Source organism: Homo sapiens, chromosome 9 (genome assembly GCF_000001405.40).
Source record: "Homo sapiens chromosome 9, GRCh38.p14 Primary Assembly".
NCBI lineage: Eukaryota > Metazoa > Chordata > Mammalia > Primates > Hominidae > Homo > Homo sapiens.
This window is the reverse complement of record NC_000009.12, coordinates 1,553,390-1,992,270: the sequence shown is the minus strand read 5'-3', so window position 1 is coordinate 1,992,270 and position 438,881 is coordinate 1,553,390. Positions and strand designations below refer to the sequence as shown.

At 39.4% G+C, this 438,881-nt stretch overlaps 2 long non-coding RNA genes across 2 annotated transcripts, besides 8 other annotated features; one reads left to right on the top strand and one right to left on the bottom strand.

Moving 5' to 3' along the window:
* On the bottom strand, window positions 29,574-290,934 carry LOC105375951 (uncharacterized). The gene is made up of 3 exons (XR_001746599.1): window positions 290,839-290,934; window positions 273,359-273,404; window positions 29,574-30,150 (listed from the first exon to the last, which is right to left on the bottom strand). It is a non-coding gene; the product is annotated as an uncharacterized LOC105375951 (long non-coding RNA).
* On the top strand, window positions 61,892-67,336 carry LOC105375952 (uncharacterized). Its single transcript, XR_929422.3, has 3 exons — window positions 61,892-62,158; window positions 62,940-63,011; window positions 64,818-67,336. It is a non-coding gene; the product is annotated as an uncharacterized LOC105375952 (long non-coding RNA).
* Window positions 62,345-63,544: an enhancer, noted in NCBI's record as "CDK7 strongly-dependent group 2 enhancer chr9:1928727-1929926 (GRCh37/hg19 assembly coordinates)". NCBI's record gives its function as "activates an origin of replication core promoter dependent on BRD2, BRD4, P300/CBP, MED14 and CDK7 cofactors, with strong dependence on CDK7, by STARR-seq in HCT116 cells {active_cell/tissue: HCT116}" and the evidence as "EXISTENCE:reporter gene assay evidence [ECO:0000049][PMID:35650434]".
* Window positions 112,564-112,613: an enhancer, noted in NCBI's record as "active region_28131". NCBI's record gives its function as "activates an Ori minimal core promoter by ATAC-STARR-seq in GM12878 lymphoblastoid cells {active_cell/tissue: GM12878}" and the evidence as "EXISTENCE:reporter gene assay evidence [ECO:0000049][PMID:35858748]".
* Window positions 115,794-116,073: an enhancer, noted in NCBI's record as "active region_28130". NCBI's record gives its function as "activates an Ori minimal core promoter by ATAC-STARR-seq in GM12878 lymphoblastoid cells {active_cell/tissue: GM12878}" and the evidence as "EXISTENCE:reporter gene assay evidence [ECO:0000049][PMID:35858748]".
* Window positions 116,194-116,473: an enhancer, noted in NCBI's record as "active region_28129". NCBI's record gives its function as "activates an Ori minimal core promoter by ATAC-STARR-seq in GM12878 lymphoblastoid cells {active_cell/tissue: GM12878}" and the evidence as "EXISTENCE:reporter gene assay evidence [ECO:0000049][PMID:35858748]".
* Window positions 120,311-120,360: an enhancer, noted in NCBI's record as "active region_28128". NCBI's record gives its function as "activates an Ori minimal core promoter by ATAC-STARR-seq in GM12878 lymphoblastoid cells {active_cell/tissue: GM12878}" and the evidence as "EXISTENCE:reporter gene assay evidence [ECO:0000049][PMID:35858748]".
* Window positions 220,457-220,958: an enhancer, noted in NCBI's record as "H3K27ac hESC enhancer chr9:1771313-1771814 (GRCh37/hg19 assembly coordinates)". NCBI's record gives its function as "activates a minimal SCP1, AML or CMV promoter by ChIP-STARR-seq in primed H9 embryonic stem cells {active_cell/tissue: H9 hESC(primed)}" and the evidence as "EXISTENCE:reporter gene assay evidence [ECO:0000049][PMID:30033119]".
* Window positions 232,072-232,121: an enhancer, noted in NCBI's record as "active region_28127". NCBI's record gives its function as "activates an Ori minimal core promoter by ATAC-STARR-seq in GM12878 lymphoblastoid cells {active_cell/tissue: GM12878}" and the evidence as "EXISTENCE:reporter gene assay evidence [ECO:0000049][PMID:35858748]".
* Window positions 232,242-232,291: an enhancer, noted in NCBI's record as "active region_28126". NCBI's record gives its function as "activates an Ori minimal core promoter by ATAC-STARR-seq in GM12878 lymphoblastoid cells {active_cell/tissue: GM12878}" and the evidence as "EXISTENCE:reporter gene assay evidence [ECO:0000049][PMID:35858748]".
* Window positions 290,935-438,881: the final 147,947 nt, after the last annotated feature.

Here is a 438,881-nt window from a genome sequence, read left to right as displayed (position 1 = left end):
TCTTCCCCAGTCAGACACAAACTCAGAGAGCAGGGAATTTTTTTTGCCCTGTTCACCACTGTATCCCAGCAATTGGAATTGCATCTGCGCATAGCAGGTGCTTAGTAAATATCTGTTAAAGGAATAAATAGATAGGATTTATAGTAGATAAATGCTTTAGCAACATTTTATTAAAGACCTTTAGAGAAGGGACTGTGTGGTTTCGTTTTTCCAGAGCGCATCCCTGGAATTCTGGAAATCAGTTAACTACTTTTCTCTCAAATAAATAACTTTCTGTTTTCAGTAAAGATGGGAATCAATATAATATATGGCCCAAGACTTAATTAATGTTTATTTAGCAGTGAACATGAATAGGACACATTTTTTTTTCTGTGCCTCTTCCAAAAGCAAGGTGCTCATGGAGCCATGCAAGGGGCTCTCTGGAGACTTACTTACCAGAGAGCTTCCTGGAGTATACAAAGCGACTGCTGAGTATCTAAGGGATCTCTTTTTCTCTTGTCTTGGTGACCAGACAACCACAGGAATAAAACTGGGAAAGATGGCTAATCTTTCTGCAGGCATTCAGGGAGAGAGAGCACCTCTGATGGTCCTCATCTCCCACAAACACCCTGGGTAACCTTCAGCATCTCCAAAGGCAGAGAAGTGTGGTAAGAAATGCCAATCCCTAACTCGAGATTTCCCAGGGCTGTGTCAGGTGAATCCCAATCAAGCCTCAATTGAGACAGTGCTTCCCTCCTTCAGTAGACCACCTATTTTTTGATGTGTTAGAGCTAAGGGCATTCAGTTTCATCCCAGGGTCATTTGGAAGCTACTGAGATGACCACGGTTCCCTGTGTTAACCCTTCAAGGGTAGCACTGATGGTATCTAACAGAGCAGAGTGTCACAGTGACCCGACCTTGGAAAGGGTTTGGTGAGAGCTGAGCTCCAGTTTGTGAATCCTATTTTCAGTCTTCATGCAGTTTTAAGATTTAGCTCAATTTCCAGACCATCCCCTACCCAGGCTTGAAAGTGGCTTTATTTCACACTTTGCGGTAGGAGGTAAGTGGGTTTCTATGTGAAAGTGATGGTGCCAAAGACATTTATGAACATTAAAAAATGTCTGAACATGGCTTAAAGCCACTCAGCCTATTTCTCATCCTGCGCCGTGCCTTGTGGAGCGTATGCAAGTTCAGAGCTCTCTTTGAAATCAGTGGCAGTTATGAGCTTGGAGCAACTCTGTGGGGCACTGAGCAATATAATAAATGAACCCCTTTGAAGACCAACCATTGTAGCTGGGCTCTTTTTTTGCTATCCAGCACTGATTTCTCTGGGTGTTCTGTGGGGCGGCAGGGAGTGGCCCACCAACACAACATTGTCTGGTTTTCAACTTCGGTCCTGAAAGGTGGGAGGGGTTTAGGAAAGTAAGTGCTTCTATTTCCTTAAAGAATTGGCCTAAACCCTTTTGCTGTTAACACCTGGGATAAGCCATCCCATGCCCACGTACCTTCAGTTAAAACAAAACAAAGGCTTCCTTTCATCTGCGTGTGCTTACTGGTTTATGCAGCAACAAAACCAGCAACAATAACAATAAGAAAAACAAAACAAGTCTGCCAGGAAATAAAGCAGACTTATTTGTATATCAGGGGTTTTTCCAATTATTTATTTAGTTAAAAGCAGAGAATGCAATCTGGGATATTTTGCTTGTTTCTCCTGTGACATTGCAGGCCAAGCTGATAATCTGATACCAAGATGAAATTTCCTGAATATTCTTAAAAGGGAATTAAAGCTTTTTTTAAATTGACTTTTGACTAAATATTCCTAAATGGCTGCTATCCATATTTCAAATAGCTCAATAAGTTAAGTATGTTCAAGTTGCCTTTGAACACAGTTAAGAAGACTGAATCATTTGGCCCTATTTTTCTTTCTTTTTTCTTTTTTTTTTTTTTTTTTTTGAGACGGAATCTCTCTCTGTTGCCCAGGCTGGAGTGCAGTGGTGTGATCTCAGCTCACTGCAGCCTCTGCCTCCTGGGTTCAAGTGATTCTCCTACCTCAGCCTCCCAAGCAGCTGGGACTATAGGCATGCACCACCATGCCCAGCTAATCTTTGTATTTTTAGTAAAGATGGGTTTTTACCATGTTGGCCAGGATGGTCTTGATCTCTTGACCTTGTGACCCGCCCGCCTTGGCCTCCCAAAGTGCTGGGATTGCAGGCATCAGGCGTGAGCCACCGCGCCTGGCCATTTGGCCTTATTTTTCAAGTACAAATGTGAATGATTGCTTGAATGCTACTGCCTGCACTGGATGCAGATTCAACTATTTTTGCAGAACCTCTTCTTTATTTCTCACAATCACACTGTGAGATCAATATTGTTAACCCTACTTAGCAGATAAAAGAACTGAGGCCAGAGAGTTCCAATGGCAAAGAGCTGGTGGCAGAGTTGGTGTCTACACCTAGGTTCGTTGACCCTCAAATCCAGCCCTCATTCCCCTGCAAAATTTGGCTACTTCTCAAGCTACAATAATCTGTCCCTCTCTCCAATTAAAGTAACATGTTATTTATTCACAGTGAGAAGTATTTGAGCAAATACTGAGTCAGGGCCGAGTCCCTGTAGGGGCCTGATCAAGAGTGATTGTAAGAAATGTCAATATCAAGTGAAATGGACTTCAAGGAAACTTTCATTTCCATATACAAATGTGGTATAAGAAAGTTCATTTTACTATCTTTGAAACTATTTCTAGGACAAAAATAGACAGAATAATCTTTATAGTTATTGACTGGTTTAAGATCTTTTGTTTACTTTGTTATATTCAGCCTCATTCCCAAACCATGCCAGGTGAATATCAGATGAAAAATAAGTGAAGTGTAGTTAAAGAACAAATGGAAAATAATATTAAGTGGAAACCAGAGGGAAACTAATACATGCAAAGGCACACCACACTGAAGATGAAGGCAAAACACAAAAATAAAACAAAAAATATCAGTTGTAAGATAATAATAATAACTAATATGTATTAAGGACTTATGATTTTCCAGACATAATGCTAAACAGTTTTACACTGATTGTGTCATTTAATTCTCACTGCATCCATATGGAGCAGGTACTGTTATTTTTGCTAATTTATAGATGAAGAAACTGAAGCATAGAGAAGTTAACAGGCTCAAGATCAACCAACTAATAGATGATGGATGCTGAATTTGAAACCATGCATTCTGGCTTCAAGACCATACAAACAAGCAAACACATTGCCATTGCTCACGCAAAACCAATTGTTTCCTGGCATTTGGGTCTAAAAGAAATGGCTCTGGGCCGGACACGGTGGCTCATGCCTGTAATCCCAGCACTTTGGAGGCCGAGGTGGGTGGATCATGAGATCGAGACCATCCTGGCTAACATGGTGAAACCCCGTCTCTACTAAAAATACAAAACATTAGCCAGGCGTGGTGGCACGCACCTGTAGTCCCAGCTACTCAGGAGGCTGAGGCAGGAGAATCACTTGAACCCGGGAAGCAGAGGTTGCAGTGAGCTGAGATCACACCACTGCACTCCAGCCTGGGCGACAGAGCAAGACTCCGTCTCAAAAAAAAAAAAAAAAAAGAAATGGCTCTTTGTGCCCTCATGAATGGAACATAAATGGTACCGAGGCCAGTGCCTGTCCTTTTGAACAGGCTCCATGATGCTAACAAGGCTGAGAGGGCTATGGCTGTTTCTTGTTGGGCCCCTCAATGTGAGCCAAGGCCCCATGCCAAAATGCAATTCAGTAAAAGTGAGTAATAGTAAAAGGGGCCAAAACAATATGGCTCAAGTATTTAGTTTGATGGTTTACCTTGATCTTGAGATATAATCTAAACTATCTGGAGAGATGGATGGACTTCATGTCCTTCAGGCAATCCTCCATGGAGCCTCCTTAGCTGTAAACATTCCTTGAGCACTGCTGTGCTGAAGGAAAAAGAAAAATCATAACCATATAGGATGGAGATCATAAATCTGGAGTGAAACTAATCTCAGTTGTGCCTTCAATGTCACTCAGCAGTCCTATTACATGTGCTTCTCCCATTTCCCTCAGCTGCTGTTCTAAACTTTCTCCACTCTTCAAAACTCTCAATCTTCTCTTTTTTGGGATGACCCTGCTTCTAATTTAGGGACTCTCAGCTATCAGGAGCAGCTTCTTTCATTTCCCTGTCCATTCACCCATAAGCCCACCTGTGTCTGCATCCAGTTTTTCTTTGTCCTCATTTCTAGCAAAACACAATTTTCCTATCAAAGACCAGCCCATCCACTGGTGCGATGGAAATTATTCTACCTTGTCTCCTTAGGAAATTTGCATTATCAGTGTTCTTTTCTTAACTTCTGTGTCCCATTGGTTATTCTCCATTAGCTAAGAATATGTTCATCCTTTTCATTAAGGAAGAAACCCCTTTAGTAACCCATTTATTTAGCACCCTCATGCCTCTTCCTTTGATAACTAATTTTTTTAGAAAGTGCAACCTAAATTTGCTATCTATGATTCCACATCATCCACTCACTCTGATCCATTCTAACCTGGCTCTACCCGTATCACTGCAGAGACAGTCTTGCTTCACCTTCTAACCCAATGGAATAAGTGTTGTTATTATTCTGACTCTTCTTCCATTCTTGGAGCTCTGGCTTTGTCTATTTTCTCTTTCACCTGGCTTACCTCCTTCCTCACTGGCTGCTCCTCATCCAGTGCCTTGGTTGGTTTCTGTTTGTTTGCCCTCCTTTTAAATGTCAGTGTCTTACTGTCCGTCTTTATTCACTTTTGGGGGGATCTTGTCCCTACCACAGTTTAACATCTAAAACTCTACCCTAAAGAGAAGTCAAATTATCTCTGTTTGCAGATAACGTGATCGTATATTTGGAAAAACCTAAACATTCCATTGAAGAAATATTAGAGCTGATAAATTCAGTAAAGTTGCAGTATACAAAATCAGCAGACAAAAATCAGTAACATTTCTATATGCCAACAGCAAACAATCTGAAAAAAAATCAAGAAAGAAAAAGTAAATCAAGAAAGCATTTGTAGCATTTACAATAGCTACAAATAAAATTAAATTCCTAGGAATTAACCAAAGAAGTGAAAGTTCTCTACAATGAAAACTATAAGACACCAATGAAAGAAATTAAAAAGGACACACAAAAAATGGAAAGATACTTCATTTTCATGAATTGGAAGAGTCAATATTGTCAAAATGTCCATACTGTCCAAAGAATCTACAGATTCAATGCAATTCCTGTCAAAATACTCATGACATTCTTCACAGAAAAAGAAAAAACAACCTTAAAATTTATATGGAACCACAAAAGACCCAGAATAGCCAAAGCTATCTTCAGCAAAAGGAGCAAGATTGGAGGAATAACATTACCTGACTTCAAATTACTCTACAGAGCTATAGTAACCAAAACAGCATGGTACTGACATAAAAACAGTCACCTAGATCAGTGGAACAGACTGGAGAACTCAGAAACAAATTCATATATCTACAGTGAACTTCTTTTTGACAAAGGCGGCAAGAACATACAGGGGGAAAGGACAGTCTCTTCAATAAATGATGCTGGGAAAACTGGATATCCATATTCAGAAGAATAAAACTAGACCCCTATGTCTTACCATATTAAAAAAATCAAATCAAAATCCATTAAAGATTTAAATCTAAGGCCTCAAACTATGAATCTAATGAAAGAAAACATTGGGGAATCTCTCCTGGACATTGGTCTAGGCAAAGATTTATTGAGTAATACCTCATGGGCATTGGCAACCAAAGCAAAAATGGACAAATCAAGTTAAAAAGCTTCTGCACAGCAAAGGATACAATCAACAAAGTGAAGAGACAGCCCACAATAAATCAAAACTACAATGAGCTATCATCTCATTCCAGTTAAAATGGCTTTTATCCAAAAGTCAGATAATAACAAATGCTAGTGATGATGTGGAGAAAGGCGAATCCTTGTATATATTGTTGATGAGAATGTAAATTAGTACAACCATTATGGAGAATGGTTTGGAGGTTCATCAAAAAACTAAAAATAGAGCTACCATATGATCCAGCAATCCCATTGCTAGGTATATACCCCAAAAGAAAATAAATGAGTATATTGGAGGGATATCTGCATTCCCACATTTATAGCAGCACTATTCACAATAACCAAAATTCGGAAGCAACCTAAGTGTCCATCAACAGGCAAATAGATAAAGAAAATGTGGTACATATACACAATAGAGCACTATTACACCATAAAAAAGAATGAAATCTTGTCATTTGCAACAGCATAGATGGAACCAGAGATCCTTATGTTAAGTGAAATAAACCAGGCACAGAAAGACAAACATCACACGTTCTCACTTATTTGTGGGAGTTAAAAATTAAAATAATTGAACTCATAGAGATAGAGAGCAGAATGATGGTTTACTAGAGGCTGGGAAGGGTAGTGGCGGACTTGGGGTTGGGGAGTGGGATGGTTAATGGGTAGCAAAAAATAGAAGAATGAGTGAGATCTAGTACTTGATAGCACAGTAGGGTGATCATAGTCAATACTAATTTAACTGTACATTTAAAAATAACTAAAAGAGTGGCCAGGCGCGGTGGCTCACGCCTGCACTCCCAGCACTTTGGGAGGCCGAGGTGGGTGGATCATGAGGTCAGGAGATCGAGACCATCCTGGCTAACACGGTGAAACCCCATCTCTAACAAAAATACAAAAAAACATTAGCCGGGCATGGTGGTGGGTGCCTGTAGTCCCAGCTACTCGGGAGGCTGAGGTAGGAGAATGACGTGAACCCGGGAGGCAGAGCTTGCAGTGAGCTGAGATCGTGCCACTGCACTCCAGCCTGGGCGACAGAGCAAGACTCCATCTCAAAAAAAAAAAAAAAACAAAAAAAAAAAAACAAAAAAAAAAACTAAAAGAGTGTAATTGGATTGTTTGTAACACAAAGGATAAATGCTTGAGGTGATGGATACTCCATTTACCATGATGTGATTATTATGCATCATATGCCTATATAAAATTATTTTATTTTATGTACCCCAGAAATATACATACCCACTGTATACCCACAAAAATTAAAATTAAAAAGAAAAAAAATGGGAAGAAAAAACGGAGTATAGTAAAATAAATAAATAAATCTCTTTCCTAAGCTCTAGTCCCTTCCACACCAACTGTTTTCTGAATAGTTCCATTTCGATATCCTACAGGCTTTGCAAACTCAGTATGTCCAGAATTGAACTCGTTAATCTCCGCTTAGTTGTCTATTCCCAGTTACTCTACAAAACCTATTCTTCTTTCTGTGGTCTTTACATTATATTTATTTATTTATTATTTATTTTTTTGAGACAGAGTCTTGCTCTGTTGCCCAGACTGGAGTACAGTGGCATGATCTCAGCTCACTGTAACCTCTGCCTCTCAGGTTCAAGAGATTCTCCTGCCTCAGCCTCCTGAGTAGCTAGGACTACAGGTATGTGCCACCTCTTTACATTATATTTATACTCTTTATATTAGTGAAGGTTTCGACTCTCTACCCCGTTTCCCAAGCCAAACGTTTGGGAGCCTTTGATTCCTTTCTCACCTTCTAAACAATATATCCTATTTATTCTTCTTGCATCTCTCCTTTATTTTATGGGCTATGAGGTCACCTGATGAAGTCCGTGAACTTCCTTAACTACTGCAATACAATGCATGACATTTGCCTGGCCTCCAAGAATTTTCTTCTCCAATTCTCCTTTCACTGTGGCCCTGGAACTCGAAGAAAAATTTGATGTTACTCCCTTGATTACAATTGATCTTTAGCATCTTGTAACTCAGCACACAATTTAAAACTTTTTGTCTACCTGGAAAACACCTATTCATGTTTCTTCTTCCTCTGGGGAGATTTCCAGGACGGATTTAGACATGTTATCCTAATCTGCCATTCAACTTTGGGGATCATCCAACTCTCGTATTTTCATGTTTGCAAGTCTGATTCTCCGGTTGTTTAAATGACTTGAGAGCAAGTCCTTGCCTTCTTAACTTTGTATCCATGGCATGTAGTATAGTTTTAGTGAATGAAGAAAATGTATGTGTGTGTGTGTGTGTGTGTGTGTGTGTATGTGCGTGTGTATTTTTATGTACATAATTGCAATGCAATGACTAGTAAAAAAAAATTGCCTGGGGAATCTCAAAGCATGCCCTGCCAAAATTAAAATCAGAATGCCTACTTGATTACATATATAACTTTTGAGACGCACTTAGGGATGTATCCTGACTACAGTTTATGCCACAGTAAGAATGTGTTCCACCACCGAAACATGCACACACTTTTAAGAGCTCTGTATTATGGTGGTGATTCTGCTTAATGTTTTTGACCAACAGACTCCAACAATCCCCATGAATTAGCTGCAGTATACGTTGGGAAAGAGATTAGGTGAGGTCCGTGTAATACTCTGCTGAGGCGCTCTTCTTCAAGGGAGACCAGTTTCAGTATTTCTAACAATAGACCCCTCAGCTCCCACAGATTTTTCAGACGTTCATCTGAGTCCATCAAATGCTGAGGCTGAAGAGACACAAGCCCCTTTCCACGATTATAGCTGTCACCACTGGCCTGTGTGTAGGGTCGGGGAAGACCGGTGGCATTTTCTTTTTTAGAGAGATGTTTTTTACACTTGTTCTCTGAACTTTCTCTTTAATTTCTCTCACCCCAACAAGAGACCAAAATTAATTATTTCCTCATAGTAAGTCTTTCTCCCTCTCAATGGCAATACTAAATACAAATTGGAAGTATTATACATTGAGTAATGAAAAAATGTTAGGATTTACTAGAAAAGCTAAGAGATCATTTGAATTTAATAGTTGCTGTTGTTACCCAGTGCTGTGGAGGGAGATGATTTGGCATGGACTCCCATTTGCAAGCTGGGTAACCTGAGGCAAATCTCTTACCCTCTGTCTCTCATCCTTTGTTTCCTGTTTGACACTGAGGTTTGTTTTTCAGGGGGAAAAGAACCTCTAACTTAATCTGCCTATTTAAGGTCTTTTGTTTCAGTCCCTGTGAAAATTCAACCCCCAAGTAATTTGTTACTTCAGTCAGTATACAATTAACACACTATTGGAGGTTTATTAGCTGATAACTTCATCATTGCCACAGTTTTTCAAATTGATTTAATAATGGATGAAGCTAGGCCTAGAAGATGCTTTATGCATTTGACTTCTATCCTGGCTTAGGGCCTCATTAAAATTTGAATTTTGATGGTTAGCTTGTATTTTAACCAATAAACTAATTATCCCTCTACTTTTTAATCCTTAAAAGAAAATCAAATTTTTAATTAAAACAGAATCAGAAGAAGTCATAGTTTAGAAGGATGCAAATAACAGGAAAAGAGGGAAAAAGGCAGATTGTCAATGACTCTTAGAGAAATGTGTGCTATGGCAACTGGTATTTATTGGTCAAGACCAAAGTAATTTACAATTTACAATTTTTTTAAAAAAGATGTTCATATTTTTGCTTATTAGTGCTGTGAAGAATCAGTACTACAAATGGCACGATTAAACAAGGGATTCCTTTTTTTTACCTGCTTCACAAAATTGTTATAAGAATTAAATGTGGTAACATATATGAAAGCAATTTGCCGATTACAAAGTTCTCCATAAATGTGTAGTATTGCCACAGCAGCCATTTCTTAGAGACTATCAACTTTTAGGTCACTAATTTCTATGTGGCTTCATGGGCTTTAATTCAATGAGTTTCAGGAAAAAATAGGCCTTGATCAGTGCTGCAGAATGTGCCCCCATAAGAATACCAAATATACTGCCTGCAGAGTATTTTATTTGCTTTAAGGCCAAAGATCTTTTTCTTATTTTAAAAAATACATAAGACTTTCTGTTTATGAAACAATAAGTGGCAATGACAACTCTCAAGACTGAAAGCACTATTGTCTCATTTTAAGAACCACCTTCTTATTAGGAGAGGATGTTGTTGGCAGGAATGAATAATTAGGTAACTGTTTGTGGGCACATTTTCTTCAAGTCCCAAGGGGAACGTACAATTGTAACATCTCCTTGGATTATTTCACAAACATATGGCAAATGAAGCACCTGAGCCAGATGTACAAGCATATTATAGTATGTCTGTTTTAACTTAAAACTGTGAAATACATCAGATGGTGAAGTTATTTTGGTTGTGAACATCCATCATGGAAACAGTATGGAAGCATCTTTTCTTTGTTGTCCATTTTACTTGGACTGGAAATAATCAAGAACAAAACAGTTTGGAAATCCTCATTTGCAGTACAAGATTCCAGGTAAATTCAAGACCTAATGAAGTACATGGTCTGGGTTTAGCTGGGCCTCAGACATCCCCACATAGTTTGTTAATGCCTATCACCAATATTCACTGCTGGCAGGCCTGGAGTCTCAGATTACCCATGATTACTTTCAGTTCTTTTTTTCCCCTTCATCTTGTGTTTTTACTCCTCTGGACATGCATATGTGTTATTTAGTAGGTATTTTTTAAATAATGAGAATATATTTTCTACTGATTCAGTAGGGAGTTTTTGCTGTTTTTATTTTTAACCCTATTTTATTATTACAACATTGGTTGTTTATTTTACTAAACAGTCATCATCTGGTATTGGCTTCTTGGAATCATAGTAATCTAAGCAGAAATGCCCATCCCATTTGCTAGTGGGAACACTGTATTTTAAAATGAATGGTATACTTTTTAATCTGATTTACTCATGTTTCAGAATTAGAAGCTATAGATGCCACAGAACCCGCAAGTGTACAGTAAGAAAATAAGAATACACAGCCATGGGCAACTATATTTTCCCTTCAATGCATATGCGCTAATTCCATTAGCATTAATGAGTTCCCTGCACATGTACTTAAGAGAATGTGGACCAAGTCACAACGTAATCTATTTCTTTATCCAGGTTAAAGAAAGTGGCAGGGCGGCGGGACTTGCATTGTACTCCTGAGCTTTTCCTGAGAATTAGAATTATACAGGGCTGAGAGCATGCAAACAGTATGGTGGCAGTGACACCAGGGAAAAGGCACTTACTTTTTACAGCCAGTATGGCATACAGCAGAGATTTGGGGGTTGAATTACTATGGTTGGCAAATGTTGAAGCTGACAATAGAGGTCCACAGAGTCCTGGATATTCTGGCTTTGTGTTGCATCAAAATAAGGAAACAAAATATTTATGAACTTAATTCTGCCTCTCATTTTCCCGCCCTTGAAATGGCAATTCTCTGCATGATGATATGTATAGATGTGCAGTTCAGATGTGTTCCTAGCCAACACAGCATTGCCTAATGCGGTGCACCTGTGTTTTCTTGGTCACCCTGTTGTCACCAGGGTATGTTAAAGCACTCTCTCCAAAATAATTGAGTAGGAGGCAGGGCAGGGAGTGTCAGGGAAGGGGGCAGGATCTCTCCTCTCCCTTTATTTCTAATGTCTTCTCATTTGGAAAGCCTTGGAAAGTAGATGTAATTTCAAGTGACAATGTCAGGTTTATCCCAGTTCAGAGATGTTGATAAATCCTGGTATGGGACTGTGGTGACCCTGTGTGCCCTCATACGCTACCTGTCTCACAGGGATGTAGCTATATTTATAAAACACACATCTAATATTGCAGAACTGCTGAGGTCAGGGCATCTGAACCACACAGTATCAGGCATACAACCACACAAAACTTTGCATCACACAGAGGCCCCCTTTGTAAAGCTGCTAACCCAAGAACCTCTCTCCCAGATCAGTAAGGCCTCCAGTGTATTAATGACCCTTAACCTGAGCAAGCTCAGCACTCTGATGAGTCTGAGAAATGGACTTGTAGCATTGGGAGAAGCCACAGAAAGCTAAACAAAATGACTAGCAATGAAGGCAGACAACAAAACAAAGACACTGAATTTGTGCCCTTACCTTCATTTTCCCCCTGAAGATTTAAACTTCTGATGGTAAAAGCAATAATATTCTGACCTTAGAGGGCTGAGGTTCTGTGGCCAGTGGTTGTTTAAAGGATCATTCCTCAGCGGCACTGTATCACCAGCCCTAGCAGCGGCGGCGGTGGCGACAACAACCACAAAAACTGGAGTTCAGTCATATTGGCATCAGATTCTGGAAAGGGGAGGGCAGGGAGAGAGGGAGTCTATTGGCCTAAAAAGCTGAAACATCTGCTGGAGTTATTAACAGCTTTTTGGCTGAGTTCAGCAGCAGGGCACCTTGTGGTTGATAGATTCTTCTCTCAGCAATTCAAAACAATGCAGTTAAAGCAAATTCCTCATTTTCAGAGCCCAGCTTAATGAGGCATACAGTATTTTAAAAATAGTCACACTTAAAATGGTCAATAGCAGTGACTGCAATCAGTGGTTACCTTCAACACTCTATTGCGTTGTTAACTTTGCCAGGGTGATTGCATAACACGGATTTTTCAAAAGACCATGTAGCTCACTGTTTACTCACTTTGTAGGAATTTACATTATTTATGAAGTTTATGCAGATCATTCTAGGGTGTAAATATTGGCAAACTTGATCAAAACCACTTAGAGGCCTCATGGCTATCCTTTCCCAAAAGTGTGCATTAAGCCACTGTAGGCTCAGAGGTCCAATTCCTAGGAAAGTTTCCAAGGGGCCAAATTTTGAAGACAAAATGAAAGGAAACATATGAACAGCGTGAGCTGGAAAAAGCACAGAGTTGGAAGTCAGGGTCGAAGGTTCTAGCTCTAGTCCTGATACTAACTGGCTGTGTGAGTCCTTGTGGGAGTCACTCAATCTTTCTGCTTCAATTTCTTTCTGTATAAAATTATGGGGCCAATTAAAGGGAATGTCTCCAGATGTTTCCATCCAGCTCTGCCATCTTGGGAACTATGGAGTTCAAATCCAATTTTAAAGTATTCTCCTTATGATAGCCATGAATTGTAACCACACTGAAGACTGTTCACCAATATCTGACAGTGTGTGTGGTATTTGGGTAGGGGCATCAGAAAAACAAACTGCAAAGTTAAATAGCTCTGTCAGTCACTTCAAGTGAACGCACCATATGCTGCAACAGACGTGGGCAAAGTACAACCAGCCCCAGCTGGATTTGCTAGCCTGTTAGTTTATCTGGCCAGATGACAGTGTCCAGCCCCAAAAAGGGTCATGCGCAGCTTTGCATCCTACTGATCCAGCATGCTAACTTTGGCAGAAGGAAGAGGGTGGCAAGGGAGAGGGAAGGCAGACCAGTGGTGAGTCAACATCTGTGACAGAGCTGAAGCGAGCCTCACTCCTCTTTCATCACTTGCCTAGGACGTGGAAAGAGAGGAGAGAGAGTTTGCCAAGTTATTGTTTCCTCAGGCAAATAAATGATCTGATCCCCAGTTGCAGAGGAAAATCACAGAACGGTGCCCTCCTTTCTGCATTCTGGTCCAAGGATCTCTAAGGACAGAGAAAGAATTCTTCTCTATTAAACATTTTTTTCTGGTTAGTTCTAAGATACAGTTAAATCCTCATAGGGTCTTATGAATGTGATGGTGTTTCTAGTCTCTATCACCAGTTTCTACCATTAAAGCTAAGGGTGCATTGTCCAAGGTCAAATTGATTTGTCTGCTCCTCTACCTCAGTAAGAATCTCAGGTTTTGCTGAAACCTGCTGGGAGCATTGTACAAGTTAAATGAATAAAAACAAATCAAAGCCTTTCCACACTGCCTGAAGGGCTCATATGGTGTGGCCCTTGATTCCTGAATAAACTTAAAGGGAAATCATCACAATATCAAGAGCCCTTGTCCTGCAGATGAAGAAGGAGATTGTCCTCCACTTCCTTGCTGCAGAAGCCGCTTGGTTGGTACCTGGTTTGACTTTTAGATGAAACCCTGTATCTATAGAAGAAAGCCTCAGACCACTCAGCTGGGAGATGCTTCTGATGGCAGCTTGGGCCTTTGTTGTCACTGAAAACAGAACTGATGTCATGACTTGTCCTCCATGAATGCCAGCCAAGGTGTTGTTCTGAGGTTGCTGTTGCCAGCAGAGACTCATCCATTGCTGAGCAATTAAATCCTGAACCCTGTTTAACCAGATCCAAATAGCTTTCAAGAAGCCTCAGTTTTGGTGGCTATCAATCCCAGGGCTGATCACTGGCCTCTCACAGGGGCATCTTCTGTGGACCTGTGGTTCTGTGGCAAAGGTGGTGGTCTATGTGCCTGTCTTATATGGACACTGAAATCTTGTGTAAAGTAAGGGAGCTCCCAGTGTGTCTGCAATGGGAGGAATACTGACCCAGGAAGTTCTGCATGTGCAGAGTATATCTTCCACAAACTCCCAGGTGAAGCTGTACCTAGACTCTCCTTCAGCACAGATACAGATGAGATGGGAAAGTCCCAATTTCTCCTGAAAAGATAGTGACCTGGGTTTCAGAGGAAATGAACCGCCCAGCTCCCAAATCCATTGCTGCTGAACTTGGGATTGCAGATTGGTCTAAAGGCCCACATATCTCATGCAACCTGTTTAGCAGTCTCTTATTGAAGCCTGAGGGCTCAAGCTGCTGCTGAAGATTGTCTGCAGCTCCCACACCATGGGACACGGAGTGAATAGTCACAGCCACAGCCACAACCACACAATGACCTTAAACTGGCCTTTTATCAGTTCTTTTTTTTTTTTTTTTTTTTTTTTTGAGACGGAGTTTCACTATTGTTGCCCAGGCTGGAGTGCAATGGTGTGATCTTGGCTCACCGCAACCTCTGCCTCCCGGGTTCAAGCTATTCTCCTGCCTCAGCCTCCTGAGTAGCAGAGATTACACAGGTATATGCCACCACACCCAGCTAATTTTGTATTTTTAGTAGAGATGGGGTTTCTGCATGTTGGTCAGGCTAGTCTCGAACTGCCAACCTCAGGTGATCCGTCCGCCTCGGCCTCCCAAAGTGCTGGGATTACGGGCATGAGCCACCACGTCTGGCCTTATCAGTCCTTAAAGAGAATACTGAAATAGGTTGATTGGAAAAAATATCAATTTAGTGTTTTACACACACACACACACACATACACACACTTACTCCAACAGATCTGTGTCAAAAGGCAAGTGTAGACATGCCCCTTCATCTGTGTCACCTAGAGCATGGATGTTGATTTTCTAGAAATACATGCATTTTAAACACAACATCACCTGTCAAGTCAGGGCATGCATGAGACCCAACAGCAAATCTTTTTTTTTTTTGTATTGCTGAATAAAAAGCAATAGTATCTTATTTGAACTTTGCCATATTTGACAATTACCATATTAAAATATAATTCTAATTCTAATGCTTCAAATACATGTGTTTAGTAAAATTAAGAAGTAGAAATTAGGAAACCTGTGGGCTATCTTTATTTCAGCCAAGAGGCTAGTAGTTAATTTTGAGTGAGTTGCTCCACCTCTGTGTAATAATCTGCCTTTTTCCAAAGTAAAGTAAAACTCAGTATTGTTATCACTTACTGTTATAAGACATCATACTTTTTTCAGAGTTAATGTGAAAGTGCTGGGGTTTAACAATAATTGAATTACCACCTAATATCTTATAATCATTAGAATTATTACTTTATAATCTGAAATGAGTCTCATAATAATTCATTACTTAAAGAAAGAATATTTCTTAGGGCTGCTACATAGATGAAAGATAAAGGAGATAATGCAATCTTGGTATTGCACAGCAAAGAAACGATATCCTTGTAGCATTCCAGGGGGACTTTAGGGGTCACCTGCTGTAATCTCATTGTTAAATAGGGAAGATAGTCTTAGAGAGGCTAAGCCACTTGTCTAAGATTACACAGTGAAGTTGTTCTGCAACATATTCTATTTCTCAGTGTAGTTTTAATGATAAAACTACACTCTCTTATAAGACATGTTATCAAAGATATAGTAAGTAATTAAGATAGGACTCTAAGGCAGTGTCTACCTTTTGTCTCTCTTTTACATACTCCCCCTGCCAGTACCGTTAGCAAAGAGAAGAGTGTCTACGGCTGTCCAAAAAGAGTAGAAAATTTTGCTCTCAAAATCGTCTATATTGATATCCAATGTTAATCTTTATCAATTCACCGATGAATAAGTAAATATTTTGATCTTCTGAAATATACAAGGATAAACAGTAGTTTCAACCATAGGAAGGGGCTCTGGGGAAAAGATACCAATATTGTTGAGTATTCCAGACACTTTGCTAAGAGCTTTTTAAAATATGCAGTTGAGGCCAGGCGCGGTGGATTACACCTGTAATTCCAGCACTTTGGGAGGCCAAGGGGGGGTGCTGATCACCTGAGTTCAGGAGTTCAAGACCAGCCTGGCCAACGTGGTGAAACCCCATCTCTATTAAAAATACGAAAATTAGCCAGGCGCGGTGGTGGCACCTGTAATCCCAGCTACTTGGGAGGCTGAGGCAGGAGAATCTCTTGAACCTGGGAGGCGGAAGTTGCAGTAAACCGAGATCGTGCCACTGCACTCCAGCCTGGGCAACAGAGTGAGACTCCATCTAAAAAAAAAATGCAGTTGATTTTAATTATCTAAATCCTATAAGGTAGGTACTTTTTTACATATAAAGAAACTGAGACCCAGAGAGGGGTAGTACACTGCCTAACATTACATTATTACTACATGGTAGAGAGAAACTTTAATCCCAGGTTTGCCTAACTTGGCCTCTTCATTTACCCATATGTGCAATACATATGCAGAAGGATATACGTTCAAAGAAATATACATAGTAAGTGTTGGGCATTACAGATAATGCCTGTCATGAGAGCTCCAAGGAGCTATCACTTGATATCCCTGGGAATGAGACAAAGGTAACTCATGTCAGATTAGAGTGGTCAAGTATTATGTTTCGCTGAAAATGTGTGAAGAGCCAAGTCTTGAGGAATGGGTAGGATTTGATAGGAAAATATGATAGGGAGGAATATTTTACTTTGAGAAAATAGATTCTATCAGGGAGTGCAAAGTAAAGAAGCATGAGTACATCATCTTAGTTAAAAACAAAGGTTCCCTTTGGGAAGTCATAAAACAAGACCAGGAAGGAAGCTTGGATTTGGACTCCGAAGAATTGAACGCCAGAGTAAAGAGTTTGGCAATAGCAGACATGTTCCTTGGATATAAATTAGAAGAGAATCAGAGAAAGGAGGCAGAGAGAATGTCTCAGATTTTACTATGATAGTCCAGGCATGAAGTGGTCATAGTGATGGTGGTAATACAATAAAAATAAACTTAAAGGAACTTTCAGGGCAAAATAAGCACTGTTACCAGGAGATGTGGGAATTGATTGTAAATTAATGGAAGTATCTGGGATAATAAAAGTTTTCCAAATTGTTATGCTTGGATTCATGTGTTGAACATTCTATTGTTTAACACCTACTATATATGCGGTGCTATTCTGTTCTCCAGAGATAGAGCAAGTGAACCAGACAGCCACTCTGTGCTATTAGAGACCTTACATTCTAGTGGATGATCTGGGGACTGAGGCTTAGGATGATAGAAATGGGGACCTCATGAGGAATGAGTGGTTTTTGTCAAGAAGATAATGAGTTGGAGGTGAGATCAGAGCAGCTCAGGTTAAAATGTAGATTAGGCGGGTGATGGAAAAGAAAAATATCTTAGTAGAAAGATCGGGGTTGGGAAAATAAATTAGAAAGCCCTGTAGAGGGAGTAAACCAAGTATCAAATCATTCCCAAGTTATAAACTGCTGCCTTCACAATCCCCTGTACATGCCCTCTCCATCTGCCTTTCTCATTAGACTTATCCCATCGCCTGAACCCAGATTTCTTTAGTGCACTTTTTTAAATGTCACTAAATTTTTGCCTATCAAGGAAACATAAAATGTGAATAATCCTATTTGCTTATAACAGAGGAAGATATCCAACTATGTCTGATTGCTTTAGGAGACTTACAAAATATTTTCATTCCATGTAATTCTTTAGGGCAGTGCTTCTCAAAATTTAACATGCATACAAGTAATCTGAAGATCATGTTAAAATGCACCTACTGATTCAGTATGTCTGGGATGGGGCCCTCAATTCTGCATGCCTAAGCTTCCAGGTGCTGCTGCTGCTCGTGGTCCTCAGACCTAACTTTGATGCTTTGGCATCATTATGTTATTAAATCTCATAATCTCATACTGTCCTCTGCCACAGATGATATTGAAAACAACTGTTGTTATCTTGTAGGTATAAACATATTCAAGTAAAGATGATGAAACCAAATGAATTTAAACTCTGTGGAAGAAAAGGCATATAGATTTTTTTTTTTTTTTTTTTTGAGACGGAGTGTCGCTCAGTCACTCAGGCTGGAGTGCAGTGGCGCCATCTCAGCTCACTGCAAGCTCTGCCTCCCGGGTTCACACCATTCTCCTGCCTCAGCCTCCCGAGTAGCTGGGACTACAGGCGTCCACCACCATGCCTGGCTAATTTTTTTGTATTTTTAGTAGAGATGGGGTTTCACTGTATTAGCCAGGATGGTCTCGATCTCCTGACCTTGTGATCCGCCCGCCTCAGCCTCCCAAAGTGCTGGGATTACAGGCATGAGCCACCGTGCCCAGCAGATTTTTTTTTTATATAGCCAAGAGTATGAAATTAATGGCCAAAAAGAAGAGCAAACATATTATGGGGAGTGACTTCCAGACTGGGGGCTGTGAAGAAGTCTCATGGAAAAGGATACATTTCAGCAGGTTGGGATTATGGTAGGCAAAGAAGAAGAGAAAAATAATTCACATTTAGAAGATGGCATCAGTGCCATATTATTCTGATAACTATAGATTTGTAGCACACTTTAGCATCTTAATGAAAAGGCCCTCTCATTACTCTGATCTCTCAAACTTTTCTGCTTTTTTCTTTGTCATTTTGTTTTGATTTCATGTGAACCCTAAGTCATCAACAAGTTTCAAAAAATATATCGAGATTGGTTGGATTTAATTAAGTTTAGGGACTATCTGAAGAAGCTTTGATATTTCTCTAATATTACATCTTCCTGTTGTTATGTGTATTAGTCTGTTCTCACACTGCTAATAAAGACTTAACCAAGACTGGGTAATTTATAAAGGAAAGAAGTTTAATGGACTTACAGTTCTCCGTGGCTGGGGAGGCCTCAAAATCATGATGGAAGGCAAAGAAGAAGCAAAGGCATGTCTTACATGGCAGCAGGCAAGAGAGCATGTGCAGGGGAACTCCCCTTTGTAAAACCATCAGATCTCATGAGACTTGTTCAATATCATGAGAACAGCATAGTAAAGACCCGCCCCCATGATTTAATTACCTCCCACTAGGTCCCTTTCACATCATGTGGGAATTATGGGAGCTACAGTTCAAGATAAGTTTTGGGTGGGAACACAGCCAAACCATGTCATTCTGCCCCTGGCCCCTCCCAATTCTCATGTCCTCACATTTCAAAACCAATCCTGCCTTCCCAATAGTTCCCCAAAATCTTAACTCATTTCAGCATTAACTAAAAGTCCACAGTCCAAAGTCTCATCTGAGACAAGGCAAGCCACTTCCACCTATAAGCCTATAAAATCAAAAGCAAGTTAGTTACTTCCTAGATACAATGGGAGTATAGGCATGGGGCAAATATACTCATTCCAAATGAGAGAAATTGGCCAAAATGAAGGAGATGCAGGCCCCATGCAAGTCCAAAATCCAACAAGGCAGTAACTAAACCTTAAAGTTCTGAAATAATCTCCTTTGACTCCATGTCTCACATTCAGGTCACGCTGATGCAAGAGGTAGGTTCCACAGCCTTGGGTAAGTCTTTCCCTACAGCTTTGCAGGTTACAGCCCCCCTCCTGGCTGCTTTCATGGGCTGGTGTTGTCTGTGGCTTTTCCAAGCACATGGTGCAAGCTGTCAGTGGATCTATCATTCTAGGGTCTGGAGGACAGTGGCCCTCCTCTCACAGCTCCATTAGGCAGTGCCTCAGTGGAAACTCTGTGTGGGGACTCTGACTCCACATTTCCCTTTTGCACTGCCCTAACAGAGGTTCTCCATGAAGACCCCACTTCTGTAGCAAACTTCTGCCTGGACATCCAGGCGTTTCCATGCATCCTCTGAAATCTAGGTGGAGGTTCCCAAACCTCAATTCTTGACTTCTATGCACACGCAGACTCAAGACCATGTGGAAGCTGCCAAGGCTTGGGGCTTGCGTGCTCTGAAGCCATGGCCTGAGCTGTACCTTGGCCCCTTTTAGCCATGGCTGGTGCAGCTGGGAGCAGAGCACCAAGTCCCTAAACTGCACACAGCAGGGGGGCCCTTCCCTATGCTCAGCCCATGAACCCATTTTTTCTCCTAGGCCTCTGGGCCTGTGATGGGAGGGGCTGCCTACAAGGTCTCTGGCATGGAGACATTTTCCCCATTGTCTTGGTGATTAACATTGGGGTCCTTGTTACCTATGCAAATTTCTGCAGCAGGCTTGAATTTCTCCCCAGAAAATGGTTTTTTCTTTTCTATTGCATTGTCAGGCTGCATGTTTTCCAAACTTTTATGCTCTGCTTCCTCCTGAATGCTTTGCTGCTTAGAAGTTTCCTCCACCAAATAGCCTAAATCATCTCTCTCAAGTTCGAAGTTTCACAGATCTCTAGGGCAGGGGCAAAATGCTGCCAGTCTGTTTGTATAGCAAGAGTGACCTTTATTCTAGTTCCCAACAAGTTCCTCATCTCCAACTGAGACCACCTCAGCCTGAACCTTATTGTCCATATCACTATCAGCATTTTGGTCAAAGCCATTCAATAAGTCTCTAGGAAGTTCTAAACTTTCCCACATCTTCTTGTCTTCTGAGTGCTCCAAATCTCTAGGAAGTTCCAAACTTTCCCACATTTTCCTGTCTTCTTCTGAGCCCTCCAAATTGTTCCAACCTCTGCCTGTTACCCAGTTCCAAAGTCACTTCCACCTTTTCCGGTATCTTTACAGCAGTGCCTCACTCTCTGTGGTATCAATTTACTGAACTAGTCCGTTCTCATGCTGCTATAAAGAACTACCCAAGACTTTGTAATTTATAATGGAAAGAGGTTTAATGGACTCACAGTTCCACATGGCTGGGGAGGCCTCACGATTGTGGTGGAAGGCAAAGAAGAAGCAAAGGCATGTTTCCCAGGAAAAAGTTAAAAGCTTTTCTTCTAAGGAGGTAAATGGAAAAAATAACTATGTAGATATTTGATATAGAGGCTAGGAATTTTGTTTGCTTGATTTTTGTGGATGGAACTGAGGAAGCAAAGTAAGTTGACTTATTCTTAATCTCCAATTTACTTTTAGTCTCTGTTCCTTGACTGAACCATAGGATTTGCCTAAAGTTCTGTGAATTTATCTTGTTCTTCATTTATCTTCTAAATATTTACATTTCTCTCCAAAAAGTTGTTCAATTGTATTTTAACACTTTCCATCTTAATTATCCTACTCCATAGGGAAAACCAGAATTTCACTGAAGTAGACAACTTAGAATTGGAAACCATTTTGCATCATTTTGTCTAATCTACTCTCTCAAAGTGAAAATTCCTTTTCAGCATCTCTGACATATTTCTAGTGGTGCTACATTGCTACTTCAGAAGGAAGGCAATCATTCTGCGGACTACAGCACAACCATACCTATTTGCATGCCTGTATTAGGTCAGCTGGGATGGGATTCACTGTAAGTAATAGAAACCTCCAAATCAAAATTGTTTAAACACAGATAAAAATGTATTATTTCATCTAAGAAGTAATGAAGTAGGCAAGCTACAGAGCTTGCAAGTTCAGTCTTTCAACACAATGTTTTTTATCTTTCTACTCAGTTATCCTCAGTGTATGAGCTAAGCTCCCCTCGTCACAAGATGGCTGCCATTATTCCAGGCATCACATGTAATCTTTGGACATCCAGCAGAAGGAAACAGGCCATCTCCTGTATAACTCTTTTTTATCAGTGAAGAGACCTTTCCCAGAAACCCTCAGGAGATTTCCCCATCAGTATGGAATACTGGCAATGAACATGGGCTCTGAAACTATGCTGCCTAGGTTTGTATCCTGGCTCAATTTCCTTCCTTGGGTAAGTATTTTTGTCTCTCCGGCTCTTAATTTCCTCAGCTGTATAACTAAGATAGTCATAGAACCTACCTGAAAGGGTTGTTGTTAAGATTAGCATTAATACATGCAAAGCACTTGGAAAAGTGCCTGTCCTATAGTAAGTGCTCAGTAAATGTTTGTTAACATTATGCATTCAATAGTTCTGAGTTACATGTCCACCTCTTAGTTGGTCACTGGCAAAGAGAATGAGGTTAATGATTGGCTTTGATGAGTCAATAGTTATCCTTGAAATGGGGAATAAAGACGTGAGTCTAGATACAGATACATGAATAAAATCTGGGTGCTGTTAACAAGGGAGGCAGAAGTGGGTGGATGGCCCTTGGGGAGGTGAGCAACAATGTCCAACACACAATGCACAACTTGCCATTTGCTTTCATTTGGTTCATTGTCAGTTTGCAGAGAGTAAGTAATGTCAGGAGAAGAAACTCGAGGCAAAGATTATGTTTAACATATATTATTGAGATATTGATAACACACAGACTCAGTCGATTCATGCTTGAATTCTATTAAGTGATATCTGAAAACATATTTAAAATACCTAACAATGGATTACAATATCATCTAAAATACCAGTTTAAAAGAACTTCCATATCTTCATCAATTTGCAAAGATTTTTCTGCCTACCTTTCTCACTTACTTCTGATTAACAACCAGGTGACATGTAAAGAATAGGCATTATCGCCATGTTGCAGATGATGAAATTGAGACCCTTAAAAATCTAGTTAGAAGCTTGAGTATAGAGTAAAAAGCAGCAGAGTTCAAGCTCAAATTCAGGCTACCCATTTCCTAGTAAAAAGTCTTTTTTCTCTATCACAGTGCCATTCCTATAAAATAAAGACATTCTGAAATCTTTTCTTCAGCCATCATTAGCAGTGGCTCACTCCAATCCTGCAGCCAAGAATATGATGTGCCAAGTATATGCCAGTATACGTGAGCACACAGCTGACCATAGCACTCTCAGCAGCATTCATTCTCAGAGAAGTGAACACATGCATTTATGTGTCAATATTCTGTGGAAGGGTTATCTGGTGGCTTTCATTATTATGAACATTCTTTCTTCAAGTGCCCAGTGTTAATTGCTAACTCCTATTGTTTTTTTAACCAAAATTGGCAATGGACTTTTGGGAAACGTGACCACACAGAATATGATGTATGAGAAACCTTTTCACAAAAAGAACTGAGCACTTAAGAAAACAGTTTCATCTTAGAAAGGTAAAAAATTGTTGGATAAATTTCTATAAAAACTATGTAAAATTGCCAGAAACTTACATTTCTTATTTTAGGAAAACCTTCATAATCAATGGAATAGGGTAGTAAGTGACCCTTTAAAAACTTTAACATTGTGATAGATAGTATTCGGTGTGCTTTATAAGACAGTTACAATCATTGTTATTTACATCACGATATGCTCTATGTTTTTGCCAGAGGTTCCAGCTGGGGCCCCTGCCCTCTGGACATCTGGTTAAATGCTTCTGCACTCCATTTCCATGGCCTGTGACAGCCAGAGGCCCTTCCTATAATTTTGAGGTGTTTCTAGGGCTTATGCATTTATGATTCTCTTTGTCTCTATACTCCAAGATCCTGGCAAAATACTTAAGGTCTGCTCCAAATGAGTCAGGTATTAGGCCCCAGTCTCTTTGCTGGTTTCTTAAAAAACAAAACAAAAAATACACTCACTTTAAACATTTTATGAGTTAAATAACCCTGTGGAGGATTCAGAGGTTCACAGTGTAGAGTCTCATTGAGACTCATATAGACTCCCACTGTCTTTTCGATTCCTATCTGGAATAAATGGAATATTACTCCTTCTTTCTCAAATACAACAGATCTCCTAAGCTCCAGTTGCCACATTCTCGCTTTCTCTACCTGAGTGCTTGTCAGGGTATTTTCTCTTAACAATATTCTCTTCCTAGAAGGAAGTCTGGTGTCAACTGTCAGCATCAAACATCATTTTCCCATTTCTTTACATTTGTAACTTACCTTGTCCATGTCTGAGCCATTGTTAAGTATAAATAAAAGATATTATTAAGAGATTACTTGTCCTGGCTTTTCTTCCATTCTTTTCCCAGATGAAATCATAACTTAGACCAAGGATTGGCAAACAGCCTTTGGGCCAAATCTGATCATGCCCAAATGGTCACCGTTTTAAGGACTGCTTTTGCCCTCACCACAGTCGTGGTGTTGAATAGCTGCGGCAGAGACCATATGGCCAACAACACTATAAATATTTACTGTTTGGCTCTTTACAGAAAAAGTTTGCTGACCCCTAATTTTGGCAACTGTCTCGAAAATACTTTACCTGTACCTGAGGCTTTATTGATCACAACATTTTTGCACACCTTATTTATCTTAGTCACCTAACACCTCTAAAATACCTATTCTCCTCATTTCACAGGTGTGAACATTGGAAGTTGACTAGCCCAAGATCACAGGGGTTGTGAATGACAGAGTTGGGATTAGTAAAATGATCTGTATGTACACCCCCAATGGTGCCCTTTGGAGAGGAGATGGGAACTGATCTTCAGCTGATGGAGGAGACACCTATTTATCTTTTAGCTCATTTAGTTGAGGAGGGGTCATTTTTGTCTGGTCCTATTTCATTTACTCCTGAATTCTTGAGATAAATTTGCCAGCTCAGTTCCCTTCCACTAATCTGGCAGGCGGTAGGAGATGCGAAAATGGAAATGAAATAACTGTTGATTCATTCTTCTTATTTTTCCACTCATCTGGAGTTGAATTAGAAGGCACAGAACTGTCCCAGAGTCAAAAGCTAGGCACAGATGCATAGGCACCTCAGAGCCCAGCTGGGGCTCTGGCTTGGTTTTGTCTCTGGTTGAGATCTTCAGCTTGGCGTTCTCACTCAGAATTCAGCGCTCTTTCCACTATATTAAGCAGACTGTTGAATAATGATAGCACAAATGAATGATTATGATTCCAGGAGGAAAACACAAAGGTAGGAAAAGACAAAAGGCGAGTGGGAAATTAGTGTTGGTTTCCAATTCATCGATTCTTCCCCTCGTTGTAAGTGCCTGCTGCTCCCCCCATCAGTAGGTGGGAGAGTGTAAGTCCTCGAATCTAGCGGATGTAGGGACAGGTTTGAGATGAAAGTGCTATGTCAACATTTTTGAGACTAGGTTATAAGATGCTGGCAGCTCGCATTTGGGTATTTTTGAAGGCTCAACCTGAGACACTTCCTCTCAGAAACTACCTGCCATGCTGTGAGAAAATAAAGCTGCAGAGAGAGGACACACGCAGGTGCTCATCTCCCAGCCAACAGCCAGCATCTATATCCAGCCATGTGAAAGTGCCATATTGGATGGCCAGTCCAACAGAGCCTCCAAGGACTGCATGAGAAAGTGCAAGCGAGAAGCATCCAGGCAGCCCATAAAACTTTGAAAGTTAATACATTGTTATTCCAAGTCACCACATATTGGCATAGAGTTTTATGCATCTATAAATAACCAAATAAAAGTTTAGAGATAAAAAGATAATTTTGTTATATATAAGCAACATGAAAATATATTATGAAGTTATTCCAACCCACCAAGTAACTCGCTGTCTAATTACATACAGAAAAGAGAACTCCTCAAAGTTAATGTGACAAAACAAGCTTCCTTTTTTCTTCTTTACTTTTTTTGGGGAAGGGCTAACAGTTGGAGTAGGGGTGGAGGTGAGATGTGGGCAAGTGGAAGAGGTTCTTTTAGCATAATAATGCCTCAAAGTTATACACATTGTTAGCAAGAGAGTTTCCTCATGTAGATGCTTCAGGCATAAGAATCTTATCTTGCTCCTGGGAAAAACTGAAGATGAACAGAATGAAAATTTCAAAATACATTTCCAGGATAGAACCAGGAATGAGGAGAGCTCCAAAGCTTTGATCGAAAAATGTCCCTGGTTAGGGGAAGGGAAAAGGGATAGAAAAGAGAGAAAGAGTGTTGAGGAGACTCCAGGAACTCATGGATTTCCATCTAAAACTTTATATGGCCTGAAAGGCAGTCCTATGAGAAGAGGGAAAAAATGTTTTGCTCTACCTGCTGTAATTCAGGTGTACTTCCAAGTGGAAAATAAAACAAGACTGTCTAGCATCTCACAGTGAGCTATGTCCACACTTTAAGGCCTTGTTAGTGTCTAGATTTCAATGAGCTAGTGTGCTTCACAGGAAGAAGGAGGAGACCGTCTTATAGAATGAGGGGTGCCTGAATGCATCTCCCTTCAACTTTAGAAGGAACAGAGATGTCCCATCATTATGTTGCTTCAGTTTTGAAAGGAGTGTGTTTGTGTGCATATGCATGTGTGTGTGTTCAAGAACAAGGTCAGTTCTCTGGAACACAGGTAAAATAGTCAGTTTCAGTCTCCTCTTCTTCAGCATTTCGCATGCCCACCCCAAGCTTGCTGCTTTACTTTTTTTCTCCCTCCGTCTTGGTGCTGAGTATGCCATTGACCCATCTAGATTTACCTTGCACTCATTTCTACCTGGCTCTGCACAGGGGAAGCTGACTTACAAGAACTTCATCAATGAGTTCCTTTGCTCTACGTCTTTGGTTGCGTTCAGCCAGTGGGGAGCCCTGGAGATAGACTAAAGAGGGGTGGATAAGAGTGAGATCAAGGTATTCATTCCCTTGGCTCTCTACCTAGGTGATAACCTTGGGCCAGTTGTGTCCCGTTTCTAAAAGTCTTAGCTCCTCTTATCGCAAATGTCTCTGAGTGATGCTATCATTTTATGTTCCAGTAATGGCTTCTTCCCTTCCCCTCTTGGCCCTAAGATTGGTAACAGCTGTGCTTTTATTAGCTCAGGGTACTGCACTAACCCTATGGCTTCCCCACACCTCTGTAAATTGTCCCTTTATTAAATTCTCCTGGAATAATCCTAATTGGAGCGTGCCATCTATTTCCTGCTGGGAACCTGACTGATACACTATTCTACACTAGGGTGTAGAATTGGTCTTTTACATCTTATTAAAAAAAATTTAGTTCCACATTTTTCTCTACCTGGACAACTTGTGATTTTAACTCCAACGATGGCATTAAAAGAATTTTGTCGCCAGGAACTTTATGGATAAACAATCAGATGGAGTTTTTGTTGGTGGGGGAGGAAAAGGCAAGGAAATTAGAAATGCTCCTCATCAATCACATCCGAAGAGAGCGGAACACTTCTAACATTAGTTTCATATAATACCCTGCACCTTACTTTCATTAAGGCATGAGTTAAGCCAATTAATGTCTAGGTGATGGTGGAGGGCCAGTTGCCCTCCTCCTGATGAGATTAGGACACAGGATGAATACATGGAGACATTATGACAGGAGGCGGCTAGGAGTGGTGGAGGAGACACACCAGCGACAAGCCTTTCCTACTCCATGATTGTGTTAAGAATAATCATGACTATATACACAGCTTCTTGAAGTGGAAAATACATATTTTCAACATTATTTCTGCCTTCTCTATAGTGAATTTGCTAGCTTTGGAACCACTGGGTTCTAACAAAATTTGGATAATGTTGGCGATGCTGTTAAAGATCTTCTGAATAATGCCTGAGTTTTTAATGGAAGACTTTGGCCATAAATAGGAAAAAGATAAGTCGGACGACTTTGTGTTACTCATCGTCCCTCCAAATCTTTGAGTGCCCCTTTATTGCTTAGGAAGCAATGTCCAGAGCTTAGCCTGGCATTCAATGTTGCACGGCCTGGATTAAGGTTTCCTTTTCAGCCTCAGTTTGATAGCTAGTGCCTCTCTCCTCTCCGCTCTCATTATTTCTCTATACAGCTTAGTCTTTGGCTGAATCAATCAACTTCTTGATTTCCAAGCATTCTGTAGGAGGTCCCACCCCGGGGTCTTTGCTCAGCTGTTCTGCTAGTTGAAAGTCTTCTCCTTTACATGGAAAGACCCTCCCACTGGATGACGAGCTCCTAGAGGAAAAGGCATTTGCTTTCCCCATTTTGTGTACCTCTCCATCATAGCACAGTACCTTGCACATTCTAAGTATCCCCAAAAGAATTTGTGAAGTAAATTAAAGTAGCTGATCCAAATGGCAACTTTTCAGGAACTGTTTCTAATTTTCTTTGCTTGAGAAAAACAGGCTAAGTTAAGGCTCAGAAATAAGGGAGATAGACTGTAAGGATTCCATATTATCCTAATCTTCAACTCTTCCTTTCAAAGCAACACCTTATCTACCAATCTATTCATCTCCATCTCTCTATGAGATCACATTTATGCATGATAAGAACAGGGATTCATTCTAGATTAAAAAGCAATCTTTGGTATTGCCATTTGCTGGTGGTAAGTGCTCAATAAATGCAGACCCTGTTGAGGATGGTTAATGCATAAGCTTTTTAGGGCACTGTAGGAAAGCAGACGGGTACTTTTCATGATTTCTCTGTACTTATCTGGGCAAAGAAGTAGGACAAATGTGTCCAGAAGAAAGCCACGAATTGAAGAGGTAGAGTTGAAGATTAAACATTTTTTTTTTTTTGGATTAGAAAAATCTACTATTCTGGGGTTAGATATTCCAGAGAGATTCCTTCAGCAAGCAGTTAAGATTAGATGTGGCCCAGTGGCTAGTGAAGTTCCACGGGAGTCCACAGGAAGGCCATGGATAAGCAGCGTGGAAAATGTTACTTCCAAATTTTATAGTTATTCCCCAAAGAGGGGCTCCAGCTCTAACATTTACCCTGTACCTTATAATAGCATTTGGGGAATCATGAAAAGCTTTTGGTGTCACTGTTTTAATTAAGAGTGAAAGTTCTACATGGGCCAGACATGCTGAGGCTCTGTCAGTAGTGGTCACTGGGGAGAAATGGAACGTCAGATAAATGTGGGCTTTTAGCTACTTATCACGGGGTCCTAGAACCCCTTGTTTAAAGCATGTTTTGAAAGAATACCTTCTCTAGCAAGAAAGTTGGCACAGTAAAATCGTGTTCTATCTACAGCTATATAATCTATATCTATATATATGTATCTATTACTTCTATGTTCATTGAAATTCTAGGAGACATAAAACAATTAAAGTGTATATTTTTTGATAAACATGGTGGTGAAATTGTATATACGATAAGCTAGACTTAAATCTTAAAATACGACTTATGATGGCACCTGTCACATCTGGATATTTAATTTCTAAGCTTCATCCTTGGCTACTTTGCTTATATGATATAATCGATATTGCAATCAGTGAGGTAATACAATGTACATATGATTATCCATTCTTTCAAGATTGTACAACCTACTGCCTTATTGACAAACTTTGAAAGTATACTTTTTTCAGGTTACTCTTTACTTCTCCCTACCTTTTGTGATAAACAAAACAGCCCTTTTTTCAAAACCCTAATTTATTATAAGACAGATTGCTGAGTGAGCAGATTCTGTAACCTAACTACATTCTTTCAGCTTTGGAGGGGATCCAGGGATATTTACTTTAAGTACAGTGCAATCTTACTATAATAAAATACTGTATGTGAAACATTTCCCAATAACTGCTTACATTAGGATGTTATGTAGTTAGCCATTACTGCCCTACCCAGGGTACACTATATCAGAGAAAACACTAAACTTTAACTATTTCCTCCTTTGGGAATCTGAGATCACTTTGCACAGATTAATATGTGAAATATTCTATGCTCTGTAAACATTATACTTGAATGCTGATTTTTGTATGATGCTCTTTGTAGCTAGCTATGTCCACAGAATCATGGATCCACAAATACAAGCATGTGATGAGTTCACATATATTTAGAGAACACTTCAGCATGCTAAGAACAAAACAAAACAAGCAAAAAAATACCCCAAACCAAAAAAACAAAACAAAGTAATTTATGTACAACTTCACATGGCCTACCAGTACCACATGCAGGAAATACCCCTAGAGCTGCGGACACTAGTGTGTTAATGTCTTTGATTACTTTCATATGGTATACTTGGAATTGTTAAAACACAGCTGCCACACATCAGAAGGTACTAGAAACAATCTGTTGGACAATACAGAAAAATGGCACTAAATGAACTTCAGAAATACCCCATGCTGGTTACTAGGGGAGGATTTACGTAAAAAAGGAAAAACAGCAGAAATTGTAAAAGTGCCAAGAACATCAGGAAATATCCCCAGAAGTCACTGGTCTTTTGTGCTCTTGAATGTCCTTTCAAACTGGAATAGTCACTCTGCTGTATTCCTAATGGAAAAAAGAAAAAGAAACCTCCTATTATTGATTAATATAATTTTGTTCCCTCCCTTGAGATAGTTTTGTTTGTTAAGAGCAAAATTTGACAGTTTGGAAGATTAATTATTATATAAAGACAGAAAAAATATCACCTAGCTGGAGCAAATCTCAAGGGGTGAATTGGTTTATGTCCCAGCTTTTAAGTACAGTGACACCTCATCTAGCACAGACAGTGCCTGTGCTATTCGTAAAGCTTTTCAATGAAGATGATTCAACAGTGTGTCTTAGAAGCACATTCGGTGTCAAACTAGCCACCTAAAAGGATTTGGAAAACATTAGCCATAATACCAGTGGGTATGCATAGTTTCTAAAATACTCAAGAGGGACGTGAATTCTAACTTGAAACAGCCCCCTGTTACAAACATTTTTTAGCAGGCACAATTTTGAGGATCAGAGTTTCCATAAAATATACAGAGTATTTTAGTGTTGCTAAAGTAGTAAAAAAGTTACCATCTATATTGCTGATAGGTCACAGGTTCTCATCAATAGTGTGTTGTTTTAACAGCACCAAGTTAGAAAAGGCAAAGTCAGAATGATAGAGACATACGATGTTCTAGCAAAATGAATGTTAAGGTATTGATATGTGAAAAGTGATAGTGTACAGAGATGTTAGAGACTTGAATTTGAAAACGATCTGTCAACACTGTAAACAAATCAAGATTACATACTAAATGTGAGGCAGAAGTTCTCCTGGTTCTCATTTACCTGGGAAATGAATAAGATAAAAAGTGCCGAGATACCATTTTTTATGTTGACCTATAATGAATAATTCTCCCAATTGCAGAGAAATTGACAATGAATGTTTGAAATTAATCAATTCACTAAATTCTTAAGGAGTACTTATTATGTGCCAGGCGTTAATATGCTAGGGAATACAACTGAGAACAAGATAAACAAATGTCCTGGGTATTTTGGTACTTACATTTTGTCAGACATAGATAGGCAATAGACGAGTAACTAAAAAAATCCCAAGTAATTTGAGCTAATGATAAGTGTCATTAAAAACATAAAACTATATAATGCGAGAGAGTGACTACAGTCAGAGAAAACCTCTCTGAAAAAGAGGCATTGAAGCTGAGATCTGAATGGTAAGAAGGAGCCAACCTTATAAAGCTTTGAGGAACATGATTCCACAGACAGAACCATAAGTGCAATGACCTCTAAGTAAGAGCAAGCTTGGCATGTGCAGGGGACAAATAAGGCCAGTGAGGCCTGAGCAGATGGGCAAGGAATCATGTACTTTTATTTAAGCAGTCTGTATATATTTTTAGATTTTACAGTTCGCGCCAAAAAATTTGAGCACTTTTAGAATATTGCAAACCATACTTGATTATAAGTTTTAGTTTTTACCTATTGTTCCAATAGTCAGAGAAAACATCTGTTTTATTCAGAAGTAAGACTATATAATCATTCATGTTTTGCTGGCTGTTGTCATGGAGTGCACATGCTGGATCCCAGTCCTGTACAAAATCACCACCTCTCCACCCCAGACATCTCTGGAAGTCCCAGGGGTAGCTCACATATGCTCACAAATAAATCCATCTCTTGCCATGTGGCTTTATGATTTCCCTTCTCATTCAGGCCAGACTGTTTCTACGTGTACTGCCCCATGTGCTGATTCCACCAAGTCCCCAGGCCTGGGATCGCCTCTGCCGAGGGTGTGACTCATTCCACTGTCTCGGAAAAAAGCTCTAGCACCTTCAAAGGGCACCAAAGACCTGCATCTCCACAAGCCCTTGAAGTGTCCAAATCGTAAAGGGTTTCTGAACAGTGGGAGAGAGTGCCCCCTTTTGTGACAGTGTTCTGTAGATGGGCTCAAAAGCATGGCTGCTCGTGACGACTATTTCACAGTTTAGTGACAGTCCTTGTGGGTCTTATTGACAATGCCACCCTGAGCCCCTCTATCCAGCCCTTAGGGTGCACACATCAGTGTGTGTGGTGCTCTAGGCAGAAAACAAAATGCGATGGGGTTCACCATCCTGCTCTCAGACTCATTCTTCTCCTTTAACAGGTAGGGTGCTTGGTGTTTAAGACTCTGCTCTCCTAAATAGATCTCTGTCTTCGAAGTCATGCAAATATAAATTTGACAAGCCCATTCTTTCCAATTTCTTCATATGTTCAGCCATGGCTGATTTTCGGTAGTGGACATGGCTTTCTCTCAGTGTGCTACCCCATGTGTCCATGTCAGCTCTCTCAAAGTCTCCATCTCCTTCTGGGTTCACCTGCCAGGATCATTGTTGTAGATATGTGGAGCCCAGCAATGTGTGAGGCTGCCCCTTGCTCATGTCCTTGGAGCAGCTTATGGCAACCAAGACACCAGTGGGTTTCCTAGCCATGATGGGATGACCTCCATTAATTCCAGGATCTTTTTCAGGCCGGCAATGACTTTTTTTCCAGGCATGGATATGATACTTCCTGGTTCTAAAAAGTTCTTTTCCAGGCCTTTTGTGTCCTTTACAGCAGCAGCTGTTTGGGGCTGCAAAACAATGCTATGCATATACTGCTGGGCCAGATGGAAGGGCTAATTCCCCAGGCTACTGCTCCAGCCCCACATTCTTTATGTTGCAGCTCAAGCTAAGCCTATGGCTCATACCTCCAAGAACACATTCTTCCTTGTTTACCCCTATTTCTTAACATTGGAATCATTCAATGAACTCCCACCTTTATAACATGTTACATTGGGCTGGACTACCCCCATGAAGTTGTGCATTTTGTGCAATGCACAAATGCACTGAGGAATTGAAGATCAGATGTTCCCTGCTTGCCAATCTGTACTCAGAGTAAGGGGCTGTCAGCCTGAGAAAGGTGTGTTTCCCTGCAATTTGGCCATGCAGAGGGGGTGTCTTTTTTGTCATTTTCACAATGACAGTTTGTTTGTCTTGACAGGTGTTGGAGGAGTGGTTTATTTCTCCATCCTACTTATCCTCTGAGAGCCAGCCTAGGATTTCCATTGTCTCTGTCCTCCCAAAAACCTCATTAATTCATGGGGTGAAGACAGACCATCCCTCTATTTTTTCCCACTCATATCTCCTAATAGAGCTTACCATTCAAACTCCCAGTGTGCCTCATGCTTCTAGTACCCTACGTGTTACCCAAATTCTCCAATGAAAGAGATCTTCACATTGGCATCTCAACTCACTAGAAAGTGGGCATTCTCAGGTCATGATAACTAGCGTGGTGAGCGTTTTCACATGTCTTCAGGGACTCCACTGAAGTTGCACAATGGCTTTCCTCTTCTTTGGAGAAGTAACCCAATGACCAGCACAACTCTTGAGCATCAGTCACTGCTTCTGTGGCATCAACTGACTAGCAGTTTGGCAATTAGGGTGCAAATGTGCTCTTGGCTTTGCTTTAAGGATCTGCATCAGGAATTTTCCAACATGAGAGGAAAAGAATGCAACCCTTTTTTTTTTGTAAGCTCTTGTCACTACCTACTAATGCAAAACTCTAGGCCTCTGCAAATTCTCCCCCTTCCCTGAAGTTTCTCAGAATCCTTAAGTAGTACATTCGATGAATACAGAAACAAGTCAGGTTAGTTACTATGCATCATTTTTGCTTTTGTTCTTCGGATTCAGCTCCCTCTGCCCTGTGCTTGGTGTGTGGAACCACAGCTGATGTCTATTTCTAACTCCCACTAGATATGGATGCATCTGCCCAGCCACCTTTCCAAGAAGACTGCAGTGTCTGATGGGCCCAGCTGCTGCTTTGGCGGGCTCCTGTCCCCCCAGCTCCCATGCCACCAATGCCCAGGCACCCATGAGATGCCACAGCTGTTCAGAATCCCATTGTGAAACAGGGGCCATGCTTATCTTCTCCTTAGCCTTCTTTTACTGCAGAGGGTTCTCAAAGCAATACTGCATGTGCTTTAAAATCATAGAATGCATCTCCTGAGTAGCTATATCTATTTTTACTTATAGCACCTCAAATCTACTCAGGACTCAGACATAGGGTGGGGGACTAGGCTAGGAGCTAATCCAAGTGACAGATGCTCTGATGTATTAATAATCACCCCTCCCTGGCTCCGTTCCTGACCGAGCTTGTGCTTGGTTCTCTTTTCCATTAGGATGATATCTGCTTGGGAAACTCCTTAGCTCATCACACAAATCCACCTATGGCAGGCCTATCTTGCCAGGTTACCAGATTCACAAAACTCCTTCCTTTCCCATCCTGTATGTAGACTTTCCAAGGGTGATTAGGTCATAATTTATTTCTATTTGCTGTCACTCTGTTCAGTTGTTTTATGAGATAATTTGAAACATTCAACCACTTTGGTAATGTCTTGTGACAAAATACACTAAGGAGAGATTCAATCAGTAATTCTTTTCCACACCCTATTAATGTAGCAATGTTTCAAAAGGTTGTAATTAGGATTAATTTGCTTGGCAGTTCCTGAGGTCATCATGAATCAAATATGTGGAGTAAAGCATACTTCTTCATTTGTATTCAAGAATATATGTACTGGTTGAGACAGTAAAACATCTGAATTTAAATAGAAGTCGAAATTGTTTCAAAAAAGCTTAACCTCCATCATTAGATGAATGTACTGCTATTCTTGGTTGGGTATTTTGTACAGGTGTGTACATGTGGGTTTACAATTACAAGCTTCAGAGGCCTCCTCTCCCCATCCTGAGAAATGCAATGCGAGATTTTCTCAGAAGAAGGTTAGCAGTAAGACTGTTAAATAGAGGAGGTGATACGTAAAGGTTTCAATGCTTATGCTACTGATGAGCAAATTGAATGGATTGATAAGTAGGTAACTCAATATTAGTGCAATGGTTCCCAATTTTTTAAAGTATCTTTTAACCAAACCTAACATTGTTGCATATTTGAGCAAATTTTAAAGTTTTACTTTCAATTTGCATAGCATATGCCCAAGTGGCATGTTGGTAAATATTTAACAACTGGCTCTCTGGGAAGGCAGGAAGCGGAAGGGGGAAACACCTTGATTTGTAGTGTTTGCCTATTTCATTGGTGTAAATACACCTATCATCTGTGATTTCAAGCTGCCAATGTGATGCCACTGTGCAGGGTGTTGGGAAGAAACATGCAGTAGCACATTATTATATAGTATTTAAATCATACAAATATAGTAGATAAAGTAACCTCAGAAGCAGAGATAAAAGTAAAGTGTGGTAAACTACAAGGAAGTGATGAGTTCTGAGTATTTGTTACTTTTATTGCTAGTATAAGTTGTGACCTGATATGATTTAATTTTTTTGATTCTTAATTGACACATAATAATGGTCAATATTTGTGGGATACAGTGTAATATTTTGATACATGTATACAATGTGTAATAATCAAATCAGGGTAATTAGCATATCCATTCTCAAACACTGATCGTTTCGTTGCAGAAAGAACATTCAAAATCCTCTCTTCCAGTTATTTGAAAATATATAATAGATTATTGTTAACTATATTCACACTACAATGCAATAGAACACCAAAACTTATCTTCCCTGTCTAACCATAAAATACTACCCATTGACCAACCTCTCTCCATCTCCTCTTGCCCCTACCTTCCCCAGCCTCTGCCAACCACTATTCTACTCCCTACTTCTATAACTTTTTAAATATTCCACGAGTGAGATCTCGCAGTATCTGTCCTTCTGCATCTGGCTTATTTCACTAATGTAATGTCCTCCAGCTTCATCCATGTTGTCACAAATGATAGGATTTTATTGATTTATCATTGCTGAATAGTATTGCATTGTATATACATATACCACATTTTAAAATCCATTCATCCATTGATGGACATTTCGTTTGTTTCCATATATTGGCTATTGTGAATAGTGCTGCAATAAACATGGACGTGCAGATATCTCTTTGACATACTGATTTCATTTTCTTTAGATATATACCCAGTAGTGGGATTGCTGGATCATATGGTAGTTCTATTTTTAATTTTTTGAAGAACCTCCAAACTGTTGATCATAATGGCTGTACTAATTTACCTTCCCACCAATAGTGAATAAGAGTTCCCCCTCCTCCACATCCTTGCCAGCATTTGTTATATTTTGTCTTTTTGATAATAGCCATTCTAACTGGGGTGGGTTGGTATCTCATTGTGGTTTTGATTTGTATTCCATGATGGTTAGTGATATTGAACATTTTTTCATGAACCTGTCGGCATTTGTATGTCTTCTTTATAGAAGTGTCTATTCAGGTCTTTTGCTCATTTTTCAATCAAATTTTTTTAAATTTATTTTTCAGTTTTTGCTATTGAGTTGTTTGAGTTCCATATATATTCTGGAAATTAACCCTTTGTCAGATCTGTAGTTTGCAAATATCTCCCATTCTATAGGTTGCCTCTTTGCTGTGTTGATTGTTTCCTTTGCTATGCAGAAGCTTTTAAATTTGATATAGTCTCATTTGTGTAATTTTGCTTTTTTTTGCAAAAACAAAAGCAAAATTTTGAGGTCCTATCCAAAAAAATCCTTGCCTAGACCAATGCCATGCAGCATTTTCCCTATGTTTTCTTCTAATAGTTTCATAGTTTTGGGTCTTACATTTAAGTCTTTAATTCATTTTGAGTTTTTTTTTATATGTTGAGAGATAAGGGTCGAGTTTCATTCTTCTGCATGTGGATATCCCATTTTCCCAACACCGTTTATTGAAGACAGTGTCCTTTCCTCAATGTTTGTTCTTGGTGCCTTTGTCAAAGATCAGTTGGCTATAAATGTGTGGATTTATTTCTGGCTTCTCTTTTCTGTTCCATTGGTCTGTTTGCCTGTTTTTATTGCAGTATCATGTTGCTTTAGTTACCATAGCTTTGTGATATATTTTGAAGTCAGGTAGTGGGATGCTTCCAGCTTTGTTCTTTTTGCTAAAGATTGCTTGCTTTCGCTCTTTGGGGTCTTTTGGTGGTTCCATACAAATTTGAGAAATTTTTCTATTTCTGTGAAGAATGCCACTGGTATTTGGGTAGGTATTGCATTGATCTATAGATTGCTTTGGGTAGCATAAACACTTTAACAATATTAATTATTCAAATCTATGAAATTTACATCTTTCCATCTGTTTGTATTTTCTTCAATTTATCAATGTTTTATAATTTTCATTGTAGAAATCTCTCACCTCCTTTGTAAAATTTATTCCTAGGTATTTAATTTTTTGTAGCTATTGTAAATGGGATAGTATTCTTGATTAATTTTTTTCAGATAGTTCACTTTTAGTATATAGAAACACCATTGGTTTTCTGTAGGTTGATTTTGTATCCTAGAATTTTACTGAATTCATTTACTAGTTGTAATAGTTTTTTGGTGGAGTCTTTAGGGTTTTTCATGTAAAAGATTATGTCATCTACAAAGAGGGACTGTTTGACTTCCTTCTTTCCAATTTAAACACCATTTATTGCAATCTTTTGCTCAATTGCTCTGGCTAGGACTTCTAGTACTACGTTGAATAGAAGTGGTGAAAGTGGGCAACTTTTTTCTTGTTTCAGATCTTTGAAGAAAAGCTTTCAACTTTTCCCCATTCAATATAATGTTAGTTGTGGGTTTGTCATATATGGCCTTTATTATGTTGAGGTAGGTTCCTTCTATTTAATTTTAATGATGGTGGTGTTATCAAGCAGTTCACAAAGTTCCTGAAGTTTAATAATCAACTCTCACGAGCTTGTGTAAGCCAACTCCAGGACACCACTGCTCATGCCCAATCTCAGGACAGGTAAGATACCACTTTGGAAACTGAGTTAGACTTCAGATCCTAGAGGGCAACAGAGAACGTCTTCTATGTCTTTCCACTATTAACACTGGCAAACACAGGTACTCCATAATTTAAGGACTGTGTTGGAGGGACCTTTTGGTATGGTAGAATCTTCATTAATTAGGATCCTTAAAAACAACCTCACAGTTAACTAGGCTTTATTTTTTAGAAAGAATAACTTGGCTTGATTTAGTGTTGATTTAGTGTTTACCCAAAAAGATTTCTAAGTCAATATGCTCCTTCATTAAAAAAAAAAAATCTGTATTGTAAAAAAGCCTTGGAGGTAAACATTATCCATCTTCTATGTACCATAAAAAGACAAACAAACAAAAATACAAATGAAGGTAAAAGAGCAAGCCTCATTAAAGGAAAATGCCTGGATCTCATGTTCTACAGCAGCAACCCTGCCTTGTCCTGGCTGGGCTGGGAATGGTCCTGTTCTTCAGTGGCCTTTCTTGAGTTTGCCTGCAGACATGATGGGGCTGGCACCAGGGGCTCTACACAAACTGATGTGCAAGTGCTCAGCCTTGGCAATCACATCTCTTCCCTCAGGAATTTGAAGTATGGGAAAGAAAGAAACTGTCCGGTTCGTGATAGGAGCTGAAATTGAAACAAGGTCATGAGGCAGCTGGGCCATGGAAGTTATAAGTGGAAAGCAGGAACAAGAAGAAAACAAGAGGAATATGCAGGTGCATCATAAGAGGGGAAAATGAGCAGCTGCTTCCCAGCCAGGCTAAATCCTTGTCGGCTGGCCAGGTCCAGAACCCATATAATCCTTTTAATAAACCAAGGTAAAAATTAAGAACAAATGAAAGAATATGTTACATAGTGTGCATTGCATTATGAGTAGAATAATAATTGTTTATGAAGAGGTACTGAATTTAGTCCTAACATTAAGTTTTTGGTGGGGTTTATTATGTAGATCCTTATAAACACTGAACAGAAGAATGGACAAATGTTTTCAATGAGAACTTTATAAATGAGACAGAACAATGCTTTCCATAGCCATTTTTGGATTAAGCCTTAATTGTAATAGTTTCATATGGTTAAATAATTCAGAGAAGACATTTTATTGAGATTTAAGTATTCATGGCTCCGTTATGTAGTTTTGAAAAAATTTGACCTAAAATAAAAGTTAGAGAATCTTTGAGTATCCTTCAAACATTAGTAATCAAGGGCAGATGTGTGACAAAATTATAATAAGTCAGATTTCTGATTTTCTACATCTTCTACAGCTCCAGCTAGCATTCTGTGCAGTTACTGTTGATTTTCCTAGTGATAACCCAGGCAAGGTACTACCTTCAAAGAAAACTGCAAAATAGTAACATTCTCATACATTTCTGTAATACGCAAGGGCCTTTGTTTACTGTCTCATATGGAACCTCTTAATTCAGAGCTAGACAGGTGTTACAATCCCCATTTTTCAAATGAGAAAACAGGGTCATCGAGAGTGAGTGTCCAACCTTTTATTACACAACCGGAGAATATGGAAGCTGGGACTTAAACAGAAATAATAAAAATGTTGGTTAAGATTTACTGAGCTCTCACCATCTGCCAGATACTGAAATAAACATGTATTATCCCCATTTTATACATGAGAAAACTGAGAACACTCCTAACCGAAGTTGCTATCAATAATGAGGTAAAGTGAAAAATGCTGAATTTGAAATGTATAGGTGGTTTGGGGAGCTTTGAGCGAGTTAGCAGCTGACAGTGGGGGCAAGGTTGAAGAGTAAGGGAAGCTATCTGTACAGTGCCCACGGGTAGAAGATCAAGAGAAGTCAGTTCAGGTAAGGACGGGAAGTCATAGGAATACATTAACCAGAGGCAGGGCAATTAGGAAAAACCTGACAATGGGAAACTGCTATAAGAGGGAATTTCTCTGGACTGAAAAACTAATTCAGAAAAAGGAGAATTGCTAAAATGGTACTGGATAAAAGACAGGGAGGAAAAATTCAGCAAACCGGCTATGATGAGGCTAATACATGGATGATGCCTTTGTTAAAAAATGGAGAAGTAATCCTGATTTTCCAGAAAAGACAGGCTCTCCCCTAGGGCTGTCAAGAAATGAACCAGATTCCAGGCCAAGTAGAGGACAAGGAGGAAGAATTCATTATGGAATCTGACAGATATATTGAGGAACAATGAATATTCACCTTGGCTATCAAATTTTCCATTTGTTTACAGCTTACACCCTCGAGACCTCCTTACACTACAGGATTTCAGCCTCAGGCTCTAAATAATTGTAATTGTGGAAAATTCCCTTGCATAGCGGTATTGCAGTGCCTTCTCTTTTGGGATACCTGAACTGTTTTCATACTCCTCTAAATCAAAAACACAATGATAAGATTGCTTTCTGAAGCGCTTGGGCAAGCAAGCATTTATTGTAATTGAAGACGTCCTGGGGCTTCACAAAGGGAGAGTTTGGAATCACTTTGTAATGTCTCTGAAACCCACCCATATCCTTCCACCCCCCACTGCTATGATCTTTAAGCCCGTTAGACCCACATATTCTTTGGTCTGAGTTACTTCGATGGCCATTATACACAGAGTTCTGCAGGATTCCTGCCTCCTCCCTCTTCTTGTTGGCTCTGCTGTGTCTCCTTCTTCCTCAGGGCCTCAGTCACATGGAAGGATTCCTACAATCATATTCCCAGCCCAGATCTCCTGCCTGACCTCCAGGTGCACTTCACATCTGTCCACTGACCACATTTGCTTGCATAACCCATTGGCACCTGAAACAGAATCAATATGCCTAAAAGAGGACTATCATTTTCCCCTCACCAAACCAGGTACTCAAATGTCTGAGATCTGTGCCACTGCCTTTTCATTAGCCTAAGCCAGAGATCTTGAGCGTCTGCTTCCAGTCTTTCCTCTCCCTCACTGGTACAACCACCTGGTATAACTGGACTTTATCTCTCCAGGCCAGTCCTGTTCACACTAATGCACTCTAATGGCAATGAGAATGAGCTTTCTAAAATGCAGATCTGATCACGCCATTCCTCCAGTGTAAACATCTCTTAATGGCTTCCTACGCTTTCAGGATAAAATAACCCCTTCAAGTGATACTAGAGGTCTTTGCCCATTCCGCTCCTACCACTCCCTCTCACAGTTTAACTTCCTTTCACAGTGCCATACCCTCAGTTTCTTCTGTGTGTGTTGCTGTTTTCTGCTCCTACTGTTCCTGTCATGTATCACCTTTGACTTCTTTAACTCATTTTATCTTTCAAGTCCCAGCCTAGATGTTGCCTCCTCCTGAAGCCTTCCTTGACTGTAGAGTCTGGGTTAGACATTCCTCCTATGATGACATCCCCGTGAAGACAGAGTCTTTTTTCTCCTCCTACACTAGGCTGTAAACTTCTTAAGGGCAGGTACCTGTTTATTCCCAATTGTATCATAGTGCTTAGTACAGTATCTGACACAGGGTTGATATTCGTACTGTTTACACTAGGCACAGTATGTATCCAAAATACCGACCAATAGGTTGAATAATAATGACATCCATATAAATTCAATGAGTAAACGAAGACTTATTTTAGGTTTCCCAAACGAATTCAACTAATATGACGGCAGTTGAGAATTGTTGCATATCTTCTTGTAATCTCTTGTCCCAGAGGCATTTTAATGGAAATTTGAGTCATTCTTTTCAAATTCACTTCCATTTACTTTAAAAATGACTTCAACACCTGTCTCATTCTCTCTTTCCCTACCGTTTTTAGGAGATTTCACATTTATCTTAATAACTTCATTTTCACTCAGCCTCAACCACACCAGCTGGCCATATCAGAGACAACACAGTTACACAAACCTTTGCCTGTTTGAGATCTGAAACTCTGACCTTCCCCCTTGGAAACTCCACATCCCTTTCTTCCATTGTCTCATCACCAGAGTTCATATGTCAAGTGCCTCTGGCTCCTTGAAGGTGTAGATCTGGGGGATCCAGATCACCTGTTGTGTCCTTTTAGCCACCCCCACCCCCGGCCCCCCCAGCATAAACCTCATGGCCAGCCATTTCAATGATGTGTTTGCTCTCATATCTAAATCCCTCATTCTCTTTGCATTTAACCATTCATCAGTTATGAACGACTTCCAAGAGGGCTTTCTCTTCTCACATTCTTTCACTGCTGAAAGCTGCTGAAGGAAATAATAAAAATGCGCTGATTAGGTCAGTTAAGGTTTTGTGCAAGCTCACCAGCTGAACCTTAGCAGAACCGAATACAATAAAAAAAGACTTTCTTTTATTCATCCTGTTGTTTACACCCTACGACCCTCCGCACTGTTTCAAACCTTCTCCCCTCCTTAAATCCCTGGCAGAGGACTTTCCTTACTTCATTAGAAAATCTTTCTCACAGTACCATTGGAGTCATTGGGCTAGATTTTCACCTATTCACCTTCTATTCTAAAATCCTGCTATTAGAAGAAGCAATGCCCTGGGAAGGGAGGTTCCAGGCGGCAGGTTTCCACCTGCTTTGTTTGCTGAAGCCAACAAACAGAAAGAGCACTGCTTTCCTGGAAATGAGAAAAAAGGGCAGAGATGGAGAGTGAAAACAAGGAAAATAGGGAGAGAATTCAAAGTGGAAAAATGTTGAATTCAGAGAGTGGCCATCAAATGCGCTCACTTTCTCCAAAGCAGTTTGTTTACTAGAAAGATCCATGGAGTGGGCCATTTCATTTCTTTTGGCCTCCATTTCCTTCTCATCCAAATGAAAGAGTTGAATGTAATATGTCCTCTAGCACTGATGTCCGAAGATTCAACGAGGCTTTCTGAGTGCCACAAAGGCCCTCAATCATGCTGTGCGGGTAGTGACACAAAAATGTTGGGAAATGTATAGGGGAATTTGTGTTGATACAATGACAGGGAGCTCCCTTGGCATTTAGCGAATGAGAACTGATGTATTAAGCCATTCTTGCATTGCTATAAAGAAATACTGGAGACTCAGTAATTTATAAAGAAAAGAGATTTAATTGGCTCATGGTTCTGCAGTCTGCACAAGCATAGCCCCACCATCTGCTTGGCTTCTGGGGAGGGCCTTAGGAAGCTTGCAATCATTGTGGAAGGTGAAGGGGGAGCAGCCTGTCACATGGTGAAAGCAAGAGTAAGAGAAAGGGAGAGAGTAAATGACCAGATCTCAGGAGAATTCACCGTCACGAAGACAGCACCAAGCTGTGACGGATCCGGCCTTGTGATCCAAACACCTCCTCCCAGGTCCAGCAATGGGGATTACAGTTCAACATGAGATTTGGGTGGGAACAGATCTCTAAACTATATCAACTGACATTGTGCAGAATCAAATTCCACAATAAAGCATTGTCCCACCCAGAATGCTGATGGGACTCCCTCCATACCACACTGCTGCAACCACACTGCAGAAGTTCTGAAAACAGGAACCATTTATTTTACTCTTTAAATCCCAAGGCAGTGATTCCCAGGACCAGCTAAGTTTATAGTAGGTGCTCAATATACTTGTGAAATAAATTCTGTGTCCCCACAAAGCTGTATGTAATGTGAATTTTTGTAACTCTATGATGATTTTCCATCGACATACATTTTAATCTCAGAGGCGCTTTATCTTCACTTCTGATTGACTTTTAATTGGCAGTGACTCCTAACACTGAGAGAGCTCAGTTATTAAAATGGAACCCTGCAGGGAATCCATTTGTAAAGCGATAAATCCTTTTATAGTGTGAATAATCACCCATTAATTGATCTGGTTTGTAAATTTGAATTTTCGTATGCTGCAATTTTTTTTTTCTTAAATGTGGGCACAGCCATGGTCTCCTCATTATAATATTATAGTTCAAGAAGGGTCTAACATATATGACAGTTTTGCTATTTTACAATTGAGTCCTTTTTAGTAACTTCTAGGCTTTCCCTTCTATTACTTCCTTTTACAGGACATTTTGAACAATTCTATTCAAATAATGATTTATTGCTTGCAAAACTATTGGTCTCATCACTTAGTTTTAAATCACAATAGAGGAACTATTTGTCTCTGGGGATCTCTGGGCCACTAACAGATTTTAAAATTATATGCACTCCTGAAGAGTTTTCTTTCTGTAGTCTACCTTTCAGCATTTATGAAACTGAGCCACAGAGTGGTCAGTGGAACATTGCTAAGTGTCTGTGGCTGAGATGACAGCAGAATTCTGATCACCTCACCTCTCATTAAAGACCTGCCTCTTGACTAAAGAGTATTTTCTTCGTTTTATAGAAATGTATTTAGAATGCTTCCTGTGACTGACAAGAAACCATTATGAGAAATGGTCACTTGAGTGAGTCGCCTGGGAGCATGTTACAGGTGTCTGTCTCTATGGCTGATGCTGACAAATTCCATCCCTACCTATTTTCTGGAAACGAACTCTGTTACATTAGGTTTCCATCGGTAAACCCACGCTTGATAATACTCCGTCCTGCTGCTTTGGGTATTATAACAGTTCATGCAGAAAGTACTGGATTAGCCTCATCACAGATGATGATGGGGGATAGAAATGTGCATGGAATATTATTACCAATAATTATGGAGGGAACATTTAGCCTGTTGTTCAACTCACAATGCCCATAGTGTAGGTTATAACAAAAGGAATCGCAAATGGTCTGAAGATACCTGTTTCTGAAGCAATAGTACCATAGGGGTCTTGAGTAATGTTAGTTAATGTTTAGCATAACTACGGGAGGGTGTTTCTATTTAAGGTTGCTATGGTACATTTTTTTTCCACTTCCATTTCAGCTTTTTCCCCGCCCCTTTCAGATTGACAGGGGCATCATTCTCTATAATATATTTTCCTTCTATTATTCTGTCCTTGGACTTATTAATCCATCATTTTCTTTGGCCCTGCTTTTCAAATGTTAGATATGAGCTGTGATATTTGTCTTGGCTAGCAAAATAAACGGGATGTGAAGATTCACTCAGAATGCATCTTTCTTATGTTCTTTTATGTCTCCAAGAGAAACCTCAGAGACATGCTTCCTCCTGACTTCATTCCCCTCTGACTAACCCCCTCCCATTTCATGTTTCCCCTTTATCTATAGATAACATAGCATGATCCTGAAAGCTGGTTAATTATTTCTCTGTCCAGATGGGTGGGGGAAGCCAGGAAGGGAACACAGAGGTTTATCAGAAAAACATAAGTGGTGCTGCATCAGCACAGAAGCCTCTCTACCTAAAGAGAGTGGGTTACAAGCTAGAAAGAGACAATAACATTAAAAGCAATATTTCTGTCATGAGGCCTTCTCAGAGCTGTGAAACTAACCTGCTTGTATTTTTTTCTACAGCCCATAAAAGGGCTCACAGCCAGAAAATACAAATCCCATAGGCTGCTATTATGCTGATGACAGTGAAGAAAGGAGGAAAATTGTTTCATTGCTGAATTGCAGATATAATTATGACATTTTATATATTTTGCAGTCTGTACCAAAGAGTTGTATTAATATCTACTATACCCTATAGCAGGAGAGAAGTTAGCACCTTAATGCTGGGGATTCAGACTCTGATTTTGCTGAGATTGAATCCCCCTGGCTATTTACTAATATAAATTTTGTGGTTAAAGGAAAACTCAGAAGCAGGTGATAATGGCTGCATCTTTCGCGGGACCAGCTGATTCATACAAATCATTTGTACAGTGCAGGGAGTGAAGCTAATTGCACTTGCACAATGTGTCTTTCATTGCCAAGATCTGCAGCAAAAGTCTAACTGCTTACTTCAGCCAAAGACGGATACAATGGGGCGTTGAGAAAAATTTAAATACGTAGCCATAGTTCACAGGAGAAATGTTTGGGAATTGATTTGCGGGGCTTGCAAATCAATACAATTATGACGAAGAAGCTGAAACTCCTGTTAGTGAAGTAACCTGGCAGTCAAGTATTTGTGGATTGAAGGGATGATTAAAAAGAGAGAGAAAAAAGTCCATCATTACTTTCAAATGTAGCTCAGGCCACAAAGCAGGGGTTGGTGATCCAGTCCACACTTTGTATTAAGAATTAAGTATTTCTGGTGAACAGTGAGCCAATAAGTAAACAAACAACATTTTGGGAGATGCAGAATAGACAGGGAAATAAAATGTATAGTAATGAAATATTCATAACCTTGCATTTTATGGACCTCAAACACTAGTTCCGTGATTTACCCTATTTCTGTATGCAGTAGTATGCGATCTGGCGAACAATAATAAAGATGGCATTAGAATGCTACTGCCTCAGTGTCATGGAGAAGGGAGGATTAATCAGTACTGTACGATAGCTGTAAACTTGAGTAAATAGAAGCACATATAGGTAGTTGCTTTCCTGCACACTTTATGTTTGGCCCATGGAAATGGGGGAGATGAGAAATAAAGTAATTATGAAAATGATGAGCATCAGCACCCAGCTTCACATAAATAAACACATCATTCTCTCAGGTCCTGGTTGCTCAGGGGTGCTGGTTCACACCAGCTGCTCCCAAGAGAATGTAGTGGTCATTATTTCACATCAAGAGTCATCTTTGCAGAGCTCTTGGCCCACTTTACCCCTAAATTCAAAATACTGTACTCTGTACCTAGTAGTCTCCTTACATAGGAAATAGTGGCCCAGTGTCTGTCTGGCTTTTGGCCTCACCCACTGTCAGAGGTCTGATCAGAAGGGACATGGAAATGCTGAATAAAACCTGGGAGGAAAAGACAGTCATACCATCTTGCTTCAAAGAATATCTCATGCATTCCTGCTTCATACCTGTCCCTTCATTTTTGAGCCAACCTCAAATTGCTGGTATTTACTATTTGTCCCAGATTTCATAGGCATAGTTGGCCTTTAGCCTGACCAGCGCTTCTGCCATGGTGTCTTCCTCCTTAGCAGGTCTGGTTTTGCTCCCATTTTGACTGAGGAGCTGTATATCACACTTGTTTGGTGCTGATAGTGCCCTTTGCTGAGATGAAACTATAGTAACAGGGCAATGCTCCATGAAAACTACTACATTATCTTTGCAATTTTCCTGTGTCTTGCAGACTTGTAAGTACTCTGCCAATCACTGGGTTCCTATTCTCCACACCCCCACTCCTTTTATAAATGAACAAAATTGCTTAACCATTAACATGCCTCTGAAGTATAAGCCTAGTACTCAGAATTGATCAGCTAAACTTCCCATGGGGCAAGCTTAAATGATTTTCATTAAAATTCTAGCATTGATCTTTTGATATTTACCTTGTCATGGTAAGTCACCATCTCTTCCATTTTCCTTAACAAGACAACACAGTAAGCCAAATATTCTTCAGTTATGTATTAATATTTTGAGGAGTATGACTTAGCATGCCTTTATTTCTTAACTAGACTTATGAGATACACTTACTGCTTCAGGACTGAAAGCGCACTTAAAAACCTTTCAAATGTGCAAATTATCTATTCCAGAGAGAACCAGAAATTATACCCCTATGGGTGACAAATATGCATAATCAATAGATTAACTGTAAGCCTTGGGGAATAAGTTGTTTTATGACCCTTGCTAATTCTCTATTTTCATCACTCAAAACTGGAAGTATAGTGATGAGCACAGAGTAGCAATAATAGGTTCTCGGTAAATGTTGAAGTGGATGAATGAATTCCATGGTCTTGGTGAATTTTTTTTTACCCCAAGACATGATGAGGTTGGATGTCGTGTTCTTACAGAGAAATCAATCCAAGATGGGATATATTATCAAGAGTGAGTTAAAGGACACTTAAATTAATTAAAACAAAGTATTTAATTGGCTTTTCCATATGCATACCTTGTCCCAGGATATATTTCCTTTTTCTATTCTTGTGTCTTCCTCTTCAAAGTTCTGGTAGATATTTTTACTTGGAATCTTCAAGTATACTCTTCTCTACCATCTATCATGGAAAATAGGGTTGCAGGCAGAACCGGGGCAGCATTTGCTCAATTCTAATTTCTGAATTTTCCTATATCATATGTGTGTGTGTGTATATATATATATTATATATATACACATATATATTATATATATACATATATATTATATATATATTATATACACATATATAATATACATACATATATATTATATATACATATATAATATATATACATACATATATATTATATATACATATATATAATATATATACATACATATATATTATATATACATATATATTATATATATACATATATATTACATATATTTTATATATACATGTATATCTGATGTGACACAAAAGAATAAGCAAGGCAGTAAACTGAAGTTCTGTGAAGCAATTGCCTGATTTTATTCTAAGCTTTAAAAGAAGATAAACTTATAATATTTTGGTCCAGAGGATTCCAATGAATTGACAGCGTTCAATGATTAAAAATGGTGAAGGGTAAATAAATCATTAAAAGTAATGACAGAAAACATCGCCTACCTTGGGAAACAAATGATGTGAGTCATCTCGTTACTTATGAAAAGCAACCCATTAGTGAATCATGAGTATCATCTGAGACACAGACTCTTCATTTGGGCTGCAGAATTGGTTCTAAACTCATCAAATTAGACGGATGCTCCCAGCCACACAATTCTGTCAACTTGTTCATTCAGGGCTTTTATGCTCCCTGTGAATATTGTCTAAAACAGTCCTTAAAAGGGCCGTACAGGTACTTTATTTCCAGAACGGTAATAATAGTAGGTCCCTAAATGAAGTTTTAGAGATACTAAGTTGCAAACTCTACCCTTTTCTTTTCTTTCACCTCCCACTGGCAACCTTATAAATGTTTCACTCCATAACATTTTGGTCTAAGTTGGATAAAACATACCTTCCTAGGGTTCTCTATTTGCTAATAGAAAAGGAGCCGAGTGTTGCCACTGAACTTGCTGGGAAGTGCTTTGACTTCAGGTGAGCTCACAATCAGCTTAGCACCGCAGTGCTGTGATTTGGGTCATAATTAAAAGATTTTACTATAGAAAATGACCGTGCTGTTTGCACATTCCTTTCATGTCCTTCAGGAAGAATGACATCAAGCACTTACTTGCCTTTTATATACTTTTTTTAAGGTAGCATAGTGAAATAGGAAAAGCCAAGGTTGTAAAAAATAGACCTAGCTCCAAATCCTGGCATTGGCAATTAGGAACTTTGTGAACTGGGCAAATTACTTAACATCGTTGAGCTCTGGTTTCTTCAAGTGTGCAATGCACCAATAACACCAGCCTTGCAAGATTCTTATATGGATTAAATTAAATTAAATATTTAAAGCATTTGGTATTTTGTAGGCATTTATTAAATGTTGTTTATCATCGTTATACCTTCTATTATCTCTTTCTAAATTTCTATTTCCTCCAATAGTATGCTCCTCTGTGAAATTGTGTGATTATGTCAGGTTCTAAACAATTTGATAAAAGCTTATAAGAGTTAATGAGCTCAGTGAGCTCATTTTTTTTTTTTTTTTTTTTTTTTGAGACAGAGTCTTGCTCCGTTACCTAGGGTGGAGTGCAGTGGCGCTATCTCTTCTCACTGCAACTTCCATCTCCTGGGTTCAAGCTATCCTCCTGCCTCAGCCTTCCAAGTAGCTGGGAATCACAGGCGCCCACCACCACGGCCGGCGAATTTTTGTATTTTTAATAGAGATGGGGTTTCGCCATATTAGTCAGGCTGGTCTCAAACTTCTGACCTCAGGGGATCCACCCACCTTGGCCTCCCAAAGTGTTGGGATTACAGGCGTGAGCCACCGCATCCAGCCTCATTTTTCTTTCAATCATGGAATGCTGAAAGGATTCCCCCTCCATGAAGAATTTCCTATTTTTCTATGGGAAATTCTCCCCATGAGCTATTCTAGCACTTTGCTTTCATATCTGTTTTATTAATAATTTAAGTATACATTGTGTTATAGTCTGTGGATTACATGACTGTCTCTGATATATTAGAAGTTCCTTGAGGAAGGCCCAAATTTATTTTTGCCATAGACAATAACACCATGTTTGGGGTCCCCAATATATATATTGACTTGGATAAAGAATGCAATAAGGTACTCTCAAGGACTTGGAAAAGGAAAGAAAATTCATTGTAATTCACTCTCCAGTTTTGCTCTGCAATGGCACGTAGCTCATTTGGAGAATTGACCCAAAGATACATTATTCATTGTGCATTCAAGAAAGAGAAAATAATTCCTATCCTTCTTTTTACATCAGGAGGCACTTAAAAGAAATTATCTGAATTATGGTACTTGCCCACCTCCCTAAGGATGCCAGAGGGAATGCGCTTTCCAATTCCTCCTTTTCCACCCTAAATGCCACCTTCAGTGTCACCAAGAAAAAAGAAAAGCCAACCAGGGGTTCTACATCTAATTATACTTTTTACTAGATTCATACACGGTCTTTGAAGGGATGGCAAGGAAAAGCAATGGATGTCACAAACTATGATGAAGATATGATATGGTCAGAATTTATTATTCCTGAGACCTTTTTAAAAGACAATGTGACACTGTAGCAATACTCTTTGTAGGGGAAGAAAATGATTGCAGTTTTTGCTTCTGGTAGAACTGAGAATCAAGGCTCTCTTACTATTAATTTTTCCTTATCTCCTTCCTTATAGGTATAGGATCAGACTCTAGGTATAGCAAGCTTCTAACATTGTGGGAGCTTTGGGCAACTAGTTCATTCATTTGACACACCTTTAACCAACAAATAGGGTCCTCATAGCAGAGTTCCTAACAGCACCAGCCCTCGTGCCCTGGCCTCTGGTCTAAGTTTTGCCTCCGCCACTTACTAGCTGGATTACCTGGGGGAAAATTTTCTCACTTGTGCCTAGTTTTCTCATTTGTAGAATGAGTCAGAAAGTTGACAGAACACACTTCACAGGGTTGTTGTGAGGATTGAGTGTGTTATGAGAGGCAAAGGATATTGATCAATGTCCTGGCACATAGCAAACACAACACATTTAGCTAAAAAGCAATACAAAAAACTCATTTGCAGCTACCTCCTATGTGCTAGATACATATAGCTATGTGATGGGCATTACATGAATGGGATGGTTGCTGCTCTTGAAGAAGACGTATTCTAGCAGGAAGAACAATATGTAGCAAACAATTATGATGTAGTATGGCGTGTATTTACAGAGTGTTGAACAATCATTTTTGGGGGGATAAAAGTTTGGGGCAGCGAGGGTGATAAATGTGATGGGTGTCTAAAGAGTGGTCAGTGTTTTCCATGCACTGAATGGGGCAGAGGACAAGCCTGGATGGATGAAGGGATGAAGCATATTCTGAAATTCCGTCAGAGCAGCTGCTGTAACACGGCTTGAGTGGAGAAGGTATATGGCTAGGGCGGCAGTGGAGGATGAGGCTGGAAAGGTTGGGAGGGGGATAGACAGTGAGGCCCATGTATGTCATGCGAGAGTTTATTCTTCTTTTTTTTTTTTTTTTTTTTTTTTTTTTTTTTTTCTGAGACGGAGTCTGGCTCTGTCGCCCAGGCTGGAGTGCAGTGGCGGGATCTCGGCTCCCTGCAAGCTCCGCCTCCCGGGTTCACGCCATTCTCCTGCCTCAGCCTCCCAAGTAGCTGGGACTACAGGCGCCCGCCACCACGCCCGGCTAATTTTTTGTATTTTTTAGTAGAGACGGGGTTTCACCGTTTTAGCCAGGATGGTCTCGATCTCCTGACCTCGTGATCCGCCCGCCTCGGCCTCCCAAAGTGCTGGGATCACAGGCGTGAGCCACCGCGCCCGGCCGAGAGTTTATTCTTTATTCCAAAAGTGACGGACTTCCCCAAGAGGCTTCAAAGCTGGGGGGGGTGTTACGATCATATAATTGAGCACTCAGTGCTTATTACATTCATGTTGCATTTAAGCACTCAGGGAGAAATCATAACTAAATGTTATAACTAACACAAACATGGTGAGTTTGCAATCAAATTCCCTTTGCACTAATGAGAACTACTCTGTTGCCTTGTGCCTGTCTCTTTAACTCCCTGAATTTCATTTTCATCAAGGTTGTTAGGAGGTTTGAATGAGATAATATACGTATAGCACTTTGAGAAAGGTAAAAGAACATGGAAACATGCTGTCGTTATTGGTAAGTCCGCTTTAAAGACTGGAGAAACAAAGAAGGCATCAATTGAATTGAATTGAATGGCACGGCCTCTCCTACCGGTCTACCCATAGAGGGCAGCATCCTTCAAAGGACTGATGGGGCCAGGGCTGCACACCTGCCAGCAGAAGAGAAAATGAGGGCAGCTGGGGAGGCAAGATTTTTTCTCACATGAGTTTCTTCGTCTTAAGTTGGAGATGACACCTACCTTGTAGATGCTGCGACTGGGATTGGAGGTGATCTATATGGGAGGCAGTATACGACAATGGTGAAGGGAGTCTTTAGAGTCAAACACATAGGTTTGACCCCTAACTTATTCATCGAATGTCCTTGAGCAGGTTAGCTCATTTAAGTCTCAATTGGCTTATCTGTAAAATGGAGAAAATAATAAGGCCTATTTTATAGAACTGTTGTCAAGATTAAATGTGATAACAAAGTGAAGTGTTTAGCGTAGTGCCTAGTTCACAATAACTATCCACTACATTTATTTGCCATCTCTATGTAGAAAATTTAAAAACCATGATTAAAATTGCTTTCTAATTAGATACTACCATCCTCAGCTAGTAAAAGGCTTACTTGGATTTTAAACTAAAATATATGCAGCTTCAAAGCTTCCATTTTTTCCCCTATATCATGCTGCCGGTCCTGATATGTCATAGATCCCAACACAAAAGCTCAGCTCTGGTATAAAAATGAGGAATTGAAAGTGAGTACAGATGATATTTCTAGATTGTCAAGTTTTGCAAAATGTGTAAAAGAAAACAAGCAGTATCAAGACCTGAAGGTGAGTTGCATATTTAAGATTCTTTCTTTTTAATAATCTAAGCTGTTATTAGCAGTGGATGAGAAAACATTAATTTAAAAAATCTGTATATGATTTCTTTCCTTGATGCATTTTTTACTCCTAATGCAATGTACATAGTATAAATAAGTAATGTAATCAAGTTTATCTTTGGAAGAAAAAGTTAATAATCCTACTAGAGAGTTGGAAATAAATGATGCTCTTATTGCATTTATTACAAATCACACAAAGCAAATCACCCCAACCTGAAACTGTGTATTGCTGGAATATGTTGAATCCCTTTGTCACCCTCCTTACGTTCCCAGTTGCCTCTGGATCCAGGCAGAGAAACTGCATGGAACCGTTCAAGGGCCAGCAGGAACCCCTATGTCCACCTTGTGACTTCCAAAGACACCAGGCCCCAGGCATTCGTGGACTTGCATTTAGGGAGGTGGAGATCTCAGGAGGCTGTGCTCAGCATTCAGGGGCCAGAATGGACTGTACTACTCAGAATAGTGACAACAAATGCTTGACAAACAGATCCACATAAAGTGATGATAAAAGGAAGCACACTGGGTTTGTGAGACTTCAAAGTGAGTGAACTGTATGTGAGAAAGGGGAACAGAGACAGTCAGACACCAAGCAGATAGTGGACAGAAATACATTACAGGAATGAGCAGAGAGGAAAGGAGGCAAGGTGGATCCCCGGGGTGGGGGTGGGGAGGGGCCTCACCTGGGTCCTGCTGTTTGGAGAGTTTCTGTAGGTCATGATCAGATTCATGTGAAATGTAGCATAGGGAACTCTGATGACACATTCACAGTCTTTACTCCCTGGACATGTTATCATATTATATGCCTCTTGCTTTCCACATGATGGCTCTAAGATTGATAATCTAGGGAACCTGGAGGGCCCCTTTATCTCTGAGGTCAGTGTCCAAGTGGCTTGTCACCACTTCTCATTCTGAATGAAGGCTAAGCTCTTCCCATGGGCTTCCCGTGGGCTCTGAGTTTCTTTTCCTCCTGTCTTCTCTTTTCACTCATTATCTTGCCTTCCTGTGTACGTTCAATATCTGCTACTCTATTGGTATTTTCTCCTTAGCCTTTAAACACAAGCAAGTCTCTCCAACAAAAACAAGACAAACAAAACCAAAACACCTTCCTTGAAGTCCACCCCACACACTCCTACACACTCCCTTTCTGAGAAGTCTTCTGAGACACACACTTCCCTGTCCCCTGGAGACCTCCCTTGCCTCCAGTGGAGGTAATGGCCTCTGCCTGTGTCCCTCAGCACTCTGTGCATGTGTTCTTCTACCACAGCACTTTCACATGCCATCATCATGGGTTGTCTTCTTCCCTCTCCCTCAGTGGCCCATGTGTGACTTCAGGAATGGGGATCTATCTTTCTTCTCTATTCCTGTTGCTAGCTCACTGGAGCTAGGAACAAGTTTAATGTGCTAAAAGTTTTGTTGCACCCTGTTGTATTAGTCAGGATTTTCAAGAGAAATGGAACCAACAGAAGATAGATGATGATTGACAAGGGGAGGGGGAAAGAGATTTAGTATGAGAAAATGGATCACATGATTATGGAAGCTTAGCAGTCCCAAGATCTGCAGTTGGCAAGCTGGAGATCCAGGAGAAATGATATATAGTTCTGGTCCAAGTCCAATTTCAAAGGTGGAAGAAGACCAACGTCCTCCGTCCAAAGACAGTCAGGCAGAGACAGAATTCTTTTCTACTCAGCTTTTGTTCCATTCAGGCCTTCAACGGATGGGATGAGATCCATCCAAATTGGGGAGGGCAATCTGTTTTTTCAGCCTATTGATTCAAATGTTAATCTCATGCAGAAACGGCATCATGGACACACTCAGAATAAAGTTTAGCCAAATATCTGGGCACCACATGGCCCAGTCAAGTGGATACATAAGGTTAACCATCATGCTTGTACATCATATTTTTTGATTTTCATTGCAGTTTCTATCTCTTTTGGCAACATGTTAGCTCCATAGCCTTCAGAGGTCCCTCCCTTATCCAATTTCCTTCAATCCTTAATGCCTACACTATATAATATATATAGTACATATATATAGTATAATATATAGTATATATATAGTAAAATATATAGTATATATACTATATATAATATATATAGTATATACTATATATTATATACTATATATACTATATATGGTATATACTATATATAGTATATACCATATATAGTATATATAGTATATACCATATATAGTATATAATATATAGTATATAATACTATGTATAGTATATATAGTATATATATTATATATTATATACTTATATAATAATATTTAATATTATATTTATTATATATAATTAAATATACAATAATTATATATTATAAATATATGTAATATTTGTTATATATATTTATATTATAATTATAAATATATACTATATTATATATAGTATATATAGTATATATTATATATAGTATAAATAGTATTATATATTATATATATATAATACTATATACTATATACTATATATACAATAAATAATATATATACACTATATATACACTATATATATACACTATATATACTATATATACACCATATATAGTATATAATATATATAGTGTATATATATTATATAGTATATATATATAAAGTATATATAGTATATAGTATATATATATATATAAAATATATAGTGTAATTATAGCTCTCTTCTATTGTTCTGTGGTCCATGACCAAGCATAATACTTTTCAAAAATTGTAAGTTCATGCAAGGCAGCAGCCAGGCTGGGGGAGGGACGCCTGCCATTGCTGAGGCTTGCTTGAGTAGGTAAACAAAGCGGCCTGGAAGCTTGAACTGGGTGGAGCCCACTGCAGCTCAAGGAGGCCTGCTTGCCTCTGTAGACTCCACCTCTGGGGGCAGGGCATAGCCAAACAAAAGGCAGCAGAAACCTCTGCAGACTTAAATGTCCCTGTCTGACAGCTTTGAAGAGCATAGTGGTCCTCCCAGCACAGAGTTTGAGATCTGAGAATGGACAGATTGCCTCCTCAAGTGGGTCCCTGACCCCCGAGTAGCCTAACTGGGAGGCACCCCCTAGTAGGGTCAGACTGACACCTCACACAGAGGGGTACCCCTCTGAGACAAAACTTCCAGAGGAACAATCAGGCAGCAACATTTGCTGTTCAGCAATGTTCGCTGTTCTGCAGCCTCCGCTGCTGATACCCAGGCAAAAAGTGTCTGGAATGGACCTCCAGCAAACTCCAACAAACCTGCAGCTGAGGGTCCTGACTGTTAGAAGGAAAACTAACAAACAAAAAGGACATCCACACCAAAACCCCATCTGTACGTCACCATCATCAAAGACCAATGGTAGATAAAACCACAAAGATGGGGAAAAAACAGAGCAGAAAAGCTGAAAATTCTAAAAATCAGAGTGCCTGTCTTCCTCCAAAGGAACGCAGCTCCTCAGCAGCGATGGAACAAAGCTGGACGGAGAATGACTTTGACGAACTGAGAGAAGAAGGCTTCAGGCAATCAAACTTCTCCTAGCTAAAGGAGGAAGTTTGAACCCATCGCAAAGAAGTTAAAAACCTTGAAAAAAGATTAGATGAATGGCTAACTAGAATAACCAATGTAGAGAAGTCCTTAAATGACCTGATGGAGCTGAAAACCGTAGCACGAGAACTACATGATGAATGCACAAGATTCAGTAGCTGATGCGATCACCTGGAAGAAAGGGTATCAGTGATTGAAGATCAAATGAATGAAATGAAGCGAGAAGAGAAGTTTAGAGAAAAAAGAATAAAAAGAAATGAACAAAGCCTCCAAGAAATATAGGACTATGTGAAAAGACCAAATCTACGTCTGATTGGTGTACCTGAAAGTGACGGGGAGAATGGAACCAAGTTGGAAAACACTCTGCAGGATATTATCCAGGAGAACTTCCCCAACCTAGCAAGGCAGGCCAACATTTAAATTCAGGAAATACAGAGAATGACACAAAGATACTCCTCGAGAAGAGCAACTCCAAGACACGTAATTGTCAGATTCACCAAAGTTGAAATGAAGGAAAAAATGTTAAAGGCAGCCAGAGAAAAAGGTCGGGTTACCCACAAAGGGAATTCCGCCCATCAGACTAACAGCTGATCTCTCGGCAGAAACTCTACAAGCCAGAAGAGAGTGCATGCCAATATTCAACATTCTTAAAGAAAAGAATTTTCAACCCAGAATTTCATATCCAGCCAAACTAAGCTTCATAAGTGAAGGAGAAATAAAATCCTTTACAGACAAGCAAATGCTGAGAGATTTTGTCACCACCAGGCCTGCCCTACAAGACCTCCTGAAGGAAGCACTAAACATGGAAAGGAACAACTGGTACCAGCCACTGCAAAAATATGCCAAATTGTAAAGACCATCAAGGCTAGGAAGAAACTGCATCAACTAATGAGCAAAATAACTAGCTAACATCATAATGACAGGATCAAATTCACACATAACAATATTAACCTTAAATGCAAATGGGCTAAATGCTCCAATTAAAAGACACAGACTGGCAAATTGGATAAAGAGTCAAGACCCATCAGTGTGCTGTATTCAGGAAACCCATCTCATGGGGAGAGACACACAAAGGCTCAAAATAAAGGGATGGAGGAAGATCTACCAAGCAAATGGAAAACAAAAAAAGGCAGGGGTTGCAATCCTAGTCTCTGATAAAACAGACGTTAAACCAACAAAGATCAAAAGAGACAAAGAAGGCCATTACATAATGGTAAAGGGATCAATTCAACAAGAAGAGCTAACTATCCTAAATATATATGCACCCAATACAGGAGCACCCAGATTCATAAAGCAAGTCCTGAGTGACCTACAAAGAGACTTAGACTCCCACACAATAATAATGGGAGATTTTAACACCCCACTGTCAACATTAGACAGATGAACGAGATAGAAAGTTAACAAGGATATCCAGGAATTGAACTCAGCTCTGCACCAAGCAGACCTAATAGACATCGACAGAACTCTCCACCCCAAATCAACAGAATATACATTCTTCCCAGCACCACACCACACTTATTCCAAAATTGACCACATAGTTGTAAGTAAAGCACTCCTCAGCAAATATAAAAGAACAGAAATTATAACAAACTGTCTCTCAGACCACAGTGCTCAGGATTAAGAAACTCACTCAAAACCACTCAACTACATGGAAACTGTACAACCTGCTTCTGAATGACTACTGGGTACATAACAAAATGAAGGCAGAAATAAAGATGTTCTTTGAAACCAACGAGAACAAAGACACAACATACCAGAATCTCTGGGACACATTTAAAGCAGTGTGTGGGGGGAAATTTATAGCACTAAATGCCCACAAGAGAAAGCAGGAAAGATCTAAAATTGACACCCTAACATCACAATTAAAACAACTAGAGAAGCAAGAGCAAGCACATTCAAAAGCTAGCAGAAGGCAAGAAATAACTAAGATCAGAGCAGAACTGAAGGAGATAGAAACACAAAAAAGCCTTCAAAAAATCAATGAATCCAGGAGCTGGTTTTTTGAAAAGATCAACAAAATTGATAGACAACTAGCAAGACTAATAAAGAAGAAAAGAGAGAAGAATCAAATAGACACAATAAAAAATGATAAAGGGGATATCACCACTGATACCACAGAAATACAAACTACCATCAGAAAATACTATAACCACCACTATGCAAATAAACTAGGAAATCTAGAAGAAATGGATAAATTCCTTGACACATACACCCTCCCATGACTAAACCAGGAAGAAGTTGAATCTCTGAATAGACCAATAAGAGACTCTGAAATTGAGGCAATAATTAATAGCCTACCAAACAAAAAAAGTCCAGGACCAGACGGATTCACAGCCGAATTCTACCAGAGATACAAGGAGGAGCTGGTACCATTCCTTCTGAAACGATTCCAATCAATAGAAAAAGAGGGAATCCTCCCTAACTCATTTTATGAGGCCAGCATCATCCTGATACCAAAGCCTGGCAGAGACACAACAAAAAAAGAGAATTTTAGACCAATATGCCAGATGAACATCGATGTAAAAATCCTCGATAAAATACTGGCAAACTGAATCCAGCAGCACATCAAAAAGCTTATCCACCATGATCAAGTGCGCTTCATCCCTGGGATGCAAGGCTGGTTCAACATACAAAAATCAATAAATGTAATCCAGCATATAAACAGAAGCAAAGACAAAAACCACATGATTATCTCAATAGATGCAGAAAAGGCCTTTGACAAAATTCAACAGCCCTTCATGCTAAAAACTCTCAAAAAATTAGGTATTGATGGGACGTATCTCAAAATAATAAGAGCTATTTATGACAAACCCACAGCCAATATCATACTGAATGGGCAAAAACTGGAAGCATTCCCTTAGAAAACTGGCACAAGACAGGGATGCCCTCTCTCACCACTCCTATTCAACATAGTGTTGGAAGTTCTGGCCAGGGCAATCAGGCAGGAGATGGAAGTAAAGGGTATTCAATTAGGAAAGGAGGGAGTCAAATTGTCCCTGTTTGCAGATAACATGATTGTATATCTAGAAAACCCCATTGTCTCAGCCCAAAATCTCTTTAAGCTGATAAGCAACTTCAGCAAACTCTCAGGATACAAAATCAATGAGCAAAAATCATTCTTATACACCAATAACAAACAGAGAGCCAAATCATGAGTGAACGCTCATTCACAATTGCTTCAAAGAGAATAAAATACCTAGGAATCCAACTTACAAGGGATGTGAAGGAGCACTCTCTTCAAGGAGAACTAGAAACCACTGCTCAACGAAATAAAAGAGGATACAAACAAATGGAAGAACATTCCATGTTCATGGGTAAGAAGAATCAATATTGTGAAAATGGCCATACTGCCCAAGGTAATTTATAGATTCAATGCCATCCCCATCAAGCTACCAATGACTTCCTTCACGGAATGGGAAAAAACTGCTTTAAAGTTCATATGGAATCAAAAAAGAGCCCGCATTGCCAAGACAATCCTAAGCCAAAAGAACAAAGCTGGAGGCATCACGCTACCTGACTTCAAACTATACTACAAGGCTACAGCAACCAAAACAGCATGGTACTGCTACCAAAACAGAGATATAGAACAGAACCCTCAGAAATAATACCACACATCTACAACCATCTGATCTTTGACAAACCTGACAAAAACAAGAAATGGGGAAAGGATTCTCTATTTAATAAATGGTGCTGGGAAAACTGGCTAGCCATATGGAGAAAGCTGAAACTGCATCCCTTCCTTACACCTTATACAAAAATTAATTCAAGGTGGATTAAAGACTTAAATGTTAGACCTAAAGCCATAAAAACCCTAGAAGAAAACCTAGGCAATACCATTCAGGACGTAGGCATGGGCAAGGACTTCATGTCTAAAACACCAAAAGCAATGGCAACAAAAGCCAAAATTGACAAATGGGATCTAATTAAACTAAAGAGCTTCTGCACAGCAAAAAAACTACCATCAGAGTGAACAGGCAACCTACAGAATGGGAGAAAACTTTTGCAATCTACTCATCTGACAAAGGGCTAATATCCAGAATCTACAATGAACTCAAACACATTTACAAGAAAAAAACAAACAACCCCTTCAAAAAGTGGGCGAAGGATATGAACAGACACTTCTCAAAAGAAGACATTTATGCAGCCAAAAGACAGATGAAAAAATGCTCATCTTCACTGGCCATCAGAGAAATGCAAATCAAAACCACAATGAGATACCATCTCACACCAGTTAGAATGGCAATCATTAAAAAGTCAGGAAACAACAGGTGCTAGAGAGGATGTGGAGAAATAGGAACACTTTTACACTGCTGGTGGGACTGTAAACTAGTGCAACCATTGTGGAAGTCAGTGTGGCGACTCCTCAGGCATCTAGAACTAGAAATACCATTTGACCCAGCCATCCCACTACTGGGTATATACCCAAAGGACTATAAATCATGCTGCTATAAAGACACATGCACACGTATGTTTATTGTGGCACTATTCACATAGCAAAGACTTGGAACCAACCCAAATGTCCACCAATGATAGACTGGATTAAGAAAATGTGGCACATATACAGGATGGAATACTATGCAGCCATAAAAAAGGATGAGTTCATGTCCTTTGTAGGGACATGGATGAAGCTGGAAACCATTATTCTCAGCAAACTATCACAAGGACAAAAAAACCAGACACTGCATGTTCTCACTCATAGGTGGGAATTGAACAATGAGAACACTTGGACACAGGAAGGGGAACATCACACACCGGGGCCTGTTGTGGGGTGGGGGGAGGGGGGAGGGATAGCATTAGGAGATATACCTAATATAAATGACAAGTTAATGGGTGCAGCACACCAACATGGCACATGTATACATATGTAACAAACCTGCACGTTATACACATGTACCCTAGAACTTAAAGTATAATAAAATATATATATATAAAAATAAATAAAAATAAAATTGTAAGTTCAGTGAGGGTAATTAATTACCATGTGTCATGCTGTTACCATACCGTTTATAGTTCTTGTTTTGGATCTGGAACACAGGAGGCACTCCAAATATACATATTCAATTGTATTAAATTGAAATATAATATATATGATGAATTAGTCATCAAGCATTAATGTTATTCTGTCAGACTGCTAGTTATCTATCCAATATCCATTCTCCTTCTTTTCATGAGAGATAGAACCTCCATAATTTGTGGGTACGACAATGTGTTCTAACCCCATATCAAGAACTATGAAAGATGCTGTAAAAGGGATATGGTAATTAATTACCCAATAAGACTACATTTCCAGTAAAGGATTCTTCTTGTTCATGGAGCACGGAACAATAGAAGAGGGTGGTCTTAGGTCACGTCATGCAGACAATAAGCAGTGAAGGAAGTTGGAGAAGGGAAGAACTTCTGTAACTGTGATGTTAATGTATTTCTTGCAGCTAGCGGTGATCACGTGATGTGGTTTGGCTGTGTCCCCACCCAGATCTCATCTTGAATTGTAGCTCCCATAATCCCCACATGCAACTGGAGGCACCCAGTGGAAGGTAATTGAATCATGCGGGTGGGTTTTCCCGTGCTGTTCTCATGACAGTGAATAAGTCTCATGAGATCTGATGGTTTTATAAAGGGCAGTTCCCCTGCACACGCTCTCTTGCCTGCCGCTGTGTAACACGTGGCTTTGTTTCTCTTGCACCTTCTGCCATGGTTGTGTGGCCTTCCCAGCCATGTGGAACTGTGAGTCCATTAAGCCTCTTTTTCTTTATAAATTACCCAGTCTCAGATATGTCTTTATAGCACCATGAGAACAAACTAATATATCACGTAGCTAGATTCTGGCCATTGGGAGATAAGCAGAACCGCTGTATGAAATTTCCAGGGAAGCCTTCTAAATGGAGCTGACTCAACTGAAAACTGTGTGAGTTTCCCTTTCCCTTTTCCTTTTTGTGGTTTCCAGGATCCCAGACAAGATGCCGGAGCAGCAGCAGCCAGCTTGAGGATAGAGGCTCTGTGCTAAGAATGGTAAATCAGGGAGATGGAAGGTGTCTTGATTCTGGATCTCTTTGTAGTGCTGCCCTACCAGCCCTGGACTGCTCATTTCTGGATTTCTACATGAGAAAATAGAACTTTCACTGGGGCCTGTTGGGGGAGGGTGGGGTGTGAGCATCAAGACAAATAGCTGAAGCATTCTGGGCTTAACACCTAGGTGATGGGTTGATAAGTGCAGCAAAACACCGTAGCACACGTTTACCAATGTCACAAACTAGCACATCCTGCACATGCACCCCAGAACTTAAAATAAAATAAAATAACTTTGTGTGTTTTCTTTCAGGTTTTAAAAAAAATTTATGTAGCAGAATATAATCCTAGCTGAAACATACAAATTAACACTTGCAAAAGAACAGAGGAAAAGTACCATCTAAAATAAATGCAAATATTCTTTCAGGTTTTTTTTAAAGGCATCTTTACTGATATGCAAGGCGTGTGTGTACTACTATCATCAGATGTATGTGGTATTACTAATATAAAATATATTCTGTTTTTATTCATTTTCTTTTTCATCATGACAAATCCTTCAGTGATGTGGGCTTTAGTTTGTCTTCCCATGCAAGGACGATTTTCCTGTAAATTAGAGCAAAAAGAAAAAAGCCTTGTAAATCATCTCTCTCGCTTAACTTGCCCATTGTCCTCCTCTGCAGGAAACCTACAGGTTGCAGAAGAAAATGGCTGGTGGAAATGCAGCAGGAAGAATAACATGGTTCTGAAACCAGGTAAGAATCAGTGAAATTAGTGTAACAGCAGATCTTACCAGCTTTTTTTTTTTTTTCTACTTCACAAACTTAAAATTGGGGAAACTGTTGAGAGGAGTCTTTGTTTTAAATGAGTGCAAGACAAGGACATATCTTTCTAAGGATCACATTAAATGAGGTGGAAAGAGAAGGAGACTCGGATGATAAATCAAAAATCCCACCCCTTCTGTCTACCTCTCCCACCGCCCTCCATTACAACACATCAAGCCAACATGAGGGATTATTTTCCATTCCTAGGGTGTGGTACATTTAGAGAAAAGCCCCCCTTTAGGGCTTTGATAATTTTAGAAAGACGTTCAGAATATGGACATCAAAGTAATGTCTTGTGTTTCTCATGTTCTGCATTTTTCCCTCAAGAAGGGCCAGAATTAATGAACCAAATCCATGTTTTTGTGATAACACAAATTCCAAAGTGCAAACCAGTAGAATTTAGAAAGCAAAAAATCCCATTTTATAATAAGACAACATGATACAGACCACAGGTGGACTGTATCATGAATAGCAACAATGGAGAGGGCAGCAGTGTGTTAGCAGGAGGAAGAAATGATGACAGCAATACCTGGGAGGTCCATGTCGGGATTCCTTACTCAGGAGGCTGGCAAGGAGGTTCTGGACATTGTCTGGAAGCTTCTCTGGGCTGGGGGCTAGGAGTCTTGGTTTCTCTCCATGGGGGCCTCATCACAGGCTGCTTGGACTTCCTCTGAGCACCCAGATTGGGTCTAAGGGTCAGTGTCTAGAGAGAGCTGGCAGAAGTGCGTGGCATTCTAATGCTCTAGCCTGGGAAGTCACACGGCCCCTGGCACCCGGCTGTACAGGTCCCCTAGAGGTCTAGGGTGAGAGACAGCAGTGGCAGCATTTTCAGAGATGTCTCTGGGACTAGGGGTGGGGAGCTGGAAGGGATAGAGAGAGGGAGACTTCTAGAGACCCAAGAGATGAGGCCATTTCTACTGCACTTTGTATTAATATTTAAAGCAGTCCTGAAGGTTTGCCCTGAGTCAACAGGAGAGAGTACTGGTCCCATCCTTCTGTGGAAATAATGTTGAGGTCACGCTGTAAGAAGGGTATGTGGGATGGGACATGCTGTTGTTGCTATCTTGGGAAAATATAGACTGCTCCAGTGGGAAAAACAAATAAATTTCTATGAGGGAGAAGCATTTTTTCAGTCAGCTACTTAGCCTGGAAGCTTATTGACCACGTGTTAGCTCTTAAAACACCTGTGGAGGCCCCAGAGGGTGAGTTTTCACCCCCACCACATATGAGCATCCTGGGCTGTCCAGAAGTCACTGCGTTCATGAAAGTTTCAGAAATTAAGAGTCAAGCACTAATTTTCAGGCACCACTCCTTTCAATAAACACTCCGTAGCTCATTTTGCATTTACGAAGAATTAGGTTGTTTGGGGGAGACTGCTGTCTCCTATACCCTGTCCACTGAGAGGCAGGCATCCCAAATTCAGGTTTCCATGGCAATGGGCTTCCACGTCAGTGCCTCCCTGTCAGGGCTAATCTCCGGCCTGGTGGGGAGTAGGTGATGTGTGCTAGGATCAGGCCTCTGGACAGCCATTGTCACTCCTCCTGCCACAGTGACATACATTCTTACCGTAGTAAATAACAGTAACCTAAGTTTTCCTAGCCTGTGAGAATAAATGAGGTCACATTAACAGCAATAAATCACATTTCGATTGTCAATACCTTCACCCAGCGTACAGATAACACGAATGTTATCTCACCTATGTCTAACAATCAGTTGCCTTTTTATTTTTCACTCCAGGCTGTCCTGGTTGACGTTTCCTGCCCATAAGGCCATCGAAAGGTGGGCATCTCCTCACGTGGCTGCTGCTAGTGACGGACCTAGTATGGCCCTGGGAGTTAAAGCGGTGCTGTGGCCTCTGCAGTCCTCAGCACTCCTTCTGGCACTACAGGCATGCTGTGTTTACAGCAGAGATGGAGAGGTTTTCTGCCCTATCTCCACCCTGCCCAGCCCCTAGCTCTGGGCTTTAGTTTGTTATCTGGGTACCAGAGAGCATAGCTTGAGCCCCTGCGTCTCACAGAGTCCCTTATGACAACAGCCTCCTCAGACTCTGCAAACAACCTCTCTCTCCACAGGGCTCAGATGAGAATCCAGGGAAACCAACTTCTTAAAAATAGATGCCAGTAGGCTGCCTACCCTGCCAAGTCATTGGACATTTCCAGACATGCCTGATTCCCAGCAGAGAACACAAATTAGGCTCTCGAATCCCTGCTACATTACTAAACGTGCATAGCACGCCCTAATGCTTTCCCCTGAATCAACTCTGTTCGGTAGGTAGGACAGATGATAGTATTATAGTTTCCATCTTTCATACAGAGAAATTAATTCTTAGTGAGAAAAAGCTAGAAGCCTGAAGTGAGATAATAATTAAGATTCTGATTGATCACATGAATGGAGGGCTTTGAATAGCAAATCTGGCACTCTCCTGGGGTACTTCACGGTAACAGGTCACCAAGCTTGGCCCAGATGCTCTAGACAGAGGCATTTTCCTCTCTGTGCTCATGGCATGTTGGTTTGTTGCAGAGTTTGCTGTATTTTGTGACACCACTTTAAACGTCAGTCTTCTCCACTAAACATCTCTCATGCCAGCAAAGTGCCTGGCATGGAGAAGGGACCTGATAAACATTTATCGGTGGTATGAATATGAATTTTTAAAAAAAATCTCTTAATGTTTCTCTAATGAAGGTGGAATCCTCCCACCCCAGAGAACATTTGGAAGTGGAGGAGCATTTTTCGTTGTCACAATACCAAGGAGTGATGCTCCAAGCCTTTTATAACCGGGGCCAGGGATACGGGATATCTTGCAATCTGTCAGACAGTCCTGCACAAAGAAGTGCTCTGTCCAAAATGCCAATCGCTCCTCCTTTGAGAATAACTACAAGGAAGTCCAAATGTTAGGAAAGTCCCAAGCACTCCTAAGCCTTCGAGTCTAGCCTAGGAATAACTTAGCTATCTGTGACCTTGCTATTTGAGTTTTGAGACAAAATAGGGGTTATGCTATATACCCACCTCATGCTATGGTTTAATGAGAACATATGTAAGAGGCCTAACAGAGTGGTTGCATGTGGCAGGAAGACAAGTGATTTGAGCTCCTTTTCCCCTTACTTCAGGTAATAGGAACAATCATTTGTCTATGTATCAGTTTGGCCTATGGTTTAATTCAACTGAAAGATATTTTGAAAGCAGGCCTAGTGTTCTACGATCTGCCCTTGGAAATATAAAAAGTAGTATGGTAGTATATTTCCCAATTGTTATGAGGATTCGAGTTTCTAAAGATCAGTGCCTGGCACTGAGTAGTCTCTTTATAAATAGTTGACTTGATGATAGGTGGCAGAAATCGAAGAAAAGCAGTGCTCTTGCTTAAATATTAAGGTAGCATAAAATCAAATCATATTCTCCCTCTTTAGCAAAATTGAGTGAGATTTCTTTAGTAAGTTCTGCTTATCCACTATTTCCTGCAAATTAAACAGACTTCCCACAGAAGACAACAATTCTTGACTTCACTCTGTTCCCACCATTGCAGAGTAATGCATGCTTGGGGCAAAAACACATATGACTCACCTGTTTTATAGTGTCTCTTCGTACCCTTTCAATTCCCACTGGTGAACGAATTTACTTTCTACCTGCTTCTTATTAGAGAAAATATGTCATAGAAACATTACAAAATGTTGATAAGAATAGAAAACCATAATCCTAACCCTATTGCAACTGTTTAAAAAATTGCCTTCCAATGCTTTTCTATAAGAATGTCTTTTTGCTGGGCGCGGAGGCTCACGCCTATAATCCCAGCACTTTGGGAGGCCGAGGCGGGTGGATCACGAGGTCAGGAGTTCAAGACCAGTCTGGCCAAGATGGTGAAACCCCGTCTCTACTAAAAATACAAAAATTAGCCGGGCATGGTGGTGGGCGCCTGTAATCCCAGCTACTCGGGAGGCTGAGGCAGGAGAATTGCTTGAACCCAGGAGACAGAGGTTGCAGTGAGCCGAGATCGTGCCATTGTACTCCAGCCTCTGTGACACAGCGAGACTCTGTCGCAAAAAAAAAAAAAAAGTCTATTTATGGAGTAGCTATCATAATGCACATACTATTTTGATTTCTACTATATCCAATTTGTATTATATATTTTCCACGTTTCCACGTAATTGTAATGTTTAATGACTGCAAAATATTCCATTGCTTTAATATGCCATCCCATCTTGTTGGATATTGAGATTGTTCTTACTAGGTAGGGCAGCAATAAATATTTTTTTTACAAACAATTTTTAGCACTGCTTCAATATTTCATAGAATAAATCTCTAGTACTTTAAATACAGAGTCAAAGCAGAATGAATATTATGACTCTTGTTCTGTATTTTCTTACACATTTCCAAAAAGGCGATACCAATTTCCAATGCCAATAGAAGTATATAAGAATCCAGTTGCACTGCAGCCTTGAAGCATATAATTATTTTTTAAAAATTAGCAGGTTTAAAATAATACCAGTGAACCTTACTTTATATTTATTTGATTATTATCAAGCATAATTATTTTCCATATGCTTTATTTTCTCTTCATATTTCCTTCCGTGAATGTTTACATAATCCAACTTCTCCCTAACCAGAATCGAATATAGTAGAAGAAAAAGAATACTGGGTTAGTTTTGGGGCTTCTAGCAGCATGGTCTTCTAACTTAATCTCTTTTTGCCCAACACACCTCATCTGTGTCTGAAGGAAGTTGGCTAATCGCTGATTCTTTCTAGCTCTAAACTTAAATTATTCTAAATACCCTACATGAAACAGGCCAAACTTAACCATATACAGTATTACAAAGTATCATATCTGTAATTGGCATAGGTAAATATCTAGAGTTTAAAACTTGGGCAGGTGGAATTCTTAATAGATTTCAGGGAATCTCATAATTTCTGAGAAGTATGTGAAGGTTAATAGAGAAACTCTTAATTCATTTATTCAACAGGTATTTAGAGAGGACCTATAATGTACTGGCCTCCATAACAGACGCTTGGCATGCAAAGATAAAGCAGATATAGTTGTAGGGGAGCTTTGGTCAAATGCAAGAGATGGATGGACAGGAGAATTACAAGGAAGTGTGGTAGGGGCTACAGTGAGCAGCACGGGGAGCAGTTGCTTAAGAGGGCTTCACAGAAAAGGGGCTTTGAACCAGGACTTGAAAAATGAGTAAGATTTTGCCAAGAAGAGGCTAGAGGAGTGAGTAGAGGTAGAGAGGAAAGTCTTGGCCTGCAGGGAAGGGCATGTGAAACGCATGAATCTATGCAAAACAACTTACTAATAATAGTGAGAAGTTAGTTTTCTGGGATATATGGTGCATTGTGCAGAAATAGAGCTGGACAGTAAATGGGGGTTAGATTTTATGCCAAGCAAAGGAGTCTGTTTTTTATCTTCTGGGAAGCTTGGATGCTTGGATATAGCCGGAAGCCAGGGGAGATTTCTAAGCAAGGGAGCGATATGGCTAGTTTTTTTTTTTTTTTTTTTTTTTTTTTTTTTTTTTTTAAGATCACTTCTGGAAATCCACAAGTGCCATTAGAATTTACTCATCTCAAAGCTTGGATTAATTGTGCGAACTTGGGGGCTCTGTTTTGAGGCCTTAACCATTTTCATTCAATACATGGTTGAGTGTTCTTCTTCTATTTGCCTATGACTATCAGGCATCTGAAAAGCTGGGAAACAGAAGATGAATTTATTTTTAAACAGTATTTAGCTATATTTTCAAATAATATGCAGAATCTTTTCCTTCAAACTCCAGACATCTATTCAGATGAAGCACTTCTATATTTAAAACAATGGGTTCAGTTGTGGATTTGTCAAAAAAGTGTAAGGAATGTGTGTCCCAGGTTGGATAATAAATTACACGGTCATGTTATCTAATCTGGAATGCCACAGATCTTGTGGCAGAGGGAAAGAGACCATGGTAGAGCTATGTATGGCTCATAGCTTCTGTTCAGACAAAGCATACATCAATTCCACTCATATTTCATTGGGCAAAGCAAGTCACACACTCGAGATCAACATGCCCCCTCCTGAGGGGAAAATGAAAGTCACATGGACCAGCAACCTATATATAGAGTCTGTATGCTTATGCAATATATACAGTAGTATCTACATCTAGATGTCCATCTCAATTATTAAGAAAGGTTTTTTTAAATTATACTTTAAGTTCTAGGGTACATGTGCACAAAGTGCAGGTTTGTTACATATGTATACATGTGCCATGTTGGTGTGCTGCACCCATTAACTTGTCATTTACATTAGGTATATCTCCTAATGCTATCCCTCCCCCCACCCCACTACAGGCCCTGATGTATGATGTTCCCCTTCCTGTGTCCACGTGTTCTCATTGTTCAATTCCCACCTATAAGTGAGAACATGTGGTGTTTGGTTTTTTTGTCCTTGCGATAGTTTGCTGAGAATGATGGTTTCCAGCTTCAACCATGTCCCCACAAAGGAAATGAACTCATCCTTTTTTATGGCTGCATAGTATTCCATGGTGTATATGTGCCACATGTTCTTAATCCAGTCTATCATTGGTGGACATTTGGGTTGGTTCCAAGTCTTTGCTATTGTGAATAGTGCCGCAATAAACATACTTGTGCAAATTATTAAGAAAGGTTTTAACTAGTTTTTCAGTGATAAAATCAAGGCCAGTCCTTTTTCATTTGTTCTTGGCCACATCCCTCAACTTGCCAGCCCTGCCCTGTGTTGCAGAGTGCTGACCCTTGCAAAATATGTTTCCTGAGCTTCCTTGATTTTTTCTTAGGTTTCTTCAATGGTAGGTTCTGGCGGGAGATTGAAGGATGTGAGGAAGGAAGAAGCCAGAGTATTCCTCCTTTCTCTCTCTGTGTCTGTTAGCATCTCTGGCTGTGGCTGTCGCCCCTCCATTGCTCCAGCAGCTATCTGGCCAGCCTCCTTGTTGGACCCAGCTGCCTGTGAACAGCCCCCTCTTGTGGGCTCCTCTCTTTGTCCATCCAGCCCTGAGAATGAGAGTGCCATCTTTCAGTGTCTAATCTCCAGTTGCTACACCGTTTGCTACTTCAGTTCTTTCTATGCCTTTAATAGTTCATCACATTCACTTCCCTCTATTGAATGACCTGGAATGGGTTCTATTTACCTGACTGGACTCTGCAAAATACTCTATTCTGTTCTTGAAATTAGTCACCTTACTCAAACTTGTCCACCACCTTAAGTAACCTTTACTCCAATTGTCCATTCACCAGGGTTGGCTGTGACTACTTTAGAAAGTGTGGTTAAGCTCCTTTAAAACACCTTATATCACAAGACCATGCTACTACCTTTTGTTCTAGGCCCAACAAATATATCATAAGGTGGCACAAATAAATATTTTTAAAACATTTACAAATATTTACAAGTTCTTATCTTTAAAAACATGGCAGGCCGGGTGCGGTGGCTCACGCCTGTAATCCCAGCACTTTGGGAGGCCGAGGCGGGTGGATCACAAGGTCAGGAGATAGTGACCATCTTGGCCAACATAGTAAAACCCCTTCTCTACTAAAAATACAAAAAAATTAGCTGGGTGTGGTGGCGGGCGCCTGTAGTCCCAGCTACTTGGGAGGCTGAGGCAGGAGAATGGCGTGAACCCAGGAGACGGAGCTTGCAGTGAGCCAAGATCCCACCACTGCACTCCAGCCTGGGCGACAGAGCAAGACTCCATCTCAAAAAAACAAAAAACATGGCTGAGCAGGACTAGGGTGGCAGTGGAATTATCTGAGAACAAATGAGCAAATTATTGACCCAGGTTCCACTCCTCAAAAAACAAGATAGGCTGGCACAGTGGCTCATGCCTGTAATTCCAGCACTTTGGGAGGCTGTGGCTAGAGGAGTGCTTGAGCCCAAGAGTTCAAGACCAGGCTGGGCAACATCTATACAAAAAATGTTTAAAAAATAGCTAGGTGTGGTGGCATGTGCCTGTAGTCCCACCTACTTGAGAGGCTGAGGTGGGAGGATCACCTGAGCTGAGGAGTTGGAGGCTGCAGGGATCTATGATGTCACCTACTCCAGCCTGGGTGACAGAGTGCGACTCTGTCTCAAAACAACAACAACAATGACAACAAACAAGATAAGCTTTTCCTTTGTGTGTGATTAAGATACCTACATATAGATATTGACATTTACCTCGCACACAGGTATATACATGCACACATATGACATTTATATATTCATAGATATATAAGATTTAATTATATTTAAAAGACTATGGATATACTGGTAGTCTTTAAAGAGTTTATTTAAAGATATTTAGAATATAATGATCACAGCCAGAGGATGACTTATTTAAAAGCTCCTACGTTCTATACTAATTTTCTATTGATATCTTTGATACAATATTTGGAAGCAAATTTTAAATATGGGAGGGAGTAGCTAGAGACACTGTAGGAAAAAGATTTGATATCATCCGGAAAGAATTTTTGCAAATAAGTACTGAATGAATGGGCAAATGACAGCCTTAGAGACAGTGAAGTCACATTTTGCTTCCTCTTGAATTAACAAGGGGATTTTGCTTCAATGTGTACAAGGGAGAGGAGCAGGAAAGATTGGTTTCTGGGGAACAGTTTACTCATCCTGAGGCAGTCTGCTGCTGGTCTGACCCCAGCAGGCACAGCGGCGGCTGTAGAGGCAGCACTATAGTAGTACTGCTAAATGTTTTCTAACCTTCTGAAGGGACCTCTGAGGAGCCTCTCTCCAGGGACTGTCACACTGGACAGAGCAGGATTGAACATGGGAGTTGGGCAGTCACCAGGGTTTTTTGAGTCAAAATGACAGCAGGTTCCTCTGAGGGACATTTCCTGAGGAATGGAGTGGCACTGGGCTCTTAATGTGCCTAAATGTGGACTTCAGAGACAGACTGACCTAAATTAAAATCCCAGCTTGGCCACTTACTAGCTACATGAGCTTGAGCATATTTTATAATTTCTTTGACTCTCAATCTCTGCCTTCATTAAAGTGAGGACTATATCATATCTTCTTGGGCAGGGATGCACACGCACACACACACACACACACAGACCCAGCCACCCGCCATGCTTGGTTCATAAAAAGCACTTATTTGATGTGTTATTTTTAGTATTGACAATAATAAGTTATTCATATGCTGTATTTCTAAGATGCATGCAGCCAGTTTATGACATAATTATATTTCTCTGCTTCTCTACCCTGCTGCAAGGACCTCTAATCCAGTTTTGTCACCACGCAAACTAAGAGCCTGAAGCCCAAAGAGGGTCAAGAACTTGCCCCAAATTAGACAGCTAGTGAGTAGTAAACGCGGCCCTTCCGATTCAATCAGGAATCGCAACAACGTCTCTCCTTGGTGTGCACACTCTCCCTGCCCACCCCTTCTCAGGGACCTTCCCAAAAATGGCGGCGTAATGTATCCAGAAAGAGTCCTACTGGCACCAGATCTCCTCCCCTTTCCTTATTTGAATCCACCTCCCTGCATCATTCTATCTCTTTTTTTTTTTCAACCAGAGACTTAATTTTTTCTCCTCTGAATTTTATTCTTTACTTGCCTTCCCTTAAATGTGCTGACATTCTGTGCCTCATTAGTTAGTTTTTTAATTCATTCAACAAACATTTAATCTAACACTTTTAAGGTGTCAGACGCTGGAGAGCTAATGCTTAAAATTACTCCAGGGGCTCACAATCTATGGAGGAAATGAACTTATAAGCAGAAATTGCAATACTTTGTGATTAGGAGGGGAACACAGGACCTTGGGACCCCAAGACCCTCCCACCAACAGGAGGCGGTCTAGCATGGCAGTTGACAGCATGGGCTGTAAAGCGAAATCCTGGGGATTTGAATCTCAGCTCCTCCATCCATGTGTGCCCGTAGGGAAATTGTATAGACTCAAGGAGCTTTGATTTCCTCTCCTATAAAGTAGGAAATGTAATAGTACCTGCCCCAGAGGGAATGTGAGGCTTAAATGAGAAAACTTTTAAACTTTAAATATTTAAATATATTTACAAGTTGTCATCTCCCTTTAGATATAGAGCTGAGCGGGAGAAGGGCAGGAAATCTATCTGAGAGCACATAGTAAGCATTCAACCAAAGCGATTTCTTTTTGCCTTAGGAGGGAGAGTAAACAGAGATTACTCATCATTGAATAGCTGGAGTTTAGGTTATTCATGAAAAAGGATCAGGATCTCTCCTATTCCTGCAGCCAAAGCAAAAATTTCATAGTTATACTCCAAATGTGAATGATCAGCGTGATCACAAGTAGCTGAGGAACTGACCCTGAGGGTGGTTGATGACTGACTTTTTATAGCGGATGGGCTGCCAGAGCTGACAAACAAAGCTTAGGCAAATGCTGGATCTCACAACCTGTGTGGTCCAGCTGTGGGCTGAACAAAGAGTGGCATATGTGATGGGAGAGCTTTGAATAGAGCCCGAGATTGCATGTTTCTGTGTGCAGGAAAATGGTTTACTCAGTGAATACTCTTTCTTTTCCAGCATCCTTTCCTACTTGGAGCTTAGGGCCGAAACCATGAGGCGATTTCTCTACTTTGCTGGCTGTGTTTCCTGAGCAAGGTGAGCATATCATTTTCCATTCAGCTCTCAGCTAATAGAGAAGTTCCTCAGGCAAAAACACAAACACACGAACACAAAAAAATCAGGATAGATGGAACAAAACACAAATGTCTTCTGCCTTTCTCCAGTGTTTGGAAAAATAAACTTGCTGGAAAGGGGACATTGAATTAATTCCTCAACAGGCAGGCACACTTGTGGGTTTCAGCTATGGGGACTCTGAAAGCTGTGTCAGTTGGTGTGAATTCTACATTTCTTTGTGTGTATGTGTGTGTGTTTATGTGCATGAATGAGTGTGTGTGTGTGTGTGTGTGTGTGTGTCTGTATGTTGGTGGGGGTGGGGGACTGGTTTAAAGGGGACTGCTGTAGCTCAGACAGGGCGGGAACTCATTTTCATTTGGAATCAAATGCTTTCAGAGCCAGATAAAACGAAAAACTTTATTCAGCATTTTCTGAAAGAAGCCACCCAAGGTCTCCTTTTTCAGTATCTGGGACCACAAATGCCAACTAAGTCACACGGGCTATGTCTGTGCACACACATATGTAATTTTTAATATCCTCACATGACTAAAATGGATTTGTCCCATTCAGTGGGAAGCCACAACATTTATTACATCTCTTTCTCAAATAAAGCTCAAAGCGAGCATTTCATCTTTCCTCATGTAATCATCATAAGGTAGCAAATGAAATTTTCCAAACCTAAAAGCATGTTGCTAAGAGCTCCAGGGCACTGCATGTCACTTCTTACTTTGATGTGTTCATGGAAGGGGGTGGGGGATGACAAAAAAAAAAGGAGAAACGAAAGAAAAGAGAAAGAAAGAGGCACCACATCTTCCTGGAGAATTCAGAAAGCAATTTTTTTCTTTTTTTTTTTTTTAACTCTTTATGCAGTGACAAGATGGAGCTGATTAAAAGAAGACAAGGGAAGTCTCAGTGCCAGACCACTTCAGAAATGAAGCATTCCAGAAAGGCATGTACGAACTCCTGTCAGGAACAGGAATGATTTCATGGCCCCTTTTGCATATTAATGAACTACAAGTAACCTCAGTTTAGCGGTGCAGATGCAACATTTCAGGAGCGGTGCCAGAATTCAGCGATAAATGCCAGCTCCAGGGGAAATACATTTCATGATAGAATTAGGAGAGCAGCCATCTGAGACGTCCACAGAAATCGCCACCCCCCTCGAAATGGAAGGCGGTGTCTGGGGAGCAGGGCACTGGTGGCCGTGGATGTGGGGTATCGGGTCATTTTTCTAAAACCGGTTCCCAGGCATGCTCTCAATCTTCTACTCTTCTGACACTGCATATTTCCTCAAGCAACAAAATCATTTGCCAAAAGGTCAAGCTTAGGTGAATCGATCAATTTGGCTGCCTATTTTTCTGGTGTAACTTAAAAAAAATGTTTAATCATATAGTCCTCCTTGTTTTAGAAGCAAAATACCTCTTTTTGCTTCTTCCCCACCCTGCTCCCCCAACTGCCTGTCAGGCATTTTGTTTCCCCCAACTTCTTGCAACCTGTGGTTGTATTTTCTGGCAGAAGGCAAGCTCTCAGCAGTCCTCTTTTCTTCCAGTGCTCCTCCAGAATTTGCTTGATTCTCGCCCCCTTGCTCGCTCATTCCCCTTTGCCCCATACGCGTAGTGCAACCGTCACTGTCGTCTGTGCTCACCATCTGTTTCTAAAATTCCTATGATACAGAAATCACATGACAGTTTGAGGTGCAGCCATTTCAATGTTGCAAGCTTTCGCTTGGCAGGGTTTGGAAGCGATGGCTGTGTGGTTTTGCTGCATGGGGTGACCACCTCACGTGGTGTGACAGCAAGCCATCTTGAAGGACCTTCGAAAGCTGCTGCCGACAGGATCAGATGTTTCTGTGAGACTGAGAATGGAGAATAAAGCCACAGGCTTTATTTTCAGCTGAGACCCAGGCTAGATTGCAGCCAAGGAGAAGAGAAAACACGTACAGAGCAATGCTCTGCACTGCATTGTAAAAAAATAATACACACCTAGAATTGACTTAGCTGCTCTCTCAGTCAACTCTTGCCAGAATAATGCTGCATGGCAAAACACTCTGAGATTCAGCAGCTTCACACAATTATTCAATCTCACCCATAAGTCTGCAGGTCAGGTGGGGGTTGGCTGACCCAGGTTTGGTCTATCCGGGTTTGCCTCCGAGCTGCAGATTAGGTCCACGTCTGCTCTATGAGAGCTATGTGGGCTCTCATTCTCTTGGGCAAGTGGGCTACCTGGCTTGAGTTCTTATGGAGACGGCAGAAGTGCACGAAGGTAAATCTAACAGTGCTTATATCACATCTGCTAATATTCCATTGGCCAATGCAAGTCATATGAACAAGCTGGAAGCCAAGAGCAGGGAAGAGTAAGTCACATGCTTAAGCTCAGGTTCAATGGGGGGCCAGGAAATATAACCCCCTCATGAAGGTAGGGAAGGAATGAAAAATAATTAAGTGATAGCATAAAATCTATCACACTTGCTGTGATGGACGTATTGGTGCCCACCCAAATATTCATTCCTTCTTTTGGTAATTACTTTCATTTTCATTTTGGTATCCACGATTCCTTAGCAATTGTACCTTTTGGGAAAACTAATGCTTTACTCAGTTCTATAGATTGGGAAGGTGATCAGGCTTAGGTTACCAGCATAATCCTACCCTCTGGGCATAATTACTAGTTTAAGGATAAACATGCAATCCAATTGGGGACAATGAGAATAGAGGAGACATTTGCTAGGAACTCGTAGAAAACGGGCTTTCTTCTTACTCAGTGAGAACTACTAGAAAAGATGCCTTGAACTGTGTAGTGTGTAGCTGTGCCTTTTGCAACTGCTGAGGTGTGAGGGTGTGAGGATGAAGGTGGTGCACAGGGAGGACTTATGATTGAGACTGTAGGAAAATCAGTTCATTTCCTGATCAATCCTAACCTGAAGCTCACCCTATTTCTGGGATTTTTAATTAGGTCAGCTAATAAATTACCTTTATTGTTTATTGGGTTTAAATTACTTGCAATTAATACTATTTTAGACTTTTAAGATGTTGGGGTGTGTGTGTGTGCATGTGTGTGTGGTATGGTGTGAGATTTAATTCTTTTGTACCTCAGGTTCCTAAGATTGCTAGTCTGCAATATGGGGATAATTGTTGTTGTACTATAGTAATGCGATAATACATCAAGGTCCTAGCACACAGCAGACCAGCCATCTTGCACATTTCTTCCGGCTGTTCTCCAGAGGAGGGAATAAGCACAATGCTTGTGGAGCTGCCTCAAACAAGAGAGGATTTCTTTTTTCTAATTTTCCCCAAACCCGTGGGCTAGCCAAAGCCCTCATAGAAGACACTTAACAAATAAGACGCTTAACAAATAGTAGTTTTTCCTTTTCTCTTTTATAGTCGTTACTTATTTGGAGGGCTAAAAGATAAAAGCAAATGAATTTTCTGTTCAGCAATAGAACTCTTAAGGAACATTGTTAATTGTGATTGTTTCTCTCTTAAAAAGCAGTTAATTTCTCCCTTATACGGTAGTCATTTTTTTTTCTCTCTTCCTTTCCTGAAGCTCATTTTCTTTCTCTTTTTATTCTTCATTTTCTATGTTTTTATCCTTTCCAAGAGCCTCTTCTCTTTGTCTTCTTTCCTTTCTTCTCCCAAGTCTCTGCCTACTTTTGCTTTCCTCTCTCACTTTTGAAAAGGACTTCTGAGGACTTGGCCTTTTTGACCTCAGAGTCTCTTTTTGTAAAAGCTGATATGCTGGCTTGGCGTGGTGGCTCACCCCTGCAATCCTATCACTTTAGGAGGCCGAGGCAGGTGGATCACGAGGTCAGGAGATCGGGATCATCCTGGCTAACACGGTGAAACCCCGTCTCTACTAAAAATACAGAAAATTAGCCGGGCGCGGTGGCGGGCGCCTGTAGTCCCAGCTACTCGGGAGGCTGAGGCAGGAGAATGGCGTGAACCCGGGAGGCGGAGCTTGCAGTGAGCCGAGATCAGCCCACTGCACTCCAGCTTGGGCGACAGAGCGAGACTCCGTCTCAAACAAACAAACAAACAAACAAAGAAAAAGCTGATATGCCATCTTCAAAAGCAGAGCCTCTGGAGTGAAATGTATCTGAACACACAGCCTGGCTCTGTGACTCTGCACTTACTATGTTCTCTGGACCTCGCCTTTCCCCTCTGTAGAATTGGTCTAATTTACCTACTTTGGGGTTTTTGTGGAAAACTGAATGAAATCATGCGTGTCAAGTACCTGAGACTGTATAAATCAATCAGTAAACTGTAGCTGCTTCTCTTTTCAGCTTCTTCAAATAAGGTCATAGTTGTAAAATGCTTGGCATAGAGTAGGCACCAAACATTTAGCATACATCATTCATGTTTTATTTAAATAGAACAGCTGCTGACACCATCATTTTCCTGTCTTAGCCTTTTTCCCTGTAAACAAGTCTTTACCTAATTGTTTGAGTAGCTGAAACATCCCTTGTCCAAACATGGACAGAGAACATAAGAGTGAACTGTTTAGTTCATGGCTACTGAGAGAATTCTGGGAACGCTTCCTGCATGCCCTTAGGCAGATGGTCGGCCCACATATATTTCAACAACACAAATTAATGTAAAACATATTCATGTATGTATTAATTAATGCTAATGTATTCATAAGCAATTCAGATAATAGGCAGTCCATTCTGACACCTCCCTCCTAATTCATTCACCCTAAAGAGACCGACTCTTGCTTAATTTTTGGCTCAAACAAGTTGAACTACTGTGATTTCAGGAGCTTCCTTTCTTCCCCACTCCCTGTGGCCACCTGCCGCTGCCGAAGAATTCCTCTAGCGGGTGGAAAAAGCCTTCCAGACTGTAATTAGATGGAGGGAGAAATTGTGTCTGTGCAAATACTTAAGTAGTATGAAGAGTATGAATTGAATTTCTGTCTCAGGGAAATCAGATAAAAGGTGGGTATAGGAGGTAAGTATCAGTACTTGAAGAGAAGGCTGAGGATGAAGGAGAAGTCAACTGGGGGTGAAAAAGTCATGAAGATTTAGAGAATTGCCCAGAGTCAGATCTTTGTGTCTTAAAGTGGAAGCTGTGTTCTGAGGAATGTTCTTTGTGGAGTGCCATGATACACTTTAAGCAAGTTTGAATTTAAGGTTGTTTTTGTTGCTGCTGTTTTAAAAAACTGAGTTGCTTTCAAGAGATGAAGATTTTTCCCAGGGAATTCTTTAATGTTGGAGCTTGAGGACAGAGTTTAGATACTAATGAGGTCTCTGCCTTCAAGGGATTTATAATCAAATTTGGAGAACTATGGAATGAGATAAGACAACTGTCAATACAAATATATAGAACATCCTGCTTATCATTGGCCCTCCCCTCACATACACATCCTGTTGGCTTCACGTCTGCTGGATGTGTGGGTCTTTTGGGATTGGGCTGTCAGAACTGCTGTTACTAGGAGGTAAGCAGTTAGAAAGTTCTTCCTGAACCTGGAGGAGTTGGCACTCTGTGTTGTTCCTCCCTGTTGTATATTTTTGTTCAAACTAGAAGGTTTTTATTCCAGTAAAAAAAAAAAATTGTAACCCATGTATGAAAACAAGTCATTGATACAAAAGATGAAAAAGAACATAGACCAGATCTGGACTGGATATTAAGAGAATGGGCCAATGAGAAAAGCAAAGTAAGCCCCTATCCTCCCCCATGCTGGACCATTTTCAAACTCCTTTCAGAGGCATCCTCACAACCATCCTGTGAAGGCCTGAAGGCAAGTGGTAGAGACCAGGTTTATACTTGGATTGTTTCTGCTTCTGTAAATGAGAGAGCTTGGAGGAAATGATTGTTGTGTTAGCAACCTCCAACAAGGCCCCTGATGTTCCCTGCCACCTTGTATTCATGTTCCTGGGTAATTTATCCCCTTGAGTGTATACTGGATCTAGTGATTCCTAATGAGTAGAATACAGCAGAAGTGATGGGATGTCACTTCTGAGATTAGGTTATAAAAAGACTGTGGCTTCTGTTTTAGGAACTCTCTCATTCTTTCTGTCTCTTGGATATTCTTACTCTGGGGAAAGGAAGCTACCCATTTTGTGAAGAACCAAAAGCCAGAGAAGATTTGAGGCTGGCCAAAAGCCACATGAGAGAGCCCAGAAGCAGATCTTCCCCTATTGGGGCGATGAGGTACCTGCCACCTTGATTGCAGCCTTTTGTGAGATCCTGAGCCAGGGCCACTCAACTAAGCCACTTCTGGATTTCTCACCCACAGAAACCATGAGATAATAAATGCTTATGGATTTCAGGTGCTGAGCTTTGGGGTAATATGTTATGCAGTAATGAATAATTAATACAGTTGACCTTTGGTCTTTTAAAGTTACGTTTTTTTTTTTTTTTTTTTTTTGCATGCAAAACTAAAATATGCTTTTGGTTAAAGCAGAAAACAAAAAACAAAACAAAAACACCCAAAGTTTAACCAAGAGTTTACCATTATTCTCCACAGGGTAGATGGAGTAAGTTATTTAAAACATGAATCACATCATGTCACTCCCCTGTTCAAAAACATCCAGTGAGATCTCATTATGTTTGGACTATAATCCAAAGCTCCTCCTGTGGCCTCCAAGGCCCACGTGACATCCATGCTGTCCCTAAGACCCCAGAGAGTATGCTCTTCCTCTCACTCATTGAGCTCCAGTAAGGGAAGCCTCTTGTGTATCCCACACTCTCGCCTGAGTCCTGTACTTGCTTTATTTTTTTCTTCTGAACTGCTCTTCTTCCAGATGGTCTTATTGCCGACTGCCTCACCACGTTCATTTCTTCAACGATGCCTCCTCAGGTTTCTGTTCAAATGTCAATTTGTAAAGATGCTTCTGGGAATATCCCGTCTAAAATAGCCCCTTTCACCTACTATCCCAATGGTATAAGTGTATCATGTTACTACCTGTTACTTTTTGTCCAATTGTCTGTCTCTCTCTGAGAATGCTGGTTCTATAAATGCAGGGATTTTGTTTGGTTCACTGCTATAGCCTAAGCTCAATAAATATTTATTAAATAAATACTGTATTTGCTTTCATTCCTTATTCTCTCTCTTTTTCTTTTTTCTTGCCTCTACTTAGTTTTTCAGATTTTTAGATATTTTGGTTTTACAAGCAGAAAATAAAACATAATTTAAAAAGACAACACTCTATCATATTCAGATTTTTTAAACTTTCAAAACACAATTTCTGTGTAATATATTTTCATATGAATGTATCATCTGAGTAGTGGGGCATGAAAATCTAGCCAAACTTCCTGTGTTTCAGTTTCCTCATCTTGAATATGGAAAGGCCTTAAAGAGCATTGAATAAAATAATGCAGGTAACTTACTTTACACAGTAGTACAAAGTGAGGAATCAATAAATGTCAGAGACACAGGAATCCCATCTCAGAGGCTTCAGTGAGTGTGTTGTAAGTAATGAAAGTGCTTATTGTAAGTTTCCTTGACGGGGTGAGTTTACAAAAAGAAACATGCAGGAAAAACCCTTGTTTACCCATTCATCTCCTCATATCTTCTTTTCCTTTGTTTTTTTTTTTTTTTTTTGGTTCTCATATTCCTCTCATGGAATAATGTTTTCTCTTTTTCCAGGCACACTTGCCTGCCTTCTATGTAAATCAACCTATTTATTTTACTTCTTTAAATACAAACCCCTCCCCCTCTCCCCCTTTTTGAACTCAGTAACACATCCTGAGGGGGCATATTCGAGGACAGGAAAGTCAAGGGAGAGACTTCACCAGAATTTTCCTGGGATAGAGGTGGGGTTATTGGTGGTAGGAGACAGAAAAGGCAGTGAACATTTACATATTTGTGTATTTTTTTCTATCATGGATTCATGGTAATATACTAGGCACTTAGTTTCAGAGCTTTTTCTATTCTAAATATTGCAATACTGAACATCTTTGTATGTTTTTCTAAATTCTGAGTATTTCTCTAGGATAGTATATTAGTTAGAGTTCATACAAGAAACTGAAAGCACACTTAAATGGGGTAACTGAGGACTATTTAGGAAAGTGTGAGCATCACTGAGGCAGACCAGTAAACCAAAGGGGCAAAGTGAGGAAGCAGTGACAGGAAATGAGAGAGACAAGTGGAGCTGAAGCCATGGCAGTTGCTACAGCTGCAGGAGGTCGCTTCCCAATAGGAATCATGGCCTGTGCTAAGGGAATTCAGCCATTTCTAACACGTGGCCTCACTAGGAGGAGCCAGGGAACTATATACTCCCACTTCTCTCTTATCCTGTCTACTGATTCTGCTGGAGCCTTCCATTGGCCCAACTTAACCAGAAGTTAGAAGACTAGGGAGCCCCAATTCAGGGAGAAAGAAGGGTGGAGGATGGATCTGGAGGACCAAATGGAGAATATCCACCACAGAAGGATTTCTACAAGTGCAGTTTCTAGGACAAAGGGTGTGATTAGGCTTAACACGTTTAATATATATTGCCTTCAATCTTATTCTTTATAAAAAGGACAGTCCTATTTAGAAGAAACTAGCAGAAGATTTTTACACCCATAGGTGCCAATAGAACAATAAAGATATTCTGCCCTGAAAAGCAAAAACAAGCTTCCTTTCTGAAGAGTCCATCATGTACTGTTTTCTTTCAGTGAATGGAAAATGTTAACAGTAAGAGGAGTTTCTAGGCAGAAATTCAAAAGAAGGTGGCAGAAGTTTTTTTATACCAATATGCAGCTGTAGGGCCATATAGATATCTAGCACTGAAAAGTAAAAAAAAAAAACAAAAAAAAACCAACTTATTTTCTGAGCAGTTTCTCATGCACTTCTTTCTTTCAATGAATCAAAGATTTTAACACCAAGAGGTGTTTGTAGGTAAATAGAAGAAGACTGTAGAAGTTTCTTTCCCCATGTGCACATATAGGGCCAAACAGATATCCGGTTATGAAATGTTAAAACAACCTTCCTTTCTGAACAGTTCATCATGTACTGTTTTCTTTCAGTGAAAAAATCAAAGACAAAAACAAACAAACAACCAGTCTTAACACCTAGGGTAGAAACTGCTTTGTGTTTAACAAAATTTATTTGTTCCACCCTCTGGCACACAGAATGGACTACATCTCCCAGTCTCTCTTGCCGTGAGGTATAGTCATGTGACTGAGTTCTGGCCAGTGGGTTGTGGATAAAAATGATTCAGGCCTGTTCTAGACCTAGACTATAAAAACTTCCCTGGGCAATTCCCTATGTTCCTGTCCCGGTTGAATTAAAAAAAAAAAAAAAACAACCACTGTGTCCTTGGCAATCATGTGTTGAATATGACAGTACACAGGATGACAGATACTTGGGTCCTGCTATTTAGAGGTGGGCCACCGGGGACACATGCAATTGGCTGTGACATTAGTGAGCACTAAACTTGTATCTTGTTAATTGTAGCAGACACTTCCAGTACCATATGTCACATTCTTACATCCCCTCAGCTTGCGTCTGATTTCAGCTGTAGCTGAGGTGAAGAATTCTGTAATAACTTGGACAGATTTGGTGTTGACAGTGTCCCACTTCTAGTATGCCATGTGCATCCCCTACTTTTTGCCTCATGGTCTTCTCTACCTTGCAGAAATAGGCTTGGCCTGCTCACAAGCAAATGCATCACGGACAAGCAAGAACATTATCATCTCCAGGGGCAGCACTCAACCAGTGGGGATAGGAGTGAGTGGGTAAATGCTCCAATCTCTACCATTCAGGTACACAATTCTTGAAGGCATTCTATGTACTCCTCAGGAATCTCTGCAGAGTTGAACCCACAGCAGTGACCTCTGTAGCACACTTTATACCATGTCTCCCTTCTTCCCTGTCTTTGTCTCCTTATTCCTTCATTCTTGCCTTCTGAGCTCACCTCCCAAATGAATTACCAGCACTCAGGTCCTTAACAGCCTCTGCTTCTGGGGGAACTCACTGACAGCCATTGATATTTTATCTATTACAACCTCTGGAGTTGTCTTTTTTTTTTTTCAATTTTTATTTTAAGTTCAGGGGTACATGTGCAGGATGTGCAGGTTTGTTACACAGGTAAACGTGGGCCATGGTGGTTGTCTGCACAGATCATCCCATCACCTAGGTATTAAGCCCAGCAACCATTAGCTATTCTACCTGATGCTTTCCCTCCTCCCACCCTCCACCCTCTGACAGGCTCCAAAGAGTTGTCTTCAGAAGCAAAGTAAGTGATACCAAATGGGATACTAATTTATAACAAAATTTTAAACATGGGCCATCGATATATCAATGTGGTATATAAACACAATGAAATATTATTCAGCCTTTAAAAGGAAGGAAATTCTGGCATATGCTACAACATGGATGAACCTGGAAGACATAAAGTTAAGTGAACTAAGCCAGACACTAAAGGACAAATATTGTATGATTCCACTGACATGAGATACCCAAAGTCATCAAATTGATAGAGACAGAATGTAGAATGATGGTGGTTTCCAGGGGATTAGAGGGAGGCGGAAATGGGGAATTATTGTTTAATGGGTGCAGAATTTCATTTGGGGTGATAAAGAGTTCTGTGGATAGATGGACGGTGGTGGTTGTACAACAATATGAATATATTTAAAAATAAATAAGATAAATTTTATGTTATGAATACTTTACTGCAATAATAATAAATAAAAGGAGATAACTTTAGGATGGAATTGAGCAGTTTTCAAGCATGATAAAAGGGATTAGAAAGTCTAGGAATTTGGGGCACCAAAAGGTTGGAGAAGCTGTTTTCTTTAGGCCACAAATAGAAAGAGATAAGCATGAAACAAATTTATACATCAAAGGCCCAATAAGACTCAGTCTTGTGGCAAAAATCAGGTGGAAGATGTGGCCTTCCTGCCGCTACCATAATCCCAGATAGCACAAGAAAGTCACCACTGATGTGAGAGAGGCATAGTGGGGTTGATAAAACACAGAAATAATTTAGTTCTGAAAATAACATTTAGGAAATAACCTTGGTTGTGGTTACTGGTACACAAAACTGGATGAAAGCATATATACCAGAAGCTGACTATGTTTTTTATGGCACAGTGATTGCCAACAAAACCATAAGTCTGCACAGAAAAAAAACTTAACTATTTGAGACTTAAAACATACTTCAGGACCCTGAATTTATATCAGCTTGAATTTTGCTGTTTAAACTGTATATGTATAGCCTCCAAGGAGGGTTTTCTTCTCAATAGTGACTTTGAAAATGGTCTGGCAGAAGAATGAACAATAAAGAATTTCTCAGAAGAGCCAGATTCTAGGAGCAATGGCTGAAACAGCTTCTCCCAGAGGGCAGAACCACGGTGGAATCAAGGACTGAGCATCCTGCCGGGGAACCAGAACCTCACAATGACAACCCAGCAGGAGTATATTATTGCCAGATATCAGTCTGCAGTGTGTGTCTCTATTCATCCACCGTCTATGTGGAGTATTTATTGCTGTTACCCTTTCCCTGGCCCACTGAATGGGTTTGTTGGGATGAGAGGCAAAGGAATATAACTTGTCTTTCTAATTCAAAGGTCCCTGGACCATGAGGAGCCACATCTGGAAGGATGGCATGGGCTGTGCATTTTATGGAGACACAGGGCTTTGAAATGGATGCTGTGGTTGGTTGCTTTGAAATGGATGCTGTGGTTGGTTGCTTTGAAATGGATGCTGTGGTTGGTTGGGACATTGAGCGGTCTCTCCAAGTCATCTCTGGGGAAGGGTAAGGGTGTTCTATGCATGGGAATGGGAGTAAATTGCTCCAAATGGAACAGAGGAGCAGATTAGGGCCAAGACCTTCCATGTGTTCACCAGCCCTGTTTTTTCTTCACATGGGTCACACAACTAGCCTACATTTTCCAGTTTTCCTTACAGCTGAGTGTGGCCAAGTGACTGAGATTTGGCCCATGGGAATGTGGGTAAAAGTGATACAGATGACTTCCATGCACTCCTCCCAGAGGAGCATCTTTTTTTCCTTCTGGAAAACAGGATAAGCAAAACTCCCAGGGAAAACTTGGGAGTGGCTTATTGAAGATTGCAGAGCCACAAAATGGAGCAGCTCTGAGTGTCTGAATCAGACTTAAAGAAAAAAGACATACAATCAGGAGCAACTTCAGTGGACTGTGATATGAGCAATAAACAACTTATGTTGTGACAAACTACTGACATTTTTTCCTGTACCAGGAGCTATAGTTACCTCCACGGATACACTATTATGAAAATTTGTGCCAATTATAGATCATTTGGTAAATTCAGAAAGTAAAAGGAAAAAAATCTGCTTTTTCACTCTCCTGAGGTAATCACTTTTAATATTTTAGAAGGTTTTCTCACTGCCATTTTCTCTATGCATTTATTTTTGCATAAGAACATTAATAGGTCTTAGCTAGAAGATATTATGAAGAGAGTTTTGGTGACAGAAAATATATGCCAGTCAAAATCTCCAATTGCTCAAGTCCTTCAACATGTATTTTAAAAGGCGAAAGATTTATTCGATCTGAAGAGAAACCAGTGAATTCAACATGTATTTTAAAAATATAAACTCTATAGTTGATTCAGATAATTAGCAATAAAAATTGACTTTACAGTATTTTTCTTATTTTATTCACATACACAAATCTTATAAAAGAAGTAACTCTCTGTTATTTTACAATATACATTGTTATATTATCAATGTATAATACAGTGTGTGGCAAATAAAGGCACCTAATAACTATCTATTGAATAAATTGATATATGAATGAAGGGATTAATGAATGAATGACTGAATGCAATTCTGCGTTAGTGTAACAGGAAAAAAAAGTTGTCAATTAATCATCCAAGCAATGTATAAATTATGTAAATCATTTAGCCATTTTGGATGGGCTCCACCAATTGTTTTAAGCATACATAAAACATGCTAAGATATGCCCTCTGGGCCGGAAGTGGTGGCTTATACCTGTAATCCTAGCACTTTGGGAGGCCGAGGCAGGCAGATCACGAGGTCAGGAGATTGAGACCATCCTGGCCAACATGGTGAAATCTCATCTCTACTAAAAATACAAAAATTAGCTGGGCATGGCAGCACATGCTTGTAATCCCAGCTACTTGGGAGGCTGAGGCAGGGGAACCTCTTGAACTGGGGAGGCAGAGGTTGCAGTGAGCTGAGATCGTGCCACTGCACTCCAGCTTGGTGACAGAATGAGACTCCATCTCAAAACAAAACAAAACAAAACAAAACAAAAAGAGATGCCCTCTGTAGGGTGAAGGGATGAATATGGCTGTATTATCCATTTTCACACTGCTGATAAAGACATATCCAAGACTGAGAAGAAAAAGAAGTTTAATGGACTGACAGTTCCATGTGTCTAGGGAGGCCTCACGATCATGGTGGAAGGCAAAAGGCACTTCTTACATGGCAGTAGCAAGAGAGAGAATGAGAGCCAAGTGAAGCGGGTTTCTCCTTATCAAACCATTAGATCTCATGAGACTTATTCACTACCATGAGAACAATATGGGAGAAACCACCCCCATGATTCAACTATCTCCCATTGGATTCCTCCCACAACACATGGGAATTATGGGAATACAGTTCAAGATGAGATTTGGGTGGGGACACAGAGCCAAACCATATCATTCCATCCCTGACCCCTCCCAAATTTCATGTCCTCACATTTCAAAACCAATCATGCATTTCCAACAGTCTCCCAAAGCCTTAACTCATTTCAGCATTAATTCAAAAGTCCACAGTCCAAAGTCTCATCTGAGACAAGTCAAGTCCCTTCTACCTATGAGCCTGTAAAATCAAAAGCAAGTTAGTTACTTCCTAGATACAATGGCAGTACAGGCATTGGGTAAATACAAATGGGATAAATTGGCTGAAACAAAGGGGCTACAGGCCCCAAGCAAGTCTAAAATCCAGCAGGGCAGTGAAATCTTAAAGCTCCAAAATGATCTCCTTTGACTCCACGTCTCACATCCAGGATGCATTGATGCAAGAGGTGGGCTCCCACAGCCTTGGGCAGCTCCCTGTGTCTTTGCAGGGTATAGCCCTCCTCTTGGCTGTTTCATGGGCTGGTGCTGAGTGCCTGTGGCTCTCCCAGGTGCATGGTGCAAGCTGTCAGTGAATCTACAATTCTGGGGTCTGGAGGACAGTGGCCCTTTTCTCACATCTCCACTAGGCAGTGCCCCAGTAGGGACTCTGTGTGGGGGCCCCAAATCCACATTTCCCTTTCACACTGTCCTAGCAGAGGTTCTCCATTATGGCCCCACCCCTGCAGCAAACTTCTGCCTGAGCATCCAGGCATTTCCATACATCCTCTGAAATCTAGGCAGAGGTTTCCAAACCTCTATTCTTGACTTCTGTGTACCCACAGGCTCAACACCATGTGGAAGCTGCCAAGGCTTGGGGCTTCCACCCTCTGAAGCAACAACCTGAGCTGTACCTTGGCCCCTTTCAGTTGCAGCTGGAGTGGCTAGGATGCAGGGCACCAAATCCCTAAACTGCACTCAGCAGAGGGACCCTTGGCCAGGCCCATTAAACCATTTTTTCCTCCTAAACTTCCAGGGCTGTGATGGGAGGGGCTTCAGCAAAGGTCTCCGACATGCCCTGGAGACATTTTCCCCATTGTCTCGGTGATTAATATTCAGCTCCTCATTACTGATGCAAATTTCTGCAGCCAGCCTTAATTTCTCCTCAGAAAATGGAATTTTCTATTTCATTGTCAGCCTGCAAATTTTCCAAACTTTTACGTTCTGTTTCCCTTTTAAAACTGAAAGCCTTTAACAGCACCCAAGTCACCTCTTGAATGCACTGTTGCTTAGAAATTTCTTCATCAGATACCCTAAATCATCTCTTTCAAGTTTAAAGTTCCAAAAATCTCTAGGGCAGAGGCAAAATGCCACCAGTCTCTTTGCTAAAACATAACAAGAGTCATCTTTGGTCCATTTCCCAGCAAGTTCCTCAATTCCATCTGAGACCACCTCAGCCTGGATTTCGTTGTCCATATCACTATCAGCATTTTGGGCAAAGCCATTCAACAAGTCTCTAGGAAGCTCCAAACTTGCCCACATTTTTCCGTCTTATTCTAAACCCTCCAAACTGTTCCAGCCTCTGCCTGTTACCCAGTTTCAAAGTCACTTTCACATTTTTGGGTATCTTTTCAGCAGCACCCCACTCCTGGTACCAATTTACTGTATTAGTATGTTTTCATGTTGCTGATAAAGACGTACCCGATACTGGGCAGAAAAAGAGGTTTAATGGACTTGCAGTTCCACATGGCTAGGGAGGCAGCACAATAATGGCAAAAGGTGAAAGGCACTTCTTACATGGCAGTGACAAGAGAGAAAATGGGAGCCAAGTGAAACAGGTTTCCCCTTATCAAACCATTAGATCTTATGAGACTTACTACCATGAGAACAGTATGGGAGAAACCTCTCCTCCATGACTCAATTGTCTCCCATGGGGTCCCTACCACAACACATGGAAATTATGGCGGTACAATTCAAGATGAGATTTGGGTGGGGACACAGAGCCAAACCATATCTTATGAAAATATTTCTTCTAATTGAGAAAAGAGCAGAAAAAGAAATAAAGACTAGCTGAACGAGAACAATACCTAAATACAGGGTCAAACATTTCCCCAGGCTATAGTATCCACTTGACATATACAAATATAATCCAACTGGATTCTTGAATTAATTTAATTAATTTCTAAAAAAAATTTCAACTTTTATTTTAGATTCAGGGGTACATGTGTAGCTTCATTACCTGAGTATACTGTGTGATGCAGAGGTTTAGGGTATGATTGATTCTGTCATGCAGGTACTAAGCACAGTACCCACCAGCTAGTTTTTCAACCCTTGCCCTCTCCCTCATTCCCTTCTGTAGTAGTCCCAAGTAGTCTCTTGTTACCATCTTTATGTCCATGTATATCCATTGCTTAGCTTCTGCTTATGGGTGAAAATATGCAGTGCTTGGTTTTCAGTTCCTGAATTAATTCACTTAGGAAAATGACCTCCGCTGCATCCATTTTGTTGCAAAGGGCAGGATTTCATTCTTTTTTTATGGCTGTGTAATATTCCATGGTGTATACATACCACCACTGATGGGCACATAGATTGATTCCATGTCTTTGCTATTGTGAATAGTGCAGAGATAAACATATGAATGTGTGTGTCTTTTTGGTAGAATACTTCATTTTGTTTTGAATATATACTTGGTAATAGGATCACTGGGTTGGATGTCAGGTCTGTTTTAAGTTCTAAACTGCGTTCCACAGTAGCTGAACTAATTTATATCCCCACCAACAGTGTATAAGCATTCCCTTTTCTCTTCAGTCTTGACGGCATCTGTTGTATTTTAACTCTTTAATAATAGCCATTCTGACTGATGTGAGATGGTACCTCATTGTGCTTTTAATTTGTATTTGTCCAATGATTAGTGATGTTGAGCATTTTTTCATGTTTGTTGGCAGCTTACATGTCTTCTTTTGAGGAGTATTTGCTCATGTCTTTTGCCTGTTTTTTTAATGGGTTGTTTCTTCCTTGCTCATTTGTGTGAGCTCCTTATAGATTCTGGATATTAGCTCTTTGTCATATGCATCGTTTGCAAATATTTTCTCCTATTCTGCAGGTTGTCTATTTACACTGTTGATACTGTCTTTGGCTGTGTAGAATCTCTTTAGTTTAGTTAGGTCCCACTTATCAGTTGTTCTTTTTGCTTAGGATTTGTTTGGCTATTTGGGCTCTATTTTGGTTTCATATGGATTTTAGGATAGTTTTTTTCTAGTTTGGTGAAAAATGACATTGGTTATTTGCCCCATAGGAATAGTGTTGACTCTGTAGATTGCTTTGGGCAGTATGGCCATTTTAATGGTATTGACTGTTCCAATCCATGAGCATAGAATGTTTTCCCATTTGTTTGTGTCAGCAGTGTTTTGTAATTCTTACAGACATCTTTCACCTCCTTGGTTAGATGTATTTGTAGGTATTTTTTTCCTTCAGCTATTGTAAATGGTCTCGTGTTCTTGATTTGGCTGTCACCTTGAATGTGATTGGTATATAGAAATACTACCAATTTTTATACATTATTTGTACCCTGAAACTTTACTGAAGTTGTTTATCAGTTCCAGGAGCCTTTTGGCAGAGTCTTTAGGGTTCTCTAATTATAGAATTATATCATCAGTGAAAAGAGATAGTTTGCTTTCTTCTTTTCCTATTTGGCTGCCTTTTATTTCTTTTTCTTACCTGATTGCTCTGGCTAGCACTTTCAGTACTCTGTTGAATAGGAGTGGTGAGAATGAGAATCCTTGTCTTGTTCCTATTCTTAGGCAGAACGCTTCCAGCTTTTGCCTGTTCAATATAATGTTGGTTGCGGGTTTGTCATAGATGGCTTATTATTTTGAGGTATGTTCCCTTGATGCCTAATTTCTTGAGGTTTTTTTTTTATCATAAAGAGATGTTGGATTTTATTGAAAGCTTTCCCTGCATCTATTGAAATGATCATATGGTTCTTGCTTTTAATTCTATTTATGTGGTGAATCATATTTATTGATTTGCATATGTTGAACCAACCTTGCCTCACAAGAGTGAAGCCTACTTGACTGTGGTCAATTAACTTTTTGATCTGCTGTTGGATTTGGTTTGCTAGTATTTGGTTGAAGATTTTTGTGTCTATGCTCATCAGGGATATTGGTCTGTGATTTTCTTTGTTCACTAAGCCTCTGCCAGGTTTTGATATCAGGGTGATGCTGGTTTCTTAGAATGAGTTAGGGAGGAGTTCCTCCTCCTCAATATTGTGGAATAGTTTCAGTAGAATTGGTACCAGGTCTTCTTTATATCTGGTAGAATTCAGCTATGAATCCATCTGGCCCATGGCTTTTTTTGGTTGGTAGGTTTTTTTTTTTTAATTACTGATTCAATTTCAGAACTGGATATTGGTCTGTTCAGGGTTTTGAATTCTTCCTGATTCAATCTTGCGTGAGTGAGTGTTTCTAGGAGTTTATTCATCTCCTCTAGATTTTCTGGTTTGTGTGCACAGAGGTATTCATAATAGTCTCTGAGGATCTTTTGTAGTTCTGTGGGATTTCTGTAATGTCACCTTTGTCATTTCTGACTGTGCTTATTTGAATCTTCTCCTTTTTGTTATTTGTCAAATCTACCTAGCGGTCTATTGATCTTGTTTATCCTTTCAAAAAATCAACTTTTGGTTTTATTGATTCTTTGTATGGATTTTTGGGTCTCAATTTTGTTCAGATCTGCTCTGACTTTAGTGATTTATTTTCTTTTGACAGCTTCGGAGTTAGTTTGTTCTTGTTTTTCTAGTTCCTCTAGGTGTGATGTTAGATCATTAATTTGAGATCTAACTTTTTTTTTTTTTTTTTTTTTTGAGACAGAGTCTTGCTCTGTCGCCCAGACTGGAGTGCAGTGGTGCGATCTCGGCTCACTGCAAGCTCCGCCTCCCAGGTTCACACCATTCTACTGGCTCAGCCTCCCAAGTAGCTGGGACTACAGGCATCTGCCAACTCGCCCGGCTAATTTTCTGTGTTTTTAGCAAAGACGGGGTTTCACCATGTTAGCAAGGATGGTCTGATCTCCTGACCTCGTGATCTGCCCGCCTTGGACTCCCAAAGTGCTGGGATTACAGGCAGGAGCCACCGCGCCTGGCTGAGATCTTTCTAACTTTTTGAGAGAGTTGTTTAGTGCTATAAACTTCCCTCTTAACACTGCTTTTGCTGTATCTAGATATTTTGGTATTTTGTATCTCCTTTCATTTATTTCAAATACCTTTTGACTTCTGCCTTAATTTCATCATTTACCCAGAAGTCATCCAGGAGCAAGTCTTTTAATTTTTATTTAATTGTATGGTTTTGAGAGAACTTCTCAATTTTGATTTCTATTTTTATTTCTCTGTGGTCTGAGAGAATGGTTGGTATGATTTAAATTTGTTTTGAATTTATTGAGGCTTGTTTAATGACCAAGCATGTGGTCATTCTTGGAGTATATTCCATATGCAAAGAAGAATGTACATTCTGTGGTTGATGAGTGGGGTATTCTGTAGATGTCTGCTAGGTCCAACTGGTCAAACGTCAAATTAAAGTCCAGGGATTTGTGAATCTATAGCCTAAACAGGAAAGTATGGCCTTCAAGCCTTTTCATAACTTGAATTCTCTATTTTAGAATTCCTAGTATGAATTCATTTCTCTATTAACTAGATTTTTTACTTAAATAATTTTTCTTTTTAAAAGGAAGTCCCTGAAACAGGTCATTTTTCTTTAAAGACAGAGACAATTTGGGGGAAATTTTTTAGGACATTACCTTTTAAAAACTGTTCATGATACTACTCATGAATTCTTGTATATAATGTTTCAGAGAAATGTGAGGTCAGCTTGTAATCTTTCTCCTTTGATGATTCCTGTCTTTAATTTTTCTTATGCTTAAAAAGTTTTTGTTCCTTATATTTACCATTCAGAAATTTTGCCAGAGTTTGTCTCAGTGTGGGTTGGTGGTTCTACTAAAATATGATGTGGTGAGCTCTTTCAATTTGCACATTTGTGTCTTTCTCAATTCAGGTAGATTCCTTCAATTATCTTAATCACAGATTACTTGTGTATGACTGCCTCACCCCAGGGGCCTCCTAAATTCAGAGATTATGTCTTAGTTATATTTATTTATTTAGCACTTAGCACAGAGTAGACATACAATGATGGTTTATTGAAGTAAATGAAGGCTAGAATTGTCTGGAAAAATCTCTAGTAAAAGAGCTATCCATCCACTGAGAGAATAATGTTTTATTGCATTCAACTTCCACTTCATTTCTTAAATCTGCATAAACTACAGTTGTATATTTCTTTAACTGATGACACTTTGTCCACATGATTTGCATGAGCCAATGAGACATTAGTAAGTGTAATGCTAACAATAACTTGAAGAGTACTTGTACACTAAGACTTTCTCTTTTTAGTTGTCTTGGGAACCCTGACACTGCCATGTGAAGAAGGTAAGTTAGCCGCACAAAAAAATGATGAGCCACTTCAACTTAGACACCACCACCCCCCCCTCCCTTTCAGATCAACTGGTCTACCACCTGCCAGACACATGGGTAAGACTCTCTTAGACCATCCAGGTCCAATTACAACTCAACTAGCCAAGAAACACTTCCCATTGGTCCATACAATTGTAAGAAATATTTGTTGTTTTAGGCCCCCGAATTTTGGAGTGATTTGTTGTGCAGTGAAAGCTAATTGATATAGGAAGCCATTGAATCATTCTAATTTATGAGGATGGCATTAGCTCATAAACATTTTCAAAAGATAACTTTGGCTGCTCTGTGGAAATGTATTTTTGAGAGGCCAAAGAGTGGAAACAGAAGGCAGTTAGGAAGCTATTGCAATAAACCAATTGAGAGATTTAGTGGATCAGTTCCAGAGTGATGGTGGATGTCCCTAGGGTGAGAGAAGTGAGTACACTTAAGATACGGTTTGAGGAAGAATTGGTTTTGAGGGATTTTTTTTTTTGTTTCTCTGTTTGTTTGTTTGTTTCAAGAGAAAAACAGTTAATAACCCTGGAATGAGAACCAGGCTGGTAACAGACTTGTTGATAGGTATACAAGTTTATAGAAGACAGCAACTATTGCCTTCCAATTTTGTGTGAAAATGATTTTGAACCTAGAATTCTGTACTTGAATCTATAATTCTGTACTATCAACCAAATGTGAGGACAAAATACAAAGATTTTTCAACATGCAAATATAGAATGTTTACCTTCCAGGCATACTTTTCAAGAACTTAGTTGAGGAATTAAAAGTTCTTAAAGTAAACAAACAAACAAAAAGAAGATGTAAGCCATAAAAAATGATGGAACTAATTAAAGAATCTGTTCCAAACATTTTCTGCTGGTGCTCAGCCACACACTGATCTTCTGTACTTTTACTGCTGGGGCCAGGAGCCTGAAAACTACCTTTCTGAGACTCCATTGCCAGCTGGATTCTGGTTTGTTTCATGCAGTGGGAGGATTTTGAATGAAATCAGAAGGTAGAGAGGAGGTAAAACACCTTCTGATTTTGGCAGTGGCTTCAGAGGCATTAGCGCAACTGTACTAGCCACATTGGCAGGACTTCCAACAGCATCCGTGGAAATATGTGTTCCCACAGCATCAAGGGGATTAGAGGCTTACGAGCTTCTTGGTGGAAAAGGGAAGCATGAGCTCACAAGTTCCTGCAAGGGTGGTGGTGGCTCTTGCAGTTATTGCCCCTGGGGAATACCACTGACCACCCTTTGCTCCTCATATCCTTCTAATACTTTTGTGATAAATTACCTGGATGGAATCCCTTCATGCTTTAATTATCTAGAGTGGTTTCTGTTTTCTTGACTGGGTACTGAATGATATGGAGTCCAGTGAAATGAAATCACAGGCTGACAGACATTTCAATAATCCTTGAAAGCAACTCAGCTATTTTATATGGGAATTAAATGAGCTCCAAGAATATCTTCAAGAAGAATGCAATGATTTCTAAGCATTAGAAAAGGAAGGCTATGAAATATAGCAAAGAAATCAAGCAACTCTTTTCTGAAAAAGAAAATATTATTACTAACTCCAGGAAAAACAAAAATCTATATAGAAAGGTAATGGTCAAACTATGAAGCAAACTAAAATGTGGCATGATTTTGAGGCCCTGATACAGCAGAAGAGATTTGATTCATCCTAGATTCTAGGATCATTCATCTTTGTATGGTACAATAGTTACCTCTTTAGATACGCATAGAAAGCAAATGTAATCCTAGAATATAATTGGTTTTATGTGAACAATTAATACACAGTAGTGGTTGTTTATTTTATCTCTAAAAATCAGTTAATTAGAAACGTAAAAGAATATATATATAAATGTAAAACAATATAAAATTATGGTTTTAGAACATAATGTAAATGTGAACATTCAGGGACAGGAATTGGAGTTTGGAAAGACAGAGAAGAATTGGGCAGGAACAGTCTCAAGTACAGAAGCAAGCAAAACCGTAGCATATTGATAAAATAAAACACAAGATGTTCTAGTAGATTATTTAATACTACAAAGCACTATAAGAAGTAATAAGAGTAAAATGCTATAAAATTCTGAAGTAGAAAGAGGGTAGTTGAAGTGAACCAAATCCTTATCTCTCTTAGTGAGAAGTCAGTGAATGATTTCTGAAATCAAGAAATCAAGGCCAACAGTTATTGGCATATCATTTAGGGTTAAGTATTTAAGAGAATGATCTTCTAGGTAGCAGAATTAGGGTTGTGCAGGGGTGGAATGGTAGAACTATTTTATACTATTTTAATGTTCAAGTATTACTTTGATAAAAGAACATTTAAAAGGAATACTTTGTATTAGAAAATAAGGGTGGCCTGATAATGTTCCTGTTTACAAATGTCATAACCTAGCTTCATTTTCATCTGTAGAATGAAGAAGTTAGAATGGATAATTTGAGATGCCTCCAGCTGTAAAATACTGAGTATCTTTGAAGAATGGAATGCATTCCTCTAGAAAGAGACTTTTGAAGGTTCCTTTACATTCCTGCATTTTTTCCCCTGAAGGTCAGACCTAGGGACAGCCATTCAAAATATTGTGTTTTAATCATAAGCAGGCAAGAAGATTATATGGTTAATGCAGCAGATATTTATCAAAGACTGCTGAGAATACTAGGCTAGGCTCCATGGTTGTCAACTTGTTAAATTAGAAAAAATTCAAGTAAGCATTATAGTGATTCATACCATGTAACTGGAGATAGACAAAGCCCAAATACATACTTTAAAAAGTTCATATATTGCCATGGCCATAGTAAAACAAAACAAAGTATCTTGAGTTTCTTGAAGTTCAGGGTAACAGAGAGAAACATTTTTCCTCCTAAAATGCCTAGACAGAAAGCACTAATGAGGTTTAATTGTGTATTTTGTTAAAAAGTAATGCACGTATAAAATACTAAAAAGGGCTGATGTCCACAACCCAATCACTTCTCATTTTTTCAGGTTCGTTAGACATAAAGTGTGTCCCAAAATTAAAATTCACACTCTATTTTTTCATGCCTTTTATAGATAGATTATTCTGCTAGAGGCTTGCCAAGCTATCTGGAGTCATTTAGCTCATTGGCAGAGCAGCTTTGTCCATTCATTGAATCCTGCAGGCGAGGAACCTATTCCCTTTTCTTTCATCTGCCACATTTACTTTATATTGGTGAGTAATATCCATCACTTCCAAAGTGAAAGCCACCCCCTCTTCAATCTGTAGGTCATCATTATGTCTCACTTTATAGGGTTAGGCCTTTGCCATCATAGGTCCTTGTGTGATATAACATGGAGGAACAGCAAAATCTATAAAAGGATTTCCATCAACTTAGGTGCAGTCAGCTTGGGCCAGAAGGCATTCACTGACCAGATGGCCCATTGAATGCTCACTTGCATTATCCCAGAAAGCTCCAAAACTTCGAACACGTTAGTTATTTTTGAATTAAAATATGGTAGGTGGTTATACCTATTATCTGATCCCTTTAAGAATAACAATTTTGGCTGGGCATGGTGGCTCATGCCTGTAATCCCAGCACTTTGGGAGGCCGAGGCGGGTGAATCACAAGATCAGGAGTTCAAGACCAGCCTGGCCAAGATACGGTGAAACCTCGTCTCTACTAAAAATACAAAAAAAATTTAGCCAGGAACAGTGGCACGTGCCTATAATCCCAGCTACTCAGGAGGCTGAGGCAGGAGAATGGCTTGAACTCCAAGGGCAGAGGTTGCAGTGAGCGGAGACTGCACCCCTATGCTCTAGCCTGGGTGACAGAGTGAGACTCTGTCTCAAAAAAAAAAAAAAAAAAAAAAAAGAATAACAATTTTGTTTCTGCAAGGGACTCTTGCTATAGTCTCGTTTGCTTTTCATGCTGAGAATTTATTTTTTTTCCATGCTGGGAAAATCACTTTGTCTTTAAGCACATGTTATCCTCTTAATATACACACGTATATGTACATATGTTTGTATGTCTACATGTGATGTTGCTCTGCAAATTCAGGGCAGTGTTTGTCTCAAGTTTATTGTACTTCTGGGTCATAGGTATCTCATGCAAGGTCTCCTTTTCAATACCTTCTTGTCTTTACGCTGGGAAGAAAATGAATTCCAATATATGTCTATACTCAAAGATTAACTGACTCCTAGACTTGGCTTAATTTTTTTATTTACCCACATAAAGCAAGATAAGTTAGTAAATTGTAGGAATTCCTTTGCCAACAAAGCTTGCTTAGATGTCATATCTACTGTTTGGGGTTGGTGCTTTTCCTATAACAAGATTGCTATAGAAAATGTTGCTGTTAGCTTTGCAGGTGAACCCTGCAGGGGCAACTTAGGGAATAGGTGCTTAACTCCATAGGTTCTCTCAGTGAAGGCTTTCTGCTGCAGATCCCTCCTGAGGCCTCTTGGTACACCCTTACCTCCTACATTAACCATACATCTCAATTTTCTTTCCCTTTCACAGACCCCCTGCCATTGTTTCAGGTCCTTACCCAGAGGCCATCAGCATCAATAGATTCTTGTTGTTTAGTGATCATGCAGTCAGTTGAAGTCTCTGTGTCCTCAGTGGATGACCAGCATAAATAACAATACTTGAGAATGATAACTCTGCAAACATCTTCAGCTAAAGATGGGACTCCCTCACCTTAAAGCAAGATCAGGTGCCAAGATCTGTAGTTCCCAAATGATACAAATTAGTCATCACCTTCCTTATCCACACATTTTGCAATGGGAGTAAAAACACTACCTTGGCAGGAATGAATGGCTGGGGTTTTTATTAGGGAAGCCTGGTCCAATTAGATGTTCAGCCACCTCAGGACTCATCTGCAAACCTCTTGGGGATTTGAGGAATTATGTTGCAGGAAGTGCCAAAACCAAGTGCTCTTACCAGGCAGCAGTTTCCTTCCTTCTCTTCTGGCATTATAGAATGCACGAGAAGGGACTTTTTAGATCTCAGAGAGTTGAGCACTCTTTTTTGGCAAAGGAGAGGACTAAGGCGAAGAGATGGCCAGAGGTTCTGCCCCACTGTAGTCACTGCACTAGAACTCAGCTCAGCATTATTACTCCCTGACTGCAGTCCTATCTATGTACCACCTTGTTTTTTTCATTGCTGTTTCCCATCCCTCGGTGACTAGAGCAATGAATAACTCAAGTTCAAATGTTTACCCATCCTCTATTTTTCACAATGTATGGTGGGACAGGTGGCTTCAGCAAAAGAATCTCAAGCTGCTGTCTTTTGTATGTTCAGATGTCTTTCAATTTTGCCCCTTCAAATTGAAATCAAAAATGTCATCTGCCTTCAGGGGGTTCCAAGTTGAAATAAAAAATGTTATCTGCCTTCAAGGGGTTCCAGATTGAAATAAAAAATGTCATCTCCCTTCAGGGGGTTCTTGATGGACATCTTTCCTTTCTGTGGAGTTTGGAAGAAAACAGGTTGATTATTTAATTGAAGTCAAGAGGATGAAATAGATGCCCATTCAAGCTCTAGCCTAATCATACCATTTGCTAATGTATCCTTCTGACATGAGAGCATGGCTTTAATTAAGGCAGAAATCATAGCCTCTTGAAAGACTTGAGCAAGGAAATGTAAGAGCCCTAGGATCCAGCTCTATTAACTTGGTTCCGCATATTCCATATTTACTAAAGATAGAACTGCACCAGGAAGACAACTGGTGAGGATTGGACATAGCCACATGAGGATGCCTCACACGGTGGTGTACCATGTTAAGTTTGCCACAGTGCAGGACCAGTTCTCAGTCTCACAGGTCTATAAAACTGGGTTTTCAGCCACTGAAAGTAGGTGCATTTTCAGAGGCAGATTCATCCTAACCAATCTGGCAGATACTGGTGTATAAAACCAGAAAATTCTAATCCTGTTTAATTAACTTATATTTGGAACTATCCCTGTCTTGTGGTCTGAAATATTTATGTTGGCATGTCTTCTCTCTATTTGAAGATTTCCACAGACAACCATATTATCAATAATTTGGCTCTTGAGCATCAAATCAGAAAAAGGGATGGTAGATGATCTTTAAATGACATCAGACTACATTAGTTTGATGTCTTCATCTCCATATAGGAATATGCCAGTAAAATAGTAATATTGAAGGTCCACTAGACAAGACTTCTCTCCCCTGATCAAATCTGCTTGTGCAATTCAATTCTTGTCATTGTAACTCTGTTTATGCCTCCTTTCCAGATCATCTTTTCTCCTGATTGACACCATTTCTAAGGATTTGTTGTTATCCTTGTTCTCCCAACTGTTTCGTCTTACTGGCTTAGAACCATTCTCTCTACGAGATGCCTTTGGCTCCCATCCATTTAGTGTGGACTTTGTACTCTATCTCATACAATTTCATTACTTCCAAAATTTTGAGGTATAACTCACCATTGCCAACTCCTTCTCCAACACAGATACCAACAACAGTGTTCACATGTAGAAGTTTGTTCCTTGTGATTTGGCGAATGGTTGCAGTCTAGCAAACCACTGTTTCATTAACAGCAATGTTCCAAAGCAGTAATCCAAACCTTAATGTCTGTATTATCGGTGCTACTAAGGATCTCCATCACTTTTGCTGTGGTAATTAAGTAGTATAAGATTTTCTTCAGCACTTTGGGGACTGAGTTAAGAGACAACAGAAAGTAGCTTTGTGCAGGCCATTCAATAGGAAATTAATTAGGGAAATACACAGCCATGGTCTATGCCGGGAGAGAGGGATGACAGTTTCTTCCTCCCACGGACAAAGCCAAGCACTCCATATTTGTTCCTGTAGTGATGAGATCACTTCTTACTAAGTGTCTTTTCTTGATTATCTTTCTTAGCTGCTTATCTTCCAAGAATACACTCTCCAGAATAGTGTGCACTTGTTTGTGAGGGGAAGGATGTTTGTAAAAGGAAAAAAAAAAAAAAAAAGAAAGCACAGTGAGTCAGTCCTCACACACAGCATCTAACCATCACCAACACTTAGAATTTTCTCCAAATACTTGTGATTTAACTTAATTGAAACAGCTGTTTTACAGGGTTCCCGTCCAGGGATGTTGGTGTTGCTTTGTGGCAGGAAAGGATAATGAAAGTGAGACAGAACTTTTGGCTGTGGGAGATGCTTTTGGTTAAGTGGGAGGCAAAATGAGATAAAACTAAGTCTAGTGAATTGAAAGTTAAGTTGGGAATAAGACAACTGAAATTATAGAGCTGGGCATTGGGAGATTTCTATATTTGCCATCCTCAGCCTCAGTTGCCATTTTTTAAACGTGCACACATATTAGTCCTTTCCATGAGGCTTCTCCCTGCCATACTTAGGAAACCACAGGGCAAATCACTGTCCTTCCTTGAGCCTTGGTTTACCCATCTAGAAGTGCTTGGGATGTTTAACGTTATATTTAGTGTTTTGAATATTCAAATAGTTTCTCCTCCACAAGTAGAGTTCCAACACGCAATTCTCAAACCCTTTTACACCCACTTCAGCAGAAAATCTAGTCCATCTCTGTGTTACCCAGTAATGTTTTTGGCTGCAAGTAACAGAAACTCTGACTAACAGTGACTTAAATATATAAATGTTTATTTTTCTTGCATAATGTGAATTCTGGGGGTAGGCAGCTGCTGGCTTCAGTTCAGTGGCTCAATTATGTCAGGACTGCTGCTTCTGCAGTTTTCTTATCTGTTCGCCTTTGGGGGTGAGTTGGCCACCATAGCTACCGGCAGCAAATTCTCTTTTAAGGCTGCTATAAAAGGGCCGAGGGAGGGAGGATGTGATAGCAGCTGTGAATGCTTTTTTTTTTTTTTTTTTTTTAGAAGAACAAAAACTTTCTCCCAACATCCCTAGCAGACTCATGCTCAGGTCTGATTGATCAGAATTCTGTCACCTGGCCAGTCCTAGTTCATGGGAAGATGAACACAGCAAAACTCTGCCATAATATATTTAGTGAGGTCTAAAATGTTAATTGCACAGGATGTAGGGTTGCATTGATTTGAGTTGAACAAAAATTATATTTTTAAGTCCATATGTACTGTTATGTAACAATACTAAAACACTTATTCAGCTGGCCATCCACTAAACTGAGAAAGTCTCAAAGTCACTTCCTAGTTACACACCCTTCCTTCTGAAGAAGAAAAAAACTTCAGCCCACAGACGGGAGCTGGGCAGAGCATGGGAGCCATCCCTTGCTTGTGAATGTGTTATTGTGGGGTGCGTTGTGGGACCACAGGATTTTATTCCACAGAGTTTAGCTTTACTGTGGAAACAAGCTAAGGAAGAAAGGAAGGGATACTAGGTTATCTTGTTCACAGTGTCTGCTGAAATTCTCCCTTAAGTCTTCCCCTTCTCCCGGCCAACCCTATTCCAGGCATTCCTGTTGTTTCTTTTGTCTTGTTGTGTTTAAATAAGAAACCCAACTACAGAACTATAGACCTAACTTTATAAAGATGAAGGTGCCACAACTGACATCAGAAATAGATTGTTTTGGGGTATGACTTCATGGTGTGAGGCCATGAGCCAGCTTTTCAGAGGTGCCTTTGTGAGGGTTTTGCATTCTTTGCTACTCTTTGAGTCCACCCAATAAGAAAATTTGCGTTATCACCCTATGGAATATTAATCAGAGTGAAAATGAATGAACTATAGCCACATACAACACATGGATAATCTTTTTAAATAATTTGGAATCACAAAAGCAAGTCCCAGAGGACAGCTTGTACAGTAAAGCCCTCTTGCCCTTTTTATAGAATTCAGAAACCAAATACACTTAAATGACAAATTGTGTGTCTCTGTGTGTGTGTGTGTGTGTAATGAATCGTAATAAAGGAAGACAATGATAAATAATAAGTGCAAATTTTGGGACATGTCAATTCTAAAGGGAAGGCAGGAGAATGGGATGAGAGGAACCTGTGGGTAAATGTAAGTTACTAATTATACTAGTTTACTAGGGCTGCCATTTAAAAAAAAAACGCCTCAGAGTGTGGCTTAAACAGCAGAAATGTATTGTCTCACAGCTCTGGAAGCTAGAAATACAAAATCAAGGTTGGTTCCTGCGAGGGCTGTGAGGGAAGGATCTGTTCCAGGCTCCTCTCCTTGGCTTGTAGATGGCTGTCTTGTCCCTGCATCTCTTCACATCATTTTGCTTCAATGAAATTCTGTCTCTGTTCAAATTTCCCCTTTTTATAGAGAAACCCATCATATTGCATTACAGCCCACCCTAATGACCTCCTCTTAGCTAATTATACCTGCAATGCTTTTATTTCCAAATAAGGTCACATTCAGAGGTACTGGGGGTTAGGACTTCAACATCTGAATTTTAGGAATACACAGTTCAACCCCTAAGGTGGCTATTAGGTTATAATCCCTGCTTGGGATAAAGGATTATGGGTTTTCATTATATTGTTAAAATAATTAAAAGAGGATTATGCTTGAACTAACAGTTGTCATGAACCAAAGACTACAATTAATCCAATTCCATGGACCTGAGTTCCATAAAGAGGAAAACAAGAAAGAAAACCAACTCAGATGCCCATTCTTGATGGTAAGTCCTAGGCTTCAGCTGTGACTGGATTCTGAGCTTTAAACTCTGCTAAGAGTCAGTCTCTTGCCACCTCCTATCTCTGCTTTCTGCCTTAATTCTCAGGCACCATGTGGTTGGCCTGTGGTGGTGCTTGTCTGGACAAAACTGTGGATTGTCTCTCCAGGAGACAACTGTACTCCCTGGGGTTTGACTCCCTCAAATGATTGCTCCGGGTGCTCAACACTCTGCTGATTCACTCCTCCCTCATTTTCCCAAGGTAAGAGCGCTGCCCTTGGAGCACTGTGTATTCCCTATCCATTACACTGTACAGGTAACATTCAGGGCTTCCACCTGGCAGACAGAGACTCAGGCCCCACGCTTCCTCTTGCCAACCTGGTACTGGGGTATGCCCTCGTGGTCATTGCGTTTCTGGTACCCCATTGCCCTTCTTACTATTGGGTCTTCGTCAAAATCGCTTATTCTGTCTAGACAGGTTTCCATCACTTTTCGGGAAAGGGGTGAGGATTTTGATAGATTTTTCCAAGAAGGCCCCAGAATCTCTAGGCAATATGTGTCACCCTCCCTAGAGCTCTGCATAGCAAGGGATATTGATTGGGACAGGCAGTCTTGGAAGGCACATAAGAAACAAGGGATCTGTTACACATTTTCTCCAGGGCTCTGGGTATCTGCTTGCCTTACATTTATGAAACAAGCAACTTTTTTCTTAATAAAGAGAAATTTTTTAAAGTGATAGTCTGTCTCCAGTCCTATTCAGGGAAGTGGTTGGTATAATTTTTTTTTTTAAAGTTTTTCACCTCATCAAGTTCCCTAAAAGACACATCAAATTAATAGACTAGGAAAATAATCTCAAAGTTCCTCTCTTGCTTTATAGTTTTTATTCTATGATCTCTCCTGGAGCTAGGGAGAGTTTTTAACTATTTGGTGATCTTCATATGAAATACGCCACTTAAATAAATATAATACTCTTCAACATTTTTCTCTGAGTTTTTAGGCTACCTGGGATTTAAAAATTGCTAAAAACTCTAAGCCAGCCTCCAAGATGGATCCCAATGAGCCCTTCTTCCTAGCATTCACACCCTCGTGTAGTCTCCTCCCATATTGTACCAGAGTTGGTCTGGGTGACCAATAACATACAGCAGAAGTGATTAGACTTGCAAGGACAGGTCATAAAGGGCTTTATGGATGCTATCTTTTTCTCTCTTGGACCACTCACTCAGGGGGAAGCCAGCTGCCATGTCATGAAAACATTCAAGCAGCTCTCCGGAGAAGTCCACTTGGCAAGGAACAGAGGTCTCCTGCCAAAATCAGAAAGGAATTGAGACTCCCTGCAAACAGTCATCTGAATGAGCCCTCTTGGAAGTGGGTTGTCCAGCCCCAGTCAATCCTTCAGATGATGCAGATCCAGCTATAAAGACTCTGAGCCTCAACTATCAGCTAAGCCACTCCAGGTGCCTGACCCACAGGAACTGTGAGATGATAAATGTCTGATATTTCAAGCTGCTTAATTTTGGGGGTAATTTGTTATACAGCAATGGGTAACTAATACAAGTCCTAAAACTAAATGAAAGAGCTGTGCAGGAATAAGATACACAAATTGGAGTTACATTCTCGACCAGGAATGGGTAAGGCTGGCTTAGTCTCTGCTCTGGTTCAGCTGGAGGATAATTGTCTAACTTGAGGAAAAGTTTGTCCTGTGATAGTGACAGTCCCTGGTGAGGTGTTTTTGCCTCATTTATCCTTGTATTGCTAGCTCCATCACATCACTTGACCTGAAAGAGGGCCTTGATGAATTCTGGTTGAATGATTGACTGAAGAAATAATGAACACCTCTGTTTCTTCACTTAGAAAAAGGTGAAGGCTTATTGTTGTTCCATAACCTTCTTCCAAATTTGATCAAATTAAGTTAGGGGATATATAATAAGAGGGGCTGGAGCATTTTGATCTAGCAGACAAGAATGCTTGGAGATGCCATCATCCTCATGGATGATTTATGGAATGGTGGACTATCAGGATCTCACTCTTAAGTAACAGGGAACACATTAAATATACTTTGGAAAAATTAGCTAATGAAATATCATGTAGCCATTTGAAACAATGTTGCAGAACTATATTTTGTGACTTGAGATGTTTATAATATTTTGATCAGAACAGAGTCTGCCACATTAAGTAGGATCTTACTAAATATTTGTTGAATACGTAGATGAATGGAGGTTTAGAAGAGTATAGGCTACTTTTCATATAAAAATACTAATATATTCAAAGAGAAAACCACACTTGGTATAATATTTTTCATGTCAATACTCTGGTTGTGGAAGCTGTTGGGGTGGCAGTGGCATAAGGAGCTGAGTCCTTGAATGGTATGTCTGGGTAAAAATTTATGGTAAGTAGTTTTTTCTAAATAACCTAGATTATTTTTCTAAAGAACTGGATTATTTTTTGTTTGGCTGAACAATGAAATAATGGGCATAAGCAAACTTGAGGCTGAGTTGAATTGCTGTCCATAATAAAAGAGATGGCCTTGTATGGCAAAGGAGGAAGTAGTTAAAATATATTTGAGCTACTTTTAATGTCCCCTTTGTGAGGGATTATACATAGGAAAAAATCCCAGTCGGAGGAGTCAAATCCTTGCATTACAGACTGTCTGCAGTCATTAATTAATGGAGTAATGCTAGTTAAGATTCATCTCTCTGGGCCTCAGTTTCCTTATTTGTAGAATGGGAGCATGCAAGTTTGGAGACTGAAGTGAATCTTGGTATTTGTGGAACAGACCAACAGAATGATCGATGAGCAAAAAATATACACTGGAAATAATTGTTAAAGTTGGTATTGTTTTCCATTTCAAATTTTAGAGTTTTAGTGACGGGATAGGGTAGATTATCTCTGCTAATTTTTGTGTTTGTATGTGCAAAGATGATAAGCATTCACTTAGAGTCTCCAATTCAAGCAATTCTCCATTTTAGAAGGAGACTATAGAGTTGCTTGTATACTTTCTGAGCAAGAAGAAGAAATCTTTTTTATTTCTATCATCATTCTTAAGTGAGAAAAATGTCAGCATTTTTAGGATTGTCATAGCTTCCTGATATGTCATAGAAAAAGAGGGAAGATTACAAAGGAGCAACTTAGCACTTATCTTGCTGTCTCTTCCAAAGTAATGCTTCTCACATTAAAAAGAGGTAGTTTCAGAAGATATAAGTAAAATCTACTTTTAAAAATGTACATACTCCATCTGATAACACTTGTATTTTCTAGACACACCTACAAGAAATATAGTCTCATTTTTTATATTATTTCTTGACCAATCACATTATTACCCAGGTTGACCATTTCTTGATCTAAATGTTTTGGTTGCTGGTAATTCCCAAATCAAATGGATCCATAAAAAGAATAATTTGAGATGATTAAAGATATTAAAAGAATTCAATGCCGACTTTTAAGATGATTTTAAAAGTTTCACAAATTTTTTTTTAAATTATATCATCCTTGAACAGGGACTTTACCTGTTTTGCTCACTGTTAACCTGTTAACCCAACAAATACTTATGAATGAGCAAATGAATGAATGGCAAATCTGATAAGGACAATGCTAATTCAGATTTAGAATGTTTTATATATATAAAATATATTAATACAATGTTTGTAATTACATATTATATACTTTATTTTTACACATATTATTTTGTATAGATATATAAATTATATAGTGTATATATAATTTAACAATGAGCAAAACAGGTGTATAAATTATATATTGCATTGAGCAAAAGAGGTGTATTAATTATATATACACAATATATAATTTATATACCTCTTTTGCTCGCTGTTAAATATGCAATATATTTTATGTAAATTATATACACGGTATATATTTGCATATGCAAATTAATACTGTGTATATAATTTACATAAAATATATTGCATATTTAACAAAGCTTTCCTAGTATGCTTGCTAAAAGCTCACTCACAGTGCCTTTTAGTGCACATTCACACATTACACGCATTATCACACACCCCTTCAGCAATCCTTCATATGCTCCTGGCTTCATCTGCTTCCAATTCCAGATGTCTCTGAGATGACCAGCTTTGTGGGTTCCAAGCAACTTCACACACTCACTACCTGGAAGCCTCTTGGTCCCAGCCCCAGTGCTTCTCTGTTGACATTGAGGTGTGGACCCCTGCAGTACTGTGCTTGACACCTAGGCACATATAAGTGGAATAGTGGAGGAGTTACATGCCTGTCTTAATTTGCTCAAGCTGCTGTAACAAAATACCACAGACTGGGTAGCTTATAAACAACAGAAATTATTTTCTCACAGTTCTGGAGGCTGGGAAGTCCAAAATCAAGGTGCTGATAGGTCTGGTGTCTGGTAAGAACCAGCTTTCTGGTTCATAAATGGTGCCTTCCAGCTATGTCTTCACATGGTGGAAGTGGAAAGACAGGTCTCTGAGGCCTTTTTTATAAGACACAAATCCCCTTATGAGCCCTCATAACCTAATCGCCTCCCAAAGTCTCCACCTGCTGAAAGCATTACATTAGGGATTAGGTTTTAACACATGAATCTGGGGGAAAACACAAACATTCAGACCACAGCAACATTTTGGGGCGAGGTTTGATCTGTGAGTGATGGAAAGTGGTGGATATTTCCCCTTCTTTCCCTCTAGTAAGGTGGATGCTGCTGAGATGTTTATTCCACCTCCTAGAGGATGCTCCAGTGAGGGTGCGCCCTCAGACATACTTAGAGGTGACCAGCCCAGCTCAACGTTGGCTCATACTGGCTCTGCCTCCTTCCCTGCTCCACTCCCCATGCCCCTCACCCTGGCTCCTGGGCATGGATTTCCTAGTATATTATTGGCCCAAGCCTTTGGCTCAGGATCTACTTTCTGGAAAAGCCAGGCTGAGGTAATTCCTAATGTTTGATTTTGGGTACAGGTTCTACATCCAGTTTTTCTTTTTCACTCCCATATGTACACAACTTAACCACCACTCCATTCCTTCTTGAAAGGAAGCAACTGTTCTAGAAATAATGAAATAATCAACCTATGGCAGGGTAATTTTCTGGGATGTTAATTTGTGTGTGTGTGTTTTTCACACCATCAACCCAAATCTGCACACAAAATTTTCTACCAAAAGTAGAAGGTACTTTTCTCTCACTTATTTTCAAAAGTCAAAATGTTTTGAAGAGTTTCTAAGCACTCTTAGGGCAGTTGGAAAAGAAAGGAAGTCTTTGAGAATACTTGGCAGAGGAGAGGGCAAACTTTGCTGAGATACTAAAGAGAGAGGGCAGAGGTCAGGCTAAGAGACAACTGTGGGAGTGACATGAGAGGAGTGTGGGACTCATGCCCTCTTTGTGGCCAACCTCAGAGCAAACTATGATGTGCTTTGGAAGGCTGGTCCCCAGGCAGTGGGGTGCCAGCCTCAGTAAAGACTCCGAGACATCATGTATGTATGGCAACTGAGACCTAATGCTTCAAGGGAATAAACGCTGGTACAGTGCGCAGTCTGGTGGTACCTAGCATGGACCCATATCAGGAAGAATCTTCCTGATGTCTTGGCCTGAGGTAATACCCCAAGAACTTATCCCAATCCTGAGGTCAGTTCCAATATTGGCAGGACTAATTGCTTGCCACACTGTGTGGATTCAAGAAAACAAAGAAATGGACATTCATCACACATCCTGTTTTTGTGGACTGGGATTCACACCTGTAACAAGCCTTTTTTTTTCTGTAGTTCATTAAATTTTTCCGTGGTCTAGCTGCCCCAGATCTATACAAAGGCACCCCCATGGCCTTGCTTAGATTTTTTCTTCTCGCTTTCCCTAAGGAGGAGGGGGCATTTAGGGAGGTGTTATTCAGCTCATCACCACAGCCTCAAAGAACGCTACTTGAGCTGTTGAACTGTTTGTATTCTGATTGTAAGGATTAAAGGTCAGTAAAGGCATGAAAAGAATTAGCCAAAGCTAGTGACAACCTGGTGAGGCAATAGCACTGTTGGACTTAATGTTATGTTACTGCCATTGACTGCTGCAGGTGAGTCTACAGAAGCTATCCTGTTGAAGGTCATTCTGGTCAGAAGAACTGGCATTTGGATGATTTTGTTTATAATGAATTATTTCTCAGAAAATGGCTTTATGCCACTACTTGCTACTATTTTGATGAACAAAAGCCTGGAATGATAAAGGGCAGTATGTATGGTGTAGTGTGTGCACATGTGCATGCATTCTGGCTCGTCATAAACAAAAGCCAGTTATTTCTCAAGGGACATAGGCTATCCTAAGTGCACTGCTGAAAGAGGCTTATATTTCTAAAGATAGTGGGTCACATGATGAAATGATGAAACTGAATTTGCTGGCTTTTCAGGCTCTAGTTGTTTATCACGAAACCTAGGAAAGTGCATTGCTATAGCTTGTGTTAAAATTCCAAATGATAAAGGCAATTGGCAAATGCAACTTGGACACCCACTCCTTCTCCTTGGCAGGGATAACCTTTCTTTGACAAAAATATTATTGCTCTTGAAACCTATGCTAGCATGGGTGGAAAGTCATTGCTGACCATTGACTCTGGAGGGGAGGAACCTGAAGATGCTGATTAACTTTTAACAAGCATCTATATTGCGCCAGGCACTATGTCAGGAATTTTGCATATGCTACGTTACTTCATCTTTATTACAACTCAGAGAGAGAGGGCATATTCATATCTCTTTGGGTAGATGAAGGAACAAAGACTACAAAGTTACCCAGCTGGTAAGTCAGTACTGTATAAGTCAGCTATTTCTACATAACCAGCAGCTACAAAATCACAGTGGCATAAACAATAAACATTTTATTTCTTAGTTCTCTGTGAGGGGTCTGGGGTGGCTTTGCTCCATGTATCTCATTCTGAATCCCAGGCTGGAGGTGTGTGCTACCAAAACTACTTATTCTCATGGGAATGGCAGAAACATAAGCAGGTAAACCCAATCACACAAGCACGTTGCAAGCCTCTGCTTGCCTCATGGCCACTAAAATCTCATTGGACAAAGTAAGTCATGTGGCCAAGGCTGAGGGAGCAGGGAAGTACATGCCTCCTATCACTGGGCCATGACAAAGGAATGGGTATATGATATTTCTATGGGAAAGAGAAGACTTGGAACCAGTAATTCAATTACCATAGTGAATGCCAGAGATTGTATTCTAACATAGGTGTGTCTCAAATTCTCAAGCCCAAGTTCTTTTGGCCATGCCAAATATGGTGAGGAGGCATTTCAGTCCAATGCAACTTCTCATGGTACAGCAGGAGAATGACGTGTGAGGCTGTGGGAGGGATTGAAAGACTGTGTGTGCAGTGCCCCAGGGCTCAGTCTTAAAACCTCTCTCCTCCCCTCTCCTCCCCTCCCCTCCCCTCTCCTCCCCTCCCCTCCCCTACCCTCTCTCCTCCTCTCACTTTCCTGGTGATTTCATCTAGTCCCATGGCTTTTAAAAGCCATCTGTGTGTGGATGGCTCTGATTGTTTATATCTCCAGCCTGGACTGCTTCCCTGCACTTCACATATCCTCAACATCTCCACTCAGCTGTCCAATAGGCATCCCCAACTTAAGACGGCCAACCCTGAACTCCTAATCATCTTCCCCAAAATCTGCTTCCCTCACCAAGATGCTTTATCTCATCTCAATAAATGACAACTGTGTCCTTTCATTTGCTCAGACTGAAATCCTTGACTCCAGTCTTCTTCTCATAACCTGTATCTGGCCCACCAGCAATTGCCGTCAGCCCTATCTTAATAATATTTCCAGAATCTACACACTTCACATCATCTTCACCACTATTACTTTGGCCCAAGTTCCCATTATTTGCTGTCTGGAATATATTAATAGCCTCTTAACTAGACTTACTGCATCTGTTTTTTCCTGTTTTCAATAGCAACAGCAAATACCTATTTTAATAGCAAATACCTATTTTCAGTAGCAATCAGAGTAGTCTTTGAAAATGTAAGTCAGATCTTGTTATTCTTCTATTTAAATTTTCCCTGGCCTCACAGCTCACTGACAGGATAGGACAAAGTTTTTATTATGGCCTAGAGGTTGCTACCCACTTCTCTCTGGCCTCGTCTCCCATTGGGCTCTCCCTCCTTCTCTCCTTTCCAGGCACATTGGCCTCCGGGCTATCTTCTAACACACAGGTTTGCTCCCACCCAAAGCCTTGATGAAAGTTCCTCTCAATGCTTATAAAGCTCTTCCCTCAAATATCTAAGTGACTTTGCTTAAATGTTCCTTGTTAGTGAGGCCTTCCCTATTTACTATCACAACATCCATCCTTCCTGAAATCCTGGCACTCCCTATTCCCTGTCTCTTCTTTACTGTTTTCTTAGCACTTATCACCCTCAATTGCATATTTTTTCTTCACAACTTGTCTGTCTTCTAGAATGAAAGCTCAGTGAAGGCAGGACCTTTTGCCCGTTTGATGTACTGCTGAATCCCTCATACTTAGAATAATGCCCAACACATAATAGGTGCCCTGCAAATACTCACTAAATGGATCCTTGATTGTGATGGTGGCAGAACTGATTATCACTCCACTAGTGGTTGAGCACTGGCGGTTGTTAATTAAATGGATTTCAAAGCAGGGAGATACTTCTAGAGTTTAGCAAATTGAGGCATGCATGCTGTTTGCTGTTGGTTAAAGGGAAATGCCGTAGACACTGCAGTACGTTGTTCAAATTCCCCTTCAGGATCAAGACACTCATTTCTCTAGCCACCAGCAGGGTTGGATGCTAACTGCTGACAGCTGAGTCCTTTTCAAGGAATTTCCCTTGTTCAAGGGAGCTAAATTACCCAAGTTGACACCTTCTCCCTCAGGGCACCAGCATTTGATAATCAGCTGATCAGGGGTATAAGCACCTGGCCTTTGTGCCACACTAGAGACAAGTCTGAAGGGTCACCTCAGCTTCAGAGCTCCTTATGGAGTCCACAGTGCAATTCTGCTTCTCTCTCTGTACTGTCCTACCTCAGTTACTGCCCAATAAACCTAATTCAAAACTCCATCTCAGAGTACGGTTTCAGGAAACCCAACTCAAGACAGGCAGTGATTTCCTTATGTTTTCGGTTAGTCATTCAGGCAATGTTCATTAAATATTTACTATATGCCTGGCATTGAGAAAGGATCTAGGGATGCAATGGTGAATATGGTAGACCTTGGCCTGTGTCTGCTTATTGTCTGGTAGTTGAAAAACTTGGGAAAATGCAATTATAGGGCTATATGATAAGGATATGAAGGGGGTAGTCTTGGGATGCAGATATTACCCATTACTGCAAATGGTAAAGTCAGATTGAAGCAGAAAATGTACAGGCATGAGGAGGAGTATGATATGTGGCTAGAGAGATAGCTAGGAGTCTACTCAAAAATGAACTTGTGAGTCATAATCGGAGGACAAGGGGAAATCTCAAAAGTGATGAGACATTTCAAATAAGACATAATCAGATTGCTTTTTTAGAAATTATCTTGGTGATAGTCACTGTACAGCCTAGATTAGTAAGATCTACTGATAACAAAATTCTTATGGGTTCTAGGTTACGCCCCCACAAAGCCATCTGTCAGATTGTTCTTTCATTCGACAAACACTCCACTTTCTCTTTGAGCGCATTCTTTTTCTTTCATTCTGGGACTTAGGTCCTTGTTGATCTGATTGTATTTTCCTTCAAGCTAATATTATGGAGAAATCTGTCTGGAGCATGTGACTAGAGAGGGAGCTGGGGGTTGTGTCTTAGTGAGAGAGGTGGAAGTAAGCAGTAATTACACTGTATGATTTGTATCAGTTCATCTCCCAGATTTTCTGGGATCTTAATCCACATTTTATGGATCAGTCACTTAATACTGTTACTCTATTGTAGTAATTTGGGTGTGTGCTCTATTGCCCTTATTCAATTCTAGGTTATTTGAGGGCAAGACTCGTGTCCTATATGTCTCTTACTTCACTATGCACTGTGGGAAATCAAGTCTTGAATTTTGGTTGGTAGAATGAATGAGTGTATCCCGCTGGTGGCAACGGGAGGGGGACACTTGGAAAGTATTAACAGGAATAGCAAAGAAGCAACAAACAATGGCCAACAGCACTCTTAACACTGGTTTTCTGTTTACAATTCATCCAGAAAGTCTGTGATAGGATATCAAATGGTACATATTAATTATAGCTTTCTTACTTCTGCTTTCTATCATGGGTGGGGATTTTTTAGATAGTTGAAGAGAAAGAGAGAAGTAATTTTTGGGAAATGGCAAGCAACAGCAGTAATGAGTGGAACTTTGGGGAGAAAAATAGCTGACGAGGATCATTAGGATTTTTTTGTATCATAAAATGTAATATGCTTCTTTGGTGCCTCAGAGATTTCAGTAAATATTTAAATTACTTGTCAATGCTTATATGAATGCCAGTTTTTATTTTTTGTAGGATACTCATGCTGAGATGGCATTAAGAAGCCTCAGTTTTAGTTACATGTAATACTAGAAAACAGATTTCTATGAGGCTGTTTAGAAAGTCCTCTTTAGTTGCAGTGGACTGAGATCACGCTACTGCACTCCAGCCTGGTGACAAGAGAGAAATTCTGTCTCAAAAAAAAAAAAAAAAAAAAAAGAAGGCCTGGTGTGGTGGCTTATGCCTGTAATCCCAGCAGTTTGGGAAGCCGAGGCAGGCGGATCACCTGAGGTCGGGAGTTCAAGACCAGCCTGACCAACCTGGAGAAACCCCATGTCTACCAAAAAAATACAAAATTAGCCAGGCATGGTGGTGCATGCCTGTAATCCCAACTACTTGGGAGGCTGAGGCAGGAGAATCGCTTGAACCCAGGAGGTAGAGGTTGCAGTGAGCCGAGATCGCACTATTGCACTCCAGCCTGGACAACAAGAATGAAACTCCATCTCAAAAAAAAAAAAAAAAGTCCTTATTAACGCAAAGAATGTCCACAGACTTGTCTTGGGGAATTGTCTGCCATATGCACAAACTTCCTGAGTCTTGTAGATAACATCAGTGACAACAGAGGGCACCAAAATTGGTCATTTGAATCCTCTGGGAGACGTGTCTGGTCTGATCACCAAAACATCCAGTGAGCCAGAACATTTCTCTCTCCCATAGGGACCCTTTGACCTCCTTCTCCTTCTCCCATCCTTTTGTAGATTCAGCCCCACTCCAGGTTCTAGGAGAAACTACAATCTTGGGCTTCTGCCCAATATGCTGGACTATTGAGTCATTTGGGCCACTTATTTGCCTCAGACCTTCTATCTTAATTCTTAAGATAAAATTTCTGCCTCGTCCCTAGATTCTCCCTATGCCCCAAGCTACACTTGGGAACTCTGCCTTGTTCTCTGTGCCTGAGATCCCACCTTGGCGACCTGTCAGGGCTCTCTCCTTGTTTTTTTGCCTGGCTTTTATTCACCTCTGGAGTTTTGTCTTGACCCTAGATTAATGCCTTGGTCCCTCAGTTCCCACCTGGCCAATATCCCTAATGCAGGTCCCTGATTCTGAAGAGAGCCTGCTCCAGGATTGTCCACCACTGAAGTGGAGTGTACAAGGGCTTTGGAGGAAGGCAGTCTTGCATTCAAATCTAGGAATGACCGTTCACTACTTCTGTGACCTTGGGCAAGATTCTTAGCCTCTCACAACTACAGTTTCTTTATCAGAAAAAAGTGGGACTATCAGTATCATATCTAAGAGTTGTGATGATAAAATGAAATAACTAGTAAAGCATTTAAGGGCTCAATAATGCCACCAGCACTGCTGCTGATTTCATTTTCAGCCCGCCCCTGTGAGCACAGTTCTATTCCCAATATTACTGGTGATCACCTGGACCACCTGTTATAGGCCTTGGCCCTTCCCAGATCATCATGTTCCATTGTGGTTCTCGCGGTTATGCCTCAAACACGTTAAAATATGACAAATAATGTACCTTCATGGAAATCCTGGGTTTGTGTGCTTAGGTACTGAGCATTGTTTCACAGACAGAAAAAGGACAGATAACTATTTCCCCACTATTGTTGATACTCTTTAGTCCCTTTGGTTTGTATTTGTGTTAGGTCCTGCCCCAAGCGGTGTCTCTAACTTACTTTCACAAGTAGTCCAATATGCAGTCAAATATTTACTGCATATCAACCAAGCCAGGCACAAAGGGGGTTACCAGGGCTTATATGATAAGTACTAACACTCAGCATCTATTATTCAGCAGCCATTGTCTCCTTCACATCCTGTATATAATCAAATTCTCACAAAGCCCAGTGAGACAAATATTATCCCCACTTTATTGATGAGTAAATTACAAGTTTCATCAGAAACAGAATATGAGATTTTAGTACATATAAGTTAGCTGGGACATCTAACCAAAGAGGTACAACAGTAACTAAGTCTTGCCCTGCTAATTAATTGGCTCAGTTTTGTTTTGTCAAAATATATTTGCAGAAGAAAATATCTAAGCAGGATCGGAGATGGTGTTTCCTAAGCCCTTCAAGTTAAGGATACAGAAACCACACCAAGAGAGGTTATATGACCAGCTGACTGACGTGGTAATAGGGAAGGAAGATTGAAATTTGGGCATCCTGTTCTTAGATTGAGATTTTAGAAAGAGAATAGAGAAGGCCTATAATGTGAAAACACCAAGTTAAAGTAAAATTCTTTTCCAGAATTATATATTCATAGTTTTTCCATTCTGTCCCTGGGTCTGCTTTTCTTCGCATCCATTTCTATTTTTACTCCTGACCAAGTGCTATTATGCCTCTCCTGCCGTGTGAGGGGCTGGGCAGAATGAGAGAAACACATGTGGCCTGTTAGGAGTCCACGTTGCTGCTCTTTGCCCTCAGAAAACTATCTTAGGAGGTTTTGGGGCTTTTCCCCATTGCTGCTGTTATTACTAAAGCTTTGCTAGCAAGTTTCTATCATTCTGGAGTTTCTGTTTTCAGATCTCACTATGAGAATCATAGTCTGGCGCTCAGAAGGCAGGGAGGATGGGGGCGGGGGGCAAGAACAGAGAGTGCAGTGGAAGCAACAGTCTGCAAGCTCACTGGGGCCCAAGGCATGCTGGCTCACTCAGCTGACCATGATCCTTTCCACCCAGCCACCAGCTGGCCAGCAGAGAAGACCAATGGGGACTTCCCAGCAACCACAAAGTTCCCAAAGTTCACCCTCGGCCTCCTGCCCTCCCATTATCACAACAGGAAAGAGCCTTGACAAGGTGCCAGAAATTATTTCTCACCCATAGGCTCACTTTCCCAGGTATTTACATCTTTTAAGACTTTCATTCTTGCTTGTGGAAAGGGAGATTTTGTTTAAGGTGGCTAGATGCTAGTCATTAGCTGGGGGCATGGCTTTGGTGTTAAGGAGTCTCAGAAAGGAAGCTCTGGAAGTTGTTAGACCTGGAGAGATACTGGATTTTGTATATTTGGAGAGTTAGCTCTTCCTCGCAGTTTCCCTTCTGTTACGGGCTGCATTACGTTCCTGTACCCATTCACATGTTGCAGTCCTAACCTCCGGTACCTTATAGAAGGTGAGCATATTTGGAGATGAGGTCTTCAAAGAGATGATTAGGTTAAAATGAGGGCTTTGAGGTGGGCCCTAATCGTATATGACTGGTATCCATACAAGATGAGGAAATTTCGACCTAGAGAGAGACATACACACCAGACATGTGTGTGCATAGCAGAAGACCATGTGAGGACACAGTGAGAAGACAGCCATCTGCAAGCCAAGGACAGACGCCTCAGAGAAAACCAAACCTGCTGACATCTTGATCTCAGACATTTCGCCTCCAGAATTGTGAGAAAATAAGTTTCTGTTGTTTAAGCCACCTCATCTGTGGTGTTTTGTTGTGGAAGCCCTGGAAACTAACACACCTTCCCTTCTGCTGCCAGAGTCTCAGAAACCAAGATATCAGGTCCATCCTCATGTATTATCTCCCCTGTTGGATTTCCCATTCCTTCATGGAAAAATTCTGATTGTCTAAACTTTTTGCAGTTCCTTTAGGTCCTTGCTGCACCTGAGACAGCAGAGGAAGAAGCTAACAGAAGGCAATATCTTTTTTTTTTTTTTTTTTGAGGCAGGGTCTTGCTCTGTTGCCCAGGCTGGAGGGCAGTGGTGCAATCTCCACTCACTGCAACCTCCACCTCCAGGGTTCAAGCAATTCTCCCACCTCAGCGTTCCAAGTAGCTGGGACTATACAGGCACACACCACCACACCCGGCTAATTTTTGTATTTTTTGATAGAGATGGGGTTCTACCATGTTGGCCAGGCTGGCCTGGAGCTCCTGAACTCAAGGGATCCGCCCCCGTCGGCCTCCCAAAGTGCTGGGATTACAGGCATGAGCCACCACACCTGGCCAAGAAAGCAGTATCTGAAAGGTCTCCTGGAGGTAGCAGGGAATGCAGTAACACAGCACTCTCCGGATTGGTTAGCTTCTGAAGAGAATATCCTGGGCCTTGATGTTTTCAAGCATCAATATCCCTAAGCTGGTGTGTGTGAGAGAAGGACACGGATTATCCTGGAATGATACATAGTGTAGAAGAACAGAGAACTCTGATGCTGATTACAGAATAAAAAAGTGAGACGAGAGAAAAACCCCAAACTTGGGTTGACTGTGTATAAGAAATACTAATTACAGTCATTTCTGTGAACTGCTTACCATTGATAGCTAATTATCATGCAGCATAATAACAATTATGTATATCATTAAATATGTATCAGATTCGTTTTATTTGATTACAATAATAAACTCCAGAAACATACAATGTCAGGCCTAGAAGACGACCTTGGGGATCAATGTCTAGGTCTTTCCCTTCATGTTTGCAGACGCTGAGGCTAGTCTGTGGCAGATGTTTTTGGCAATGCTGGGATGAGAACATGTTTGTGGCATTCCAAGTACACTCCCCATGGGAAACCAGCATGAGGTTAGAGCCAGAAATCAACAAGAATTGCATCCTTCCTGACTTGTATTGAAGTGGTACCTAGCCCTGTCGCAGTTCCTGGCAGTGATTGAACTTATCCCGTGTATTTGTTTGTCCTGTTTTCAGGCTGTAGTATTAGAGTAGTTGCTCAATAACTAGTTCTCAGATGGAATCAATGAATGAATGACTCCTCAAGGGAAAGACTCTGATAGAAGGATCACATTTTAGATGTGTTGACCAGCCCTAAAGGCCAGTGCTGAGGTCTGACACCACAGTTTTCTTTCTGCTTTCCTTATTTGATCATAAGAATCATCTGAGAAACTTTAAAAATATACACATTCCCAGGCCATTCCCCTGGAAGCTCAGCTTTGGTCAACCTGGGTAGAGTTCCAGGAATTTTTTTTTTTTAAACACTCCAGGAATTTGTTATGTTCAATGTATTTAGAAAACACTGATAACTATAGTTGTATCATATTGAGAGCACGTCGATCAACTCACAACCTAAAAGAAACAGAGAAAACCTTAATTCGAGCATTTCCAGGAAGAAAATGTCATGTTTAGTCACCATTGGATTGTTTAAAGAATCCACTGGTGTTGACACGACGCGTAGCATCTGAGGAAAATGAGCATGCATGCTTTTAGCAAATTATGTCATGCCAGGCACAGCACTAGGTGCCAGGGGGGACAGTGGCATGGGACAGATGAAATCCTTGCATATAAGAGAGCCCACTGCCCAGTGGAGAGACACAGGAGAGACTGGGCAATTCTTCCCATTCACTTATTAAGTTATAATTTACATAGAGTAAAATTCACCCTTTTAAGTAAGTGTACAGTTCTCTGAGCTTTAAAAACACAGTTTTATCCCCTTCAAAAGTTCTCTGTGTCCCTTTGTAGTCAAGCTCCAGGGAGACCAGCTGTCCCAATTTGTCTAGGACTGAGGGGTTTCTGGGATGGAGACATTTTGAGCTAAAACTGGGACAGTTCTAAGCAAATGAAGGTGATTTGGTCATCCTATTAAGTCAGCCTCTCCTTCTGCTTGCAGCCCTCGAAACTGTTCATCTGTTTTTGGTCCCTATAGTTTTACCTTTCCAGTTTGGAATCATACGGTATGTAGTCTTTCGAGTCTGACTTCTTTCACGTAGAATAACGAATTAGATAATTTTTTCACGGTGTTGTATATATAAGTAATTTGTTCCTTTTTATTGCTGAGTAGTATTCTACCACATGGATGTATTACAGTTGTTTATCCATTCCCCAGGCAATTTTAACTGAGTGTAAAATCTGTGTTAGGGTTTGAGTGACCTCTGCCACAGGATTAGGGGTGTGCTGCCCCTGCTACCTGCCTGAGTCTTGTAGGACTACTCTCTGTGGTCCCGTGAAAATGAGCCTTGTCCGCATGAACTTCCACTACCATCTCTCCATCCTGCAACTTAACATGTGAGTGCAAGACAAAGGAGGAGGGTGGTGAGCAGAGACTGGAGGTGACACAGCTGTGGCAGGGCTTACTCTGAAGGATTCTAAAGTACTGCATACACCTATGCAGGATTCATTTCACCCTGGAAATATAGCCCTGAAATAGAGCATGAGCATCAGAGAGAGGAAGTCAGTTGCCACCTTGCAGGATCACAGCAAGCGAAAGAGGAGGAGAAGAAGAAAATGTACATCTGAAGCATTAGAGAAATGCCTCCTCTCATTAAAATGTGCCTAGGTTCAGCAGATCAGACCCAGGTCTATTAAACATCCAGGGAAAGTATTCCTCGCCATCAACTAAATAAAACTCATTTCATTTCCTTGAGAAGGTAGGAGCTGAAGTCACTTCCAGTTAATAAAAAACTTAAGGTGGGCAAAATAAAATAATCTCACCTTGACTCAGGAGGATATCTTTAAACAGTAACAGCAAATCCAACTCTTTCCCCCTTTCTTTGCCTTTTCCAAGAATAGACTGCAAAACCCAGCCATGTTTGAAAAGAATATGCATCTGCAGCTCTCACTGCAGTCTATAAAGCTCCTGACATTTTCTCCAGGTCAGAGACACTGCATGCAAATACCTGTCTATCTATTCACATTCTGCCACTCAGGCAGTGAGGCAAAAAATCTGGACTCAATCCCTGCCTTGGGATAATTGCTTAGCAAACAGGATGCACATAATCCATTTTCATTATTAATACTCCAGTTAGGAGCCAGGCTCTATGTTTGGTTTCTCATAACGAGAGCTGCCTTACAATGGAGGTGATGCAATCTACCATTCAGCTCACAGCATCGAGAGGAGGCAAAGAAACGCCTCCTGTGGCAGATTTAGATTCCAGGCATTTCTGCTCCCCATAAAGCAGTAGGCTAGATGGGCCCACTATTGAAGAGCAGGACGTGCTGATTTTCCTGCCTGGGTGATTCTGTAAAAATGTCTTGCCTTCTCATTTGTTTATTGTATATTATATGTTCTTCATCTGGGTCCGATAGCTCCTTCGAAGGCATCTGCCCCATACGATTGCACACCCAGGGAGTGAAACTGCTGGCATGAAGTACAACAGAGTTTGAAAGTGATTGTCAAGCAGGGCTAATTCAGATGTAACCAGCACAACCCTCATGGCTGGCTCAACCACACAGCGGAAACCTGGTTAGTTTTTAAAGGTTATTTTTTTTTTTTTAAATGCTTGAACTAGAGATGTTTCCTGAAGAGAGTTAAAGGACTTCTTGGTGAAATCTGTTCTCCTTCTCCTGCAGCATTCATTCCATCTCAGTGGAAGGTGATTTGCTATTAAAAGTAAAGATAATCCATTATCACCCTGAGTCTTGAACTGCCAGGGGGAAGCCTGTAGCTGACTGGGAGGAAAGGCTGATAACTTGCATTTAAAGAAAAAAAAATATCAATTGCCAGTTGGTGTCTTGCCATCAGTGAGAAATACGGCATAAATTTGTCCACAGTCAGAGGGACTGAGTCCCTTGGAGAATTTGCAGTGGGATTTGAAGCCTTCCTATTTACCTCTAGGTGATTAGTTAGAGCCCAGTTTGGATCTGCAGTGACTGAGATGGTTATTTTTATCAAGCTCTTTGGTGACAGGTGTCTGTATTACAAGAAACAAATTGGCACTAATTGGGCACTCCCATTGGCATCTTGGCAGCAGAGAGCAACCACGGCTTGATTTAGGGAAACTGCACATTTACAGGCAGGGGACACCTGTGCTGGACATACCCAGTCTGTTTTGTTGCTGCTGTTTATTTGTTTTTGTTTGTTTCAAGAATTTGAGATATGCTAATTTTAAGTGTGGCAGTTGTCACCAGCATTCTCTCCTACCCCATCACACAAACACATATCCATGAGAGAATTCTTCAAAATAGCGTGCTGATCAAAGGCCTGTCAATCTGTTTATCTGGGATCATCAATGAGAGGCACTGGCCAGTGACTCCACAAGGATCAAGACAAAAGTTCTCAGGGTCAAGGTCATTGTGTTTTTTGTTCACCAGTGTATCTGGCATCCACTTTGGCATGTTGCAGATGCTGAATAATTGTTAAATGAAGACATATTTGTTTAATTAATAGATGAATGCTCCCTCTTTCTCTTTTCTCTCTCTCTCTCAATGTGTTACAACTGCCCATGAATGGCAATTCTTTCCAGTTGAATCCTAGATATTCGAAGTTGTACTGAACCTTAGCAATGGTCTGAAGAAACTACCATCATTGTTCAGATGAGAAACATTAGGGGCTTGGCGAGATGCGTGACTGAGCTGACAGCAGGATCTGTTTTCTGAGCCCTGGTGTGTTGCCATCTCAATGCTTCTTCTGAGAAAGAGATTTCAGAACACAGAACATCGCTGTGAATGAACAGCACAATGGCTCATGAATAGAGAAACCTGATTTCTATATTGGGATCCTCTCCTGATTATGTGGCCTCAAGAAAATCACTTCACATTATTGTGTTTCTGTGGTTTATGGTCTATTTGGGGAGATAGACAAGTAACCAGGCAATCACAATAAAGAATGCAACATTGGAATAATAAAGGAACAACTTGGAAGACACAAGCCAAAAAATACTAGCACAATATGGGGGCAGATTACTTTTCAGCTCTAAATAACTAGTACGTTGGACTAGAACATGTAAGGCTCACAAGAGGTGGCCCTTGATTTATTAAGTCTTAAGGGCCCATGCGGCGATTTCAGAAGTGACTCGCCCAGCATACTGTAGTGATCCACCAGGGGGGAGTAGAGGTCAATTTGTTCTGTACCAGAGGAGGTGAAGTGATTTGTGTTTTGTAATTAAGGGGAGGTAGGAGAGAGGAAGCAAGACTTAGGCTAATGCAAATTCAAGGTGTCCTATTCTTACAGCATCTTCCATACCAGTGGCACCTACGTAGAATGACTCAAGTTTTGAGCTCTCACTGTGAACCGGAAGCAACTCCTTGCAATTTCACACCATTGTGGTAGTTTTCCAGAAATATAAGTCTAGGGAGAAAGGATGATACAGGATGGCTTCTTGGCTACAGAAAAATTAAATGTCCATTTATCCATAGCAAGGAACACATAAATAGATGGTTTTCTTTAGCTATTCAGAAACTGGACCATTCAGACTTTTGCTGCAGCAACTAGCCCAACTGATGAAGTTGGTTTCCGTTATCTTTTTCTAATGCAGATGTTTATAAACTTTCAAAAAATGGACAGAATGAAAAAAGATGTAGTTTAATCAGACAAATGTATAATAATTTCTTTATTTTTATTTTATTTTTTGAGACAGAGTCTTACTCTGTTGCCCAGGCTGGAGTCCAGTGGCACAATCTCGGCTCACTGTAACTTCCGCCTCCCAGGTTCAAGCAATTCTCCTGCCTCAGCCTCCTGAGTGAGTAGCTGGGGTTACAGGTATGTGCTACCATCCGCCGGGCTAATTTTTTGTATTTTTAGTAGAAATGGGTTTTTACCATTTTGGCCAGGCTGGTCTTGACCTCCTGACATCACATGATCTGCTCACCTCGGCCTCCCAAAGTACTGGGATTACAGGTTTCTGTCACCATGCCCAGCCTAATAATTGCTTCATAGTAGTCTTTTTTTAAAAAACTTGACATCATAATTATATGTATTTATGGCATACTGAGTGATATTTCAATACATATATACAATGTATAATGATCAAATCAGAACAATTAGCATATGCATCACCTCAAACATTTATCATTTTTTTCTGTTGGGAACATTCAAAATCCTCTATTCTAGCTATATGTAAATATATAATAAATCGTTGTTAACTATAGTCACCCTACAGTACTATGGAGCACTAGAACTTATTCCTCCTATCTAGCTGCAATTTTGTATTCATTAACCAACCACTTCTTACCCTCTTCTCCTCCCTCCTCTTTCCAGCCCCTAATAATCACAATTATACTCTCTACTTCTATGAGCTCAACTTTTTTAGCTACCACATATGAGTGAGAAAATGTAGTATTTATCTTTCTGTGCCTGATTTACTACACTTAACATAATGCCCTACAGACTCATTCATGTTGCCTCAAATGACAGGATTTTATTCTTTTTTAATGGCTGAATAGTATTCCACTGTGTGTACAGACCACGTTTTACTTAACCATTCATCTGTTTTTGGACACCTAGGTTGATTACATAGCTTGGCTACTGTGACTAGTGCTTCAATAAATATCAAGGGGGACAGATAGCTCTTTGATATGTCAATTTCCTTTTCTTTGGCTAAGTACCTAGTAGTGGGATTGCTGGATCATATGATAGTTCTATCTTTAGTTTTTTTCAGGAACCTCCATACTATTGACCAAAATAGCTGTACTAATTTGTATTGACACCAACAATGTGTAAGAGTTCTCCTTTCTCTGCATCCTTGCCAGAATTTGTTATTTTTTTGTCTTTTTAAATAATAGCCTTTCTAACTGGGTTGAGATGGTATCTCGTTGTGGTTTTGATTCACATTTCCCTGATTAGTGATGTTGAGCATTTTTAATATACTTTTTGGCCATTTGAGAGATATTTTCACCTGAGAAATATTTATTCAGATTCTTTGCCCATTTTAAACCAGATTATTTTTCTTGCTATTGAATTGTTTGAGTTCCTTTAATATTCTGGATATTAATCCCTCATCAGGTTAATAGCTTACAAATATTTTCTCCCATTCTACAGGTTGTCTCTCAGTGTGTTAATTGTTTCCTTTGTTGTGCTTAAGGTTTTTTAGTCTGAAATAATCCAATTTGTCTATTTTTGCTTTTTTGCCTGTGTTTTTGAAGTTGTACCTATAAAATCTTTGCCCAATGTCATGAAGCATTTCTCTCATATTTTCTTCCAGTAGTTTTATTGTTTTAAGCCTTACATTTAAGTCTTAAATCCATTTTTAGTTAATTTCTGTTATGGCGATAAATAAGGGTATAGTCTCACTCTTTTGCATGTGGATATCCAGTTTTCTCAGCACCATTTATTGAAAAGCCTGCCATTCCCCAGTGTGTGTTCACGGTGCCTTTATCAATCAGTTGGCTATAAATGTATAAATTTCTTTCTGGCTTTTCTATTCTGTTCCATCAGTCTATGTGTCTGTTTTCATGCCAGTACCATGTGTTTTGGTTATTTTAGCTTTGTAGAATATTTTGAAATCTAGTATTTCTGGTATAATACTTCCGACTTTTTCTTTATGCTCAGGATTGGCTATTTGGAGTCTTTTGTGGTTCAATATGAATTTCAGGATTGTTTTTCCTATTTCTGTGAAGAATGTCATTGGTATTTTGAAAGAGATCGCATTAAATCTGTAGATTACTTTGGGCAGTACGGTCATTTCATAATATCAGTTCTTCCTATTAATGAACATGAGATTTTTATTTTGTTGTAGTTATTGCTTTCTTTGTTCCATTTTCAGCTAGTTATTGGTATATAAAAATGCTACTGATTTTTGTATTTTGAAATTTTACTGAATTCCTCTTTCAGTTCTAAGAGTGTTTTGGTGAGGTCTTTAGGTTTTTCTATATATAAGATTATGTCATCTACAAAGAGGTACAGTTTGACCTACTCTTTTCCAATGTGAATGCCCTTTCTTTCTCTTGCTTAATTTCTCTGGCTAGGACATCCAGTACTATGTTGAATGCGAGTGGTAGAAGTGGACATTCTTGTCTTGTTCCAGTTCTTAGAGGAAAACTTTATTTTCCTCATTCAATATGATGTTAGCTGTTTTATATGGTCTTTATTTTGTTGAGGTATGTTTTTTCTACCTAAGTTTTTGAGAGTTTTCATCATGAGGAAATGTGTAATTTTATCCAATGCCTTTTCTGCATCTATTGAGATGATCATATGTTTTTTGTCCTTCATTCTCTTGATGTGATGTATCACATTTATTGATTTGTGTATGTTGAACCATCATTGCATCCCTGGGATAAATCCCACTTGATCATGTGTATAATCTTTTAAATGTCCTGTTAGATTTAGTTTGCTAGTATTTTGTTTGAATTTTTTCATCTATGTTCACTAGAGTTTTCTTTTTTTGTTGTTGCTGTGTCCTTGTCTGGTTTTGGTATCAGGATTATGCTGGCCTCATAGGATAAGTTAGGAAAAATTACCCCTCTCAACTTTATTAGAACAGTTTGAGAAGAATTGGTGTTAGTTTTTCTTTTTAATTTCCCATACTACATGGATGTAAATGTTAGTTTTTCTTTAAATATTTGGTAGTATTTAGCAGTGAAGCCATCCGGTCCTGGGCTTTTCTTTTTTGGGAGACTTTTTATTGCTGATTCAATTTTGTTACTCATGATTGCTCTGTTTCCCTTTTCTATTTCTTCTGGGTTCAGTGTTGGTGGGTTATATGTGTTCAGGAATTTATCCATTTCCTCTAGGCTTTTCAATTTGTTGGCATATTGCCTCTAATGATCCTTTACATCTCTGTGAAATCAGTTGTGATGTCTCCTTTTTTGTTTCTGATTTTATTTAGATTTTCTTTCTTTTTTTCTTAATCTAGTTAATGGTTTATTGATTTTATTTATCTTTCAAAAAATAACTTTTCATTTTATTCATCTTATGCATATTTTTTTCAGTCTGTATTTTCTTTAGTTTTGCTCTAATCTTTATTATTTTTTTTCTTCTACTAATTTTGGGTTTGGTTTGTTCTTGCTTTTCTAGTTCCTTGAGATGTATTTTTAGGTTGTTTATCTTAAATCTGTCTAGTTTTTGATGTAGGTATTTATTTCCATAAAATTCTCTGTTAGTACTGCTTTTGCTGTATCCCATAGATTTTGCTATGCTATAATTTTACTTTTAGTTGATTCAAGAAACCATTTTCTTTCTTAATTTATTTAATCGACCCAGCGGTTGTTCAAGAGCATGTTACTTAATTTTTACGTACAGTTTCCAAAGTTACTCTTGTTATTGACTTCTAGTTTTATTCCATTTTGGTCTGAAAAGATACTTGATATTGCTTTGATTTTTTTAATGGTCATACTCCTCATAGCAGTATTTATTACAGTGAATGCACACAAAGAAAAATCAGCAAAGGGAAGAGTGCATGATGGGGTGAAATCCCAAGAAAACAGGTACAGACTTCTAAGAGTCCTCTCCCAGTGGAGTCACACAGGGTGTACTTATTTTTTTTGCAGCAACAAATTGTAACATATGTGAAATTTTGTGTTACTGGAGATCATTAGTGACTCAAAACCTAGGTTTTTATGGGGGTGTGGTTACATAGACATTTTCTGCCTAGTATGCACTGAAATTCCAAACTCCCAGAAGGAAAGCAAATATTCAGCATAAACCGTATTATTTAGGTACGGTGAGCCACTCTTACCAGTTAGAGTGGCAGGAACTGTTCTGAAATCTAAGTTCCCAAATGCCAGCTAAGAGGCATCTTTTAAGCAGGTCTTTTGAAGGATAGTAGTCAGACCTGCTATGTTAACTCTTTTCTGCACACTACTTCTCAAGCTTAATAATTCTAGAAGTTATGTCATTCATATTACAGATATTATTAACGGCACTTTTTTTCTTGTTGGCAGAGATTAAGATGAGTTTATAATGTAAAGTTTAAAAAAATAGGTAAACAGAAAGAAAAAAAGTCATATAATCATGCCATCAAGAAATGACCATTTAAAAAAGTCTGGTATACATCCTTTCAAATATTTTTCTATGCATATTTTTGAAAATGTATGCACTTTAAAAAAATTTTCCTTTTTAAATTATACTTTAAGTTCTAGGGTGCATGCGCACAACGTGCAGGTTTGTTACATAGGGATACATGTGCCATGGTGGTTTTGCTGCACCCATCAACTCGTCATTTGCATTAGGTATTTTTCCTACTGCTATCCTTCCCCTAGCCCCCCACCCCCTGACAGGCCCCAGCATATGATGTTCCCCACCCTTTGTCCATGTGTTCTCGTCATTCAACTCTCGCCTATGAGTGAGACCATTCAGTGTTTGGTTTTCTGTCCTTGTGATAGTTTGCTGAGAATGATGGTTTCCAGCTTCATCCATGTCCCTGCAAAGGACATGAACTCATCCTTTTTTATGGCTGCGTAGTATTCCATGGTGTATATGTGCCACATTTTCTTTATCCAGTGTATCATTGATGGACATTTGGGTTGGTTCCAAGTTTTTGCAATCGTGAAGAGTGCCGCAATAAACGTATGTGTGCATGTGTCTTTATAGTAGCATGATTTATAATCCTTTGAGTATATACCCAGTAATGGGATCACTGGTTCAAATGGTATTTCTAGTTCTAGATCTTTGAGGAATCACCACACTGTCTTCCACAATGGTTGAACTAATTTTCACTCCCACCAACAGTGCAAAAGCATTCCTATTTCTCGACATCCTCTCCAGCATCTGTTGTTTCCTGACTTTTTAATGACCGCCATTCTAACTGGTGTGAGATTTATCTCATTGTGGTTTTGATTTGCATTTCTCTAATGACCAGTGATGATGAGCATTTTTTGATATGTCTGTTGGCTGCATAAATGTCTTCTTTTGAGAAGTGTCTGTTCATATCCTTTGCCCACTTTTTGATGGGGTTGTTTTTTTTCTTGTAAATTTGTTTAAGTTCTTTGCAGATTCTGGATATTAGCCCTTTGTCAGATGGGTAGATTGCAAAGATTTTCTCCCATTCTGTAGATTGCCTGTTCACTCTGATGATAGTTTTTGCTGTGCAGAAGCTCTTTAGTTTAATTAGATCCCATCTGTCGTTTTGGCTTTTGTTGCCATTGCTTTTGGTGTTTTAGACATGAAGTCTTTGCCCATGCCTATGTCCTGAATGGTACTGCCTGTTTTCTTCTAGAGTTTTTAGGGTATTAGGTCTTACACTTAAGTCTTTAATCCATCTTTAGTTAATTTTTGTATACAACGTAAAGAAGGGATCCAGTTTCAGCTTCTACCTATGGCTAGCCAGTTTCCCCAGCACCGTTTATTAAATAGGGAATCCTTTCCCCATTGCTTGTTTTTGTCAGGTTTGTCAAAGATCAGATGGTTGTAGATGTGTGGTGTTATTTCTGAGGCCTCTGTTCTGTTCCATCAGTCTATATCTCTGTTTTGGTACTAGTACCATGCTGTTTTGGTTACTGTAGCCTTGTAGTATAGTTTGAAGCCAGGTAGCGTGATGCCTCCAGCTTTGTTCTTTTTGCTTAGGATTGACTTGGCGATGCGGGCTCTTTTTTGGTTCCATATGAACTTTAAAGTAGTTTTTTTCCCATTTTGTGAAGAAAGTCATTGGTAGCTTGATGGGGATAGCACTGAATCTATAAATTACCTTGGGCAGTATGCCCATTTTCACAATATTGATTCTTCCTATCCATGAGCATGGAATGTTCTTCCTTTTGTTTGTGTCCTCTTTTATTTCATTGAGCAGTGGTTTGTAGTTCTCCTTGAAGAGGTCCTTCACATACCTTGTAAGTTGGATTCTTTTTATTCTCTTTGTAGTAATTGTGAATGGGAGTTCACTCATGATTGTGCTGTTTGTCTATTATTGGTGTATAGGAATGCTTGTGATTTTTGCACATTGATTTTGTATCCTGAGACTTTGCTGAAGTTGTTTTTCAGCTTAAGGAGATTTTGGGCTGAGATGATGGGGTTTTCTAAATATACAATCATGTCATCTGCAAACAGAGACAATTTGACTTCCTCTTTTCCTAATTGGATATCCTTTATTTCTTTCTCTTGCCTGATTGCCCTAGCCAGAACTTCCAACACTATGTTGAATAGAAGTGGTGAGCGAAGGCATCCTTGTCTTGTGCTGGTTTTCAAAGGCAATGCTTCTTGTTTTTGCCCATTCAGTATGATATTGGCTGTGGGTTTGTTATAAATAGCTCTTATTTTGAGACATGTTCCATCAATACCTAGTTTATTGAGAGTTTTTAGCATGAAGGGCTGTTGAATTTTGTTGAAGGCCTTTTTTGCATCTATTGACATAATCATGTGGTTTTTGTTGTTGGTTCTGTTTATGTGAGGATTACGTTTATTGATTTGCATACGTTGAATCAGCCTTGCATCGCAGGGATGAAACCAAGCTGATCATGGTGGATAAGTTTTTTGATATGCTACTGAATTTGGTTTGCCAGTATTTTATTGAGGATTTTCGCATCGATGTTCATCAGGGATATTGGTCTAAAATTCTCTTTTTTTGTTGTGTCTCTGCCAGGCTTTGGTATCAGTATGATGCTAGCCTCATAAAATGAGTTAGGGAGGATTCCTTCTTTTTCTACTGATTGAAATAGTTTCAAGAAGGAATGGTACCAGCTCCTCTTTGTACCTCTAGTAGAATTCGGCTGTGAATTGGACTTTTTGGTCTTGGACTTTTTTTGGTTGGTGGGATATTAATTATTGCCTCAAATTCAGAATCTGTTATTGGTCTACTCAGAGATTCAACTTCTTCCTGGTTTAGTCTTGGGAGGGTGTATGTGCCCAGGAATTTATCCATTTCTTCTAGATTTTCTAGTTTATTTGTGCAGAGGTGTTTATAGTATTCTCTGATGGTAGTTTGTATTTCTGTGGGATTGGTGGTGATATCCCCTTTATCATTTTTTATTACATCTATTTGATTCTTCTCTCTTTTTTTCCTTATTAGTCTTGCTAGTGGTCTATCTATTTTGCTGATCTTTTCAAAAAACCACATCCTGGATTCATGGTTTTTTTAAGGTTTTTTGTGTCTCTATCTCCTTCAGTTCTGCTCTGATCTTAGTTATTTCTTGCCTTCTGCTAGCTTTTGAATTTGTTTGCTCTTGCTTCTCTAGTTCTTTTAATTGTGATGTTAGGGTGTCAATTTTAGATGTTTCCTGCTTTCTCTTGTGGGCATTTAGTGCTGTAAATTTCCCTCTATACACTGCTTTAGCCAAGTCCCAGAGATTCTGGTACATTGTGTCTTTGTTCTCATTGGTTTCAAAGAACATCTTTATTTCTGCGTTCATTTCGTTATTTACCAGTAGTCATTGAGAAGCAGGTTGTTCAGTTTCCATGTAGTTGTGTGGTTTTGAATGAGTTTCTTAATCCTGAGTTCTAATTTGATTGCGCTGTGGTCTGAGAGACAGTTTGTTATGATTTCTGTTCTCTTACATTTGATGATGAATGTTTTACTACCAATTATGTGGTCAATTTTAGAATAAGTGCTGAGAAGAATGTATATTCTGTTGATTTGGGGTGGAGAGTTCTGTAGATTTCTATTAGGTTTGCTTGGTCCAGAGCTGAGTTCAAGTCCTGGATATCCTTGTTAACCTGTCTCATTGATCTGTCTAATATTGACAGTAGGGTGTTAAAGTCTGTCATTATTACTGTGTAGAAGTCTAATTCTCTTTGTAGGTCTCTAAGGACTTGCTTTGTGAATCTTGGTGCTCCTGTATTAAGTGCATATATATTTAGGATAGCTAGCTGTTCTTGTTGAATTGAACCCTTTACCATTATGTAGTGGCCTTGTCTCTTTTGATCTTTGTTGGTTTAAAGTCTGTTTTATCAGAGGCTAGGACTGCAACCTCTGCTTTTTTTTGCTTTCCATCTGCTTGGTAGATCTTCCTCCATCCCTTTGTTTTGAGCCTCTGTGCGTCTTTGCATGTGAGATGGGTCTCCTGAATACAGCACGCTGATGGGTCTTGACTCTTAATCCAATTTGCCAGTCTGTGTCTTTTAACTGGGGTATTTTAGCCCATTTATATTTAACGTTAAGACTGTTATGTTGGAATTTGATCCTGTAATCATGATGATAGCTGGTTATTTTGCCCGTTAATTGATGCAATTTCTTCATAGCGTCGATGGTCTTTACCACTTGGCATGTTTTTGCAGTGGCTGGTACCGGTTGTTCTTTCCATGTTTCGTGCTTCCTTCAGGACCTCTTGTAAGGCAGGCCTGGTGGTGACAAAATCTCTCAGCATTTGCTTGTCTGTAAAGGATTTCCTCTTTCACTTATGAAGCTTAGTTTGGCTGGATATTGCTTTGATTTTTAAAAATTTGTTGAGATTTATTTTGTTGCCTAACATATGGTTTTGCCTTGAGAATGTTCCATGTCCTGGTGAGAAGAATGTGTGTTCTGCAGCTGTTGGATAAAATATTCGTTAGGTTCATCTATTCTATATTGCGGGTTCAGTCCAATGTTTGTTAATTTTCTATCTAGATTACTGGTCCAATCCTGAAAGTGGGATGTTGAAGTTCTCAACTACTATTGTACTGGGGTCTATCTTTCCCTTTAGCTTTAGTAATATTTGTTTTATATATCTGGATGTTCTGGTGTTGGGTACATGCATATTTACAATTGTTATATCCTCTTGATGAATTGATACATTTATCATTACATAATAACCTTCTTTGTCTCTTTTTGTCTTTTTTTGACTTAAGGTCTATTTTATCTGATGTAAGTATAGATATTCCTGTTTACTTGTGGTTTTCATTTGTATAGAATATCTTTTTCCATCCCCTCACTTTTAGTCTATATGTGTTTTTACAGGTAAAGTGAGTTTGTGGAGGCAGAATACAGTTTGGTCTTTTTTTTATACATTTAGACAGTCTATATCTTCTAATTCTGAATTTAAATGGTTTACAATCAAGGTTGTTATTGATATGTGAGGATTTACTCCTGTCTTTTTGTTAAGTGTTTTCTTATTGTCTTATATATCCTTTGTTTCTTTTTTCCTCTCTTACTGTTTATCTTTGCAGTTTGGTGATCTTTAGTAGTAATAATATTTGATTCCTTTCTCTTTTGTATTTGTACATCTGCTCTACCACTGAGTTTTATACTTTTGTGTTTTTTCATGAGGGTAGATATTATTCTTTCATTTCTAGATGTAGGAATCGCTTAAGCATTTCTTATACGGCTAGTTTAGTGGTGATGAATTCCCTCAGTTTTTGTTTCACTAAAAAAGATTGATTTCTCCTTGATTTCTGAAGGATAGCTTTACTGGGTCTAGTATTCTTGTCTGGTACTTTACTTCTTTTGGCTCTTTATCATTCCATTGTTTCCTGGACTATAATGTTTCTTCTGAGAACTCTGCTGTTAGTGTGATGGGGATTTCCTTATATGTCACTTGATGCTTTTCTCTTGTCGTTTTCAAAATTCTCTTTTTATCTTTTTTTTTTTTTTCTTTGAAACACAGTCTCACTTTGCCGCCCAGGCTGGAGTGCAGTGGTGTGATCTCGGCTCACTGCAACCTCCACCTCCTGGCTTCAATCAATTCTCCTGTCTCAGCCTCCCAAGTAGCTGGGATTACAGGTGCATGCTACCACGCCTGGCTGATTTTTGTATTTTTTAGTAGAGACAGGGTTTCGCCAGGTTGGTCAGGCTGGTCTTGAACTCCTGACCTCAGGTGATCCACCTGCCTCGGCCTCCCAAAGTGCTGCGATTACAGGCATGAGCCACTGCGACTGGTCCTTTTTATTTTTTAACAGTTTGATTATAATGTGTCTTGGAGAGGATTGTGTTTTTTTGTGACTCTTTCAGCTTTCTATATCCAGATGTCTGTATCTTTTCCAAGACTTGGAAAATATTCAGCTATTATTTTATTAAATAAGTTACCTATGCCTTTTTCTATTCCTTCTCTTTCTGAAATTCCCGTTGTGTGAACATTGGTTTGCTTAATGGCATTCCATAGGCCTTCCTCATTCTTTTAAAATCTTTTTTCTATTTATTATTACTATTATTTTTTGGTCTGACTGGTTTATTCCAAAAAACCAGTTTTAAAGTTCAGAAATTCTTTCTTCTGCTTGATCTAATCTATTGTTGAAGTTCTCTAATATATGTGTGTGTGTGTGTGTGTGTGTGTGTGTATGTATATATATATATATATTCTTTGGTTTCAAGATTTGTTTCATTATTAAAAATGATATTTATTTATTTCTGTGTTGAATTTCTTATTCAGATCATGAATTGTTTTTCTGATTTTGTTGAATTGTCTGTGTTCTCTTATATCTCAGTTTGTTCTCACTCATAGGTGGGAATTGAACAATGAGAACACTTGGACACAGGAAGGGGAACATCACACACTGGGGCCTGTTGTGGGGTGTAGGGAAGGGGGAGGGACAGCATTAGGAGATATACCTAATGTAAATGACAAGTTAATGGTTGCAGCACACCAATATGGCACATATATACATATGTAATAAACCTGCACGTTGTGCACGTGTACCCTAGAACTTAAAGTATAATAATCATAAAAAAAAGATCATTATCTTGGATCCCTTTTTAGACATTTCATAGATTTCCTTTTTTGGAAGATCTGCTATTGGAGAATTATTGTGTTTTTAGAAGTGTCATATTTTCTTGCTTTTTCTTGTTTCTGCTGTTCCTATGTTAATATATGTGCATCTGGTGAGACAGTTGCTTCTTTCAATTGTATGAGATAGTTCTACAGGGAGACTTTTTCCTGTAGATGTGTCCTATAGTGTTGGTTGGGTAGAGTGCTTTGGCTTTGGTTCTGAGTGGGCACAGTAGTGTATTCTCTATATGATTTTTTTGGCTGTAATAAATGTCACTGGTATCTGTGAGTGCCTCAACGGCTTAGGCTGCAGTTGTTCTTGGAAGCTGTGGTGCAGCTTTGCTGGGGTGGAGAAACTGAGCAGCTAGTATTGGGATGGGGTGCGTGTACAGGTAGTGGCTCTGCCACTGGAGGAATGGGGTTGCCAGCAGCAGCAGTGGGCCTCAAGCAGGCTAGCCCTCAAGCCCTTGAGTGGCACATGCGCATGTGCAGCAGCTCTGCTGCTGGAGGGGGCAAGGTTGCAAGTGGGCAGGTTTTAGGCTGTGGGGAGTGCATATGTTGGCTCCCTTTGCCCTAAGTGCAGCCTCCTACTGTGCTGGATGGCCTGTGTCTGGTGTGTAGGGCCCTGTGTGAGCTCATGCTGCGTCATGGCTGCACTGCTGTGTTCAGCTGGTGTTATGTTGCTGCAGTCCTCTGGGTGAGGTGTCAGTGAACCCTAGGGATGTAAAGATACAGGGGTTATTCAGCTCCAGGGCAGGATGTACTCTGCTGGTGACCTCTCTCTCAAAATTGCATCATGGTGCAGTAGGCTGGATCCCAGCGAGTGAGGAGCATGCAGTATAAATTTTCTTTTCTGGAAGAGTGCAGTCACATAGATTCCATGCAGTTCCCTCTACTGGGCTTAGGACCCTAAGAGGGCTGTGGGGCTCTCTTGTAGCTAGTATTGTGGGCATCTGTGGTGGCAAAGTGGACTTTGAGAATCTCCTGTTAACCTTTTCCTAACAATGGTGAATCCCTCTTGGCTCTAAGTCAATCCCAGCTGGGTGCTTTGCTTCCCCCTCTATGCTGCCATCCCAAGTTTCTGTGCCTCAGAGGATTTTCGTCACTTTCTTGCTAAATTCCAGCAAGAATTCCTTAGACAGTCTATTCAATATATAGTTGTCTATTTGCTGCTCTGTTCCTTTCTTGTGTAGGAGGAGAGTGCTGGGCTGGGTAGTCAGCCATCTTGATCATAGTACTTTCTTTGGGAAGCATTACGGAAAAGTTCTAGTTTGGCCTACCTGAAGCCACAGAGGAGACAAACATGTTTAAAGATGGCAATTTCTGCCTGTGGCAAGCAGTTCCAGTCCAGGATTGGCAAATCTATCTTCCAATTTAAGGGTGTTAGGAAAGGCTAGAAAAGATTCTGCTAGACTTGGCTAAATTCACACACATTAAAGAAAGAAATAAAACCCTAGCAACTCACTCCAGCCTAGTAATGTTCTCACCATTAGAAAGACCTTCTTATTACTGTGTATGCCCTGATTCTTATTGCAGGTTGTGGCTATTGAGTAGTTATGGCATTATAGAGTGGCTCTGAAATGGAAGGTCACTTCATTATGTTAAGCTGAAAGGGGAGATATTACCTATGTGTAAACTACAGCCTAATAATAAGAAGAACATTCAATATTTGTATAGTGTGTTTATGTACCAGGCATTGTTTCTATATTAACTCATTAAACCCTTACAACTTTAATGATTGGATTCTTTCATGATCTCTGTTTTACAAGTGAAGAAACTGAGGCACAAAGCAATTAAGTAACTTGCCCAAATTTGCACAACACGTAAAAAGCCAAAATTCCAACTGAGATATCTAGCTCTAGAGACCATGGTTTTGGTGACCAATATTATAAGCTGTTATATGAAAAATATGCACAAGTTATTCTCATATAAGAAAACCAGCCAAGGAAGGAGGCTGAGTGGTCCATTTGACCTTGACAATAAAAATGACAAGAATCTGTCGTCCTGTGTGGCAAAAGCTAGAATGTGTTCACCATGGGGAGATGGACAGGTGCTTAGAGGGAAGTAGGCAGTTTGGTACTCTCCTTGAAGACAGTGCAGTTACTGGGGACCAGCAACTTGTATTTCAGGACCTGGTCTACTATGTTTCTTTGTGTGTTTCTATTTCCTTTATTTCTTATTCCATCTTAACAATTTGGAGGAGTTTTTAAATAGTCGCCTCTTTCATCTGGACTAATGGAAAGCAAGAAAAGCAGGATTTTTTTTTCACCTTCATGTAGGCTCCTGGGGTTTTACATCAGTCATCATGGATGCTCCACCTCATCCGCTAGCCTTATCTGAGTGTACCTGCTACCAGAGAAGATGGCGTCTGGCATTCCATCACAGCTTCCCAGTACAGATACCTGCTGCTCCCTTCTTCTCTGATAGGGTCCTCTGTTGACATCAAAGGAGCTTGCTCCACAAAACGAGGTACAATCTGGATGGCCAGGGAATTTAATTCCTCCAGGCTAGCTCTGGGCCCACGGGGATGAGAGTCACTGGGAAAATGCCCCAGCCTCTTTTGACTTGTGAGTGAATTTGGAGGTGTATTTCACAGTTTTCTAGAGGATATCCAGTAGGACGGGGACCAATGTAACTGCAGCAGTAACTTCCTCATTAACACATCCTTTATTGGCTTCTCTCCATTCTGTATCTCACTTCCTAATCCCTCATGTATGTTTTCTGGGATTGCCTCCAAATAAACTAACAGCACTCAAGTTCTTGCCCCAGGCTCTGCTTTTGAGGGAAACTAAACTAGAACTTAGAAAATGGGGCACATGTACCCCTGGAGTTGAATGTGGTGGCAGCAGGAAGGTTCGATATGGAGGGCTCCCAGGGAAAACAGAGGGAGGAGACTCTAAATCAGATGAGAATCCCCTCTACACTGAGCACTCTCCATCTAGACCTCAGCAATTTTAGAAATCACTGAGTTTTCCTTCACTAAACAGAATAATTCCTTCCCTTCAACCCCGACGTACTTTTTTTTTGGTTTTATTAAAGGAATCCATTCCAAGACTGAGGGATTCCACAACTTGCTTGATATTTTAGTCAAACGAATAACAGAAAAGACCAGCTTCCTGAACATAGACAGCAGCTCTTGCATCATGGAACAGTAAGCCCAGAAAAGAGAATGATACGATTGATAAACCACAGGATCAAAAACTTCCCCAAAGTTCCAGTTCCCTGTGGTTTGGAAACTAAATGAAACACCTTCCTCCAACACTGTGGAATCAGAAAGAACCCTGGAGCCAGCTCCCAAGAAATAGAAGTGACAGAACTTTATGGTCTGCCCCTTTCCTTTGTACTGGTCTCTACAGTAGGGGACCAAAAGCCTTGTTAATGCCTGGCTTTCAGAAGTGAGAGGCCTATTTGAAAGTGTCAGGGCAGGGAGGAAGCTAGTGGTAGCCCACTGGGCTTTCAGGGGAGCCACTTTCCCAATTTTCTTTGGGAGATCCTAGTCAAGTAAAATATAACATCTTTATAAATTATCCAGACTCTGTGTTTGTAAAGTATCTGTGACTCAGTTATTTAGTTGAAAAGCTTTAATATCCAGAACACAGGGAATTTTCTATATTGTCAATCCACACTTCATTGTTTTGTTCGGTTCTGGCAACCTCACTGGGATGGGACTTTGACACACTGGAGAGTGTTCAAGAGACTAGCAACCATGATGCATGTGGTATATTGCAATATGTTGAGTGTTTTCCTCATGAATAATAATTGCATTCTTTCCTCATTCAAGTTTAGACACAATTGAGAAATACAAACAGAGGAGTAAAAACTATTATTTTTATTGCTGGCAATACCGGATTCATGGATATGACTTGGACCTGCAGCACCTACATTTTGGGAGCTATACTTGCAAGGATGGAACCTAGAGGAGACACACTGACCCAGCCCCTCTGAAGGCCTGTGGTCTGCCTTGTATCTGTTTAACATCAAGAGCAATGACAGAGAAGGTTCTCTAACCACGTCTCTAGAAGGCAGCACCAGGCCCTGGCCAGGTATCACCATATGGAACCAGGAATAGAAGTGAACACATTCATCTCTCTAGCAGGTTAGCCAAAAAGATGCCTGATCAAAGGCTCAGCCTCACATGTTCAGGACTTTATTAATACACCTAGTTAGATAAGGTGCTCCTCAGCCTTTGAGAAGAATAATGACAGGGGACCAGGAACAAGGAAAACATTCCTTCTCAATACCTCTGGAAGGTGAAAATTCCTATTTTGGGCCAGGACAGAAATGTGGCAGAAGGAGAAAATGATATTCCTAATAGAATGTGTGTATTTGGGGAAAGAGAAGACTTAGAAGAAGTCACAAGATTTATATTTAAGTATCTGAAGGCCTGTCATAGAAAACAGGGCAGTATCTCGGGTGATGGGTACACCAAAATCTCACAAATCACCACTAAAGAACTTACTCATGTAACCAAATACCACCTGTTCCCCAAAAACCTGTGGAACTAAAAAAATTAAAAAAACTAAAAAAAAGAGGGCAGAGTGGATCTGTGGCAGTCCATTTCACATTGCTGTAAAGGAATATTTGGGGCTGGTAATCTATACAGAATAGAGGTTTACTCAGCTCACAGTTATGCAGGCTGTAGAAGAAGCATAGTGCTGGCATTTGCTTCTGGTTAGGACCTCAGGAAGCTTTCACTTGTGGCTAAAGGTGAAGGAGGATCAGGCATGTCTCATGGTGAGAGAGGAGTAATAGAGAGAGGAAGAAGATTTGGGGCTCTTCTACAACCAGATAGTGCATGAACTCATAGAGTGAGAACTCACTCATTACCACTAGCACAGCACCAAGCCATTCATGAGGGATCTGCCCCCATGACCCAAGCACCTCTCACTAGGCCCACCTCTAACATTTCAACATGAGATTTGCAGAGGACAAAATATCCAAACCATATCATTCTTCTCCTGGCCCCACAAATTTCATGTTCTCACACTGCAAAATACAATCATCCTCCCCAATAGTCTCCAGAAGTCTTAATTTATTCCAGCATTACTAAAAGTCCAAAGTCTCATCTGAGACTCAAGGCAATTTCCTTTCACTTATGAATCTGTAAGATCAAAAACAAGTTATTCACTTCTAAGATACAATGGTGGTACAGGCATTGGGTAAAGGGATAAGTTGGCCAAAAGAAGGGGGCAACAGGCTCAAGACACGAGTGTAAAATCCAGCAGGGCAGACATTAAATCTTAAAGCTCCAACATAATCTTTGACTCCATGTCCCACATGCTGGGCAAACTATTGTGATGGGTGGGCTCTCAAAACCCTGGGCAGCTCCATGTCTGTAGCTTTTCAGGGTGCAGCCTTTGTGGCTGCTCTCACAGTTTGGAGTTGAGTCCCTGTGGCTTTTCCAAGATCAGAGTGCAAGATGTCAGTGGCTCTACTATTTTTGGGTTTGGAGTGTGGCAGCCCTTTCCCACAGCTCAATTAGGCAGTGCTCTGGTGGGTACTCTGTATTGAAGCTCCAACCCCACATTTCTTCTTGGCACTGCCCTAGTAAATTTTCTCTATAGGGGCTTCACCCCTGTAGCAGGCTTCTCCTTGGGCACCCAGGCTTTCCTATACATCCTCTGAAATCTAGGTGGAAGCGACCAAGCTTCTTTCACTCTTGCATTCTGTGCATTTGCAAACTTAGCACCATGTGGAAGCTGTGAAGGCTTATGGTTTGCACCCTCTGAAGAGGCAGTCTGAGCTGTATCTGGGGCCCTTTGAACTAAAGCTAAGGCTAGAGAAGGGGGAATATGAGAAGTAGTATCCTGAGGCTGAGCAGAGCAGTGGGGCTTTGGCCCTGGCCCTCAAAATCATTCTTTCCTCCTAGGCCTCTGGGCTTGTGATGGGGCCATTCAGATCTCTCAAGTGTCTTCAAGACCCTTTTTTCATTGTTTTGATTATTAGCACTTGGCTCTCTTTGCATCATGCAAATCTCTCCAGCATGCAGTTGCTTCCCAGGCAACTTAAATTCTTCTCCTGAAAATCCTTTTTCCTTTTGTACCACAATGCCAGGCTGCAAATTTTCATGCTCTGCTTCCCTTTTAAGTTTCAACTTTAAGTCATTTTTTTTGCTTCTAATCTGATCATAAGCTGTTAGAAGTAGCTATGCCTGAACACTTTGCTGCTTGGAAATTTCCTCCAGATACCCCAGGTTATCCTAAGGTATTCCTCCAGATATCCTATGTTGTCACTCTCGAGTTCAACCTTCCACAAAGCTCTAAGACGTGGATACAATGCAGCCACATTCTTTGCTTAGGTGTAACAAGGGTGACCTTTACTCTGATTCCCAATAACTTTCTCATCTCCACGAAAGACCTCATCAGCCTGGTCTTCACTGTCCATATTTTTATCAGCATTTTGGTCACAATCACTTAACCAGTCTCTAGCAAGTTCCAAACTTTCCTTCTCCCTCCTATCTTCTTCTAAGCCCTCCAAACTCTTTGAATATCTACCTGTTACCCATTCCAATGCCACTTGTACATTTTCAGTTGTCTTTATAGCAGTGGCCCACTCCTCAATACCAACTTTTTTTTTTTTTTTTTTAGACGGAGTCTTGCTCTGTCACCAGGCTGGAGTGCAGTGGCGCGATCTCGGCTCACTGCAACCTCCGCTTCCTGGGTTCAAGAGATTCTCCTGCCTCAGCCTCCCAAGTAGCTGGAATTATAGGCACACACCACCACACCCAGCTAACTTCTGTATTTTTAGTAGAGATGGAGTTTCACCAAGTTGGGGTTTCACCATGTTGGCCAGGATGGTCTCGATCTCTTGACCTTGTGATCCACCTGCCTCGGCCTCCCAAAGTGCTGGGATTACAGGTGTAAGCCACCATGCCCAGCCTCAATACCAACTTTCTGTGGTAGTCTGTTTTGTGTAGCTGTAAAGGAATACCTGAAGCTGGATAATTTATAAAGAAAAGAGGTTTATTTTGGATTACAGCTTTGCAGGTTGTATAAGCAGCACAGTGCTGGCATCTGCTTCTGGTCAGAACATCAGGAAGCTTTTATTCATGGCTGATGGCAAAGGGGGAGCAGGCATGTCACATGGCGAGAGAGGGAGAAGGGAGAGAGGGAAGCAGTTCCAGGCTCTTTTAAACAATCAGATCTCATGTGAACTCACAGAGTGAGAACTCACTCATTACTGCAAGGACAGCACTAAGCCATTCATGAGGAATCTTCCCCGATGGCTCAAACACAGGGCACTAGGCCCCGCCTCCAACATTGGAGGTCACATTTCTACATGAGATTTGGAGGGGACAAAACATCCTAACCATATCAGGGTCCAATTGCTGAAGTGCAAAAGCAAATAAAAAAGGAAACATTTTGTTAATTCTCATTATTAATTTTCATTTCCCCCAACAAGAAAAAGCTACCTTAGTAACTGAAAGTTTGCAAGCAAAGATTAGAGGTATTTGTAGAAGACATCTAAGTATTTGTTTGGAGTCTGGGAAATTTTTCTATGATCTTTGTAAACTCTGAGATTCTTCGATTCTATGAAGATTTAACACAGGTTAATACATATTTGTCTTTTGAGCAGAATAAAGATTGTTCTAAATGCAGACAACCTTTAAACATATATATGATAAAAACATGGGAAAAATAACTGCAGGGTAGCCTAGATAATAGAAAATGGCTTCTCCTATTTTTCTACCAAGTTTTTATATATATAGATAAGCTAGCCAATGAAATAATAAGAACTTTACATCCCTGCAAGTTTTTCTCTAGGTACTTGCTCCCAGGCAAGAAAAAGAAGACAGGTAAGAATTCAGGGTGTTATGCAAAACGAGTAAGTCCTAGAGATTCTACTATAGTGTAGAGTGCCTATAGTTAACAAGTATAGGCACTATTGTACCTATACTTAAAAGTTGCTAAAAGGGTAGATATTATGTTAAGTATTCTTATCACACACACATATACACAAAAGATCATATACACACACACACATATACAAAAAGATCTTTGGTAGAAAAGACTCAGAAATTAAAAAAAAAAAAAAAAATCCTGGGGAATATACATTCTGACAATCAGCCTAAATACGAGCGTAAAATATATGTGAACAGTGACATCATTTTCATTTCACTCATCCACTCTGTCCAGAAAAACACCAAAATGGTTCACTCTATTCTTTAACACATCTGCTTTCTCTAATAAAGAGGTTTGGGAATAATTGGTCAAAGCCCATATTCATATTGGGAGACACCAGGAAAAGCCCCTGCTTAAAACTGCTTATCTTATCCACTGCCAACAAATTCTTCCTTGAGAACTTATTCTTATCAGAATGAAAATGTCACTGGAAGGAAAAAAAATTGGAAACTCAAGGGAGCTCTGTTTGCAGGGCTTCTTATAAAACGGCCCTTAAAGATAGCCTTGTAAGGGGATCAAAGACATATATATTGCTATTTTGCTAAAATTAAGCTCTAGTGAATGAATTAGGCCACAGAAGCTAAAATCCAGAAGCATTTGCTCAGGGACAAAACATAAATTATTCTATTGTCACCCTACTTCCCTTCCTGTTGTGGATATCCAGTTTATCTTCTGGCATATCTAAGCAATACTTGTCACTTATAAATTCCTCTTCCTTTTCTCTATTTTTGTCTCACCTTATATGTTTTTGGCTATGAGCTCACTGAAGCAGGGACCAAGTCTTATGTTTCTATGCTTCTGAGAAGCTGAGTAGCCTAGTGGAAAGATCAAGAACTTTCAAGTTGGACTGAACTTGTTTTGAATCTCACTTAGTCGTTTGGAAGCTCAATTTCCTTCTCTGCAAAAGCTTCTGGCAAACCACTGTATCTAGATCTGTGATCCAGTGTTTAGCACAATGCTGGGAGTCCACTAGATTCTTCAGAGGTGTTTGTTGAATGATTGGCAACTCACTTGGGAGTATCCAGGATTGGCCTGAGGTGTTGGGAAAGGGACGAGGAGAAGACAGCGAAAAGCAGTTGTGTGGCAAAGGACATGATGACTCCTGCATTGGCTTTGATTGCCAACTTACTTAATGTGGCCCTGAAGTTCATACTGAGTTGGAAATTTTGATTCTTATTTCCTACCCGGAGACAGCCAAGTGAAACAGCTACTATGTGCTTATACATGGGAAGGAAGCTTTCTTGTCCTTCTCCAGTGAGCTAGCTTCTGTTCAATAGGTTAACAGCTTCAAATGTCTTTTTACTGTCTGTACAATAAATGGTTGGCTGGTATCAGAACTTGAATTGAGCGTAAAATTCACCCCAAAAAAACTTCTGTCAGTCCAGACCTGACTTAAATTATAACATTCTTGATGGCAAACAACTTACTTTGCCCCATGTCTAGCTCAATGCATTTTACTTCAAGAAATAGAAAAAAAATCAACTCCAAATGCCTTAAACAATGGGGAACCTTTATTGTCTCACGTAAGAGTCCAATGATATGGAAGCTTTGGGATTGACAGCTTCAACAGCTCAACAACATTGTCAGACTCAAGTGCTTCCTTCTTTCTCCTTGGCCATTGCCAGCATGTTGGCTTGTCCTTAGGCTGATGGTTTTTTTTTTTTTTTTTGAGATGAAGTCTCACTCTGTCACACAGCCTGGAGTGCAATGGCACGCGATCTTGGCTCACTGCAACTCCCAGCTCCCGGGTTCAAGCGATTCTCCTGCCTCAGCCTCTTGAGTAGCTGGGATTGCAGGCATGAGCCACCACACCCAGCTTATTTTTATATTTTTAGCAGAGACGGGGTTTCACCATGTTGGCCAGGCTGTTCTCAAACTCCTGACCTTGGGTGATCTGCCCACCTTGGCCTCCCAAAGTGCTGGGATTACAGGCGTGAGCCACCATGCCCAGCCAGGCCGATTGTTCTTATAGTTTCAGTAAGGCCATGTGTGCTTTTACCAAGTGCTATGCTGACCAACCACAACTCATGAGCAATCAAAATGCAATTGCTTTGTCTTCCCAACCCCTTGCCCCTTAGAACCTTATTCAATGCAGGTAATTTCTGTCAGTCTCTAGATGAAGCCTCCAAAAGGTTCATAAATTTCTACTTGCTCTTAGTTAATAGACAAGCCTACAATCGCATTAAGCTGCAAACACAATCTTGATTCGATACTATGAATGTTGAATAGAGGATATTATCCAAAACTCTGAACTTGATTTAACATAAGATTTTCTCCTCCTGCTGTCCCCCACCTTATGTTAGCTTCAGGCTGGAAGCTCACAGTGAGAAAAGTCAAGAGTGGTGTGGGATGTGGTGGCAGTGGTCCATAGTCGGCCCTGTGGGGAGGGGATTTTATCACTGGCATTGTTTAGAATTGTCACTGCAGAGTGATCATGAAAAACAGACTGAGACTGATTTTAGTTAGTATTACTACTGTTCCAAAATTCTCCAAAATGTTGTGGGCCTTGTTTTCCTGCTTCCTTAGTGTGCCGCTCCTGTGGGCCCTCTTATGGTTCACTTCTGGGAGAAGGGTGTGTTGACCACCCTCCCTGCTTGCTAGCCAGGGAGTGGCTCACAGAAGAGTGCTGGGGGATAGGAAAGCTCTGATATCTATTTATCTGTTTGCATATGTATCTATTACTTTTATTTATTTCTTAGTGTTGTTTAAAACTAACCCAGGGCACTCTTGTGGGCTCACAGGACACTTCCATCCATGGGGCCACTCACCTGCAGTTTTTTTTTTTAAATTATTATACTTTAAGTTCTGGGGTACATGTACACAACATGCAGGTTACATAGGTATACATGTGCCATGTTGGTTTGCTGCACCCATCGTCGTCATTTACATTAGGTATTTCTCTTAATGCTCTCCCCCAGCCCCCTAACCCCTGAAAGGCCCTGGTGTGTAATGTTCCCCTCCCTGTGTCCATGTGTTCTCATTGCTTAACTCCCACTTATAAGTGAGAACATGCGGTGTTTGGTTTTCTCTTCTTGTGTTACTTTGCTGAGAATGATGGTTTCCCTTTTCACCCATATCCCTGCAAAGGACATGAACTCATCCTTTTTTATGGCTGCATAGTATTCCATGGTGTATATGTGCCACATTTTCTTTATCCAGTCTATCATTGATGGGCATTTGGGTTGGTTCCAAGACTTTGCTATTGTGAACAGTGCTGTAATAAGCATACATATGCATGTGTCTTCATAGTAGAATGATTTATAACCCTTTGGGTATATACCCAGTAATTGGATTGCTGTTTTCTTAATGTGGGTAGATGTATCTCTTTTTGGATGGTCAGTCACAACTCCTTCCTTAGCCCCAGGAATCTAAGGTTCATTTTTAGGGTGTTTCTGTTGGAGTCCCTGTGACCCTCAAGGTGCCCTGTGATGAGCCAGTGCTGTCTCTCCTCTGCATGGTTCATGACTAGTATTTGAGAATCATGTGTCATTCATTCTGGCAAACTGGGAATACAGGCCAGTCTCAAAGTATCAGCTCTGTCCTGGCTGCGCTGGACCTGTTAGCCCTTCTCACATCCTCTAGAGCTGGGGTCCCCAACCCCTGGGCCACAGACTGTCCCCGGCCTGTTGGGAACTGGGCTGCACAGCAGGAGGTGAGCGAAGGGCCAGCGAGCATTACTGCCTGAGCTCCACCACCTGTCAGATCAGTGGTGGCACTGGATTCTCATAGGAGTGTGAACCCTATTGTGAATTGTGCATGTAAGGGATCTAGGTTGTGTGCTCCTTATGAGAATTCTAATGCCTGATGATCTGAGGTGGAACAGTTTCATTTCGAAACCAGGCCCTCAAACCATCCTGGTTCATGATAAAAATTGTCTTCCATGAAACAGTTCCCCTGGTGCTAAAAAGGCTGGGGACCACTGCTGTAGAGGCAAGAGGCAAACCTAACTCTACAACTTCTTCCAAATTCAGGGACAGTGCAGGAAGCCCAGCCTCTCCAGGCTTAAGATGCAGCAGTCAATACTCCTCCCTGTTTCCTCTGGAGGAAGAGAGGACTACAGCATGGTAACAATTCTCTCTAATGAAATACCATCTCCAAAATACTCCTTTCCCTTCACATCTTACCGCTAGAGCTGTGGAGCTGGTTTTTCACTAGGTCCTGTGGAAATGCCACATAAAGGATTTTCAGCTCACCTTTACTGCATATCTGCTCTGTATCCTCCTGGTATCTCGGTCACAGATGAGGCAGGGATAGTCTTATTTTAACAACCAGTTACACAGACATGACAATATCCAACAGAAGAACAAGAGACAGTTTTCCTTTTGACTGGAAAATTCTGTCTAGTTATCTAAGAAAACTTTCTCTCATGTCCTTTTTGTCAGGACTGGGTCCCAAAATAAATACCTTGCCAGGAGAATGGTGGTAACAAGAGTGCCTTAGACTAGTCAATATTTATTCTTGAGCCAGAGATAAGGTTACCTTCTGGAGCACATGGTCATGGTGGAGAAGTGTGATGCATGACCAAATTCGGAGGACAGGTACCCAGTGACATCTGCTAATTGAGCATGCAGTATCTGTCAAATGATAAAGACTTTGGAAAGCTCAGAGTCAAGGATGTCTGCCAATAAATTCAATCTACCCTAAAAATCATTAGGCTTTTGGAGGTGAATGACAGGGTTGGAGAAAGTAGGTATGGGACTGCACAGATGGCTCCAATCAGAATGAAGATAGGCTGGCGGTGAAAGGTGCTCGTGAAATAGAATCTTTGGGGCTGTCAGAATTCTTATGGTTTCCTTCCTGCCTGTGAACAGCCATCAGTGAAGATCCATCTCACTGTGGGCTTTTCCTCCTTGGGGGATTCTTCCCCTGCTGGAGTTTGGTCAGGCATTAAAGACCTCATTTTGGCCAGCTGGAGTGTGCTTTTTCCTTGGTTGCTCTGTGGACAACCCAAGGCCTTTCAGATGAGCTTATTGGACTCTTGCTCTGTTTCATGTGTGGGGAGGGCTTGGGGGAGTGCAGTCTGCTACCCAACATGCCTTGGGCCCTTCTGCCAGGCCCCTTTTCTGTCCTGACCTGTGAGATCTTGCAGTCTGCTTCCCACTGTCAATCAGGCTGAATCGTGTCAAATTATGCAGTGCTACACTCAGCCACAAGAGCCGGGTTGAGACCTACAAATTCATTTACACATGCAACTTAAGCCAAGATATTTTTCTCAGGTCTGCAGTGTTGTTGAAAAGAAATGGGGTACCAAGGGCCAAACAAGTGGAATTGGAGGTTAAAACTATGCCCTTTTCTACAAACCTTGTAGTTCTAGGCCATTGTGCTGCACTGTTTCACTCTGAATTCCTTTGTCCCCTAGATAACAGTTTCTAAAGTACTCCCACCTCCCTTCCAGGAATGTGGAATATAAAGTTTTATAGGATGATTTATATTTGTTTTATTTTGAACATAACATACATTATCTCAATATCTCCTTTCCATAGCTTTATCAGTAATTCAGATAAAATACTGATAAATCAGATTATCAGTAATTCTAGACTTTGTCAAGTTCTTTGCTGAATTAATTATAGTTTTATTTTAAGGCACCATTTGGAAGGGCAAGAGATGCATTTCGGACACATAAGGAAGACCTGAAGAAACACTCAACATAGTATACATGTGTGCATGTGTGCCAATATGTGCTTATATGTATAAAATATATGCAGAGATACACAAATATTTCATAATTATAGATATATGCCATATTAATTCAGGTTGAACAGTAATAGTAGGAGGGTAATGCTTGCTCAGGTGTTGAAAAATTTTCACAGTGCATTCCTTGAGCCTATTTGCTATGAGCCCTGATGATATCACTTTTTTCTTGGAAAGGCAGGGGAGCGCTGAGAAGTGGAAGGAGGTAAATACAGGATTTGATGACTAGAAGAGCTTGCTGCCTACTGATTTATACCTGGAATCTTAAAGTACTTAAAGTTGGGTGTCCTTATCTTGGCTGTCCCTCTGCCAAATCCAACATTTTTTTCTTTTTTGGAGGGCAGGTCAGATATAATTCCGCCTTTGTAGCACCGCAAAGTGTATTCCTTTGAGGAAATTAATTGTGGAGCTAATTACGGTGCATTCTTAGTTCTGGTTTTCTGCGTGGTTGAAGGATCCTGTTCCTAAAGAGTTCACAGACTCTTGGAGTTTTCACACTTGCTCTAAACACTGTGTAATTTACATGTTCCTGTAGCCAATATTAATGACAGTTAATATATACCTGGTGCTTATGTGCTTTTCTACTGTTCTATGTGATTTTAATCTATTAACTCATAATGTACAAGTAATCATTGTCTCCACTTTACAGCTGAGGGAACAGAGGCATAGAAGCTTAAGTGATTTTCTCAAGATCCCACAGCTGGTAAGACATGGACCCAGAATTTGGGCTCAGGCTGTCTGGTTTGAGGTCCAAGCTTACGGCCACTCTGCCATCCTGTTTTATCTTTGCCTTCTAGGGAATACAGGCAAGATGTTTCCTAGAAATGGAGACAGTGTTCATGCTTAACAAGAAGCTATGGAATTAGAGAGAAGACAGCATACGGCGTTCAGCTTACATTCACTGTGTTCCTCCTCTGTATCCTACCAGTGGCTCAGGTGTAACTGAGGCATGTGTAGTCTAATCTTAGCATTCTGTTAAATAGACATAACCATATATAACAGAAGAAGAGAAACACTCTAAGATTCTGGAGACCCCTTCCTAGTCACCCAGAGGTACCTGGTGAGTTGTACATAGAGTAGTTATTCTAAAATGGCATCACTGGGTGTCTTACTCTGTTCAGATTGCTATCACAAATTGCTGCAGACTGGGAGGTTTAAACAACAGAAATGTATTTCTCACAGTTCTGGGGTCTGGGAAGTCTGAGATGAGCATGCAGGTTCTGGTGAAGTTCCGCTTCCTGGTTTGCAGTTGGCTGTCATCTTGCTGTATCCTCCACATGGTGAAGAGCAGAGAGAGAGGAAGCAAGTTCCCTCATGTCTGTTTGTAAGGGCACTAATCCCATCATGAGGGCTCCATGCTCATGGTCTCATCTAACCCAAATCACCTCCCCAAAACCCCACCTCCAAATATCATCACATTGGAGGGTAGAGCTTCAACATATGGTTTTGGGGGGAACATGGACATTCAGACCATAGCACCTGGCTTGAGCTGCTTAGCTAAGCTATGGTTCTTGTTATTGAGGTCTACTCATATGATAAGCACATCTCTATAGTAGCTGTTGTCTGCGTGTACATGGGGAGCAGGTGGAGGAGGAGGATAGTAAGGTAGAGGATTAGTGTCAGAGACATTTAAAAAGAATACAATCAGGAATCAGGGAGGCCTTTCTATTCTGATCCCTTCCTCTGCTCCCAAAGCCTTCCTATTAGTCAGCCAAACGTACTTCCCTATGTCCTCTGAGTGTGCACTGCCCTTCTCCTGAGTATTCACATGCTCCCTCAACTGGTCATCTCTCTCCCTTCCTCTGTATCTGAGGAAATCATCCACAATCTTTAGGACCTACTTAGAATTCCATCTCATGTACATCATCTTTCCCGAGCACTCCCCTTACTAAAACTGTTCACAATGGATGGGCCTCAGCAGAACAGGGTCAATGTTCACATCTGGGCATTGGTGATGAGGCATAAAGACTTACTGGCAATCCAGAGGGCAGTGTCTACATTAGACTATGGGCTGCAAGAGTTGTCCTGGAGCTGAGCTTGAAATCTGGTGATGTCAAGTGATACCCATGTTAGGGCCAGAGAGTCAAACAAGCAATGTGAACAAGACCAGCAGGACATCAGAAGCAACCGTTCAAGTCGAGTTATGCCCCGGTTATAGGTCTTACCTTGGGGACACCAGATACATAATCTCTCTCCTTCAAATTTCGCTAGTATACATGTTTACCATCATTATTCACATGCTATTTGATCATTTATACCTTTGTGCTGCTAGTAAATGTTTTCTTTGTGCATTTTGAGAATATCATATATATATACACACACACACACATATGAGCAATGTAGATATACATGTGGAAAATATATATGTATATATAACAACATATACATTATATATAGTCCTCAAAGAGAAATATGTATATATGCAAAATATCTATATATGTGCACACATCTTTCTAGTGCATGTGACTGTGCTATATACATCTGCTGGCCACACCAGAAATATCCATTGGATGAATGAATCACCACAGTCCTGTCTGTTATGGGTTGGATTGTGTCCCTCACAAAAAGGTGTATTGGCATCCTAACCCTCCAGTACCTCAGGATGTGCTCTTATTTGTAGATAGGGCATTTAGAGAGGTAATTAAGTTACAATGAGGTTCTTGTGGAGGGCTACAATCCAATAGGACTGGTGTCCTTTTACAAAAACGAGAAATGTGGACACAGAGACAGACATACCTAGAGGGAAGATGATGTGAAGAGACCTAGGGAGAAAACGAACATCTACAAGCCAAAGAGAGAGGCCTGCCTGGGACAGATCTTCCCCTCACGGTGCTCAGAAAGTAACAATCTTGCCAGGACCTTAATTTTGGGCTTCTAGCCTTCAAACTGTGAGACAATACATTTCTGTTGCTTAAGCAATCCAGTTTATGGTACTTTTTAAATGGTAGCCCTAGCAAAGGAATACATGATCTATTACATATAGAGCACCAATTCTGTGTGAGGCTCTGCTCTAATCACTTTACAATATTAACTCCTCTAGGCTAATAAAATCTTCAGGAGATAGGCTCAGTAATATTATTATGTTAGAAGAAGAAACTGAGATGCAGATAAGTGAAGTAAATTGCCCCAGATGCCTCAGAGAGTAAGTGGTAGAGTCAGGGTTAGAAACTAGGCAGTCTGGCTCAAAATACGTACTCTGAATTACCATACTACCCCAATCAATGCCCTTTAACTTAAAGATTGCAAACTGGTGGGCTCAGGTCATATTCACTCCATATGTGTTGTATTTGACCTTGAGATAGAATGCAACCACATCTATCACACCACATGCTCTTGTGTGGGGTGACCTTGTCACTCCCCATCAAAAGACTGAGTCAATTTCTCCGCCTCCATGAGACTAAGTGGGCACTGTGACTGCTTTGTCCAATAGAATAGGATGACAGTGATGCTGTGGCTGATCCAAGCATGGCCCTTAACTGGCTTGGGAGCTTCTACTTTCTATTTCTTGGATGCCAGTTGCCATATAAAATGTACAACTTCTTGAGACCACCATGCTGTCTCCACATTCTGGAGGGCTGACCTCCAGAGATCCACCCACCTCGGCCTCCGAAAGTGCTGCGATGACAGGCGTGAGCCACCAGGTCCAGCCCCAGCAATGATCTTGACTTTGGACATAGCAAGCAGTGTAGAAGCAGGGACGTCCTTGGGTTTGTCTTTTCTTTCTTCCAGCTGGGCTCTGTCTGCCCAGGAGGGCTGCTTGGCTGTGCCTTCTGTGGGTCACGAGAGCTCCTGGTTGGAGCTCTTCTGCTGTGGACCAAGCCCTCTCCCCAGCTGTCACCTGTGCCTGCATCTCAGCGTCTGTCCTCTCTTTCCCTAATGCCGCCCCTCCCCCAACCCCAGCATTTGACACCCACGTCCATAGAAACCCTACTATGGAACGTGGAGAGACCCTGGAGGATGAAACACCATGCAGACACAGGGATAGGGGGTTGGAATGGGGGTGGCAAGGAGCATAGGTATAGAGGTGCTGGGTATGTGGGGAAGGATCCAGCTTGGAAGTGGATCCACCAGCGCCAGCTGCCCCAGTTGATGCCAGGTAGATTAGATGTGAATCACTAGGCCAAACTCTACTCTAATTCCTGAACAAAAAGTCAAGAGCAGAATAAAATTTTTTTTTATGCCAGCAGTTTTGGGGTTGTTACTGCATAGATAACTAACGTAAATCTTGACAATGTTTTAGAATAATTTAATTTGTTGCTAATAGTTATAAACTGGGAGAGGACACACACACACACACACACACACACACACACACACACACACACACACACACTCCCCTCCACACAAGGATTTTCAGCTTCTCCTGAAGAATGAAAGAGTTGGCTCTTCCTGCTTAGCCACAGTGGCGTGAGATGGAGTGCAGCCACTCTTTAGATGAGTCAATGGGGCACGTGCACTCTCTAGAGTTCCCAGAGTTGCCAATGGACCCACTTTCCTTGTTTACATGACCTGCCTGTCCCATCTAGGCATTTGGATTTGTGATGTAGCTTCAGCTCTTTCATTAAAGCCTTCACTCAGTTTGCAACTAGTTAGCAGCATTCCCAGGTTCGTCTGCATAGTCACAGCTGTGCCAGGTGTGGTAGCTTAGGAGCCTCTGGCCCTGCTTCCCTTCCTCCATTTCCTCTGCACGCCATGTCCAGATTCTGGAGGGCTGGGCGGGCAGCCAGGGCATCGCACCTTCTGAAGTTTTTCTTGTTTGCTCGTTCACGACTGCAGGAGGGGTGCTTCTCCAAAATTGAAACTTCATACTGTGCCATTCCTTCATCTCATTTCCAGGCCCCCTGCTGCGTGACCGTGTGACACATAGTCATTCTGTGAGAATTGAGAAGGATATTGGCAGTTTGGGAGCTGTTGTTCCTGCTTATGTATGCAAAGAACATAATTGCTAAGTGCATCATCTGCTGTAATTTACACATCCACATATAGCACTGAGCAGGCCATTCTCTTCTTCCACGGGCACCCAGGGTTGAAGTTGCAGACACATTCCAGCCTAGAGAGAAGCTGGCTGTTTTTCAAGGCTTGAGGCAGCCCAATGGAAGATTTGAACAGTGTGATTTCTAAGACCTCCAAAATGGGACTGGCAGAATTTCTTCTTAGGTTATTTAGACTTTTCATAGGGAAGATGAAGGGGCCGTATCTGCAGCATCTCACTCCTTTAATCGCTCTTTTTAAAAGAGTTTCAGGCCCCTTGTAGGAGTCAGTTGTAATACTAGATCTAGGATTTATAGCTTTGTGCAAGAGATGGTATTAAATAAGGGAATTGACCCTGCTCTCAAGGTACAAACCTTGGAGCAGAACAGCTAAATATCTCTTCAGGTGATTTCACTGTGGAGAAAGGACTTCCCAGAGGCAGATTTGCTCACACGTGTCAAGTTTAACCAAACCTTAAAGGGGCATTACCGTGACTTTCTTCCACTCTGGGGTTTGCACTTGTTTCTAAGGTGTATAGGAAGCTTCACTGGTGGGTTATGAAGGGCGAAGGACCTCTTAGCAGGACACTCAGCTGAGGTCCAGCATTCGCCTAATCCACTTTAACAGCGCCGAGGTGGCCCTGCTTGAACCACAGAGTTAAGTTTCTTCCAAAAGCTACAGGTAGGACCGGCACTGCACCCAAAGTTGTGAAGGGTACAAAGTAATAGAAGCTATCAGTTCTGCTCTCTACAAGATTATATTTTAGGCTTACATTTTGGAAAAGGAGACAGCACTAATACATATGAAACAATTATTTTAGAGGACTGAGGAAGAGAATGTCAAGAAACCCCCATCCAGGCATTACAATAGACTCTGGGATCAGACTGCCTGGGGCTGAATCCTGGCTCAGCCACTGACAAGCAGCATGGTCTGGGGCATTTTATATAACTCTTCTGCCTCAGTTTTCTCATTTGTAAAATGAGTATAATAAGAGTATATCTGTGGCTGGGTACGGTGGCTCACATGTGTAATCCCAGCACTTTGAGAGGCCGAGGTGGGCGGATCACCTGAGGTCAGGAGTTTGAGACCAGCCTGGCCAACATGGCAAAACCCCCGCCTCTACTGAAAATACAAAAATTAGCTGGGACTGGTGGCACACGCCTGTAATCCCAGCTACTTGGGAGGCGAATCTCTTGAACTTGGGAGGCAGAGGTTGCGGTGAGCCGAGATCACGCCACTGCACTCCAGCCTGGGCAATAGAGACAGTGTAATTAAAAAAAAAAAAAAGTACATTTGTCAGTGTCACTGTAGAAGTTAAAGGACTTAAATGGGAATGACTAAAAACAGTGCCTGGCACTTGGTGAGAATGCAATGAAAGTTAGCACTCAGTATTTTGTCTGTAATTTTGTATCACATGAATGTTCTTTCTAGTCCTTGAAGTTTCCTCACTAGATGTCAGAATAGCACCCCTTGTTACCAGGCCCCCGATAGCTACTAAGTTATTTTCCTAGTTGTAAAGGGCAATGGGGTAGACTTGGCCTTTGAACTCGACGGCACTGCAACACCATTTCAGCCATTTTACTTAGGGGCAAAAGGTGAATCCTTTCCATGCCTCAATTTCTTCATCTGGAATGAGGACAAAAGTAGCTACCTCAAAGGATTTTTATGAATTGAATTATACCTCCCTCAGAAATAAGTCCTAATCCCCAGTCATAGTGAATATGACCTTACTTGGAAATAGGGTGTTTGTAGATGGAATTAAGCTAAGATGAGGTCATTAGGGTGGGCCTAATCCAATACTACTGGTATCCTCGTAAGAGGGAAATTTGGACACAGACATACACACAGAGGAGACTATCATGTGAGGAGGACGCAGACACAGAGGGAAGGCAAGTGTGAGGACGAAGGCAGCAATTGGAGTTATGCTGCCACAGGTCAAGGAATGGAATTCCTGCACCCAGCAGAAGCTAGAAGAGGCAAGGAAGGATCCTCTCCTAGGGCGAACAGAGAGAACACGGACCTGGCAACACCTTGATTTTGAACTTTTGGTCTCCAGAACTGTAAGAGACTAAGTTTCTCTTGTTGCTGAGCTACTCAGCTTGTGGTACTTGTCACTACCACCCTAGGAAACTAATACAAAGATTATGTATACAGTGCACTCATAACTGTGTGTACCATAGAGCTGGTGTTCAAAAGCAGCTATTCTGAAGGCTACAGAGCAGCGACTACTATGCCCTGTATCTGCTATTGGGAGGTAGCTTAATGGGCCAAGGGAGAAGAGAGGACTGAATTCTTTGGGATACACATGGATCCTCTAGATGCAAGTTTTCAATGGACAGCTATTCTACTTATTCAGAGCCTGTGGTGTCTCACGTGAGGGAAAGTGAAGCCCATGTGGGCCTTCGACCACTAGAGGGCATTTGAAGGACATCAGATCAATAGGACCTGACCTCCTGTGGTCAACCAAAGGCCACACGTTCTGTATGATCCACTGTGCAAAAGTAGGAAATAAATGACTCAAGCAATAAATTATTGGTTTCTTTTGTCCAGGAGCTAGTCAGGTGGTTGAGTTAGGGATTCTGAGTAGGTAGAGTATAAATATCTCAGGGTGTGTCTTATCTTATTTGGCCATAATGATAGCTATTTCCTCATCTGTGTAGGAATAGGTAGGACAAAGAACTCTAGACATACAGAAATAATCTCAAAACAACCAAAGAGAACAATAAGCAAAAGATTTAAACCCAGTTATATGCTCAATTAATAAAATCAAACAAGGCTATTAAACTAGGAAGCCTGAAAATGGACACCCACCACAGGCACTTTGGAAAGGTTCAAAGTGGAACTCTTAGACTAGATCCTTCTAATTCCAAATCTGGTAAGGGATTAGGAACTGAAGGCAAAGGTGAGGTTGGGATTAGAGATTACTTCTGTCTCTTTCTCAGTGACTGACATCCTGGCTGACCCTGGACAACTCACTTAATCTGTCTGGGCCATTGTTTCGCAGTGTATAAAACAAGGATAATACCAGTCATCAGATCAATTTTTCAGAGTCCATTCAAGTCCCGTAATGAAAAGTGCATTATAAAACACAGATTGTAATTATATCTAAGAGTGCTTTTTACTCTGAAACAGCCAGAGGGCTTTTCTGTCTTTGAAGCTTCAATTACAAAAGTTAGAATCTTATGCATTTGTCAGAGGTGTATAAAAATTTATTCACAATAGGAATCATATAACAGCAGGCTAATGGTGCTCCAGTTCTAAAAGTGGGGCATTACTGACATAAACAAGTTACCTGGAATCTGGAGACTTAGAGTCTAGTCCTCGTTTTTTTACTAATTAACCCTGGGGCCTTGGGCAAGTGATGTCACCCTGTGCCTTAGCCAAAAAATGATGTGGGTGGACTAGAAAATTATTCTCCAAACTTTAGTCATTCCCTTCCTGGTTTTTGCCATATCTAAGAACCATATATATTATTTTTATCCAACATTTATATTTAAATATTTAAGTTAATAAATCATTTACATGGCGATGAGTATTTCCTATGATAGCCTGGTCCTAACAACCTAAACAATAATATTCATAACATTTCAGGTTTTCATTAAAGGAAAATGAAAAGGGAAAAGTATAATTATTAGGAAATATATAATTATTAGAAAAGAAGTACTCATTACTTATACACCACCTAAAAGTCATCTCAAGTACCATGATTAGCACATGTACCAATTTGGGGGAAAAATGGCCTAGATTATCGTGAAGAGTTATTCCAAAGCTATAAGCCTATGAAAGAAATTCAAGTAGGTATGAAAGAAACAGAAGAGCAGCTGATGATTCTTGATAAAATTTGGATTTATGGCATGGCAGAGATGCTATAATTTTTTTAGATTAATAGTGTTTTCCCTTGTAGATAGATGCATTAATGCCTGACACTGTTAAGCCAGAAAAAGACTGGCAAAAGCAGCATGTAATGGATATTGATGGGGGAATGTTGGGAGAAAATGTCCTTTAAAAAAATTAACTTAAACGACAGATACTCAAGGCAGGAGAGGAACTCATTCCACAAAGCCAGGATTTGTGTTGATTGTCACCCAGAATGTTATAGAAAATAAGGATATATTTAGAAAGAAAGTGTTTAAGTCAAAATATTTCATTACTTCTATTTAGTGGATGGGTAGATAGTCCTCTATTTGTTTGTTCATTTAACTAGTTATGGTTTTGAACCATTGACAATGTTCCAGGCCCTGTTCTAGGTACTGGTGATACATTTATGAATAAAATCCTCATTCTTAAAGCCCTCACTCTGTCCGTTTTAGGCGGTGATATCAAGGATGACCTCAGGAGACCACCCTGCTATAGTGGGGAGACCTCTGGACCTGCAGATAAAAGATCTGTGTTCAAGAATCACCTGTGTATTCACAGTCATGAGATCTATACCAAGTCATTTTACTTTTCCAAATCTTCATTTTCTCACCTTAAAGTGGGGCTAACGATATTTCACAGATATGGTTAAATTGACAAGATGTACATGAAATGGTCTGGCATGACACAAATAGCAAATGCTACTAGACTGTTAGTTAAATTTAAATCTGAGAATCATAGCATTAGAGAAGAATTCATACATAATCTTGCCTCTCCCTTCTCAGAAAGAGAAGAGCTAGAAGCCACAAGAAATTTAAACTGAGGGACACACTATGGAGATTTGGGTTATTGCCCTCTTGTTCCAAAGGGAGATTTTTATTGTTTGACCATACAATTTAATTTCAAATAAGGTGATTCTACACTCAGATGGAGCTAGAATCCAGTGTAACAGTATATAGCTATCTAAAGATATTCCCAAGTCAATCTATAAATGGTTTAGCAATAATTACTCATGTTGGCTAACCATTCCCACTACTCTAGCTTTAGGGTGAGAAAATTCTACATTATCTTTTATTAGAGTTTTTCAGATGCCTGATGTTTGTCACCTTTGTTATGTTTTTGAATACATGGTGTAAGGAGGACAATGTTTGAACAGTTACATTCCCACATTTCTATTGCAAGTATGAATATAGCTGACACAACCTAAAGCCTGGGCAAGAAAGGACCCCACCCTGGGCTTGTGTTTTGGAGAGCCCTTCTCTGGCTTTCCTCTAGTCACATTTCTCACCTTGGGGCAAGGAGTCCAGGAGCAAAGAGGAAATGCCTACCAGAGTTCTAGCCTCTCCTTTTAGCCTACACTGTGAGAACCTGAGACCTTGGAGTTCCCTGTCTACATGGCTTCAGCATTTGAGGTCCTCTTGCTAGCTGCACTTTCTTCATCAGGTTTCTCTTCCTTAGGGTAGACAATGCTGCTGGCATGCAAAAGCCTAGGCATGAGGGGTAACCAAGGAGAGGGGTGGGTAGAGGGCGTAGGTGTGATGGCAGGCAGAGCTTGGAAATTCCAGTTAGAATGCCTATACATACACGCAAAAGGCCATTCACAGTGTAGGACAGAACAGGGTGGAGGGTGCACAGGTGCACAGTGAAGAGTAGAGCAGGGTGGAAGAAACGTGGGGTCAGGCTGTGTGGTTTTATTTCTATTCTTTTCCCAGGCCTTGAAAATACTACTGGTGGACCCAATTTTACTCTTTTTTTGGGGGAGGGTAAGGTGGAGTCTTGCTCTATTGCCCAGACTAGAGTGCAGTGGTGCCATCTCGGCTCACTGCAACCACTGCCTCCTGGGTTCAAGTGATTCTCCTGCTTCAGCCTCCCGAGTAGCTGGGATTACAGGCATCCACCACCATGCTTGGCTAACTTTTGTATTTTTAGTAGAGACGGGGTTTCACCATGTTGGCCAGGCTGGTCTCAAACTCCTGACCTTAGGTGATCTGCCTGCCTCAGCCTCCCAAAGTGCTGGGATTACAGGTGTCAGCCACAGCACCTGGCCCCAATTTTACTCTTGATGAATGTCTGGTTGCTTTTTTTCCGTTATTTCCTGATGGTTTCCTTTTGGCCATTCACTACTCTCCAGCCCATCTATTGAGGGCTGATCTGGGGCAGAGAGTAGAGGTTATACTCAGATCAGATCATTCTTCTATTTGTTCAGTAACTAATGATCTTTGCAACTTGTGAGGCAGCCCTGATAAAAACGTTTCCTAGAATCACAACATCTTAAAATCTGAAGGGACCTCAGGGGTCATTTCTCAAGTCCATGATAGTAAGAAAAATGAAGGCTGGAAGATACAAAGACAGATGGCTAAATAAATACACAATTTGTCTAAAATTATATCTTAGCCTGTTTTGACAATCTTGTTAGCCTTCAAGGTACATAATCATCAGCCAATGGTACTGAAACATGATTTGTTCTTAGACTAAGGGTACTTGTAGTTATATATCTTTAGAGTTGTATTTGCAGTCACTATATAATAAAGGAGCTTATGACTATTTTGTAACTTGCAAACTTCTGATAGAGATATTATAATTCTTAGTCAATTTCATATGACTGTAAAACACTTCCCACAGCCTATTTATTCATTAATTAACAATTTTTTTGAGTATTGACAACCACCCATTTCTCCTAAAAATCCTGTCCTGTGTCTGATTTCCTCTGTGTTCTGTTCTTTGCCCAGGCTAGTACGACATGCTCCTCAAGGATATAACCGTCAATGGCCAATAAAGACTTAATAGCTCCCATCTCAGGCAGCATTATTATACCTAACTGCAGTATCTGAACTTTTGAGCATTTCTGAGTTTTTAGACAGAAAGGAAGGTCTAGAAAGGGAGATTAAAAATAACCCCAAAGCTTTTGGAATTGTTACAGATATAGAAGCAGCTTGAAGGAAAATGTTGGGTGGCCAAGAAAATCAATCCTTTCTCAGCAGAAAACAAAGCCAGGAAAGACAGAGATCCAGCGGCACGGTTGTGGGATCAGTCAGCCATGCAGAACAAAGGGGCGCTCTGATTGGAGGGTGTTGCCTGCAGAAAAAAAGGAGTACTCTGATTGCAGTATGGTGACTGTGAAACCCAGGAGTTGTAGAAAATTAGATCAAGGCAAACAGACAACTTCTGCAAGAGAAACCGACGCAACATTAGGGGCTACAGTCAGTGCAGATATCGCACAGAAATTATATTCAGCGACGAGGACATTGTGCAGTGCATGAGGTCTCTGTGGGTACAGAAGCAAAGAGCCAGAGATGAAGAGAAGATGAAAGAATTGTGCGGCGCAAAGGAAGAATGAGGTGCCCTGTCTCAGTACTGGAGTCCTTTAAAGCATAGGTCAGTTCCACTCTGTATGTAAGGAGGAACGATTTGCATCCCAATATAGGGACCTAGAATATGAGTTCTGAAACTTTTCTCTCTGTGATATACACGATAGATGATTCTGGGGCCCTGCCACCACTTCCTTCTTACTTCTTCAAAAAGCATGTTAGAATGCACGGAATAGTAATGTTAGTATCAACACAGCAGGAAGAATTCTCTCCTCTTGTGGGGCAGCACTTATTACAGCTAGGAGGAACACAGGCAGCATTTGATAAAGCAACTCAAGGCTGAGTAAGACTCAGAGACTCTTTAAGCATAATATAGAGAAGGCCTATGTTGAGAATGTGGAATGCTTGCTCTACACAAAGATCCGATCTGCTACCCACCCAGCCTCTGTCACACACATACACACACACCTTCAATGAAAGTATGTACAAGGACATGTCTGATGATCCATGCTTGTTGCAGGGGAGAATAAAGGAATACAAAAATCTGAGTGTTTGTGGGGATATGGCAAGAAGAGAACAGAGAACTATGCAAAGTGAAGGGCTCTTGGCTATAGTGATTATGAGAGGGGTAGCCATGTGAATGGGGGCTGTGGGCCCACAAAATCCAGAGTGAAACATCTATGCCTACTGAGTAGGTGAGCAGGGACAAAATGCACTACATTGTAGACTCTCCATAAATTAGAAGATAGGACCCAAAGCAAGAGATTTTATAACATTCCCCTGCCTTATCAGGGTGTGCTTGATTTGCTAATAGTAAGCTTTCTTACTATTAGTTTTACTATTAGTAAATTACTATTACTAATAGTAAGCAAAGGCAGTTTGCTGTCCCTCCTCTCGAATATGATAGCATAATGATGGATTATATAAAAATGATCATGAATCTAATTTGCTTTTGTATTTGGAAAAGTAAATCATAACCTATGCACTTTTTGTTGTTAATACATTATCTATTGCCAACCTCATAACTTGTGAGTACCCTTCTCTGTGTCACATTACTGAGTCTGGCAGAATCAAGATAGAGTAATTTGATTTGAATGATATTAGGACAAAGAAACAATGATCAGAAGCTATCAAACATTTTTGTGGATTTGGTATCATGGAAAACTGTGGGTCTGCACCTCTTAGTGAATATGCCTAAATTAGAATGCTGTCCATTATCTGAGTAGTTATCAGGAAAAAAAAAAGTTATATGGACACTCCTTTTCATGATCCAATGCTTTTCAAAGGGGCCAAATCTCTTTTCTGATTTTTGAAAGGTTAGTCCTGGCATTGAAAACTGAACCAGAGCAGTAAAAAGTTGTAATAACTAAAGGCTGAGTAAGACAAAAACTGAAAAGATTTAAAGTAATGACAAAAACTGCAATTACATTTACACCAACCTAATAGATAGAATTTTAGTAAACAGTTAATAATTTCTGCTTTATGAAATGCATTTTTGAGAATGAATGAGTTTCTGACCAGTTTTGTGCTGATAGATTGCCTTGGTGTAATTAGATGATGCTTGACTGCTTCACTCCTAGTTAGGTGCTAACAAATAAAGTCACTCTTGTTTCAAGCAGAATAATGACATGCTGGCCATTCTTACATGTGCAAATATTATATTCTTTTATAAATTAAAGTAATTGGGAAGTGACATATGTCATCATTCTAAGTGGTTTTATTGATGTTACACATAGATTTTAGGGTACAAGCTAAGACCTACCGGACCACTTTGTAAAAATAAACTGGTTCTACCATATGTTTGCACCTAAAAGGTATGGGCTTACTCAAGGATAACAAGGTTATTACTAACTTCTTCCCACTGTTATTTTCTCATAGTACCTTCCCACTATTATTACCGCCTGGAATCTACCTATGAATAAAGACATCATTCATAATTTGAATGTTTTTGCTGGGAATACAATTTGCAGATACTTTAAATTTCGCTACAATACAAAATATGCACTATCTCATGCTGTTTGTGCCTCAAATCCTCTTCTGAGTCAAACATGAAGACAAACTGGGTAGAAATTGTAGATAATATCATTTGCACAGCGTCTCCTTTCCCTTTATGTGGTAGCTATGAGAATGAGACGCTCCAATTTCCAACTACAGTAAGCATAACTGACTTCTGGGACTCCAGCTGCTGTGTGCAGAGGTCTTGCTTCCTACTGCTGCTCCCAGTTAATGATTGAGTGCAGAAAGAATACCAAGGCAGGCCTGTTCTGAAAGACACAAGACTCTTCTGATGGTCAGCCTTGGTTTGAGGAGTCTCTATTGGCCTTGCACAACCATTCTTAGTCTGCATAGTGATCTAGGACACTTTCACCCAAAGTTTCTTCTTTCTCTCCTTCGCTTGGGGTCAGACTTACCTCACAGTCTAATGGCTCTCCAGCCCTTTTCTGACTTCTCCCTATTTACTTTCGCTTTGGTAATAAAATCTCTGTATGTTTAACCCAAAATTGGCATCTCTTTTGGAGGACTAGGAGTAACCCAGGTGAGGAAACCTATGTGTGCTTTGTAATAAATAATCCTGGAGCTCAAATGCTTGGAAATGATGTGGAATCTGCAAGCTGAATAGCCAGTGAAAGATGTGTTACACATAATCTTTATGCATTAACAAGTGAAAATTAATAAGAATTTGCATGTGTGATATCTTGCTTGAGCAGAAGTGAAGGTGTTGTGATATCAGAGCCCTCAATAAAGAATAATGCAGGTGTTATTTATAGGAAATATGAATGTTATTGGATCTAAATAACTACTTACATCATTCATGTTGAGGACAAAATAGCTAGCAAAACACAAAGTATGAGTCAATGGTCCCAGGGACTTTAAGGGCAGGGTATATCCAGGTCATAGCATGCCAACAGGAGGGTAAATAAGAGGAGTGTGAAAAGGCTGGTACATCCGAATCCAAGGAGCTGCTAGCTGAAGCGTGGGTGATCGTGCAACTGCATCTGTAGCCAACATTGCCTGGGCAGTAGCTGTACTGCAGGAACTATTTTTTAAAATAAACTTTTTTATTTTAGAATAGATTTAGATTTATAGAACTATTGCAAAGATAGTACAGAGAGTTCATTTGTACCTCACATCCAGTGTCCCCTGTTATCTTACATTAACATGGTACATTTGTCATTGAACCAATACTGATATACTATTATTACCTAAAGTCCATGCTTTATTCAGAATTTCTGAGTTTTTACATAATGTCAATTTTCTGTTCCAAGATCTCATCCAGGATTAAATTTAGTCTTCATGTTTCCTTAGGCTCTTGGCTGTGACAGTTTCTCAGACTTTTTTTTTTTTTTCTGGTGACCTTGACAGCTTTGAGGATTACTGGTTAGGGACTTTGTAGAATGTCCCTCAACTAGGATCTGTTTGTTTTTGTCATTATCAGAATGGGGTAATAGGGTAATATGCTTTTGGAAAGAAGATCCAGAGGCCAGTCTCATCACATTACATCCACGGGAGATATATTTATATGACTGATCACTGTTCATGTTGACTTGATCGCCTGGCTGAGGTGGCAGTTTTCAGCTTTCTCCACTGTAAAGTTATTTTTTTAAAGTTTTCTTTCTTTTATATAGTACTGTTTGAAAGAAAGACACTATGCACAATCCATAAACAGCGGAGAGTGAAATATTTCCATAATTTATTTGAAATTTTTCTGCATAGCAAATGTCTCTACTCCCCTATTTATTTTTTCATTCATTCAATTATTTATTTTAAATAAATAAATATGGACTCTTATTTATTTGTTATATTTATTTTATACTTTGGGTTGTAATTGAATATTACTTTATTTGTTTTGTTGCTCAGATTTTTGCAGCTTTGACCATTGGTAGCTCTTTAATCGGCTCCTGTTCTCTTTGGCATATCCCCACAGTTGTGTGTGTGTGTGTGTGTGTGTGTTTTCTTTTTAGCACATTCTTACACTCTGACACTATAAAATGATTCAGGCTTATCTTATATATGTCCTGCCCCAGTCCTAGACTTAGCAATTTCTTCACAGAATCCCAACTCCTTTTATTGGAGAATGGTATTAGAAACCACGGTCTGGATGCTAGACAGTATGACCTCACTAAAGTTCTGATAGCTCCACTCTAGCACTCCAGTGTGAGCCAGCATATCAGGATGCTGCATTAGATAATGCTTTACATTATTCTCACAGATCAGAGAATCCATATCAAAATTCAGAAGACAATGATATTTCAGAGGCTGTGAACCCCACCTAGAAGAAACGTGCTCCAGCTTTTGAAACACTCATGTCTTCTGCAGACACCTGGCTCCATTACACTGCACATAAGCTGATGCTCCTGCAGAAGCACTATGTGATATTTACGAAAAGGAGTCAATGGTATAAAGAGCTGACGTCAAAGAATTTGTCAAGAAACTAGACAATAGGGCGTCAGGTGTTTGGCCCCTTTAAGCTTCATGTCTCAGTCTTCAGCAGAGGAAAGAAATAGTGGTTAAGTCTGTGGCTCTATAGCCATCTCAGCCTCATTTTAAAGCCCAACTTCTTCCTTTGCCAATTCTAAGGACCTCTCTGTGCTTCAGTCTCCTTGTTTGCACATTAGGACAATACCTACTTTATATCTGTGGTTCTGAGGATGAAATGGCTTAATATATGTAAATGGATTAAAACATTCACCGACATGTAAGTACTGCATAAGGGTTTATTATTGAAATTCCAACATCTGCCTCTGTATGTATCTATAGCTTTATTATCAGCACTTTTTAATGATAACCCAGAACAAACAAGAGACAGAAATGAAAAGTTTCATCTAATGTTTAAGATGGTATGAAAGTGTTAGTGTTTTTAGAAAGATTTTAAAATATAAGAATTCCTCCAAGGATGATAACAAGCCAGTACTTATAGGGTTGACAGTGAATTGTCTAGAAAAATGTGGTGTTTCAGAAGAACTTTCCCCAGGGTTTAGATAGCCAAGTCGTCATTGTACTCTAGGTTTAATAAGAAAAAATAAATATATATATATATATATTTTTTTTGAGATGGAGTCTCACTCTGTTGCCAGGCTGGAGTGCAGTGGCATGATCTTAGCTCACTGCAAACTCCGCCTCCTGGGTTCAAGTGATTCTCCTGCCTCAGCCTCCCAAGTAGCTGGGATTACAGGCATGCACCACCACGCCCGGCTAATTTAGTACTTTTAGTAGAGACAGGGTTTCTCCATGTTGGTCAGGCTGGTCTTGAACTCCCGACCTCAGGTGATTTGCCCACCTTGGCCTCCCAAACTGCTGGGATTACAGGTGTGAGCTACCATGCTCAGCCAAGAAAATAGTTCATATGGAATTGCTTAAGTTTACTGTGACCAATGGTAAAATCTTAGGGCAATAGAGAGAGAGTCAAGAAGGCTAGGAGAGGACCAATAGTAATGACTGACTAGGAATAGAGAGGAAGAAGAAGAAAATCAGTATTTTCCTTCCAGTAAATAAAGTTTTAAAATGTTTGCATTTGTTATGTGTGTGGTGAGGGGGGTGGGGTGGGTTGTGGGTGTGAGTGTGTATATTAGCCTGCTTGACATAACACAGTACTACAGACTGGATAGCCTAAAAAACAGAAATTGATTTTCTTACAGTTCTGGAGCCTGGAAGTCGAAGATCAAGGTGCTGTCAGGGGTGGTTCTGTGAGGCCTCCTTCCTGTCTCGCTATGTCCTCTCACGGGCCTTACCCTGGCATGTGTAGAAAGAGAGATCTCTGGTGTCTCTTCCTCTTATGATAAGGACACCAGTCCTATCAAATTAGAGTTCAATCTTTTTGACTTCATTTAATCTTAATTACTTTCTTAAAGACCCTATCTCCAAACACAATCATACTGGGGGTTAGAACCTTAACATATGAATTGAGGCGACACAGTTTAATTCAAAACAGTGTGTGCGTGCATGTGTGTGTGTGTTGGGGGTGTTGGTGTGTATAAGATTCGATTGCTCTTGGCATTTGAGCAGAATTTTTCTGTCAATTGTTATAATGTATATTTCCTTAAAAGGCAAATTGATTCCGGATTAACCTTTCAGAATTAGCTTTTTTAGTATGGATTAGGAGAAAATTGCATAAGAAGAGAAAATCCTAAAAGAACAAGCAGGAAAAGAGAAATATCTTAAACTGGCCTCTCTATGACTTAAAACCTCATGAAATATGAAGTTGGCATGATGATCTCTGGAATGTCTGAATTCAAACCCTGAGTATTCTTCATGTAATCCCTTTGGAAATATGTCTGCACAGACAAAGTTTAATCATAGATATAGTCAAACAAGAAATGCACTACTTACCAAGGCTGTCCTGGCCAATGAATAAAAATAAGAAAATTGGATTCAAAAGAATTAATTTCACCTTGTGTTGCTGGTCCATTTTTGTTAAGATTATATAAACATTCATTTTTGGAGGGATGGACCAAATACATTTAGCAGAATCTCAGGAGATTTGGAGACGCTTAAAGACTGACATTAGAACCGGACCCAGGAAATCATAAACATTTTAAAAGGCTTCAAGGCGCATTTTCATCTCTTTCTAAGGCTATGCTAAAAAAAGATAAGCTTTTAATCAAAGTTTTCTATTAAGTCCATTTACCACCAAAGGGCAATACAGGCAGGCTAGAGGTCACAGTCACTTGAATTTCATTTGATATATTTGGATTTATCAAGTTACTCATTAAGAGAGTATGTGGAGCGCTTACTATGTTCAAGGAACAGCACTAGACGTCGTGAAGATAAGAGGTTTTGTAACACTGTCTTATACTTCAATGTAGTACAATCTATTTGGGGCTAGAGGTACATGTTTACAAAAAAAAATAACAAAAATAACAAAGTAGCTAACATTTATCTAGCACCTCTTATGTGCTAGACATTTTCCATATATGATTTTACTTAATCTACTCCTTAGGCAACTTTAGGAGGTGGGGACTACTATCACACTCATTTAACAGCTGTAGAAACAAAGATCAGAGAAATTCCAGGATACCCCAAAGTCACATAGCAAGAAGCAAAGAAGCTAGGATTTGAACCTGTTGCTTCTAATGCAAAAGCCTGATCCTTCAACCAACAGGCTATGTGAAAAGTGCTTGGAGTCCATTGCAAACTGCAAAGGAATTGGATTTTAGGGAAGGGTGGGGTCAGGTTGCTGAATAGAGAAAGGCATTGGGTTGGACATAGAAATGCTGAACATATTCTCAGTAGGCAGAAATGGGTATGGGGAAAGACAGTCAACAATGCACAAAGGTGGGAAATAGCAAGGCAGATTCGGGAGATGAGATAGAGTGGCTCATCCATTCATGCTAGTAGGGTGAGTTGGGGTCACTTACTCAGAGTGCAGGAAGCTAAGCTAATGAGTTTGAAAATTATCATAGAGGTGTTAATGAACTAAAGGTTTTAAATGGGTGAGTGTATGAAGAAGAAATCCTTTAGAGTCATATTCTAATAGGCAAAAGGGATTAAAGATGAGGATAAATGGAAGGTTTGCTGAGTGGTTCTCAAGCCTAGCTGCATATTAGAATCACCTGGGGAGTTTAAAAAAATGCCAGTGTCAGGGTCCCATCTGTGCCCAATTTAATCAGAATCTCTGAGGTGGGGACCAGATATGTTTTTAAAGCTCCCCCAGGTGATTCTAATGTGCAACCAGGGTTGAGAATCACTGAGTTAGATTATTGCAATCATGCAGCATATAATAAGTTTTTGAGCTAGGATGATAGCAGGGGAAATGATCAAATGGAGCAGGCACTATGTCAGTAAAGGAAGAAGTAATCACTATAATATTTGGGGAGAAATTATTACAGGTAGAGAGGAAAAAGGAGAAACAGAGATGTTAAATGGGTAGCTCTGATGAAATTTTGAAACATTCAATTCAGGAGAAATAATCCTAGGCTGGTAAAATTTTCCATCTTAAGTACATTAAGATCCAGTCAAGAGTGGAAAGTTTCAGAGAGTAAGATGTTCAGGACAAGCTCAAAGGAGAAAGGTTAGACTGAGAGATATATATATGGTGAATTATCTGCACATGGGATATATTTGAAATCATGAGAAGAGACAAGATCTTGGAGAAGGACCACACAAAAAGAAGACGGTAGGGCCCTGGGAGGTGCTCACATTTAGGGGCAGCAGGGGAAAGAGGGAAATTGAAAAGAGAGACTCAAAAGACCGATTCCTCCTCTGGAGAAGCTGAACCAGATTACTGAGAAAAACAAAGGAGTTTGGAAAGGGGTGGTGGCCAAAAGTAGAAAACGCTACAAAATGGGGATAATACAACCTACCTAGCCCAGTGTCCTCAATATGCAAAACAATAATATTGTTGCAGCAGCTGCAGCTGTTTGTGTCTTCCTACCTGGGGCTCTCGAGCACACAATTTTGCTTGCTGTGAATGCAATCTGGTCTCTTCGCTTGATGAGAAAAGAAAGCACTTTAAGTATGTGTCTCCATGGAGGAGCTTATTAAATAGGCTGAAGGTTTCCAGGATAGGTTGGAAGAAATCATACAGAAAGGAAGCCAGTAAGGGGGAGTTTTTCAAGAGGCAGAAGAGAATTAAAATTGGTATCAACGAGTTAGCAAGTGAAAAATAGTGACACGGAGAAGAAACTGAAGGAGAGGAGAGATGGCATTTTTAGAGATAGACAATAGATTTGAAACTTGGTGATTTTAAGCCTCCTGAAACAGTTACATCTCACCTCCATCACACAATGGTAAGGAGGATTCAGCTTCTAGGTGGGTTGAGGAATTCTGAAGAGAATATCATCCAAATGCATAAAAGGTGCATTGCAGAATCGACAGCCAATAGGTTAGTTGTCAAGCTCTAAAAACATCCAAGACTGGCTTTTTAGTTGTTTTTATATTCTTCAAAAAGTAAAAAAGAGAAAGCTGCTGTCACAAGGAGGTAACATGAATTCCCTAAGGGCATGTTGAAAAATTAAAGTTTATTTCCCTTTTTGATAAGTTACTTGACCTGCAGACCAGAAGAGTGACAGAGAGAAAGTGTATTTGACGATACCGTTCATGATGTTCTTGTGACCGACATGGGAAATGTCAGATCATAAGACATTAGGTGGATTCATAGCTGTTTAAATGCTTATGAAAAATCACTGGGACAGCAATAAAACACCTGGGTTCTTTTCCTAACTCCATCACTTAGTAACCTTTTACCCTAAGGGAGGTTACATGTTCTTTCTGCACTTTGGATTCTAAAGTGGATCTAATAACAGCTGACTTTGTTAGCACATGGGGATGAATAAGCATCAAACAAGTCAATATATGGGAATCGGTTTTGCAATCAGAAAAGTTTAAGACCTTCAGGGAACTATTGTTATTGATGCCTGTGGTAGGCAGAATACCAAAAGATGTCCTCATCCTAATCACCAGAACTTATGAATACGTTATGTTACACAGCAAGAGGGGAGTTAAGGCTGCAGATGGACTTTGAAGCAGGTTATCCTTGACTATCCCAGACCCAATGTAATCACAAGGTTCTTTAAATAAGGAAGAGGGAAGAAGAAGAATCAGAACCACAGAGATAGCATAATGATTCCATTGCTGGCCTTGAAAATGGAAGAGGCCACAAGCCAAGGAATCCAAGCAGCTGGAAAAGACAAGAAAACTTGAATATCTCTTAACCATCCAGAAAGAATGTAGCCTTGCCAACACTTTTATTTTAGCCTCGGTGAGATGCATTTTTAACTTCTGATCTCCAGAATAATAAGATAAATTTCAAAGACGCTCCTCAAGAAGAGCAACCCCAAGACACATAATCGTCAGATTCACCAAGGTTGAAATGAAGGAAAAATTGGTAAGGGAAACCAGAGAGAAAGGTCGGGTTACCCACAAAGGGAAGCCCATCAGACTAACAGTGGATCTCTCTGCAGAAACCCTACAAGCCAGAAGAGAGTGGGGGACAATATTCAACAATCTTAAGGAAAAGAATTATCAGCCCAGAATTTTGTATCCAGCCAAACTAAGCTTCATAGTGAAGGACAAATAAAATCCTTTACAGACAAGCAAATGCTGATAGATTTTTGTCATCACCAGGTCTGCTTTACAAGACCTCCTGAAGGAAGCACTAAACATGGAAAGGGAAAACCGGTACCAGCCACTGCAAAAACATAACAAATTTAAAGACCATCGACACTATGAAGAAACTGCATCAACTAACAGGCAAAATAATCAGCTAGCATCATAATGACAGGATCAAATTCACACATAACAATATTGACCTTAAATGTAAATGGGCTACATGCCCCAGTTAAAAGACACACACTGGCAAATTGGATAGAGTCAAGACCCATCGGTGTGCTGTATTCAGGAGACCCATCTCACATGCAAAGACACACATAGGCTCAAAATAAAGGGATGGAGGAATATTTACCAAGCAAATGGACAGAAAAAAAAAAAAGCAGAGTTGCAATCCTAATCTCAGATAAAATAGACTTTAAACCAACAAAGATCAAAAAAGACAAAGAAGGACATTACATAATGGTAAAGGGATCAATGCAAGAAGAAGAGCTAACTATCCTAAATATATATACACCCAATACAGGAGCACCCAGATTCATAAAGCAAGTTCTTAGAGACCTACAAAGAGTCTCCCACACAATAATAGTGGGAGACTAACACCCCACTGTCGATATTAGACAGAACAATGAGACAGAAAATTAACAAGGATATCCAGGACTTGAACTCAGTGCTGGACCAAGCAGACCTAATAGACATCTACAGAACTCTCCACCCCAAATCAACAGAATATACATTCTTCTCAGCATCACATCACATTTACTCTAAAACTGACCACATAATTGGAAGTAAAACACTCCTTAGCAAATGCAAAAGAGTTTTCTATATTTAGAAAACCCCACTGTCTCTGCCCAAAATCTCCGTAAGCTGATAAACAATTTCAGCAAAGTCTCACGGTACAAAAATCAATGTGCAAAAATCACAAGAATTCATATACACCAATAATAGACAGAGAGCCAAATCATGAATGAACTCCCATTCACAATTCCTACAAACAGAATAAAATACCTAGGAATACAACTTACAAAAGATGTGGAGGACCTCTTTAAGGAGAACTACAAACCACTGCTCGAGGAAATCAGAGAGGACACAAACAAATGGAAAAACATTGCACGCTCATGGATAGGAAGAATCGATATCGTGAAAATGGCCATACTGCCCAAAGTAATTTACAGATAAAATGCTATCCCCAAAAAGCTACCATTGACTTTCCTCACAGAATTAGAAAAAACTACTTCAAATTTCACATGGAGCCAAAAAGAGCCTGCATAGCCAAGACGATCCTAAGCAAAAAGAACAAAGCAGGAGGCATCACGCTACCTGATTTCAATCTACACTACAAGGCTACAGTAACCAAAACAGCATGGTACTTGTACCAAAATGGATATGTAGACCAATGGAACAGAACAGAGGCCTCAGAATCAATGCCACACATCTACAACTATCCGATCTTTGACAAACCTGAAAAAAACAAGCAATGGGGAAAGGATTCCCTACTTAATAAATGGTACTGGGAAAACTTGCTAGCCATATGCCGAAAGCTGAAACTAGACCCCATTCTTCCACCTTATATAAAAATTAACCCAAGATGGGTCAAAGACTTAAGTGTAAGACCTAAAACCATAAAAACCCTAGAAGAAAACCTGGGCAATACCATTCAGGACATAGGCATGGGCAAAGACTTCATGACTGAAACACCAAAAGCAATGGCAACAAAAGCCAAAATTGACAAATGGGATCTAATTAAACTAAAGGGCTTCTGCACAGCAAAAGAAACTATCATCAGAGTGAACAGGCAACCTACAACATGGGAGAAAATTTTTGCAATCTACCCATCTGACAAAGGGCTAATATCCAGAATCTACAAAGAACCTAAATCAATTTACAAGAAAAAAACAAAGAACCCCATCAAAAAGTGGGCAAAGGGTATGAACATACACTTTTCAAAAGAAGACATTTATGTGGCCAACAAACACATGATTAGAGAAATGCAAATAAAAACCACAATGAGATGCCATCTCACACCAGTTAGAATGGCGATCATTAAGAAGTCAGGAAACAGCAGATGCTGGAAAGGATGTGGAGACATAGGAACGCTTTTACACTGTTGGTGGGACTGTAAACTAGTGCAACCATTGTGGAAGACAGTGTGGCAATTCCTCAAGGATCTAGAACCGGAACTACCATTTGACCCAGCAATCCCATTACTGGGTATATACCCAAAGGATTATAAATCATTCTACTATAAAGACACATGCACACATATGTTTGTTGCAGCACTGTTCACAATAGCAAAGACTTGGAGCCAACCGAAATGCCCATCAGTGATAGACTGGATAAACAAGATGTGGCACATATACACCATGGAATACTATGCAGCCAAAAAAGGATGAGTTCATGTCCTTTGCAAGGACATGGATGAAGCTAAAAACCATCATTCTCAGCAAACTGACACAACAACAGAAAACCAAACATTGCATGTTCTCACTCATAAGTGGGAGTTGAACAATGAGAATACATGGACACAGGGAGGGGAACATTAAACAGTGGGACCTGTCAGGGGGTGGGGGGCTGGGAGAGGGATAGCATTAGGAGAAATACCTAATGTAGATGACAGGTGGATGGGTGCAGCCCATCACCTGTCATGCACGATGACACCTGTATACCTATGTAATAAACCTGCACATTCTGCACATGTATCCCAAAACTTAAAGTATAATAATAAATAATAAAATAATAAAAATAAGATAAATTTGTGTTGTGCTAAGCCACCAAGTTTATGGTACTATGGTACTTTGTTTCAGCTGCAATAGGAAACTAACAGTACCTTTGGGCAAACTTTTCTCTAATGAGCATCAGAATTGTATGCTCTTTAACCTATACAAAACTCCTATTAATGATTTATATGAAGCCATAGAAGGCATGCTTATATAATTTTTATATAATACAAAGCTGGAGAGAATGCATATATATTGCTTCAGCTAATAATTCTAAAAGATATTTATGGATCAATTCAAAGGGAAATGTAAACTTTTACTTTTAGATTCCAGATAAAAATTGCGTAAGTACAGAATGAAGAAGCCAAAAATTGTGCAAACAACATATGAATTTTAATTTATTATAAGGTTATAATGATTACAAAGTTATAATGATTCACCAGAGACTGATAAACAGCTAATGTAATTCAAAGTTGCATCGATAGATTCTGGGTGAAGAAAAAATAAGTGTTTTTTTCTTTTTTTTTTTTTTGCCTTAATAGGTGAGTCATATATGGAGTACAGTTTTCTTCTTTGGATACCTCATAATTGATGACTAATTGCCTACTTTTAAAGTAAAGGTACCAAGAAGGTAAAGCAGTCAGAACCAATGCCAGGGCTTGATCAGTGACATAAAAATCACCTATTTAAAAATAGAGACTTCTGGTCTCCAACCTAGAGCTACTAAATCAGAGTCTCCGGAGATGGGACCAAGAATATGTATTTTGTATTTTTAACAAGGGTCCCAGGTGATTCTGATGCACAGGACATGCCTGAGTTATGGCACCCAGGTAGGATAAGGAAATGGTGAAGTTTCTGAGATAAAAGGTGGTATAGTTTGTGGAATCACAGATTTAGAGAAGGCATGATGATTGTGTTCAAATATTTGAAGGACTGTCATATGACTACCCTTTGGAATTATACAGAATAAATAAAACAGTAGAAGTTAGAAGCCAACAGAAACTTCCCAGCAATCAATTTTCTATCTCTATCTGTCCATCGATCATTCAATCAATCAATAGATAGATAGATATGATATACACACACACTGTCTTCCACTCAATATTCATGAGGGATTGGTTCCAGTACCCCCACAGATAGCAAAATCTGGGGATGCTCAAGTCCCTGATATAAAATGGCACTGTATTTGCGTATAACCTATGAATATCTTCCCGTAGACTTGAATTCATCTATAGATTACTTATAATACCTGATACATGTAAATGCTATGTAAACAGTTGTTATACTGTATTGATTAGGGAATAATGACAAGAAAAGCCAATACATGTTCAGTACAGATGCAACCAACTGTTTTATTTTAAAATCTTTTCAATTCGCACTTAGTTGAATCCATGGATGCAGATTCCACAAATACAGAGGGCCCACTGTATATCACAAGTTACCCCAGGCTACATGAGCCAGAGGGTTAAAAATGAGTTCCATGTAGCTGTAACAAAATAATATATCTATGGATACATCCCACTCTGATGTGTGGGGACATCAACCCTTCCTCCTCCAAATGCTCTGGAAGTCAGTGAGTATTTCATGTGTCCTTGAGAACTAGCTCCCATGTCTATTATTTTCTGTTTCTGGCTGACTACTGCTAATGTCACCAAAGATGCTACTGTACCCTCATGATCCAAAGCACAACCCACCATGAAGTCACTGCCACAAAGACTCATCCTCTTCAGCTTCTGAGTATGGATTTTCTTACTACTCAGCCTGTTGGGTCCACTTGGGGCTAAATGTGATTTAGCAATCACTCCAATTAGGAAAAGTTCATGTCACCTTGTGCTGCCCTGTGTTACACAGACTTTTACTCTCAATATTTTATAGATACTTTGGCAAAATGACCCTTTTTTGTTGTTTGACTCCCACCATCCCTCCCTCCCTTCCTTCCTTTCACTTCCACTTCATTCCTTCTCCCCAGGAATTAAACAAGTAACTAAAATTATCTCCAGTGAATTTAAGGTGAAAATGGGACATTTACTGTACAGGTGCAGGAGTATTTCAAATGGGAAATTTATTATATAGATGCAGGGGTATTTCAATTCTTACAAAGGATTACAACCAGGAATTGCAATAGCATCAGGAATCAAGACAGCAACTCTCTCAATTTCTAGAGCTACAGATCTCTCTCTTGGAAGTTCGCTACATGCTTCATTCTCTAAGACCATATTTCCTTACTTCTTTATGTGCAGTTTAGAGAAAGGCTGCCTCAGCTGACATTGACTTTCTGATTATTCAGTGAATATTAACCAGAGTCTTTGGGTGCTACTTTAAATTTCCCAGGAGAGAGAATCGAACTGGCACATTTGGGGTTAGGTGTCTGTCCCTGGTCCCATCTGCTGTGGCCATAGATCATGTGGCCCATTGCCTTATTCGCAAGCATGGAAATGGAATTTCTAGGAAGTAGTGTGAGCAGCGTTTGGGTGAAGAATGTTTCTAGGAGAAGACATGAGATGGGGAGACAACACAATAGGTGTTTACTTCACTAACCTTGAACCAAATTTACTCCTACTTTCTTCCCTTTGGATGAGTTTCTCTTGGGAGGCTCCTCAGACATTCAAGTGAGCAGTTTTCTAACGGACTACCCAAGCAGTCTCTCCAAGACATGTTCAGCCACACCTGGATCCCAGCATAAACATAGCTTTCATTCTCAATCTAAGATCTCCTTTATAAATAATTATAAGGAACTGAGCTTCCTACTCTAGGCACTATTAAAAGTAAGAAGAGGCTGGGCGTGGTGGCTCATGCTTGTAATCCCAGCACTTTGGGAGGCCGAGGCAGGTGGATCACGAGGTCAGGAGTTCAAAACCAGCCTGGCCAACATGGTGAAACCTCGCCTCTACTAAAAATACAAAAATTAGCTGGGCATGGTGGCATGTGCCTGTAATCCCAGCTACTCCGGAGGCTGAGGCAGGAGAATTGCTTGAATTGGGACCCAGGAGGCAAGGTGGAGGTTGCAGTGAGCCGACATCAAGCCACTGCCCTCTAGCCTGGGTGACAAAGGGAGACTCTGTCTCCAAAAAAAAAAAAAAAAAAAAAAAAAAAGTAAGAAGAATCACCTGCAAGAAAATGTAGAAAAGATGCATCCTTGGCCTGATAGGTTAGACAAGATAGTATATTTAAACTCCTCGGTAACCTAAGTTTACAGGTAATGCAAGTTGATTTACCAGCCAACTAACAGTTGAATTTCCACACTCTCATCCAAGTTGTCTGAAAGTTTGAGTACCTACAAAATAAAGCTACTCTCAGAATGTAATAGTTTAACAAATATTCCTAACATGACTACAGATTTATTTACTTTGCTAGAAGAAGAAGGAACACGTAGGGTTAACAGTTGTAAATCAGGAATTTATCAGTTTTAAAGCTTTTCATGTGCTATTTTATTTTACAAGATGTTGTGAGAATTTTAAGAGTGATTTTTCAGGTCATCAAACTAATTACTTTTAGTAGTTCTTAAAGAACAAGCGTCGTAAGAAAAATTAGCTAGGATACTATAGTCAAGGGACTGGCCACCTCAAATACAAATCGGATGCCCAGGAAAGTATTTGGGGCAGTTGATGCTGTGTTTGCTAAGAAGGCACTATTGAGATTTCAGATCCATTTGGTAACTTTATTCTTGTTTTTGGCAACTCCATTTTAGTTGTGTTTTATGCTGAAGATAGAAGTCTTGACTCTTGATTTTGAAGTTTTCTAAATAAATGAACTGTATCTTCAATGTGTCAAGTTTCTTCTGTTTTTGTTTCTTTTCTCCAGTTTCATGGATTCTGAGCCCCTCCTGCTCACAGACTGAAAGCAAGTAGTACCAAGTAGCTCATGAACTGTTGGGCAGGTCTCTCAGCTGCTTGCTCATGCTGGAGATTTCTGAGTTCTCACCTCACTGCACTTTAATCCCATAGAGCACTCAGAATAGTATAGCGGTCACCTTTCTTGCTATGAAAATCATTATAGCAAAACATATGACTTCCTCACAGAATTTACTCTCTTTTCTCCCCCAGTGGAAAAAAATTAATTATCTAACAACTAAATGAATAAACAAAGAGGCATCATAATATACTAGAAAGAGCATGGGTGTTCAAAACAGATGGACATCAGTTTGAATACTAACTTGATTCCTTGCTCTTTTGGCCTTGTTAAAATGGGATTAACATTGACCTTATGGGGGTGTTGGAAAATTAAATGGTAAATGTGTAAGCATAATGCATGCTTGATAAATGTTATTTCTCTTCCTCTTCCATTGCCTCAAATGTTGTAGAGAAGGCTAAATGAGTCTTGATATCAGATGGCAGATGAGGAGACCCAGGGGACCTGAATGGAGAAAGTAGGAAGGAAAATGAGTGACCACCAAGTCTGGGAACAGGAGTGAGAACAAAGAGCCAGGGATTCTTCCATTTCTCTTCACCTCCCTTGAAATTTTAATCAGGTGTTTGCCTTAGCAAGTGTGTAGTCCATGATTCTTATTTCGATTTTTATTACTTAAAAAAAATCAAAGTAAACATATGCCTAATTTTTACACGAAATGGTATAGATAGCTTATAACAGAAAACAAAACAAAAAAGCAGAAAACACTTGTCCACCATCCCACCCCTGCCCAGTCAAAATCTCTTTTCTAGGAGACAAGCCTTATTGGTTTTAATTCTATTATTTTTTCTGCTTTAGACATTTTATGAATTTTCTATGATAAATAAGGATTTAACTTACATCACCTATTTAGTGGAAGAGGGGTGAGGTAGAGAGAGAAGGAGAATAAGAATATATAGAATCTATATCTAGGGTAGCCATTTCAGTTAGAAGACACGTGTATCTGTCTTTAGGTCTGAAAATTTTTATTTTACTATGTCTATGTAAATGTCCTCCTCTTCATTTTTTTAGTTCTCTTCCTTTCTAGAAATTCATTTAATCTCCTCTTTAATTCTCTTTCTCTTTTTACAATTTATTCTAGGAGAGCATCTTGCCTTAATCTCCCATCTTTCTTTTGAATCTGTTTTTTTGGTAATTATATTTTTTAAATTTCTGAGAACTATTTTTTCTTCTCTGGTTGTTTCATATTTTCATAGCCTCCTGTTCTTGGTTTATGGATGCAATATTTTCTCAAATCTCTCAGAAAAAAATAGAGGGATTTTTTTAAAAGTTCCCTTTTGTTCCTATCTCTGTTTTGTTTCAATTTTTATATTTGTTCAATTTGGTCTTTTCATTCATGCTGAAAGTGTTGATGAAATATCTGGGAGTCCTTGGTTGTTGATTTATATTGTGAATGAAGGATTTATATTGTGGATATGGTAGTGGGGCTGCGAGACTGAGAACATTTGCTGGTGTGATGAGCAGGGAGCCAGACATTAATCTGGGTGGGGTTTGGTCCACAGAAGCCAAGATTAAGTGTTTATTTGGAATTCCAGCAACTACACTACCTTTCCTAATTCTTCACTAGATAGTTTGCAGTCTTTTCCATTTCTCCAAAAAGACAACTTCTCGGGGTTTGTTTTTGTTTTGGGGTAAATACCTAGTTGGCTGCTGGCCATGCCAATGGAGAAGAAGAGGGTATATTTTGTGCCAAGGCCCATTGTCTTCGGCCTGCTCGCTCTTTCTTCCTCTCATTCCATATCTGCTGCTGCCAGGTCTGCAGTCTCATGGAGATTCTTCCGAGAAGTAACATTTCTTCTATGTTGGGTAGCTTTGCAAAACTCTTGGACTGAAGCTTTCTCTACTTCTTTCAGTCAGTCATTTTTTCATTTGCTTTTCGTATCTGAAACATTTGTTGAAATATATTGTCTGATGATGGCCCTTTATTATACTGTATGAGCTTATCTGAAATGCAAATCTATCGTTATAATTTACATGGGGTGCCAGGAGAGAGGGGAGACAAATGAGTCGATAGAGTGAGCCATTATGACATGGAAGTCACAGAAACCCATTAAAATCCCCTGCCCCCTCATATTATCCAGAATGTTGATATTTTTAGAATACCCTCAAGAAGCTAATCTAGAAAAACTGTCTCTCTCTCATCCATGCTGCCCTGGATCAACATCTTAACCTTCTAGCTCTTTTTTCTTCCACAAACCACTACATAAATGCACAATGTGTGTCCTCTGACAACCACCCTACATCCTACTCCCCACCATGGGACACCACTTGGGAAGCAGCAATTTTTATCTGAGTTTACATTTCTCTCAAGAACATTTTTTTTCTTCTGAAAGCATGGGGAAGAGAGAAAGCATTTATTGTCCTATATTGTGTCTGAATCCTGTGTTTTAGGGGATGGGTAAGGGGGAAGGCTGTTAATCACTACTTTAATGGCTGTTAACCCATCAAAAATGAAAGAATAAATTTTCCTGAAGAAATAAAACAGTAAGGTCAAGTCTTTCTTTACAGAGAAATAAAGTCAGGTAGTTGGGCTATAAAAGATGAAGAGAAGAGATCAACCTGCTTGAGGAATTGTTTATCATATAGGAATAAGTATTTTCTGAATCCATAAAATTAAGCCATGAACACAACTTTTAATAGAGAAGGGGACTAAATAAAGCCTTTGTTTACATTTCTTGAATAGCATTGTATTCTGTTAACTCAAACTGCTGAAATGACTTTTGAATTTTACTCAAAGTCATGGAGATATATATCCACTTTGGTTGTCTTCCCCATCACAGTCATAAATACAAACAGTGAAGCCTTGTAAATCTGCCATTTCATAGCAAAAACAACACCATGACAATTTAATTAATGATTTCCTCACGCCACTTTTATTATACAAAGAAAGGTTTCTCTTTCTGACTGAGAAAGACATCCTTCATGGATTATTTTTCAGAAGAGTAAAAATGTGTATCTTGACAATATGGAACATCAAACCAGAGAATAGAAATAAGACAAAGAAATAAGCCGTGTCCCTGTGAATGCTTTTTATGGTTACTTTCTTTCTCCTACTTTCTTACTTTTTTATACTCTTTCTAAATATAGTTTATAAGTGAATGCTTTATGGGAGCTTTGGTGCCAAGTATTTGGTGGACCTCACCGGATCACTCTAATCAAAGTCTCTATTCCTTACTAGTTTGTTCTAGTCAAATAATTCTAGTCACTGTCCCTGGGTCATGCCCTAACCCTTCCTACTCTCCTGCTATCATGTGTATTGTTGTACTTGCCTGAAAAGTTGCCTTTCCACTGACATGTCTAAAAGTTCCACTATCCTTCAAGGATTCAGATTTCATCTCTTTTATAGAGCCTTTGGTGACCTCTTTCCCCAACGCATTCTCTCCCTTCTCCAAATTTCTATCACTTGCATCGCCGGTTTTGTCTTATGGATCTTGCATGTACATTACAGCTCTAGCATCTCTCCTATTGCAGCAGGATTACTCGACTCTCAGCTTTTGTGGATCAATGCCCATTAGGTGTTTCTCAAAACGAGGACTGATTTTAAAATAATTAAAAAATATTTACTTTTAAAACCCAATATTTTAAAAATTAAAAATAACTGTTATTTCATACCTAAGAGAGAGAAAGTGCTGAAATACTTCAGCAATATGCTCATATCCAGCTAAGTGACAAATAGCTCAATTCATAGGTCAGTTTTCTCCCCCAGTCATCTTTTTCCTTATTTTCTATTACTGCTTAAAGTTAAAAACTCTAGCTCACGGTAGATGATTTTCATCGATAGTTATGGACATTAAACTTGAACATAGGCCAGAAATTAGGGATAGATTCCTCACTAATGTGTAATTACAGCACTCCTGTATACCTTAAGTTGATAAGCACACCTACAACAAAGCTGGAAAGTTGAGTGATTTATATGGGGAGAGGGGGTGAAGGATTCCTAATGCACCATTTTGTTTCACTTGGTTCAGCTAAGTTTTTCTTCATATTCTATAGCAGTTTATAGATATAGCTTTAAAAGATACTCCGTAATAGCTTATAGATTCTTTATCCTCAGACAATTAAAGGAAATAATTCAGTGTTGGGAAAGAGTCAAAATCATGGTGATTGAACTATCTTCATCACAATTATGACTTCTTCAGCAGTCTAATATGCTAAATTGAAATCTAGGTAAGTTCAGAATATAATAGTAATTGTTAGAATAGCTAATATTTATTGCGTGAGAACTATTAGGCAGCATAAGCACTTTTATAAATTTTCCTATGGAATTTTTAGGACAATTCTTTGAGGTAGGAGTTATTTATAACGCTTTTTACTGATAATGAAATTGAGTCCTAGAGAGATTAAGTGGCTTGTCTAAAGTCATATAGCTTGTGAATGGTCCTGTGAAGCTCTGAACCCAGGCAATCCGATTCCATCTCCTTAAGATTTAACTGCTATGCTTTCATTCTGGATTACACAATTTAAGCAAGCCACTCACAGAGACAATTGTGGCCAGAAATATCAACTTCTGAAAAATATTTTAATCTCATTCGTCGTCTAATAAAAATTCATGCAAGCATTGCTTTTCTTGACGGAAAGTGTACTAGTGTATGGAAAAGCAGCATTTTACACGGCTGCCATTTTCTTTGCCAAAAAACAAACCCGAAAAGACTGCAACTTGGTTGCATTTAAAAAGTCACTATTTTCCTCAAAACCAAAAAAATATTACAAGTAATATGGGTGGTCACCACCTGCATTCTGTGATAAAGTACTCTGTGATTAGGCATTGAGGGGCAAACATTTTTCTTTGTCTAGTGATGCCCTCCCTTTCTACATGCATAACTGGTATAACATTTAGCGTTTCTTCCACGACAATCTATGTATGGTACATAAAGTGAACACTCAGTAAACAAACAAACCAAAACTGTTCTGTGCCACAAATTTTCAATTAATGAAAAAACAAACTCATCCAACAGATTTCTCTTTTTCTTTGAAAGCTCCTTGGATTTTTAGTTTTACGGTTTTTTTTCAACTTCTATTTCAGGTTCAAGGGTTACGTGAGCAGGTTTGTTACACAGGTAAACTGTATGTTACAGGGGTTGGGTGTACAGAAAATTTTGTCACCCAGGTAATCAGCATAATACCTGATAGCTACTTTTTCAATCCTCACCCTCCTCCCGCTCTCCACCCTCAAGTTGGCCCCAGTGTCTACTGTTCTCTTCTTTGTGACCATGTGTACTCAGTGTTTAGCTTCCACTTATACATGAGAAAATGCAGTATTTGGTTTTCTGTTTCTGCATTAATTTGCATACTAGTCCTACTGAAGTTATTCCAAAAAAAATCAAGGAGGAACTCCTCCTTCACTCTTTCTATGAGGTCAGCATCAACCTGATACCAAAACCTGGCAAAGACTCAATGAAAAAAGAAAACTACGGGCCGATATCCCTGATGAACACAGATGCAAAAATTCTTAATGAAATACTAGCAAACCAAATCCAGTAGCATATCAAAAAGTTAATTCACCACAATCAAGTAGGCTTTATTCCTGAAATGCAAGGCTGGTTGCTTTTTAATATAGTATGACACTGTAACATGTTATCCAAATGTTATAGATGAATTTTACCAATAGCCTGTTGTGTACGGTGGTTTAAAAAATATGTCCACAATTTGTTTTGACATCCCTTTCTTCACAGGGTCAACCTTAATTCTTATTCTGGTGAATATGAACTGGATTTAGTAGTTCACCTGAAACAAATGGCTTAGGCAGAAATGGTGTGAAGATTCTGAAACTAGGTTATAAAAGGCATTATGGCTTCTTCTTTCTCTCCATCTCTCTGTCTCTCTCCAATCATTCACTCTGGTGAAATTTATCTGCCATTGATTTAGAACACTCAAGCAGCCCCATGGAAAGGTCTATGTGTCAAGGAACTGAGTTCTTCCAATAAGCATAAAGGAAGTGAGAGCTCCTGCAGACAACTGTGCAAGTCAGCCATCTTGGAAGCATATCCTCTAGCTCCAGTCAAGCCTCAAGGTGACTGCAGCCCTGGCAATATATCTCGACTACAATTTCTTTAGAGACCCTGCGCTAGAACCATTCAGATAAGTTGGTACTAAATTCCTTGCCCATAGAAATTATGAGATAATAAATATAAATCGGTTTAAGCTACTAGGTTTCGTAGTAATTTATTACATTGCAACAGATAACTAATAAACTTTCTTTTTTCCTGCTGTACACACTATTTGTCATTAACTTTGTGACTGGTTTTATATTTCCTCTGCAATAATTTGAATTATACCTATTTTTCTTGATGCAACTTTGAATACATTTTATTTCATCTCTTCCTTTGGTAGCGAAATTCATCATGTCTAACTGGAAGGTATACATTTGCATTTGTACTAGAAAAACTCAGTTGGCTTATTAGCATGGTCACTGTGCTCTGGTAAAAAAATGACAAGAAATTCTGATAATTTCTTGCCACTTTTGGAAACAATTACAATAATGAATTAAAGATTAAGAGAAAATGGATCTTCAGTTCATTAAAAACCAATGTTTAGATAAAAATCTTGTATTTTCTGTTTGTACTTTATTTTTAATACTTTTACAAAATAATACTTGCAGATTCACTTATTGTTCATTCAGATTCATCCTCTATATTTGCACAGACACTCTATTAACTACTTCATAATTTTTTTTTTTTTTTTTTTTGAGACGGAGTCTCGCTCTGTCGCCCAGGCTGGAGTGCAGTGGCGGGATCTCGGCTCCCTGCAAGCTCCGCCTCCCGGGTTCACGCCATTCTCCTGCCTCAGCCTCCCAAGTAGCTGGGACTACAGGCGCCCGCCACTACGCCCGGCTAATTTTTTGTATTTTTTAGTAGAGACGGGGTTTCACCGTTTTAGCCGGGATGGTCTCGATCTCCTGACCTCGTGATCCGCCCGCCTCGGCCTCCCAAAGTGCTGGGATTACAGGCGTGAGCCACCGCGCCCGGCCAATTTTTTTCTTGATGTTAAGATTTACTTTAAAATTCCTGGCGCTCTCTCTCTCTCTATATATGTATATATAAAAATATATATGTATAAATATATACATACGAATATATACTATATGTATATATAAATAATATTTAATATCTATATAATTATACATATATTTACATATATACATATATGTTACATATATATATTTTTGAGACAGAATCTCACTCTGTCACCCAGGGTGGAGTGTAGTGGCGTGATCTTGGCTCACTGCAACCTCCACCTCCTGGGTTCAAGCAATACTTGGTTCTTAGCCTCCTGAGTAGCTGGGATTACAGACATGTGCCACCATGCCCAGCTAATTTTTGTATTTTCAGTAGAAATGGGGTTTTGCCATGATGGCCAGGCTGGTCTTGAACTTCTGGCCTCAGGTGATCCACCCACCTCAGCCTCCCAAAGTGCTGGGATTACAGGCATTAGCCACAGTGCCCAGCCCCCAGCAACATTCTTCAGATTATATGAATTCTGCTAAGCAGTTTGGACATTTTGTAAAATGGATTGTAATATATCAAAACAGTAATACAAACTTGCAATCTGACACACATAAATAATAAGACAAATATTATATAACTGCATGACAATGATTCCTTGAAAAATCAATAAAAATCTATAATAATATTGGTTTTTTCAAAAGGAGTTACAAATTACCTATATCACAAATGAAAGAAGAGACATCACTAGAAATCTCTTGATGTTAAAATGATAAAAAGGGAAAATTTTGAACAACTTTAGAGAAGAAGTTCAACAACATGGATAAAATAGAAAAGTTTTTCAAAAGACTCAAACTACCAAAGTCAACCTAAGAAGACATACGTAACATGATTAGCCCTTTACCTAGTGAAGAAATTGAATTTGTAGGTAAAAACTGCCCCACAAAAACTCCAAGCACAGATAATTTCAGTGGTGAATTACACCAAATATTTAATAAAGAAATAATACTAATTCTACACAAATTCTTCCAGACTTAAAAGAGAAGTAAATACTTCCAAACTCATTTTATGATGCCAGAATTACTTTCATTTAAAATTAGAAAAATAAATTATAAGAAAAGACCAAGGAATACCTCATGAACATAGATGCAAAATCCTCAACAAAATTTTAGCAAATCAAATTTAGTGACATATAAAAATATAATTTTGAAATAACAGTCAAAAAACAATCAATGTTACCCATCATATAAAAAAACTAAAAAAAAAAGAACCATTAGATCATCTCATTAAATGCAGGAAAGCTTTCCTCAAAATTCAACACCCATCCATGACAGAAACTAGGAATACAAAGTAATTTTATTTAAACTGATAAAGGGAAGCTACAAAAACTTATAGCTTAAAATTATACTTAATGGTAAAGGACTAAAATGCCCTCCTCCTATGATGGAAACAAGGCAAGGATTTCCTCTTACCACCTTCTATTCATCATTGGACTTGAGGTTCCAGCTAATTCAGTAAGGTGAAAAAAAAAAAAGGAAAAGAAAGAAAAGAAAAGGCATATACAATTTGTAAAATAAAAAGTAAAACTGTTAATAGAAATATAATGCAATTATCTGTTTAGAAAATTTTAACAATTCTACCCAAGAGCTACTAAAACTAATAAGTTTTATAAGCATATTTCACACAGAATATAAGGTAAATATAGAAAATTTAATTTTGTTACTATATACTAAAAATGAACAATTGGAAATGGAAATTAATAAAATACACTTATAATAGTAACAAAACTGTAAAAAAGTTAGAAATAGGAATTTGTACAAGACCTATACATTGAAAACCACAAAACATTGCAGATAGAATTTAAAGAACACCTAAATAATTGGAGAGATATACCATGTTCATCAATTAGGAGACTAATATTGTTAAGATTTTAATTCTCTCTAGAATGATCTACACATTCAATGCAATCCCAATACAAATTTCAGCAGGGATTTTTTTTTGTAGTGATCGACCAGCTGATTCTAAAATGTATATAAATTCAAAGGACCAGGAATGGACAAAACAAATTAGAAAAAAAATTAAGTTGGAGGACTTACACTATCCGATTCTAAGACTTTATTATAAAGCTACAATAATCCAGTCAGTGATTATTGTTGGCATAGGGATAGACATACAGAACAATGTAACAAAATAGAGAATTCAGAAAAAGACCCACCTATATTTGGCCAATTCTTTTTTAACAAAGATATCAAAGGAAGAGTCTTTTCAACAAATGGCGCTAGAATTTAATGTTCATATTTTTGTAAAAATGAACCTCAAACATTATCTTACAATACATACAAAAATTAAGTCAGAATAGATATTAGATCATAATGCAAGAGATAAAACTGTAAAACTTCCAGATAAAAACATAGAAAAAAAACTTTGAGAACTTGAATTGAACAAATAATTCTTGTCATAAAATTCACAAAAAATAGAAAAATAATTGATAAATTGAACTTTATAAAAAATTTAAAAATGTTTATTATTTAAGAAATACTGCTAAGAAAATTAATAGACAAGCCACAGGCTTGGAGAAAACATATGCAAAACATGTATCTGAGAAAAAAAAACCTTTTGTTCGGACTCTATAAAGAACACCTCATACTAAATACCAAGAAGAAGGACAATCAATTAATAAATGGGCAAGATATTTGAACAGAAACTTCACTGAAGAAGATACTCAAAGGGCAAATAAGCACACGATATAACTTTAGCTTAATTAGTCATTAGGGTAGTAGAAATAAAATCACAATAATACAGCTCTACATATCCGCTATTATGGCTAAAATAAAAAAGGCAGACAATATCATATATTGGCAAGTATTAGGAACAACTGGAATCTTCATTGCTGATAGGAATACAAAATATTAGAGCTACTATTGAAAACAGGTGGAAAATTTCTTATACAGTAAGCATAAATTCATATAGCTCAGCAATAACACTTTCAGATATTTACCAAAGAGAAATAAAAACTACCATCGGAGTGAACAGGCAACCTACAGAATGGGAGAAAATTTTTGCAATCTACTCATCTGACAAAGGACTAATATCCAGAATCTACAAAGAACTCAAACAAATTTACAAGAAAAAAACAAACAACCCCATCAACAAGTGGGTGAAGGATATGAACAGACACTTCTCAAAAGAAGATATTTATGCAGCCAAAAGACATATGAAAAAATGCTCATCATCACTCGTCATCAGAGAAATTCAAATCAAAACCACAATGAGATACCATCTCACAGCAGTTAGAATGGCAATCATTAAAAAGTCAGGAAACCACAGGTGCTGGAGAGGATGTGGAGAAATCGGAATGCTTTTACACTGCTGGTGGGACTGTAAACTTGTTCAACCATTGGGGAAGACAGTGTGGTGATTCTTCAGGGATCTAGAACTAGAAATGTCATTTGACCCAGCCATCCCATTACTGGGTATATACCCAAAGGATTATAAATCATGCTGCTATAAAGCCACATGCACACGTATGTTTATTGAGGCACTATTCACAATAGCAAAGACTTGGAACCAACCCAAATGTCCAACAATGATAGACTGGATTAAGAAACTGTGGCACATATACACCATGGAATACTATGCAGCCATAAAAAAGGATGATTTCATGTCCTTTGTAGGGACATGGATGAAGCTGGAAACCATCATTCTCAGCAAACTATCACAAGGACAAGAAACCAAACACCGCATGTTCTCACTCATAGGTGGGAATTGAACAATGAGAACACTTGGACACAGGAAGGGGAACATCACACACCGGGGCCTGTTGTGGGATGGGGGGAAGGGATAGCATTAGGAGATATACTTAATGTAAATGACGAGTTAATGGGTGCAGCACACCAACATGGCACATGTATACATATGTAACAAACCTGCACGTTGTGCACATGTACCCTAGAACTTAAATATATATTATATATATTATATAATTATATAAATATATATAATATATATTTATATAATTTAATATATGTCTTATACATGTCTTATATATATTATATAATTATATAAATATATATAATTATAATTATATATTACAATTATAAAATTTATAACATATTATATTATATGATATATAATATATTATAACATATTATATTATATGATATATAATAATATATATAATATATATTATATTAAATATTATATTTTATATATAAATTATATAAAATATAATTTATATATTTATATTATATAAAATATATGTATTTTATATATTTATATTATATAAAATATATGTATTTTATATATTTATATTATATAAAATATATGTATTTTATATATAATATATATATATTTTTATACATTTTATATATATTATATATATTACATTTTATATATATAATATAATATATATTATATATATAATATATTATATATATTATATATATAATATATTATATATATTATATCATATATATTTTATATATATATATATATATATATATATATATATGTCCACACAAGATTTGTACATGACTGTTCATTATAGCTTTATTCATAGTAGCCCCAATCTTTGGTCAATGTGAATATACTTAACCTAAACAAATGCTTTAAATGCTTATTCTTCTGTCATTGCCTTAAGAAGAGGTTCTCCTGCATAGCCTCCCTTCATCCTGGGCTCTAGCAATATGTACACATCAGCCCCAGTGAAGCTGAGCATGAGAATAAATCCTTATGATTTTGACTTACGACTTATGACTGAGTTTTGGGATAATTTGTTATGAAACATTATGGTAGTATTTTCCTATTCCTCTTATTTTTTTAAATTAATTATTTTCCTTGTCTTTTCCGGGAATTTTTTTTTAAGAGACAGAGTCTCACTATTTTCCAAGGTTGGCCTCAATCTCCCGGGCTCCAGTGAACCTTTCACCTCAGCTTCTTGAGTAGCTAGTGCTACGAGTGTGCACCACCATGCCCAGCTTCTAGGGACTTTTAGTGGAAGCTGTCTTCCAGTCCTGTTACTGTAATTGTCACCTTTAGGGAGAAGCATACTAAATCTGCTTTCAGGCCTGGCCTTTCTTCTGAGCTTCAGGCTCTCACATGATCTTTATAGAATAAGTATCTGCTTGATAGAAGAAGGAAGGGAGAAATGAAATCACATTAATTAGTTGCTACTAGAAATTTGTATATCTTTTAAATAATCGGTGTTTAATAAATGTTTTTGATCAGTTAATGGAAATGGCTACAATTTTAATTGTAGGGAACATTACATGTAAAAACTTAGCTCCAGTTAGAAACATTCTGGCCTTGTTTTCCTATTGTACTTTGTCACTTGAAAAGGCTCACTTAAAGAAAAAAGTTCTAAGATTCTAATTAATATCTTCCTAAATATTTTTGCTCTAGTTAAGAATTTTTTCAAGAATATAAGTGCTTATATGGCTGTAATCTGAAGCTGACATTTACATAAAATATTTAGTTTCTCCCTTCACTATAGTAGAAAGAAGCACGGATGCATCGGTGGTGGTTTATTGAGATAACTTTTTAAATAGTTTGGTGTTGGTTTTGAGGGTGTATTAGGGTAATCTATCAATATAATCTATCATGACAATGGAGTCAATGAACAAGGGAGGGAATGACTGCTGAAGGGTCAGGTATTTGAAAAGTAAGGCACGTAAACAAATTATTTTGGAGATGTAGAAGACAAACTACATTCTGAAATACTTGTGAAGGTGATTGAGATAAGATGCTTTTATTCCTTGTTTAAATTTTGTCAAAATAGACTTTATGTTTTAGAATAGTTATAGATCAACAGAAAGTTTGAGAAGATAGAACAGACAGTTCCCATATAACCCTTCACTCAATTTCCCCTATTATTATCATCTTATGTTAGTATGGTATATTTGTTACAATTAATTAACCAACATTGAAACATTATTGTTAATTAATGTCTATAATTTATCAAGATTTTCCTACTTTTTACCTAATGTCTTTTTTTCTTTTCCAGAATGAAAAGACATCACATTTTCTTGTCATGCCTCCTATTGGCTGTGATAGTTTCTCAAACTTTTCTTGTTTTGATGACCTTAATAGTTTTGAGGAGTACTAGACAAGCATTTTGTAGGATGCCTCTCTACTGGAATTTTTGTGATGTTTTCTTCATATCTAGACTGGAGCTATGGGTTTGGAGGAGGAAGACCACAGAGTTAAAGTGACACTCTCATCTCGTCATAACAAGGGTACATACTATCAACATGATTTATCATTGTTGATATTGACCTTAGTCACCTGATGAGGTAGCATACATCAGGTTTCTCCTCTATAAAGTTAGTCTTCCTCTCCTTTCCATAGTGTGCTCTTTGAAAGAAAGTCACTATGCACAGCCCACAATTAAGCAGTGGGGATGAATCCATCCCCTTTTGGAGGAAAAAATATCTACATAAGTTATTTTGAAATTTCATATGAGTACTTGTCTCTTCTTCCACTTATGTATTTAATTCAATTATTCATTTATGTCTGTATGGACTCATGGATATTTATTTTATACTTTGGGTAATAACCCAACACGACTTAATTTTGTTGCTCAAATTGTTCTAGCTTTGGTCATTAATAACACTTTCAATTGGACTAAACTGTCCTGTGTCCCTTTGACAAAAATTCATCAATATTTGTTATCACTTTCTTACTTTTTGTCACTGTAAGATGTGCCACATACGTCTTGTGTACGTTCCACTTCAGTCCTAGAATCAGCCACTTCTCTAAAGAGCCTTGGTTTCTTCTATTGGAGAGTGGTATTAGAAACCAAGATCTGGGTGCTAAGTGTGCTCATTGCTACTAGGATATTGTTGCCTCTAGTGTCTCTCAGCTGATGGAGCAAGGGAATACCTGTATATGTATACTAACCCACGTGTACATACATATGTAACTTATTTTATATGCAATCATCTTTATATTAAGTTAATCGGAAGTGCATAGTAATGTCTTCAACTGCAATCCATTACCACAGTGATCATTCTAGCCTCCTCACCTAACTGTAAATTCCCACTCTAACAGTGAGAAACCTGGCTTCAACCATCTGCCACACATTTAGTTAATTTTTTAGTTTCACTATACATATATGGCAGTATCAGAATTGTTAAGCCACACCTTCATGGAAATTTCATGGGAAATTCTATTAACTAGAGTAGGTGCTTACATGCAGTTCCTTTTGTCCTTAGTCTTAGTCTTAGTCTTGGACTCCATTCATTTTCCAAGTTGCTTACATCAGCGACTTTTCCCTCACCTACTTCTATGAGATTGTGTCATGTATTTTTAATACAGTTCTTTCGTCACAGTCTGCATTTCTTCCTGTGATATCCCAACCTCCTAAATGATTTTAAAAATTTGTTTATGTTCCAGTTTATACTATAAAGTTCTATGGGTATTAACAGCTGCATAATGTAAGGCATCCACCATTACAGTAGCACATAGAACAGGTTCGCTACCCTAAGAAGTCTGCTGTGTGTCACCTACTCAAATCCTCCACTCTTCTCCCCAGACTCCTAGAAACCACTGATCTTTTTACTGTCTTTATAATTTTGCCATTTTCAGAAAGTCATGTAATCAGAATCATAAAATATATCACCTTTTCAGCCTGGCTTCCTTCACTTAGCAATATGCAGTATGCTACAAACCAAGGAACACAAAGGGTTGCTGGAGCCCACCAGAACCTTTCAGAAGCTGGAAGAGGCAGCAAAGATTTTCCCCTGGGACCTTCAGAGAGCGCTCGGTCCTGCCAAATGCCTGGTTTCAGACCTCTAGCCTCAACAACTGTGAGAGAATAAATTTGTCTGTAGTACTTTCTTACAGCAGCACCAAGAAATGAATATAAAACTCATAAATACACAATTATCTTGGCCAGAAGTCTGACACGGGTAGAGAAGGAAGGCTTCACAAGAGAAGAAGAGAATGAAGAAAGACACAGAGAGAGCTGTCGATGCCAGCAGCAAAGAAGAGCTATGCCTTCATATTGGTTAGGGTTCTCCAGAGAAAGAGGAGCCAATAGTATGGATAGATGGATGGATAGACAGACAGACAGACAGACAGATAGATTTACTGTAAGAAATTGGCTTGTGCAATTATGGTGATTGACAAGTCTCAAGATATACAGTTGGCAAGCCGGAGATCCAGGAAAGCCAATGGCATGATGCAGTTCCAGTCTGTCATGTTCAGGGGTTTCAGGTGGTCCGAGGTAACTAGGTTCCGCAGGGGCAACTCCTCCCATTTGATCCAATTCAGATGAAAGGTAAGTCCCAGACCGTGATGCTCAAGCAGTTTGTTCTGGTAGTGCTCTCACAAGATAAATAGCTGAAGTAGGCTAGGGTTCTGGGCCAGAAACAGTCAGGAACTGACTGGCCAAGAGGGTCTCTGTCATGAAGATAATTCTCAGAGTTTAAGGGATCCTTTCTCCTTCTTTTACTTATATTCAGTCTGGGTCACTTACCAGGTGTTTCTTTCATGAAGGGAGTCTAAACTATTCTTGAAAAGGTAAGCTTTAAGGTTTATGAAATTCACTTCTGTGTCAAGGTAGTCTTGTCTTCTGGGAATCCCTTTGGCCTGGGTTGCAAATCCCCAGGGCAGGCTGCACTATCCTGCTAAGTGACACAGAGTGTAGGCCCAATGAGATGACTGAGTGAGCTTCACAGCTGTAATTAAAGCCATGATTTGTTTCTTACAGTATACCACACTGGCTGACTTTGAAGGCCCAAGAACAAGGAGAGCAAATAGTGGTATTTCCACTCTAAAAGACAACAGTTTTTAGAACCAGGAAGAGCTTCTGTTTCAGTTTGAGTCTGAAAGCAGGAAAAAAAATAATGTCCAGCTCATAGGGAGTCAGTGAGGAGAAGTTGCCCGTTACTCGCCAGAGGGTCTGCCTTTTTGTTCTATGTAGTCCTTCAACTTATTGGATGAAGCCTACCCACATTAAGAAAGGCAACCAGTTTTACTCAGTCTACCAGTTCAATGTTAATTTCATCCAGGGACACCCACACAGACACACTCAGAATAGTATTTGACCAAATGTCTGGGCAACCCGTGGCTCAGTCAGATTGACACATAAAATGAACCATCTCAGCCCCACCTCCTGGCAGGGCTAGCATGGAGACAGCAAGTCCCTGCGGAGCAAAGCCCAGTGGTAAATGAAGGCAGATGGGACACTTACCCAAGGGACTTATAAGCAACCATAGCCAGGAAGGCACAGATTGCTGTCAGCCTGAAGGAGCCATGTGGATCTGCTTCGTATGGTTTGACCACAACCAGAGAAAACTAAGAACGAGGCAAAGGAGGATGTCCCACTTCTTTTCTGCAAAGTTTTAGCCATGCATGAACCTCTGAAATCTTGACATGACCCTAATTGAAGTTAAGTTTCTCACAACCCCAACACAAGAGAACTCAAATAGTTAAATTCAAATAATATAAAGGGATGAAATGGTTATCACACACTTGTGTTACCTGGGATTTTTACTGTCTATGTACAGCAACCCCTGGCAAAATAAAATGGGACAGAACAACCCAAAATACACCTGAGATCAATTAAAATCCTGTCACATAGAACCTGCTTTAGTGAATGTTAGCTTACAACTGGACAGCAAGCCACTTAATTCTTAAAACTCGCAAGTTTCCCTGCACAACCCACAGCTCTGATTCCACACGGGAATACTGGAAAGTGTGTCCAGCTCTACTATCTGATGCTATGGAGGGATTCACTATGCTCTGTGAAGCTTCTGCTGCCATTGCCAAAGCCACCCAAGAAGAAGGTCCTTCAGCAATAGAGAGGGAAGCTTTCAGAACATGCACATCTGATGCCTCAACTCCCAAGCACTAAATGCACCAGACTCACTATCATGATGAAGGCTTTTCATCATGATCTCCCAGGAAACCAAGTTATCCTAAATGTTAAATCAGGGCCACATAATGGAATTACCTCAGAGCTCAAGCATGTAAAAATGCTGAGGCCAGCAGGTTAGGATCTAAGACTCAGTGCTAGACTGATTGGGTCACAGAGAGCATCACCAGGGCTAAAAGCTTGAGGATGTGGTGCCTTTTGGGAACTCTGTAGGCAGAAAGGAAACTCTTAGTGAGTGGCTGCTTATCCTTGCTGGATAGTTTTCCTTCCAGTGGTGTGGGGGCCCTGGAACAATGTAGACTTTGGTGCCAGGAAGGCTGGGGTTTGAATCCCAGCCTTAACACTTACCGAGACCTTAGGCACATCACTTAACATCTCAGTTCTTAAAAATTAGTAGTTTTCTTACCCATATTTTCATCTTCAGCTTGGTTCAGGGCTTACATTTCTAACTGTGACTTTATACTTTGGCAAGAGAAAGCCATTTTAGGGGGAAATTTTCCAAAAATGACACAGCTGTCTAGCCAATCAGCAATTACTAAACTGATCATGGTTTAAACAGCAAATGGCTCTTTAGGAAAAACATTACTGAAGTTGTTGCTTAATGAGTTAACACATGGATGAATAAAGAAGAGGAGGAGAGGGATGGACAAGAGCAAGCATAGGAGAAAGAAAGCATTAGAGGCACTTACTGCCTCTTCTCAAGTGAGATTCTTAAATGCAGAGTATCAATTGCCTGTGGCTTCTGAGGACATCAATTGTGGTCACTTCTAATTTGAAACACTCTTGAAAGGCCATTGCAATATTATCCTCTGTCACTGCAGTGGCTGGGGTTACCTGGGGAAATCACACCTTTGCAGTGCATGTGAGGGGAAACCAGGGAAACAGACATAACGAGCGGCAGTTCTCGGCCCATCAGCTAGGCTAGCAGAAGGTTCAGTTTTTCAGAACAAGCCTCCCTGGGCTTTAGTGACCACGTGATGTGGCCACCTCAGGCAGTAAAGCACATTTTCTCTCGTGTTAGGAGACTCTTCTGATGCTAGATCTTCATGGCACTGAAGAGGAGGTCCCCACGGTATCACCCAGGTCAGCTGACATGCATACGAGTGCTCCTGTGTTCTCTGACTTAGGGATCACAGTCAGAAGAGACCTCAGAGAGCATCTGATCTGCCTGGCCCCTTCACATTACGGATGAGGAACTGCAGGCTTGAGGAGAGAAGGTGATTTTTCTTAAGGAAATTCATAAGACTTCCTTTCGCTTTCCCCTTTTGTCCTTGACAGGCTGGATCTAGCTTCAGTCTTGCCACTGTGCGTAACCCTCAGTACTCAGATGGCCTCAAGGGGACAACATGGCGCCTAATTTGGATGTAAATGTCAGAGTCAGGTGGAGCCCAAGGTGCCTCTTGGTTTACTCATTTATTCCTTTTCCTTTGAGGAAACGTATCCTTTGGGGTTCTTCAACACCTTCTCATTCCCTAAACTTGGATGAAGAGGAAAACAATAAAGACCTGGCTGCTTGGTATTATAAAGAGCTTTCACACACATTATGAGTTCAGATCTTCATGAGGACACAATGTGGTAGGTAGGACAAGTAGATTTCCATTTTACAGACAGATACAGTTCTGGAGGGCAGGGTACAGTCAGACCTATCATTTTCAATCCCAGATAAATCATCTGCTAGTATTCCTTGCTTTCTTACATATCCTGGGAAATCCATTGCATCACTTAGAAGCAATCTGAAGGTCTTTTTTGTTCATTCTCTAAAACTTACCTAGAGCTAGCCAACCCTTGCCTTCTCTGTTATTACAGAGCAGATAGTGAATCCCAACTAAAAGTCATGCCTCAAGGATATACTGCTTTTCCATCGTACATCGCACACATTTTTGATCGGCACTGACTATTGTAAATCCTTTCTGAAGTATTTTTATATATTACTTTTGTCAATAGGATTGAAAAAAGTGAAAAAAAGGCAACTTGAATGTAAGAACAATTGCCTTCTGTATTTGTTCCTGTCAAATTCAGAAAGCTTTTCATAGGAAAGTATCTGTAATTAAGTGATGCTGGCAGGAAAAAAAAAATATTGGATTGCAATTTACTACCACCACTACTTGCTGCTTGCTCATATTTATATAGCACTTTAAATGAACACTTTCTTTTTTTCTATTACTCCCGTTTTATAGATGAGGAAATTGAGCTTCAATGAGTTTAGGCAAAATGCCCTTCCTGTGTATCCCTATGAGTGCCTTGCACAGGTACTCCAGAAGTATTTGCTGAATTGAAGAGCATTCACTTCTACATCATTTTTGCACTTAATATTTGAATTAATGGCTGAACCAGTTTTTTTTTTTTTTTTCTCAGAGAAGTGCACACCATGGAAAATGTGCCTCTGGGAATGCAAATAGCCCACTCGATGTATTAGGCAACCATAAACAAATGGAGATTTGCACAGATGTAATTAAGACTAGAAAATACAAACCTACGTGCAGAACCATGATTTACAGTCAAATTCACCTGCCTTGAAAGCTCATATTAGATTGCTCCTTGTTTGATTACCAAGCTGGTGTTTCAATGCAAAGCATATGCTTGTGGATCTCCAGGCTTACCGGACCTATGAATTAGCTAATAACTTTGAAATGAACCTTTTAAAGGAGGATTGGTTTATGCCTCAGCAATGCAAACATGTGCAAGTGAAAATATATGCATCTCAACTGGTTATTTTTGTAGGGAGGACAAATGTGTAAAAATATGTTTACCAGGAAAAAAATTACGGTTTTGACTTTTTGCCAAATGTTATACAAATAATTAGTGATGTTGTTAAGTGCTCAGCAGCTCTCCCAAGTCTTATTTTTTGGCATTAAATATGCTCATTCTCCCGTGTATGGGCACCTATGGTATTTTAAAGTGTTCATAGAACACGGCTGCTAGCTTGACTTATAAAATGGGCTGCTGCTGTTTTTATCCCTTTCATCATATATCTGAGAACCTAAAAAGGGATGGATGAGTCTTTTGTAAAAACATTCAACTTAACTTTTCAAAATTGTAAGTTCAATATCCTAAAGCTTGTTCATTTTGTCCACATTCTCCTATTCACCTTTCATCTTCTTCTCTCTAGTATTTTTATATTTAGAGGGTAACATTTCTAATACCAAATCAGAAAGCAGGAGTTAAAGGGCCGGAACACCAGAGCTTAGCTTTTCTCTCCCACCCAACCCCACCCTCCAACCTCTTGACAGCTGAAAATGTCTAAAAGAACGTTTCTTCAACTCCATTTTCCAGACTCAATCAAGGGATGCTACTGATATGAATACACTGTTCCCTCAACAGTAAACCTTGGGCCTTACTACTACATAAACTCATAATGTTTGTCAATATTGTTGGCTGCCTTGACCAAAATGCAGCAGCTGTAGGATGTCAATAATGTAGAATCCCCTCCTAAGTGCTGAACTGCTTGCCATGGTCAGTGGTATCACCAGGATGGAGCTCCACACCAAGATCTTTCCACTGGAGGGGGAGCCTGGCTACAAGAGGGCCTGGGAGGAATAACCTGATGAGTGCCAGAAGGAATGTCTTGTGTTGGAGCCAAATAGCAGAATTGTGTCTGATAGTTCTTATAACCAGAAAAATAAGTTATGCTGGGGGAGAAAAACTCCTGCTCAAGACAAAAGGTCTATGTTGAGCCAGAGTAGCAAGTCAAAAATGAGCACAGTTGTGCTGGAGGTAAAAATCCAAAGTGAGTTGATGAATATGTCAGAGGAGCAGGAGGCAAGAGCGGCAAGAGTAAGGAACCATCAAAATGAGAGGCAATCTGGAAACGTCCCAGAACAGGGCACCATGGCAGAGCAAATAAGTAGAGTAGATCACACACCTTCTGAAGAGTCCCCCATTTTACACATCTAGAATCTGACTTGGCACAAGCAGGTCAACCCCCTGCGTGAAGTCCACACAATTGACCAACGGCCCCAGAAAGAGTGAATTGGGTTTTATGTTCTCATGGTGAAGATTCCAAAGTCATAATTCTAGATAGACAAACATTTCATGGACTTCTTCAGCAACGCTCACCCCTAAGAAGACTGGGAAAATAATAAACACAGAATCATCAAGGGAAAAAGAAAAAGAGAAGCAAAGAAGCCTGGATGATAAACAAGATAAGACATGCACCCTTAGAGAGAAATATATTGATTGTATTGATAGAAATCAAGAAATGTGTGTGATCCAAGAGAAAACTCTTCACAACAGAATCTTAAAAAATAGCCATGCAAATAAGGGCCCATTATTTCCCCCTCTGCATGGAATTACTGGCTTTGAGTTTTAACATGGGAGGAAAAGCCAGATGGCGGCAGACGGGCTTATTATAGAAAGTCCACTTGTACTGAAGTTTTCTCAGCATTCTCCATCGTGGCTGAATGAGGTTTTGTTTTGTTTCCTTCTTAAGTGTAGGGCAGGCAAGTACCAAAATTTGTATGAAGTCTGAAACCTTTTCATGAAAATGTTCTATTCAATACCTCCGATACATGATATATGATGCTACCACAGGAAAACTAGTGTTGCTACAGACGTTAATCATAATTATGAAAATTTTTAATTTAAATGTAGGTCTGAACACACAAAATACAGTGCATGGCCATCTGTTAGTTTTCCATCTGGGCTCATTTGCAAAATACATTCTGTTTCACTCCCCCCTCCCCCCTCTATTTATAATCTTCCCTGGAAAACAAATATGCCTAATCTATGGCATGCCAGAGCTGAAGTTAGCTATTTACAAGTGGCTTTTAATAGACATGGTTACACAGTTGAAAGCAGCAACAGAAACTTCTTCAAGTTTTTCTTTTTTTAATTGCTGGTAGGCCACTTCCTTAGACTTTTGTTAGTAGACTTGCTTTGAGAATCTTCATGTAAAGATTACTTTACAGCTTGTCTGTAAAGAATAAAGAAAATTGGAATATTGCTATATTTCTTTCTTGATATGATGGTAAGGATAATGTCTAAAACTCTAGAGCTGTCAAAGCAGCATTATTTACAATAGTCAAAGGGTGGGAACAAGACAAATGCCCATTAACTGAGGAATGGATTAAAAAATGTGGATATCCATAAGGTGAATATTATTCAGTTATTAAAATGAAGTGCTGATACATGCTACTACATGGATAAACCTTGAAAACATTAAGCTAAGTGAAAGAAGCCAGACATAAAAGGTTACATATTGTATTATCCCATTAATATGAAATGTCAAAATGAGGCAAATCTGTAGAGGCAGAAAGCAGATTAGTGGTTGCCTAGGGTTAGAGGGCGAGGTTGGGGGAAATGAAGAGGGACTCCTATTAGGTCACTTTTTGGGAAGATGAAAACGTCCTAAAATTAGATTATTATGATGGTTGTGCAATTCTATGAATATAGTAAAAAATATTGAATTGTATACTTAAAAGAGGTGAACTTTATGAAGTATGTAAATTATATTCTAATAAAGGTGTTAAAAAACTATAGAGCTAGGCCAGGCATGGTGGCTCATGCCTGTAATCCCAGCACTTTGGGAGGCCGAGGCGGGCGGCTCACTTGAGGTCAGGAGTTTGGCTAACATGGTGAAACCCTGTGTCTACTAAAAATACAACAAACTAGCTGGCCATGGTGGCACGTGCCTGTAATCTCAGCTACTCGGGAGGCTGAGGCAAGAGAGTCACTTGAACCTGGAAGGTGGAGGTTGCAGTGAGCCGAGATTGCATCCTTGCACTCCAGCCTGGCGACAGAGCGGGACTCCGCCTCAAAACAAAAACAAAAACAAAAACAAAAACAAGCTGTAGAGCTAGAAGGAGATGATTATTACCCAGTTGGTTAGTGTTAAGGTTTCTGGGCCTGGATTCAAGGGTTCTCCCTGACACATAATTCTGAGTGGCATTAACTAATTCTCCTAGTGCTATGAACAGAGTGGATTGAAGAGGAGAGATCCAAATGGAAAGACCAGGTAGGAAGCTAGTACAATGGTACCAAGTAAGGCTAAGAAGGGCCTTTAAAAATGACAGTCGCAGTGAGGATAGAGCAGCTTCTAGAGTGCAGTAGATCTTTCAGAGGTGGAATAGTTATGACTTTGTGTCTGACTGATTATGGGGGAAGCAGGGGGAGGTAGACATAAATGGGTAAGATGGTAGTGACCAGGAAGTCTAGAGCAAGTAGAAAACTGAAAAAATAAAAAGCAGATGAATCTAGATCTTAATATGAGTTTGTGCCATCAGTTGAACACAAAATGGAGACACCGAACAGGAAACTGGTATGACATAACCCAAATTTGTCAGAAAGCCTAGGGCCAAAGATAAAGAAGGGACTCATCTGTTGAGCACGGGCAGTGAGAGCACTGAATGGATGTGGTAGCTGCAGAGACAGTACAGAAACAAGCAGAGGCCAAAAACAGAATGCTGGAACTCCTACATATAAGGGGAGGAAGAAAAGAGAGAAAAAGGGGGAGGGAAGGTAAAATTCCAAAATAAAGATGGGAAACCAGGACAAGTTAGCAAAAACAAGGGAACAGATCTAACTTAAGCCAACTGAAGGCTATCAGATAGATTTTGAAATTTATCAACCAAGGCCTCATCCTTTGTGGGAGTTTTTAGTTTACTTAGGCAGCAAGTAGAAAATTCAGGAACTGAAATCAAATAAAAGCTCTGACTCCAGAGATCAGGCAACACGAGGAAAAATCTACAAGAATTAAACTGATGAGATGAGAAAAATGAATGGCATTAAAATACGGACGAAAGCAGCTGGAAATTTTGAGAACGAGGCTATCCTGACAAAATATGTTGTAAGAAGGAAAATATAGTCTCCAGATGATCCGCTGTCACAATGGGGGTGAAAATACACAAGTAGGCTTTTCTTGCATTTCTGCTATAGTGGAGTGGCAAGGCCAAATATTAAGCTGAGCCTCAGTAGATTAATACATTTTGCTTATTTTCAAAATGTTAACCAGATTCTGTACTTCCCAATCTTGAAAAGTTTAGGCTGAAAATAAGGGCAAATGGAGACCTCTGATAATAAAATCTAGTTGCTTGAATTCCCACTAGGAAACTATAAAACAAGGAATCCACAAGGTGGGTACCTCCCCAGGACACTGCTATTCTAAAAAAACAAATATTGCACATTTGTTTATTTATCAGGTCCATGGGTCATTGCTGGGAATGCAGAGAAAAGCAGGAAGAAGTCCCTGCTTGCCCTTAAGGAGTTCACAGTTAAGTCACAGAGACAGACAGCTAGGCTAGCTGTTTCCAAATTATGTGATCCATACTATGACAGAGGCCTGGCACATCCATCCCTCCAAGGGGCTGGCAAAGTGGAGCAGAGGAGGATTTTTACAGTGGAGGTCATGTCTGGACGGAATCTTGAGGGATAATAGTACTTGTGTAGGAGACTGGGGGTGGAGTGGGCACAGGGATTATTTCTCCCAGTGGGCAGAGCACAAGCCAAACACAAGACCCAGGGTACAAACCAGCATGCACAATTGGGGAACTAATGTACAAGGAGTAGTTGGTTATGGCAATAGCACAAGCTGATTATGACTAACGGCTGACTTGATACTGCAAAGAAGGAGATATTCCTGGAGATGTCTGCAGGGACAGATCATGGATGCCATTCTTCTTCCAACCTGACTTTCTTTTAGTATCCCTCAAAATAGACCCTGAAACAAGGACTTGGGTTAGGTAGTTTATGAATCACAAATGAGAAAAGGAAAGAAGGGAGAGAAGTCAATGAAGGCTGAATGAAGAGTGGTTTACTAATGTGAGCACCTGGGGCTCCCTCCATCCCACTGGAATCACCTGGGAAAGCAAGGAGCAAGCTTCATGGCTGGGGCATTTAATGCACAACTCCCATCTCCCATGGGTTATGGGTTGAGGCTCCTTCTAGGAGTGTTAATCCTTTCCCCTGCAAGCACACATTTTTATACTTTTATAAAGAACATGCTGCCTACTGCTGCTGAGCGCCCTCCCTTTGCTCAGGCAGAGAAACAGAGAGAAAAGGAGCTTAATACGGGAAGCAGACTGTGTGCAAGAAACTGTCTCTCACCAGTGTGGGTGAACTCAGGTGGGAAGGGCACAGGAGGCAGAACTTCAGCCGCGCCTGCTAAACAACCTAAAGTAGGCTGTTTCCTCCTTTCAGTCATGCGTAGTCGTATCCATCTCCACAGCTTTGCTCAGGACATTCATTCTTCCTCAACCCTAAACTTTGAACACCCTTTAATCCTCCTTCAACTCTGAAGCTTGCCTCAACACCCAATCAGAGGACCTTCCTCTCCTGTGAACACAGAATGTGTGTTGATACAGCAGTATATAATACTTACCATACAATGCCTTTTGGCTTTGTATTCTCTGAAAATCTATATTGGTCTGTTCTTGCATTGCTATAAAGAAATACCTGAGACTGGGTAGTTTATAAAGAAAAGAGGCCTAATTGGCTCATAGTTCTAAAAGCTTTATAGGAAGCATGATGCTGGCATCTGCTCAGCTTCTGATGAAGCTTCAGGGAGCTTTCAACCATGGCAGAAGGCAAAGGGGGAACAGGCACATCATATGGTGAAAGCAGTAGCAAGCAAGAGAGAGAGGAGGAGGGGAGGTGCCATACACTTTTAAACAAACAGATCTCAAGAGAACCTACTCTCTTGAAGACAGCACCAAGCCATGAGGGATTCCCACCATGACCCCACCACATCCCACTAGGCCCCAACTCCAGCACTGGGGATTACAATTCAACATGAGATTTGGTCAGGGACAAACATCCAAACTATATCACCATCCATTTATGTTGTTGGTTCCCCAAGGGAATGGATTGTGTCTTATCATCTTTGCATCACCCAGGGTGCCCAGAACATATTATTACTACTTTGATTGGCAAAATCTGCAATTACTTTTGCACCAGTGTAATAGTATTGATTAACTGCTTAGTCAAAAGGCAACTCCTACCTTGATGAGCCTTTGGAAAACAAAGCCCTTCCAATAATTCAGCCAATCCAATGCTACCTCAAAATGCATATTCCTAATACTGAGATGGTAAGCCGACCCATTTTTCAAGGTAGAGAAATGTGTTGTATTATAATGTAAACCAAATTAGCTCTATAAAGAATTTTGACTTTTTGATAACCTTCTGTTGAAAATAAATGAGCTGGTAGGAGTCAGAAAGTAGTTGTTACATTTGGAGCTAAACTGAAGAATCAGAACAGATACAAGACATAAAAAAGAGATGGCATACTGGCTTTAAATGCATATAATGTGAAACTTTGATGTCTGCTTCTTAACAATTTATTTAAAATGTTTTGGCCTTTGCACCACTTTAATTTTGGATACCTTCATTCCCTATGGATGTTGTGAAGTGTTGTATATATATATTTTAAATCCAGATTTGCCTATTTATTTTGGTATGTATTTTCTGACAGGTCAACTAGCATGGAAATCCTGGGCCTTGGGAGGTCTGAGTCTCATTTTTATATTTACCCAGAGAACATGCTGTTTCTCACTAAAGACAGTTGAACTATATGGGCCAGTTTCTCTTGTCAGCTTCTTGTAAGCTTTGAACTGGAAGAAGAAATACACAGCAGGGTAATCGAGCCCTTTGAAATTTGGGACAACTAGGAAAGATGCACTGTGGTATTGATTTGTAATAAGCTTTGTTCAAATGACATCCATCTGTACATGATAAGGATTCTTTTTGGATTAAGATGCCCAGTGGTTATAAATGAAAAGCCGTTATCTTTTTTTGGAGGGCGGGGATAGTGATGGTGGTGTGAGTATGTGATTTTCAGTTATTTCCTTTGTGGGATTTTTTTGGCATTTGAAAAAAAAAAGCATGTTCTTTCATTAGTGGCACATAAGGTAGTGTAAAGGATGTGCCAATATAGAACTTAATACATCACACAGTTTTCCTCGCATGGAGCTGAAGAAGCTGAAGGAGCTGCTCTCCTGGGCTCTTTCTACCGATGCTCACTGTTTATCGAGCCCTCACAATATGCTGGGCAAGGTCCTAGTGCTTTACAGCTCAACATTCATCTCATTTTATCCTCACCAGGACTCTAGAAGCTGTACATCCGTCAGTCTTGTTTTACAGATGAGGACACAGGACCAGGAAGGTGAGATAACCTGGCCAACGCTCAGTGCTAGTAAACGGTAGCACTCAGATAAGGATTGAGATCTGTTTTTCTTCATAGGCCAAGTACTAGACTCTAGACTACACTGCACACCTCCAGCTGAAAACCTCTCCTGGCCAGACTGGGTGGCTAGCCTGCTGGGTGTTTACAGACTATAACTCCTCATTAGTGTAAAACAAGTGAGTCCAGTCATTTCAGAAATAATTGTTTAAAGTAGTTTGAATTTAAACCTAATCTCTTTTCAAAGTGCTTAATTCTAAAAATCCACTTACTCTGACTCCAACCAAGCTGCCCCTGGAAATCAGTGGAATTGGGATGTTTTCGGGTTAGTCTCAATTAGGTATGTTATTCCAATTAGGATTGTCGGGGTCTCAGTGTTCTGGAGCGTCAACTATCTTAAATTTGAATTGTTTACATCTTGATACCTGCCTATATTCAGTATTGAAATTTTGACATAATGGTGCTTTTCTTTAGAAAGCATTTAGGCCAGCTCACTCCCCTATTTAAAATCCTTTTGTGTATCTTACCATTTTAATTCTTTTCCCAGATTACCTGTGAGGTTGAGTATCTTATGTTTATCAGTCATTTGCATTTCATCCAGAGTGAGCTAGGACCTCAATCTAATTGCAGAGCCTCCTAAAGAAGTCTTTAAATGAAATGCATCTCCTACCCCATTCCATCCCCCATTATTGTATAGATACCTGGATGAAAATGTGATTAGAGGATTAGGAGAACAGGGGAGCAGGGTGAGGGAGGTTCTCAGGTCTAATTTCCACTCCTTTCCAAGGAGTATGACATCCTCCTTTGTTATAAGTTGAATTGTGTCTCTTCAAAAGATATTGAAACTATAACCCTCAGTACCTGTGAGTGTGACTTTATTTGCAAATAGGGTCTTTGTAGATGATCAGCTAAGATGAAGTCATTAGGTTGGGCCATGATCCAATATGATCCTATGAGGCCATTAGGTTGGGCTATGATCCAATATGTAGGTGATCAGTTAAGATGAGGCCATTATGTTGGGCCATGATCCAATATGAATATTCCTAGTAAAAAGGGAATTTTACACAAGAAACAGAGACACAAGGAGAATGCCAAGGAAAGAGTGGAGTTTTGCTGCCGCAAGCCCATCAGTGCCAAAGATTTTCAGCAAGTCGCCACAATCCAGGAGAGAGGCACAGAACGGATTCTTTCTAACGTTCTCATGAGACACCAACCCTGCTGACAACTTCATCTTGGACATCTAGCCTCCAGAACTACCAGATAATACATTTCTATTTTTTAAGTCACCCAGTTTGTGATACTTTGTTATGCTGTGCCCAGAAACTAATACATCCTTTTTCCCAGGAATAGGCTTGCTCCTCCGCCCTCTCTTTTCCTCACAAGACATGCATTTTCTTAGCACCCCCTTCAGTCTATAAAAGGACCAGGACTTTTTCCTATAGTCATCCTACCGGAATAGGCTCAAGCCCAAAGGATGGAGGTACATCAGACAGGTATCGTGGTCTGTCCAGAGGGACATCATGTGCAGGGTAAAGACAGCTGCCAACTCTCTCTTTTTAATGATATCACAAAAATATCAGAAGAATGGCAGATATCAGAAGAATGGCAATGTCATGCTTTAGCTCTGGGATGGTAATTAATCATCCCAATTTTCTCTATTATGCCACTTCTTTTATTTAAGCATGTCATTTTAGAGAATCTGAGATTTTGAGGAAGACAGGAGCTAATTTATAGAGGACACTGTATGTGAGAATACTTAGTTAATATTTAACTATACGAAATATGAAAGCATAATGAAGATACTCCCACCCTAGCGCTATGCGAATGCACTTCTTATCATCTCTGTTTGGATTTGGTGCACAGACAAGCCTGCAGCTGGAGGCCTCCACATCCCTGCAGAAGGGCGAGCCTTGCTTTGTGGACCTGTACTTTTCTTCACCTCCCTTAGACTGTCAAAGATAACTGATTGATGTTAATTATTTTCTTAGTTATTTGTAAAGTAATAAAATTCTTTTTTTCTACTAGCTTTTTAAAAGCATTTGGAAATGTCTACATGAAAGACTCTGAGGAGAGTCACAGCTAACAGGAGTGGGAAGGAGTCTAGTTTCCTGAGAAACTTCACTCTTGTTTCAGTCCCTAATAACTGGTTTCAGAATCTTGGGGTTTTCAAGAGAGAGAGAAAGAGAGGGATATGTCAGACCTGGAGGCAGCTCATCCTTGGTGTCCAACACACTTTGTTCATAGGAGTTCTGATTCCCTTTTCTCTGTTTCCTATGGTGGCAGGATCTCTAGTCACAAGAACTATTAATATTTGTACAATAACTGAAAGAGGCTCTCACCCTCAACCACAAAGGGGTAAGGGGCAGTATCCACCAACCTGCAGAGTGAGCTAAAAATTCACAGCTGTGTGGGCACTGACTGTTTCTTTTTAAAGACTTTGGTGGAAAGTTGCTTCCTATATTTTAGGCAGAGAATCTGATCTAAACAAAGCAGTTAAATCTTCCTTTCCATCCTAAGGGAAAGGTTTTCCAAAAGATTAATCTTTCCCTGATGCTGTATGATGTTTTCATTTGTCTTTCCAACAAATATTTATGGAGGGCCTGCTAGGTGCTAGGCTCTGCAGTATTAAAGCGAGTGAAGCAGAGCTTCTGCCCTCACAGAGTTTACATTCTAGTGGGGGAGGTCAACTTGATATATACGTATGCCATGAGTGATAAAAAAAAATACAAACGAGTTAAAGGGCATAAAGAGAGCCAGAGTCAGGAGTGGGGTTGCTCCTTTGAATAGGGTGGCCAGGGGAAGCCTCTGATAGATTATGTCAGAGCAGAGCCCAGAAGGAGTGAGCGAGAAGACCACAGTGATGGATGGATGAACATTCAAGCAGAGGGAAGGCGAAATAGAGGAGCTGGTTGACTTCTTCGGGGAACAGCAAAATAGTGGTCTAAAACAAATAATAAACTGGTGGGGGAATATGGATGTCTGGGTCTCATGCTTTGTAGGGAAAAAACTCACAGGTAAATTTATACCCCAGCTCTCCCTTGAGGGATCAGGCTGAGTGGGAAGCAGGAAATACTGCGCCTGAACTCAATCCTGCTTCTTGGCTTCTGGTACTTCCCTGCCCTGCTCTGCTTCCTTGGTGGTCTCCCCTTCATCATTTGACCAAGAAACCCACCTCAGGTCTGCTTCTGAGATACCAGCCATTGGAGAATTCCACACAAATGAGTTTATCATTTGACTTATGGTTTCTAAGGATTACACTGGAAGATGAAAGGGTGGAAGTAGGGAGACCCACTGATGCTTGGCAATAGTTCAGGATGGTAGTGATGAATATGTGAGAAGTGACTGGAGCCTGAAACTATTTTGAAGATATGGTTAACAGGACTGGATGATGGAGATATGAGAAAAAGAATAGAATCAGGGATGATTCCAAAGTTTTGGGCCTAAAAAACTGGGTGGAGTTGCCACACACTGAGAAGGGGGAAGACAGTGGGGAGGCAGGTTTGGGGAGAGACATCAGACGTTCAGTTTTCTTGCATTTGAGATACTGATTGGATATCCAAGTGGAGATGTCAAGCAGGCAATGTGTCTCCCAGACTGGAATTCAGGGATGGGGCCTAGGGTAGAACGTTACATGTGGGAGTACTCAGCAGTCATGACAGGGGAGAGATTCTAGACAGAGAAGAGGTCTCAGGAGTGAGTCATAGAAAATCCCAAACTTGCAGGCTGGGGAGGCGAGGAGAGACCAGCAAAGGAACTTGCAGGCTGGGGAGGTGAGGAGAGACCAGCAAAGGAGCATCAGAAGGAGGGGCCAGCCTGACAGATGGGAACCTCTGAGAACAGGGCCTTAGAAACCAAGGAAAAAGAGGGCACCTTGTAGGAGGGAGAGACCAGGTGTACAGCGCTCAGGAGACTGAAGCAAACAGGCCTAAGAACTTCCCTTTGGATTTGGCAGCAAAGAGGCCTTGAACTGTCTTGACAAGAGCTGTTTGGGAGAGATGGACACAAAGTCCCAAAGGGAAGGGCTCAAGAGACAATAGGAGATGAGTATGTAAAGACACTGAACACAGGTAACTCTTCTGAGAAGTTTTGTTATACAGAAGAATAGAAAAATGGGCAGAACTTTGGGAGGAATGTGGGGCCAAAAGGGGATTTTTGAAAGATGCAGATATGACAGGATGTTTTGAATTTATGCAGATGATCTCACAGAAAGGATAGAATCAAGATGCAGGAGAGAAGAGGCAATTGCTGGAGTCATGTCCTTGAGCCGCTGAAAGGAGATGGGATGGGTTGACGTTAGTTAGGTATGTGTACAGTTTACCCTTACTCACAGGACAGCTGTCAGGCAATAGAGATACAGGGACGGATAGATCACAGGTGAGGTGGTTAAATCTTTCCTGATTGCTTGTATTTTCTTTGATAGCTAGAACTCATGGTCATAAGTGGGGCCATTAGATGTTGAGCCATTAGATGTGCATTTTTGTACTCTCGATGATTTTGGCAATGATTCTTCCAGCCATTAAAACATAACCGGTGTCTACAAAGAGCTAGACCTACACACAAGTTAATGCCCTTCCCCAAATTTCTGAATCCCTGGCCAAAGTTTATCCATAGGGGTTATTAATAAATCATGCAGCTAATTCATCAACTAAATGTAGATGACTTTAAGACAGACTAAATTTGTTCTGAAGGGCTGACTATTATTATTATTATTTATAAGCAATGTTCACTAGCAGAATATAGTTTTTAGTTTTAAATTTCCTGGTTTCTGCCTGCACAAATTAAAGAAGATGGAACTTCAACCCTCCTTTTCTAGTCTGCTGCTTTTTGACACTCTGACCAACACTTAGTACTACTTAAACATTTTTCTCTTTTTATTATAAAAATGTCAGCTTGCAGATTAATGTAAACTTGGCCTTTTTGTGTAATTTATCCTTCGAGGCTGAAGGAAAATCTTCAGGGAGAGTATAAAACCAATCAGGCATCCATTTAGAAAAAATGCTGTGATTATTTTTTATATGCAGTTTTATATCATTTCACTTTTTCAATATGTCTATTTCACATAATTTATTACTCGACACTTTTTATTTTCAATCATTTTTGGTTGCATATAAATAAACATGCATTAATGTCAAGAGAATTAGCATTCTATTGTAAACCATATACAAGCTAAAAAACTGGCTTCGGTGAAGTTGCCACCTTATTTGGGACATACATATACATTTGATGGTTCGTGTCTAGAGAATTAAACATTGGCACTTTTTAAAAAATTCTTGCTAAATAGAAGCACTTCTTAAATGGAGACAGTGATTTCCAGAGCAACGTTATGCAGGTGAGAATTAGGCTTTTTAATGTTGTTCTGTTTGGAAGTTAATCTTAAAATAATTTAAATAGTAGCTTAAATGATGACTGTTTATGCTTCCCCAGAAGAAATCCTGGTCGACAGTATGACCACATGTGTTCATACACATTTAAATATGATTATATTATTTACTATTTCTTAATATAATATTTAAAATATTTTATTGGAATACTTAAAAATTAAATAAAAATTTCTTCACTAGTCATCAAGACATATCAAGTTTGAGCTCTTCTATGTAAATCTATGAAAAACCAGGTTTTTCCACTAGCTTTGAAATGAAGTTCATTGAATCAGGTCCTATCCTGTTAGTGGGGAGAGAAAGAAGACAGGTCTGGGAGCCAAGACGGCCGAATAGGAACAGCTCCAGTCTACAGCTCCCAGCATGAGTGATGCAGAAGACGGGTGATTTCTGCATTTCCAACTGAGGAACGTAGCTCCTCACCAGCAATGGAACAAAGCTGGATGGAGAATAACTTTGACGAGTTGAGAGAAGAAGGCTTCAGACGATCAAACTAATCCGAGCTAAAGGAGGAAGTTCGAACCCATGGCAAAGAAGTTAAAAACTTTGAAAAAAAATTAGATGAATGGCTAGCTAGAATAACCAATGCAGAGAAGTCCTTAAAGGACCTGATGGAGCTGAAAACCAAGGCATGAGAACTATGTGACGAATGCACAAGCCTCAGTAGCCAATTCGATCAACTGGAAGAAAGGGTATCAGTGATGGAAGATCAAGTGAATGAAATGAAGAAGAGAAGTTTAGAGAAAAAAGAATAAAAAGAAATGAACAAAGCCTCCAAGAAATATGGGACTATGTGAAAAGACCAAATCTACATCTGATTGGTGTACCTGAAAGTGACGGGGAGAATGGAACCAAGTTGGAAAACACTCTGGAGGATATTATCCAGGAGAACTTCCCCAATCTAGCAAGGTAGGCCAACATTCAGATTCAGGAAATACAGAGAATGCCACAAAGATACTCCTCGAGAAGAGCAACTCCAAAACACATAATTGTCAGATTCACCAAAGTAGAAATGAAGGAAAAAGTGTTAAGGGCAGCCAGAGAGAAAGGTCGGGTTACCCACAAAGGGAAGCCCATCAGACTAAGAGCGGATCTCCTGGCAGAAACTGTACAAGCCAGAAGAGAGTGGGGGCCAATATTCAACATTCTTAAAGAAAAGAATTTTCAACCCAGAATTTCATGTCCAGCCAAACTAAGCTTCATAAGTGAAGGAGAAATAAAATCCTTTACAGACAAGCAAATGCTGAGAGATTTTGTCACCACCAGGCATGCCCTAAAAGAGTTCCTGAAGGAAGCACTAAACATGGAAAGGAACAACTGGTACCAGCCACTGCAAAAACATGCCAAATTGTAAAGACCATCGAGGCTAGGAAGAAACTGCATCAACTAATGAGCAAAATAACCAGCTAACATCGTAATGACAGGATCAAATTCACACATAACAATATTAACCTTAAAGGTAAATGGGCTAAATGCTCCAATTAAAAGACACAGACTGGCAAATTGGATAAAGAGTCAAGACCCATCAGTGTGCTGTATTCAGGAAACCCATCTCATGGGCAGAGACATGCATAGGATCAAAATAAAAGGATGGAGGAAGATCTACCAAGCAAATGGAAAACAAAAAAAAGCAGGGGTTGCAATCCTAGTCTCTGATAAAACAGACTTTCAACCAACAAAGATCAAAAGAGACAAAGAAGGCCATTACGTAATGGTAAAGGGATAAATTCAACAAGAAGAGCTAACTATCCTAAATATATATGCACCCAATACAGGTGCACCCAGATTCATAAAGCAAGTCCTTAGAGACCTACAAAGAGACTTAGACTCCCACACAATAATAATGGGAGACTTTAACACCCCACTGTCAACATTAGACAGATCAGCGAGACAGAAAGTTAACAAGGATATCCAGGAATTGAACTCAGCTCTGCACCAAGTGGACCTAATAGACATCGACAGAACTCTCCACCCCAAATCAACAGAATATACATTCTTTTCAGCACCACACCACACCTATTCCAAAATTGACCACATAGTTGGAAGTAAAGCACTCCTCAGCAAATGTAAAAGAACAGAAATAATAACAAACTGTCTCACAGACCACAGTGGAATCAAACTAGAACTCAGGATTAAGAAACTCACTCAAAACCACTCAACTTCATGGAAACTGAACAACCTGCTCCTGAATGACTACTGGGCACATAACGAAATGAAGGCAGAAATAAAGATGTTCTTTGAAACCAACGAGAACAAAGACACAACATACCAGAATCTCTGGGACACATTCAAAGCAGTGTGTAGAGGGAAATTTATAGCACTAAATGCCCACAAGAGAAAGCAGGAAAGATATAAAATTGACACCCTAACATCACAATGAAAAGAACTAGAGAAGCAAGAGCAAACACATTCAAAAGCTAGCAGGAGGCAAGAAATAACTAAGATCAGAGCAGAACTGAAGGAAATAGAGACACAAAACACCCTTCAAAAAATTAATGAATCCAGGAGCTGGTTTTCAGAAAAGATCAACAAAATTGTTAGACAGCTAGCAAGACTAATAATAAAGAAGAAAAGAGAGATCAAGTAGATGCAATAAAAAATGATAAAGGGGATATCACCACTGATCCCACAGAAATACAAACTACCATCAGAGAATACTACAAACACCTTTACACAAATAAACTAGAAAATCTAGAAGAAACGGATCAATTCCTGGACACATACACCCTCCCAAGACTAAACCAGGAACAAGTTGAATCTCTGAATAGATCAATAACAGGCTCTGAAATTCAGGCAATAATTAATAGCTTACCAACCAAAAAAAGTCCAGGACCAGAAGGATTCACAGCCAAATTCTACCAGAGGTACAAGGAGGAGCTGGTACCATTCCTTCTGAAACTATTCCAATCAATAGAAAAAGAGGGAGTCCTCCCTAAGTCATTTTATGAGGCCAGCATCATCCTGATACCAAAGCCTGGCAGAGACACAACCAAAAAAGAGAATTTTAGACCAATATCCCTGATGAACATTGATGCAAAAATCTTCAATAAAATACTGGCAAACCGAATCCAGCAGCATATCAAAAAGCTCATCCAGCATGATCAAGTGGGCTTCATCCCTGGGATGCAAGGCTGGTTCAACATACGAAAATCAATAAATGTAATCCAGCATGTAAACAGAACCAAAGACAAAAACTACATGATTATCTCAAAAGATACAGAAAAGGCCTTTGACAAAATTCAACAACCCTTCATTCTAAAAATTCTCAGTAAATTAGGTATTGATGGGACGTATCTCAAAATAATAAGAGCTATCTTTGACAAACCCACAGCCAATATCATACTGAATGGGCAAAAACTGGAAGCATTCCCTTTGAAAACTGGCACAAGACAGGGATGCTCTCTCTCACCACTCCTATTCAACATAGTGTTGGAAGTTCTGGCCAGGGCAATCAGGCAGGAGAAGGAAATAAAGGGTATTCAACTAGGAAAAGAGGAAGTCAAATTGTCCCTGTTTGCAGATGACATGATTGTATATCTAGAAAACCCCATTGTCTCAGCCCAAAATCTCCTTAAGCTGATAGACAACTTCAGCAAAGTCGCAGGATACAAAATCAATGTGCAAAAATTACAAGCATTCTTATACACCAATAACAGACAAACAGAGAGCCAAATCATGAGTGAACTCCCATTCACAATTGCTTCAAAGGGAATAAAATACCTAGGAATCTGACTTACAAGGGACATGAAGGACCTCTTCAAGGAGAACTACAAACCACTGCTCAATGAAATAAAAGAGGATACAAACAAATGGAAGAATATTCCATGCTCATGGGTAGGAAGAATCAATATTGTGAAAATGGCCATACTGCCCAAGGTCATTTATAGATTCAATGCCATCCCCATCAAGCTACCAATGACTTTCTTCACAGAATGGGAAAAAACTACCTTAAAGTTCATATGGAACCCAAAAAGAGCCCACATTGCCAAGTCAATCCTAATCCAAAAGAACAAAGCCGGAGGCATCACGCTACCTGACTTCAAACTATACTACAAGGCTACAGTAACCAAATCAGCATGGTACTGGTACCAAAACAGAGATACAGACCAATGGAACAGAACAGAGCCCTCAGAAATAATGCCACATATCTACAACTATCTGATCTTTGACAAACCTGAGAAAAACAAACAATGGGGAAAGGATTCCCTATTGAATAAATGGTGCTGGGAAAACTGGCTAGCCATATGGAGAAAGCTGAAACTGCATCCCTTCCTTACACCTTACACAAAAATTAATTCAAGATGGATTAAAGACTTAAATGTTAGACCTAAAACCATAAAAACTGTAGAAGGAAACCTAGGCATTACCATTCAGGACATAGGCATGGGCAAGGACTTCATGTCTAAAACACCAAAAGCAATGGCAACAAAAGCCAACATTGACAAATGGGATCTAATTAAACTAAAGAGCTTCTGCACAGCAAAAGAAACTACCATCAGAGTGAACAGGCAACCTACAGAATGGGAGAACATTTTTGCAATCTACTCATCTGAAAAAGGGCTAATATCCAGAATCTACAATGAACTCAAACACATTTACAAGAAAAAAACAAACAACCCCATCAACAAGTGGACAAAGGATATGAACAGACACTTCTCAAAAGAAGACATTTATGCAGCCAAAAGACACATGAAAAAATGCTCATCAGCACTGGCCATCAGAGAAATGCAAATCAAAACTACAATGAGATACCATCTCCCACCAGTTAGAATGGCAATCATTAAAAAGTCAGGAAACAACAGGTGCTGGAGAGGATGTGGAGAAATAGGAACACTTTTACACTGTTGGTGGGACTGTAAACTAGTTCAACCATTGTGGAAGTCAGTGTTGCGATTCCTCAGGGATCTAGAACTGCAAATACCATTTGACCCAGCCATCCCACTACTGGGTATATACCCAAAGGATTATAAAACATGCTGCTATAAAGACACATGAACATGTATGTTTATTGAGGCACTATTCACAATAGCAAAGACTTGGAGCCAACCCAAATATCCAACAATGATAGACTGGATTAAGAAACTGTGGCACATATACACCATGGAATACCATGCAGCCATAAAAAATGATGAATTCATGTCCTTTGTAGGGACATGGATGAAGCTGGAAACCATCAGTCTCAGCAAACTATCACAAGGACAAAAAGCCAAACACCACATGTTCTCACTCATAGGTGGGAATTGAACAACGAGAACACATGGACACAGAAAGGGGAACATCACACACCGGGGCGTGTTGTGGGGTGGGGGGAGTGGGGAGGGATAGCATTAGGAGATATATATACCTAATGTTAAATGACGAGTTACTGGGTGCAGCACACCAACATAGCACATGTATACATACATAACAAACATGCACGTTGTGCACATGTACCCTAAAACTTAAATTAAAAAAAAAAAAGAGGCCGGGCGCGGTGGCTCACGCCTGTAATCCCAGCACTTTGGGAGGCCGAGGTGGGCGGATCACGAGGTCAGGAGATCGAGACCATCCTGGCTAAAACGGTGAAACCCCGTCTCTACTAAAAATACAAAAAATTAGCCGGGCGTAGTGGCGGGCGCCTGTAGTCCCAGCTACTTGGGAGGCTGAGGCAGGAGAATGGCGGGAACCCGGGAGGCGGAGCTTGCAGTGAGCCGAGATCCCGCCACTGCACTCCAGCCTGGGCGACAGAGCGAGACTCCGTCTCAAAAAAAAAAAAAAAAAGAAAGAAGACATATAATTCTGGGGGAAATTTATTGGAAAACATGATTTATAATATTTAAATACAAATTAGAGGAATGCTCAAAAGAAACTGCAAATGAAATAAATTTAAAAGCAAAATAAATCTATATAAGTAATTGGTACATTTTCTTCTCTTTGCTTTACCATGCTTTAGGTTAGATAATTATTATATAATTAAAATTTTAATAGTGAAATCAATGACAAACATTACCAACACCTAGTACTAAATGAATACATAGCATTTAAATATTCATTTTTTCAAAGTATGCAAATTTTAGCTACACGACAAGGAGGCTCTTAATGTCATTTTCGTAAGTAAGGCATGTCTGTCTGAGGCCCCAGGATAAATGAGGCTGATTGACTTGACTCCCTGTGTTTCCATGAATGCATTTGTGATCACTGGCCTTACCACCCAGAGGTCACTACGAATGTTAGCCTTCCCTTGCTGAAAGACATTTTTAAGGACTTCATTTGAAACAGTTGCCTTGCAAGGGGATTCCAATAATCCTTAACACTCATGACCACCACTTCTCTTTGCTTCCAGACTCATAACCTGAGACAAATCCTGACAGATTCCAGACAGATGGTTATAAAGCCTGACTCTGGAAGAGGTATCATATCCACTGAAAGAAGAATGTTGCCTATTTCTTTTGGCAGAACTTAGGGAATGTACAGATAAATGGATTTTAAGAGTACAAGAGAAGGGGAAAAGAAATAATGTATCAATGTGGGTGCACTTAGTGGAGATTTTGCATTCAGTGTGTTATCTCAGGAAGCTAGTATTCAATCCTTTGCTTAATTATTTAAGTGAAATAAAATTGAATATTAGCCTTCTTCCTGTGAGGTTTGAATTGTTAGAACTTCTTGGTAGGATGTAGAGAAGAGGTCCGACGTCTATGAAGATCAGAACGATAAAGCTGATTTATCATATCAGTTCTCACACACAGCCCACCATTACTGTGCTCTCTGGAGGGTTAGAGGACATACTTTTCACTACGGTATTAAGAAATGCAGTGAGAAGGGTAGCAACAGGATCCTTGAAAGATTTGTGTGGTTTTCCTCTGTGAACCAGGAATTATGGTGAGAGATACAGTCCCTGAAAAAGGCTCCTTGATTTCAATGGCGGATCATGGCAACCAGCAGTGGGAGATGGCTAAGTAGCAGGGCTTAAGTGCCTATGAGATGGTCAACATTTGTGCAACAGATAACAGGTCTACAACCATATTCAGAATGGTCTGATGCAGCCTTTAGAAATCTTTTGCAGTGGTCACAATGTCTCTATGACTAAAGAAGACAAACAGTCTTAGAAAGATATACATAATTTATGTAAGCAGCAGGAAAAAAAAATCTCCTCTAGTCCTAATAATGATCTGACTTCAGACACCAAAGAAGAAAATCACAACTCCATTCAAGTCCCAAACTAGAGGCAGTACAGACAGAGCTTTTTGAATAAAGGGTAAGCCTGGGATCCTTGAAGAAAAACTGTACAAGACTGCCGCGAGTATGACCTATGTATCTCCCTCCAAGCATTTCCCCAAAGTGGCTATTTATCAGGGTGGTGGCTCTATACCGGATAAATAGAAATACCTAGACTTTTCAGAGATCACAGTGTACTGCTTATAAACTAATGCAAACACTCATATTTGTGGATCTGATATATCAGGGGCTTAGGAAAGTCAGTTGATAAATAAAGTTTAAGCCTGAGTCAATTTTGAGTAAGACCAGGGAATCTACAACCCGACTCTGTAGCTATTTTCCCATTTACTAAATGCATAGAAGGAAGAGGCAGGTATACTCTGCAACCGGCACAGTATACACATTGAATACTCTGGTTACCACCTCAGCCATGCAATGAGGGCTATTATGGTAGGAAAGGCCAAGTGGAACCACCTGGAATGCATTTTCTAGCAAAACAATAAATAAAAAATGTTAATGCTTTCTTGAAGGAGATGCAGAGATTAGTTCCACTACCAAAGATTTGCAGGGTGATGATTGCTATTACATTCTCTTTTGTCTCCTTATTTAGCTCGTGCAAAAGATGGAATGCTCTTGGAGAATAAAAGTATATTATCACAAACTTAATCAGGCAGTGACTCCAATTGCATTTACAATTCCAACTGTGGCCTATTTACTGGGGCACATCCAGTATAAACCTTGCAAACTGATAAGCAGATATTGATTTGGCATATGCTTTCTTCTCTATACTAGTAGGCAGAATCACCAGAAGCAGTTTGCTTTCACTTGGAAGAGACAGCATTATACCATTATTGACTTTCCTCAGGGGTATGTCAACTTTCTGGCCCTCCCACAGAAACCAGTCTTTTTCTACTCAAAGTGTGATCTGCAGATCAGCTGTGTTACCGTCACCTGGCAGATTGTTAGAAATGCAGAAACTCAGTTCTTATTGCAGACCTACTGAATTTTTCTATGCACATTAAAGTTTGAGAAGGACTGATCTTGTCTAAAGTGACTTTGATCACATCACCATCTCATATAGAGTGTCACACTGGTCCACTAAATAGATAACAAGGCTGGTTAAACCTGGAAGTAACAAATACTCAAAGTGAATTTGTGAAGTATTATATAAATATTAGAGGGTGGTAAAAAAGATCCTATGAAAATTCAGGGGCCTGCTACCTCAGTGAGGTTTCTAGGAGTCCAGGAATCTGAGGAATGTTGAGAGATCCTGTTTAAAGAGAAAGACAAATCATTGTACTTTGTACCTCCTACTGCTAAGATAGAATTAGAATAATTAGTGAAGATCTTCTGCTATTCTACTCATTTACTGAGTGTTTACCCAGTTGCCAGTTGTGACTAGAGCCCAGAGCAAGAGGAAGTTTTGTGGCAGGTCCAGTGAAAGCTGATTTTCCATTTTAGCCATATGACCATCAGATTCAATTGTAATATAATTTTCTATGATTCATGTGGTTTTGACACGGTGTCTTTGGTAATCCTAATGAGAAAAATTACAAAGTGTAACTCTAGAATTTGGAAAGAAATCCATGTCCTGTTTTGCAAAGAATTATTCTCATTTTGGAAGCACAGTAATGGCTTTCTGCTAAGCCCTAAAGAATACTGTACAACTGACCTTACAACACCAAGTAACTATGCCACCTGAGTTACACCTTGTGAACTTGGTATGGTATACTCTACCAAGACATAAATTTGGGCATGTGTAACAAACTTTCAACATCAAATGGAAGTGCTATATATGAAACTGGATTTTAGCAGGAAATGAATTCACAAGTAAGTTCATGTACAGGCAGCTGACTCTTATGGTACCTACTATTATTGCACAGTCACTTCTTCCTTAATCCATACACAGAATTTCACATCAACAGTTGTAAGAGAGAACAAACTTAGGCCTGTTTTACACAGATAATTCCACATAAAATGCTGTTACAACTCCAAATTGGACCACTTCAGTTTTATGGGGATATTCTGAGATGACCCTGAAAGATAATGATGGAAAGGAAATACTTTCAGCAGAACTTTTAGTAGTGCATATACTTGTTATTTTTACCTAGATGGATAGATATACAAATGTAAAAATTTATGGCAATTTATGGGCACTGACTAATGGTTTGGCCAGATGGTCAAAGGGAGTGCATTTGAGGAGCACCGACATGGAAAACTAAGGAAGAAGTACATAGATGGAATAATCTCAGAATCGACATAAGGCATGAGAACATTTGTACCCATGCGAATGCTCACAAAAAGCTTTCCTTCAAAAGGAGTCTCCTGTTAATCAAGTGGACAAGATAGATTTTCCTGTGGGTTCCAGTAAAGTCTCTTTCTCTAGCCATGGGTTTATGAACAAAGTGGCCTTGGCAGGAAGCATGGAAGTTAAAGTTAATGAATGGGCTTAACAACATGGATTAACAGTCACTGTTGAGTGCCCAAAATGTCAACAGCAGAGACAACATGAGTGCTCGATATAGTGTCATTCCTAGGGGAGACTAGACTAGCCAATCCTTTGGTGTCGAGTAATTTAATTAAAATGCACTATCATAAATAAATCTGCAATTTTTACTTACTAGAATAAACACTTACTCTACAAGTTATTTGCTTACTCTCCATGCAGTGATTTTACCAGAAACTTCATCTGTAGAATTACTGAATATCTTTTGCATCATCAAGGTATTACACTTGACATTACTTCTGGCCAAGAAACTCACTTTATAGCAAAATAGTAGATACACAACTATGATAGCAACTGATTCTGTCTAGCCTGTAACCCCAATGTAACTGATCTAGTAGAAGAGTGGAACAACCTACTGATGACCCTGCTATGGTGCATGCACAGTTGTGAATCTGGGAAAATGTAATATGACTCCATACGTTTTCTTGAGTCAGCAACCAGTAATGGCACAGTTTTTCCTATAGCTAATATATACAATTCTTAGAACAAAGGGGTAAAAGTGCCCTTATCTGTTATCTTCTAATAACCTACCCCAAAATCATTTGCTTCCTGTTGTTGTAGCTTTGGGCTCTCTAACTCAAAGATATAAATTCCCAAGGAAGGCGTGTTTCCACTAGTGGCACAGTAATAATTGCAATCAACTGGAAGTTGAGGATACTCCCTGGGCACCTTGGGCTTCTTATACCAATTAGCCATAATGCTATATACCTAATGCTTAAGGAAAAGCAGCATGTGGTGCTAGCTGGAGATATCAATTTTGCTGGGTTGTCAGGGAAAAATGGGGGCAGTTTCCTAACGTTGTACAGCAGGGCAGAAAGGAGTAGTCTGAAATCAGAATATTCTCTTGTGAGACTCTTAGAACTTACTGGTTATAGAATAAAAGTTATTGGGAGACTATAGCAATGCAATGCTGGGAGGACCACTAATGGCTCTATAATTGAAGGTTTGTGCTATGGTTTGAATGTTCGTGTCCCTCCAAAATTCATGTTGAAATTTAATCCCCAAAGCATTACTATTAAGAGGTGGAGTATTTAAGAGGAGGTTATGTCATGAGGGCTCTGCACTCATGAACAGGTGTAGTGACCTTATGAAAAGGCTTAAGGGAATCTGTTTGCCTCTTTTGCCTTTCCACCTAACAACACAGCAACAATATGCCACTTTGGAAGCAGAGAACAAGCCTTTATCAGACACCAAATCTGCTGGCACCTTGATCTTGGACTTCCCAGACTCCAGGACTGTGAGAAATAAATTTGTATCATAAATTACCCATTCTAAGTTATTTCTTTATAGTAGCCCAAATGCACTGAGACAGAAAATGGTACCAAAAACTTGAGTGCTGTTGTAACAAATACCTAAACATGTCGAAGCTGCTTTAGAACTGGGTAATGGGCAGAGGCTGAAAGTATTTCGAAGAGCAGGCTACAAAAATCCCATATCGCCATGAACGGATCATAAAGGGGCATTCTGGTCAGTGCTCAGAAGAAGAGAGCTGTAGACAGAGCCTCAATCTTCTTGGAGATTACTTAAGTGATTATGATTAGAATGTTGGTAGAAATATGGATAACAAAGGCCATTTCAATGAGGTCTCACATAAAAATAAGGAACATGCTATTACAAACTGGAAGACAGGCTGTCTTTGTTATGAAGAGGCAAAGAACTTGGCTGAATTGTGTTTATGTCCTAGATACTTGTGCAAGCAGAACTTAAAAGAAATCTATTAGTTGGTGCAAAAGTAATTGTGGTTTTTGCCATTAAAACTAATGGCAACATATAATTGGATATTTGGCAGAAGAAATCTCTCAGCAAAGTGTTAAAGGTGAAGCATAGCTTCTTGTGACTGCTTACAGAAAAAAAAATAAAGAGAGAAACAAAGATGAAATTTATAATTGAAGGGAAGCAGAACTTAAAGATTTAAAAATTTTCATTCTGGCCATGTTAAGAATGAAAAAGCATGCCCAGGAGAGAACACCAAAGTTATAGCCAAGTAAGTGTTTGATAAAAAGACTAGTAAGGACAGAAGAAGGTCAGATATTATTCGTCAAGACAATGGAAGAATGACCCCAAAGACATTTTTGGAGATCTTCAAGGCAGCCATTTTCATCATAAACCCAGAGTGCTAGGACCTTGAGGACAGAACATTTTCAGGGAGGGGCCCAGCATGCCCATAGGACCTCAGAGATTACTGCCCAGAACTACCTCAGGTTTCTGCTTCACACATTCTGGAGCCATGTACTTTGGCTGCCCCAGGTGTGACTCCAGTGGGCCCAGGTGCAGTGCATCCTGCCATCGCCTCCCCTCTGGAAGGTGGAGGCCATAAACTTCCATGGCAGGCATGTAGTGCTAACTCTGTAGGTGTGCAGAGTGCAGGAGTTGTGGGGTTGGGGCCACCACAGAGAGCCTTCACTAGGCCAATGCCTACTGTAGTCTTGAGTGTGGGGTCGCCACAGAGAATACCCGCTAGGGCAATGCCCAGAGGAGCTGTGAGGTCAGGGCCACTACAGAAACCCCCCATTAGGGCAACAACTAGTGCAGCCATGTGGACAGGACCAACATGCAGACATCAAACTAGGAGAGCCACTAACATTGTAACTCCACCCCAGGAGAGCTGCAGGCATGTGACTACAACTCATGAGAGTTATTGCGTGGGCTACACCCAGAAAAGCCATAGGGCAGGGCTGCTCAGAGCCTTGGGGGCCCAGCCTCTGCCTCAGTGTGTTCAGAAGGTGGAACATGGACTCAAAAAGATTATTCTCATGCCTCAAGATTTAGTAGTTTTTGCCTTGTTGGCTTTTGGACTTATGTGGGAACTGTTACCCCTTTCTTCTTGCCTATTTCACCCTTTTGGAATGAAAATACCTATCCTATGTTTGTCCCAACTATTGTATTTTGAAAGCACATAACTTTTTCGATTTCACAGGCTTACAGCTGGAGGGGGAATTTGTTGCAGGATGAATCATACCTTAAGTATCACCCATATCTGATTTAGATGTTATTCAGGTGAGATTTTGGACTTTAACCTTAAAATTGATGCTGGAATGAGCTAAGGCCTTGGGTCTGTTGGGATGTAATGAATGTATTTTGTATGTGAGAAGGACATACATGGGGGGATGGGGCAGGAACAAAATCCTATAATTTGAACGTCTGTGTCCCTTCAAAGTTCAAGTTGAAACTTAATCCCTAATGCAATAGTATTAAAAAAGTGGTGCCTTTAGGAGGTGACTCAGTCCTGAGCTCAGAGCCCTCGTGAGTGGGAATTAGTGCCCTTATAAAATGGCTTGAGGAAGTGTGTTTACCTCTTTCAACCCTCTGCTTTTCCACTATATGAAGACACAGTAGCAAGGGACCATTTTGGAAGGAGAGAACAAGCCTTCACCAGACACTGAATCTGTTGGTGCCCTGATTTTGGACTTCCCAGCCCCTAGAACTGTGAGAAATAAATTTCTGTTCTTTATAAATTACTGCATCTAAGATACTTTGTTATAGCAGCCTGAACAGACAGAGACAGCTTGGGACAGAATTAGTTATCCTAGCCGGGGTAAGCAGAACATGACAAACCAGGAAGAACAAATATAACCAGCATGGTTTCATGACCAGTTTCAGAAATGAGGACTGTCCTAGCTATACATATTTTGTTTCTAGTTTTATTATGTATATTTTATATATTAATCAATAATTTATTTCTCCTTGCTTAAATTACAGAATATCAAAAGAGGACTCATTGAGAAAAGAAATGAGAATTACTCAGAGAAAATATAGAATAACTTAAGAAGTTTTTGTTTTTCATTTTGGGAAACAGAAGGTGAAAATATAGAATAACTTCAGAAATTTTTGTTTTTCATTTTGGGAAACAGAGTGAGCACATCTTTGATTATACAAGGTATAGGTGTATATGTTAGCCATAAGCCTTTGTTTTTGTTATTTGAAAATTTATATATGGGTAGAGAAATGTGTATAATTCCTAAGTTGATAAAGGGGTGCACAGCATCAGACTATTTTCAACTATACAACACCCTCGATACCTTCTGTATTTTCTTTTGAATTGCAGAGAAGAAGTCTGGCTCTGTATTTCACAGAATTACTTTCCTTACATGATTCTAGCAATTGTGAAAGATTTGAAAGTGGAAGAGAAAGGTAAGTCATTATTTCCGCAACAGCAATAGACAGCCAAAATGATCTGCAACAGCTTCCCTTGACTTTGAGGAATTTTTCTAAAATTAGGCATTTATGGGACTTTCCATGGATTCCAGTCAGACTTTTAAGAATCATCACTGAAGTACTGCAGATATCTGAAATCACCAGAACTGGCTTCTATTGGGCCCCTAAAGTCATGAGAATCACATATCAGTGCTGCAGGCAGTTGAGATTATTGTTGGCAGCTTCTCTATGATCCTTATACTTCCTGATCTCTCCCAAGGAGATTTTCCTGATGTGTACTCCCTAGCTATTCCCATCATGGTGTAGGTTTCTAATTTCTTATAATAATTCTCTTTCCATTTGAAATCCCCAGAGTGAGGCAGTCAATTATCAGGATATATCAACTATTTAGAAGCAAGAAAAGACCTGTTAATTAACTTAAATAGATAAAATAAAGACCAAGTACATTTTATTTATAGGAAGAGTTATCAGGCTCTTACTTAGAGTCTATCTATGTTTTTACAGATAACCCTAATAAGCTTGGTCATCTGTATCCCCAAGAGACAAACAGAGGCAGCAAATTGGAAAGAAGGAAGCCACTATCTGAAGCAGAGATTCCGATAGCACCAGTGACTGGACACCATTAGCAGGGTAGTTTTACTGACTCTTTTACATAATAGTGAATATAATAACTCAAAACATTTAGAAGTCTGGGGTCATTTAGTGGAGGAGTCAACATTTTATATAACAAAAGCCCCTAAAGGTATTATTGCCATATCAATCAACAATCATGATAACCTTCAAAATGAAGAAAAAATTATACCATATTCAGAATAATTTATTTAAGAAACTAGGGAGTTGTGTGTAATCCGTTTAGGAAAATATCTTTTTCTATCAAAACTTCAAATATTCTGAATCAAAATCTTGTGGGTGGGAGAGTCCAGAAAGGTACATTTGCTGGTTCACCCCTTCCCCCCGCAACTCTAATATACAGCCACAGCCAGGGTTGAGAACTACTGATCCAGTCAACGATCTCTCCAGAAAATGACGCCTGGGAATAAAAACAAATCTCTAATTTCTATTCTCACCTGTCACCTCCAGCTGTCAAACATCATCTAAGCTACTCCACTATAGCCACAGTGGCTTTTCTGTTAGATAACTGCTATCTTGTTGCCCCACACATCTGGATCCAGTTTCTCCCACATCTTGACACCAACTCCTATAGAAAGCATTCATTAGACAATCAGATAACTTTAAGATAATTATGCTATGCCTCAACTCTCTCCAATTTATACATTCTTGTCTTTTTATCACTCTGTAAACATATTCACGGGAAGTCTCTGAGATCTTTTCAGTGGTTTCCTGTTCATCACTACGCTTCCTGTCTGATTCCCCATCCCTCTGTGTAACCAGCTGGGTTCCTAATTCCTGATTTATCTGCCGTATTGGATTTATCTCTAAATTACAAATACCAGCCCAGGGTTTGCCACATACTTGGTTCTCTACAAACATTTGCTGAACAGAGTCTTGGTATCTGAGCCACAGTTACCTGCAGACTCCTAATTCTAATTTAAACTTTCTGCCTCCTAGACCTTTGACATATGGTACTAAAAATTACCAGCTGGAGCCCAAACTCAAACATGTAGGCATTTTACTGCATCAGGATTGGAGGACCAGAAGGGCAGGAACTAACTGGTGAATCACAGCCTGAAGAGAATATTGAAGAGGAAAGTAAGTGTTATCCTGTGAATCAAGTTGATGATGAGGGAAGATAGAAAATGGGGGAAATGGCAAAGGAAAGGAGCTTAAAAAAAAAGAGGCCCCAAGACTATGCTATGTATTCCTGAGTCAAATTTGAACAGCTAAGATTAGGACCATTTTGATATTTTGAAAGCTGTAGTAGCCAGTGTCCAAGATGACCCTCAGTGATCCCCATCTCCTGGTATTCACGCCTTTGTGTAATCCACTCCCACATTGTACCAGGGCTGGTCTGTGCAGTCAATAGCATAAGGCGAAAGTGTAAAATGTGATCTGAGGCTATGTCTTAAAAGCCAGTGTGGCTTCTGCCTTGTTCTCTTTTGTGGGTCACTTTCTCTGAGGGATGCCAAGTGCCCTGATGTAAGGATACTCAGGTGGCCAATGGAAAGGCCCATATGAAGAGAAATGGAGGTCTCTAGCCAACAGCCAGCAAAGAACAGAGGACTACCAATGGCCACAGGATTGAACCCCAGTAGAGCCTTGAGATGACTACAGCCCCGGCTGACCACTTAACTACAACCTGTGAGAGACGCTGATCCAGAACCATCCAGTTAAGCCATCTCTGGATTCCTGACCTTCAGAAACTGAGTGAGATAAATGTTTGTTGTATTAAGTTGTTAAATTTTGAGAAAATTTGTTTCACAGGAATAGAGAACTAAAACAAAAGTCTGAACTGGAGGTTGCAAATTGAGGACTGGAGGAAACTTCTGGTATGCTGACAAGATTTTGTTTCATAGGGTAGAAAGAGTGTTTTTAAAAATTCAATTAATTGTCAACAGTTACATTTGGAAGATTTTTTTAAATCGCAGTTTCTTACTTTCTTTAAAAAAGAAAAAGGTAACACAGCCTTATTCTTATGACTCTGTTGCCTTGGATGTGGTCTATTCCATTTGTTTAAATACCACTAGGCGTTCGATTGTGCTACCCTTGGTCCAGATTTATCTAACAAGAAATGATTTTATTCATCTTATAATTTCTTTGTTTTATCAGGAACTCTCTGTCTGCATATAGGAGTATTTATTTATTTTTATTTTTTATTTATTTAAGATTTCACTAAATCAAAGAGTTCTGCTATAAAATTGCCTGGTCATTAGAAACACCTGGGAAACCCTAAAATGTAAAGATCTCCAATCATGGATTATTGCAAATGTGGTTATTTTATGATTATATTTCTATATTTGAAAAGAAAGGTCAAACTCTCTCTCCCCTCCTCCTGGAGATGGAGCAAGACTATAAAAATTAGTGTGGAATGGGGGTTTGGTACAAGGAACACATGATTCACAATGGCTGATCACACAGAGTAGATCTTTTGAAACAGGTCCTTAGGAGGTATGGGGGGAGTAGAGCATTAAAATCGGAAGACAAAATAGCAATGCCAAGTCAAGGGGGACAGGAATGGGATTAAGGATAAGAAATGGAGCCAAGAGGACAAAGGATTGAGAATAGGCGACCAGGAAGAAGCAGAAGGAGTCTAGGATGACTGCAGTGAAAAGCTCTGGGGTTTCTGCAGTTCTCTCTTCTTAATCCATGGATACTGAGGCATGATAATGATGTACCAATGGATCTTTAGGAACTCTGACAAATAAAGGACTGCTTTGAAAATTTATCATAAAGACTATCCACATGATATGACTGGTTTCTGGCAATCCAGCTCTTCTAGGTACAGAAAATCCCATGGATTACTTCCAATTATTTTGTTTCCTCCTTTGAAATGTTCTGATATTTCAATGCACTAGGGCAGTGGTGAGCAGGCTTCCTTGGGAGAAAGGGAAAAATATCAAGGCCAGGTGACACAATGGTCTCTTGGGACAATGACCTGATAGGTTTAAGTGAAAAATGACACTTAAACATTTGTGCATATTTAGTTGAAAGGAATTATGTTCACATGCAGATCATATATTTGGCTCATTTCATAAACACACGTTTTATGCCATGCATTTGAGAAATGTGAAGGCAAGCCAAGTTTTGTACAGCCCACATCATTTTACACATTTGGTAAGGTTAATAGTAAAATTCTAAGCAACTGATTTAGGTGCTTTTTAAAATTTGAAGATCCTACAGCTGATTATAGAATTTGAGGAAGTGGGACAGCCTCGGCAAATTTCTTCCTTTCTTTAGTTACCAGAGAAGAGTAGAGGTAAGAATTGCTAGGCAGGAAAGAATGGCTTTGCTAGTCTCCACAGTTCTTTTTCCCCACCATGTTCCTTCAGGCAAAAGTTAGCCTATATTTCTAAGTGTCTGGATATAAACATGCCTGTATTAAAATATTTTCCTTGTTTATAATTTTATGATTTATCTATATATCTTTATTTTTGGCTACTGTGGCTTTTTACAGCTTTCTAATTTATATAGCCATTTGTTTAGGCTGTCAAAACATTTTTAATTTTAATTACTGTGTATCATGCCTGAGGGTGTAAAACTGTCAGATAAATCTGAGACTCTGCATAAACATGTGGGGAACTGCATGTGTTATCGCTCAACAATTGCTAGTGGGCAGTTAGCAAATGCCTTTCCAGAGGGTTCGCTGGCTGGCTTCTTTCTCCCCTTCATGGAGACACAGGATGATGTTGTCAGATGGGGTGCTGGACATCTCGTCACACATCACGTGTCATTGACCTCGGCACCAAAAGCTCAAGACTGTGATAGACCAGTTGTTGGCTGGGGAGCCCTGCAGATGGATTATAGGAGAGCACTTAATGTTCAAGCTTATCACACTGAGGAGCTGGATAATCAACCTGGCACTTCATTTTTAAAAAGAAAAATAACTGGAGAAGAGGAGCCAAACTTAAAAAATAGGGTAGTATATTTGGTTGGCAAAATGTGATCAGAGATCTTGTTTCTTTTTCTTAAAGTCTCAGTAGTAGTATTGATATATGCATCCATCCGTCAATTTATTATACATCTAATAGTTTTGTATTTGGGATCAGAAGATTGAGCTTAAGCTCAAGACTTGGTGTTGTCATTTACTAGCTATGGTAACCTTGGACAAATTCTTTCTTTTCTTTTTTTAAATTATACTTTAAGTTCTGGGATACATGTGCAAAATGTGCAGGTTTGTTACATAGGTATATATACGCCATGGTGGTCTGCTGCACCCATCAACCCATCATCTACATTAGGTATTTCTCCTAATGCTATCCCTTCCCTTGCCCCCAACCCCTGACAGGCCCCGGTGTGATGTTCCCTTCCCTGTGTCCATATGTTCTCATTGTTCAATTCCCACTTATGAGTGAGAACATGCAGTGTTTGGTTTTCTGTTTCTGTGTTAGTTTGCTGAGAATGATGGTTTCCAGCTACATCCATGTCCCTGCAAAGGACATGAACTCATCCTTTCTTACGGCTGCATAGTATTCCACGGTGTATATGTGTCATATTTTCTTTATCCAGTCTATCATTGATGGGCATTTGGGTTAGTTGCAAGTCTTCGCTATTGTGAACACCGCTGAAATAAACATACATGTGCATGTATCTTTATAGTATAATGATTTACAATCCTTTGGGTATATACCCAGTAATGGGATCGCTGGGTCAAATGGTATTTCTGGTTCTAGATCCTTGAGGAATCGCTACACTGTCTTCCACAATGGCTAAACTAATTTACACTCCCACCAACAGTGTGAAAGCATTCCTATTTCTCCACATCCTCTCCAGCATCTGTTGTTTCCTGACTTTTTAATGATCGCCATTCTAACTGGTGTGAGATGGTATCTTATTGTGGTTTTGAGTTGCATTACTCTAATGATCAGTGATGATGAGCTTTTTTTATACGTTTGTTGACTGCATAAAATAAATGGTGTTGGGAAAACTGGCTAGCCATATGCAGAAGACTGAAATTAGACCCCTTCCTTACACCTTATACAAAAATTAACTCAAGATGGATTAAAGATTTAAATGTTAGACCTAAAACCATAAAAACCCTAGAAGAAAACCTAGGCAATACCATTCAGGACACAGGCATGGGCAAAGACTTCATGACCAAAACACCAAAAGCAATGGCAGCAAGAGCCAAAATTGACAAATGGGATCTAATTAAACTAAAGAGCTTCTGCACAGCAAAAGAAACTATCAGCAGAGTGAACAGGCAACCTACAGAATGGGAGAAAACTTTTGCAATCTACCCATCTGACAAATGGCTAATATCCAGAATCTACAAGGAACTTAAACAAATTTACAAGAAAAAAACAAACAACCCATCAAAAAGTTGGCAAAAGATATGAACAAACATTTTTCAAAAGAAGGCCAAATTTTTTAATTGTAGGTTTATACTCTAGTCAGCTGAAAAGCTTTTAGAGGTAATCTAGCACTTCATCCAATATGAAGTCTAGATTTACCATGAGATATGGATCTGGACTATATCTGTGTTTATCTTACGACAATGTAATATAATTTCTTTTCTTTTTCTTTTTCTTTTTTTTTTTTTCAGACAGGGTCTCACACTGCTGCCCAGGCTGGAGTGCAGCTCACTGCAACCTCCACTTCCTGGGCTCAACCTATCCTCCAGCCTCAGCCTCCAAAGTGGCTGGGACCACAGATGCATGCCACCACTCCCAGTAAATTTGTTTTTCTTAGAGATGGGGGTTTGCCATGTTGCCCAGGCTGGTCTTGAACTTGTGAACTCAAAGCAATCTGCCTGCCTCAGCCTCCCAAAGTGCTGTGATGACAGGAATGAGCCACCGTGCCTAGCCTATAATTACATCTCTCTTATGATTCTTTTAATGTCAATTTTAGGGGAGACTCAATGCCCAGAGAAGGTTGCCCCCACCCTCTGCCTATTATTCATAGTCCCAGTCACTGAGTTCAAGAACCAAGAGGGCATGGGGCAATGAGAATGATGATAGGGATTCCCTTCTGCAGTCTGCTTTTGCTGGTCTTTTCTGTCTTTTACCCCTGACGTGCCTGAGGCACATTAGTAAGGCAATCTGCTTCAGTATGCATTTCAACCAATTGAACTGTTAGTTGTGACATTGTGTTTTCCAAAGGAGTTATTGTTTCTAGCATATGATCTCAACCAGGTAGGAGGATTTGTAATATGGTGTTTAAATAATTATTGGTGTGGAATCTTTCAGACAAAAAGCCATTGTAGAAAAGTGAAGAGTCTTATAATTTTGCTTGGTAACTTACAGAAAATGTATGGACTGCATAAGTCACATGCATCAAAAAAATAGTCTTCTTCCATTTAGACTTTGATGGAAAAGTGCTTAGCTCAAGGAAGAATTTTTTCTAAAAAAACACCATTTTATCATCTTCGATATAGGAAAGTATTGCTGACCTAGCACATCAAGACTCTGCTCTTTCTCCTTGGAAAAGTAATTCTTTTCCTCTCCTAATTTTCCAACATAAAATATCTCTCTTTTCCAGCCTGAGATTTGATATTCCCCTGTCATAGTGATTTGCTTCTTTTGGAGAACTTCATTCACTTGGGGTTTATTAGCAGTATTTGTTGAGTGTCTGCTATGCACCAGACAAGGAGCAGGGGATTTAAGAGGGAGTAAAAATAGACAATGTCCCAGCTTTGAGAGAATGTACAATTTAATAGGGGAGACAAATGTTCACCAAAATTTGCAGTAGTAAACTTCCAAGTAAAACTGAGATGTGTCCTGAAGAAAAGGAGCACAGTTCTATGAGAACATAAACCAAAGGACTCTGACCTCAGTTGGGGTCTGAAGGCCCTTCCCAGAGGAAGTTACACCGAGCTGAGATATGAAACAAGAAGTCAGAAGTGAGCTGTACTTTTGGAAGGATAGTGTTGAAAATTACTCACCTCCGTTAACAATATAGATGAGTGTAGGTTTGAAGAAAATCTGACTGTTTTTATCTCCCTGAATACCAACCACATAGTAGGAGCCAACAGCCAACTATGCCTCTGGTAATAAACATATAAATGCAGAATGAGTGTTTTTCTTTCCATTTTGCTTCCTTTCTTTCACTTCTGTTAATTCCACGTTGAAATGTTAAGAACGTCAATATTAATGTTGAAATATTATCATAGAAGCATGCTAATAAATTAATACAGAAAATATTAATTTCCATATTAGGAAATCAACTTGAGAAACATAACATCCATAATGCTAGTGATATTCAAGATTAATTTGCCTTGACCATGAAGAGGCAAACATGAAAGGAACTGTACCTGCCTGTCATTCAATTATTTGCATCAGCATAGGGGATAAAAGGAAGGCAGCTACACACCCATGCTCATAGCAGTGAGATTATTCACAATAGACAAGAAGTGGAAGCAACCCAAATGTCTATCAATGGATGAATGTATAAATAAAATGCAGTATAAACGTACAATGGCATATTATTCAGTCTTAAGAGGGAAGGAAATCCAGTCACATATTATGACGTGGATGAACCTTGAGAATATTATGCTAAATGAAATAGGCCAGTCACAAAAGAATAAACACTATAAGATACCATTCAGTGAGGTATCAAGAGTAGTCAGATTTATGGAAGCAAAGAGAACGGTGGTTACCAGGAACTGCAGGGAGGAGGGAACAAGGCATTCATGTTGAGTGGGTTTACAGTTTCCGTTTTACTAGATGAAAAAGTGAAAATGCTCTAATACTACTGAACTACACATTTGGAAATGGTTATAATGGTAAATGTTGTTATGTTGTTGTTTTTAAAATCTCAAAAGAAGAAAAAAGGAAGGCAAATAATATTGCACTAGTGTGTGTTCCAGGTACTTTATATGGACAGTGTCACTTAATCCTCTCTGTGCCATCACTGGGCAGGTGAGAAAAAAAACAGGTAAGTTCAATAGTTTCCCAGGTTATAGGATTCAGAAGCTGAAGATCTGGAATATAAATCCAAATATGTACCTATTTGTAAATAGAAATGCCATGGGTACAGAGTAGAGATTCATGATAATGAAAACAACAATAAAATTATAATAATGCATGAACATGTACTGTTCGCCACTGTGTTCTACTCACTTTCCTGATGGCTTTACCCACAATCTATTTAATCCTCAAAACTGTTTTTTTTTTATTTTTTTTATACTTTAAGTTTTAGGGTACATGTGCACATTGTGCAGGTTAGTTACATATGTATACATGTGCCATGCTGGTGCGCTGCACCCACTAACTCGTCATCTAGCATTAGGTATATCTCCCAATGCTATCCCTCCCCACTACCCCCACCCCACCACAGTCCCCAGAGTGTGATATTCCCCTTCCTGTGTCCATGTGATCTCATTGTTCAATTCCCACCTATGAGTGAGAACATGCGGTGTTTGGTTTTTTGTTCTTGCGACAGTTTACTGAGAATGATGATTTCCAATTTCATCCATGTCCCTACAAAGGACATGAACTCATCATTTTTTATGGCTGCATAGTATTCCATGGTGTACATGTGCCACATTTTCTTAATCCAGTCTACCATTGATGGACATTTGGGTTGAGAGGATGTGGAGAAATAGGAATGCTTTCACACTGTTGGTGGGACCGTAAACTAGTGCAACCATTGTGGAAGTCAGTGTGGCGACTCCTCAGGGATCTAGAACTAGAAATACCATTTGACCCAGCCATCCCATTACTGGGTATATACCCAAAGCACTATAAATCATGCTGCTATAAAGACACACGCACACGTATGTTTGTTGCGGCATTATTCACAATAGCAAAGACTTGGAACCAACCCTAATCCTCAAAACTTTTAGAAGTATTGTTATAGCAGCCACATTTTGCAGATGACGAAAGTTGAACTAAGTAGCCTGCTCAAGGTCACGCAGTCAGTAAGAGGCAGAGGCTTAAATTCAGGTCACCTAGCCCTAGACATTATGCTTTTACATCACATAACTCGAGAATGAGAATGTCAAATTTTGAATGCTTCTTACCATTTCAAGCCCCCTTTCCCATACATTATCCAGTGTAAAAAAAAATTAAGGCTGATGTGTGAGGTTGGCAAACAGCTATCACTGTCCCTATTTTACAGGAGATAATGCAGGAGAGCCATCTGGGAAGTTGGGAATCTTGTCTCAGGTCACACACTGACTACATGACAAAAGCTTTGAAACCAAGTCTCCTGACTTCTGGCCCATGCCCATTCTTCCCCACTACCTAGGTGAGATCTACCTCAGAAATTCCCCAGACCACCTCGGAGAGGGAGTAAACTTGAGTGTGTCACACACAGCCCTTATTTGGCATTCATTTCTCTGTGTCTGATTGCCAGCAGCCATAGATCAGGTGGGATTTGCGGATGAGGGCCTCTGATGACTCAGCCTTGGGGCAGGCCACAGGGAGTACCTTGCCTGGGGGCTCTCCTGGACTGCTGAGGAAGGCTTGGGCAAGTCTTTGCCCTGCTCCTTCCTGACATGCCCTCAGAGAACAGGATTTTTATTGGACATTTGGTGACAGGTGCACGATGTGAGCAGAAGGGACCTCGGTTTAATGTCTCATGAGACAAGCAGCACGTATTATACAGCTAGTGACTCACTACTAATTTACTGCCCTAGAAGACTGGTGTTTTCTGAAAGAACAGGAGGCAAGAGCAGAAACTGCTTTTTGTCCCAGACTTCTTTCACTGCAGATGTTTGCAGCTGGCACATTCTGCTTTTCTTCCTCTGTGGGTGCACAAGACTAACCCAAATAATCATATTTCGGTCTTAATTACCTTTCTATTACTTAATTAAATGACCTGATATGGATGCCAGAAAAGGCTGGCAAATTTGTTAAAATCTGAACAGAGGGAGAGCTGGGCGGCATTTGAAGCAGTTGAGGCCCCTTTACCTTTGAATTCTCTCAATTGAATAAAGCCATAAATCTTAGGCAACTGATTTTCCCTTCTCTCCAAATTAGAAAATATCTGGCCCGTTAGAAAATATCTGGCCCGTAGTTCTGAAGTTACTTTGGTTCTCTCTGTATCACGTATCTATTGGTGCATAACAAAACACCCCAAAACTTAGTGCCTGAAAACAGCACTCATCTATTATTATTTTGCAAATCTGTGGGTTGGGTGGGTAGTTCACTGATCTGCATGGGACTTACTCATGTGTCTGTGTGCAGCTGTCAGGTTGGCTGGGGGCTGGTGGGTCCATCCAGGGCTGGGTTGGCTCAGCTCTACCTCGTGTTATCTCTCATCCTCCCCTGGACTGCTTGGGTTTTTTTTCTTGTGGCTGCAGGGTTCCAAAAGAGAAACCAAAAATGTGTTGCCCTTTCCCAGGCCTCTGCATCTGTCAAGTCGGCTAGCATCCTATTGGTCCAGGCAAGTCATGTGATTGAGCCAAATGTCACAGTAGGAGCAGACACAGGAAGACACAGGAAGGACATTACCTGGCTATCATTTCAATCAGTCTTCCTCACTCTCCAAAACATAATGATTCCCTGCAACTTCAGGGTGATAGCTTTCCTCAAGCCAGATACGGTTTTCTTTTCTTTCCTAATGTTTACTTAAGAGGATGCCTTGGACATAAAATTTGCTAAAGATTCTTGAAATAAATAAATGAGTGGTTGGACCTGAGGGTGTCACTAACAATGCCCTGGTTTCTCTGTCTCTTTTTTTTTTGGCACGTTTTACTGAAAATTTACATTTAGATAATATAAGTTGGCATATTTGGATTCTAATTTCTTTACTCATCCCCAAGCCTTTCTGATGTTCTTTAGTTGTTTATTTATTAACCTGGCTGGATTATGGCAGTGAAGAATATACACCTCCCTGATTTCACTTCTCAGAAGACACATCTTGGATATACACAAAGTCACCCTGGCATAACAGTGGTTTTAATCAGGATCATCTTTGATGGTCTCTTTTCCTGATTTCTCAGTTTAGCCCTGTAGCTCAACTGGTATGTCACACAGGTGATAGTCTCCAGTAATGTGAATCCAATAACAGTTTTCAGATCCATTAGCCACTCATTTTTTATTTTAAGTTCTGGGATACATGTGCAGAATATGCAGGTTTTTTACACAGGTATACATGTGCCACGGTGGTTTGCTGTACCTATCAACCCATCATCTAGTGGTCTTTGGGTTTCAAGTAATGAACACCTGCCCAAACTGGCTTCCACAACAGGGCAAAACACTAACTTATTTTACCTAACTCATGGGCAGCACCTACAAATGTGTTTTTTGAAGGACTAGGACTAAGAACTGAAAGTTAAAAGAGGCTGAGTGTGCTCCATGGGTCAGGGAGTCACACTTAGTTCAGTAAGCTGTAGTAGGGGGATGGCTCTGATGTCACATAATAAAAACATGGCTAGGCTGGGCACGGTGGCTCACGCCTGTAATCCCAGCACTTTGGGAGGCTGAGGCGAGTGGATCACGAAGTCAGGAGATCGAGAACATCCTGGTTAACCTGGTGAAACCCCATCTGTACTAAAAATACAAAAAATTAGCCAGGCATGGTGGCAGGCGCCTGTAGTCCCAGCTACTCGGGAGGCTGAGGCAGGAGAATGGCATGAATCCAGGAGGTGGAGCTTGCAGTGAGCCGAGATCTTGCCATTGCACTCCAGCCTGGACAACAGAGCAAGACTCTGTCACAAACAAAAAAACAAACAACCCAACCAACCAAACAACCAATCAACCAAACAAAAAAACATGGCTGCCTGGGAGCTGTGGATAGAGCAGTGTCTATCACAGGTGGCTGTAGGTATGGTGGAGAGATTCCTTGAAGAACTCAGAAGATTCTTTAGTTCCAGGGTATAGTAGATGACTCCCCAGATTCCCATCCTCTGGTTGCTCAACCAAACACTAATCCAGGTACTGCTGAGAAGGCATTTAAGCCAATTATATATCTCTCTTAAGATGTGGAGAGTACACGAGTGGGCTTGAGCTAATCAGTCCAGGCCGCTGAAAGCTGCTTTTTCTCTGTTAGCAGAAAGGGAATTCAGAGATTCAAAGCATGAGACAATTCGACATGCCATCCCTGTGTTTAGAGAGAGTAGAAACAATGTGCCAAGAAATGCCTGTGGCCTCCAGAAGCTGAGAATAGCCCTTGGGTGATGGCCAGCAAGGAGATGAGGACCTCAGTTCTACAACTGCAAGATCCGAATTCTGCCAATAACCTGAATGAGATTAGAGTTCTTTCCTTCCAAGAGCCTTCCGATGAGAGCCCAGCTGGCCAAAACCTTCATTTTGGCCCTATGACACCCTAAGCAGAGAAACCAGCTGTGCCATGCTAGACTACTGACCTACAGAAACTGTGAGATGATAAACAGGTGTTGTTTTAAGCTGCTAAATTTGTGATAATTTGTTAAGAAGCAATAAAAAATTATTATACAGGGTGATTACTATTCCCATTTTAGCTCTTTAAAAATGTTAATATCCTCTGAAAAATGACATAAATTGAATTACCACTCTCAGTTTGCTCTAAATTTGTTGGACTGAAAGTCTTCCTTTGTGATTGGAGAGAGAAAAATTGGTTTTTGGGAAAAAGAATACCATAATTGGGACAAAATGAAGTGTGAGAGGGGTTAAGGTTTGAACTGAGGGTAGGTAAGCTGGCTTTTGTGGATTGCAGCTAGGCTTTCAAGGAGACAGCATAAAAGCAATAAGACACTAGGAACCTGGAGACAGAGAGAGAGAGAGAGAGAGAGAGAGAGAGAGAGAGAGAGAGAAAGAGAGAGAGAGAGAGAGAGAGAGAGAGAGAGAATGAATTAATAAAATGATACTGAAAATAAATTTTAAAAGCCTTCAATCAATTCCTCCTGCATATCCTATCTCCTCAATTGCACTCAAACTTGCTGTAACAAATCTGATCTCAAATTTAAAAATCCTCCGTAAAGTAGCATGTCCCTCCAGTTACCACCTTGTTTTTCTGTTATACTTCTCCCCAAGATGTCTGCAAGTGTTATTTTCAAGTCTTCATATCCCATTCATTCTTCAACTCATCTTTATATGGCTTCCTCCCCAAGTGCTCCAATGAAATTTTTCTTCCCAGATCATCAATGATCTTCATGTTGCTGTATCCAGTGAATCTGCTCTGACTTCTTCCTAGTAAATTTTTCAGAATGATGAAATCCAGTAGACCACCATTTTAGTTTTAGAGCATTCTCTTCTTTTGGTTCCTATGATACCCCTCTTTTTTGGTTTTCCTCCTACTTTTCTGGCCACTTTATCTCAGAATCCATTGTAAGTGTCTCTCTCTTATAGCTGATTTGTAAATGCTGACATTTCTTAGGGCCCCATTTTGGAATCCCTCATTTCCTCACACAGCTGAACTCTTTCCTTAGAAATCTTACTTGCTTCAATGACTGTACATATTGTGGCTTCACAGAGATGATGACTTGAGAACTTGTTGAAAAGAAGAGTGCACTGGGCTCAGAATAAGACCAAGGTTCTAATCTTAACTTCTTATGAGAATATCATAACTGATTTGGGATGTCTAAAAGACTGTTTCCTTGCCTGTAAAACGGAGACAGTGGTCCTTGCCTTGTCTGTCTTACAGGATTATCATAGAAATGAAAGATGTGGCAGGGGAACGCTGCTATTATTGTTGTTAGCACAGTTGCAGTCAGAATATTAAAATAATAAAACTACTTGGGTTTTTCAAGGGTAAGCATGGGTGAGAATACCAGGGCCGGAATAAAAGGATGGATGAATGAAGAGAGAGAAGGAGAAAGAGAAAGAGAGAGAGAGCACGAATGAATGAATGAAAATGAAAATCTGGGAACTCACAGAAGCTATGTAGACTGATATATGATACCATTTTATAAATCTCTCAATTTATTATTATTATTGTTATTATACTTTAAGTTTTAGGGTACATGTGCACAATGTGCAGGTTAGTTACGTATGTATACATATGCCATGCTGGTGTGCTGCACCCATTAACTCGTCATTTAGCATTAGGTGTATCTCCTAACGCTATCCTGTCCCCTCCTCCCACCCCACAACAGTCCCCAGAGTGTGATGTTCCCCTTCCTGTGTCCATGTGTTCTCATTGTTCAATTCCCACCTATGAGTGAGAACATGCGGTGTTTGGTTTTTTTGTCCTTGCAATAGTTTACTGAGAATGATGATTTCCAATTTCATCCATATCCCTATAAAGGACATGAACTCATCATTTTTTATGGCTGCATAGTATACCATGGTGTATATGTGCCACATTTTCTTAATCCAGTCTATCATTGTTGGACATTTGGGTTGGTTCCAAGTCTTTGCTATTGTGAATAGTGCCACAATAAACATACGTGTGCATGTGTCTTTATAGCAGCATGATTTATAGTCCTTTGGGTATATACCCAGTAATGGGATGGCTGGGTCAAATGGTATTTCTAGTTCTAGATCCCTGAGGAATCGCAATGCTGACTGCCACAATGGTTGAACTAGTTTACAGTCCCACCAACAGTGTAAAAGCATTCCTATTTCTCCACATCCTCTGTAGCACCTGTTGTTTCCTGACTTAATGATTGCCATTCTAACTGGTGTGAGATGGTATCTCATTGTGGTTTTGATTTGCATTTCTCTGATGGCCAGTGATGGTGAGCATTTTTTCATTTGTTTTTTGGCTGCATAAATGTCTTCTTTTGAGAAGTGTCTGCTCATATCCTTTGTCCACGTTTTGATGGGGTTGTTTTTTTTCTTGTAAATGTGTTTGAGTTCATTGTAGATTCTGGATATTAGCCCTTTGTCAGATGGGTAGGTTGCAAAAATTTTCTCCCATTTTGTGGGTTGTCTGTTCACTCTGATGGTAGTTTCTTTTGCTGTGCAGAAGCTCTTTAGTTTAATTAGATCCCATTTGTCAATTTTGGCTTTTGTTGCCATTGCTTTTGGTGTTTTAGACATGAAGTCCTTGCCCATGCCTATGTCCTGAATGGTAATGCCTAGGTTTTCTTCTAGGGTTTTTATGGTTTTAGGTCTAACGTTTAAGTCTTTAATCCATCTTGAATTACTTTTTGTATAAGTTGTAAGGAAGGGATGCAGTTTCAGCTTTCTCCATATGGCTAGCCAGTTTTCCCAGCACCATTTATTAAATAGGGAATCCTTTCCCCATTGCTTGTTTTTCTCAGGTTAGTCAAAGATCAGATAGTTGTAGATATGCAGTGTTATTTCTGAGAGCTCTGTTCTGTTCCATTGATCTATATCTCTGTTTTGGTACCAGTACCATGCTGTTTTGGTTACTGTAGCCTTGTAGTATAGTTTGAAGTCAGGTAGCGTGATGCCTCCAGCTTTGTTCTTTTGGCTTAGGATTGACTTGGTGATGCGGACTCTTTTTTGGTTCCATATGAACTTTAAAATAGTTTTTTCCAATTCTGTGAAGAAAGTCCTTGGTAGCTTGATGGGGATGGCATTGAATCTATAAATTACCCTGGGCAGTATGGCCATTTTCACAATATTGATTCTTCCTACCCATGAGCATGGAATGTTCTTCCATTTGTTTGTATCCTCTTTTATTTCATTGAGCAGTGGTTTGTAGTTCTCCTTGAAGAGGTCCTTTACATCCCTTGTAAGTTGGATTCCTAGGTATTTTATTCTCTTTGAAGCAATTGTGAATGGGAATTCACTCATGATTTGGCTCTCTGTTTGTCTGTTATTGGTGTGTAAGAATGCTTGTGATTTTTGTACATTGATTTTGCATCCTGAGACTTTGCTGAAGTTACATATCAGCTTAAGGAGTTTTTGGGCTGAGACAATGGGGTTTTCTAGACATACAATCATGTCATCTGCAAACAGGGACAATTTGACTTCCTCTTTTCCTAAATGAATACCCTTTATTTCCTTCTCCTGCCTCATTGCCCTGGCCAGAACTTCCAACACTATGTTGAATAGGAGTGGTGAGAGAGGGCATCCCTGTCTTGTGCCCGTTTTCAAAGGGAATGCTTCCAGTTTTTGACCATTCAGTATGATATTGGCTGTGGGTTTGTCAAAGATAGCTCTTATTGTTTTGAGATACGTCCCATGAATACCTAATTTATTGAGAGTTTTTAGCATGAAGGGTTGTTGAATTTTGTCAAAGGCCTTTTCTGCATCTATTGAGATAATCATGTGGTTTTTGTCTTTGGTTCTGTTTATATGCTGGATTACACTTATTGATTTGTGTATATTGAACCAGCCTTGCATTCCAGGGATGAAGCCCACTTGATCATGGTGGATAAGCTTTTTGATGTGCTGCTGGATTCGGTTTGCCAGTATTTTATTGAGGATTTTTGCATCAATGTTCATCAGGGATATTGGTCTAAAATTCTCTTTTTCGGTTGTGTCTCTGCCAGGCTTTGGTATCAGGATGACGCTGGCCTCATAAAATGAGTTAGGGAGGATTCCCTCTTTTTCTATTGATTGGAATAGTTTCAGAAGGAATGGTACCAGCTCCTCCTTGTACCTCTGGTAGAATTCGGCTGTGAATCCATCTGGTCCTGGACTCTCTCTTTTTGGTTGGTAAGCTATTGATTATTGCCACTATTTCAGAGATTCAACTTCTTCCTGGTTTAGTCTTGGGAGGGTGTATGTGTCGAGGAATTTAGCCATTTCTTATAGATTTTCTAGTTTATTTGTGTAGAGGTGTTTGTAGTCTTCTCTGATGGTAGTTTGTATTTCTGTGGGATCAGTGGTGATATCCCCTTTATCATTTTTTATTGTGTCTATTTGATTCTTCTCTCTTTTCTTCTTTATTAGTCTTACTAGTGGTCTATCAATTTTGTTGATCCTTTCAAAAAACCAGCGCCTGGATTCATTAATTTTTTGAAGGGTTTTTTGTGTCTCCATTTCCTTCAGTTCTGCTCTGATCTTAGTTATTTCTTGCCTTCTGCTAGCTTTTGAATGTGTTTGCTCTTGCTTCTCTAGTTCTTTTCATTGTGATGTTAGGGTGTCAATTTTGGATCTTTCCTGCTTTCTCTTGTGGGCATTTAGTGCTATAAATTTCCCTCTACACACTGCTTTGAATGTGTCCCAGAGAGTCTGGTATGTTGTGTCTTTGTTCTCACTGGTTTCAAAGAACATCTTTATTTCTGCCTTCATTTCATTATGTACCCAGTAGTTATTCAGGAGCAGGTTGTTCAGTTTCCATGTAGTTGAGCGGTTTTGAGTGAGTTTCTTAATCCTGAGTTCTAGTTTGATTGCACCGTGGTTTGAGAGACAGTTTTTTTATAATTTCTGTTCTTTTACATTTGCTGAGGGGTGCTTTACTTCCAACTTTGTGGTCAATTTTGGAATAGGTGTGGTGTGGTGCTGAAAAAAATGTATATTCTGTTGATTTGGGGTGGAGAGTTCTGTAGATGTCTATTAGGTCCACTTGGTGCAGAGCTGAGTTCAATTCCTGGATATCCTTGTTAACTTTCTGTCTCGCTGATCTGTCTAATGTTGACAGTGGGGTGTTAAAGTCTCCCATTATTATTGTGTGGGAGTCTAAGTCTCTTTGTAGGTCTCTAAGGACTTGCTTTATGAATCTGGGTGCACCTGTATTGGGTGCATATATATTTAGGATAGTTAGCTCTTCTTGTTGAATTGATCCCTTTACCATTATGTAATGGCCTTTGTCTCTTTGATCTTTGTTGGTTGAAAGTCTGTTTTATCAGAGACTAGGATTGCAACCCCTGCATTTTTTTTGTTTTCCATTTGCTTGGTAGATCTTCCTCCATGCTTTTATTTTGAGCCTATGTGTGTCTCTGCCCATGAGATGGGTTTCCTGAATACAGCACACTGATGGGTCTTGACTCTTTATCCAATTTGCCAGTCTTTGTCTTTTAATTGGAGCATTTAGTCCCTTTACATTTAAAGTTAATATTGTTATGTGTGAATTTGATCCTGTCATTATGATGTTAGCTGGTTATTTTGCTCATTAGTTGATGCAGTTTCTTCCTAGCCTCAATGGTCTTTACAATTTGGCATGATTTTGCAGTGGCTGGTACCAGTTGTTCCTTTCCATGTTTAGTGCTTCCTTCAGGAACTCTTGTAGGGCATGCCTGGTGGTGACAAAATTTCTCAGCATTTGCTTGTCTGTAAAGGATTTTATTTCTCTTTCACTTATGAAGCTTAGTTTGGCTGGATATGAAAATCTGGGTTGAAAATTCTTTTCTTTAAGAATGTTGAATATTGGCCCCCACTCTCTTCTGGCTTGTAGAGTTTCTGCCAAGAGATCCGCTGTTAGTCTGATGGGCTTCCCTTTGTGGGTAACCCGACCTTTCTCTCTGCCTGCCCTTAACATTTTTTCTTTCATTTCTACTTTGGTGAATCTGACAATTATGTGCCTTGGAGTTGCTCTTCTCGAGGAGTATCTTTGTGGCGTTCTCTGTATTTCCTGAATCTGAATGTTGGCCTGCCTTGCTAGATTGGGGAAGTTCTCCTGGATAATATCCTGCAGAGTGTTTTCCAACTTGGTTCCATTCTCCCCGTCACTTTCAGGTACACCAATCAGACGTAAATTTGGTCTTTTCACATAGTCCCATATTTCTTGGAGGCTTTGTTCGTTTCTTTTTATTCTTTTTTCTCTAAACTTCCCTTCTCACTTCATTTCATTCATTTCATCTTCCATCGCTGATACCCTTACTTCCAGTTGATCGCATCGGCTCCTGAGGCTTCTGCATTCTCCAAGTAGTTCTTGAGCCTTGGCTTTCATCTCCATCAGCTCCTTTAAGCACTTCTCTGTATTGGTTATTCTAGTTATACATTCATCTAAATTTTTTTCAAGGTTTTCAACCTCTTTGCCTTTGGTTAGAATTTCCTCCTGTATCTCGGAGTAGTTTGATCGTCTGAAGCCTTCTTCTCTCAACTCGTCAAAGTCATTCTCTGTCCAGCTTTGTTCCGTTGCTGGTGACAAACTGCCTTCCTTTGGAGCAGGAGAGGCGCTCTGCTTTTTAGAGTTTCCAGTTTTTCTGCTCTGTTTTTCCCCCATCTTTTTGGTTTTATCTACTTTTGGTCTTTGATGATGGTGATGTACAGATGGGTTTTTTGGTGTGGATGTCCTTTCTGTTTGTTAGTTTTCCTTCTAACAGACAGGACCCTCAGCTGCTGGTCTGTTGGAGTTTGCTAGAGGTCCACTCCAGTCCCTGTTTCCCTGGGTATCAGCAGCGGTGGCTGCAGAACTGTGGATTTTCGTGAATCGCGAATGCTGCTGCCTGATCGTTCCTCTGGAAGTTTTGTCTCAGAGGAGTACCCAGCCATGTGAGGTGTCAGTCTGCCCCTACCAGGGGGTGCCTCCCAGTTAGGCTGCTTGGGGGTCAGGGGTCTGGGATCCACTTGAGGAGGCAGTCTGCCCGTTCTCAGATCTCCAGCTACGTGCTGGGAAAACGACTGCTCTCTTCAAAGCTGTCAGACAGGGACATTTAAGTCTGCAGAGGTTACTGCTGTCTTTTTGTTTGTCTGTGCCCTGTCCCCAAAGGTGGAGCCTACAGAGGCAGGCAGGCCTCCTTGAGCTGTGGTGGGTTCCATCCAGCTTGAGCTTCCCAGCTGCTTTGTTTACCTAAGCAAGCCTGGGCAATGGTGGGCACCCCTCCCCCAGCCTCGCTGCCACCTTGCAGTTTGATCTCAGGCTGCTGTGCTAGCAATCAGTGAGACTCCGTGGGCATAGGACCCTCCGAGCCATGTGCGGGATATAAGCTCCTGGTGCGCCATTTTTTAAGCCCGTCAGAAAAGCGCAGTATTAGGGTGGGAGTGACCCGTTTTTCCAGGTGACGTCTGTCATCCTTTTCTTTGACTAGGAAAGGGAACTCCCTGACCCCTTGCGCTTCCCGAGTGAGGCAATGCCTTGCCCTGCTTCAGCTCGTGCATGGTGTGCTGCACCCACTGTCCTGTGCCCACTGTCTAGCACTCCCTAGTGAGATGAACCCGGTACCTCAGATAGAAATGCAGAAATCACCCGTCTTCTGCGTCACTCACACTCGGAGCTGTAGACTGGAGCTGTTCCTGTTCAGCCAGCTTGGCTCTAACCTCAATTCTTTAATAAAGTTATCAATTCAATAAATGCTGAGAGTGATTGCATTTCTAATGGGAGACAGCCAAAGTATAGGAGCTTTGATGAGAGCCAGAGTTAAGTTGTGATGCAGTAACCAGGGGAGCACCTTCAAGATAGCAAGTGAGATTTAACCTTCTTCTTACTCCTCTGAACTTCCAGTAGATACTCAGGTAATACAGACTTAGAACACAATTCTATTCATCCCATAGTCATGCCTCAAGTGTCTGTTACCCACAACGTGCTCAGACTGATGCTATAGGGAATACAGAGGTGAATAATGAGGATTACAAGGAGGAGTAGCAAAAAGAGGAGATTTGTGCTCCAGAGTTCATAAAGTACCATCTCTTTCTCAACCTAGCCTCACAGTCAGCCATAAAGGTAAACAGGGTAAAGATATTTTAACCCTATCTGCAGAAGAGCTCCAGAAGAATGACCACAGCTCCAATGATTAGCCCAGAAGGTAGTAACTGACAGAGCTAGCACTTGACCCCATCTCTAAATCTGTGTCTCTGTTTACTGAACCAGTGTTTCCTCATTGTGGCATTATGTCTTCTGAAGGAGGGCCCCATACTTTAGGAAACACACAAGCAAATCTAAAAAAAAAAAAAACAACAGGTATTTATTTTAACATGTACTAGAAAAATAGATGAAATCAGGATGGCAAAGCCATGGTTTCAATATTGTTTCATAGGATGAGACCAAGGGCAGTAAAAATTGTATTAAATTAAATATTAAAATAATAATGGTACAGATAGGGAAGGTACAATATAAAAGATTAACATTTAAAAAACAATGCACTCTGCCATGCTGAGGATGTTTACATCCAATGATGTGAGTAGGAGAAGCAGACAAATAACTATGATAGCAGATGTGCTCCTTGAGCAATATAATGAAGGGGGAGCCAGGACATCTGGTTTTAATTTCACTTCTGCCCCTCTTTGACGGTGTGGCTTTAGGCAGATCACTCTGAGCTTTGTTTCCATATCATGAAACAAAGGGAACTGGAATTGTCTTTTCAGGGCAGAGTTTGTGTTTGAGTATATTTGCCAAAGGAGAGGTACAAACTACAGCATAATGGATTCTAGGGCCAGAATGCCAGGGCTAGAATTCTGGTTCTACTTATCAACTGTGTAACCCTGGGCAAGGTACTTCTATCTTCTGCATTTTCTTCATTTATAAAACTGAGATAATATTCTTCTCATAGGATTGTTGCAAGGATTAAGTGAGTTAATTAAAGAGAGTGTTTAGAAGAATGCCTAGCATAATTAACACTATAGAAGTGTTTGCTATTATTAGTGCCTTTGGGCCTCAGAAGAGAGATCCAGTATACACATTTGAAAGGACCAGAAGGAGCTTCCTGGAAAAGTGTCACCTAAGATGAACCACATATATCTTTAGTCTAACTGCATGGAGCTTCCCAACCATCTCAGAGAAGAAGAGAGAAATGTGGCTAAAAGGTGAGGGCAACTTGGCTAGAGAACAGAGGAAGAAACCTCTAGCAAGTGAGTCTGTCCAGTTCCTTAGAGAATAAGCAGAACCCTTCTGTAACTAGCATGCCTGGGTCTTCTTTACTTTGGGTCCTGCTTATAATTTAGGGCATCTATCATTGCCTATGGGCCACCAGGCAAGCTCAGGTGATCTGTTAGAGGGTCACAGACCTGTGGTGAACCCCAGAGGGAATCTGCCAGTATTACCAAGGCCTGGACTTGCATTTTAGATTCTCTGTTCTCATGCTCTGAGACCAACTTATTTTCTGTTTCATGATGGTGGCTGTTGAACAGATCATGTGCTACTCTGTTAAATGAAAGTAAACACTTACTCTCTCCACATGCTATTAAACACAGCTATGTTAAAATAATGTGTAGGTTGAGACAAATACGTACCACCACAAGATAATTGGGAGTGAAGTCACTGTGACAGCCTGAGTAACTAAATTAACCCTATTGAAACCTGTTTTCTTGGGCTCAAAGGCTTTTCAGTGGAAGAAGTCAGGTGTTCAAAAAAAGCACTTAGCTTGTGAACACCTTGTAACACTTGCTAAAAAAAACACACCAGTCACTTGAAGAAGCAAGCAAACAATTTGGCGTAGTTCATATAAAAGATGAAATGAGGTCATAAGCATTTTCTATCTTTGATTAAAATTCTGTTAGCTTATAAAAGAGCATTTTTTAAATCTTAGAGTATTTTATGATGAATAGTGTGCTGAAAGTGGCTTGTTTTAACAATTCCCACCCAAAAAATGACAGTAAATAACTAGAAGTTAAAGAAATTCCAATTAAAATAACAGTGTGATTTCTTTATAGTCAACCTCAAATTTGGAAGGTTTAACAAAGTGATAAAAATTCAGTGCTGGGGACATTGGGAGGAAAAAGGCTCTCTCAAACAAGGAAGGTGTACACCTGGATGACTACTTCTCAATAAAAAGCCAAAGATTTCTCCAGTGTATAATGTGTATTTTCTCTGTTCTACTTCCCTTCCCTTATAGGGAAGTAAAATTACCTATTACCTAAGGCAATCAAATTACTATAAATTAAGCTAAAAGGAGGATATGAGCTCCTTTAGGACAGGGATCATTTTGGAATTCTTTTACCCTCTTTTTCCCAGTACCGAGTACAATTGTTAGCATAAAGTGACAATCAACGCATATTCATACATGAATTAATAAATATGAATTGTAGTGGTTTTATGTTAGAAAATACCTAAATGCTTAACAGCAGGAATGGAATAAATAAAATATGGTCCAATCATACAAAAGGAGATGATGCAGCTAAGAAAAAATAGTGCTGTGGAAGAATACTGTGTATGCTATAACACATGAAATTTTTTTGATTAATATTATTGAAATACATAGTCAGTTTTATAAAAATATGTACACTATAATCTTAACTTTTCTATAAAGGTATAAAAACTGGAAGATAAATACTGGAATATTAATACAGTGGTTCTATTTGGTTGCAGTTTTACTAGTATTTTTCTACTTTGTATTTTCTAAAAAATTGTTACAATGAGAATAATGGGAATAATGAGTAAACAAACTGCTTATAAGCAAGAAGAAACAGCTATTTTTCTGAATATCTCTAGAGAGAAGATCCAAGACCAATGGGAGAATGGTTCTGAGACACAAACTTTGATTTAACATAAGGAATCAGAATATTGCAAAAATACTATGTGCCACACTTTGAAATAATTACTCACTTGTCCCTATAGGTATTCAAAGAGAGACTAAATGACTGTATTAGTCAGTTCTCACAGTGCTGATAAAGACATACCCGAGAATGGGTAGTTAATAAAGAAAAAGAGATTTAATTGATTTTCAGTTCCACATGGCTGGGGAGACCTCACAATTGTGGCAGAAGGAGAAAGGCACATCTTACATAGTGGCAGGCAAGAGAGAATGAGAGCCAAGTGAAAGGGGAAATGCCTTATAAAACAATTAGATCTCATGAGACTTATTCAGTACCATGAGAACAGTATGGGGCAACTGTCCCCATGATTAAATTATCTTCTCCTGGGTCCCTCCCACAACACGTGGGAATTATGGGAGCTACAATTCAAGATGAGATTTGGAAGGGGACAGAGCCAAACCATATCAATTACCATCCAGGAAAGACTAATACGTTAGAAAAAAGTCTTGGACTACATCAACTCTAAGTTCTACAGACCCTATAGGCTCAAAGATTTGATGAGTTCTTTAGCAGATAGCCCTGTATAAATTCCATTTGATAAAAGGTACAACAAAGAGTAGGTTCCTTTATCCCACTATCTTCTACTTTCTTCTTGCTGCTTATTTTGCTTGCAAGGTCTCTGTAAGCTGTGCCCCTTAATTTGTTATACTATATACATGATCAGAGTTTCATTCTTTTTTCTCTTGAGGCCTCTGGGTTGTCAAGAATACCCATAGAATATCAGGTAATATTTATGGTTGTCATGCTTATTCTTACAGTGGATTGGTTTTCCACCAGCTGAAAGTCTGCCCTTTATTAATGGTTGTAGGATAGGTGTGGAGAAAGGGAGAAACTAGGAAGAGGATAAAGAGCTGTAGAGTAGAGAAGAGACACTCATTAGATGGTTTTGCTGAGGGTTGTTCATGGCTATGAGTGTCAACAGTTAAGTCACTGCCTTTCTTGAACTGCTACACATTGGCCAATATCTATTCACAGCTTTAAACTTTTGATTGACAGGAAATTACAGGATCTGAATTTAGATCTATTTTATGTAGTTCAAAAGAGCACCGATTAGATTCAAAATATGAATAAACTCTGCACAAAACCAGTTAAGAAGTGTCCCATCTGTGTATACTGATCATTGCTTTTCAAATTATTTAATCATGACAATAGCCCAGGGAATAAGGATCTATTCTGTATACTGTACAAGCAGAACCTCTTACATCTCTCTTCACATTGGATAGTCTTTGGCTCAACTCTCTTCTAGGTTTGATCCACCATGGTAGGATAGTACAGGAAATTTATTTTATATAGATCCAGGTGCTATATGAGGACAGGCTTGAAGGAGATCCCAGAACCTGCCATGGAATAAATCAGAACACAATGCAGGTGTGAAAAACTTATTTAGTCAAGTTTGTAGAGCAGATAAAGTGCTGCTGACAATATGTATTTATTTTGTGATAAAACTCCAAAACTACTTAAGACATACTTGTTCACTTTAAAAAGAAACACAAAATGCAAGGTCCAACCCACCTATCATTCATTTGTCTGATTAATTTTTTGGAATACTTTGAAATGACCATCTGGGCTCTCTTGAGAAGGGTGAAACAGAGGAGGATTAAGATTACAAAACCATCCCAAATTGTATATGCCATGGCAACTGAAGCCATGTTTTCAGGGAAGACTGCTTAAACATCACACTTTTCCCATTGCCAAGAACTCCTGGAAAATCACGAGGTAAGTGGATTAGAGAGAAGGCAATTGGGATGCTTCATCAAGTCTGCTGAAGCTCCTTAGAGTAATATCCCATTCCATTAGCTATTCAATGAAATGGGAATAAGAGAGTGGAGATAGGATGCTGACCAACGAAACAGAAGGTCATTCTGAGGAGATTTCCTCTCTTGCTGCCCATTGCAAAGTGCCACTGTTAACACATTTTCACTTGCAAAAGGCCCATCAGCAAGTCTCCAGGATAGAGAACTAGGATATAGTCTTTCCTGTTGCCTCCAAAGCGTGTGTTCCCAGAATAATATGCCAGCTAATTGGGAGACATGACATAGTGCCTACAGTCCTTCAAGCTTCTCATATACTCCCCAAATCAATCTGTGGGCTTCCTACTATGCCTTCAGCCTCAGACATTCTGAAGATGTAGACAACAAGGGGTGCAAAGAGGGAGAGTATATACAGAATACAGTAGGATGATGTGACCTGCGCTTTGTTAGGAAAGAAAGCAAGCTGTAGGCTTTTGAGAGGAAAAGCAGCTCAAAGAGGTGGTCTTATAGCACCATCTCCACAGATACCCAGAGACAGGATGATGAAAACTGTAATGAGGATGATAAAGGCTGAAAAGCCACAGGAATATCAGACTGATCTATTCCATGGCACAGATGTCTATATAAAGATTTTTAGCTAATAATATTTTAATGCCAAGTCCTTTTCATTGCTTTGGCTGAAACCCAGGAGTGGCTCAAACATATATTTGGCATCTGGGCCATCTCTGGTGTACTAATTTCCTTTTGCTTCTTCATGGAGCCAGCAGTAGAGCTGATTTCAGCTAAGGTGGCTGGTACTAATTGTTAGTTTCCAATTACTAGTTGTTCAAGGTTTATCAAGTATTGTGACTTTAATTAGGGCCCTAAGATGTAAACTGCAATGTCTTTAACAGACACATTCCGATGGGGATAATCTGATGAGCCGGTTGCTGTTGTATAGTAATTGGGAGCCAGAGAGAGATTCACATATGAATAGTAAATTAAGATGCACAGTAGTAGCTGGGATTTAAACCTGGACTGTTAGAGGCCTTAATGACCCCATAAAAGGGAATAAGGTCATTTGTTATTTAAAGGATCATAAGATATTGCATTTCATAAGGATATTGAGCATGTACAAGGTTAAAGCGCTCATGGGTGAGCCAGATTCTCCCTTTATTCCATTTATAAGCAGAACCCGAAGAGTTAGCACTTCTTTGTAATAAAGCTCTAAATTCCAGAGTGACTTGCTGCTCTACCTCCCAAATCCCAAAGGGCAGCTGCTGCTGGGCTGGGCTTTGTAAGATGTTAGTTTCATCCCCAAACTCAGCACAGGCACTGAATCCTCCATTTTAGAACCAATTAAAGTGAACGGTTTTCCAATTTTCTGGGACAGATTGTCACACGTGGCTGAATGGGGAGACTCAAAGGTCTGGAAAGGTGGCACGGAAGGAGACTAATTCTTGGTATTTCTTGGGTACAGCAGGTCCCACTTTAGGTTGAATACAAATTTAAAGGGCTTATCTATACATAGATGAGGAAGCTGATAGTGGAAATAGAAAACTGTCAACCTTAGAAATAAAGAGATAATCCAAAATAGCAGATTACCCAACATAATATGTGTTAGAATTGGGAATATATGGCCTGTATTATATTTGTATCCTTAATTATGTTTCTCCCAGGCTGCTATTAGAATTAGCTTGTGCTCCCCTTACACACAATTAGCAGGAGGGGAAAACTCAGAAATACATTTGAGGATTCTACCCTGATATTAAAATTTGGTTGTGGATAAATCCCTCTGTAGATAATGGAGAAGTTGTGGCAATATCTCTCATGCCTAGTACATATTTTGTTTCATTCCTTTTGTAACAATAAGCACATCTGCAGACACACACATACCTTCACAGAGATCCATGCAATCAGATCTGCTATTATTATCATGCAGTCTACAGTTGTTTTCCTAAGCCAGGATCTAACTGGGCACAGCAGAGGCCTATGGCAGGATAGGCTAGAAAATCAGGAAACGATTTCTCCAGGTAAGTAATTAGAACAACAGGAGCAAATCAGAAGGCTGAACTTTGCTGTTTAAATGGAAATTCACCCAGATCCCCAATATGTGGCAAATTTTATCCATACACTGTTAAAGGATCCAGGTGGTGATTCTTAGGTATGTAACTAACAGTTATTGTGTTGGTTTGATGGGATGAAGGAAATATTTCTGGTACGCCAAGATGACCACATAATCACATTTTAAATATTATTAAAATGATCAATTATAAATTATTTCAAGCATGCGGAAATGTATGGGAATAACAAATGCCCACATATCTACTCCTCAGAGTTTTGAAATTTTAACCTTTTTTTTTTTTCTGATTAAAACTGAAGCTAAAGATGCAGCTGGGGTGGATTACAAAAACACACAGAGCTACCACCTCCACCTCTGTCTGTGGGCACACCTCTTCCACTATGACTTTGTATTTTCTCCTATCAAAGAAAAAGTTTATTTTACCACCCTTTGAATCTGGGCTGGCCTTGTGACTTGATGAAGATAATACAATGTGGCTCTGTGACTTAATTTGGCCAGTGTGTGCCAGTTCTGAGCTCAACACTTAGAGAAACCCTGTCAGCTACATGTGGGCAAGACCAGGCCATTCCACGGGTGGTGAGAGACATGAACCCAGTCACCTTGTTACTCTAGCGCCAGTCAGGCCCCAGCTGATCTGGTGGTTGAATGCAGATGCATGAGTGAGCCCAGATTAAATCAGAGGTGCCTAGCTATTTTCACCTGAACTATCAATCCACATAATCAAGAGCAATAAATAATGCTTGTTTTCAAGCCTGTAAGTTTTGAGGTAGTTTGTTACACAGCAATAGATAACTGATACAATAGTCAAAGCTAAATGCTCACCAAATTGTATTCCCCTTCTTCCTTTCCTACCTCCTTCCCTCTCCAGAAATTTCTACTATTCTGACATTTGGGGTCGATTCTAGTACATATAAGAATACCTTTGCTATATATGCACTTATACAACATCAGTAGTAGATACTGTTCATAATGTTATATAAAGGTGTTTAAATGAAATATAAATTGTACCATACATTACATATCCTATTGCCTCTTGCCTTTTTCTCTCCAATTTGCTTTGATAAATATCCATGTTGGCCAGGTACAGTGGCTCACACCTGTAATCCCAGAACTTTGGGAGGCCGAGGTGGGAGGATCACCTGAGGTCAGGAGTTCGAGACCAGCCTGGCCAACACAGTGAAACTCTGACTCTACTAAAAAAACAAAAATGGCCTGGGTGTGGTGGCAGGCGCTTGTAATCCCAGCTACTCAGGATGTTGAGGCAGGAGAATCACTTGAACCTGAGAGATGGAGGGTGCAGTGAGCCGAGATCATGCCACTGCACTCCAGCCTGGGTGACAGAGCAAGACTCCGTCTCAAAAAAAAAAAAAAAAGAAAAAAAGAAAAATCCACGTTGACACACATTGACACCATTATTGTAACTGCTGTATACTTTTTCAGTGTATAAATATACCACAACTTATTCATTCTCTTACTGATAGACTGATGAGGACCTGAACTAAATGGTCTTCCAAACTTACGATGCTATGATTCAAGTAAATTTGGAGACTTAGAAACATTTTTATGAAGAGCCAATTACAACCAGGGAGTAATATACAGGGGACATGTTCTATTTCTAAAGCTGCATGATGTTTGCTATATTATTCTTTATACCATATATATATATATATGCTTCATAATTTTTATAATAAATTTTATAAAATAAATTAGAAATAGAATAGAAATAATACAAACAAATCCACTTAAAAATGAACCCTTAATCAATGACATTAGTGGAAATGTCATTTGGTCAATGTGTGCCAGTTCTGTGCGTACACCTTAAGAGAAATGCTGTCAGCTACTACGTGGGCAAGACTAGGCTGACCTGCTGGTGGACCCAGTCACCCTGTCACTCCAGTGCCAGTCAGGCCCCAGCTGTATGCAGATACATGAATGAGCTCCATTTCCCATTGAGACCAATGGGAAAATAATGTTCATTCAATAAATGGTACTGGGACAGCTAGCTATCCATATGAAAAAAATAAACTCTACTTCTTCGTTACCCCATACACAAAAATAAATGCAACATAAACTAAAGTCCTTAGTATAAAAAGTGGTCATTTAAAACATTTGCAAGTGAATATTTCTATTCACCTTAGTCACAACTCACTCTCTTCTCCACCTACATCTTATCACATTGACTGTAGGTATTAACAGGTTTTGTCACTCGACCTGAAGTCTGGCTGTGCGCCTTACGTATGGCATGGAGAAGACAAAGACTTTGGGCTACTTGCTGGTAAATTATCTTTATTCCTCTTACCTGTTCACCTAAAATGATCGGCTACTTATCCTGAGTCTAACAAAACCTAGATTTAAAAAATAATAGAACAAATGCAAACAGAGTCCAGCTGTGCTTTATAAATTATAGCTTTACCTGGAAATTCCTTGGCTCTGCATAGGTTTATCCACTAGATCCCAGGATCTTGCAAGTTTAGCTTCCTCTCTACTCTAATCCCTTAAGGATTCTGCCTGCTTTTTCTTATCCAATATTACTTCTCTCACCATGGCTGCCATGCACAGGAGCATGTGCAGTAGACCTCATTTGAACTCTTTTTCTTTTCATTCAGTAAATATTTATTATCTCCTAAGTTCTAGCCACTCTGTTAGTGCTAAGATAAAGCAGTGATGGAACAAAAACAATGGTCCCTTCCCAAAATCTAGATGGTTTCATTTTTTCTCCTATAATTCTCATTTCAGGGCAAATTTAATTTCCAGAAGTCATGAAATAAAATGTTTGTTCCAAAACTTTGCTACCTGTGGGCCAATTTAGAGCAAGTCATATATAATCATCTGAATATAATCCTAATATAATCATCCTAATATAATCATCCTAAGGCTTACTTTATCTGTCAAATGCTGATGTTAATATCTATTCTTGTCTATCTTATTATCTTACTGTGAAGATCCAATGAATTCTTGTTTGTCAACATCAAGGGATACAGAAGTCAAACCACTTCTATTCTTTATGATTTAGAGATTATTTTTTTTGATGTGCTCAGGGGAAGACAGTTGCTATAAACAAACAAAAAGTCCAAGCTATCATATTTGTGGCTTTAAACACTCAATTTGTGCTTTTACGCTAGCTCACCTGCTAAGGTTGGCAGTCATAAAACCAGTAACTTTCCCCTGATATCTAACTTCTTAATTCACTCTAATATCTCTCCTTCTGTGGAATAAAATCAACCAGAATGCTATTAGTTTGGGGATTTTTTTTTCTTTTTCTTTTTTCTTTTTTTCTTTTTTTTTTTTTTGAGACAGGGTCTCACTCTGTTGCTCAGGATAGAGTGCAGTGGCATGATCACGGCTCACTGCAGCCTCAACCTCCTGGGCTCAAGTGATCCTCCCCCTTCAGCCTCCTGAGTAGTTGGGACTACAGGCACGTGCCATGATGCCCAGCAAATTTTTTAAATTTTATTTTGCAGAGATGGGTTTTGCCATGTTGCCCAGGTTGGTCTAGAACTCCTGGGCTCCAGTGATCTCCCCACCTGGGCTTCCCAATGTGCTGGAATTACAGGCTCGTGAGCCACCACATCCAGCCCAGAATGCCATTAGTATAAGCCTTCATTGTTACATGCCAGGCAGGAGAGGCTCTGAAGAGGCCTCCTAATTTGGAGAAGGAGGAGGGGTCTTCTATAGGGATTTAGCAGGAAGGGGTCAGCAAGTTCAGCTAGTTTCCTAAGTTGTGAATAAGAATGGTTCTCAAAAGAGAGAAGTTCTTGTGGATTAGCACCTATTGTTTGGACAACGTGAATTTTATCAAGAGGGGATAGGGAGGAATAGTTAGGGGTTAAGGTCCTATGCCAGAGATGTGGGAAGGAAGGGACATGTAAAGGCCCCAGTAGGACATTCGCAGTACTTCAGTGCCTCTCACATCCTTTTTCTCATTGTTTCATCCTCCATTTATCTTCTGATCAAGATTCCTGAAGCCATCATGCACCAAACACCTCTTAATAATTGATGATATCAAGTAAATGACATCAATTTTGAGGTACAATTTTCTGCCTTGTGAGGTCAGGATTTAGAGAAATAAGTCTGGGAATATTTAATTTAATGTCACTTGCCTATTTTTAAGTACTTTACACAAAAGGCATAGTTTTCCCTTGAAAAAAGTTGTATTAAAGTATTTCTCACGTCAAAAAGCGCATAGAGGATAACCTTCATATCGTGTCCTTGTTAATATCCTTTGAAGGACCGATCCTATCCTGTGGTTGATAAGTAGAAGCTGAAAGTGCAAGGGAGGCATGAGTGCTTCTCCACATCAGCACATCACCATATGCTGAAGCATCTTGTCAAAGTGTCTCTCGTGGGGTAGCATCAGGGATTGTCACAGCAAAGGTGACCACATGTCCCAGTTGGGGAGTCATGGCTGTGCCTGTTGTCACAGCATCTTTATTAGCAGTGCCCTCATTCATACACAAAAGGGTCCTGATTCGGATGCTTCCCAGATGGCCACTCCATGTGGGAATGGCCCAGCTCCTGGGAATGTTGTTAAGCAGATGGTCTTCAGTTGCCTGCCCCTTCAGGGATTGCCTCAGCCACAGAGACCTGCCTCACTCAAAGCCACACCTCTTCCGAAGGCTAGCCCACATCCATGACTTTCAGAGATCATAAGGCCTGGATAGCTCAGGCTGCCTGAAGGGTCCTAGAGTTCTGGCTCTCAAGTGCCCCAGGGGGGTCCCTGAGAACCTGCATTGACACTTACTTTCTCTCTGCCCAGCCCTGCCTTCCTGCATTCCCTTTCACAGATGATGACCCTGGGGCACTCCTTAATAAATACTCTGCACACATTAAACTCTGCTTTAGAATCTGCTTCCCAGGGAAGCCAACCCACAACCAATGATACTGGGAGGGGCTTTTGACGCTGGGCCAAATTGTAGCATCAAAAGAAACGAAGGGTGGATGATCAGGAAGCTAAGAATAATTGCTCCAATGAAAAGCCTCAATCCATTGTCCAGTTTCCAAACCCTGAGACAGCTTTATCACTGGAAACCTGATTAAAGAAGAGTTTGGGTCCCCTGGAAAAAGGACTCTGAAACAACTGGCAGGTGGGAATGCTGAAAATGCCACTAGTCTTTCTCTGAAGGGGCTGATGGCTATTTACTTGAGTAATTGTGAACTGGGGAAAGGGGACTGCATAAATATCCTGAGGATTGTTGGACCCAGAATCCAAATTGACATTGATACTAGAAATCCAAAACATCATCATGACATCCCTATTCAACTGGGGGCACACAGAAGCCAGGTTATACACGTAGTCCTATCCAAGTTTCACCTCACAGTGGTCCCACTGAGTCAAGAAAACCATCCAATAGACACTTCTTTGGCCTGTGCATGTATAACCTAAATAGGCATAAGTGGTAGTCCGCATGGCCTTCATTCACATGGAGTCCGTGGTCTGTGGTACAAAAGTGATCCCAGTGTGGAAGGCCACTCAGAGGCCTCTAAGACAGCAGAGAACACAGAAGGGACTAGACATTGAGGCCAGGAGGGCCAACGCCCCAAATCTAGCACAATATTGCAATAAAAAGTCAAAATATTTCATCTTCCATTCTGTCTTTTGGCACAAAACCTCCTAAAATGGAATTGGAAGCACCATGCATGAGCTGAGCCAGTCAATGTGGCTGACGAGTTCTGCCTTGGGAAATGACTGATGTGCTCTTCCAGACATTGATTTATTGCTTAGGAACAACAGCTATTTACTTTAGCAAAGCTACTTAATATTAGAGTTAAACATCCCAGTCAGCCTATTGGCCTCTTTCTTTTAATAGCTGTTCTCAAGCTAATCAATGACTTTTAATAGCTAGGCTCAGTTATCAGCATAGAAGAATAAGTTCATTGATTTGACATATACTTTCCTTCACTGGGCAACAATTATTGCAATCTGAATTGTGCCACATTAGGCTAGAAACACCATGTAATCTTGCTAGTTACTTAATGCATTCTGGTGATTGGCTTCAAGAAGCTTTATAATCACACTGTTGATTTTTGAGTTAACAATACTTTAGATTCCACTGAGAGCTATGAAGCAGTCTGCATATAAAAGGTTAATAGAATAAGACATCCAATCTATCTCATTTTTTAAGGGTAAATAAATGGAAATTCTACAAGGATATGTAAATCTTAAACACACTTGGTATTCCACTTGAAAACTAGTATATTTCTAAAATAGAAAAATCACCCGATTTTGATATCTGTAGCTCCATTTAAAATGTGGACTATTTGATTTCATAAACATTTCTAAAATTAGAAATCATTAAAACTATTAAAAAGACATGTCTCCATTTCTGATTAAAAATGGGGAAAAATCAAGTCTTGGAATGTCATTAATACTATTAACCTAGGAACTAACCTAGCTGCTTAATTTTAAAGCAACAATATAAAAAAAGTGCAATGATGGCTCCAGACAGCCAGGGCAGCCTCTGGCTGGGCAGAGGTCCTTTGAGGTCCATGCAATGACACGTTTTTATGTGCCAGAATTTAGCCCCAGGAGACATTTGACAGTCCTTTGTTCTGCTGTTAGTACTGTAGAATTTAATATGATTGCTACAATTAAGACCTGTACTCCTTTCCTATCTGAACATTTCTCCTTGTTCCATTCATTCATTCTTTCAATCTTTTATTCAACAATTATTGCACTCCTGCAATGTGCCAGACCGCAAATCAGGCCTCAGTGATACCACAGTGAATAATATAATGATGGAAGCAAAAAAATTTCTTCCTTACACCCAGTTCTATCATTCACAGTTCTTTTCAAATATAAAACTTGATTGCTGCCACAGGGAAATGATTATGAATTCCAAGTCTACCTTGATTATCAATAATAAAGGATATTTGGGGCCAAATTCTCAGCTTGGCTTACATTAAGAGTCTATTGGGCTTTTTACAAAAATCTTATTTGTCCAGATTTTGAAATATTAAAATTTCATATATGAATGTAGAGACTAACTAACACTACAAAGTTCAGCATGCCAGATAGAAATATATTTGGTCGGGATAACATTTTATTAGGAGAAAAGTATGCTTAGTTTTGCCCTCTTGAGATGATAAGGTCTTCACTAAAATGATTGGATGGCATTCTCTTGGCCTAGAAATCCATATGCAATAATACCTAGATAGATTCATGAACTTGGGATTTTGTGGAAATAACAGAAGTACTTAAAAAAATGGACTGACCCCAAACTATGGAATAAAGACTATATACATTTTACTATAATTTACAAAGGTACTAATCTATATAAATGTATAGGGGGGTTCTGATGTAAATTCCAATTTCTTTTTAATGAGAAACCAATGGAAGCATTTTTGCTGATATGTTTTCTGAGATAGTCTCTGTTCTGGTCCAGTCTGAATTCTATTATAGTCCCTGGTATTATACTTCCTGTCAAAGTGTCTATTGTGGGGTAGCATCAAGGATTGTCACAGTAAAGGTGGCCACATGTCCCAGTTGGAGAGTCATGGTTGTGCCTGTTGTCACAGCATCTTTATTAGCAGTGCCCTCATTCATACACAAAAGGGTCCTGATTCAGATGCTTCCCAGATCCCCCTCCATGAGGGACTTGTGGCCCAGCTCCTGGGAATGTTGTGAGCAGGTGGTCTTAAGCTGCCTGCCCCCTCAGGGATTTCTTCAGCTTCAGAAACCTGCCTCACTCAAAGCCACATCCCTATCAAAGGCTAGCCCACATCCAATGACTTTCAGGGATCATAAAAGCCTGGATAGCTCAGGCTGGTCTGTAGAACTTCTACATCAGCATTACTTCCAGGTTCTACTGATGAAATATAATTTACTTTTCATCACATAATATCTCTATTGAGATAGGTTACCACTTTATATCAGAGCCCTTATTTATTTCTATTTGCGGGAAGTTCTTGGTCTTTTCTTCCTCAAAGGTTCAAAGCACCCTGTAAATATCACCTTTGTCCACAGATTTCTGTGGAGAGGTGTAAAGCACCAGCTGTCCACTCTTCCTAGTAATCCAGAAAGACTGCTATGGATCTGCTGGCCTCTGCAGCTGTTTCTCTACCCCAGACATTAACCCTAAATCCACATTCTCTGTTATAATCCCTCTTCTGTGTTTTATGGCTCTGGTAGTACATGTGGAATTATTTTTTACAACTATTTTCTAGTGATTAGCTTTACAAAATATACATATGAATCTCCGTGTTCTCCATCTTTTCTTCTGGAAGTATTTATCATATAGACAGAATTTGAACTATAGAGTAGCATAAGAAAATATGCTAGTTAGGGTAGACTAAACTATTGTTACAATGACAGCAAAACAAATTTAAGATTATATGATCACAGGAATTCACTGGAAGTTTGTTCGTGCTAATATAAAGGTCCAAAGCAGGTGATCCCAGTTGGTGGTGGCTTTCCTCTTTGGCTGTTTTGCATGGCCCTGGGGAAAGGTAGAATCATCTTAAAAAAAGACACAGGCCTGAACACGGAACACCAGGAGCAGCAGCCACAAGGGCTAAGGACCTGCAACTTTTCCGAGTTTCATGGGCAGTGTGGGCCTCAAGGCTCTAGTATGACTCCAAAGGAGTTGGGAGGGGTTTCTGAAAAGTGCCAGACACTGGAGTCTCTGCTACTTGTGATGAGTAAGGCCCAGAGCCTGATTTTGTTTGATTCAGAAAAACAAAGAGAACTTGTTTTGTAGAGTCATACCTGCTACATTTACCTAAAACACGGTTTATTTCATTGTTGTAATATAAAGCTACCAAATTTAGACTTCCTTTTTTTTGAGACTGAGTCTTGCCCTGTTGCCCAGGCTGGAGTGCAGTAGTGCCATCTTGGCCCACTGCAACCTCCCCCTCCCAGGTTCAAGCAATTCTCCTGCCTCAGCCTCCTGAGAAGCTGGGATTACAGGTGCACGCCATCATGCCTGGCTAATATTTGTATTTTTAGTAGAGACAGGGTTTCACCATGTTGGTCAGGCTGGTCTCGAACTCCTGACCTTGTGATCTGACCACCCCGGCCTCCCAAAGAGCTGAGATTACAGGCGTGAGCCACCGTGCCAGCCCAAATTCAGACTTTCTAAGCTTCTGCTAGCTTCCTTTTTGTCTCCAATGATGTGTTGGTCTTTTTACAAAGGATATTGGTGGTGCTCACAACATATGCATATTCTTGGAGATACTGTGTGGTCTTCTCTTTTTGCCCCTTCCCCATGACAGCTGTGGTCACATCCCTTACCCTTCATCCCTTCTACTATGGGTGGCCCTATGCCAGTTTCTCCCTTCCTACTCACTGTTCTCCTTCATTCTATCAAAAGTCTTATTTCCCCTTCTGCAGATATCTAGCTCTTATCCCCTTCACTCCCCTTGCATCTTTCTACTCTCCTATCTGGGCTTTGCTTTCTTCAGGCAAGCTGCCCTTTGTCAAATGCAGCTTCACTCCCAGAGTCACCAAGCTACTAACTGACTAGACTGTTCCATTTACAGTTTATGTAAAGTTACATTGCAATGCATGCTCCGTTTCTGGTTGTGGGAAGAGTCATTTTCTGATTCGATTCTCACTTGAGAAAGAATTGTCAGGATAAATACATAAAAATGATTTTTAAAAATTAGTTACTATGCCATGATGCATTACCCCTTGCCCGTAGGTGGCACTCTTATGTAACCACTCATGGGCAACAGTGTGCAGGTTTCCACATTACTGAATATTAGAAGCTTCATGGTAAAGACTCACGATGGAGACTTCAGATCATAGAAACCAACAGCTCAATAATTTGTTTCCTACATCTGTGGTTTGGTTGGGAGAAAAATACCTTTATAGCTGTAATGATCATTTGGAAGACTCATTCACTGATTTTTCTTTGACCTAAATTCTAATCAGTTTTTGCTATACTGCAATTTCCAGAGATAATTTAGTTTTACTATGTCTGGCTTACAAAATACATCACAGGCAATAAGGCATATTTCCTGATAAATCTTTTTGGTTTTTCTTTCACATTTGCCAAAATTTCTGATTTTTTACTTACAGTCATTTGGTGCATCATGAAACATATCAACAAACTTCAGTATTTTGGAGGTAGGGTGGAATATAAATGTTCAAAAATGTATTAGAATCATTACATAAAAATGTTCTTTTAAAATAAGCATAGTTTGGTTGGTAGTAAAAATCAGTGTGTGATACAGCAACAGCAGCTACTATCAATTGAACATTTATGTGTCAAGTCCTGTGCTCGGCATTTTCTCTGCATTATTTTATTCAATCCTGACAAAAAATCTTGTATATATTTACCCCATTTCTCAGATGAGAAAAAGTGCTTGAGAGATATGAAATGACCTTGTCAGCATCACCCACCTAGAAAAGGCCAAGCTGGGATTCAAACTCAAGCTGTTTTATTCCAAATGTCACACCAATTTTTACTCCACTACTTCCATGAGCTTTTTGTGCTTCCCGGCTATTCTACCCTTTTGAGTTGAATTTTGGATATCTATTAATGAGTAGTCAAGCCTATTTTCTTCTCTGCCTATTTGTTCAAACTGTCTGTGGTGTGTGTTGTGGAGAGGGGGGATGGTAGCATAGCTTTATAATTCAATTTTTTAAAATTCAAGGAAGTTAAAAATAATTTTGAGGCCGGGCACGGTGGCTCACGCCTGTAATCCCAGCAATTTGGGAGGCCGAGGCGGGCGGATCATGAGGTCAGGAGATCGAGACCATCCTGACTAACACAGTGAAACCCCCTCTCTACTAAAAATACAAAAAAAAATTAGCTGGGCGTGGTGGCGGGCGCCTGTAGTCCCAGCTAATCGGGAGGCTGAGGCAGGAGAATGGCATGAACCCAGGAGGTGTAGCTTGAAGTGAGCCTAGATCGCGCCACTGCACTCTAGCCTGGAAGACAGAGCAAGACTCCATCTCAAAAAAAAAATTAATAATAATAACAATTTTGAAAATTTGGGCCATGTCATAAAACTACATAGACCATAATGTTATGTTGGGTTTTCATGGAGAAATGTTCTTATGTATGAAGTTCTAGAAACACAAGAGCAGACCTTGGCAGAGATGTTTCTTGGTTAAGGCTGATTGAAACCACATGGAATGGGGGTTGATCAAATTTTAATAGGACTTTGGGTGGTTCATCAGTAGGGTGATGGTTTTCTCCAGTATGCCCGGGAACAACACAGGTTATACTGTTGTCCCTACTTAAGTATAAATAATGCCTCCTTCTCAAAAATGCTTTGGTCTGTGCTGTGATGTGAATGTCTCTGTCCCAAAATTCATATGTTGACATTTTAACCCTGAAGGTGACAATATTAGGAGGTAGAGTCTTTGGGAGGTGACTAGGTCATGAAGGCAGAGACCTTGTGATTGGGATTAGTGTCCTTATAAAAGACAGTGAACTAGCCCTTCTACAGTGTAAGGTGACAGTGAGAAGATGGTCTTATAACGAAGTGGGTCCTCTGTAGACGTTGAATCTGCAAGGGCCTTGATCTTGGACATTTCAGCCTCCAGAAGAGTGAGAAATAAATTTCTAAAGTGTATAAGCCACCCAGCATTCCATTATAGTTCCTCAAAAAGACTTAAGACAGTTTGGTAATTTTTATCGGCATCCTTTCCATGAGCAACTCCTCCCTGGATAAACAAAGATCATCATTCTTTGGGATCTGGCCCCCAAATGTAGCATGTGGACTTTGCATTTCATTGGAAATCAAAGTCTTGTGCAGACAACAGGAGGAATCTGCAGGGTTGTCAGCTGCTCGCACCTCTGATTGAGTTTGGGAAAACAGATCAGTTCAAAATCACTAGCATCTCAGCGAAAACTGCAGGATGATCAATTCCAAACATCACATATCTCAGCGAGCAGACGTTATCTACACATTTGTTTCTCCACATCCTCTTCTCCACATGTTCCCGTCTCCTCACTCAAATAGCTATTAACAATAACTCCAAGAAGCAGTGGGAACTAATGACAAGTTTCATCCCCTCAGTTTAATAACGCAGTCCTAATTCTCATGTATTCATTATCCCCCGGCACCAAACCATTTCCATTTGCACACCAAAGCAATCCTACATATCTTTAGTGTTAATGTCAGCTTGATCTGCACTGATCACTTTCATTAAGAATACACATTTACTGAGTAATGTGATCCAAAAACAGACGCTTCTCAAATAAACCACTCATTGTATTGACAAAAATACACCAGCATGAAGGTCAAAAGGCCTCGAGTTTTTTGTTTATCAAAGGGAAAAAATAAATAATGACTAGTTCGTTAATTGTATTATTCATTCAACAAACCGACTGGCTATGAGATGGGCACTGTGATAATTGATAGGACCCAAAGATGAATAATAAAACAGGACAGACTCCTAAGGAGGCAACTGTCCGATGGGAATGAGTGTCAGAACCCCATATTTGGAAAGCTGGGAATCCAGGGCATTGAGCCCTGGTTGGGGTCCCAGAGGGCCTGGTCTGTACTATGGAAGGGTCCGCATTCACCCACTGAGCATAGAAGAGAAGCAGATCTGAGAGACAAAGAGGGCAGAGTTAAGAGCTGAGTGGACAGTTCAACTAAAGCAATCATCAAAAGGCACTTGATTACTTCCCCAGGGCTGCTGTAATAAAGTACCGCTGAGAAAGTGGCTTAAACAACAGAAATGTATTGTCTCACAGTTCTGGAATGCTGCAGTCTGGAATCAACGTGTCGTTGGGTTGGTTCCTTCTGAGGGCGTTCAGGGAGAATGTGGTCCAGGTCTCTCCCCTGGCTTCTGGGGGTGTGCTGGCAATCACTGGAGCTCTTGTCTTGTGGAAGAATCATCCTGATCTCTGCCTTTGTCTTCATATGATGACCTCCCTGTGTGTATATCTTTGTGTCCAAATATCTCCTTTTCATAAGGACACCAGTCATATTAGATTACGACCCACCCTAATGACCTTATTTTAATTTAACTAGTTACGTCTGCAATGACTCTATTTCCAAATAAAGTTACATTCTAAGGATTTCAAAATACAAATGTTTGAAGGACACAATTCATAATGGAGCTGGACAAAGAGGCAGAAATATGGTAGCTAATAGGGCAGAAATTGGAGATACCAAGGTAAATCAGGAGGCAGGGCTTGGGCAGGGTCCCCAAGGTACTGGCATGCAGAGTTCTTGTTTGTTTTTTAAATGGACTTGTAGGGTGCACATGTGGAGAGAGGGCTGCTATGGTAAGGAGTCCATTCCAGGAGAGAGATGGATACAGTATTGGGTGTTAAAACAGAAGAGCTAATCTGGGCAGGTGAATGGGCAGGCTTTACACTTGTTTATACCACTTCATTTCTCCTTTTTCCTTTGACACCCCAAAGCTCTGACAATGAAAAAGCATAGTTATCTTCTCTTATTCAACCATCCCCAAGATCCTACATTTTAGAAGCTGCTTTTGGTAATGAAATTTACAATTATTTCAAACACTTTAGGAAACCATTTGCTTTTACTAGTCAGTGTGAAGGGGAGAGTAAATGATATTCAAACATTTATTGCCTACTACGTGAAGGGTATTTCTTTTGTTTTGTTTTGTTTTTCTTTCTTATTTAACCTCATTCAAGTTTCATATGACAGATACTTCTTTTCCTAAAATTTTGTAGTATTTCATCTCCTACATGTTTTAAAGGAAAATGCTTTGTCCTAATATTCTCTAGTATTGGTACATCAGCATGCCCTTTTAATCTTATCTTCAGAGTTTTTCTCAAATCAGCCCACTTTGTTCCAACTTCATTGCCATCGCCATAATAGAGGCCAGTGGTTCTCAGGGTGTGGCCTCCAGATCAGAGGCATCAGCACCACCTGGGAACTTGTTAGACACAAAGATTCTCTGCCCACCCCATGCGCCCATTGCACCTGCATATTCACAAGACCTACAGAATCAAAAACTCTAGGGGTGGGGTCTAGAAATCTGTGTTTTAAGAGCCCTCCAGGTGATTCTGATCAATATTATTTATCACCCGGTCTAATGTATTGGCCTCCTAACTGGTATCCATACTTATACGCTTGTCTGATCTCCATAGAGGAGCCAGAGTGACTCCCTCAAAATTTCAACAAAATCATCTCATCATTAAGATTTGTTTAAAATTTTAAAGCAAAGGCTTTCTACTGCACTTGCGATAGAAATAAATTCTCACCATAACTTACAAGCCCTCTTTCTCTTCCATCTTCCCCTTGCTCACCACACTCCTGGGATACTGGTATTGGAACTGATGGAACATGCTAAGTCAGCTTTGTTTGCTTCTGTACCCTGAACACCTGGTTCATAAGAGACATTTACTATTTACTGCATAAATCATTTAATTGGTAAAGATGTCCATATCTATCCTATCCACTGTGTTTATAATTTTGTTAAGTTCAAATTTGTTCTTTCTTAGGTATTATCTGTTTATATTCTAACAAGTCCTGTACTTCTCTGTTCTTGTCAGATGCCCCCTAATCTTTATCCTTTGGATTATTTTAATTAGCTATTAATAAAGTTTACAAAATATTAACAAAGTACATACTGGTACTATAAAACATGGGCTCATTTCCAGAAGCTCACATGCGAGTAGAGAAGCAGACATGCAAACACCTGTTTTAAAAAACGTACGTCAAATGCATAATGCAGTTTTGAACCATGAAGATAATATTTAAGCTGAGTCTGAAAGGAAAAGAAGAAACTCTCCAAGTAGGGAATTGCATGAGGATATTACTGGTAGAGGAACAGCATATGCAAAGACACTGAGCTATGAAGAAAACAAAGACGGCAAGTTCAGCATGGTTTGGTCTTAGGAAAGAGAAGCCACTCATGAGGCTGAGGACTGACAGTAGACCATATATATAGTAACAACCCTATAAGCATAAGGTGGGGGCAGAGTGTTGGATTTTACTCTGTAGATAATAAGAAGCAATCAGAGCTTTTGAATCCTGCAAGGGGGAGGGCCATATTTGAGTTTAGGGTCCCTCTGGTGGTAATGTGGTGGATGGACTAGAGAGGAAGGAGAGTGGCATGAAGCCCATTCAGGAGGCTGTAATTCCTGAACCTACTCTATTTCTTTCCTTTTTCACTTACGTGAAGGACACCCTGGGCCAGTCCTTTGTCACTTTATGCAAGGCGATGCACAACAGTGACTTCCTGTCTCCTTCAGGTGCTCTGCGTGCACTTCAGTCTTACTACTTTTGGAACCATGTGGGCTCTGTGTTAGCCAACATTTCCTTGAGCCCATTGTGCACCCTGTTACCCAGTGAATCTCCTCTGGAGTCACTTTCTCCCTGCCATCTTTCAACTTCCACATTTACAGTAGCCTCATTGACTACAGAATCACATATTCACTACTTCTGCTTTTCAAGACTCTAGTCAGCCTGTTTCTCCGTGCCTATTTCCTGGTATTAGTGAAACCCCAACCTTTTATACCTAGAAAGGACATTGATGAGTATCTATTTTGTAGATATGGAAATTAGTACTTAAGTAAATGAAAGACTTATCCAAAGTTACATACCAGGTTAGTATCAGAGGCAAAACTAGACTCTTTCTATCACAAATTCTTTCCTAAAGGATAATCTTCTAGATACGTGCACATGTGTGGTAAATAATGAAAATCATGATAGTGGTAACCTTGTAGCACTATGCATGGTGACTTATACTTTACAAAGTGATTATTATATTCATTGTTAATTATATTAAACTACATAACCTAAGTATCATAATCATTCCCTATTTACTGGCCAATACAGTCAATTTAGAGAGACTGAATGACTTCCTGAGATTTCTACAGTTTGTGCTGGCTGAGAAAATCCCCAAATCCAAGTAAACTCTGACTCCTAATCCTATGCCTTTTGAATCACACTCTGCAGCCTTGAGTGCATCCTGTGTTATAAATAAGCCTTCATATCTTCCCTTGAGCCCATGACTTTTTGGTATCCTGGGTTTTGTACACCTAAACACTAAGGGATAAGGATTTGTAAGTATCCATTTACTGGTTTACTCAGCACATTGACTTAAGTAGATGAGCAACATCTTGATTAAAAAGAATTGGAAATCAGAGGCTTTTGAATACGTAAGAATTTGATAAATTATAATGAGCCCGTAAAATAAGCAGAAGGGAATAAGAATGAGAAAAATAAAATTAAGATGGAATTCCAAAATATTAGGTAAGGGGAAGTTGCATAAATGCAGTGAAAATTGCAGAGAACATGACCAGAGCCCACAATGCAACCAAAACACAGCCACCATGAAAACCAAGGCACAATGATGCCTGTGTTTAAGCAGATCTAACAGAGATGCATGTACACCATTACCATCTCCCAAACCCAGGCAAGAGAAAGCATTCCTCAGAACTTCAACATGGCTTTATATTTGAAATTCATTATACCATTGAAAAGTGTGTTACTTCGCTGCACCAAAGTCTCTATTTTTGCTAATGACAAATGTACTAATAATAGCAACTGCTATTTGTTGACTGCTTACTGCAGAGGAGCAGGAACTGTGTAGTGTACTTTGCGCACATTAACTCACTGGTACCCGCAATTATTAGTAGTGTTCCCATTTCTTAGGTGAAGAAGTTGAAGCTCAGAGAGGGTAAGCAACTTAAGTTAATAGGTCACACAGTTGATAGGTGATAAGGTCAGGATTTGAACCTGGGACTGTCTGAATCTATAGCCTACACTTTTAGCAACTAAAACCTTTTTTGGGAAGTAGATTTGCATAGGAATTGTTATGCATTTTCCTTGTAAATCAACCCTCTTTCACAAGCATTCTCTCCAAAATGACAGCAGGTAAAGAACACAGTCTGATTCCCACCTACATTCAACAAATAACTGTGTGTAAAAGTAGGCGGCCTTAAAGTAAAGGTGTTATGTTGTGATTTTTTTTTTTTTTTTTTTTTGAGATGGAGTCCTGCTTCTTCACCTAGGCTGGAATGCAATGGCACAATCTCAGCTCACTGCAACCTCTACTTCCCGGTTCAAGCAATTCTCCTGCCTCAGCCTCCTCAGTAGCTGGGATTACAGGCACGTGCCACCATGCCCAGCTAATTTTTGTATTTTTAGTTCATGGCCATGTTGGCCAGGCTGGTCTCAAACTCCTGACCTCAAGTGATCTGCCCGCCTCAACCTCCCAAAGTGTTGGGATTACAGGCGTGAGCCACTGTGCTCAGCCGTGATTTTTTTGTATTATTGTTGTGTATATTTGCTTAAATTACTGTTTTTGTGTGCATATTTTGTGTAGCAAAATTATCATCAGGGTGATGTATTTTATAATAAATATTAACATTATATTAAAATCTAAACTTGATTTCTAAAATTATACAAGTAGATGTATTTGTTTTTCATCATGTCTCACAATAGTGCCAGAATTTGGGGTGCATATTTAGCTTGACCCATGCATGTGGTCTGGCATCATTTCCTATTATTGAGGATGCTTGCTTTGTGAAATAAATGAATGTCACAGGGAAAATGAGAATGATGACATGGGTTATTGATTTCTAAAAGTATCTAAGATGATTTGCAATAAATCATGAATTATATTTTATTCTTCCATTTTAATATTTTAATCATAACTCTTTAATCGTAAGGTGGTACATCTTGCCCAACAATTCCATAACCTTAATTCATTAGAGTGCCCTTCAAGATAGCAGTCAGACAAAATAGTAATTCCCCTCTTAGGAATTGGACCGACTAAAGCACTTATGAATTCGCTAAGAAAACGGAGAAGATTTCAGAAAGCAGCTTTCTATAATTAGTAAATCCCACCACTGAGACCAGTGCCAGCAACCCCATGATCCAGTTCAGAAGTCAGCAAACTGTGGCCCCTGGGCCAAATGGCCCACCACCTGTTTTTGTATATCTTGCAAGCCAATGATGGTATTTACATTTTTAAATGTTTTTTTAAAAATCTGAAGAAGAGGAGTATTGTGTGATGTGTGGAAATTGTATGAAATTCAAGTTTCAGCGCCCATAAAGAAAGTTTTCTTGGAATACAGCACACCCACTTGTTTCCATATTGTTGATGGCTGTTTTTGTGTTACGGCAGCGTAGCTGAGCAGTTTCCACAGAGACTATATGGCCCACGAACTTTAAAATATTCACTATGTGCTCCTTTACAGAAAAAGTTTGCTGGCCCCTGATCAGGAACATTACCCTCACTTCTTCAAAGGGATGTTGGGCACAGAAAAATACATACCCATGCACAGACACTGTTCTCATTCGAAAACCATCATCATTCATTCTCAAATACTTACTGAGCATGTAGTATGAGCCAATCTCTGGGGAAGGCATGTGAGATAAAGGGCTGAGTAACACATAGTCCCTTTGCTTAAGGAGTTTGCTATCTAGAAGATTAAAACATACACAGAAAATGCAAAGGCTGTAAGCTCAGGGCAAACAGAGGTATCAGGGGCGATGTTGTGCTTATAACAGGATCTGGTTAAGAGTCCTAGTGGGATAAAACTTTGACATAATTGTGCAAAAGGAATAACAGGTGTCTCGTTGATTATCACTTCTGTGTAGCCTGAGGGACAGTTATTGAGGAAGTACCCATTTGAGTATTCCATGTTCTTTGAATGACAAAGCTGGAAGGATCTTGAGGCTTTCTGTACACAAACGAATAAAAAACATTTTCTTTATAAAAAGAAAAGAGAAGATCTAGTTGTGCCTAAAGGTGCAGACATTTGTCTAAGTTGAATAAACTGTGAGAGATGATGTCATAATGTCCAGTTAACTGCATATTTAGAATCCTTTATAATGATCTCATCATTATAAATTCCTTCAGTGGTTTGTTACAATAATGACATAAATCTCAGTGAACTCATCTCATGTAACTATGGCTACCTTAAACCCTTTCTTTAGCGCTGCCCTGCATTTTCCATCACTGTTACCCTATTTTCAGAAGCAGCAACGCAAACACAAGCTCTTCTGAAGAAAGGATACATAATGACCTGTTGAAGCCAGGCAGGTTGCCCTCCACATACTTGCCCCATTAACCTGCCTTCCTTAAAAGTTTATCACTGGGTGTTTTATTTCCTATCATTCTGCATTTCTACTCACTCTACGACCATTTGCCTAACAGCTCAGAGAGATCTGAGATTATTGCTGCCACATCTTTTTTACAGATACAAGAAGGGAAAGTAGGAGTAGTTAACATGTCCATGTATTGCACAGATTCAGGCTTTAGAGAACCTTAAGTTTAGGCTACAGATACCAACTGAGCTTTTGGCAAACATTTCCTCTACCTCATCCTGAGAACCTAGAACTATGCCTAACATTGATGACTACATGGAATGACTGCCTACCCTTTTATCAGAATGTTATTTGTTTTTCTTATCATTTTCACATAGATACCTTTTTAAGAAACAGTATTACCATGGCTGGCAACAATATTTATCCGTCAATGACCACATGCCTTGCACTATTAGATGTTATGAAAGATCAAAAGGAATTCATCATTCTTGATGAATGCGTGACCTTTCCAGAAGTCAGGACAACTATCTGAGAAATCATTTAGGAAAAATCTTAATGAATTAAATAAACCCATTAATTAGATTTGAAATTTTCTCTAGACATTTCCTCTGATAAGGGTACAAAAAGCCGACATTGAATTCTAGGAAGAAGTTTCTTCCTTGTGGTTACAGATCCTTCTTAAGAAAACTGAAGCCTTGCTGCACCTCTGCAAAGACCCTAGGAAACAATGAGATATAAAAGAAAAAAGATAGAGTGAGGTGACATGACTTTTAGTCCTGCCTCTGCCACTGATTCATTCTGAACAAATCAGATCCACTTATTGAGCCTTACTTTCCTCATCTGGAAAACGGAAGTATAGCAGAGACAGTGCTCTGGGTTGCTCCTGTGCTCACACAGGAAGACTACAGTTCCCAGCAACCATTGCATCTACATGATACCATATGACTAAGTCCTGACCAATGGAATGTGGGTCACTTCCAGGCCTGGCCATAAAATGCTCCATGTGATCTTCCACCTTCTGCAAATGACTTTGAAGGTCTCTGAGTTGGTTAAGCCTCACATTGGCAGGAGCCTGGATCTCTAACTTCACTGCCTGAAGGAGATTTGCCCAAATGGGAACATCCAAATTAGACCTTGTGTGAATGGGAGCAAACTGTGATTCCATTAAGCCACTGAAATTTGAAAGTGTTACAGTAGTTAGCCTCGTCTGATGAAAACAGGTATGTTTACCTAGAGTTATCTGTAAGGACCTAATGAAACAATTTATATTCTTTTTAACTCTCCTTTTCTTTTGCAAACTATGAGTGGGCAATACAGTATTTGAATTATAATTTGCATTCTTTTCTTAACTGAAATATATGCAAAGCACTGATCTTCCTATGAGCTTTAGGCATCAAACTAACCTCTGTTTTGTGGAACTAACAACATGTTTGGTATCTAACGCTAGGAGTGATTCTTTTTCAATTACAGTCTTGTTACAAAACAACTGAAAAGACTGTCAGGATGACTATTTTTTCTCATTTCTACGGAGAAATTTCAAAGAATATGAGGTTATGAAAATTCTCAGTCCTGCAAAATTCGCACCGTGGCCAGTCTCAAACGCCAGTCCCTCCCCTGAGTTCTTCCCTTGCCGCCTTTACCAGAAGAACTCTGTACAGTCAAGATTGGAATAGGCTTATTTATAGGCTGAGAGAGTCTGAGAATCCTGAGACCCAGAGAGGTTAGACATCCTGAAGTAAATGCATTACAACTTTCTGGCGCTACAAAGGAAAGCCCACTTATTTGCAATGCTTCAATCCCCTGCTGGCTCTCTTCCTCCTTCCCTCCCTCCATTTCTCTCCCCTTCTTCCCTTTCTTTCAGGTCTTGATCCTCCAGGGCAGTTCTTATTTATGTGATTGTTTTATATAAAGAAATGAAAAACATAATAAAGGAAAAAGGACAGTGAGATTTGATAAGATGCAGCAATTGTCTGCCTTCCTGACAGACAATGTTTGTAGTCCAGCATCATTAACTGCACAGAGAAATCGAGGTGTTTTTCTAAATAAGTAATACTGGATGTGCGAGTCTGTGGCTGTTTAATTTATCATGATACAATATTGCAGGGCACACCTGTGTGAGTACACACTTCTGGATATTGCTGTGCATAAATACAGCTAGCTGGATCCTTGTCTGTGTGACCTGGCAGCAGTCCAAAAAGGAAATTTTCATTGATCTTCCAGTTTAATTATATCTGTGGCGATACCTACTACCTTGTGAATCATCATGTGGGCTCGTTAGGCACCTGTTCTCTCTCCACTTGCAAGGAAAATGTTTCAATTAGAATAAAAAAATGATTAAAGATCTTTCCTCTTCATTTCTTGCCCTAGGTAACTGGGAGGAAATTGACATGAATATGCAGCTAGTCAGGCGCAGAGCAGGTCAAATCACAGACAGGAACTTATTAGTTCAGTGCCATTTCCCCCAATGCACTCCTGCCTTTCTAATCCACACGTACAAATCCAAGATTCATCCTATAGGTGTCATATATATATATATATATATGTTTTACTCAAATGAAAGCTCCATAAAACATCATAAGTTGTTACATTATTTCTTTTGTCCTGAAAAGTCTAATTCAGGGATTTATATGTGGCTGAAGATGCAACTGCTGATGACCAAATTTCTTGGGAAAGAAGGAGAGAGAGGAACCTATAAATATTTAGTATGGCAGGGTCTGTATTAGGTACATTTATGTAGTGTATCCCCAGGTAATCTTTATACTAACATGGTAGGGGAGGTGTTAATAGTTTTACTTTTCTGATGAGGAGACAGGCCAACCAATATTCACACTTAGATTGGTCCGGTTCCAAAGTCTACCCCCGAAACATACGCTTAAATGCCGATTGTTGTGTGCCTCTGAGATGATGTGGTTGTTTGTTAAGCAGTAAACAAAAACAGTGAGTAGATATCATTTATCCTACTCTCTAAGATTGGCTTCATAGGTGAAGAAAGCTAACAGTGGCTAGGAAGCAGATTCTTCCAATGGCTTCTTAGTGAGGCTAGAAGGTATCGGCACGCTTCTGCATGAAGCCTCTTAGTTCCTTCTAGTTTGGATAAGAAATAAATCTAATAACTATGTGAACATATTGAGCAGCCTGCTATATTTCAGCTGGTTACAGTCTTTTGAAGGATCATTTCAGGACTATAGTGGATGACAAATCAGAAAAATACAGCTCTAGTAGCCAAGGCTTGGACAGTTAAGGATATAGGAAGTTAGGAATTTTATTTAAAGTGGACAATCAGCAAGTAGTAGAGCAGCAAGCTCCGTGAGGGTGTGTGGCATGAACTCTTACTCAACTTTGTATACTCCCAAGACACCTGAAAGAGTGCCTGGAGGTACTGATCCACTCTGAGTGTTATTTTCTTCACTAAAATTGAGGATAATTACTTGATTCATCTGTAGGTATGGCTGGCTATAGGTGACTGTATGTAATAACAAATATGCAATATATAACATAGGGTCTGACCTATACTAAGGGCTCAGAAAATTTGAGTTCCTAGTGGACACTAACATCTGTTTTAGTGACTGGAATTAAAACCAGAAACCAGGGTCAGAGCAGTCCAGTAAGTCAGAACCAAGTGGTACTCAGAACCTGGCAATCCCCTGATGACACACTTTGGGACCAGTCATTGCTTGGCAATGAGGCAAAGGTGCCCTCCTTCACTCCCCACCTCCAGGATGCAGGGTGCTTGTCTGTACCTTGACTTTGGCGTTGACCATATGGCTTGCTTCAAGCAATAGAATATAAGGAGTGTGATCTGATTGAAGGCTTGAAAAGCACTTGCACAACTGACCTTCATCTCTGGCACTCTACCAGTGCCGGAAGAACGTGCCCAAGTGAGCCTTCTGGTCCAGGAGGAGGATGAGAGGCATGTGGGGCAGAGTCACTTCAGGACAGGTCAGGTCAGGACAGGACCAGCCAACACTTACCATCCCCAGACATAAGCTAAATAAATGCAGATCGTTGTGTGCCTATGAGACATTGTGGACGTTTTTTATACAGTAAATGAATACAGACAGTGAGTAGATGCCACTCATCCCACCCTCTTATATTGGTTGCCGAGATGGAGACAGTAACCAGGAAACAAACAGAAGGCACCAGCACACTTCAACCTCAGTTAAGAAGATGCTAAGTTCCTTTTAATTCAGATAAGTGTTCATCAATAACTGTGGTAAAAGGCATTGTACTTTAGGCTTGGGAGAGCAACTGGCAATTACTGCATCTCATAAGTGAGAAATCCAAAAGTGACATGGCTGGTCCGAAGACACACAGGTAGTGGATTTGCAGTTCCATTTGCAATTTTTTTAGAGTATGGCCATTCTAAAGAGACCACACAAGCCTGGCAGAAATGTAGGGTGTTGAATCAGAGAGTATCAGGTGAAGAAAAATGAAGTTTATGCCTGTTGCTCAGGCTGAACCATTGACAGAAGTGAAGCTATTGTGACTGTTTCTAATTTGGTCTTGAGGTGTCGCTCTTGACCGTGGCAATGTGCCAAGATAATCACTGTCTAGGAGAGCCCTAATGGGAAGGAAGGAAGGTTCAGGTGTGTGTGTCAGGTGAGACACAAAGAGGAGGTAAAACCAACATGCATAAAACAAAATAAATTTATTACTCACAGGTCCTGAAGAGGTTGGGTGTGCCGGCTGGAACCCAGTGGGAAGTCTGGAGGGAGAAAGGAGCTCAATCAGCCAGTGGAGATCAAGTGAGAGAGAGAGAGGACTATGCCTTTATAACAGTCTGCAGGTGTCATTCCTTAGGCTTTCCTTTAGGGGTGTGGATTGGCTAGCTTAAATAAAACACTAATGAAGGGGGAAACCCACTTATACGACTCTGGTGTTGAGCATTAGGTTTTATCATGGTCAGCAGCTGTGCAATGTTTTAGTTTTGGGTTGGTGACAAGTGAGCTACATCTCAAACAATCATATGGGAAGGGGCCAAAGGAGATGGAGTATGACCGGGTTTCAAATAACTTTATGTCAGGCCTAGAAATGGATGTCAAAGCAGCAACTATATTAAACACATTTCTGTCAGACGTCTATGTCTCTGATTCCTGGAATGTGCTCTGTGCTCTTGTGAGCCTAGTGACTTACTGTGGTGGATGTCATATTAAAACATTTTACATTCTATACTACCATTGTCATTATTTTGCTTACCTGGAGCCCATCACAGTATCAGATTTGCTCCTACTACAGTTCATATGATGATTTTGCTTCCCCAGTGAGTTTCTCTTTATTCCTTTGAACTAGATGTCCTCATCACCCCAGGAGCAAGGAATTTCTAAGTTACTTGGTGTGTTTTTAGTAAACAGCTGTTTCTGTGGAGTTGTCCCTACGCTGTCTTGTAAGTGGCCTTATACCAGCAGTAAGCCTCAGTATCAGAGTTATCCCTGTGTAACTAGGGAGTGAAAGTGTTCAGAAATGAGCTTGCTGCATATTCACTACTGGCATTTCCCGTATTCTTACATCATGTTCTGGAAGATAAGCTGTATGTGTGCTAACTAGGAAAGGAATATAAGCCACAGAGAGCCTCCCTGATCTAAGATGCTATCTATTCATATTTTGCTCATTTCCTAGTGCTGTCCATTGCAGGATGCACCATAGATTTAATAACAGATTTTTGAAAATTTAGGGAAGACACTATATTACATGTACAATTGGTGGTAAAATGCATATCAGTTTCAGTGCTACTAAAATATGAAAAAGCATGCCAGGCACAGTGGCTCACACTTGTAAATCCAGCACTTTGGGAGGCCGAGGTGGGTGGATCATTTGAGGTCAGGAGTTTGAGACCAGCCTGGCCAACATGGTGAAACCCTGTCTCTACTAAAAATAAAAAAAAAAATTAGCCAGGTGGTAGTGACGCATGTCTGTAGTCCTAGCTACTCGGGAGGCTGAGGCAGGAAAATCGCTTGAGCCTAGGAGGTGGACGTTGTGGTGAGCCGAGACTGTGCAACTGCACTCCAGTCTGGGTGACAAAGTGAGGCTCTGTCTCAAATAAAATAAAATAAAATAAAATATGAAAAAACAATGCAACTCAAAATTGAGAAAATATGCATTCCCTAATGGATGCAGATGCCTCACCCCCACCATTTTCTCCTTTCTTTGCATGGCCATGGTGCTTAGACTCTTGTGCCATTATCTCAATTCAGGTGCTAAGACACTTTACCCATATATCTTAACTGGGTCTCTTTTGTCTTTCCTTATTCTGACACGAAAGCATGGTTTTCAAAGGAAGCCCTTTGTATTCCCATTTTCCTCTCAAGTCTATAATTCTACCTGCTCATTCTTAGAAATGCATGTGTGATTCCATTTCTTCTGGGCAGGGCAGCTGGTAGCATGACATAGAAGCTGAAAATCTCTTATGCCACCATGAACTAGAGCTGTGGGTAAGGGAAGTGGGATAGAGGTGTCCTCTTAACCTCAGAGATCTCAGCTCCCTGAGGATTGGGAACTCACTGGAACTCATCAGGGTTCTTAGTTAACCATTCCTGGCTGACGTAAGAATAGGAATTTAGTGAAAGGATTTTAGGGTACTTAGAAAATCACTAGGAAAGCTGGAGAACCAAGTTCTAAAAACAAGCAGAAAAAGAGAGGCCAGAAGGAACCAGAACTACAGCCAGCATTATATCACAGAACCATTTGGTGAGGGCATCACTGCTGAAGGGGCCCTGTGCCACAGCTGCGACTTGCTGCCATTGGGTAGAGACATGGCTGCTGGCACCAAAACTGCTGGTGACCTTGGAGAACTGCATCCTGGGAGATGCTGATGTAACCACCATCTAAATGTTTTCTCTTCTTGGAACATTCTTCCCCCAGATAGCCACATGGCTTGTCTCCCAACTTGCTTTAGGTCTTTGCTCATATGTCACCTTTTCAGCAAGACCTTCAGGGATCACACTATTTAAAACTGTCTACCCTTACCATCTGCCCCCTCCTCCAACATATTCTAATCCATGATGCTGGCTTTTATTTTTTTTAAATAAAATATTAGTTAACAGCATCTGACATACTATATAGTTCACTCATTTACCTGTTTATTTTCTGCCTGCTATAGAATGTAAACTCCACGGGGCAGAGATTTTAGTCAGCTTTGTTCTCTGCTACAGATTCAGTAACTTGAAAAGTGCCTGGCATAGATAAAGTATTCAATACACATTTGTTGAACAAATGAGTCAATGAATGAACTGATCCCTAATTGCTTCTGTTCTTTCAGTCACTAGTCCTCAATTCAAACTCTCTGGTGAGTGACATCTGTTGGTTGAGTCCAGGTCACATGTTTATGTCCCAACTTCAAGAAAGCTGGAAATATTAAAATATTATTTTCTATAATGATATTTGTTTTTGCTTCATCTCTTACCCGGGCTAATACCAACATTTCTTAACCATCCTCTCTGTCACAATTCTTTATCCTTCCCATTTTGTATTCTGCTTCCATAGAGATGTCTCTGAAGCACAAATGTAATGATAATAAAATTACATCATCTCCAGATTTAAAACTTCTCTGTCCTGCCGTACCACTGATAAGCTAAAGGCCAAAGTATTTGCCATAGCATAAAAGACTGCCCACGCTGGGCACTGCCTGCCCCTTTTCCTGCTGTCTGGAACACTCTCTCTCACATCTGCCTCACAAGCACCTATTCTAATATCTTGCCCAAGTACTTCTTTTCCTTGAATCCCCGTCCAATGTGAGTCACAACATCTGACTCCACTCTTGCCCTTCATCTGCACAGTAAAACTTTTACTCACTATTGGCTGTCACTGGAGTTTTTTGTTTTTGTTTTGTTTTTGTTTTTGTTTTCAGACAGAGTTTCGCTCTTGTTGCCCAGGCTGGAGTGCAGTGGCATGATCTTGGCGCACTGCAACCTCCACCTCCTGGTTCAAGTGATTCTCCTGCCTCAGGCTGGAGTGCAGTGGCATGATCTCGGCGCACTGCAACCTCCACCTCCTGGTTCAAGTGATTCTCCTGCCTCAGCCTGCTGCATAGCTGGGATTACAGGCAACTGCCACCATGCCTGGCTAATGTTTTGTATTTTTAGAAGAGATGGGGTTTCACCATGTTGGCCAGGCTCGTCTCAAACTCCTAACTTCAAGTGGTCCACCCGCCTTGGCCTCCCAAAGTGCTGGGATTACAGGCATGAGCCACTCTCACTGGAGTTTTACATACCACTTGTGCATCCCTGGTCACAAGTTCAGTCTCTTTTCTTCATTCATTCAGAACATTCAGTAAGAGAGACTTCTGTATGCCACATCCTGAGCTACGTGCTGGTGGTTCAATGATGCTGAGGTAGACCTAGACCCTGTCCTTAGGGAGCTTACAGTAAGCAAAACAACTATGTAAACAATGCATTAATACATTCTACGAAAGCAAAATGCAGAGTCCTTTGATAGCGTCAAACAGGAAACAGAAACCTAGTTGAACAGCTTAAATCTCAGCTGAGACCTGAAGGGTGAATTGAAGTAGAGGGTTGGGAGTAGCTGGTAGGAGGGCAGCAGAGGAGGAGAAATCATGAGAAAAAAAGTCTCAGGCAGCGGGTAGAAATGTCAGGTTTGAAGTCCCTCAGTTACGAAGAAGTTGTGCATACTCAGGAAGCCAAAAGAAGGCTAGAGTAGATGAAGTAAGTGATAAAGAGGGAGTCTGGTGGGAGATGATGCTACACAGATAGAAGAGAATTGGATCACACTGGGCTTCATAGACCATATTAAGCATTTTGGATGTGATCCTAAGGACAATGGGAAGCCATCTAAGAATTTTAAGCCCAAGAAGCCGAGGTTCTGATTTGCATGTTAAATATATCATTCTGGCCACAGTGCTTGTTAAATACGGTCGAAGAAAGGCAAAACTACCCTAGTCTGGGAGACAAGTGGTTGTGATGGAGATGGGCCAGCCTAGTGACACCGAAGGTGGAAACAAAAGGTGCATTTCAGAGGCATTTATAAAGTGATTGCTCTGGTAATGATTGGGTGTGGAATGTGAGGTTGAGGTGTATCTGCAGGAGGACTCATAAATTTCGAGTTTAAAAACTATGTCTGGGCTGGGCACGGTGGCTTACGCCTGTAATCCTAGCACTTTGGGAGGCCGAGGTGGGAGGATCACCTAAGGTCAGGAGTTCAAGACTAGCCTGGCCAACATGGTGAGGAAGAAGAATCGGTTGAGCCCTGAAGGTGGAGATTGCTGTGAGCCAAGATGGCACGACTGCACTCCAGTCTGGGTGACACAGTGAAACTTCATCTCAAAAACAAAACTATGTCTATTTCCTGTAATACTTTGCTACTCATACTGTGGTCCATGGACCGGTAACATTGCATCTCCTGGTACTTACTAGAAATACAGACTAGTAAATGAAAAGTTCCTAATGTGATTTGTACGCACATTCCAGTTTGAAAAGCACTGTCCTAGTAGACCTTGAGCTTGTAATTTTATCACAGTGCTTACTTATACATAGAACACTGCAAAAATTGGGCAAATGAATATATGCATATTCATATATGTGTGTATGTATGTATATGTCCATCTATGTACATACACTCATTAAGGCCTATGCAAATAAACTAAGCAATAGGCAAATATTCCTAAAGACTGGAGCTTTGTAAATTGCCATAGAAGACAATTTACAAAATGGTAAATTTTTCTGTTTTGAAAAAGTACTCTGCACAAGATCTACAGGGGAGGCGTTGTACTTTCCAGACAATTGTAACTAAAATAGTACAGGAATAGCAAAAATAAAATATTAAACAATGTGATTTTGTGGGTAGGAATATTTATATGTGATTGCTGTGAATAAGCCTGTAGACCTGTGGCTGCATGGAGTTTCTCAGTTGACCAATATAGAAAAATGGATCCACTTTGCTGGTTCCCCTGGATTATTCTTGCCTTGCTTGATGAAGGACAGTTTGGGAGAAACCAAGACAAGCAGAGACACAGGTGGCCACATGTAGTTTATTAATAGCAGCACAGTCTGCTGAGTGGCCTTTCCTGCCCTTTAGTTTTTTGCTAGAAAATGAGTTAACTAGTAGGTTAATTGAATGCTATCTCGAAAGTGCACACACGTCCACAAATGCTCACGTGTGTGTGTGTGTGTGGTGTATTCAGGTTGCTCACACTTCAGGAGCTTTTGTGTTCTGGGGAGGGGGTGGCTGTTGAAACTACCCTCCCACTGATTTCTGGGTCCTCACTGGCCACCCTGGAACTCTGCCCACCATAACTCACCGAGATGTGTCTGTCATTTTTGACTGGGTGTGATTATAGCAGCCCAGTGACTTGTCAGGTCCCAAAGAAATTAAAAAAGGAAAAGTCCAGATGGTGACATTTGTGGTGAAAAAGAAAAGTGTCTTTTTCAGTCAAGCTGCCTTCCAATTATTTAAATTTATACAGATTTTATTTATTTATTTGCCATTTTCTCTTAGAGAAGGAGAAAGTTCTGCGCCTGGAAAGTGGCTGCCTCTCACCCATGGCATGGCTGGGCCTCGGCTGCCTCTGGCTGGAGCGACTGCTTTACAGTGGAGTAAGAGGAGGGCACGGATATCTGCCGGGAAGTAGACCCCCCTGCTCTGTGGAATGCCTGTCTCCTATTGTTCTTTGATCTAGTAGCCCCTCCAAGCCCCTCCTCCCAAAGGTTTAATTTTTAATATAATGAAATTCAATGTTATTAATACTTTCAAAATTTGAGGAGAAAAATGTATACCTCTTTGCTTCTTTCTTGAGTCTGACACTATATGAGGTCTCATAAATGCTATGATTAATATCAAGTAACGTTTAATAGAAGCTTAAATGTTTTAAGCACTGTTTTAAATGCTTTACATGCATTATTTCACTTAAGCCTCATAATGACCAGATGAGGTATGTATGAATTATTATTCTCATTTTTTTCAGATAATAAAATGAGAAAAATGAAACTTCAGGAGGTTATATAAATATCTCAAGGTCACACACTAGCAGTGGCAGATCCATAGTAAGAATCAGGTTATCCAAGTCCACCATGACCACCAAACTTTACAAACAGAATGGCAAGCCGCACAGTATAACTCCACAGCAAAGGAAGGATTAAGCCTGGGTTCCCTGGGGATACGGAGGAAGGTTGAGTAAGATCAGAGGAGACGAGCTCAGAGGGATGTGTAGACGCTGACCAAATGCAGAAAAGATGTAAGGGCAGGAGGTACAGCATAAACAAGGACAAGGAGGCATGAATATGGTGAAATTTTGGCAGTACCTATGGTGAGAGCACTGGCGTATGTGAAAGATGAGTTTAAGGAGGCAGGAAAGCAATGCCATGTTGTGGAGGGCATTTGTTTGCCACACTGTGTTTGTTCTTCTTTTAGATGTGGGGACATTTGAAAATAAAGAAGTGATGTGGCCAGGTCTAAGATTTTAAATTATGCAATAGCCAAGTAGAGGATAAATAATGTTTTTCTCTTACATTCTTCTCTCCCCCTGCTTCCATCTGCCTGTAACCCCTACATGGGAAGACCTCAGGGAATTGGGTACTTGGGTATGTCTGGTTCTCAGCCCTTGGTCAGTCAGCCTTGAATGCTAGCCTTGGCTCCAGATCTATCCTGTTTGATCTTGCTCTGGAAAGAGAAAACAGCTTGGGCGATCCCTTGATTCTCTGGCCTTCCCAGTGGAAGTCTAGGTATACAGACAAATTATGAATATTCTGGGAAGCTGTGACCAAGAGAGATGTGGGTGAGGGAGCCCTTCTGTCTTCCACAAGACAGCCTTGTCCCATCTCCATCCAGCTCAGCTCAATCCCTGTACTCATCCCATCTGCCTAGAGCCCCAGCACATTCCTATCCAAGTCCAACTTTCTGAGTTCAAATGTTGAAATTACATCCTTTCCCTTCAACCTGATCTCTCACTTTTTAAAAGTCTCTTAATTTATATTTTAATCCTCTTTCCCCTTACACGACCCTGACCCAAATCCACCTTTGAAACTTCTAAATTTTTATAAAGCCTAGTGAGAGCTACTCTTCAGCTCTCACTTCTATATTGTCTCCACCATTGGAGACAATATAGAAGGTGAAGGGTACCTAAACCTTCTCATGAACCCAGTTGTAACCCTCATGTTAACAATAAGGATTTTTCAGACTGTGTATAAGACAGACGTGCTCATTTTACTTTAGTGATTGTAATTTACCATTGGGATTCATGAAGCATTCTTTCTGCAGCATCCCCAGTGGTTCTTCATAGAAGTGAATTATCCTTGATCAATATTTAAGGATATGGAATTGGATGGTAGAAATTGAAGATTTCTGTAAGGTAAGGTGGAAATCCCTTAACCTGAAAAAAAATGCTACATTATCTGTCCTAAAACAATTTACTGCCCCTTCTTTTAATATCTTCCCAATTCCCATACTCACCAGGCCCTAATTCTTAAAATCCTTTAAAATTCATGTCAAATGGAGCCTCCAGATGGGACACATTTCATGTGGGATCACCTTAAATAAGATAGAGACCTTGACAGGGTTAAGATCATGTTATCCGGAGATCATTGAGACTGTGAACCCCAGGTGTAATAAGGCTGTGGGGAGACATAGATATTTAGGATTCACTGCTCCTGATGAAGATATTTTCAAGGCAATGATCTCTCCAACCACCAAAACCACTGAGGATCAAGGTATGTCAGTCTGTCTCCAAGTACCTGCATCTCTGGAATTGTGTTGCCAAAAGCATGTTAAAGTACACTTTCAAACATACCCTAACATGATAGATACCTGAACAAACATGCACAAATTTCAAAGTGCCAAGCATATGTTTTATCATTCCTATGCATTGAGGATATAAAACAATTGTGTTTGAGAGAGATAATTTATGATAATGATAGGGAAAGGAGATGCTTCCCTTGTCACTTTAAGTCCAACAGGATCATTCTGTCAGCTTGATACATGTCCCATGAAACTTTGGCCTGTGTCTGATAATGATTTGAGTAATTTGGAGGGCAAGAGTCTGGGTCCTGCTTTGGTAATGGAGCACAGAGTTGCCGCTGCATGGGACTTGGCCCACATTCCAGACACTTTGGACAAAGGATGAAGGAAAATTTTTCATACGGCACATGGGAGTCATGTATCACCTGGAAAGTACAAATGATGTTCCCAATAGGGCCTGTGAAGAACCTCAAAAGTACCCAAGAAAAGAAAGGGTTAGATTTAAACTTTGTCAGGACAGAGAGCATAACGCTGTCTTAGCTGATTAACCATTCAGTGAGAATATTCTGCCCTCATAGACTTCATTCCCTTCCTCTGGTTTTAGCCCTGGTGGCATTAAAATCATGATACCAGATAAGTGAGAAGAAGTGGAGTCATTAAGTGGAAAAAAAAGAGAAGAAAGAAGGACCATGTCCACGTTCCCTGTCTTCTGGCTTATCAAAAACCCAACCCTGGGAAGAGAAAATAATTTTGAGTGAAATCCAAAGTTTAATATATAGAATTGGGCACTTCCCTGAGCTTGATTCTCCAGGTCCTAATATGGGTTGAGGGCATGAAAATGAAGCCGGTGAATATAAACTGTTGTATCTATACAAATGAAGTTATAATTGCAGTTAGGAAGAGGTCTATAGACTTCAGGAAGCTGATTTATTTGTTTTAAAAGGTGTGAAAGACTTGAACAATTTACTTAAGCATGGGAAACAATCAGGGAGAGGGAGAGATTTCAGACTTAAGTAAGAGTGGAGATAATTGATGGGGCAAGTCCTTAAAGAGGTTGGGAGGGAAGAAATCCTTAGGTAAAAAAATTAGTTTTGGAAATGAGAAAAGGTATTCTCCTCTGACACTGGAGATAAATAGCTGAGGATGGATGAGAAAATAAAGTCTGGGGTTTCACTATAAAAATTGAGGGAGTTATATTGCCAAGAAAACATTCTCACCTAGTTTTGTTATAGAATTCTCAGTGCCAGTAATCAAAGAATGGACCTGACTCTGCGATGTCTAAAAAAATTTAGGACAGTTCTTGGAGGCATCTTGGGAAGTCTCCAAGGTGAACATTCTTGACTCATCTTTCCAATCCCATGTGTCACAGGCCCCCTAGTGGCTTCTTTCTTCTGACCCCTGCTTTCATTATAGGTATTAGATAAAGTACATTGGGATCCAAGACAGTGTATTAAGCAGACAGTGTCCAGAGAAACATAACAGCAAGAAATAAATTATGTGGTAGCATGATCCTGTGTTGAATGGTTTGAGGTCATCCTGCCATAAGCAAGAAATAATGGGTGCCAAAGGGGAGAATCAAAATTGTGAAAAACAAAAAGAATGGCCAAGATTATACTGAAGTCAGTAAATTATCTTTAGTTTATTTGTAGCAGGTTGATCTTTGCCTTTTTCAATGTTACCCCAAGTTCTCAAGAGGCTACCTACACAGGTTGTGGCAGGAAAAGGGGAATTAGTTGTTTGACTGAATGGATCAAATCAACCATGCATTTTACCATCACGTATCCATGGTCATCCATGTTGTCAAGCATTCTCGTTAAATAACATGGCTTCCCAATACCAAGTAACTTGTACACTTTAACCTGTTCCTTTATGACTGATTGCAGTCATAGCTAACTGTTTCCACAGGAGCAAATGGCAAAATGTATTGTTGGAAGTAGGCTAGACATATTCACTATATTATTAGTCCTTCATTCTCTGTTACTTCTTCCATGTTTGGTGTCTACTCTTTTCGGCTAAATACAGAGTTCATTCTGTTGGCACATGGGTTAGTGCATTTGTGCTGCTATAAGAAAATACCTGAGTGGGTAATTTATAAACAACAGGTTTTTTTTTTTCTCTCTCTCTCTCAGAGTTTTGGAGGCTGGAAAGTCCAAGATCAAGGTGCCGGCAGGTTTGTCTGATGAGGGCTGCCCTCTGCTCCCAAGATGGTACCTTGATGCTGCAACTTCCAGAGGGGAGGAAGAATGTGTCCTCACATGGCAGGAGCCAGAAGGATAAGCAAGCTGTGCAAAGCCTTTTTTATAAGGGCCTTAATCCTGTTCAAGGGGGAGGAGCACTTATGATCTAATCGCCTCCTCAAGGTCCCACCTCTTAATGCCTCACACTGGCCATTACATTTCAACACCTGAATTTTGGAGGGGACATATTCAAACCATAGCACATTCCTCCTTATCATAGTCATCAGGGCTATCTATCCATAAATGGCTTGATAGAATTTCACATTGTACATGTTAAGTCTTCTGGAACTGATTTAAACTAATTCAAACTTTATGGAGCTCTTGCTATGTTGAAAACTCCCTGCTAGGTACTGGAAGGCAGAAAAAGATTGACAGGATGAGATGTCTGCTCTCCAGGCACTCACAATGCCTCATTGAGAAGGCAAGCATAAATATGGTAGACACAACGCAGACAATAAGTGGTATATTAGAAGCAGAGTCCCTCCCTCATAGATTCAAATACATTTTTAAATTAAGTTTTTCATATATGTTTTCCTAAAGGCAGAGGATATTTTTGAAGGTCTTAGAATTACATTTTTTACAATCATACTCTTTGAGGATAATATAAATAATTTCTTACAATAATCTTACCCTTTTTTGTCATCAATATATTTTTTTTTAAAGACTGCTTCATAAAGCAGTTTCAGGTTCACAGCAAAATTGAAAGGAAGGCTTAGAGACTGCCCATGTATCCCTAAACCCCACACAGGCATAGCTTCCCCCACGGAGAATTTCATACTTGTTACAATTGATGAATTTACAGTGACCCATTATAATCACCCCCAGTCCCAGTGTTCTTTTCAAATCGAAGAATCCTGTCCCTCATTACTTTTTATACCTTCTTAGAGATTAAATTGTGAATAAGGCAGGGATTTATCAGATGTTCTTTTGGTAGATGAATGTGATCATTTAGTCCATTTCTGGACAGGTTAATGACCCCAATCCCCATGATATCTTGCTTAGTGTCTGGTTAAAAATCTGGTTTATGGTCACCAAAGCATCCCTTTGCAAGAAAAGTTGCTGATACATAGATCCCCCTGTGCAAACTGCTTTTTGTTGAGCTCCCAGTAAAATTCACTCTGTTTTTTGACGGTGGTTGTGCTACATTCCAAGTTCAATGAACTATGGCAAGCCCAGGCATGTTTATTTAAATGGATTTCCTTGAAATGTAACACTAGCTTTCTAACACCTGTTTGTATTTCCATACATTCAACAGAAAGAAAGTGCTATTCTCATACTGAACATGTAGAATAATACCCCAATTTTTCTACTTCTGATTGAGGTAGGAGAGACAAGTTGTCTGTATGGTTTTTGTCATGTTGACAAAAAAGAGTCAAACTCTTTAAAATATTTGAAGAGAGTCATTCTGAGCCAAATATGAATGACCATGGCCCATGACACAGCCCTCAGGAGGTCCTGAGAACATGTGCCCAAGATGGTCAGGGTGCAGCTTAGTTTTATATATTTTAGGAAGGCATGAGACATCAATCAAATACATTTAAGAAATACATTGGTTTGGTTTAGAAAGGTGGCACAACTCAAAGTGGGGACTTCCAGGCTATAGGTAAATTTAAACATTTTCTGGTTGACAATTGGTTGAGGTTGTCTGAAGACCTGGGATCGATAGAAAGGAATGTTCAGGTTAAATATAAAGAATTGCAGAGACCAAGTTTTATTGTGCAGAGGAAGCTCTTAGGTAGCCGACTTTAGAGAGAGCAGGCTGTAAATTGTTTTTTATCAGACTTAAAATGGTGCCTGACTCTTAGTTGATGATCTCCTGGATCTGGCAAGTAAGGTAGGAAAACAAAGGGGGAAGGGGATTTTTTATAGAATGTGGACTTTTCCACACAAGAGAATTTGCAGGGCAATTTTAAGATATGGCATGAAAATATATTTTAAGGTTACATATTTTTTTTTCCTTATCTCATAATGTTATGCCAGAGTCAGATTGAAAAGTAAGTCACAATAAACAGGGTCAAATAAAACCCCTCTGATGAAAATTTGTGGTTTATAGGGCATGACTCCCTAGAACACTTAGGTAGAAATTTGCGCAAGAAAAAAAAAATCAGGACTTAGGACTCATTCATTTATTCAGTTAATCTTTCATTCATTCATCATGTTTTGGGCACCTGCTCAGTACCAGACTCTGTAGGTGGTCACTGGTTATACAAAGATGACTAGTCATGCAGTAGGGGGCGAAAGTACATGTTAGTGAAAGGCTTTCTTTCAAAACTACCAGCCATCACGTGAATTGCAGGATTCCAGCTATTATTTTTCCAAGTAACTTACTTTGTGCTGAACATTTATAGAGAATTCATTGTATTCTAATCATTAGAGTGTGGACTCTGTAGTCACACAATCTATATTCAAATCAGATTTTTAATGGTGTTACCTAGATAAAGTGTCTATAAAATGGGGACAATAACAATTACACCTACCTCAAAGGATTTTTTGAGAAAACCAATACCTAGCATATGGCAAGCATCTAAGAAACTTGAACTTTTATGTTTTTCTTGCAGAACTAACATACCATTTGTGTGTATTTGACATATCCAGGTGTGTGTTGCACTTTTGTGTAGGGACATGTTTTGTGTATTCCTTGAAGACGGTCATGAGGCAGTTAATCCACCTTCTTTGCCATCCAGCATCTCATTTCAAGTGTCTCTAGACGGATTCTAGGAAGAAACCTTGAATTGGAGCTACCCAGGATAGTTCCAAGAAGTTCTAGAAGGGCTACCAAGGCAACTAGATCTGAATCACAGGACATGAGGCGTTAGCATTCAAAATATCCTGTGAAATCCTCTAACATAAAACTGTCCCTTTTCAGATGGCAAAATGTAACTGGAGAGGTGGTCTCACAGATAATGAGTGATAGAGTGAAGACTTTTAGTTCTTTCCACAAACTGGAGATTCAGAGTTACATAATGGTGTGCTAGAAGGGTGGAACTAGAGGAAAGAAATATAAGCTGATTTCCGTCCCTTTGTGTTGCTCCACTTGGCTCATCCCTTTCTACTCTCTACTATTCCTTCATCGGGGGCTCATGTAAGCCTCTTAGGACCCCATCTGTTTTCACATTTTGGTTTAGGTCAGTGTGAAGTCGTCCAGATGCTGTGACTCCTGGTTTACCTTTCTGTGTAGACTAAATTTATGCTGTCCAAATCAGCTATTGAAATTGAAATTAATTAAAATTAAATACATTTTAAAATTCACTTCCTTGGTCATATCAATCACATTTGAAGTGCTCAGTATCTACATGTAGTTAGTGACTAATGGCTACAATATTGAATAGAGCAGATATACAACATTTTCATCCTCACAGGATGTTCTGTTGGACAGTGTAAGAATGACAAATGATTAATTTATGGACCATTTTACAGTTGTATATGTAAATCTCATTTAGTTCCCTTTAAAATGTATTTTTTTTTTTTTTTTTTTTTTTGAGAAGGTGTCTCTGTCGCCCAGACTGGAGTGCGGTGGCGCGATCTCCGCTCACTGCAAGCTCCGCCTCCCGGGTTCACGCCATTCTCCTGCCTCAGCCTCCCGAGTAGCTGGGACTACAGACGCCCGCCACCACGCCCGGCTAATTTTTTGTATTTTTAGTAGAGATGGGGTTTCACCGTGTTAGCCAGGATGGTCTCGATCTCCTGACCTTGTGATCCTACCACCTCGGCCTCCCAAAGTGCTGGGATTACAGGCGTGGCCCACCGCGCCCGGCCTTACAATAAAACTTTTATATGAAACAACTGATAATGCTGTTTTACAGATAGGAACTGAAACCCAGAGAGGCAAAAGTGAGACAGAACTCAAACAAACATCTTTTAATTCCAAATTCCCACTCCATCATCCTCCCTTCTAATATAATCTCCCCAACTCTGATGCTGCTTAGGGAGGCCACTGATCCTCACCGCCATTTGAGCATTTAGAGGAACCTCAGGAAAGGTTGCCACATTTGATCAAGCAACAAACAGCGACTATCTTCTGTCTGCCTGGCAGTGTAGTACAGGGACCATGAGGGAGAGAGTGCCACCCAAGGTCCTTGTACCCCAGGAGCTTGCAATTTCATTGAGAGCACAAGTTTTGGGAATAAAAAATAGATAAGCAGAACTGTTTAAATCCAGACTTAAACATGATATACTATTAAATATTTAAAAATAGATAAAATAAGCAAAAGTATATGCTTTTGATAGGTGTCAAGACATGGAGAGATGGGCTGAAAATTATTATTTTTCAGTAATTAATAGTTGCCTTTTTAAACTAAGTATGTGCATTACTTTGATTAGAAGAGAAATTATATAAAAGAAGAAAATCATTGGGGCTTTTATGACTTTATGACATTAAACATTAATCTTTCCCTCTAGAGATCAAATAATTCCAGTTCTAAAACTAACCTTTCCAAATTAGTCATTTTCCAATTTTTATTCTATAATGTGATTGATTTTCCCTTGTGTATTTCCCAAGAAAGTCTCTGCCCAGTGAAAATGCTTCCCTCCAGGACCCTCAGCTATGTATGACCTGATATATTGCATCTCTTTTATTAACATTTAAATCTTCACCACAACTTTTCTTGATATTTACCATTAATGTCTAATTGAAATGCATAAACTCAGGACTATACATAGCACGAAGTAGGCACTTGAACATTATTTGTTAAATGAACATGTAAGTATGTACTCAAACTACAATGCACTTAGGCAATTTGGAGGTATTTTGGTGAATAACTAAGATAATTAACATAACCCAGAAAAGAAAAGGTTTTTTTAAAAAAAGCTGATGGAAATGTGTAAGAGACCTTGTCTTGCAATATGGTTGAGAAAAACAAGTTTTGTAAATAAAAAATAGATAATCAAAACCAGTTTTAATGCATACTTGAGAATGATACAAGGGAGCCTATGGATTATTTGCCCTCTCGCATGTTTATTTCTCCCTTCTGTGCTTCTTTCTTTAGTCTAACTCTCTGATTTTACAAATAGTGAAGTAACCTTCCCCAGATACCTTTTCCCCTAAGGTAAGATTTTTCTCCTTATATCAGACTGTTTTCCATCACAGTGTGAGGCCATGTGTTACTTTCACTGGGAGAAGCATCAAATAGCTAATCCCTGATTTTAAGGGGCTTACAATGTAGTTGAAGTGACTGGACATGAAAACATTAAATAACAGTACTAGAAGTGCTAAATAGCATCTGCAAGTAGTAGAGTAGCTGCTGGCTCTTTCAAATTCACAATCTTTTGCTTAACAAACAATATCTAAGGTATGTGTCTGTGTGTGTGTGTGTGTGTCTGTGTGTATGTATGTCTCCTATCACGTCAACATCAAGAAGAGGCCTTCCCTTCTTTAACTCAGTCTCCAAATTTCAACTTTTATTATGTCATCAGTCAAAATCTCTACTTTCTTCACCTAAAGGTGAAGAAAGTCAAGATATGGTCAAATGGTCTTTTCCCACTAAGAGGAGAAGTGCAGTGGCCCCAGTCCTTGAATACACATGATGTAATCCTGTTCAAAGGTGAATCTGCCCTGTCTTTTAACAGGCTTGAGATTTTTTTTTCTCCAGGAACCTCTATCACAGATTTTCCCCATCTTCTCACAGGACTACGTGGAATATCAAACCAGGTTGGTCAAAATGCTTACTTCCAACAAAAAGGTACAGACAGCTTAAATTATGGAAGGCAAGAACTGGCATAACCACATTTCTAGGAGTTTCTTTGCTATGGTGATCCTGAGAAAAGAATTTTTCTTAATAATTGGCATTCTCAAATACCTTTGATTCCAAATTATTGTTCAGCCTCAGAAACTCCATTTGCCTGATGTCAAGTCTCTGTGATTTAAGCCTGTAAACTCCCTGGAATTCAGAGCTAAGGTGGTTGCTTTTCAATCTTTCGACCTGCCTGTATGTCCTGGCACGTATGTGTTAGTAATGATGAACCAACAGTGTTTCTCCGCATCTCTGTAATCCTTCAGTGTAATGGAAAAGCCAATCTGAGCTCTGTACTTTAAATCATATTCTGAATATTAACATTTGCTTAGCCAATATTGTTTCTTCCACCTTTCCCTCATGGAGAAAAGTAAGCCACCCAAGAAAATTATAAATCCTTGCATTGTATTAATACTTTGGAAGTGCCATGAACTAGCTAATATTGACTGAAACCGGCAGAATGGCAAATAAGCGTTACAACAACAATAACAACAATCAACAACCAACAACAGAATCCATCAGATACCTATTTTAAAAAGATTATTCAAGATCAGAATCTTGAATAATCAAACTTTTATAGATTTTACTAAGTGTAAGAACTCTCTTGATCTTACACTACCTGTCAATTTTTTTGCCATTTTTAGGGAGGGTGAGGCATCTGCACGGGAGAACCTGGTGAGAGCTGGTGGGTAGACTCTTGGAGAAGAGCTATATATTCTCATACCCGGAAATATAGCCGGCCCTTCCAAGAGCACCCCATCACTCAACCAAGACTGATTTTGTTTTTGTTTTATATGATTCTGAAACATGGGAGGATGACAAAAATCCAGTCTTCAGAAGTTCAAGGCATTGATCTGGGTGAAGGTCTAAATTGCTTTACTGACTTCTTAAATGCTTAGAGACTTGCTCTAAAATATAAAATCAAACAACGAGTAGTGCTATAAAATCACAGAAAGCATCAAATCTTACAGTGACAGGGCCATTGAGAGATCAAGTTTATTCTTTTTCCAGACCAAAAAAAAAAAAAAAAGGGTTTTAATTAAAGAAGACATCAAACTAAAAAGGTACTTAATACATGTTAGTTGATTTATGCCAATGAAAGGGATCATTTAATTTTGCAGCAGCAAAGCATTCTGATAATTAACAAACCTTAATTCTGATAATTAACAAGAATGCTAAGAAATTCTTCCATTCATTCATTTGCTTAGGAAATATTTTAAAGAAACTACTAAATGCCCGATATTGATGCAAGTTACTATTATTTGACCCTTATTCTATCCATAATAGAGAAGAAGAAAAGCTTTTCCTTTTCTTTGAAAAAGTTCCTTAAAGTTCACTCTAAGTGTTTTAGCAAGAAGTGCTCAGTTAATTTTTATTAACTATTTGTCTTCTTCATGAATGCAAATAGAAATGCAAATGCCATCTCATTGAACAAATAATATGAATTATCTTCATTATTTTATAGAGATACAAAAAAAAATTATTTTCTCACAGTTCTGGAGGCTGCGAAGTCTAAGATCAAGGCAATGGTAGGTTTGGTTGTCTGGTGAGGACTGCTCTTTACTTCCAAGATGGCACCTTCTTGCTGAATCCTGCAGAGGAGAGGAATGCAGTGTCCTCGCATGGTGGAAGGTGGAAGAGCAAGCAAGGTAAATGCTGCATCAAGCCTGTTTTGTAAGGACCTGAATCCTGTTCATGAAGAAGGAGCCCTTATGACCTAATCACCTCTTAAAGGGCTCACCTCTTAATATCATTACATTGGCCATTATGTATCAACACCTGAATTTTGGAAGACACATTCAAACCATAGCACGAGGCATCTTGAAAGAAACCTATATAATATTTTTGAACTGAAAATCAAGAAAGATAAAGATATAAGAATAGAAATTCAAGAATAAGAGGTGAAAAGAAAATCCTGTAACTTATAAAGATGTGGTTAAAATCTCACAGTTAATAATAAGCTTTCTGAAAACCTAGGTGCAAAGTGAGGCATGCTAAATTGCACAGTTTATATGGGGTGGGGTTTTTACTCTTCAGAAGAAGCAAAGATTTTCTGAGTATTTGAAGGCAAAATAATTCATGTAGAGGCTTATGTGGTAAGTGTTTTCCTTAACAACCTTCTTACAGCAAAGGCAGAAATAGGTTTCTCAAGAGGAGACTGTTCCTTGCAATGTACCTAATGTCTCGTTCAGCTTGGTAGAATGTTTGTCATGTAGTACATGTTGAAAATATGAGTGAACAATAATGAGGAGAAAACAAAACACTGCTCAGCATAGACAATTCTATCCTTGAACATGGGCCAAGATAAAGAGATTTAAGAATGAAGATATTGAAGTTGTTCAAATGAGCACGTGCTTTTATCTCTATTATTTCTTAAAATACACCTAAAGACACAGTAATGATTAAAATGATTTCAAAGAAAAGATCAAGGAGCATGGGTTAAGATACATCAGCACAAAATTGATGAAAGCAAAAAAGTAGATTATTTTCGGTAGCTGAATTAGCATACCAAAGACAGCTGAAAACCTCACCGGTAGTAATGGAGACCTAGAAGCTAGCAATTCTCCCTACAGAATCTAAAAACTGCGGTACTGGAAATACTAGGAAGCTATGAGAGTAGGAATGGGAGTGGGCTTGAAAACAGGGTTAATTTAAAGTCTATGTAAGAAGCAGTTCCATTTCCAGATCCTTTCTCCAACCCACACAGCCAAGGAACTGCCCTTTGTTCCTTTCTCAGCCCTGGAATAAAATTCCAGATTAAAGATTTGGAGAGGTTGGAAACAAAGGTGTTCATAACTTGTGAATGGCTGATATAGCAAAATGTAAGAGTAAGGCAAGAGTCTAAAAAAAAAAGGGTAATAAGTAAAACCTGACACCACTAAATCTCTTCCCCTTATAGACTCCTCACTATTTGGCTCCTGAAAGCACTGGCAGCCAAGCAGGAGAATGGAGGATACTTTTCTAGAGAAAGGGACAGAACCAAGAGATTCTGGCCTTTAGTAGTAATTCAACAAAATGGCTAGGTTATCCTACCTGATAACCAATCCATATCCCTGTATATGGAGACAGAGATTCAATCATATAAATAGTGACTCATTCTTAAATCGAATGACCAGCCATGGATCACTAGACATTTGAGAAAAGAATCTAACTTTAAAGCAGCAAACAGTACAGACAAACATGATGAAAGAAATTTGAAGGAAACAGAGACAATGTAAAGAGAAGAAGAAAGGTAGAAATATATATAACTCTCAGAATGCTGAAAGAAGAACAAAGAAGGCATAGAAATAGAACAAAGATTCAAAAAATTAAAATTTGGTAGTTGGAATTAAAATACGATAGCAGAAATGAAAAAGAATCAATAGAATGTTTAGAATCTAAAATTAAAAAGAAATGCCCTAGAAATTAGGGGTGAAAGAGATAGAAAATAGAAGAGAAAACGTAAGAAAATGATAGAATTAGTAACATGTAAAAATGATTTCTAGAAAAAGAAAATACGGAAAATAAAGGAGAGAAACTTGTTAAAGAAACAATTCAAGAAATTTTCCTAAGAATCGAAGAACATGAGATTTGAGATTCGAGATTCAAAGGGCCCAGTGAATCAGCACCATGGTAGACACGTACCAGGGTAAATAACTGAAATTTCAAAATCTGGGACCAGCATAACCCAAAACAAGGAGAGATCTTCTAAACCGCCAGAAAAAAAATGTAGATAGATAGATAATTTAACTTCAGAAAAGGTATGAGGAATCCAAATGGCAGTTGAGTTTTCAACCACCCCAGCGAAAAAAGAAAAAAATTAAGTAACATTGCAAAATTCTGGTTTCCACAACAAAATGGTTAATCAAGTGTAAGAATGAAGAAAAACATTTTCAGACATGATAGTTTTGGAAAAAAACAAAACAAAACAAAAAACAAACCTCCCATGAACTCCTTCTTTGGAAGCTGCTGGAGAAGGTGTTCTACAAAACAGTGCAGTAAACTAAAAGAGAGAAGGCATAGGATCCAAGAACCAGAGGACATAACAACAGATTTAAATGAAAGGAATCCTGGCCGGGTGTAGTGGCTCACGCCTGTAATCCCAGCACTTTGGGAGGCCGAGGCGGGTGGATCACCTGAGGTCGGGAGTTCGAGACCAGCCTGACCAACATGGAGAAACCCCATCTCTACTAAAAATACCAAATTAGCTGGGCGTGGTGGCACATGCCTGTAATCCCAGCTACTAAGGAGGCTGAGGCAGGAGAATCGCTTGAATCTGGGAGGCAGAGGTTGCAGTGAGCCGAGATCACGACGTTGCACTCCAGCCTGGGCAACAAGAGCGAAACTCCATATTTAAAAAAAAAAAAAAAAAAAAAAAAAAAAAAAAAGGAATCCTTAAGCTAATGGTAAAAGGAGAGCTTGACAGTAGCTGTAGAGTAAAGAGAGACCAGTCTATACTAGAGCTGGAAGATAGTTATAGAACGGATACCTCGAAAACAAACAAACAAAATATGTGTTTGATTATATTAATAGAAGATTGGTCTTTTAAAAAATTATGGAAAAATAAACATAAAACTTACCATCACAATTTTTTAAAGCATAAAATTCACTTTCTGGAGATAATTAATATTGCTGGGCAACCAATATCCAGAACTTTTTATCTAATAAAATTGAAATGCTCTACCCATTGAACAACAATTTCCCATTTCCCCTCCCCTGAGACTTTGTCACGACCATTTCTATGAATTTGACTATTCAAGATATCCAATAAAAATAGAATGATACTGTCTTTTGTCTTTTGGTGACTGGCTTATTTTGGTTAACATAGTGTCATCAAGGTTCATCCACGTTGAACCATGTGTCAGAATAATCTTTCTTTTGAAGCTTGAATATATTCCATTGTATACATAAGCTCCTTTCATTTATCAGTTCATCCATCGATGGACCCTTGGTTGGTTTCACCTTTTGGCTATTGTGAATAATGCTGCTATGAATGTAGGTGTACAAATATCTCTTCAAGATCCTGCATTCATTTTTTTTTAGATATATGCTTAGAAGTGGAATTAATGGTTATTATGGTAACTCTATTTTTAAATTTTTGAGGGGCCACTATACAGTTTTCCATAGAAAATAGAACATTTACATCTCTACTAACAGTGCAGGAGAATTCCAATGCCTTCATATCCTTGCCAACACTTATTTTCTGCTTCTTTTTCCTTACTGTAGACATACTAATGGATGTGAGGTGGTATCTCACTGTAGTTTTGATTTGCATTTCCCTAATATTTACTGATATTGAGTATATTTTCATGTGCTTCTTAGCCATTTGGATAACTTCTTTAGAAAAAAATATCTGTTGAAGTCATGTGCCTATTTTTGAATTGGGATATTTGTGTTTTGTCGTCGTTGTTGAGTTGTAGAAGTTCTTTTTACACTCTGGATATTAACTCATTATCAGATATATGATTTGCAAATATTGTCCTCTATTACATAGGTTGCCTTTTCATTCTGTTGATGTTGTCCTTTTATTCACAGAAATATTTATTTTAATGTACTCTGATTTATCCAGGTTTTTTCTGTTGCCTGTGCTTTTGGGTCACCTCCAAGAAATTATTGCCAAATCCACTGTCCTAAAGCTTTTTCCTTATGCCTTCCTCCAAGAGTTTTATAGTGTTAGTGCTTCCATTAGGTCTTTGATTAATTTTAAGTTAGCTTTTATCTGTGATATGTTAAGGTTCATCTTTATTGTTTAGCATGTGGACATCAGTTTTCTCAGCATCATTTGTTGAAAAGACTACCCTTTTGTCACTCAATAGTCTTGACACCTTTGTTGAAAATTAGTTAACCAAATATTTGAGGGTTCATTTCTGAGATTCCTTTTCTATTTCATTGGTCTGTGTGTCTGCTTTTATTCCAGTACTATAGTGTTTTGATTTCTGTAGCTTTGTAATAAATTCTAAAATCTGAAAAAAGTGTGAGACTTCTACTATGTTATTCTTTTTCAAGATTGTTTTGGCTATACAGAGACCCTTGAAAATCCATCTGAATTTTAGGATGAATTTTTCTATTCATGCATTTACGCCATTGGATTTTGAAAGGGATTACATTAAATCTATTCATCACTTTGGGTAGTATTGACATCTTAACAATATTAAGTCTTCCAATCCATGATTGGATGTTTTCCCATTTATGTGTATCTTTTTAAATTTCTTTCAGCAACATTTTGTAATTTCCAGTGTACGAGTCTTCCACCTATAGATAAGTTTACTCCTATTCTATTTTATTCCTTTTGATGCTATTATAAAAGGAACTGTTTTAATTTTCTTTTAGAATTATTTATTGTTAATGTATAGAAATTCAGTTGCATTTTGTGTGTTTATTTTGTATCCTGTAACTTTCCTAATTTACTTATTAGTTCTAATAACTCTTCTTGCGTGTGGAATCCTTAAGTTTTCTCTCATATAAGATCTTATCGTCTGTGAACAGAGATAATTTTACTTCTTCCTTCTAATTTGAAAGCCTTTTGTCTTTTTCTTACCTAATTGATTTGACTAGATTTCCAGGACTATGTTAAATAGAAGAGGTGATAGTAGGCAAACTTGTCTTATTCCATATATTAGAAGAAAAGCTTTCAGTCATTTACCATTGTGTATGTTAGCTGCAGGGTTTAAAAAAACATGGCCTTAATTATGTTCAGCTAGTTTCCTTCTATTCCTAATTTGTTGAGTGTTTTTATCATACAAAGGTGTAGAATTTTGTCAAGTGATTTTTCTGTATCAACTGAGTTGATCATCTGTTTTTGCAAAACTTCCATTAACGTGAAGTGTTACACTGATTCATTTTTGTATGTTGAATCATTCATTCCAGAAAGAAACCCTAGTTAGTCATAGTTTATAATTATTTTAATATGCTATTAAGTTTGGTTTGCTAATATTTTGTTGGGGATTGTTGCATCAGTATTCATTGGGATTACTGGTCTTTAGTTTTCCTGCATAGTCTTGGTCTGGTTAATGCTGGCCTCATGGAGTGAGTTTGAAAATGTTACCTCTGCTTCAATGTTTTGGAAGATGAAGAGGGTTGGTATTAATTTTTTAAATATTTGGTAGAATTCACCAGTGAAGTCATCGTCATCTGGTTCTGGGCTTCTTTGTCGTTGTTGCAACGGGAGGATTTTTAATTACCCATCCAATCTCCTTACTAGTTATAGGTCTGTTCAGATTTTTCTGTTTCTTCATGATTCAGTCTTGGTAAGGTGTGTGTTTCCATGAATTTATTTATTTCATCTAGCTTATTAAATCTGTTGGGATACAATTGTTGAAATTTTCCTCTTATAATCATTTTCATTTCTGTGGCATCAGTTGTAATGTTGCTTCTTTTATTTCTGATTTTAGCTACATGAGTCTTCTGTGTTTTTGTTCTTCCTTAGTTAATCCAGGTAAAGGTTTGTCAATTTCATTGATCTCTTCAAATAACCAACTCTTGGGTTGATTGATGTTCTCTATTTTTTAGTCTCTATTTTTTAAATACCTGCTCTAATGTTTAATATTTTCTTCATTCTGCTAGCATTGGGTTTAGTTTATTCCTGTCTAGATCCTTGAGGTGTAAAGTTAGGTTGTTGATTTGAGATCTTTTTTCCTTTTTAATGTAAACATTTACTGCTATAAATATTCTAATTAGCACTACTTTCACTGTATCTCACAGGTTTGGTATATTGTGTTTTTAGTTTCATTTGTCTGAAAACATTTTTTAATTTCTCTTGTGATTTTTTCTTTGATCTATTGTTTATTTAAAGCTGTTATTTAATTTCCAGATACTTATAGATTTTCCAATAATTTTTCTGGTATTATTTCTAGTTTCATTCCATTGTAATCAGGAAAAAATACTTCGTATGGTTTAATCTTTCAAGATGTATTAAGACGTGCTTTGTGGCTTAATATGTTTTATCCTGAAGGATGTTCCATGTACATACTTAAGAAAACCATATATTATACTGTTGTTGAGTAGAATGTCCTTTATATATCTATCTTTTACTTCAATTTGAACTACAGTGTTGATGAAGTCCTTTATTTCTTTAGTGATCTTCTCTATGGTTGTTTTATTCGTTATCGAAATGGGATTTTGAAGACTCTTACTATTATTGTTGACCTATATCTTTAATTCTGTCAATGTTGGCTTTATATATTTAAGAGTTCTGATGTTTGTTGCATACTTATTAAATGTTTTTGGTAAATTGACCCTTGTGTGGTTATATAATGCCCTGTCTCTTGCGATAAGTTCTGACCTATATTCTATTTTGTTTCATATTAATATAATCACTTTGGCTCTCTTTTGGTTACTGTTTGCATGAAATATCTTTTTCTTTTTTTTTTCCTGGATTAATTTTTTTTAAATTTTATTATTATTATACTTTAAGTTTTAGGGTACATGTGCACAATGTGCAGGTTAGTTACATATGTATACATGTGCCATGCTGGTGTGCTGCACACATTAACTCGTCATTTAACATTAGGTATATCTCCTAATGCTGTCCCTCCCCCCTCCCCCCACCCCACAACAGTCCCCAGAGTGTGATGTTCCCCTTCCTGTGTCCATGTGTTCTCGTTGTTCAATTCCCACCTATGAGTGAGAACATGCCGTGTTTGGTTTTTTGTCCTTGCGATAGTTTGCTGACAATGATGATTTCCAATTTCATCCATGTCCCTACAAAGGACATGAACTCATCATTTTTTATGGCTGCATAGTATACCATGGTGTATATGTGCCACATTTTCTTAATCCAGTCTATCATTGTTAGACATTTGGGTTGGTTCCAAGTCTTTGCTATTGTGAATAGTGCTGCAATAAACATACGTGTGCATGTGTCTTTATAGCAGCATGATTTATAGTCCTTTGGGTATATACCCAGTAATGGGATGGCTGGGTCAAATGGTATTTCTAGTTCTAGATCCCTGAGGAATCGCCACACTGACTTCCACAATGGTTGAACAAGTTTACAGTCCCACCAACAGTGTAAAAGTGTTCCTATTTCTCCACATCCTCTCTAGCACCTGTTGTTTCCTGACTTTTTAATGATTGCCATTCTAACTGGTGTGAGATGGTATCTCATTGTGGTTTTGATTTGCATTTCTCTGATGGCCAGTGATGGTGAGCATTTTTTCATGTGTCTTTTGGCTGCATAAATGTCTTCTTTTGAGAAGTGTCTGTTCATGTCCTTCGCCCACTTTTTGATGGGGTTGTTTTTTTCTTGTAAATGTGTTTGAGTTCATTGTAGATTCTGGATATTAGCCCTTTGTCAGATGAGTAGGTTGCTAAAATTTTCTCCCATTCTGTAGGTTGCCTGTTCACTCTGATGGTAGTTTCTTTTGCTGTGCAGAAGCTCTTTAGTTTAATTAGATCCCATTTGTCAATTTTGGCTTTTGTTGCCATTGCTTTTGGTGTTTTAGACATGAAGTCCTTGCCCATGCCTATGTCCTGAATGGTAATGCCTAGGTTTTCTTCTAGGGTTTTTATGGTTTTTGGTCTAACGTTTAAGTCTTTAATCCACCTTGAATTAATTTTTGTGTAAGGTGTAAGGAAGGGGTCCAGTTTCAGCTTTCTCTATATGGCTAGCCAGTTTTCCCAGCACCATTTATTAAATAGGGAATCCTTTCCCCATTGCTTGTTTTTCTCAGGTTTCTCAAAGATCAGATAGTTGTAGATATGTGGTGTTATTTCTGAGGGCTCTGTTCTGTTCCATTGATCTATATCTCTGTTTTGGTACCAGTACCATGCTGTTTTGGTTACTGTAGCCTTGTAGTACGGTTTGAAGTCAGGTAGCGTGATGCCTCCAGCTTTGTTCTTTTGGCTTAGGATTGACTTGGTGATGCGGATTCTTTTTTGGTTCCATATGAACTTTAAAGTAGTTTTTTCCCATTCTGTGAAGAAAGTCATTGGTAGCTTGATGGGGATGGCATTGAATCTATAAATGACCTTGGGCAGTATGGCCATTTTCACGATATTGATTCTTCCTACCCATGAGCATGGAATGTTCTTCCATTTGTTTGTATCCTCTTTTATTTCATTGAGCAGTGGTTTGTAGTTCTCCTTGAAGAGGTCCTTCACATCCCTTGTCAGTCGGATTCCTAGGTATTTTATTCTCTTTGAAGCAATTGTGAATGGGAGTTCACTCATGATTTGGCTCTCTGTTTGACTGTTATTGGTGTATAAGAATGCTTGTGATTTTTGTACATTGATTTTGTATCCTGAGACTGCTGAAGTTGCTTATCAGCTTAAGGAGATTTTGGGCTGAGACGATGGGGTTTTCTAGATATACAATCATGTCATCTGCAAACAGGGACAATTTGACTTCCTCTTTTCCTAATTGAATACCCTATATTTCCTTCTCCTGCCTGATTGCCCTGGCCAGAACTTCCAACACTATGTTGAATAGGAGTGGTGAGAGAGGGCATCCCAGTCTTGTGCCAGTTTTCAAAGGGAATGTTTCCACTTTTTGCCCATTCAGTATGATATTGGCTGTGGGTTTGTCATAGATAGCTCTTATTATTTTGAGATACGTCCCATCAATACCTAATTTATTGAGAGTTTTTAGCATGAAGGGTTGTTGAATTTTGTCAAAGGCCTTTTCTCCATCTATTGAGAAAATCGTGTGGTTTTTGTCTTTGGTTCTGTTTATATGCTGGATTACATTTATTGATTTGTGTATATCTTTTTCATCCTTTTATTTTCAACCTATAATGTTCTTATATTTAAAGTGAGTCTCTTAGTATAGGAAGCATATTGTTAAGTCCTGTTATTTTATCCATTTAGCCAATATATGTATTTCAAGTGCGAAGTTTAATCCACTTACTTTTAAAGTAATTACTGATAGAGAAGGACTTAATATTACCATTTTATAGTTTTCCATATGTCTCATAGTTTTGTCCCTCATTTTATCCTTTTATTCCTTCATGTTTAGTCAGTTTTTTTGTAGTGATATGCTTTGATTTCTTTTGTGTATATAATCTGTAGATATTCTTTGTGGTTATCATGGGGATTATATACACATCTTAATGTTACAATTGATTTTATACTGATAACAACTTCAATTGCATACAAAAATGCTATTCATTTACAGTTCCACCCCACACTTTGTAAAAAATTACATATTTGTATATGTAATATGTACCCATTCTCATATTTTAAATGCTTTTGTCTTTTAAATTCTATAAAAAATTAAAGTTTAATATGATATAAGCCTAATATTCAGTGATGTTGACATGAAGAAGTTGACCTCCTATAGACAATTATTTTAAAAACTGGGTAAAAATAAAGCAATTACTTCAAGGCACTGGAAAATGACCAATGACAAGTAGAGACTGGAGAAGGCGATAGTCTTGACAGACTTTTAGTGCTTTGGGTGAGAACTGGGATTTTGTGGCTTTGTTGCCTAAATACCTCTTCAATCCCCGTCCCAGCTCTGGTGACAGAAAATTGCAATCTTGCCAGCTTGAGGTGGAAGACAAGAAAGTTCAGATCATCAGATCATCAAGTAGCAGGAAATTTAAGGGAGCAATTTTTGGAAGTGAGAGAGGATCAGAAAGGCTGAGATCCAAAATATGAGTATTAACTCTGCTCAAATCCGTGGCTGACTGCTAAACTGTATATGTACACAGGAGATCTCAGGGAGCTCAACAAAAAAGCCGGCAGAAACTAAAGAATTGTTTACAAGTGAAAAACAATGCTGCTCAATGAGATTTGTAAACTTATTATGCCTTCTACTGAGTGCATTCCCTATCCACATACAGTTTGTGCGGCAAAAAGTGGAAGCTTTACTGGCTTGAGATATCAGTAGGAAGAACTTCAGTAGGGGCTGAAGAACCAACTGGAAATTTACGGGGAACTGCAGAAGCACAAAGAGGATAAACCCCAAAATCTTAGTATAAACCCACTCAAATTCTTGAATGCTAAACTATGCAGACACAGGAAAAGTAATTAGGGGGCCATGTTGAAAATAAACTTTCAAGCAGCTGGAAGCTTTCAACTTTCCAGCAACTGGAAGCCGGGAAAAACAACAACAACAAACTGTCATTCATGAGAATTCAGATTTCGTAGCTGGAGTCCAGACAAGGTAGTTGTATATTAGAGCAGAAACCTCAGGCATCTTTTGAAGAACAGTACAGAATCCAGAGTCACTATAGCATATTATTTATGATGTTCAGTCTTCAAGCAAAAATCACCAGAGATGCAAATAAACAGAAAAGACTGATCCATATCAGAGAAAAAAGGAGGCACCAATACAAACAGATATCAAGTGGGGCCCAGATATTATTATATATTTATCAGAAAGTTCTCTAAATGAAATAATATAAATAAGTTCAAGGAATTTTTAAAAATTGCATTAATGAGTAAATCTCAACAAAGAAATTGAAAGTATTAATAAAATTGAAGAAAGAAACAAGTGGAAATTCTAGAGCTGAAGAGTACAACAACTGAACTTAAAAATTCACTAGATGACCTCAACAGAAGATTTGTGATTATAAAAAGACTCAATAAACATAATGATCAATAAAATTATGCCATTTGAAGAACAGAGAGAATTTAAAAATTGAAAAATGAACAAAGTCTTAGAGACCTGTACAAAGGTGAAATGCTGTCCTGTATGCATGTAACTAGAATCCTAAATGGAATGGAGAAAAAGGCAGATGAAAACATTTGGAAATTTCTGAAAACACAAAACTCGTACACAGGTTTATAGCAATTTCGTTCATAATCACCAAAAACTGGAAGCAAGCAAGATGTTCTTCAATAGGCAAATGAATAAACAAACTATAGTACATACATACAATGAAATATTATTCAGTGATTTTTTACAAAAAGATATCAAGTCACAAAAATACATGGAGAAACCTTAAATATACATTACTAAATGCAAGAGTCTGGTCTGGAAAGACTACATATCGTATGATTATAATATATGACATTCTGAAAAAGGCAAAACTATAGATACAGTAAAAACTCAGTGGTTTCAAGGAATTTCTGAGCAGGTAGATAAATGAACAGATGAAGCACAGGAGAATTTTAGTGCAGCCAAGCTATTTTGTATGATACTGTAATGGTGGATACATGGCATTATGCATTTACCAGAACCCATAGAACTGTATTTCTCTTTCTCTCTCTCTCGCATGCACACACACACAACTGTATAACACAAGGAAACTTAATGTAAATTTTAGACTTTACTTGATAATGATATATCAGTATTGGTTCACTAATTATAACAAATGGACCACACTAATGTAAGATGTTAATAGTAGGAGAAATTGTGAAAAAGACATAGAGGGTTACATGGAACATTCTGTATTATCTGCCCAATTTTCCTGTAAATCTGACACTGTTCCAAAAAACAAAATTAAAAAAAATTAAACTCTATTAATTTTTAAAAGCTTCCCAAATTTGATGAGGAATAACATAAACTGTTTAATAAAGCAAAATTTTTCCTCAGTCACCACATGCAATTACTGTAAATACTGTGTTGACTTGTGATTACCTATGAAACTATACATTGGGAACTAGACAATGGACACTAGAAGTTCCTGGGAAATGAGTCTTTGTTCAAGAATCTGAGAGGGGGGATTTGACAAGTTAATTAATTTGTCCTTTGTCTTTACTAAAAGCTTCTGCCACTCAAATCATTGGCACACAGTGAAGTGATGTCTATGTATCAGTAGTGTCACAACCCACCAAATGGCAGGCTCTTTGATTTTAGAACACAAGAAAAGAAATATTAAGAAGTGCTTCCCTAGGGCTTGAGTAGTGTTGGTCATGTGTGCCAATGTTTAGAAAAATAGTTTGTTCTATGTGAGTCCTGAGCAACACATACTACAAGGTAGAGGTGCTTGTACGTTTTCTAATAGGTTGTTTTGTGTTTTTATGACACTTGAGGGCCTCTGAAGCAGGAGGCTACCCCTGCTAGGAAAAACTAAGAAATAGTGGTATAAGCATGTTATTTAGAAATATCATACTTAATGTCACAAGAAATAGGTAAAATAAGCAAAAGTGAATACTTTTGATAATCAGGTGTCAAGTCACAGGGAGGGACACAGGGAAATGGAACTGCTATTTATTCATACTAATTATTGCATGACTTTGAAACAAACACATGTATTATTTTGATTAGAAGAGAAATTGAAGAAAAGAAGGAAATAATTAAGACTTTTATCATTTTATGACATTATACTTTGGCTTTACCCTCTATAGGTTGAACTGTCCCAGTTCTAAACCCATTCCTTTTATAAATAGGTCATTTTCCAATTTTTATTCTTTGATGTGCTTCTCCCTACTTATTCCCCCAAGAAAATCTCAGTCCAAATAAAATAATCCCCATCAGGATCCACAAATATAAGTGATCTGGTATATATATTTTTTCTTAAGTTTTTATATTTATTACATCTTTCCTGGTATTTACCACTAATGTCTAATTAATATCCATGAGGTCAAGGACCATACACAGCACACAATAGGCACTTGAAGGTTATTTGCTAAATAAATATGTAAATATAAAATTAAACCAATAAATGCACCTGGGCAGTGAGGAGGTATTTTGGTGAATAATGAGGAGAATTAATGAAGATTTAAAAAATGGGAGAAAAAGATCGTGGAGTTAATAGTAGAATTATATATTCTCTTAAAAGATGGTGGTCTGGGTGTGGTGGCACACCCCTGTAATACCAACACTTTTGTGAGGCCAAGGCAGGCAGAGCACTTAAGTCAGGAGTTCGAGACCAGCCTGGCCAATGTGGTGAAACCCTGTCTCTACTAAAAATACAAAAATTACCTGGGCGTGATGGCGTGCGCCTGTAATCCCAGCTACTCAGGAGGCTGAGGCACGAGAATCGCTTGAAACTGGGAAGCGGAGATTGCAGTGAGCCGAGATCATGCCATTGCCCTCCAGGCTGGGTGATGAAGCCAGACTTGGTCTCACAAAAGAAAAAAAAAAAAGATGGTGAACAGAATGGACCCTCCAAATAAGATCTATAGGACCTTGTTCCCATGTTCCATCATGCCCTTTAACTGTCCCCAAGGACTGGGGAATACAGATGTAGTGAAGTGTCAAAGCCATGGGAGTCTAGCACCTAGAGCAGAGTTTCTCAGCCTTAGCACTATTGGCATTACCTATAGGGACAGAAGGCAGGGAAATACCAGGCAGAGAAGGGTTAGGTCCCTGGCAAAGCCACACCCTCAAGCCTAGACCCATGGCCCAAAGTGAGAACATGCATTCCTGTTTTCCAGCCTGAATGTTGCCTTTTCCAAAGCCCCCCTGGCCTGCCCTGTCTCCTATCCTGTACCCATAAAACCCCAGGCTCCATTAGCACTGGAGTGGGAGAGAAGGAGAGAAGCAGCAGCTGGACATTAGAGAGGAGCAGCTTGGCTTTAAAGGGACAGCTTGATGGTGGGACTTTGGAGAAGAGTTTGGCCAGGGATGGACAAACTCCAGGGGGAGACCATCTTCCCACTCCATCCCTTTCCAGGTCCCCATCCCAATGACAGCCACTTTCATCGGCAATAAAATCCTCCACATTTACCATCTTCAATTCGTTCCTGTGACCTTATTCCTCCTGGATGCCAAACCAGAGCTCAAGATACAGAGGGCTGTCCCACTGAGCCATTAAATACTTAAGCCATCCTTGGATGGCAAAGCTAAAAAAGCACACTGTAACAGATGTCCTCTGGGGTTCCAGGGGTCATGGATAACACCCCCGCCCTCGCCAGATGCTGCTGTGGGACTGCACGGAGTTCTATTTTTGCCAGCACCCAGAAGAACTCATCTCAGCCCCTGCATCCACTCACCTGCGTGTGCCTCCTCTTGTGAGGGGTTAAGAGCTGCAGGCTGAGTAAACAAGCCACCTTCCTCACGAGTCCCATGAAGGGGACAAGGGAACTATCCCATTTCAGTACCAGCCAGATATTTTTTGTTGTTGTCAGTTGGGAGCTTTCTTTTGCATTGTTTAATGTTTAGCAGAATCCCTGGCCTCTATTCACTAAATGCCAGTAATATCGTCTCTCCACTTGTGACAACTAAAATGTGTCCAGATATTGCCAAATATCCTTTAGGATGAAAAATCTCCCTTGGTTGAAAACCACTGACCTTGAAATAAATGTGTTATATTACTCCACTGGTTTTATCATTAAAATGTGGAAACTGACCACAGATAGCCTTTGTAAATTATTTTTATTTTAGAATTGTTCAAAACAATGAAAAATTATACACAGATGTGTATATATATATATTTGCACACACACTATGTATATAAACCATCTGATCTATCTAAATAAAACTTTCCTGTTAATTCACTTCCCCCATTTTATTGAAGTAGGGATATGAGGCTACAATTCCTCAACATTAGGAGGCTGTATGTGATGGTCCGTTAATTAACACATAGATATATTGTTGTTCTCTTTCTCTCACTTTTGTTCTTGCTCTCACTCTTTTGCTCTCCCTCTCACACTCTATCTCTGAAAGGTGTCTATCTGGTCACTGTAGATTGGATGTGCTGTGAGTGGTCCCTCTAGAGTGAAGTTCAGAGTTTCTGGCCACAGACTCAACTTTGCAGTATTAGAACAATGGTGGGACTACTTGTACCCCTGCAGCGGGAGCATGTGTAATATAACAGTGAAAACTCAGGGCATTTAAAGCTAGTAAAGCCATATAAGATGGTCCTAAATACCATTAGTGCATATACTGGCTCCATGACCTTCACAGATCTAGTTGTAGGTGTTATAGATATGCAAATTAAGCAATCTAATATGTTGATACTAATAAGATGGGTTATTCTTCACTGCGCAAAGGCAGGTTTTATGATAAGGTACTGTCACCAGAACTGAGACTTAGGACCATTAATGAAAACAAGCATTCTAAATAGAGAAATGGAATAAATTATTAAGAATTTTGACTCCTCTAAATTGGTAATTCCTTTAGCTTTGGTGTGTTGGGGCAAAGTTGTGAAAGACAAGTTGATAACTCAAACTTTTAAAATTTATTGTGATCAGTGCGCTGCTGAGAAATGCATAATTTGGGGATTTAACACCTGATTAGCTATTAAATGGCTGTCAGGAGAAAATTTTGCAGTAATCGGTTTAGCTTTTAGCCCTTAATTATCACTTCACAGTGGATTTGGGGTGAGATAATTAGAACTGCAACACTTAAAGAACTCCAATTGGGCATTTTTTTTTAAATACAATGAAGTGAATTATTTCTCTATAAGGACTGCATTTAACAGGTATTGGTAACAAGGAAGGAAATGTGATAGTGTATGGGATTTTGTAAAGTGATTTCAAAGAGTTGATTCATTCATTATGCAATTAAGTGGAGTCTAGCTGTGTATAACTTATCTGGTGTCTAGGTCAAAGAATGTCTTTCAAAACTCCCTAAAATTCACTGGAAGGATTTCATTTTAATGGAGTGTTGGAGAGTTTGAGTGGCCATATGGATTATATAATAAATTCTATCTTATATACTCTGACCTTGGGCTGGTTCATTTATTATTCTTTGATTTCCTTTTATGCCCAGTGAAATACCTATCGTTCCATACCCTATTTGTATAAGAGCTCTAAAAGCTCAGCCCTGGTAGATAATGCCTCATTTATCACCAGCATGGACTTTCCAACAGAGCTAGGCTGTTGCACACTGTCTAGCCCTCACATATCCCACACTCACACAGACCTCACAACCGCTTACTCCCCACCCCCACACACAACACCCCCATGCCATCACTGTAACTGTTGCCCTATCCTCTAGAACTATTCAAATCCTCTCCAATCTTTAAAGTTATCTTCAGATTAACACATGACAATTGAATGCTTTCTGTCTGACAACATATTAACTACAAAATGATGTAACACAATGTCTGTCCTTATTGAATCTTGTAGGACACACAAGTAGGTATATAAGTCAGTAAGTCAGTAAAGGAAATGGAAAGACCAATTGGGCATACTTATCTTTTGCTCTCCAATCACTGATCCAAAATGAATATCTTGTCATTTATATATTATTTATCCATTGAAGAAGCAGGACACTGACTACTTATTATACTCCTTTGTCTACATTCCCATGTCTTTTAACCACGGTGAAGTAGAATGTGATTGTTCATTCAAAGGTCATTCCATACCACCTTTATTCCCTGATAATAGAACCTTAATTGGAAGGGGGTGGCAAAATGCCCATTTCTGGAAAATAAACCATAATTGGCTTATTAATATTGCCAATAATGGCAATATTATTTCCCTTTGCAAGATAATCACTTTTCTAGACTCCCTCATAACCAGAAGTGAGCATGTGACCTAGTTCTTTTATTTGAGCTAAAGAAAAGCATGCTTGGTGGCTTCTGAAAGTAAATGGAAGATTCTTTTCTATCCATCGCACTCTTTCATGCTGAGCTACTGATATAAGTAGTACCTCCGGTTACAACCAGGAGACAAAAAGCATAGGGTAGAAAGTTCTCATCTTGAGATGATAAAGCAAAACTATGTAAAAAGCTTGGAAGGGCTTCCAATTTTGATGGTTGGAATACCTTGCATCAGGCCAGTGCTCCCACTGATGACAGCTAAAAATGTCAGAGAAAATGCAGCAATCATTTGTTTAAAGGCATTGGATAGCTGCTGATGCTATGAGAACTATGTGTGCTAAAACTGCGGAGAGGGAAAGATCTCAAAGAGGTGAGCTTAATTCTGCAACCATTTTTAATCTGGCGGCATTTAGTGATTCTGAGCTTGGGCAAGAGGTTTAGATTCTGGGATTTGTACCAATTGCTGCTAGGGAATAGAGAAACTGGCAGAGTTTTTGGCTGAGACCTGGGGTGAAGTAGTCAAGTGAAATTTAGCATGCAACTAGTTTTTCTTTAAGAACATTTGCTGAATTCTGGGGCTGGGCAAGGAAGGAGGCTAAAGATCTAAGCAGAAAACCTCTGAAAAGCAGAGTAGAGCATGAATAGTTTTATGAGACAAATATTGGAATATGGTGTACACCACATGGAAGGATCTTAAAGGACACAGCAGGATTTTTGTTGAAAACCTTGGAGGCCCAGCATGAACCAGAGACAGACTAGGTCTTACTAGAGACACTAAATTTGATTCAGCCCTGTCCCTAAATGGATTAAGGGAGGCAATCAATTACTACTCTATCTACCTGACGAAAGATAAGACCAATAAGACCACATAACTAAAAACCAAGAGGGAAACACGTGCCTGTGCATGCACATGCAAGGCTGTGTGTGCCACGCCCCACCTGCCATATGAACAGAAGACACACACACACACTGTAGTTAGCTGAAAAGAACTTAAACATAATCATGGTTAATATATTTAATGTAATTGGTGAAAAGATGCAGAAGGTAGATAAAAGTCTTGTAATATCACCAGAGAATTAGAGTCTATAAAAAAGAAATAAATGGAAATTTTGGAACTACTACATAAAAATCTGAAATTAACAATTCATTATATGGGTTAGACACCAAATGAGTGTAGCAGGACATAGTAGAAGACAGGATTAGTAAACTGAAAGACAGATCAACATAAATAAAAACCTAAACCATACCTAGGCACATCACAGAAAGAACACCAAAAACCAAAGTAAAGAGAAACCTCTCAAAAGCAGTCAGAAAAACAGGATCCGTTACATTCAATAAAGCAACCATAAAACTGAAAGATGATTTATCAATTAAAATAATGAAAATCAGGAAACAATGGAATAACATCTTTAGTGCTGAATGAAAGTACTAACTATAATTTTATCCTTTAAAACTAAAAGGTAAACTAACAAATTTAAGACAAACATAAACTAAAATAATTCACCAGCAAATCTGCTCTAAAAAGAAATAGTAAGATGAGTTATGTAGAGAGAAGGAAAATGATCCCAGAAGGAAACACAGGGTATAAAAAGGCAAGAAGAGCAACAGAAACGGTAAAATGTGGGTAAATATAAATCCTGACTGTACAGAATAATGAGTATTATCTTGTGAAATTTAAAATAGTTATAACATTAAAATACATGACAATGATAACACAAAAGGCAGAAGGCTATAAATAGTAAATGTTAAATAACAAAAAGAAGTGGTAATAATTTGTTTTAGACTATAGTCGGTCAGTGGTAAATGTAATCTCTATTGTAACCTTCCCCCAAAATTGGAAAAGAATATATAACTACCCATCTTGAAGGGAGAAATTAAATGCTTAAAATATTTGATTATTCTAAAAGAAATCAACAAAAGACAATAACATAAAGCAGGAGGATCAAAAAGAAAAAAATCGTAAGATTGTAGAGAAAAATCTTAAATATGTCTGAAATTACCTTTAAATTAACTAATCTATGTAAAATATAAATGTTATCACCTGGATAAAATAATGAAACCCAGTTATATGATGCTTACTAGAAATGTCTTGATTGTAAATACACAGAAAAATTCAAAATAAAAGCATATATCATGCAAACTCTAGCAAGAGAAAAAGAAAGCCAATGTAACTGCACTAATATTTCACAATTATTCTCTAAGGCAAGAATAAATATAGAACTAAGGCAAGAATAACAATAGAGAGTAGCATGTCATAATAATATGGAAGTCAGTCTACCAGGTAGATATACGATTCTTAATCAGTATGCACCCAAAACATAGCTTCAAACATGAATAAGGCCTTCTGGATCATGATGAAAACACTGATTCCAAAAAGAAGCTTTATCTTCCAAAACCATCTCATTCCATGTTTCCCATTAAGAAAATAACAAATTCTGTTATGGCTTAAATAACCGTTCGTTGAATTTTTTGGCACTTGCTGCTGGAAATATTCCTGCTACTCACCTAGTCACCAAGCTTGAAAGCGAAAATCATTATATTTTTATCTTTTTCAATTCATCTACCACAGGAATTATTATTTCACCTTTTTCCCTCAACCACATCTATTTCTTTTTCCAACAGTTTCTCCCTATTTCGAATGCTCCCTATTCGAATGCTCCCTATTTCGAATCTGTATTGTGTGTACTACATGGCAATAACTAAACTTACTTCCCTGTTTTCTATATGGTCAGGCATGAGGTAACCCCAATTTAACTTTTGCCAGCATCATGGCCCACCATTCCCCCTTTAGTTTATTTGCTGTCTTGTAAACATACCATTCTATGTCTGGCTTATGTCCCTTTGTACCTGGGGTTTTTCTAGCCTGGAGTGATCTTTGTACATCCCATCCTTCTTAATTGGCAAACTTCCTGCCTGTTATCCAGATAAATGTTATATTATCTTTCAAATCATGACATGATCCGCTCACTCCAGCACCCAGAATTAACTACTCTGTCCTTAAAAGTTCCGTATTTCTGACAGCTATTGTGTTGTAGTCATTTTCATGTATGTTTACATTCCTCATGCCACTGCTGACCCTCCTGAATTAGACTCTGAATTCTACGGAAGCAGGACCATAGCTTATTTATTCCTGAATCCCCAAGCTCTAGAACAGTAAATGGCACATAATGGTAGGTGAATGTTTGCAGGTGAATAAAAGAATTCTGCAAAGTGACGCAGACCAGAATCTGCTGAAGTGGAAAGAGATCTTGCATACCACCTATGATCTGTCCATTTTATCAATAAAGAACCAGGAACCCAAGGAAGATAAATGATTTGGCTAAAGTTACACATTGGTATGGTGGTAGGATAAAGATGAGCCCTCAGGTCCTTGACTTCCAGTCCACGTGGCCACCCGCTATGCCAGATGCTACTAAGCCTCTTTCTGAGCTGCTTTAATATTATTACTACAACATAACTCAGCTTTATTTTCCACAATGCCATTTACCCCTGCAGCATGCCAAAATGCTTTACCAGTGAAAGAGTACAATTTCACAGTTAAAAAAGATGAGAGAGAAATTAAATACTGTAGGTGCAGACTGAAAAACATTAAACCAAATTCAATTTGAAGGGAGGGTTTTAGATTCATTACCCACAGACACACACATACCCCAAAGCTCTGTGCACCATGGCCACATGTATTGTTCTTAGACAGGATCATGTTATCTCTATCTTAAGGGAACGAAAATTGGGGACCATGTACAGCGTGGTCAAGTGCCAAGTCTGGGGCAGAAATGGCCCCTCTATCATACACCATGGGGCCCATCAAAATCATGATCTAATTTCCATGTCCCTCCTTCTTCTTAATGGCTGATAACTTAGGTTGAAAAATGGATTTCTCTTTCAGCTGCTTCCCATGCATATGCTGGTGAACAGAATTCATGCTGCAGCCCACCAGAGTACCCCAGGGCCCCCTGCTGTGGACAAATGGGTATCTAGACACACTCAGTTTCAGGTTGTGTGATTGCAGGCAACTAAATCCCCAGATGAGGGTTTTTTAAACAAGTTGGTGATTTTCAGATGAAGGATACCGGCCACAGAAGTTTAAAGTGTTCCTGTGCAACTTGGGCTGCCAGTGAAATACCAATTTCTCCTTTTTTTAGAACAATTATTTCTTTTATTTTTCCCCAGACAAACCCTCAGACATTCTTCTCCTCCCTTCTGAGGCTTCTCTTTGAAAGAGCTAGTGCAGTAGATCATGCCGGGTTACTCCGCAGATAGAACTGTTGAACACAGGTGCATTCTGGGGCTTCAGTGTCTGGCTTAGTCTCTGATTTGTTGCAGAAAAAATACTCACTGTAGTTTCCCAATTCCCAAATGTGGATACTTTGAAGATGGATATGATGTATTAATTTTGTGTTTTCACAGATTTATGCTCTGCAGACGTAACTACATTTTTCCAAGAAATGAAGCAAGAACTGACTTCAGAGTCTGTATGTCAGGAATGGCACGATAGAACTTGTGGGTCTTCCTGCTTCTTTGTGCCTCAAATGAAAATAAAGAGCCTGCTGTTTAACCTGGGGTTTGGAAGATCCCACTGCCAAACCTCACCTTGTAGCTGTGAAAACTGAAAAAGCCCACATGTAAAGCACATCTCACACTGTGCAGCAAATAGAAATAATTCACCTGGGGTGAACTGGGATGGTATACAGGTGGATGGGAATACATTGACTGGTGCAATGTACCAGACTTTTGAAAAATGTGAGGAGAAAGTAACTTTAGGGATAGCATTCAATGATTAATACTTAGCTTGGATGACATTCTAGAAAAAGATAATGAAAGGCTAAGAGAAATTAACAGGCAACCGAAAGCCAAATATGAAAACAAGAAGGCTACCTTGCTGACACATGAAGATACTCTCTTCTCCTGCAACGGAACGGCAGAGAATGCTTAGGACCAGGGTTGGAACATTAATAATAAATGTAGCCAACCTCTCAAGAAGGTTAAATTCTGAACCAAGGTTGGACTGCTGTTTCATGGTCAGGACATTGGCTGGGAAAACCTGGGACCCTTACACACGGAATGGAAAGAGCTGGATTGGTGGCTCTGAAGATCTCAAATACTTAGGTCCCCCTAAACTCCCTGAATCTGCAGAAGTGGCCCAGCACTCCCCATTAACCTTATCTCCTTGCTTAAAGAATACAGAGGCCTCTCTCCTGCAAGATGACATGTCCCCCTCCCTGGAGCTGCCTCCTCTCCAGGCCCCTAGGATTAAATCACAGGAAAACCCAGCTGGGGACATTCCAGACCTAATAAGGGAGGAAAGGGAACATACCCCATAGGAGCTGTAAAACCCAGCCACCAAGTGTGGCAGGAGCTAAAAAAAAAAAAGAACATGGAATTAGATTTGAGGTATTTGATCAAAAGGACAAGAACATTAAATGGAGTAAGGGAGAGTTTTTAAATTTGGGAGTATTCTCTTGAGAAATAGGATTTAACAGCCTGGCAAGGACCCCAGGAGAAAGTGTAAATTTGCTGCTAGGATGGCTCTAGAAACTTGGAAAAAGTGATGGCCCACACTGAACGAGATTCAAATGTGGAATTTTCATGCAGTTGGTGGAGACAGGGAACAAAAGGCAAAGGGAAGTGGGCATGCTGGAGCGGATATACTATGTAAAGCCAAAAAACCCACCACATGATTATGCTACATGGGAAACTCAGAGGATACACCAGTTGCTGAGGCCATAAAATTGCTCTTGTGAGAAGGGCACCAGCACCACTAAAGAGCTCAGTGGTGTTCCTGTCTATAGACCCGAGACGTTGGGTGAAGCCATTATAGACTTAGACTCGCTGACAGCAGTGGAGATGATAGGACCCCAAACCACAGAAGCCAGATCCAAGCCACTTGGAAGACAAGTGGATGTGATTATTATAATGAACAGGAAGATCAGAGTGATAACCAAGGGGGACTGACCTACAGAGAGTTGAACAAGAAGTGCCTAGCACTTTGGAGACCTTAGTAAGACACATGTGCTCCAGCATTTAGATACATCCTACAAAGATCAAGAGGCCTGCCATATTAGTACAATTTTATGAGATCAAGTGGTTAGGGACATGTTGTGTTATGCCTTCCAAAGGAAATAGTCAAATTATTTCATTATACTTTTCCTACCACAAAGAAGGAAGATCAGTGAGTGTTAGACCTTTTCATGTTCTGAAGGCAATATCCTGAGAATTCTGCTTCAGTTTATCTGAAGAAGGATGCTAGTTTTTAGAGAGCCCAAAGTAGAAAATAGGACCTCCAGTAAGAGGTTTAGGTTGCAACTCAAATATGCCCAAGACCCTGTGGTATAATTAGAGGTGCCAGTGGTGGGAAAAGTTGCCTTATGGAGTTTATGACAAGCCAAGTGGGAGACTAAAACAGGTGCCCGAGCTTCCTGAGTAAGGCCATGCCATTTGTACTGCAGAATTATTCACTTCTTGAAAAACAACATCTGGCATGCTATTAACCCTTGATAGATAGAGGGCATTTGACCATGGGACATCAAATGACTAGGCACCCAGAATGGCCTATCATAAACTGGCTTCTGTCAGATCCAGCCAGTTATGAAGTCAGACAGGCCCAGAACAACACATTGTGAGATGCAAGTGGGGCATCTGGAATCAAGCACAAGCAAGGCAAATGGAAGATGCAAGTCAGCTGCATGGAGCCCAGACTCCAGTGTCATCCACCACTGTTGCACTGGCATCACTCTGTCAGACCACAGGCCCAGTAGTAAGGAGAAGGTAGGGGAAGCCCCTATGAACAGCTGACTGAGGAAAAAAGGACCCATGAAATACAAATGAATGGGTTGGTTCATTCTGTGGTCAAAGCTGAAAGTGGATGGCTATACTGTATTTTCACTCAGGGTTAATGTTGAAAAAGAGCTGTGAGGGAAAATATTCCTAAAAGTGGAGTGTTTGATCCACCAACATATGGTCCTACATATCTGAGAATCAGACCATGGGACCCTATACGGCAGAGACAGTAAGAGACTATAGACCATGAGATTCACTGGCCATATAGTATATCTCACCATTCAGACACTGCTGGCCTGATAGAGCATTGGAATAGCTTGCAGAAGACCAGGCTGAAGCACCAGCTCAGAAGTTGTATGTTACAAGGACTCTGTACCAGTCTCCAGGACACAGCAGATAATTTGAACTAAAGATCTATACATGGGCTCTGTTTCCAATATTCAGAATACATAAGCATGTAAATCAAGGGGTGGAAGCAGTCCAGCTACCATCAATCTTAAGGAACCACTTAGAAAACTTATGCTTTCCTTTCTCACAATGTTGGACTGTGTGGATTTAGCAGTCCTGGTCACCCAAGGGGGAACATTCCAGCCAGAGAACACAGCTAGAGTACATTGAATACATAGAGTAAGCTACAGCTTCCATCTGCTCATTTCATGATTCTTATGCATAGGGACCAACCCTCATCAGAGGGCTGATTTTACACAACTGGGGCAGGCAAGAATATGTCTGGCACCCAGGAGATCCATTTGCATGCCTCTTGGTACTTACTTGCCTAACGATGAAAGGAAATGGACAGGTAAAGCAAGCCTGAGAAGGGCAGTGGGACGAGGTGTTCAAACCCATCAAGCTTGAGGATCTCAGTCACTATGCCAGGTCAGCAAATAAGATGAACCAAGGTGCTAGCAGAGGTAAGGAGAATCTGAAATAGATAGTGGAGAAGGGTGAGCAAAAGTATCTCTTGTGGGCTTGAGATCAGCTGCAGCAGCACAGCAGGGACTATAGTTTGTCCTACTCACCATCTTTTTACATGTTTCCCCCAAGAAAAAGAGGCTCCCGGAATTCTGGAATAGCTGCTTCCTGAATGTAAATGAAGATGTGAATTTGGACAGCACAAGGGGTGGACTGTGGTGGACACTCTGATTCACCACCAAGTTCTCTCTTCAAGTAAAGAATTTTGCTCCAGCTACTAGGAGTCCTGTCAGTAGACAATTTTCATCTTTCATACCTAAGCTGCAGAGAGCCACATGGCCCTCACTCACACCCCTTCCTGTGGCAACTGACATCCAATGACTAATTGATGCCAGCTGTAAAGGCTTGGTCATTTCAGCAAAAGTTGACACAATGCCGATGGTCCAAGCTAGCTCTAGATTTTCTTGTGGGGTATCTGAGGCTGTCATTGGGCCTGCATAATTTCTGCATTTCTCCCTGTATCCAACATTGCTTTTCTTTCAGAGGTGTGATTACCAAGGGCACTCTCCAATAAACAACCTGTGCACTACAATCTGTCAGTTTTCTTTCTGAAGAGCCCAACCTGCTCTTCAAAATGCTTTCATATGCATTGTCTTATTTGCTCTTCACAGCAACCTTGTGAGCTAGACAAGGCAGATTTTATTTTACAAAGAGGCCCAGAGAAGTTAAGTGGGTTTCCAAAGTCTAACAGGTAGCTCATCAGTGACAGACCCACCAATGACGCCCTAGACAGTTGCCTGTCTCCTTTTCTTGTACCACCATATGTCTTTTTCTTGCAGAGGGGAAGGAGTCAGGCCAGCTGCAATGTCATCCTTCTGCTATGACAATGACATGCCTGGATCTTAAGGCTCATTCTGTCAAAAGTGCTTTGGGAGATGTAGTCATAGCACCATCAAGGCAATTTATAACCAGTAGAGAGGAATGTTTTAATGATGTTTTTATGATATATTAGTCCTGTAAAGGCTTATTAAAAAGTAGACCAGGCTAATAAAATGCAAAAGTTGTCACTTACAATGAAAAACCAGGTGATTTAGAAGTAGCATCCAACTTCTAGATCATTTTTTAGACAATGGGTAAATCAAAACAAGCAAGGTGTCATGTGCTAGGACTTGCACTGCTAACTCTGTCTTGGTAGTGGATATATCCAGCTATTGAGGTTGAACGTCCTGTGAATGTCTAGGATCCTTAACAGAATAACGTGATATCCTGAAACAATGCAGTATATTGGATTGTTTTTTCTCAGCACATCCCGAACGGCTGCATTCATACCCCACTCTAAGGCTCAGAGATAGAAAACTGTGGAACTACGTGGAGGAAGAAACACTGCATGTGGTCACAGGAATGTTCTTTGAAGCACCAGCCTTTAAGATCTGGAGGATCTGGGTTCTAAGCTGAGCTTAATTATTTATGTGACCCTGTACTCATCAGTCTCTCTGTGGGCCTCAGGGTCCCTTATCTCCAAAGGGGGAAGAAACTAAGATAATTTTCAAGCCTCTCTCAGCTCTGTGATTTTGTGTTGCTGATTCACAGCTTTTCTTCTTTTTTCCTCTGACCTGAGCTGCTTTGCAGTTTCAGATTAGGATTAATAATAATTTCCAAAGACAGAGGCAGTAAATATACAACCAAAGGTAACTCCCACAGAACATAAGTTCCTCCCAGTTTCCTCACATTATGGAGATAATGAGGAAAGTCTAGGACTAGGACTGAGAGTGTCAGGGGCAATGGTAGAGTGAGATGATATAAGAGAGTGGCTCATTTCAAGGCTCTGCTATTTACAGTGAATGACTTGGTAAATTCAGTACAATGTATAGGATGTAGTATACCCCACTGTGTATAATGGCAATAATAAGATCTGCAACACAGTATCTTTAAGAAGAATTTAGTGAAGTCATTTATACAAAGAGCCAAGCATATAATCGGTACTCAGTGGGTATTACTTCTCTCCCTCTCTCTTTTCAGTTCTTTCAAACTTTCAGGACAGTGAAACAAAATGAGAACCTGTTTTTCTAAGCTCCTTGAAGGAAAACATACCAGATAGAAACCTGAAGGCAGGCATGAACCATCTCTGTAGGAATAGTTTAAGTAAGCGGCAATGGTGCCCACTGGTTAAGGGAGAAATTATTATTGAAGTCTGAGCAAGAATAGCCTCAAGTTACATGAAGTAGTTGACTACTTGCTAGTGTGATTTTAGAGCATGAAGAAATATCATGGGCCACCCAAATCCCCTCCCACCCTTTAACAATACCCTGAAGCCTAAACATGTGTCTTCTATATTTCTCTTATTTTTGATGAAACCAAGAATGTCCAATATTCTTGTAAGGAACAAGTATTTTATTTATTTTTATTTCTGCAATTGTAAGATAAGTGGGCAGTCTGTTGTATATAAGGAAAAATAACCAAGTGTGATTAGATTACGAAAGGGAGCCCAGCCCAATATGGTGTATCTCATTCCTGAGGGGACTCCAACAAACCATAGAGACAAGGCATGACAATAGATTGGGAAGACAGTCTCATTTGGATGGGCATGGAGGTACTTGCTCTTCCTTGTTTTACCTTTTTCTATTATGAGCATTGCTTTAACCTTATGTTTGGCCCCACAGACAGCACCAAAATGTAAAGATACTGAAGAGGACAATGTGATAATAGAGCCAGAAACCTTCCTATGAGTGAAACAGACACTACAGCACCCTTCCGTAGGGAGAATATGAATCTAAGAGCCTAATTCTAGAAGCAGCCACAAATGAAGATGCCATGCTAATAATAGGCTCCTTAAGAAACTTGGCAAGGGCCAGAGCCAGGTGCCGTGACTCACACCTGTAATCCCAGCACTTTGGGAGGCCAAGGTGGGCAGATCACCTGAGGTCAGGAGTTTGAGACCAGCCTGGCCAATGTGGTGAAACCCCATTTCTACTAAAAATGCAAAAATTAGCTGGGCATGGTGGCAGGTGCCTGTAATCCGAGCTACTCAGGAGGCTGAGGTAGGAGAACTGCTTGAACCCAGGAGAGAGAGGTTGCAGTGAGCCAAGATTGTGCCACTGCACTCCAGCCTGGATGACAGAGTGAGACTCCGTCTAAAAAAAAAAAAAAAGAAAAAGAAAGAAGAAAAGAAAAGAAAAGGACTTGGCAGGAAAACTTTTTCAGGTAAGATTCTCAGGTTTCCAGACAGATGTCAATGGCTACTAAAGGACCCTAGTTCAATGCTTACCTATCTGTTAAAATGCAGATATTTTTGAAAGGGTAGACACCAAAAAAGTTTCATGGGAATTTTATGCCCTGACATAAAGGCAGAATTTGAGAGCTGGTTTTTGAAAAGAGGAAGATCTTTAAAAAGCTCATACCTTGAGGAGAAAAGTTTTGATGAGGGAAATTCTGTCCATGTCAGCATTTTGCTTAGGCCAGCAAAGTCTAAAGCATTGGGACTATTTCTGCTATGGTTTGTATGTGTGTCCCCAGGGATAAGTTCAGCCCCCTTCTTTTCCTGCACCAAAGTGCTCTCTTGTTCTTCTGCCATGGGATGATGTGGCAAGAAGGCTCTCATCAAATTCAGGAACTTTGACCTTGAACTTCCCAGCCTCCAGAAATGTAGCAAATAAATCTCTGTTTCTTATAAATTACCCAGTCTGTAGTATTCTGTTATAGCCACCCAAAATGGCCTAAGACAGAAAATTGATACTGAAAAGTGGGGCTTCTGCTATAACAAATACCTGAAGTGAGTTTGAAACTGGGTAATGAGAAGAGGTTGAAAGAATTTGGAGAACCAGGCTAGAAAAAGCCTAGATTGTCAGGAGTGGAGCCTTAAGGGCAATTCTGCTGAGGACTCAGAAGAAATGAAACGTAGGGAAAGTCTGAAACTTCTTAGTAATTACTTAAGTGGTCATAATCAAAATATTGGTATAAATATAAAGACTTTCCATGAGGTCTTAGATGGAACTGAGGAATAAGGTACTACAAATTGGAATAAAGCTCATCCTTGTGATAAAGTAGCAAAGAATTTGGCTGAATTGTGTCCATGCCTGAGGGCTCTATGGAAGGCAAAGTTTAGGACTAGAATATAAGACATAAGACATTTTTAAGGCAGATATTGAAGGAGGTATGTGGCTACTTTTAACTGCATACAATAAGATGTGAGAGACAAGAAATGGCTTAAATAGAGAATTTATAACTAAAAGATAAACAGAATGTAAAAATATTGAAAATTTGCAGCCTAGCATGTAAACAGTGAAAAGGCATCTTTAGGAGAGCGAACCAAGTGCATGGCTAAGCGATTGTTTGCTAAAGATATTAAGCTGGGTGCTATCATCAAGACAATGTGAGAATGATACCCAAAGACATTTCCAAGATTTTTTGAGGCAATCTAGGATCTTGAGGGCAAGGTTTCCAGAGAGATGCTTCAAGGTCCTCTGCATTTGCTGCTTTTTGCTGCCTCAGAACTCTGCTCCCAAAATTCTGACACAGCACCACTCAACTGCCCCAGCCATGATTCAAGTAGGCCCAAGTGCATCTCAGTTCATTGCTCCAGAAGGTACATGCCATAAATGTTGGTAGCATCCATTGGTGCTAATACTACAGGCATGCAGGATATAAGCTATGGGGTCATGGCTTCTTCCACATGGATTTCAAAGGATGTCATGGACAACCTAGGGGCCCAGGCAGAGCCTTCACACAGAACACCCAATAGGGTATGGCCCATGAAGCTGTAGGAGCAAAGCAACTGAGGAATCCTCACTAGGACAATGTCTAGTGGAGCCACAGAACTGGGCAGTTCATGAGACCCCAAAACTGTACGGTCACCAGTGTGTAATCCCAGCCTAAGAAAGGTACTAGCACAAGACTCCAACCTGTGGGAGCTGCTGGGTGGATTAACCCCAGCAAAGCTATAGGGGCAGGGCTGCCTGAGGCCTTGAGGGCCTCCATGTGCCCAGGATGCAGGACATGGAGTTGTAGGAAAATTATTCTTTAAGAGTTAATGTTGTTTTCCCTGTTGGGTTTTGTTCTTACTTGGCACCAGTTACCCATTCTTCTTGCCTATTTCTCCCTTTTGGAATGGGGATGTCTATCCTATACCTGTCCCATCATTGCATTTTGGAAGTAGGTAACTTGTTTTGATTTCAAAGGTTTATGGCTAGAAGAGAATTTGCCTTAGGATGAATCATGCCCTGAGTCTTACCCATATCTGATTTAGATGAGATTTCGGATTTTGGACTTGAGTTGGTGCCAGAACGAGTTAGACTTTGGTGTTACTGTGATGGAATTAATGTATTTATATGTGAGAAGGATATTAATTTGGGGACCTTGGAGCACCATTTTATGATTTGAACGTGTCCCTCAAAGTTTATGTGTTCAGAACATAATCCCCAGTGCACGTTTTGAGAGCTGGGACCTTTAAGAGGTGATTAAGTCATAAGGGCTCTGCCCACATAAATGGATTAATCCCATTAATGTAGGAGTAGGTTAGTTATCATGACAGTGGTTTCCTGATAAAAGGGTAAGTTGGTCTCCCTTCCTCTCTCACAAGTGTGTGCTCTCTTGCCCTTCTGCTTTCTGCCATGGGATGACACAGCAAGAAGGCCCTCACAAGATATTTGACCTTGTAAGAAGATTTACTTCTTACAGTTCTAGAGGCAGGGTAGTCCAAGGTCAAGGCTTCATAGGCCTTTAAAGGGCCTTCATAGGCCTGTATTACTCAGTTTGTGGTATCTCCTATAGCAACACAAAACAGATTTAGACAATTTCTTTAGTTTTTGTTTCCATGGAAGCCATTTATACTGCAGTGGCTGCCATCTGACATCCATGTGGGATAGTGGAATAAGGAGGGACTTCTAAGCTCAGCAAGGTTAAGTAACATTCAAAGATAGCATAGCTAATACATTGGGGAGCTGAAGTCAAGACCCAGGTCTATTTCCTCATCTGTAAAAATAACATCTTCCTTCACTGAGCTTTCACAAGGTTTAAATGAGTTGACATGCACAAAATGGCAGAAGTGCTGAAACCCTGCACAACTTCACATATACTACAATGTAAATTGTGCCCCTTGAAGTGTCAACTTATTTGTCCAGAAGGCTTCTCTCAATGTTTGGCACATAGTATGTGCTCAATAAATACTAGTTTTTCTTTCTCTCTTTTTAGGAAGCCTCTATTTCAGCCAAAATTTGAAATAGCAATTTGTCTTCTAACCATGATAGAATTAAAATGTGCTTGATCTTTTTCAGAAAAAAAAGTTTATGAGTTCAGTATGATCTTACTCTTGCCCTACTGGTCAAACCATGTGAAGTCCATTTTATTTTCTGCTGTCTGCACTCTGACAATGTGTTTGACACTCTTTAATTAATTAGTTTCCTTCAAGCTCCTGCTTGTTGGGACCCACAGGCCAATTTTGGCACATCTCCCAAGCTGGTGCCCCTTGGGTGCTGCAAGTCTGTTTTGTGACTGGTGTCACCTGTCAGCACTTCCCTTTCAGGAGCTTTTTCTTCACCTTTTGCACCTGTTTTCTTCTTCCATGACAGGATCTGGCAGAATCTCATTCTTTTTCAATGGAATTCCAAAGAGCATACTAACTATCCAATTACTTTTCTGATTACTGCAAGAATAAAAGAGGTTTAATCCCAAATTGAAAGCCACGCTATATAATGACTGTTGACATTGGAACAGCAAACATTGGCAAAGCTATTAAGAGAATAGCACATTGTGGGTAATATTTTATCTTTGCCTAAGGGAGTCTTTAAAGGATATTAAGAGAGGGTATATTTTTGAGAATGTATCAGAAGAAATAAGATTTAAGGAAAAATGCTATTTATAGCAGCCATCGTACCATGGATACAGCAACCTTTCTGAATTCCTCTCATATCCCAGCTGCCATGCTGGGGCAACATGAACACAGAGAGCAGATCAAGAAAGAAGAAAATCAAGAATTCTACTACTCAGCTCCTGCTTCAAGAACTCCTCATCCCTCAAAACTAGCTCAAAATTGACTTTCTCTGTGATGTTCTACTCCTCACAGGTAGTAAGGGACCCTACAAATCCCTAGTTCTTTGTACATGTCTCTATTTGGTTTTTTAATGTTGAATTCCTTTATCTTAAGTATTTGTTAATATGCCAGTGTTTCCTACTTTACTATTATATGAACGCTCTGATCCACATGTCTTACTGATATCTATACTCCTGGCACTTAGTAGAGTCCCTGACACATGGCAGGTACATAATAAATGCTGAATGAATGATTATTTGAATCCTGGATACATATTCTATTCCATTTTTGATCTGCTATGGACAGAAAGGATGCATCATACTCTGGTCAACCATTGCTAAGACCATCCTGCTGAAACTCAACTGGCCTTCATGAGCCTGCAGGAGAAAAGTTATAGATTCTTTCGGGCTGTGATGTGGTGGATCTTTTGCAGTATGTTTCTTGACATGGACCTTCAACCTAATTGAACTAGATCCTCCAGTGGGTGGGAAAACAATTTTATAGCTAGAAGGAAATGTCAGGCCTTTATTCTAGGCTTTTCACTACATAGATAAGGAAACTGAGTCCTAGGAAAGCAGAGTATCAGATAGTTCAATTATACATACCTGCATGATGGAAGATCTGAGAATAGAACTCACGTATCCTGATCAGAATACTGCTTTTTTGTTACTGTTATCTTAGGCTATTTGGGGTACTATAAGGAAATACCATGGACTGGGTAGCTTTTAAACAACAGAAATTTATTTCTCACAGATCTGGAAGGTGAGAAGCCCCAGATCAAGTCACCGGCAGATTCAGTGTCCGGTGAGGACTCACTTTCTGGTTCATAGGCAGTGCCCTTCTAGCTGTGTCCTCACATAGTGGAAGGGGGAAAGTAGCTCTCTAAGGCCTTTTTTATAAGGGCAGTAATCTCATTCATGAGGGCTCTGCTCTCATGAGTTAATTACCTCCCAAATGTCCCACCTCCGAATACCTCCATATTGGTGATTAGACTTCAACATACGAATTTTGGGGGGACACAAACATTGAGACCATAGCAATTGTGGTAAAATAGACATGAGATCTATAATTTTGTCCACTTTAAATGTACCCTTCAGTGGCATGAACTATATTTACACTGTTGTGCAACCACCCCCACTATCCTCCTCCAGAACATTTTGTCATCCTAAATTGAAGCCTTGATTCATTCTCCTTTCCCTAAGGCCCTGATAAGCACCATCCTACTTCCTGCCTCTATGAATTTTTACTACTATATGTATCTTAGTAGAATAATATAATATTTTTGTGTGTGTGTCTGGCTTATTTCACATAGCACAATGTCTTTAAGGCTTGCCATGTTGTAGTATGCGTCAGAATTTACTCCCTTTTAAGGCTGGATAATGTCCCATCATATGTGTGTATCACATTTTATTTATTCATTCATCTGTAGATGGCCATTTACACTGTTTCCACATTTTGGCTATTGTGAATAATGTAACTATGAATATTAGTGCAAAATATGTTTGAATCTCTGCTTTCAGTTTTTTTTTTTTGGACTCGGAAGTGAATATACCCAAAAGTAGAATTGCTAAAGAAGAGTGCCTTGGCTTATCCACCTTATCTCAAACATTTGGTCAAAGATTACTGGGTCTGGGACTGGGTTCCATTGTAGTTAAATTCTTCGAATATATTCTGAGTATCTACTCTGTGTCAGGCTCTACGCTAGGCACTTGGGGTCCACAGGTATTGAGACACAGCACCAGACTAGTGGGAGAGAATTCAGGTAAACAAACATGACACTTGAAATATAGGCAACAATAGAAAGCAGCAAACAGAAGAAAGGAGTGAATGATTGATTATACTGAATTGTATGTGGGGGGGCATTTAGGGGAGTTGATCAGCAAAGTCTTCATAGTCACAAAGATGACACTTGAGTAGGATTTTTGAATAACAAATAAGAATTCATCAGTAAAGGCCGGGCACGGTGGCTCACGCCTGTAATCCCAGCACTTTGGGAGGCCGAGACGGGCAGATCACGAGGTCAGGAGATCGTGACCATCCTGGCTAACGTGGTGAAACCCTGTCTCTACTAAAAATACAAAAAATTATCCGGGCGTGGTGGTGGGCGCCTATAGTACGAGCTACTGGGGAGGCTGAGGCAGGAGAATGGCGTGAACCCGGGAGGCGGAGCTTGCAGGGAGCCGAGATGGCGCCACTGCACTCCAGCCTGGGCGACAGAGCGAGACTCCGTCTCAAAAAATAAATAAATAAATAAAATAAAAAAGAATTCATCAGTAAAATAGGTTGAGAAACTCCATACTCAAAAATAAGAGAGCATTAAAAGGCATGGTGTATAGTTCAATATGGCTAAAGTACAAAATACGAAAAAATAAGAAACAGCATAGAAAGGATCTGGAGAGCTAAACAGAGGCCAAGCCATAAGGGGCCTTGAATGCTATGTTAAGGAAACTTAAATTTTACATACACTTTACTTTCTAGGCAAGAGGAACTACTGAAGGATTTCAAAAAAGAACATGACATGATGAGATCGGTGCTTTAGATGAGCAGTCCCCAACATTTTTGGCACCAGGGACCAGTTGCGTGAAAGACAATTTTCCAGGGACTGGGACAGGAAGGGGGATGGCTGGGCGCGGGGTGACGGTTTCAGGACGATTCAAGCTCATTAGGTTTATTGTGTACTTTATTTATACTATTATTACATTGTCATATGTAACAAAATAATTATACAACTCACCATAATGTAAAATCAGTGGGAACCCTGAGCTTGTTTTCCTGCAACTAGACTGATGGTCCCATCTGGGGGCAATGGAAGACAGTGACGCCCAAAGTGTATTGCTTATGTCCTGTCTACTCTGTAATCTTGTTTTGGTTGCTGTCACTGCAGAAAACCCTGCTTCACAAAGATAGGATGTTGGAATTGGAAGCAGGCATTTCACTGCTTTTGTGGCAATCTCAGGATAGTCTGCCTTAACTTTAATCCAGAACATACAAAGATTTGAAGTTATCTTAGACATACTTTTAAGGCCTCAACTTTAATCCAGAACATACAAAGATTTGAAGTTATCTTAGACATACTTTTAAGGCCACCAGATGCAGTTGTACAATTGAAGCACATTAACTCACCTGCCACTATAAAGCTTGCCACAAGATGCAGTTTAATTGTCACTTGCCACTCACTGACAGGGTTTCGATATGAGTCTGCAAGCAATTGATTTATTATAGTCTCTGCAGTCAAACCTTTCTGCTAATGTTAATGTGTATTTGCAGCCACTCCCTAGAGCTGGCACCACCACCTCAGCTCCACCTCAGATCACCAGGCATTAGATTCTCACAGGGAGCAGGCAACCTAGATACCTCACATGTGCAGTTCACAGTAGTGTTCAGGCTCCTATGAGAATCTAATGCCCCCACTGATCTTACAGGAGGTGGAGCTCAGGTGGTAATTCAAGTGATGGAGAGTGGCTCTAAATACAGATGAAGCTTCACTCACTTGCCTGCCACTCACCTCCTGCTGTGCAGCTCGGTTCCTTACTGGCCACAGACCACAGACCGGTACCAGTCCATGGCCCCGGAGTTGGGGACCACTGTTTTAGACTGATCACTCTGGCCTCCATGTGGGATGATCTGAGAGGGTGAAAAGGGCTAGTGAGGAATAAATAGGAAGCTACTCTTCCTAACAATCTGAGCAACAGAGAATAGAGGTTCAGGCAGTTGTAGAGATGACAGAGAAGCCTGAGATCTGGGATTTGGTAACTGATTAACTAATTGTAAAAAATGAAAGGGGAGATTTGAGGGAAAGTAGTTAAGGAAAACTCCAAGGTTACTGGCAGGGTTAATGGGCTATCAGGTAGATCTATTCACCGAGGTAGAGAATCAGGAAGGAGATAAGGTCTGTGACTGAGGATAATGAGTTCATTTGGGGGCATGTTGACTATGAATGCCTTTCAAGATAGGAGAAGATTAGTAAAATGTTAGAAGTTAAAGATAAAACTTTGGGCTCAAATCAACTAATTTGTAACAAATCGCTCTAGCTACTTTATTCAGCAAGGAAATTAATATGGGGGTTAAGTGTTTTATGAAATCATTGGAAAGGCCGAAGGCGCAGGTTCTAAGTTGAATTTTCGGTAATAATGCCTAGAAAATGGCTGCAGAAATAATAAGCCAGGAAAGCTACAATTGCCATAATAATTAGGAGGCTCAATCAAGTCACCAGGAAGCCACCACTGCTGCTGCAAATGCCTGTTGCCATATAAGAAGCTGGTGACTGGATACTACAAAAGTGGTGCCAAGAAAACCCAGTGCTTACCAGCAGTGACAATCAGAAGTGGCAAATAGATGGCCTTGGCCTTTTGTCTTTCAAAATTTACATATTTTCTTGATTATGATGGTGGTTGCACAGCCCTATGAATGTACCAAAAGCCATTTAATTATACACTTTAAGTGCATGAATTGTATGTTACATGAATTATATCTCAATAAAGACGTTAAAATCTTACGTATTTTCTAATTGGCGAAGCTTATTCTGTACCCAGAAATTTAGCTGCAAGAGAGTCTGGGAAATGTGATTTTTTTTTTTTTTTTTTTTTTTTTTTTTTTTAGTTTCGCAACTTCTATTGTATGGAAAGATGCAATAGGAAGAGGTTGAAATGAATGTTGAGGAAACCAATCTTTGTTTTTTAAAGAGGATGGATGAGCTTTTCCAAGGACTGTTTATCAAAAAAGGGAGAGAAGGGAAAGAGAAAATGAAAAACTTGAATGCCAATACTTCAGAGAAGACAGAAAAAAAATCCAAAAAATTATACTGAGGAAGAATAATCAAATGGTAAATGAAGAACCAGGGACACACTTTCCTGGACCCCAAAAGTAGGGAGTCAAAAGGAAGAAGGGTGGAGAGTAATGAACATAACACCACTTCTTATGCAAATGAACTGGGCATGTCACTTAACCTCTTTGATTCTCAGTTTTTTTGGTCTTTAAAATGAGGACAGCAACAGTAATACTTGTTCTACCCACTTAACTGTTTGCTGAAAGATGAACTGGACAATGCATATAAAATCAAATTGAAATTATGTACCATTCTATAATTGTTAGTTGTGATTATTTTAAACAAAGATGATGCAGCATCTACTGCCAATATGTGCCTTAAGGTTAGGGTATTTTCCTAATATCTAAGTGAACAAAAAGTCCTCCCACACTAATTTGACCATTTTATCTCAGAAGAAATGAAGAATGACTGCTCACAGCTATCCATATGCCATCCATGTTTGTCCACGAAGATTGTCACAAAGCATTCTTCTCAGCCAACATCTTACTGCAAAGATCTGAGAACTGATTGACAAATATAAACTAACTACTTCCCACAACAGTCCTCCACAGTCCATGTTAGGTGAAAGACACAGGTTCACAAAGTCTGCGGAGGCATGGAGCTTGGCTCCTACTCTTACACTCCACCCTGTCAGGTCCCATCATACCCCTTCCTGCTATCTCATTTACCAAATCTCAAACATCAACAGCCTGTGTGCTTAGGAGTGGGATTCCAATCATCCCACTTCTTAAGGCACTCAGTTGCATTTGTAACACACCAGCTGTTTCTGAGAACACATGCTTAATATAGGAATAGCAAGAAATTCTGTTGTAGCTGTCCCAAGCCATCCCAGAGTGCTATCATGGCAGTAACATCTTGTGGGAGAATAAAAATGAAACCTGTATCTTTAGGGAAGTTATCCAGCGTCTCTCTCTAAATGTCCCTTTCTCCCTGAGTTTGCTGTCATCATAAGATGCAGACCTCTGTATAATTTGGAGAACAGGGTCAGCTAAGGTGAGATCTGGCCATGATAGAACATGGTAAAGAAAAATCACATAAATCCCAAGCCACATGTCCATGGGGAAGGAAAATCAACACTGAGGATTCAGAACGAAGACGATCTGTTTGTCAAAAGTCCTGTGTAGAATGGCCATAATACACCTGCATTTCAACAGCCCTTGTTATGAAAAGTAAAGTGGATTTTTTTGGTCCAAAAATATGGAGTTTTTCCAGTATACGTATTCAGAATACACCATTCATCATAAGAATGACTTGACATTTGTTGATCTTTCATTATGGGAAATATGGTATTTAAGAGCATGGACTTTGGAGCCAGGCTGTCTTAGGTTATTGATGTCCTGGGTCTGCCACTTTCCAGCTATGTAAACTTAAGCAACTTACATGACCTCTCAGGCCTCAATTTCTTTATCCTTAAAGAAAATAATTCACACAAAGTGCTTAGCACAAAGTTTGGCCCATATAAACCCTACTATAAATGGAAGCTCTTATTATTCATACCTGCAATTTTTCCTTAAGAATGTTGTAATATCTTTAAACTATCTTATTTATGACATATCAGCAAATAGGAAATGCTCTTAATATTATTAATGTTCTAAACTGAATTGAATGGAAGCAAAATACACCTAATTTAATCTCACTTTCTTCTGCTGAACACTTAGTTTATGTTAGTGTTTGCAAATTGGCATATCCTTCTGGGAGTATTTATCCAAACTGATAAGCCTGCCTGTCTTCTTTGGCAAGGTGAACCTCTTCAACCAGAACAAAAATAAAACAGCATTGGTGGAGAAAATAAAGGGATCACTAGCAATAAAATATAGGGGGTAGGGTGGATGGGAAAGGTATGTTGAAGCTTATTGAGATATAAAGTTCCAAAACTGTTTTTAATTAAAAGAAAAATTATTTTATTTTTTAAATTTTTGACCTATATCATTCCTGTATGATGATCAATGCTAAACCAGTAAAATTTTTCATTAAAGTTTCTTTTCTGAATTTGGCTAGAGTAAAATATTAAGTAATTACCCTAATAATGAGGTGTTCTATTTAATTGTATGTTAAGTTTAACTGAGTGTCATCTTTTGAAGGTTGTTCTTTTGATTAGATACATGAGAAATAAAATATTTGAATTAACTTTATACTTTGGTCATTTACTCCATTTTCTTAAAATTTGAAAATTGAGAAAATTTTACAATGTACATAATGGAATTCCCATCTCTTGAAGTATTTTAAATATCTGGTCCAACACAAAATAGCTTTTTTTATTTTTACTGGGCCTTGACACACCCAGCCTTGTGCTTCCCCATCTCTCCAGAGCTTGGTCTGAAAGTTCATAAGAAGCTGTTGTGTTCTCTAGAAGCAAGCTTAGCTTCCTCAGGGTTGCCATGCCCGGTTGACTGGGTATGACCTGAGAACTGGCCTATCTCCTGGGCCCACTCCAGAAGAAACAAATGTCCTAGGCTCACGCCAAGAAAGAGGGTCTAGATCTTAAGACGATTTCATAGAAAGAAGACCTTGAAATTACAATTTATATGGAAAGATCTACAGATCAATTACACTTTCAGCCTGTTAAAGGAGGGGTGACAGAATGTTGCTCTGCAACTCTTCCAGAACTCTTTATCTTATTGCTTTATTATTTATCAAGCACTTTACTTTATTTACAATGCTTATCACTTTATAAATTATGTATTTTTTTTACCTTTCAAGTTATTGTCTTTCCCTCTTAGAGTGCAAACACCATGAAAGTAGGGGCCTACTTCATCATAGTCACCATCACCTCTGACACTTCTGACAGCTTGCCTCCAGCACAGGCTTTTGAACATGGAGATCCAAAGGCTTCATTATCCTTCCTCACAGTGCCCTGTCCTTGTTCTCAGCATCTAGAACAGTGCTAGCCACAGTTTAGGAAGGCAATACATTTTTTTTAAGTGAATGAATACATATGTCTCCACTTATCTGAGTAAAGTGGAGATATTTTATTTTCATAACCTAATACAGCTTAAGAGTAGAATAAATTTTAAAATTTTATATTTAAAGAAAATGAGTTTTTTGTGATACCACATTAAAAACAATAACTTCAAAGGTCACCGTGTACAAACAAATTACTGAAACTAAGAATATTTTATGTAATTTTCATGGCCCAGAATCCAGAGTCCAAAAAGAGACATGTATTCATTAGGATAAGTAGCACTAACTGCTAACACATATAAACTCAAAAACCTCCGTGGTTTGACACGATAAAAGTTTATTTATCACCCACGTCAGAGTCCAACATGGGATGGAGGTGGGTGTGTATTAAGGGTAGGTGAGGGGAAAGGGGAACAGTGAGGTCTCTGCTCCATGCTGTCATTCAGGGACCAGGCTCCTTATATCCTGTGACTCTACATCCTTTAGAGCCTGGTTCTCCCCTGCATCCATCCAGTAAAAGGAGAAAGCAAAGCATCTACAGAACCATGTGGGACCTCAGGACCTTCCAGACTTGGAAGTTGGCCAGATGCTGGACTCTTTCTGTTGCTCACCTTGACATTTAGTCTTTGGTCCTCCTTATGGTAAAATTTCACTTTAAGATCCCCAAGCACTTGGCAAGTCCTTCAAAGGGCTCCACTTTTTAAAAATTAATAACTGCCCCTGACTGAAATGTTAAAATTTAAAGGGTCACTGACATTTTTCCTTCAGTATCCCGGATCACGTCTAAAAGAAAGTTTAGCACCAATTAAAGAATTATTTACTGAACATACAACCATGGGCTCTCCCTAAACATTGCCATCAGGCAAAAGGGGAAGATAAATACTGATGCTAGAACCTATCATGTCCTTTCAAAATGTGAGATTATCATTGGGTTTTGGAGGACACAGTCTCCTGATGCTATAGAAATTTTTGTTATTAATAAGCCACATTTAACTCTGTAGGTAAATGTGGGTTTCTGTCCAGTTATTTCATCATCCACATGCTAACTGACCTGAGCAGCCCACAGTGAGAGCCAACAGACCCTCTGGCAGGTTAGACAGCAGAGCAAAACAAGAAGGGGGTGGAGGTGGGGAAAGGGCAATACAGAAGCAAATTAGTGTCTCAGGATCTTGTCCACCCTTAGGGAAGTGAGAGCAATACAGACATAGCTGGAATAGTGAATTGAATTCAGACTGGATCTTTGAGAACAAGGACAGGGCACCGTGAGGAAGGACAATGAAGCCTTTGGAACTCCATGTTCAAGAGCCTGTGCTGGAGGCAAGCTATAGAATAAACCCGGTTCAACTTTTCAAGTGTTCATCAGCTCCTTCTATTTCAGAAAGTGATTTTGTTGTGGTTTTGTTCCTAAGCGGGTACTGAGCTCAGCAGTAGCAGCCAGACTCTCAAGGAAGCTGAATTTCTACTGGACAATGACCAGAAGTGGCACCTTGCAGGGCAGAGGCTCGCCTTCCTCTCACTTGGTGTAGGGCCCTGCAGGCACCCCTTTGACAACACTCCTTGGGGAAGGCTCAGCTGAATGACGATTTTACCTTGTCCTGGCAAAGATGCACCAATTTTAAGTGAAACAGATCAACGAGACAGGCAAGCATTAACATGGAGCCTCTATGTTTGCTAACTGCAGTCCCTTTTCTCATCTCAGCCAGATTGTCTTGTGTTTCTACTCCCCCCAAAATCCAGTCTAGTTTTCGTGCCTTATATCTGAATTCTCTCTGTCCTGTCCACTCTTAGGGACTTGGCTGCTGGACTTCTGTTACACAGAGCCTTGTAGAGCTACACATTGAAATGGCCATGCAGCCCTGACACACAGACCCCAGATCTCTAAGAACTTGAGTGAGTTGTGTGCCTATGAGCAGGTAGGCAGTGAGAGAGGCCGAGGCTGGTCCAGCGAAGGCTGCAATTTTTTCAGTGCCGCAGTACAGAGAGTCTGCAGTTACTGGGGTAGCCAACCTCCACAGCCCCTGACATTCTTTGCTCCTCTAGGAGACAGTAATACATTACAGGTGTTATAACTTTTCCTCAGAATCAGACTGCCTCGGGAACTGTAAATCTAAATCACGGCTGCCCTCAGGAAACCTGTGGGCCTGTAAACACAGTGAAATGAGTGAGATGAAAGCATCCGAGGGAGAAAATGAATTTCAGGCATCCTACTGAAGTCTATTTCATTTTTACAGTCTGGTCACCCCCCTGTGGCAGGGGCAGTGCCTGGGAGGAACAGGCTGCCTCCTGACTGACAGCTGACAAGTGAGGCTCCTCTTGGAAGCCTTGGCTCCGGGGCCTAATCAAGAAACAAGAGCTGAAGCAGATTCCTAGCTTCTCCGGCACTGCTCGAGGTACCACTGAAGATGCCGCCAAGGCCACGGCAGGTTTTCTGTCTGGGAGGCTGGGCCTGCCTGAGCAGGCATTTGTAATCAAGGTCATTCTTAAAACCAAAGGCAGAGCTGAGCATTTGGCAGGGAGTGTGTGAAAGGAAGGAGAGAAGGAGAGAAGGAGAGAAAGAAAGGTAAATAGGAAAACGAGGAAAAAAAAATGGAAGAGAAGAGATCCCTATATAATTCCCAGATGCTGGTGTTTCCGGGTGGAGGAGCCCAGACACCCTCAAAGGGATGGCAGCTGGCCACAACAAGGCTGCTCAGAGCAGTGAGTTCATCACCCTGGGTTTGAGCAAGCATAAAGCGAGAGTTAGAAAGTCATGAAATAATAATAATATTTTTAATATGACAACCTGAATGTCACAGCAACCAAACCAAATTCTTTAGCTATAAATGGGGAAGAGAGCTTAAAAGCTATCACTGGGGAAAATGATGTCACTCTTAAAGGAGGAAAACATTTGGACCCAACTTCCCTCTGATTTTCATTACTGTTAATTTTTAACATAAATCCAACCATATTGCCTCTTGCAACAGGGAACTATTGATTGATTGACTAAATGGCTAACTTAAGTCAGCATGAAAGAAATTAGCTCAGTGTCCTCCTTACTATAGGTGGGTGAAATGCCAAATGCTTTTAATAATGAACCTGGAGTCTCTTCTCCCATTCCCATGGAATTCTACAAAGGAATTTGAAAGTGATTTTCAAATTCTTGGTAAATCTCCCAAACTCACATTTTACATGCTTTGGCAAGGACTGCAAAGCTGAGAAGGCCTGTTTTTAGAAAATCACCTAGACTAGTTTGTAGTGTAAATAATATTTTAAAGCGTTGGAAATAACGCCTTGATATTTCAACCTCCAGATTGTTGCTGTAGAGGAAGTAGAGTGTAATGGATACGAGCCTAGATTCCAGAGCCAGACTGTCTTGGATCAAATCTTTGCTTTTCCACTTCCTAGACGTGTAATCTTTGGCAAGCATCTTAACATCTCTTTGCTTCAGTTTTCTCCTGTCAAATGGGTATAATAGCATCCTGAGTTAAAACATACACAGTATGCAGGACAGTGTGTTTAGTAAACAATAAATATTGCCATTCATATTGGAAATGAAATTTCTAAACATTTTAATTTTGCTTTTGAATAATACTAATACTATTTAATTATGATATAGCGTTTTATCTAAGCAAATATTTTTGTTTACCAATACTGCTAGTAAATATGTACATACAGTCCTCAGCTTTATATACTAATTATGATATACAGTCTTTTATCTAAGCAAATATTTTTGTTTACCAATACTGCTAGTGAACAGGTACATACAGTCCTCAGCATAATGCTACTCATTATCCCTTGTTAGCCAAAAATGTTCTTCCCCTGAAGACACCTTCATTCCTGAATGAAAGGAAGATTTCTACAAACTCTCCTCCCTGAAGCTTTCTCACTGTTGCAGGCAGCTTCAGTGGCTCCCTCCTTCATGTTCCAATGTCTCTTTGCACATGTCTTGAATAGAGTTCCTCTTGTGTCAGGATGTGACCTGATTCCCTAGCATTCCACAGGGCAGGAATCTTACGTGGTGTGCCTTTAAGTTCCTAAGGCTTTCCACGTAGGAGGAAAGGGAAGAAAGCTACTGAAAGAAAGCACCTTATTTCCTATAGAAATGTAAACAAACAGATCAATGTATTCCTTAAGAATTCTAGAGAGAGCCAAGACTAGAAGTCAAGGCCTTAATGGCTATATTTCTAGATGATTTAGTAATTTTTTTCTTGTCCTTCAAAAGACAAACAATATGCTTATGTCACAACTGATTTAAATGAATCCATTTTAAACTGTAACTAGTTTTCATGTTATCTTTCCTCCAACCACAGGACAATTATTCCCATTATTGGGAATAATGGGATGATGATGATGCCACTGAGGCTTACACAGAAATACTAAAGATCCTCAGAGACTATTATGAACACCTCTATGCTCACACCTAGAAAATCTAGAGAAAATGGATAAATTCCTGGAAACACACAATCTCCCAAGATTGAATGAGGAAGAAATTGAAACATGGAACAGACCAATATCACATTTTGAAATTGAATCAGTGATAAAAAACTTACCAACCAAAAAAAGCCCCAGACCAGAAGGACTCACAGCCAAATTCTACCAGACATACAAGGAAGAGCCGATATCAATTTTACTGAAACTATTCCAAAAAGCAAGGAAGAGGGACTCTCCCTCACTCATTCTACAAAGTCAGCATCACCCTTATACCAGAACCTGGCAAAGCCACAACAAAAAAAGAAAACAACAGGCCAGTATCTCTGACGAACATAGACAAAAAATTCCTCAACAAAATATTAGCAAAGTAGCAGTACATCAAAAAGTTAATTCACCAGGATCAAGTAGGTTTCATTCCTGGGATGCAAGGTTGGTTCAACATACACAAATCAATAAAAGTGATTCACCACATAAACAAAAACCACATGATTATCTCAACAGATGCAGAAAAGGCTTTAAATAAAATCAAACACCCCTTAATGATAAAAACCTTCAAGAAACCAGGCATTGAAGGAACATATCTCAGAATAATAAGAATCACCTATGACAAACCCAGAGCCAACATCATACTGAATGGGCAAAAGCTGGAAGCATTCCTTTTGAAAACAGGAACACAGCATGCCTACTCTCACCACTCCTATTCAACATAGTAGTAGAAGTCCTAGCCAAAGCAATCAGTCAAGAGAAAGAAATAAAAGGCATCCAAATAAAATACAAAAAAGATGAGTCAAATTATGTTTCTTCACTGATGATGTGATTCTATACCTAGAAAATTCTAAAGACTCTGCCTGCCATAAGGCTCCTAGAACTGATAAATGACTTCAGTAAAGTTTCTGGATACAAACTCAATGTAAAAAAAAATTAGTAGCATTTCTATACACCATTAAATTTAAAGCTGAAAGCCAAATCAAGAATGCAATCCCATTTACAATAGCTACAAAAAAATAAAATACATCGAAATACATCTAACCAAAGAGGTAAAAGAACTCTACAAGGAAAACTACAAAATACTGCCGAAATAAATCATAGATGGTGCAAACAAATGGAAAAATCATTCCATACTTACGGATTGGCCACACTGTCCAAAACAATCTACAGATTCAACGTTATTCCTATTAAACTACCAACATCGTTTTTCACAGAATTAGAAAAAAAAACTATTCTAAAATTCATGTGGAACCAAAAAAGAGCCAAAATAGCCAAAGCAATCCTAAGCAAAAAGAGCAAAGCTAAAGGTATCACATTAACCAGCTTCAAATTAAGTTATAAGGTCACAGTAACCAAAACACATGGTACTGGTACAAAAACAGACACACAGAACAATGAAACAGAACAGGGAACCCAGAAATAAAGCCACACGCCTACAGTCATCTGATCTTGACAAAGCAACAAAAATAAGCCATGGAGAAAGGACTCCCTATTCAATAAATGGTGCTGAAATAGCTGCCTAACCATATGCAGAAGAATAAAACTGGACCCCTACCTTTCACCATCTAGAAAAATTACCTCAAGATAGATTAAAGATTTAAATGTAAGACCTCAAACTATAAGAATCCGAGAAAAAAATCTATGAAATACCATTCTGGACATCAGAATTCTTCGGAAGAACTTTATGACTAAGTCCTCAAAAGCAATTACAACAAAAACAAAAATTGACAAGTGGGACCTAATTAAACTAAAGAGCTTCTGCACAGCAAAAGAAGAAACCATCAGCAGAATAAACAGACAACCTACAGAATGGGAGAAAATATTTGCATGCTATGTATTCAACAAAGGTCTAACATCCAGAATCTATAAGGAGCTTATCAACAATTCATAGCCAAAAAACAAATTACCCCATTAAAAAGTGTGCAAAAGAGATGAACAAATACTTCTCAAAAGACAGACATAAAAGCAGCCAACTAACATTATAAAATGCTTAACATCATTAATTATCAGAGAAATGCATCATTAATCATCAAAGAAATGCAAATCAAAATCAGTGAGATACCATTTCACACCAGTTGGAATCGCTATTATTAAAAAGTCAAAAACCATCAGATGCTAGTTAGGCTGTGGAGAAAAGAGAACAGACACTTATATACTGTTGGTAGGAATATAAATTAGTTTAGCCACTGTGCAAAGCAGTTCGGAGATTTCTCAAAGAACTTAAAATGGAACTACCATTCTACCCAGCAATCCCAATCCTGGGTATGTATCCAGAGGAAAATAAATCATTCTACCAAAAAACAAAAAACAAAAAACACACGCATTCATATGTTCACTGCGGCGCTATTCACAATAGCAAATACATGGAATCAACCTAAATACCCATCAACAGTGAACTGAATAAAGAAAACACATTTTCTTTATAATATACATATACAGTCCATATACAACATGGACTGCTACACAGCCATAAAAATGAACAAAATCATGTCCTTTGCAGCAACACGGATGCAGCTGGAGGCCATTATCCTGAGTGAATTAATGCAGAAACAGAAAACCAAATACCACATGTTCTCACTTACGGGTGGGAGCTAAGCATTGGCATAAAGCATGAGCATAAAGATGGAAACAATAGATACTGGGAACTACTAGAGGGGAGGGCAAGGGCTGAAACACTACCTATTGGGCATTATGCTCACTACCTATTCCCGTGGGATTATTTGTACCTCAAACCGCAGCATCACACAATATACCCAGGTTACAAACCTGCACATGTACCCTCTGAATCTAAAAGAAATATTGAAATTATATAAAACAAGAGGATGCTACTGAGGATTACACATAAAGAATCTGCCCCAATCCCAAAGAATACGGCAGGGTTTGAATGTGAGTCGGACACCAGTGCCTGTATCTTTTTCACCACATCTCAAGGTTAATATCCATTTCACTGAATATGGATCAGAAACGACTTTAGAACACAGGCAGACATAGATCTCCAGTGTGTGGAAGACAAAACTTACTTTTGTCTCCTGGGACAATTTGATCATTCAGATTCCTTTTAAAGTCAACTTGTTTTTCCAGTTTTTTCTAATACCTTTACACATGCGGTTTCAAAGCAAAATAGTGTTTCTGACAAGAAGAGAAAGCCTCGATAACAATAATGACACCTAATCCTATGGAACACTTACTCTGTTCCACATTCTGTTCTAGTATTTCCCATAGATGAATTCATTTAATCTTCAGATTTGTTTTTCAGATGGCTTTATCAAACTTGTATTGAAGTAATTGTAATTTGTCTGAATTTCCATGAACATATCACATGTCACACATTCTCAAATACTTCAATATACCAACAGAGAAACAGAAATATTATTTAATTATCATCTCACCACACAAACTGGTCACTTGCTGACAACAGTAGTGTTTCTCACAAAGTGGTGGAAAGGGTTGAGAGAGGCATCACAAAATTGTCATTTCCAACCAAGTTGCCTGGTCTGAAAGTTATTTTCTACTCATTCAAACTACGGTCAAGGTGAAATAAATGCCTGAAATCATCCAGGTATTATTCTCCTTTGTCTGCTGGAACTAAAATTAATTCCAGGTACATGTTCAAATGAATGAGCAAATATGTCATTGGGGCAGAGGTTGGGAACAACACATCGTGTTTCTACAGTGTTTTTCTTTCTCTCCTTTTCTCTCTTATTTCCTGTCTTCTGTCTGGCTTTCTCCTTCCCCATTCTTGGTGGCATGAAACAAAATCTCTCCTGTGTTTCAAACAAAAAAATGTCAGGGAAGACTTTTCTGATAAAGTTATTTCTTCACATTGCCCTCACATTAGAGAGAAAGAGACAGAGAGAAGAGGACACTTACTTCATTTCAGGCAACTGTTTGCAATTTGAAATTAGACCAGTTCCCAGAATCAGCAAAAATCTAAATCCAGCAAAGATTCTCCTCCTTTCGAACCTATTTTTCCCATCCACTATGCAAAGCAATTGACATCAGGCTGTAATTTTTCAGAGGGCATGCAAAGGGCAAAGAATGAAAACAGTTACCTTTAAGTCTTTGCAGGGTGAGGTGTTAGTTCAGAACAGATACCGGCTTTCTCTGAAATACTTGGTAAAGGAAGCACCAAGAGAAGAGGGAAGTTTGTGAAAACAGCCAGAATGAAACACAGCTGGGACGTACCATTATTACCTTTCTTATTTTAAGTCATCCTTTGGTGAAGAGAAGTTTGCTCTTAAAGGCTAGCAGATTTTCAAGATTCACTTAAAATCTTTAACACTGGCACTTTAATATTTATTCTTGTTTTGTGTCATGCACGGAGCCATCTAGAGAACACTACAATGCAAAGATGCCCAACGCATGATTTGAGGATGAGTGAAAAAAAGAAAGAAGAATGAATCATTCTTTGCCTCTGATTTCACAGATCACAAAAGTAACAGGTCAAAATCTGTAATAATCGAAATCCAAACAATAAATGCTGTTCAAGGTTTGACTTACCCTCAAATATAGAACCTCAATTCAGCAATAATTTTTTTTTTCCTTTACATTTCTAATCAGAGTAACTCTTTATGGCTGAACACCTGAAGACGTTGTGTCTGAGATCCTTATGAAAAGCTTACAGGCGAATGTTGTGGTTTGTCAGGTCAAAAGCAATATTTTTTGTTTCTTTCTCATTGAAAAAAGATTTGCCTTTAACACTATTAAAGTCTGATTGAAAAAGTGTGTTTTTAAGACGTGTCTCTACCTTTAGAGAATTCTAGACACTAATGGCTTTGAAGTAATTCTTACACACTTTAGAATAAGTGACATCCTTAAAAAAGTCTGACTTGTTATTTACACGTATTCATATTCCCCAAGCTTCCTGTCTAGTTTTTCAACGCTCACATAGGTCTTTAAGAAGAATGCTTTAAAAGGAGAAAAATTGCAGTGCCAGAAAATGTAAAAATGACATGAAGAGGCACCCATCCCGCCCTCACATATGCACAGCCACTGGCGTTAATGGAATTTACCTTTATACAGGAGGGTTTTTCATGGCTTGAGTTGACAAACTCCTTGAATTTAAGCTCAGACTAACTCTTAGCCTGTCAATTTCTATCTTGGTCTCATGAATGCCAGGAGTTTTCTAATAAACAGTGTGTTGTAAAATCATCATGTGTTGGAACTGGTAGGATGCGGGTTTTCCCTTTGATAGGCAGTTCTGGTTGCTGGGACCCACAGGGGCTCTCTTGCACCTCTTTGGCAGGGTTTTCGGAGTTTAGTATCCCTTTCCATGCTCTGGTTCACCTATATTGATGGCAAATTCAGATTCCAGGCAGCTCCAACCTCCACACCTTCCAGGATCATAGCACAAGCTAATATTTTTTGAGTTCTCATTGTGTGCTGGTCTCAGCACTAAATAATTTAGATGCAATATTCCCTTTAATCTTCCTAATAGTTTTATGAGGCAGAAAGTATTATTATACCCATTTAGAGATAAATAAATAGCATCTTGGAGAGTGTAAATGCAATGAAACACTGTAAGTGGCTAAGTTGGAGACAGAATCTAAGTGTGTTGAAATCCAAAGCCCTTTGTTTTAACTGCGATACTCAACTAGTCCCTTTCTTTTCTGTTCCTATAACCATCTCTCCACAGACTCTTTCCTCTTGGCACTAAAACGTATCCAATCATTTTCCTTTCCCTTTACTGGTAGCACAAGACATTTTCTACCATGGAATCCTACCTGCAGTGGCAATTTCAGGTCAGAGAAGATATTTTTGATGAATAGCTAGAAGTTGGAGCTCCCATCTGCTGAAGCCCTAGAATAGGATAGCAGAAGGGATTCAACAGAAGCCTTCACTTCTCCTCCTCTGAAACCGACAGTGGCCTCAAGTGCTCTGTTATACCCCAGGATGCAGCCCTGGGTGTTTTCTAAACTTCACCCAGCTTAGCTCCTTTATTTTACTCTGTGCTATAAACAGTGGAATCCACAAGATGTGGTGCATATATTACAGGCTGGTCTGTGTCATGTAATTTGATATACAGGTCTCATTTATCTTTACTATAGCCCTGCAAGGTGGTTTTTAATGACTGCATTTTACAGGCATTAACTATAATAAGAACTACTTTTCACTGTGCACCATTACGAGCTAGAACCCAATAAGGGATTTTACTTGAGAGGCCATATAGCTCACTGTCTAAGGGTATAAGCACTTGAGCCAGACTGCCTGGGTTTGAATCCTGGCTTTGTTATCAGCTGTGTAACGTAAAGCTGAGCAAATTCTTACATCTTCTCTGAGCCTTGGTTTCCTCACCTGTATATTGAGGATTACAATGGAAATAATAGTATTCATTGAAAGAGTGGTGTTGTGACAAATAATTTACCTAAAAGACTTAAAACAGTAGATGCAGTAAGTTTTCAATAAATATATGTTAATATCATTATATGAATTATCCTGTTTGATCCTTACAGCAACTTCATAACCATTGTTATGCATATCTGCTAAATAGGAAACAGGTTCAGGGATCGTAAGTGACTTACCTAAGTCAAACAATTAGTAGGTTGGGGAGCAAGGATTTTTGTTGAGTTGAATCATATCCCACTTCTATTTTCCCTACACTACAGTTGCCCTGACAATGGACTGATCCCTCCCTTTGGGTGCCAGTTAAAACAAACATAGGGCTATAAGTACATTTATTATTATTATTATTATTATTATTATTATTATTATTACTACTACTACTACTATTATCTCAAAATGGGGGTTAAGAATATAGATGAAATGTGCTGAGGATAATTAACTAAATTCATTAGATAAAGTGAATATGATCACACTTCAAACCTAACTATTTAAAATGGGCTATTTGATTCCAATTCTGCCACAGAATTCTTCTTTTTCTCTTAGAAGTGTGCTTTTTAATGACACACGGCACCTTCTTTTCTTAAAACAGAACTAGCTTATTTTAAAAACACAAGTAGAAAAGGAATGTTACACAACACAGCTGAGAAAATAGAACTTCATACTAATTCCCATAAAGTGGCAGGGATATTAAAAGTGGAAATCAAGTAGAAATTAAAGCAATAACTAAATTCAATAGTTCTAATTCAAATTTCTAAGACTGGTCTGCAGAGGGTTCCAACTACCATTTCCTGACTCCTTACTGCAGTCAAGGAACAGTGCTGTGAGGGCACATTATATATTTTCCTATGAGGACCATTTTGCATTTTCCTCTGAAGCTGCAGTAACCTGTTGGGCATCATAGATCCTCCACTCCAATTACTGGTACACGCGAAGAGTTTTAACTTTGCACAGTGTTCAAAAGTAAGGCAAGTCCTTGAACTTAGATAATCCAGCCAGCCTAGACTGCCAAGATGTAAAATGCAGCTATGGAAATCATTACATGAAAGGGACACATAGGCTTAGTCAGCAAGCGATGGGTTCAAACACCTGGGTGTGTATATTATAAAGAATGGTCTGTTCCAGGCATTTTTTTGCAGAACAATCTGTAGGTGAGAAGAGTACCTGCAGGGTTTAATGTAAACCTCTCAAAGATAGAGTAATGTCCCTATTAATCCCTCTGTTTCCTGCACTTAGCAGAGTGCCTCAGCATGACGTAGATGCACCAAAGTCTTGGAAGCTAAAAGGCATCCAGCACCTGGAGTCAGTGATGCACAATTCTTAGATTCAGCTCTTCCATTTGCTAACAATCATGTCTTCAATAAGTTACTTCACCTTTTTGAACCCTCATTTCCTCATTTGTAAAATGGACAATGATTGTGATACCTATCTCAACAGTAGGATTTTGATGACTGAATAAACTGGTGATGTGAAAATTGCTTTGTATGTTTTATACTATCATATGATAAGTTTGATTATTTTTATGTTTGATAATGGGGCAACAATATGAAAATTACATTAAATGCATAATTATCTGTGGGTCAGGAGACCGTTTCTTAATGGCAGGACTCCTGGCTACAAAATAAATATTGGCGTTACACATTGACCTTCAATGCAGTGACAAATGTATATTTCTGAAATTCTAGTGAAAACATTAGAAAGAACTACTAGATAATTAGAAAGTTATATATTCTTACAGATTACTGGGATTATAGTTTTTGTTTTTATTTTAGAAATAAACATTTTTTGTTTAAAATTATGATCGTAAAGCTTTATTATAGAGAATTTAGACAATACAGATAAGAAAGATGAAAATAAAAATCACTTGTAATTCCATTGTCCATAGATGACCTCATTAACTATAGTCTACTATAGTCTGCTATTTTTTCTCCACATGTAGAAGTTTTTGAGCATTACCTATACTCTATTTTTCCCTACATATACATGTATTTAAGCATTATGTGTAATAAAAATGAACCATACAATATACACTATTTTGCTTACAAAACAATATGTTGGGTATTTCTTTTCATGTTAATGTATGCAGATTTGTAATATTATTTTTAACACAAGCATAGTTTTCTTTTATGAGTGTGTGGGGCAATTTATTTACCAACGCCTTCTTTTAGAAGGGGTATTTATTTCCAATGATTTTATCATAAATATGGCCATAGTTTACATAAATATTTTTATTATGTTATAATTTTCCTTAGGATAAGTGATTCAATGTGAAATTTGGGAACAATGAATTTTTAATATGGATTTAATATATAGATTTTTAAGGACACCTGGGCTTTTAAGGGTATTAAGACATACTGCCAAATTAAACCACAACATAGATACTAAATTACACTCCTACCAGCTTTGTTCAAGTTTGCTAGTTTTTATATATTCTCAACGTCTGGCATTAAAAAATTTGTCAGATGAAGATTGTTACCTAATTACTATTTTAAATGACACTCCTTTGGTTACTAGAGAGTTGTACATTTTTTATATATTCAGCAGACATTTAGATTTCTTATTTGAAAAAAATCCCTATTTTCCTAATTTTTTTCCACTTTGGTGTTCATTGAAAAAAGATTGATTTATAGAAGTGAGGTAGGCAACCTTTAAAACGGTCACCCCGAGGTAGATTGGAAAACGAAAATGTGGCACATATATACCATACAATATTACAGAGCCACCAAAAAACAAAAAAAAAATCATGTCCTTTGAGGCAACACGGATTCAGCCGGCGGCCACTATCCTAAGCAAATTAACACAGGAACAGAAAACGAAATACTGCATGTTTTCACTCATAGGCGAGAGCTAAACGCTGGGTACTCAGGGACATAAAGATGGCAACAATGGACAGCTGGGACTACTGGAGGTGGGAAGGAGGGAGGTGTCAAGGGCTGAAAAACTGTTCAGTATTATGCTCAGTGTCTGGGGGACAGGACCATCCATAACCCAAACCTTCGCATCATGCAACATACCCAGGTAACAAACTTACACAGGTGTCTCCTCAACGTAAAACGAAAGTTAAAAAAAAAAAAAAAGGACAAAAGTAATAGCATAAAATAAAACGGCTCCCAATGGTTCTTTCCTCCTGGTATTCACATTAGGTAAATACATTTCTCCCTCATCCCATTAAATATGGGCTAGAAATAGTGAGTTGATTCTGGTGAATAGAAGATGGTAAGTCACGGGATGTCACTTCTGAAATTAGGTTACATAAAACTGTGACTTCCATGTTGCTCACCTTGTCTTTTCTTACTTTCTCCCTCTTTCCCTCTCTCAGAGTCCTGACTCTAGGAGAAACAAGCTGCTGTGTTTTGACCTGCCCTTTGGAAAGATCCACATGGTAAGGAACTAATGCCTCTAACCAATAGCCAGCAAGGACATGAGTTTTGCCAACAGCCATGTGAGTGAGTCATGAAATAAACATTTCATGAGCTTCCAAGAGTCTTGTGAGTGAGCTTAGAAGCAGATCCTTCCTCAGCAGAGCCTAGAAGTGACGAAAGCCCTGGCCAACACACTGACTGCAGATTTGCAGAGAGATTAGCTGCACATCCATTCCTGACACACAGAACTTATAATAGTTGTTTTCTGTTTGAATACACTAAGTATTGGATAATATGTTACACAGGGATAGATAACTAATACAAGGATCTTTTCAACAATATAGCATACTAGATTTTTTAGAGGCCTCACACCTAAAGATGCTGCATAAAATACAGATGACATATTTCTTAATGTATACATGAATTACCAGGAAAATAAAGGAATACTCAGAAATACAAGAAGTAAAATCTCAGTAGCCGATAAGCAAATACTATAGTCTGTTTTGCCTTTGAGATATCTGCCAGTCCCTGGTAACTCAGGTCCTGGGTTTTAATGGACTCACGACAGAGGCAAAGCCTTGGGCCTAGGCAGATTGGGAAGTCTAATTAGAAACCTTCTCCCCCATTCACATGTGATCAAACATGTGACATGCTCAGTGGGTGACCTTGATATGGTTTGGCTATGTCCCCCTACAAATCTCATCTTGAATTGTAGTTCCCATAATCTCCACATATCATGGGAGGGACCCAGTGGGAGGTAACCGAATCATGGAGATGGTTACCTTATGCTGCTGTTCTCGTGACAGTGAGTGAGTTCTCACAAGATCTGATGGTTTTGTAAGGGGCTTTTCCCTCTTTGCTCTTATACTTCTCTCTCCTGCCACCATGTGAAGAAGGATGTGTTTGCTTCCCCTCCCACAAGGATTGTAAGTTTCCTGAGGCCTCCTGAGCCCTGCAAAACTGTGAGTCAATTAAACCTCTTTCCTTTATAAATTAACCAGTCTCAGGTAGTTCTTTATAGCAGCATGAGAATGGACTAATACAGATCTAGAAAAGAAACTACCATGAGAAAGAAGATGGCTTTGACATGTCTTTGGCTTCACCCTAGATAGAGAAGAGAGAAGAGTAAAAAAGATTAAAGTCTCCCCTTAAAATCCTTATGCACAAGCTCATAAAACACAGAGGTGTGGGGCTTAAACTAATACTGATTGTGTGACACAAAATCCTAAACTGAAATTTAAAGTTTTTCCTGGTTGATAATTCTCCAAGGTGCTTAGCAGAAGCAAATGTAAATTATTTCTGGAGGACCACTGTTTATACAAACACCTACAAGAATTTCCATAAATCCATCATAAAATTTACAAGGCACAAGAGCTCAAAAACTCACTGAGCACAGGAGGGAACAAACCACCATGAGCAAGTCATGAGAAACAGCAACAAAGCACATTATTCTATCTATAAAAACTGTAGATAATGGAATGATTGAACACTAAATATAAAATCAGTGTGTTTTATGTTTATAGAAATAAAATACCATGTTGAATGTGTGGTAAAATAATATAAGGCTATCAAAACTGACCAGACATATTTGAAAAAGGACCAAATAGAGCTTTTAGAAATGTAAAATATGACCATTTCCATTAAAACGTCAATGGACAGAATAAACAGAAGATTAGACGCAGGTAAACAGGGACTATGGAAAGGAGATTTGAGAAAGTACAGAGTATGTAGCCCATAGAAACAGGGACATGCAGGATACGGTAAAAATACCTGCAAACATAATGTGGGTTTCCAAGAGGATATAATAGAATGGAGGAGACAGTTGATGTTAGAAGAGGCAATGGTGAAAATTTCCTAGCAATGATCAAAGACACCAGTTAGAAAACCCAACGAATCTCAAGCACAATAAATAAAAAGATATCCAAGCTTAGACGTCAAAATAAAATTACAGAATACCAAAGACAAAACTGAAAACTTTAAGAGCAGCCAGAGATTAAAAAAAAAAAAACACAAAAAAACAACGATTAAAGTAGAACTATAATTAGACCAACAACAGGCTGCCTTAGATTTTTATTGCTGCTGTGACAAATTATCACAAATTTAGTGACTTAAAAAACATACAGTTATTCTCTTATGGTCTTGGAGGTCAGAAGTTCAAAATGAATCTTATGGGGCCAAAATCAAGATGTCAGCGAGCTGGTTCCTTTCAGAGATTCCAGGGGAAAACCTGTTCCTTGCGCCTCTCAGCTTCTAAAGGCTGCCAGCACTCCACAGCTCCATTACACCAATCTCTATTATCATATTTCCTACTACCGACTTTAATCCTAGTACCTATCTCTTATCATGACTCTTGTGTTTATTTCGTGTATGCAAATAATCCAGAAGAATCTCCACATCTCAAGATCCTTAACTTAATCACATCTGTAAAGTCCCTTTTACCATGTAAAGTAACATATTCACAGATTCCAGGGATGAGAATGAGGACCTTTTGGGAAGTCCATTATTCCGCTTACCATAGCAACCTCAGAAAGCCAAAGACGGTCACACGATATGTTAAAAATACTGATACCTGGAATTCTATACCTAGTGAAACCACTTTTTTTTGGAAGATAAATATTTTCTCTTATTTATTTATTATACTTTAAGTTCTAAGGTACATATGCACAATGTGCAGGTTTGTTTGAGAGGCCGGGCGCGGTGGCTAATGCCTGTAATCCCAGCATTTTGGGAGGCCGAGGCGGGCAGATCACGAGGTCAGGAAATTGAGACCACCCTGGCTAACACGGTGAAACCTCGTATCTGCTAAAAATACAAAAAAAATTAGCCGGGTGTGGTGGCGGGCGCCTGTAGTCCCAGCTATTGGGGAGGCTGAGGCAGGAGAATGCCGTGAACCCGGGAGGCTGAGCTTGCAGTGACATGAGATCGCGCCACTGCACTCCAGCCTGGGCGACAGAGCGAGACTCCGTCTCAACAACAACAACAACAAAAAAAAAAAAAAAAAAAAAAAAGAAAAGAAAAGAGATAAAATAAACATATTTCAGAGCAATTAAAATAGAGAGCACTAAGAAATTAAATTAGTTTTCTAATTCACCAAAGGAACTCCTAAAGGATAAACCTCAGAAAAAAAGAAATAATCCCAGAAAAAAAAGTGTGAATACAGAAGTAATGATAAGCAAAGGAATCACTAATGCATGGGAAGATTTAAACAAACACTAGCTGAAAAAAATAATAAATCACAGGAAAAATTAGAAAGTATCCCCAGACAAATAAAAACGAAAAAAATATCAAAACTTACAAAATGCAGCAAAAGCAGTGCCAAGAGGGAAATTTACAGCTGCAAACCTTTGCATTAAAAAAGAAGAAAGATATCAAATCAATAACCTAACCTTACACTTTAAAAAACTGGAAAACGAAAACAATCTGAAACCAAAGTTAGCAGAAGGAAAGAAATAATAAATATTAGAACAGAGATAAACAAAATAGAGAAAAATAGTAGAGAAAATTTTAAAAACCAAGATTTGCTTCTTCAAAAAGATCAATAAAATTGATAAGTCTTTAGCTAGATTGACTAAGAAAAAAAGAGGAAAGACTTAACTAAAATCAGAAACAAAATGGGGCACATGATGGGAAATTTTATGAAAAATAAAAGAATTCTAAGAGAAAATTATGAACAACTGTACACCAACAACTAGAAGAAGTGGATAAATTCCTAGAAGTACACATCCTACCAAGACTAAATCATGAAGAAATGGAAAATCTGAATAACAAAAACTTCTCAACAAAGAAAAGCCCAGGGTTCAATGGCTTTACTGATGAATTTTACTAAACATTCAAAGAAGAATTGATGCCAATCCTCCTCAAACTTTTCTAAAAAACTGAAGAGGAGGGAACACTTCCAAACGCATTCTATGAGGTAAGCATTATACTGATACCAAAGCCAGACAAAGACAATGCAAGAAAAGAAAACTAAGGACCAATGTCCCCGATGGAATACTGATGCAAAAATAACAACTTACCAGCAAACTGAATTCAACAGTACATTAAAAGGCTTACACACCATGACAAAGTGAAATTTCTTTCTGCAATACAAGGATGTTGTTTTTACCACTTCTGATCAATGCAGTACTAGGTCTTAGCTAGAACAATTAGACCAAAAAAAAGAAATAAAAGGCATACAAAGTGGAAAGAGTGAAAGTATCTCCATTTGCAGATGGCATTATTTTATATATAAAAAACCCTAAGATTATACACACATACACATACCCTGTTAGAATTAACAATAAACTAATTAAGCAAAGTTTCAAGAAAAAAAATCAACACAAAATGTTTAGTTGCATTTCTATATACTCACAATGAATCATCCAAAAAGAAAATCGAGAGAACAAATCCATTTACAATAGCATCGAAAACAATAAAATAGTTAGAAATGAACTTAACCAAGGAGAAGAAAAACCCATACACTGAGAACTACAAAATGTTGCTGAAATAAAGAAGGTACAAATAAATGGATAGACATTCCATGTACATGGATTGGAATAATTAATATTGTTAAAAACTCAATACCACCCCAAACAGCCTATAGGTTCAGTGAAATCTCTCTCAAAATCCAAAGGATGTTTTTTCAGCAACAAAAAATCCATCTCAACATTCATATGGAAAGCCGTAAGGGACCCCAAATAGCCAAAATATTGAAAGAGAACGAAGTTGGAGGTCTCACACTTTCTGATTCCAAAACTACCAAGCTACAGCCATCAAAATAGCACAGTACTGAAATAAACCCAGGCATCTAGACAAATGGAATAGAACACAGAGCCCAGAAATAAACCCTCACATACATGGTCAAATGATCTTTGGCAAGGGTGCCAAAACCATTCAATGGGAAAACCATTTGTTTCACCATTTGTTGAAATGGGGAAACGTTTCAACAAATGGTACCAGGCAAGAGAAAGAAGTTGGACACATAACTTTATACCATATACAAAAGTTAACAAAAAGTTCTCAAAGACCCAAGTATAAAACTGAAAACTGTAAAACCCTTAGAAGAAAACATGAGAGAGGCTGGGCATGGTGGCTTGCACCTCTAATCCCAGTATATTGAGAGGCCAAAGCAGGCAGATCACTTGAGCTCAAGAGTTTAAGACCACCCTGAACAACATGGCAAAACCCAATCTCTACAAAAAAATTAGCCAGGCGTGGTGGCATGCACCTGTAGTCCCAGCTACTCAGGAGGCTGAGGTGGGAGGATTGCTTGTGCCCTAAGATAGAGGTTGTAGTGAGTCAAGATTATGCCACTGCACTCCAGCCTAAGTGACAGAGCGAGACCCTGTCTCCAAAATAAAAAAAAAAAAATAACAAGAAAATAATGGAGAAAAATATTAATGAAATTGGATTCAGTAACATTTTCTTGGACATGACACCAAAGACATAGGCAACAACAGTAGAACAGACAAATGGGACTTCACAAAATTTGTAAAATTTTTACATTAAAATTCAATTTCAATGGAGTAAAAAAGCGATCCACATAATGGGAGAAAATATTTGCAAATAATATGTCTGACAGAGGGTTAATATCCAGACTACACAGAGAACTCCTATATTAAATAACTCAACAATTACAAGAAAAACAACCCATATCAAAAATGGTCAAAGAACTTGAACAGACATTTCTCTAAAGAAAATATATAAATGCCCAGTAAGCACATGAAAAGATGTTCAACGTGACCGTTCATTAGGAAAATACACATGAAAACTGCAATGAGATATGACCTCACATCTAGTGGTATGGTTTCTATGAAAAAAAGAAAAAAGAAGAAGAAAAAAAGAGAAAGTAACAGATGGTGACAAGAATGTGGAGAAATTGGAACCCTTGTTGGTGAGAATGTAAAATGGTAGAGCCACTGTGGAAAACAGTATGACAGTTCGAAATTAAAACTAAAATTACTATATGATCCAGCAGTTCCACTTCTGGATAAATAAAAAAAACTGAAAGCAGAATCTCAAAGATACTTGCATATTTATGTTCATAGCAGCATTACTCACAATAGGGAAAACATGAAAGCAACCAAAGTATCCATTGATGGATTAATGGGTAAGCAAAATATGAGCTATACATACAATGGAATATTATTCAGCCTTCAAAAGGAAATGCTAACATGTACTACAACTACAACATGGATGAACCTTTAGAACATTATGCTAAGTGAAATAAGCCAGTCACAAAAGACACATGCTGTATAATTCCACTTACATGAGATACTTAGAGTAGTCAAAATCATAGAGACAGAAAGTGGAATGGTGGTTGCCCACTAGTGGGAGGAGATAATAGTTATTTAATGGGTACAGAATTTCAGTTTTACAAGATGAAAAGAGTTATAGAGATGAATGATGGTGATTATTGAACATTATGAATATATTTAATAACATTGAACTTACAATTATAAATTAAGATGGTAAATTGTATGTGGTACATTTTACCACAATAAAAAGATTAAAAAAAGAATGAATGTCGACTTATATGAACATAATTTTTCATACATATGATCATATATTTTTCTGTTTACCTTACTAATATGATGGGTTATGTATTTATTTATATTGAACTATCTTTATATTCTTCAATTAAAGTACTATGTTATCACGTATTATTCATTAAATATATTGATGGATTATTCTATTTGCTAACATTCAATTTTGAAGTTTTACACCTATAATAATTGGTATAATTGATATGTTTTGCTGCCATTTCTTTGTCTAGCTTTGGCTTCTACCATATGTTAATTTTATAAAGTGAACTGGGAATTTTTCTCTTCTCCTGTGTTCTGGGATAATTTATATAGAGAGACATATCTACTTTTTTTCTTTTTTTGAGGCAGGGTCTTGCTCTGCCACCCACGTTGGAGTACAGTGTCACAATCAGGGCTCACTGCAGCCTTGATCTCCTTGGCTCAATTGATCCTTCCACCTCAGCCTTCCAAATAGCTGCTACTACAGGTGTGCACCACCACATCCAGCTAATTTTTAAATTTTTTTGTAGAGATGAAGTCTCACCATGTTCCCCAAGCTGGTCTTGAACTCCTGGGCTCAAGCGATCCTCCCATCTTGGCCTCCCAAAGTACTGGGATTACAGGTGTGAGCTACCGCACCCAGCCAAGACATATCTATATTTTGAGGGCTTGAAATCTCTCTTAATAACGTGATTTGGAGTTGAAGTCTTTTTAGAGTAGTTTTCTAACTGTGTTTAATGTTTTTCCATGATAAATGATCTCTTCACTTTTTTTTTTTTTTTTTTTTTTGAGGCGGAGTCTTGCTCTGTCGCCCAGGCTGGAGTACAGTGGTGCGATCTCGGCTCACTGCAAGCTCAGCCTCCTGGGTTTATGCCATTCTCCTGCCTCAGCCTCCCCAGTAGCTGGGACTGCAGCTGCCCGCCACCACGCCCGGCTAATTTTTTTGTACTTTTAGTACAGATAGGGTTTCACCGTGTTAGCCAGGATGGTCTCCATCTCCCGACCTCGTGATCCACCCGCCTCAGCCTCCCAAAGTGCTGGGATTACAGGTGTGAGCCACCGCGCCCGGCCTTCACATTTCTTTAAACCACACTTTACATTTTTCCCACCTACTCTCATGGCTAGAGGTCAAGGAAAAGACATGGCTGCCTCATCTCCCAAATGATACAGAGTAGAAGCAGGCTCAGAGGCAGGGCAAAGAGAATCCATAGCAGCAAGACCCTACTGACTCTGTGTGTGTGTGTGTTTGTGTGTGTTTGTGTTATGTGTGTGGGTGTTATGTATGTGTGTGAGTTTGTGCTCGGTGTATGATATGGGGGAAAGTGTGGAGCAGTGTGTGGTATGGACATGGTTATGTGTGCCATGTGTTTGTAAGGTGTGCATGTATGTCTGTCCATGTGTGTATATAGTATGTGGTGTAGGGGGTGGGGATATTTGTAGGATGTGTGTGTGTGTGATGTGATGGCAGAATTTTTCAGCCTAAAGAGCCTACTATTCTCTGCCCTTTGAGTCCTTAGAAAATTCTATGCCACTTAAACACTGGGATTTCTGTTGGAAAAACACTACTTAGCCCCTCCAGATTGAAAACCTCATGTAAGTATATGCGTGTAGTCCCCTAAACACTAGGGCTCATATTGTGGAAACCAGAACACTTACAGTTGAGGAAAAGTCTTGTACCTTGTTAAACTAACAGCCAAGGGTCTTCATCTTGCCAGAGAGAAACCGAATGCATACTTTGTGCCATACACCTAAAAATCATTTTATCTAAGTTATCTTATTTAGTCCTCATAAGATTTATGGAAATATTAAATAAGCTATCTCTGTTCAAGATCTAAAAAGTGCATAAAATGGACATAAAATCACACAAGAATTACTGATATATCAAATTATATTAAAGAGCCTTCAGTGAATAGGATGGACTGTGATATTTTCAAACAAAACCATTTAGTATGAGTTTATACGGTTCTGCATAAAATAAGCCCCTGCCTCTGACTATGCTGTGTTCTCTGGCTTTATGAAGTAGCCATGTATAGCACTGGCATTTCCGGGCCTTCATGGTACCAGTGGGAGACAGCAAGCCCAAACAAAGGTAGTCTCAGTACCCAGCAGGTCTTAGCAGAACCGAGGGCAGGAGGCTACGGGCAAAAGGGGAGGAAAACATTGTTGGAAGTCATAACTGAATAGACTTAATCATCATATGGGAGGCACCCTCTGAGGCCCTGCAGAAATACTTGGGGTGGGGTTTTCAGATGGATGAGGTCATATATAAACAAGTAGAAGCAAAATCCAGACTCATACTTGGGTTGCATATAGGGATAGACCAGTGGTTCTCAAATGTCAGCACGCATCAGAATCACCTGGAGGGCTGTTAAAGCACAGATCGCTGGCCCCTTCTCTAAAATTTTAATTCAGCAGGTCTAGGGTGGGACCTATGAAGCTGCATTTCTAACAAGTTCCCAGGTGATGCTGAGAGCTGATGCTGCTGGTCCTGGGTCCACACTTTGAAAACCTCCAATTTGGATAATTAGATAATTCTCAATATTATTAATTAACTAGAGGATCCAGAGCCATTCCTTGGACATGGTGATAGCCATTAGCTTTGTAGCGATCTAAGGACTCTGGCTTCTTAAGAGATAAAAATCCTTGATTTCCAAATCATGGAATCATTTCAAGAGGGAACCAATATTAGGTTCATTTGTGTATTTCAAACTTTTTTTTTTACAACCCATAATAAGCAATATAATCTATATTACCATGTAATTATACACACACATACATGTCACTGAAATTTGCCTGTGAGGCACTCTGATCTATTCAATTCTATTGTTTTAGATACCGTATGAAACTCACTAAATTGTTTTTATGGCTCACTAAAGGATTGTAACTGGCATTTTGAAAAATACTATATTAGGGACTGGATGAAAAAGTATCTGCCTAATTGGTAATATGTGAGTGTTACTGCATTGGAGGAAGGTGTGATTATAACAGGAATAGTTAGCTCATCGAGCGGAATGGATCACGCCAACCCCCGACATCAGTTGAACTTATAGGTGTAAGATGCCACAGACTGCCTTTTCCTGAATTTGCCAGTCTCATAGAGTATTATTCATTCTAGTCAAATACCTTTTTAAATGGGCTTTGTGAAATACAAAATATTATTTAAAACCTAAACTAATACCAATAACAGTATATTTTAATTCAGTATAAAATCATATATTACTAGAACATAGCCAATTAAAATCTGTATCGTTGCATTCAGAGATCCTCAAATTAATTTAGTAGGCTTTAAAACAAATCCCAAATACTTGAGCTAACCTATATGCATAAATAGCATGATATATGCCTCCAAATGTGAAACTGTGGAAACTACATATCATCTGGGCGCACCTTAGAACTGATGACATCTTTTTCTGATTGCATTGAAGGTATGTGGGTGGGTGAGAGCTGACACCTGCTTAATAATCCACAGGCCGTCTCCTAGTAAAATGAAAATAAGTGGTGAAATTGCCATTATGGGGGGAATTTACCAGTGAAATCAGTTTGCTTGTGAAATGACTGGAATAAAAAACTACTTTAAGATGCCAAACAGTATGCACTAAAATAAACAAAAATACCATATCTGCAGGAAAACAAGGGCAGCTTGGTGGATCCTCTTTAGCAACTGCTGAATGAATGATCTATTGATGTATACATCAGATGCAGCTTTTATTGAGTTTCATTCCCCACATAATTGTGGTTTGCACAGCGGAGTGTCTTTTATTTAACCAATTTGGTCAAGATGAATAGACAGGGAGAAAGTCCAGAACCTGAAAGGCCATTTCAAAATGGCAGTTCCTAAAGAGAAAATCAGGAGTGGTATTAGCCACTTGCAGTGTTCCCTTTACCAAACAAGGGTTACTCTGGCAGCATTCACAGACTCCCTCTCCCACCCCACACCTCCTCTAAGAAATGATGCTCCTGTAAGGAATGCTGCACCCCCGCAGAGCCAGCCTGAGGCTCAGATGACTTTGAAAGGGTCAAAGCAGCCCTCAACAGCCCACTTGACTCTGCCTCCTTACCCAGATTTCCTTTCTCAGTGGCCAGTCTAGTTCTAGAGTCCTCACCTCCCGGGTGGAGCTGTTTTACAGAGTGGGAAGAAGAGGAGAACATAAGAAGAGCCAATTGCAGCCAAAAGGGGAAAGTCAAGAATGAGGAGTGAAAGAGCATCACCATTTGCCAGATCCAGTGGGAAAGTATGAGAATTTTCAGAGGCTAAGGCAATGAGCCCTAGGTCCAGGAGGTCAGGATGAGATCTGGAGATCCGGGTATGGGAAAAAGGTGATGGGGTGTGAGGCACAGCTTGTGAATAGGGCCAGGGCTCTGTATGTTCACACTAAAGGGATTTGGTTTAGAGCATTTGGTTTAGAGCCACTTCAGACTCAGAGCTTTTCCTCACACTGCAACAATGTGGTCCTAGTAGCTGATTTGGCAGCCTGGGCTGAGGATGGCCTGGAGTAGCAGTGAGGAATTGATACTAAGACCTCTGTAAACTAGGTCCATGGGTACTTTCAATTGTCAGCCATCATTTTATCATTCTATGGCGGTCTTTCTCACACTTCAGTGTGTGCACAAATCACTTGGCCATATTGTTTAAATGCAGATTTTGATTTGGCAGTTCTGAGGTGGGGCCTCAGAACATGGTTTCCTACCGAGCTCCCAAGAGATGCTGACTCTGTTGGTCCAAGGACTGTACTTTGAGTAATAAGGTACTGTGAATGTTTGTGAGTTTCTATGAGGTGCCTGGCATTGCCCAATGTTTACATGCTTTACCTTTAAAAACTAGAACCTGAGTAATATCTTAACTGTATCTATAAGTATATTCATTGTCCCACAAGTACACACACTGTGTCCTCTTTAATTCACCATCATTTTAAAAGAGACGGAATTCAAAATTGTACTTAGACATCTTAATCTCCTGTAGAGGAATTTGGTTACTAAATACAAACACCCCAAATTATAACGATAGAGATCAGGACAGGGGATAGTGATAGATGGAAGGAAAGGAGAGGAAATGATTTAGATTTATAGAGTGTACCCTTGGCCAAATACTCTGCTAGGCAGTGAACAGAGTGGTTAAGGCCTGCTGAAATCTAATTATGTGCCAAGCACCAGACTAAGTACTTTTCACGTTATTTCACTCAATCCCCACACTAAACCTGTATGTTTATACTTATAAAACTCTCCATTTTACAAAAGGAAATCTAAATCTTTGACCTGTTAAATAGTAGCCTACAGAGTTCAAGCAGCGATGTCAGTTCCAAATGGGGAAAATGTGATCCCATCCAGGGAATAACAATCCAGGGAAATATTAATTGTTAGTCCTGTCTTCGAAAATGAGCAAACTTGGTCAGGACAATACAAGTAGTATACGATGAAACATGCTTTCAAATCTGCCCTGACCAAGTAGTGCCATTCCTTGGTGCAAATAGGAAATGCCTTGGGAGCATTAAAAATAATAAGCCCTCTACCTGAGCTCCCCGCTTGACCAATGAAGTCCCATTCCCTGCAGACAGAGCGTATGCATTGGCGTTTTCTATAAGTTGCCAGGTGATCTTAATGGGCAGCCATGGACCAGAGCCACTGCTTCATTAACATGCCCCATATGAGGTTCTAGAGAATGCTAGATTATAGACTTTAAAATTTTGATTTTATTCTGGGCCTTCCCTCAGAGCATACTGTACAGTGGAAAGATAAGGCAGGTAAGCCTCTCCATCATTAAGGAATTGATGAGCACGTACCTGTATCATTGTAGCCCTGTTGCACTTCAATGATGTGGCTCAAGTTAACTGGCTATGTTTTTAAGTGAATTTGCGAAAATGGGGGAAGATTGCTTGCTTACAAGAGATGGCCACTGAATGAAACTCAGAAAGAAAGAATACAATGTGAAACCAATGTCAAGGGAGAGAATTTGATAACCCCTCTTCATTTATCCCTTTATACTGCTGTCTGTATTGCAGAATAATCTAGTAAACCCAGTTTTTTAAGAGTCAGGACTTGTCAAGTTCAATGGTACTGTGTTTCGCAGCACATCTTTTCCGGGAGTGAGTAGACTTTGCTAATGCCAAAATTGTTGAAAGAAAATTGTTCTCTCTTCTAGCAGTACAATTAAGATATCAGGTTGGGCACTACCCAAAATTCAGGATTGGCTTGGACTCCTACCATCATGGCACAGCATTTCCCAGGAAGACTTTGACTTCCATTAGTACCAGATGTGAACAAGTGTGAAGGTCTCCATGTGTGTGCACATGCAGGTAGGAAGGGGCAGATTGTATAAAACAGCCTGTCAGCCACAGCAATGTTAAAGGCCAAAGAGGTTGATGAGACCCAATTCGGGATTCACTGATGATTTCACGGAGACAACCAGTTGACCTGCCAGCGGACATTCCTCCCATTTTCTCTGTGGTGCAATGGACACAGAATGAGTAGATCAGAAATTTTTTTTTTAATTATCAAGAAATTAGTACAACGATCCTTTTTGCTTTGTAAAATAATTGTCCTATAAAGGAGAGCAAAGTATTTATCTATAGGTATTTGTATGTTTTTCATAAATGCTTAAGTGAGCTATTGATATAATACTATAGATAGGGTGGGATGTATATCAGACATATCTATTCTTACTCCCTCAGCCATCTATTTTAACCCTGAAATAGCATGACTGGCTACTTCTGTTTGGGCACCCACATATTCTTTGCTCACAGAGCACAAATGGATGTGGCCTCTATCCCCCTTTACTCTCAAGGGGGCTCCTCTCAGACCACAGCATCTCAAAGTAGGGGTGCATCCCTCTAGGAATGTGACTATTACTAAGGAATTACTGCACAATTTCTGCCTCACTTCATACTCCTAGGCTTCACATTATTTTTGTTTTGCATGTTATCTCAACTATCTGGTCATTGCTCATGTCAGTGGAAAACTGAGAAAGTCTCTGCAAATGTTGGTATCTCTTGCCTTCAGAAATACTAGTTCTCTAATATAACCAGTCAAGAAGGGAAATGCTGATTTTTTATTTGGCCTTATACCTGAATGTGACAATTTATTTTGGTGAACAAATTCTGTGCATTGAAAATAATGTTTGGGTTTTTTCTTCCTTTTCAACTTTTAGGTTGAGGGGTATATGTGTAGGTTTGTTACATGGGTAAATTGTATGTCACTGGGGTTTGTTGTACAAATGCTTTTGTCACCAGGTAGTGAGCATGGTACCTGATAGGCAGTTTTTCAACCCTCATCCTCCTCCCATTCTCCACCCTCAAGTAGGCCCAGTGTCTGTTGTGACCCTCTTTGTTTCCACGTGTACTCAATATTTAGCTTTCACTTGTAAGTGAAAACCTGGTATTTTGTTTTCTGTTTGTGCATTAACTCACTTAGGATAATGGCCTCCAGCTGCATCCATGTTGCTGCAAGGGACATGATTTATTTCTTTATGGCTGTGTAGTATTCCATGGTGTATATGTAACACATTTTTTTTTTAAATTCAGTCCACCGTTGATGGGTATCTAGGTTGATTCCATGTCTTTGCTATTGTGAATGGTACTGTGATAAACATACAAGTGCATGCGTCTTCTTGGTAGAATGATTTATATCCTTAGGGTATATACCCAGTAATGGGATTGCTGGGTCAAATGGTAGTTCTGTTTTAAGTTCTGAATCTACAAGGAATTTAAGCAAATCAACAAGCAGAAAACAACCCCATTTAAAAATGGGCAAAGGGCATAAACAGACACTTATCAAAAGAAGACATACACTTGGCCAACAAGCATATGCAAGAATGCTCTACATCACTAATCATTAGAGAAATACAATTCAAAACCACAGTGAGGTACCATCTCACACCAGTCAGAATGACTATTATTAAAAAGTAAAAAAAATAATGGATGTTGGCAAGGTTACAGAGAAAAAGGAATGCTTATACACTGCTGGTGGGAATGTAAATTAGTTCGGCCACTGTGGAAAACAATTTAGAGGAGTTTTTATTTTTTTAAGCAATTGCTTCAGTTTCTTACCTCTTAGTGTTTCCATCTTCTGGGCTTCAATTTTCTTATCTGAAAAATTAGATAATTTGTTCAGCAACTATTTGTTAATCAATTGCCATATAACAGGTGCTGTTTTGAAGGCTGATGGAGATAGAAGAACGAATAAGAGAAATTCCTTGCCTTCATGGAGCTTACATTCTAGTGAGTCAAACAGACAATGAACAAAGTATAGTAACTATAATATAATGAATATAATATAAATCAGACTGGGATAGTATTAAGAAAAGAAATATAGATGCTCTTCCACTTACAATGGGGTTACAGCTTGATAAATCCATTGTAAATTGAAAATATAAGTCAAAAATGCTTTTATTACACCTAACCTACTGAACATCGTACCTTAGCTTAGCCTACCTTAGGTGTGCTCAGAACACTTATGTTAGCCAACAGTTGGGCTAAATTATCCAGCAATGCACTACACTATTTGTTGTTTACCCTGGGATCATGATGGCGGGGCTGACTGGGAGCTGTGCCTCCCATGCGACTGTCCAGCATCAAGAGAGAGTATCAAACTTCATATCGCTGGTCCAGGAAAAGATCAAAATTCCAAAATGCCAAATTTGAAGTATGGTTTCTACTGAATGCTATCACTTTTGCACCATCATAAAGTTGAAAAATCCTAAGTCAACCCATCACAAGTTGGGAGCCATCTGTGTAAGGGGAACAGGGAACGATGGTGAGGGGCTTTGCTATTTTAGGTGGAAGGGTCAGCAGTGGCCTCTCTGAGGAGGAGACACTTGAGCCGAGTCCTGAAGAAGTGAGGGACTAAGGATATAGACACCCGGGGGAAGTGTGGTCAAGGCAGAAAGAAAGGCAGATGCAGATACCTTGAAGAGGAGCGCAAGGACAGCGGGGAGGCCAGCGTAGCTGGAGCAGGCAGCTATGGGAGAGTGTAGAAAAAGGAATCATTGGAGAAGGGGCAGGGGCAGGGGCCAGACCAGGTGGGGCCTCCTGAGCTAAAGTAAAGAGCTTGGATTTTATTCCCTGGGTAATGAGAAGCCACTCAAGGATTTTCAGCAAGGGAAATGCTATGATCTGATTTATAGTTTGAAATGGTTCCTCTTGCTGCTCTGTAGAGACTGCAGAGGGTCAGAGTAGAAATTAAGGCAATGGTTAGGATGCACAGCAGGAAACCACAGGAGACAAAGAGGATGCCGTGCAGGTGGTGAGAAGTGATGGGATATATTTTGAAGACCGGGCAGATTCAGGACTCACTGAGGGATGAAATATGGGGTATGACTTGGAGAAACGTCAAGAATATAGAATGAATGGCTCTATCCAAAATTGTTTTGGACAGGTTAGGCTTGAGCTGTCCAGTGCACATTCCGGTGGAAAAGCTTCATGGGCTGCTGCACAGAGAAGTTTGGAGTTCAGAGACAATGTCAGGGCTGGTGATACACGTCTGTGAGCCATCAGCATGTAGATAGTATTTAAAGTCAAGGAACTGGAAAGGACCCCTCAGGAGTGAGGGGAAAAAAGAGAGCTGAGGACTGAGCCCTGAATCACCCTGATGCTTAGAAGTTTGAATTATGAAGGGTGTCCAGTAAAGAAGACTAACTCATTAGCTCATTGGCAATTAAACCAGGAGGAAATTCAGAAGTATGCTAGAGCCATTTTCAAACTTCTGTGGTACAGCAATATAACTCTTTCAGAAATTATTTCTAAATCTAATCTTCCAAAGAAGGCAACAAAGAAAACATATGAAAACCTTGCTGTTTTAGGAGGAGGAGTTGGGGGTACTAGAATTTGATCCTTTGGCAGAGAACCTGGGCTTTGTGAAGGTCAGTTCTCACAACCACTAAGAGAGTTTGAGGTTTCTGACTAAAGCTTCACTGTTCATACATTTCTCTCTCCTGGGTTATAGATGGACGCTGGATATTAAGAAATTACATCTTGGTAAACCCACCTTGGAGGCAGAAGAGAGAAAATGGGATTGGCAGTAGCTATGGACTGAATGTTGTTGCTCCCCAGAATTCATATATTGAACCCCTAATCCCCAATGTGATGGCATTGGAAGTGGGACCTTGGGAGGTGATTAGGTCATTAGAGTAGAGCCCTCATAATGGGATTAGCGTCTTTATAAGAAGAGACAGGAGACAGCCTGATTCCTCTCTGTCTCTCTCTCTCTCTGTCTCTCTCTCTCTCCTTCCCTCTCTCTCCCTCCCTCCTTCCCTCCACCTCTGAGGACATAACCAGGAAGCAGATCCTCACCAGGAATAAATCATCTGGCACCTTGATCTTAGACTTCTAGCTGCCAGACATATGAGAAACGCATTTCCATTGTTTAAGCTATCCAGTCTACGGTATCTTGTAATAGCAGCTTGAATGAAGACAGCAGGAAATAGAGAAATCATTCCTAGTCTAGCTAGAGGACTAGCAGCAGCAGCAAACATCAGGAGAATGTGTCGTGTGAGGGGTAAGGGTGGCAACGCCTGCCGCCCTCTTCTGAGCTTTGCTTCTGAACAATTTTTACCTAATGGAGTCAGGCCAAAGTGCTGCTGTGGTGAGTAAACACATTTTATCCCCCAAGAAGTTGGATGTCTTTTCTTTCATGCTTCACCATTCCCTCATACATTCCAGGCACCAAACCTAGTGAAATGAGGGAGCCATCAGACAAGCAGTATGCAAATAATAGATTTAACAATGAACTCGAATAAAACATCCTAGCATCCTGTACCAAAAACACATGCTTCGTAATTCTTTCAGATCTCAGACCTTCATCTTAGGAGGCACAGGGACTCTTCTTTCTAAGAGCACATTAACCTTACTCACAGACCCAGAGCATAGGGAGTGGGAACCTGTAGTTAATTACTTTTCAGACTCACCTCTACATATATTCAGAAAAGCTGGGAAATTGATTTTGGTTCCCACCAAGCAGTATGTCTTCCTTCCTTTAAAGCTCTTTTTTTCTCAGCAAAAGTGCGATTTAAACAGCTGCATTCTGAAGGCCTTAAGCTATAGTTCTTTTTCTTTCTCTTAATTTTCTTCCCATTTAAATGGGTATCTTCTTTGAGACATTCATGCATTTAAAAAACTTCATTCACTTAGCAGATCTGTACTGAGCATTTACTGGGAATCAGGTACTGAGCTGGGTACCAGGCACAGTAGGAAACAAAGCAATCATTCCTTGAGTGATGGAACATGCATTCTGCAGAGGAGGATATGCAAGGGGGGAAAGGCAAATAAAAATGTAGAGAGCTTCCAATTGTGAGTACAATACATAAAGTAATAGAGGTAATGTGATGGAGTGTCTGGGAAAATCATTTTAAATAGAACGATCGGGAACATATCTGCTGAAATAGTGACATTGGAACTAATGAACAAGACGGAGGCAGCCATAGAAATGACCTGGAGAAGAGTCGAGGCAGAAGCAACCACGTAAAGGCTCAGAGAGCAATGTAGTCTGGAATATCCAAGGCACGGAGAGAAAGTCATTGTGGTTGAAGCCTATGCACACACACTCACGTGCACGCAGAGAGAGAGAGAGAAAGAGAGAAGATGACAAAGAGGAGATTGTGTAAGACCATAAACAATACAGAAAGCAGCTCTGATTTTAAGGGATATGAAAAGTTAAATGCTTTTAAACAAAATGGAGACTTGATCTGGTTTAGATTTTTTCATTAAACTTTTAATTTTGAGATAGTTTTAGATACCCATGTAGTTGTAAGAAATAGAACAGACTCAATGAACCCTTTACCCAGTTTTCCCAATGATAATATCTCTCATAAACCTCAATGATAATATCATAAAACTATGATAGTACAATATCACCACCAGGATATTGACATTAATGCAACCAATCTTATTCAGATTCCCTCAGTTTTATTTGTCTTGTGTGTTTAGTTCTATGTAATTTTTTTTTTTTTTACAAACTTTATTTTTAGGCAGTTTTTCATTCACAGAAACATTGAGCAGAAAGTAAAGAGAATCCCCAAATGCCCCCTTCTCCATCGAGGCCCGGACACCCCCACTGTCAGCATCCTGCACTATAGTGACACATTTGTTACCAGTGATGCACCTACACTGACACATCTTTGTGGCCTAAAGTCCATAGTTTACATTAGTGTTCATTTATTGGTGCTGTACATTCTATAGGCATTGAGAAATGTATAATTACATGTATCCATCATTATAGTATCAGATAGAATAGTTTCACTGCCCTAAAAATCCTCCGTGCCCTGTTTATTCATCCCTTCCTTCCACCAAACTCTACAGCCATTGAATTTTTATTTATTTACATATCTATCTACGTAATTATACTTTAAGTTCTAGGGTACATGTGCACAATGTGCAGGTTTGTTACATAGGTATGTATGTGCCATGTTAGTTTGCTGCACCCATCAACTCGTCATTTACACTAGGCATTTCTCCCAATGCTATCCCTCCCCCAGTCCCCCACCCCACGACAGGCCCCGGTGTGTGATGTTCCCCCACCCTGTATCCATGTGTTCTCATTGTTTCACTCCTATGTATGAGTGAGAACATGCAGTGTTTGCTTTTCTGTACTTGTGATAGTTTGCTGAGAATGATGGTTTCCAGCTTCACCCATGTCCCTGTAAATGACATGAACTCATCCTTTTTTATGGCTGCGTAGTATTCCATGGTGTATATGTGCCATGTTTTCTTAATCCAGTCTATCATTGATGGACATTTGGGTTGGTTCCAAGTCTTTGCTACTGTGAATAATGCTGCAATAAACATACGTGTGCATGTGTCTTTATGGTAGCATGATTTATAATCCTTTGGGTATATACCCAGTAATGGGATCACTGGGTCAAATGGTATTTCTAGTTCTAGATCCTTGAGGAATCGCCACACTGTCTTCCACTATGGTTGAACTAATTTTCACTCCCACCAACGTGTAAAAGCATTCCTATTTCTCCATATCCTCTCTAGCATCTGTTGTTTCCTGACTTTTAAATGATTGCCATTCTAACTGGCGTGAGATGGTATCTCACTGAGGTTTTGATTTGCATTTCTCTGATGACCAGTGATGATAAGCATTTTTTCATGCGTCTGTTGGCTGCAATTTTTAGTCTCCATAGTTCTGGCTTTTCTAGAATGTCATACACTTAAGTAATACAATATTTAACTTTTCAGATTAGTTTCCTGTACTTAGTAATATGCATTTAAGATTCCTCCAGGTTTTGTCACTTGATAGCTTATTTCCTTTAGTGCCACATAATGTTCCATTGTCTGTACCACAGTGTATTTATTCATTCACCTACTGAAATACATCTTGGTGGCTTCTGGTGTTTGAAAGGTACAAATAAAGCTACTATAAACATCCATGTGCAGTTTTTGTCTGGACATAAGTTTTCAACTTTTGGGTAAATACCAAAAAACAAGATTCCTGAATGTTATGGCAAGAGTCTATCTAGTTTTTTAAGAAACTGCCAAATTGTCTTCCAATAAGGATGTACCATTTTACATTCCCACTAGCAGTCAATGAAACTTCCAGTGGCTCCACATGTTCACAAGCATTTAGTGCTGTCATTGTTTTGGATGTTGGGCCATTCAAATAGGTTTATGTAGTGGTATCTCATTGTTGTTCTAATTTGCATTCCCTAATGACGTATGATGTTGAGCATCTTTTCATGTATTTATTTACCATCTGTATATATTCCTAAATTCATTCACCTACTGAAAGCACATCTTGGTTGCTTCTGGTTTTTGAAAGGTACAAATAAAGCTACTATAAACATCCATGTGCAGTTTTTGTCTGGACATAAGTTTTCAACTTTGGTTAAATACCAAAAAACAAGATTCCTGAATGTTATGGTAAGAGTCTATCTAGTTTTTTAAGAAACTGCCAAATTGTGCTTCAGTAGGTGAATGAAGTGTCCATTTGGGTCTTTTGCCCGTTTTTAAATCGGGTAGTTCATTTTCCTATTGGTTTCCATTTTGTTAGTTGTTTCTCATTTGCTTCCTCTGACTTTTCTTGTTGGTGAGTTTTAAGAGCTCTTTGTGTATTTTGGATAACTGTCCTTTATCAGTATATCCTTTTCAAGTACTTTATCCCAGTCTGTGATTTCAGTTCTTTGTACTTTTATCATGTACACATGTTTGTGTCTTTACTAACACAGTCAAGATACAGGAAGTTCTATCACTGTAATGATCCCCCATGGGTTGCTTGTTTAGAATCATACCTACTTCCCTCCCTCCCTCTTCCTTCCCCATTCCTCTCTCCTGAAAACCACTAGTCTGTTCTCCATCTCTGTAACTTTTCATTTCAAGAATCTTTTATAAGTGAAATCAATAGTATCTAGTCTTTGGGTATTGGCTTATTTCACTCAGTATAATTCTCTGTGGATTTATCCAGATTGTTGTGTATTTCCATAATTCCTTTTTAATTGCTGAGTAATATGTTATAGTATAGATATGCCACAGTGTGTTCAACCATATTTTTTTCATTGAAGGACATCTGAGTTGCTTCTAGTCTTTGGCTATTGCAAACAAAGTTACAGTGAATATTCACGTACAATTTTTTTGTGTAAACCTAAGCTTTCATTTCTCTGAGTGCAGGTGCCGGGTCTTATAGGAATTACATGTTTAGATTTATAAGAAACTGCCAAACTATTTTGTAGAGTGCCTGTACTATTTTACATTCCCACCAGCAATGTATGAGTGACCCATTTTCTCCAAATTCTTCCTGGCATTTGTTGTTGCCACTGTAAAAAATTCATTTTGTTTATAGGTTGTAATGACATGTCCTTGCAGTTTTGCCTTGCATTTCCCTAATCACTAACCATGTTAAACATGTTCTCCTGTGTGTATTGGCCATCTGTATATACCATTCAACTAAATGTATGTTCATGTATTTACTCATTTTCTAATTTGATTTTTTTTTTTTGAGACGGGGTCTAGCTCTGTTGCCCAGGCTGGAGTGCAGTGGCACAATCTTGGCTCACTGCAACCTCTGCCTCCCGGGTTCATGCCATTCTCCTGCCTCAGCCTCCCGAGTAGCTGGGACTACAGGCACCTGCCACCATGACTGTAATTTTTTTTTTTTTTTTTTGGTAGAGACGGGGTTTTACCATGTTAGTCAGGATGGTCTTGATCTCCTGACCTCGTGATCCACCCGCCTTGGCCTCCCAAAGTGCTGGGATTACAGGGATTTTTTTTTTTTAATAATTATTGAGTATTAAGATTTCTTTACATATTTCAGATACAAATTACTTGTTAGATATGTGGTTTATAAATGTTTTCTCCTGCTCTGGGTCTTTTGTAGAACAAGAGTTTTTCATTTTGATGAGGTCAAATTTATCATTTTTTCTTTTTATGCATTATGTTTTTGGTAGTAAATCTTAAAAAAAGTTATCAACTTTGCCAATCTCTGCCTCATAATTAGTGAATTTAGACTATTTAAATTTAAGGTAATTATTTATATGGTAGAGCTAACATCTGCCATTTTGCTAGTTGCTTTTCATTTGTCTCTGATTTGTCTTCCCATGCTTCTTTCTTCTTGCCTTCCTGTGTTACTCGAACAATTTTGAGAATCCCATCTTACTTTTTAATAGAATTTTAATAGTATCTCTTTGGGTAGTTTCCTTTGTGGTTGTTCAATAGTTTACGGTTTTAAAGGGTCACAAGCTGCTGGTGTAAAATGGGTTTGAAGTTGGAAATATTAGAGAAAGAGAGACCAGTTGAAAGGCTATTGAAGTTATTATACCAGTTTGAGATGATTACTGTAAGTGTTACCATTGGCACAAGTCTCCAGGGAGGCACATCAGTCATTCTCAAACAGGGATATAGCAGTGTACACTGAGGAGTGCCTGAATTCTGGGGTCCAGTAGTCACAACACTGCTAGAATTATCTCAGATATAGCATGAAGACACTTGTCCTATATGAAGGTTGAGCACTTCCATCTTGAACAAGATCTTCTCTGATCCCTGATCATCTTTTAGCTATCATCATCCCTCCATCCTGTCTCAACCAAACTTTGTGAAAGATCTATCTGCAATTTCTTTCTCTACTTTTACCTTTTATTTACAATACCTGTCACTAATTCACCGTAAACTTGATTCTACCTTTGGGGCCCCTTGCAACTGATATCCATGTGGCTATCAATAAGCTCTATGTTGCTGGATCCACTACGCACTTTTTTTTTTTTGGAGATGGGGTCTCACTCTGTTGCCCAGACTGGAGTGCAGTGGTACGATCACCCAATAGGCACTTTTTATCCTCATCTTATTAAACGTTTCTACATCACTTAATAATGTTGGCCACTTCCCTCTTTCTGAAAACCCCCCTTTCCTTAGCTTTTATAACACTATTCTCTTCTGGTTTTCCTTTTCCTGGAAGTTTCCTCTGTGCTTTCCTTTGACAATGTCAAAATCCTAATTATAGACTTTAGCTATCCTCTCTTAATCTTTTCACATACTCCCTTGGTGACCTCACCCATTCCCAAGTTACCATCTATATCTAGAAGACTCTCAAGTCTATGCATTCACCCAAATCTCTCACCTAAACTATCTGTCTACAGGATCAGTCTACTTAGAATTTCACAGGCACCTCGGACTTACCAATATTTCCAAAACTCTTTCATCATTTTCTTCCCCAAACTCATTTCTCTTTTAGTTTCCTCTCTTGGCGTTTGGCACTTCTACTTACCCAGTCAACTAAGCCATAAATCTAAGAGTTATCCGAAATGCGTCATTCTCCCACACCACTCTCTTCCTTTCCACACCATATGTATTTGTCAGTGTTCTCAAGAAGGACAGAACTAATAGGATACCTGTATATATGAAAGGGAGTTTATTAAAGAGAATTGACTCACATGACCACAAGGCAATGTCCCAAAACAGGCTATCTGCAAGCTGAGGAGCAAGGAAGCCAGTAGTGGCTCAGTCTGAGTCCCAAAGCCTCAAAAGTAGGGAAGCCAACAGTGCAGCCTTTAGTCTGTGGCTGAAGGCCTCAGAGTCCCTGGCAAACCCCTTGTTTAAGTCCAAGAGTCCAAAAGCAGAAGAACCTGGAGTCTGATGTTCAAGGGTGGGAAGCATCCACCACGGGAGAAAGATGAAAACTGGAAGACTCAGCAAGCCACCTTATTTCACCTTCTTCTGCCTGCTTTTTCTAGCCGCACCGGCAGCCTTTTGGATGGTACCCACCCACATTGAGGGTGGGTCTTCCTCTCCCAGTCCACTGACTCAAATGCTAATCTCCTCTGGCAACACCCTCACAGACACAAACAGAAACAATACTTTGCATCCTTCAATCCAATCAAGTTGACACTTAATATTAACCATCACAAGTCCACCCCTTGTCAACTTCAACCCATACACATCTCCTGAAATTATACTTAACCTCCAAATAAAGATAATAATAAGGTCATAATTACACCTAACATAATACAGCTATCCTTTGTACAACTGGAAGTGCACTAATGCTTAACCTAAGTGCTATTATTAATGCATAAAGTTAACAATACTTAAATGCCAACATGAAGTCAATAAATCTTATGTCACATGATAAAGGAAAAAGAAAGGAAATAAAAGAAGGTATTTTCTTAGTACAAATGTATACGTGCACAAACCTATTCTTAACAAAATAAGGGAGAAATACTCATGACAATTACTGTCCTCATTTCTGCAACTGGTCACATGGTTGTCTCTGGTACCTTCTTCTACTACCCATTTTGTATTCCCTTTGCCTTCAGCAGGTACTTCAACTGGTCATGGTTTTTCACCTTATGCATTAATCAAAACTTTCATTCCTGAAGGTTCTAGGCCATTTGTAGTCCTGCTTTGATTGTGTTGTTGTAGTTTCCCATTGACCTTAATCACAGGGCATGGTAATACTAAGAGATGCCCTAAGGAATCTCCTGTATTCCACACATACTGATCCTTACATCCATTGTGGAGTAGTAGACTGAGTTCATACTGATAGTCTGGGTCAATTACCCCAGGCAACACTGTAACTACCTTCTTAGCCAGTTGACTTAGAGGTAGGAGGAGCCCAAAGTGGCCAGGTGGCAATCTAAACTTCCAGTTTCATGGAATCATTGTTGTGTCTCCTGGTGGCAGCATTCCTCCTGCTGGAACTAAGACCTATAGGCCAGCAGAATATAATGTCAGGAGAACAGGAAGATGTGGGAAAGTTTGGAATTTCCTAGAGACTTGAATGGTTTTGACCAAAATGATGATAGTGATATGGACAATGAAGGGCAGACTGAGGTAGTCTCAGATGGAGATGAGGCATTTATTAGGAACTAGAGCAAAGTCATTCTCGCTATGCTTTAACAAAGAGATGGGTGGCATTTTGCCCCTGCCCTAGAGATCTGTGGAACTTTGAACTCAAGAAAGATGATTTAGGGTATCCGGCAGAAAAAAATTCTAAGCAGCAAAGCATTCAAGAGACTGTGGCTAAAAGGGGCCCAACAAGGCCAATGTACAGCTCAGGCCATTTCTTCAGAGTGTAAGCCCCAAGCCTTGGCAGCTTCCACATGGTACTGGGCCTGTGGATATGCAGAAAATGAGATATGAGGTTTGGGAACCTCCGCCTAGATTTCAGAGGAAGTATGGAAACTCCTGGATGTCCAGGCAGAAGTCTGCTGCATGGACGGTGCCATCATGAAGAACCTATACTAGGGCAATGCAGAGGGGAAATGTGGGGTTGGAGTCCCCAAGTACAGTCCCCACTGGGGCACTACCTAGTGGATCTGTGAGAAGAGGGTCACCATCCTCCAGACTCCAGAATGGTAGATCCACCAACAGTATGCACTGTGCACCTGGAAAAGGCTCAGACACTCAATGCCAGTCTGTGAAAACAGCCACAGGGCTATACTCTGCAGAGCCACAGGAGCAGAGCTGCCAAGGCCTTGGAAACCCAATCCTTGCATCAGTGCACCCTAGATGTGAGACATGGAGTCAAAGAAGATTATTTTGGAGCTGTAAAATTTAATGACTGCCTTGTTGGCTTTCAGACTTGCATGGGGCTTGTGACTCCTTTGTTTTGTCTAATTTCTTCCATTTTGAATGGGAACATTTACCCAATGCCTGTACCCCCATTGTATCTTGGAGGTACTTAACTTGTTTTTTATTTTACAGTCTGATAGGCAGAAGGGACTTGCCTTGTCTCAGATGAGACTTTGTACTTGGACTTTTGAGTTAATGTTGGAATGAGTTAAGACTTTGGGGGACTGTTGGGAAGGCATGATAGGTTATGAAATGTGAAAAGGACATGAAATTTGGGAGGGGCTAGGGCAGAATAATATGGTTTGGCTCTGTGGCTCCACCCAAATCTCATCTGAAATTGTAATCCTTACGTATCGATGGAGGGACCTGGTGGGAGGTAATTGGATCATGGGGCAGTTTCCCCCATGCCATTCTTGTGATACTGAGTGAGTTCTCAAGAGATCTGGTGGTTTAAAAGTAGCACTTCCTCCTTCACTCTCTCTCTCTCCTGCCACCATATAAGATATGCCTTGCTTCCTCTTCACCTTCTGCCATGGTTGTAAATTTCTTGAGACCTCCCCAGTCGTGCATAACTGTGAGTCACTTAAATCTCTTTTGTTTATGAATTGCCCAGTCTCAAGTAGTTTCTTTATAGCAGTGTGACAACACACTAATACACCATACAAGTCTAATATGACCTCTGTCTAGTCTTTGTCTTAGCATCTCTTGTTGAATCACTTCATTTCTCTTCATCCCCCATCACCATTATTTTAGTTCAGGCCACAGTTATTTCTCTCCCATATCACTTCAACAGCCTCCTAACTGATTTCCTTTCTGTCACACTCCCTGTAATCAAGTCTCCATCTTGTAGCCATGATAATATTTCTAAAACCAAACTATGTCGTGGCACATTTAAGGTGACCAACAACCCTGGTTTGTCTGGGATAGAGGGGTTTCCTTAAACACAAAACTTTCAGTGCTAGAACTGTGAAATTTCCACAAAAATAAGGACAGTTGGTCCCTCTGGCTTTATTAACCCTTCCAGAGCTTCCCTCCATCCTCAGGATACTGGGAACAGTTATTGATATGAATTTGAAGGCCCAATTGCTCCTTTTGTGAATCAAGTCCATCCCTTATTCTTTGTCTCAACCTTAGTTAAGTACTTCTCATTCTCTGAGTCAAAGACCCTATTTATATTAGATATTTGCCCATGCTATTCTGTTTGGGCAAAATATTATTTCTCATTCCTTCACTTAGTGAACTCTCTCATCTTTAATTTTGTCACTTTTGTCTAGAAACCTATAATTACTAAGATTGGATGCTGTGTTGCTCCAATGTTTGCTCATATAGCCCACAATTCCCCCCATTACAGAACTAACCACATGCATTTGTAGCTACTTGTTTATTTCTCTGTTCCTCCCATTGCACTGTAAACTCCTTCAGAGCAGGAATCATGTCTTACTATTTTCTGGTACCCAACCCCTCACAGAGTATCTGGGACTTAGTAGGTCCTCAAAAAAATCTGTTGACTGAAAAAATAAGTTAATTTTATGAGAATATTTGAGGTCTTAAAAGGGCAAGTTGTCTTACAAAACATAGTCTATTTTTTCCCATAAACGTTACCAAAGTGTTTTAATACTATATGACAAATTAAACTGTAATATTAATAATTTAAAACCACATTTTATATACATTTGCTTTTAATAGATTCCACTGGAATTGGGTTATAAACAAAAAAAAAAAACCCCATTAATTGGTATGCTTATTATATATAAGAATACTCTGTGTCCTACTGTGGGATTTTTTTAAATGCTGTTTCTGATCACTTACAAACAGAAGAGAGACAGAACGTTGCTGCAGAAACTATTCCAGTGCATCAAATCATTACTTCAGCTCAGAGGGCAGTATGGATTAATCGCTTCAGCATCCAAAATGAGCTCTGGTTTTGATTTCCCTGAGGTTTCAAAGGTAACAAACCAAAACCTCCTATTTTTATGTTCCAAGGAAATATAACTGAACCCACAGTACTCACATAACTCCAGAAAGTGGCCCAAACAGCTGCTGCTGCTGCTGCTGAAACCTTTATGTGCGGGTTTTAACCCAGAGGAAACATTCTCGGACAAGTGCGGATGAGGGCTTTCTGCACAGGATTCAATACTCAAAGTGCTGACATGCAGGATGACAGTATGGCATGGGAATTGGTATTCCAGGCTATGTTATTATAAAAAATTATATGTGACTGCTTCCCAAGGAAAACAAACCACCAAGCCAGCCTGCCTCTATCTTTCAGTCGAAAGCATAAATGTGCTAAGACTCTTTAAAAACAGAGTAGTGGGATTTTCCCATTTTAAAGTGACCTTCTCATTTATCAATAATCTGGCTCTTGTTTTTGTTAGGTGAAGCCTCAGGGGATGATGATTTAATCTGTACAAATATGATAGGAAGGAACGCTAGTGGTGAAATTTAAACAATGACCTTCTTGAATTTTCCAAGGAATGATTTTCACAAGAACCACAAGATGGCATTGTCTACTATGGGACTGTGTTCTGACACTCAGCAAGAATTGACAGCAGAGAACGGAGACAAAGTTGTTTCCCATTCCTCATTTTGTTTGGAAGATTTTGTACCTCCCTTCTACATCAGCTTTATTCACCGTGTTGTGTGGTTGTGGTGAGTGTTGGTTGTAAAGAAGAAGAGGTGATTGGAAATAAGTTTTGACAGCCCCGAGAAGGGCACTGAAGGGCTATAATGAAACGAAGAGCACAGGAAATTTGGGTGAGAGGATAGGTGCACCCACTGCCCCCCAGACCCCGTCCCTGATTCAAAGACAGCTTGTATTTGCACATCAATGCAAAGAAGATTTAGACCTGATCCAGTTGTTGTGGTTCAAGCAATTCAGATATTTGTTTTGTTAATCATATTCCAAGGATTTTATTTCCCTTTGGTATCTTATCTTATATCTACCTATACAGCTCCATAACTAAATTTCCACCGTTGTCTGTGTAGGATGGAAGGCAGGCTCTCATTTCTCATCTTTGGTCCACAAGTATGGCACCATAATATAAAGCAAAAGGAACAAATTCACAGCAAGTGCCTACACTGAACCCTGTACTTTACAAAAAGTTGCTCAATTTAATCCTCACAACTCCATGTGGAACTGAGGCTCAGAAAGGGTCAGAAACTAGTCCAAGCTCACAAAGTGACTTGCTACAATTTAACCTCAAATCACGTTAATCTTTAGGGTCAGGGGCTTTGCACTATTCCCGCACTACCTACAAATAAAAAGACACTGTGTAACTAAGCAAATCTGAAAGAAAAATTTAAGTTATCTCTTTATCCTCAGCTTACCTATCTGTATGGGGGGTTAGTCACAGACTACAAGTGCCCACAGGCATTACAAGCAGAACCATGCCTGCCTCATGCTGCTGTTCAGTGATCTGGCTGAGATGTCTGGTCAATATAATGCATGAAGCAGTTGTATAATTTCATGTTTTCCCTCAATGGACCAGAAATTCAATTACATTCATCATGTTGATTTTGTATCCCTGTGTTATGAACCACTGTTTTTCAGTTTTCACTGGGCCATAGGCATGCTCAGTGCCATGCAAGGGAAAGTTTGCAGTTTGAAGACTAAGAACTTGGTGGAAAATGTATACTGTTGAATAAGAAATCTCTGGTACAAAGTGGGAAATTTTAGATGCCTGACACTATGTTAGATGCAAAGGTGTGTAATATATAATCCCTATCCTCAAGGAGCTTACAGTCCAGTGAGGGAGAGAGACACATAGATATAACTTCAGCGAAATTTGTTAAGTGTTGTGAAAGAGTTAGGCACTGGAAGATAAGGGGACATAGAGAAGGGTCTAGAGAAGGTTTTCTGGAGGATGTGATTTATCAGATTGGCCTTGAAGGATGAGTTAAAGGCCAGTGCTAAAATGAACTGAGTTTTCACCTTACCTTCTACACTTCACTAGAAGCCTGCTTGGAAGGGAAATCTTCACCAAGTCTCAGGTGCTGATTTGAGGGTATATGCTGGTTATTCTTCATCCTCTCTTCCCTGAATGATTGACATCCCTTCTCTGAGAGGATGACCTCTAGAGACTGCATCACCTGGACTCCATTACTCTTGGGCTTCATTTGGGTTTGACCAACATGGAAACACGAGCAGAAGAGCCCAATAGCAGAAGGAGAGTGGTGTTGATAATTGCACTCCTTCTGGATTTGTTGCAGTTATACTAGTCACCATATTCTTCTATGACTGTAGCTTCTGCCATAGTCTTCCTTGGCTACAGCTCTCAACTGGGCTCCAGGAACACCATTTCTACTTATTCTTCATGTTAGTGCCTGGGTGCCTCAATATTCCTTGTTGGGTTCTTTTATACCTACCCACTCTTCTCTAAATCATTCTTTCATCTAAAAATTTTTTCACAATCCCCACACAAAGATGCCATCTGTTTTCTCTGGGACCCTGGTTGATAAAGGTGAGAGAAGACAAAAAGTTTTAACTGACCCAAGCTTCATCTTTGGTAGCCTCACAAACCACAAGAGCTGAGCATATGAGGAGCATATTTGACGTCTAGTGGATTGAGTGACCTTAGGCAGAGTCATCTTGCACTTCTGAATCCCTCTGAAGATGGATATCATAATGGCTGCCCTGTCTATGGTTAGGAAAGAATCAAAATGCAATTCAATCCAGCAAGTATTTCTTGAGTTCCTAGTGTGCATTAGCATTGCATTGCAGTGAGTCCACAGAGATAAAAAGCAATCTTTTTCCTTAAGACACCCATAGTCTAGCAAAGAAGACAGAGTAATAACTCAACGATTGCAGTGGAGACAGGCTGGGGAGGCAAAAAGGAAAGGTCCTCTATTCATTTTAGTGGGAGGTGATACTATTCAGCATGACTTTGCTCTGCTGTGGTAACAAATCAACTCTGAAGCCTAAGGGGCTTAACAAGGGTTATTGCTCTCTCGTTTGAGGCTGATGCATGTTGGGCAGCCTTCCTGTAGCTATGCCATTTGTAATGTGTGGACTCCAAGGTTTCATGGCAGAGAAAGAGAGGAATGGAAGCAGCACATTGACTACTAACAGTGTTGGTCCATAAGTCACACTGTCACTTCTGCTCAGAGTCCTAATATCTGCCTAACTAATTAACATATGCCACAAGCGTTCACAGAGGGCTTTTCAGAGGAGGTAACACTTGAGCTTGGTCATAAAAAATAAGATGGAATTAACCTAATGATAAAGAGAGGAGAGGGTATTCCAGCCAAAGAGAATGACATTTTTAAAGGTGAAGTAGCAAGGAAAAGTGTGGAGTCTCCAAGGAAGGGCATATATTTTGGCATGCGTGGAACCCAGAGAGGACACAAGAGGATGAGGAGAGGTGAAACAGGAGAAGGAGGCAGTGGTCAGGTAACAAAAGGCTTTATTTGCTAGGCTTTGGATTTGGGGATTTATCCTAAAGGTTAAGAGAAGAAATTGTTGAGTTTCAAAGCTAGAAGAAGTAACATAAGAAAACTTGAATTTTGAAATGATCCACCTCCTAGAAGATAAAGCATATCAGAAGACAGTGAACTGGAAAGCAAAGGGCCTGTAGCATTCATCCACAAATAGGAAGGGAGAGAAGAAAGTCACCAGTGGTGAGGATAAAGACAGTGTGATGGACTTGGTGCTACTTGAAGTCGGATTTCAAAAGTCTTTTCCCCTCAAACTTGAGGAAAAGCAGAAGGGGTCTAGAATGAACTTCACAGCTCTTGATTCATTTTCCCTGATAGAACATGGTATCATTCAGAACAACACCATAGTACCCTGAGCCAGGGAGCACAGAATGAGGAGCTCAGATTGAGGGGACAGATATATACTCATTTTGAAATGTGATGAGTTGCAGGAGAGTTCTCCAGGTGACCTTGAACTAACCTAGCTCCTCCTCATTTCCTCCCTTGTAGTTCTCAGAACAACTGTAGAATGTGCTGAGAATGCAATATCCTGGGATGAAGAGGAAGTGACCAGAATAGCCTGTGCTCTGTTCCAGTTTCTCCTAGAACAGGATGTCTTACAGTGCTTTAGCTCAGTGTTTCATGTTGCCCCTGGGTATAAAACTCAGAATGGAGCATGCTTTCTAGGGTCCCTCAGCTGTGGTGCAAGTAGGGGACATGCAGACAAGACTTCATTTATCCTGGGCAGCTTTCCTGAGCCTTGAGCCTTGGGGTGATCAGCTTGCCATGCATCCTAGGTTTCTGGTATCCCTTGATGCCTATCTGTAGGTAATAAACCTGCTTCAAGTAATTTGTTGTGTATATGTGTTTTGTCTCATCAGATACATACAAGTGATAGAAATGGGCACAGCCCAAGGTGTTTAGAGTCCTTTTCCAGGGACTGATACCAATGCACAGTGAACCTGCCTTGTAATGAGGTCGAGGTTTCTACAGGATCCATGGGTAGAAATATCCAACAAACAACTAGTATCTAGATTGAGACCTTCACTAAAGATACAGAACTGGGAGTCGAGATAGATGGCCATCGAAGCCATGAGAATAGACAAGAGTGCCCAGGAAGAATGAATAAAAAACCTCAAGATGCACTCCTATGAGACAGGACAAAAAGGAAACACTGCTAACTAGTGAGCTACGGAGGAGACCTTCATAAAGCGTGACCCATGAGGGCAAAGGCAAGGCTCAGAAGTGAAATATAGGTCAGCATGAGGATGAAGGAAAAGGAAACACTATCAGTGAGTCTGTGAATGGCAGAGAGAGGAAAAAATAATGGGTAAACTGCATTACAAAAGAGGTCATTATAAGTCAGAAAGACAAAAGTAAATAAGAAGGCAGAGCTGATAATCTCTGAGTTATCGAATTAGGGAATGGCTGAGTGTGCAACTTCGGAACATCCTGCTAATACACCTAAAGGCACACCAGTTTGTCAGTCTTCTCCCTTCTCTATGCCAATCAAGTGGATTGGGATTCAGATTTTTTTTTTTAACCTATGGTGCACTATTTAGAGCAAGTCTGGAAACAGCAAATCTAAAACTCTCTAAGTAATATTTTAAAATCGAGGACTTAATATATATCGGGCACAGCCCTAGTACTTTGTTGCTTCATTTAATTCTGTGAAGGGAGCTTCATTATTCCCCTTTACAGATTAAGAATCAGTGGCTCGGATACATAATATGTCCCATCTAAAAGTGAATAGCTGGCAAAGGACAGAGTCAAAGTCCACAGCCAGGCCTCTGTAATACCACAGTACCATCCACCAGTCATCCTGTCTCTTGTAAGTCATTAAATAGGAAATGCCCCAAGATGATAGATCTCTGAAAATTGATAGGTGAGCAAATGTGGAAATTGCTGAGTCTTTAAACTTTAAAACTATTTTCTAAGATCTTCTCACATCCTCTTCGTCTAGCACCCACGTTTGGTGATTCTTTCTCCTATTATTTGTTCTTTAAAAGATTAAGATTTGCTATTAAGAAACACCTCATTCAATCCACCAATCCTCACTGGGCTTACTCTAAGTTGAAGTGGGTAGAGAGACCAGAAAACTGGGTACCCAACTAAGCACTGTGTTGGAACAACCTTGCCAGCTATACAAACTCCTCTTCCTCCCTTTGGCTCTTTTTTTTTTACACAGAAGACTAAAGGAATAGGGGATTGTATTTAAAGGACTTCAAGTGTGCAGGAAAACCCATCAAATGTATAGAATCAAATGACATCAGACCTTCTTTAAAATATGACTAGTATTGTAAGAATATAATAATGATATGATAATCATAAGTGATGTCTTTAACCCCTGATTAAATTGACAGAAAGGAGATTTGAGGAGTAAGAAGAACAGGGGCATAAAGACATGCTAAGTTGCTCCTTGGGCATGGATAGACCAAATGAAGTTAGTCTGTCTTTGACTTTGGCAAGGAAATGCACAGTTAATTATGAATTTTATAAGTCTGAAATCAATTTCTAATACACTGAGAATCCGAATTATTTTGTATCCTGACCACTGCTTAAAAAACTAAACTAACCATAAGAGTGTAATCACACAGTAAAATTAAGTCAACCGAAAATGCATGAAAAAAATGAGCAAGCACCAAAATCAGAAAACATAAAACAAGACAAGGTATGCAACACAAATTAAATTAAATATCATTTGCTTAAATTTTCTTCTTAAAACACAAAGATAATAAGTATAACATGGTTATGTTTCTCTATCAAAAGATAAATATCTCCAAACCAAAACTGTATCATATATGGGAGACATATAAAACAAAATGACACTAAAAAGTTATGAAAAAAAGATGAGCAAAGAATCATCATGCAAATCCAATGAAGAAAGGAAGAAAATGGATATTGTTGATATTTAAGAGGGTAGAATTGGAGGGAAAAGTATTGCATGAGATAAATGAGACCATTTAGAATTGTCAAAACATATAATGAAGTTATGGCAGACACTAACATTATATCATGGATCAAATACTTCACAAGACACAAAAACTGAGTAAAATACAAAGATAAAATGACAAACACAACTGTTAAGGGAGATTAAACAAAACACTACTTGTGTGCTAAATAGATTGTCAGTACTCCAACACTTCACCTTACTGGTTAGACAGCTCCATTTCTTAGCCTTATGCTCTGCCTCAATAGATATGATCTCAGCCGTGGCTCCCCCATCTTCGTCTATGTGAAGAATGACCAAGTTGAAGGGCTACGAGGCGCAAACAGACACTACAAATGAGGGAAGTGGGCCAAGTAAGAATGCTTGCCCCATCTAAAGGGCACAGCCACTATACAGCTCCACTCAGTTTTCAACAAAGAACAGTGTAAGGTGGTATTGCACTTTTTCAAGAGAAGTCAGAACCTCAGATTTTTATGTGGTTTTTCCATTTTTCAAGGTTAGCTTAGTTATAAACAAAGTAAGACTACTTTGTGTGGTGAATCTAGCTCGTGCACCTCCAGTTCAAGACTTTTAATCCAGGCTATCTCTCTTTATTCTGGAAGTATTCAGCAAAATATAACTGTAATTAAATGCTTCTTGAATGTATGCACGCATGAATGAGTTGAAACTGCTTTTATGCATTTTTAGTCTATTCAGGAAAAAAGATAATTAATTATGAGAAAACAACAGGATAAATGCGACAAAAGGCCCATACATAGCTAGGATATAACAAAGGCACAAAGAAAAGGTCCTTAAACTTGGGTTCTTCTTCCCAGATTTTTTATTTTTTTAAAGAAAAACAGCCCTCAATAGGGAATAAAGAAGAGAGAAGGTTAATTTATACAGTGGAATGCTACATCAATGTGATGTTGAGTCAATTACAAGTATCAACATGGGCAAATATTTAAAAAATAGTGTCAGCTGAAAAAAAGTCACACAAGGATTCATAGAGAATAATACCCATTATGGCCAGGCATAGTGGCTCAGGCCTGTAATCCCAGCACTTTGGGAGGCCAAGGCAGGTGGATTGCTTGAGCCTAGGAGTTCGAGACAAGCCTGGGCAGCATGGCAACACCCATCTCTACAAAAATAGAAAAACTAGCCAGGCATGGTGACGCAATCCTGTAGTTCCAGAAACTCAGGAAGCTGAGGTGGGAAGATCACCTGAGCCTTGGGAGGTTGAGGTTGCAGTGAGCCATGGTTGCACCACTGCACTCCAGCCTGAGCAACAGAGTGAAACCCTGCCTTAAAAAAAAAAAAAAAGACAGAGAGATAATAATACCAGTTATGTGAAATTTTGAAAGGCACAATATAGCACTATACATGTATATTTTAAGAATAAACGTGTGGAAGTAAAAAACGTATGCACTAGAATGACATATGTCAACTTCAGGACAGTATTTACCCCTGGGGAGGAGGGAATTCGGAGGAGTGTTCTAGGGCTTCAGTTACATTTGTAATGCAATATTTTCTTATAAGAAAAATGATTTGAAGCTCATATGTAGACAAAAAATATTAAATTTGGGTGGTAGGTACACTGGTGTCTGTATACTGTTTTCTATAGTTCTCAGTATGTTTAAAATTAAAAGTATGTTTCATAATTAAAAAAACAAATTTGATACTCTTTGAAATACTGAGAAAAGGAAGTTATGAGTTAATTCTGGGAATCTGGGAATTATTCTTCCAGAGCTGAGGATACTAAAAATGTAGTAAAATGCTAAGTCTCACCCTGTATCTCTTATAGGCTTCATACTTCCTATTCAAATTGCTGCGCTGAGATACATGGCAGTCTCTAACTTCCCTAACCCTTTTCTGTTCCCCTTCACCCTCAGCTCCCTCTAATCAATGGAATTGACCATTGGTCACCCTCAAGCTCAGGCAAAGCCAGTTCCCAATTCTTAACATGGACATTACACAATACACAAGGAAAGAAAGGAAGATAGTTTCCTTACAAAGGATATAGAGCAAACTCAAAGAAAGGAAGGAGATAATATCATAAAATAGAAAGTCCAGGAAGAACTTTAACAATTACTTTGTATGGTCCTAATTTTACAAAGAGGAAATTCTTACAGAGAAGAAGGACTTTTCTCAGTTGCAATAGCTAATTCATAGTGAAGTTTGGACACAGGAGAGCTCTCAGCCTCCCAGTCTAGGAATTTTTTACTGCTGCACCCATGTAACTAATAGAATTTTCCAGTTATAACAGAATCTTGGGATTACCTAGTCCATATCCCTTATACTTCAAGTACGAGAACAAAGACTTCCAAGAATACATTCATGGAAGACTTTAAGAATCGCCAAGTCAGCTTCATTCACACTGTAAGATACAGTGTTAACAAATTTAAGAATCTCATTCTTGAATATAAAAATAGCCCAGTCACTTAATCTGAAAATCAATAGTGGAATCAATTCTGAGAACTGTTGGGTCATCTAATTTGAGACGCTTATATCTGCACATCTTGTACTCTCTGTTGGGTGGCTTTCTCCATCTTCTTTGTCTAGAGAAATACTGTTCATCTATTCATCTACTACTTCCTTTGAGGAGTCTCTCCTGTCCTGCCAACACTGAATTGGTCTCCCTTTTTTTTATGCCTATGTAAGTTTTATAAGTGAATAAAAATAAAATGTTATAAGGGCTATCATATAATTTTATCATCTCTCGCTTGATGACAATTTTCTTGGGACTCAGCAGCATACCTGGTTAATCTCTGAAAAGTAATGCATGGTCAACAAATATTTTTGAATAAATTAAAGCAATAATGATTCACTCTAAATGTATGTATATTTCCTAAACGTGGATTTCGTCTTATGACTGACTCCAAAATCCTAAGATCAAAATTCCTATCACAAAATTTCCCATAGAGTGTATCATGAAACTTTGAAGCACTTTGGCAGGACATTCTTCAGTCATGAGTTGGGCAAAGATGGAATAGTCTACCTCTGAAAGCAGTAAATTTCCCATTGATTGGAAATGTTTAAAGACAGAATAGACAACAGCTTGGAAGGGGTGTCTTAGAGAAAATTCTGATTTCCTTTGGATGAGAACACTGGATTAGAGGTTGGACTAGATGTCTTCCAATAGTCCTAATTAGGACATTTCGTAAGACTCAGATTGTTTGTAGAGGGACTCGTCTATCAGTTGAGTCAATCATTCACTAGTGGGGAGAGACACAGAGTGGGAGACACAGGCAAGTAGCTTTGAGGAACTCAGCCTAACAGAGAAAATCACTCAGTCCTTTCAGCAGTAACACCAACAAGAGGGAGCCCACTTGTACTGGGTTGTCCAAAGTGGCAGCATGAAGTTAAGGGAATGTTTTGCAAATACCATGGCAATGGTAGAAAGAACATTCTCACAACTAAAATAATCTAAATTTACCTAACAATGGAATAAATTCCTTTGTGCAGGCATGGGTACCCCTACTCAGGTATTGTAGTGAAGAGTTCAGATGACCAACTGAGATGAGATCAGGTGAATTTTTTTTTTTTTTTTTTTTTGAGACGGGGTCTCCCTTTGTCTCCCAGGCTAGAGTGCAGTGGCTCGATCTCCGCTTACTGCAACCTCCGCCTCCCAGGCTCAAGCGATTCTCCTGCCTCAGCCTCATGTGTAGCTGGGATTACAGGCGCGTGCCACCACACCTGGCTAATTTTTTTTTTTTTTTTAAGTAGAGATGGGGTTTCAGCATGTTTGTCAGGCTGGTCTTGAACCCCTGACCTCATGATCCACCTGCCTCAGCCTCCCAAAGTGCTGGGATTACAGGCATGAGCCACGGCGCCGAGATTGGGTGAATTTTTAACCTCATTGAAAGGCTGGATTATATTTAGGGTGTCCATGCATCTCAGTTTTCCCAGGACAGTTCTAGTTTACATGTTTCCCTAGCATAATTATTAGTTCTACCCCATTTCGCTATCAAAAATGTCCCAGTTTGGAAGATAAATCATATAGTCACTCTAGTTATATTAAATGACTTTAAAGTCCCTTTCAACTTTAATTATCTTGCTCAGTGTTTTGCTTAGGAGTGGGAGATTTATAAAATAAAGAACATCTCAGCTGGACTAGAGGAGGATATTTTATTTTTAATTTTTGTGGGTACATAGTTGTATATATTTATGGGCTACATAAGGTATTTTGATATAGGCATGCAATGCATGATAATTACATCATGTAAATGGGGTATTTGTTGCTAGCAGAGGAGATTTTAGGCAGAAGGAGACATTCCCCAATATTCCACTGAATTTTCTCTTCCATCCTACAACTCCAAATATCACTATAGTGGAAAGTCCTCAAACTTCTGCTGAGAGGCTTTGGGTATGTGTCAAAGTCTTGAATTTTCACCTCCTCTGTGGAGACCAGCTCTTTGATGTCCTACAGACATCTCCAATGCAACAGAATTTGCATAGTTTTGAGGAAAAATATCATCAAAGTTCATTAAAAGTATCTTTCCTAAAAATTCACGCTTTTCATAAGAAAAATTCATATGTATATAATAAAATTAAAAATTATATACATGTGTTAACATTTTGTATTGATTTATAACAAAATTCATGTAAAGCTTCTTGATCTTATCACAAAACCAAGGAGTTATATATAGTGAGAATATACTATGCTAAATCTCACACTGTAATGAAAAGTTGCCATTCTTAGCCTGGTCCTGTTTGCCAATACTGTTTTCCTTCTCAATAAATATTTAAATGAAAATGGAGTCTTCAAAGGGAAAAGTGTGTGGGTGCTTGAAGTTTATATTTTCGTGTCTCTGATAAATGCTAGTGAATATCAGAGCTGAGGAAGGGTCACAGACTTTGACACATACCCAAAGCCTTGTCATAACTGTCTCTAGAGTGTCCACAGGTAAGTTAGAGAATATCTATTGGGAAAATGTAAACAAAGCTAGTGGTCACAGCACAATAAATTTTTTGGAGTAACCCTAATGAATTATGAGGAAAAGGAATCAGAAACTGGCCCAACTTAACTTTGCATTGAAGCATTCAGCATTACAGGAGGCCATCTGGTGTAACATCTCCTGTCCCAGAGAGTCTACAATTTTAATGGTGCTCAGAATCAGAAACACTTAGAACTGTTGAAAGGCCTGAGTTTATAGCCCAGTTCTGGAAATGTGGTCCAAAAACTGATAGCATTCAGCATCACCTGGATGCTCCTTGGAAATGCAGAATCTTGGGCTCCACCCCAGACTTGCTGAACCAGCATCTGCATTCTGGCAACATCTTAGGTAATTCATATGCACTTTAAAGTATGAGAAACACTGATCTAGCACACTCATCCAGCCAAAGCCTACAGGACTGGAATTTGATCTGGGCTGTTCCAGTCACTGTAACACTTAAGTTGCAGAATTAAACCAAACACACGACTGACACAGAGTGGGTAAACCCTGTGTGTTAATTTCCCTGCTCATCCTGTACAAAATCTTGTTCAGTCCTGGTCAGCCCCCAAGAATGGACTGGTTTACCATTTCCTCCCACTCCTTTTAGCTTAAATGGGTACCCTTCATTCTTAGAAAACATCCACAAACTTTGGCCCAGAAAGGCCTTCTTGGTCCATGACGCATGATCATCTTCTCACCCTCCACCTTCCTTTTGAGGATTTGGAAAGGCTTTCTCCCGGGGGAAAAAAAATAAGCAAAGAAGAACCTGGTTGTGTTTTTCACACTGCCTGTTTGAGGCTTTCAAAGAGCATGAAATGCAATTAACACCAATGTGAAATCCACAGTTGTTCATTATGAGATTATTCAGTGCTATTGTTACCTGACCTATAAGCAGCTGTTGTCAAGTAATGTAAATTGTCACTGGGATCTAGAATTATTATATACAAGTGAAATAAATCTGCCTCTTGGACTGGCATGGTAAAGAATGTTTCCCTCCCCTTTCTCAATCCTCACCATAGCCAGTCATGTTTTGCCATGGTCACACGTCTCACTTTTCTTTATGCGATTCACTTCTTTTAGTTTTTTTCCCCAGGGTTCTGCTTTATTAGACATTTTTACTCCTGTGACCCAGGCTTTTTGGCCATTGAAGACATAGTAAAGAGGTTAATCTGAGCTGAAATAGATCAGATCTGTTACACTCATTCTGATTTATCTGACTCCTTTGCTGGTTCACCAGCTTGAAATCTTTGGCCCTGATTCAGGCCATGTCTCTGGTAGAAAGGACTTTTTTTTTTTTTTTTAATTTTAAAGGTTGCTCTGTTTTCATTACAGATATGGCTGAATCTGAAAGTGTCACAAACTAAAATGCATATATTAAATTTGATAGATATTCCCCCCTTCCAGGGCCATAAAAATGGAAAGAAAAGCAATTTAAGGAGTTTTTTCAACCTTCTGGGACACGCACTGGAAAATATATTAGGTTTGTTGGACTTATTTTTGTTTTTGGGTGCTGGAGACCTGAAGGCAGCAGTTGTTTTTTGCATATGCTGATATTATTCCGACCATGATAAATACAGACGTGCTGCCTTCCGGACACAGAGAGGCACTGGTATTCTGCACTGCAGGCCTGGACTCTCTGGACTCTCCCCAGTGTAAGGATATCGGAGCTGCTTTGCAAAGGGAGGGCTCTGGAACCAAAGAATACCAAGAGTTGGTAGAAATCCTGCCCTGAAGGCAAAGAAGGAAGAAGACAAAAAGGGGACCCAACCTGGAAAATCCCTTGCTCCTGGTAGAAGACTGTCATCCTTCTCAGGTTTTCAGGCTTGTCCACGATTTTTGAGGTCATTTTGGACTGCTTATCATAAACAAGCTGATTTGAAGATAATTCCACTTGGGTCTTGGTGGGAATTAAGTACACAAGTATAATGAGTCTAATACATTCGAAGAGAGTTTTTCTGATAAGATGATGAAATCTTTGCCACTGATGAGTTTGGTTGTGAATTGCAAGCAGGAATAATGCTGGATAATTTAAATTTGAATTATATTGATTACAGCATGATTGGTATCCTCGGTTATATGCAACACAGCAGCTGCTCCTAGGAGATAAGGATTTAGTTACCTTACAGGAGCATATGAAGAGAACACTCTTGGCCAGAGCAATCTGGTGCAGCTCAGCACCAGATTCTTGAGTCTCAGTCACATAACCTTATCTCCAAAGAATTTCACTCTCAGTAAGAGACAAACATCCCAACATTGTTGGAGCCAGAATCCCAAGACCCATGGAGACATAACAGGGTATTAACTCCCATGTTTCCTTCCAGGGCTTGTGTCTTTGGGTAAATGGGTGTCAGCAATACCTTTATGATCTTAAATATCCATTTTCCATAAACCAATACCTTATCCCAGCTAGGGCTGCAGAAGCTGGGTCTCAGGGTTGAATGGAGAGGAGAATTATGGCTCCATCTTTCCTCACAGAAGAAACCTTGAAAAAGACGTAGGAAGCATCAACACCTCAGTTTACCTTATAAGCTTTCCTTATTTTCCAGAGGTTGAGAGATCTAAGAGACTGTCAGTCACAAAGGTCCTACTAAATCAATGTTCCACACTTGTAGCTCTGCTGTGTCAAAAGTCCTGGCTGTTCCCAGGAGAAAAAAAAAAAAAAAAGCATGCCCAATGTTACTCACACATACAATTGTTTTGAATCCACTTGTCTGCCTAACTTCAAAGAAAGTCTTTGTTGACAAATTAGTCCTCAGTAGTTTTTCACTTGGCCTATAAAGTGATTCTAGCTGTGGAGACACTGAAAAGGTGGCGTCAGGGCATTCTCCACACATCTTTCATCTCCATCGAGAGTGGATACTCGAGCTTCCTGTTTTAGAGTCTGAGACATAATTGCTGGGGGGAAGTGACGGATGGATTGCACACTGGCTCTGAGGAAGCTGCACATGCATCAATGTCTCATGAAGCTTTTTGGTTTTTGGGGTTTTTTTTGAAAAGATAAAACTAGGAGGAACAGTTGTTTGTGTAGTTTTATTTTCAAAATGCTCCTAACGTTGAATAAAAAGATAAGGCCTTTAAAAATACCACCATGACAATTCTGAAAGTTATAGGGTAAGCCACATTCTCCCATTTGGTTGTGAGTAACAGTCTTAAGCACCACAGACCTGCTTCTCTGCTGTTTTTTTTATTAATTCTCTTTTATGATTCCTATAGGTAACACAAGGCAACTGAATCGCCAAAGCCTTGTGTGAGCATTTATAAACTTATAAATGGATAGTTTCCAAAGGTCACTTATAAGTTGATATATTTTAGAAGTTAGAGCCTGTTCCACAGAGAAATAAGAATATAAATTATGTTTATGGCTTCTCAAAATCTCCTTAACACATAATGTGTTTATGAGATTCTATGCTTGCTTTCAACAAAATAGATAATAACAACAAAAATAATACAATAACATTTTCTACTCTGCATATTATTTATTGATGAAAACACGCTTTAATTAGAGGAAGATGTGGAAGCAAGTGGAAACTTTAGTGGAGATAAGAATAATTGGACACTTTCTAAGGCTTCAGTATATAATGGCAATTGGCAAATTTCAAAGCTTGTGGTGTTATTTATTTAATCAGATGTGTTAACCAGTCATGTTTATCAGACCATGTCAGGTTCTTCTTTTTCCTTTTTTAATCTCAATTACAAAAAGAAGAAAAAGAAAATGAAAAGAAAGGAAAAACAAAAAAAAATCTTTTTTCTTGATGTCTTAGGTAAATGCTAGACAAGACATGGTACAAATATGCAGTTACATAAGAAGCTGTGGGTCCATATGAAAAAAAATGGTCTAAAGTGTGAAATGAGCTGACCTGTGGTCAGCAAAAGTGTTGAAAATCATGGCATACAACCTTTACATACGTTCCTTAGAAGAACGACCATTATGGTAAAGCAGAGATTCTCAAAGTGTGGCTCCAAGACTAGCGGCATTGCTTTCCTAAATTTCCTGGGAACATGTTAGAAATGCATATTACTGAGCCCCATCCTAGATCTACTGAATCAGAAACTCTAGGAGTGGTGTCCAGCAATTTGTGTTTTAACTAGCGCTCTTGAAGATCCTGCAGGCTGCAGATTGAGAAGCACTAAAGAAACAGCATTAGAGAGTTTCCTGTAACAACCACTAGGTGCCTCTGTTGCTCAGGACAGACTAGTTTAATGAGGGAAGTTAGGGGTTCATAGCACAGAATTAATGCCTCTCTTAAGCAGTTATGTGGATGAGGATGACTTATCTGTTGCCTCAATTTTTTTAAAGTAGTCAGTAAGAAACTAGAAATAAATACACAATCCTAACTGGCCAACAAAATTTACAGGACGTTTCCAAGTTTGTTTTTTATGACTAGAATTTGTTTGCAAAAATGGGAATTTTTATTAACCTGCAGAAAACATAAAATATGTGTTTTTTATACTACACTACCAAATATTGCTACTATTACCTTTAAAATTTCACTTAATTCTCTCTTGGCTTAGACACTTTAAATTACAGCAGAACTATGCTATGACATAGTTGGCAAAATTAGAAATTAACCCAATCTGGGATTCCACTGCTTTTTTCACCCACCATTGCTGTACATCCATACTTCACTTCTTGGGACTACTTTTGGCTTTGTCTGTCTGTTCCATCCTCTCCAAGCTTGCTACATATGACCTAGTCTTATATGAAACCTCTGGCATTTCTCATTCCAAGCTCTTATATTAACACTATTAATAGCGACACCACCTTACACCCCTGGGACTCTCCCTAATGGTCAGGTACTTGAGAATTGGGATAGTCTTGGTCCACTCCATTGGCAAGAGCCACAGCCGGGAGAAAGCTAGAGGTGAGGCCCTCCACCGTAGCAGCTTTTGAACTGACTGGGTTTTTGTGTCTATATTGAGGAGACGTTATCACAGTTCAAATGTTTCTAATAAAACTCTGTAAGCACTTCAAGGAAAAGTGCTGTAAAGACCCATATAAATACTTAATCTCTTTCTGTGTAGCACCATTGTTCTTTATCAAAAAAGAAGGATTCCTCACCCATAGGGATTTTTAGAGTTTTTCATCATAAAATTTTAATATAATTGTTTTTTGTCATAACTCTATGTATTTTCTTATGCATTTAAAATACTACTCTAAGAAGAGTTATTTGGTTTCATCAGATTTCCAAATGAGTCCATGCACAATAAAGATGAAGAAGCCCTCACTGGTACTGGGGGCCACTGGCTCTACATCAGAGGAAGGGATGCTCATCTCCCCAGGCCTTACCAAGGGACAGAAGAAACAATAGCATAGTGACAGAAAGTAAACTGAGCCGGTGGCTATGCTGAACAAGGATAGTCATGCTCCCAAATTCGGCAGATGTCTCAGGCTGCCAAGGGAGAAGTATTCATGTCTGTTTATCAGGAACACATCCACAATAACCCATCTTACCCTCCCCAGAGCCCTACAGAGCATAAAGCAGATGGTAGGCACTTAACGCATTCATGCACAGTGTTCTAGTTCAGTAGAGTGGACTTAGCTATGACAAAGGAAAAGCAGAAGCCAGAGTATGGTTCTAGGACAGGAGTTCTTCTCATTATACTCTGGAAGTAACCCAAATGTACCTCCAGTTTCATAAGGGACAAATAAACACCTTACAGCAATGGTTTGGGGCAACTGTGGTACTAGCAATGTACAAAATAAATATTTTAATGGGGAAAAAGCATTTTCCATTTCAGAATATGTTTAATAGCATGGTAGGTTTTATAGCTATAAACTGATCTTAAGCATTTGGTCACTGAGGAGCAAAGTCTACATCTCAATCCTGCCAAAGCAGGGTCCTAACATTCTGCTAGTCTTGGCTGAGAACAACAGGCTGGGAATTCAGGGCAGGGTTAGAAGCTAAAAGGAATCAGATCTTCCATGTCTTATAGAAAAAAATTAAAATTCTATATGGTTCCAAGACTCAGAAAGAAATTAAATATTGCTATAGCTGAAATAATCAATGACCTTACAACCTACTTCCCTCCTTAAGAATCCAAGTCAATAATTGTCACTTTTGTGATTACAAAATAGATCTTTCCCTCTGTTGTATTATTTTATCCTCTCCAAGCTCTTGTTAGGTGAAAAGGGCATATACGTCCCTATTGTACAGTCCAGGACACAGGCAGACACACCCCTTTGTCCATATTTACATGACTAATTAGTCCTAAAATTAGAAAGACTCTTTACACACATCGTTTGGTCTTTCAATAAGGGTTGAGGACCTACAAGGGCATGTCAGTCTACTGACTTTTCAGGACTCTCTCTCCTATACCATTTATTAATATAAGTATTCTCATCTCTGGCTGAGCTTTTACCAGGAATGGCTGTGACAACATAAAAGATAGTCCCCGTCCCTAAAGCAGTAAGTTGTTTTAGGTGTTGGTTGGTTGGTTGTTTGCTGTGATGTCACTGATTCAGCCTCCAGCCAAACAATGGGTTGGGGCAAATTTTAAATTGTGGATTTGGGATTGCAGCCTCCTATTTCAGTTTTTCACTCTTTTTGCCACAGACTGAAGGCTGACTATAAAGTACTGTAGGAGAAAAAAAATCTAAAGATCTAAGTTTTAAATCAAGAAGGAATTTAGAGATCTGCAGAAGAATTATACCTTTGTCTGGCTTCATAGATGAGGTGACAATAAGATGATTTTTTTTCTCTTAGAGTGAGAGGCTGCTTCATTTCTTAGTGCTTGAGAAAACAAAAATCCTCTCCTTGGTAGCAAACAGACCCTTTACATTTAAGCTGTTATCTCTACTCAAGTCAGAAGGCTTGTCAGTGTTGAGGATGGAGCTGGCAATACTGGCCCAAAGCTGGTCCCCTGAGCAAAGAAAAAAAGTCCCGGGATGGGGGATGGAGTTGCATCCCAGTCCTCCTCAGACTCAAGGCATAACTGAATGCTTAGGACCAGAGAGGACTGATGGGAGTTTATTAAAATTTACAGGGTAGAAAACTTGCTGCAATTAAACAAATAAGAACCAGAAGTGACAAGCTGGAGTTGAAAGGGGATTGGTAAACAGGACAGTTGCTTATTTACATTGGCCAAGGCAGGCCACCTGTTGGAATCATTAAAACCTAATGTATGAAATTAGAAGTTAGACCAGATTCTGTAAAATACTGAGAGGCAAAGGAAGGCTGGAGCCTGAAAGGGCAGGCTGCATTTGGAAGTTGGAAGGTTGGCATTAAGAAATAAGAGCTGTAGAAAAACATTACTGTGTACCTATTATGTACAGGACGTGGTGCTAGTAATTAAGGGGTAGGAAAAAATAGGAAAGGTAGAAAAGAACAAGAATAGCCACAAAGGAAAGTGTTTCTCATTTTAGCTGAATTAAAAAGTGATTTTAATTCCTATAGCACTGTGTAAATGATTGTGCAATTAGAATTAAAAGAAGAGAGAAATCCTGTCCATCTTATTGAAGCATTTATCTGACTTCACAACTCACAGCTACTCCTCATTCCCACTTCAACTTCCTTTTATGAAAGCGCTAGATGGCATATGTAGTAGGTGTTAGTGTCCAGGTGTGGCCACTTGGCATCCACCATTCCAGGGTAGTATTTTATTGTAGCACGTGCAACTCTCTGCTTAACAGAACATGCTAGGCAGACACAGGGCAAGCTGGGAGTGCTAAGCATTTATACCCCCCCAGAGGATGGACCTTCAATCATTGGCAGTTAAGAGCTAGTGGATCAATACCCTGCCTTCTCCATTCCTCTATTGGGACAACTCAAACTACAATATCCACCCTAACAGTACTGAGCTGTAGTTGTTCCAACATTAGCCTGCTTATTAACATGCTGTGTATTTACTTTATACCAGTACTTCCCGGGATCACCAACTAAATGAAATATTCACCCCGAATCTATGTCTTAGGGTATACTTCTGGGGAAACCTAACCTAAGAAGCATGTGTGCATGCATATGTAGATATGTGTGTGTGTGTATATACATGTTTGTTTATATACACGTATATGTATATGTTTATATAAAATATATATTACATTATATATGTATTTATATGTTATATATTACATATATACATACATATAATTATATATTTTATATTTATATATATATTAGGTTTGTTTTTTGTTTTTTGTTTTTTAGATGGAGTCTCCCTCTGTCACCCAGGCTGGAGTGGAATGGCATGATCTCGGCTCACTGTAACCTCCACGTCCTGGGTTGAAGCCATTCTCCTGCCTCAGCCTCCCAAGTATCTGGGATTACAGGTGCCCACCACCATGCCCAGCTGATTTTTGTATTTTTAGTAGAAATGGAGTTTTACCATATTGGGCATGCTGGTCGCGAACTCCTGGCCTCAAGTGATCTGCCCACTTTGGCCTCCCAGTGTTGGGATTACAGGCATGAGCCACGACGCCCAGCCAGATATGTGTATATATTTAAAACTAGAATTATTTCATTGAAATTTGATATTTATTGATAAAAATGGACGAAATCTATGTAGCTATTTTGCATTTTCCTAAGTTGCCAAGCCATAGTGTTTTTGGAGGAGAGAGGTGGGCATGAATTGCTGATTTAGAGCCAGAGGCAGCTGCAGAAGAAGGGCTTTCACATGCCATTTTCCTGGCCTCAGGCTCTGCCTGGGAAAGAGGACTGTCCTTCCCTCATCAAAGGAAATAACTGGATTTCTGAAGGGTCTACTTAATAAATGTTTTGAGGTCATCAAACGAGTCAAATATGAATATATAAATTTTATCTTTGATGTACAGCACTTAATAAGCATAAACAACAGGATATTTTAAATAAGTCTATAAAAATAAAAGAAATTCCTTGGTCATAATTTTAAAATAAGCCAATAAGTTAACATCTGGAGGGACTGAAGTCTGTTTTTTTTTTTTTTCAAATATAACAAAGGGACAAATACATTAGCATATTGTAAAATTTTCTTTCCATCTTCCAAGAAATCTGTAGGAATGAGGAGGTAGGGAAAGAGGGAAAAAAAGTAAATTTTGGTTTAAACATTTCTCCCGGAAAGCATTTTGGCAAGAAATGTACATTTCCCAACTATTTAACTGAGAGAAGGATATTATCAAATAGATTGGAACTTCCTGTTCCAATCTATTTGCCAATAACCTTATCTCCGTTAAATATTGCCTTAGGAAATTGCCTGAAAAGCTTGTAACAACCAAAGATAAAAATCAATTTTTGGTGAAATAGTCACATCCATATGCTGAGGCAGGACCCTGCAAAGGCCAAAATAACACAGCCAGGTGCTGAGCTTGGTCCATGTGTTAGGCAGCTAGTTGAATTTACCAGGTAAATGAATAATTTGTGGAAAAGATTGTCACTTGCCAGAAGTGTTTGCATGAATTTGAGGATGGAGAATTTCCCATACACCACTTGCCTCCCCAGATTCTGTGAACAAGAAGAGATTATTTAAATGCAACGTGATAGTTGAGGCATCTTAGTGCTTGTGGGCCTGTTACTGAGCAAAGGATCCCCAAGTAGTACAGGAAGTTAATTCTGTCACCACTACACTAGGAAATCCCAGGGCTAAGGCAATAAAATGCATTGTATTTGGTCAGTATACAAATTGCTTCAAAAAGGAGAAAAAGCTTCTTGGAAGCAAAATTTCTGGTAAATGTCGCCTTTGAGGTAGGATAGAAGGTGTATCAAAAAATTGGACACACAGAGAGCAAAAGATTCGATTCTCATTAGAATGTCTAATGGCTGTTTCAGTGAGGAGGACTTACAAAAACATTTGCAAACAGCTAGTTTCTCCACATTACCTGCCTTTTGGGGATTAAAAGGTCTGAATGGATCTGGAATTTCTAGGTAATCTCTTATCCTAGATATTTTCCATCCAAAATACCATCCTTCTAGTTTGCCTGTTTGTAATGTCCAGCTTGAAATAATTACTAAACAATGACAGGAGTGAACGTCCCTTGATTATAAAACATAGAATTTCCAAGGAAGCTACCTGAGATATAATTTCCAATTAGCTCTCTGCAAGCAAAGGAGTTTGGCTCAATGTGATAGGTCCCCAAGGGAGCTCAGGACAAAATCACTAGAAGCTCCAGATTGGCAGCTGCCATCCATCCACCGAGGGTCGCTACTGAGGAGCAGGAACAGCAACAGGAGAGAGATGGTCAGTTAGTATGTAGTATGCATCTATTGTATGCCAGGCATTGTACTAGGTGCATTATATAGATATCACAAACACCTAAATTTAATAAATATAATTCACTTGGCTAAGCGCATTAGATATGTACTGTATAATGAAACTACGGCCTCATAGAATGTTACTACTGGCAGTGTTAAGAGTTAAATCTCCATCTGTTTCGTTCTTCTATGTCATGAAATCTCCTGTTACAGAACAAATGCCAATCTTGTGTTTTCCTTTCACCCACTTCTGTACAAAACTGAGGGAGATGGCATAACTGCCAGCCATAGGAATATGTAGTTATCAAAAAAGTTAGTCAGAGACACTCCCTGAAGAGTCATTTCAATACGTAATAGAGTAGATTTAGATACAGGAAACACTGACGCTAGAAGAGATCTTAGAAACCATAGAGAAAACTGATGATCAGAAAGGTTAAACTACTTGCAAGTGTCCACTTGTTAGTTAGAAAGTGGGAACTTCAATAATAAATCAGAGCTTCTTGTACACTGTGAGCCTCTCCTATTATATGTGTCAGAAGTGTTAATTCAATATTAAACAAGAAAATAATAACAAGACCATTGTCTTTTTTAAAAAGGGGGAGATTAAAATGTAGAGGGGATTAGGTATTCTAACAGCTCTCTAGATTCTTTGGGTCACAAACTTTGTATCAGACTCAGATTCTGATGAGTTTGCACAAATGCTCTGAGAGGTCTCAGAGCATTTGTGTGAAATGCGTATGTTCATGTTCAATTGCCCATAACTCAGTTGAATGACTGTCAGAAACACAAAAAACCATGCACTGGTTAAGTCTGGCAAACTCTCTGCAGTGATTTATGGGGCCGCAGAAGGAGAGGTGTTCTGGGAGGAAATTTGGTGTGGACAGAGGCTTCCTGGTGGTTACATGCAGCCATAGCTGCCCAGCAGCAGCATCCTATAGAACTTCTGCCTCAGGCAGGTTCACATCACACATATTTGCTCAGAGAATGAGCAACCCTTCCTTGCCTTCACTTAATCATTGTGATAGGCTTAACAGAGTTTTGCCCAAGAAGAAAAAAACGAGTCTCTCAATTTGTGAGCTCACAAGGCAACATGAGAAAGAGTAGAGAGCACTTTTCTGATGTCAGAACCCTGGCCCCATCATCAATTAACTGTGGGTCCCCAGGCAAGTTCCTTCTCTCTGAAACTCCATAAACTGATCTTTGAAATGTGTGAGTTAGAGGATGATGTGGAAGGATCCTTTCAGGTCTGATTGGTCCATCGCTGTTTATTGTGTCCATAGCTGTGTACTGTGTCATAGGCATAAGAAGGTGAATATGTCCCCCTAATATCCAGAATGAACAAGGAATTAAAATCATCAAGAAAAAAAAGAGAGATAATCCCATTAAAAAGTGGGCAAACAATATGAACAGACATTTCTCAAAAGAAGATATACAAATGGCCAACAAACATATGCAAAAATGCTCAACATCACTAATCATCAGGGAAGTGCAAAGTAAAGCCATATTGAGATGATACCACGTCACACCAGCCAGAATGGCTATCATAAAAAGTCAAAAAGCAATAGTTGCTGGCACAAATGTGGTGAAAGGTGAATGCTTATACACTGCTGGTGGGAATGTAACTTAGTACAACCTCTATGGAAACCAGTATGGAGATTTCTCAAAGAACTAAAAGTAGACCTACTGCTTGATCCAGGAATCCCACTAATGGGTGTCTACCCAAAGGAAAAGAAGTCATTATATAAAGAAAACACCTGCACACATATTGCAGCACAATTCAATTGAAAATGTGGAATCTACCTAATTGCCCATCAGCCAATGAGTGGATAAAGAAAATGTGGTACATATACACCATGGGATACTACTCAGCCACAAAAAAGAAAGATACAATGTCACTTGCAGCAACTTAGATGGAACTGGAGGCCACTGTCCTAAGTGAAGTAACTCAGAAATGGAAAACCAAATACTGCATGTTCTCACTTACAAGTGGGAGCTAAGATATGGGTACACAAAGGCACACAGAGTGTTATAATGGACACTGAAGATTCACAAGGGAAGAAGGTACAGGGTCTGAGGGACGAAAAACTACCTACTGGGTACAATACACACTATTCAGCTGACAGTGACAATAGAAGCCCAGACTTCTATCATTACAGAATTCATCCATGTTTCTAAAATCCCTTGTACTCCTTAAAGTTACTGAAACAAAAAAATTAAAAAGAAACACCAAAAGGTGGTAAATTTATGTAACAGAATATTATTTGGAAATAAAAAGAAAAAAAATGCTGAATAAAAGAGATGACTATGCCCCCATGTCAAGGAGCCCACTGTCTCACGGAAGATATAAGAAAGAATAAGATTAATCATAGCACTCCCCCTGTGTGCTTTAGGTACTTCCTGTGCTTTGACCTGCTTAATCCTGACAGCAACCCAGTAAGATAGATCATATCATATCGTTATTTTTATCCTCACTTTACAGAGAGGAAGCTGGAGTTTGTACAGAATAAGAAACTTGTCCAGGTCACATGGTTAATTAATAAGGACATAAAGTACATTGGAGACACAGAAGACTCTAGAGGAGGTTATACAATGGCTTCAATGTGTTCCCCTAAAATGTTAAAATCCTAATCCCTAATGTGATGGTATTAGAAGGTAAGGCCTTTGGGAAATAATTAGATCATGAGGGTAGAGCTCTTGTGAATGGGATTAGTGCACTTATGAAAGGGACCACAGAAAGCACTCCATCTTTTGCTTTTTCTGCCATATGAGTATACAAGGGAAAGTCCAGTCTGCAACCCAGAAGAGGGCCCTCACCAGAACTGGACCATGCTAGCACCCTGATCTCAAACTTCCAGACTACAAAACTGAGAGGAAATGAATTTCTGATGCGGAGGTCATTCAATCTGGGCCACCATTTTGTTATGGCAGCCCAATCAGACTAATACACATGCTAAGGTTTTGTTTTGTTAGCCATTAAGGATACAGGGCGCTTGTAAATCAAGGGAAGTGGTGCTTATTCCCTGGCAGCTAAGTGGAGGATTGCTAGATAAAAGACTACACAGACAAGGATGTGTGAGGAAGCCTTCCCTATGAAACAGCTAAGGGGCCATGAGAGCCTGACCCAGGCATAGCAGTAAACTCCTACTCAAGACACTGCTTACAAAACAGCTCCTCCAGAGTCATCCCCAACACTCTTCAGTTGCTCCAAAGCCCTTTGTGCCATCCCTATTGGATATGTATGACCCTGGGCAAATTATCTAACATGCTATTAATTATTGAGAAAACATCTCTCTTCACCTCCCCACCAGGTCATTACATATTAGCATCTATCAGTACATAGCATATTGCTTATCACACAGCAGCAGCCATTTAAAAGTGCCCAGTGATGAAAGGGGAGAAGCAAGAAAGAGTGCCATGCTCTGTCAGTTCATGGCTCTGTGGCCCAAAGACGGCAAAGCCAGGGCAGAGAGAGACAGGGCCTGTTAGGGTAGTATTTTACCCCACTTTTTTTCCTATGTTAGGGCTTTCCTCAGCATCCCCACAAAGGAAAACACACACACACACACACACACACACAGAAACATAAATGGAGGAAAAATCTATTATTTGTGTGACATTATAGATAAATTATTTTCCTGCCACCTGAGGAAAACGAAACTCCTTTGGAGAGAAACAGATTAATTGTATTAGACAGTATACATTTTAATATATTTCTTGAGATAAGATCAACACATAAAATTCACCTATTTAATATGTACATGTCAATAGCTTTTAGAACATTCACAGAGTTGTGTAGCCACCATGAAAGTCTAAGTTTAGAACATTTTCAGCACCTTCAAAAGATATCTTATATTCATCAGTGACTTCTACTCCCCAGTCATAGGCAACCACTAATCAACTTTGTCTCTATAAATTTTCCTATTATAGATATTTCATATTAATGTAGTCTGTTGTGTAACTGACTTCTTTCACTTAGCGTGGGGTTTGCAAGGTTCATGCATTCTGTAACATGAATTAGTACTTCATTCTTTTCTATATATGAATAACATTCAGATGTATAGATACGATACATTGAATTTACCCATTCATCAGCTGATAGACATTTGGGCTGTTTGTACTTTTTGGCCATTATTCATATTACTTCTATAAATATTAGTGTACATTTTTCTTTGGACATGTGTTTTCATTTCTCTTGGATACATACTTAGGAGTGGAATACTCAGTCATATGGTAATTCTGTTTAATGATGTGAGGAACTGCCAGACTATTTTCCAAAGTGGCTGCTCCATTTTTACATTATTATCAGTAGTGTATGAGAATTTCAATTCTTCCACATCTTCATCAACACTTATTGATATATCTTTTTAATTACTGCCATTTGATTACAGTCATGGCATCCAAATCCTAGTGCATGTGAAGTACTATCTCATCATTGTCTTACTCCACAATGGTGTTAGAGGATCTTTTTGCATGGTACTTGTTAATGTTCTTTGGGGAAATAATGTCTACTTAAATCCTTTGCCATTTAAAATGGGATTATTTTTCTTTGTTATTATATATTGAGTTAACTTTGTTGATATTATATATTAAAATATATTATCTTTGTTTTGCTGTTATGAAGTTATATATTATTTTGTATTTATATATTACATATGATATATACTTTAATATAGAAGAGTTTTTATATATTCTAGATACAAATCTGCAATTAAACATCCAATTTGCAAGGATTTTCTCTTATCCTCTAGATTATTCACTCTCTTGGCATTGTCATTTGCAGCACAAAGTTTTAATTTTGATCAAGTACAATGTATTCTTTATTTTAGTTATTTATGCTTTAGTGTCATAGCTAAGAAACCATTGCCTAATACAAGCTCAGAAAATGTGCTTCTAAATTTTATTTTCCATGTTTTATAGTTTAGCTCTTACAACAGATCTGTGATCCATTTTGAGTTAATTTTTATGTATCGTATAAGGAAGGAGTCCAAATTCATTCCTTTGCCTGTGGCAATCCAGTTGTACCAGGATGGTTATTCTTTCCTTTTTTGTATTATTTTGATATCCTGTCAAAAATCAGTTGACCATAAATGTGAGGGGTTTATTTCGAACTCTCAGTTCTACTCCATTGATTTAACTATGCTTATGTATCACTCTGTCTTGATTATGGCAGATATATAGTAAGTTTTCAAACTGGGAAGTGTGAGTTATAGCTTTGTTCTTCTTTTTCAAGATTGTCTGGCTATTCTGGGTTCCTTGAATTTTCACGTGATTTTTGGATTAGATTTTTTTTTTTTTTTTTTTTTTTTTTTTGCAGAAAATGACAAAGAAAAAGAAAACTTTGCTGGTATTTTGATAAGGATTGCACATTGAGTCTGTTTTCAAGGTTTATCTATATATCTATATAGATATACCAATATAGATATATAGATGGTCCATTCCTTGAGGAATGTTGCCATATTAAGTCTTCTGATCTATGATTATGGATGTCTTTCCATTTATTTAGATCTTCATTGATTTCTTTTAACAATGTTTTTGTAGTGTATAGAATACCATCTTGCACTCATTTTGTTAAACTTATCCATATTTTATTTTTTGTTGACATTGTAAATGGAATTTTCTTATTTTCATTTTCAGATTGTTCATTACTTGTAGAAGAACAATTTATGTTTGTATATTAATTTTATAGATGCAAACTTGCTGAACTCATTTAATGGTTCTAATAGTTCTCTGGGGATTCTTTAGAATTTTCAACATACAAATGATGTCATCTGCGAATAAAGATAGTTTTACTTTTTCCTTTCCAATCAGAATGTCTTTCATTTTTCCTGCCCAGTCACCCTGGCTGGAACCTCCAGTACAATGCTGAATAGAAGTGGTGCAAGTACATGTATGTTTATTGTAGCACTATTTACAACAGCAAAGACTTGGAACCAACCCAAATGCCAATCAATGATAGACTGGATAAAGAAAATATGGCACATATACACCATGGAATACTATGCAGCCATAAAAAAAAAGAATGAGTCCATGTCCTTTGCAGGGACATGGATGAAGCTGGACGCCATCATTCTCAGCAAACTAACACAGGAACAGAAAACCAAACACCACATGTTCTCACTTATAAGTGGGAGTTCAAGAATGAGACCACATGGACACAGGGAGGGGAACATTACACACCAGGGCCTGTCGGGGGGTTGGAGGCAAGCGGAAGGAGAGCATTAGGACAAATACATAATGCATGCAGGGCTTAAAACCTAGATGATGTGTTGATAAGTGCAGCAAACCACCATGGCGCATGTATACCTATATAATAAACCTGCACATTCTGCAAATGTATCCCAGAAATTAAAAAAAAAAAAGAGAAATGGTTCAAGTGGACATCTTTGTTTTATAACCTGATTTTAAGAGGAAAGCATTTAGTCTTTCAATATTAAATATTAGGTATGATGTTAACTGTTGAATAGTTGACACAGCTTTTAAAACTTTTATTCTATAAGTTATCTCTGTGTGTGTGTGTGTGTGTGTGTGTGTGTGTGTCTTGTGTGTCTCTGTCTCTTCTACTCTCTTTCCCTGTTCTGTCCCATCCCCACACCTTACTCACTCACTGATTTTCTCTGCATATTTTTCTCCCCCTGAGGGTAAACCTTTGCCTGAAGTAGTAAGTGAAAATAGAATGGTAGCTGGAGAAAGCTAACTGGTACAGTTCTTCTACACATTTGCAATTAATCCTTTTCTTTTAGATTTTATCCTGACTCACGTCTACCTCCCCCAGGAAGGTCAATTCTAACATTTCTCACATGGGTATTCCGGGATGTATCTTTACATTTAGCCATCTAGATGCCTACCAAATTTTTTGGCCATTTTGGCGTTTTGTTACTGTTGTTTTTAATTGTTGTTAGTAGCGACCTAACTAGATCTCTACTTTAGTGGTAAGATTATAATTATCTCCCATTTAACATCGTAAAATGGGAAATAAAAAAAATTTATTAAGTTCTTTGCACTGAGGAAAATCTGAGAGTAGACAAGGAGTACTGATTGGGTTATGAATTTGTATTTTAACATGTAGACTTTGGCTATAGACATAGCACATAGTAATATTACACATTTCTGTTCAATTATGCTTATGTTCCAAAACACCACTGTTATTAAAAATAATGAATGTTTTGTTCATCTTAAAGTATCTATTCACATCATTAAAAGAAGAATGGATTTAAGGTACTACTGTGTGCCTTGGGACTAATCCTTAAGTATTAAAATTTTAAATGTTTATTTTGTGCTCATCTGTGAATCAGTGAGAGACTGTTCGCTTTTTTCTTTCACATTCTTGGTTTGGTGTAAACGCCCAACATTTTCAAACATATGATCTCTAGTGTTTGAATTAGAGGTCACCTCCCTTTCCCTCAGAACTCTTTTTGTACTTCTGACTTCTTTCTACACCTTGCTTTCTTACCTATTAATGGGAACCTGCAAACAGAATAGCAGAGACAGAATTTTGGATCCTGGGTATCTAGAATTGTGGTTATCAAACATCCGTGGGCATGAGAGTAATATGGGAAGTTTAACTGGCAGATTTCTAAGCCCATTTCCACAGATTCTATTTCTGTAGTGTGCAGAGACTACTGGCTTCTTAGCAAAGTCTATCCATTTCCTCTTTTTCATGGGCACACAGTTAGACCATACATCCCAGCCTGCCTTGTGGTGAGGCACAGAATGTGACTGTGTTCTAGCTAATGGAGTTCTAATATGGTGCCCCTGCCCCAGGATGGGCACCTCAATTTTTCCATGCATTCCTGCATGTTCTTTTCCTTTGCAGTTGCTTGGAATGGTTAACTGCAGAACAACATTTTTCTTTTTCTTTATAATAAGGCAATTTTCACATAACATAAAGTCCACAATTTTAACCATTTTAAAGTATACAATGCAGTAAACTTTTGTTCATTCACAATGTTGTACAATCATCACCACAATCTAATTCCAGAATATTTTCATCATCCCAAAAGAAACCCTACACCCATTAAGCAATCACCTCTCTTCTCTCCACCCACCTCCAGTCAATCGTTCATTTGTTTTCTGTCTCTATGGATTTGCTTATGCTTGACCTTTCATAGAAGTGGAATCATACAATATGTGGTCTTTCATGACTGGTTTATTTCACTTAGCATGATGTTTTCAAGGTTTATCTATATATCTATATGGTGGTATGTATTAACATCAATACTTTATTGCTTGTATAGCTGAATAATATTCCATTGCATAGATAAACCACCTTTTATTTTTCCATTCATCAGGTGATGAGTATTTGACTTGTTCCATTTTCTGGCTATTATGAATAAACTGATATGAACATGTGTATAACAAGCTTTTGTTTGAAAATGTATTTTCAATTCTCATATGCCTAGGAGTGAAATTGCCGGGTCATATGGTAATGGTATGTTTAACTTCTTGAGGAATTGCCAGCTGCTTTCCCAAATAACTGCATCATTTTACAGTCTCACTAGCAATGTCTGAAGACTCCAATTTCTCCATATCCTTGCCAACACTTGTTAATATCTATTATTTTATTATAGCCAGTCTAGGGATGTGAAGTGGTACCTCACAGCAGTTTTAGTTTTCAGTTCCCTGATGGCCAAGAATGTTGAGCATCTTTTCCTGCATTTATTAGCCATTTGTATATTTCCTTGGAGAAATGTCTATTCAAATGCTTTCCCTATTTTTAATTGAATTATTTGTCTGTTTATTACTGAGTTTTGTGAGTTCTTTATACATTCTGGATTCAAGGTCCTTATAACACTTGGGGAAGTACTGCCATCATAACAATATTTCATCTTCCAAACCATGAACACAAATTTCTTTCACTTTTCTAGGTCTTCTTTAATTTCTTCCGACATCATTTTGTAGTTTTCAGTGTTCCTTGGCTAAATTTATTTCTAAGTATTTTATTTGTTTTTATGATACCAAAAGTGAGATTTTTCTTAACTTCCTTTTGGACTGCTCATTACTAAGGCATAGAAACACAATAGATTTTTGTCTATCTTGTATAACACAATTCTGCCTAACTTTTAAATTATTTCTAATAATATTTTATGAATTCTTTAGGGTTTCTATATATAAGATTATGTCATCTATGAATAGAAATAGTTTTACTTCTTCGTTTCCAAACAGGATACCTGATTTTTCTTTTACTTGCCTGATTGCCCTGATTAGATCTTCCAGTATAATGTTTTTTGTTATGGATGTATTATTGGATTTAGGGTTAACCAGATTAATTTAGGATGAACTCATTTTGAGATCCTTCACTTAATTAAATCTGCATAAATTCTTTTTTTTTTTTTTTTTAAGAAAGCCCATTCACAGATTCCAGGTGATGTACCTTTAAGAGACCACCATTCAACTCACTAAACCAATTAAATATCAAGGTTATATAACTCCCTACAAATCAAAAAGGAAAGCCCAAACAACCCAGTAGAAAAATGAGCAAAAGACAGGAAGAGGCATGAACAAATATTTATAGAGTAGAGGAAACTGATATGGCCAATACAGATATAAAAACATATGAAACCTCATTAGTGATCTGGGAAATGCAAATGAAGACTACAATGAAATAGCATTGTATATCTATTTGAAAGGCAAAGATTTAAAACATTTTAGACTTTTTGGATTCCAAGATGGCCGAATAGGAACAGCTCCAGTCTGCAGCTCCCAGCGTGAGCAACGCAGAAGACGGGTGATTTCTGTATTTCCAACTGAGGTACTGGGTTCATCTCACTGGGGCTTGTCAGACAGTGGGTGCAGCCCACGGAGCAGGGTGGGGCATCAGCTTACCCGGGAAGTGCAAGGGGTCAGGGAATTCCCTTTCCTAACAAAGGGAAGCCGTGACACATGGTACCTGGAAAATGTGAACACTCCCACCCTAATATTGTGCTTTTCTAATGGTCTTGGCAAACAGCACACCAGGAGATTATATCCCACGCATGGCTTGGAGGGTCCCACACTGACTGAGGCTTGCTCACTGCTAGCATAGCAGTCCGAGATCGAACTGCAAGGTGACGGCAAGGCTAGGGGAGGGGAGTCCGCCATTGCTGAGGCTTGAGTAGGTAAACAAAGCAGCCTGGAAGCTCAAACTGGGTGGAGCCCACCGCAGCTCAAGGAGGCCTGCCTGCCTCTGTACACTCCCCCTCTGGGGGTATGGCATAGCTAAATAAAAGGCAGCAGAAACTTCTGCAGACTTCAACGTCCCTGTCTGACAGCTTTGAAGAGAGTAGTGCTTCTCCCAGCATGGAGTTGGAGATCTGAGAATGGACAGACTGCCTCCTCAAGTGGGTCCCTGACCCCCAAGTAGCCTAAATGGGAGACACTTCCCATTAGGGGCTGACTGACACCTCATACAGATGGGTGCCCCTCTCAGATGTAACTTCCAGAGGAAGGATCAGGCAGCAACATTTGCTGTTCTGCAATGTTTGCGGTTCTGCAGCCTCTGCTGGTGATACCCAGGAAAACAGGGTCTGGAGTGGACCTCCAGCAAACTCCAACAGACCTGCAGCTGAGGGTCCTGACTGTTAGAAGGAAAACTAACAAACAGAAAAGACATCCACACCAAAACCCCACATGTACATCACCATCACCAAAGACCAAAGGTAAATAAAACCACAAGGATGGGGAGAAACCAGAGCAGAAAAGCTGAAAATTCTAAAAATCAGAGTGCCTCTTCTCCTCCAAAGGAACATAGCCTCTTGCCAGCAACAAAGCTGGACAGGGAATGACTTTGATGAGTTGAGACAAGAAGGCTTCAGACGATCAGTAATAACAAACTTCTCCGAGCTAAAGGAGGATGTTCAAACCCATCACAAAGAAGCTAAAAACCTTGAAAAAAGATTACACGAATGGATAACTAGAATAAACAATCTAGAGAAGTCCTTAAATGACCTGATTGAGCTGAAAACCATGGCACGAGGACTACATGATGCATGCACAAGCTTGAGTAGCCGATTTGATCAAGTGGAAGAAAGGGTATCAGTGATTGCAGATCAAATGAATGAAATGAAGTGAGAAGAGAAGTTTGGAGAAAAAAGAGTAAAAAGAAACGAACAAAGCCTCCAAGAAATATGGGGCTGTGTGAAAATACCAAATCTGCATCTGATCGGTGTACCTGAAAGTGACGGGGAGAATGGAGCCAAGTTGGAAAACACTCTGCAGGATACTATCCAGGAGAACTTCCCCAACCTAGTGAGGCAGGCCAACACTCACATTCAGAAAATACAGAGAACACCACAAAGATCCTCCTCGAGAAGAGCAACTCCAAGACACATAATTGTCAGATTCACCAAGGTTGAAATGAAGGAAAAAACATTAAGGGCAGCCAGAGAGAAAGGTTGGGTTACCCACAAAGGGAAGCCCATCAGACTAACAGCTGATCTCTCGGCAGAAACTCTACAAGACAGAAGAGAGTGGGGGCCAATATTCAGCATTCTTAAAGAATTTTCAACCCAGAATTTCATATCTAGCCAAACTAAGCTTCATAAGTGAAGGAGAAATAAAATCCTTTACAGACAAGCAAATGCTGAGAGATTTTGTCACCACCAGACCTGCCTTACAAGAGCTCCTGAAGGAAGCACTAAACATGGAAAGGAAAGACCAGTACCAGCTACTGCAAAAACATGCCAAATTGTAAAGACTATCAAGGCTAGGAAGAAACTGCATCAACTAATGAGCAAAATAACCAGCTAACATAATAATGATAGGATCAATTTCACACATAACAATATTAACCTTAAGTGTAAATGGGCTAAATGCTCCAATTAAAAGACACAGACTGGCAAATTGGATAAAGAGTCAAGACCCATCAGCGTGCTGTATTCAGGAAACCCATCTCACGTGCAGAGACACACATAGGCTCAAAATAAAGGGATGGAGGAAGATCTACCAAGCAAATGGAAAACAAAGAAAAGCAGGGGTTGCAATCCTAGTCTCTGATAAAACAGACTTTAAACCAACAAAGATCAAAAGAGACAAAGAAGGCCATTACATAATGGTAAAGGGATCAATTCAACAAGAAGAGCTAACTATCCTAAATATATATGCACCCAATACAGGAGCACCCAGATTCATAAAGCAAGTCCTTGGAGACCTACAAAGAGACTTAGACCCCCCACTGTCAACATTAGACAGATCAATGAGACAGAAAGTTAACAAGGATATCCAGTTAATTGAAATACGCTCTGCACCAAGTGGACCTAATAGACATCGACAGAACTCTCCACCCCAAATCAACAGAATATACATTCTTCTCAGCACCACATCACACTTATCCCAAAATTGACCACATAGTTGGAAGTAAAGCAATCCTCAGCAAATGTAAAAGAATAGAAGTTATAACAAACTGTCTATCAGACCACAGTGCAATCAAACTAGAACTCAGGATTAAGAAACTCACTCAAAACCGCTCAACTACATGGAAACAGAACAATCTGCTCCTGAATGACTACTGTGCACATAATGAAATGAAGGCAGAAATAAAGATGTTCTTTGAAACCCATGAGAACAAAAACACAACATACCAGAATCTCTGGGACACATTTAAAGAAGTGTGTAGAGGGAAATTTATAGCACTAAATAACCACAAGAGAAAGCAGAAAAGATCTAAAATTGACACCCTAACATCACAATTAAAAGAACTAGAGAAGCAAGAGCAAACACATTCAAAAGCTAGCAGAAGGCAAGAAATAACTAAGATCAGAGCAGAACTGAAGGAAATAGAGACACAAAAAACCCTTCAAAAAATCAATGAATCCAGGAGCTGGTTTTTTGAAAAGATCAACAAAATTGATAGACCACTAGCAACACTAATAAAGAAAAGAGAGAAGAATCAAATAGATGTAATAAAAAATGATAAAGAGGATATCACCAGTGATCCCACAGAAATACAAACTACCATCAGAGAATAGTATAAACACCTCTACGCAAATGAACTAGAAAATCTGGAAGAAATGGATAAATTCCTGCACACATACACCCTCCCAAGACTAAACCAGGAAGAAGGTGAATCCCTGAATAGACCAATAACAGGTTCTGAAATTGAGGCAATAATTAATAGCCTACCAACCAAAAAAAGTCCAGGACCAAATGGATTCACAGCCAAATTCTACCAGAGGTACAAAGAGGAGCTTGTACCATTCTTTCTGAAACTATTCCAATCAATAGAAAAAGAGGGAATCCTCCCTAATTCATTTTATGAGGCCAGCATCATCCTGATACCAAAGCCTGGCAGAGACACACAAAAAAAAGAGAATTTTAGACCAATATCCCTGATGAACATCGATGCAAAAATCCTCAATAAAATACTGGCAAACCAAATCCAGCAGCACACCAAAAAACTTATCCACCATGATCAAGTGGGCTTCATCCCTGGGATGCAAAGCTGGTTCAACATATGCAAATCAGTAAACGTAATTCATCATATAAACAGAACGAAAGAAAAAAACCACATGATTATCTCCATAGATGCAGAAAAGGCCTTTGACAAAATTCAACAGCGCTTCATGCTAAAAACTCTCAATAAATTAGGTACTGATGAGATGTATCTCAAAATAATAAGAGCTATCTATTACAAACCCACAGCCAATATCATATTGAATGGGCAAAAACTGGAAGCGTTCCCTTCGAAAACTGGTGCGAGACAGGGATGCCCTCTCTCACCACTCCTATTCAACATAGTGTTGTAAGTTCTGGCCAGGGCAATCAGGCAAGAGAAAGAAAGAAAGGGTACTGGATTAGGAAAAGAGGAAGTCAAATTGTCCCTGTTTGCACATGACGTGATTGTGTATTTAGAAAACCCCATTGTCTCAGCCCAAAATTTCCTTAAGCTGATAAGCAACTTCAGCCAAGTCTCAGGATACAAAATCAATGTACAAAAATCACAAGCATTCTTATACACCAATCACAGACAAACAGAGCCAAATTATGAGTGAACGCCCATTCACAATTGCTTCAAAGAGAATAAAATACCTAGGAATCCAACTTACAAGGGATGTGAAGGACCTCTTCAAGGAGAACTACAAACCACTGCTCAATGAAATAAAAGAGGATACAAACAAATGGAAGAACATTCCATGCTCATGGACAGGAAGAATTAATATTGTGAAAATGGCCATACTGCCCAGGGTAATTTATAGATTCAATGCCATCCCCATCAAGCTACCAATGACTTTCTTCACAGAACTGGAAAAAACTACTTTAAAGTTCATATGGAAAGACAATCCAAAAGCCAAAAGAACAAAGCTGGAGGCATCACGCTGCCTGACTTCAAACTATACTACAAGGCTACAGTAACCAAAACAGCATGGTACTGGTACCAAAACAGAGCTATACAGCAATGGAACAGAACAGAGCCCTCAGAAATAATGCCACACATCTACAACTATCTGATCTTTGACAAACCTGACAAAAACAAGAAAGGGGAAAAGGATTCTCTATTGAATAAATGGTGCTGGGAGAACTGGCTAGCCATATGTACAAAGCTGAAACTGGATCCCTTCCTTACACTGCATACAAAAATTAATTCAAGATGGGTTAAAGACTTAAATTTTAGACCTAAAACCATAAAATCCCTAGAAGAAAACCTAGGCAATACCATTCAGGACATAGGCATGGGCAAGGACTTCTTCACTAAAATGCCAAAAGCAATGGCAACAAAAACCAAAATTGACAAATGGGATCCAATTAAACTAAAGAGCTTCTGCACAGCAAAAGAAACTACCATCAGAGTGAACAGGCAACCTACAGAATGGGAGAACATTTTTACAATCTACCCATCTGACAAAGGCTAATATCCAGAATCTACAAAGAACTTAAACAAATCTACAAGACAAAATCAAACAACACCATCAAAAAGTGGGCAAAGGATATGAACAGACACTTCTCAAAAGAAGACATTTATGCAGCCAACAGACACATGAAAAAATGCTCATCATCACTGGACATCAGAGAAATGCAAATCAAAACCACAATGAGATACCATCTCACACCAGTTAGAATGGCGATCATTAAAAAGTCAGGAAACAACAGGTGCTGGAGAGGATGTGGAGAAATAGGAACACTTTTACACTGTTGGTGGGGCAGTAAACTAGTTCAACCATTGTGGAAGTCAGTGTGGCGATTCCTCAGGGATCTAGAACTAGAAATACCATTTGACCCAGCCATCCCATTACTGGGCATAAACCCAAAGGATTATAAATCATGCTTCTGTAAAGCCACATGCACATGAATGTTTATTGCGGCACTATTCGCAATAGCAAAGACTTGGAACCAACCCAAATGTCCATCAATGATAGACTGGATTAAGAAAATGGCACATATACACCATGGAATACTATGCAGCCATAAAAAAGGATGAGTTCATGTCCTTTGTAGGGACATGGATGAAGCTGGAAACCATCATTCTCAGCAAACTATTGCAAGGACAGAAAACCAAACACCACATATTCTCACTCATAGGTGGGAATTGAACAATAAGAACACTTGGACACAGGACAGGGAACATCACACACCAGGGCCTGTCGTGGGGTGGGTGGAGGGATAGCATTAGGAGATATACCTAAAGTAAATGAGGAGTTAATGGGTGTAGCACACCAACATGGCACATGTATACATATGTAACAAACCTGCACGTTGTACACATGTACCCTAGAACTTAGAGTATAATTTAAAAAAAAAGAAAGAAAAATGACATTCTCAGTAAAAACATTAAGTTTTGTGATGTTTCAACTTACCCTATCCCCATCTTCCTCTTCCCATCTGTGGTAGCCTTGAAAACCAATAGCCTTGTAATTATCTTGAAACCAGTAGTCTAGCAGCCACTGGAGAATGTATTTGGGGTTGGAATTCCTACAAAGCTCCATTCTCACCTGTCATTATTTGGCCTGTCTGGCATTTCCTTGGAAAATCCTACTCCCAATACTTGTCTGTATGTGACCTGTGTTAGAGCTCTTTCAGTATAAACACAGTTTTGCCCAGGGATATTTGTTGAAATAATTAGTGGCAATTGCTTCAGGTTGTGAAAGGACGTGTTGACCAAAACACTTTTTAAAAAGCTTGTCGGATCCATCTATTAAAGCATAGGAAAGATCTGACATTTTCCTACGAATCTAGAAGGGCCCTCACATGCAGAGACATGTTCTTGCATAGGGCTACGTACATACTCAAGAAAGACCCAAGAAGGCCCTAAATTCTCCACAAGTAAGAAGTAAAAGCTGTATATGTGCCACATTTTCCTTATACTATGCAGCCATAAAAAAGAATGAGTTCATGTCCTTTGTGGCGACACGGATGAAGCGAGAAACCATCATTCTCAGCAAACTAACACAGGAACAGAAAACCAAACACTGCATGTTCTCACTCACAAGTGGGAGTTGAACGATGAGAACATATGGGCACAGGGGAGGGGAACACCACACACTGGGGCCTATTGGGGATCAAGAGGAGGGATAGCATTAGGAGAAATTCCTAATGTAGATGGCGGGTTAAGAGGTGCAGCAAACCACCAAGGCACATGTAAACGTATGTAACAAATCTACATGTTCTGCACGTGTCCCAGAACTTGAGTATAATTTTTTAAAAAAAAAGGGGGGGGAAGAAAACATTTTAAATAGTATATACAAGCAACATTTGCTATGACTGTCCTAGGTTATCTCTGGACAATGCTTGTGATAATGTCAGCCCTATGACAACTAACCAGCTCTCAAGAAACTATCACTCTGTTCCTTGCCCCTGCATGGGCTGATACTGGCCCTAAATAGTGTACATGTAGAATTTCTTGCTTTCAGCCCCTCTCATTTGGTCCTGATAATCCTGTCTTCCTTCTACAGCAGAACTTCAAAATAAGAACTATTATCTTCATATACTGCTTGAGGAAGTTTAAATCATTCTCTCAATATAAACCATTTCACCCATTTGCTGGTTCAGTGAAGTGATTTTTTTCTTTTGTCAAATTTTATCTTTAACATCTGTTGAGATTTTGGCACAAACTTACTTCTAATGGTAAACTTGGGCCCAGAGAAATTGCAGTGAGAAAATACAGCACTTCCCCAAACAGCCCACTAACATCATGATTTCCCAATTGTCTGACATTAATAAATGACATTCTGCTGTCACTTTCTAAATAACATAAAGCTCAATAAACATTTATGTATGGTTTTCATTACAATGATCATATATTATTAATATTATGACATAGACTATATGCTCTTGAAGTATATCAGAAGTTTATATTTTCAGCACTCAGTTTCCCTGTCACTGGCTGAAAACATTAAATCACCCTATTGTTTTTAAAAAGAACTATTGTTTAGGAGACACTAAGCTTAGTGAGGGGTAGCACTATGTTTTATTCATTGCTCTATTCCAAGTGCCTGATATAGTATATGATACACAGAAAAACCCTTTGATAGATCAAATAAATTAATCTACTACAGCTATTCTATTTTAGTTTGCTAGAGTCCAGTAATATCAATTCATTTCCAGTAAGAATAATGAAAATGGAAAGTGGTTACTTAATGCTATTCTGTGCACAGAATTGTGCTGAGGTTACATATGTGTCTCATGACATCCTCTTTAGTAATGCATGTTTAATATTGTCATTTGACAGGTGAGGAAACTGAGGCTTGGACCAGTTTTGGAGTTTTCCTAAATTCATAAAGCTAATAAATAATGCTACCAGTATTAAACCCAACTTTCATTAAGTCCTAGGCTCTTGACAACGGACCCTACTTCTATCCCTAAGACTTTGCTCAATCAGGCCTTTCAGTCCCCGAAGTCCATATGGAAGTAGAGCTATTCTTTTATGGACCATTAGTTTGATCTTATCACTAGAACACTGACTTCCTGTTAGATTCTGATGCTGGTATATCTCTGGGTTTATTCTTCTTATTTTAGGGACACTAAGCTCCTTGCTGAATTTCTAAGAACTGAATAAAGCATATTCTTGAGAATTTCTAGTCTCTTATGCCTTGATTATTTTATCTCTTTTTTCCTTACCTTAAATTTAGGGTATTTTACAGAAATAGTGTATTATTTTTCTATTGTTGCTCTACCAAATAAACAAATTTTGTGGCTTAAATTGACATAAATTTATTATTTTACAATTCTGTAAAAGTCCTACATTACCCAAATAATTAGTTTTGGCCCACCAAAGTAATCAAAGATAATCTAACTTAATCGTATCTCCAAAATCCCTTTTGACATTTAAAGTAACTGTATTCACAAGTTCCAAGAATTAGGTTATGACATCTTTGCAGGAAACATTATTTTGCTTATTACAGATAGTTAACCTGTCCTCTATATTCCATAGAGGATTTCTTAATTGAAAATTCCTTTTAATCATTATAAGACTATTCCACCCAATTCAATTCAGCTTATTTCTTCATCTTATTAATCTTTCATTGTCCAAGGGGCAGCACAATAGATATAGAAAAGCCAAAATATAAGAAGTATATGTTGTTGCTCAGGACCTCAAGGTATTTACTAACTTCTGGGATAGATGTGATGTAGAATTAACTAAATGAAAAAGAGTGCTGAGTTGTGTCTAGAATTAAATATGCAATATAAGGTTTTTATCCATTTGATAACTTCAAGAGATATGATTTTAAAATCACTCTGGCTTATGGAATATAGCAAAATGCTAAGAAGGTATAGAAAAGTTAATATTTTTTATTTTCACTTTCAATTTGGTTATGAGATGTGCTTTAGAGGGAGGAACTGAATCTCCAAAAGTAATAAATAACTTACCAAAGGCCATGCAGAAAATGAATTGAAGAGCTTGTATTTAAATCCAGTTGTGCCTGACTCCAAAGTAAATGTTCTTTTCATTTATGCCTCTAGACATAACTAAATAGTTAACTCAAAAAAAGATTATTATTTTTTACATTTCTAACTGGTCATTAAGCCATTGTTTTATTAAATTCATCTATATACTCCAAGAAGATATAGTCTTATATGTTTCTGTGTAGGGTGAGGCTAGGTGATGAATTTTCAAATACTGAACTCTGTTTTCTTTGAAAGTGAAGCACTTTGTTTTATTTAGTGTGTGTTGAACAATGACTTTCCAGACACAACTGACAAGTTTTGTTTCTGGTTATTCATCTGATACCTACCACTTTAAAACTGAAAAGTGATATGTTGGCTTCAGCTCGTTAACAACAGCACCTAAAAGAAATATATGGTATGCCTGACAGACATCCTTTTTCAGTAACTGCTATAAAAACAAGCCTAATAGACTCAAAATTGTTATGGAAAAATTAATCATAGTGGATTAAGTGGAATCATTTTATGATTTCCACAGGCATTTCTTCTTAAGTACCTGGCCACAGTTTTCTTAGCTATATAAGGAAATATAAACTAAAACTTAACACAGGTAAAGCAAAACCTGAGAAGAAAGAAAGAACATAGAAAAGAAGGAAAAGAAAGCTTAACTAGCCCCCAAACAAAGTGAGATATGAAGTAGTTGTTGAGAAATTCCACAGACTTGAGAAGTCCAACTTCTTTGAAATGGTGTGGTAGAAAGTTGAGAACAGGCAATTATCCAGAAAAAAAGGATACATATTCTCCAAAGGCCACACATGCAGAGATGGTAAACATTCTTTACAATGGAGAGCATGTTTTATAAAAACAGTATTAAGCTGGAGATGAAGAAAAAGAGCATAACTTAAATAAATGCTTTCACTCTCTCTAAAAGTATTCACACCATTGTCCTTCCTTTTGTGCCAAAATATATACATACATATATATATACACACACATATTATGTATCTATATGTATATGTTTTGTAGGATTTGTGGAACACTTTATGTACCTCTCCAAAGGGAGAAAAAGAGCCAAAGATAAATTCCAAATTTGCCACTGACTCACTGAGGGACCCTGGGCAAATCATGTAAGCTTCTTCAAGTCTCAATTTCCTCAGCTGTAAATAAGTAGATTGAAATAGATTAGCTGTCAGGCCTATTTCGATTATATATATATACACTTTTTAGTAAGTTTCTGCAAATAATTGTGGAAACGTCAAAAACGCTTATCTACCAAGCTGAAGGTGAAAAGTGAAGGCTGTCAACATCCAGGTTCAAAATCAGCTTCTTTAGTGAATTAGTAGAATAATACATGAGTTACACCGTGATCAAGATTTCTGTGACCCGGAAAAATACCCTAGGTGGTGGCGCCAGTTATATTATTCACTCTGCCCACCACAAAATACTCAACCATGATAAGGTAATAATAATGGTTAGAAACAATCTTAAAATCAAGCACATCCTAAATGTAATGTAGTATCCTACATCAGGTCTCAGAACAGAATGAGGAAATAGTGGAAAAACTGGTGAAACTCAAATTCTTAACAGAATTGTACCAATATCAACTTCTTAGTTTTAGTTTGTTTGTTTTGTTTTGTTGTGAGACAGAGTCTCACTTTATCGCCCAGGCTGGAGTGCAGTGCCTTGATCTCGGCTCACTACAACCTCTGCTTCCTGGGTTCAAGCAATTCTCCCACATCAGCCTCCCAAGTAGCTGGCATTACAGGCGCCCATCACTACGCCTGGCTAATTTTTGTATTTTTAGTACAGACGGGGTTTTGTCATATTGGCTAGGCTGGTCTCAAACTCCTGACCTCAAGTGATCTGCACTCCTCAGCCTCCCAAATTGCTGGGATTACAGGCATGAGCCGTTGCGCCCTGCCAACTTCTTAGTTTTGACAAATATACAACATAGAAGATACTGGGAAGAGGGAATATGGGAACACCGTGTACTACTTTCCAACGTTTTAGTAATTCTAAAATTATTTCAAAATAAGAATGTTATCTAAACAAATTAAATACACCATTGGAAATTATTTTAGGTGGTTCTTTTTTAATGTCTCTTTTCCAGCACCTAGGTTTCCTTGATATCCACTGAATTTTTTCATTGAATTAGCCTCCATTTTATTCTGTGATGTCTCATATATCTGTTTGCCTCACAACCTCTAGGACAATGCATAGAATAGTAGTGATCAATAACTTTTCTTAACCAAATGAAGAAGAGAAGAGATGTATAACCCTCAACAGTACAATGTGGTATTACATACATGTTGGTGCTCAATTGGCATCTGGTGTGTCAGTGAATAGTTACTATTTATAAGAGAGATTCTTGCCCATTTGATTTGATTTCTCTGGAGTTTTGGTATTCTAAATGCTCTTTTGTCTGCTTTATAATGAAAAATAAGCAGGGAATTTGATTATCAATTATAAGGAGAAAGTTCTAGAACCATTTATTTGTATCTGTTGTGCTCTATCCTCTAGCCATTTCTGTTCTCTATCCATCTTCCCTGTAGGTACAACATAGTTAGATCTTGCAAATGATTTTCAAAAACTCTAAATTTCATATGGATGCAAATGGACAATAGCCCCAGTAGCCTTTTCCAGGCTGTTCATTTCCCTTTACTTATTCTCTTTTCCTACTCTATGCATCATTAATAATGCTAAAAATATCAGAGAACTAATAGTTACTGGAAAAGTTTGTGGCTAACAGGGTGGGTAGAAACAGGCACACACATTCTGGGTATGGAGTCAAGCTACATTTCTAAAACTGGCAACCAAGAAATGTAGAAATGGCTTCCCTCCCCTTTCTTGCCTCCCTGTCTGCACCACTTTTCTTTGTGTATCCCCAGACATGGTGGACAACAAGAAAAGGACCTGATATAAGGTGTTAGCACCATTCAGCTGCACCTGTGCCAAAGCATTAGTTAATGTCTCATTGAAGCGTTCCACATGTTTCTTTTACCTCAAGCCAGATTAGTGACGGCATTCTCACACGCTCCCTTAATCCTGGCCCCCATAAATCCTTTATGAGTCCCTCCCTCCATTGTCCTTCCCATCCATCAAGAACTTAGTGAAATTATTTGGCATGTACAGTACATCTTTTCCCTGAGCCCATTCACAAAGAAGCCCTGTCATTGCTATATTTTCAGCCACCATTCTTTCCCCCTACCTTTGAGTGTGTGTGTGTGTGTGTGTGTCTGTGTATTAGCGTGTGTTTGCAGTAGATGGCTAGTGAGAGGGGGTAGACAGTTCTACAAATGGTGAGGATTTGATAATGATATGGGAAAACTTAGGCTAGGGTAAGGGTGAAAGGGAGAGGTTATCCAATGTAGAAAACTTAGATCCTAATAGCTTTCATGCAGTCTTATTATGTGTCTATAGACATAAACTAGGCTGAATTTTATCAGTAATAGTGACTAAGATCAATGTCTCCAAATAATAATGTAATCTTCCAAACCTGTCCCTTTTCTTATATCTAGAATAACTGTAATTGAAAAAAAATTGAATCACTATCTGGAGAGATAAACTAGTACTAAATTCTCTACTACCTCCTTGAAGGGGATTAAGCACCCCTCATTTAGTTTATATAGTCTGATATTTTTCAATTTCTTTATCAGCATTGTGCCCTGAGGAAAAAATTTAAATTTTATTGCTATAAATAATGTAACTAATTAAAATAATTTACATTTGGAGAGTGATGTCACCAAGATGGTAGCACAGGAGTATCCAGGGCTTATCTCCTCACAGAAGCATTAATTTGAACAAACATCCATGCTTAAAAATACGTTCACAAGAGTTAAGGAATCCAGGTGACAAATTACAGCACCTGGCTGAAGCACAGAAATAAGAAAATATGCATTAAAGAGAGTAGGAAGGACAGTTTTACATTACCTCAGCCACTCCTCCCCCAAGCCCACACAGCAGAGTACAAAGAAAGATAACCTTTACATAAGGAAAGGAGACTGAAGCGAGCACCCAGCTTCACCATCAACCCCAGTATTGGGCCCACCTCAGTGAACTCTGCCACCAGACCTGCTCCCATGGCTTTGGGTTCCAAGCTGGCCCCCATAGCCCCAGTGCTCAGGTCAGCACTCACAGACCAAGACTCCAAGCCCACACCAGTACCAGGCCATTCCCCTGTAAACCCAGGCTTCATACCTGTCAAGCACCAGGCCGGCCCCCATGGACCCAGAATCCAAGCCTATCTTTGAGGATTCAGCTCCACTCTCACCTTGCTCCCTCCCTCACCTCCATGGTCTCAGGCACCAGGCTTTCCCCTGTGGACCCAGGTGCCAGGCCTACCTGAGTAGATCACAGTACTAAGACAGACCCCACAAACTCAGGATCAGGCCTATCCTCATGGCCCCAGGTGGCAGACCCACTGTAGCACCAAGCTGGACCCTGCAGACTCAGGCTCAAGGCCTGCTGCAGCACCATGACAATATATCAGCCCCTGTGGACTTAGGCTTCCAGAAGGCCCTCACAAACCCAGGTTCCTGGCGCACCCCAGTGGACCCATACTCCAGACCTAGTATGGATAGGCCCACCTGAGTGAACCTAGCTGATAGGCCCACCTAGCTGATAGGCTCACCTAGCTGATAGGCTCCACGCTATGCTTGTGGAACCAGGATCCAGGCCTGCACCCATGGAACAAGGCTCCAGGCTTGCCCACACAGAGCAAGGCACCAGGTCTTCCCATGTGGACCCAGACACTAGCCCAGCCCTGTGGACACAGGAGCCAGGCCTACTCACTGACAGAGGCATCAGACCAACCCACCTGAGGACTATAGTACCAAACCTACCCATGGACCCTACCATCTGGCCTGCTCAGAACTTCTGGATGGGTTGACTGATGAAGAGCTTTTCCTGCCAAAGCCAGTCTTCAAAGATTGGAAGAAGTGCCTACTTCTTCAAATGTGCAGACACGAATGCAAAGCCACAGGATCATAAATAATCATGGAAACATGGCACCAATAGCGGAACAAAAGAAAGTGCTAGTAGCCAACACTAAAGAGATGGAGATCTGTGAAATGCCAGACAAAGAATTCCAAATACTTTTCTTAGTAAGTTCATCAAGCTATAAAAGAACACAGAAGGACAACTTAAAAAACAGGAAAACAATACATGAACAAAATTAGAAGTTCAGCAAAGATGTAGAAACCATAAAAAAAAAAAGCCAAACTTTGGAGCTGAAAAACAAAAGATGAAGCTGAGAAATTTCTCAGAGACATTTAAGACAGCACACAATCAAGTAGAAGAAAAAATTGGTGAGTTTAAAGACAGGTCAGGGAGGAGCCAAGATGGCCGAATAGGAACAGCTGCGGTCTACAGCTCCCAGCATGAGTGACGAAGAAGACGGGTGATTTCTGCATTTCTATCTGAAGTACCGGGTTCATCTCACTAGGGAGTGCCAGACAGTGGGCGCAGGTCAGTGGGTGCGCGCACCAAGCGCGAGGCGAAGCAGGGCGAGGCATTGCCTCACTTGGGAAGCGCAAGGGGTCAGGGAGTTCCCTTTCCTAGTCAAAGAAAGGGGTGACGGATGGCACCTGGAAAATCGGGTCACTCCCACCTGAATACTGTGCTTTTCCGACAGGCTTAAAAAACGGCGCACCACGAGATTATATCCCGCACCTGGCTCGGACAGTCCTACGCCCACAGAGTCTCGCTGATTGCTAGCGCAGCAGTCTGAGATCAAACTGCAAGACGGCAGCAAGGCTGGGGGAGGGGCGCCCGCCATTGCCCAGGCTTGCTTAGGTAAACAAAGCAGCCGGTAAGCTCGAACTGGGTGGAGCCCACCACAGCTCAAGGAGGCCTGCCTGCCTCTGTAGGCTCCACCTCTGAGGGCAGGGCACAGACAAACAAAAAGACAGCAGTAACCTCTGCAGACTTAAATGTCCCTGTCTGACAGCTTTGAAGAGAGCAGTGGTTCTCCCAGTACGCAGCTGGAGATCTGAGAAGGGGCAGACTGCGTCCTCAAGTGGGTGCCTGACCCCTGAGCCCCAAGCAGCCTAACTGGGAGGCACCCCCCAACAGGGGCACACTGACACCTCACACGGCAGGGTACTCCAACAGACCTGCAGCTGAGGGTCCTGTCTGTTAGAAGGAAAACTAACAAACAGAAAGGACATCCACACCAAAAACCCATCTGTACATCACCTTCATCAAAGACCAAAAGTAGATAAAACCACAAAGATGGGGAAAAAACAGAACAGAAAAACTGGAAACTAAAAAAGCAGAGCACCTCTCCTCCTCTAAAGGAACACAGTTCCTCACCAGCAACGGAACAAAGCTGGAGGGAGAATGACTTTGACGAGCTGAGAGAAGAAGGCTTCAGACAATCAAATTACTCTGAGCTACAGGAGGACATTCAAACCAAAGGCAAAGAAGTTGAAAACTTTGAAAAATATTTAGAAGAATGTGTAACTAGAATAACCAATACAGAGAAGTGCTTAAAGGAGCTGATGGAGCTGAAAACCAAGGCTCGAGAACTATGTGAAGAATGCAGAAGCCTCAGGAGCCGATGTGATCAACTGGAAGAAAGGGTATCAGTGATGGAAGATGAAATGAATGAAATGAAGCGAGAAGGGAAGTTTAGAGAAAAAAGAATAAAAAGAAATGAACAAAGCCTCCAAGAAATATGGGACTATGGAAAAGACCAAATCTACATCTGATTGGTGTACCTGAAAGTGATGGCGAGAATGGAACCAAGTTGGAAAACACTCTGCAGGATATTATCCAGGAGAACTTCCCCAATCTAGCAAGGCAGGCCAACGTTCAGATTCAGGAAATACAGAGAATGCCACAAAGATACTCCTCGAGAAGAGCAACTCCAAGACACATAATTGTCAGATTCACCAAAGTTGAAATGAGGGAAAAAATGTTTAGGGCATCCAGAGAGAAAGGTCGGGTTACCCTCAAAGGGAAGCCCATCAAACTAACAGCGGATCTCCTGGCAGAAACCCTACAAGCCAGAAGAGAGTGGGGGCCAATATTCAACATTCTTAAAGAGAAGAATTTTCAACCCAGAATTTCATATCCAGCCAAACTAAGCTTTATAAGTGAAGGAGAAATAAAATCCTTTACAGACAAGCAAATGCTGAGAGATTTTGTCACCGCCAGGCCTGCCCTAAAAGAGCTCCTGAAGGAAGTGCTAAACATGGAAAGGAACAACCAGTACCAACCGCTGCAAAATCATGCCAAATTGTAAAGTCCATCGAGGCTAGGAAGAAACTGCATCAACTAATGAGCAAAATAACCAGCTAACATCATAATGACAGGATCAAATTCACAAATAACAATATTAACTTTAAATGTAAATCGACTAAATGCTCCAATTAAAAGACACAGACTGGCAAATTGGATAAAGAGTCAAGACCTATCAGTGTACTGTATTCAGGAAACCCATCTCATGTGCAGAGACACACATAGGCTCAAAAGAAAAGGAAGGAGGAAAATCTACCAAGCAAAGGGAAAACATAAAAAGGCAGGGGTTGCAATCCTAGTCTCTGATAAAACAGACTTTAAACCAACAAAGATCAAAAGAGACAAAGAAGGCCATTACATAATGGTAAAGGGATCAATTCAACAAGAAGAGCTAACTATCCTAAATATATATGCACCCAATACAGGAGCACCCAGATTCATAAAGCAAGTCCTTAGAGACCTACAAAGAGACTTAGACTGCCACACATTAATAATGGGAGACTTTAACACACCACTGTCAACATTAGACAGATCAACGAGACAGAAAGTCAACAAGGATACCCAGGAATTGAACTCAGCTCTGCACCAAGCAGACCTAATAGACATCTACAGAACTCTCCACCCCAAATCAACAGAATATACATTTTTTTCAGCTCCACACCACACCTATTCAAAAATTGACCACATACTTGGAAGTAAAGCTCTCCCCAGCAAATGCAAAAGAACAGAAATTATAACAAACTATCTCTCAGACCACAGTGCAATCAAACTAGAACTCAGGATTAAGAATCTCACTCAAAGCCGCTCAACTACATGGAAACTGAACAACCTGCTCCTGAATGACTACTGGGTACATAACGAAATGAAGGCAGAAATAAAGATGTTCTTTCAAACCAATGAGAACAAAGACACAACATACCAGAATCTCTGGGACACATTCAAAGCAGTGTGTAGAGGGAAATTTATAGCACTAAATGCCCACAAGAGAAAGCAGGAAAGATCCAAAATTGACACCCTAACATCACAATTAAAAGAACTAGAAAAGCAAGAGCAAACACATTCAAAAGCTAGCAGAAGGCAAGAAATAACTAAGATCAGAGCAGAACTGAAGGAAATAGAGACACAAAAAACCCTTCAAAAAATTAATGAATCCAGGAGCTGGTTTTTTGAAAGGATCAACAAAATTGATAGACCACTAGCAAGACTAATAAAGAAAAAAAGAGGGAAGAATCAAATAGATGCAATAAAAAATGATAAAGGAGATATCACCACCGATCCCACAGAAATACAAACTACCATCAGAGAATACTACAAACACCTCTACGCAAATAAACTACAAAATCTAGAATAAATGGATAAATTCCTTGACACATACACTCTCCCAAGACTAAACCAGGAAGAAGTTGAATCTCTGAATAGACCAATAACAGGTTCTGAAATTGTGGCAATAATCAATAGCTTACCAACCAAAAAGAGTCCAGGACCAGACGGATTCACAGCCAAATTCTACCAGAGGTACAAGGAGGAACTGGTACCATTCCTTCTGAAACTATTCCAATCAATAGAAAAAGAGGGAATCCTCCCTAATTCATTTTATGAGGCCAGCATCATTCTGATACCAAAGCTAGGCAAATACACAACCAAAAAAGAGAATTTTAGACCAATATCCTTGATGAACATTGATGCAAAAATCCTCAATAAAATACTGGCAAACCGAATCCAGCAGCACATCAAAAAGCTTATCCACCATGATCAAGTGGGCTTCATCCCTGGGATGCAAGGCTGGTTCAATATACGCAAATCAATAAATGTAACACAGCATATAAACACAGCCAAAGACAAAAACCACATAATTATCTCAATAGATGCAGAAAAGGCCTTTGACAAAATTCAACAACACTTCATGCTAAAAACTCTTAATAAACTCGGTATTGATGGGACGTATCTCAAAATAATAAGAGCTATCTATGACAAACCCACAGCCAATATCATACAGAATGGGCAAAAACTGGAAGCATTCCCTTTGAAAATTGGCACAAGACAGGGATGCCTTCTCTCACCACTCTTATTCAACATAGTGTTGGAAGTTCTGGCCAGGGCAATCAGGCAGGAGAAGGAACTAAAGGGTATTCAGTTAGGAAAAGAGGAAATCAAATTGTCCCTGTTTGCAGATGACATGATTGTATATCTAGAAAACCCCATTGTCTCAGCCCAAAATCTCCTTAAGCTGATAAGCAACTTCAGCAAAGTCTCAGGATACAAAATCAATGTACAAAAATCACAAGCATTCTTATACACCAACAACAGACAAACAGAGAGCCAAATCATGAGTGAATCCCCATTCACAATTGCTTCAAAGAGAATAAAATACCTAGGAATCCAACTTACAAGGGATGTGAAGGACCTCTTCAAGGAGAACTACAAACCACTGCTCAATGAAATAAAAGAGGATACAAACAAATGGAAGAACATTCCATGCTCATGGGTAGGAAGAATCAATATTGTGAAAATGGCCATACTGCCCAAGGTAATTTACAGATTCAATGCCATCCCCATCAAGCTACCAATGCCTTTCTTCACAGAATTGGAAAAAACTACTTTAAAGTTCATATGGAACCAAAAAAGAGCCCGCATCGCCAAGTCAATCCTAAGCCAAAAGAACAAAGCTGGAGGCATCACGCTACCTGACTTCAAACTATACTACAAGGCTACAGTCACCAAAACAGCATGGTACTGGTACCAAAACAGAGATATAGATCCATGGAACAGAACAGAGCCCTCAGAAATAACGCTGCATATCTACAACTATCTGATCTTTGACAAACCTGACAAAAACAAGAAATGGGGAAAGGATTCCCTATTTAATAAATGGTGCTGGGAAAATTGGCTAGCCATATGTAGAAAGCTGAAACTGGATCCCTTCCTTACACCTTATACAAAAATCAATTCAAGATGGATTAAAGACTTAAACGTTAGACCTAAAACCATAAAAACCCTAGAAGAAAACCTAGGCATTACCATTCAGGACATAGGCATGGGCAAGGACTTCATGTCTAAAACACCAAAAGCAATGGCAACAAAGCCAAAATTGACAAATGGCATCGAATTAAACTAAAGAGCTTCTGCACAGCAAAAGAAACTACCATCAGAGTGAACAGGCAACCTACAAAATGGGAGAAAATTTTCGCAACCTACTCATCTGACAAAGGGCTAATATCCAGAATCTACAATGAACTCAAACACATTTACAAGAAAAAAACAAACCACCCCATCAACAAGTGGGCAAAGGACATGAACAGATACTTCTCAAAAGAAGACATTTATGCAGCCAAAAAACACATGAAAAAATGCTCACCATCACTGGCCATCAGAGAAATGCAAATCAAAACCACAATGAGATACCATCTCACACCAGTTAGAATGGCAATCATTAAAAAGTCAGGAAACAACAGGTGCTAGAGAAGGATGTGGAGAAATAGGAACACTTTTACACTGTTGGTGGGACTGTAAACTAGTTCAACCATTGTGGAAGTCAGTGTGGCGATTCCTCAGGGATCTAGAACTAGAAATACCATTTGACCCAGCCATCCCATTACTGGGTATATACCCAAAGGATTATAAATCATGCTGCTATAAAGACACATGCACACGTATGTTTATTGTGGCATTATTCACGATAGCAAAGACTTGGAACCAACCCAAATGTCCAACAATGATAGACTGGATTAAGAAAATGTGGCACATATACACCATGGAATACTATGCAGCCATAAAAAATGATGAATTCACATCCTTTGTAGGGACATGGATGAAATTGGAAATCATCATTCTCAGTAAACTATCGCAAGAACAAAAAACCAAACACCGCATATTCTCACCCATAGGTGGGAATTGAACAATGAGATCACATGGACACAGGAAGGGGAACATCACACTCTGGGGACTGTTGTGGGGTGGGGGGAGGGGGGAGGGATAGCATTGGGAGATATACCTAATGCTAGATGACAAGTTAGTGGGTGCAGCACAGCAGCATGGCACATGTATACATACGTAACTAACCTGCACATTGTGCACATGTCCCCTAAAACTTAAAGTATAATAAAAAAAGAAAACAAACAAACAAACAAACAAAAGACAGGTCATTTGAAATTATCCAGTGAGAAGACTGAAAAGAAAAAAGAACTTTAAAAAGTGAAGAAAGCCTATAGGACTTATTGGACACCATAATGTAAACTAATTTATGCATTATGGGAGTCCTATAAGGAGCAGAGAAAGAGAAAGGGTAAGATGCTTATTTAAAGAAACAACAGAAAGTTTCCCAAATCCAGAAAGGGAAATAAACACCCAGACCATGAAGCCAAAAGAACTCCAAATATTAAACATAAAGATATCTTTAATGAGACACATTATAATGAAATCCTTAAAAGTCAAACTGGGAAAGAGAAAAATGATATATTTAAAGTGCTGAAAGACAAAAGAAAAACCTGCCTACCAATGAATAGTATAAACAGGAAATCTACCCTTCAGAAATGAAGACTCCAAGGGCAACAAAAGCTGAAGGAGTTCATCACCACTAGATCTCCCTTATAAGAAATACTAAAGGAACTTCAAGTTGGAATGAATTGACACAACATAGAAACATGTGAAAATATAAAATTGACTGTCAACAAAAGAATGTATTTCAAATTAGATTACTCAGATACTGCAATGGTGATACATAAATCACTTTCAACTCATATAAAAGTTATGTAAGTAATAACTATATAATAATTTGTGAATTAATATATGATAAATAAAAGAGGCCAATTGAATCAGTAACAGAAAATGTGGGAGGAGGAACAGTTGAAGTGTAGAGTGTCTGTATTTGCACATGACTTGATCTAATATATGTAAAACCCTAAAGTCTCAAAAAAAATACTGTTAGAATAAACTAATTCAGTAAATTTTCAGCATACCAAATCAACATACAAAAATCAGTTGCATGTCTAAACATCAATAACAAGCTACCCAAAAATGAAATTAAGAAAACAATCTCACATACTGTAACATACTTAGAAATAAATTTAACCAGGAAGGTGAAAAATCAGTACACTGAAAACCATGAAACACTGATGGAAGAAATTGAAGAAGACACAAATAAATGGAAAGATATTCTATGCTTGTAGATTGAAATAATATTGTTAAAATGTCCATACAAAGCAATTTACACCCAAAGCAATTTATAGATTCAATGCAATGTCTATCAAAATTCCAATACTATTTTTCACAGGAATTCCAATACTATTTTTCCAATACTATTTTTCACAGAAATAGAAAAAGCAATTCTAAAATTCATATGGAAACAAAAAGACACTAAATAGCCAAAACGATCTTGAGAAAAAAGAACAAATTTTGACTCATCACACCATTTGATTTTTTGATTTCACACTATACTACAAAGCTATAGTAAGCTAAACATTATGTTACTAGAATAGAAAGAGACATATAGACCAATAGAACAAAATAGAGAGCCCAGAAGTAAATGTATATATTTACAGACAACTGATCTTTCACATACTTGCCAAGAAGACATAATGAGGAAAGGACAGTCTCTTCAAAAAACAGTGTTGTGAAACCTGAATATCGACATGAAGAAGAATGAAATTAGACCCTTACTTCACACCGTAAATAAAAATAAGCTCAAATGAATTAAATACTTAAATGTAAGACCTGAAACTGTAAAACTACTAGAAGAAAATATAGTGTAGGAAAAAATGTTTTAGACATTGCCCTGGGCAATGCCTTTTTGGATGTGATCCAAAAATTATAGGTAACAAAAGTGAAACTATACAAACAGTATTGCATCAAAATACAAACCTTCTGTATGCAAACAACCAATAAAATGAAGAGGCAACTGGTGGAATAAAAGAAAACATTCATCAGCCATATATGAGACAAAGGGTTAATATCTAAAATACGTGAGTCACTCAAACAATTCAATAGCAAGAAAACAGGTAATCTGATTAAAATATGAGCAAAATACCTATACAGATATCTCTCAAAAGACGACACACAAATGCCCTAAAGATATGTGGGAAAAAAAGTTCAACATCACCAATTATCAGGGAATGCAAATCAAAATGACAATAAGATATCACCTTGGACCTATTACTATGGCTATTATCATAAGGAAAAAGATAGCAAGTGTTGATGAGGATGTGAAAATAAAGGAACCTTTGTACACTGTTGGTGGGAGTATAAATTGGTACAGCCATTATGGAAAACAGTGTGGAGTTTCCTAAAAAAAAAAAATAAAAGTAGACTACCATATGATCCAGCAATACTATTTCTGGGTATATATCCAAAGGAAATAAAATAAGTATGTTGAATAGATATCTGTACCTCCATATTCATTGCAGAATTATTTACAATAGCCAAGATACAGAATCAACATATGTGCTCATGAATGCATGAATGGATAAAGAAAATCGGATGTGATATATACATATACACATTCACACACACACAATGCAATGTTATTCAGCCTTAACAACAATAAAAAAGAAATCCAGTCATTTGCAGCAATGTGGATGAGACTGAAGGTCATTATGCTAAGTGAAACAAGCCTTAGAAACACAGAAAAATAAATACAGAATGCCTCAATTTTTGTGAAATCTAAAAAAAAAGTCAAACTCACAGAATTAGTAGTATGGTGTTTTCCAGGGACGGTGGTTGGGGCAAGTAGGGAGATGACAGTCACAACCTGTAAAGTTTCAGTTACGCAAGTAAATAAATTCCGAAGATCTAATGCACTGCAAGGTGACTATAGTTAAAATGCCATTCGATATGTTCAAAATCTGCTAAGAAAGTAGATCTGGGTCAGGTGCAGTGGCTCACACCTGTAATCCCAGGACTTTGGGAAGCCGAGACCAGCATGGCCAACATAGTGAAACCCCGTCTCTACTAAAAATACAGAAAAAAAAAAAATTAGCCAGGCATGGTGGAAGGTGCCTGTAATCCTAGCTACTCAGGAGGCTGAGGCAGGAGAATCCCTTGAACCTGGGAGGCGGAGGTTGCAGTGAGCCGAGATCATCCCACTGCACACCAGCCTGGCAACAGTGTGAGACTCCGTCCCAAAAAAAAAAAAAAATGTAGATCTGAAATGTTCTTAGCCTACTAATAAGAGGGTAACTATGTGAGATGTGTTAATTAGTTTGATTGTGGCAACCATTACACAATGTACACATGTAAAAAAACATAAATATATACAACTTTTATTTGCCAATTATATCTCAATAAAGGTGGAAAAATAATTTATATTTTAATTAGGTTAATTTTTCCTAATAGAGAAATTAAAAACTACGGGATAATATTTTTTCGGGTGGGTTAAGCTTTGGAAGGCCATAAACCATTATAATATCTAAGATTTTTTCACTCTTCAAGAACCAATTTTTGTCCCATTGGTGACAATATTGTCTCTGGTGGGAAAATATCATCTACTTTTCTGTATTTTATCTATTGACCTCCAATTTGAGATGTTAATTCTTTACACCTTTTTCTTTTTTTCTGGAGAGAGGTAAAGATAAAGTCAGAACGTGATAGTATGTCATTTTCTAGGAACAGATGATATGACCTCACTGTATTTAGAAACTGTTGAAATTTCTGGCTTTGGCTTAAAATGATTCTTTTTTTCAGTTGTTAATGCCTTATTTTCAAATCAAAATATCTTATATTATAAAAATTACACACATTCATTACAATGCAAACTCATTACTTATGATCTTATTGCACACTTTAAAATAGAGCTAAGCTTTTATGCACTTAACACCAAAAGGTTTTTTTTTTTTTAATAAAAATGAATCACGCATTTAAATACCCTTTGGTAATCTTTTCACTTTCACTTTATAATATGTCACAAATAGCTTTACACGACCAAAAAATATCTAGATTTTTTATGGTTACATAGTTTTTCATTGAATAAATGCATCTAAAATTATTTAATCAGTCATCTATTGAGGTATATTTACATTGTTTCTAATCTTCACTATTATGAAAAATATTCCACAAGGAATATCATCATGTGTACATCTTTGGTTATTGCCCAATTATTTTCTGTGGATAGGTTCCTAAGGGTAGAAGAGTTTGCTTAAAAAGAATTCACAAATCCAATGTTGATCCACATTGCCAGATTGCCCTTCAATTAAAATTTTCTTCAGTTTATCTTGTATGATTTGCATTTCTTTGTCCATTTGTGGATAAAATGTATCAATATTACAGTTTGAATTTCCCTAATTACTCATTATATTGAATATATTTTAAACACGTTTTTTGGCCCCTTGGATTCCTCACCTATGAATTTCCTATGCATATCCATTGCTCAATTTTCTGCTGCTTTTTTCTTATTTATGGAATTTTATTAAATAAACTGGATACCACAATTTGACTATATTTGCGTGGCCTAATCATCTTTCTATCTGACATGATACATTTATTTCTAACCTGAGTAGTCTTTTAATGCAACACTTTTATGTTAATGTAGTTGAAATCTATAAACTTATTATCTTGGATTTCGCTTTTGGTATTTTTTTTATTATTATTATAGTTTAAGTTTTAGGGTACATGTGCACAACGTGCAGGTTTGTGACATATGTATACATGTGCCATGTTGGTGTGCTACACCCATTAACTCCTCATTTACTTTAGGTATATCTCCTAATGCTATCCCTCCCCTCTCCCCCCACCCCATAACAGTCCCCAGAGTGTGATGTTCCCCTTCCTGTGTCCATGTGATCTCATTGTTCAGTTCCCACCTATGAGTGAGAACATGCAGTGTTTGGTTTTTTGTCCTTGCAATAGTTTGCTGAGAATGATGGTTTCCAGCTTCATCCATGTCCCTACAAAGGACATGAACTCATCATTTTTTATGGCTGCATAGTATTCTATGGTGTATATGTGCCACATTTTCTTAATCCAGTCTATCATTGGTGGACATTTGGGTTGGTTCCAAGTCTTTGCTATCGTGAATAGTGCCGCAATAAACATACGTGTGCATGTGTCTTTATAGCAGCATGATTTATAATCCTTTGGGTATATACCCAGTAATGGGATGGCTGGGTCAAATGGTATTTCTAGTTCTAGATCCCTGAGGAATCGCCACACTGACTTCCACAATGGTTGAACTAGTTTACAGTCCCACCAACAGTGTAAAAGTGTTCCTATTTCTCCACATCCTCTCTAGCACCTGTTGTTTCCTGACTTTTTAATGATTGCCATTCTAACTGATGAGAGATGGTATCTCATTGTGGTTTTGATTTGCATTTCTCTGATGGCCAGTGATGGTGAGCATTTTTTCATGTGTTTTTTGGCTGCATAAATGTCTTCTTTTGAGAAGCATCTGTTCATGTCCTTCACCCACTTTTTGATGGGGTTGTTTTTTCTTGTAAATGTGTTTGAGTTCATTGTAGATTCTGGATATTAGCCCTTTGTCAGATGAGTAGGTTGTGAAAATTTTCTCCCATTTTGTGGGTTGCCAGTTCACTCTGATGGTAGTTTCTTTTGCTGTGCAGAAGCTCTTTAGTTGAATTAGATCCCATTTGTCAATTCTGGCTTTTGTTGCCATTGCTTTTGGTGTTTTAGACATGAAGTCCTTGCCCATGCCTATGTCCTGAATGGTATTGCCTAGGTTTTCTTCTAGGGATTTTATGGTTTTAGGTCTAACATCGAAGTCTTTAATCCATCTTGAATTAATTTTTGTATAAGGTGTAAGGAAGGGATCCACTTTCAGCTTTGTACATATGGCTAGCCAGTTTCCTCAGCACCATTTATTCAATACGGAATCCTATTCCCATTTCTTGTTTTTGTCAGGTTTGTCAAAGATCAGATGGTTGTAGATATGCAGCATTATTTCTGAGGGCTCTGTTCTGTTCCATTGGTGTATAGCTCTGTTTTGGTACCAGCACCATGCTGTTTTGGTGACTGTAGCCTTGTAGTATGGTTTGAAGTCAGGTAGCATGATGCATCCAGCTTTGTTCATTTGGCTTAGGACTGACTTGGTGATGCAGGCTCTTTTTTGGTTCCATATGAACTTTAAAGTAGTTTTTTCCAATTCTGTGAAGAAAGGCGTTGGTAGTTTGATGGGGATGGCATTGAATCTATAAATTACCTTGGGCAGTATGGCCATTTTCACAATATTGATTCTTCCTACCCATGAGCATGGAATGTTCTTCCATTTGTTTGTATCCTCTTTTATTTCATTGAGCAGTGGTTTGTAGTTCTCCTTGAAGAGGTCCTTCACATCCCTTGTAAGTTGGATTCCTAGGTATTTTATTCTCTTTGAAGCAATTGTGAATGGGAGCTCACTCATGATTTGGCTCTCTGTCTGTTATTGGTGTATAAGAATTCTTGTGATTTTTGTACATTGATTTTTGTATCCTGAGACTTTGCTGAAGTTGCTTATCAGCTTAAGGAGATTTGGGGCTGAGACAATGGGATTTTCTAGACATACAATCATGTCATCTGCAAACAGGGACAATTTGACTTCCTCTTTTCCTAATTGAATACCCTTTATTTCCTTCTCCTGCCTGAATGCCCTGCCAGAAATTCCAATGCTATGTTGAATAGGAGTGGTGAGAGAGGGCATCCCTGTCTTGTGCCAGTTTTCAAAGGGAATGCTCCCAGTTTTTACCCATTCCGTATGATATTAGCTGTGGGTTTGTCATAGATAGCTCTTATTATTTTGAGATATGTCTGATCAATACCCAATTTATTGAGAGTTTTTAGCATGAAGTGTTGTTGAATTTTGTCAAATGCCTTTTCTGCATCTATTGAGATAATCATTTCGTTTTTGTCTTTGGTTCTGTTTATATGCTGGATTACATTTATTGATTTGCGTATGTTGAACGAGACTTGCATCCCAGGAATGAAGCCCACTTCATCATGTTGGATAAGCTTTTTGATGTGCTGCTGGATTCGGTTAGGCAGTATTTTACTGAGGATTGTTGCATCAGGGTTCATCAAGGATATTTGTCTAAAATTCTCTTTTTGGTTCTGTCTCTGCCAGGCTTTGGTATCAGGATGACGCTGGCCTCAAAAAATGAGTTAGGGAGGATTCCCTCTTTTTCTATCGATTGGAATAGTTTCAGAAGGAATGGTACCAGTTCCTCCTTGTACCTCTGGTAGAATTTGGCTGTGAATCCATCTGGTCCTGGACTTTTTTTGGTTGATAAGCTATTGATTATTGCCTCAATTTCAGAGCCTGTTATTGGTCTATTCAGAGATTCAACTTCTTCCTGGTTTAGTCTTGGGAGGATGTATGTGTCGAGGAATTTATCCATTTATTCCAGATTTTCTAGTTTATTTGTGTAGAGGTGTTTATAGTATTCTCTGATGGTAGTTTGTATTTCTGTGGGATCGGTGGTGATATCCTCTTTATCATTTTTTATTGCATCTATTTGATTCTTCTTTCTTTTCTTCTTTATTACTCTTGCTAGTGGTCTATCTATTTTGTTGATCTTTTCAAAAAACCAGCTCTTGGATTCACTGATTTTTTGAAGGGTGTTTTGCGTCTCTATTTCCTTCAGTCTGCTCTGATCTTAGTTATTTCTTGCCTCCTGCTAGCTTTTGAATGTGTTTGCTCTTGCTTCTCTAGTTCTTTTAATTGTGACATTAGGGTGTCAATTTTATATCTTTCCTGCTTTCTCTTGTGGGCATTTAGTGCTATAAATTTCCCTCTACACACTGCTTTGAATGTGTCCCAGAGATTCTGGTATGTTGTGTCTTTGTTCTCGTTGGTTTCAAAGAACATCTTTATTTCTGCCTTCATTTCGTTATGTACCCAGTAGTCATTCAGGGGCAGGTTGTTCAGTTTCCATGTAGTTGAGCGGTTTTGAGTGAGTTTCTTAATCCTGAGTTCTAGTTTGATTTCACTGTGGTCTGAGAGACTGTTATAATTTTTGTTCTTTTACATTTGCTGAGGAGTGCTTTACTTGGAGCTATGTGGTCAGTTTTGGAACAGGTGTGGTGTGGTGCTGAAAAGAATGTATATTCTGTTGATTTGGGGTGGAGAGTTCTGTAGATGTCTATTAGGTCCCCTTGGTGCAGAGCTGAGTTCAATTCCTGGATATCCTTCTTAAATTTCTGTCTCGCTGATCTGTCTAATGTTGACAGTGGGGTGTTAAAGTCTCCCATTATTATTGTGTGGGAGTCTAAGTCTCTTTGTAGGCCACTCAGGACTTGCTTTATGAATCTGGGAGCTCCTGTATTGGGTGCATACATATTTAGGATAGTTAACTCTTCTTGTTGAATTGATCCCTTTACCATTATGTAATGACTTTCTTAGTCTCTTTTAATCTTTGTTGGTTTAAAGTCTGTTTTATAAGAGACTAGGATTGCAACCCCTGCCTTTTTCTGTTTTCCATTTGCTTGGTAGATCTTCCTCCATCCCTTTATTTTGAGCCTATGTTTGTCTCTGCACGTGAGGTGGGTTTCCTGAACACCCCACACTGATGGGTCTTGACTTTCTATCCAATTTGCCAGTCTGTGTCTTTTAATTGGAGCATTTAGCCCATTTACATTCAAAGTTAATGTCGTTATGTGTGAATTTGATCCGGTCATTGTGATGTCAGCTGGCTATTTTGCTTGTTAGTTGATGCAGTTTCTTCCTAGCCTTGATGGTCTTTACAATTTGGCATGTTTTTGCAGTGGCTGGTACTGGTTGTTCCTTTCCATGTTTAGTGCTTCCTTCAGGAGCTCTTTTAGGGCAGGCCTGGTGGTGACAAAATCTCTCAGCATTTGCTTGTCTGTAAAGGATTTTATTTCTCCTTCACTTATAAAGCTTAGTTTGGCTGGATATGAAATTCTGGGTTGAAATTCTTTTCTTTAAGAATGTTGAATATTGGCCCCCACTCTCTTTTGGCTTGTACAGTTTCTGCCGAGATATCAGCTATTAGTCTGATGGGCTTCCCTTTGAGGGTAACCCGACTTTTCTCTCTGGCTGCCCTTAACATTTTTTCCTACATTTCAACTTTGGTGAATCTGACAATTATGTGTTTTGGAGTTGCTCTTCTCGAGGAGGATCTTTGTGGCATTCTCTGTATTTCCTGAATCTGAATGTTGGCCTGCCTTGCTAGACTGGGGAAGTTCTCCTGGATAATATCTTGCAGAGTGTTTTCCAACTTGGGTCCATTCTCCCTGTCACTTTCAGGTACACTAATCAGACGTAGATTTGGTCTTTTCACATAGTCCCATATTTCTTGGAGGCTTTGTTCATTTCTTTTTATTCTTTTTTCTCTAAACTTCTCTTCTCGCTTCATTTCATTCATTTCATCTTCCATCACTGATACCCTTTCTTCCAGTTGATCTCATTGGCTACTGAGGCTTGTGCATCCGTCACGTAGTTCTCGTGCCTTGGTTTTCAGCTCCATCAGGTCCTTTAAGGACTTCTCTGCATTGGTTATTCTAGTTATCCATTCATCTAATTTTTTTTTCAAAGTTTTTAACTTCTTTGCCATTGGTTCGAAATTCCTCCTGTAGCTCGGAGTAGTTTGATTGTCTGAAGCCTTCTTCTCTCAACTCATCAAAGTCATTCTCCATCCAGCTTTGTTGCATTGCTGGTGAGGAGCTGCGTTCCTTTGGAGGAGAGGCACTCTGCTTTTTTAGAGTTTCCAGTTTTTCTGTTCTGTTTTTTCCCCATCTTTGTGGTTTTATTTACCTTTGGTCTTTGATGATGGTGTCGTACAGATGAGTTTTTGGTGTGGATGTCCTTCCTGTTTGTTAGTTTTCCTTCTAACAGACAGGACCCTCAGCTGCAGGTCTGTTGGAGTTTGCTAGAGGTCCACTCCAGACCCTGTTTGCCTGGGTATCAGCAGCGGTGGCTGCAGAACAGCGGATATTGGTGAACCGGAAATACTGCTACCTGATTGTTGCTCTGGAAGTTTTGTCTCAGAGGAGTACCCAGCCGTGTGAGGTGTCAGTCCACCCCTACTGGGGGGTGCCTCGCAGTTAGGCTACTCGGGGATCAGAGACCCACTTGAGGAGGCAGTGTGCCCATTCTCAGATCTCAAGCTGCATGCTGGGAGAACCACCACTGTCTTCAAAGCTGTCAGACAAGGATATTTAAGTCTGCAGAGGTTACTGCTGCCTTTTTGTTTGTCTGTGCCCTGCCCCCAGAGGTGGAGCCTACAGAGGCAGGCAGGCCTCCTTGAGCTGTGGTGGGCTCCACCCAGTTCAAGCTTACCGTCTGCTTTGTTTACCTAAGCAAGTCTCGGCAATGGCCGGCACCCCTCCCCCAGCCTGGCTGCCGCCTTGCAGTTTGATCTCAGACTGCTGTGCTAGCAATGAGTGAGACTCCGTGGGTGTAGGACCGTCTGAGCCAGGTGTGTGATATAATCTCCAGGTGTGCCGGTTTTTAAGCCGGTTGGGAAAGCGCAGTATTAGGGCTGGAGTGACCCGATTTTCCAGGTGCCATCTGTCACCCCTTTCTTTGACTAGGAAAGGGAATTCCCTGACCCCTTGTGCTTCCCAGGTGAGGTGATGCCTCGCCCTGCTTCGGCTCGTGCACGGTGCGCTGCACCCACTGTCCTGCACCCGCTGTCTGGCACACCCCAGTGAGATGAACAGGGTACCTCAGTTGGAAATGCAGGAATCACCCGTCTCCTGCATCGCTCACGCTGGGAGCTGTAGACTGGAGCTGTTCCTATTCAGCCATCTTGGCTCCTCCTGCTTTTGGTATTTTCATTAAAAATACTTCTTTGTCACTAAACAACAAATATATTATTTTGTATTTTCTTAGATATTTTATCGTATGTGTTTAGCTTTCAGAAATAAATTTTTGTTGTTTATGTGATTTCAGGTAAGAATCACACATATTGATATTCTTTATAGTTTCATGGCATCATTTTGTTGAATGATCCATTTTTTTTCTTATTGTTTTGTATTACCATTCATTGTATTACTAAAATATACCAATTTTTCACATTTATGTAGGTTTATTTCTATTTTTAATCTATTTTTTCTGACATTGTACCAATACCACAACAGTCTCACTACTATAGCTTTATAAACAATTTTGATACCTACTGTTATCTGAACAATCCCATTTTTGTTATTCTTCATTGAAGTATCTTTCTGTGACTTATTTTGAAATTGTATAGATTAAGTTGGGGGGCCACTGGCACCTTTAAGATGCCAACCTTTCAAACATGAACATTTATTCATTTTTTTCTGCATTTTTTGTTTTTCAATAAATATTCATAATTTCTAAATGAGTACATCAATATATAAAATATATTTATAATATAGAATAAATTAAAACTATGTTAATCAACATATATAAAATATGTGTCATATAGAATGATAAATTAAAATGACATTAATCAATATATAAGTATATTTTTAATATAAGATTATAATAAATTAATATTACTAATTATAAGTTATAATCTACATTAATAATACACTATATTTATTAAGTATTTTTCTTCAAAATGTGTGACCACTTTTCACCACCTCCATATCAGTTTGCTAAGGCTGCTGTAACAAAACACCACATACTGGATGACTTAACTAAAACTTCTTGTCTCTCAATTTTGAAGACTAGGAGTTCAAAATAAAACATTAGCAAGACCATGCTGCCTCTAAAATCTATAGAGAAATTTTTCCTGTCATCTCCTTATCTTCTGGTGAGTTGCCTGCAATCCTTGGAGTTTTGTGGCTTGTGGATGCATTGCTCCAACTCTCTGTCTTTACATGGTATTCTCCCTGTGTGTTTGTCTTCACATGGCTGTCTTCTGACAAAGACAGAAGTCATATTGAATTAAGGTCCCTACCTACTCCAGTATAACCTCATCTTAACTAATCATTTCTTCAATGATCCTATTTCCAAACAAAGCCACAGTCTGTGTACCAAGGATTAGGATCTCAACATACCTTTTTTTTTTTGAGGGAATATACTTTAACTCATAATATTTCACTTCAACAGTCTCAGTCTAAGCCACGATTATCTCTCATCTGGAACACTGAAATAGTCTCCAAACTTCTCTTCCTGCCTCCACACTTCTCTTCCTGCCTCCACACTTACTTCATGCCTCAAAACACACACACACACACACACACACACACACACACAGACACTTACCTTGCCTACACCCAAGTCTATTCCAGGTAGCATGCCAGACCAATTTAAAGTTTAACTCTTTATTTAAATTCATCCAGTGGCTTTCCATTACCAGTAAAATAATACCAAACTTCTTACAATGGCCTTGGAGGCCCTGCAGGATGTGGCCCTGCTGCCCAGCCTCCTCTTAGACACTTCACTACAAGCCCTCTAGCCTTCTGCTTGCTCTTAGAATATTCTAAGCTCACTGCTGTCCTAAAACCTTTGCCCATGTAATTCCTTCTTTTGGAATATTCTTCCTATTTTTGCTGCCACAAAAAGACTATGTATTTATCTTTTTTCCCTCTAGCATATCAAATTTTCCCTCTCTACTGGAGTATTCCCAAATACCTTACAAAGATGGTTTAGCATGGGAGGTAATATGTTCAACACAAAACAATTTTCTCTGATCTTACAGTTCTCTCCAGATAATATCTGATATTCCTCTTTCCTTCATAGAAAAACTCCTTGAAAGAGCTAGCTAGACCAAATACCTGTAATTTCTCTCTTTCTACTCTTTTTTTCTTTTTCTTAACTTTTCATCTAGAAAAGTAAAGGTAATAGTATAAAAAATCTCTGTACCTATCACCAACTTCAACAATTATCTACTATGTCCAATATTATTGTACTCTGGATTATTTTGAAGCAAATCCTCAACATCATACAATTTTATGTATATACATTTCAGCATGTGTTTCTAAAGTCAGAGGCTCTCCTCTAAAAAAAAAACTCAGTTACAACATTACTATGATCTATTTTTATTCTCAATACCACTTCTGACACCAAATGTGTGAGGTATTTTTTTTCCACCCCAACCAATTAGCCGGCTTAGTGCCCTACAATTTAATTCAATTCTGATCTACCTGGATTTAGTGAAGACCCCCAGGTTGTTTATTTGTGCTAAACTTTGAGGGGTTTTACAAATATAATTAGCCCCGTTGTGTCTTAGATGTGCAGAAAATGAAAAATGTAATGTCTAAAATGATGAAAATGCACACAAAAATAGAGATGATTAAAATAATTGAAAGCATCCATAAAACAAATCATGGAGAGACTAAAAGGCAAGCCCCCATACTGGAGATATGTACTTTATCTGTAACTAATAAAACATTCATTCAGAATAAAGAATTTTTACAAATCAGTAAGAAAAATATGGACAACACAGTAGAAAAACATAGGAAAAGAACTGAACAGGCTCTTTGCCAAAGATACCAAATAGCCAATAAACATAGAGAAAGATGTTGAGCTTCGTTAGTCATCAGGGAGATAAAAATTAAATATACATCTGAATGGTTAAACCTAAAAAGACTAACAAAACCAAGTGTTGGCAAAGGTTTTGAGAAATTATAATTTTCATATGCTATTTAAGGAGATTTAAATACATTCTTTGGCAGCTAGTTTTATCTACTAAAGTTGAACATATGCATACTATTTGGCCTAGCCATTCCAGTTCTGGGTAGATATACAACAAAAATATGTTTGCATGTGCACCAAAATTTGTTGAATCTTCCTTGCAGCATTATTTGTAATAGCAGAAAAACAAACAACACAAATGGTCCATCAATACTTTTCATACAATCTTTTTATCTTTTGATAAAATCATGCAACTAATACTATATAGTAATGGGAATGGATTAGCTACACTAAAAATATGAGTAAAACTCACAAACATAAATACTGGGCAAAAGAAACCAGACACAAAAGTCATACTATGTGATTCTATTTATATAATGTCCCCAAACAGGCAAAATCCATCAATAGTCATAGACACCAGGAATGTGGTTACCTTTGTGGAAGAATGGAATGACTGGGAAGGGTTAAAAAGGAGACCACTAAGGTGACCCAACTTTTTGATACTGTAGTGTTGAAATGGATGTGTTCACTTGGTGAAACTTTGGCTGCACACAGCATTTTTCACTTTTCTGCCTATAAATTATACTTGAATAAAAACTTTTTAAATGATAACGAAAAAGTCTAATTCTAGGCCTTTTGCAGACAAGCTCCAAGAATAGCAGGAAAAAACAAAATCTAATGACTCTCAGCATAATGATGACCATTTGCTAATGGAGAAAATATTCTCTCTCTGGTGTGGGTTTAGATCAAGGCACCCAAAGTGAAATGACTGCAAAGAGCATGGCCTTCAAATACAGGAGTGACAGCACCAGATGTGAGGCAGTAGGGATTAAATGGGTGGCACTGTTTCCAAACTAAACGCAAAACTCAGTAACTTCACCTTTAAAAACACCATGCACATAACTAAAAGACCTGTGGGTACACAGTTTAGGATCACTGGGGCTATTCTGTCTGCAAGGAAAAACAAAAACAGTTGTCTTCACACATTTCTTTAATAGGTCAACTAGTAAAGGAAACAGTAGGTTTGTCTGCAACCCTTAATTGATGGCTATTGAAACTTGAACTGGAGAAGCCACATTGAACTTTGTAGGGCTAGAGCCCATTTCTCCTACTCCTGCCTGTAAAGCCAGGGTGGCACTGACCATCGATGTCCACTCTGCTGACAACCAGGGAGCTACTCGACATTGCAGGATTTGGAAAACTCCTAGCAGTGGAAACTCTTCCTGTGTGAACAAATGTGTTTTCTCTTTGGATATCAATCTTGCCTCTCATGGGTCTGTACCTTGATGATTAGCAAGTACTTTACCCTATCCTAATTTGCATGTGGTGAGGAACATTATGTTTTTCTTAGCTCTAATATGTTTGGTATATAGAAAAAAGCACCAAGTCAGAATTACTGAGTTAACGTCCTGGCTGTGACACTTACCAGCTGTGTGCCTTGGACAACTCACTAAATCTTTCTCCATCTGTAAAATGAGGAAGAATAATTCCCATCCTAACACATAAGGCATTGATTTCAGTCTACAGACTTGAGTTTGTAAGAGCTATCACTTAATTTTCTTTAAGTCCATGAGTACCCCAGCAAGAACTACATGGCCCACTCTAATGTATTTATTTATTTGAAGGGATTTCATGAAAAGGCTATTTACAGATGTGGCAGAGTTAAGGAAACAAAGGAGAGCTACACAGGGCTTAGCAAGAGCAACAGTCTATGACCTCTCCTAAGCCTCTCTGGGCAGAGGGCAGAAGAAATGTTACGAGGGTCAGTGGGAGAGCTAGAGCCCTAAAAGCAGGGATGATAACCAGGAGCTGTGATCCCAGGAACACAGCCACTACCAGAAAAATGGCCAAGAGAAAGGGAACTAGGACAGTAAATGCCTGAAGTCCTGCTCCTCCCACCCTCCTATATTTATCTGCCAGTGTCTCTCATTAGCTGAATCCATTCTCTTACCCTCCTGCATCTGCCAGTGTCTTCTACTGGCTGAATCCAAGTATAAGTCAGAGGTCAAGAGAAAATGGGAGTAAATACCATAGGGTTTGGCCTTCTAGGCATACAGCAGAAAAGATAAGAGCATAGAGGATCTAGGGGTGGGACAAGCAGAAAATAACCAGCAACTAACTTATTTCTGCCCCCACACTGTTTCACACGTTGTCAGTTTTTGTCATTATTTCCTACCTTTCCTTACTTAACCCTCAGGAGCTGGGCCAAGTTCCTGGCATCTTCCTCCATGCCAAAAGATTGAGGAACTGGGGAGGCT